This window comes from Pipra filicauda, unplaced genomic scaffold (assembly GCF_003945595.2).
Source record: "Pipra filicauda isolate LSUMZ 115617 unplaced genomic scaffold, ASM394559v2 scaffold43_size3849885_pilon, whole genome shotgun sequence".
In the NCBI taxonomy this organism is placed as follows: Eukaryota; Metazoa; Chordata; class Aves; order Passeriformes; family Pipridae; genus Pipra; species Pipra filicauda.
This window is the reverse complement of record NW_024104576.1, coordinates 2,161,113-2,673,468: the sequence shown is the minus strand read 5'-3', so window position 1 is coordinate 2,673,468 and position 512,356 is coordinate 2,161,113. Positions and strand designations below refer to the sequence as shown.

Sequence of the window (512,356 nt, the reverse complement as noted above, 5' to 3'; positions counted from 1 at the left end):
AACCCAACTAACCCAGCACTCAAATCAGAATGTGCAGTAAACACATCACTTCTTGCACAAATGAAAATTTTTGTTGCACAAAAATGCTGAAATGATTGCTGTGAAGTAGCAATCTTACAGAAGCTGCTTCCTGTAGCTGTCAGTGGGCAGACATATATCCTGTTTATTTCCTTCTATACTCAATTAAAAAATTTTGTAAAAGAAGGCTAAAAGCAGTGTTTCTATGTTCCTGTTCTGCTTCAGAACTTGAAGTTCAAGCTTATTAGAGGTGACAAAAACACAAGTTTTCTCAGTGCTAAACATCCCTTCTGAAGGGGAAGGTGACTCTCAGCTTTTCTAGATTAGGCTATGATTTATAGGAGGATGTTAAGAATTTTTTTTTTTTTTGGCTGGAATAAAAGCTAATTAAATCTTTTGAGTAATAATATGAAAATAAATGAACCATCTCAATGCATATAAACAGTGATGGGATTTGGTTGTTTGTTTTCCAGGCACCTTATGTTCATGCAGCATTTGCTTGTGTGTAGGTGCTAGAGCAGGTACATATCTCTTTACAAGTTGGCAAGTTGCAGCTAATTTTTGCTGCATGGATTAATATTTTTCTAACTCAGTGATATAGTAGCTGGTTTTCCTTCACATTAATCTGCTGTTCAAACAATTGCAGTTGTGAAGCTGAGGTCAGAGCACAGCCTCTTTCAACTTCCTTTATCTGCAACTGGACGTGACCCTTACGTTGAAAGGCTGCAATGGGTTTTGGAAGTATTAAGAAGGTATTCACGATCTGGAAACTTCTTTTGCCTTTTGCGGTGGAAAGAGAGAGGCCAAAAGGCAGATGAAGGGCTCAGTGTAGAATGTAAGAAAGCACTGTGTGCTAGCCCAGTGGTAACACAGAATCACAGTGGTTTGGGTTGGAAGCGACCATATAAAGATCATCTCATTCCAATGGCCCTGCCATGGGCAGGGACACTGGCCACTTGAAGACCCATGCAGCCTGGCCTTGAACACTTCCAAGGGTGGGGCAGCCACAGCATCTCTGGGCAACATTTTTATTACCCTGTATTACAAAAAAATTGCAAAAAAATTTTCAATTTATAATGACTATTTTATGGTACTTAACAGAAGACCAGTTAGTTCCAAGAAATAAACCCATATTTAATTACTACAGGTATACCAATTTCTTTCTCTGGAAAAACAGGGCAAAACTCTTTGCATTTTTGGCTACTGCAAGATGCTGTTAGTCATTACAGAGTGGGTTCCTAAGTTATTCAGAATTTCTATATGTGTTTTGTTCTTTTTCTGTGCTTATGGAAGAATGTACTAGTTTGGAGAACAAGCAGTACTTTTTCATGCTACTCTGAAGATGAAATTCAAATAATGAATACTTATTCTAAATTCTATATATTCTAAATGCTAAAGCTGAGCTTACAGAAGAACAGCTGAACCTAATTTGGATGTGTCCATAACCATGTAATATCCTCCTCTTCCTCTTTAGTTAATGAACACTAATTCAAAAGATTGAATTATTGGCCTAGAGAAAGGGCACCCGTCTTTGGAAGTGTTGATAATTCAGTATATCTTCAAAACTGAGTAAGAAAATAATAAATATAGGATTAATCAAACAATTAACTGCAGCTGCTACATTCTGGTGTCTCCCCAACCTAGAAAACAGACTGGTTTGGAATACAGAGCTGTAGCAGGAGCGGAACGAAGTTATTTTGTGCTCTGTTTGCTTGCAAGATGTGAACTGGATGGAGGTACCCTTTGCAAAAACACCTTGCCTGGAACTGCAAGTTCAATTTTGTGCATCAAGAACTAGCATTAAAGGGCATTATTTAAAGGTCTTTAAGTCAAATTTACCTGTTCTGTCCCTTTTGGCTACACTGAAGAGCTGAAAATGTACAGAAAATTCAAAACTTTCCACTTCAGTTGGAAAGAAGCGCCTGACAAATTCAAGTGTCCCCATCAACCCCTCACTAGGGGCACATGAATTATTTTTCCCTGCATCTAGCTAAATCAGGGTTTGGCTTTGTGTTTGTTTGGGGGTTTTTTTCCATGTAAGTGCATAAAGGAGAATTATATAACTTTCAATCTGACCGATATTGATATGAATATTCCCCCTTCCAAGGAACAGTTATATGCAAATATCATCTACCTATCTCCTCAGAAAAAGCTGAAATACAAGTCTCAGAGTTGTTATTATGGTACAGATGGGAACTGATGTCTTCTCTTAAAAAGCAACTCTTTCCAAAAAAATCAATAAAAAACTCTCCTTCTTCTTGCACAACTTCCCACATTTGACTTCAGTCACTTTGGTCTTTTCAGAATATGTAACAACTCCTTCAAAATGCACCACAGTAAGTCAGTAAATTGACATCCTTGCATGGAATAAAAGCTAAAAGGAGAAATGTTATCATTAGTTCTGAATACCAAGACCGTTGCCTCTTTTTCTCCTGACAAACATATGAAGTTTCACAATTGTGTCTATGAAAGGAAAAAAAAAGTTAAAAAATAATGTTTTGTCTTTTAATTTCAGAGCTAGGAAGAATGGTGGGTATTAAAAAAAAAAGCCCATGGATATTCTAACAAAAGGAGGTTCAAAAGGGCTAAGTTTGGCCTATTTTCAGCCAAAATGGGACTAGGCAAGTGAAAATACATCAAAATTTACATTTACTTGCTGCCTTACTCCTTTTCCCCAGATGGAAACAGAAAAGGTTGACAAGATTTCAAAACTACAATGAAACACCCTGAGGACATGATTCTACTTCACAGTAATTTCTGATGGGCTGAAGCATGACTACAGGGCTTTGGATGGTGAAGGTTTCTGCCATGGGAACTGGGCAGCAGGTCTGTTGGTGCCTTTGGCTTCTTCCCAACTGCGGCCCTGGGCGATGTTCAAGAGGGTACTCATAGCTGGAGTGCTGCCAAATGCCTCCCTGTCCCCAAAAGTTTCCCCTTCTCTATTGTGTTTTCACTGATAAACCTTCTCCCCGGTCCCAGTGATGGCTGATATGGAAAGGCAGAAAAGAATCTAAAGCAGGATCAGTGGAGTAGTCACAGATCAGTGGTGTGATGTATCTGTGACCTACAGCTATACAGTGCTCAGTAAAGGTCACAAGTCACAACAAAAGCAGGGGAAAGACTTCACAGCTACAGAAACTTCACCTGCCATACCAGATTTTACTGATGGCTTTAAAAATGTCAGTTACAACTTCAAGTATCTCACACCAGAACATTTTAAACATTATAAATTATAGTTTTCAGTGAAAGCTGCTATCAGCACAACACAAACAACTGCTCACAATGCCAAAGCATAATGAACAAGTGTTGAAGCCATTTAATTCAAGTTGGTATTTTATGTTTATTTGCACAATAAAAATCATTAAACAACCATTCTATTTCAGTTTCCACAGTAGACTTTTAGGTACAGTTTCAGTTGCTTTGGCTTGTCCATTACTGGTACCATCCCAACACCAGCCTTACTCTCTGGTGTTTGCCTTTCACACACCAGCATGGATTATACCTTAGTGTAACTATCATAACCAGTCAGAACAAATAGAAACTTTTGTACACCACATTTAATGCAAAATAGAAGCTTGAGGACTTTTTAAAACCTTGCTGGGGTGTGAAATGTTGTGCCCTTTCGAAAAACAAGTCACTATCTTCTGGACAAATAGTGAAACAGTGATTTCTGTATGCAGATATCACCACCAGGTACTGACTCTAAGATCACTTTTTTCTAGAAAACACCAAATAAATACAAGCAATAAATGCAACATAAGCTGTTGTCAGCAACTTATTCTAAATCATACCTGTGAAAATACAAATGGGCACATTGTGAATACTTAAAGAGTAAAGTGCTTTTAACGTTGAGAAAGTGAATGCATCTAGTGTCGTACCACAGGTAAATATATATCCATTTTGGACAAAACAGTCTCCATGCAATTAGTCAGCAGCAATCCCCTGCATTCATTTACGATATTAAACTAGTATATATTACTTCAGTCATACAGGGTTTAAAGTACAGTGTGTACACTTACAGAACTCAAGCAATGCTCTGCCTTAGCATACATTTTGAGCACTGCTACAGCAGGGTGGGTTTTTGTTGGTTTTTTTTACCTTTTAAGACGCCAAACCTTTGGTAGTGTAAATGCAGTAAATGTACACTAAAGATACCACTGAACTGATATGAGAGCTCATTATACAGCTGACAGGAATGGGAAGAAGAAAAAATCAAAAGCGAATTTAATGGCTTTATGCACTGTGCTCCTCCAGTCATGCTCTATTTTCACATGCCTCCCTGCAGGTAAGAGTTTAGACATGCAATTCAAGCAAGTGATTGCTTTCAGTTCAAAGACAGGCCATTTACTGCCAAGACGACCCTCTAGAATTGTGCTGAATTCAATTATACTCCCTTGCCTCAAGTTCAACAACACTTTTTTAAACTCATTGCTTGCCTTCAGGACAATATCTTTGGTTATATCATCCTCCTCTATAGGCTTGGTTCCGTTTTTGCTACTGAAAGGCATGCCCACAGTTATTTCAAATTTGTACCGATCAAACATTTTCATGTGGCATTTATGCTTTGTCAAATATTTCAGGCGACACAATTCCTCCTCCTCCAGTGTAACATTTTTGGGATCACAAAGAGGGTAAGTTTCACCGTACAAGCATCTCATCCAATCGCCAATAAAAAACGGAAGCATATTTATTGCAGATTCTGCACTGTTGTCGATCTCTGTCACGCGCACGTATTTGAACCGCCCAGTCCACGTCACTCTGTGTCCTTCCAGGTGACTGCATAAAATCTGGGTACGTGCCATGTTAGTCTCCTTCCACGCCCGGGGTCCACAGAGGAAAGCATACTGATTCCACGTCAAGGTGGAGTTGTAAACTTTCATCCCCTCCGATCGATACACATAGAACCAACAGAACAACACCACAGCTGTGATCCACACCAGAATGAGCTTCACAATCGAGCTTCGAGTGAGCGATTTAACCACTTCAACTACAGAGAAGTTAACCTTTGTCCACCACCGAAAGAGCAAAGGAACAGTACACAGAACCAGGGTCACTACAATTTTCATGAGCTCCAGAGACAAAAACCACTTAATGAAGTGGATAAGACACATCAATGCAATGCCAACACCCAGTACTGGAAGCGCAAAGAGAAACAGAAAATAACCAATTGATGCACGAACGAGCCCGATGCCAGAGGACTCCCGCAGAATGACCACGGAGAGCTCACACCACATAAAGCAGACCAGATATGGGACCAGGTAGCAGTAGGTGCCTTTAAAATTCCGTAGTTGTGCCATTCTAAAGAAAAGATAGAACAAGTACAAAAACAGAAGGCATGGGATGCTTACATTTATCACAAAGAAATGGCCTACAGGAACAGTAAAGAAGGTTTTACCTAAGAATTTCAAGTAGCCAAAATTCCCAGGTAACACCTGCAATAGGGATAAGCAACCTGCAGCCATCTCAGTCATTAATGCCCTTCGTGTGTAAGGTTCTGCACTCGTGCTTAAACTCATGTAACTTGTCACTGTGAAAAACACTGAGATAGTAGCTAACTCTGAGCATGGTATACAGTCTTTGCTTGCTATAGGGAAGGAAAAAATGACAAAGAATACTGACAGTAAAAAATAGATGTATGGCTCTAAGTGATTCCATCCAAAGTTCACCTCAGCTTGCTCGACATCTAGGTTTGGTTCAAAGCGAAGCAGTAAGTCAGTCAAAGCACGGAAGTTTTCCCAAGCCTTACTGTCCTGAAAAACTTTCAGTGTGCAAATCACCATAGAAATGAAGGACAAATAGAATATGACTAATGGAATAATGAAGGCAAAAAAATCAATTGTCAGATTACTGATGATGAAGAAGAAGACGAGAGCATTGATATGGTGTGTTGGAACAATGGTAGACAGCCAATGCATTCCTGCCTTTGAGGCAATATCTATAAGGTATTCTTTAATTTCCATAATGGCATGAAGTGGATATTTTACAACCTGGAAAGAGAGAAAGAAGCATTTTATTAATGAGCAGTTTTGTATCTTTACATCCCAGATATTCTTAGCTGAAGCAGTAGCAACCAGTTGTTTAACCTCAGCTGACATGAAAAGATTTATATTTCAGACTAATGTTGCCAATAAAATAAGATTACTCTGTCTGAGATTATTAGCTCTATTTTGATTAATTCAGTCAGATGAAGCTCAGAGGCGATTTTGATTTCAAGAAAGATGTATTTCATTACCTTTGACACATATAATTAAATGGCTTCCTAGTCAAATATTCTGCTCCACTAGCTTCATACTGAAGATAAACTACATGGCTGCAGTCCTGCACAATCTTAAGTCATTATTTGAGCTGTGAGTGCTGTAGCTTTAAAGGATGTAACTCTGCCACATTGTGCAAGGATTATGCTATACATTCTATGCATACAGGAAGTAGTGCCTATGATTCATATGCAACTATAGCAAGTCTTTACAGCTGTGGTTTGTCTTTAAACAATTCTTCCCAAGCATCTAGGGATGCAGCTGTCAAAATCTCATTTGGAAGCAGCAGCAATATGTTTAACTAATTACTGCACATTTAGTGATTCTTATAACTCCAAACTGTAACTTGTAACTGTAGAGGATCTTAAAATTCTACCTATTTTATGTGGCATTTTCCAACACAGTCGCCAGACAACAGAGGAACTGCTGGATTGAATCCATTCCCTATGACCAACAACACGCTTTATACAGGATCAATTAAAAGGTACGTGATTTTTCAAACACACATTCAGATACTTCATATTAGATGATGCTATCAATCCTCCTTCCCCCATAAAATGACAGTTTTTGTGTTTTCCCAGATCCTACACTTTAATACTAATCAGTTCAAGGGAAAGGCCAAGAATGCCCCAGCAAATATCTGTGCACTGTGATGAACTGGGACAACACACACAATGACTTGAGCGGAAGCTTATTTATTTGTGAAGGTATCCCTGTTCTTCATAAATGCATATCTTTCAGAACATGAGCTATTCCAAAGCTTGGAAAGATAAACATCTCACTCCCTCTTTTTCCCCTACCATATGATAACGGACAACAACACTACAATGAAAACTCTCAGGTCATCAGCCAGAAACCCCCTACCTTGCTTAAAATTTATACCAGTATTGAAGGCATGCACCTTTATTTTCCCTTCTCCTTTCACTACCTAGAGAAGTATCGGTGTAGGAACTAACAGCAAGTTCCACCATTCTTGAATTCCTTCATAATAGAACCTTTTCACACCTCAAGGCTATGGGTAATTTTTCTCACTTGCTTGCTCCTGTTTAAATAAGAAAGATATGAAGCATATAATAACATCTATAATAAAAATACGGCAGCAATGACAGGTACATGTAAATCCTCACTGAGGTGTAATGAAGGTAGATTGTCCTCTTACAGGGAAAACCATTATCTCTTTCCTTTAAATATATGACTCATATATATGAAACTCTAAATATGTATATATGAAGTCAAGTCCAAAAATAAATTACAGCAATAATTCTTGTCCTGATTGATATAGACCAAACACCAGTATTGAGAGAGAAGTGCAAGTCACCTCGGTCTTGTCTGGGATGTTTAAGTTAAGAGCTCCTCAACATAATGTGTTCAGTATTGCCTTTTTACCTTCAGTCGCAGGGGTAACTCTTCAGGACTCTTCCCTGCCAGTTCATCATCTTCCTCTTCCTGCATAATCAGGTTAGATGGGATGATTCCCTTTGCATACTTCTTGGTAATTTCAACAAAGTCATCCAAAGCAATAAATTTTTTAGCTAAAAAGATAAAATGAAAATAGTATCACCACAACATTGTATTAATTATGAACTGGAATATTAATTTTCTTTCCTGCCAGACTCTAGTCTTCAAAAACTGAACTACTGATAACACAGGTTTATCTTGCAACTTGTTCTGAGGTCTCTGCTGAAAACAAGCTGCTTGTGCCAGCAATATATGACTACATCTTGTCAGATCAGCAGGTAAGTTTATTATAAAGTTAAGTAGGAGAACAGAGTGAGTGAATGTAGCTTATGTGCAAATATTCCACAGGAAAAAAGACTAATTGGGCTAGGTCACACAGTTTTAAATCATAAACTATTACATCTGTTTGAGAGAAATCTTTAACAGCCACACTGAAAAGAAAGAATTGTACAGGAACAGTAATGAATTATCTGTACATTATCAACTGAAAAACTGACTTCTAATTTGTAATTTAACAGTCATTTTTCTGATTTCAGAAGTTACAGACATATAATTATGGGAACTACACAATTATTCATATCTACAAGACTAAATGCGGATTACTTACAGAGTATTAATTTTATATGCTATGTGACTATACAAAGGGCCTTCCCCAAACTGTACCAACTGTGATCTAAAACAGAGAGCCAGCAACAAAACAGACTTTGCTCAGCTGACACAGAGACAAAATTTATCACTGCCCTGGAAGATCCTTATCCACTCCAGTGAGTAGAAGGGAGGCATGAGGTTACTTCTGAAAACTCTAGGGAAGCTGCAAGACTGAAGATGATTTACACGCTGGCTCAGACTATTTGCACAGCCAGTTCCTCACATTAGCATGGATTAGCTAGTTTCTATGGCAGACAAGCTTGATGCAGTTTGTAAAGGAGGATAATTAACAGTAACTTTTCTTCCATACACTAAAGCAAATGACCTTGCTGTATACGTGAAAGAATTGAATGACAAAAATCCGTAACACGTCTCCTACATAGTAAGTTTAGTTAGTCAGCTGATACTAAGAAATGAAAGCTGGCCTGCTCAATACTAGTTTGAGATTTTAAAGAGACAGAAAATTTAACTGCTTCATTAAATTTAAAATCAGAGGATTAGTGGATTTGAGCCTATCAATTTTTTAATTTAAAAACCACTACATTCATAAAAACTACACAGAAATATCCTAGTATTTAATATTGAAAACACTGTAGATACAGAACAAAATAAAGTATTTGTCTCGAGATACATATTACAGGAAAAGGAGTTTTAAAAGAGTTCAACAGAAAACCAGCAATTTACAAACTATTTTTTGCTTTAATCTCACAACATGGATACTGCCTTTTGCTTGGACTTCTACCTCTCCCTCCTCCTTGCATGAACCCTTATGTCCCACAAAATACCATCTGGCATGCCTCCCAAGAAACCAGAAAGGATTTATTTTTGCTAACTCTTCTTACCATTCACAGACTGTAAGGCAACATTGCTTGCACCAAGAAGGCTGTGAGACTCTTTAGCTGTCTTGGTGGGGTTTCAAGCCTAATACGAAATGTGTCATCTGAATTTATTAGGACATACTATACATTGCTAAAATAGTCCTATTGGTATAGAATCAGCAAGCAGACATGGTTAGAACCTCACAAAAATACCTTAGTGGCACTTTTAAAGGACTACAGGACATCCTGAGAAGGAAGGAGTTATTAACTTACTATGTATAGATGGCCTATCAAATGCAATGACATGTACCCTCTCAGGCATGCAACAACTGCCCATTGACAATGTTAGCTCTAATTTTCTGATTATACCTCCATTAAGGATAACCTAGATCAGATATCTGCAAACACATATCTGGCTTAAAGATTATCTTCCATGTATTGTCAATGTCTTAAAACTGAAAGAAGAATCTCTTGCTGGCAAGATAAATGGAGAAACTCAGTGAATTAGAGAAGTAAATGCTGGAGAATAGCAGCTGTCTTGTTCCTCCATGAAAAGATAAAAGCTCTCTAGAGAAGAGGCAACAGCTTAACTCTTACTTTAAGTGTTTGATGAAAAATTTTCATTTTTAAATGTTATTAGTATTTTGTCACCCAAGTGTCTCTTGAATTGATATAAAAAGCACGTGTTGTAGATTCTACTTTATTATTCATAGATTTTCCTTCAATGTGGTTATGACAAATTCCCCTGCCTCCTCCATCCACCACAGAAAAATATTCACATCAATTTCTGCCTACGCTTACATGTAGGTTCATTAACTGTCCCGTTATTTTATCTACCATTTAAGTCTTTAAAAAATCATATCTGCCAGTCCTTTTCTGATACTCTCTGAATTACTGAAGAATCCAGAACAAAATGATTTGCACACTAGCAGCATAGGCCAGTTCAGCTAAGGACTGGAAAGAACGACCAATGCAACACAGCTCTAATGAACCAAATACATCTGCATTATGACACAGAGACTGGACGATGAAACTCAACAGTCTTATCCTTGAAGGACTATTTCTAGCTTTCCAGAAACAGCAGACAAGTCACAAGAACATCTGACAATACTCTCACAGAAGGTTTGATATAACCAGAGTTTTGCTCTCCAGATTATTATTTCTCCCATCACCTACTCCCTTATTCATATACAACACATGGTCCTCCTCTTTTACTTCTATGAAAGTTGACATAAGACTGAAATATTCCACTCTTCTTAGGAATGTTATTTTCAGAAATCACCTGTGTAACGAACACAATCCTTAAAGGTAAAGGCCAAACTGACCTAAGAAATGTAAATCTAATCTTCCAAGGAGTTAAAACCTGCAAACCCCCAGATTTGGCTCACTAATCCATGTACCACTTCAGTCACATGTATTCTCAGCTACAGATGTATTAGTAAATAACATGCTTTGTGACATTTCAAAGTGCTCTTCAAGAATTGATGTAGATTGCACACGAACTATTTCATATGACCTACTGCATTTCAAGAAACTGAGGTTTTCCCAGCAGTGATTAATTGAGCCTTATGATAGATACTGTTCTTGAAAAACTACATGTGCTGTATTGTTGATAATTCATTTTCTTAATACAACAATTTAACTTTCTTCCTGAAAGCCCAACAACACATTAGTATTCCTCAGTTATGTGAGCTTAAGGAGAACTTTATTTCAATTCTAATCCCCCACCCCACCATACCTTACCAAACTCACAGATTTGGGTCTACAAATCTGACCCTGTCTGTGTTGAGTGGTTTAATTCGTCCTAGTACATGAACTAAGCTGCTCCTAAATTATGAAAGAAATCTCTTGGTGCATCTTTCCTATATCACTTATTGAACAAATATGAAAAGACAAATATTAATTATAAGGAAAGGGCAAACAGAAGCAAGATAAGTAGAATGAGGGATCTGTCTGCATTAAGTGGTTGCATAATTAACTCCATCATTGCAATCATAAAGCTTACTGCAGTTTAGAACTAAAAAAAATATTGAAAGTGCAAAATCTTTTTTGCTGAATGGAACATTTAAGTGCTGAAAGGGCAAGAATATAAAAGTAACAAATGACATGCAAACTCCTCTTAGCAGTTGACTATAATGGTGATGTCTTCTGTGAGTTCACATGCAGATCAGTTATTTACCTTGCACATACAAGAACTGGACACTACCAGTTAATGGCAATCCAAACGTTCTACACATATGTATATAGAATATATATATATATGTAAAGAATATATATTCTTACTCTGGCAGCACAAAATTGTTTAGCAAAACCAAACAGAAACCAAAACCACTGGCAAAGATTGAAAGCAGCAGCATGCACTCACATTCACTGTTCACCAATCGCTCCAACATTCTTCTCTGCTTCTGCACGGACTTTGGGACTGGGCCAGGTTGCTTCTCACCATCTGGTTCAATAACAGAAGTTTAGGGAAAGTCAAAGCAGTCAAAGTGATCAAACAGTACCTGCAATATCTGGGGAATGGTACATCCTCAAGAGTCGGGAAAAGACAGATTCGCATACAAACAGGTAAGAAGTGGCTATATAGTTTTCTATGTTCCTGTTACTGTATTAGAAAAGGAAACAGGACTGACATAGCTAACATGGAGTGCTGTGATGGCAGAGTGAGCCAGGTCTCTTGAAGACTGGGTTGGTAAAACTGAAACATCTAATAATAAGGTATCATCAGGATGATGATAGGAAGAAAAGAAAATCAAATACAGCAAAGCCATAAAATACCTATTTGCCAAGGACAGTGAGTGTTAAATGAAGATATTTTAAATATTTGGTCACTTGAGTGAGTGCTTAACTGAATCACAACCTACAGCAAGAGTTGGCAGGCCCTTATGAAATAACTTCATTGGTCCAGAGAGCATTGTTATTAAAAGATGGTTACATTTTCTTAAGTAGATAATACATTTACTATTATCTCATGCCTAATTGTTTATAAAGCCCTTTAGGTTCTAGCTGTATTCTGCCCGTAAGTCTGTATTTTATGAATACCGTAAATCAGTTCATAAACAAACCTCCATCGTCAACTTGCCCAACATTTTCCAGTAGTTCAGAAACTGCTAATTGTTTCTTCTTTTTTGGGTTTAATTTCCAATACATGACTAAGGCAGCTTTTCGCACAGCTCTCTCCAAGTCAGTCTCAGATGATAACTTTTTTACTTCTTCCTCATTCTCAGTGGTGATGCCTCAAGAAAAGAAAAAAAATACATTACACACTATTATCCCACATCCATGCAGAAATGATAGATTTGCTCACAATTTATTTTTCTCAGTTGCGTCTGAAACTTCTCAAGTTTCAGTCACATTTTGACCATCTAAGTAAATTACTCAAATGCCCTTCTCTGCCCATTGCTTATCAAAATCTAAACACACTGCTTAAGTTTAAACTGTACTGCAAAGACTGTGCAAGACATGCATTATAATTATGTCTTGCTTCACTTCTGAAGTACAGCGGATCAGGCAAAAGGTAGTGTAGATGCACATGGGTGACATGTAAAGGTCAGCAAGAACTGAGTGAAAGTCAGTGGGGATTTTTGCTGGTTTTTTTTTTAACCCTGTAAGTAAGAGTTCAAAGAGCTGGCAGATGAGAGGAGATGATTCCAAGCATAGGAAGTAGCATGAAGAAAGATGAGAATCTTAGTGGGAGAAGTCAGTGAAAAAGACCAATTAGGAGTTGGTTGGAGAGGGGCAAAAGAATGAAATAACAGCAGATATGTAGGTGGTGTGTGGTTATATATGACCTTCACAGTAAAAGAAAAGAAGCTTCAATGAAAGATGAGGAGGGAGAACAAGTGTGGATTTCATAAAGGAATTCAAGCAAAAAAATTAATAAAAATGCTTTAATAAGCAGTATCGGTAATTAATGCTTTTTTTATTCCCTATTGGAACAGGCTGCTAGCAATTACTCACATAATTTTGCCCTGATAATTTCCATCACATTTTAACCCCTCTTTTCAGAGCTAAAATGAATGTAGTATGATTTCAGATAAAGTAGGAAGTGCAAGCAGAAAGCCTCAGAGAACCCATACCTCTTCTGTCTGCCAGGCACCTACGCAACAGTTTGACAGCTTCTCTTCGACCTTGCTTAGCAGCAAGGATGAACCAGTCAACTGCACTACAATTGTTAAGTTCTTCATCCTCCTCTTCTGCTAATCTCAAGTAGTGTTTCCCCACCTAGAATAAACAGAAAACAAAATTCCTTCAATTACTGCAATATACTCTCTCTCTCTGCATCTCTCTCTCCCCTCCCAACCCCCAGCACTCAGCTAAAATAAATTCTCTCTGAACAAAAGGTCACATTTGCTCCTAGCACTAAAGAACATAGCTGTAAGTTGATCTTCTGCATGGAAAGATCTGAAAGAACTGGAAGCAAGAAGGAATTGCAACACATTTGGCCAGGTCAACGAATTAGTTGCAGTTGGTCTTCAGGTATCTAGCAGGATCAGGTAAACCTCCTCATGTTAAAACTTTTCTTGAATTCTTTTCCTCCTACGACGAATGACCAGACAACACTGCTGGCCTCATTTGAGAAACAGAAAAAAGTAAGAGTAATATGGCACATTCTGAAATTCAGAGGAAGTTATTGACAAGGCCTTGACACAAAAGCAGGCTTCAAGTAGTGCTGTCCCTGACTCATAGCAGTTTGCCAAAGCAAATTCATGATTACTTAGTGAATGGAATAAAACTAATACTGCTTAGGCATCAAATAAATTCAGTGAAATATCATATCAAAATCTTCCTATTCAGGATTACAGAAATTATCAAGCAGCTGCCTATACTACTATTTTACAGATAAGAAAAAAACACCACCTTTTTTCTTCCTTCTAAAAATTGAAATAGATGATAATAGACTAGCAAATATATTTATGCAATAGTATGAAACACTTCTGCCTATCACAACACAAGGCAACAAAACATTAAATGGCAGAAAATGACCAAAACTGCTGGACATTTTATTGGCATACCTGGAGAAACTGGGAAATGTTTTTACTTGGCTCACTGCACTTCCTCTCTCCCTAATGTTACTTGAGCTACATTTTAGGAGCAATTAATGTAATACCTTAACAGTCTAGCTCCCTAAGTCCACTGTATTATCTGCTGAAAAAAACCTGTTTGACAGTTTCTCTGAAACTTTGGTACTGCCATTAAAGGAGATTAAAGAAATACTGTTAAAAGATGAATAATTCACATTATTCTTATATAGCCTAAATGCACTGATATAATCATAAGGGTCTTTTTTCTTCCAGTAAAGTTTATGTCTCCAGCCTTTTAAATTGTTTCATACACTTAAGTCAGTGCTCCAACAACTTCTACACAGACAGTTACTGGGTAGACATCAGTGATTAAACCCATAGTACATACAATGAAGCTACCCCAAATAATACAGAAATAATAAGAAAAATGGACTAAGTAATCCAAAAGTCAGAACTAAACACTGATTGCAAAGTCATGCCAGAGTTCAACAGGAGGTGCACCAATACAGTGGCACAACAAGGAAAGAGTAAGATTTAAAAAAAAAAAAAAAAAAAAAAAAAAAATTCAGCAATTGCCTGGTAATTTCTCACCCAGCTGCAGATATACCTTTAGCTATTTATTTCAGAAAGGAATTGCTTAAACAAGTTACATGGTAAATAACATCCATCTGAGAAGAACAGCTGTTTCTTGAGCATGTTTATATTTATAGCCATTAAGATTTTGAGCAAAGCCTCAAGGGTAGCAGCATTTAATGATGCAGCTCTTAAGCTTCTAAGGGCCTCCTGGAGATAGACACTCATATTGCAACATCAGCTGGCAGACCCTGAGACTAGTCATACCCCACAAGGCTACTGCACTGGCAAAATGATTGCATATCACCTGTTTTATGACAGAAGTGGGGTTTTTGCATTGTCTATGATTTTAATAGCAAAGCTCCTACATCAAACCACACGAAAATAGCTGCAAAGCTCTGGCCTGCAGCAGTCAAAGGAGAAAGAACTAATGGAAAAAGGTGTTAACCTCAGATTTGTCATTTAAGCAATCTGGGATTCTCTTTCCCATGAACTAAAACTGTGAAATGAAGTCATAGCTGGTAATGGCTTAGCACACATCCTCATACTGTACTTCTCAAAGGTTGCTCCCATCTCTGGCTTTGCTGAGGTGGTTATCTCAAGCAGTCCCAATGCAGACATCCTCTGATTAAAGGCACAGAGCTGCCTTTTCTCCATAACAGGATTCCAGCTGTGGGTGTTTCATTTACATAACTACTGTATAGTTATTTCTGAATGAAAAAACCTACAAAATGTTACAGTAATACATATTGACAGCCACTCAGAGTGCATGTATTTCCATAGTCATGGAAGAATTATTTTTGAATAAACACACAGTAATAACTACAAGTCAATAAACTGACTGATTTCCCATGTTTGACTTTGTGATTATTAGCAAACAGCACAACAGTGGCATCTCAACCTCTCATTCATACTCCTACAATGGTAAGAAACAAAAATAGATTTTTTTTTGATTCTAAAGGAACATATTCAGCAATAGAGAAGAAATATATCTCTTTTTAGTGTTTTAAAAACTAAAAGTTAATTCCCTCTCCAAAAGTCACATAAAACGTGACTGCATAGAAATGAAATGACTGTATTTTGGATTCCATTTCAGGCAGTCAATTCATTCTGAGTGCATACTGAAGCAAAATTGTATGCTGTATCCCTTTATGATAAGAATCCTATTATTGTGTGGGAACAGAAAATGTACAGTTATGGAGCTAAAGGAAGGGAGTGAAAGTGGAATGAATTGAGAAGAAGAAAAAAATTATTATTTATATACATACATATGCATCATAGGCTTAGAGTACATAAGTATTTCTGAGTGTTCTTACTCAACTGGAAGTTATATCCAGAAAGAATATTTATAGAGTTTGCTTTCTTTTGTGTGGAGAAATAGAGCCAAAACATGGATTTTACAGCAGTGATTCCCTCAATGATAATGTTTCCCCCTCCACAAAGCCACCAGCTGTTTCAGAGTGAGGAATTTGTTACTGTCTCAGGTTACAACTCCAAGGTCAGCCTGCCCCTCAAACAAGTTGAGATGGAATGTGAAGCAAGCTTGGCATTGCCGTATCTTTTATACCACGTTTAAAATATTTTTTCCTCATTTTTTCCCATCCCAGCCTTTGATTTTCATTTGCAAAAAGAGTTGTGATCCTTGGGGAAAAATCCAAACCACCAATGAGCATGTAGGAGACTGTAACCTTTCAGCATCAAAGCTGAAGCTGGAAAAGAATGCTCAAGTAAAACACTAACCAAGTTAAACACAAATTAAAACCCTTCTAAACAATTTTAAGCTATTTATACTAGACTAATACACCAGATGATGGAATGCAGTGGAAAACTGGTACAATTTTCCTAAAACCTAAGGGATACCTGAAGTGCTAACAAACACAGGGACAGAATTGCTACTATTAATTCAATTTTATCTGCCATTAAACAACTATACACAGCTAATTTCAATAAACAAGGAGGGGCTTCTTCTCTAAAATATCTTAATTCAAGAGAGAAATGATATCTGAGCAAAACACCAACCAACCTCTGTCCCTGCTAAAGCAACTCGATGGCAGGTGCTTCCTGCATGTTTCTTCCACAGAGTCCAGCCTAAGAGCCCTGGTATCTTTGTACATAGTGCAGTGCTGAACCACCACCATTTAACAGTCCCTATTCCACAAGTAACTGACACGTTTCTTTCAAAAAAAACCCCAAAAAGCCAAAATAAAAAACAATACAAAAAACCAAACTGAAAAGCAAAAGCAGTTCTGCACCTTCTCTGTGCTCTCTGCCCGCCCTCCCCATTTTTCATGTGTTCTAAAGGCTTGCTCAGGAGATGGACCTGAAGCCACTCACAGTCCTGAGCAAGCAGCATTTCTCAAGGCAGAGAAATCATCTGGCATCACCTTCTTTGAATAGTTTAAGAACAAAACAGACATGGTTCAACTGAAGAAGAGATAATAGTTCTACAGCAGGCAGTGCTATTTTTGGATTTAAGAGCAAACAAGACTGGACAAAGAACATATAAAATTACCTCTGTTTGTGCTTTTGGTTCTCCAGCTTTTGCCCTCTCAAGCAGTTCTTCAAAGAGCACTTCAGGTTCTTCCTTCATGCCCTCTATAAATTAATTTGATAAAGAAAATTGTTTAGTACCAATAGCTTAAAGCATTTTAAAAATCATTGCTATATGTGGTTGAAGAATTAAAGGATCATACCTAAAAAATCCAACACAAGTGTTTTGCAAGAACAGTGGAAATTAACTTATTACAGTATTTACACTCCATCTCAGTATTGTACTTCAGCATATTTACTCGTTATTTGGTACCTGCCACAGGATGACACATACAGTTTACAGTTTCTCATTTACTTCCACAAAATTCCTTTCTCAATAGAATATTCATTAAAATAAATGAGCACACACAGAACATGTAGTACAGATCAGCTTTTGTACTTAACTATTCTTAATAGCACTTCAGTCTTTCACCTGTCAGTCTCTTTATTTAGTACTGGAACCTTTCCTAGAGTCTTGAAAAATTAATAGACCTTTAAAACATGTCCAGTATATTTGAAAGCTCAGCTCCTCAGTCTCTGGAGCATAGAGAGACTAACAGTGATTATATCCTCTAAACCTCACCATTTTTTTGTCTGGCTCCACACTCCACCTGATTTTTTTTTCTCCTTTCCCATCTACTGTACCCATATAGACTTAAATAATTCTTTTCTTCAAAAGCATCATATTGCTTCACCAGTCAATCATAAAGAAAAAGTCTTGAAAGTTTTATCTGACATCCAGTGTTTGTAAAGAACTCCATGCTGCATGCTACTTGATGAATGAAGAACAGATTTAGTGGAAAAGCTGACAAAGGTCACAACTACTACTTTTTTTTTTTTTTTACGAGATGACTTTTTACGAGATGGCCTAATCTGGGCAGCAGCAATGCCAGAAGCTGGTAAGCAGCCCTGCCAGCTGAGGTGCCATTCAGTATCAGCTCTTTTTCAGCAGCTGGGAGGAAGGAAGAAATAAACCCCATTCCAAATAGTCTCCTGAAGAACAGGGCTACTTACATTCTTTAACATCCCTGGTACTGGGACTATTTTCAAACAAGAACAGGCTACAAGCCAACGCTTTCATTAAATGGATGTATTTTAACAGGAGCAAACCATGAAGTAAGACTTCCTTCTTCACCTTGCCACAGTTTTGTCTGACAAGCTCCACTTGGAAAAGTACTAATGCCAGATTATAACATGTTGTCTGACTAAACAAGGCACACAATGAAAAGCAATTTTCATTTAGTACTTGGTCTTTTCAGAAAGCTGCAAAAATATTATTGTAAAATACGCAAACAGCATCCCAAAGCAAAATTAACCACTTAATCTCCTTGTCCTGATATATAACCAATAGGATTGAACTCTAACCAAGTCAGAAGCCTGTTTTCCAGATGGCACCACTCACACCATCATACAGGGGCTCTCTGCTAACAATAAACAAGAAGTTACAGGGAAGAGCACACTGTTTGAAAGAAGCATAATATTCATCCGCTTACCCCACCCAAATGAAACAAGCTGGGCAAGGCAGTACTTTTCTGTTTCTTCCTGTGCTTTCATATTCATTAGCCCCTTCAACACTACTGTTTTAGAAATGCTTTCTTTCCTGTTCAGGGTTTTCTGCATGTTGAGAATACCACAAATATTTCAGTGATACTCTGGATGATATAGGAGGCACCATTCAGAAGTCAGTGTTAGCTAATTAAGTGGAATTTACACACACAAGAAAAAACCCAAATTATAAAAAGCAGTTTGCTAAACTGATAAAAATGCTTATAAGAAAGGCAGTAGTCTGGCAGCTTACAGGAGAGCTTCCTTTCTCTCCTGCTCCACTTGCCACACATAAGAGCATGGCACAATGGATCCCTTCCAGCTCTTCTTGCTCAGATAAATGCATTAGATAGGAACACTTTTACAATAGAAAGTTGAAGAAACAAAACAGGAATGTTTTACGCCATCAGGATATAGTTACTTTATTGCAATTACATTGCACATTAACATGTAAATAATGATCTTTGAGAAGATGGGGGAAAAAAGAAAAATTAAAAACATGCAGCCTTATGAACCACCACCTTCAATGAGGAAAAAAAAGTGGTGTTATTGTAGCAAACTCATTGAAATGTTTTTTTTTTTTACCAGAGCTGACTGCCAGGGGAAAGAAACACTTTCTGCTGTTATTTTCAACCTACTGCCCAATTCCTCCCATCCACTTATCACTTCTATGTACTTTCACATGTGATCTATGAATATAAATAAAAGCTAGTTAATTAAAAATATGTCTGTGGGCTGGTTTTGTAGTTGTAGGGCAAGGGCAGAAGAACAGGTTGTGGAGTGTTGTGCAGATCAAATTCAGAATATCTTAGTACCATTTCTAGTAACTGGCAATGTTTTTGCTTTGCTTGAAAGAAAGATGATAAGTAAACAGGTAAAGCATGAATGACTAGTTTCATGGCTGCCATACCCTTTTACTTTCTCACAGAAGTATATAGGTCAGTCTCTGAAAGTTAAAGGTCCAAAACACAGTCAAAGTGCGTTCTGGAAAAAGGATGGACAATACACACTTTCTTTCAATTCAGCCCAACTCTAGAACAAACACTATGTAAGAGTATATGCACTCACCATAAAAATACCATAAAAAGTGGTGATCTATAACTTATCACCTTTGTTCTTAAGAATGTATTTAGTCAGAAAATGCCTTGATGTGTATTCCTCCCACATAAGAGTACTGTAATGGAAATGCTGTCAGTAGAAGCTTTTATTTTCCAGTTTTGCTAAAAACTCATGTCTTTTTCATGTCAAATTCTACTCTGAATATAAAAATTTCCAGAAGACAGGAACATTCATCTTGCAATACTTCATGTATCTTTTATGACAATTAAAATAGATTTCACTAGCTGTTTTGTGTCAGGTGCATTTATATAAGCCAATGAAGTCTATCAGTTATTCAAGGTTCGCAAGCACAGCAGTAATTCAAATGAAAGCAGGCAAGTGAAAGCACTCAAGTTTTAGGTGGCACGTAGCATTTATGTGAGAAACAAATTAAGACAGAACAGGGGTGTGGAAGGGTGGTAAGTACTAAATATTGGCTGTAGTTCCTACTCTGCCACCAAGACCTTATGTAAACCTTATTTCATCATCAGACTGCTCTATAGTTCAGTTCCCAATATAGTTAATTCTACCTTCCCAGAGACAGGTCATACAACACAAATTAGTCAGTGGATATTGGAACAATAGCATCATTACTAATTTTTTTCTTTTTTATTCTGTGTTATTAAGTCTTAAGCTTAAAATATAAAATGACATGATATACTTTAATTTTCTCAGTCCTACTCAAAAAAAAAAGGAAAAAACTTTATTTGTGATCTGCAAAGAATGAAGCAGATTTATCTGAGTTTGCTGTGTTTATGTCATCATACTACAGAAAGCATTTAAACCTCTAAGTGCCTACAGAAATATCCACTTCTTATATTCGGGCTTTTCATTTAACAAGTTGAAGCTGCCACTTAAACCCCATTTTATTAAAGCATTTATTAAAAAAGACTCAGTACAATGAAACTGTATGCATTTCACAGTCAAACACAGCATTCAGAATAAGAGTAAGCTAAAACCTACTGTTATTAACTGACAGATTTCAAAGGTACTAGAAACCATTACTAGAGTAATTTCTGTTTACTAGTAAAAACTATGTTTAACAACTCCAGGAAAAGTACTCAGAATATGGAAGTCTAAACACAGCTGTTTATGTAAGCAGATTGTAAACAGGCTGATGAAAACTGAAGACAACCATTTACTTTCTGAAACTTTACACATTGCTTGGCACTTTGGCTACATGAAGCAGAATTCCAGCTTTGCTGCTATAGTCTCAAATGAAAATTTAGCATTCATTTTGGCATAGGCAGCCTTTTTACTGTTTGTTAGCTTTTGATCGGAAATAGGAAATGTTGCTGAAGGAAACGTTTCAGTTTTTTAAAGAATGCTATGTCAGAATGCAATTATTGTCCCCTACCTCTGAAACTGAGCCATTAAATTGATAAAAAGGCAGTTAATCCACAGTAGGGGATTAGTCCAAGTGAGATTACAAGATACCAATGCTCAGAATTTTTAAGTCACAAAAGAAAGATGCCATCACAGATTAAATAACACATATAAGCCTCATCTTTGGACTGTACCAAAGACTAAAACCCCACAAACTCTTCGACATACGTACAAGGTTTTGATGAATGGACTTACACAATCTAGGTAAGAAATCTTTTCAATGCCAAAGATTTTACAGACAAACAAGAGTATCCCAGGGTTGTAATTGTCTGTGCTAGTATTCAAGCACAAATCAATAACAGATGCAATAGATTTCCAGCCTTTCTAGTACCCTTAACACATACAACTGAAACATGTCATGCATGCATCACTGTAGTTGGCTGACTTGTTGCGAGGTGTCTGATAACGTATTTAGCAAAAATGTTTTACACACATTTTAGACAAATGTTGCTTCCAAAAAACCAGCATTTTAAGTGACACTGTGTATGTATGACACTTCCATTCTTGAATTCCAAAATCTTTAAAGGTACATAAATAATAATCCTTTCACACAGAAAAATATTTTAGTTGTATATATATACATACAGTGGATTATACATACACACCCATCACATAGAATACCCTACAGTTTCTAAGTGCTCTTCTAACCTCTTCCTTCAAAAAAATCTACTGCAGTTATTTCATGCAGAAAGAATCAACAGAGTGTATGCTAAATAATAAAAGCGTTTGTTGATTTACTTTCCTACACAAGCACATTAAAGCTCTCAGCAGAGTGGATTTACCCAGCACAAGGGAGTTTTTAGCACCTTGCCAGCTATTATCACCCCCTGGCCAGGTGCACACAGCTTTCTTGTTAGGTCACAGCTACAGCTGATCTGAATTCCAGATTAAACAAGATGAGAAAGATCACGAACAAGGAGTAACAAAGAGAAAAAATGATATTTTAAAGGATCATAATTTCTTATGCCTTTTGAGCTTAAAGATCTTATTTGTTTCCACAGTTATTGGAGGACAGCCCTGAGACAGTTATGTTATCATGCACAACAAATCTTTTTTTTAAACAAACACAAGCTGGGGACTTCTAAGTGCTTTGAACAGTGAAAGGCTAATGAGAACAAAATAAAAGGAAAACAGAAAGTACAGGAAGCAATAATGAAGTATTCACATGAAATATGTAAGTTTAAAAGAAATTACAGGTTTTATGAGTGAATATTAAAGCTCATGGAAACTCTACTGAACAAAAGATGAATGCATTAAGCAACACCCACACTAAGAGTATGAAGGAAACCTGTATGGCATACACACTTTATATGATCATGACTATAAGCGTTCATTTGGGCTCAGAAAAAGAAGTGACAGGGGTGTGCAGGAGGAGGAGTCAAAAACCCATGTGTTGGGGAGAATAAAGGATCCAAGATGACAAGATATGAAACAAGCTTTCGGGATTGGCCTTCCCATTTTATTAGTACGGCAAGTGTTGCTGAAGTGACTGAAAATAGTCAAGAACAATTAAGCATACGCACAACACAAGTGATACATTCCTTCCAATCCAGTGGGAATACACCTCCAAGCTCATTGAATACACATCGAGAAAAATACATAAACATTTCCACTATTCCATGAGAAGATCTGATAGTTGCCATAGATGAAAACTGTTACCAAGGTGGCCCAGCACAGTGAGCCAAGCAATGGCTAGCAGTCTCACAAATGATCTTGCAAATTTTAGGTTTTTTAAGTACAGGGTTTTAAAATGCAGTTTCCTTGATCTTTTGTTTGAATAAAGATGACTAAGGCACACTGACAAAAATCAGGGTAACAAAAAGACCAGAAAGCAGCAACAATGGCATCAACTCCATCCCAGAAAGTTATACATTTAGGAATGACACATGATTTTAAAGACTTTTAACAAATAACTTTATGAGTTAAGTAGTCTGATAAACCAAAAGACAGAAACCCCCTTTTTTCCCTAATTGAGAAAAAAAAAAAGATACTGGGTAAAAAGCCTTGACATAAGACATCCCTGAAGGAGTCAAAAGGTTGGACAGGTGGATCTAGTTCATATTTCCATCTCCAAAGGTAGTTTGAGTAAGGCCTCTCATAGAAGTCCTCTAAACAAATTTGAATGTAGCCTGTTACACAGATAAGTGAGATATTAAGAAATAAAATATGAAGAATAGAAATACACAGCTTTCATTCTCCCAGGGGAAAGTTGATCACTTCAGACACACAGGTATATACAATAAAGCCTACATCATTCAATGCATTTATATATGAATGAAAAAAGGAAGGAGGCTAACATAGAGGTGCTAAAGTCTGTTGATGATTCTGATATTCAGGCAAAAAACCCACCAAACCTCCCCCCAAAAACCTGCAGAAGGATTTAACAACTGATAAAAGGCCAGGTCAAATCCAGCAAACCAAGAAGTAACATTACCACTGCACACACAGGGATAAGCTCTGAACTATTACCACTCAGAATAACACCTTGGAGTTGTTACACAGTGTTTTATGAAAAACACAGCTCAGTGCTAGTAAGACACTATTATCAGGGCTTTATAACCTGGGGGAAGAAACTAAGGAGCATGATACATGAAGATTTTGCAAAATGGACCAGGTAAATAGAGAGACTATTCAATGTCTTTCCAAATCCAAAACCTAAAAGGCATATATGGATAAACGCCAAATAATTCCATGAGTTTAAAAAGCAACTGGACAAATCAAGGGTAAAAGAAAAAAAACACAGAAAGCACAATACTAAGACCTCACCACTGAACAAGAAAATTTCTAGGCTGAAGGTGCTAAAGAACATTCTGAGAAGGAAACAGCTGATATTGAACATATTTAACATCTCAGTAAAACATGAATAAAATCAGGTAAGGACAGCATTAGCACTGCCTTTAGAAAAAGCTCCCTGGCTCTAGCAGGCATGCTGTAACTAATAAAGGATTCTCATGAAAAAGGTAACAAGAATATTGAACTTGAAAAAGCCTATCACATTCTCCAGTATTAACACTGAGCAACTTCTGTGAGCCTTCACAAACTGTAACACTCCCATGTTAGTTCAGGTAGGTGAGAAGAAAAAGGTGGATGGCATCCAGAGGAAGAAAAACTGTATTTTGTGTTCTCACGACCTTTATTTTAGAAGCTCAGTACATAACATATGTGGGTTTTCTACTCATAAGAAGTCACAAATGTCAGGCGTCTCTCTCAGCTTCATGTTATTAACTGACAAGAATAATTCAGATGTTTGATAGAGCAGTAGAGAACAAGCTTTCATCCACAGATATTTGAACCAGCTAAATTACTGGGGTGGGAGCAGGGAGGGAAGAACATCTTCTTTGACATTAGATCTTCTCCCACACATGAACAAATTCTCCATATACCTTGAAGAGTACTGATGTCTGAACTGAACTTTGTCACATTGCACAGCACTATACTTACTTGAAGCTTCAGGCATACATCATTTTACTGCCTTAGCAAGGCTTTACTGTAATTGAATCTGAAAGGGAGTTCTGTCTGAACCACAAGGAAAATTACTTGCTTTACTGTGAGAGGATACTAGTTAGCATAACCTATGTTTGCTGCTAAACTCCACTCCTCCCACCATGCTCCACAAGGTAAGATGAAAAAATGAATGTGTAGGTAGAGACAGACATGACACAGAAAAGACAGATATAGAATTATTTGTATTTGAAAAGGCCTCTTTCATGACTTTCATTATGATGAACTTGAAGCTGGATTTTTATTTCATCTTTTTTTGTGTCCAGAGATTTCCATAAAAACATGCCTCTGAAGTGCAACATGCAAAGCTTATCTCATTCTTAATATTAATAAAAGCGCTGAAGATAGGGTCTAACTGTTCTACAATCATTAAATTCAGAACTATAAATGCACTCTGTGCCACTCTGTGCCATGGAAAAAAATTAAAATGTAGCTATCTAACACAGCACTGGATTAGCCTGAAAAAGAAACAGACAGTAACAGATCAAAACCATGTTATAAATCCTGAACCAAAGGAATTTAGGGTGGACCGCAGAAAGGACCCTCATCACCTTAAATATTACCATAAATATCTACAATGAATCAACTTGCTGAAAGCCAGTCACTTTTTAATACTAATTTTTCATCCTCCATCATCCTCAGTTTGCCTTTAAGGGCCCTGAAATGTGTTCTGTTCCCTGGCTTTCAATGCCTACAGTAGAAACAAGCTAAAATTAACCAAAAGAGAAAAAGCATCATTTGGTTTCCTAAAAACTAAGCATTCAGCTGCTAAACTGAACCCACCTGCAAAAACTCTGTATATGCAGACTACTTTGAAGCACTCTCATCTTTCGGCTTTGGACGACTGAATGGGATTCTCAAACCACTGTTGTAAGTGAATCGTGTCTCCTATACCTCAGCTTTCATCGGACTTGTTCTCTACTCCTCCATTATTTACCTTTCTCATTACCTCCATTATTGCTAGAGTACAGTCAAAAACTGTTATAGCTTCTTACAAAGTCAGCAGAGATTTTACTATACTGTCCAAAACTATGATAGGACTGTATTGTAATCACCTGGTCTTTTTGTGGTACAAAAAACCCCAACAAACAAAATATGACTGAAACATAAGAAATAACAGCCTGTTGCAAATGTGGAGTTAATTTATGTTAGAAAAGTTAATTTCCTTTAAGAATTTCACAAATTAAATATAGTAGCTATAGAAAATAATTTTATGGTGAATTTTCAGTAATAGTTCATTTGCTAGTATGGAGAAAATTTTATATTAGGTAGGAAGTGGGTAACAAGAATGCATGCACATACAAAGTAAATAATTGCTTTTCAAGCAGTAAATAATCAAGAAAAGGTATAAAAATGAATCTTACAGGGGTGCCTGCCCATGGATATCAACCAAAACAGACAGAGAATACATTTTGTGCAAAATCTCCCTACTTCTTTCAGAGTCACATCTTACACAATACCTCCAGTCCCTTTTGGAAGTGTATGGTCATAATTTTCATGCAGTGCTACACAGGATTTTATGCAGGAAAAGCTTTTTCTGTAAGTATAAATCTGCTAAGTTAATAAAATTCAACAAATCCAACAATTTCAGAGAACAGCACCAGCTTTTTATTAGAGATTTTGTTTTCACTATGACACAAGCTTTCTAGAATCTCAGACACCCTTAGGACTAAGGGCATATACATGCTAGTGACAAAATAAAAATCATTCCATTTGTTAGGAGATGCTATGTAACCTTATCTCCAAAGATGTCTGATTTCTTTCACTCAGGAAAAACAGATTCATCCATGGGTAGAATGTGGTAGCAGTACACTATCAACGTACTTTTGTAAAAAGCTGATCTGTACATTTTGTAATAATAAATGAAGGTTCTAATAGCTTTTGTGTGTCACTCGATTGTACTGTAGCTTTCAGTGTTCAGCAGAGCCAGTCTGAGGCTCTAGAAAAATCCTCCTACTCCCTTTTCACAAGCTCCAAAAGTTCAGCGGTATTGTGTGCAGTAAGTATGTAGGAGTAAAATTTCTGGAAAGACTGACATTCCACTTAAAAGCAGGCATCAAGTGTCACGTCATAAACATGATTTGTACATATAGAATATAATAACACAGAGGAACTGACTGGAGAAGAAGAAATACAACAAACATCATTGATTTGAAAAATGCTTTTATTAACTTTAGATGCTTAGCTGCTCTTCCTTGAGTGCTGAATTCTTTCATCCATTCAGAAGCCTCCCATGTTCTTATCTCAACTGCAAAGTAAGGGCTTGGTACAATTAAGAGTGCATTGCATGTTTTTCTTGTACCTTCATAACCTTCATAGTTAGATCTTTAACCTTCATAGTTAGATCTTAAGATGGTCCTAGTTGTCCCAAGAACAATTAGAAGTATTTATATGAGCATACTTTGGCAGGCATTCTATTCTTAAAGGTGATAACAGGGATGGGAGAGAAGCGAATAATATTTGTTTACAAAGGTGTTGAAGTCTGGGACTCAACTCTGCTTTCTCTGGGAGGAGCAACACATTTGTAGATACAGTAATACTCTTAGTCACATCACAATTGCAAGTCATCAAATAGCATTAAATTGAAATGGGAACAACTTCTGCACCCCCACAAAATGAAGGTAAATTGTCAGGAGAGCAATAAAAAAAAAAGTGTGTAGGTGGAAGACTAAGAGTGATGATATTATAGACTATAAATTTTAAAAGTGGAGAAAAAAGTTATTTTTTCTACCATATCTATTATTGTACAATGATCTTTTAAAGCCATTAAAATAATTTTACACACGACTAACGAGACAGTCCTGCTGTCTTTTCTACGCATGCATCTCTGACTAAATTCTTTATGGATGAGCTGGGATAAATCTAACATGTCCCAAAAATGAAGAGTTACAAATAAATTAGCTGTTTTGTCATTTCTCAGTTGATAATCATCATTATTAACCCTCTCCAGCCAAAAAAAAAAAATAAAATTCAACCTACAGAAAAGCAATGGAAGAAAGAGTTGAGACCATAAACCTCACCAAGCCCACATATTTTTGTAGGTGCAGACCTAAAGTTATCATGACAACCTGCACAATGCACATGAAATTTCAGCAATTCTGCAGTTTGAGCAGTTCACCACAGAGCCACCCCAGCAGTTCACTAGCTTACCATCAAAACAGAGTGGTCCTTCAAAAAGGCCCATTGCAACTCTTTAGCAAATCCACAGTGTCTTAAGTAAGCACTCGTAATTAACTAACTTTGCAAGGGATTCCTTTTATCTCCCAGTTTCCAGTCTCCTAACTTTTGCAACGAAGTGGGCCTGCTGCTGCTGCAAGGGGCTCTCCAGCAGCACAACAGACTCTAAGTCTCTCCTTGATTCCTGCAGTGTCACAGGGATTTGCTGTGGTTTTATTTGAAGATAAATGTACGGGTATTAGGTACTTCCAATGTTTTCCTCCAAAGCCATTGCAAAACATGTCCAGAAGTTAGCAGTGCTGGCTGCTGCTGAGTGCAGATATGTTGTATTAGAGAATTGGTTCAGATAAGGAATGTCTTTTTAACTTTTCAACAGTTCCCATTTAATGCATTTTGTTTGCACAGCGGAACACGAATATTGGATTCCTTTTGAAGGAAACTTAATTGAAAGGTTGTATTCCAACGACTAGATTAAATTTATAAATGTGTACGATAGAAACCTCGAATCCTTAACACCAAACAATTTATAGAGCCACTCCCATTTCGTTACATACTTTAAAAATTTGAGCATAGCTCTTCCCCTTCTACCCTTCAACTGCTCATTTCTATCCTTCCAACGCCCTAGGACTATGCTAGAAAAAAATCCATTTTATTATCAAACAGATTAGGAAAACTATCCACCTGAAAAATAATGGGTAAAGATTGAGCTAGGGCACTTTTCTTAATCTGGTTCATTGTGTGAATGTGAAAAATTGTTAGCAGTAACAGTATCTTTGTTATCAGCAGAAAAAAAGCCATTTCTGTAAATAGTGAAAGAGGCAAAGATGGAGAATCTTTCTTCAAATAAATGGGTGTCCAATCTTACTCCTACATATGCTACAACCACCAGCATGCTATTGACAACAATAGCAGCAGACTGAAAAAGCCAATTTCCATTGTTCTGCAGCAACTATGATGATGTCTCAAAATTTTATCAAAAACACAGTCATTAACTTTTTTTTGGATAGAATCCTTTCTCCCCACAGCAATGCCTGGCAAATGAGCTTTCCAGGAGCCTTAGTAATTACAGGTAAAGTTTGAAGGGGCATTAATAAACTGACAGTCAAATTGTTAAGTAATTAATACTTCAAGATATAATATGCCCCTTCAAACAATCAAAGGTTTTTCTGAGATTTCTTCAAGCTTTGCACAAACATTTCACTTTGCCTCAAGAGTTAGTCTACAATAGCAAACTGCCAGAAAGTGAAGACAAAGAAGTGCTACAACAGAGCTCTGAAGCAAAGGTTTTCTGTAACCTGAAGTGGAAGAGGCTAACACTCAGAAAATATTTGTAAATTAGAGAGGTTCCCTATTTGTTAGCTATCATTTAGCAATGTGTTGGAGATGCACTGTTGTAAATTGTTATAATGCACCATAAACTGTTTAAAAGACCTTTTTTTTTACTATTCATAAATTCTAAGTCACTCAAATAATAAAGTAATTCTCTTGCAAGAGATATTTAAAACCTCATAACCTAAGTACATGCAGAACTCTGTATAAACAAAACAAAACCGAAATTAGTTCCTTAACCAACATAACGTTTCTTCAAGCACTGCAACTTAGCTTTGCAATTCCTCCTCTCCAACCTTACTGGCTAGCAAATGTGCATGAATGATGTAAAAAACACATAAAATCTGTTTTATCCACATAGAAAAGAAAGCTATCACCCTCACAGTGCCCCCAGTTTCTCTGTTCTAGTATGACCTCTTTTACCTGCTGACTGGCAGACAGTCAATTTTTAAGAAAGACACTTTACATGCTGGAATGTCCTTAAGCATTACAAGAAATGGCAGCTCCTCCAGATAACCTGCAGCACAATAAATGTTCCCCTGGGGTGAGAGTTAGTCCAGCTCAAGCTACCATTGTGACTGACTTGAAGCAGTTACTCAATCCTGACATCCCAGGCAAGTGTTCGATCACCATCATATTGTAAGAAGTTTCTCTCAACTCTGTTTTCCTTTCATCTGAATCAAAAGTAAAACATCTCCTAGGCCACATAAATCTACTTTCTAGCTCAGCAATACAGACCACTTACCTGGAGTGTGGATTCAGGCATCTCTTTCAAAAACCATTACATTAATAGCAGCAGCACTACAGCTACCCACATGCTAACTAAGCCACCATGTTGAAGGTGCTTTTTCCCCTCTCTGTTCTGTGTACAAGTTCCACTAGCATGTTTCTAAGCCTACTTAGAGAATTTGGTGTTGGGACCTCAAGAGCTCTCATCTGAGCTCTGTCTTTTTGCACTGCCTTAGGGCTGTATCTCAAGGAAGAAGATGCAGAGTGGACGAAATACAGATGCCAGAAAGGGGTATTGCGCTTGAGAGACATAAAAATGTCGCTGGAGATTTGAGTCTTAGTCTGTTTTGACAGACTTCACAAGTAAGCAGACACTGATCTTCCTTGCTATACACAAACTCTCCTGTAATTTGCTTACATGGATACTGATGACTCAATGGCTTTAAAATTTCAGGAGCTCTAATTAGTAGTGTATATGCTTTGCTCACTAATAAACTTCCTGTCCATGAATATCCTTGAAAGAGTAACAACTTTTTTTTCTCATTTGTTTGTAAACATGAGAGCTGACGTAACCATATTCATTCCATTCCCTACAAATACCCAAAACTCAATAACATATGTAGGCAGAATGCAACAGTTTTGGGTAGAAATATGAATACGCTCCTTTTCTTTTTTAACTCTGCAAAACCAGTTATCTATAAATTATCCTAACAATTGAATATTTTTTCATTAAATTCAGATTTGATTAGCTCAATAAATTCTCAAACCACTGTTACCTTGTTAAAGGAATTATATGAGGAGTAACATAAACACTATCCAATGGTACATTAGCAGAATATAGACTGAAGGATTGCTAAGAAAAAGCCTGTAGTATAGGAGTTCAACCCCAAGAAATTACCTGAGCAGATGAGGATATGTGAGTGCTTAAGTGCTTTACTGAATCAGAGCCAGGGCACTCATTAATTTGCTGGATTATGCTGCAAGATATGGATAATGCTACAGGAATAGATGATGGGTGTTTCTGGGAAACAAATTACTTAACATTCACTTTGAGTCTATGGCCTTAAAACACAGTGGGTATAAATAAAGGCTGGAAGAAAATGCACAGATCAGAAGTGCAGACACTTTGGCAAGAATATTACAAGAATTAGTAGAATGGTTGAGGTTGTAAGGAACTTCTGGGGGTCACCTGTTCCAACCCCTCTGCTCATGCAGGGCCAACTACAGCTGGTTGCCCAGGACCACATGGCCTTTGAGTATCTCTAAGGATGGACACTCTGACCTTCCCAGCCAACCTTTTGAGGGTGCCAGTGCTTGGTCACCCTCAAAAAACAAAAAAGTTCCCTCTGATGTTCGGAGAGAACCTCCAGTGTTTCAGTTTGTGCCCAGTGCCTCTGATCCTGTCCCTGGGCACCACTGGAAAGATCCTGGCTTCATCTTCTTTGCACCCCTCCTTCAAGTATTTACATACATTGATAGAACCCCCCTGAGCCTTCTCCTTCTCCAAGCTCAACAGCCCCAGTTCTCTCAGCTTTCTCTCACACCAGAGAAGGCTCCAGCCCCTTCATCATCTCTGTGGCCCTTTGTTGGACTCACTCCATGTCTCTCTTGTACTGGGAAGCCCAGAGGTGGACACAGCACTCCAGGTGTGGCCTCACCACTGCTGAGTGGAGGGGAAGGATCTCCCTCCACCTGTGGGGCAATGCTTTGACTACTGCAGCCCAGGATACCAGCAACCCTCTTTAGGGGAAGGGCACATGGGCATGCGGTAGAAAGGCCTGAGATAAAACTGCCTTTCAAGATAATTGAGATGTACACTGTACATCTCTCAATCTCTAACAGAAATCATAGCTGATTTATTAAAAATTAAATTACTTCTATTACAAATTTAAGTTTATAAAATTTTGTGCAAAATACTAAAGTCATCAGTAAAGAGAAGTGTTCTACATATTTGATAATATTTATTGAGATGGCTTTTTGTATATCAATGTGCTGGTCTTTTCAGTCCTCCTTTACATCACTCAGAGTTAGTCATGATCATAGTGACTATTCAAAATAACTGACTTCTTAATCTTCCAAGAAAGAAATCAGCAGAGCCCTTCTCAGAACATCTGGTCTAGTGCATATTTCCTTTGATACAATTAAACCACAACATGCCATGGCTAAGAAACCAAATCCTTTGCTCTCCCTAGACCTATCAGCAATTTGAATGTTATTTATTGGTAAAGGCTCTAGTGATTCCAAGGAATACTTTCTCTGTCAGTCATATTCTGAAAATTGCTGAAGTGCCAGTTTTCTGTTTGAGATATCGCTTTCTGTCATATTGTTTTTTATATGCACATACATCTCTGTGAATTTGTCTTTCTATTTGCACTTCTTTCTGACGTCCTACTAAAATCCCCATTTTTAAGTCCTAATGACCAGTGCTGCTCTAGGTGGAAAAAAAATTCTCTAATTCCTTTCTTTTAAAAAAAGTTTTCAATTCTAGAAACTGTTAGCATTATGCCAAATGGCATAACTCTAAAGTAACCATAGAAGAAAATACTGTATTACATGTTACTGAAGACATATTCATCTAAATCCACTAAAATCTTGGTTGTTAGAGACTACAGCATGACACAATGGCAACGGTAGCTCATTCTGCTGCATTAAATACTTGCATACGTTAATACACGGATGGAAAGCGCAATGACAGTGGCAACAGGCAACAATAATATTTTAATGGGAAGAGATTTAAAGCAATCAGGAATGAGTCACAACTGAAATGGAGAAATACATCAATGGTCAAAAGTCCTCTTTTATAGGGGAACAAATAAGAACATCTCTAAAACAAAACTGCATAGGTAGAGATCGTTAGTAGACACACAGGCCTGTGAAGAGAATTAGGATAAAAATCAGTATTATGTTAGAAGTCCAGTATTTGTGTAGAATAAGGAAATCTCCAAATTAGCCAGAAAAAAACACGTGACAGCAGCTATGTGCAAAACACCGCTAAAATGCTTGTATTAATTTTCAGAACCTTGCATGAATGTGGGCACCAATAACAGAAACCTATGTACTGCTCTTTCAAATCACATTATAACTAAGATAACATTATATCACATTCACATTATAGTTGCTATTCTTTCCCTGTTGAAGTATATTAAGAAACTGGAGAATGAAGAATGAAAGAAAATATACCTGTTGGCACTGATTCTAAATTAATAATAACTTAATTAATGTTAGAAGTGTCAGGTCTCTCTAATTTCTCAATTCTTTTACAGGTTGGCTAGATGAAAAAATTGGTAATGAACACTGAGGAATCTTAGAAATTGAGGTATCTAAAAAAATAATTTCCTCTATCTGGAATGCGCTTTTTAGTAGCAAAGAACCCAGAAGGTTCCAACAGTCAATTCTGAATTAGATGCACACAATAGATGTGCTAACACAGCCACAATATTGGCCTGAACTATGCGCAGAGCTCAGCTGCATCTGATTCATGCCACATAGGTATTCACACATTTAATAATTTTAAACTCTTGGATAGCCTTATTACCTTCAACAGAGTGACTCATATATGTCAGTCTAAGGACAGGCACATAAGCAGTTTCACAATCAAAAGTCAAATTTTAAAGAAAGTTAAAGAGCAGTAATTTTTCTAGACCTTGAACACAAGACTCAAGTGTTAAATTACAAACAGAATTTATAACTGGAACTCAGTAGCTGAATACAGGAGCCAGATATTTTTTGTTTTACATTTTGTACAAGACATTTCTCTCATCCCATCAGTTTCCACAATCTTTTAAACTCAATGGTTTCACAGTGAGGGGAAAAAAAAAATCATCGTTCTGCCTTTCACATTGTATGATGATTGTAAACCCAAGTTCTTATCTGACGGCCAATATTAACTTCAATTCTGGTTTCATATATCAGCTTGTTATTCCCTCAGTCTACATTACAGTAGTATCTATGCATCCACATTAGAATTCATATTAAAGCTATAGTTAGTATGCAATCTAGCCAAATAAAGAATTAAATTGAAATTATGATAGTGTTATGATAAATTTAATTTAATTCTTCCTGCCAATTTTTCAAACAAACTGTTTTCCTATTGCTCTGTACACATATGAAAAATTGGATAGGAAAATTTGAAAATATGCACAAAGTAAACTGCAGAAGAAAAGTCTCTTCCACAAGAACAGGTTAAAAGAAATTGGAGAAATTTATGTTCCTACTTTACAGTGTCTCTTTAAACAGAGTTTAGAATACACATACACCAAATAATCTCCCAGTGTTTAACATAAGCCAATTTAGCATAAAAATTGCTTTCATACTTACCATTTCTTTCAGTTTTCTCTCTGTTACGGGAATAGCCAGGAGCTGAAGAAGTTGCAGAATCTTCTGAAGACATGTTCTCCCTGTGGTCCACAGGAGCAGCGTTTAGCTGGGACCTTCCAAGATGCTGCTGGGGGTGAGAGGGACTTGAAGCAGGATCAGGAGTTGAATTCATTTTAGCTGCCAAAGAAGAGAATAATGACTAATTATCAGACAGTAGGGTCACAATGTAAAACCAAAGTAAAAACTTAAAATCTGAACGTATTTGTATAATTAGTTGAACAAGAAGCCTAAAAAAGGACAAGAAGGGAGATAGCAACTTCAAGATTTATTTATACATTCCTGAGTAATTCCAAGGTTGGGCAGCTATTGTTGAATAAGACTGACCATATATACAGCATTGTGCCAGAATAGGGACTCCCTTTTTTCCTAACTAAATAAGAACTGATTTTCAAATGTAAATAAACACTAAATTTAATTAATCAATCCTGTAAACGCTGTATATAAATAACTTCTTTGAATCTAATGTTCTACTTACACATGCAAGAAATAAAGACTAGCCCCTAACTTTTTACGGACACATCTATAATAATAGAAAAATTCACTTTAGATCAAAGGCCTGGTTAACTGCCATCACCTAATCAGGTGACAGAGAAAGACAACAAATATTAGAAAGCAAAGGAGGAGGAGATGTAGAACTCTGCATGGAAAATGAGAAGGCGGACACCACCAAGGCTGCTCTTTATAGACATTTCCAATTGAAATACACATGGACCAAAATAAGCTTACCAAAATAAGCTTACTTTATTTACTATATCAATTTTTTTAAAAAATTGTGTTTACATGCCACACTAAGGCAGGGAGGGAAAGGCCTTATGACTCCTTACAAGAGAAGGCCTTTTAACTGTAAGCCCTCTCCTAAAGAATGAGGGGATCTCAGTTCATTAGTAAAAAGTTCCTTAAATAAGTAAACTTTAATAAAAGTACTCACTGAAAGTTTAGCTTTTACAAGACAGAAGTGGCAAGATATGCACATACTACTACAGTGTAACATATAGTAACACTTGGTGCTTAAGAGCAACTTCCCTGAAGTCAAGCAACTTTCAAGGAGCATTGTAGAAGGTATGTGTCCACAAACTATAGTTTTTAATTCCGGATAAATACAGAATTAATTCACAGTGCTGACCTGAAGATGTCCCTGTAAAGATGAAAGTAGTATAGCCAAAACCAAAGATACTACATAACTCAGCCAACAACTTTTTCCACTTAAAGAATGCTAAAATCACGACGGGATGCTAAAAGTACCAGCAATATTACAATTCCAAAACATATTCTTTGTAATTTGACAACTTAGTTGCCAAAATTAAGCTTCCCTAAACCAGAATATATTTCACTGATACAAGTAAATGCATTTCTGTATTATGTTTCTACATTAAGTTATAAATAAACCAAGACAGTTCAGTTCAACCTTCAAACAGTCCTCGGAAAACACAGAGATTAAAATACCTTCCCAGTAAACCAGCACGGGTATTTTTAACCATTATACAATCACAAAAGTTACTTTGCCTCCAGTTTTAAACTTGACCTTAGCGCTTTGTCAGAGGGACAGCCAGGGCAGCCAGGCCGCGGCCGCAGCGCGGGGGATGCGCGGCACGGGCGGGTCCGGCTCCAGCCCCTTCCCGAACAGGCACCGGGCGGCACCGGCACTTCTCCGGCACAGGGCGGGGAGCAGGAACTCCCCTCGGCATCAGCCAGCCCGCAAAAACACTCCCGTCCCAACAGCCACGCCGCGCCTGTCCTACGAAGGGCACCACCAACTTTCCCTCCGGCGCCAGCAGAAACCAGCCCTTAAGATCTGATTTGAGGATTTCCTCTAAAAGTCTGGGAATGGGAGACAGGGCACGGCTTCAGGGAGCCCGGGTCTGTTCACAAGCCCGCGGGCGCTGCAGGGGGAGCCGGGGGCCGCCCGGGACCGCCCGCGCTGCGCTGCCGGCAGTGACTCCGCACCCCCCGGGGACCGGACGGAGTTCGCTCGGCCTCGCTCCCCGCCAGCTCCGGGTGTGCCCGGGCGGCGCTGCCGCCCCGGAAGGGGCCCGGCAGCTCGGGCCGTCCTGCGCGGCGTCCCGCCCCAGACGCTCACCGAGCCCGACAGGGCAAAGTCAGCAGCGCGAACTCCCCCGATGCTCCCCTGCGCCTCCGGAGGCGGCCGGGCACCAACTGGGGCGCCGCCAGGGCCCTGCAGCCCTCAGGAGCGGCCCCGGCCCGCCCATCGGCCCCGGCCCCCTCCCCGCCGCGCCGTGTGAGGGGGCGGCGCGGCTGCCACTCACCGCCCGCCGCACTCGGGGAGGGCTCCGCGGAGGGCCCGCCGGGGCCGGGCGGGGCTGGTGGGAGGAGGAAGAGGCGGAGGCCGCGGCTCAGGGGCGGGCAGCGGGCTGGTGAGGGCGGTGTGACCTGCGCGGGCTCTCCCCGCGCAGCGGCACCGGCAAAGGGACCCCGCTCCGCCCGGCCCTGGGGAACGAGGGAGTGTCACGGAGGCGGCCGGGACGGGCTGGGGCAGCTGCAAAATGGCAGCGCTGGAAGCGGGGCCGGTGCTGAGCGCGCGGGGAGGCGGCGGCAGCTGGAGCGGTCCGGGGTGCGGGCACAGCCCTGCTCGGGAAGGGCCGGCGCTGCTGAAGGGGCCGGTGTGGGCGAACAGGGAGCGGCGGGGGCTGCTGCCCTGCAGCGGGGTGGGATGAACCGGAGCTTCCCCCTAAGGCAGTGTTCCTCCGTGGAGAGCAACGGGAGCGAAGGGAAGGAGGGAAAGGGCGGTAACCGAGTAACTAATTCCTCTAAGTTACTACTACATACACCAGCACTTCTGCCACATACATGGAAAGCTCCTTGGCTGGAAGCAAGCTCTGAGCTTACCTGTAAGTGTTGCTGTTGTATTGATAGTAATCTTACCACTTTTTGGAAATAATACATTACTTTTTATTTTCCAGCTACTTAAATAAGTCAAGGTCTCTACATGGGACTTTGAATACCTTTTAATTAAAAAACATAAACACAGTCAACATATAAATTCAAAATAGGAGTTACTCAGCTGGTTTTCACAAGTTCCAAGTTTGCAGCAGATCATGGAGAGCTCTGATGTGTTTCATTTTTTTAAATGTCCTACTTCTTGGTGTCGCTGCATGTTGGAGTTGTTTTTAATCCCCAAATAAAAATGTGGCCCCCAGTGTCCTCATTCTTTCCTTGTCTTGGAAGTCATAAGAAAATTCTTATTTTTACCTAAAGTAAGTTTAAACAAACATGAAGCTTGTGTTTACTTCAAATTAAACTAAAATTTGCAAAAAACCCACCGCATTTACTTTTAAGAAGATCATTTGCAGTCTGAGTGTAATATGGTTTCATTAGGAACATGCCATGCCTGCCTTGTGTTATCTGTTGTTACTTTGGGCTGACAGTATGACAACTCTGATATGACAAACTGCTGCTGCAATCTGCTCCCCCTTCTATTCACATTTCCGTCAAGATATTATTTTATACAATTGATTTGATATTTAGTGGGTATGCTTAACAAATGTAACATGCTTTGGGAACAGGTGGAAATGAGGGTGGTAGCTGGAAAAGTAAGTAACAAGGGAGTGTAAAATAAAGCCTCCTCTGCTGCTTGTACCTGCAACTTTCCAACTGAAGGCACAGTCACAGATGGCATAAGTCATTCCAGAGGAGCTCAGTTCAAGGATGAAACTGCCACACTGACTACTAACCTGCTTAATGGTGAGGCTTGATAAAAAATACATTCTGTGTGATCCTACACTGAAGACGCAAATTAGTGCCATTGCTGAATTTGATCAGGTCCTTACTTAAGGCCAGTTTAAACCTTTGCAGTAAATGAATTGTCACATACACCTTATATACTCATTTACATGTTATATAAATACAGATTATGTTACTGAGAGTAAATAGAACTCAGACATGATGACAGCTTCCATTATCAACTCCACTGGTTTCACTTTGGCTTTACTTTATCACAAGTAATGAGTTCCCATTTGGTATTATCACAGTTGCAAATTGTTGCAATTACAGAGAAGAAACATAGAAGTACTGTAATAACTTGGCACAGCACCTTTTTAAATTTCAGATATGACTCATAGTAGAATGGTTGAGGTTGGAAGGGACTTCCTGAGGTCAGCTGCTGTTCCCCCCTGCTCATGCAGGACCACCTGGTTGCCCAGGACTGTGTCCACATGACTCTTAGAGTACCTCTAAGGATGGAGACTCCATCCCCTCTCCAGTGCTAGTGCTCAGTCACCCTCCCAGAAAAAAAGTGCATTTCCAAATGTTGAGAGGGAACCCTCTGTGTTCCAGTTTGTGCCCATTGCCTCTGGTCCTGTCACTGGGCACCACTAGAAAGATCCTGGTTCCATCCCCTTTGCATTCTCCCTTCGGGTATGTAAGTACATTGAGAGATAGCCCTGAGCCTTCTCCTCTCCAGGCTGAACCGTCCCAGCTCTTTCAGCCTTTCCTCATAGCAGAGATATTCCAGCTGTAGGAGAGATGCTCCAGCTCCTTTGTCATCTTAGAGGTCCTCTGTTGGACTGACTCAGTATCTCCATGTCTCTTATACTGGGGAGTCCAGAACTGGACACTTGCTTAACTGCGTGAGGTTCCTGTCAGCCCAAATTAAAAAAAAGACTAATGCAACAAGAGCAAAATAAAAAAGGTTGGAGTTAGCTAGTTTCTTTTTTTATTACAAAATCAATAAAACTTTCACAAATATTTTTAAAGTTTTCAAAGTGATGTTTGATTTTAGCTGATTTCTGTAAACATTGTTTACTCATGAGATGATGAAATGCAGTAGAAATGACTGTGTGAACATCTGAGATGCAGTACTGAGATACAGGCTGAAAGTAACCGCTTTTCTGTATAATCATCAATTAGTTCTAGAAATATCCTTGGGGTATCTAATGATCTGATCAACTCATATGTTGCCTCTGTTAAACAGCATGTAATATAAACTGACATTTTCACATTCTGTTGTGAAGTTTGTATTTCAGCATCTAGGCATGTGTTTAGTATTGAAATGTTTAAGAAAAGTGTCTTTTGATTTGTAACAGCAAAGGATCATGCTAAGCAATATTATTTAAATACAAGATTTTGTTATCAAATCAATCAATTCAAACTGATTTACCTATCATTACTGAAATTCAATCACGCTTATAGCGTTGCTGGCATACAAGTAGTTTCTTGTCAGTCCAGAGGAAAAACTATTTAATCAAACTGTTCCTAAATGAAGAGAGAAAGCAGTGATCATCCAAGAAAACAGACCTGCATGAAGCATGATTCATTCCAATGAATAGCCTTCAGCTCCTTATGTTTGTTATACCACCTCTGAATAGGAGTCCATTTCTTTAGTACATTCAGAAACAGATTTGGTTACTCTGGACATTTTTGGAATACATTAATCCCAGCAGAAATCTTGTCAGCAGTGCTCTGGTAAGAGAAAGAAGAGCTGAAAAATTCACAGAGAAATGCCATGTGCATCCTCAGTAGTTATGAAAGGAAGTACATTATGAAAATGAAAATATCTGAGTGATGCTAAGTAACCTGTACTAAAAGCTGTCTCAAAGATCATGTCTTTTTTTTGCCACACCTTACTAATTAGGACAAGAGCTGTTATTTTAAAATAATAGGTTTTGTTGTTTACTCTGTTACACCCATTTTTAACAGTATAATTTAATTGATGGAAGCATTACATCACCATAATATTAGTGCAATAAAAGCTTCAACATCCTTCATGAGCAGCTGGGCACTATTGTTTCATTAGACTAAGGGCCAACCTGAAAACAGAATTTTTTTTATTTTATTTTATATTTTTAAGGCAATGTGTAATCAAAAGTGGGAGGTATTTTCTGTAAGAAAGAGCACAATACGTAAGCATGCTGAAACAAGGGACGTAGAATCTGGAGAATCAACAGTATGATGTGAGCAACTAAGATGTTAGTGTCATTTGGGATGGACATGTGGTAGAAAGAATTAATAAAAGATGAGCATGGGAGGAAATGGAAAGAAAAACACAAGAAAGTGGGCACAAAAAGCAGGTAAAAATAGGAATTGAGTTTTGTGAAGATGGTGATGAAGACTCTTCTTCCCAGATCTGCGTATTAAATATGCCTCTGTCACCTTAGGGTTGGAGCAGCCTTTGCATAAGTACCTGTTTTCATGTGCTAAGATGTGTAGGGTAATGTGACCATCATTCCTTGTCCTGCTCTTTTAACCTCTCTTTGTTCCACTGTCCCTGTGCCAAATACTTTTTGGGTGGCAGCACAAAAGTATTGTTCATCATCACTGCTTTATATAAAAAGCATCATTATCATTCTCCCATCAGCTTTCTCAGCTGTGAGAACAGGGTCAACATTTTCCTTTTCGTGAATACCTATGCTTTAGGAAGCTATAGGTGACTTACATAGCATCAGATCTTCAGTTTTGCCCTTATTGCTCAGCCATGTTTTTAATCATGGACATGCACTGTGAAAGAGGAGAAATTTTCTGAAAATGGTCACAGATACAGCCGTATTCACACAGGTGATAAGTAAGGCTGTGAAGGTCTGACACAGCAGCTATTGGGAGGTAAGCCCTGGGCTGGATGCATTCCCTGGAACAAGAAACTCCTCTTCCACTTCCTTAGATGCTCTAGATTTGTTCTATTCACAACTTCACTCTGAGACAGCTAGTGATTTCATTGCTAATCTACAATACAACGGGACTTGGCTCTCTTAACTCTGGAAGCAGCACCTGAATCAAATTGTACTTGTACCGTTCTGCTACAGTCAAGAGAAAATGGGGCAGTTTCCCTAGAGGGAAGGAATAGTACCTTAATGTTTATACATAAAAACCCCAGCAACAAGTATCAACAAATCTGGAACTCTTCTCTTGAATCAGTGTTGCCAGAGATTAAATTTGATGTAAAATTAAACTGGACATATTTAAGCACTTAGGATTTCTTGATAGGAATAACTTCTTACTCTACAGTTTGTAAATAGTTTGTCAGTAAATGAAGGTGCATTAAGAAGTACCGTGGTCTCCCTCAAGCAACATATTTAACACAGATGGATTTGCATCAACCTTTCAAATTAAAAAGTATGCCACAAATTCCATCTGTAAATTGATCTATGTGTGTTCTTGCCTTTGCAAGTGGAGCTTCATCTTTTGCTCACAGTGACCTCTAGTGTGAATGGATGAGACAATTCAGTGCAATTCAAGGCAGTGCATGAAGAACTTGGTGTGTGTTCAGACTAATACCTGGGTAAGGGGACACATATGTGTGCCATCTGTTTGACTGCATGACACACTGCTTAAAGCATGCAAAAAGTGAACAGGAAACCATGAAGCTAAAAACATTCCCTCAGCCATAGCAAATAAAGAATTTGGAGATCTTTCATTTCTGTGTAATTTTGGTCAGATTTTTCTTTACCAAAACCTCCATGCACAGTTCAGGTAATTTTCAGGTTCCCAAGTGCAAGAGATTGCTTTTGCTTTCTGAAGCCTTGCACTCGACTTTGTGTGAGAGATACAAATCAGAAGGCAGTGATGCAAGAATTCCTACAAGAACTGCTGTAAAATGTACAGATTCTCCAAACACTGCCCTCAGTATAGTTATGAATTAACCTCATTATATTACATACATTTTCTTCAACCAAGTATACTGGAGTGACTGTTTCCCTTCTCTCTTCCGCAGAGCAATTTGAATGAACTGGGGGGGGGAAAGGCTCTAAAGCAAAGATTTTTCTTTTGGTTTCTCCAAAATTGCAGAAGAAGTGAAGCAGATCATTATAGAACGAAAGTTAGCAAGAAATATTCCTGATAGTTGGCAGTGTTAAAGTGCAATTTGGTAGTTAAAGAGAATTTAGCTCTGGAATTAGCTAATTCAATCCCTGACTACTAAGAATTAAAGCTATAAGCACCTTCTCACATTTCAGCAGGAAATAATCTCAGGCTCACTTTGGACAAATAAAAATGACCATTCCTTTTTCAGACAAGTTCACATGGCTTGAAATACAAGGTGTCAATAATTTGCTAAAAACACTACAATTTTTTTTCCTATAAACTACCTTCTGTCCTTTCCAAGATTCCATCTGCTACACAGCAGCAAACATAGACATGTTGTTCTCCAATCACAAAACATTACATATAAATTTCTGCCTGAAAAACTGCTTTGCTGTATCTCAGTTTCAGGCATGTTTAATGTAAAAGAATTCTGTAATAGAGATTGTGCAAAATTTAATTAAGGTTTTAAAAATCTACAAAACTGTCACATTGAAAATTTAATTTCTGACAAGAAATATATGCTATTAGTCATGTCAGATCAAATCTGTCATATTGTGGCTTTCAGGGTTTTAATCAGGAAGCAGGACTTGTCATGGTAACCGTTTCATAGCATTCCATGTCCAGGTAAGGTGAATTCTCTTTGCAAACTCATAGAGTCCTAGAATCATAGAATGCCCTGGCTTGGAAGGGACCTTAAAGATCATCTAGTTTCAACATCCCTACCAGGGATGCCGCCCACTACAGAAGGTTGCTCAGGGACCCATCCAGCCTGGCCTTGGAACACTTCCAGAGATGGGACATCCACAACTTCTCTGGGCAACCTGTTCAGTGCCTTGCCAACCTCTGAGTAAAGAACTTCTTCCTAGCATGTAACCTAAATGTCCTCTCTGTAGTTTAAAACCATTCCCCCTTGTCCTATCACTACTGGCTCACATAGAAACTTTCTCTCCACATTTTTCATAATCTTTCTCTTGATACTGGAAGGTTGCTGTAAGGTGTACACAGAACCTTCTTCAGACTGAGCAACCCCAATTCTCAGCCTGTCTGCATGGGGGAGGTGCTCCAGCCCTCTTTGTGGCCTTCACTGGTCTTGCTCTAACAGGTCCACATTTTTCTTGTGCTGGGACCTCAGAGCTGGACACAGTGCTCCAGGAAGAACATCACGAGGGCAGAGTAGAAGAGGGAAGAATTCCTTGGCCTGCTGGCTGTGCCTCTTTTGATGCAGCCCAGGATGCAGTTGGCCTTCTGGGATGCAAGCGCATACTGCTGGGGCATGTCCAGATTTTGGTCCACCAGAATCTCCAAGTCCTTATCTGAAGGGCTTTCCTCAATGAATTTGTCTCCCAGTCTGGACTCATGTCTGGGATTGCCCTGACCCTGGCTTAGCACCTTGCACTTGGATTGTTGAAACTCATGAGATTCCCATGGTCCCACTTTTTGAGGTTGTCCAGGTTCCTCTGGATGGCAACCCCTCCTTCTGTTGTGTCAACAGCCCCGCTCAGGTTGGTGTCATCTGCAAACTTGCTGAGGGTGCATTCGATCCCACTCTCTAGGTCATTGATATTCAAGAGCACTGGTCCGACTCATTTTGACATATGGCAAAACAGGGTGCCTTCTTCTTTTCAGAAAACTGCTTCCCAGACAGCCAGAGCTACAGCAGAGGGAGTAGGGTAAAAGAACAATGCAACAGGAAGATGCAGGAAGTCTGCTGTAAGCAAGGATCTGTAGAAAACATGCGTTTAATGAGCTTAATTAACACCAACATAATTCAGAAAGCTGCATTTGCTCACAAGGGAGCTGTTCAGGTCCACAAGCGAAGAAGGAAGGGAAGGTCCCTGAATGCAGCCAGAGGAAGGCAGCAAAGTCCGTGAGAGGGCTGGAAGGCACGTGCTGTGAGGAGCAGCTGAGGGCACTGGGTCTGCGTCATTTAAAGCAAAGAAGGCTGAGGGGCGACCTCATTGCTCTCTCCACAGCTGTTCAGCTCCATCCCACACTTGTTCTGACATCAATCAAATTGATAAGATTTCAAGTAGACCTCTGATGTAGTGCATTTACATATGCAAATGATTCTAGTGGACATGCTCTATAAATTGCTTATAGACAGGTAAATTCCTGAATAGCAGGTGTCAGAATGTGATCAGTGGGACATAGTCTAGTTGGAGACCTGTCACTAGTGGTGTCCCCCAAGGGTCCATATGGGGTCTAGTATTTTTTAACTTATTCATCAGTGGCTTGGATTAAGGGGCAGATGCCTCAGCAAGTTTGCTGAGGACACAAACCTGGGAGGAGTGGCTGATACCCCAGAATGCTGTGCAGCCCTTCAGCAGGATCTCAACAGTTTAGAGGGATGGGCACACTGCTTCACATCTGAACACCTCTGCACACAACAGGCAATGGGAGCTTTGTCTACAGCTTAACAGCAGGAACATGGCACAACACCCTCCTGTCCTTTCCAGTGCCCCTCTGGCACTGGTTCCTGGGCTCCCCTCACTCATGAGCCCACCTCTGCATCACCCCACTGCTGCAGCCCAGAGCAGGACTGTACCCTCTCCTTCCCACATCACTCCCACTCCAGGCAGTGCCTTTCTCCTTTTCACCATCCAACACACACTGGACACAAGAAGTAAAGGCTCAGGCCTTTTTTCCAAAATTTTTTTTCTCCCCAAATCAATGACTACAGCATGATGAAAAGAACAAGTGCTTCTGATTGATCACACTGATAGTTTTATTTCCACCTGTTAAAAGAAGAGGGAACCAGCAGAGTCTAGCACAGGGGACACAATTAAATATAGAAAAAGGCTGAACTAGACACATTTACACACAAAAATGTCTTTATATCACCTATCAGTTATTGCCAATGTGAAACATCACTGGAACTCAAATACATTATATTTGATGGGATAAAATCAAAACTGTGTGAAATGGCAAATTGCCCATTAAATCTTCGGAACACTGAAAACATGACATTTTCCCCCAAAATCCAGCTGAGTCTGTCCTGAGAAAGGACTTATGTATAAATATGCTTATATATAAATGGGATGATATTGGCTGTGAGTTTCTTCTGACGATTTATTTCAAAGCTTTTCATGCAAGCACATTGACAGAAATGTGAAAAGAAAGGAAAATGTTAAAGGATTATTAAATGGAGAATTTCAGAATTGTTATCTGCAAATTTCACATTATTCATTGTCAATTACATAAAAAAATAAAGAGAAAGGGTTCAGTCAATTTAAAATGCAAATTTAAACCTCTGTTCATTAGACTCTTATCTTCCCAAGACCTTTTACATACAATTTTTCTACTACATATTTCGTATATACATATATATATATATATGCATGCTTGTTCAGATTTTATGTATGCATGTCAGTACTCCAATCCTGTTGATTAACATCAAAAGCACTGGAACTTACTAACTTTAACAGTGCCTCTACCCGACATTAAAACGAGTTCAAGGACAAGTTGCAGCTCTTTAATAATGCTGTTTTGTCTTAGGAAATGCAATCATCTATTTGTTCTAGTGATGCCAGATGTAGTTAGACTGTATTCTCACAGGATGGTGCTGGTCAGCCTGAACTATTTCAACATTGCCACAGTCTGCTCTGTAATTAGTGCATGGTACACACAAGGCTCCCACCAGGTGGCAATAATAGTCTTCATTCTTTAAAGCATTTGCTATTATTTTAGATGGTATAGAGATGTATGTTATGTACTAAGTAAAAGGAAAAAATTGGGGTTTATAATACGGTGACAGAAAATTATTTTCCTGAACTCTCAAGGTACAAACATTTTCCAAAAGTCATTTGTAACTAGGAACAGACAGCAGCATGCAGGGCAATAGCCACATGCTATGCTATATGTCGGGTTCTTAACAGCTCTTTCAATATAAATACAGGTAACACATTCCAATTGGTTCCTGAGAAACTGAAATCGTTTAAATTTGCCTTTTGATGGAATTGCAGAGAGCAGAGAGTGTGAAATGCTAATTTACTAGTGGGAGCTTCACAAAAGTCTCACAATTTAGCTCAAATTTAGACCGATCAATTTCACACCTTCAGCTACAAAATAAATGCTCTTTCTAGATTTAGTCCAAATGTATTTCTGTAAGTGTTGTGCAACTGTTATATTCCTATCCTGTATTTCTATCCCTGTCCTGTATTTCTGAAAGAGAAAAAACCTGTACAAGTGCACTGTATGACTCCTATTTGCCAGAAGCGGCGGAATTGCTGTCCCTCATTTTTCAAATGCTCTGCACATGGTCAGCAATCTTTGTACAACACAGTACAAACGTGCCCCACCTGCAGAGCTGTGCATCTGCTTAGGCCAGCAGTACGAGTTCCACATACTCAGGATTTCCCAATTTTTTCCCAATGTTTTGAAGCCAACATAGAGTTACTGGTCTGACAGCGTCTGTAAAGTCCTTGACCAGTGAGAAAAATCCTCAAATTTCTCCTAGAAAAGTTTCCAGTGAGAAAAATCCTCAAATTTCACTTAGAAAAGTTTCCAGCAAGGAATAGGGCATGTCTGAGGAAACCAAAAGATGTAACAATTGTGGAATCTCAAAACTAGTTGCATGATAATTGACTTTTCAGCGTCTTGTCAGGCACAAACAGGCAATGTGCTCAGTTGTTTACTTGAGTTCCCTAACTGTGAGAAGTTGTAAGTGCCCAAAATGGTCTTCAAAAGAGAAGAGGACATCATCTAATAAGTCAAGCGGACAATCCTAAGGAAAGAGGTGAAGACAAGCACTACAAACTTTCTCACACAGAGGAAATCGTTTAGAAAAAATACCTGTTTCTGTTCATACAGTTCAACACACTGTCATTTTTTAGAACTGAGGTCATCTTGTGCACTTCACAGGCACTCTTTTTGTATGTTTTAGTCAGCAGAACTCTATATGCCAGCAATATAACCATCATTTAATAATTTCTAAAAATCCTATACAAGTAAACTACTTTTTCCTGCTCCCTTGTGTAGAGGTATGTACATGCATCAAATTTCATAAATATTTCCAAACCATTTTGCTGTAACCTAAGAAACCAGAATCCTTTCTTGTACATTCTCAATTGTCAACCTATTGCAACTTGTGCAATCACATGGAGTGCACTTTTTGTCCCAAATGCTTACACTTGGCATGAAGAAAATCATGTAGGAAAAGTTGATATCAACATAGGCATTATTTTTCTACTGTAGCTATATAGAATATCAGATAACATTGGTTGAAATAGGGATATTGCATTTGGTTCAGATTAAGGAAAATGTAAGGTAAATGTACAAGTTATTGCCTTGAGGTAATAGGTTATGAACATGACAGCTGGTTTTATCTTGGTATATAATGAAGCACCCATAAATCTGAAAAATTTTATTTATATGAAGTTTTAGATCTCTTTGAACACAAATAGGTATGGCTGCAAACGTGTCTCTTGAAAGAGAATCTGAGTTACGTTTTCCTTTCTTTCTCAGTTCACTTTAAACAACACAAGTCTAAACCATTATTTGATGACTGCAGTCAGTTTATCGTACATTGTCTCTGCTGCTCCTTCCTCCTCAGGAGTAGGACTCCTCACACTCTTCCCCTGCTCCAGCCTGGACTCCCTCCCACAGGAGACATTCCTCCATGCAGTTCTCTAACATGAGTCCTTGCATGGGCTGTACTTCTTCACAAACTGCTCCAGCATGGGTCCCTCCCATGGGGGCAACTCTTTGGGAATAGGCTGCTCCAGTGTGGATCCCCTGTGGAGCCACAGCTCATAATTCTTTTATATAATTGCTACCTTTTAACCAGCTAAAAATGGCTATTTGTAAAATTACTCTATTTTTTCCAACTCCCACCTGTTAAGCTGTTGTTGTTTGAGCCAGCAGGCTAAAATCTGCCAGACCTATATTTGTTCACAATGTTTATTTACAAGACTCTTTGTCTGAAATTATTGCTGAATCCTTGTTTTCTTTACACAGCCCTAACTTAAGCCAGATAAACACAATACTGGAAAAACTTCAACATCTTGAGAAGGACATGTAGCATTCATCTAGATTCTTAGCTAGTCACGTGTCAGACTGTCTCCCTGTCTGCACACTGCAATGAACACAGCAGGGGTGCACTGCCATCCTGAGTATGCCACCTCTCAGGTTCCAGAACGTTTTGCAGATGTATGGCAGTATTTATCTCTTTCCCAAAGTCTTGCAATATTTTCCCTCTTCAAAGAACTTTCTTGCACAACATTTTGTTGTTCATTTCAAATCAAAACACATAGAAAACTAACATTTGGGGGGAAGGGGAGAATGCTAAGGTGACAACCCTGTAAAAGAGTTATGAATATTTTTAAAAGTTATTTCACCAGAAATAGTACTTCTTGATCAAAATAAGTTCAAGCACTATTTGGTGGGATGAGAAATCCAGCAAGAGAAGCCCACAGGAAAAGCTGACAGGAAGCTGGGTAGACTTTCTGTCTCAGTTTGAAGAGACTGGAATGTTTGTTAAAGAGGATGAGTTATGAGACAGACCAAACTCCTCTCTCTCAGCAGTTGTAAATTCTAAAATTAAGGGGCTTTAATCGAGGAAGTACGGAAGAAAAGAAGAAAATAGCAACCCTTTATTAAAAGATATATGTATATTGACAAGAGCAGTAACAAAACATAAAAACAACTAAACAATAGTCCTGTACCCAGAAGTTCCCTTCAAACAAAAGAAAGTCTGAATACTTCTCTGTCTTTAGCGCAGTTCTAATCACGGCCGGCAGGGGGCGCCGTTGGATCGCTGGAGGTGCAGAGCCTGCAGTGCTCGGTGTTGGCCTGCAGGGGGCGCTGTTGGATCACTGGCGGTCCCCACACGGGAGAGGGGTCTGGGGGTGGTCTCGGGTCGCGGGAGAAGCCGAGAAAGAAAATGGGGGACCCCTCCCCCAATGGAAGAAAGGGGAAAGGAAAGCAGTTCACCCCCAACAGGACTCACTGTGGTTCTCAGTTGATGGCGCCCCAAAAGCTCCTCCTCTTCTCCCAGTGAGCACAGGGATTCTCTGATGAAAACACAGCAGGTCCGGGCTGGAGACAAAAGACAGCTCGCAGGCAAGTTGAGGCCAACAGTCAGGGCTGACCAGGACAGGAAGCCAGAAAGACAGGCTTCCAGGCTTTCTCTCCAAATGCACCGAACACAGACCCTGTCTCTGTCCTGGAAAAAGAACCCAGCACGTCTGCCTCTCTCTCCCCCCCCTCCCAAAAGAGTCAGCCACCCCCTCCCAAAACTCCTCCCCTCTCCCCCCAGCCCCTGATGGGCCATCCTCGAGGAATGCGGCCTGGCTAGCTAGTTCTTTTGTAAGGCTAATTAACTCCCTTCCCCCTTTCCATTCAAACTTTCCTACAGTGGGGGGGGCAGGGGAAAGAAAAATTCTCCTGAATTTATAACCTATAACGAGGCTAAAGTAATGACTTTTTGTACCTCTTTCCCCCCTCCAAAAAAAAAAATCCACCAAAACCCCCCAAACCAAACAACTATATAGAACAGTGATTTCTTCACAAAAAATTAATAAGACAAAAACTCCAAAGACAAAAGAATTTAGGATGCAAGTAAAAGCAAAACTACAGCATATATAACCTAAAAGGTCAGGAGGAGGTTTAAAAGCATGATTGTGGTCTCTCCTAATATCAGTCTTCTTACCTTTATATTCCTAATTTATTCTGTCTTGGGTCCATGCACATTTAAACAAATGCTCACAAAACCTCATCAAGGTACTATCAGCTATCTGGCTTTTAACATGGGCCATTCGTTCCTTTCCACTGATAAATGCAGTTATAATGCACTTGCATCAGTCACAGGTACAGCAAGAGATACACCTCTGACGTACACTTCCTAGAAATACTGCTCCTGAAGAACAAATAAATCATATAATTATGGCTTCCATAGGAAGGAACACACGCACATTTTCAACATGTGACAGACTCTGCTGTTCCCTGTTTGCATTTCCCTGGTTTCCCCAATATATTAATCAGAAGATACCATTATATTCTGTATTGAATTCAGAATTCAGATGTACTTTTTATTGAAGGAGATTACCTAGTTTTCTGAATGGAAATAGAATTTATCAACACATCTTAAAGAAAATATAACATTTCACACAGCTCACTACTGAGGATTGCCTTCAGTCAGTCTCCTGCTGACTTTGTAAACTGCAAAGGAAACTGTTGAAAAGAATCAGTATATGATTACAAGAACACAGGACTGGAAGAGATTCAAACTCATTTTTCTAATGCTTCTCTTCCTTTACTAACGCAGGATCCATTTCTTTGCTGGAATTGATCCAGGAAAGATTAAATAAAATGACTCCTCACATTCAAAGACAATCTGCTACAGTTCTTCACTTATTTTACCCTTACAATGATTCATTCGACTGGATTGCAAAAAAAATCCCAAACAATAAAACCCCAAGCAACCCAAGACAGAATGCAGTACAGTATGTTACATTTTAGGCAGCTAATCTGTGATCTAGGATAGGTCAAAAACAGAATGGATCAAGAAGCCAAAGAAGGATGAAGAATAACTGGCCATGTAGCAGTACACTGAGGATTACTGTAGATTAAAAAATGATAAATCAAGAATGTCATTCTATTTCAGATAAAGGCAAGCGCCATCATGGCATGTAAGCCATACAGGAGGTAATCCCTTTCACTACTCAGGATTGTAAGGCCACAGCTGCCACACTCCAAAACCCAGGTCCATACTTAGGAAAGATGAAAATCACATGGATAAAGTCTAGCAGAGACCAGTGAGTGCTCAAAAACCTAGCTGGAATTTAGGAAAAAGATGGGAAAAGTAGTCTTTCAGCCTTGGCAAAGAAGATGCTTCAAAATACGCAAAATCTTGTGTAAAGAGAATGCTTTTAGTGCTCAAGGTAGTAATAACTTGCAGCATGAGAGATTTAAAGTGGATATTAAAATTTTACAGAACCACTGTAGCAGGCCATCTGTGCAACCCTCATCAGAGGATTATTTTTAAGAGGAGGCAATACAAACTTCTATAAGGAATGTCCAGCTATTAGGAATAGTGGTCCAAAGAACAAGATAGTTCAGAGAATCTATCAACTTTTCATACAGCTTTGAGATTTTTATCAACATTCATTTATTCTTCAGATGTAACTAGTTTCTCAGTTTACCACACTTTGTGAACCACTCTTCTTCTAAAGAAGGTTTTAGAAGCCTCAGAACATTTATATGTGTTCAATTCCATTTGAATGTTACAATACATCACTTTTTAAATATATGATATTTAGAACATTCCCTTATTACTTCCTACCTCTGTTAATCTCACTGAGTTAACGTAAAAACGTTTTTCTGCTGGACAGAGCTGAACCCCCTGATCAGACAATCTTATTTTAGTAAGAGCCAAATTTAGTTATCCAATCAGCATAATGCTTTGCTTGTTTAAAACATTTCTTAACTAACACCGTGGTTGACGATATTCACAGTTAGCAAATTAGAAACCAGTAATACATTTGTCTTTTATTTTTTTGTGCTTTTGTTGACGTGCATATGTGAATCATTGCATTAATTAAGCTTCATGCAATAGAAATCTGCTCTTTACACGTGATCAAGGTGTCATCTGGTTTTAAGATAAAACTTCCAATAGCGGAGTGGGAAGAAGAAACGAATCTTCAAGAAAACCTTGGGGCACAGGTTAAAAAAAAAAGGACCAATTTAATTTTTAAGTTAGACTCCCTTTAGTTATCTCATCCTGAACTTCGTTAGTGGAGTGAGAGGGGGCAGGGAAGGGTGTAGCTTTTTTTTTTCTTTTTTTCATGTTTTGTGTTGTGGTTTAAGCCCAGCTGGCAACCAAGCCCCACTCCTGCTCACTCACTGCCCCACCAGCAGGACTGGGAAGAGAATCAGAATGGTAAAAGCTGGAAAACTCGTGGGTTGCGATAAAGACAGTTTAATAGAAAAATCAAAAGCCACACACGCAAGCAAAGCAAAACAAGGAATTAATTCACTGCTTCCCATGGGCAGGCAGGTGTTCAGCCATCCCCAGGACAGCAGGGCCCCATCACACATAACAGTGACTTGGGAAGACAAACACCATCACTCCCAATGGCCCTCCTTGTTCCCCCCACTTCATCTACTGAGCATGATGTCATACGGTCTGGAATATCCCTTTGGTCTGTTGGGGTCAACTGTCCTGGCTGTGTCTCCTCCCAGCTTCCCATGCACCCCCAACTTCCTTGCCAGAGTGGCAGTATGGAAAACAGAAAAGGTCTTGGTTCTCTGTAAGCTCTGCTCAGCAATAACAGAAACATCTCTGTATTATCAACACTGTGTTCAGCACAAATCCAAAACATAGGCCCATACCAGCCACTGTGAAGGAAATTAACTCTACCCCAGCCAAAACCAGCACATCTGTCAAGCCAAAGAAGATCATTTCATTAAAATGCAATTTGCGATTCACAAAATTTTTTAGGCCATAAATTTTTAACTCACCTAATCTTTCCTTTGGGCCATTCTCAAAGTCTTTGGAATATGATAAGATTTTTTGTGGTTAGGGCCCAAGCCACTTGAAATGATTCATAAAAGAACACAGTCTAATAGGGAAAGTTACCTAAATAATTCAATACTGTTATACCCTTTGATAGGTACACGAGGACCAGAAAATTCCTTTGGAGGTTTCGTTTCATTTTCACTTTAGGCAAGAGAACATTTCTCTTCTGAAGCAGAGAAATACTTTGCATTACACTGCCTCAAGTCTGGCACCACAAAGCATTTTACACACATTGTACCTGACACATTCCATTTGAGCAAGTGGGTCTTCTGTAGGGGGTAGGCAGGCTAAATTGCAAATACAATTGTGCTGATTGTACTGATACCTTAAATAAATAAAAAAATAAGCTAGGAAAATAATACGGAAATTCTGAGCACCTTCAGGGTGCTTTACCAGGTTAAATGAATACTTTGAGCTCTGGGGTATCAACAAACAGTGTTCTATTTGCTTCTTTGTTCTCTGCAACCTCCTTAGATGAGCTTTGGGAAATTGGGAAGACTGCACAGAGAGAGAATAATTTGCACACAGTATCTGCAGCATAAATTTCAGCAGCCCCCTGTTTTTGAAGTAAAGCATGAAATGTGACCAAAGGAAAAGCTACAGAGCAAGAAGTCCATGTTACAAAATACCGTGGTTAGAGCCAGCCCTCGAGAGCCTGCATGGAGACTGATCCTCCTGAAGCAGCATAGCCATTAGCCCACTGGGCTGGGAACTAACCAACTCATACACAGTGAGAGTTTAGGAACCTCCGCAGTTTGGTCACCAACATTGCTGACTACTCTTTCCTCCATGTTCTTTGTATTATCTCATAGCCTAATTTACTGATACCTTCCACTTGATCTGTTTGACTCTACTTCTTCATTACTACGGCTAAACAACAACAGACTGAGCCTTTTTCAAATTTTTTGTATGTATAATAACATCTTATGAGAGTACTCACAACAAAATTTTCATAATGTTGCTCTTTATCTGGACTTGTAATTACACAGTTTAATTAAATTTTGTTTGACATGCATCCATGTTTTTTTTCTTAGTCTATTTGCAATCTATAGTAATGATAGTGGCAATCTTCACCAGCATATATTGCAGTTGGACGAGAAGATTGGTGTAGGTCCCTTCCAACTGAACTGTTCTATTCTCAAAGATAATTTTCTGAAGTCATCTAAAGAAAAGATGGGGGGGAATGACTTACAAAGCTCACTAAAACTTGTCTGAGGCCTTAAGAAAATACAAAAGCACTCCATGTTATTGGGGCAGAAGTCTATGTTTACACAACCTTAATTACTCAAGTTGTTACTGAACTCTGAGCAGTGTACTTTAAGACAATAATGGCTTTTATACCCTTCCTAAGGACAAACATTGTAAAGACAGAGCTAATATCATTAACCCTGACTAAACTTTCTGCTTCTTATAGCCTTTTTATTGAGTGTAGTTGAAATTGCCTTTAAAGTGGTATAAGGAGACCAAAACTATATGGACAATTAATAATTTTTTTTGGTCTTACCATTAGATTAATTACACCTGATACAATTAATTTTTAAACTTGAGAAATGTTTTTATTTTCCTATATTGTACATTTACCTGTCACTTAACAGAGATTAAATATACTTCTTTTAAGTCTGAAAGCATCTAAATTCTGCACCACCAGAAGTCTACAGACAGCTAGGCAAAACTTCAGTTATTTTGCTTCTGAGTATTTAAAAGAATATACAGGAATATACAGGAATATAGGAGGAATTTCAGTATATTTGCTGACTAAGCTAGCACATCACAGGGATGAATAATGAAAGGGCCCATTTCACCTTCCACAAGGTATACTCGCTGGTTCCAATATCTTCTCCTTTAGTTAGCAACTGGTCCTAACCAGTTTCTACCTCTCAAGAAAAGACCACATTCAGGATTCAAAGTCCTACACTCTCTTTGAAGAGAGTTGCTTCCAAGTGAGAAATAGCAGACCTTACTGATCTCCTATGCTCAGACACACTCTAGTTTCCAAAGATAAACAAATACTTGTATCCTCTTCTCTTTTAATAGGGAAAATGGGAAGGAATTTATCAGATTACCTGTTCATTCCCTATCACCCTTTCTTTCTTCACAAAGATGAACTTCACGAGAGAGCAACCTTTTTTCACTCTACAAGAAAGACACCCCCAGGGAATTCCTCAGTATTCCCCCCAAACAAAGACCTTGCAGTTATCTGCATAACAGCAGTAAAATATTTCTTGATTTTGTATACTGGTTGAAGATTTACATCACTGTGCATAACAGAAACTGTGGTATTTCTTAAAGGGCATTTCCAACTAACTGCTATCCTTTGAAATGATGCATAACCTTGTATTATGTCCTGAAGCTGCAGTTTTGAATACACAGATACAAGAAAAGTACATCTATTTCTAAACACATAAATAACTACATATTACGTGCTTATCTATTTTGGGGGGATCTGTGCACTAACTACGTATAACCACTAATAGAATTCTTGGGAAACTACATATTTAGTACCAACATAATTGTTGGGGAATTGCCTAATTACTACTTCTATACTTGTCGGGGCAAGCGTGCTAGCTACATCTTAGCTACATCTAAATGAACTACTGTTAATATAGGGACTGTCTGTCAGACCATAGGTCAAAGCTATGTCAGGGCCTCGGTGAAGGTTGTCAGGGCCTCGGTGAAGGTTGTCAGGGCCTTGGTGAAGGTTGTCAGGCCCTAGGTGAAGGTTGTCAGAGCCTCAGTGAAGGTTTTCAGGGTGTTTCTTCTCCAGGCAGCAGCTCGTGTGCTCCAAGGGTTCCAGCAGCCGCTGCAGGAAGTCCCTCCTGGTCCACCCTGACAGACCCTCCTCTCAAGACCATGCTCTTCTTCCTCTTCCTTGTTTGCATCGCCCTTGTCACCTTCTTCTTCATTTTCTTCACATATGCCAAGATTTCCTTCACCTCTTTGTATCTCTTCCTGATCGTGAGCATGGTCTGGATGGATGCCCTCCCTTCCCAAAGCGGGCAGAAGCCCCTGATCCCTTGTCAAATGGAACAGTGGGGGACATGGCCCTTGGATGCTTTGCTCCTTGAGATCCCCTGCTGTGGGACGGGATCAGTTTCCTTGGGGCTGACCTCTGGGCTTGTGGGGGTGCTGCTGGAGCCTTTGGGACACCCCTGGGTGCTTGGTGGTGAATATCCTGGTGGTGGGATGGGTCCTCTCCGTGGCGGGATTTCTGTTGCTGCTTGGCACTGTGAGGGGAGCTTGGTTGCAAAGAGACATTTCCTGGGAGTGAGGAGGAGCTGTGGGGGTCGATTTCCTCGAAGGAGACTGTAGCAACACCAAGTCGGGGCTCCTTTAGATCAAGAATGAAGCAGAGGGGTGGTTCTGGCCCAGAATTTGAGCTGTTTGCAACATAGTAAAACGTGTGTGTTAAGCAGGGATAGGTCAACTCGTGTTGCCCCTGAAGGCCAGAGCAAAATCTAAGAATCCAATGTAAAACTGCATTTAGGGTGCCCCTGGTTGAATGGGACACCCCGTGTGCAGCAATAAAGAACAACTTTGCCTCAGAAGGGGCCTCCTGTGACAATGACCTGCGTGGTTTTTCCTTTCTGAGCAATTTTGACGCAGAGTGTGGCTGACTTCCCCTGATTGACACCTTCATGCGAGGTGACCCACTGTCCTCATTCTGGTTGGGTTCCCCTTGCAGAACACCCCCCTCCCATTCTGTCAGGGCCCCTGGGGAGGTTGGAGAGTCCCAGAGGAGAGGTGCCATCTGTGTGGCCGTGCCCCCTGTCCCTTCAGTCTCTGTGTTCCGGCAGGCGCACATAAACTGTATGTAACTATTCATTCTGAATTCATTGTTTCCCTTTCCAACAACGGCCTTTGGCAGACACTGAGAGAAGTGTCCAGAAAAGAAGCCACCATGGTTGTTCTTTCAGGAATCCTACCCCAAACTTTAGCCACGCATGAGCTCCAAACCAGTGATCTGTGCCTTTGTATGTAGTAATCCTGCAAGTGTGTAGCAGAGCCCAGGTGGCCAGTGAGGTGGCCCGGGATCCCTGGGGAGCGTAGAGAATGTCTAATGTAATGTAACTGTATGTAATCTTCAGTCTGATTAAATTCTGATATTAATTGAAAGCTCAGTAAAGTATATTTTTATTTCTTTTTTCCTTTGCACATAAAGTTTCTGTAACAGGAATGATACAACTCAGAGTTGACATACTTAGATAATAGTATCAATATATACAATATACAATATTATAAGAGGTTGTCTTTGGAAAGTTAAGGTGATAATTAAACAACTCATCCTTAAATAGAAAGAATCATGAAGACAAGAAAAGTTTCACCAGAATTTCATGGTTTGAACAACCTTGTTTAGCAGCTGTGTTCCAACAAAGCTCTGAATAGCTCAGTGCAGCATATACTAAAGCAAGTGTGAGTGAGCCACAGGCACACATCCTCAGAGAATTCCTTCTAAGAAGTATAATGGCTGTTATTTTTACCCTTTTAATCCATAGCCTCTCCTTAGTACAGCTAATCATCTCAACATGTGCATTAAAGAGGGCTATGCAGGTAGCATGAGAAATCAGTTGCCATCCAAAGCCCTGGTGCTTACTTCTATAGCAGCGTCTTTGACCAAACATGGGTTAATATATTGCGACTCTTCAGTTTTCCCCTTCGTTTCAGCATGAGTCAAATTGTTTATTCCCTTATTCCACAGCATAGTCATTAACTTCATCTATTTATATTGTCATTTTTAATTTGATATGTGACTGCACACCAAGGCAGCTTTTAACCAAGTCAGCTGTACATAAAGCCTATAATAAATCCTAATTTCAGGGTGTATATTCCCAGAAGACTCTTCACCCTCTATTAAGGAATAAGTGACTTCTCTAAAACAGGTGCAAGAAAACATGAAAAGTGCATACATATCTGCTCAGAAACATGCTCACACACAAAAGAAAGGAATATTGTACAGTCTACCCAATGCAATACAGAAATGTAATTTAGGACTTTTAAAACTACATATTTCAACTCTTAATTGCAGTCTGATTCCTTTGCTGCTATTGATATCCCTGCATGGTAATTATTCCCTATTAGAAGCATATGTTTGTAACACATGCTATTTCTGGATATTCTACCAACACGCGCCTAAGGCAGAACTCATCAATAGGGTGAGAGAGAGGGGGAGAACATCTCCGAGGACATACACTACAACTTGTCTTATTGTTATTTCTACCCTTTGGATAAGTTTTGATTGTGACAAAATATGTGTTGTAGAAAGAATCTGTAGGATGCACACAGGGCTGTCAGCAGGTGTAGGCAGGTTTTGCCCTTGCCCAAACTGAACAGTATTCTCCACCAGTTACGGTCCCACCTTATGAGCTGTGGACACCAGCACTAGTTCCCCTTTTGGTTCAGCAGATACACATTGTGAGTTTTGAAATTCAGAAGTGTGGTAGGTAATTTTTTTTGTGTGCATTGATGCCACTGTCAATTTTGTACATGACTGCACAGCAAGACAGATTCTTCTGTGGTATGTAAGAGGCACCTCTGCTCCACGGCCAAGGTAGCCTTGCCAGAGATTCAACCATGGCACAGAGAGGGAGCTCAGGCATTCCATATACAGGCACTTAGCAGCCAGCTCTCTGAATAAAACACATCTCAACTACAGAAATTTGTTTCAGCTCTCTCCAACAGTCTTTAATCTGAATAATCTGAATAAATAGTGTTTCTTTTAAAATTTATATGACTACGAAAACATTACTGTTCTAAATGAAAATCCACTGCAAGTTTCACAATGCTGCAATAACTTAGAAGAATAAGCCTCATTCCATTTCAATGACTGAATCTCCCAGGCTTTCTGAAAGAGATGTCTTGAATCCAACTTTTCCAGAAAAATTATTCCCATAAAAGATCACACCCAAATCCTTTAAAGTGCATAATTACAACCAGTCTACTTAAAGTTGCTCCTAAAAGTAATTTTTCCTTGCCTGTCATGACCAGTGTTAACATTAATAATAACCGGTGCTGAGCAGTAAGAAGTTTTAAATATTGCCATATATTGTGCATAATTGTACTGTTGCTATGCACTGTTATATAGTTGCCTGCAGATGGCTGCATTTCAATGAGAAGAAACCATAGTGTGCAAAAGAAAATAAATCTGTTCTTCCATGTGTATTTCTGATTTCTAAACAAAAATATTAATAATAACGACAACAAAAATAATAAAGAATAATCAATGCACTGCTTTTATATTTACAGTAGCAGATAGTCTGGTCCCCTGTGTGTAAATCAGTTTCAAAAGGGCTCTAGGATTTTTTTTCATAATATAATGTAAAAGCTTAAAGCATTGCAATTATTCAGAGCTGAAGCTTTAAAAACTTCTCACACTTTGAGTTTTAATTGAGCAAGACCACCTCTCTTTGCAAGAGATTTTTATTGTGATTAAAAGGTAAATGTAAAGCAAGGATTTAAATATTCTTCTGCTATTCTGCAGGCTTAAATCTCTGTACAATGAGCATATCAATATTAAAAATGAATTAACTTTTCAATTATGGCCTGTCCTTGAAATTTTATTTTGCTTTCTACTTAATATAGTTACTGCAGTATGAGTACAATAAAGTCAAGGTGCCTCTAATTCTAAATTGCATAGTCATGAAGTTACCAAAAGGTTTTAAATACATTTTTAAAATGTTACTTCAAAGACTCAGTTTTATTCCTCCTGAACTAAATGAAGAATTTGCATTGATTTTAGGGAATTCAGAACAGAGTTGAATGTTTTCTTGTTGATATTTCACATAGCACTTTTCAGATTCAATATTTCAATCTTCTTTGCTGATCTCTAAAAGCAGAGTTAGGAAGCTGGTAACACACTAGCCAAACAACCAGTAATAATAAATCAGCCAACAGCTGGGCAAAATACTTCTCTTCCTTTACCGACATCTGTATTTCACAACTGCGTACTCCATGTGTGTTGTTCAGAAGCTTCCTACATCAGCAGGGACACCACAGTTACCAGGATATATCAGGATTAATTTCTGGCTGACCCACAGAATTCCTGTGTGAACTTGGGCAGGACCCAGTAATTTTCTTCCAGTAATGTAAAACACTGCTGGAAATAAACAAGAAAACCCAAACCAGGCTGGATTATAAATCTTTACTTTCACTTAATACTTGAGTCTCTTGGATATTCCATGTCCCCTAAGGGCATTTAGTTCTATCCACTGCATCTGTGCAGTGCAGACAGTGCAATGGGTCCCTCAGTTTCTACACATTAGTGGATATCAAATCCCACACTCTCAAAAGGATGCTCTAGGGTTCATGAAGTGATGGTTGCTCTCCAGCTAAAGGGAAGAGCAGCTATAGAGCCATGTCTGACAGGAAGCTAATAATTTTTGATTGTGCAGATAAGAGGATCACCTAACCTGACTTTTAAATGATGCCAAATTTATGTTAACTCAAAAAAAAGCTCAAACACTTCCATCAACGAAAAATACTGAGAAACAAAGTACTAGTTAAGTTATGAAATTCACCTTCTTATTTATTTTCCAGTACTTTCAAGTAAAAATTATTTAATAAGAAAATAATTTTCGTGTAGCAACCCTATGAACCAGCTCATTATAAGCGAATTCTATACAGAACATCCTACCTTTCTTCAGAACACAACACTGCATCCTTGCACAAGACATAACACTAATACAAATCCATGCATGTATTATTTAAGAGCTCAAATTTCCTCTCTCCCTGACCAGGCCAGAACTTAGACCCCAAATTCCTATTCCCAGTCCTATTAAGAACTGTTAGATAGCAGCTAAAGCATAACAAGCTGCTCATTATGGTTTCATTAATCCAGACTTGGAACACAGCCACCAATAAATGTGTTGGCATTTTTAAAGAGCATAAATTTCAAACATTTATACCTGAAATTGTGTTGGAAAATGGAACAAATTAACTATATGAAGTAATTAATACCAACTGGAATATTCAATTCTTATTGATTTTAAAATCAAAAGCAGCATTTTCTCTACACAGGAGGAGCTTTTACGGCTTTTCTGGCTACAAGAATTCCTTTAGTTTCTTCAGTTTCTGTTTGAAATGCCTCCCTTTGGAAAGACATTTGTTTAAATGTTGCTCCACACGGTCCAGCAATGCATGTTCCCTTTTAGTCTCAAAAGGTGTTTCTGACTGTTTAATTCTCTTTACTGTTAAAATGTCTGTTCCACTCAGATTTGGATTTAAAGCATTCAGTGTGGCCATCAATAGTGTTAGTTTTATCCGCATGACTCAAGTGTTCAGTTTTAAAATTTCTGTCCCTGTAAGGCTGCCCAGAGCTTATCTCTCTGATGAACCCCATAAACCCCTTTCTTCTAGCATGATTTGAGGCTGATGCTTGTTTCTTGTGTTTGTGGTTCCTCTTTCAAATTTATTTTTCTGTAGCCATCTTGTCTTACTAAACTAAGTACAAACCTAGCTCCCCAGCAACAATAACAACAAAACTAAAAACCAAATAGAATGGTAAACCTGGTTATTTTCTCCTTGATTCTGGGCCTATTTACTCAAATACTGCATGAGCTATCAACATAACAGAGACAATTATCAGGACTGCTCCCACTCCCTGAGGTCTTGCTATTTGGCTAACAGAAATACACTTCTGCTGCATTCACTGAGTCAGTCACTGAATCTGGATCAACTGAAATTTGGTCATGAACAGCGTTTTAGTAAAGGTGCGTTCACTGTCGGTGTATGTTGGCGCAGAGGAGTCAGTCTGGTTTGAAACCCACAGCAAAGTCTGGGCCCGGGAGCCTCAAGCTGCTATTCTGTTCCATCCTGACAAAACAACGAGGTTTTAGATGGCATTAGGGTTTACAGGCGTCTGGCACGGATGGTGAGTGCGAACGAGTTAATCTGGCAATTCCGTGTCTAATTCTTCTGTGCGACAGTCGGGCGCAACACAAAAAATTAAACGGGAACATCCTCCTCATCGCTCCATGCCGGACGTGCCCCGCACCTGCGGAAGTGGGGAGGCGAGTGAGGGGACGCCTGAGGTAACCCCGCGCACACCGCCTGGTGTGCGGGGCAAGGTTCCCGGAGCAGGAGCCCCCGGGGAACCCGCCGGAGCCGCGCTCCCGAGCATGCCGAGCATGCCGAGCATCCCGGGCGGCCGGCGCTTCCCGGCGCGGCGGCGGCGGCAGCGGGGCGGGGCTGCGGGAGGGCCCGGCCGCCACCGCCCCGAGGGCGGGCCGCCGGTGACAGCTGGGGAGGGACCCGGCGCCGGCAGCGAGGTGCGGCTGCCGGGCGGTGCTTCGCCGCCGCTCCGCTGCTCCGTCCGCATCGCCACAGCGGGTCCCTCCCGGGGAAGGAGCGGGCGAGGGCTTGGCCGGGCCCTGTCGCCCTCGTCGGCCGCGGCGTGGGTGAGTGGCTGCGGCGGGAGGCACGAGTGGGGGATGCGGAGGCGGCGCGGGGACGGGCTGGGGGGGATGAAGGACGGACGGACGGACGGATGGACGGATGGATAGATGGATGGATAGATAGATGGATGGAGGATGCTGTCGCGCTCGGAGACTTTGGTCGTGCGAGGTGCCTGAGGGGAAAAAAAGTGCATCCTGGGGCGGGGCGAGGCCGTGTCCCGCTCCGCTCGCCCGTCCGTGCAGGTGACTCGACGGGCGAGGAAGCCCCGGGAAGGATGGCCGGTCCTTGGCGGGGCTGGGCGCTGCCTGTGCCCAGGCGAGGCGAGGCGGCTCCTGCCCCGCCGGCCCCCGCCCTCCCGCAGCTCCCCCGCAGCCATCAGCGGGCCGGGGCGCGGCCGCGGAGGAGCTGCCTGTGCTCCCCCATCCCCGCCGGTCCCCGCGGACGGTCCCGCAGCCGCCGGTACGTGCGGCAGGTCGGGATGGCGGTGCGGAGCATCCCGGCCCCGCCGCGGCTCTGCCGCCCGCCCCCGTCCCGGGCTGTACCGGCGGTGCCGGGGGGTCCCCCGGGGCAGGCTCCGGAGCGTTACACATGCTTCTGCAAGCCGAGCCCTGCGGGCAGGGGTCTTCTAGGAGCAAACCCGAGGCCTGCCCTGGAGAACTGGAAGGATGAGGCCTTTATTTTTTTTTTTTTTTTGCAGGGTGCTGGCTGGCTGATATTTACATAATATCTCTGCTTAAATGTGACCTCGTCCCTAATTGGAGGCTTCCTTTCCGTTTTCTATGGCAACACTAGGGAACAGATCACTCTGGGGAGGCTGGGTGAGAGGAGTATCTGCAGACACTGTAATTTTTCTCACTTGGTTTCCCATCAAGACTGGTTTGTTCTAGTGAATGGGTGAGGTTTTGAGAAAAGTTCTTTCCCTCAGCCCTTAAAGCAGTTGCTAGGCCTGCAAATCACTGAAGATTTGCAGGAGCACTAAATTAGAGAGAGGATGAAGTGGACACGGGTTTAACTAAGAAGCAAGAATTATTTTTGTTAGGTATTTACAGATTATCAGTCCGTATTTACTGGTCTGACTGATGACTTCCATGCACCACACTGCCTAATTAAACAATCCCAAGAAATTACGCTAATTTTAACTGATGGTATTTATTTATTTTAAAATGGGTACGATTATTAGAAGAAAGTCTAGAAAATTTTGTAGAAGAAAAATTTTGTGGAAGAAAAGGAGTCCCACTTCATTCCAAGATTCGTTTTGCTCCATGAGATGCTTGCCCTCTGCTTAGGACCCATCATGTGTACGCAGTAATGTCTCTTCTTACATGGTTGGTCCCACTGACAGTTAGCTTGATGTGCATATGTATTTATGCAGAAATTGGATTCTGTAATGCTTATTAGGGTCTGCTGTGTTTCATCTCTGTGAGATGCCAGCTTCTGTTTCAGGTTTTCTATGGCAAGGGGGGGAATATGCTTTGTGTTGGTTTTCCAAAGCCTGATGAAAATAAATGTTTTGTGATTGTAAGACACACTAATTCATGATGCATTTAGGCAGGAAGATTTTTATAAAGACTTTTAAATTCTACTTATTATCTTTTGAGATGCCGTTTTTGTTCTGCACTGAAAATACACATGCCTTACTGTTAATAATGCTAAAATGAGTTAATGTGATGCAGTAGCTGTGATACTCTGTACAGTTTAGAACATTTGTTTTCAATTTCTGCTCTGTTTGTATTTCTTTGTGCATTGGGATGACTTTGTTTCTTGCTCCTGTGGTAGTGTGGGGTCTTTTGAGATTTGGGTTTTTTGTTTCTGGATGGGTGCAGGTGGTAAGGTTGTTAATACAAAGTGAATAAATACTTTGAAGGTTTAAACGGAAGGGCTGAGAATCCTGGATCTTCTAGAAGAGGTGATTCTTCTTATGGTGGAGAGGCCACTGTTTGGAGAGGTGCTCTGCAAGTTCAAGGAGGCCAGCCCTAGAACTCCTTCAATGAGACACTGGGGCCTGTCTGCTACAGGCTGAGATAAAAGTACTGTAAGAGGTCATTGGCGTAGAGATTTCCCTAACATATTTAAGCTCTCCTGCATTCATATAAAAGCTTTTTATTTCCATTTGCTTTTTGGAAATGCTCTGGGCAATGCTTGCTCTCCACTTAAATGTATGTTCCTTTAGTGTCTTAGATTGTTGTTACGGGAATGCAAGAATTGGAAATATCCTCAAAAGAGGCCATGTGTTGAACCTGAGGTATAAATGAGGCTTGACTTGGGAAGAGATGCACTCTGGTAAAATGTTAATCTCGGTACACAGTGATGGAATAGAGATTTCTCAGGATTTTTCTCTTATACATCCATCTCGTTCAAGCTCACTTTTTGTTTTCCATAGTTAGTACATTTGTGTCCCCAGCACCATCTTTGTTACAGTTTATCCCTGTCAATTGCTGCTTTTAAATATTATTTGTTAGTATGTACATGTTTATAGTTATCTTCATGTATATTTTTTTTTCTTGTGGAACATTTCAGTTAAATTATGATAGAAAATAGATGCGGGAGTAGCAAGTATATGAAGGAAAGAATTGGGCCTGGGCCATATTTCTGGACACTGTCAGGCCAGATGGCACTGGCATAAATACATGTTAGGGAACAGAAAATATTGAAGAATGTGAGGTTGGATTGCGCCTTTGTATAGAAGCAAAGTTTGTTGTATGCTGCCTCCATCTAAGAGGAGATGTGGACAGTTACCACTGATTACTGCATCTCTGTTTATCTAGTAATTTATTAATTTTGAACAAAGTTTCTTTGCCATCAAGCAAAGAAAACGTCAAACCCTTCCTCATGTCCTTGTCTGCAATTCTGATTCTTTTTTCCTCTCAACTTTCATTAACTCTGTTCTACTTCATTTTGAAGGGACAATATTCAACCTTAATTGCAGCTTTGTGTACTGATATGCACAAACGCATTCCATCTCTTTTGTTTTTCATTAAAAAAATTCCCTATTTAGAACAGTTGCTGATTTACGGTACTTATTGCAATGTTACTCAGCATTAGAAAGGAAAATTGATTTCATGGCCATTGTTTCATAGTTTATTCACAGGTCACAATAAAATGTCATGAGTTCATGATCTAAAAAAGTTGGAGTTTTCCATCTTGAGAAGTCTTCCTCCTGTATACAAAGTTTGTAACTTACTTCTGTTTAAGTTTTGCTAAGATTTTTTAAAATATGAAATGTTATCAGCCCTAACTTCAGTAATAGGAAAAATGTCTACAGTAGTTCAAAAAAAATGGTATAGATTTATTGTCAATGGGGCCAAATGGAAACACAGTAGTAGTTTAATTTTTATTCAGTCTTTTTCAGTGATACTTCCATCCTTTGTACACTATTATAAATCATAGACCTTTTTTTTTTTTAGCACAGGGAATGCTTTTGTAGGCGTTTCTTAGAGATTGCTAAAACTTGGTTGGTTACTTCCTTACTTGCAGTATTTCATCTCTTTCTTCATCTAATAAGAACGGGAGCTGAAGAGAAACTTCTGCTATGTGCTGTGTGACGTTTCCTCTTTTTCTTTCGACAAAACACCAGCCTCATAGATGTGTCATTTAGTTCCAGAGCTACCTTTGGATTTGATGCATTCTTTCTTTACCATATAGACTCTGAAACACATGCATAAATGCAAAGGAAGAGCCAAATGTATTTGGGAAGCTCGCACCTGCAGCTGTTAAGTTAGATGGGGTGGATATGGTGCTTGATATAGTGAGAAATACAATGTGAATTTTGTTATTTTATTTTTGGTGTTTTGTTAGGCACAGAAACTTGTAGTCACTATGTATTGTTTTCACAATGGGAAAGTATATGTCAATGAAGACAAAGATATAGTGTGGTAATTTCTAATTTGTCTCTCTGCATTTTCTTGGTTTTAAGAGAGGGGTGCCTAATACATGTTATATAAAAACATACTGTCTTATTAACATGGTGAATAACTTGATAAACGGAAACCAGTTTCTAGAGGTGAAAGTCTGAAAGTGAAGCAAAAATCACTTAAATGGTGAAATGTTTAGAAACAGTGAATGGACTTTTTTATACTGGTTATGTCATCCTCAAAAAAGCACAGTCAACATTGTTTTGCTTTGCTTTGGCTTTACTTTGTTTTTAGTGAAAGATGCCTGAAAGGCCCTTTGTTTTGTTCTGATAAGAGAATTTTGATGTAAACATTAGTTAATTTGTTTCCTGCAGATGTTTTTAAAAACCTATATATTTAGTCTGCGAGCTGGCATTCTGTAATCAGTGTAAAATTGAGAGGCAATATTTACATTATCAGCCCAATACGTATTTGTTCATGTGTTGCTTACTTGTTCCCTACTAAATGCTGAATGTAACCACAACTGTAGAGGATCAAGATGTGTCTCATAACTCTTTGGGGTTTCTGCTCTTTTTTCTTCTCACTTTTAGTACATCTTAATAACATGTTGCCCACTTTTTAGCACCCTACCTTGACAGTAAGGAAAATCAGAAAGCATGTTTTTCATATTTCTTACTGCCATTTCAACTTAACTTTCGTCTTCTTGGATAACTGACAGTTGCCCTCCATTTCAGTTGTCCTTGACAAGACATTAGTATTGAATGCTTTTAGTTGCTCTTATCAGAGCTGGTACCTTTCCATTCACTACGGAAGTGTCGGTAGAGCCACCCGGCCGTATTTTGCAGTTTCACTTTTGATTTGGCACTGCCGCTCAGCATGTGCTGCAGATGAAATGCATGGCTTCCTGGGTGTAACCTCAATAAACGGTGTCCCTTTGGCTAAAGTCATCGTGGTTGCCAGCCTTCATTATGGGCACCGTCTGCATATCTGATTGCTTTGACCTTGCTGTGCAGGTGAGGAAGTGATTTTTTTATTTTCCCCCTGTATAATGGTCCCCCTGAGTATAATGGTCTCAAGTTTAATCCTAACATTATCCATTTATTTTAAGGTGAAGTGGGCCAAGTGGTACGTTGGTGTAATTGAAACTGAGGTGCTATTATTGTGGTTATTACTATTTGTTTGGTGAGAAAAAGAGTGAACCACTGCAGAGCAATCTTCCATGGGTTCTTTCAAAATTACCTTAATTCTCTTCTTCAACAATCAGAACAAGGAGTATCTTATCTATCTAAAATAGACCACTTTAATAAGACTTTTCAAAACGTCATTGATTATAAGCCTGAGATTTTATCTTCTTTTTCTATTTTCTATCTACATCAGTATCCAGCATCTGGTAGCTATTTATTTACTGCACTGTAATGCTTCTGTTTATGTGAAAAAGTGTCCAATATTTTGCATTTCTTCTCGCTAGCTTGCAATTGTTCTGCCACCTAAAAGTAAAAGCCTTATGCTCTTGTGAACTACTGATCCTCTGAACAAGCTTGTTATCCATGTTTATAAATACTTGTGGCAATGGGATGCACGTGTATCCTGAGTCTAATCAGGACACGTTTCTAGGGTGGAGGTTTTACTTTGTGAGACAGTGGTTCTCATTCTGTCTGAGTCCCTAAGCCGTAAATACTTCTATAATTTTGAAGTAACTCCTTCATGTAGTTCTTTATGCACTATCTGGCTGTAAACACTCTCTTGTCCCTACCAGGATGGAGACAGTGTGTTGTGTTCCTCCTCTAAATTGCTTGGAAAGCAAAGATGAAACCCTATGAACCTTTTTTCCCTATCGAGGTGTAAAGCACCACTTTCAGAATGTTTTCACAATGTTTTGACCTTATGTTGATCTACTTGAGTCACATCTTGGCATTTCCTGTAGAACAGATCGTGTCTCAATCATTCATTGCTAAGCTCGTTAGGTATAGACTGTATTATAATTATACTCTGCTAATTTAGTGTAGCAGACCTTCGTTTCTTAAAAAAGAATGTGGTAATTTTTCCTCTTATATAATTTTCTGGACTCCCTGTTTTTTAAGCCAAAAAGAAAGATCTGCAAGTACATTTTATACCACTTTCTTATATTCACGTTCTTTGAGATTCACTTATTTTAAGAAAGAGCAGGGTGATGCTCTATCTGCACTATGGCAAAAGAAAATAATTCAGCAGACCAGTGGGGATGATGGACTTAATTCTCACAAAGGCAGACTTCAGCTTCTCCGTGCAGCATAATCCTTCTCAAGATAATCATCCTATTAGTTTTTCCATGAGGCTTTGGCCGCTACCATGTAGAACGGGGAGGGAGGATGGGATGCTGTGCCCCAACACTTAGTGTCTGTTCTGGTAATTCTGAGTATTTTAGTAAAGTGGCAAACTCTTACTAAAAACTTTAATTACATTTGCTGTAGCCTGGCTTCCTACGGAAATGAGACTTAAATGCTTCTGCTGTCTCTCAGTCTCCTATGACTAATTTTTGCATTTGTTGGCCAATTTCAAACTGTATTTGTAAGAAGGGTTGAAGTCTCAAAGATAAATCTGCTGTTCCAGAACTCAAGATGTATATACTTGACTGGGAAGGTTAGATGAGCTTTTTTGTATTTTTAATCAAGTTTCACTGATAAATGGCATGAATTTGAATTTTTTGCAATGAGTTACCTTGAAAAATGAGTATTTTTGGACCATTTTTTTTGTTCCTGACATCTCATTATGTCCCCTTATTAATGTTTTCTAGTTTGATTTGGTGGTGGGGTTTTTTTGTTTGCTTGATTGATTTGACTTTTGGTGTGTCTTTGTTTGTTTATTTTTAATGGATTGCCATCATATGTTAAAATTTCTTAGGACTTTTTAGATTCTACATTCTGCCAGCTGGGAGGTCAGTGTTATTACTGCCTCTTTCACTAAAACCCCAAAGCTTTCCTGCATTCAGCTAATTGTACCAACCCTGCCTTTGTGTTAGTAACATATACTCTGTGTATATATTACTTTTTGCAGATTTTTTTTGTCCACTGTGTAAGGAAACGCGAAATATTTTGAGTTTTCTTTTTCTGCTTTTTTTCTCCATCTTTTCACTGTAGCCTTTCCTAGATGACTTGTAGTCTAGAAAGTAGATGCCTATTTCTGCATCACAGAGGGGAACCATGACCACAGCCACGCTTAGATATATCTGAGCTAGATTTAGTCTATCTATTTAGCAAGCTATTAGGAATCTAGATATTGAGTAACAAAGCTGTGGCTTTTAAGAATAAAAACAGTAAATGTGGAGAATTTTATGTCCATTCACAACTGTGCACTCAGAAAACACTCCAAGGATTACCATACAACTAAATGTGTGTGCAGAGACAGTGTATCTGACGCACTGGGTGAAACAGAAGATTCCTGCGTGCTGGCACTATAACATAATTGCATAATGATGACAGACTATGCTTTGCAAGGGGGTGTATTGGAGATGTGTCTGATTTAAACGGCGTTTAAGCTCTAATCTGAGTACTTAGTGTACTTAATGTATATATTGTCCAGGAATTGACAGAGGCTAATCCTTGAAACAGCACAAAAGCAACACAGGATTTTAATTATTTGCTGTTTCCTCACACAAAGCAGAGGAATATCTAAAACCTTTAGAGGGATGTGTTCTCATATCACTTGAGGTAATAAACACTGTGCATTTCTTACAGATTTAGATCTGTAAATCTAAAATCCTGTTGGATATCAGTGAAGCAGATATCCATGATCCATATCATGATTGTCAAGAATGATAATTCTCATTTGCAGAAAAAATGCCCAAAGTGTACTGCACATTTGCTCTCTCATATCCAGTTTTTCTAGATTTTGTGCATCTGATGCAAAAATGCATTGTTGTTTCAGCTGCCACAATCAGCTGTAGCTGGCATGTGGAGTAAGGGAGCTGGAAAAAAATCCATGGTCCTGCACTGGAATGCAGTAATTGCCAGCTCCTCACTGGGGGGTGGGACCAAATGTGTGAATCTGTCACAGCATGAAGATCTGTGGAATAACTCTCCAATTCTAGTTATTTCAGATACTCTGAAATGATTTTTGTTGGTTTACAATATATTGGGAGAGGGAAGAATTAAAATGGATGTAGTATTCTGAACTGTCTGTAAGAGAATAACTATTTCCATGGTTGGTTTTCATGTGAAAACAAGTCTGAAGAAGCTGTAGGGAAAGTAGGTAAGTCAAGAATTCTGAGAAAGATGCAGAAGGAGGTGAGTGAGTTAAAAGAGTATGCTGCAGAGAAAATAAGAAAGAGTGGGCGTCTATGTAGGCAGCTTTGTTGATGTCAAAATGCTACATGTTCTTATTTTGTTGTGCTTTTTCGTGATGGAGGAGTGGATGTTCTGCACATGTCATTCTGTTTTCTGATTTAACTTTTTTTTTAATGTGGAAGGAATCATTAAGTATGAGATACATTCTTTAGCAATGAAACTGCACAATGTGAAACTTTAATTTTAGTGGGGTTTGAATTAAACAAACTATTTTTTCTTTGTCCTGTTTTATATTGCCTGAGATACACCCCACCCCACAGGTGATAAAACTGTTTTCATGGCTTCTGTCTTGCAAAGGCTTTAGCTTTTTTAAGCAGAAAAGTAAGAACCCTCTTAATAATGACTGGTTTGATTCTAATCTCAGTTACAGTCAGTATAACACGTATCCATCATCCATACATCCATCAACTTTATTGCATGTGTTCTGAATTTACACTGGATGTAAATAACTGGTCAAGGCAGAGGGGTTCACGGTAGTAGTTGCACTCATTGTGACCATGACCTCTGTGCATGGGAAGGGCTGCTACAGTTTTGGTGCTTTAATTACATATATATCATTCTTTAATCTGCAGTAAAGTTTAAACATTGGATTTTCCCCCCAGCTTTTAGCATGGCCCTTGCTGCAAGTGTTTCTGACTGATAAAACGTGCCCTGAAAAATGGGACTGTAAGTTGGTACTTGTATATATTTTAAGGATTTTAGTAGATAAATGTGACTTTGGGGCCACAGACCAAAATTTTAGTAATTGATGAAGTACTCAGACCTTCTTCTATAGTATTATATATATATGTTAATATAAAACTAACACAGTACTTTTATGAATTAAAATGTGAATAAATTCAATCAAGTTGTCATGTAGTTCTGAGACTCATTAAACCTACCTGTGAATATCTGTGTCACAAAGCTTTATATCATCCATGCCTGTGTTGTTAGGACTTCGTTGGTTGTGCTTAGTTTTGTTGTCAGTTCAAGACCTAAGCCCTTCACATTTGCACTGCCCTAGAACTTCTCCCTTAGCATTTTTCAGTAAGCTTCAGTGTTTCTGGGGAGCATTAGTCTTCATTCACTGATGTGTTTGGCTTTAACTGCGTGTGCTCTCTGACTCTTTTCTATTTGGTGGCAGATGTCAGGCCTGGATGAAGTTTGCCAGAGCGTGGACTGACCATATAGAAGGCACTGGAGATGCGCAAGCAATCCTCTGTTTGTTTCTGAACCTTGGAGTTGTTGACTGGTGTGATTTTGCCAGTATTGATAATTGCTGTAGACTCTTGATAGACTGACCCTTTGGGTGCAGGACAGGTGGTATATACTTATTACATCCCAATCCCAAGCAGATTTTGGATAACAAGAAACGATTGTGCCTTTGAAGCAGGGGAATTCTTACAGTGTGTGCATGCAGTATTTCCCTCTCAGATGTTGTGCATTGGGTGCTGAGGTCTTCTTATCTGTTTTTGGCAAATAGGATTTAACTTTCTCTAAGTAACAGATTGTCTTTCTTAATGTTTTGAGAACCTTCTTGTTAATTTTTGCTCTAGCTTGTGAAACTGTGCTTGGCTTCAAGGTCTTTGGTGGAAGCGCTGCATGCCCCATGCATTTAGTGGGCTGAAGACACTGTATACAAACACCACTGGAACGTGATCATGGACATTGCTGTCCTCATTTTAACTTGCTATGTAAATGGCACGTATGCTGCTCCAGAAGAAAAAAATACCTCACTTTTTATCTTTGTAAAAGCCACTGTTATGGAGATGATAAACATTTCATCTTAAAGTAAATTTTGAGGAGGTGAGACTCAGCCTGATTGTGTCCTGAATCTGTTGAAGCAAACTGCAGGCCTGTTCTGCATATGAGCTTTAGCAAGATCTCAACTTAGAGACCTGTGATACACTGGAGTTACCTTGTCTTGTGACTCTTCCCAGGTAACACATAAAATTGATTGACTGGTCAATCAAAAGATCAAGAGCAGAGAGATGGCTTGTAACACATGCTGAAATTCCTGAACAAGGCTTCTGTGACTATTAATAATTCCAGCTCTATGGAGAACTGTCCAGGCATTCCAGATTTGTTTCCTCTCTTTTTTCAGGGAAATGTTTTCCGTTTGCTCAACTGAGATGTTATGGCTCATTGACAGCAAAACTGGTTCCCTTTGCAGTCTGGTCGTGCTCACCCACTCACAATCCTCTGACTGCAGATCCCCTGGTTTGTTCCTGCTTTCCTCTCCTTGCCCACTTCTGTCCCTTTGAATTACAGCCAGTATACAAGACCAAATGCTCTCTAGCTTGACATCTCTTTACAGAGACTTCATCCAGTCCATTAAGGACTATTTATTTCTTCAGATATTTTTAAAGCCTATCCCAGCACCGTCTTCTCTGCTGTATTGAAGCTTATAGATCACATTGGAGCAGCAGGTTTTGTGATGCATTGGTTAGCCAGTATTCTGCAATGTATTATCTAGAGTTGTTTGACTTAGATGAGGAGGATGTTGGAGAAATGGTGCCAGCTGTGTGGCTGAAGACTTAAAGGCTGTTTAAATACACATAAACTAATAAATAGCTGAGTCCAAGAGGAATGTGGGAAATGAGTTGCCGGAAATCCTGGCTTGTTGAGCTGTAGAGTGGCACTGAACACTGTCAACCCTTGGTTCTGTCATCTGGGCTTCAAACTCTACTGGGCAATACCAATGCAAATGTGAAAATGAAGCTTTATCCTATAATCATGGCAAGCAGAGGTTCAAACCCAGCTCTGGATCCCAGGTATCTTTTCTGCATGCTGTTAGTTCTGCTCAGAAACAGCTTTGAATAAGCTTACAATATTGGTCTCAATGGGACTGTCAGGTTAAAATAATGTTTTGTTTTTAGCAATTTACAGTTTCGAATAAATCAATTAAATATCAAAGCTTCATTACTTAAGCAATTCAATTAAATTTTGCATTTCTTTCTCTGGTTTTGTAATATTGGAGTAGACTGCTGTGGTGTTTGTGTTGAAAATCACGTAAACAATTATTTTTTTTTAATACAAGGAAGAAAAAAGAGCATTTCTAATGACACTGGGGGGCACAGGGGCCTTAACCTGCAGAATATGGCCAGACTTGTATACTTGTGTGGTATGCCTTGGGTATACCTGTAGTGATGCTGCACAATGCAGTTCAGAATTGATGTCCACACAACTGCAACAAGCAAAGAGACAATCTGCCAGCTGGATCAGAATTTGACTCTGCTTCCATTCCTGAGTATATGTGTGGGGAATAATAGTCTCTGTGCAGAGATTTATTTCTTCTTTTAATGCCAGGGGAATTTGATTTGCTGCTTCTGTGTTTGGAGTACTGGCTATGGAAGTATGTCAAGGAGACAAAACTATCATCCTGTTCCTGATAAGGCAGAAAGCAGTGTGCTCAAAACTGGTGGTTGTTTAGCTATTCTTCTGCCTATCCACATGGCAGGAAAGGAATAAATTCTTCTGTCGTCCTTCTACATGAGCTACTGAGCCAGCAGGAAAATGGCATGTTCATAGTGTTGATCTGTAAGTGGGAGCTCAGCTTTGCATTTTCTAACATGGCTAAAACTCATTCTATTTTTGATAAGTAGAATTTATATTCTGATGTTTCATGTCTCCATACAATAATCTGCATACTATTGTATACTTAGTTGATACACCTCCTCTCTTTTCTTCATAGCATGATTTCTCACTTACTGAAGTTTTCTTCTTTATTCATGAAGCACATTAGTCTCCTGTGTAACTTGAATTTAATCTTTTTCTATGTCTGTTTCATTCTACGTTTCCTTTTTACATAATTGCTTCTTTTCTTCCATTGAGATTATCTGCCTTTGTAGGAGAGACTATACATTTCAGTCTGCACAGATCATCTGTATGTACATTTGTGTAATGCACTTTTATGAATATTCATAATGTCTTTATATTACGCATTTTTAATAATGCATGTTAGTAATTAGATTCAAATTTACCCTTATAATGCCAAAGAAACATATTTTATAATAACATTACTGGTGCTAAGCATGGAATTTCTGAACTCAACATCAGCTTTTTGCTTGAAGATCATGTCGTGTTGGATTACTTTAAATTTACAGAGAATTTACAGTGGTTTTGTTTAATAACTTTTTTCCTGAATTACCCTTACACTAAGAAAAGTGACCTTTTTTCTTTCTTTAAATAGTAAGCTACTTTTTTCTAATTTCTGATTTTTGCTTTTAGTCAGCTTACTACTAGCTTTCTTTTTCTCTTTGAGTGAGTGTAACCACCCTTCTAAATTTTAAATATGTTATAAATTTTTTATTCAGAGTTTGAGGCTCAGTCAACATGCTGAGTCATTGTTTAATGCCGGGTTTTCCAATAATTGTATTGTTTGCTTCTTGGACATATAGATTAGCTTTCTTGAGCTTGAGAAGAATACTAAAGTCAGTCTTTATCAAAGCCGCATTTATAGAAAATTGTCTTTTAGACTTTCCTTCTCAATCTTTCATCCATTTGTGCAGTATATGATCTACACAAAGCCCTAAGTGAAACGTGCTTGTGAGATGGTTCAGTGCCTGGCCCCTTTTGTGCAGTTCATCCGAATGACCAGGTCAATGGAGGAGGATTCATGTCTCCCTCTCTCCCAGACTGAGCTGCATTAAAATTAATGTGTTTCATGTGAACAACCAAACCAATACGAAATTTTCTGATAGAACAGAGTACATTATTTGTTGTGGTTTTTTTTCCCTGTAATCAAATTTTTTGATAAAATATTTAAGTAAAATAAATGTCAACTGTTTATCTCTGAGGCACCTCATTGTTTCCTTTGTGAAGAGCCAAATTAGTAAAAGAACTTTCCACTGGACTTTAGCTTTAGCTTTGCAGGGAAATAATTAGCATTTGAAGCCAAAATACTGTGTTTATGGTCTATTGGCCTTGTTTGGTTTGGGGAATGCCATGTCTACGTGCCTGGTATAGTCGCTGTCCTCTGAATCTTGAAATCTGTGGACCAGATATAATAACAGAGAAAGGCATCCTAGTGCCCCAGAGAAAATGTGATGATCAGAAACTACATCTCTTTGAAATGCATTTTTAATACTTTCCCTGTATATACAGTATCAATAGACATCATTAGAGAAAGCAACTAGTGACACTGAAATTCAAAGTATTTTAATACATATATAATTTTTGCATTTTGATCATTTGTTGAGATGAACTTCAAGCTAAGAACCCTCTAAACACAGCCAAATCTAGAAACAACCGGTACTGAAATGTGTGATGCAGTGACAAATTGTAATGATTATTTCTTAATTATTTCTTCTGTTTGTAGTTGGGCCTTCTTGTTTTCTACATTTCTGTTTTGCATTTCATGCTGTGCTTGATTTCAAACAGTAATATGATTGTATTTGGCAAGGTGTTTACAGTAGATGAATTGGGTCAAAAAGCATGTTCTGAACAGCTTCATCCTTTTCCCTGCTCCTTTTGCCATCTAATGTGTTGCTTTTTACACACACCTTTTGTCACTACAGCTGTCTTTCAGCACGAAGGAGTGAACTAAACTGCTCTTAGCATTTCATTAATGCCACTTTGGATCGGTGGGCAGATGTTGCCGAGTGACCGGCACTCTCCCCAGCCCCCGCTGATCCCCGTGTTCCATATGTGCCTGCGAGGCAGGTGGCTGGATGCAGGACTCTCAGCTGGGGAAGCTGGACTCACAGCTGGGGAAGCTGGACTCACAGCTGGAGAAGCCTGACTCTCAGCGGATGCTCTCTAAAAGAGGAAGACATTTCTAAGATGTATGAGCTTTCTTGTCGGAAGATTTTCAAGGCAAAAAGAGACCACTGTGGTAATAACTCAACATATGATTTGAGTCCTGAAGCATCTTTCAGTAATTTCTGCCTATGTTCATTGACTTGTAAATGTAGGCATCTGCTCTCTCTGTGAATGCTCTAGTGTCAAAAAACTTATCAATTTCTTTACTTATCTAATTCCATTGACTAGTTATTCCCCTGCCTCAGGAATCTCTTCTTAGTAACACTGACTATGGCTGTGTAGCAAATACAATGCAAATAAAGATAAAGCTTCTGTGTTATAAATATGAGCTAAATTAGGCAGAAGTTTATTTTTAGGTTACTGATTATATTGGTTATCACCGTGTTTAACAAGAGTGTTCTTTGTGCTGTGCAGCAATTTTTACAATGAAATTGTACTCTCATCATTGAGTCGACATGAAAGAGCAGGGAACTTGCTGGCAGGCATATCTGGGTTAGGCTGCAGTAACTCATTAGAAGCTCCTAAAGTAGGATTACATAAATGGGACCCTATCTTCTCAGGTTAAATATAGTTCTGTAGTTTAATCTAATATGTGACTACCATAAAGACTAGGTTGACTGGCAGTAGTAGCCTGATTTATCCACCTTTTCAGTGCTATGCTTAAAAACAAGAGAATAAAAACATAAATAAAATTCACAGGTGAGTCTTTAATGGACTTCATTGTGAATTTATTGCTGTTATTTAAGTTGTCTTGTTTTAAATGAAAATATTAATTAGCTAGTCAGGTTGGAATAAACTTGAAATACATACATCACACTTCTCAGTAATCTATTTTTTCTTTAATCAAGTTATAAAAAATTTCTTACTTTTACTGGTTTAGGCTATAATCTTGAAGAGTGCTTCAGCAAAAGATTGAGTTAGTTATAAAAATCTACAAAATGAAATGTATGCTTTTGTATTATATCACAATTCTAAAGAAGTAAAGGAAATGTATTCGATATATAGGCCTCTTTTTTGAACTGCTAGATCTACATTAAAATTATGAACTGAGCCATGAAATCCTAGAAGCAGTGTTCCTTAGTAAGATGTTGAGTATATTTATTTTAAATTATTGCTCTATACTTGTATCATTACTAAAAGCACCATTTTCTAGGGACATTATCCATCACTTCCACTTTCCATTCAAAAGGTTGAAAAAAAAACCCAGGCAAAACAAAACAAAATCCAAATGCTCTTTTCCTAACATGTGAATGTAGGGGCACACCAGAGGTAAGGTTGTGTTCTGTTCCAAATATGAAGCCACTGCCATGTCTGCTGGAGGTGCACCTGCACATCTAGAACCGAGCACGGTCTGGCATGAGTGAAAGCCTTAGCTGAAGACGTGAAGAGCATAATTCATATTCATAATGGCTGTTGAATTTTTTTTCTCAGATAAACTTGTACAAGTGTGATAAGGTCATGCCATGTCCACCAAGTACAGTCCAGTTACAAGTTCAAGTTATAGTAGTAAACTTATTTTTTTAAAAAACAAATCTGTGAATAACTGGGAATCTCAGTCTTACTTTTAATTCACTGCTGCAGCAAATTTCCTGGATTTACTATGTTGTTGCATTCTAAACAGAGACTTTACATTAGCAAGTTAGTGAGGACACAAAACAATTATTTTCACACTCTTCATTTTAATAATGAAAAAGAAATTATTTATTGGTCTTAAGTTTTAATTTTAAAGACTAGGAGCTGTAGAAGTTGTACTTGGTATGTGTGGAATAAACCAAATTCTCACAGGAGGATTTCCTTTAGAAATACCTCACTGTCGTTATGACAGTCTTCTAAAGACAGAAATAAATTTACTTCATGCATTATAAATGTAAAAAGCAAGGGCTTTTGTAAGTAATGCAGTTACAAACCAGTGGTAGGACTGCTTCTTGTTAGCTTACACATTGCTTGTAAGTTTGTCAATATTGCAGTTTATCACTCTCTTCACCACATCATATGGGACAAATTTTTGACTGATAAATGTTTTTGGGGTACCTCTGAGTTTTCCTGTTGAAGGGAGCTGAGATATCTTAGAACAATAGTAAGAAAATATACCTCTCTGCTAAATAACAATGAGAATGTAGTACTTGAGATCAAGAGCACCTTGATATAAGGTATTTTCAGTAGAGCTTTCCTAAATATAGTATCCAATATCAGTGCTGGGGAAAATGTGGGGTATTTTAAAATTTGTAGGGGAAAAATATACTTGGTTATTGCAACAAATTCTGTTTCCATTGACTCTAAGCTTCTTTTTTAATCCTCAGCTATAAGGCAAAAAACCCCCCACAAAAGCAACAGCAAAAAAACCCAAACAAAAAAACCTCCCCATAACCCCCCAAAAACACAAACAACCAAAAAAAACCCCTGAAAAATTGAAAGGTTTTATTATAAAATATTTTTTTACAAACACTTCTTAATTAAAATTGATTTCCTTATTTTTCTTCTTTTTTTTTATTGTTTTGCCAGGCACAGAGCAGCATTTGGGAAGGACTTGTAGTTAACCAGTAAATTTTAAACAATCTTGGCTTTTTGTTTGCTTCCCAGAAAAAAACTTCTTAGATTGCATCTGAAAATACAGCTAATACTTCCTTAGCTTTCTCTGAAATTTTAGTTCTTTGGAACAAGGACTACCCTGTACTATTAATTCTATCTTTGTTGTCAAGGCAATAAATGTGATAATGCATCCAGTATGTTCTAGCATGTGTTAAAAGTATTGTGGACAGGCGACATATGCTTTAACAAGATGTGGCTTTGCTGGTTTGAGTCTGTCTCTCCTTGAGCTTTTTATCTGCACCAGCTTAAGTTGCGTTTTTTCATCTGGATGAGACTCTTACAGTATTTTAACAGCTGTGTTTTTGATCCCTAGATGAAGACAGCAACTTTGTGTGACAAGCAGTCCCATTTTCCACTAGGTTCTCCTTTCATTTCTGGAATTTCAAGCAATAGTGATTGTTAATGTTATAAATAAATTACTTTGTCCAGATTGACTTTGAAATTGATTGTTTTTCAACTCGCACAGTAACTGATCTCTCCTTAGAGGGTCTATGTTTAGTACTTTGATAGTTGCTCTAGAAATAAGTACTGTAATAACAAAATTATTGCCAGACAGATTTTAATTTTGGAGTATGCAAATGAACACAAATTGCCCTCTACTGTCTGTAAGAAATTCAGCATCTTTCTTACTATCAAGATGTTTTGCAGGTGTTACTATAAAAATAGCTTCTGTCAGAAGTCAGTTTACCTAATTTACATTTTAAATTACTTGGAGTACAATATTTGCCTGAAATGTGACCCATGCCTTATAATTAGGGTTGTACATTCACAATTTTCATATTTAAGTTAGAAAATGTGGAGAGGAGCTGTAAGAGAGTGGTTTGTAAGGTCAGCAGTGACAGGGCAGCTGTAATTCTGTCTGGAATTTCCCAGGCAGAAGAATGTGCAGATGCGCTGCGTTGAATTGCCATTGCCTGCCCAAGGTGGTTACTAAATGCATCAGATTTACTGTTTTCATGGGCAGTAACTTCTATTTCTTAGAAGTCTTGGCTTGCTCACTATGTTTCACATATGTATAGAGCTTTGGTCCAGATTTTTTTTATGTTATTGGCAAATACGCAAATTCTTTCTAAGCAGGAAAACTAAAAATGTTCAGGTAAAATCCAGGTCACTGCTGCCTTGCATCGTATTTTATGCCTCTAGTTTTGAATGGTCCTTGCTGTGAGAAAGACTTTCTCTAATGCTTTGTGCTGACTGTTTCATATCTGTGTCTTGCTCTTGCTGGTGATGCCACAACTAGAATTTCACTGAATTGGAGCACTTATGAACAGCATTTTATTAGCATGAAACAAATTTTATTTATCTATTTAGTTATGAATCCCTCTCTCAAGATCATTAAATAACACCTGTATACATCTAATTTTTTTGCTAAGAAGACTGCTCACGGTGTTGCTCCATATTATTTTCTGATGTCAGATTATGTGATAGTTGTAAATATAGTGGGTCAATGGGCACGCATGGATTCTGGCCTTGTGGATTTGTTTTCCCCTCACCTAAAACCAAGCAGGATACTCTTTGTTAAAATTTCTAGATCACAGTGATTTTATTGAGCCAGAGAGAAAGAAAAGAAAAGCAATGTTATAGCATGGACACAGTCCTATGGTTTATCTAAAAGCATGAGTGACAAAAAGAGCAGCAACTGAAATGTGTAATGGGCTTAGCATTGTCCGTGTTACCTTTGTAGCATGCCGTCATTGCTCTGTAGCTTCCAACACATTTTTGCAGAACTACCCTATAGAGTTTGCACCAATGCAGTGTGTTTCTCCATTGTCATCCTGAATTCCTTCTTCCCTCTGCTACTGTTCTTTTTTTTATGATACTTTTCAAAAAAACAACCATCCTTTCTCTTCTGTATTACTTTTACGTTTTGAATTTCCACGCCTCTGAGCCAGAAGTTAGGAGACGTGCTGTTATTTATGCATGCTCTGTTCTCAGCTGTCTCTGGGTTGGCACCTGTGCTGCTGTTGGAGGCTGGACACTGTGCTGGATGGGGCTGAACCCATCCAAACCAGTGTGGTGGTTCTTAGCAGCACAAGCTTCTTTGGTCTTCGTGTAGTGCTTAGGAGGGGCTATCTACAAGTCTTGGGTATAGTACACACATTGATGGCTGATTTTAGTGGACTCATACTCACAGGAATAAATGAGATAAATTAAGGTGCAATTATAAGGTGGAAAGGGAGACAGCAGGCCATGCTATAAAAATAACAATAATAATAAACTTTAAAAAAAAATTGAGTGGGGAAGGACCTATGTCTTGGAAAAGCACAAAGGAAAGGTGGTTTTAAAACTCTTCTATAACTCTTCATAAGCAAACAATTTCTCTTCATAACCAAACAATTTCTTCTTCCTCTGGAGTAATAAAGCTTTGCTCATAACCTATGTTCAGTATCTCACAGGCTCAACTGCTGGCTTCCATTCTCTGCCCTATGCTTTCAGGTTGCAGCTTCCCATTTGCTTCCTGTTCCTGGAGAAGGAAACCATCTCGTAGTAATGTCCTGATCAGGATCTTTTTTAGTTTATCTTTTCAGAAGGGTATCAAATAAAACGAGTTTAATTTTTTAAAGGTCTCTTCTGAGACACAACTTATCTTTTTCTGATCTGTTTTACTTAGCGCTAGCATCTGCCCATTTCTGTCCTTATTATATCAGATCAAGTCATATCATTGCTTTTTCAAATATGTTTTCAGTTTTCTTTTATATTATTCTATAAAGGACTTGCAGGTATTGGAAAATCCAACAGTATGTGCGGAATATTTTTCAGTGCCCAAATAAATTAGATTGTTTCTCTCTCCTTAATGCCTCCTCTCTTTAAAAATCTCTGTAGTGTTTCTAATAAAGGGTTCAAAGTCTGATAACAGTGGAAATTCTAGGAACTCTCTACCACTTCAGATTTAAAAATCCTTTTTCCAAATGCATCCATTTGCTGCAAATATAAGGGGATGAGGATACAGATGTTAGCAATGTTTTGGAACAGGGAGTAAATGAAATAGTCATAATTTCTTTCTCCAAACAAAAATGATGAATAGAAAATGCTGCCTTTTAGGCAAGAACTCTATGTAAAATCAAAATAACATCAATGTCAGTCCTTGGGTCTGTTTGCAACAAACTGTAAAGTACAATTCATTGCATTTCTCATAATTTTTTACAGCTATGTCTAATTTTATACTTTCAGCTAGATCACTATGAGTGTTTACAAATATCTGGAAAAAAAAGATCACATCTATTTGGCCATGTGTTTTTAAATTTAAAAAAACTCTTGTGGACTCTAGGATATAAAATCTCTTTAGATGTTTAGTAGGCAGAAGTGAATGAAAAAACTGGAAGTGGTCTACTGATACAGTTTAGGTCTTAATTTCATAAGTTTTGGAAGTCAACACTGCAATTGAATGAGGTTTTCCAACTCCCCTGCCATACCCAGCTTCTTTTTATTCTGCCAATATCTCCTTTGTGCTGGCTCCAGCATTTTTTAGATTATGAGATGAATTGGCTGAGAGAGAGCGATAAATGTTAAAGATATGGAGAATGGAAAATGCCTCACTTTTTCCTTGAATTGGTTCTCTCCTTTGGCTTACCACAGCTGTGCTGGCTCAAGCTAGGGATAAAAATATTTCTCCTTAAGGTTTACGTTGGCTTAAAGTGTCCATGAAACTATGGCCTTAATTTCAGCATGTAGCATGAGGAGTGGCAGTGTGCATCCTTCTGGGGATTGCCTCTGATAGTGCTAATCAGAAACTTCTCCCAGGATGATATTTTCTTCAGGTACATGGCTCAGCACTCATCTTTTGTATCCTTTTTTGTGCTGTTCCTAATGACAGCTATGTCCAAGAGCAACAGGGACACGAGTGACCTAATCACTGGTGCTCCACATCTGCCCTTGCTAAGTTTAATCATTTTCACTGCATCTGTGCTGAATTCTGTGACAAGTGTTTGCCTCTGTAAAGTCAAGATCAGTGGTAGGGTGCTGGGCCTGACTGTCTGTGTGCAGCAACAACACCGGGCCATCCTTACACAATCTGGAAGGAGGTTGTAGCCAGGTGGGGGTTGGTCTCTTCTCCCAAGCAGCTATCAGTAAGACAAGAGGGCATGGTCTTAAGCTATGCCAGGGGAGGTTTAGGTTAGATATTAGGAAGAAATTCTTTACAGAGAGGGTAATCAGGTATTGGAATGGGCTGCCCAGGGAAGTGGTGGATTCTCCGTCCCTGGAGGTTTTTAAGGTGAGACTGGATGTGGCACTTATTGCCATGGTCTAGTAACCACGGTGGTAGTGGATCAAGGGTTGGACTTGATGATCTCAAAGGTCCTTTCCAACCCGGCTGATTCTATGATTCTGTGATTCTATGAACCACCAGTAGGTGCTGGTCTAGTGAGGAGGTAGGGAAAGCATGCACAAAGACGTTGAGTTATGCAGATCTAAAGGTGAAATTCTTGACGTGTCTGCATAGTAACTTCCACTTTGGAAGAGTCTGAGATTGTGTGTCCGTAGCTCAGGTGTTAAATTTTTCCAAGTTATAATAGAGACCTTATTGCTAAACCAGTCACTGTTCACCAGCCTTTAAATTAATCTGTGTTCCCAAATGGGACTAAGTCAGTAGGTGCTTCTTACTGAAGTATGATGGCAAATTGGTTGCCTTAAGAAATGCAATTACTGGATTTTTGCTCATAAATACCATCAGAGGAAGAGGTAGTAGAGTCCTTTTCTGTGTCTGTAGAAGTCTTTTGTTCAAATCAGAACTAACCCTCATAAAAAATATTACTGGATGCCAGTTTTCTATTGAAACTAGGTCACTTTGTATAAAATAATTAAAGATTTATTGGTCCTTAGGGAAGGACCTAGAACTCTAGACTAATGTTTGAGGCCCTCAGTGGAGAAAAATGAATCAGTGATTTGCTGGGCAAGCATTGCAATCATTATAATTGTGTGAAGGGCGGTTACAACCTGGTCTTTCAATTGCATATAAAGATAAAAAAATTGATACCTGCTTTATTTTTTAAGAAAAGGCCATGGGGAATTGAACTACAAAAGAGGATTTAGAGCTGTATTAAGTGGAGATACCTGCCTTAGGAAATCTTAGTCACAGAAATACAGCTTATTGCCTGTTTTCTGCTGAGGATTGTATAGGGAGGAAAAAGTGAACTTTCCTATTTATTCTGCAGGCAGAGGAATGACCAGAGGCTACAAATTCTGGATGTTTTCTGGTGCTGCAATTGCCAAAACCCTCTGCGGATCTACCCTGAAATCATTAATTTCAAATTATGCAAGACAATCACCATTATCACATGGTGCACCTTCCAGCAGTTCAGGGTGCTGCCACCTCAAATATTAACAATAACCTTGAAATTAGAAGCCATGTCTACTTTTCTTCCTTCTCAGTAGCAACTCTGGACAGTGCTGGAAACCTATACTATTTATCTTTGAAATCTGCTTAAATGACAGTAAATTGAACGCTGGGAGTACTTATGACCTAAGATGTTTGTTCACTTTTGGCTGATCTGAATTCTCTGGGCAATTGGTGTTGTCTAGAAAAATTGAATTCGTTACCTGGTGCACAACAAGCCATTAATCACACACTTGAGAGAGACACTGATTATTTATTTCATAGTTGCACAAGCCTGGGTGCTTGGAGGTATTCCACAAATCAAGCACTCCAACTATCAAAACTTTTTACTATTTATACATTTGAGCAAAAAAAGACATTAATGTTCACTGGCTACAAGATACATACTTCTGTTTGTTATTAGTTAGTATTCTATCTTCTGTTGGTTAATAGTTCTCTCGATTCTCATGCTAATTAGTCCACGTGTTCAGTCTTTCTCTTCTTTTGGGTTGGTGGGTTTCTTGAATCAGTGGTCCATGAGTCAGTGGGCCTCCAACTCCCCCTGTCAGAACTACCTTTTACCTAGTTGGAGCTGATTCAGCACTGTTGCTGAGTTGTCTTTATTAGTTTCTTCCTTATCTTGTGAGTTCTGCCAAATGTCCTTGTGGCCTGTAAATTCTGCATTCTTTATGTCCACTATCAGTGGTACATCTTTCTTCCCAGGCTTTGTTAACCTCCCCCTAGGTCTGAGAGCATTGAAACATGTTGAGCCCTAAACCTTAACAATGCAATTCTACCGACAAGTAATTTGTCTTTCTAACACCTGGACATCGCTTGCAGCTTGCTGGTTGGCTGCTCTCTGTTTCATGGATTAAATCTCCTTTCTTGTTGTTCAGGTTTGAAACTATACAAAATGTATGAAGCATACAAAGATCAAACATCAAAGAACATGCTTTCTTAAGAAAATTTTTACATATTCAACATTTTGCAACATTGGAATAGCAGAGCCACAATTAAAAGAAAACATCATGAGTCATATCAAGGAATGGTAAAAAGTTTAATGGCAGATTCTTTATCAAGTGCTCCTCATTCATTCATTAATTTATTTGAAGTGTTTCACGTTAACCATATTTAAAAGACAGTCTGCTAAGTGACAGCAGTTGGTGATGGTTCTCAACTGCAGCAGAACCCCAGCAAGTAAAGCAAAGCAGTGCGACACTGACTGTTAAAAAGAGAGGACTTCATGCTATCACAGATTGTAAAGTTTTCTTATTGCCCTGAACAGTGAACCAATTAATAGAGTTTTTTGTTACCTAATTTTAAATTAATGCAGACACCTGTGTACATCAGTATCAAATATTTTCTCTGTGTGCATGGAATAATTTATTTTTGGATTTTTTTGGAGGGCTTTTTTTTTCCCCTCTAGTTGGGAGCATCTCACTTTTTTACCCACAAAGCTCGTTGCCCCAGTTGAGTAAATAATTTCAATTAGCTTTCTGAAATGCATTAAAACAGTAAATGAAATCCCTTCCAGCTGACAGTAAAATACATTCTCTGAGCATATAAATGTAGCATTTTCTGGTATTCTAACACTCCTTTCCTTTGCAGACCTATACTCTCTTCAGTTTTATCCTGCTGTAATAATTCTTTCATTGCCTTTCTTTTCTGCAAATATTATAAACTCACTGGAGTGATGGGGAAGGTGGATACTTTGTGTTGTCAGGAAGGCAAAACCTGTTCTGTTTATGTCAATGTACCAAGCAACGCAGACTTTCTGCAGAATGATAAATGACAGGTTTTTAATATTTATTGACACAGCTGCATTAATGCTGTTGCTGAAGGAATGAAAATAATTATTTTTAATTTTTTAAAATGAAATCCCATTATCAAGTAGCAGGACTTCATTTAAACAGGAAAGATTATATCATGTTACTTCTTATACTACTTATTCATTTGTTTGGCACATTGTTATTTTGATTTTAAACATTTGCCAAAGGGTAAGTTCTTGGTTGTTAGTCACGAGTATATACACATCTTTGTCACATACTAGTACATTTTATTGTCAATCTACACCTATGCAGGAGAGAGGATCTTCTGAGCTGATGACATTCTGACAGAGTAGTAAGGTCTCAGGCTTTACAAACAGATACATAGATTAGCATTTTTAAAAACTGCTGAAGAGCTCTGTCCTCTGGTACATAGATGAATACTATACGTTGGTGAACATTGATGAATACTATAATTTACAAGGAAGAAACAAATGAGGATGTTTTTTGTTCTGTACTTTACTTGAGTTTGAAGGACAGTTTGTGCAAGTATACAAATTTTGTGGCAATGAAACATTTTAGCTAAGTACTGTAGCCCTTCTATTTCATAACACAAAAATTTCATAGTGATTTTAGAAGTTGGTTTTATAAGGCAAATAAAATATTTTCTTCATTTTTTTCATGATAATAAATAGATATACCTTTGGATTTGTTAAGCCATTTTAAATTGAAAGAGGGTAGATTCAGACTAGATATAATTAATTATTTTTTTTACAATGAGGGTGGTGAAACACTGGAACTGGGTGCCAAGAGAGGCAGTAGATGGCCCATCCCTGGAAACATTCAAGGCTGAATTGGATGGGGCTTCGAGCCACTTGGTCTAGTTGAAGATGGCCCTGCTCATTGCTGGAGGATTGGACTAAATTATGTTTGAAGGTCCCTTCCAACCCAAACTGTTTTCTATGATGCACAGTGTTAGTCCCTCATATATACTCCATTCCGTACCCAACAGCAGCTAGCAAAAACCAAAATGAAAGAAGGAAAACAGTATTTTATTCATCTGACTGCATTATCTCCTCCTAATATTTTTAAGTTTCCTAATTATCTGCCCAATATCTTTACATCTTTTACATCTTTTCACATCTCTTCAGTTTGTGAAGAAATAAAGTGCCTCCCAAGATAAAACTTGAGTCAGATATTCCATTTAATTCTCCAATGGACTGTGTTGTAGATGCCCTTGCATAATGCCCTCGGATCCAGTAGTAGCTGCTTGTTTCTCTGGAGTTGTGTAACAGGAAAGTTTGTCCCAGATAGCAAGTGATTCCAGGCATATTTACTTCTGCCAGGGTTGGACTGGATTTGTTTTCTTCAAAACACTATTTTTTTAAAAATAATTTTGATATTCTTGAAAAGCATAGTGCAGCTTTACAGCGTGCTTCTGGTGTTCCTCAGACTGAGTCAAAGAGTTGTAATCCAGCATGGTTCAGGGTTCATGTCAGTCTCTGAGTGCTCTGAGATGCAGCAGGGTTTCAGTTTCAGTTCATGGTGCTCACCAAGAGTGAAACACGGGCTGTTCCATAAATGAATGAAATGCAATTCGCTCTTCTGCCAGAAAGTGCTCCTTTCTTGTTTTAAAGATAATTCAAAGAAAAGCACCATTTCCAAATATTTTTTCCTCCAAATATATGTGTATCCTAATAGTTCAGATAACTTCACAGTCTGATCATCTGACTGTAATAGCAGTGTTTTGCTGACAGATTTCTAAGCTTCTTAGTCACCTTACAGATGAACAACCAGATCTAAAATTTATATTTTCTAGAAATGCGGAAGGGTTGCTCTTTCTTAAATAGTGCTTCAGATGAAATGAAGTTTGACTATGTTTAAAAACAGCAAAATCCAGCTGCTCTGAATTTCCTCTGAAAATTTTTAGAGTTCTACAATTACACTTATTTTGTTCTTTACAGGGCAACAAACTATGGTAGAAGTCAATAGCAAAGTTCTTAATGTTCTTGATGGAGCCAGGAGGTTAATAAAATTATTCGAGTCATGATCTGTATACTGTCCAAAGGCAGCAGCATAACCAGAATAGAAAATAGTGTCTTCAATAGTCTCTTCCTCCTATCTGGATTATGTGTATCTGTAAGGAAATTTCATATTAAAAAGGGAAGCATTGTGAATAAGTGTTTGGTTTCTAAATATCATTTACTGTAGGAATTCAGTTACTTATTGTAATTACCAATACGATTTTCTGTGGTAAAGGACTGTTTTTTACTTCCCAATAGGAATTATTTTTCTTTGTAAAAGATGCATTTGATAAGAAGAAAATCACTTTACATAAATGCTGTATTGTAATTCTGCTTTTATAACCTATTACCATTTAAGTGTTTCATTTTTTACAGCCAGGGATAACTTACTTTTTTACTTCTCCTGCACTTTCAAAGCATTAGCATGGATTATGTTCTACTGGAATACTAATGAAGGCTTTTTTGGGGAGGAGGGTTGTGGGGTGTGGCAGTAGTCCATTCTGCATCTCAACTGCATACTGCTGTTCAAGAACGAATTGCTATAAAAGTGTGTGGTGTTTTTGTAGTACTAAGGTATCGGCAGGATTTTACACTTGTCATCTCAGTTGATTTTTGAGAGGGTTAGGAAAGGTTGGAGGGACATGACGTTGGTAATGCCGAGGTCAGTAAAGTGCATCTTTTATCCTGACATACTGGCAATATCAGACTAGAGAACTGCTCATGACCCACCTTCTCTGAGAGAATTGCTCTTTCCAGTACATGTAATAGTCTTAATTTTTTGGGACAGAGGGTGTCTGATGATAGCCCAGGGTGCTTCTCAGGATTTCATCAGATTAATTCACAGTTATGGGAAGCTCAAAGAGCCTTCCTGGTTGTCCTGTCATACGTGAACTGTTCGACTACGCGGGCAAATTGAAAGAAAACTTGGCAAGAGCAAAGATGGAACAACACTGCTGACAATAATTAACTCTGCCATAAATAATCATCATCAATGTAAAAGTTCTGACCAACTGTATGATTTAATTGCTGTTGTAAGGAAAGCCCACTGATCTACAAACCTTTGGAAACTTTCATTTTTTCTTTAGGTGCTCTTGTTTTATTTTAACCTCCGTTAGCTTATAATTTAAGTGTGCAGTACCAGGACAGGTTTGTAGCCCTTCAGGGTTTTTTTCAGAGCTGAGAATTCTCTCCAGATCTTCACAGATTTTAAAGAAGATTTAGAAAAGCCTTTGTACTCATTAACATTTAGATATAATTTCTGGAGTTTTCCCAGCAAGACCTAAGATAATGAGAAATAGTATGGAAATAATGAGAAATAAGTTTGGAAAAGAACAAATAAGAAGATGGTATACTGAGTCAAGCAGAATAAAGTTGCCAGAAGTAACTAGAAACCCAGTAACTTATTTAGGGAGACAGGATTTTGTTATTTATCTATCATTACCAACATAGGTGATTTACATGTAGAAAATAATAATAAAATAAATTCTCATTAACAGTAGCCTTAACTCTATGTATAACCTTAACTCTACGTATAGATGGTTACAGGAAAATAGGAATAAAGCTAACAGGTAATGAAAAGGCAGTTAATTAAATTAAAATTAGACAAAGTATTCTAATATATTTGATAGAATCCCCTTTCGTATCTTGCATTAAGCCAAAATGGGTAATGTTGCAAACACAAGTGTATTAAATGCCACCAGGATCAGTAATGCAAAAACTCAATTGAAAATTCGCTTTGTGTGCAAAGTAGAGCTTCTGAAGAATTGTGATACAAATGCATGTAAGACACTACAGGAGATGGTCTGAAAATTGTTGCTTGATTTTTATGGTGCTACTATAAAATAAAAAGAACCCAGCATGTCAGGGGGCAGCCTGCCAGTGGAAAAGCAGTCTGAAAATTGTCTCGTTAACCAAATTCATCAGCACCTGTTCTGGCACTTTTTGAGCAATTTTGAAAGCAAAGAATTAGCCTGATTGGTTGGTTATTGTGGTTTCTTTGCCTCCAGGCTACCCATCTTTCCAGTTAGGAAAATCCTTATGTTCACCACAGCTGTCTGTCTTCCCGCCCCCCCAGCAAATCAACAAAAATGCCCCCCCCTACACCCCTTTGTTTGTTTCTAACAGGAGTCCTGTTAGAAATCCAAGACCACCAGGTACATCCTGAATTGCAGAAATGCTGGTTGCTCAGTTGGTAAGATCTTTGGCAATAAATAATCAGTAAATAATTTCTCAAGGTGTGGGGTGAATCTCCTTAAGAGTTTTGCCAGTTTAAAACACTGATGCATTGGTTTTTGTTATTTCTGTAAAAGAAGTCCATTCTATATAATGTTTTCTACATCAAGGGAATTTTTTTATTTTTATGTGTGCACACAGAAATGTTCATTTTTTTTACAGAGAGAATAGTTGGTGTTTTGGTGAGGTTTTTTGCTTCTGTTCTCTCTTTTCAGGGCTGGCAGCTGGTTAGGGAGAGCAGGAGGTAAAAATGTGTCATGTGTATAATGGGATATAGATCAAATAGATTATTTGAGGAAAAAAGCTTCAGGTTTTGTTACCGGCCTCTAATGAAAAGAAATGTTATAATGTATTCTTAAATGCTACAACTTTAAAATTCCTATAAGTACTTAATATTTGGGGTTGGAATACACATATGTGTTTCAGTGTAATTCAGATTTATGGGCTTTTGATGTGAAAGCATAAGATTATGATTTATATCTGCACTGTATGAAGGGCAAGTGATCAAAGTATCAGCTATGTTGTTCTCTAGAGTACTTGTGACCTGATTATCCTTCAGTCATGCAATTCCAGTGCTCTAAATTGAACATCCTACACGAGGAAAACACCTGCACAGGAACTGCAGATAGCAATTTGAACTCTTGAAAATGGGGCAGTGTGTGTATTCCTCTTGTTTAGGGGATGATTTATCTGACTAAAACTCCTTTGAAGGTGGAAGATTTTGATGCCTTGCCTTGCTACTTAGCAATGTTACGACTATTTTATATCCTATCTATAGCCTTGCAGGGAATATTGCAGGCTCCTCACTCTTTCTGCAGCCAGCTGAATTGTTTGCAACTAAAGCACAGAGATCAGCCATACTTTTAAATTTTGCTGGATGAAAGCTTAATATACTGCTGTGGATCTGTATGAAGCCAATAACTTAAATATACTGTGGGGTATGTATGCTGGTGCATTAAGTTTCCTGGATACCACCAGTAGCTGCAAATGCTATCTGTGAGTTTGTTGGCTCTCACAGGATTACCTAGGGGGACCTTCTCCTTTCTCTCCTTTCTAAAAGGTATATACCTTCACTCCCTTACCTTCTCTCTCTTTTGTGCTTTCCTCCTTGTTTTTAGCTGTTTCACCAGCCCCATATTTTCTTCTAAGCACCACTGCACATTCGGGTTTACGTAGTGAAAGGTACAAGTCCTGTAAATCAATGTATCCAAAACTTAAATGGCAACTTAGTGGAGATGCTGCATTTCTATTGTGCTTTCTGGTCTATTTAATGTTAATGCAAGTTGTGCATGAATAACAACAGATTGGGATTTTATTTTAAAAAAGTGCAATACTGCAAGCAAAAGTATTACCAAGGACGCTATTGAAGATGCAGCTAGACTGTTTTATGAAGGAATAATATGATCTAATGATTTGCCAGCAGGTGTTGAGTTGAAAATACATGTAATTTGTTTTTTCATTGGTAGCCTATAATCCTGCTCTGTAAAGAAAATGAAATCTTTATAATTAATTGTTAAAAATTAGAGAGGATGGAATGAGATGTGCTCTGAGTTTAGGATTCTTTTTCTATGAAAATGGTTTGAGAGCTAAAAGTATTGTGTATTTTTGAGAGGGAGTTATACTACTTCATCCCAATGTATGCCTTAGAATTTTCCTTTGGTCCCAAAGATAGAATGTATAGTCATTGGGTGAGTTTATTCATAGTGTTAAAAACAGTTAGAAATAAAGTATGTTGATACCTTTAGACAAAGAAACCTCAACATACCAATGTCTGAGAAAGATTCTAAGTAGGTTTACACTCTTACATAGTGTTTGCTGTAAAATCTAATGGGATATTAAGAGAAGAAAGTTGAGGCAACTAAGAAATTCATGCCTTACCTCAAGCAAAAGTAAGGCTTTTATAACAAGATTAGTAACAGTTGTCAATGATGAGATTTAAGGGGATTGTCCCAGTTTGTTCTTTCACAGACTGTTTGTGTAATCTCAGGCAGGTTTTAAATTCTTTTTTTCCTCAGTTCCCAACTCAGAGGATTCCTTATAGAAAATATAACCAATTTCTTCTTCTTCTTTTGTTTGTTTGGTTGGTTTTTGTTGTTTAGTTTTGTTTGTTTTTGTTTATTCAACCTTTCATGTTATATACACATACATACCTATATATTTAAAAAAACCAAACACTAAACTTCTCTTCAGAGCTTTCCTTTCTTAATTTCTCTTCTAGGGAAGCTTCAAGCTGTTAGGACTCGGGATTTCAATAGAAATAGAGAGACAGAAGCTATGAGACAGTAATTTTCTTCAGGATTCTTTTTATTTCATTTTAAGGGAAAAAATCCCAACCAAGTTACTGTTAGCCAAGCTTCCTAAATGCTTAAGTTTATTCCTTCCTGTTGTAAAGTCTATGTACACACACAATTGCATGTTGAGGTGTCAGATATATGAAGCCATTTTCAGTAGAAAGTGCTGCTAGACTTCCTTCTGGCCTTGCTTTGCTGGACCTTTTCCCTTTTTATAGTGTGGTTACATGGACTGAGGGAGCTACAGCCTGGTTGATATGGGCTGATCTGTGCTGCTGTTCTGGTACTTCCCTTGTTGGATAAAAGACATAAGTATTCTTGTGTAGATGATAATAATTACAAGAGCCTGAACTACCCCTCTTAAATCTAGACTTCTGTGTTTCCTTTCTGATAATGGAGAATTGGCTATTATACAAAGTAAATATGTATAAAGTAGGACATGTAGACCTATAGAATTATAGAATAGAATTGTCAAGGTTGGAAAAAACCTTTGAGATCAAGTGCAACGATTTCTGCTAATAGTTATTGCTTTAAAGGAGTTGTATGGTATAATTTTACACTTGGAATTTAGCTATTCAGTAGACAATGGAGGTCTGTAGAACTTTGAATATCTTTCATGGAGCATTGCTGATATGCATAGAGCTTTGCTGAAATAATGGAATGTATGTGTCATTCATATATAATTTCCACATCTAGTTTGTTGTTTCCTCTTTAAAACAAACATTTATAGATTTTTTTTTCAACCTGTGTCACTGTAATAGTAGTATCAAGAATATAAATAGTGATATCATATCTAATATGAATATCAGCTATGTGGTGCTGTAATAGTGTTGTGTGTGCTGTGTCTTGTGACTTTGAGTGTGTGTGTGGGTATCTGATGAATATTCATTTCATGTACTTGCTACTGCAACCAAATGAAAGAATAAAAATCTTCACCAATCAGTAGTTCTTCCAGACTGAAGTGTGTTGGTTGCCAGTGGAAATGGGGAAGAAAGTGTAAATTTCAGTGATTTGTAAAGCAGAATTACTAGTGATAGATTAACAACTATAAGTAAACACATTTTTTATCAGTGTCCTTTTGAGGATTCATGCTTGCTGTAAGGTAGCATAAAAATGATCTATTTGGATTTTTGGATGAAAGGTGATGCGATTGATGGTAATTTTGCTGATTATAATTATTGAGGTATTTGGATTCTTACTCATCCAACTGTTTTCATTTTTTTCCCCATCTGCTCTGAGTTTTAAACTTTTCTGAATTTTTCAAAAAATTGAACAGCCATGATAAATGTCATGGAGTAAGGAAGATCATGCCATGCCTTAGCTAAGAATTTTCTTAAGCCTTCACTAAAAAGTAGTTCCAGCGATGCTGAGGAAAAGCCCTCAAGGTATGAGTCAAAAAACCAAAGTGTATCAAACAGGACTTGTTATTCTTACAGCGTTAAGAAACCTGCTGCATAAATTGCTGTCAGATTGCTTTTTCTTTTCTCTTTCGTGTTTTTTTCTGTGCATTTCAACATGACAACTTGACATGATAATTTAAAGATCGTAACCAGTCTTTAGGTAGTCATTTCATCCCTCCTTTCCCAGAGGGTTCTTTAATGTCCATTATTAGTTTAAGCTAGAGATAGGCTTGTTCTCTATTCTTATCCAATGAAAAAACTGTATAAAGAGTTTGCAAAGAAACAGAAAGAAACTAACAGTATAGCCTCTTTAAGTGGTACTCACTTCTAAAAGGAAATCATTAAAACTTGATAGAACTCGTATTTGGATGAGGTGTTCCAAAATAAGACTCATAATATGGTCCTGTGCTAATCTCTCTGTCATTCCAATAACTTTTTAAATCTAATTAATCACATTTATGGAAAATAAGACAGAAATTAAGGTTATGTTGGGTTTTTGGTTTGTTTTGTTTTTCCTTTAGTAAGACACTGAATGTTTGCAGCTGAAACACTGGATTACTGGAAGCCTGCTCTTATAGGACTGGCTGCAATGCACAGACCCTTAGTCTAATATTTGATCTCAAATAATGACCAGAACCATGTTTCAGAGAAAGAAGAAGAAACCAGAAGTACAGTTCTCATTGTAATCTTGAGCTGACCCATTTTTATATGTTTTTGTAACAGTTAAAGAGAAGTTATACTTCATTTTATCTAACACAACATCTAGGGTCCTGAGTATGAGTAAGCTGAGTCTGGAGTAAGAGTAAAGGCAGGACAAGAACCTGATATATTCCCACTTACTCTTCCATCCTCCAGCTGTTGCAGCTTAGTGATTTTCTGTGCTGCATGTGATTTCTTTGTATTTAGCAACTGACTGGATTGTTTTTCCTCAGAAATTCATCCATCTTCTCTCTTGACCTATATACATTTCTAGAGCAGGAGATCCTTTCAATTTTCATTGCTTTGCTGCCTGTTCCTTGAAAAGCCACCTTCCTTGTTGGTTTTTTTTTTTCCCCTAAGTCTGCACCCTACTATATTTTTATTTTAGAAGAGAATGGCCAGTTGATTCTTAACCATCTTATATGAATATCCTCCTCCAAACTGCTTCTCTTCTAAACTGAAGAGCTCTACACAAATTTTCCTTCCATGGGAGCTCTTCCATACTTTTTGTCTTGTTTTCCCTCATTTCCTTTGTTCTTATGTTTATCCCAAGACATCTGCTGTTGGATTTGTACCCGGTTAGTGCCAGAAAAAGCATGCTAAACTAGATGATCTCGATCTGAGCCAGTATAGTTACGCTTAAGTTCTTCATCAACAAGTGCTGTTGTTTACTATTGCATATTGCATAAACAATACAGATGATGAATCTGTGAGTAATTTAGAAAAATACATTCAGAAGAAAAAGAAGTCTGGTCCTCCCACCTACGGTAAAGTGTACCAAGATTTAAATCTAACAAGAGTACTAAATGCTCATGTTTGGGCCAGCAGTTTGATCAGACTGGTACGCAGATATAAGAACAGATTTTGCTCCATTTTTTTTTTCAGATATAATATCCTGACTTGAATTCATTTGACTCATCTGTTATGATGGAGAAGTTCTAGGAGGGTCTTACTGTGATGACCCTCTGTGAATGTTGGTAATTTCTTTCTAACCTTTCTGTTTATCCGTAAATGAAAGTAATGCAGTAAGATTTCTGGCAGGTTATGTACAGACAACAAAGATTTACATGCTGGTTATATCTGAAAAAACTATGGAAGACTACCTTTGTATTCTAGTTTTTGTTCCTGTTGCATACCTTTCCAGCTTATGACTTTGTAGTGAAGATGTAATGTTTTGTGTCATCAGGGCTGGTAGATGGAAGGGAATCGCTTAAACTCTGTGTACTTTGTGTCCTGAAGCACTTCAAAACCTTCTTTTTTTGTTACTTGGTATGTTGTTTTTTTTGGGGGGGGGGTTGTTTTTTGATAGGTGTTGAAGGTCTATAATGCCTTGTTTTTCATTTATTAATATTACTGTGGAAGTTGTGAGATAATTTCTTTAAGTTCACAGCCCTTAGGCTTTAATGTGTGACCTCTGATTTTTAAGATATCTTAATGGACATTTCTCTCTTCCAATTAATTTTCATCTTATAGTTTGAAAACTGTAATTTAACTTGCAGCTTCAGGTGAGAAAGCTGCCTGAAGTGAGATTATAGTTATGAAAAACAGTGCTGTGCACCATTCATTAAAATCCATTGCATATTTAAAAAAACAATTCTATATAATCTAAATATTTAGTATGAAAATTCAGCTGCGTGATTTGACTGTCATACTTACTGTTTTGACAGCATTATTCTCTATATGCTTGTGATTTGTTGACAACTGAATAACAGCATGCATATGGTAGATCTTACTTCTTTGAGGCATTTCTAATCATTACCTATGTTTCAAATGATATGTCTGGAATTTCATTCAACATTCCAGATTATTTAGGAATCTGAAACTCTATTCTTCCTTGTTTTAGAAGTGTAGTGGCAAGAGAGAGAAAATAAAGGAATTGACAGGTTGTTGGATGCCTTGTACCACAGTTGCTACCAATGTGTGACTGTCTTGCAGATTGAGGAATATGATGCAGATGCCAACTGTGAGCATTTTATTTTTTTATGTATATATTCTATTAACCTTTTCTGTCAGGGCAAAATGGTTTTGATTGCTGCAGTCTTTGGTAGGTTTCTACCATTCCCTCCACATAAGAAAGAAGTAAAGCTTGATTGCTTTTCTATTTATTTTTGTCTCTGCAGTTAAGAGAATAACAAAGATCAAAATGCTGCCAGCATAGGATTTTTCCAACTACTCCATATCTAAGTTTTTTTAATATCCAAATGCAGATGCTTTATTGACCAAAATCTTAGCTCTGAGCAGTGAGGAAGGATTAATGTCAGTAGTGAGTACTCAAATTTCTTTTGCATGTGATTGATTCTTGTTGAACAGAAGATCAGGAGCTTGACTTGTATAATGTTTCTTGTAAATGGGGAGATAGCTTTAAGGACTGAATTAATTACCTGGTTCTTTTCAGTTGGGTGTCTAATTCCCAAGTGGTCTCAAAATCCCCCTCTCTCCCTCATGTATATTAATAGAGAAACATGTTCTTTGATTAACAGTTGTACAATATGGGCTTCCTTAACCAAGATCAATTTATCCATGCAGAATTGGAGTGTGGTCATAACACAGAGCAGTACAAAATAAAAGATGATAAAGAAATCAATGCGGTGACCTGACTGATACATCATAATCAAACTGTGTCACTAAAATGTGCAAAAAACTGTTTGGAGTTCAGTATTCTGTGTTTTCTTCTAATATCAGTGAAAAATACTGATATGTAGGAAGCAAAGAAAGTGCAAAACTGATGTTATTCATGTACAAAGCAGATAAGGTACAAAATCAGATCTTAAAATAGCATATGTATTTAGTTTGCGTTTTTTATCATGATAAAATACATGATCTATGAAAATACCAACAATTTTCAAGTCCTTAATACACTTTTCAAATGCATTTTATAAGGGCAGATCTGTCAAACAAATGTGCTGTATCTCAACGTGTCATGTCAGTCCTGGGTGCTGAAGGATGTGGTTTTGGAAAGTCTTTTAGTATTGTCAACTCTTTCGTAGTGAAAAGAAGTTTGTATTCTGTGTTTTTCTGTATCAAAGCCGCTGTAATCACACTGTAGAAGTTTGCAGTTAGTTGAACAAACAACATTTATGTATTCTGTTCAACCAATGGATGTTTGCCATTTCCAGAGCAATGCCAGTTAAATTAAAACTCTCAGTGTCTGTATCTTTTTTTGTTTTTTCTTCTCAGAAGTTATGGTGCTGAGAAGCTTGAATAATTATAGAGGAGTCAGTAGAATACTGATCAATTATTTATTTTATAGTGAACTGGTCCTTAAAGAGGAGATTGTCTGTATTGTCCTTGAGCACATAGAGAAAAATCACTGCTGGTGCCTGTGCAAATAGGCCCCCCATTGTTTAAGATTTGAGGTGGTAAGGCAGATGCTTTTTGAGTTAAAATGCATATTGAGTTGGAATAAATTTGTAACAGTTGATTCAGTTGGGTGTTTATCTTGTCCTCATTGCACTGTGTCCATGTGTTAGTTAGTCAAATATTAAATGTTTGTGAGCTGTATTGTATATGCTAATCTGCAAGGGTTTAGAAGAACATCTATCAGGTGCTACACTGGAACAGAGAACATGTTTTTCTTTTTCTTATTCATTTGTATTTGACTTTTCCTGCTCAGATGGAGGGCGTGGCAACTAATCCTGCCCCATCTGGCCAAAGACCTATGACAAAGTGGTGTTCTTTTCAGCAGTAAAGCTGTAGAAAATTTATAACATTTGATTTTGTTAAAATGTTTATGGTGTGTTTTAGAAGCGTGTAAAAACAGTGATAGTTGTTCACCACTTGTGTGTTTATACAAACACTACTATGTTTTCTCATCTCCCCTATCCTTCTTTGACTAAATTAGTGAATTAAAATGGAAATATATATAATGATGAAAAAAAGTATATGAAAAGTATAATGATGAAAAAAAGTCAGTGAAATGATTTTTGTTTGGTCTGTGGATGTTAGTTTGGGCTAAGTTGTAGTAACTGCAGATCCAGCGTCTAGCAGTTAATAAGGAAAACAGGAAGGGAAAATATAGTTTGTGTTAATTGTCTTGGAGGATACATTGTAGAAGGTCAGGGATAGCAGATTCTTAAAGGAAAGAGTGGGTTCTGCAAGTTTCAAGAAAAAATAATGCTTAGTGGAAGAAACTTTTCTCAGAACAGCCTCAGTTGTCAGCATGGGTCAATTTTCAGTGCACCATGAGCAACACAGAATATGTTGTGCAGAATGTTCTATACTAGTGAGAAATGAGTTGGAATAGGCTGTCGGGGGGGGGCGGTTGCAGGATGCATCCTTGAAGGTTTTCAAGACAGACTGAATAAAGCCCTGAGCAATCTTGTCAGACCTCAGAGCTGCCCACTGAGCAGGAAGTTGAAATAGAGAACCCATGAGGTCCTGACAAATCATGCTATCCTGTCACCTGGAAAACCAGGAATTCTCTCCAACAACACTGCACACTGTTAACTATCACTGCTATTCAAGCGTGGGAACATTGGTAATACAAAAAACAAAACAAACCAAACTTTTGATTTTTAACCATTAAGCTGGTTCTGTAATAGCAAACTTGAGACTCTTTCTTCCTACCCAGACTCTCATACTGAAGTAATCAGTTGACTAAGACCTGGATCTTCAGATGGAGACTATAAGGGAATATATGAATCCGTTATTTATTCCAGGAGCATTCTTCTTGATCTGCTCACTGCAGCTGTTTTGGCCTGGCAGGACTGGTAGCATCCAAAACAAAATACTAAAATGAATTTAACAGCTCTGATATAATGTTGCCTGCATTGTTAAATTCAGTGGAAAATCAGTATTTTTTGTGCACATTTCTGTGAAGAGCAATGGCTTGAAAAGAAAAAATGTGTTTGTTACAAAGTCAGTGTTGTCAACATGTTGGTTTCATTTAGTAGCTTCCTGCTACAGATATTCAACACCAATCTGCTTGACACCAGCTATGAGCTTGGAGTCGATTATCTGTCACGTGGGAAGGCTCGGTCTTGCCAGAGCCTTCCTGGAAAACAAAAATGCCTGCAATAGTCCTTGCACCTGTTGGTGTCTTGCATAAGAGCAAGGTGTACTGCCAGAAAAACTAGAATTAAACATTTAAAGGGGAAAAAAATGGTGAACATCCCCACCTACCCAACTGGTTCCTTAAAAATGTGCCAGAACGTGTGAGCACATCTATTTGTGTGTGTTTTCTATGTCATGTACAGCTGTTTTCAGAAGGTATTGAGTTAACAAATCTTTGGCATTCTTAGAATCATAGAATCGACCGGGTTGGAAAAGATGTTTGAGATCATCAAGTCCAACCCTTGATCCAACACTGCTGTGGTTACTAGACTGTGGCAGGAAGTGCCACATCCAGTCTCATTGTAAAAACCTCCAGGGATGGTGAATCCACCACTTCCCTGGGCAGCCCATTCCAATGTCTGATTACTCTCTCTGTAAAAAATTTTTTCCTATTTCATGTGTAGACTTTCAAGCCCAGGTGATTAAAGACATTCAGTTATAAACTAAAATGAATGAAGACAATGTGTGGTTTCGATTGAAATTTGGTACCCTGGCTAATTTCTGCCCCTAAAAAGAGAGAAGCCCCGCTCTACAGTGCTGTGTTTAAAGCATGCACAAAAAATACTGCAACTATGGTGATAAAGCAAGTGCAGTGAACATTAGATGATGGCCCTTTCAAGATGCCTTGAGAGTCCTCTAAACAATCAAATTATCTTAGCCTGCATTTAAGTGACCCTTAAATTAGTGGCAAGACAGTTGAGAAGTACTCTTACAGAACTGACATGGAATGCAGAGATAAATTTATATATCCATACTCCTTGCCCCCCCCCCCAAAAAAAAAAAAATCTGTAAAGGAATTAAAAAAGATTTGGAAATTACTTGGTTCATTGTTCTTAACAGCAGGATGGATAGATAAAGCACCACGATATATTTGTTCAACCTGTTCTTAACTGCCTGCCTGAAGGAGATGTCTCCTCAGAAAGATTTGATATGTCTTTCTAGTTTCTCTCTCTCTCTCATTAACCAGTTTTATTGATTCCCTTCTCTCCCTTGCAGTATCTATCGTAAGTCTTAACTCCTTTATCATCTGCTTCCCAGTTAACTCAGTGAGGATTTTATTCTTTTTTTCTGTTAGTAACAACCTTTCACAGATACAAAGATTGTTACTTCTCTGTCTTCTTTTATTCAAGGTTAACAATCCCAATTATTTTCAGCCATTTCTTTTAGGATGTTTCTCATGGCTTTTATCTAGATGTCTTAAATAGCCTCTTTCTGCACAAAATTGGATGCAGTACTTTAGACTGAAGGTGATGATGGGAATCACCTCACATGGGAGGCTTATTCTTGAACATACCAGCTGTGATTTGCCTGTTTGCAGATGTGATATGCTTTAGGCACTAGTTTGTCTGCCTTTTGAGACCCATGTATGTTATTAAGTTCCTGAAAGCATTTATGGGTATGTGCTTGTATTGGGTTTCTGTGGCCAGGTCTTGGTAGCAGTGGGGATACAAGTGTGGCTTTTGTGAGAAGCTGCCAAAAGCTTCCCCCATGTCCGACAGAGCCAATGCCAACTGGCTCCTGGATAGACCCACCGCTGGCCAAGGCTGAGCCAGTCAGAAATTATAGTAATGCCTCTGTGATAACATATTTAAGAAGGAAAAAAAGTTATTGCACAGATGTAATTGCAGCCAGGGAAGAGTGGAGTGAGAACATGTGAGAGGAACAACCCTGCAGACACCAAGGTCAGTGCAGAAGGAGGGGCAGGAGGTGCTCCAGGCGCTGGGGCTGAGGTTCCCCTGCAGGCTGTGGTGCAGAACGTGGTGGAGCAGCTGTCCCCCTGCAGCCCAGGGATGCAGAGATCTACTTGCAGCCCGTGGAGGAGCCCATGCTGGAGCAGGTTTTTCCTGGGTAGGACTTGTGACCCTGTGGGGGACCCACGCTGGAGCAGCTTGTGCCTGAAGGACTGCACCCCATGGAATAGTGACTCATGTTGGAGCAATTTGTGGAAAACCATTGCCGGTGGGAGAGACTTCATGCTGGAGCAGGGGAAGGATGACTCTCCCCGAGCAGCAGCAGGAACGTGTGATGAACTGACTAATCCCCATTCACTGTCTCCCTGCGCTGCTGAGTGGGAGGAGGTAGAGCCCAGGAAGGAGGGAGGGGTGGAGGGAAGGTGTTTTTAAGATTTATTTTACTTTGATTATCCTGCTCTGATTTTGCTAGTAATACATTCAGTTAATATTTCCGAGCTGAGTTTGTTTTGTTCGTGACAGTATTCAGTGAGTGATCTCTCACAGTCCTTAACTCATGAACATTTCATTATATTTTTTCTCCCCTGTACACTTGTAGAGAGGAGTGATAGAGTGGCTTTGGTGGGCATCTGGCATCCAGCCAGGGTCAACCCATTACAGCGCTACTTGGGACCCTCTAGATCGTCTGGGAAAGATGTGATAACATAAAAATGCCTTCTTGGATTTCCTGTCCTAAACTTTACTAGGCATAATTCTAGACTAATTTTTCAAGCTCATTCTTTTTTATATTGAAATTTTTTTAGATAAAAAATGTTTTATTACCCATGGAACATAATATATAGATATGATCATAGAATCATTTCAGTTGAAAAAGACCTTGAAGGTCGTTGAGTCCAACTGTTAACCCAGCACTGCTGTAAAACCCTGTCCCTAAGCAGTACATGTGCACATCTTTTAGATACCTCCAGGGATAATGACTCCACCACTTCTCTGGGCAGCATTTTCCAATGCTTTACAACCCTTTCCATGAAGAAATTTTTCCTCATGTCTGGGGAAACTTGAGACCATTTCCTTTTGCCCTGTCACTTGTTACCTGGGAGGAGACCGACCCCCACCTGGCTACAACCTCCTTTTGAGGAGTTGTAGAGAGTGATAAGGTCTCCTCTGAGCCTCTTTTTCTCCAAGCTGAACAGCTCCAGCTCCTGCAGCTGCTTCACAGACTTGTCCTCCAGACCCTTCTCCAGCTCCATTGTCTTTCTCTGAACATGCTCCAACACCTCAGTGTTCTTCCTGAACTGAGGGCCCCAGAACTGGCCAGAGCACTTGAGGCGTGACCTCACCAGTGCTGAATACAGGGGGACAATCACTGCCCTGGTCCAGCTGGCCACACTGTTTCTGATAGAAGCCTGGATACCACTGGCCTTTCTGGCCACCTGGGCACATACTGACTCATGTTCAGCTGCTGTTGACCAGCACTCCCAGGTCCTTTTTTGCCACACTTCCTCCAGCCTGTAGCACTGTAGGCAGGACTGAGCACTTGGCCTTGTTGAACTTCAAAAAATTGGCCTGAGCCAATAATCCAGCCTGTCCATATCTCTCTGCAGAGCCTTCCTGCCCTCCTGCAGATCAACACTCCCACCCAACTTGGTGTCATCTGCAAACTGACTGAGGGTGCACCTTGTCCAGGTCATCACTAAATATATTTAACAGGACTGGCCCCAGTACTGAGCCCTGGGGAACACCGCTGGTGACTGGCTGCTAGATGGAGGACTGGGCCCAAATATCCATTCCAGTGCACCCATCCACGCCATGAGCAGCCAGTGCCTCAGGAGAGTGCTGTGGGAGGCAGTGCCAAAGGCTTTACTTAAGTCTAGAGTAACTGATGCATGGTTGTATTTCAACTTTCTTTAAAGGGAATTCCAATTTGGTATCTTATGCCCTACTGGCTGTTAGCTAAGAAGCGTGAAAGCTGGTGTTAAGACTAATGAAAAACCCGTCTAAGTGCCTTTACTGGATGCATTTGTTGGTTTACAGCTATCTGAATGCTCTGAGAAATGCTACTGTTCTCTCTGGTGCTGTGAGTAATGGTGGTGATTTCTGAGTTGGTGGAAGGGCACTGGGGGGTGCTCACGTAGCTGGGTGGCTGCCTTGGGCACAGGGCTGAGGCTCAGAGGGATATTTGCCCAGGAGAGTGGTGCCCCGCAGTTGATGTTCACCGAGAGGCGCTAATGATCCAACAAAGCCAGCAAGCTGCTGTGCTTAATACAGTTATCATCTGTGCTGTAGATTGGATTTTAATTAAATTTCTTAATTAGGCCAAAATCCAATAAATCTACAAATAGTAATTAGCAGGACCCAGCTGTTTTATAACTTGTTATCCTGCTTTTGTGGTTTAGACAAGATCTGACTTGAATAAAAGTTATTCTATCTTCTCATGTTTGTTGTAAAAAAAAATTACTTGCCCATATTGTTTTAATTCTGACCTCATTTTGGAGACCACCAATTATTAAAAAAATATTTTAAAAAGGACTATAAATACAGTATGTTATGTAAATATATTTTTGTGCTATATTAGAATATTATGTATCAACTTTTAACCTGGATTTCTGTTTATCAATGCATCATATTATGGATTCATTAAGTGTTGTTTTCTATCTTAGAAATCTATGGTGCTGCTTGTGAATGATAACCTCAGTTCTAAATGGTCAATCATCAATTTTCTCAACGTTAATAGTTTTTACTGGGATTATGTAAATAGTACTTCGAATTTTTTTAAGTAAATCTGTTCCTTAATAAGAATAACTGGAGATATTCTTCAGTTAATAACACATTCCCAAAGAGTGGTTTAAGGGGTTTTCCTTTTATTCCATACCTCCAGCCTATGGAATTAGAGCAGATTGCACTAAAATTTCCACAATTACTAAGTTTCTTGGAGCTTTGAATAACAAGTAGTGTATGCATAGGAGAATAGTAAATCATTTGCCTCCCTCTGCAAACATGCTGATGAATTGCTTGTATCTGTACTAAGACATATTTTAAAAACATTGAAACCAAAAGGGAAGGGATAATTTATCCTATTGCAGTACAGCAGCCAGAGGATAAAGTGATGATTTCCTTTCTGTAACCCTCTGTGTGAAATAGTACCCAAAAATATCAACTATCTTATAGGTAAATTTTATTTTTTCCCCAAATGTTACTGCTTGGCTTGGTATTTAAAGATTGATAATAATTAGATGACTAAGTCCCACATATTGTATCCAATTAACCTTATGTAAATTATTTTAAAAATTTTTAAAAACAATTTCTCCTTTTTGTTAAGTATTCAGTGGTCTGAAATTAATTAGCTTTGAACACATCAAATTTGAAATACAATGACATTTCACCCTTAGCCATATTTCGGTATAAAGTTTAATTGAATTTTGTTTGTTTTACAGCAGCTGCTATGCTTTCAGCAAACCAATTGTCTTTGTTGAAGAGCACTGTGAGGAATCCCATAAGGATTTAAAAGAGCTTCTAGGGTGAATGTTGGCTGTATGATAGAATAAATTTACTGCAGTTTTGCTTAAAGTGATACATGTGGAAATGAAGAATTGTGATATCTGTTAGATTTTAAATTATGATGGATACATGCAACCTAGTGAACAGCTTCCTTAAAAGCCTTTGTGCTGTACTGAACAAAAACCAGCAAACCCAAGACCCTGGTTGGCGCAGAGAGTGGTAATTAGGACACTACCACATAAATGGTAATGTCCAGAGCATTAGTCCTGTATAGGCCTACCTTTTAACAGAGGAAATCCATCCCAGAGATGCAAGTTCAAAGTATACATCTACCTATTTTGACTCCTTAAAGACTTCTAAATGACATGTTATTAAAATGATACGTTTTCCTGTTTAAGAGAGAAAAAGCATAAGAACTGTCATGTTGGTAAAAACCCCCATTTTGGATGTGTATATGTATATTTAATATATATATAAAAATATATAAATTATTACTGTGTAGATAAGGACTAAGTATAAGCCAGCTTTTATATGCCTTCAATATATTTTATCAGCAACATGTGCGCTTCTGCTGATGGTTGCACTTTCCTTGACTTTACTGTTCCATTATGCCTAATAAATATGGATACTTTGATATAGTAGCATGCATATGTTAGTTCTCTTTTTCTAGCATATCTTTGCTGACTCAAGCAGCAGTCTGTTTCATCTGAAACTTTATTTACTGGGAGGTGTTTATATAAATACACAGTAAAAAAGGGGTGGTATAAAGCCAAGTGATTTATCAGATCTGGGAAAAACAAAGGGAAAAATCCCCAACAAACAAATCTGAAACCAGGCAAAGAATTTTCCAGAACGTTTCTGTTCAGCATTCAAGTTATAGATAATAATGCTGCATAAAGTTTTTTGGGCAACTTGGTCTAGCTGAAGGTCTCTGCCCGTACAGAGGGGGTTAGACCTACATCATCTTTCAGGTCCCTTCCAACCAAAGTGTTCTATGGCAGTTTTATGTTTTTCATGAAAGGTGGTGTAATAAAGAAAGTGAAAAATAAATTAATTCTTTTAACTCTGTCAAGAAAACAGATCTGGTTGTAGATAGTATTGCAGATAATTTTATTTGAGATAAACCATCTTAACTGATTTCCAAATAAAAATATTTGGTACAATGTTTTTGGTACTGCAAAGAATTTGACTTGATATTTCCGAACATAAAGTTAGAATATTAATTTCAAAATTAGCTTATTATAGAGCAAACAAGTTTAAAGCAGATTTACATTTCTCTTGGAACTGGGCTTGCTCCTTTCCCCCCCCCCCCCCAAATTTTGTAGGGCAACAGAACATTTAAAAAAAAAAATCGAAAAAAGGTGTGCATATGAGAGAATGAACCAGCAAAAGAAAGGGGATGGTTCACTCTGCACAGGCATGGAAATGACAGAACAACACTGAGCTGCAGTTAAGTATGCTGAGCTTGAACTTTGTGAGCTGGGAAAGTAAAATAAGCTGAGCTGTTAGTACAGGCAGGCCAGCAAGGATTTTAAGCTCAACACGTCATGATAATGAGAACTGCAAGGAACTCCTTTGTGGAGGTGATAGAAGCAGGTTTGTGTCTCTGTCTGGTCCCCATACTTGTGTTCTTGAGAGGTGGATGTTTTGCACATTTGTATGAACAGATCTCTGAAATGCTGAAGGGAGTGTAACAGGCACAGGAAAACCCACCCTACCAGGGTATGTCTCATATGCACAGTGCCCTTCAGGCTGGCTCCTCCCCATGTCACTGCTATGGAATGTGGCTGTTTTACTGGGATTTTGCACATTCCAGCTCAAGTTCCTCCTGACTTTAGTGAACACCAGTGTAACGCTTTGGTGGGGTCATTGCTTCTGAGGCTGAGACCAGAGTATTAGGTCCAAGAAATGAACTGTCCCTCCAAAATCTGCAAGCATTTCTGGCTACATCATTTAATGACAGCATTCTGCTTTGGTGTATAGCATATGTGTTATTGTGTGTATGTAAATTTATATATATATAAGATAAAAATGTTTTAGGAGAGGAAAAAAAAAGGATTTCAGACTCAGGCTTTCGTAAGTGTGTTTCTACTTTTAATTTACTTAGTGGAACAAGATTAGTGTCTCTAATGGTATCTTGAGAAGGCTATGGCAGCCATATTTTTAGGACACACAGATTTTCACAGCTAGTATTTTCATCTCCTGCTAGGGAGGCTAGAAGCAAAACTTAATGATATAATAGTGAAGGCAAAGCTCTGTTAAATATAACTCAGTGGATTCCTACCTTTCTGTTCGTTACTGACTAAAATCCTTCCAACACACTTTCTTCAGTATTGATTGTAGATGTTTGCTCCTCAGGAAAGGTCAGTGACTCTTGGTACTGGCAAGGCAATGTGTGCAGGCAGTGACACTTGCCTAGCTTCTGTTAAATCCAGCTGATGTCAGTGGAAGAGTTAGACAGGGTCTTGGGCGTGCAGCCTTTAATCGGGTCTAAAACACAAGAAACCACCTTCAAAGGCCAGCTTATACTGAGCTAAGAAGACCTATTCTGACTTTATTAGGTGTAAATCAGCCAGAACATCTCTAGAAGAAAAGATATGTAGTACTCATGGCATGTAGAGGATATTAATGTGATAAGGATGATAGAAAGAAGTGATGAGGTGTTTGTCTCCAATGGGAAAAAGAGAGACAGTTCCTTCTCTTTAGAATGTGAAGATGGGAGAAGAGGAGATGGGGCAGAGTGAGAATATAATATTGTAAATTAAAAGAAACATATACTGAGTTGGCAGTTTTTGTGACAATAGTTTTAGGCTTTCCTTTATACATGTGGGGTGTGGCTTTGGTGCTGCTATTGAATTGAAGAACTAAATCTACTGAAGAACCAAAAATGTCAAAGGCCTTTGCTCTTCTGTATGTAGGAGTAACTGAAAGATGGCTTGCAGTGTTCAGTCTTAGGGACTGAAAAATCTGTAGTAGATAAGTTACACTTATCAACATATATTGATTGCCTATTTTAAGAAATACCACTGTTTCTTTGCTTCTCTGGTTACCCAAATACCTTTTAACTGGTAGATACATTTTCCTTAATAGTTTTAAAATTATATATGTTGTAAAGTGTGCCATTATCAGACTCATGGTAAAGATATCTGAAGAATTCAGTTTGGTAAATAACTGGGCTGGAATTAACAGAGAACTGGAATTCAGCAGCCATCATTCTTACACATTACTGCATCTCTACAGCACTCCCTTATAATGCTCTTGGTGAAGTGGCTGGAGAGGGATGTAATTTTAGCACTGGGTAATTGTTCCATAACGGCAAGTACCTGAAGAGCATTTGTGTTGGATTTTTTTCTCCCGTAACCCATTACTATGATTTTAATTGGAAGCAGCTCTTTGTTCATGTAAAACTAGCGTGAAGTCCTTTACTGAAAGATAGTGGTGTCTTTGTATCAAACAGTGCCTGTTTCAAGCTGTTACACTGGTCATTGTTTAATTGAACTTCCTTACATTTCTAGGAGAAGGAAACTTTTACTGTCTCCTCCTGCGAATCCCTTTAACATTCTGTCTCTGAACCGAAAAATATCCCTTTTATGAGTAAGTGGAATAATAGGCTAGCTGGATTCTGATACTTATTAAACGTTAAGTCTGTGTCAAAATCTGCAACAGAGCACTGAGAAGCACAGAATTTACAGACTTACAAGCTTGTGTCATTTTTATTATCATAATGAAGTCTTCATTGTGCACACGGCAACTCCGTGCTTCATAGCTGCCACGTAACTCTGGGAAAATGCGGATATTTGTAACTTTGCTGTTAGAACTGAAGCATTTACTAAGAACAGGCTACAAACCTAACTTCAGAGTGGGTGCTCAGTTTGTACCTTCACAGAGCTAACTGATGCCTTTGGGTATGGGAGCGCGGTTTTCTGCCGAGGCAGGGTTAACAACTGAGCTGCAGTTACACCAAGCACACACGACTGGGCTGCCCCAAGTCCCTTTCACAATTTGCTGCTGAGTCATTGGGTGACCTTGTGTAAACCTCTTCCCTTGGCGTGCTCTGACTGCAAAGGAGGAGCACTAGCAATGACCTGCGTAGTTATTCTTGGATGAGGAGTTCTGTGAAACTGCAGGTTGGAAGTAAATTATTTGTTTTGTGTCATGCTTTATTTACCTTATGGTAGGCATCGTGTGTCAGTAATAAAAAGGAAGATGGGGGTATATGTAAGGGACAGAGAGGAGAGATCTGTGAGAGAAGATTGTTAACTGGTCTGTAGACAGGGTGTGGAATGACATTATCTTTGGCTTTCTTGACTTTAGGGTATATGCTGGTTAACCCTCCAATACTGATTCAAAATTAAGAGGACTGTATTTTAGAAAGCCAAAAGAGTATTAAGGAAAGCCAGTGATGAAATTTAAAAATCAAATAGAATAACTTAATGTTACTTTTAATTTGACTAGATATGACTTTTTGTCTGCATACATGTCTGTGCTTGGGAATGCACATCTTATAGAAACAGAGATAGTAGCATGATGGTGGACTGTCTCTGTAACTGGTCTTTGACATCTTCTCTACCCCCTCTTTACGGATCCTGTTCAGAGAGAATATATTTTAGCTTCACAGATATTTTATCTATTTCAGGATCTGTCTTATAAAGGGAAGGACTGCCATAGAGCTTCAAGAAAAGTTTTGTGACAAGTTTGTCAAAACCTCTGAAAAATAAGACACATACCAGGAACTATTAGTGTTGTGATGTAGTGCAAATTTCTTACAAGTACATTAGGGAATTAAAAGCAAACACTATTACTTGTAACAATGGTCACATTTGGCAATTTTCAAACTCATACCAAATGCTGATGTGAAACTTTGTTACTTTTTAATTAATCATGTAAAAGTTAAGTTAAATAAATACATTCTAGCCTTTGCATAAAGGATTTTCAGAGTTAAGATATAAGAAACAGATGAGGTTGTTTAGACTTTAGGAATCCAGTTGTTTCTTTAGAGGGCCATTGTATGTATTTGCTTTTGCTCATATAAATGTAAAATTAATGTCATACATATTTATATACTACATGAATTACTGAAGCCAAACAGCAAATAAGCAAGCCGTATGTGAGAGAAGCTAAAAGGCCTGAATAGACCAATAAATCTTGCACTAGAGTCAAGTTTTATAAATACTAGGCTCTGTGGAGGACCATTGAAAGAGTAGGAGTTCTTTTGGGAAACTGAAACCTTTGCTTTTCCATTGTGTAAAGGACTTTAGGCATACAAATGCCTGTAATTGCCTTATCAGTGACAGATATATGAAGAATCCTTGTTCAGACTTCTAAAGTGAAATATCTCTAGTATCTGAAATAGTGAGGAAGAGAGTGAGTCCGTGAGTAAGTTTGTATTCCTTTTGAGGGCCAGTCCAATTGGTGATCTTACATCAGCAATCTCAGTCACTTTGATAAGGCAGCCCTGAACACTGTGTGTGGGAGTAGGGAAGAAAAATGTTCTTGTAAACCTTCATTGCTCCAGCCTATATCTATGAGTAAGCTGTATAAGAGAGGGATAAAATAACTCTGACTGCTGGGTAAGTCCAGGGCACAAAAAGTAGCACCTTGAAACTCATCTGGAAGCCAAACCCTGCCAATATAGAGCAGTGGCCCAACATCTCCGTTCTTGTCCCATTCAAATGGGGACCCTATAGAGTCTGTGTGAGCTGAACCCTCTACTGGTGTAGCACCAGGAAGACAGAGCAAGGGGTATCAAACCAAGGAATGAGGGTTGTGTAGAACTGTTTTTGAAGCCTGTGCATGGCTGGAAATTCTCCTGGGATCTGTTCGTCAGACAGAAGACTATAGAGAGGGTGTTGAAGAGCATTAATTTGTTCTTACAGGTTCTTAAAACTCTCTTGTGTTTAAGACTGTATAAAGAAAAGAATATTTCAGGAAGTTTCTTAATGCATTCAACACTGGTCCTACTAAAGTACTAGACCCCCCAGTTTTATACTTTGCTGAGATGATGTAGTATGGATGATTCTAGAAACCTTGATGCTCCCATTTCTCTTAGATTTATATAAGTCCTGTGGTAACATCAACATTGCTGTTATACACATAAAAGGATAGTCTATTTTTGTAAGGTCTGAGCAGCCTAAAACCTCTTACCTGTATGGAATCTATTTAGGAGTTTATTTGGTGTGAGAGAAGGGGTCTCAGACAGAAAAGCCTCCAGGAAGTAAGTTGGCTCCTTTGACAGACTTGGGAACAAAAAGAGGCCATAAACTTTGTCACCAGTGGTGTCACCAGTCTCAACCTTCAGCAAGGAAATCTGTGTTGGGGAAAATATATTTATGTTGAGTGATCTTTTTTTTTTTTTTTTTAAATGTATAAGAAGACTGGTTCTTAGTGTGAGTGAGGCTGTGTGGTCTCTAGCCATGCTCACTGAAAACTCATTGCATCTGTTTTTTTAAAACTTTAATGTGCTTGATATTTAATGAATACAGAATGTAACTAATAACTTTATTAGTTAATTATAGTAGTCTTAAAGGACATAATTTCACATGGATAGCTCTCCCTCACCCAATTACTACTTCATCCCAGTCATCTTAATTATTGAGAAAGTTTTTGTATAACTTTATTACACATAAGCACTATGTAACACAGAGAATTTAGATTTGCCTAGTTTTGCACACAAAAGCAACTATGTCCTCCACTTTGCACACCACAGTTGTCATGTAAAATATATTAAATACTGTGATTAACTTATTTTCCAAATGTGTTTTATGGTGTTAAGTCCACTGTACAAGTAAGTAACACTCAAAGTCTTCTGAAACACACACTCAAGAATTCCTATTGCTTCCTACTTCAGAAAAAAAGAGAAAGAGTAGGAAGATTTGTCTTTGCATTGACAATCCAATTAAAACAGCAAGGTGGCAGGAATGATATCAATTCCTATGAAAGCACTGTTTCATGATGCACTGCCTACCAGTCATTTGTAGCCCTCCATCTGGGAATTGTGGCATAATAATCTACAGTAAGGCAAAAAGAACAGCTCAGAAACAAATTTGAATTTTTGACCTATTTTTGGTAATCCACCATTGCTGACAGAAGTTTAAATGATCCTAAAGGGTGACTTATTATGGGGATGCCAAAACAGAAAGCTGCAATACAGAGGAGGAAAGGGAATGATTACTTTTATATCTGTCATTGTTTCCAGTATCCAAATACAAATTTTGTGTTTTGTCCACCAAAGAGTTATTTTACAATAAAAAGAAGAGATCAGAAAAGTTTCTATCTGGATTCCTGGTAGTCATCAAAGGAGTATTTGTAGGCAAGAACTTGCTGCTTATCCTGTCTTTGATTTCTGCTATATCAACTTCAAAGTTGATACTGAAAATAAGAAGTAACAAAAAGTTTCTGAAGTCATTCTGCCCTCTCTGAGTTTGTTCACTATGTAAAGGATGGAGATGGTGGTTATGCATTTTGCACAGTGTATGTTGCTGAGAATATGTAGAGTGGTCTATAAAGGTCATGCCACAGTATTTGCCTTTTTGACACAAGTCTTTGTGTTGAAAGGGGTTGACTCTGTGGCATGATCTGTGCGATTTCTACCTCGGGCCATGATGTATTCTCATTGAAGCCTCCATTTAGATTTTCTTTGCTTTCAGGGGATCCCTTTAAGTATCTCAGTTTTTTTCCCCCAAGTCTGCTTTTGGTGCAACCACTGCACAAGACAGCACATTTTTGGTTGTAATACTGTATATTAGGCAGAGATCAAATGGGTAAAGGAAAGAGCAATATTGGGCACAAGTGTTTGTTGCTGACATGTTAAATCTCATTCATGAAGGGCTGTATCTGTGCTACAGTTATTGATGTGTAAATAAATTCTTTGCTCTACTGGGAATCCCAGGGAATCTGGTACTGAAGCAAATATCACAGTCTTCAAAATCAAAGACTGGAGGGAACAATGGGAAGTCGGAGCCTTCTTGCATGTAATTTGTATGCTTGACAAATAGATCTCTTACTGCAAAGTTATAAATCAAATTAATATTATGGATATAAAGCTTTAGAGTGGAAAACAAAGCACCGTAGTAAAATGTAATTTTTTTTTGAAAGAAGTATGCTTTTTTAATCCTTGAACATTTGGTAGTAAGAAGGAACCCCTTCCCTCCCTTCTCTGTTGATTAGAATAACTTCTGATAAAAAGACAGTGGTAATGCACACAGTCCTGTTACAAAACATTTGCCAAGTGAAATTCCTCGCAACTACTGCAGAGAATTCAGAGATATGTTCAGCACTGTTTTTCCAAAGAAATTGCCTTTTATTTGGGTCAGTCTTATCACTGTCTACCTTGTTTTATGCTTAGTAATTTTAAAACCAAAAAGCCTTGTTTCCAAAAGGTCTCCAAAATGTGGATCAGCTGTGCAAGGATATAGGGAGGACTTCCAAAATATTCAGGGAAACTGCTTTGCTATTACCACATGCTAAGGATGGGTTTGCAGTTTATCTTATTTTTCCTGCTCTGAAGATTATGGTTAAACCCAGCCTCTTCCTATTTGTGGTGTGGAGGACAGGAGGAAGGGTTAGTACCTCTCTTCTGCAGAAAAAGGTGTTGTTTTGAGATCTCCACCCCTTAGTGGATAGAAGATAGAAGATTCTGCATATATGGACTGTATGCAACATTACCCCAATTGCCAGAGGAATTGTCCTCAGCTGTTCTATTATCCAAGAAGAAATATAAAATATCTGTCCACCTTAGTAGTTATTTTTTAAACTTTCTGCAAGTAATACACTCAATGTTTAAGAGTTAAAATGGTCTAAGATTTCCCATGTGAACAGATATGACTAAAATCTCTGAGCATCTGAGTGCTTTGCCTATTCTGGGAATCCCAAGGAAGAGCTGGAGGCTGGCATCAGTGTTTACTCTCTTACCTTTAAACTTACGTTGCTCTCAAGATACGATGCTACCTGACACGATGGAGTAACGTGTGAGAAACAGAATTTTCACCAAAGAATCTGTGTATTACAGTTTGTGATTAAAGAACCTGAACAAACAACCTTAAATCCTTTCGAGCCTTTCCTAACTATTTGGGAAGTGTTGACAAATGTTGCAAGCCATGGCCATGTAAACAGAAAAAACCCTTTCACTTTTATAACCTTGAACTTTTTCTAGAGAGCTATTATATAATAAAGAACACAAGTGGATCAACTTTCTTTATTTAGCATGCACTGCCGTAACTACAGGATATGAACATGTTGGTGACTTTATTGCGTTGAGTAAAATTAGTAATTTATCAAACATAGCTCATCTCTCAAATTATTTCTATAATAGTATGGGTTTTTTGAGGAGCTTTTGGTGTGCATGGTATATTTTGAGTTCGAATGAATTTCAGCAGCTATAGTTTATGCTCTGTTTGTTTGTAGATTAACAGATCCATGTCCACAGTAACAGCTTCCCCTCTTTATCCTTCTCCACTGTTAGAAATAGGTTTAGCTTAGCACTTGCTAGAAGTGAGAAATTAAGTATCCAATTATTTTAAGTTATTTTTGTATTAAGATATTTTTTAAGAAGCTATAGGAAGATTACTGAAGGATTATTGGGTTGTAAATTTCCAGTGGTTGCTGGTAATTCGTTGTGAATAGCACTCTAACAACTTGTAGTGACTGGCATAATTAAATGTTTCAAATTTGCTGTAGTTTTTGCAAGACTTATTGCCAATTAGTCTTCTTTTTTAATCTCACTGGTATGCTATGCTATTGAAACATCCACTTTCAAAACTAAGTACTGTCACATCAATATATTTTTTTAATATGCTATTATTACTGTAACTTATGCAGATTCTAGATCTGTGTTTCATACTTCCCTCAAAACTTTTGTAAACGCTGTTCTTTTTATATAGTGAGGCCAATAATATTATTAAGATGTTTTTTATTTCCAAATTTACTAAAGAATTTAAATACAACTATTAATCTTAACAATGAGCTTTCTAGAATCTAATAAATTCCCCTTTAGAAGAATTGATACTGCAGAATGAATACATCTGCTAAAAGATAGGTGCATTTTTCAAGGTCGACAAATTGTCTGGATAACTTTGGAATTTGGAGTTGTGGTTTTCTATCTTTTTTTTTCTTTTGAGACTTGTGGGTATGGGTCTGTTTTGTTGTCATCTTACTGGCCTGATTGCTGTCTTTACTTGTCTTTGACAACAAAATTCTTGCTTTCTCTTAGGAGTTTCTACATTACATGTTAATGTGGGAAAACCTTCTCTTTCCTTTTTGTTCAGATGTATTCAGATTGCTAACTGAAAGCCAGAAGAAAGAAAAAAAATGTTGTTTTATGTGGAAAAACAATATTGGAATATTAAAGAACAGGGCAACTCAAAAAGAATGATGAAGATAGGATGAAGGGAGACATATCTGACGTAATTAAAAAATAGAGGTTCTTGGCCTCTGTCTCTGCCTGAGGAGGTTTGTTGCTATATAAATAAATTGAATTCCTCTTTCCAATGTCCTGTGCTACTTAAATATGCTGACTAAGCTCTTTCAGCACTTTGATCTTCTGCCATGATCTGGCCCCAGCTGTACTTTCATCCTCTTCAAAAGTATTCTCTCACAGCTATGAATTTGGCCCTAAGGAAATGAGTGTGTAGATTTCCTTTCTTTCTCCATTAAATACTACCTAGACGGCTGTTTTTATTGAACAAATAAGATGGTAAATAATTCCCCGAGGATTTATTTTTCAATCCACTAACAACAGAATCTACTTGGTAACCTTAAACAAAGCCCTAGAGATAAGTGCAATATTTCCCAGCAAAGGAAATTGTTTAGGAGTTATGTTTTTGGGACTGGTGTCATTGGATGGAATCCTGAAGTATTTTATGTGAAGTGCAGCTATTTGTGAAGACTTGAAAAGTGGACATGGTAGTGGACACATCCATCATGTTTCATTGAAGTTCAGACAGGGTATTCTGTCTGGCTTCCAGCTCTCTTGCCCAAAAGGCAAGAGTTTGACCTGTTCTGTGTCCTATCTGCCAGCCCTCTGCTTTGCAGATCCTGTATGGCCATGCCTGCTTAAGAAATTGCTGAAATCTGTTTGCCTTGTTCAGTTCATTTGGCCTCAATCTTTAACATAAAGGGTATACCATGAGAAGATTTATTACTGAGGAGACCTTACTTTCTTTTCTGTACTCCACAGCGTAAATAAAAATGCTGTTAAAGGTGTTTAGAGACTCTAGGAAAACTGAGGTAGATGATACTTGTTAAGGAACTTGACTTTCTTTAATCTTTCAGTCTGCTATTTTCCATAAAGATATCTCCATAATGATAATTTTACTTCTGTAAATAGATTTTTCTGTGCATGGTAAATATGAATCCAAACTAACATGTAGTGAACATCAGCAAAAGTTTGAATGCTTCTGTTGTTTCCTCTTAAGATAAAAGTATGTTGAAATGTTATAAAGAAATGTGAAGTAAGACAATATTAAGGCTTTGTACCTCTCTTTCAGTTTTTTGTTTTCAGAGAGGAAATTGTGATCACTGTCTTTGCTGTACAGGAGAACAGAATTCAGATTTTTGAAAATTCAATCTTTACCTATTTTCAAAGGACACATGATAACTTCCTTATGTTGATATGTTTTGGTACAAGATTTATGGCAATGGCCAGTCTGTATGTGACATGGTAATTTAGGCCTGTAGTCCAAAACCCAGTAGCTTGTGTTGAAATGGAATACAAACTTAGTATTAGCTAGGCTGAGTTAACAGTCTGGATTGACCTGGTCTAATTGCCAAGTAGTTTAGCAGCTTCCATTATGCTTTCATTGAAGACCATCTAGCAAAGGCCACCACTGCACATGTGTTTTAAAGGAAATAAGATGCCACACTTGTAATTTCTGCAATATCTTATTCTGCTTCATTTTGTTACCCTGTGTAAATATTTTTCCATTGTATTGCTACCATCAAAGCTGTCAATCAAATCTGATTTGTATTAAATCTCTTTTTTTTTGGTTTAACAGATGATGTCACCAATATTGCTCAGGAATCCCCCCTTGATGATGAAGAAGAGAATGTGCCAACAGTAGTAGGAGTTGCAGTTTGGAAAGAACAAACATATCTAGTGACTCAGCTACTGGTGCTGCTCAGTCTTCACCTCTTTATGTTAAAATTGAACACAATTGCCTCAGAAACCTGTGGAAAAGAGAAAGGTACTGTGCATTGCCAGCATATTGGGTGGATAGGAAGAGAACAAATCTGCAATACAGATAAAATGTTATCGATTTATTAGAGACAACATAATTTGAAGCTTCAAGTTTGAAGTTCTTTTTTGTACTGAGAAAGACTTTATACCCAACCAGATTTTGTAGGCAGTAAAATAAATTGAATCTATATGAAGCTTTTGTCTTTGCTTGAGGTGCTTTGGTTCTCTTCACATAGAGGCTTCCTGGATTCACTGAATAGATTTCTTGATATTATGACCATTTTCTTACTTGTGATTTTTTTTAAAATAAATTTTGTAAGTAATTTCCTCACCAGCACCACTACCCGTGGCATCTAAAGGGTGCAGTACAGAAGGGTGCTTAGTGTCTTATATTTGTCATATGCTTGCTAACTTGACCACTCTTTTACTTCAGCTATATCTGTCACCATTATAAAGAAGAAAGGCTTGGATTGCTTTGGTCTCAGTCAGATGCTAAGCTCCTTTGACAGACTTTCCCAACTTCCTGTTGACTTATATGTGTTTATAATGTGCATATGTCTGGGTATTCAGCAGGCAGCTATATATGCCATGCATAAAACCCATCACAATATTTTGTCTGCTTCAAGGATCATCTACTATATGGGGAAAATTATCCAATTCCTCCTATTAGGGAAGTATGGTAAGGATGACAGCTTAATGCAGTGACTAATTTGGGGGGTTTGCATCTTGTGGAAGTCCTGCAGTGGAACTGCAGTGATCATAGAGTTATTAGAATTAGAAATATTAGGAAATAAGCAACCCACACTCTCTATAACTGTTGTTTCTGCAGCAAAATGCTGCACTGAGTCCCTAGAAATGATATTTTTATCTAGAAAGATATCGAGAATATAGTTGAAGTTTGCCAGAAAACCGTAATGCAAAAAGAATGAGAAACTTCAGTCATAGGTGTATCTAAAAAATGATCTTTACATCTAAGTAATAATATCAGAAAGTAGATGATGCTGATTTTGAAAAGAATTAAAATGCTGAGCTCTAAACCCAGCTGATAAATATTATAAGTTGGCTTTCTTCGGAGGTGAACGCATTTTGATTTTTAAATTTCAAAGGAACACCATTTAAAAGTTATTTTCCTCCTGTTGGACTTTAGACTGTTTATTCCTGTACATCCAAACAGTTGAACATAAATGAAAAAAATTATTTAGACATATTTTATTTAGCTGACTCTGCTTGATGAAAATGAAAAATTCCAAACATAGAGAGTCTTCAGCAGCTAATGTATTTTGTAAAATTATTTTGTCTTATGCAAATTACCTATAAGGAGGCTTCCTAGTACTTGGAACTAGCTTATGTGGGTTTTCATTCTCTGGATTGCTTATGCATATTTGCCTAATGCTGCAGAACCCCCCCCCTACATATCTGGCTCCTGTTTGTCTTATTTGATTAGTCATATCTCTGGCATGTCAATGTCTTTTTATTTGTTTAGACTATTTCTGATCTCTCCAACCTGTCTCCTCAGAATGGTGGTGTTCTCCCAAGCATTCATGCAGGAGTGGTGCTGCTACATCATGCAGCTGTGTGCTAGCACTTTGCTTTAGAGAATGACTGGCTGCTTCTGTGAAAATTTAGCACTGCTGTAGCGTACCTGGTCCTTAAATAGGGCCAGACACTTTTTTTTAAATGGCTCTTTCTTTCTTTTGCTGACTGATCACGAAATCTACCAAAAATTGCTATTTTTCCCCTTTCTTTGAATTGATAGACATTAAAATGAGATAAACTTTAGTATTATTCTCATGTTTCCATTTTTTTCTTAATATCCTTTGAACAATCCATCTGTGCTGACTAATCCTCTGTACAAATATTACTTATGTTCACTGCCACACTATTACAGATCCGTTATTCTCCAAACACAGAAAACAAGTACTATAATATGTTTGTGTCTGAAAAGTTTTTCTCACTTGCAAATATAAGAAGGTAATACATTTGGGTAGCTGATAGCTGTACAGCTGCTGGCAGAATTCCCACACAGGTTTTACCATTAGATAAGCCTGTGGCTGGTAATGGTCGTGTTGAGATAAGATAGGTATCATTTCACTTAGTCATCTAAAAGTAATCCTCTATGTGTTGAGTGTTTCCAAGAGGTCTTAAAAAGAAAATTAAGCAAACTTTTCTGACAACTTGGTAAGGTCTCTCGAATATGTAAAACTTGCATCCAGTATTAAGCATAATGGATCTTCAGTCTTTTATGAAGCTCCTTGTATATTCATAAATGAGTATGAATGGAAAAAGAAGGTATGAACCATGAGAAAACTACAGCCTCTGTGGTGTGCATTCAGTAAATAGTAGTGAGAGGCCATAAACTTGACAGTTCTGACAATTCCTTAGGATATACCATTTTTGGTATGTTTTTCTCAATAAATAGGCTCTCTCATGGTTATGGTGGTCTTTCTAGCTTTTTTGTTTGCTCTTCAATTAATTTTTAACATCAATAGTTTTGAATGTGTTATGAATATTAAGTACCTTTGATAGTGTGATTTGATAGCAATATATGTGTGTGTGGGGGGAAAGACCTGTTTTATGCATAGCATTGTGTAAATGTTGATTTCCAGGAGAATAATTTTGTAGGATACTAAATTACCTGCAACTTACCCTTTCTGAAGGAAACCCATCATGTGCACATATGCTCATACTGTATTTATACTTACATATGTTCAGTATGAGGATCTTTGTATTACAAGTAGTCTTATGCAAAACTGTATTTTAAAATGTGCTATTATGTGTTGCCATATTGTAATGAGCTTGGACAATAACAATCAATGTCATGTTCTTGCTCAGTAACTCAGTGCTGCAGTTCTGCAGTCAAGTACTCTAGGGTGGCATAATGTGTTATGTTGAGGAAACTTCTTTCTATCAGACCTTTGTTTAATCTTTCTCTACCTTGTGTGATGTTTTTGCATACCTTATATTTTACTTAAAATTTGGAGTCAGTGTGCCTGAAAAATATTACATGCTAAAAAAGTTCCATTTCCCAGCTGAGTTCACTTTTTATTTAGTGTGGACTGTGATCTTTGTTTGTGTCAGAAAATAAACTTTAACACAAACCAGAAAGTCTACCTAAAGTTTGTTTGAAAAGTAGTAGAATCACATTTATTAACATTTCCTTTTGAAAAATGTATTAGTAGCTTTCATGTGTGTTGGTTATAGCAGGAAACCGAAATGAGGTCATCAAAATATGGAGAGGAATGAGTATCTCATAGGACCATACATGTGAGTTTAGAAACTGAGTTGAATAAAGCAGAGCATCAGCTTAGCAATGTTAGTCAGCAAATACAACCCACCGCAAGGAAGGTAAAAAACCCGTTCCAGTGAATACACTCTTTTGGGTCTGAATGGGGTGGAGTAGCATAAATATACTTCATGACTGCAGAATTGACCAACTGAGTTCTGATTTGTGCTGAAAAATTGCTTGCTCATCAGAGATATTAATGTGAAGATACAGTATTAGTGTAGGATACTAGATGGTAGCATTTTTCAGATATTCTCCTAGGTTCTGTCTTACTTTCTGAGAGTATTTTGGTATTGAAAAATAAGTTTTGTCAGCTGCGAAGTCTGAAACCTATTTCACTGATTGAATCTTTTTAATCCTCTTTACCTGAATTATTTTTAGATGTTGAGACTCTGGTTAGAGACTGTATCCAAATGAAAGAAAGATACATTAAGAATTTAATAGAAAAAACACCACATTATTAAAACTAGAAGTTTTACTGGATATTGAAATTTATCACATGTTTATCATTAGGACAACCCAGGGACCAAGCCCAGCCAGCATGGGTTCATGAAAGGCAGGTCCTGCTTGACCAACCTGATCTCCCTCTAAGACAGGGTGACCACTTAGTGGATGAGGGTAAGGCTGTGGATGTCTCTACCTGGACTTCAGTAAAGTATTGGACACCATTTCCCACAGCATTCTCCTGGAGAAACTGTCTGCTCATAGTTTGGACAGCTGCACTATTCGTTGGGCAAAAAACTGTCAGATGTCCAGGCCCAGAGAGTGGTGGAGAATGGAGTTAAATCCAGCTGGTGGCTGGTCACCAGTGGTGTCCCCCAGGGCTCAGTACTGGGGGTTAGTATCCTGTTTAGTATCTCTATCAATGACCTGGATGCGGGGACCCTCTGTCAGTTCACAGATAACACTAAGCTGTGTGGGTGTGTTGATCTGCTGGAGGGCAGGAAGGCTCTGCACAATGATCTGGACAGGCTGGATTGATGGGCCAAGACCAAGTTTTTGAGGTTCAACAAGAGGGAACTTGGACTTTGGTCACAACATCTCTGCGCAGCACTACAAACTTGAGGGTGAGAGGCTGGAAAGCGACCCAGTGGAGAAGGACCTGGGAGTGCTGGTCGACAGTGGCTGAACATGAACCAGCAGAGTTCCCAGGTGGCCAAGAAGGCCAATGCCATCCTGACTTGTATCAGAAGTAGTGTGGTCAGGAGGACCAGGACAGTGATTGTCCCCCGTACTCGGCACGGAGGAGGCTGCACCTTGAATACTGCATTCAGCTTTAAACCCCTCACTGCAAGAAAGGCATTGAGATGCTGGAGCGAGTCCAGGGAAGACCAACAAAGCTTCAGAAGGGTCTGGAGCACAAGTTTTTTGTGGAGTGGCTGGGGGAGCTGGGGGTGTTTAGATTGGAGATCAGAGTGAGGAACTCTCCACAACTACCTGAAAGCAGATTGTAGTGAGCTGAGAGTTTGTCTCTTCTTCCAGATAACAAGTTGACAGGACCAGAGAAAATGGCCTCAAGTTGCACTAGGGGAGTTATAAATTGGATATTAGGAAATATTTCTTCATTGAAAGGGTTCAGGTATTGAAACAGGCTGCTCAGGGAAGTGGTGGAATGTTCCAAAAAAATGTGGATGTGGCACGTGGGGACATGGCTTAGTGGTGATCATGGCAATGTTGGGCTAATGGTTGGACTTAAAAGTCTTGTTTAACTTTAGCAATTACATGATTATATGATTACAGTGCCCTGCCTTGGGGCCAGTAGTGGTTTATGATCCAGGATGAATTCTCTCTATTTACATCCTAGAAAGGGGGATAAGAGGAATTGACAACTAAAGTTTGTTAAAGAGTGTGACAGACTAGTGAGTCTGAGAGGGATTCCTATGTAGACACAATGATGGGTTTTGGTCCTTCCTCTGAAGTCAGGACCATCAGGGATGTAAATCTGTGTATAGTCCTGAAGATGACCAGGATGGAAAATGTTGAGGAGTGGAGGGGATAAGAGACAATTAAATTATTTGCATAGTAAAAAAGTTTAGATTTGTTTAGTTGGCAACCCCTGAACAGAGTACTGTGTGGGCTTGATAAGCACCTTTGCACAACAACCCTGTTAGCCTGTGCACTACTTGCTATGAAAAATCAGAGTAAAAGTTTGGGGAGGGGGGGAGAAATTCCGGTTGCCTTATGTGAAATTTAACTTTATATTAAGTAATGCAAAGGGGAACCAGGTGAGGGAACATACGATGATGCAAATGACAAGTCTCTGATCTGTGGCAGAGGCATTTCTATTGCTTCATTGAGGAGCTTGCATTTCTGTATTGAGGAAATACTGTATTGCCTTCAGGTTGTTTCAGACGAGAGGTGGAAAGGGATGCAAAAGGATTAAAGTACTTTAGTATGCTTCTGAGAGTTAACCTGGTATTGTTTTGCCTTTGGAGTCAGTTGCACTTTATTCCATCTGTTCAACTGTGGCGGTTTAATATTTCTGTGCTTTTCAGGAAACTGTGGAAAGCTGACTTCCCATCTTTCTCAGGTAAAACAACTTGTGTTAAACTGCTTGCAATAGTGCAGTTGTAACAATTTCCTGCACAAGCATAATTTTATATTTCCCCTGCTTTGCATTTAGTGATGTAAGAAGATTATGAATGTTTGGGGTTTTTTTCAAGTTAGTAAAAGTCAATGGGAGGGTGGAACAGGGAAAAGGATTGTGGAAAGCATTTTCCAGGTATGGTGGATGTTATTACAACCCAAGAAAAAAAAAAAAGAGATTTTGTAGTAGAAGGGAGGGGGAGAGTACTTGGGCATTTCAATTAACTTGCAGCAACCAATGCAGGATTTAGAAGTGCACAGTGAAAGGAAACACATAACCTAGCTATTTGCTGGTAAAGACCTGCATATCTCAAAGGAAACATATAGTGATTTCCTATCCTTAATTCCTTGCAAAATTTGGAAGTGTTAGTGAAGATTTTTGTAACTTGATGTTTCTAGATTTCTACTGCTAAAAAAATAGTAAGTAGTATATGTTTGTAGAATAGCCATTTGAATTGATATTCTTGGGGAGGGAAATGAACATGTTTACACTTAAGAGCTCCCAGTTTTCACATTGTTCTTTGAAACAGCCATCATTTCAATATTTCCCCTTTCTGGTACAAGGGCAGTGTATGCAGGTAACAACTAAGTCTAGATTTACATGTAACTTTAAGCTTACATCTCACCCTTACATTTTTCTTCTTCCTTTTCTGTTATATACTCCTCTTTCCTTTCTTCTATATTTGAGAACTGGTGGTTGTGGGGAAAGAGCAGACAAAGAGAGGATAGGACTCTCACTTAAGTTAGTGATAACAAGTGGGCTGCGTCACTGAGATTAGTTCTCTTTCTTCCTGTATTAGAGCCTTCTTAAGCAGACTCCATTCTGGTAGTCCATTCCCCAACGTATATGCCATCCACCACCCACACCACCTCTCCTTTTTTTTTCCCCTGCTTTGGAAACAAATAGTTAAAATTTTGGTAGTATAGCTTTGTTATGTAAGAGGTGAAAAACTGTGGTGTTAGTGCCATACCTTAAAGCAGAATCTTCTTCACACTTTCATCTAAAGTTTAGGGAGATGGTGTGTGATGTAGAAAGAATAGTTATTTCGGCAATACCTATTTCCATATTTTTCCACTGAGTCGTCATTCAGACTAAGTGTGCCTGTAAAGTCACTGCCAGCACCCTAGCTTTTGAGGCTTCCCTCTGCCACCTCTTTTAGGGGATGAAGTGGGAAGAGGAACAGAACTAAACACTAAGATCAATTCATAGCAGAAATTATATGAATATGAACATATTTTTACACAATTGGGTGCAAAGTTAGGATTGCTACTGTGTCCAATTTACATGATAATGCAACTTGAATAAAGATTTTTGTCCACGGTCAGAGATGATTTACAGAACCATTTAGACCTTGCAGAGAACAGCCTTCTTTGCAGGCACCATGGGAAGAAGGAGGTTGTGTTCATAAGCAACGAAGCATAAACATCTTTCATTCGAGCACTGGGGCTTCTGTAAGCTTTAGGTGACATGTCTTGGCTTCACCTTGTGTAAAACACTGTACCATCTTCATGGTCTGCTCTCTGAAGCAGTATAGTGAAATGAAATCTTGATTTCTTAATGAAGGAAAAGATATTATATAGGTGAAGAGAGGTAAGTATGTTTTCTTGAGGCTGAACAATAAGTTAGTTTTTAATTCCCCTAGATGTCCAAGCCTGACTATGACAGCATTCAGCAATTTAGGATACACTGCTAGCAGTATTGTACCCTCATAAATTGCATAATCTCCTTAAATTGCATGCGCAACTTGCCTACTAGAGAGCTCCAAGTTGCATGTGCAAGTAACTTCTGTTCTGTCCAACACTCTTTCAAATTCAGGAAGCTTTATTTCTGTATATATATGCATGTATATATATATATATTTTTGTGTGTGGATTAATTTAATTTCTTTACTTCAAAATACTTTTGGACAGTCTAATCTGGACAGCAGGCAGTCTTACAGTCTATAGTAGTGTGTCACAGAGTAATTCTGGGGGTTTATATTTATATCTAGTTGCCTGTTTCTCTCTTTTTAAGCTGAACTATGACTGAATGTGTCATTGTTTTTTAACATTCTGAGGGATGCTGTCCTTAAAATTATGATGTTGATACCTGTATCTGGATAAATATATTTTTTGCAAGTCTTCATGGCCACCACATTCAACTCTAAGCATCTTCAGAAAGCACATTCCTACTTCTGGTGGCCAATTTGCCAACACTATTGCCTACAAGTCTGGAATGGTTTGAATCAAATTTGCTGGCAGTTATCAGAAGGGTATTTTATTCGTAGTCTTCTCACGGTGGTGAAGCATTTTCTGTTTGTGAACATGGGAAGATTGTTACACAAAGGAAGCCTTTAGATCACAGTTTCTCTTCTGTGCTTTTCTTATGCTTTGTCATGCTTGTCTCTGTCCTGTTTAACCAGGGAGAGAAACGAAAGTTTGTCTCCAGGCTCTTGCTGTGTTAGTTTCTAGCTGTGCTTTTTACTGCCTGTCGTTTTAAGCTGCTGCACTGTTCCCTTTCAAAATTTAGAGTTGAGAGAGCAAAGAGGCTACTGTCTGTCTGAAATACCCAGTTTAAATATTTTATTCCAGGTGATGCAGTTCTATCAACCAGAGTGAATTAAACTCTTCACTGCAATGAACATTCACTCAAATTACAGCCCTTGAAATACCAATGTTATCTGGCTGATTATCAGAGCACTGTTGTGAGAAAGTTAACAGATCTTCTGAGGGATTTGCAGCTTTGTAGAACACTAAATTTGGTGATTCTTGACAAAAGCAGTTGCAAAGTCTTTCTAGTTCTCATAAGCTTAATTTCTCATAACCAAAATCCATCAAGCCTTAGCCCATGTGTTGCCCATAAACTAGTGATAATTATTGTTATCATCCAGCTAGATTTGAAACTAGATTTAAATGTGGGGTGTCTTACTTTAGGAACATTGAAGTTAAGCAGAAGTCCTTGATACAGTAATCAAACATAAGGTTGAGGTCCTAAATTCCTGAACACAGGTAGATACTTTTTGGGGATTCTGTGACTCTTCCTGAACTGCCAGTTCAGGAATTAAGGAACTTGGCTTTAAAAGTGGAGCACAATGGGAACTTTGGAAAAAATAAAGCATATTCTTTTACCAGTCTTACTGTATTACTGGAATAGGCTGATATCTTCATTTTGGCTAAGAGTTCTGATTTTAATGAGATGTGTTGAAGTTGAGCCGGCCCTTGGTAGGTAAAGAAGTTTTGTCATTAACCTACTCAGCATTGTAACTTCCTTTATGGTGCTGACTGATGTGTTCATGCTGCTCTGCACACAGCTGTGTGATTCTTCTGTGCTGCAGCAGTGAGGTGGGAATGTGAGCTGTCTGGCACAGTGTGAGGTAGCTTGCAAGTTTAATGAAGGTAGAGAATAGCACATAATAATTATTGAAATCATAGATAGTGCAATGAAATCATGCCACCTCTATTTGCCTCATTGCTCAGTTGGTAACTAATACCACATCCAGATACACCTTTTCTCATCCTTTTGCCTACCTGACCTCATAAGTCCATCCTATTGATTTACAAAATAATAAATATTCAAGATGGAATAAAGTGTTAGATAACTCTAGGTTTTCTCTCATTGAATTCCACCTCTCTCTTGAGTCATCAAATTGGGAATCTGAACCTCTCCCCACAAGCCTGTCAGTTGTCTTGCACATTTTCTACACAGCTGTCCTCCCTGAATTTTTCATTTTTCTAGTTTCAGGTTTCAACTATTCTCTCCCTTTACAATAAAAATAATAATGATAATGATGGGTTTAAAAAACATCTAAAGGAAGCTTCCTGCAAAAATCAGGTGAATAGCTAAACAAAAGTGGTCCAGTATAATTCAAAATCCTAAATTTGGCATAATGATTAATCTGTGGGTTGTCAGTGACAGTCAATAAAGATATTAGAATCTGCCTCTCTAGTTGCCATTTATCTAGGTCTAATTTAGAAATGCTAAAACTCCACATTTTTGTTCTTAAATATTATGCTTTAAATGGAGTGCTGCTCCTCAGTGAAAGCCCAGGGATCTCCCTGCATCGCATCCAGGGCACAATGAGAAGAGCTGGAGGCTGGGCACACATTGTGCTGGACAGCAGGCATCTTGTCAGGTGTCCTGCCTGTGCTCGAAAGAAAGGAATTGGCACAGAGATGAGAGGAACAGCTCTGCCCACAGCTGCCTCTCTGGAGTTGCAGTGAACCCAGCACTCTAAAGCTCTCTTGCTGTGTAACAGAGCTGAGTTTTGAAGGTTGTGGAGGGAGGACATTGTTTTATTATTTTTAGTTACATTTGAACTTTACCTTTTTGTGCTAGTGTCTTTTTAATTTTGTATGTGTCACAGGACTGCTGTTTGTAGCATTTTGACTTTTAATATCGTTAGTGGAGTGATTTTAATGATTTAATGAATCCTCAAAACAGTTCTGTAAGTGAAATTGGGTAAATATTAATAAAGAATGTATATTCATTGAAGACAATGAATATTTTTATTTACTTTAAAGTCAGGGCATCAAGCTCATAAATTTTGGAGAAGTGATCCAGGTTAAGTTTTCAGTAACTACTAGTGTATTGAAGTGTTGTGTAGTGCAGAATGGAGGTGCAGGATTCCTTGCCTTTCTCCTGGCTTGTCCTCTTCACCTTAGACATTCCCTTTTACTTGTGAAAATTCCTTGTAAATGAAGAACTAGATTTGTTTTTTGTTTTCTGGTTTTGTTTGTTTGTTTGTTTGTTTTTGGTTTTGGTTTTTTTTGTGGTTTTTTTGTTTGTTTTTTGTTTTTTTGGTTTTTGTAGGATGCTTATGTCTTCCACTAGAATGAAGCCATTAATGTACTGGATGCTATCCAGTGTTACGCAGTAGTACCAATCAAAAACAAAAATTTAGTGTTATGTGGTTGTTAGTAGTAGGTACAAATACAGTTGAGTGTGTGCATAGGGTCTAAATGAGTTTGATATCAGCAGGATTGCATTACTGTGAGCTTTTTTGGGAAAAAAACAATGCAAAAATGCTTAGAGTTTCTTAGTGATTGCTTTCCATATAGTATGGCCCTGAAGGTGTATTGTTATTGATGCAAAAATGACTCAGGACTGTGGGCTGTGAATGTGCAAAAAGGAATGGGGAGCTGTCAGATAGCAATAAAGATGTTTTTGGTTTTATCTGCCAGAAAATCACAAGTGATACTTACAGAAGTGTTTCACAGTAAGGAAACTCTGTATTTCCCTAAGTGGGATAGGATTTAAAATAACCTTCAGAGGTTCTACTGTTACAGAAATAGATCTATCTCTGTAGGTAGCTAACAAATGGGTATTTAAAATGTGACTAGTCTACAATATACTTAGAAAATTATTCTTATAATTTGTATTCACATTTTTTTGCCTGAGAAGAGTATTATTTTACAATCCTGTAGAGGTGCTTTTGCTTTTATCAATTCAGTCATGTTTTATTACATAGAACTGAGAATTGAAGCAGTAAATGTAGGTCATCTGAACCTGTGAGAAATGTGCCTTGGGCATCGGCATCTCTGAACATTGTCTTTCCCATACAGTCACTGCTTGATTATCACTGTTTTTTTTAAACTGTAACATTGGTGAAACTGGCAGTTACTTCTGAAGTTAACATTGTACCTGTGTCCACTGCATTTACTATTGTTGGGTTCTAGGATTATAAAATCTGTTTTAAATTTCTTGAATATTCAGAGTTGTGCTATACTAAGAATGTACTTAAATCTCATATTCACAAGCAAAGTAAGAGTTTTGGGTAGCTGGTAGTAAACTCTGCAGTATTATAAGAGAAAGGTTGAAGTAAAATGGAAAAACCACTATTTATGTGGAAGTGAAGTGTCTAGATGAAGAAGCTTTTTATTTCTCTCCACTACCTGAGTTATGGCTTGATGTTTCAGCTGAGATGACTCATTCACAACTTCACCTTCCAAAAATTATGTTGCAGCTGACTAATGTTGTTCAGATCTGAATTAAGATTGGAATGCTGAATTTTGGTTGATATAATATAATAAATCTTTCTTCTTATCATGTTATCTTATCCCTATTTATTACTTAATTTTATAGGTGTACTTTTCCTGTTGATTACTGTTTGTTACTGAAAGACTCACTCTCTAAAGATATAACCCTTCCTTTATTTTTGTGTATTCAGTACAGAATCATGTTTAGAGACTTGCATTTCTTTAAATGGAATTATGTTTCACTAGAAAATGTTAGGCTCTCTCTTTTCTTCTCTGATTTTTCATGCTACACTTCCACATTTTTGCAGTAATTAATTTTTCTTTTTTTTTTTGCTATTAGGTTTTATTGATATTTAACATCTAGAAGGATCACATAGCACTTCATTACTTAGTTTGAGGGTTTTTTTGATAAAACCAGGGAAGAGATTGAAGTAATGATAAAAAAATCCTTTAAATCTCTTTAGCAAATAGAAGAGAAATTGGAAGTTAGGAATGGAACATTGTTCAGATCATTAGTTTTCTAGGTACATTAAGAATTTGGATTTCCCCAAGCATCCTGCAAAAATCATGTTAAATATTTTGATCTTTTAGACACCAATCTCCCAAACTATTGAACAGTTGATTCAAATCCAATCAAGTTTATTTCTTTTGTTGTTAATGCTTTTCTTGAATTACAAATGCTCCTATATCTATCAAGTAAAATGAGAAACTTGATACATTCCAGAGACTGCTGTCAATATGACTTGTGATTGAGAATCCATTACTCTTCCTATCCTTTTTTTTTGTCAGATATCAAATACATTCAAATGATCCTAAGGTTTGCAAGAAGTGTGTAGAACTCACAGTGCAGGAAGTGGCTATTTTTGTTCACAAGTGATTGTGGGACTGTATCATGGTGGCGTCATGAGTTTGCCTCTCAATTGACATATGGTGAGTTAATAAATAGGTTGTTGGTTGCAACTTCTACGTCAGTAAAATAATATTTTGTTAGAGTAGAATATTTTTCCTTCTGTTTTTCTCCCTGTGTTTACAAGCTGCCTGGTAGGGGTTTTTTTATCCTAACCTTTATCTGAACATTGAGTGTGGGTACTCAACTAGCAGGGAACGTATGCACTCACTGGTTCTAACCCTTTCATTTGGGAATGGAGATCCACCCTCTTCTGCTGTAGCCCTGGTGTGCCCGGGGTATGTGCCCCTCTGTGTATGTAGAGAGGCTTTGCATTGCCGTAGTTCCTGCTTTTGAAATAGGTAGGGCTGGAAGATGTATCTAGGGAAGATTAAAAAGGGAGAAACTTTTCTATGCCCACCAATGCAGCTTGATGGTGATGGTGTGGGAGTTTCTTGTTTGTTTGGTTTTTTTATTATTTGGGGGGTTTTGTTTGTTTATTTTGTTGGTGTTTTGTTTTTCGTGGGTGTTTTTGGTTCCTTCTTTTTGTTTTGTTTTGTAGTTTTGGGGGCTTGTTATGCTTAGTTGTTAGGTTTGGAGGTGAAGGGTTTGATCTCCTCCCACCCTTTCGTGTCCATAAGAGAAGCAGGCGATTTTCTTCAGGTTCTGTGTCTATGTTTTTATTTTACTTGAAAGATACAATTTTCAACTATTGTGAGTTATAGGAAAAAGATTGAGAACAATGCTTTGAGAATTTTTTAAATTCTAAAGAATACTTCAAAGTGTAGCGCTGAATTGTTTATTTTTAAGGCTAATTTAAGTGCTAAATGCAATTTGAACTGCTTTAAATAATGCATATTATATTTAGACCTGCACATTTTCAAAAACAGACAACAGTATGATCCTGGTATCTGATTGTAAGACCTTATTTATTAAGAACTCTGAGTGATGATGACTCTGATAGAATATAAACTCTGCAGACATTGAGAGTTATGCCTGACCAGGACTTCAGTGACAGGCCATCTTCTGCTGTACATAATTATAAGTTTAAATGTTCATATTGAATTACTTAGTATATTCATAATATGCCCGGGAACATGATATGGTCAGGAGAGGTTGTTATTACTGAGCAAAATATATGTGGTGATTTCAAAATGTTCCACATTTCAAATCTCTTTTTCTGTTCTCTGGATGTTGTGTATATCCACACAGAGCAGTTACTTCACTTTCCTCATTTTACTGATGGAGAAGCAAACACTTAAATTATTTTCCAAACTGTAATTGGAAAGGGGACTGGGGGGATCTAATGAGGTTAAAAATCATGCAGCCAGGCCAGTGAGGTATGGTTTTGGTTTCCTTAACTAAATTAATAATCTACTGAATTAAGTAATATATAATTTGACTGCGTCAGGAATTTTGTGTAAAGATTTCAGGATTAAATCCTTGATAGAATCTGAATACCCCAGATACCCTTTGAGATAAGGAACAACTCATTTCCCTTTTCACCATTGTAAATACTGTGGAATTATTATAGGTTGGATTTGCATATCTATGTTATTTTAGATTTTCTTTACAAATAGTCCAGGGAAATAACGCAAGCAACTGATTTTTAATCCAATTTTTTCATACAGTTAAGGATTTTGGATGAAATATACTGGTTTAATAGTGCTTAGTTTTAGCCTTTAGCATCATAGAAACTCCATAGATTACTAGCATGAAATTTCTTTATTAAGAACAACAATTCCTCACATTTCTTCTACTCACTGAAGAGTTCCTTGTTTTAAGTTAGTGTAAGAATATTTCTGATTTATTTTTCTTCAATAAACTGTTACGTGTAAAATCACAATAGCACCAGTGTTTATTTGTTTTGTAAGGTAGGCCTGATACATAAATAAAGTTAAAATGCATTTATGTTTCTTATTTTTTCATAAATTATTAAAAATGCTAAATATAAAGAATATATGGAACAGATAAAATTTTATTGAGTGGGATAAACTGATAGATTATTATATTTCAAAGGAAATACATCTGATATCACAGAGCAAAACAACTACTTCACTCAAATTACTTTAACAAATAATTGGTAAAATTGGTCTTTTTTCAACAGCTTTTTATGAAGGAAAGGATTCGGTGGCAATATTGTCGAACAGATTGAGACTTTTTGTCCTGGGTTCTGTTCACTTTTCATGTGATTTGACTTGTCATTTTGGGCAAGATATTTAACTCACCGCCTGTTTACTAGTCCTTGAAAAGGAGAATAAAACTTAACTGTGGTTTTTTTGTCTGTACACAACCCTTTAGAAAGCATGTGCTAAGGAATGCATGGGATTTTCATTCTAATACAATTTCTAAAATAACTTCCAGGCAGAAGTAGGTTGGAAAGAACAACTTATTATTTGAAGGCAATTTGATAGCAATTTTTTTGGACATAAATACTCCAGGAATGTCGTTCAGTATTAAAGTAGGAAGTCTTCTGCTTTGTCAACAATTTAATGATGAAATTATGTGGATATTTAGAATGAGCAGAGGCCATGGGTTTGGAAACTAATTCAGCATTGATAGCATTTGTTCCTCAGTTTGTTCTTGTAGAGCACCAGGTTATTCTTAGATGAGAGCAGAGAGGAAAAAAAGTCACAGATTAAGCTTCTATAACTACTTATGAAGCAAACTAATCATGGGATTTCCTAATTATTGGAATTAGTGTTCTTTGTCTGCTATTGATATTCTCCTTGAATATTACATAAAGCTGATTTAAATAATTGAATACTTTTTAAGCTTAGAGCATACTGGGAAATTAAAATGAAATTAAATACTTTTGCGTCTTGATTATAGCTTTTCAAACAGTATCAGCCCTGAACATAAGCAGTTTACATATTTGATATTTTAAGAAACATTTCTAAAATTATTTTCTCATTTTGTGATACCTTTTTCATAGATACTGATGCTGTGAGACTTGCATAATACAGTTATGCATTATAACTGATACAAAAGGGTGAGAAATGCTCTCTTCTTACTACTGGAAACAAACTATTCCCACTGAAACACTAACCTCAGTTAACTTATGGTTTTTTATGTGCCTCTTGGGAATCCTGAGCATGGTTCTAGTCAGACCTTGAATAAGATATGATTTTTATTTATATACTGTATTTATCATAAATGTAAAGAATTTTATTTCTGTGGACATCAGAATACAGTGAATTGGGTTTAGAGACGGTGAAATATTGTGTAACTTCTTATCTATTTCTTTCAAACTGTAGTGCACTATGCAATATAGTATATAATACAAAGAAGTTCAGTGTGCTTTAAAACCTGAATATTAAGTCTGATGTTTAATTCTGCTCAGTGCTGTAGCCTAATTCTGTTCCCACTACTTTGTTCCTTCCAGGACACGAGAGACTGCTCCCGTGATGGCAGAGGTTTGTGGGAAAGATTTTGTTGAACACTACATGACTCTTAAATGCTAAAAGCAGAAGGCACTAGCTGGTAGCTCAGTGTGGAGCAAAAATTTTATTTTAAACTTCAAAAATAATTATGTCAAAGAAAAGTCGTGCCAAGGGAGAGAAGTCCGAGATGGAGACTGAAGCCCTGCAAGCTGCTAATGAGGAGCTACGAACTAAACTAACCAACATCCAGATAGAATTTCAACAAGAAAAAAGCAAGGTATTTGTCTATCTATATTTTCTGATCATTCTTCTTAACAGTAGCACTGTTAGAAACCAGCAGAGTTTCATACTAAAATGCATTAACCTTAAAAGAAAAACTTGACAAAGTAGTGAAATCAGAAGAATCACTGATAAACTGAAATTGGTGCCAGCTCTTCTAAATGACATGCAAAAGGAAGTAAATATCTGCAAACATCCAGTCGCTGAAATTTGCAGTCACAGCAATATAAATGGCATTAGCTTACTATGACTTAAAGGCAAGGGAGTTTTGTCATTTATCTTAGCACTGAAAACTGTATGTCGTAGAAAGAAAAATCTTTTGTCTTCAAAATCAAGCATCAGCACCTTATTCAAAATGCATCACTATGGAAATTATCTGTGTAGGAGTTCTGATTTGCTTTGCTGAGGTTTTGATGCATCTGATTGCTAATGAAACAGATCCATCAATATTTATCTGTCCAGCACATGTTCAACAGGTATTTTGGTAATCCAGAGAACACCTAGAAGAAATTATTAATTCATGAAGTAAATATATATTTATAAAGATTAGTATTTACTTTTATATATCTCTGTAGACAGTTGAAAATATGGACAAGGCAGTAAGCTTATTTCTATTCTATTAGTTTTTTAGTCTCAATGAGTGCATTTGACTTTGCACAAGACAGTTCTGGAGATTAATCCATGTGCAAATGGATTTATCTGTGTTTGTTTGGTGATATTGTAGTTGCAAGTGTCCAAAGATTTACCAGTGGAAAAAGTATGCACTGAAAATGTGTCCACTTTATATAACATAGCTTTGTTCTAGCCTTGGTTTTTTTATATGTGTAAAATGTGAAACACTTGAATAACAGTATTTCTGTATATTCCAGTTTCTTTAATAGCCTTATGTGTTACTCAACTTTGAATGGTCTTATATTTCATATTTTAATTTACAAAACAAACAAAAAAATGCCTGAAAATGCGATCTTCAGAATTTATTTCTGACAGAAGAAAAAGAAATAATAAAGCTTTAATTTTTGTTGATGCAATAGGTTCAGTATGTGTCAGCCAACTAAATCTGTATTGCCTTGGAAATTTTTCTTCTTTCCAGACTAAAGCAAAAAGTTATATCTCTTATACATCAGGAGTACTGATGACTGAACAGAAATGACAGGGGTTTTGCTATTGGCTTCCTCATCCAACTTCTCCTGCTCTTTTTTGATATAATGAGAATGAATTTTAAAATAAGTGGCACAAACTACTTGTGCTTCTTAAAATCACACACCATGGAATTTACTAGTGGCTGATACCCTCTATAGTTTTCTGGGTGACAAATTGTGTTATTTCACTGTCATTTTTAGCATCTCATTGTTCCTATTTGGAGACTTGTTAGCTGATGGTAGATTACATTTATGTTAGTAAATTCTTTTTAGTTATTTTTTCTTATTTCCTATTTTGTTCTGTATGACTTTTTATATACAAATGTGAATTTTATTATAATTTTTTAAATTGTATTAAAAAGAGCACATGATTACAAAGTTATCTTATACCTTGAACAGAAGAATGAATTAATTTTGAGTCCTTAAAGTACTTGGATTCTAAAAAAATCCACGAAAATATTACATGAACGCTAGGAAGAGTTTAGCCCTGATATACTTCCAGGTTTGATGCTTTACCTGTAACAGCATTACGTTTAACTTTGATTCAACTAAGAATGAGGTGTAAGTACAAAACCATAACAGCTGCAGGAATGTTTTCTATAACGTCTGTTTACTTACCTGTATTCAATGCAGTAAGATTTGCTTCAGTTTGGTTACTTGTTCATCTTTCTGCAGCTTGAGAATGTCATATTTTCTAGTGTATTGAGGTTGTTATCAGAGACACATCTGTGTATTGTGCACATACATCTGCAGAGAAATGAGAGAGCTCACATATGTAATCTGTAGATGGATATGAAAGAGGAAATTACAACTAGTAATTGCATTCCAGTCTGCCGTAGATTCTGCAATATGTTGGAGTGCGTTTCTGGGAGGATGCAAGCGGGGAAGGAGATCTTCAACCTCTTTCCCACACCTTTGCTGTGGTGCTTGCTCTAAATCATTTAAGTAGATTTGAACCATGCAGTTTATTTCCCAGCCTTCTCTCAGTCTGTGCAGCATTTATACAGGATGCCTTGACTGACAAGATGAGTAAATCAAAGCCATAGGGATTTTTCTGGTTTAGACTGTAGTTTAAAAATGAGGAACAAAACCAACAGAAATTATGTCTTGGTATCAGAAAAGTAAAAACACTGTACTTAGAGAATTCTAAATAAATTAGATAGCTTTAGTGGCACAGGAGTAAGAGAGAAGTATTGAAGCTGCTAAACAGACAGCACTGAGGCCCACGGGACATAAACTATGTCAGGAAAGGTAACAAACTCTTTTGGGGCAAATTTATTTAATTTTCCTAAATTATTTTGTCCCTCATGCATATGCCTATATTAATGTTTTATCTGAGAAGGAACATTCTAATTGATGAGAGATGTCAGAAATGGAAATTAGTCTTACCATACTTCTGCCTGCAAAATACTGCTTTCTCTGAAATAAAATTTTACCCCAGAGACATCCAAAACTTCGTGCATATTTTCCAAGTTCATTTTGTTTCACTGTTTGTTGATCCATTTATAAAAATTTCTTCTCTAAAGTTGTTTTCCTGCATGCTTATGCAATACCTGATCCAAAACTGATACGTTTGCTGGTCTTCAAAAGCGCATCATTGTAGGTCTTGCTTGGTGGTGTTTTGAGCATCAGACATATGAGTAGCTGGGTTCATTTATGAATGGGTGAAGAAAAAGCTGTGGCCCTGCTTTAGTTCCTATGTACTGCCTCTTGTTTTGGGAACACTTGTTTGGTAGCTTTGGGCAGCCTATTGATAGATAGCATGTCCTCCTGGACTGTAGGTTTGCTGCCATCTATGGAGATGCTGGAGAAGGAAATGCATGAACTGAACAGGGGTTCACATACAGCCCTTGCTTGGCTACTGAAAATACTTGGTTGGAAGACATCCAAAATTTGGGTATTGAGTAACCAAGAGAGTTGACCGAAGCACAAAAATTATACTTATTTCAACATAAGTGGAGGCAGGACTTGCTCTGACTGAATCTTAAAGTCTGGTACAGTGAGCACAAGGAGCTGCAGTGAGTGAGCATGGTCTTGGCAGTCAGCTCAGTGGTTTTTTTAAATACTTGTACCGAGATACATGAATATTTGGGAAAAAGTATTACAAAGTACCTATTGCTACTGAGATAGTTGGCATAAATTAGAAGGTAGTTTTCTGATACTCCAAGTAATACTCTGTTCTTGACAGCAAGGTGTTGTAGTGTTTGCTGTCACTATTACTCCATCTTCACCCAGTTTAGTTATTGTTTTTAAATATCCATTTTCTGCTTGTGACTGTAACTTTATACTTGAGATCACAACATCTGGAAATTAGGATAAATGAGATGTTTCAACTCAGTTGCCACTATATCACCTCACAATTGCCTAGATTGTTTTCATAAACCTCATGCTTTTCCCAGATTTCTTTGGGGGTTTTGAGCTTTGATGTTGGATGTTGAATCTGTTGTAGGCAGAAAAAAAATCTGTTTTCAATGTGGGAAATTTAAAAAAAAAAAGAGAGCATGTCATACAATCAAGACAGTTTTATTTACTGGGGATTACAAAAGTAATATGGAAAAGAGTTACGGGCAGTAAGGATGGAAAAACTCTAAATACAGCTGTTGATTTGAGTATCCAGACATTCTGAATATATATATATATGTATATATAAATTGTTATTCCCATAAGCTATGTATGGATTAAGAAAGGAGCCAGTTAATTTGCTGAACTATAAGGACTGTACTGAATAGCAAGGAGAAACTATGGTATTATGTTTGGGAGTGAAATATGGTAACCTTGGAGCAGGGAAATGGCTGAAGTGTTGGTGAATCAAGACACTACTGAGTGGGATTCAGAGGAGGTGCATCCCTTTGGGTAGGTTGTTTCCTGACAGCAGTTGAAGGGCATTTGAATTCAGCTATTCTCTACACTTGATATATAAAAGTAAATTCTGAATACTTAAAAAAAAATCACTGAAACAAGAGAATTTTGGACATCTGAAAAACATTGGACAGTAAATAACAAAGTTATTAGGAATAGATGTAGCAGCATTACTTCAACCAGAATTCGAAATAATTAAATGAGTGAATATGCTAGCTATGATAGTGCAATTTCTAACCTAGGTAAAACAGATAGTCAAGAGAAGTGAGACATTACTAAAGAGATGTTAAGCAATGATTATCATTAGTTTAGCTGGAATTTTGTTAGAAGAAGTTGACAGAAAACACAGTGGAAGAGATCCTAAAAAATTTTGATGGTGCAGTTCCACTCACAACTGCAGTAGAACCTTTAAAATTAATGTATCTTATCAGATTATGAGTGTTCTGGTTTTAGTTGAGATAGATTTAATTTTCTTCATGGTAGCTTGTATGGAGCTATGTTTTGGATTTGTGCTGAACAGTGCTGATAACACAGTAATGTTTTAGTTATTGCTGAGCAGAGCTTACACAGAGGGCTTTTCTGCTTCTCACCCCTCTCCACCAGAGAGGAAGCTGGGGATGGTGTTTTTATTTCCATCACTGGTCTTTTTTGGGCTTTATTTTCCTCTCTATTTTTTCTCTTACAATGTTTTTATTATATTTTGTATCTAGTATTAGTTTTTTCTCTCTAATTCTTTAACTGTTCTTACATCAAACCACTTTCATCCTTCCAATTCTCCCTCACCCCACCAGAGCAGGGCAAAGTGAGAGAGCAGCTGTGTGCTGCTCAGTTGCTGGTTGGGGTTAAACCACATAACTGAACAGTGAGTACAAATTCATTTAGACAATGTCTGATATGGTGGAGTCGTGTCTGACTGGACATTGCCTAGACCATCTCGCTCTGGTTGACCCTGCTTTGACCAGGGCTGTTCTAGATGACCTCTGGAGATTCTCTGCAACCTCAGCTATTCTATGACTCTATATTCCTAAATCCAGGCACAAGCTATCTAAGTACAGTTCAATTAATTTTTAAAAAGCTAGTTTAGATGCATGAATATTTTTAAATGGAAGACCAGTAAACATGTACCTTTTTTTCCTTTCCCTTGAAGCTTGCAAGTATTTGAAAGGTAAATCTCTTTAGTGTAATTTAAATAGCAGAGGGTCCTAAGACATCCTGGATGATTTTTCTTCCTAGCATGTCATTTTCATTGTGCTGGATAATCTGTGTATTTCTTCCTGAAATCCATGGGGAACAAACCAGTGGGATTGAAGATAGGTAGGCAAATAGAGAACTTTGTCAGGAAACACAAACAAACCGAAACTCAGCCAAACAGAAAACTTCAAGGTTTTGTTCTTAGTTGTTGAGGAAGCTAAGAATCTAGGCTGAAATCTGCAAATCATGACAAATGTCTTGTATCTTGGGTTGCTATTACAAATACGTTTCTGTCCCCCCTCAATATTTGTCTGTTGTGTTGATAAAAATGGAACTGGTGTTAGACTGCCTTTTTCATAGTGACATCTTTTGTTGCTCATGTCACAGAAGTCTTACCTAAGTGACTAATTTTAATGGCATGATCCAGTGCAGGCTTAAATTGTAGTAGAAAGGCTGTTAGCTGAACACTAGATTACACAAGAAGTGTGCTTGAACAGGAGTAGAGTTTACATATGTTTTAGAAAAAGCAGAGAATGCGGGCTTTTGTTCTTTTTGAAAGAAAGTTGCTCTTGCATATTTTTTTTTTAAATAAACAGGAGCATCTTTGCCTGTCGACCTCACCCCTAATAACTTGCCTTTGTGACAGTTGGCAATAAATTGCCTACCATAATGTGAGTTCACAGAATCACAGAACTGTTAGGGTCGAAAGAAACTTCTGGAGATCATCCAGTCCATCCCCCTGCCAAAGCAGGGTCACCTAGAGCAGGTTACACAGAAACATGTCCAGATGGGTTTTGAATGTCTTCAGAGAGGGAGACTCTACAGCCTCCCTTGGGAGCCTGTTCCAGGGCTCTGCCACCTTCAGTGTAAAGAAGTTCTTCCTCATGTTGAGGCAGCACTTCTCGTGTTTTAGTTTATGGCCACTGTTCCTCGTCCTATCACTGAGTATCACTGAAAAGAGTCTGTCACCATCCTCTTAACAGCCATCTTTGACATATTTGTATATATTGATGAGATCCCCTCTCTTCTCTGGACTAAACAGGCCCAGCTCCCATAGTCTCTCCTTATAAAAGAGATGCTCCAGTCCTTTAGTCATCTTTGTGTCTCCTTGCTGGGCCCTCTCCAGTAGCTCCTTGTCTTTCTTGAACTGTGGAGGCCAGAACTGAGCACAGTACTCCAGATGTGGCCTCATGACAGCCACCTCCCTCGACCTGCTGGCCACACTCTTCCTTATGCACTCTGGGATACCATTGGTCCTCCAGGCCACTAGGGCACACTGCCAGCTCATAGTCACCTTGTCATCCACCCAGACTCCCAAGTCCTTCTTTCAGAGCTGCTCTCCAGCAAGTCAGACCCCAACCTGTAGCAGTACTTGGGGTTATTCCTCCTCAGGTGCATGACCCTACACTCGCCCCTGTTGAACCTCATTAGGTTTCTCTCCGCTGAACTCTCCAGCCTGTCAAGGTCCACCTGAATGGCAGCACAGCCTTCAGGTGTATCAACCGCTCCCCACAGTTTTGTATCATCAGCAAACTTACTGAGGGTACATTCTATCACTTTGTCCAGGTCATTGACAAGCAAGTTCAATAAGATTCAACCCATCCTCCTTATCCCTGGAGAATGAACTGACTACAGGCCTACAATTGGATTCCAATCTGCTGATTATGACCCTCTGAGCTCTGCAATTCAGCGAGTTCTTGGTCCACCTCACTGTCCTTTCATCTAACCCACATTTCCTGAGCCTACCCAGAAGGATGTTATGAAAGACAGTGTCACAAGCCTTGCTGAAGTCAAGGTAGACAACATTCACTACTCTACCCTGGTCGACCCACCCTGCCAGACCATCACAGAGGGCTATCACATTGATCAGGCATGATTTTCCCTTGGTGAATCCATGCTACCACTACTTCCAATGACCTTCTTTTCTTTTACACACAAGTTTGCAGTTCCTGCCAAAAAGCGGTGTGGAGAGTATTCCTCATGTGATTGACTATTGTGCCACAAATAAAAAAAATTGCATTTAAATCCATGAGAAAAAAAATGAGGTAATTTTATCCATTTTTATTGGGGAAATGGTTCGGTAGCACTCAGAAACACATATGATTTAATAGAGTATTGCCTTTTAGAAATGCATAATTTTAAAATTATGCCATTGACTCCAGTCTTATAGCTGAACTGTTATTTTTCTGTCTCAAGTTCACAAAGCACCTTGTCATGGAAAACAATACCACATGCAAATACCCTATGAAAATATAATCATATTGTTTTAAAGAAAATTCTGCTTTCAGGCACTTTTCAGACATAAGAAAGAAGAAGCAATAATGTTTAGCATTATTTTTTGAAGAAGTTAGCTTCTGCTATGGCAACAGCATTGTATCAATGTGCAATAATTATTAAAGATTTAATTTAGAAAGGTAGAAAATAGCTGGTTTATTGGTGCCATGATATCCTACCTAACTTTGTTTCCTTACTGACTTAATTTCTTGGGTAGAATACTTTTCTTCATTAAAAAAAAAAAAAGTGCCGGAAATTAAAAAAAAGAGAAATTGCTTTAAAGTTTAAGTTCATTTTGAAACTGAAACTTAGGCATATGGGAAAATGCCACACTACTATTTTCATTCAGTCAGCTGCTTTGGAAGCCAGACATGTACAGAACTGCATAGTGTGCAGGAGAGAGGGATGGAGGAAAACGGTAAGGACAGCTTATGGCTTTCAGGGAGGATCTAACAGACAGATTTAACTTTCCATCTTCTCTGATAAGAAGCAGTAACAAGAAAAGACTTTTTAAAGACTTTCAGAATAAGGATGCATCTTTTTTTCTGGGTCATGAGGTGTGATAAGCATTTAAGATGCTGGGTAAAAATCTAAGATTTTTAGAAGGATTCCAATTCTTCTTGTTTAAATTGCTCTTGCTGAAGCTTTTAGGTAAAATTAATAGTGATATATGATAATACTCTCTTACTCTGAATGGTTTATTATGTGTTCTCACAGACAGCAATAATGCATATAGACGTTACCTTCATTCAGTGAAAGACAAGAAAAATGGAGCAAATATGTCATTTTGTGTAACTCAGCGCTCCTCCAAATTTTCAAAATACATTTCTCATATATTTAAAATGCTTTTAAGAAGTTACACCCATGAATGTGTTGTATTGAAAACTGCCTTTCAGTTGCATGCTTTATGTAGAGTATGACTAATTTAAAATTACTGTAGTTCTGGAGGTATATTAAACATGTTTATATATGCCATTTCCCCATGTTGTCATTAGTAGGTTTCATAGCTCAGTTTCATTTCAATTTTCTTTGCTCATCAGTAAGGCAATATGTGAATAATGAGTGTTGTTTCATTTGCAAATTTATTTATAAACTCATCCACTTCTGATGGTAAATAGGTGAGTAAATGACTTAGCTTTGTTATAGCATCATGGAATAGTTTGGCTTGGAAGGGACCTTTAAAGATCATCTATTCTAACCTCCTTGCCAGGGATTCTCCTATGGAATGCAAGCACTGAAAATCAGGGCTATCCACTGTAGGCTTGGAACCAGAAGAAATAACACATGGTTACATTGTGCAGATAATTTCCAATAGCCAGACACCAGACTTACCATTTTGGGAAAACCCCTCCACCTCTCTCTCTCTTAATAAATATATGTTATCAGAATCATCTTGGAATAGAGTAACAATATCTGTGCAATAAAATCTGCTTCTGCCAATATCTGTTTCAGAGCTGTTACCTTTTCCACAGATGTAATTACAGCGTTCTTCCAGCTCGTGTTTAGTCCACGCTGCATCCAGGCAACTTTCATAAAAACATAGATACCTTTCCTTCTGCTCCTGCTCCAGTCTATTTCCTTTTTTTGGTTTATATATACATATATATATGTGTATGTGTGTGTTTGTGTATATATTTTTTTTTAATCAAGGGTAAGTTTGAGTTGGTTAATTCTCAAAGTTACTGTTCAAAATAACACCTTCTGCACAGGGAAGGGTCTGCTGTCTCTGCTGTCTGAAGACTTCAGGTCAAGTTGTGGTGGGTTGATCCTGACTGGGCACCAGACGCCCACCAAAGCTGCTCTATGCCTGTCCTCCTCATCTGGGCAGGGGAGAGAAAGTAGAATGAAAGGCTCGTGGGTTGAGATAAGGACAATGAGAGATTACTAACTAGGCATAAGAAACTTGACTTGGAGAAGATTAATTTAATTTATTTCCAAGAAATAACAGAGTAAGGTAGTGAGAGATGAAACTAAATATAAATCTAAATCACCTTCCCCCCACCCCTTCCTTCTTTCAACTTTAGTCACAAATTCTTTACCTTCTCCCAGCCAGTAGTGCAGGGGGACAAGGAATGGAGGCTGTGGTCAGTTTGTTGCACAATGTCTGCCACTCCTTCCTCCTCAGGTGAGGACTGCTCACACTCTTTCCCTGCTCCAGCATGGAGTCCCTCTCATGGGAGACAGTCCTCCATGAACTTCTCCTAGGTGAGTTCTTCCCAGGGGCTGTAGTTCTTCACGAACTGTTCCAGCATGGTCCCTCCCATAGGGAGGGGAGTGATCTCATGGGACACAAGTCCTGCCAATAAACCTGCTCTGGTGTGGGCTCCTCTCTCCATGGCTCCCCAGGTCCTACCAGGAGCCTGCTCCAGCATGGGCTTCCCGCAAGGTCTCAGCCTCCTTTGGGCACATCCACCTGCTCCCATGAGGTATCCTCCAGGGGATTGCAGGTTGATATCTGTGGACATCCACAGGCTTCAGGGACACAGCTGACTCACCATGATCTGCACTGTGGGTTACAGGGGAATCTTGGCTCCGATGCCTGGAGCACCTCTTCCCCCTCCTTCTGACCTGACCTCGGTGCAGAGCTGTGCCTCTCACATATTGTCTCTTCTCTCTCCAGCTGCAGTTACTCAAGCTTTTTTCCTCTTAACTGTGTTATTCTAGAGGTCCTACCACTGTTGCTGATTGGTTTGGCCTTGTCCAACAGGTCCATCTTGGAGCCAGACAGCGTTGGCTCTCTCAAAATGGGGGAAAGGTCTGGCAACTCCTCACAGAGGCCACCTCTGCAGCCCTGTAGCCTACCAAAACCTAACCACATAAATCCAATACATTAGTTCAGACTCTGGAAATTCTGTGGTCGATGTGGTGCATTTGAAGAGTGACATGTTGGACTTATTTTATGGTCACTCTTAGACTAAGTAGTAATCTTGGATTCACTTAATATGTTTTATCTGAGACTTTTGAGGTAAAATGTCCCATTTTTCCTAAAGCAAGCCCACAAAAGTACCTGTTTAGCTCTCTATAAACAACACAGGTTTCTGGCCCTTTGGTGTTTAATAAACCCTTTGCTTTTGTTTTAGCTGTATAATCCAGAACCATGCAAAATATTATTTGTTTTAATTAAACTTTCACAGTAAATGATCATCTGAATATTAATAGAAATCTCCCATACTTTCTGCAATATCTGAGGCAAGTTGCAATTTTGGCTTAGTTTAGTGTAAGTTAAATGCATGACATGACTACAGATCCCGCCTTTGTGTAGCATAGGTACAAGCAGATGTGACATTGACTGACATCCTGCTGCTCAGTAGCTTCTTTTTCCCTGAATCACTGTTTAGTATGTATGTTTGTATTGCTACTCAAGGTTAAAACACAAGTCTTTGGAACCTCTGCCTCTGACTTTGCTTTAGATGAGAAATACACGGATGGAGCCCACGTTTCGGCAGTCCCTGTGATAGGGATGGTACTATGCCTGATGAAATACATTATAGCCTTTCTGGTATACTGCCACAGACCAGCAAGATTCTTTTATTTAGTTTTTTTTCTTCTAATTTAATATCCCACTTGGAAGGAGCATTACTTTCCATGCAGCCTTCTGAGCATCATTTTATAATGAGGTTTCATCACAGTGGGTATTATTATATGAGGCTTTAAGATTTTTCTCCTACTCCCTCCCCAGCCCTTAGAGTCACTGACCTATATTTTTTGAAATATCTGGGGACATGAGTAGTCTCAGTTTTGGAGTGAGGTTTGAGGTCCATTGAATAGACTTGATTTTTCAGAAGACCAATTCTTTTTGCTTATCTAATAATTGACTTTGCCATTAAAAAAGCTAAGAAATTAAGAAATACAAAATAAAAGTATTTCCAGCATAAACACAAACTCTTTTCTCTGTGTTTCATTCATTTTCCATTTACTTACAGAGTGCAATAGAGGGGTTATGGGTGAGAGTAGTCTGGGGTGGTTGGTGTAGGAAATAAGGAGATAACTAGATTGTATGTTGCTCAGTTTTGTTTTATTCCTAAAACTGTGAGAACTCATTGCCAATTGCACATACCCCTAGCATATTCCTGAACATGCACATGGTTTTTTCCCAGTCCTGGTTCTCTAGCTATTTATGGGATAGAGAGGTGTAAGATGTGCAGTCCTTGTTTTTGAATATTGAGGACAGGTTTTTAATAACCTTTCAGAAAAAGCTTCCTTGGTGACTTTTAAAAGAGTGGTAGTGCTAGTTAATAAGTATTTTTTTGTTGTTCCAGGTGGGAAAACTGAGAGAAAAAATCCAAGAGGTTAAACAAGAAAGGGAGCAGGAGCAGCACAAGCACACCGCCTATGTTTCTGAGCTGAAAGCCAAGCTCCACGAGGAGAAAATGAAAGAGCTTCAGAGTGTCAGAGAGCTACTGATCCGGCAGCACGAGCAGGAGGTGGCAAGAATGGTGAAAATCAAAGATGGTGAAATTCAGCGTTTGCAGTCAACAGTCAATGTCCTGCGGGACGGGGCGGCTGACAAAGTGAAGACGGCGCTGCTGAGCGAAGCAAAGGAGGAGGCTCGCAAGGCGTTCGACAGTGAACGAATGAAGTTGCAACAAGAGATCTTGGAGCTGAAATCTGGCAAAAAGCAGCTCGAAGAAGCTTTGAACAACATCATGCAGGCGGATAAAATGAAGGCTGCGGACCTGCGCACGGCCTATCAGTCCCACCAGGATGAGATCCATAGAATAAAGCGGGAATGTGAGAGAGAGATCCGCAGGCTGGTAAGTTCATTAAGGAATGCTGTTTATTTCAGTTTATAGCAGGTATTAGTATATGGCTATATGTGCCCATAAATACCAAAGCAGTCTTTGGCAGTAACATCTTTCATTAGTGCTGATTGCTACAATGGGCCACCATTTCCACTACTTTTTCCTCCTTAGAGCAAAGATGAACCTTGGCTCTATGTCTTACCCAACCTAGTGCAAAGCTTTATGTCCCACCAAATGGATATGAGCCAACCAATTCTTTCCGAGATGAATTTTCTCAACAGATTAAAGAGATAGATTTTCCCTTTCCTACTTGCTCAGCTGTGCTCCCAGTGACCCTAACAAGTCAGGTAGTGCTCATTTGACAATGCAAGAACACCTCTGTGAGATGGCAAAACTAACTCCTCATAGAGCTTTAATATTTAAATTGGAGGAACTAATTGTGCCAAAACAAGGCAGTGTCTTTGCTTCTTCTGCATCTTTATCCAGGTCATTCAATTTTAATAATTGTTGCCCTTTTTTAAGTTTCAAATTTTCTGTGTTTTTTCTATAGCAACAGAAAAGTTAGGGCCTGGGACAGCAGGCTTTTTTTTCACACTTCATAAACCCTAGGACTTCAGCACAGATGGCAGACTATGCTGTTTGTATTACATGGAAAACCAGGCGACATTTCCTGACAGTGGGTGCCCCAAATATTTCAAATTATTCAGCTTTGTAAAATGTAAAGAATCTAAGACGTGCTGTACACAGTAGTGCATTTAGGGCTGTCCTAATCAAATGATACTTCTGTTTGGTACCATGATATTTTCCATATGTATGTATATATCTAATCATTAATCTGCAGAAACTAGCAGTACAATAGCTATACAAATAAAATCTAAAATTATAATAAGCATAATATTTATCTTATGTCAAGAAATACAGACTTTAAAAAGAATGAAACATCAGTTTCCTTAAGAAAATATCTTGTCAGTTTGTATTTGCACAGATATGACCTCTTATTTCTTGTATTCCTTAGGAAAAATTATGGTGAGGGCAAACTACAAACATGTAATATCAGTTTAATGGTGGTGATTTTCTGTCTGAGACAATGAAAGCTTTTAATGCAATTAATATTTATGCTTTAAATGAATTAGATTTTGATCAAGTCTTGCGGGTATTATTTCCTTCATTAATTAAAGACCACTGCAAAGACTGATAATGTGGAGTTTCTACAAACATAGTTTCGTTCATATTTTGTTCTGTATTATAATGTAGAATTCTAAAATCATGATTGTGAAGTACAGGCAATTTTAAAAAGTGTTAATGAGGAGAGAAAGTTGGTACATTCTGGTATGTGTTTTTCTGAAGAAAATTTTCTAAATGAATTTAACCTTCTCAAAGAGGGTTTTCTCAGTAAGAAATGGTGAGGTAAGGCACATAGCAGTGCACCCCAAATTCTATCATGCCAAGTTGCCCCAGTAAACACACCTTTGCCATGCCTTTGAGTGCTATTTTAAAGGAAACACCTAATTCTTCTTCTTCAAGAGTAGAAGCTTTCAGACTTTGCAGTGTAAGGGTGATGAAGAAGAGCACTCTGTTTTCTGTGTAGCACAAAAAAATCCTGTCAAGTCATTCAGAATTTTAATTGGAACCTTGCAGGGCCTCTGTTTTTCAGTACATCTAAAAATGTGAATGTGTTGGAGTAGTGTGTAGAATACTGTGGTTTCCTATTCCCAGCACCAGAGGAAGCCTGATGTTGGTCCCAGGGGCTTTCATGGGAAATATTCATATCTTCCTTCAGGAGTCTGGTGCTGCCTTGTAGTGCCTCAACTCCTTTCATATAATGAATTTCAATTTTTGCATTAAATTGTATGATTTGTTGTTTTTTGTTTTTTTTTTTGAGAAGTGTTTCTTCTAGGAATTCATAGCAATTTAGGCAGTTGTTATTGCATAGGGCAGTCTTTAAATCTGGGGCGAGGTAAAAAAAATTGCAGGGTTCCTGGATGCTGCTCTGTTCCTTTGAGAGAGCAAGTGGGATTATAGAATCTGATCATCAGGATATTTCCCTCTCTCCTTTCCCTTCCATTTTAATTAGTTCAAGGGATGCTTGCCTTCAATTTCAATTTAACCCTGTCAGGTCTGGATTTGGGGTTCTCAGTTGGTTCCTACTCTAGTGGGATGAAATGGCAAGGATGTGACAGTCAGTGTTATTAATATTAGCACAGTTCTGTAACTGAGCTTCAATTAATGTGCTCTTTGGTATGTCTGTAGTGTGTTATGGCACTATTAAGAAATCAGCATCTTTGGGATTAACAGCCTAAATGGGCTGGTCATACTGTAATTCAAATTCAAATAGAGTAATTCAGGATTCAGTCTGATTGTCTTGTCAGACTTGGCTGCTTTATTTTGCTTTTCAGATCACAAGTTACTTTTGCAAACATATTTCTTATAGATAATGCAGCTGGAAAAAAAATCAGTATTTTTGCCATTAATTGAAATACCCATGACTAATTTGAATAAAATCTTGTAATTCTTGGCTGTTATCAAAAAATAAGTATTGAGAAAGGAAAATAACAAAATCCATTGTCTATGCATGTATGGATACAATTGTATTGAGTACATGAACTGGTATGCTATTATTGTACAAATGTCAGTATTTTAGAAATATGATTAATCAATTATGAGATTGTCTTCATAGTTCTGAACTGAGCAATGAAAAATACCCAGTAAACCTCAATAGACACAAGACTGAATGGGGAATATTAGGGGAAAGGAAAATAGCTATTTGTCAAAAAATAATAACCACTTTTTCTCTGTGCAGTATGAAACTATATTGGAATTTGTCAGTTCCTGCAACTGGCAATATAGCAGTGATATAAATGTTTTCATTAATTTAAGAAATTCTAATTGATGTGGATTTTATTCCCCCACCCCCAAGAAAATATATTCTCATTGTATATATGCATAAACACGTGTTGTCAGCTAAGAAGCCAGAAATATAAATAGCTAGCAACAAACTGGAGAAACAAATGAAATAGATGTCTTAAAAATAAAGAGAGATCTTGGGAAATCAGATAAGAAAGCAAGAACAGATATTACTTTATTTTTTCAGCCCATATTTTGAGTTTGAACAGTTGTATTGTTCTATAGAATGAAAACTATGTTGATACAGATTCAGATACTTATAAATAGAATTAACATTAAAAAACAGCAAATGAAAGTAAAGGAAAAAATCAGAAATAGCAAACTGAAAAATAATCTGCATGAAGGAAAAATGTTAAAGCCTGTTTTTATGGATCAGGTTTTTTTTTTTTAAAAAGGTATACAAAATCATAGTTGAATTTTTTGTTCATGTAGTTTCAATATCAACAGACTCAAAGCATACATCCCGCTGAGGGCTGCATATGCAAGCATGTACATACCTAAATAACACTGTGTCAACAGCCTTCTGTTTTAATGACATCCTTGTAAGAGGTATGTCTGCTTCCCTTCTGAGGTCTGGTCTAAGGTAAGTTTAATATAGACCTGATTAATGGTCACAAGACATTGAGTTTATTAAGTTGTGTTTATAAAGTAGGTTGAAGAGCAGAACTGTACAAGGCATTTAATGTTTTAATTTAAATTTAGAAAAGTATGCAAAATAACAGTTTATTTCAGCCAGTTTTTCCTAGGCCTTGATTAAGCGTGTCATTTAACTGACTTACTTGGTTTTGGAGTCAGGAGTAAAGTTAGTTTTCAGGGGTAAGTAAAGTCTCTCTCTTTTGCCTGACATTGTTGAAATAGCATGTTCACATTGTTGGAAACGGACCAACCTTACTCTGTTATCAGCACAGCTGGGAAGGAAGGCGTGGCTATTAACTGTATCATATTAGTTACAGGTTACATTTATTCTGGGACTACTGGCACACTATTTTTAAGAAGGCCCTTACTTTGCAAGGCATATTTTCCTAGGTACTGTTTTTGCAGAGATAAGAATAATGGACATTTTACAGTGCTTGCCTTGGAAAATACATGCAAAAGCCCAGTCATTGAATTATGGCATCACTGATCTACTCGTTTATAGTATCTCCTGAATAAGAAAGAAACTGAATGTTTATTTTGTGAACACTGTTAATATAAACATAATATTTAAACTTTGGAATAATTAGATGACACTTGCATCCTGCATTTTGTGGTGTATGGTTTTAGTAAATATTATTTCTTCTATTAGAAATGTCTTTAACATCAAAACTATGCAACAGCTAAATACCATTTTCAACAGCTAAATACCATTGTGCACTGTTAAAATCTTTACATATGCAGTCTTCCTAAATATTCTTAAACATCTTATCTTGAAATTAATTGAAAGACTTATCTCGCTTCAATGTAAAATAGTCCCAGTTTTCTTAACCACAGAATCATTATAAAAGATTCCACTGATCTTATTACATGCACAATAAGGTCCTTGTTTAAGAGAGCACACAGTATACCAGATGAATTAAATTTACATATTTCAATTGTATTTTCAAATAGCCTCATAAAAATTGTCTGAAGGGTAATGTGACAGTACTGCAGATTCATAGTTGCAAGGCAAAAAATCCTTTTGCTGTTAATAGAATCAAAGTAAAAGAAATTGTTTTCACTAGTGATTTTCAGAAGTTCCTGCTCAGCCATGATTTATGGAGACAGATGCACTATTTAAGCATCCTTAGTCTCCTTAGTCCAAATTATCTTGCTGCATAAATTAAAAACTCCTTCCAATGTGAAATCCTTCTTCTGTTTGGTGTTTGCCAAATATATATATAATGCAGTACATGGAAAAATATAATTCAAACTAATAGATTAAGCAGTTTTTAAAGATAGAAATCAATGCAGTTTGACTGAAAATTCAAGGGAAAAAAACCCTTATGGAATAAGCTTATATACCATTTATATTGATATTTTTAAATATTATAATTTCAGTTTTGTGTATGTATAACCCTTCATCTCATGATTTAAATGAAAGCTTCTGAAAGACTGAGGGTAACATCTTTTCAGAATTAAGGATTAGCTATTCCCATTCAGGACAAAACAAAATTTCAAGTCATGTCTTTCACAAATCCTATTTTCTAACCTTGCACAGCTCTTACTGTGTTTGTTTGTAAGTCCCTAGTGTATTATGTAGCATTGACATTCCATATGTGAACTGTAGTATCATACAATCATGGAAAAATTTAGCTGGTGAGCATCCTCTCAAGGTCAGCTGGTCCAATGTTCTACTGAAAACAGTGCTGCCTTGAAAGTTGGATCAGGTTGATCTGGGCCTCCTCCAATTCAATTTGAAAATCTCCCAAGATGGAATTAGATAGTCTCTGTGACAGCCTGCCCCCATGCCCAGTCACTGTGAAATTTCTTTCTTCCTCTTTCTGTAACTTTGATTGTCGCTCCAATCCTTTTGCTGTGCATCTTGGAGAAATGTCTGCTTTGTTCATCCCTGTGTCCCCCTTGAGATAGCTGAAGGGGTATCTGCAATTGTAATGCATCCTGCCTTCTTCCCTTGACTGGCTGAACGAGCCTGGCACCTTCACTCATTCTTGAATGCTGTGTGCTGCAGCCCCATAATGGTCTTACTGGCCTTCCTCCAGTTATATGGCACTTATGCCAGTTTGTCAATACATTTTTTTGTGCTGGTGAGCCCCAAAGTAGTGTGGTTTCACAAGTGCTTAATAAAAGGCTAAATTGCTTCTCTGTTCTTCTGGCTACGCTCCTCCTGGTTTGGCACAGTGTAAAGTTAACTTCAATCAGTGCAAGCTCTCACCACTGACCCATATCCAACTTGCCCTACAGGACACCAAAGTCTCTCCTTTTTTCTTTCTTCGTCTTTATTCCCATTGCAGAACTGGCAACTTCAATTGGCATCCAACCTTTTCTGTTGCAGGCAATTGAACTCTCCCAGGGACAGGACATTGTATCTGTCTTAGGTTTTTTGGCTCATTTCTCCAACATGTCTAAGTCCCTCTAATGGTGTTCCTGTCCTCTAGTGTAGTAACAGCTCTCCCAAATTTGGTATCATCCACAAATTTGAGGAAGATGCATTCCACTTCTTCATCTGGGCAATTGGTGAAGCTGTTGAAATGTGTTATTCCCTTTGGTTTTCAAAGGATAAAATTTAGAAGACCAAAAAAAAGAAAACTTCTACGTTGTAAGAGATTCAGCAACTCTTTTTCAGTAAAACCTGAAAAATAGTAGAAGCAGAAGTTTAACACTCCACCAAAAACCAAAATTATATACTTTGCAGTGGTAGCAACAATTTTCTAACAACATTCACATTCTCCCGCATTCCCATTACTAGGATTTTGCCATTTTAAGGCAGTGAAATTCGTATCTTTATGTTACATACAGCTCTGGGGGCAGTGCAGAGACCTTTTGTCTCCAAAAATTCTGGAGCAGAAGGACAGTTGGCTGTTGTCAGGGCACTACCTGACCCTTTGCTGGCCTGAGGAGAAGGGTAGAGCCTGGCTTTACTCACTTCACTTGTGCAGTGGCACGTACATAGGAGTTCTGATTCCTAACCAAAGTCTCAAATTTGGAAGGCTGAGCTTTGAATCATCCAGTGCAGTTGTGCCTGGTTGGGTAGAGCCTGCTGTAGCCTCCTGCTTCTTCTCAGCCACTTAAACTCGCGTGTATTTCACACACAGCTGCTGATACCAAATAGTAGCTGCTTCCCTGGATTTTGCCATCTGTTTGAGATGCATGTTTCAGCTGCATTCCAAGGCTGAGCTAATCTCCTTCAAGGACCCTTCCATCACCTCCAGCACTGTGGGACTGCAAATAATACTTGGCTTTCTGTCCTCTGAAGATTTATGCTTGTCCTCTCAGGAGCTAACAGGACAGCATTCCAGCCAGACCTTGTTTTAGCCTGAACCAAGGAGATATAATAAAACCTTTCTTTACAGTGCCAGCTCAGCATTTTATGTTTGTTCTTAGTATTTTCTAAAAAGTCTATTAGGGTAAGTAGGTCACAAATTTGACTTTTGTATCTCTGTGAAAAACATGGAACAGTATTAAAAATCCACAAAAGTTGCCTATGGTGTGGCACCTAAACAAAAATATTCTAAAGTTTGTATTACTTAGTTCTGCTACATTTTTCATGTTTACAACTACTGGTTCATTATAGCTCTGTTAATGAACAGTTGGGATAGGTAACAGGAGAAATCCAGTTATAGAGGTTGTAACTGGCTACAATAATGACTTTTGAGAAAGATGTGAGAAACCTACTATCAGTAAGTTTTGGAATTTTCTGCCCATGTGGCATTTCTTGTATAATTTATCAAAACTTTTAATATATGCCTTGCCTATAAAATTTAAACACTTTAAAAAAATTATGGAAAAAGCTAGGGGAAGAAAATATTGACTGTTGGTTTAGAAAAATTACACATTAAATTAAGATTAAGTCATATCTACCTGTGTCTGTGAGCCTCAATACTCCACTGAATGGCTGTCATGTTTTGTCCCTTTTCCCCCTAAGATTCCTAAATAAGCAGCAAACATTTATTTAACTAGCTGACCTTGTCTGGTGTAGAGAATGCTATGCATAACACTGGAATATTACAATTCCTCCCTCCAGGTGGGCTTTCAGCTTGGGATATTTTTGTTAGATCTTAGTGTCCCTTTATAAATGTAAAAGGTGTTAATTCCATTTGGTTTAATCTTTACCTGCTTTTTTGAGTAGCATCTCCTTTTTGTTCTTCCTAGTAACCAGCAATTTCTCTAGTAACCAGCAATACCTCTTCTGTCAAGATAGCCCTATTTTCAGTGTCAGGCATTTAGTATGAAGATTAATTAAACTTCTGGAGAAGAGCACTGTAGAATTTTTTTTCTGCAGTTGGCCAGGAGATAAATTTGACAAGGATGGTTAAAGAGGAAAGTCTTACACTTGGCAATACAGCAGCTGGCTTTTTCCACTTTGGAAACTGAGTATGTCACTGCCTTGATAGATGTGGCTTTTAATTCCCTGGGAATTTCTCTTTCAACTTTGTGCGAGGCTAAAGTTCCCCCAAAGGTCTCTGACTTTCATTCACTGTAGCTATTGAAGTGTGGAATAATTGGCAGAGATACTTTTTCCAACGATTGGCTTGGTTTTCTTTCATGTTTGATAAATATTCTTAAAAGACTCATTTCTGCTCATTTCTCTCAGCTGTTAGGAGGCAGTTAGATACCTGTTCTTAGGAACCTGGGTAATTTTGACACAGGCTATAAACGCTAGCTCTTCTTGGCATAATGCGTGTAGTGTCTGTGTTCAGTACCTAACATATGATAGCACAAAACCCTTTAAGAATTGATACTTTAGAAAGCTCTAATTTTAACCAAGAGCTCCAGAGTTTCTTATGCTACTCAAGGTGATTTCTCAGTAATTTCCCTCTGCGTGTGCTTGTGAATGATCTTATTTTCTTTAAAATAGTCTTTCGGGGGATATTTCTGCTACTTTTCTTCTCAAGGCATGTAATTGAAAACGTGTTCTAACCTCACGTTGCTCAGACTTTTTGTATTGAATTGTACCGTGCATAAAAAAAAAATCACAATTCTAAAGTTGTTTAAAATCTATACAAAACAGAATGTAAAAGAGTTCATGTAACCTTGTTGTACTTTGTAGCTGCAAACAGTGGGCAAATTTGTTTTAAACTCAGAACAAATTTGAAAACAAAGCAGCCAGTTGGAAGGAATTTCTGGAATAATATATTTGATTTAACACAATACCTGTGAGTCCAGTGCATGGATTGGGATCTCATTGTGCTAAATATGTTGGAAGAAAAGATGGTATCTTAGTGAGAGGTCTCAAACAAGTTGTAGTACGAGCAGGATCACACAAAAGCAGTGGTAGGAGATTAGTGCAGTCAGAGTCCAGTTGCCACATGTTGTTCCTTCAAGTAGGAACAGTGCCATGGAGTGAAACATGAAAATGCTTCTTAATTTGATCAGCTGAAGTGTTTCTGTGCCTGAAAGCTTTCTTTCCAACTCTGTCACTTAGTCTAATAAAAAATATTACTTCTCTTTTAGACCATGTAGATTCTTAGACAGTCTTGGCTATGATAGTGTTGCTTCCATAATATGTGCTTGATCAAAATAGCAAGCAGTAGGAAACCTTTACTAATCCATTTGGATTTTCATTTGCCTAATGGAAGATACTCTTCTCCCCACTAAAACAGAGGCATGTAATACATGGTATAATATACATACCTAATGCATACCTAATTATATTAGGCTGTTTTCCTTTATGTTGCCACCTTTTTTTTTCTTTCATGTAACAAAATATGGCTCCAGTGGTTCTCTAGTGGGACAGAACTGACACGGAGACTTTGAGCTTTTACAACTATTAGAATATATAAGACTAGGTTAAACTAAAGTCTTTTTAAGTGGTTGACCTTTCTTCTATGGCAGCTTTTGTTCAGTTTAAACCTAAACCATCTTTTTCCTAGACATATACCTCCTCTTTCATTACCTTCTGGGCCCTTGACCTGCTATCTCTCCCACGTGGAACTGAGGGATGTTGCATTGCTGTAAAATATTTCTCTTCCTTTTTTCTGCACTCTGGAGCAATTTGTATTCTCTATTGAGAAAGCAGGCAGGGAGGATGAACAAATTTGCTCTGTACTGTGCAAGTCTGTAAAAGTAGTAAGTTCTTTTGGTCAGGAATTGGGGTAACTTTAAGAAAATTGAGACATTAACTAGGTTGATGTAGTTACACTGGATAAATAAAGGGTGTACCTGTTCCCTTGAAGATAGGAGAATGGTATTGATCCCAAGGCTTCTGAAACAGAACTTAGAGGTGTTCTTGATGCAGTTCTATTCGTCTTTATCGGTTCGTGGTAAGTTGAGTTGCTTAGAAATTCTTTGTTCTGGTAGTTTGTGCTTATAAAATAGTGCTGTTGCAATGTTCTGTATATTTGTGTGTGTGCACATATACAAATGTTTACAGGAGTAAGAGGTTCTCTAGTGTTTACCTGCAACTTAGAATAGATTTGTAGTCATTACAATTATATTGCAATTTTTAATTATTTTCAGTGTCTCAAAGATTTTTCTATTTGATTGGAACATGGGGTGTTTGGTTTTTTTTTTCTGAAAGTTTCCCCACATGTAGATTTTATGGTGGGAGAAAGACTAGTAAGAAGAGCAGAGGAGAATTCTCTCTTCCCTAACCTCCACCCAGAGCCATGCTCTTTCCTGGCATTTCTCTCTTAATCTGTGTGAACTTGTGTGATCAATGGAAGTGTGCGAGGAGGGTGACACGGGTGTGACTGCACTGGTCACACCTGTTTCAAACAATCAGTTCAGCAGACACATTGAGATTGTGCTTTCTTTTTTCTTCCAACTTAAAACATATGTCATTGCATTTACCATTTCAGTTGCGGAATTTTAGAGAGTATGAAATATGCTACTAATTGGGTAACTGAAATTACAGCTGCCTGTGTAAACTTGGGTCTTCTTATGAAATGTGTGCCTTGCATGGAAAAATTCCTGTGTCAGTTATATGGATGTTCAGTGCAAACACCTGTGTAACTGAAAGTGAAACTCTCCACAGTATTTAGTTACATGACATTTTTCCTCCCAATGGCTCCCTGATAGATCGGTGTGCATGACAGATAGCATTCAGTAAATGAAGCAGCTGCTTAATTTTTGTCATTGTTCACTGCACAGTCCCTCTGAAACCCTGCATGTTGCAAATTCTTCCATTAATAAAAACTGCATTCTTTTCCTGCAAGTCCTTTTTGACAGTCTTGTGAGACTTGAAAGTCTCACAAATGTGAATTCACATACTAGGAAGTATTGTTTTTATTTACTGTGTGAGGAGTTGGGACCCAGCAACTTTTCCACATCGGGAAAGAAATCTCCATAAGAACCAATCTTCATCAGTTCCAGTTAGAACTTAAAAGTAGTCTAGACCAGATTACTCACTTCAAATCTGACCTTTTTATCTTTGATCATGGTTCAACCAGGCCATCTCCTGCCACTCAGATTCCTTACACAAATGCATTTCACGTGCTTTGTAGACTGTGAAAGGATTAAGGAAAGAATCCTGAAGAAGCAAATTGCATCCAATCATGTAATCTCATTGTGTTAATCCTGTACATCACTTAGACTGAACTATAAATTACTTCCAACACTTCCTTTTTTTTTTTTTTAATCTTCTTTTTGTTTTGATGTAACTTGAAATAAAGTACTACTATGGATGTAGGACTATAATAAACAAGTGTATGATTTAACAAGTTCATGATTTCATTTTATTTTTTCAAATAAGGTTATAATAGTCTTATTTTCAAAATTCTATGGGTTTCTGTTGGCCAAGAAAATAGTTTTGTAAACTGAAGGTGATACAGCACAGTTCCAACAAATATATTGTAAATGGTTAACATTCTTTTTAAGAAATCTGTTTCTATAGTAACTGCTGCAGATTGTCACTTCCTCTAGGATTTGGAATAGTACCAAAGTGAATTTAACACTGATGCTGTGAGGGACAAATCCTATGAGAGCTTCAGTAGATCACTGCGAACAGTGTGCTTTATTTGGTATGGAGATGTATGAACACACAGTTCAGTAACCATAGAGGGTGTTTAAGAACTATTTCTTCCTACCCTTTATTCCAATGCTCTGTGTGCTTTTACTTTTTTCCTTCTGCACAAAGACTAGTCCTCGTTTGATCTTATAACAAGGGCACATAAAATACATAGGTATGCCTAAGATTTTCAGTTTTATTATTGTGTATGTATACACTACTAATTTTTAAATACCTGTGAAGAGATTTACCACATGTGATTTTCACTAATAAAGAGAGAGTCAATATGGGGCAAATGTTTATGGCTCAAGCTTTGAAACAAAGCCCGGGTAAGTTTTAAAAGGTGTGTTTGTGTGTTATCATGTACTAGCCCTTTTCCTTCTGAAACATAGTGAAGGGAGATTTTTCTTCTTACAGAAGTATGTATCCTCAGATGAAGTGGATGTTTTCAGTGCTTATGTATTCTGTTTCACTGTATCTTTGCATCTGATTTCGTTTGTCTCTTGAGCTGAAACCTTACCAAGCAAACTCATGATCAAGTGAAAGCTGAAACTTGTTTAAGGAGAGAGGGAAAGGCTTCAGACGAGATATATTTTCTTTTTTTGGCACTCACAGTTTGGGTGCTGATAAAATTCTCACAGAAACAGAACTTTGTTTTTGCAAGTTTGTAGGTATGCAATCAGTGAGCAGTTGGGGATGTTACAGAAACTTCCTTCTTGCATTATTTCTTTCCAGATGGACGAGATAAAAGGCAAAGACAGGGTGATTCTAGCTCTGGAGAAAGACCTTGGTGTCCAGGCAGGCCATACACAGAAACTGCTCCTTCAGAAAGAAGCTTTGGATGAACAACTTGTCCAAGTGAAGGAGGCAGAACGATACCATAGTAGTCCTAAGAGAGAGCTTCCTGCAGGAGTAGGGGATATCACTGAACTCATGGGAAGTCCGGTAAGAAAATTGTTTTTTCTTCAGATGTTTGACACAGGGTAATTGCTGCCTGGGTGTTCACGTTGGGTTTGTGGTTACTTTTAAAATACTGCAAGGACCAATTAATGGTAAATGGCCCTGCACTGCACTGTGCTGTTTCACTGATAATTTAGAAACTCCTTGGACCTCTTAAATTGCAAAGAATGTTGAAAAATATGTGGATATAGAACTTTTAGAATTTACATTGTGATCTCCAGCTGTGAACCCCAGTATTTCCTTACTATTTCATTACTCTAGGAATATTTTAACCATTGGCAAATAGTTACTCTGCTTCTCAAAACTTGACTCATGTGATTTTAATCTGTGTCCTATACACTAGAATTGTTTTAGCTGAGAGTAAGGAATCTGGTGAGAAGTAACCTGTTATACATGAAATATTATTTATCTACTGTTTGGTTTTGGTGTTTTGTTTTTTTTTTTTCTTTTTTTTTTAAATTGTTAGACCTTTACATACATTTCACAAGCAGACACTGTTCATGTAGCATATTCACAGGATGTTATTGTTTAGTGTTTCAGTTAATTAAAGTAGGTTTTCCAGACACAGATGTATGAGTGTATTTTAAATTTACACAATCTACTTGCTAAACCATGATATTAAATTAAGGATAGTAAAATATTTTTTTAAAGATAATTTTATATGTCTCTATGTTTTTGATGTAAAGGAGCAGCATTTGGATGAACGAGATGTACGGAGATTTCAGTTAAAAATCGCTGAACTGAATGCTGTAATAAGGAAGCTGGAAGACAGAAATACTCTCTTAGCAGATGAAAGAAATGAACTGGTAAATTAATTAGTAATAACACAGATGGTGACTGGGAGGGCATCTGTATAGCAAAAGATTTAATGTTGGAAAGTCAGTATTATAAATAATTTACAAATTAGTCCTGTTGGTTTCAATCAATTATAGCTAAATATAACAGAGATTTCTACAGAAATTCATCTTGTGATCATAGAAGACATGGATGGAATCTTTGTTGTTCCTCAAAAATAAAAATGTACGAATTTATTTTAAGGTCATTGTAATCAAATTGACTGGTATCTTGCCTGTGGCACTGTGTAAGGATGTTGTGTAAAACATGCATAATCTATGCACTTAAATTACTGTATTAATATTTTTGAAATTTGACATTGTTTTTATGACAAGCTTATATTAGCTAGGAGTTAAAAAAGCTTTCTTGTGTTAGTGATGAAATATCTGCCATTACTCAAGGGAAATCTCTTAAGTAGGTGAAATTATCCTAGGAGAGGGATAGTCACTTACAAAAGAAAGGATATGACATGAATTTTAAGAATGAATTTTATTAGCTTGCTACTTAATTGCTCGTACTGAGGTTAATGGTAAAACTCCCATTGACTGCAATGGGAGGTGAGTTTCACAACAGGAATTTTTACACATGTCCTATAATGCCCTAATTCTAGTGGTGGTAGAAAAGATTTTTCATTCTAAACAGATGGAGCCTATGTATCTGATTGTGAAATAATTCTATTATGTATGGTGAGGGCTGAAGTGGTGCCATATGTCAGTCCTATAGATGAGTGAAACATTGACATCTTTGTGAAACATTGACATCTTCCTTCTTGCTTTGTCAGGCTTAACTCTTCATGTTGAGATGAGAAGGCTTTGCTTTACAATAAAGGGACTTGATTTAGTTATGACATCTCAATGATTATCAGAAAATCTAATTCTTGAAATTTTCTTGTCCAACATCTTGCCTGAATCTATATTAATAAAGGTTGAACAATTGAACAATGCTAGGCTAAATTTGAATGAATTTAGAACATAATTGTGTCTTTTTCATTAAACTTGTCATCTTTAAATAGTTTTATAGTCTAAACAGCCCATTCACAGGCTAAAAGTTGATTCCTAGTTAACAATTTAAGTTTCTTGGCATAAGAAGAACGTGTGTTTTAGCCTGGGTATACTTTGCCGTTTTTCCTACTTAGCCTTGGTGTTTGTTGTTATGGGTTTTTTCACCTCAGTTTTCCTGGTACAGTTGCTTTTCTCTGCTCTGTACTCTCAAGAACATCTTGCCTTTTTTTCAAGATAGTTCAGCCTCCTAGTCCTTTCTGTGAGCATAAGTAATTCAAAACATCCCTGAAGAAATCTGTATCCTTCAGATAGTGTCCCTCTAGATAGAGGGCATGTATGACTCAGTCAAGTGCTCTTCTTGATTCTTGATTTAGAGATGTAAGAAATATATTTTGGAAGAGATATGGAGTAGTTTTTATCATATTGTGAGACAATATTACTTAAAATAATATCAGTAAGGCCATATGATTAGGCACTGTGAAAAATAATTGTCTTTTGAGAATGAAGTAGACAAGCAAGTACTCAGTGGAATGATCTCAGCAAAAAGACTGTCTTTTTCTCATGTCCAGTTAAAACTCAGTAAATTCAAAAATCTTTTGATTGGGAAAAAATAGATTTTTTTTTTCCAAACAAAGCAGCTCATTAAATAGAGTGAAATATTGAATACACACAAATACAAGAAAGAGCAGCAATTTGCTTTGTGTAATTGTCTAACATCGTAAAACCACAGGAACAAAATTGAGCAGCTTGAAAATGTCAGCAGAATGCTGAGATTGAATCTGTGCCCTCTGGCTGACTTTCTCATTGCTCTAATTACACATTAGGTGAAGGTTTTTTTAAAGTAGAGAAGGAAGAGTATCCCTTCTACTGAGGGATAATTGGTGAGAACAACTTGCTTAGAGACCTAGTTGGTCACAAGAAGCTTATATACATTGAGATTAGTTTGTAAAGAAATCACTGTTATGGATCATCATAAGTGTCTGCCAAGAGAAACATTCAGGGACCAGATCTAGTGTTTTGGTAGACTGTAAAAAAAGGCCATGCCTTATTAGTTTGGATTCCTGTAGTTCCTAATTCAGCAGTAGTCTATATCAGATGCCACTTAACAAAAGTGCTAAACTTTCTGAATGAAGAAAGTGAAATGAAGCTTCTGAATGAAGCTGTGAAAACACAGCTTCTTTCCTGCAATGGTAAACTAAAGCTCAGCTAACTTTGTTCCTTTGCCATGTACAGCTGAAACGTTCTCGGGAGACAGAAAGTCAACTGAAGCCTTTGGTAGAAAAAAATAAGAGGATGAGCAAAAAAAATGATGATATGTTGCAAAGTATCCAGAGAATGGAAGAAAAAATTAAAAATCTATCAAGGGAAAATGTAGAACTGGTAAGTGATTGTCTCTGATGTCATGTTATAAGAACACATTGCACACATCTACTTTGAGGTGGAAGTGCCTGTGAGGCTTTTATTCCAACTCAAACAGATCAGTCTCCACAGTGGGATGGTGCAACTGTCAAATACAGACAATGGAGCTGAATATTCATATTCTAAATTCAGAGTGGCATGTGCTTTGTGTTGTATAAATTCATAGTGATTAAGGAAAAGGATCACAGATAGATAAAATATTTTGCAGGCTATAAAAAGTTATGACTAAAAATCAGCTTTAATAAATACTGCTTTTATGATTAGAAGTCAGAACTGAATTTGAGTGCATGTACTATGCTAGATCATTGAGTTCACTTCTCTGCTAATTTTTCTGTGTACTTTGATTCTGTTTTAAAATATTTTGTGTGAGAGATTAACACTAAGGCATACAGAATGTGTATTTTTTTTGGTTGAAAGAGGCCTTGTGTTGTAATGGAGTATGTACTGATTAATCCAAAGAATTCTTGATTGCTACATCACACCTGAGAATTTTTCTCTAGTTACAGCAAGACACTTTAAAATATTCTTTTTTTTTTTTTTTTTTTTTTTTTGTAGAAAGAGAAGTTATCTGCACAACCAGCTCTGAAGAGGCACACATCTTTGAATGATCTCAGCAGCACACGAGAGGAACAAGAAATTGAATTCCTTAGACTGCAAGTCAAAGAACAACAGCATGTTATTGATGATCTCACAGTGGTAATGTTCATGACTGGTATACACATGTGCATGCACACACATCTATAGGCAAGCTAAAGATGTGAGACGAATGTCTTAAGTCCAGTTGTAGTAGTAATACAGAAATAGTTTTTTGGTGTCAAAGGGTTCTTGTTATTTCTCAGGTAGTGAATGAATTTCTTTGGAATGTGTATGAATTTTTGTATTATAAAGTATTTACTTATTATGAGCTTCTCATGAAGAAAGTGCATCATCATTCCATTATTTACTTGCCAAATTGGGTGCCAACAACTGAGAAACTTGAGGAAAGGACACTTTCCAAAACTTAATGACTAAAATGTCTTGCATGTAAATCCTGGTGCAAACCCAAGCACTAGAACTTCTCCTAAAAGAAAGGAGCATGCACAATGGCAATAATTTCCCCTGGCTAAGCATCTCTAACTGAGCTGGCCACACTGGCTGTCCTTATAACAAATGGGGAGAAATATGCACTGTTCATCAAACCAAAGGTAGCAGCACAATTTAGCATTAGAGTTGCACAGCTGCTACCTTCTGACTCTGAAGGTTTCTTAAGGTGATGCTCATAGATGTTTGCACTATTTGATCAGGAATGTTTCAAGTTGTGTTAGAGGTGTCTAGTGCTATTAAGTGCAATTTATGATATCCCTTTCTGGTGCTGGCAGAAATTCTATATCATCTCTGAGAGACCTTTGCCCTTCTGGAGCAGCATCTGGAACTCAGGCAGACTCAGACATCTCAAATGGCACTTCTGACAGTTACAAAATGATGAAAAGAATTTAAGAGCATTCTATCTAAATAGAAAATGAAACAATTGGATGCAACTTTGAAGATAAAAATAGAGGATCCAAAAAGATAAAACAAGATGTGTTATTACTGTATCTGGAACATTGTCTCTATTCTTGGCAGTTCCCTGAGATTTTGACTCAGGATTTTTCTCTGAAATCAGTGCCGAAAGTTGATGTCTGAGTTCATTCTCCAGTGGCACAGTGTTCCAAGCAGTAGGATGTTACTCAGAAGCTCTAATTTAGGGTCTAGTTCACAAAGCAGTGCTGCTTTACCTTCCAAATACAACTGTACAGGCAGGGACCGTGATATGATATTAAATGTGCAGTATATGGCAGATATAACCTCTCTTATATTTCAGTGTAAAGTGGGTATGAAAGGACTCTCTTTTTACTGTCTCAGATAGTGATGTGAGGAAATATAATGTATCCTGACTGGTCAAATAGTATTAACTTGTGTTTAGTGTGAAAGTAAAATAAATAAATATTTTAAACTATGGTTTCATTTTTGCTGTTTTTCCTATTTACAGATACTATTCCACTTGCAGAAATAAGTAAAATTATTAAGTAGGGTACTGCTTTGGTTGGCAGTACGAACTAATTGAGGTTTTGCCTTCTATGTGAATGCAGTGGAATTCTGCACTTCATTATGCTTTTGAGCTATCATTTCTGGCCCAAACTACGCCTCTACAGAATACGAATGTATCATAGTTATCAAGAATGACTCAAATGTCCCATACCTGATTAGTATAAAAATCATCAGCTTAACTCCAGCTGAGACCAATATGATACAGAGAAATAAGAACATTAGTCTTAGGCAATAGGGTTGTCTGAACTGATTAACGGTGTCCTCTGTCGGATACTTTTGATGCTGTTGAAACCATGCCAACTTGAGTTCTCCCACAATAGTGGTGTTCTGGTTAATTCTTAAAAGGAAAACTATCAAGGGAAACTTAGATGACTGCAAAATATGCTGGTGGCTTTTAATTGGCATTAGTATTGTTCTGGTAGCTTGATGTATTATTGAGATAGTAAATTAATCAGTCTTCTTACAAACAAGATTAGAAACAGGAAGGACTGGAGTTTTGGAAGTGTTTGTTCATTCTGCACTGAAGTCAGATGAGAGGAAAATCCATCTGTTTGGACACCCGCTTGGGAGGCAGGAGACCCTCGTTAACGTGCCTTAACTAGGTACCTGAGAAGACAGGATTTTTGTTCAACAGTATAAAATTCAACTGTCTGATTTTGACTTTAGCTTAAATTATTATATTATTCTACAGCATGAAATACCTGTACCATTCTACCTTAGTAATCATTACTTTTCCTATTTTTCAAACCACATGTATTCAAGATGCTATATAAGTTGCTGTGCTTTTCTAAATTATTTTTTTTTTCCAAAACTTAATTCCTGGAACAATGTGCTGATAATTAATTATATTGTATTTTCTACTGGGAGCTTCCTATTTGTCCAGTTTCTGAACTGAATGTGAAGCAAATAACTCTGAATAGAAAAATACCATGTAGTGAGCAATAACTGCTAGCGAAGCACTTGGAACTGCAATCAGTCTTTCGAAAACAGAGGTGCTGCAAACAAAGATGCAGAGCTAAGGAAAGAATCAGGAAAAAACCAAGAAGACAGAGCACCTGCCTCCTGCGTTGTTGGGGGTTTTTTGCTTGCTCCTTTGCATTTTTTTTACCTTCTCTTCTTCCTCTTCTCCTTTGGAATTCAAGGCAGTATTCTTGGATTTAGATATACATTAGTCTTGCATTTCCAGTCACAACCTCCTCGTGTTATGGTATAGTTAATTGTGAACTTGCACCAAAGTCTCACCAGAAAAAAGACACTGACTAAGTTGACAGACTGAGAATGTCTTTGGATTTGAGACTTTTGCCCTACAAGGATAAGTCACATATAACACTGCTTATGTATGCTCGTATATCAGAGTATGCCTGATACAATGACTTGTAATTACTAAGACTGGACTAATTTTTGGCTACAGACCTGCTTCTTCAGGATGATTGAACACTGGAGTGAGACTGTGAATTCTGTTTCCATAGTGAGCTTCTTGGTAAAAGAGTCAAAGGAACTTTCAGAAATCTGTGCCCAGTATTTAACAAAGCCTTTTCTTGCCAACTTCCCATCAAATGCTTGAAGGATATGGCTGAAGGTTTGTCTGCTACAGGGATAAAGCTGCAGTACAGGGTGGTGTTCTATCAACACGGAGTTATTCAAAAGGATAAAGACATTGTGTTAGCTTTACCATAGGCTTTAAGAAAATGTTAATGACATTTCTTTGTGTTAGACATATCTAAGTATAGTTTTAAAACAAACCCATACCAAAATGTTCTCTTTCCTTTTAGGAAAGAGAACGGTTATTGCGGTCTAAAAAACAGAGGAGGAAAAGTCTGAAGCCTCCAAAGGTGAGCAAACCTTCGGTTATTAATGCATTTCTGTTGTTGTGAACAACGCCTGTTTCAAATAACGCCTGAATTTAAAGCTCTACTTAATGGGAAAAAAACATATAATTCTTCTGTTTTCTCTGGTGAGTGCTTAATTTTTTTAGGATAATTCAGGAGCTGCAAGCTTTGTACTGCACACAAGTGATGTTGTTTTGGGGTTTGTTTTAAACAAACAGTAAAATTACCCTTTTAGCCACTGTGGCCTGAATACTCAAGTGGCTTAAGGCCTAAATGACTTAATGACTTGAAACAACAAACATTTCAAAGGACAAATGCTCGGTCCTTTTACAAGAACATACACCCTTTAAACTACCAACATAGTGCTTAATCACAGTGGAAAACTTTGACTCATGCTAGGGATGTTAATGAACTCATATTTTTGTATGTGATATATAAATAGTAAGAAGATTCCAACGACTCTACTCTAGAATACAAAGTACAAGAGAAAAATTTAGATTGTAGAAACAGGAAAGTTTTGCTTTGGAATGTACCTTCAATGTTTATTGTAACACGTGCTTAAAGTAATTAATTTGCTGAATAATTTTTTTTGTGAAGTTGAACATTAGCAACCTGGAGCATGTGAGGGGAGGGAAATGGGGTTAAGAGGGAAAAAATGGAAGTGAAGAGTGGAGATATCATTATCGTTTATATGGTAGCTTAAGATACATGTCATAAATGGGCGCCTGTTGTCAGTGTGTTCTGCATAGTCTATTCCTGGTAACCTGCAGGTGGTGCTTTTTTATTACTCTGCATTCTCTTAATGCCTGTACTCTGAAAAATACATTCTTTGGGATTCTCTGTTCCACTGGTAATGTCTTGAAATTTTTCTTCTAATAATGGTGTGTCTTTTAGATGATAAAAAAGAAAAATTCAAAAGTAACCACAGATCTTGCCAAATATATTTGCAGCAACCATAAACCATTCTTTCTTGATGTAGTATAACTGGAAATTTGTGTGTTGAGATCAATTTTTAAAAAAGTATGTTAAATCTTATATATATATGTATGTAACTTATGCTGTACTTTTTATAGTCCTCTCCAATAATTAGCTTTTATCTGACTTTAACTTAAATGTGTAGGATCTTTTGGTGAATTGTGAAGTTCCTAATTAAATGAACTAGTTAATTTAATTTTTAGGCATTGATAACTGGTGGTGCTAATTTCTATAGGCTGAAAACTTCAATAACTATGCATTTATATCTTAAAAATCTGTGTTAATAGAACTTCAGCTGACATAGACTCTGTACCCTTTCCTTTTACCTTTTTGTCTTGAGCAACCTGATGCTTTTTTTGTGTCTTCTTTTCCTTATGGAACAAAACAAGAGTTGAACAACACGAGGATTGGAGAGACTGTGCATGATACCATTAAAAAAATTGTGGCAGTGCTGTTCTTTTTGTGCTAAGAGTACTATAATTGGGGGAATTCTGCAGAGTTTACTGCAGAATGAGCAACAGAGTTAGTGGGGGTGTGCTTCTTATTTAGGATATGATAGATACTTCAGAAAGAATGAATTAATCAGTACCACAGTCTTCCTACAGTTTTTTCTTTAAACAATCTCTGTAGAATGAGCTCATCTCTTACTCAGATGAGCTGTTGAGATTGTACCATCATCTTCTCCATTGTTGTAGCCTCTTCCAAGAATCCAGATGAAAATGGTAGAATTCATTTAACCAAGCATTGCAAATGTTTGTTATATGTCATTAACGGTCGTGAGATAGAGACATCTCACTCTGGGCAGAATGTTAGCATTAAATGGTTGGAAGTAGATATGTAAACAGGCCGTGTGAATTTTGTCCTAAAATTGCCTATTTCTTTCCATGGATTATAAAAGCAGTCTAAGATGAGTTACTCTATATATAGTCATGCTCAGCATAAGTGTATTTCTTTCTATGGTCTGTGTAATATCTCTATAACATAAGATGATATAACCTGTATAGAATAGTAGCGAAATTATGGATGTATCTGTCCCAGCCAAACACTCGGAATAAGAAATTACTGATCTAAATCTTTGGCTTTGCTTTTCTAAGGATGGTGAAATGCAAAATTAGCATTAACACAGTGAATTATCAAGTTGGGCTGTGGAGTTGTATCTATTTCCAGATGTGTCCCACTTCCCTTGGCAAATTGGGAGATGAAATAACTCATGAGAATAAGATTTCATGAAAGTGGTCAGATAAGCTCAAACTGGAAGGTACAGAAAGATTCATTTTTTGTTCTAGTAACCAGGAACTTGGCACACAGGGTGAAGATTTGCACTCATCTACTGTTGCAGCTTCTCCTAAACAGATACTTCTACACTCCAGCTTCTTTCATTTTTGAGGTGCTCTGACTGCACAGTGCCTGTGGTTGTTCCTAATATGAGTATTTTCCTGACAGTGATTCCTGTTATCTGGAACAGGATCCATGGCATGTCTTTCTCCATCCTTGAGACAGCTTGCGTGAATGATCTACCAGGCCAGTCCAGTAGCCTTTACAGCCCTGAACATCAGTTCAGCTGAAAAGTTTTTGAAAATTTTAATTTTATGCTTTTGTTTCGTTTTTTGCTCTTGTAATTAGGTGTCTGTGTTATTTCTGGAGCTCTGTAGGTGCACTAGGTTACTGTTGCTAGCGTAGCTTTGACTGAGCACTCTTTTAATTCCCAATGGGGTATAGGAGTCCATGCAACAATGCTGGCAACTGGCTCTGGTTCCCTGAGGAAAGTAGCAGCCAGGTGGGATGGGCTTTATAACCTCTGTGCTTGCAAGGTGTTTAGAGGAGTAATGTAGCAACTCTGTATAGTCAGGTACTGAAGGGCAGTTTTTTTCTGAGGTGAAGCAGCCTAAACTGGTGGAGGTTTATTTGGATTTTTTTATACTAATGAGCCATTGGACTTCCTAGGAAAAAAATTGTGATTCACCAGGTGAATCTTTTGCTGTTTAAAGCACAATTTTTTTCAAGGAGCTTCTTTTTTTCCCATTTTTTTGTGGTGAAATAACTAAGAAACTTCAGAAACAGTATTTTTTTATGTTTTGTTTATTTTTGACATGTAGAATGGAGTTACAGATTTCATGACTGATGGAGTCATGCATTTAAAATAAGACATATTTGCCCAGCTTGTTTGGAAAGTGCAGGACTCTATGGATATTTATGTCTTTGTTTAAACTTTAATAAATAAACTGTATTCATGGTAGTGGAAAACCTGCACACTGGTGTGATGGGGTTCATATTTCTTGTTTTATATTTTTCTTTTTTTCTCTGCCTCTGTGCTTTGGTGTGCCTGTATTTTTCTGGCTGCCAAGAAATGACATATAAGCATGAAGGTAAGAAGTTACTGAGTAGAAAATCTGATTGCATTACAAGGAAATATATCTCAGATCATTTCTATCATGTTCAATTAAGTACTCGAAAATGAGATATTTAAATGTAAAATGAAACTACTTTAGCAACAGAGAAATCAGATTATATTGAAATTTACATATAATGCAGTGTATGTGTCACTATTGATTTATAGCATTGTAAACTTTGATGTTTACTGAGCACCATACTTCAGTAGAAGCATTAGTACTTGAGTTAAAAAAACCTAATGCATAATTTTACTTTAAAATTATGTGAAAACATTGATATAAATCTACATGAAAAATACTTGCTATTAAATGCATGGCAGTAGTCGGTGGAAACTAGAATTCGAATCATAATTTTTCAGTAATTTACATGACTATTTTCTCAGTTAAGAACTTATGATTTAGAAATAACAAATGTATATAACAAATCAATAAAAAAGAATCTCTAAGTCGTGGAGAAACTTTTAAGAAAAGTTTGAATGAAACCTGAATTTACATAGTTTATAGTTACAAAAATCCAAGTATAGTGCGTTTCTATATACTTTTCAAAGGTTATTGTGATTAAGCTTTTGAGCCATGTGTGAAATATGCCTTGGAGTTGGTGTATTTATTGATACCTTAGTATTTATTACAGTGTTTATCAACAACTGTATGACTCAGATGTCTTTTTTTCCCGTTTTTTCTCTCTCTGCAGCTGTTCCCTTGCCAGTTAATTTGGCAAGGTTTGCTTAATTTCTGGTTTTGCTGTAAATCAGTTCTTGTAACTAGTTACTTCAGATACTAGATGATCAACAATAAACACTGCTTTTTTGTAATTATGTTAAGAAGCAATTCATACATGTGCAAGAAATATACAATGGCTAAATGCCTTATCTCTAATGCCATGGAAAGTGTCTGCTCCAAAAAGTGATAAATGTATAGAATCTCTAAAAAGGAAGGAATCATTAAAAATAAAGTGGTTCACTCGTAACTCCAAATATTATAGGCAGTCTGTATAGCATTTAACAGGTTTTGACTTTTAACTCTCCTTTGAATGTTGGGGTTTTTTAGTGTGATGGGAAATACTAATTTTCTTTCATAATTCCCTCACATCTAATGATCAAGTGATTTATTTATTTATATATGCAAATTATTTCCCCCTCCTTTTGCTACTAGTGAAATGTTTAAAGACAGGTAAGTATCTGTTGTCACAGCAATGTCATTGCTTTCAGCATCTGCTCAAACCTGTATACCTTTATATAAAATCAAAGCCACTTTTGTTTTGCTGTTTTATTTTCACTCCTTGGAACAGCATGTGTGTGCCTGCAGGATGAAAGGAAGACATATAGTTAACCTGAGTTACCTAAGTGACTGTATAGCAGAGGTATAGCAAAAAAACCCCACAGGTATGGTAGGTCTAATTGTCAGTTTTAACTGAGCTGCTCCTGACCATCATGGTACTGGGTTCTCTGTGCCATATATATGACAATAAATTGGAGTTTTGTCATTTTTGAGGCCAAACACCCTTGAAGCAGGAGGCATGAGCAGGGTCAGCTGTTCTTCTGTTGTCTGAGTTGTTTGTCCTTGGCTGGGCTCCTCCAAAGCACATGGTGGTTCTGAGCTCCATCCACAGGCAAGCAGATGTGGGCAGAAGAGCAGGATATAGAAGAATCAGCGTAACAATCTGTATGAAGCTTTGTTCTGGGTTTGCTTTCAGTATCTGAGTAAAGCGTATCTGCACTGCAAAGTGAGGATGTGGTTTTCATTGAAATCTCTGGGGTTTTGTTTACCTTCCACCATCTTCTTTACCTTCATAAAATCTAACTTCATCTCTATGAAACTGTATGTGCGGATCAGTTTGGAGTCAAAAAAGTGAGTTGAGCTTGCAACTTGTATTGTAAATTTGTCTTCCTTACAACTTGAAGATAGCACCATTTCTTTACCCCATTTTCAACTTTCAGTATTTATTTGTGGTGTTACTCTTAGATGGTTGTGGGCTGCAACCAGTATTCAGTGCAGGAGAAATTCTGGATGGGCCATCTCTCAGGGACTAATTGCACCTCTGTTTTTGTGGTAAACCTTTGTACTTACTAAAGAGGAGTCTGAAATGTTTGTAATTCAAGTGTGAGAGAACACATTAGCTTTCTGGATAAGTCTTTATATTTTTAGAATACAGCTTAAACCTATTCCCTGTGTCCTTTGTTTTGTTAAGTAGGACAGAAAGGTAAACTGATGAATGCTGGAGGAAAGGAATGAATTATCCCAGGGAACTGTTTGTCTTAAGCATCTTAGACATAGCCTGTTGAAAGGATCACAGTGCTTCCTAAACAACTGAGAAAAGGATAATGTGTCTTTGCAGCACTGTAGCGCTATCACTACAATCCTTTTCTTCTGAGTACACAAAGTAGTGGTCTAGCAGCTCGCAAAAGGAAAGCTGTTTCTAAAGGTTGTTCGGAAGCTCTTTACCTTTTGTGCCGCATCATTTTTATATGCATGCATATGGATAAGCATAGTCTGTTTAGAAAAGATGTGGCTTTTGGACTTTTTGTGCGTTTTTTTGAGTGCATAACGTCTTTTCAAGAGGAGATTTTATTAGAACTGGTTCATTTAAGTACATGGTCTGGACGAAATTTTTAAAACACTGATAGAAGGGCTCATGTTAAGTGAAGCAATTAAGTGATTCAGGACAGGGTGTTGGAGCTGTCCGTGGCAGTTGGAGTGGAATAAGCTGTACTGTGAAACTATTATGGGGTTGTTCAGCTTATGAGTAATGAGGCTGTGACCTGGTGGACCGTGGTGACCAGGGCTGCAGACTGTAAATGGAGCACATGGTGTCGTGCGTGCAGGCACAAAGTCACACCTATAAGCTTGATTTTATGGTACTACTTAAATCAATATAGAGTATTTTGGCTGTTGATGAGACCTGTGCAGAGCTAAAAGAATACAGTAAGCATTACAGGGCTTTGTGAAGTGAAGACAGTATTTATGTAGGCATACTGGAAAAGTCTCTAAAGTTAGATAAGTCTCGAAGATGGCAGACAAGAGTAAATATTTGGAATTTATCATGAGATGCAGCATTATAGATAAAAACTTTCAGAACCTTGAATTAAATTTATAACTCAGAATTCCACTCAGTGAATTTGGCTTTGCTGAAGTGTAGGATTCATGATGTTTGGAAAAACAACTGATAACATTTTTCACCCTTTAGGCATTTTTAATGAACAAAGTATATCTTCTTGCATACAACCTGTATGTTTTAAAAAAAAACCAAATAACAAACTGGAACATCAAGATACTTGACTCAGCATCAAGCAGTGGCAAAAAATATAGAGATGGATAGACAGATCTTTCTTCATCTTCTTACAACCACCTCTCTCCACTAGCGTCCTGTCTAGGATGCTTCATAACCTGACTCCATTTTTCCAGCAACACTCTTTTAAAAAATTTTCTTAATTTTCTTACTTCTCTGAAATTGTGTTGGATCATTAGAATTCTTATGTGGTGTAAAAAGTTGTACTTTCTAATAACATTTAATGTTTCCTATTTTGGAAGGAAAAATACTTGAAAAACTGTTTTTTTCTAATTAAATGTATAAGTAAATTTTTTTTTTGACCAGTGGTGTTTCCATGGAACTTTTCTGCTTTCTGAACATATGTCAGGAAATTGACAGAAAGGGAAACTCCTAAAATAGTGACGTTTTATATAAAATATCACATTTTCACAATTAATATTGTACTATTCACTTCCACTGACTACTCATTTTCTTTAATTTTCTGTAAGCATGCATGTAATTGATAACAATGTGTAAAATTCTTAAAATCTGCAGTGAAATGCTGTTTTTCCCCAGGCATGTCTTTTTGATTAGTCTTAATACTGGAGCAAACTCTTTGAAAGAATTGAGAATGATGGTATTGAAAAAATAAATGGTAAGCAGTAGTTTATGCTTTTAAGTAGGAGTTTACGAAACAGATATTATAAATTAATCTGTCTTCTCTTTTTACCGTTAGTATGAACAATTAAATTTGTTCCACATTGATCCCCAGAATATTTTTTTCCTTTTGGTTACATGTCTTATATGTTACATTGTACTGGCTTGCTTTCTTCTGAATAGATATTGCATTCCTCTACTGTGAATCTTGTAAGACCTGTTTTGATAACTAGCTTTTATGGCTTTCCTAAAGCATTATTCTATTGGCAATTACCCAGTACTACATGCAGTTCAGTTCTTGGAGGTTCTTACACTAATGATGTTGAAAAAGTGGCTCGTTCAATCAGAGAATGAGAGTTTACAATGGAGTTTTTTTTCCTCCTAAATACTAAAAAAGAAGACCTTGAGTCATTGGGATTTTACAGCTGTTTTGCTAGTAACTGAAAAAACCTAATTTTTCAGAGGCATGTTGTGGAGACATTTTTTGGATTTGATGAAGAATCTGTTGATTCGGAAACATCGTCTGTAACTTCATACAACACAGATAAAACAGACAGGACACCAGCAACGCCAGAAGAAGATTTGGAAGATGTAAGTAGTACTGATTTGTTCTTAAGTTCTATAAAATATTGACACTGAACTATAAATGTAAACTTTTTTACAGTTGTTGTTCCACAGGAACTGTGAAAGATTTGGCAGAGAAATCCTTTGGTTTTTTTCAAGTCCAGTAACATATACACTTCACAATAGAATTAATAAGATAATATTCTGCCTGACAGATTTGGCAGATATTGTGCTGAGAAATAAAATTGTTTTTCTCAAACTCTTTGTTATTAGTCAAAAGAAAATGAATAGGCAAACTGCTTTGCCAAAAGTCAGTAGTTCTCAGACAATAGTTTGCCTTTCAACCTTATAATTTATTTGACTGTTTTGATACAACCAGGAGTTTCTTTCTTTGCTCATAATACTCAGAGAGGCTTTTGCAATTCATGAAGACTTAAATGATCATAGGTAGTAAATACCCACTGACATGTTTTATCTCAGCTCTGTGATATACAGTGCTGCTGGCCTACTTTAGAAGATTGCGGGCGTGAGGACAAAGCATGAATTAGATGCTCTTTTTCATCCTTCTTTCTTGTTCACTAACTTACAAACCTAACTTGTGTGCCTAATGCTCCTCAGTCAAAAGGAGCTTCCTTTTCTTCTAGATTTAATATTTAATAATATTGTAATCTCTTTTCCTTGGAACTCAAGTTTCTGGAGCAAAAAATAATTAAAGGGAAGGACATTTCTTGTCCTCAGCATTATAGGAAAGACCTTGTAAGTGTTCAAGTCAGTTGCTCAAAATTCAAAGGAGATCAAGATTTTAAAAATAATTCACATTAAAAAAATAAATTTAAGGAAATGTGGCTTTTGAAATGTAACTTCTGTGTTAGTGTGCTTTACCCTGGCACTGTAGAGAAAAAGTGTAAGGAGGGAGGGATGGACTGCATGAGTCCCTTCTGAAGCTCCTGTGGTTCTGGAGTTGCTGAAGAGAGTGGTGAATAAAACTGTTTTCTCTCATCTTTCCCCAGACAGTTTTTTCCCATTTTTATACATTGCTGCCTTATAGAGTAATGTACAGTGTCCTGAAATTGTGTGTAAAGACAGTTACTCATCATCCTTCCTTCTTTTCTTTTCCACATTTTTCAGGATTTCAAACCTTTATTAAACTGAGACTCAGTATGAGTTATGTTACTTGTTATGTTTGTGAGTCTATCTGTCTATATAGACAAACCCATTATATATATTTATACAAAACCACTTTTTTTCCCCTTGTTCATTAAGAGCACACCTAAAGAAGAAGCTGAACTAAGATTCTGCCAGCTAACAAGAGAGTATCAAGCTTTGCAACGAGCATATGCATTGCTTCAAGAGCAAGTTGGCGGAACCCTGGATGCAGAGAGAGAAGCAAGGGTAATTTTTTAACTGAATTTCCTTTAACTCTGAAATAATCAAAAAAGCTGAAACAACTTGTAACAGCAGGAGGTATTTTTGCTGGTCACTGAAATGCAAAGCACAATGTTTTTGAGGATTAGAGGATATCATCACTAAGGCAAAAATTTAGATTAATCTGGTGTAATCAGAATAAAGATGTCATATTTTATTCTTTCATGGATAATCTATTACAGATTTCAGTAGTAAGACAGTGTTATTGAGAGTGATATCCTGGTTGAACCTGCAATTTGGATAGTGACATGATGATTTTAAATGAATTGCAGGATAGGTTGTTATGAGTACTTAGGTACTTTCATCATATATTAAAAATATGACCCAAATCTGAAAAAGATAGTTTTTACTGAAGTGTTTTTTTGAATATATGAAATCATAATTTGTTTTTTAAAGTCTTAGATTGAGAGTATTCTTTCACCAGAAGGTACCTAGCTAACTATGTCTGCTATTGGATCAGCATGTGTGTTTACTCTCTCTGAAATAAATGTTTTTACTTTCTCACTAATCTCTGTACTGTAGGCATTATAGGTTTGAGAGAGTATTTGCCCTTCTGCCACCACTGTGTTTTACCATTTAGTGGTGCAGAGGTGAGGTCAGCAGAAGTCATGCTAGCATTTTCCATTCTTTTTTGTCCAAACCGGAGATGAGCAAAATAACTTCATAATGAGCTGGTGAGATTTAACTCAGTCCCCTGATCTATTCAGTGAACAGAAGTGGCATCAAAAAAAGAACTGAGTTAACTAGCAGCAAAACTTCTACTTTATTTCAACTCCTTGCAGATAGCAGCATGTCTAGAATTGTGGCATGTTTGCAAGTCACCCTCTGCTTGAATAACTATTGTGATCAATGACTAAAGAACATATAAAATCCAAATGGGCAATAAATAGCTATAGAGCTGGAAACTTCATCATCTTCACCTGATGTCCTTCATTCTGCATGAAGTACAGCATGAAATTGTAGATTAGTGACTACTGAGAGAGTTGACTGATGTCATTGCAGGGCCACTCTTACAGAGTGACGCTCAGTTATCTTTGAAGGGTCATGGCAATTGTGTGAGGTTCTTGAGGACTGTAAGAAAGCAAATGTCACTCTTGTCTTCAAGAAAGGCAACAGGAGACAAGTGGACAGTGAGGTGGACTGAATATTGGCTGAAATAGCTTAGAGGGTTGTGGTCAGTGGCAGAAAGTTCAGCTGGAGGTGTTTCACCTCCAAGTTTGCAGATGATACAAAATTGAAAGGAGTGGTCGGTACATGAGATGGTTGTGCTGCCATTCAGAGGAACCATTTAACTGCCTGAAGAAATGTGTGAAGAGGAATCTCATTAAATTCAACCAAGAGAAGGAAAACTGTGGGGAAGAATAATTCCATGTGCCAGCACAGACTTGGGGCTGGCTTGCTGGGAAACAGTTTTGCACAAAATAAAGTGGGAGCTTCTGGTGGACACCAAGTTGAACGTGAGCTGGCAGTGTGCCCTTGCAGCAGTGAGGGCCAGCAGCCTCCTGGGCTGCGTGAGGAAGAAAGTCCCCAGCAGACCAATGGAGGTGACCCTTCCTCTCTACTCATGATTGAGTGATGTCTGGAATGCTGAATCACAAAGATGATTAAGGTCTTGGAGAACCTGATACACAAGGCTGAAAGGGCTGGGACTATTCAGTCTGGGTAAAAGAAAGCTCAGGGAGGGAGGGAGTAAAGAAGATGGAACCAACTTTGAGCACAGAGTTTGGCCAGGTGATCAAACCTCAATGAGAGTGTAATTCTAAAAAATGTTTAAGCATTAAAAAAACACTAACCTCCTTCCCCCTACAACTTCCTCGAGCCCCCAAAATGAGAAATGTATTAAATGCTATGAATTATTACATGTTACTGACTTGCCACATGTGGCCTACACTGTACTGTGCCACTGCAACATGTTGCTAATAATGCAGAAAGGCATTTTAATGTGGTTTAAAAGTTACTGGTGGGAAAGAACTCAATTTAATGGTAGGAGCTGCCACTAGCTTAATTGTTCCACTGCTAAAAACAATTAATAAAATATTCACAAAATTCTATATTAATAGTTATTAGGCATACATGTGCACTGTATGATCCACATCCTTTTCTCTTGCAAACATTTTAAAATCCACTTACTGAATATTTTCATGTGTAGAAACAATATGCTTGTGGGAACAGAATTTCTACATGTTAATAAGCAAAGCTTTCAAGGTAAAATTAGAGAAGAATGTAGACTACTTGACATTATCTGGAGTTGTTTACAGCTAAAAATGTTAACCTATTACCCTCAGAGCCTGAATTTAGAAGATTCAGGGTTTACCTAAAAATGTGTCAGCTTTTCTGTGTTTTATTTTTTTCAAGGTTCTTTGTAGTGGCTCTAAAGTTCTTTCCTTTTTTTTATTTCCCCTGTGAAATATAGTTCTTATAATAGTAGAATTATTTCTTTATTTGTTAGAGTTCTCAGCATCTTACTGCCTAGTCACTTATGACACTCTCTTTTTAAGTAGGACACTTAGCCAAGGAAAGCAATAAGGACTTCGGAGATCACTTCTCAAGATAAAATAGGGATGGAGGGCGTAATTCCATTTACTATTAAAGTACAATTTCAGGGGCAGTCATGTATTTGACACTTAGGAGAGGCCATTATGTATTTCCTTTGCCTTCATGGGTTTTTTTAAAATTTTATTTTGTAGGCATTTGCAAATTGTCCCTTTTGTAGACTTGGAAGTTATTGTTATTTCTTTTTAGTGGCGTTTTGGTCTTTTTTGTCATATCCTTCCAAATCCATCTTTTGAGTGAGTCAGAAAGTAGCTTTTTGTGTGATTTATTTTGTAGGGCCCAGTGTTCTTGTGGGATGAACATTTCCTATTATTTTTAGATGAGGCTTAAGGTGAACAAAGATGCAAAGATGCAAAGATGTAGAAGGAAATCCCCATGGGAATTTTTTAACTGTTTGGGTGAAAAACTACCTGAAATAGGGTGGGAAAAGTACTTGCAGTAGCTCAAAGAACCTCAGTGAGTGAGGGTCTCTGGAAACAGGTTGTTTTATATCTGTTTTGTTTAGTACCTTTTATGATCCAGTTCCTTATAAGGCAAGGACTTAGCGAGTAATACCTACTCTAGTGTAATAGTTAATGTAATAATTAAGTAGAACAAGGAGAACTGACCAGTGTATGCTTATGTATGGGATATATAAATTATTTGGCATCAATATATTTTATTTACCTAAAGGCGTTTTTCAGTTCTTAATACAGATCTCTTACTCCCTTGTCCCTTTTTTCCCCAATGCCTTGAATTACTGCAGCTTATGAATAGCTTCTTAGAGCTTTTTCATTTCCTAAGTTTTTGTTTCCCCCCTGGGAAGAGCTTTGTCACTGAATGTGTGATGATAACATCTTTCTAAGCTAGGAAGGAAAAATCCTGTTAATCTGACAGCTTTAAATATTTTGTAACATAAACACAAAAGCAATTATTTTAATGAGAAGCATTAAAAGCTGACTGGACAGCCCATAAAGCAGTATAAAGTATCTTTATTCTGTGTGTAATTAAATCTGCCTGTCTACCTGCATGTGCCTGCACACACACGCATTTTTTGATTTTTTTTCCCCCCCAGACTCGTGAACAACTGCAAGCTGATCTTCTCAGGTGTCAGGCAAAAATTGAGGACCTCGAGAAAGCTCTAATCGAGAAAGGACAGGTAAAAGGCTCTCTTAATGTCCTCTACCACATCATTTTCTCTGCTGCCTGCAGTGGTGCCCTTGCCATCTTCATTGCTTACTGGTGTGTTAGTGTGAATGATGCGGCTTAATTGCGACTGCAGCAATAGATTGCTTAAGTAAAGGGAAGTATTTTACAGCCTAAGAAAATGTCATTATAGATTAATTTTCTAACACATAATGCACTAAAGCATAGTATCAAAAAAACGTCTACATGCATTGTAAATTCTGTTCCCATTGTCATTTGGCGAAGGCCTTTCTCCTGTTTTCCATTTTGTAAATATTTGTTATAAAATCCAATAAAATAAATACTCTATATTTGTACTGGAGAATATTTTTGATGAGTAGCATGGAAAAATTAAAAAACCCCAAACTTGTAGACATGCTAGAGAAATGTACCACTGAGTGTGTCAGGTTACTGGAAGCCACTCATGGTGTTACTCTCCTGGGTTTAAATTACTGGAGAACCCAACTGCTTTCAAATTCCCAAACTATCACACAAAGTAAAAGCAAACCTTATGCTTCAGTAAATATAATGTATGTAAATACTTGACAAAGATGTGACTACTGATGCATATTTAATAATGTCTAGGATCTTCAGAAAGTCTGATTAAGAGTTATGAACATGCATTTGGGAATCATTCAGTTGCATAACTGCTAGAATTCACTGAAGAAGTTGGGGAGATTTATTTTATGCTTTATTGTTTGAAATAAGAATTTAAAAATTGCAGGTTGTTTATGATAATAACATATAGCTATCTATAGATACATTTGTTCAATCCTGTAGCATTGAACAAAAACAATCTACAAATAATGCTAAGTGAATAATGTCACTATTTTTATGGTTTATTCTTTGTAAGAAAAATTTTCTGTAAGATTCTGTATAAATGCAAAGGTTTGGGGACCATATTCAAATTAAGGGCAAAAGTAATTTATGCTAGCTTCCACACCAATTGCAATTTTCTTAGTGTATTCCATGTAAATACAATATTACTGCAAGTAGGGAATATGTTGTCAATCTAAAACCAATGGCTCACTGAGCTTCTGGAAGAATAAATGAGATGGAAAACTTCTTGAGGATCTGCTGCTGACATTTTGGTGTGTTGACAAGAAAGGTGTTGTGGGCCAATTGCTGTGTAGTCAAAAATGTTAACAAAATAGTTGGCTATTCCAGTGTATAATGTAAGTACTGTGTATGTAAGTAAGATAAATGAACTCGGATACATGTGTGGGAAATTACTTCTGTGATTTTTTTCTTCAAGAGTGTTATGTCAGAAAGGTATACCTGGAAATTAGAATTTAATTACTTATCACTTTAAGATTCAGAACCACATTTTCAACACTGTATCTCTCAGTAATCCTGAGAAGGTGAACAGGGATGTGACAGGGAGCAGCATGATGGTGTCTTTAGTGGGCTGGTTTGTACTCTGAGCATTAGCTTTACACAGAGGGGTTTACAGTGTGTTCCTGGGAGCTCTAGCACCTGCTTGGTTCTCCTGACCTCTTAGTATTTACATTCAACAAAATAAATGGTTGTGATGATAAACTGAATTCCTTGTGCACTATGTGATTTTTTTTTTAATTTATTTTATTATTATTTTGTCATTTAGATGGTCATGGTAGGGATGATGATTTAATAATAATTGTGAAGTGTTCATTTGGGAAACCAGTCCCTAAAGTGCTTTTGTAAAGGAAACAATGAATCAGAAGTTCCAAGTGTATTATCCCAGAAAATTTTAGTCTTACTTTACCCCTTTAGGAAACAGAAGCAGAAAAGTCCTTCACAATTTTCCTGAAGTCAAATTTGGAGCAGGAGATTAGAATCTTATTGTTAAAAAATTATATGAAGCTTTGTTTATAAAACAATTTGTGTGTAATTTCAAAGTAGCTGTCAAAAGCCCTTGTTAATCCCTCTTTTGCTGGATCTGTCAGTATTTCCTCAGAAGTAAAACAAAACTAATAATCCATTTCTGCAAGGTACATTGATGTGCATGCATAACAAAATTCATATTAAGTGAAAAACATTCTTATGAAATATTAATAGTGGTGAATAATAAATCTAAAACTATTGGAATATGTAATGTGCCAGATGGATGAATGCTCAACTCTCTGTGATCTGGTGTGTAAGTAGAATTCCTCCAGAGTTTAGGTTTTTTCAGAAAGTCGAGTTGGACTTCATCAAGAAAGAAACAAAAGTTAATTTTCAATAGGGCAAATTAATCTGTTTTTTTACTTGTGCGAACTTGTGTTGAACCTGCAGGTCTGGTGCAACTGTTGAACCTGCCTTTTACCATATCCATGCATTGAGATATTCACCCTAAGCCTGTGTGTGCAACTCTTTGTTCAACTCTTGATCTTAGTAAAATGCCAGTTAAATGTTAAAGCATTGGATTTTATTCTCAACAGTTTTTTTAATTGGCTTCAAAAATTCTTGAGAAATGTAATACCTTTTTAGTTCCCATTTTAGTATGTTATTCTTATAGCACCACAACCCTGAAGAGCTTGTTTATCCCATGAAAATTAAAAAGCACTTGTGCATTCTTGCTTATGAGCGGAAAAAGGAGAAAAATGGTAGAATATGAAACTATATTAGACAATAAGTAGAAAAATCAACTTTAAACTTTTTTTAAAAAAGCTAATTGGAGGAAATATATCATAATGTTTCAGATTTTTTAGTTGACATTTCAAGGCTATTTCATGGGCTGAGATATCCAGATTTCATAGATTTCTTGTGCAACATTGATGTACAAATACCTTGCTGACAAAGAAGGTATCATCCTTAATATTTAAGTAAATGCATTTAGATTTTAAATAAGTTGTCCCTTGAACCTAGAAGATAATTCAATCTAGAGTTACTATGGTATTTTATGTGTTGAATATTGTTTTATTAAACATCTTAAAGCAGCGTGAAAAAGGTTATGTGAATAGTTTTCTCTACAGGCAAAAAAAAAGCTAGTTTGGCTGTTATAATCCATTAAATCTGAATGTCCAGATGTGGATGGCAGTGAGGTTTTGTAGCTTGAGTTTTTAAAGGGATATTTGATGAGGCCTTTTAAAACCACGGGAAAACCTAAAAGGAAAGATCAGCTTTGGAACAAGGGATCAATTAGAAATACGGGTTTTTAAATGGAGTACAGAATATCTTATGTCACTTCCCTTCCTCCACAGCTTTGAATTCCTTGTCACAAACACTATGTATTAGCCAGATTCTCACATTTTTGGCAGAGGGTAATTATCTGTATATTGCTGAAACTTATTTTCAGTCATTTGGGGTAATTAATGTTTTTCTTCCCTTTCTCCCTTAGTATTTGCATTTCACCACTCAAAATGGGATGATTCCGCAAGAAAGTTCCCAAACCTTTGCAATGGAAATAGTTTAGAGTTCAGTTGAGTAAATAAATGTTTTTAAAATGACATAAAATATTGTATAACTCTGATCTCCCACAATTGCTACATGTAAAGATTATAATTATATGCTTATTAGGAAAAAACAGACTCTGCAACAGCAAACAGAAGAAACTTTTATTTTCACTGTAGTATAAAATGCCATATATCCTTGAAATATTTATGATAACTTTATTTTTCAATGTGTGACCATTTTATACTTGAATCTACAATGATGTCTGAAATCCTGTAGTTATTGTCGTCATTAATTTGTCTTGTTTAACAAAATATACATATATATATTTAATCCTCTTCTTCCTCATAGGATTCAAAATGGGTAGAAGAAAAGCAGCTGTTAATTAGAACAAATCAGGAGTTGCTAGAAAAGGTATGTGGGAATATTTTCACCATTGCTGCCCTTTATTATAAAAGACATTGAATGCACTGAGTACTGGAACATCAACATGAAATTGCTTACTTTATTTCTAGGCAGAAACAGATATTTAAATGAAAGTCTTTGATTAAAGTACGAATATGCCTTTGTACTCTTCAGGAATTGAAGTTGCTCTTTATTTTGGCCAACAGTAGATCCCAAACTGGCTGATGTTTCTCATGTCCAGCAAAACACACAGTTACACAAAGATTATTATTGTCCTGATCATTAACAAAATTGCCTGTTCCCTTCAACCTTCCACTTTTTACAGGTTTTCTACACATTAAGTAATACTGATTGATTTAAGACTTATTGTATTTACAGTCTGGGATACTCAGAGCTGAGCATCTGCATTGTTCTTCATTGATAATAGTGGGAAAGTTAGCTAGTACTCGGGAAATCAAAGATTAATTTTATTAGTTAGTAACTTAATATTAATACAAAAATAAAGGAAAAATTGTGTCTATAAGTAGCTAGAGCCAAACCAGATTTAATTTATTCAGACACTTACATGGGCATTATAAATGTTGCAGTGCATTATTGCAGATGTTACACTTCTGTTTAGTTTCATACAAAGAAAGGATCACCCAGTTAAACTAGACAGTAGACCAAAGCTATTAGTCAGCATAATTAATATTCAGTTTTGAAGTTCTGTTTTGTCATTGTTAGTGCCCCAAAGCACAATTCTGGAAAATTAAAGAGTGGGCATTAAAACCCCTCCATTATTGTCTTTCATATACTATAAATAATAGATGTCTAGTTAGGCAAATACAATGAGAACAGTCTACCCAAATGTTAATGTAATTCAGATTCATTTGCTTGATTTTAAAAGAAAACTTGTATTGCTTAATTTATTCAGATATAGTATTCATATAAATTTTCATGCAACTTCCAGATTACTATTCTAAGAGAACATTAACCATTTGCTGCTGGCAGTTCTCAAAAGTACTTTCTGATGTGGTGTTCCTTCTTTAGCTCCAAGACATGGCCCAATGTGTAACGAGAAACTGAAATAATTAGGTTTTGTCTAAACTTGGTGCAGTATCTTTTCTACAGGGTGTTACCGTGTTGTGTTTGTCTCACAGATTTACAGAATGGAACAAGAAGAACATCAGCTGAAGAATGAGATGCAAGATGCAAAAGACCAGAATGAGCTGTTAGAATTCAGAGTGCTAGAGCTTGAAGTAAGAGATTCTCTCTGTTGCAAACTCTCAAATGGAGCAGAAATTATGTTTGAACCCAAGCTGAAATTCCTGTAAAGATTACTGGTGTCTGGTGCATGTTTAAGGGAAGTCACTTAGGTATCTATTTTTTAAATATTGTATCTTGGGATAATGAGATTTGATGCCACTGCCTTAATGTGTTTTGGAGAGAATGCTCACTAATGTTTATAAAGATGTAATATAGCTAATATAAATTGCATATAGTTTGGTTTTCATCTAATAAAATATTTTGTTTTGCAATATTTTGCCTTTTTTATTTGTTTCATTTCCATAACTGCTCCTTTCCTGCATGTCAAATCACTTGGTATGTATACTATAGCCTTGTTTGGCATTGATTACATTAACACACCTTCTCACATCTTGCATGCAGTGATCTGACTAAAGATCTGACACATTCATCACATCAATGTATAACTGCTTTAAATTACACTGATTTGATTGACCACATTCATACAAAATAAATTTATCTTAAAAATAATACATTTTGATAGATGCTTTGAAAGAATTTCTCTTACCTGGAATCCATTTTCTGATGGTTTAAACTGGTCATGGACTGGAAATAATTGGCCAATGAAAAATTAAAACAAAAAACCCTCCGACAAAGTCAAAGTAAAGTAGTGAAGCACAAGTACAACTTCTGTGTATGTCAAACTAATATGTTGCCCATAGCAAACAAATTCTATACTTTGCATAAATGAAATAAAAATTACAAAATTATTTGTTAATAACAATTTGAACATGTAGGCTGTGATTACAATAGAAAACAATGGTTCTCATCACCTGATAAATTGGGCTCATGTTGAATTTAGTAACACTAAACTAGTGTGTGTGATGCACAGTTGTCACGCAGTTGTGTTGCCTGATGACACATCATTCAAAGATCATCAGCATTCTTAACACCACTTAGAATAAACTCTCCAAGAAACCTGTCATTGTCACTCCTCCATAATTTTTATCACCCAGCACGTTTCACCAAAAATCTCGGCATGTGTAGCTTCTCTGATAAAGATGGAAATGTCATGTCTTCCTGTTATGCGATGTTCTTTTTGTCTTTGACATTTCTTAATCTTTTTCTCATCCTTTTTCAACCATATGTTTTGATGTCGTAGCCCATTATATTCAAAGTTATGAATTTAGGTTATTAGAATTTCAGTAGATGTTCAGAAGAATAAATGTGCTTTCTAATACATATCTTTATATTTTATTAAAAGAACTGTAAAGTAAGATACAGAACAATTTAGTATTTGAATTGGCAGTTACACTAGAAACTGCTTCCTAAAATGTCAGTGTTCTTAGAAGTAAAACCGTTGAAAAAAAATTCTTAGGAAAAAAACAAATGTTCTTCAGTACATCCTTCATTAGTGTATTTTTCACATGGAAGAATCACATCAGAAAAAGCTCAATGTGTCATGTTGAATTTTGTCATGTGCCAAAGCTTTAAAAACTTGTTTCGCAGAATAACAATGGAGGTATTTTTGTATGATTACAAGAAAAGATTTTTTTCCCTAGTAGTCAAGCATGTAGACACAAATGTGACTGACAATGCAATGCTTTAGGAAAACCATCAATGCTTCTGATAATCAGGACAATATCTTTTAGAGCAATTAAATTATTTCAGATGAAAATTAGGCTAAAGTAGAAAACACAATCATTTGTTTAAAATTTAATGCAAGCAAATTTAAGTGAGTTTAATGCAATTGCAACTGATTAATTTTTAACAATGTAGAAAATGATAACAATCTGGACAAGAATTAAGCTTCTGGTTTTGGGTTATGACAGCTAAGTCATTTAAGCGCATTTCAGAATTAGGCTGTTAACGTAAATATTATTTAAAATAAAGCCTGTGAGGGGGGAAAATGTATAGACTGTGGAGATTTTCCTCTCTACATTGTAGTTTCAAATTAGGTTTAATCTAGTTCATGAACAAGATTTGCCATGCTTTGTAACTTGCTTAAGTGAATGGATGCAGCCCGCCTGCCATATCAATTAAAGTGCCTCGTTTTGTAGTTTAGAAAATGGAGCTACACATGGTCATAAAAACTAAAATATTTGCAGTAGTGCTCTCTCTCAGAAAATGAAACTGTTGATGCCAAAGCCTCCTCTTGTAACATGGAGATGAAATCTGGTGTTCCTCACTTGTGTTCCCATGGCCAGAGAGAAGTCAGAGCAAGACCCAGTGCCTTGGTTGCCCAGAGCCTTCAATCCAGTCATTTTCACAAGCACATTAAAATTTAATTTAAGTAAAATTACTTGTTTATTGCTTTACTCTAATTCTACCTTTGAAGAAATAATAGACTGGTATTTTGAAGAAATGCATAAAACTCAAGTAGATGGACTGGATAAGTTTTAGAAATACTATAGTTTTAGGTAAATGGGAATTTATATTTTTTGGTTTGGGCACAAAGAACATCATAACTGTAGAATAGCACTGCCTTTCAACATTTTCTAACATCCTGGGTTGTACAGTAAATATGAATTGAGATTTTAAATGCTCTAAGAGGAAGGCTGACTGTAGAATAAACAGGGAGCTGCTGATACACAGCTTTAGTTTTAGTGAGAAAATCTTTGGTGATAATGCTATTCCATGATGGAATTTACATTTTTTTTCTGCAGTTTCTTCTTTTAAATTGTTTTTTTGTTCCACGAAAGAAAGCGATAGTTAAATAAGGTTATAATCAACATAAAAACCTGCAGAGTATTTTAGAGCTTTTGTCAATTAGGGCCACTGTTGCAAGGGTTCCTGCAGCTGAGGAGTGTCTGGTAACTTTGCAGAAACTAAGTGTGCATGGAGTCAGTTGGCAGCTAACGCCATTTTTGTGTTTAGCTAAAGCCAAAATTCTTCAAATATGGTAAAAATATGAGGAAATATCATATATTTGGAATGTGAACAGGAATCTGCCTTTTTAATGTGCAAGTATGTTTTGTAAAGGTGGGGAATAAATGTTTACAGATAATCACACATGTTGTTTTTAAATAAATCTTTCCTCAGGAGAGAGAGCGAAGGTCGCCAGCATTTAACCTTCATATAACCACCTTCCCTGAAAATAATGGAAGTGCACTTCAACTGTTCTGTCATCAGGAAGGAATAAAGGTATATGCAGAGCATTAGAAACAATTGGATGGCTAGGAACTTTTTTGGAATGACCAACCTAATATCCAAACAAATTGTTTGGCATTTGCCAGGGAAGAAAACATGAAAAAATAAATTTAGTAAGAAAAGATATTTTTAACCGGGGAAAGGATTTCATAAGAATCTGTTTGGGTAGTCAATCAGGAGTTCCTCAATGAAAATGAAGGCTGATCCATCAAAGTAATTTACATTCGGTCTGGGGAAGAATGTGGAAGTTGATGTGATTCATTGTCAGACTTGCTACACTACATTGTTCTTGATATTAAATGTTTTCATCTAAGTTCAGAAATATGACATTCAGCTATTATTTTATACCCAATTTAGTGAAGCATTTTGTTTTTTGAATGAATATGCTTAAGTTATTTGCCTAGGCCAGGGCCTTGAAGCATGAACTGCCTGATCCAAACGTAGATAGCTGGAACTCTATCATTTTAGATCAAGCACAAGACAAACATCAGGATCTCCCTTGGTTAGCTTTTGCTAAGAGGAAGCAAGAATTACTCTTTTCACTTCTGTTCCCCCATGAATAGGCTAGCTGTGACACTTGATTTGCATGCTGCTTCAGCTAAGATTGAATTCAGACTTGTGCTGTCAGTAATATTGCACAACAGACCAGGGTAACTTTTCTACAAGTAACTAAGGCATAATCTTAGTGCCATAGTGATTTATGCTAATATTTTTAATTGTGTTTACAAGTCCTCTTATAAGAGGCTTGCTCCTATTCAGTGCCTTAATGAGCACAGTACGATCTCTAGAGGAAATGAACTGAAATTGTAGGCTGCGTAATTTTAGGAAGCTCAGTAGTCTAAAAAAAAATAGTTAAAACTTCATTCTTACCTACAGGTTTGGTTGGATACTCATCTCCCTAACCACATCAAGAGTCATCAGTTAGTGTATTACCTTTCAAATAGAACCTCCATGGGATGCCAGACCTGCTTTTAGCTTATCCATTATTCTAACTCGCATGTTGGCTGTAAGCGGGAACAGTGTACCAGAATCTAGAATTCCTATTTTTCCCCATTGTCTACTGTGACAGTCATTAACAGCAATGTTCTTTTCAGGCTGACCTTCAGTTTACTTACCTGTAAGGAGAGGCAGTCACCTAATATGAGCATACTGACACTGCTGACCTTTTATCTGCTTTTAGTGGTTTTCAAAGTTGTTAGCCATCGGTAGCACGGTAGATTCCAAAATGATGCAAAATCTGGTTTGGTTTCTAATTCATCCTTTATGCTTCATATGAAAATAAATGAATTAGAATGATTATTTCTGGCTCAATAGATGCAAGACTTCGTATGTCTTAGTGAATTCAATTTCTCACTAGCATTACTGTTTGGCTAAAGAAGTTTCCATTCAACATTGTCATTGCTGATCATAATCAATATTTTGTTTTTAACATTGTTCCAAACACAAGTGCATTAAGATGTGCACCACTCTAGAGTTAGTGATGTGCAGTGTTAAATAACTAAGATAACATTTGGGAACACCAGTGAAGTGTTTGGGAAGAGATGAAAGAGAGGGAGGGAACTTCTCAGGATCGAACAACTTGAACACAACACTTTACTGGACTTATTTGTATGTTCTCTCCCACATCTGTGTCTAGTCTTCAGGAAATCTTTCATTTCATTTTGAGCCTTCCTCACTGGAGTCTGTTGATTATAGAATCATGAGCTAATATATTCTGATGTAGCTATGTAATTTGCAAGCATAGCTGGTTTAGCTTTAAAAAGTGTTAAAGATTGATTATCCTGACTACCGACATAATGCAGTTGCCCAAAGCATAAATGCAAAGCAGCACGTTATGTACTGGAAGCAATGAATAAGTGAGCCAAGATCCTCGTGAAATACTGGCCTCTTCTAAGCAGTGCTAAATATGAGTAGAAGTTGAGGGTGGCAGCGTTTAACAAGGCTGATTTGCTTTATGTATGTGTATTAAGCATTTTGGGCTCACACGAACTGATGTTTTCCCATGTTGTCAAACCTTCCTACTTTTTAATAACATAGCTGCATACAGCCTGTCAACGGAAATGATCCCTGGTCCACGTGAACTTGTGGCCCATACTTGGAATAATTCAGGAGAATGTGATTAGGGCAGGTTAGACAGTTCCATGACCCCTTCCAACAATTTTTTAAAGTAGAAAATAGAGTTCTGGGACCTCGGAATGGACCCTGGCACAGTGCAAAATAAAAACATTCCTTTCTCTCTCTCTTTTTTTTTTTTTTTTTTTTTTTTTGGTCAGAGCAGTGTTTCTCTTTATTTCAGTGGCTGGGCCTTAATAAGGAGGGGTTGTTCAGTTCTTTTTGTGGATCTGAGAGCTGACTGGCAGAGAAACATAGCTTTCTACTCACAAAGGTTATGAGCTGATGGTGTTTGGAGGAGCATGTTCAGCCCTCTGCACACGTTCCCTTCTGGCACTGTAAGGCTGATTCAAAACTCCATACTTTTGTTTAACAACGAAAATAAAAAGCAAACAGCAAATCACCCAGTGAACCTTCTTAGCAATTGTTTTGTTCATGCTCTCTGTCCTTTTAACTTCTGTAGGTTGATGTGGTTGATGCTCCACTCCAAACAAACAAAAAAAAATGGTTTTTAAACCTTTTGTCTTTAAACACTCTTTTAAGCCTGTTTATCAGTTTTGATCGTTCCTCTACATGCATTAGCAGGATGATAAATGTGAGTGGTGCAGGAACATTCTGCCCTCATGCACAGACATTCAGGTTGCTTGCTGTAATCAAAAGTGACATTTTGTTTTGTCTTTGAAAGTATTAATAACACTTTTGTAATGTGATACAAAACTAATGTTTCACTTATTTGTACTCTTTTTGCATGCAGAAGTGAATAAACAGTACATAAAATGTAGCATATATAATCTATTTCTCACCTACTTTAAAAAAAATAAGTGTTGAACATCTTTTTCAGGATGTGAACATATCTGAACTCATGAAGAAATTAGATATTCTTGGAGATAATGGGGTAACAAATTTTTAATTTTAAATATACCTTCAGTTTTATGGTTAATTTAATGCATTTTTTTCTCCACAGCAGATAATAACATCCAAGAAAATACAGAGGGTGATTTTTATATGCCTATTTGTATTTGTATGAAGCATATGAATGGTTAGGTACTGCTTTTACAAACTTGAAATCTTTCAGTTAAACTGATACCAGTGAAAAGTGTATTTTTTGAAGCTAGGATTTGATCTTGACTGAATGATGTAGAAAAAGGCACTGAAGTAGGCAGAGGGAAAAGATAATACCCAGACTAGATATAAAAGGAAATAAAAACAGATTTAAAACGGAAATGAAAGCCAGACCAAATTGTTGGCAAAGTTTTTTCTTTTGAGTAGTAATAGTAGCACCTACTACTGTGAAGACTGTTTTCTGCCAGGAGTGGATTTTCTGGGAGAAAGGCAAGGCAAGGATAACTGTGTCCCTTTCTTCTTCTACAGTGCCAAATATAGAATAAAATCTTGGTCATGCAGTTGTGGCACAAACATCCAGGGACCTGGGTCCAGTTTATAGGTAGCTTTAAGATATTGAGGTCTTTACAATGCTAGTTTTAAGTTCTAGATTTACATATTATGTTGAAAATTCTATGGAGGTTTCTATGGTACTTGATCTTTGCATTGTTTTCATTAATGGGAAGTCTAGCTCTGAAAGTGCACGAAGGGGAGATTCACATGCTGTAGGGCCATAGTCCAATTAACAGGCCTAAGGGAAAAAAAAATTCAAAATTGCTGACAGAAACCACTTAATTTTCATCAAATAATAAATTGTTGCAAAAGTGTTGGGGAGGTATTGTACTGAAATTGAGTGGACACTAAGCACTCCTGGTTTAACTTTTAATACTTTTAATAATGGGATACTTTTTTGGTCATTTCTATAATTCTAATTGTTATAATTATTTATTTTTTGAAGTACCGTTATTTTTTGTGTTAAAGGATGAATTTTTGACCCAATTTAAAATGCATATTTTTGTATTTTAGAATTTGAGAAATGAAGAGCAGGTTGCAATAATCCAAGCTGGGACTGTGCTTTCCCTCTGTGAAAAGGTAGAATTCTGTAAATGTTTTTCTGTGCTGAAAATTGAACATGCCTTCTATGATATCACATGCCAGGGAAGCATGATTTTTCTGTTGGGGTCATCTGGAGTTGTGCATGTATTCATCCTTACATGAATGTTGGGATTGTGATGTCTTGAGGTAAAATCAATCTTACAAAACCCCCCCAGTTTAAAAATAAAGACCTGTTTTAGAGATATTCCCCATGAAGTACTAAAAAGCCACTTAACACAAGAGGTTTCATTCTCAGAAGTGCCGATGTCCTCAGTGCTCTGGGAACACGTTGCTGTGACATCCTTGGTGAGGTGCCCATGGTCCATCTCAGGCTCATTTCTGTGGATGACTGAAAAAGCTCAGAGTAGTCAGTGGTCCTTTCCTCTGTAAAGTAGTGGACATAGAGAAAAAGCAGTTTGGGCAAGGTAAGTGTTCGGTCAGGTCACTCATTTCTGCATGACTAGTTCTTTTCTTCTCAGTTACAGAGGGAATATAATCTGTATATGAATAGGGGTGATATTTAGAACTAAGCAAGACTTGCATATTTCTCTAAAGAAACCTCTGTCCATCCTTTTCATATGTTCTTGTTAAGTCTTTCCTAGATGCATTCTTGAAATTCAGAATCAGAGCTTTGAAATTAAAATTCGAGCATTTTGCAATAATTACTTTATTTGGTATAATTTTGATAATCTACTTATCTAAATATCTTGAAGTAGATAATCTACATTAGGTAATTTAAAAATCATTAATTTGAGTGAGTGATTGCTATAAGCAAAGTAAAAATGAGGAAAAGTTCTAAAATCCATATATTTTTCATTGTGGCATTAAAAGGAAAGGGGATGATTTTAGCCCTTTAAATCCAAAAATGAAATGGGAAGAACCTCAGTATAAAAGGTTAAGATAGAGACTCCTAAATGTCTCCCTTGGTTCCAGAAAGGCTTACAGGCATAGGAAGGTCAGAACCAACATTTAGTTTTGCATATCATTCATACCTTCAAAAAAATGAGACCTCTAATTTTTGCAAATAGCCCTTCACTTGATTGAGGGTAGCTGTGAGAGATGCCCATTTCAAGGGTTCAGAATGCTCACGGTCTTGCTGAATATCAGAGGTGAGGCTTCCCTTAGGAATATCTTCAGCTTGTCACCTTCAAAATGAAGAAAACAAAGATGGTGAAAATAGAATCTCTGGGGAATATAACGTTCCTGTTCATTTTTTTTTTCCTGTAGAAAGTTAAGTAGGTAAAACAATTTTCCCTTTCTTATTCACCGGTCTCTTAAAAAGTGGAAGATCCAAAATGATGAAATACTGAATTTACATTTTGTGTATTTGTAAACTTATGTTTGAAATTTCGTATCTAAATCTTTGGGGAAAAAACCTGGTGTGTCATTAATTCCTTTGAGTCTGAGCCTTTGGATTCACCAAAACTCTAAATTAAAAAAGGTGATGTGCAATGCTTACTAAAAGAATTGAAGCAAATATGAGTAGTCCAATGTTAGTAAGCAAGGCATTTGAGGAAAGTGATAATTATCAATGGCAAAGTTACATCTGGTTTTAATGGGAGCTGGTGCTATAAAAGGAAGCGTTAGTCTAAACTGTGCTCTCTGTAAGCTAGTCATTGATCCTTATTGTAGACCAGTAGGGAAATGAAATAAAACAATTAATTCAGAACTGAGCTTACCCATGCATTCCAATAAACTTAAATGTGAAATATTAATATAATCCTAATGATGGTGAGTGATTAAGCAAGAAACTTGTATCCATGCATTTAGCTACTATAATATGTGATTTTTTTCTTTAGAAAGCAAAGAATGCCATTCTTCTTAATCGTTATTGGTTTTTTGGTCACCAGAATGGTGAGGGATTCATTGTAGCAATTACAAGAACCTCCATCTGTCTGTCTGTCTGTCTGTTTGTTTTGCTTTTCCCTCTACATTACTGATTTACTAGAAGTGAGCCTCTTCCCATGAAAAGTGCAGCAAACTGTGCAAAATCAAGGATTGAATTTTCCACCTTGTCTTTTGTTTAAATTGCCCTCTGAAAAAAATGAAGGAGTGGATGCCTGAAGTCATATGATGGTTTTGCAAATCGGGCCAACAAGCATTGTGCTTGTTGGTATATCACGTAAGAAGCAGATTGATTTTGCATTTTGACCCAAGTCTATTTTGTATCTTGAACTTTACTGGGGGAAAAAAAAAATTGATTTACTGTAGGAAAGAACCTCCATTTGCTAGTCCTTAGTATGTTCTTGCAGTCTTCCATTCTGCCTGTGTTCTCACAACCTGTTTATTCATGTGGAACTTTGAAGTGAATACATAGCATGTGCCTGGAAGTGTTGGCAACAAGCTTGAAAACTGTTTGGTACCAACTTTTGCAAAAGCTCTATTTTCTTTCATTTTCTGTTTTTTCCCCTTCACACTGCTATGTTCTTGTAGTGGTTGAAACAGATAGAGGGGACAGAAGCTGCACTGACACAGAAGATGTTAGACCTGGAGAATGAAAAGGTAAGGAACAGTAGCTAAAAGTATAATTCATTTAGCTAAAACTCGTTTCGAGGGAATGTGTATAAACTTCATCCCAGGTTGATTTACTGCCTTTCTCTGCTTAACAGAGATTGCTTCATGGTAAAATAGGCAAGAGGTTTCTAGAACAATCTATTGCTTTTATTCTTTGGGGTGAGAGGGAAATGTCAAATCTATATAGAACAAAAATAGCATATTATATACAAATTAGGGCACAAATGCATAATAACAGAGCATATTGACCAAACAGTGTGAAATTGTCTGTGCTTTCTCTGTGTATTAATTTGTCTGGCAACAGCATTGTCTTTTGAATCTTGAGGTCATGTTGCTAGAATTGTCAAGGGTATTTCTTTGCTCTCTGGTACTCAGCTTCTGGACAAGTTGTCAAGACCTCTTACCCCAGATGACCTTTCTTGTCCCATGGTCTTCATGCCTAAAGACAGAATGTTTTCTCAAAAGCAATTCTGTCTTGCAGGACAAACTGACCTTATTTTTCCATATGTTGAACAAAGAATTTTAGAAGGTGTTAATTTTTATTGGTTTACCATGCATACTGTGCTTGGCATCTTCAAATGGTTTTCCAAACACTGATTAATCCTCACCACACCTTTTACTGGTAGATAAACAATTAGCATTACATTCATCCTAAAGAATGGGACAATGAGACAGGGAGATTAAGTGATTTGCCCAGGCCACTGAAGAAGTGTGTCTTTGAGCCACAAACAAAAAGGAAGTGCTCTGTTGAGTGTAGCCTTTCATGCTGATTGTAATGTAATGTAGACATGATCCTTCCCAAATTTAGTATTTCTTTATTTTTTAACTCTTGTTATGGAAAAATGCAAAAGTTTTGGGAAGGGAAAGTGCCCTCAAATATTAAGTTCTTTTGTAAAAAGAATTGGAAAAACATAATTTCTATATAACTTGGTTTATTATCTTCCCACTTACTATCTGTGATGTTTTTAACTCTTACTTTGGGTATCCCTTGCATCTATTTGTTTAGCACAGCAATCTGAGAATCTGCATCACTAATGATTGACTCAATCATGAAATGAGTTGAGAAATAACATTCTAACATGATGCTTTCAGAAGGACTGAGCACTTGTTTAGTCATCTTTGGAATCCATGTTAAGGATTTGAGGTCCTATTCTTGTTTCCTTCCCTCTTACTTTTTGTGGGCAGCTTTTACCATACCTTTTTGATCAGGACAGCTGCGTTGCTTTTCTGGGATCTGGTGGTGAACTCAACTGAGCTGAGCTGACCCTCTCTATAGTCTCAGGCAAGTCAGTCTAGTTCTCTGGTGTCAGACACCTGTAAGCATGTCAGGACCAGGCCTGTCCTTTACTATGCAGTTCATGATGGTATTGCATCTTGTACAGCTGTTGCTGTAATCCATCCCCATCAGAAAATGATGCCACTTGGGTAGTCAAGGTGGGATTCAGTTGCATAAGGATGGCGTCTAATGCCACATTATATTCTTCAGAGTTCTGGAGATGTCCACAAGGGGCTGACAAATATGTCCTATGGGACTTGGTGGAGATCCCTGCCCTTCTGGACCAGTAGCTGAAGCAACATATTCTAAAATGGGTATCATAACTATAGATGCCCATCTGTGTGTAATCAAATTCCAGCCCTAAGATCAAGACCTTTCTTAGACTTTGGCTTTTCCTTCAGTATTTATTAATAGGTAATTAAAAGAACTGCAAGTTTACAAAACAAATTAATAATAAATATTATGCTTCTTATACAGAGAACAAATAGCACCTTATTCCTCTGAGTCCTTTAATATTGGTCTTATATGTTTCTACTGTCACCAGTTCTGGGTTGCTCTTAACATGTGGGAGGTCATCTGTAGTCACTTTATGCTCTGAGCCCCTCCAAAGCATTAATTTGGTGATTAGAATGGATTTGTTTTAAAGTAGATGTTTGGACTGAGGATTCATCATCATGGTTCATGCTTAGGCAAACTCAGTGTCAGTGCTATGCTGACAGCTGACAGCAAAGTTGTCAGAAGTCCACATATATGTGTAAAGGCAAAATTTGGCCAAATAAGTGACTTTGGGGCAATCCCATATCCAATAAAACTAACTGGACCAGCAATGTTTGATTTTTTTGATACTTTTAGTAAAGGCTGCAGTTAATCATCTGAAGAACCCTATGTATTTAATTTGGCATTTATTCTATATGTTGAGGAAATTAAAAAAATTGTTGAATAGAAAAAAGAATGATGGAAAATGTTGAATTCAGTCAAAGGGCTTCTCTGCTTTCTGGTCTACTACTAATTTTTTTGAGTGTGAAAACATGTCTCGAAAGAAAAGCTAATAAAATTGAATAACTGTTTTATGTCCTAATTACTATCACCCAACCTGGTCTAGGGGAAGGTGTCCCTGCCCATGGCGTGAGGGTTGGAATGAGAGGGTCTTTGAGGTCCCTTCCAACCCAAACTATCCTATGAGTCCATGATCCAAAACACTCTAAAGGCTTGACTATTCAGACAACCATTTAAATGTCCACAACTTGCTTGCAACATCATGCTTTTGGATACCGAGTTCCACTGAAATCCCAGTCTTTGGAATTTATATTTTTATATATATGAAATAACTGTGGAAGTTGAGTAGCTTGATTTTTAAAAACAAAAGTAAAAAATTCCTGTAAATCCTAGGCATCTTGAAAACTTCTCAGCTCTTCAGCTAGTCACTCAACCTCTCTGGGCATCACTTTACCCATTTCAAATTGGCTTGAAGACCGAGTTGTTACTTCTGCTTCAGTAGCACAGCACAGAATGGTGCTGCAGAACCCAGCTGCAGACCTGCATGTTCATGTTTCCTCCCAAGAAGAACAGGCTAGACAACAGAAATTAGGGTTTGCCCCATGATTTCCTTAAGGATATGCATGGGACATTTTCAGAAAAGCCATAAAGTGCCCTCACTTGTGTTTCTCTTTTCTCTGCCTTGTCCTGCCCTGTGCAAGTTATGGCTATTGATCACATGCATGCACATCCCCATTCACCTCTTGCTGGTCTGTGCACTTCTGTCAGGTCCAGGCAGGTTTGTACACTGGTGTAGAGGTCAATAATTTCTAGGTACAACTTGTTAATATAATACACGTATTTGAAGTGCTAATATTGTTAATTTGATATTCCAGTTATCCTTAGGATGAATGTGGTCATTTGCTGTAGGTTTTCATTTGCTTTCAAATGGAAAACTTGTGTAAAAATGATAGCATTTATGATTCTTCATGAATTAGGATAAAGAACAAACACTCCCTTGTTTTTATTATTGCTCAGGACCTGTTCAGTAAACAGAAGGGTTATTTAGAGGAAGAACTCGACTACAGGAAGCAAGCTCTGGACCAGGCTTACATGGTAGGAAAAGAACAGTCATTAAATTTTTCTGTTTGAACAGATTTGTTAAAATGGAGGGCTTTTGTTTTTGTTTCTTTTAATTATAAATAGGGTTCTTTTTTTCTTTATATCTCTTTTTCTACCAGACTAGAAATCAACTATTACTTAAATGAAAACTTAGGAAACGGGTTATAGTACTTACAAGTGTAATGGTTTTGCATTGCATTTTTTATTCTATGATATATAAACATCTTGTTAGTACATCTCGAATGAGAAGAGCTTGTTTATGTATGCAAAAAACTGTGACTAGTAGAATACACCAGAAATTACTTTTCTAATATTTCTTTTCCTGAAGCATTTGTAAGTATTACTGCTGCTAACCGATCCTAAATCAGGAATGCCTGTTCTTCCTATGGGATTCCTTTCTGCGTGGTCCCATCCAACCTTACCCTTCCTAGTTTTCAAAAGGGAAGCTGCAAGTTTGCCTTTTCTCAGGCTGAGCAACAATTAGGAATTATCTAAGAATTGATAAAACTGCATACCCAACTTTGTTAGTTGTGAGACTTCAGCAAATCAATATACAATGTTCTGAAGCATTATTTATACATGGTAAATGTTTTTTACGGGGAAAATGTTTTCAGAAAAGAAGCAAGGTCTAGTGCTCAGAGCAGATAACAGAGATAAAAGCAAGCAGGCTCTATTTCTAGCACTGTGACCTTGGGCAAGCCATTTAACCTCTCTGTGCAGCTGTTTATGCATCACTAATATGGATGGAATTACCTACCTCACAAAGGTGTCGTGAGGGCTAAAGGGATGTGGTCAGATGCTCTTGATCCAAATATTGTCAGTCTGAATGCTGGTTTTTAATAGGATCATACTAACCCCAGTAATCAGGGAAACACTGCCATGATTCCCTTCTTTCCTCTTGGGAATAAGGTTCTCCATGTGAATGTGAAGTTCTCCTGTATTTTCTGCTTTGCAAAGTACTGCAGTTTTGGCCAGTGCATGAGAATCATGTTAGGAATCTGGCAAACAGCAAGAGATGGATGAGGGATTAGTATATACAAGTATACTAGTGTTCCTCTCTCCATTGCTTATGGCAACTTGAAACTAAGCCACTGACATAGACCTGGGGCCATAAATGTCAGGATAGTAGGGCCAGAGAGAGAGAGAGAGTGAGATTTCTATTCACAGTTTTTCATGTGGTCTTTTTATTTCGTAGGTTGGCTTAACAATTCAGTTGCAGTAGAAGGAAATCTGTTAGTTTGCATTGAATTTGTTATGTTCAGCATGAGGATTTGGAGTTTTATCAGGTGTTGAGTGCAGACCTATCATCTCAATCTTTCTTAAACAGACGAATCAATCATTTACTAGAATGAAAACCATTGCTTGGGTGTAAATCAGTGCCAGGAGGCTGCGTGCACTCTGTGTGGAATGCTCCTCACTGCTCACGACTGCCGCTTTCTGTCCACCTGTCTGTGTCTGTCCTTCCCTATTGCCTAAAGCTTTGCTTGCTGGCCTTCTTCTCTAGCTGTTGGTGGGTCGTTTGCTTGCTGGATTCAAACGTCAGCCTGTCTGTGTGTGATTTGGGTTACATTAGAAAATCCAGGAGCTGGAAGCCACGCTGTATAATGCCCTGCAGCAGGATCCAGGAAGGCGGGCGAGCGAGTCTCTGACAGAAGCCCAGAGGGAGGATTTGCGAGCTGCAGTGGAGAAGGTGCGGCGGCAGATCCTGAGGCAGAGCCGTGAGTTTGACAGCCAGATCTTGCACGAGCGAATGGAGCTGCTGCAGCAGGCACAGCAGGTAATCCCGGTTCTCTCTCCTCCCTGTCGTCGGTGTTATCTCTGTGGTTGCCGCCACTGCCCATAAACAGCATCGCTTCACCCTCACCTCGTGGAGTTCTGTTTAGTCTATCCTCTGTACAGCTCCCGTGCCAAGGAGCGATGTGGTGTTAGGACCTGGTTGCGCTGGGCATGGTGCACACACAAAACAAGTCACTGTCTCACCACGAGGTCCTGTTGCACAGCCTGTTTCATGTGTGTACAACCACACAGTCTTCCACAGGACTCTGAGGGGAGCGTGTTGCAAGTTTAAGGCCCAAATTAGAAAAAGCCATAATGGAGGGTTGCAAGAGTATAACGCTATGAAAAGAGGAAAGGCAGAAGCAGCAGTTACAGCAATCCAAGTTTTTAATTTTTTTCCCCTTTTCAGTTATTTTATCTATTTGTGAAATTTTTTAAATAAATAAAAAAGAGAAAGTCATAGGAAGCCTTTTAAGAGGCCATTTACAAGCTTTTGCACCCTTATGTTAGTTTAGAAAAGCCTTGTCTGTCCAAACTACTTCATTAAGGACAAGTATTGACAACTTGAATTTGGCAAGCTCCTGGCCTATAGAAGTGTGGTAATTACTTACTGTTGGTAGAATTGGTAGTTTTTCTGTGCAAATATTCAGGGGCAGAAGAGAGCTGCATGTCTCAAGGTGTTAATTACTACAGCAGAAATAATTGTTCCTGAGGATTTTTGTTCCTCACTGTAGTAACCTCTGAAAGTTGCATGCAGATATCTTAAATTTTGAGGACTGCTCTCCAGTTGTGCTGCTACTTTTTGTGCAAATCTGGAATCGTATATTGTAAATGCTAAAATGTGCTATGCAGATGTGTCCAGAACACTGTTGCTATTTCAGGCGCTGGGGTAAGAACTGCTTTTAGTTTAGTTCAAGCCCCTCTCTTTTCAGGTTGGCTTTGTAGATGAATATAGATGAAAGTGATGTAATGTGACCCAGCACTGCTGTGATCATCTCCTGTCATCCTGCAATGATGAGAAGTGCTTATAGTGTCAGTGTTAGATCTGAGCTCTAACTTCCTAGAAGTTTCCTTTCTCTTACTCCTTGATGAATGTGTAACACTGAGACCAAGAGATGAACTTATTTAATGGGTATCATGTATTTTCAGTCATCAGTGATGGTGTACAGAAAGTTGGAGAAGGTAGGTACCAGGTGGCACTAGAAGCGTCAGAAAAAGAGAGCAAACTTGTTAAATTTGGTAAATGAGAATGGAGCCAGAAGTTATTAGTTTAATGTTATTAGTGTAGCTGAAAATTAGTGAGACTAGAGGTTTTTGGCAGTCTCTTAGCCAGTACAATTTCCTAGCCAGACTGCTGGTATTTTATTCAGAACAATAACACAGTGCTTTTCAGTTGGGTAAACATTATTTGCAAATGACATTTAATGGGTGTGAATGACATTGTGTCTTGAGGATGCCTCCACACCTAAATAATATACAGTTTCAGATTTTAACATCAGACTAGATACAGTTTGGTCTTTGCTTTCACTAGGCATGTAGTTTGACACTGAAGGATTGCTATTGGCTAGGGCCTTTCTGTCGTCTGCTGCTGGAGTGTATTTTTGGGGAACCTAGGCAGAGCTTCCAAGTTAAGCTTGTATAATATTGGCAAATAGAAAGGAAAAAGTAGGACTAAATTTGTAGAGTGAAACAGTTGTTCCTGAGAACTCAAAATCCATACTATGTGCATATCTAGAGTGTAACTTGGACTCAGTTCCAATTTGTTCCGTGGCCTGCTCACTATCAATTGGAGCATTTAGTGTGCACATCTGGAGCACATCTTCTGTTTGAGTCCAGTTCATGTATTCATAGATGGCTTCACAACATAAAGGTAAATATCATGAGCATAGAAGAAAACAAAAACGCTAGCATAACCATGGATGTTTATGTACCTGCCTTCAGATCTATTTTATAGTGTGCCATTGGAGTTTCATGTTGTGCCCATCTCATTAGACATGCTAATGTTACAGCCCTGCCAGGCACATTGAACTGAATTCTACTACTTACTAAGGAGCTAAGTATTTCAGTAATCTATTTTTAACACACACATCCCCTATTAAACAGGAAAAAGAAAGGCAAAGATGCTAGTTAATTTGCCTGGATTATGGGAGGGCTAATTCTCACAGCATTACTTTCATCTACACTAGCAAATGACAGAAGCTGCATGTATTTCACAAATGAAACTATACTTGTGCTGGCAGAATCCTCATGAATGGATGAAGCTACATGAAGGATAGTACATCCCTGATGCTTTGTTGAATGAATCCACTCCTTTCCTCATGTATTTATGGCCATGAGAAGTTTTCCTGACATTGTGACATCAGCAAACACCCATCACACTTTATACTTCAAAACTATAGCCTAGATCTGGTCGTATTTTACACTCTGCAGTGGCTTTACAGTACACACCATACCTCTTGCTCTGCAGAAGATGAGGCTACAGAGAATTATAGGACAGCATGATGGACCTGCAAAGCTTAATAAAGAACCTTCTTGTTGTAAATACTCTCAAACTTTCCCTGAAATAGAAATCATGTATTAAAGACTCCAAATTCTCTGAAACTTTGGAAGTTCGACCACTTCCAGAAGGTCTTTTTCTTTGCTTCCATTACCTTCTGGTCTGTCTGATAGAAGGGCTCCAAAGGAACAACTGTTTATCCTGGTAGGCTGGCAAAAACCTTCTCTGAGTCAGAGTTTCTGTGTCAGACATGGAGTGGGGGTTCAAGAAATTCTGATGATGGAGAAGGAGGAATTTCCACCTTCTGCCTGTAAATGATCCTTGACTGTACTTGCAGAGTGCAGAAATGGTAAGGCACGTGATGAATGCTGCAGGTTGGTCTGCAGGGTTTATTAATAATTAATTGCTTCATGCAGGGACTTTGAGGATTTAGCGTGTGAGATGCTGGTTTTACAGAGCTGGCAAATGTACTTCCTGGGGAATGTGTCATCTGAAAGGGGCAGGGAAGCGCATAAGAAAATGGGTAAACAGTTGCCCAAGTGTGAGCCTGTGCTGCTTTATGGGAGCTTGGAAAGCCTGAGTTCTTACCCACTTGGTATTGACTTTGTTCCAGTGAAATAAATATATTTTAGGATATAAGGCTCTGTATTGCATTGGTAGGTCTGTTTATCTTGGGTGTGTGTATGGCCCCCCATTATTATTGTTCATTAGTATATAAATGGAACCATTTATGTATACCCATGGTGGATTAAGGAAACCAGGCCTCTGTGGAGCCAAATTAGGCAGACTGTGTGACTAGATCTGCTTGCTAAGGCACAAAATGCTTTTATGAAACCCAGAGTGCAGCTTGCAGGTCTGAGGGACAGATCCTCAGCTGAAGCATATTGGCAGTACTCCCTAAGTCAGAGAAGGTGTTTTGTTTTACAGCATCTATTTGGAGGAGGTAATATATGTTAATTAAAAATCTGTCATGAGCAGCTTGTGATATTTGCTTCTAGCAATAGGGTATGTGCAGTTCAACCACCATTCCTGTGTATATTGCCATCTAAAATGTCTCACTGTTCTACATTGTTATAAGCTTTTATAAATCAATGTCTGGTTTATTTTTAGCAGGACTTCATTTAAAAGTAACACTTATGCTCTATTCAGTGCAGTGGCCTGACTTTTGTGCTTTTGGAAAATATGAAGGTCATTATTAGCAGGTTCTGCTAAGAAGGGTAATTTTTTATGTATATATAGGATGCTAAGTAATTTCTAGAGGGAGAGAAAAAATCCATTTCTGAGAGAAGATATTTTAAAGGGAGCAATACAACATGTTTCTGAAGCAGTGATATCAACTTCCTAATGAAGTAAACTCAAATATAAAAAACAAACAAACAAACAAACAAACAGCCCCAAAAAACCTAGCACAAAAAATCCACACAGCATAATGGTTAGTACACCTTAAAATTATATTGCAATTATCTGCTGAAACTAGTAAATATTTAAAGGTCAAATTATGCTTTACGTAAAACAAATAAAGTAAAAACCTAAATATATTCCTGTTAGTTTTACTGTAGCTGCTTCTGGAGTATGAAACTGTCAAAAGTCATCAGAAGCAGGCTTTAAATTACGATAGATTAATTCAAATTGCGCTGTTGGCAGTATTCAAACATGAAGAAAATTTATAAGAGAAATATAATTTATTCTGATTTCGTCTGAAGTTATCTTAAATGCAAAGAGAAGCTAGAAAATCCTTGAAGAACAGCAGACTGACACACACTCAGTTCCAAAAATGGTTGCTGCCAGTCAGAAAGGATATGAGAGATAGATTTTATTAATATAATCCAGTAATTCCCCACAGTAGTCTTATCTTTGTATAAAATTGTAAAAAAAAAAAAAGATATATTAGTTCATTGTGTCTTCAGAAAGTGTGAAACTTTTTTCTCTGAGTTGCACCGTAGTGCTGTACTAAGATGAGGGTGTTTTATTCTAGCTTGAGTTAGAATATTCTTGGATGAAACTCACTTTTACAAACTAAAAAACCCAATTGCTTCAGTTCCAGACCTGAATATAAGATTTTGGACTGATGAAGTCAACAAAATTCCAACTTTAAATGGGTGGAATATAGCTGTAAATATTTTAGCTATGGTTTCTTTAAACTAGATCATTTACTCCCATGACCAGATTATTCATCAGTAGTAAAAGCAGAAACTACCACTTTATTTGCATGTTTTACTAGAAGAAGGCATACCTTTAGGAGACAACAGGTTTAAATCAGAACTGACCTCTCTGTGTCACTGCCATGGAGAAGGATTCACTGCAGATATGATTCCTCAGGCACTGCTTTCATGGACACCAAGGAAAAGTCAGAAGTAGCAGTGTCTTTTTTCATCCTGAAATGTCAAAATATAGCTTGAAATTGAGAAACAACAAACTAATTTACTACATCAAGTTTCTTAGTTAATTTTTTTCTGACCTGAAAAGTGAAGTTCTGACTTCTTAAAAATCAAACAAAACTGTAGCCCATGGCATTTCTCCATGAATTCTTCTGTTGTCTCATAGGTAGGACAACTTTTTCACACTGAGAGAGTAGCTTGTTTATATATCCATAGGGTTGGATGTCACCATATCTATAAAATCATATTGGCTCAGCCATTTAGAATACATATTTGGTGGGTTTGGTTGGTTTTTTTTTTAAATCTTCATTTAAAAAAGAATTGTTAATAGGGTAATTGCCAGAGTGAAGTAGGAACCTGAGATTTGCCACTTGATATACTACAGATATTCAGGCAAAGCTTGGATAAATCCAGCAGTTGTTCTGCTCCCCTTTGCTGTGTAATTTGTTATGGTTGATAGACCATCTATTTTTTACCCAAGGAGAGTTATTAAGGTTTAATGTTTGACTGGGAAGGCACTTGAGGGAGGGAGAGAGCAAGGGAGGATGCTCTGCTCAGTGTACCTCATTAATAGGCATGAGGAGGAGTTGTCTTAAATTTGTCCTGTTTGGCACAATGCTTTGTGACAGAGAGAACAAATTAAAGACGACCACTTCTCTGGCAAGTTGCCTTGATCAAAACCCCACAGCTGTGTCACACAGTTTAGAAAGCAGGTAGAAGTATTACTAGTAAGCTTACTTACATAATAATAATTGGGGAGTCTCAGATCATTTTATCTCCAAATCTACATAGATTCAATGGTGTAATGTTTTTATTTTAAATCTGAAGTGTTAAAGTTCTAGAAGTTAATTCCCAGCTATTTGTGTGCAACTATATGTGAAGAGGACCACGTAGGGCAACCACTGATTTTTATTTCTTTTTTTTTTGCAGTTACTAGTGCTTGCTTAGTATTAATGGTCTGTGCTTTGTTGTTCAAAATTTAATAGATTACTGTTGAGAATGCATTTTTTATATTCATGAATTGCTCTTAAAGGCATCTGATATCACAGCTGTATAACTGTCATCAATATTCATCAAGCACATCATGACTGGGCTAATCATAGTCGACCTGTGGTATTGATTTGTCATGCAGGAGTGAACACTGAGTCTTTCAGGGCATCATTGCTGCTATAATGACAATGTCACAATAAACTGTAATTTCTCACAGATCTGCATGGCAGATGAGAGTTAACTTTAATAGTTGCTCTACGTGTATCTTACAGTGTTTCCTTTCTGTATATCTTCAACCGTATCTGCTTTTCTAACTGCCTTAGTGCTGCTACTTGTCTAAATAAGTGATGATAGCAGGACTGGTGTGATACCTACAAAGTATATCTGAAAGGTCTGCTCCCTTTGTCCTAAAAAAGTGTGATTGAGGGTTTTTTGTTTTTTTTTTTTGTTTTTTTTTTTCTGTCTGATAATCTGCCTAGGCGGTCATGAAGTCAGTTTTAAGATGTTGAATGTATTTTGTCTTCTGAGTTTACACAGACTTAGCATAGCTATTCTGTGTAGATATAAGTCTAGTATGTCTTAAATTATTGTTTTTCCCCAATGAAAACAATAGGACTGCTGATATTCCTCTTTTAGATATCAATGTATGTTGTAACATAAATTAAAAGACTCTTTGTGTTAAAAAAAAGAATTGAGTTTACTAGTAAATATTACATTTTGGTACCAGATTATAACAGATAGTTATTTTGGTCTAAATGTATTTATAAAATTCAGTAACTTACTATCAAGATCAATGTGATTGAATATATATGCTGAGAAATGCAGTGCATGGGTGCAGCTGCTAAAAGGTTCATTCTCCTCAGGAAGGCAAATAAAGAAGCTACAAATGCATAATAAAGATTAACAAGAACAATTCTTCTACGTCAGTAACTATTAATTGGATTATTATGGCTGAGATTACAGAACATAGAAAAGAATAAAATTTTTACCTGCTGTGTAAAGGAAATCTTGGTGAGGATCAGAGAGATACAGTACATCCAAAATAATCTCTTATTATCGTATTCAACTGGCTAAAATTTACATTAGGTTTTCATTCATAAAGTAAAACAAGATGGCAACAAACATAACTTAAGATAATTCTGTTACAGTGGGCTTTTTTGTTTCCTTATGACCACTATGCAAAATCACATTTTAGGAACAGAGAACTAAAGGGAGCATTTGGATTCCCGAATCCAAACCCCTTACAGTAGCAGATTCAACAGCTTAAGTAAATTCATGTGACAATTTCCTATGCAAATTGAATTGTTAAAACAGTACAGGCTTTTAAACATCTGTTAAAATACATTAGATTTAAAAACGCCCAAGAAATATTTTCATTAAGGAATTCTATCCATCACTTTAGTGATTTGAATAATAGCTAAAGGCAAGTCAGTTTATATTCATCTTTGTTTAAATTCATACATGTAACATAGTTATACTGTTCACATTATTAAAGATCTTACATACCTGTGTCTTAATAGTGATGAGAATCTGCTTAAAATAATGATATAATGAAAAATTACTGATTCTTCCCCTTGTCAAATTGATAAAATATTTCCCATGCTAAATTTTGCCGCAGAATGAGATATGTTCTTGATCATAAGATGGCTTCAGAGAGTCAAAACCTGGTTCATGTCAGATACAGTCCACCAATGGTGCCTATGCTGTGAACGTACATTAACCTGAACCTTTGCAACATTTCAGAGCCGAGGCTTTAAGCAGCTTAGCAAATCCTTCTTGGTCTGCTTTGTGCTAAAATTATCAAATTGTTTTCTTGGATTTGCTGGTGAATGTAAATCCAATAAGAGTGTGTCACAGGAACTGTTAAGGTAATTTCTAAACCCCCTGTTTAGTACATTCCCGTGTTTTCACAAGTACAGTAGCATGGCAAAGAGCATATTTTGCAGGTAGGTAAATTGATCTTGATATTGCTGTGTGTAAAACATTTGTACAGATGGGCTCTTTACTTACACACTTATCTGGGAAACAAGAACATCAGTTCCGCAGTTTGACACCTACGTGAAGGATCATGTGGTCATGTCACACAAATTTCTTTCCTGATAGATTTTGCCCCATTTGACAAAGCTCCTTGAGGATTTGAAGCCATCCAAGATGTTGGTTCAGGACTGTGAATGGCTGACTAGTACTGTGGGTGAATTGGAGAGAACAAAAGGCTTGGATGAAGAAGTCTACTTCATCTAGCTTGCATCACTGTCCAGTAAATGGAAAACAGAAATTCCTAGAGTCTGTATTTGCTACTAAAAAAAATTATCTGAGCTGGCAGATCAGGTCAAAGAAAACCCAGAATGTGCATGAGGCACCATATAATTGTAGAGTGACACAGTCCCTTTCTCATCCGAATTTGTGGTAGCATGGAAGATAAGCTTAACCAAATGAGGAAATGTGCACATTTGGTTGCCTGATGGAGGAAATCTGCACCTAGCATTTTAAAGTAATGAGGCACTTCAGTACATCTCAGATCAATTTTTTTCCTTCGTAATGCTGAAGTTCCTCCCATGTCTGACTCTCAAAATGATGACAAATCATTGCTGGGCTGATATATTGCCTCCAGCATAAAAATGATAGCCCTGAGACTGCAACCCAGGGCTCACTGAGCTCAGCAGAAGGAATTCCATTAATTCCAGTGCACTATATTAATGGCAATGGTATTTAATGTAGATAGATTGCTATTATAACACAAGCTGGGCACACATACTTCATGTATTTTATGTTGGAATGCCGTTAACCTTTTCTTTTTTTTCAATAGAGCAATATTTTCATTTTGGCTAAACAGCAAGCTGAGTGTTCTAAGCCTGCGTTATTGGAATATTTCTGTTAGTGAAAGTAGATTAATATTTCCAAGCACACATCCACCATCATGCTGCTTACATTTCACCTAAACTTTGATTCCTCAGATCTCCCAGACATGTGGCTTGCAACCTTGAGGTTGCAGTATAGCCACAGGAGGCAAACCATGCAAAAATTATTGAAATTTCCCTTTTGAAATCAGTACCTGTCTGATTCTCCTCTGGCAATGTATTAATATGATTTCATTGAACTCTTTGCCTTCAATTCAGTTTTAAATACTGAATTTTTCCTTTTTATTTGCACCTTGTACAAGGGAGTAATGAAAATAATGAATCTGCATCTAAGGTTATCTAGCCTTTTGCTGAGTTTGGATGCATTTGGAAAACAAAAATCTATACGGAAATTTTCCAGCTATGGGGAAAATGGACCTGTAGGTGAAGAGACACCTGAATTGGTCCTACCGAAGCCAGTTCAGGTACCATACTTCATGCAAACCTAAAGACTCACACTCTTTAGGAAGGTCAGAACAGCTGGGAGTAGGAATTTTTAGTCCCATCTTGGTGTGTCAGCCCTCTGCTACTTGAGAAAAGAAGAGCTGACTTGTCTTAATTTCCCTCACAGTACTGGAAGGCACTTGCCATCCACGTTTACCAAAGAGAGTTGCTTAAGTGAATAATTGCACTTCAAAAAGTGTATCCTGTTTCCCAGAAAGATGAACTTTCCATCATGAGCTGAAAGGATATGGAGGGTTATGAGCATTTAGGAGGAATCTTCTTCACATTAGGAATCTTTTGCTGAGAAAAATGTCTAATTTCTCATTTTTGGGGCAGTTTGGCTGCCCTTTGTGTTTGGGATCTCTCCAAGAGTTAGAGATTGGAGAGAACTGCAGTCAGAGAATGTATAATTTATACAACTGTGGCTGACTGATGGTAAACTTCCCTTTTATGACTATTCAGTAATGTCATTTGTAGTGCCACGTTAGGGGCAGTCTTTGCCTGCCTTTGTGTTACAGACTTCCAAAGGAAAAGTGTACTTTAGTTGCCTGAATTTTCTGGATGTGCTCTCTCTTACCTAACTGTTACCATTTTTAGGCTGTCCTTCAGGGTTATACCTCTGCCACCTGCCTTTGTATAGGTTCATATGTAACTACTATTGAGAAAAATTTTATAACGGAACTTAAAAGTCTGTTCAAATTACAATTAAGTAATAAGTAAGGCATCTTTAGCATCTTTGTTCTGTGGCTGTCTGGCAGTGCAAGTGGATCTCTGAGCTGAGCCCCCCTCCTGGCAGAGCTGGAGCTGCTGCTGTTCAGCATAGCCTGGCCAGCAGAGCCATCTGCTGATAGCTCTGCACAGGGAACGGCCCTCAGCCCCTGCTGTGCTCTGGCTGCTTGTGAGCACTTACTCGGAAGTGCCAGCAAACTTCATTGCCAGTAGAAGAATGATTTTTTTATCTAGTAGGTGCTTGCCATACTGAAATGGATGCTTGTCCTACCCTCTTTTGAAACTCGGGGAAGCTCCATGCGAGTGAGGGCAGTTACAGGGAGTATTTGCAAATGTAACATCCATCATCCAGAAGTTTTGTGATGAGATTTCATTTGCCGTTGTAATAAAATCAATGACAAATTAGTGTTCATTATTTTGGCAGGTTGGTTCTGAATGTGGGTGAGGTGGGCAGTGTTAAGAAACTGTCCCTTATGTTTGCACTGCTCTCTTCCATGGTTGCATTCCCATTACCTGCTTTTGCCTGACTGTGGCTCTTTGTCTGCCTACAGTAATTCCATTGTATGGCCCCATGATTTGACAAAACAGCATTATTCTCATAAATCCTGTCAGTCCCAAAAAGGTGCACTTGCGTGACCGAGGGGCAGCTATTAACTGTAGGAACATGGGAATTGCTAGAACCCAGCAGAGTCCATCATCCCTAATCCTTGCTTTGACTGTGGCCACTATCCATATCTTCTATCCCTTTCTTTTTAAAAAAGAAAATAAACATAAGAACAACCTGTGGTTTTTTTTTCAACTGAAACTTATCAAAGTTTTGAGAGCAAGATAGAGTCAATTTTGTTGCCTCCTAATATTTTTTTTTGTGCTGTTGAAAAGGTACTGGATTTACACTGCAAGGTTCCTGCGAGCCTAGAGCTGAATGCATTTTTAATATCACAATTGTTATAACTCTATATGACACAGAAGGAAAAGCTCGACTTACTGATCATCAATTTATACCCTGAAGCATGAAAGCAGGTAGAATTTCTTGATAACAATGAAGTACTTATACGTGATTTGTTGCCACAGTCACGCTTTTGCAAACATAAACAAATCAGAATTCTCTGAAAGCATCTAATCAAGTGTTGAAAATCTGAGACTCCACAGCTTCTTGATTTGTAATTCTTGCAAATAAAAGGAACAGTTGATAAAGATGTAAAGACTGTTTATTGGACAGAGCCTCAAGCAGTTTTACCTTTGGTCTTAATTAGTATCTGTAACTTTTGTGTGATTCCCTTCTTGGTAGTTTAATATAACCTTTGACTGATAAACATCTCTGGCTACCTCTAGAAGATACTTCTTTTTTTACAACTCCAATTGCTGCATATATTTTACATGTACTTTTTAAAGTCATGTTTTGGAAATCATTATCTTCGTGGTCAAGATAATGCTGTAAATGTAGAAAGGTACAATAAGGGGAAATTGTTATTTTTATGTGTTAAATACTCTATGCAGGTTTTTTTCCAGTCAATAAATTGCATAAACTTTTATATATTTTTAAGACCATCTCTGCAGTTAAATGAAAATAAATGAGTTAAATCAGACTTTTCAGGATATATAAATAGCTGAACCAGGCTGGTTATCTTCCAGTGCTGTCCCTGAGCAATCAGAGGATATTGATGGGAATAGCTACGCCCACTTCATCCTCCTGGATAATCCTCCAGGGGGAAGCAAGTAAACAACTAGGAGCAAACAACTCCAAGCTTTGATACTCAATGAAAAATTCCAGCCCAAGGTTGTGTTTTAGAACCTGTCTAGGTTTGAATTTTTAATTTCTGTAGTAAAGAAGTTAGTTACGGAATCTTACTCATTTGCAGTGTAAATATTCTGTCATTGTGATTTCCACTCATAGAAGAGGAATACAAGCTGTTTAAGCAGCAGCCACCTGCCTTCAGCATATTATCCTTGTGCTGCAAGTCCAGAACAGTTCTACAGATACACATGTATACCTGTAAATAGTCTGCTCTACTGACTATATCCACTGTGTCCACTACAGCAGCACAGAAACAGCAGCGATGCCCTGGCCTCCTGCCAGGCCATGCCCACAGCCATGGCTGTTATCAGAACATTCCCAGGCCCAATTCAGTAAGGTGATAAGCAGTACAGCACTACAGCAGGCAGAGAAAGCAAAAAGTGGCCACCAACGAGCAGTAGGCTCTAATACAGAGTCAGGAAAGCAAACCTCATAGCAAACACAGGAGCCTGCTGATTACTAGGTAAACATCATTAACAGCAATAAATTCAATCTAGTGCATTCCAATCAAACCCACTGTTACCTCGAACCCCTCCAGCCCAGTGTTGAGCACCAAAAAGGACTGTGGTGGTTTAACTCCAGCCAGCAACCAAGCCCCGCTCCCGCTCACTCACTCCCCCACCAGTGGATCGGGGAGAGAATTGGAAGGGTAAAAGCTGGAAAACTCGTGGTTGAGATAAAGACAGCTTAATAGGAAGAGCAAAAGCCACTCACACAAGCAAAACAAAACAAGGAATTAATTCACCACTTCCCACGGACAGGCAGGTGTTCAGCCATCTCCAGGAGAGCAAGGCCCCGTCACACATAACAGTGACTTGAGAAGACAAACATCATCACTCCAAACATCCCTCCTTTCCTCCTTCTTCCCCTCAGTTTATATACTGAGCATGATGTCAAACGGTCTGGAATATCCCTTTGGTCAGTTTGGGTCACCTGTCCCAGCTGTGTCTCCTCCCAGCTTCCCAGGCACCCTCAGCTTCCTTGCCAGCGTGGCAATACGGAAAGCAGAAAAGGCCTTGGCTCTGTGTAAGCCCTGCTCAGCAATAACAAAAACATCTCTATTAATGTAATCAACGCTGTGTTCAGCACAGATCCAAAACATAGGCCCATACTAGTAACTATGAAGAACTATTAACTCTACTGCAGCCAAAACCAGCACAATCTGCCTTACTGATATCAATCTAGTTGGTTTGAGGGTATTTTGTAGATTTTTCACTGCTAAGAAATTCAATCCTTTGAGTTTTACCTTTCAATTGGTAGGTTGTCTTTGTATTTAAACTGATTTTTAGGAAAGCGTATATTTCTTCAACTTAAAACTATTCTCTATCTTTCATCTCCCAAAATTTAACTATTTTTATGGGTTATGGGTGGGAATTGGAGAATAGAAGCCTCAGACCTTTTTTAGAACCATTCTGAGCTGTTTTAGAGAACAGCTGAATAGCTGTAATCTTTTGAAAAGATTAAAAATTCATAAGGGAATAATAACATCTCAATTTTTACTTAATTAACAGAATTCCTAAATCTTAAAAATGTCATCTTATCCTAATTAACTTGTTCTTTTATAAAGGAACCCTTGCTGTAAACCCTGAGGTGAGAAAGCCACCAGATGTTTGATGGCTTCTTTTTTTTCCTTTTTTTCTGAAGGCAAACTCTCAGCAGTTATTGAAAAAATATCTCACATGATAAATCTTGAAGATGAAAATGATATTTAAAAATGTTACTTCTAGCCACTTATCTCACTACAGTTAAATTTTACCACAGAGCATAGCACAACCCCCAGAGAATTGAAGTCTGTCACTCAGCTCTGGGATGTGGTTGTAAGAAGGAATCAGCATAACTGAAATGACGATGAGAGAAACAGGAGTCAAACCTCATGAACTAGAGATCTCAGAGGTGATTAAATCTGCCTGCTTCTCATCCCATGGTTTTTTACAGTGATTGTAACATTCCTGGTACACACCATCTATAAAAATGATCACTTGAGAGATAGGCTTGCCTTGAGCAGGGAGTAGATGAAGTATAAATCAATTCAAATGTAATAGAGGAAAAGTGAAATTAATACAGCTGTGCTCGGGGCATTTGTTACTGTCAGGAAAGCTGCATGCATTATGTCACACAAGGGTAATCTGGTTTGTGTTGGTTTGTATATTTACTGAGGAGATCTTTGACCATTGCAGTACGATATAGAGGAGATTTTTATTCACGTACTCTGACTGTGTTATATTCAAATCAGTCATTTAAGTAAAATCTTTCATTTTGAAATAGCAGCAACAATAACAAAACTTTTTTGCTCGTGGCCTCTCTTTCAATATTTGTGTGGAGGAGTATATCCTAGGAAAAGTGAACTCCAGGGTTGTGTGTACCTCATTTTTGGAGTAGTTCCAGGTTAGATTTGAAATTTTCAAGCCAAGCTCTGAGGTTCTCCAAGCCAGTTTGGTCATTGGATCAGCTGCTACCTTGCTGCAGCTATCCTGGGCTACCACGAGTGTGGGGCACTTACCACTATTTGAGGTCTTTGAACTGAATGCAGGTAAGCAACTACCAACATCAGCTGATATGCACAGGTTTATAAGTAATGACTGGATATTGTTTTGAGAGATATTAATTGTTCAAATCAATTTGGGAGTTATAAAATAACTTGTGTGTGGTGCAGCAGCAGCTACATTAATTTTATTGGCCTATGCCATTCACATTAGAGGAGGAGATAATTTGTCTTCCCAAGTTCGGGAGCTGTTAACAACCTTAGCTGTTGTAGGCCGGGCTGAGATTGGACAGTTAATCCTGAAAAAAAACTTATTGTATAAAGTTGCTCTTTGATATCCAGTGACTGTTAGTAGGAGAGTCCTACTTTAATAAATAATAAACCTACCGCAACAAGTAAATGGTACTAAAAGTGTAATAAAATGCATCTGAATTGTAGAAGCCACCCAAAATTAAAGGAAAAATAAAAAATACTCATAACTTATATAAAGCAAACAAGGGGATATGTGATATAGAAAGGAACTAAGATATGTGCACCCAACAGGAGTCATACTTTAGAAGAATCTTTGTGAAACTGAACAAGAAAAATCCTTAAAAATATGGGGAGCTATACTGAAGAAAACATTCCCTCTGGTTCTGTGGGAGGTAACAGGTGATAGGACACAGCTGAATCTTTGGATGGTGCCTTAGTGATGAACTGAAAATCTGAGTGTTCTGTTTTTTTGTGGTATAGCATGACTACGCCAGAAGCATGTTATGTTTTATAGGAAAAGAAAATAGGGAGTTAAAAGGATATATAATAGTGTAATCTGCTGACTGTCTAGGTAAGTTGCAGAGAAAGTAATGTTGTACTTCTAAGAATTTTGGTGCTAATTGGAATCGTGTATATATGTTAAAATTATGATTAATGAGTGGTAATGAGTAAACATGATGTTCTGAACACGCAGCTTGCTTGAAATGCCATGGTTTCATGGAGACACGGAGCATTCCTGCCAGGGACACGCCTAATATAACTGTATAGATAGTGTTACATTAATAATGGGCACTTGTTCTCTTTATTTTTAACCTATTTCTTATCTTTTTGATTCATATACTTTTCAAATTAGATATAATAATGTCTATTTTGCCTTTTCTGTTCCAGCGAATTCGAGATCTAGAAGATAAAATAGAGCTTCAAAAGAGGCAACTCAAAGAAATTGAGGAAAAGGTAAATAAAATTCTGGGCAGCACCAATGGATTTCTTCTCTACAAATTTATTTTTCTCCGTTGCATTGATGTTAGTACTCCTTAACCTAGTATCATTAAATCTATTTTTAAAGCAAGATAAATTGGAGTTCAAGCCATTGCTGTGTGAAATGATGGTCTTTCTCTAATCTGCTCAAAACCATTTCCTATCCAGATTTTCTGTCAATTACAGGAAGGCATCGAGGGCTCTGGAGAGACACTAGACTAGTAGGGGGAGGATTTGATGATGTTTAGATCAAGAAAGAACATACAGATTTGTCTGACACATTTGGTTAGCTCAGCCCTGTTTGGGTATCATTGCTCTGCCAAACTTTCAAGTACTAAAAATTAAAACAAAATTAATAAGATGCCTATGACATCATTTACAGTCGAGAATATTTCTTACTTTAAGATAGAAACAAATTAATATCCTGGGTCCAAATTTTCTTGTCTTTTGAAAAAGCTCTGATCAAAACTCGAGACAGCAAATGTGTTTGTGTCACTGTTGTTCCCAAGCAAGGGATGGCCCAAGGTTCATGGGCTATCAGCTCAGGAGTTTCCCAGGTCTGTGAAGTTTAGACTGCTCTGCAGGGCATGGGCTGACAATGGGTCTTTCTCTTGGCCCCAGGAAAGTGTTTTAGCTTGTTACTTTTGCTGAATCAGTGCCTAGATCCCAACACGAGTTACATCGTCTCAGGTTAATTTTCTCCAGCATTTATGGATACCTAATCCTACATAAACACACTGGTAGGCTGAATGAAGAAGTTTTTTCTTTTGGGATGAGAATGCGGTGAAAGATGAGAGTTGAAAGAGGTCAGTGGGTCTTGCAGAACTGAGAGAGTCTTTGGGAACCAGCTCACTGGATGTTGAAAGGTTTCTCCCTCACCCTTCAGTGTCCCATCATCTGTCCTCCCAGTGTCACCCTCTGGGGTTATTGCACTTCTAGCAACTAATCCAATTCCCTCAGCATCTTCCTTGGTCCCTTATGCTCCCACATTAGTTGACTCCCCTTTGCTGTACCTTGTCCTGCACTTTTCAAACCGTGATATCCAGCTGGGTTTGTGGAAGATCCAGGAGAAGAGCCATGAGAAACTGTGCTGGGTGCTCTGTTTTCACCAGCAGAGAAACACACGAATCATCTGCTCCTAGAAGGGCTCTTTTGCTGCCTTTGCCCTTTTCTGCCCCAAACCACTTCTATAGCTGAAGCTGTTCCTGCCTAGCAGCCAGTGATGTCTCATATCAAAGCAGAGAAATGCTGAGGGATAGATGATACTTCCACATGTTAATTACTTCAAATATTAGCGTTTATCCACCTACTTTAAAACATCAACATCTCTGGATGTTGCTATTGCCCAAATATAAGCCTGTAAGTCGTTGCCATTAGAGTTTACAAATTAGGTATTGGATTAGACAGACTGATAATTTTGAAAATGGAAGATAGCATTATCTCTACTGGTTCACCAGCTGGATGGATGGAAAAAGCATTAGAAAAGAAACAGCTTAATCACAAGCTTAGCAGAAAGCTGGTAATGAGTTAAAATGATTAACATCCTCTTTGCCTTAATGTTGCATTAGCAAGAGACCTGAGAAAAGCTTCATCTTTTTCTATTAACCTTCAACTTCTGAATGGGTGGAGCACTTCTTTTTATCTGTATTACATTTGAATTATTTTTTTTCCTTGGGATTAAATCCCATTATGAATTTGATTGACCAAAGGAAAATTATGTTGCCAGGGAATCAGTGAATGATATACTTTATTGTTCTTCTTAAGGTTTAATGTGTCAAAGAGCACAGACTGACACCTACATGCTACTGATACTGAGCACAATATCTGAGCCTCATCACTGGGGGTAGCTAAGGGCAATGCACCATTTATGGTGTCATGAGTATGACTTTTTATTTTCCTTTAGGAATGACTTCAATTTTTAAGTTTTATGTCAAATCAGAACACAAGGATGGCAGTATTTCTGCCCTATAGATTCTTCAGCAAACTGTCCTGTTTCTAAAGGATATACAGAAGAAAAATGTAAAATCTCGATTTTAGTCTATGAGTTGAAATATGAGGAACAAGTGGTGTTTAAACACATCATGCTTTTCTCGTAAGCTATTCTTTACCATTTTAGCTGCACTTAGTTTGTGTCCTGGGCTTGGTAAGTCTTGGTTTAGGACAGTTTTCACGTGTGTAATTATAGGTACTTCCCTAAGTGATGCACAAAGCCAAGCCTAGTATTTCTCAAGTTGAATAGTCCACAGATGTTACCTTTGTAGAACTGCTCAAATGCTGAATTTTGTGCCCCTTTTAGAGTAAGTTTGGTATACTTTATCTTTCTTTCGGATCAACTTAATTAATGATATAAGACTAACTGCTGTAATGTCATTGGATTTCATATTACATATCTTACATCTTCTTTCTTTTCTTTTTTCCTCATTTTCTTTTGATCTTATGTTATAGTTTTTGTTCCTTTTTTTGTTTTTTTCACTAGCATTCATTCTGTGGCCTTGATGACACAACCGAGCCAAGATGTGTGGTTGGTACTCTTTATATTTCTTCATAGTCAATTTTTAGCTCTTAGATTTTGCCATATTTTGTAAGACTCTGAAACCATAGGGAAGGGCATACTGGTTTTGGTTGCACAGAGAGGAAGAGTCCCCTATAAAATCCAACTTGGATGCTTTCCATCCTAGATTTCTGCATAAAGTCATTGGGTTTTCAATGAAAAATGATTTTGCATTCTAAGATGCTGACTGCTATAACTGCAGTGGGTGCTTTTCATTTCTGCAACACAGGTACATTTTGTCTCAAAATTCAGGTATTGCTGTAGGATCCTGCCTTCTGTCACGCTGGATGGAGAAGCGGCAAAACATTGGGTTTCAATTTTTTTTCCTAAAAAGTCCTGTGAGCATCACCACCCATGCAAAAAAAAAAGGAGTTCATTTTGCTTCCTCAAGATCTTTGAGGCCATGAAATCACTTAGGAAATAATGACCTATTTTCCCTTCTATGAGTCGATGTGAAGGTTACAATGTGACTGCCCCCTGTGTGCCAGCGCAACATGGAAGGGGTGAGGGTAAAAAACCTCTGTGCCTCTCCTTTGCGACACTACCATCATTCTTGCTGTCCTTTCCACAGCATCCTGATCCTTTCAGCTCAGTGCAAAGGACAGAGTGAATTTCTTCAGCTATAGCAGGAGCCATAGTGGCAGTGCTCACCTTTCACAGAGAACAAGAGGGAAATACAATTTAGAAAATAAGTCCCAGTCCTCTTCCCTGGAGCAATGCAAGTTGCACACTGCCTTTCAGTAAGGATGGTAACTCAACAATCTGTCAGAGAATTAAGCTGTGGTTTAAAACTATTGAATATTATACAGTGTTTGTGTTGTTACTATTGTTGGGTTTTTTTTGTTTTGTTTTTAACTGATAATACACGATGCTTTTACCTTTACAATTTTTCAAGTTTTTTCTTCTTTTAAATCTGTTGTGAATTATGCTCATGGAATCTCCTTAGACTAGGACATGCATTCAATCAACACCTTTGAAACTGCTATCAACTACTGTATGATGAAGAAGCATGATGACAATAGTTACTCCAAAAAACTATTATATTTACCTTACATTAAACTTGAAACAGTATTTTCTTCTGCCCAAATCACAAGTACTTTTACGAAATCAGACCCGTATTATGGGCTCTTTTGAGGGTTTATTCAGGTCCCAGTACCTTCAGTTATCATCTTTCTGTTGATGCTCTTTGGAACTGGCTCTGGACTTTCATTATGAGCATTGCTGCATATGTTTTTTATTTTTCAATAAAATGGTGATAGAAACAGATGGGTAGAATGTAATTCAAGGGTGTTATTGCTTTGTAACAAAAAAAGCAGTAGCTTTCTTTTGATTGTTAGATGGGTATTGAAAAGTGGTGGAAATTGAACAACATTTCTCAGCATTTTCAGCATTCCTTCTGAAATTTCCTCTGATTTGTCAAAAATTGAGCATGTGCATATAGAGAGGTGTTTGAAGAAAGGTGAAGCCTTTTGGTACACTATTCACCTTTCCACAGTTTGAGATGAATTTTTTGTTCTGAGGAAATCAGATAGGACAGATGCTGGTTTGGTTCATATAAGCTTGAAAGAGTAATGTTAAAGGAATCACCAAACTATTATCTTTGAAGTTTCATCCAGCTTTTTTATACCAGTCCTGGTTAGAGGTGCTAACATCTGGATGAATATATTTGCTTTTAAATATTGTGAAAAGTATACTTGCCAAGTCTAGAGAAACTTTATAAACATTCCATAAACTTAGTGAAATTACCAGCATTTTTAAAATTCCATTTGATAGATTTTGAAATACTATGCATTCGAGGGATCCATGCTGATATAACTGATAGTATTATGGGTCCCCCCTTGGATAAAAGAGAAAAAAAAACCTGAAAAAAAATTTACAAGTATTATTAATCTCCAGAAAATGCCTTGTGCTGCTATAACCTGCTATTCTTCCTGTCAAAAGTATTTCAGTAGTTAAATTCAAGCTTGGTGACAAGCATTTTGAGGGAATAACACAGGAATAATGACCTCGTAGCCACATAGCTACTCTGCTCTTGACATCTGTAGGAGTGCACATCACGTTGTGGTGCTAATGTGAAGGGCGACGTCCTTTAATTCATTTTGCCAGAGGTGAATCTGCCTCTGATTAATGTAACACAGAAAAGCCAATTTTAAGATACTTAGCTATAGTCAGATTCTTGAACACTGTTAATTATTTCAAGGCAAACCATGTGATTTACTGATCGTGATTTTGGTTCTAGTTATTTTGAAGGTAATATAAAATGAATTTAAGCTTGGATGTCAACACATTTATAAAGTAATGTTATTTATCTAAAGCTCAGCAGACTTTTTCTTTTCTTTGTTGTTTTTGTTTTCTGTTTTGGTTTTTGTTGTATTTACAGGCTATTAAAAGAGCGTATGGAGTGAACAGCTGAGTCCACTTGCAAAAATACAGAAAATATTTAAGCAGCTTTAAATTGGTGCATTTTTTCATAAAGCAGTTTGCATAGTACTTCAAGCTGCAAAAAATTTGAATTTAAAATTAGAGATTTTTTTAAAGATGTAGCTTCAAGCTGGAATGATTTCATAATCAAATAAGGACCAGCACATCATAAACACAGAAAAAAAAATCTAAATAGAATTTACACTCTCACACCAACCAAACAGCAGAAAATAATACAAGTGCAATTACTGGCTGCTATGTGAACTGTTATCTACCAAATGGTTTTCTTACAGTACTGAGATTTTTGTCTCCATACTGCATGCTTTCAACAAATGTGGTTTGCATTTCACCCAGGAAACACAGGATCTCCTTTTAATATCTATATAAAAAAAGCTAAGTGTTTGACATTAAGTTGTCTATAGTAAATAGCTGACAGGAAGCAAACTGTTCAAAGTTGGAAACAAATAAAGATTTACGACCCTGCAGTGGTAAAATTCATATTAAATTCTTAAGTTGGAAATCCACGAGGGAGAAAGGAAGTGTTTTGGTGAAAGGCAAGGTGATGGATTGAACTAAGAGAACTTTAAAGTGGGCAAGAACTGTGTGGGAGATATGATTTCTTGAATGTTTCTTGTAAAGTAAGGCAAACTTGTAAAAACAGCACTGGGAAAATGGAAGATTCCAAGGTGGCCTGAGGGGTCAGGAAAAGAGAATGAGTGATATGCTGTGCTCAGTTATCTCTTCAAGAAAGAAGAGGGGCTTGAACAAATGGGCACGTTGATGAATACAATAAGCAGAGATATAGTTGGATATAAATATTTAGAAATCATGGCATCCTCTCAGATGAAATAAAAAAATGTTGACATTAGCTACCAGGAAGCAAAAATGGCACAGCCTCAACCAGCAGAGGCAGATAAACACTCATGGACATTGATCACCTGAACTGCAAGAAAACTTTGGGGTGAAGCACAGGCTGATATAATGAAAGTTGAAAAGAGCTTTTTAAGAGAGAGAATGGTTACAAAATTAATAAAGATTACTCTTTCAAAGAGGGAAAAGCAAATTGAAGTTTCTGAACTGGAAAGGCAATATGAAGAAATAGATAATTTTAATTATTTCTGAAATATTGAGGCAAGTTGAAAATATTAAGAGCACAATATTAGAAGATAACTTTCTCCTTCCTCACATCTTTTTGGAAATCGTATTTGTGTAGAAAGCCACAGAGAAACAAGTCTACTCCCATGGACACACTGAACTCCAACATGAACACAGAGTGGAATTAGATGGTTACAATAACACAACACATGAAGTAGAAATTATGATTGACAAAAATAACATAAGGCAATGAACAATTAAGGAAGGACGAAGAAGGCTGAGGGAAAACTTTGTCACAACAACTGATTTTCTCACTGCTAAAGGTGCGGGAATCAGCCTCAGGAGCAGCCAGTTTTCTCAGATAATTATCAGTCTTTGAAGATCAGAGGTGTACCCTCCACAAAGAATCACCAGACAACAGCATTTACCTGCAGAAGGTGCTGAGACACTGAAGATTAATTTAGTCAAATGCAGCAAACTGTGGCTGATGTGAGGGTCTGAATAACCCTGTTTCCTGGTAAAAAGCACAGTTTACCTTGGAAACAAGGACCATGCAGAAGTCTGGAATCTTGTTCTCCAAAAGAATGTGTTGCTCCCAATGTGTTGTTCAAAAGGAACAAGCTTTTAGAGAATGTGTTTTCATATAGAGATTTTTCATGTTTTAGTTAAGGCTGTTAGCAATGTGATGACAGAGTGGAAAAATGAGGTTTTCACTGCAAAAGGCAGAATTCTGGCATCACTCTGAAGAAAAGGACCACAACAGGAGATAATCAGAGCTTGAGATAATCAAACCCAGTGATGATGAAGGAGCAGAAATTGTAAAGTGTGATTCACTTGGCAAAGAAACCCTCTTCTCATAGGCACAGTTTTGCTCATCACTACTTTGGATATGAAACTATAAGCACAAACATGGGATGGTCAGAGCACGTGGCTGCCACGGTAAGCACACTGCACAGACAGGAGAGGATCTTCTCACAAAGCAGAAAAGGTATGAGCAATTTCATTTTCTTATTTTGTGATGTGTTTAGTTACATTGTAATTGATATGTGACAGTTTTGTTGATGTCAGTTAAAGAATCTGGCTGATCGGGGTGATATTTTCCATTGCATTCATGATGGGTTTTTTCTGTGCTGAGCTAGCAGGATTCATAGTTTTGGAAAACAGAGTATATCATTACAGTCTTTTTATTCACTGTATGCTGGTATTTATTATAGAACTGGGAACAGGTACAGTGTGTTAACAGGGTGGCCAGGCATTGGAATAGGCTGTCCATGAAAGTGGTGGGATCACCATCCCTGGAAGTGTTCAAAAACATGTGGATGTGGCACTTGGGGACATGGTTTAGTATTGGATTTGAAATGCTGGGTTAGTGGTTGGTCTTGATGCTTTTAGAGGTCTTTTCCAACCTTAATGTTTCTATAATTCTATGATTCAATCCATACAATATGATGGGCCTGATTTTCACTTTCCGTGACACAGCTTTTAAATCATCAGTCCCAGCTGTGTAAGTGAAGAAAGAAACTGTAAGTTTCTCATTGTTGTTGTCAGTTCTAACAGCTTTCCTGGTTTTATGCTGCAGTACTCAATAATTTTCAGGATGAAGCAGCAGAAGCATAGAGCCTGATGGACCATGAGGTGTGAGGTCAGCTTTAGAAATTGTTGTATTAACTTTCATTTTATGAATGAATAAAAGAGCGCCTTTAAACAAGAACACGTACTAGAAATAGGAGAGTAGAAATCAGTGTTGTAATGATTTTGCCAGTTTTTTTCCTGCCTGCATCCTCACTGCTTTTATATGCTGGTTACTTTCTGCAAAATATACTGCTAAGAATTTTTCTTTGTACAGCTTATGAGTTAAATATTAGGCTGGGGCACAGTTGAAAATGACATTAATTTGCCTTCCACTGTAAATTGTTAATGAGCAGAGTAACAATGTCCACTATTATTATACCTACCTTTTGCAGTGTTGTTCAGGGATGAGCACTGTCAAATAATAAATACAGACAAAATACTAATGTCTCACGGAACTCTATATTGAAGATACTGTTCTACTTGGGAAATTATACAGGCCAGGGGAGAGCCATGATTATGTTAGCACATCTCCGAGAAGGGATTGGGCTTCGTAGGTCTACAAATCACAAAGTGGTTTGAACTTTGTTGTCCACATGGATTTATTCTTTGATGTCTTTCCACACTTGAAGCTTTTAAGTATTATAACTTCTCACAGGACTGAGGAGCAGCTGAATCATTTCAGCTCTAGGTCCTTGTGTGGATAAGGCCAGTGAGTTGATAAAATTCACCAAAATAGTAAAACGTAGTGTCACTGACCGTACATGTGAATAGCACATAACAAAACATGGGGTGATAAGAGAAGAACTGTTTGTCAGTCTTTTGCACTGATTTTTTGCCATTTTCTGCTCCTCAGCGTCAAAAATGTTACTTTTATCTTCTTCCTGTATATTCTGCATTTGTCCACCCAAAAAAAAAAAAAGTAATTGCATAATTTCCTGGAGAATAGATCCAAACTCTGTGGTTGAATTCCAATTACAGGTCCAATTCCAAATCAACACAAATGTAGCAAAATCAAAGGCAATTCACAGATGCTGCTGGTTGTGGTTTAACCCAACTGACAACTAAGCATCATGCAGCCTCTCACTCACTCCCACCAGTGGGGAGGAGAAACAGAAAGAAAAGTAAACCTCCTGGTTTGAGATATAAACAGTTTTATAATTGTAACAAAATATTACTATATTAGTATACTAATGTTAATATAATATGCTAAAATATGAGTAGCAGTAGTAATAATAATACAAATAATAATAGTAATTATAAGGAGATGGAGAGAAAGTAACAGGACCCAAGAGAAACAAGTGCACTGCACTGTACAGTTTCTAAGGTGTGGAATATCCCTTTAGACAGTTTGGATCAACTGTCACAGCCATGATCTCTCACAGCTTCTTGTGCAACTCCTCACTGGCAGAGCATGAGACACTGAAAAGTCCTTGATGCAGGGTAAACACTACTCAGCAACAGCCAAAACATCGCTTTGTTATCAACATTATTCTCATACTTCCTAAATCTTCGTTCGCTAAGCCTAGCCATGATGATGATATTCTCATACTAAATCCAAAATACAGCACTGTACCAGCTACTAAGAAGAAAATTAGCCCTGTCCCAGCTGAAACCAGGAAATAATTATAAGACTATATTTACTGAAGCGAGTTTCTGCAAATAAAGGTGAACTCAGGCTGAAGAATTTTTAGATCTATAGCTAAAAGAGGTGAAAGAAAAGAACCAAACTTAGCTTGCCTTCTCAGGCCCAAATTTGAACATTCCTTTTAGGCATGGTTTCATAACCTATCAGAGGTGAAGTAGATATAACTAAAATACTGCGTGGAGAATTCCAAAATACAAGTTAAATATACTGAATGTTTTCTCTGAAGTAGTCATAGAATGCCTTTTGAATAGGAAATATCCTTTTTTAATCTTCTGTCTTGAAACAATAATAATAGAATACGTTTATCCAAAATAAACATACGCAGTTTTATGAACTTCCAAATGGTAAAAAATTATTCTCTTTTCAAAACTTAAGATGCCTAATTCCTTTATTAATTAGTCTAACTGAATCTTTTATGAGGATCTCATGAACAGCAACTCCTTTCATACATGCTAATGGGGCTAATGAAATGAGACTTTCTCATAAATAATAAATGTGTTCAGAATCAAGAAGGACTGTTCATTTGATCATCAGAGGCTTAGACTCTGTTATTGCATGCTTAGAGTGCAGTATGTTCTGAACCTAATAATTTGGGTTTTTTTTTCATCATGGATCCTTCATCTGGAAAAGAGCAAGAATTTTGTTACTCTGTTAAAATGCCCAGCAATGAAGGATTTGATATCCTGAATTTCAATGTTAAAATTGCTACTTCCTGGATTTTCCAGGAATTAGAAGATGCAAGCACACCTGATGGAAAAGTAAACAGTGCTGGAGAAGAGAACTTAAATCTCAGAATAAAAGAGCTGGAAAAGTCAGAGCAAAACCTGAAAGGTGTTCTAGAGGACTACGTGGAGTCAGATTCTGTCCTAAGACATAGGTAAATAAAAGGGGATTTTGCATTAAAATTCATTGTGATGTAACAAATGTACTCTTCCCTTTGCCCCATGTACATGATAATTACATTATATGATTATCATTACAGGATAATGCAAAAGCAACAAAAACATCAACTTTATGTGTTTTTAGAGCGCCTGAGAAGATGCATGTGTAAGTGCTTTGTGTACCTGTCAGAACAGAAATGCAATATTCATTTTTTTTAAGAATTATTATTTAAATAAGGGTTTCAGCATGGTCTAAAATGTTGTTACAAATAACCAGACACCTTTCTCAGGATACTGCATTCTTAAATATTCATAAGGTGTAAATTCTGTTTGTAAAGTTTATCCCTTTCCTTTTAAAGTAAGAGTTAATTAGGAATTTTGTGTTGTAAAAACAGTTTATTGCTTCAGAAAGCTTCATTCAGTTTAGTATGTTAATGCTAATCACTAAAGTAGATAAAGGTTCCATTACTCATTAATTATACATTTAACTAGAATAATTAGTTTTTGATAATCAGCAAAGACACTGTTTTAAAGAAAGTCAAAGATTTCAAAAGTAAGAAAATGGAAAAGGCATTAAAATAATTATTTGTATAATTTTTAAATTACTTTGATTTATCAAAGATTTGTCCAGAAATGTTTTAATAATGGGCTTTTTTTTTTTTTCAAAATAATAATGAATCTTTTTTTAAAAACTTTCATAGGAATAAACCTATTGTAACAAGCATATTGGGGAGGAGAAGATTTGGAGAACTTTATTTCAAACCAAAACAAAGACAGTGTGAGGGAGCAATTCGAGAAGAGCAAATGAACAACTGAAACTTGACTGAAAGCCCATTTTCAGGGACCTTGGGTAGCCAGTAAAAAGAAAAGGAATCCTATGCCTGGAGTCCTTGTGGCTGAAGCACAGACAGATGATACAAGGAATGATGTAGAAGGCAGAACTACCAGGAAAAAGAGAGAAGCAGGACTCAGCCAAGGCAGAGTTCTGGGCTGACGTGGCCCTGTTTCCTTTGATACCAGTGTCAGATGATGCAGTGCCTGCAGAGGGGAGGACCTCGTCAGGTTTACTTTGATACATGAGCAGTTATTTAACTATGTGTTTTCTACCTTGATCCTGTTTCTTCAGAAATATTTTCTTTATGTGAGATTTTTGAGTAAAGGTAATGTTGTGGGGATGTAGGTAGCAGGAAATTTTGGCAGGGGGAAGTAAGTCAAAGCTTTAAGTTAGAAATGAGCAGGGGAGCTCACTGAAGGTTTGTTGAAGGACTCATTGAAGGACTGTTAAAAGTTGAATGAAGAAATTAAAAGAAGAACTAGCAGGGTCCTGAGAGACATTGGGGGTAAAGCGTGCCTCTCTGAGATGAGAAAAGAGGTGGCTCTAGGACCTGCCTCATGAGATGAAAGACTTCTAAACTTTCTCCTTAATAAGTAAGGGTTATTTTGGAATTCACAGCTGCTTAAAGCACTGAGAAAATTTTGATGTGTGGGCTGAAAAGGGAAGGAAAGTCTTAAGGAAAACATGAAGCTTGCTCTCGTAAGATTATTTTAGATTATTTCTCCTGTGTAGAGGAACCCCAATATATCATATCTCGAGCACAAGTCCTATGAGGAGAGGCTGAGGGAGCTGGGGTTGTTCAGCCTGGAGAAGAGGAGGCTCAGGGGAGACCTCATCACTCTCTACAACTCCCTGAAAGGAGGTCGGAGCCAGATGGGGGTTGGTCTCTTCTCCCAGGCAGCTATCAGTAAGACAAGAGGGCATGGTCTTCAACTGTGCCAGGAGAGGTTTAGGTTAGATATTAGGAAGAAATTCTTTACAGAGAGGATAATCAGGCATTAGAATGGGCTGCCCAGGGAAGTGGTGGATTCTCCGTCCCTGGAGGTTTTTAAGATGAGACTGGATGTGGCATTTAATGCTGTGGTCTAATAACCATGGCAGTGTTGGATCAAGGGTTGGACTTGATGATCTCAGAGGTCCCATCCAACCCGGCTGATTCTATGATTCTATGATCACATTATGTCACCTTACACTACCATTTTAATAGAAACAGGCAAAGCAAAACCTGTATTTTGTCAAAATCCAGCCTTGTGGACATAGTCAATACAGTCATACATTATAGGTTTCAGTACCCACTGAAGGTATGTTACAAGTAAGATGTTATCATTTCAGTCCTTAAAACACAGGTACTTCTAGGTTACCTGTAACATTAATTTTGATGGGAAGCATTTACTACCATCGTAAAATTTGAGCTTGTTAACTGTGAGCCTAGCAAAATTCTGTGATCAGATACATGCAGAGACTGAAGTGTTGTGGTTGCCTTTGTGCTAAGTTGTTACTTCACTGAACAAAAATCTTGTAAATGTGTTTGCTTATGATTTTCATATTAAGCCAGCAGAGAGGGACTGAATATGGGTGTTGTCTTTAACAGCTTTGAGACTTTCCAGTGAAATGTCCAGACCTCAGACTTGTTAATGAAGTGTTACTAGTGATCCACAAACTGTTACTATTTTATTTTTGGGAGACAAATGGAATAAATAAAGATAAATTTATGAATTGCTGATGACTGCTTATCTATCTGGAAGTGTACTGTGGAATTTACTTAGCAAAAATCTTCGTTCTCACCATCACAGGATGAAAGAGCTGGAGCTGTCACACAAAAAACTTCTTGTGATGATTGATCAGCTCAATGTGAAGTTGCAAAAGGTTGAAAATGCCAATGTACGTGTTAAAGGGAAATTGCGAGACATTCAGGAGGATCTGATCAACTTGGTGAGGAGGATATTGTTTCAAATTACCTAGTTTATTTTGTCTTTGTGGTAGTAATTTATAAGTCAATCTCATTTCCAGTGATCTCTCTGTTTTTAAGCAATAAATCATCTCAGCCTTTATCTTTTTCTACAAACATAGGAATCAGAAGTACTTTAGGATTTTTTTTTCTTTCCCTTTCTATTTCTCTGTTGTTTTTGACAGCACTGCCATTATTTCTTTCATTCAGGCCCTTGAACTTTGAAATATATGCTCACATTTCCTACTTTCTCTCCAGAAGCCACTCAGTGTACTTCTCCTCAGGTCAGACTTTATCTTTCTAGGTCCATACAAAAGGCATTTTTACCTAGTTTACACAGCTCATTGGATGGATCCATGAAAATGGAGGAAGAATGAAAGTTTTTCAGGGACAGTCTTCAGTGAAACAATGTGTTTTGATTCTGTTTATCATAAGATATACTTTCATTTTCTCAGCATTTTAGAGTTGAATACTCTCACGGGACAATAGTACTGTGTGGCGAGACTCTCAAGTCTTGCTTCAAAGTTGCTGCAATGTCCCTGTGATACTGGTGGCTTTTAGTCTGCTGAAAGCACGGGCAGCACAGGACTCATGAAATCCTCTCTGCCTTTCAGCTTTCACCTCTGTATGTCGCTGTGTTCAAACATACTGTAGTGCAAATGAAAATACCAAAGCCTATTTTCAAGCTGTTTCAAAAGTCACTTGTTCCTTTCTCCTTTTTCAGGAGGTTCATAAGAGGAGCTGACAGATGACACCTATAGTGAAGGGCAAAGGACAAAAACTTGGTCTCTGGAAAGTGTGTGTCCTGTTTTCTAAAACAGAACCACAGCTTCCCTGCCTGTAGCACCTCAGTGCTTCAATACTGTCAGCATTAAGGGTTTGTTGTAGATCAGAGCTGAATGTATGAATTCCAGTTCTAAGGTTTATTTTGATTTAATAGGTACTGTAGAACATGCAAAAAGATGCGTTTTAAAACTTTTTTTACTTTTTGTAGTAGTAGATGGGGGTGAGCTTGTGTTTTGTTTCCTACTGAGGTTTTCTGTGATGGCTGAAATGACAAAACAGTTTAGTTTTGCTCTAAAGGCAGGATTTTACTAGCTTTAGAAAAAATTCTATTTATGTCATTCCTGAGTTTTCAGAAAATAAGGGCAGAATTATCGCTAAATTAAAATAAATAAGGGAAGAAGAGATTTAGTATTAATATGCTAACCATACAACTCAATGAAATTGTAGGTTGAAAACCAAAAAAAGTCAGAGAAGAAGCAAAAGGAAAAATTGTATTGGCTTCAGGAGCAGCTGAAGACAAAAGAAGAAGAAATAAAAAGCCAATCGGAATATTTTGAGCACTACAAACAAAGACAGAGACAACAAACAGCAGTATTGAGAAAGAGGGAATGTTACCTTCGGGGTGAGGTATCTAGGCTGGAAAAGCAAGTCCTAGATCTTAGCTCCCATGTTGCTCTTTTGACATCCGAGATAGAAGAGGGAATGGTGCAGCATCTCCAGCAGGTGCTGGAATCAACGTTCAGTGGGACTCGGGGTTATAAACACCCTGACATGGAAGTAGTGGAATTGAAAACTTGTATTGAAAATGTGGAGCATGATGTGAAAAGCCACCTTCAGGCATTTCAGCAAAATCTGAAGTTCTTAAGGGAAAAAGAGGAGGACAACAGAAGAGAACAGGGAGACCTGCTGACTGAACTGCAGTGCTCTCAGGACAATGAAGACTTCCTCAGAACAAAATTGGAAGAATCTTCCTGTCATGTCTATAGTTTGAAATTATCTGAAATCAAACTACAGGAAAAAATGGAAGAGCTTTTGGATGAAAACAGAGCTTTAAAAGATCAAAGTACAGTGATGTTGAAAAAGAAGAAAGAAAAAGACTCACAACTTGCAAGATTGGAGAATGGAGACAACAGTGTTGACCTGGTATGTCAACTGGTAAGTAAAAATAAGACAAAATATAATTGGTTTTTGTCTTTATATCACCTTGAATTACACTTGTCATTAGATGTGCAATCAAGATGAAAGTATGAGACTTTATCTTTCCTGAATTTTTTTTGTTTATATCTGTTTATGCATTCGTACTTCAAACTGTCTCATTCACATCCACTGGAATCAGTAGTCGGAGCTTCATTGCATCAGTCCTTTTATTAGGTGCACATTGAGGGCACTTAACAAACCCTTTTTCCTTAAGTTTTTAAGTGATGTGCCCCTGGCAAAAGGTCTCAGTTGGCAACAGAAGTAGAACCCAGAAGAACTTCTGAGACCTCTGTCTTGTGGATACCAGTCAATGGAGGAGTACAGATATGGTTGGATGAGTTTTTGCATTTTATTCATGCCCAAATGCTGAAGCAAAAAGCATAGTTGACAATAAATCTTCTCTATGAGATTTTCTGGATAATGGTAAACAAGGGAAGATGGATACAGTGTTCATGACCGGGAGCGAGCTGAGATACTCAATGGTTTGCAGCTCTGTAACATTGTGATATGCCCTGAATACACTGAATAGACTTGTTTGCTTCAAGCACTTCACCCCAGCACTGCATGGGAAAGCTCTGGAAATGCTGTAGTATGGCATTGAGCTTCTGCCAATTCATTTTGCTGACAAGGAACAATTCTTTTCACAGAGTGGACTCAAACAAAGTTTTATTCTTTATCCACTGAGGTGGAGGGTATTTTTATTCTGAGAATTTGTTAAATTGAATCAGCTAAGCCTCACACTCAGCTTACTTCATTCAGATTGTGACCTGATATCGCAAGAACTCTCCTGATTTTAACTACATTTAACCGAGCGGTAATGGGCATGAACAAATTCCTTTCGTATAGAAGGACCATAGAACTGTACTTGAGTGCTTCCAGAACTGGGAGAAGCTAGAGGGGATCTTTAGTCTGTAAAAGCTAGAGGAAATAAAGACAATTTTTTTAACCTGGTAGTTGAATGCACTTTTGCAGGCACGGTGATTTAGTGGTTCTACAGCCCCAAAGCAGTGAGCTCCAGGAGGTTCCCTTTGGGTGAGAGAGAAAGGGTGGTAAGATCATCCTGCAGTGACCAGCAGCACATGGGTGACCTTTGTGGAGAGCTCGGAAGCTGCACCTCACTGCACCTGTCTCTGTAGCTGCCTCAAGGTGGCAAAAAGACCAACCACTTACCCTGAACCATTGCTGTAGTTCCTTTAACTAGTGTATTCACTTTTTCTTGGGAAGGAAGAATACCCTTTAAAAATATTTTAAGATACTTCTAGAGGGACTTGCACTGAGTTGTAAACAGGTGCAACAAGCAAATGCACTATGAGGGGACTGCACAGCTAAAATCAAGAGGAGTGAGGCCTTTCAGAGCCCGAAAAGTAGTGAAGAATTACTATTTGTTTGATAGAATTGAGAAAAGGAGAAAATAAGTGTGGGGATATTTGAAGATGTGAAAGCACGATGTATCAACTGACTAATTGTCTGAGACTAATCTAAAAAGTCTTCAAGACAAAGGATCAAATGTCTTTCTTTCTGTGCTGTACTCTAATAAAAGGTTATCTTTTTCCTGTACACAAAGTTTTCTAACCATTTCTTTTCTAAGTACTTCTCAATTTACATCTGTTTTGCCATAGGAGGTTACAATGTCTCAGTTACCCAGTCTTTGGTATAAATGAATATGCCATAATTTGTGTTTACTCTGGTCCGCTGTAGAATAGGTAGTGTTCCTTGAATGCTGTGTGTAGCAGCAGCAGCAAATCTTGTGCCTTCTGCATTTCTATTTGTCTTTTCCTCCTCTTCTAGTGCTACTAATATACTTGGATTTTTCTAGCAGAAAATGACTTGAGATAGCAGGGAAAAAAATTCAATATCTATGATAAAAGGAAGAGGGAGACATCTGGTGTTTTTCTGTAAAACTGAAGAGGGCTTTTCCCCATTATCTGTAATTTTACTAGCACCTAATAAAATAGAATTTCTTAATCTCATCACTTTGATCTTTTAGCATTTAAGTCAAAATAGTTAGAAGAAAACTCCTATTTGAGCTCATCGTACTCCATCAACAGCTATAAAAATGAGAAATCTTGTGCAACACAAGAAAGATTTTCGTGGTGTTACTTTCCTAGAAAACTGCTTGTATGACATTGTTCAATGAATGAGTGAATGGGATCATTTGCCTATTTCACATCCAGGAAAAAAGTAGTTTGTGAAGACAGGCTTATCAGACTCCTGTGAAATACACATGGTGTGAGATTTCTCAATAAATACCATGTCATTCAATGCTGGTCACATCAGTTATTCTTGAAGACTAGCCTTAGTCATTACTGGATCTTCATTCAATAATACAATATCCAATGAGATTGAGCACCAAGAGGTGAACTAAATCTCATGGAGGGGTGTAGGCACATAAATCTTGTCAAAAATTTGAATTTCCAAGCCTAGTATCAGAATCCTGTCTGCAGTATTCCAACTGCAGCCTATGCCTGCACAAAAAATGCACCAAACAAACAAAAAAGACAGCTGGTTCCACGTGGCTGTGCCTTGACTTATCAGACAGTTTCTAGATGTGAGCATTAGGGGTCTGTTGAAATGAAGGATAAATATGAAACACCAAGCAGTGCATCTTCCTACTGCTTTCACATAACTGCTGAGGTCTTGATTTCACAGTGTGATATTTGGCCATCCAAGTGTTGTATCTTTTACATCATTATGTGTAATTTTCTTTTGACAGTACCCACATAGTAATAATGAATTGATATCTGTGAAGAAATAAAAGGAAACTTCCAGAAAGGAATCAGTGTTTCAGTTAATTGGCATTAGTTTCAAATGGGTTTCCCAGAGAATCTGTGGATGCCCTATCCCTGGGAGTGTTCAAGGCCAGGTTGGATGGGGACTGTGCAACCTGGTCTAGATGAAGGTGTCCCTACCCATGACAGAGGGGCTGGAACTAGATGATCTTTAAGGTACCTTTCAACCTAAACCATTTTATGACTCAATATTACTGAGAAAATAAAGGAATAAATCTTGGAAGTGTTGTGGTTTTAAGTCATGCCTCCCAGTCAAGATCTCATAACAGAGTGCAATAATGAAGTAGCTGACTTGGGTTGAAGTAAATATTATTCTCACTGGTGATCCTCTGGAAAATCAGTGGCCTTTTCTGACTCACTGCAAATACTTGGAAGTCATTGCCTTTCCCATCCACATGTAATTTTAAAGCTGCAGCTCAGTCAAAAGGGACCAGACTTGTTTTCTGCTGGCATTTGATGCAGAGCAGTGCAGGAGGACAAAAGTGCCTTTGTTGGCTTGATTTCTGTGCTGTTGCTGTTTTGGTTACCATCTTGATTAAGTGTTTTGTTGAGACAATCAAAACTGAGTCTTCCGTTCACTGAAAATGAGCACAGTGCCTGTGAAATGTGGTTTGTGTATCAAGAAGTAGGAGTATCTGCTTTTCATCAGGAAGATGAAAATCAGATTCAATTTCCAGATTCAATCAGGGAGTCAAGATAAATGTCGAGAACAGAATATGAAAGTTACAATTAAATTATCAATGGGAAAAAAATCTGTTAAGAATGATTATTCAACTTTGAATTCTTCCAGCCTAGAAACATTTGTCTTTGTAGCTGGGCACTGAACTATTAGTCTCATTCCCTACTTGATTGGACCTTCTTTTCTCTTTGTTCATGAGGATATAAATTAGTCACAGTGTTTCACCTGTTATCTGACGTATTACATGCTTATGACTCAGGTTTTCTTCCTTAACTCTTTTTAAAGTATGGAGGAAACACTAGGGGAAAGTTTACATCCATGACATTTACTAGAAAATGTCGGAATGAGAAAATTGTCTGAAACAATAGCAATTATAATGAAACAATGGGCCTTTTGAATGTAAAATAGCAAAGGAAGCTTATGTGCCTGTTTTTCATATCCCAAACACCATATGTGTATAATCCGTGTGGTTTTTTTCTTGTCCTCCTCATTTTCCCATTAAGAATGGAGATCTAATTCAGGATGAAGTTCTAAATCTTAAATGGAGACCAGTCTTGGATTCACTCAGAAGCAGAGCTACTCAAACTCCAGCTGTGCTGCTACATTCTGAAGAGTCTGGTATGCAAACAAAATGGAGGTTTTGCTTTTATTTATGTGCAATTAAAGTGAAGATGATTTCATTCATGAGGTGTGCATGACTTAGAAGGTGTAAAACCTTCAAAAACCCTCCTAATTTGTAACCTATGTCTTGGGAAGGTGAAACAATAACTGGGGTACTTTGCATGTCCTGGATGAAGTATAGTGTTCAGGAATGATGTGCAGCAGATTTGCTTTTCAGATCAAACAATGTGAAACCTCTAATCTTGATAAATTGTATCAGGTAAATTCTTCCAACATAAATTAATGGGAATTTTATAGCAAATTTCAGTATATGCAAATGTAGACCTGCACTGAATAATTTCAGCCTCTAAGTTTAACCCAATAAGTTTTCACCTGCCCACCATAATGAGATGTATTTTCCATTTTTAAATACTTTGAGAACTGGAAAGGGCAACCCCCAAATAGACTTTATTTTAGAGCTCAATATTTGTGTTTTCTTGTGAAGTTTGTTTTTTTATTAAATGTTGAGCTTTTGTCTGTATCATTGGTGGTGTATGCTGCTGGTAAAGAAGGTAATTTTGAGCATGCTATCACTAAAATATTTCTCTGTTCAAAACATTTCCTCAGATGTTTTCAAGTTTGTTTTTTATGCAACTATCTGGGAGTGACATTACATTTTTCCAGTGCTTTACCATAACAGAAACACCAGGATGTAGTCATGATGGACTAAAGCAGATGGAGGAGCTACCAGAAGAATCTGTACCAGTCTGGGAAGGCAATTCCAGTGTCTTTGTGAAAGTTACTGGTCTAACTGAGGCTGAGCAGGTGAGAAAAAAGGAAATTTGAGATAGAGTGAAGAGCTGGTGCATTTAAAGGTGAAGTAGCTTTACCCCATAGCTGCTACAGATGCTATACAGGATGAATACAGGTGTGCAGTAAGAAAATTAATGACTTACTTAAACTTTATTTGTATCATTACTCTCATTACAAATCTTTAAATAATTTGAAACTGCTTGTATGGAAATATTTTTTTCTCATCTGTGTGTAATCAAGTATTTTATGGATGAAATAAAGAATATATTATGATTAGCAACATACTTTAGCCTGTATATTTCAGCTTCAAATATTTCTCATTTGCTATCACCAGGTCACCCTTGGAACAGAGAGGGCAGGAACTCTAGAAGATAGTTTCACTTTGTTTGGGTGTCCCCCAATTTATCATGCAGCAGGACTGCTTTCCCCTTATTCTGAGAAGTTATCTGATGATGAGACAAGTAAGAAAACCAAAGGTGAAGAAACCATTTTTCTCTTGAAGGAACAAGCTATAACTCTACCAGCAAAGACATTCCCTGCTTCTGTGGTTGAACACTTGATGAGGAAGAAGCTCCAGCTTACTTGGTTCAAACCTGAAAGCTGCCACTCATCAGCTGTCACCACTGTGGAGAAAGTGAGGAGTGCAAGTTTCTGTGAGGCAAATACTAATCTTTGGTCTGCTGGCCTCTGCATTGTTGCAGAAGGGGGATTTTATGACAAAGTTCCTGTACTTTGTGGAAAGTTGCCTTCCACTGTGACTGAAATTTTCACAGCATGTCTAGAAAAATACAACATGGAAAAACATTGGGAAAACAAGCAAATTCTACCAAAAAGCCTAAGTGAAAATAGATGTCTGGATAAAATTGTTGGTGATGAAAAGTATCGCCAAAAAATCTCTAGAGAGAGAGCTAAAGGAGAAGAAATACAGACTGAGAAATCCCAGCCACAACTGGTGACCTGCGTTCTTGAGGAAAGTTCTAAATTTTTACATAAAATTGAATTTATCAGGCCTGAGAAGCAAGGAATGGAAGCCAAAGAGAGACTAGGTAGCATACAGGATGTCCAAAGTTGGTCTCTTAATTTTAAAGACTTAAAGAAGTGTTTTGAAGGGAGTCTTGAACTAATGGAGAAAGAAGAAAACATCTCAGAGAACTGCATCTCTGATGTGAATAGCAGATATAATGGAGAAGATATAATTGAAATGGAAGAGAAAGGAGTGCAGGCTCAGAAACCAACTCACCAAACGAACCCCTCCAGCAATATTGGCGTGAAAGAAAAGAAAGGCCAGACCTTGGGACTATGTGAACCAAATGAGAAGAATTTCTCATATGAAAAAATAGCTGCTGAAAACGTGCAATATGCATACTCTCAGAATTTCTTTTGGTCAGATGAAGAGGGGTATCCACTAAAATTACTGTTTCCTGTGCAGGAGAGTGTTGTGTGCCTAGGCGAACTATTCCTGCCAGGAAGCAGTTTTTATGAGTGTTTCTGTCATCTGTCACCACTTGAAGCCTGTAATGAATGTAATGTGAAAATATCTGTACTGGAAAAAGCAGTGGCTGTGTGTTCTCACAGGATATTTCTACTCATGCAAGAGAATGAAAATTATTCCAAAAAAGTCTGTATATTAAAACAGGAGAATGAGAGATATGCTCAGATGATGTGTGCCCTGGAAGAGGAGATGGATGCATCTTTTCAGTACATTTTAGCAGCAGATGAAGCTAACGTTGTTTCATTCCAAAACTTACTTAATGAGAAAGAGGTTTCTGGTGGATGTTACAGTAACTTATCAGAAGAAAACACCATGGCCCCAGGAACATTTTTAGTTAAAACTTTCTCTAAGAACCTCCCATGTATTGAAGAGAAAAACAGGAATTCTGAAAAAGACTCATCGACAATTGCATCAAATAAACTTTCCAGGAGTGTTCTATCCCTGAAGGGAAGGAAAATGAGGTATTTCCAGCTGCTTTCTGACCTAAAAGAAGAAAGAAGCAGATGCTTCAAAGAAATAGCTAAATTATTACAAGACAAGGAGAACTGTGTAGCAAAATACAATGAATTAATACAGGAGAGAGAGGAAAATTTACAAAGAATAGCTCTTTCAGAGCGTGAAAAAGAAACTTTGTTGGGACATTTAGCAGAGATAAAGTGTGAGCAAGACAAATACAAGACCTTGGTTTCAGAACTCCAAGACTGCAAAACCAGCTGTTATCAAAAAATTTCTGATTTACAGGAGGAAAAATATGTACTGAAAAGAGAGATAGACAGAATCAAGAAAGAAACTTCAGAGCGGCTAGATGAATTTCAGAAAGCAAATACAAACTTTATTTTAGAAAATAAAAAATTGAAAGAATTAGTGTCTTCTTTGGGTTTCACCTATGAAGAGCTGAGAAAAGAGAAAAGTTTGGGAACAAAGAAAAAGATAGTAAAAGTAAAAGAAGAAAGTCAGCAACATGGTCTTAAGCCAAAGAAATTTGAAACAGTGTGTAGTGTAACGCAAACTGAAGAAGAAGGAGTTCTGGTTATAAATCCTTCAAACTATTTCCCTGGGAAGGAGGTAAATAATAACAGGAAGGAGTGTTATGAAGCAGTATCTTCTAAAGAAAGGGGGAGATATAAAAGTCATTTGGAGGACAAAGCTGAATTAATTTTTAATGCAGAAAATGTCCTAACCTCCCACATGCTGGAGAGGTGCTAAAGGTAACTCTGAAATAGAAGGCAAAATGCCAGAGAATATTTTTCTGAATATTGTGTTAGAGAATTTTAAAGTGATACAGCAAACTAGAAATTTAAAAATAATGCTGATAAGAATACATTGCTATGGCATTTTTAAAATTATTTATCTTATTGTAAAAGTAAAAGCTTTTATGAGAAGCTTTTACTTCTAACCAGAAGTTCTCCTACCAGAAGAAGAAAACTTCTGTTATAACGGTGAAAACATCATGTCTTAATGAAAAGTGCACATATGTTCATTTACTAACTGGTATTCTAATAGGGTCTGATTTTTTTATTGTTTTGATACATATGAAACACATACCTAAAGACAGCATTTTTACTCATGGTGGATTTCTCATCCACATTTTTCCTATGTAGTCATGTATCTTACACCACAGTGAATTTCTGTGGATATTACTATATTCTTGCAAATGCAGAATTATTACTTCAGTTGAGAATAAACAACAGGGAAATATTTATGTCTAATAACTTGATTTTATGCAAATATTTTTTAGTAATTTAGGAGGAAACCATCTATTGCTCTATAAACATCTATGTGCCATTTTGTACAGGGGAGAGAAGTCACGTCTTTCTGTTGTCTTTCCAGGGCAGCATGTTTGAAAGCTACAGTACAATGAAAGAGCAAGTTGAAAAGGCAAAAGAAGAATTAAAAATACAGCAGAAGGAATTAGAAAAATCAAAAAAAGAGGTAACATTCTACTCTATTGTACTTCTGAGGACCAGATTTGTTTTCCCTCATGTTTTCTTTCATGGATGTTCTTCTTTCTTTTACGAAACACAAAAGTCTCTGATCTGCAGAACCAAAATGTACTTCTTTGATCTTTAAGTGATGAACTGCACAGCTGCTCTTGATTGGCCAGAACATTCAAGTGAAGCATTACTGCAGCACACTTTGACAGAAGCTGAGTGCTTAATAAAGGCACACAGAACAAACTACCTGCTGTTCCCGTGTCTGGGCAACCCCCCCCATCACTGGGAATATGGAGAAGCAGAAACCAGTAGAAGCACTGAGAATTACTGCAAACCTAAATTCAAAGTAGTTTTTTTGAATGAGAAGCGAAATCATATAAAATCTGACACTGTCAAGGGGTTTTGCTACTTCCAGTGGCATTTCAGGGCATTTATGCTGCTCCTTCTCTCGACAGCTGTGTAGTAAACACCGAGTCCAACATCACCTGCATGGAGACTTGTTTGGATGGTGAGTCCTGTGCTTGAGTGAAGTAAATCTGCAGTTTGAACACCAGCTGAGGAAGCTTTCAGTGTTGTGCCTTTTCGAATGCACTGGCTTTCACATTCCTATTTTTTATTAATCAATCTCCTCTCTATGCATATCTAAGAAGAATGTATTGCTTTTATGGCAAGTGTATATTTGTGGGACTGTTTCATGCAATAACAGTCATTGCTCAGACTGCCTGTGGACAAACCACTGGCAGCCAGAGGTGTGTTGAGTATGCTAAAGAGCAGTAGGGTTACCATGGTGGGTGTACAAAATGATTGTCCTTTGATAGCTGCTTTATAAGACTTCCCAGCATTCAGGTAAGGCAACTAAAATGAAGGGAAGATTTGGATGAGCAATGGATGGTTAGGGAAAGGACTTCTGACCTTGCAATTTGAACATGAATGGATAATTTTATTTTTATTTATTTTGTAATTATCTTGGGTCCTTCTAATCCTTTCGTGCATTCCTTACTATAAGGAAATTGTGTATTGCAGTACTTTCCTCAGTTTAGTTAAAATAATGTGAAGTCTTCACTTTCGGGAGGAGAAATGATTTATCATATGAGGAAAAGAGCTTGCTGTCAGGAATCCACCTGAGCTACTGAGGTGTTTGTTTGTGGGTTTTGGTTGTTTGTTGTATTTTTTTTTGGTTTTTCAAAACTACAGTTAATGTGTATTGATTGAATGAAAGCACCCTAGATAAGGGCTTTTTTTTCCCTTCTTTGCATTTTTCATTTTTGACATTTTTGTCTTCATTCTCATGCTGAAACAAAAACTCAACACTGTGCCATCTCCTAAGGAGAAAATTAACTCTTTCCCAGCTGAAACCAGGACATATTTCTCAGGAAGATGTTTTCCCCCTCAGCTGATAAAATCTTTATTTTCATTTTTCTCTGAGGGCTTTGAAAGATGTAATCTCTGAAATCATGTGTGCATACAGCACTGATTCTTTAACTTTTTTCAGAATACACACAGTACCTTCAAGTTCAGAAATAAATTTAATTAGTATTTTCTGCATAGCTCTAGTGAGATATGATTCCATAGGACTTATTTCTAGAATCATATTAATTTCTTATAAGATTGTACTGTATTGTGTAATTCCATTTATTTTAATCAATTTATAACAATTCAAACACTGTGATGGGGAGATCAGCCTCAAATCCATGGCTGTAAGCTGGTATTGAAAAATGATACTGCTGCTGGACTAATTATACTCAGTAATTTTTTACTTTTTTGTTCTTCCTGTTAGGCTCAGAAGTGGTACAGAGAACTTGGTTTTGCTGAAACAAGGTACGAAGAAATCAAGACTCGTTTAATGCAGGTTCTCACAGAATTAGACCGCCTTAAACAAGAAACTGGGGACAAAATGCTGGGAAAGCAGCACTGCAAATTAATGGTATGTATGCAAATGGAATGGAGGAAAGCATATTCCTTGGGAGAACCACTCATTATTGTTATTGGGAATAGACTGGAAGCAAATGTAGAGCCCCTAGAGCCGTTGGAGCTATAAATTTGAAAGATATTATACAGGGTAGACCATCTGTCTACAGGGTAGTCCAGGGTCTGGGCTCTGCATGAGCATTGTAAACACCTCACATTTTTTTTATAGCACTCTTGATATGCTATCTTTAGCCAAAGTCATTTTCAGGTGACCTTAATGAGAGGTGGTGGAGGAGTCTCCAGTGTTTCCAGTGTTTGGACTTTCTGCCCTGATTTCAGGCCTTCTAGCCCTGATTGTTAGATTTGGACAGGCAAAATGAATCCGTGATGCCAGGCACTTTGTCGAGTAACTTCCACTGCCAGTGAACAGATGGTGTGGATTAATGGGGAGCCAAAGTCTTTAGCAGATGCATGTGGTCCAAGTATGTATCCCCAAAATCCAGGAAATCTTTCTGTCACGTGGAGGAAAGTCTCCATGTGCTTATATCACAGAATGTGATATATCACATTGGAATGTGCTTATATCACAGAAATTCTGGTTTTCTGTAAATGAAAGCTGTTTTAATTTTCAGGTGGTTCTCTGTCCTGATATGGGTTTATGGTTTCCACTAGAATACAGTGTTTTATGGAAAGATTTTTAATTACTGAGTAATCTTCTGGAAGCAGCTTTTATAAAGACTTTTCAGCTAACCCTGAAGTTAAATCTGCCCTCCTTAACTGGAAAACTGTGAAAAAGAAATATGCAACTTCTACCAACTGGAAAAGTACATTCCTAGCAACCTACAATATTTGCAAATTCTGTTTGAATAGGTTAGATAGATATGGCTTTGGAAGCAAATAAAAACAAATTCTGGAAAATGTAACGATTCTAGGATTGGATCAGTTGCCTAAAGGTTGCTGTTTATCCCAGTTAAAGACCTCAAGGCATCCTGGCTGAGGGTGTAGTTGTCCTCCTGGAAGTCCTGTGCAGTTATTTCATGTTAACTTGTACACCCTACGTGGCACTAGAGGCTGATGTTTAAACAGCTGAATTTTGGCTGTTAATTGAAAAGGAAGCACAGATTTTTCATATCATTGTGATGTATTGGCATGTAGAATATTGAAACAATAGAATCTATTTCGAGCAAGAAAAAACTCCCAAATTGTTTGAAAATAAAAAGAAATGTATCATGATGTTCTATTTAAACTAGCAATTAAGATTTTGGGGGCGTTTTTGGCCAATGGAGCTTTAATAATTTTGTTTGGTGAGAGTTTGGGGAAATTATCGTTTATTCTCTTGGTCAATGAAGTAAGCTGTTAATTATTTCTATTACTCACATGGGAATCAAATTCATTAACCTTGATAGATTGTTTTTACACTGGAAAAAGTGCAGGACAGCCTTACTCTGAAAAAACCTGGTACTTCTAAATGCCTTGAATAAAGTTTTCAAGTTAGTGTTTGTTGATCAGTAGTATATATTTATGCAATATTGTGATGTTGTTTGATTTGGATTTGACTTCTTCATAGGACTAATGTCAAGTTGTTGAATACATGTGTCTCATTCCAGGGTCAAAGATGCAGTATATGTACATCACAGAACTGGGTTTATCCCTCAGTTGCACTATTTGATGGCAGAACTAATTATCTGCATGACTCAGATCCATTATGTCTTAACCAAAGGATATTGATTTTATTGGCTCAATTTAGCAAATAGTACGATAGAAAATAGAGTAGATATATTTTAGCAAAGATTGTGACTTTATTTCAATAATTCTCTTGTAAAATAAATTTTTTAATGTACACCAAGGTGTTGATTGGGAGTTTGTGTGAAGTTGTTAAAATATGAACTGAGTTTTTTAGATTAAAAAAATGACCAAGACTTTTTGGCACAAAAAAAGATAATGATCTACTTTTCTAGCATAATTTTATTTCCTGGGGGCAGTTTTATAGACTGGTAATCCTGTTTTTGTTTTCTATTACTTACCACCCTTTTTTTTCCATAAGTCATCTTCAATTAGGGAATGTTTCCATTTTGTATTTAACATACTTTTGGTGTGGGAAAGAAGATGAGGTAAATACCATGTCACGGACTCATCTTCGGGCTTTTGTCACTGCAGCCCTGGTCTAATCCATCTTGATGTGTCCAGCAGTTCCTATTGTTCTGACACAAGAGGGAGCCAAAAAGTTTGGTACAAAGCATGCTCGACCTGCTCGAATGCCGTGCATAGAGAACTTGCTTCATTAGGAAAGGCAGTGTGAAAATGCCATGTTTCTGTTTCTATCTGTGTTTACAGTGACATGTTGCAGGCAGAGTGATGTGATCTATCACTTCAGTTTGCTGTTCCCTATGAAACTGTGCCTTCAGCGTGTTTTAGTCACCAAGGGTGTCAAAACTGGAAAGACTGTCAGGAAGTCAGGGAAAATTTAACTGTGGTGCTGTGCATCAGGCCTGAGTATTAGCTCCTCTCTCAGTTGTATCAGTGTTTGTAACCATTAAAATCAAACCATCTTCCTGCAGGTTTGGTCAGAAAGTTATATGGTTTTATCACAGCGTATCATGGGCCTGACTGGAATTTTTAGCTTAATCTTTTAGACTTGCTTATATACTGTGTTATCAGAAATCTTGACCAGTTATGTGTATCAACTCAGTATTTTCTTTAATATAAGGTCTTAGTAGCATAAATGTTTGTCAGGAGACTTTCTTCACCCTCTAATTTTCCTCATTCTAAATATATATTTTTAATCTGGCAGTGTCACTTCTAGAAGCTGACCTTATGATGCTGACCATCAATCTAAAGCTCTCAGTAATCCTTTCAATCTAAGTGCATGAAATTGGGCAGAAAAATAATTGGAGGGTGGGGGAGGAGGAGTTAATTTCAGAAGCTTATCTTTCCACATGATGTGTACCTCCATTATTACATTTTAATATAAAAATATTTTATTTTAAAATATTTTGGAAATTTGTACTTAAAATCTGATTAGTTTTACTAATAATCTTCCAGAACAAAAATGTAGCTGTAAGAGTGGAATTTGCTGAGATAAATATATGTAGAAAAACAAGGGATGTATTATGTAGCTTCTTGTTGGAGCAGGAAACTGGTAACTTCTGAGTTCTCTTTTTACTCATTGTGTGACAATAGATTGGTCACTTAATCTGTCTGGGCCCCGGTTTCCCCATATATTATATTATTATAGTACAATACTTACCTTGAAGGAATGTTGTGGAATCCCAGTCCAACATGTACCCTCACAGGGGCCAAGTACTCATTGCTTATAAAGAGTTTTAAGATTAGTGCAAGATATTAGGGCTTATATGTCTATGAAGGTTTGAAATCAGACATTTTTTATCAGCTTTCTTGTTTTTGAGGTGCAAGGTATGTACATATATTAATTGAGAAGGTGTGTACTCTAAAACATGATTGAGAATATTTTATTTATTTTATACATTTGAAAATCTATGTATTTTCTCTCTAGCCTGAATACAGCATGAAAGATGTCCAGGAAAAAGAGGTGAATAAAATAGCCAGTATGAGATTACAGCAGCAAGTGCTGACCTTGAAAGCTCAGCTCAGGGACCAGGCTGCATTAGAAAATCAGTTTTACAACCTGCAGAATGAAGTGGAACTCCTTCAGGCTCAGCTATGTGAAAAGGTATCAGAGTGTTGTTTTCTGTGTGCTTAAACGTGAGTTTAGACTTCAGATTCTACCTCTTTCTTTTCAAAAGCGAAACCCAAAATAGTCTTCTGTCCTGGGAATGAGTCTGATGATAATTAAATGGTTTCCAGGCATATGAAAGTACCCCTGACTTCAGAGAAATAAGGAAAAGATATAAACTGCCTGGGTGGTCGATATTATGGAAAGATGATATACTATCATAAAAATTCAGTCTCTGCTCTAATCCCTGTAGTGTAATGAAAGCAGTGATGCTAAAATTATTTTACAGAGCCACTTCCTTGGCTTAAATTGTCATGACTTTTAACATTCTCAAGTCCCTTCTTGCACTATGTCACATTATGAAATGGTGAGCTAGTAATAGAATTTTGATAGAGTTTTCTCTAACTTTTCATGTTCCAGCTGCTAGGGTTATATATTAAGAGTTTCATTAACATTTCAATTAGGTGTATGAGTAGGATTTTTGGTAATTGATATAGTTATTCTGATGAGCAACCCCATGTATACACAATTACACTTACCCAAGCAGTTTTTACACTTTTACATTATATTTCACCTGGCAAACCAGAGAAGGTATATTAACATTTGTAAAGCAGCTGCCTTACTATGTGAAACTAAAGCTACTGCTGTAAGTCTGATTACAGCTACTGAACTCTTGAGTGGAAACAAATTCCTGCTAGGACTTTTTTTTCCTTAGATTTTTTTCCTATTTTCTTGGAAACTATATTTTGAAAAGGGATGAGAGTTGCTTTGTGAGCCAAAGCGGAATTGCCCATCATACTCTGAAACAGCTCATAAATGGCATTTTCTCAATAGTGTTCTTTGTTCTTCATATCCTGATGCTTCTCCTCCATATGTACTCTGAAACATAAGAGATTACTGTCTTCTCCCTACTGGGAACAAGTTTCATCCTAGTTTCTCCACATTAATCCAACTGTTCTACAGTTTTGTTTTGTTCTTTTTTGTTTGTTTGCTGGTGCTTTGTTTGTTTTGTTTTGTTTTGTTTTTCCTAGCCTGGTCATGTGCTGTGATTTACTTTAAACCAGCCCTGTACAGAGGGTTAGTGACTTCCCTCAGGCATTGATTAGGATGCCTCTTAGAAGAACAAGGGTGGTAAAATGAAATTGTTTTGTTGTGTCTGATGTCTGTAGTGATGGATGGTGCATGTCAGATAGTAGGTAAGTAAAAGGTGACATGTACTATCCGTATAAATGGACAAGTCTTAATTGTTTTATTGCATCAGCAAAATGTGTGGTTCCCTGTCTCATCAAGAATCGAGTGTCTCCAGTGCAGGGACCTACTGCCAGTTCTTTTATTCTCTCAGTGCTAGTGCAATGTAGACATGTCTCTCCTGTTCTGCCTACTCTGATTCTCCCAGCCACAATTTATTAGCTGAGAACCATATGATCTCTTTCAGCATAAATGAGTTCTCATAAAGGAGTTTTTTATGATGCACATAATATATTTAATGTAGACTTTATAGAAATACAAATTGTCAGGCAAAATGAATGCAGAGGAATCTGTATTTTATTGTCAAATAGTACTGTATAGATTCATAATGGAAGTGGATTTTACTTGGCAAGATATTGTGTTTTTACTGCAGAATCAGAAAGCAGGTTTACCATGAATAATAAACATTTTAAATACAAGGTAAGACAAGGTCATCTGGCTCAGCCTGGTTCACTTCCTAAGAAAGGACCTGCATCAGCTGCGTTAGAGTAGAAAGTTGTTGCTGTTCACTTTTCAGTGAACAATACACATGTGAATAATCCCTCCTCACTTCTCTAATTTTATGTCATAGTATTGATAAGTGAAAATTTTCCCCAAAGAGTGTTTTGAAAGATTCACAAAGTAAATAGGAACACGAGTGCATAATGAAGGATATCAAGTCTTTAATGTGATGCTGCTTTGATGAAATAACCTCACTGAAATAAGGCTCCAACCAAGAACATCCAAAAGCTTTTTTAATTCATAAGACCTATGTTAATATGAGTAGGGCAGTGTTTGTGTGCCAGAGTCTATCTATGTACCACCAACTCCTTACACTGCTTCATCTTGTTTGTGATACAGGGTCACACAAATGCACAAAGTGTAGACCTCAGAGTCAGGTCTAAAACAAATATCAAAAAATGGCCAGAATGTCTTAAAGTGATGCTTGAATAAATTAATGCAGGATATATTTCAACCTTTCAGGAAAAAGAACTTGAGAAGAGAAAGTCTGAAGTGAAGTTGACATTAGCTCCTCTGAAGGTACTGTGTTTTACTGAACGCCAGTGCAGGACCTACACAAAGGTTTGCTCACAAGTTTCTGTGCCTGTGCCTCCTTCTGCAGTTGTCCCTAACTTAGCTGTGTGCTACTGGGCTTCAGGTTTAGGGAAGGGCTTGCTGACGTTATTGTGATGGGTATTCTTCAGCCTGTTGAAAGGGGGACCTTGCACATGGAAAGGGAACATCTCTTTTCGGTTTATCTGTGCACACATTTTGCTCTGGCATGGTTCAGAGGCACCTGATGGCGTAGAAACATAGGAATGCAGTCTATAGCTTTTGGTCAAAACGTGTGAAATTACAGATCAGACACAAAATATAATCTTGCAGTCTCAACAGGGAGTGAAATCATAGAATCATAAAATGTATATGTGTTCATGCCACACAGGCTAAGCTGGCTTGCCTCACCCGAAAGTGCCAGGAAAGGAACAGTTTCATTATGAGGATGCATGGTGAATTTCACAGGCATGGAATTATTAACTTTGCATTTGATGAAGAGGTGAAAAACTTGGTGAATGACATAACCCTGACAGAGTACACGGCTGCTTTTACACCAATGTGTGATCAAGAGGTAAGTGCTTTTATTTCCTTGTAGGATCCTCATATTGAATTAAGATAGTGATTTTCAAAGTGTTTAGTGAGATTCAGAGTGTAGTTATAAAATATGTTTCATCACTTAATGTAGATATTTCTTCAAGCAAATCGGTGGAGTTGGACACTTTATTGTTGTTTTGGTCAGGGTTTAAATTTCTGGAGTTTATAGCAAAATGCATCAGTGCTCCATGCAAAAAACACTTCCCTGATATTTTGACAAAGTATCTGAGTGGGTAATGCAGCACATATTATTCAATTTCACTTTAAATATGAATTTTACTTTTTTCCTGTACAATACATTGTCTCAGATTTCTGAAGAAATCAGGAAAAAAAGTTCTACAGGGAATCATTTTAAGATTTAAGTCAGTGAACATTTGTATTTGAAAGGGAGTTAGTCACTTGTGTTGTGTTGGTGGGAGAAAAGTGGGATGTATCGTTTCACACCTGGTTCTGTTCAACATTGTCATTAATAGCTTGGATGTTAGGAATATACTTCCTAATCTTGGAGTAGCACCTACTTGAAGACATTCTTAAGGACAGGAATCTGAATCTGGAAATCTGAAGAAACAGGAATTCCCTGGCAATATTTCAATAATGATCATCAAATTCTATTTTTCCTTATGATTTTCTGTCTCTTATTATTTTAAACAAAGCCTGCAAAAGTAGCCAAACAGTATTTCGCAATGTTTGTGTCAAATGTATTTAAGTAGAATCTTGCTGGTTAAAAGTGGGGGAATACTGTATGTTACACATTTGTATAATATTGGGTGCCTACCACAGCAGAACAGAATACAGGTTCATACTATATTTTGTACTTCAGCTAACACAGGGCACTACAAAATAAGCACATAAAAATAATTTATCTTAATGACACTGACATTTTTCACCAGCAGAAGTAAGGATGCTTAAGATGGGCATATAGTGTAGTAAATTTTTCTGATTATTTTTCTGATTATTTTATATTTTTACACACTGAGTGGTATTCTGTATCATGCTACCAGTGCTTATTCTTACAGTGTTATGAAGTGTTGCAAGCTATCACTCAGTCATATGTGTTCCTGTGGCAAGAAGTAATTTAACTGTATGTTAAGGGAAAAGGTAGATTGGTTCCTGGTTGCAGGATGGGACAGCACTCTGTGTCTGTGTCTCCTTTGAGTACCTCCAGTTTGGATCTACCACTGTCTCACCTGAGCTCACACTGCACAGGAGTGTTTTAGGTGACAGTAGTTAGTAACTCATCTGTCAGAAGGGAATCAGTACTGCACTGCCTTCAGACATGTTCTCAGACCATGTTCTCAGATATTGCTGTGATAGATGGGCATTAGTAAAGCTTCCCAATACAGTAAATATCAAAATATTTTGCACACACACTATCTCCCTGAATGTCTAATTATCACAAAACTTAGCAGGCCCAACAGGAGAGAATTAGATTAAATCTATATTCTAACAGCCAGTGAGCTCATTTGCAATATAGGGCCCCACATTAAATTCATTGCTTCAGTAGATATTTAGCTATTCATAGAAAGTGGTGCACAGAACCCCTTCCCATAGTATCCAACACCATAGTGGTCAGAGGGATTCAAGCCTGGGTTTTTGATCAGGCAGGGAACAGACTGGCTCTTGCTGGACACCTCGACACTGAGCTTCAGACCATTCTGGTCTGTGGTAAGTAAATCCACATGTAACAGGGGAAATCTTTCCTGCCAAGGAAGAGCTGTATGGTCCCATGAAAACTGTATGTTTCTATGGATCAGGTTTGCAATGGAAAATACTTCAATGAGAAAATGTCCAAGTTTCACTACTACTAATTTAATAATGGTTACAATGAAAAAAAAAGAAAAGAGAGACTGTTTCTATTCATGTGATACATTCCTTTGGTTTAAAAAATCTGGTACTGAATTCTGTAGACATATGTTAAAATGAACTGACTTTTCATCTTTGAGGCTTCATTTCTTGCTTTCAAGTCTTATTCTCACTGGAATTTACATCTAAGATTCCAGAGCTATGCCTAACTTCCACTTACATAAAATGCCTTTGAAAGCTTATTTCCTTCCTTCCCCTCAGTTTTTCTCTTCTATATAATTCCTAACATTTGAATACTGCTATATAAAACCTGGTGGGTTGTTACTTGGGATTTTTTTTTTTGCTTTTTTTTTTTCTTCTTCTTACATTTAAGATTTGCAATTGGCTTTACTCATTTCTGGACCCACTGACAAATGGAAGTCTGTCACACATTGGCAGCAGACCTCTGTGCTTTGACTTACTGATGAATTTCAACTGAAAATTTGCAGTGATGCATGAAGGGCTGATCCAGAGCCCTTTGAAGGGAAAGGGACTCTACTCAATTCAATGCCTGGCCTGTACTGTAGTTCAGTAAAAAACTTTGAGTCTTGTTCTCAGAAAAAAAATATATTAAAGTTTTATTAATACTCATTTTTTTTTGTTTTTTGTTTGTACATGTTGAGTGGATAGGTCTCCCCTAGCTGTGTGCTTGGACACTCCATCTTCAGTGGAGGACTTATGGGCATCACAAACTTACTTGTACTCAAACACAATAGTGAACTTCAGTTCTTTGCTTATTCAGGACACAACGGATGGTTGGTCATTTCCTTCTGTTTGCCAGAAGTATTTTCTTCCTAATGTTCATCCCAATTAAAATACTAAACCATGAAGACATTGTTATGCAAAACTGATCATTTTTGGAGCTTCTTTTCAGACTTCACTTTGAGCGTTTGAGGCTCTGTCCTCAGAAACGATAAATCCCTCTTGTCCCTATGGCCTTATTTTGCTGACTAAATCAAGACTTCTAATCAGTTCAGTTTAGCAGAGCATCATACATTTTAAGGTTTGTCGTTCTTGATTATTTTCACAGCCCAGCATTACATTCAAATGTTTGTGACTGAGAAATAAAATTTGCTTGAATTCATGTAGTATCTCATGATTTTGTTCAAGTGGTGTGCTCTTCACTGTGAAAGCCCGTTTTCCTTATCTTGATATTCTTTTCAAGTCCCTGTAAAGAGGACTAGATTTTGAATTACTTTTCCTAACCATAAAACTGTACAGCATGAAGCTCTTTATTTGTAGTTTAGTTTAATTGAGCAATTTAGTATAATTTAATTTGATTTTAGTGGGTTTGTATTGTAATATACATGTATGATTGCACAGAAGGGGCTTTATTTAACTTCTTTTTCATCCACCACCTATGTTACTGTAATGAAAGCAAAAATTCTGTGCAGGATGGTGAACAAATGCTGCCTCTCAGGTTTGAAAAAAATAACCTTTTGGGGGGCCATAGGAATGACAATGTATGTCTAATATGGACTTGAAATTTTTGGAGGCATGAAGAATTTAATTTCTAAACCTCTGTGATGTGTTTTTCTTTTAAAAGGCTTAAATTGAGAAACCATTAGAGCCCCATGGAGTAGAGCAGTAACAAATTTGGGCAAAGGAAATACTTTAGAACCTTCTCTTATTTTGTGTTTGGAAAATGGAAAGCATGTGGCTGAAGAGGACACATTCCCAGGAAAAGGGCTGCCTCCAGCGGGTACACGTGGAACTGGGCACAGTGCCATAGCTGGCATTCACATACCCAGTGTCAGATACAGAATGTGTCCATTTTTGGCCTTTTGTCATGTCCCGTTTTAATAATCTCCTTTTAAATGCTGATTTATTTTTTTTTTTAATTGGAAAGACCTTGACCTCATCTTTCTTTTCTTGCTTTTGTAGAATTAATTCATGGACATTATTAACAGTTATTGTTTTTCTGCCTTTCCCAGTGAAAAGAACACAGGACAGCATTCATCAACTGGTCTTAGACATTGATGTTCACAGAACACCTAACAAAAAGGACTGGGATTTGGTTTACAACAGCTACTTAGGTTGGTAACAGTAGGATGCAAGAGAAGATGTTCCAGATAACTAACCGGAACTGTGAAAAAGGAGGCTTTATTTCTTCCTGAGTTTATGTGTCTACCTGCAGTTTAAGGAACAGGCTTTACCCATTCTGACTGGCTTGAACATGAGGCAGTGTCCATGCTGCTTTTGAGGTACTAGAGAACTATACAGAGGAGCAAGTGAGCTTGGATACAGCCCAGCCAGTACTTTGGGCCATGCCCAGCCAGTACTGTAGTATTTGGGGGCCCTTTCTCTCTCTTTTAGGGTATGTGTGGAGAAATAGGAGTATTCTTAATTCTTTCCCTCAAATGATTGAGCCAACAACCTCTATCCAGATGGCTGTAATGGAAAATGCTGCTGTACTCATCCACTTCAATTTCTCCAGCCAAAACTGGAAGGCTTTGGCTTGATGATATATTTTATATATTCTTTCCATAGTGGATCTGAAACCATTGTGGCTCTTTGCCCTCATTTCTTGAGGCTGAGAGGCAATTTGTGCAAGGAATATAGGGATAAATGATAGTGCTTTTTAATGCTTTCCATACAGTCATCTTAAACCTTATGGATGGAAAGCTCCAGGCAAAGAATGTGTCCAGTGCAGTGAATTATTTGTTTTACAGAATAGGGAATAAATGTGCTGAACAGCATAGCTCAATTCTTCTTTCTGTCAAGGGATTTCTTCTGAAATACATTTTGGTAGAACAATGCTTTTTGTTTGTTTATTCGTTTTTATTTCCACTCATTACATTCCAAGAAATCACTTACTGCTTTCCTGAGAATCATATTTGAAGGAAACAGGCCTGACATAAATTTTTCTGATGCTCTCCTTAAAATGGTTTGTGTGTGGCTGGTGAGGTCAGAGGCTTTTCCGGCGCTAAGGATGAGATACATTTCATGTTGGATGTCTGTACTTTGGACAATCACATCCGTGGTAGTTTATCTATTTATTTTCATAGTTAATGTGGAGAAAGAGGTACTTCCAAGGAAGTATCCAGGCCATTTTACCTACCTACTTTCCATAAGTGTGAATGACCGTGCACTGGAAGAGGTTGCCCAGAGAGGTCATGGGGTCTCCCGTGCTGGAGATGTTCAAGAACTGTCCAGACACGGTCCTGTGTAATGAGCTCTAGGGAGGCTGGACCAGATGACCCACCTGCAGTCCATTTCAACCTCACCCATACTGTGGTTTTGTAATAAGGTGGGAAGAGTAGTAGATGTTGGATTCCATTGAGAAGAAGATATGCTTTGGTCAGGTGAGTCCCACCCTCAAAGAATTTAACTTAGGGCTTTCAATCTCTTGGGGACAATGATGACCAAGAACAAGGAATCTTTCAAGATGAAGTTTTTTTTGCAGGAAGAGGCTTTTTTTTTTTTTTCTGACATTACAGAAAATGTGACTTCAATCTTTAGAATTCCAAGAGGGTTAAAGAGCAGGTGTTATTTAGTAATTTTTTTAAAGAAGGGTAAAATCCACTGCTGAGACATGTTTTTTGACCTTTGGTAAAATTATTAAAAATACTAAAGGGCATGAAATACAAGCCAGTTAATGGCAGTCTGGCCTTTCCAGTGAAATAACTGATAAAGCTGTTCAATAATCATGTAAATGGCTGTTTGCACAGAGGATATCTCAAGAATTTGAGGTGGCTGAGGAGATGGTCCATACTCAAGATTAGTGCCATTTTAAAGTAAAATTGGGTTTAGTTGACAAAGATTTAGATCTGTTTCCTGACTGCATACATAATACAGCAGATATTTTTTATTGCAGATATTCTAGCAGTGGTTTTTACATGGTAATTCATGGGCAACAGCATGCATTTGTCTGGAACAGTAAATGCCAGTAGAGTAATAGCCATGATTAAAAAAGAAAAGCTTTAAAAAACTAACTTCCCTTTATTTTTTGATAAATGCTAAAATTTAGATTAAGATAAAATTTAAAATGAAAAATATCCATTAAAACATTTTATTCTTGTCTCTGACATCACTGTCTTTTTTTTTAATGTTAGGGGACAGTGATGTTTTTTGGTTTTAATGGCAATACTTTCTAGAACTTCACATTATGCAAGTTTACACTCTTTGAATTTGGTGGAATATCACAATATTTTCATTTTTTTCTAGGAAGGCTAGTTTGTGGAAAAGTGAGAGGAAATCAAAAAACATCAATATTGTAATCAATACTGTAAAAATAATTAAACATAGCAAAAGAAAACAAACCTAAAAAAAGATGAAGAAATTAATGTCTGGGCATTGAGACAAAATACAGAATTTTTGCTTAGCTGCATCCATAGTGCTATAGAAAATATGATCTTTAGTGTTTCCCAGAGTCTTATGGAACACCAAAGGTGAGCCTTTTTGAGAGAATCATACCAAATTGCAAATATAGCACAGACCGTATTGTAGTAGCATCTTCACTCACCAGGGTTTGCATTAACCCACCTTTCTGCTGAGTTTCACTACTTTAGCTGCAGAAGAATTTGCTAATTCCAAGAGGCAAAAGAGTTTGTGGGTAAAACAGTTGAAGGAAAGGAATGACCCTGCAAGGAGATTATTTTTCTGGAAATGACATGTTCCAGTGTCACAGCTTTGATTTGGTGCTGTGTTTTTTTCTGGTAGCTTTACCAGCTCTCCTGTCTATGGGGAGGACAGTGATTTGCCTTTGCATGGGTCACTGAGCTAGAACTTGTTCTGCTCCTGCTGGCTCTCATCTATCACCACGGATGCCTCTAACTGTGCTTCCTGTAGTGAGGAAATTCTCATCAAATAATTTTAGATCCAATCTCTTCATGCCTCAAAACATTTCAGGGCTACCCTTTATGACCCCTGCATCGCTTTCAGCCAGCCAGCACTTTTTGTTAGTGCTGGGGAGAGATGCTGCACTCGTAACCTTGGTTAGAAACCAAGGACTTCTGGAGCTGCCTTGGGCTTCTGTGTTTATAGGGGAACATGTAAATGTATAGCTTTCACTTTCCACCTGATCTATGCCTGTGATGCTAGGATATGTTTGGGTATTCATGCCACATTACCTAAATAAATGCAGTATCCATATAGTGTCACAGACTCCCTCTGTAATCAGCATAGAAAAAGTAAGTCTTTTATGGAAGAGCAGCAATCGAAACTGCGTGCCCAAGAACAGGAGGTGAAATGGGATCAAAGGCAGTGTTGGTGTTCATTACTTGTGTTTACCACTCACCTTTCCTTATGTGGTGTATCCTGGGGGTGCTCCACAGTGATCACCCCTGAAAGACAGTGAGACTTCTTCTCTGGGCAGTGGCAACAACTTACACACTGTGCATTCTTCTTCATGTTGTAACGGAACTATATTTAGATGCAGAAGCTTGTCAATAAATGACCCCTCTCTTTGAGGGGTCATTTAAGAGCAATCTTACACCTCTATGGCATTTCAGAGTTCCTTGATTTATGTTTTTTTAATGGACAAAGTGATGTAGCTATAGCTCATTAAAGATGCACAGAGCGAAACTAATATTATTTTAAGTAAAATGTATTTTATATTAAGTAACTCTTCCTGACCTGCAATATTTATAGTATTTGCATTTCTGGAACTTTTTCAAGAGGCAATGAGGTAATAATGCATAACCAGGTATACTAATTTTAGAAATAAATAAATAAGTCTTGAAAAACCCAAAGGCCGAACCTGTTGTTAACAATTTGAAATTTGTTTTTATATGTAATTGCAAGAAAAAAAATGTAACTGTGATCCTGTAGCTATCATAGATTTGTGTTTGGATGATAAAATGCTACTGCCCTATGGTAGTCATTTCTACTCAGGGACATTTTCTATTCCTGCTTGCAGCTGTTATGAAAAGGTGCATAATTAAACTGCCATTTCTCTCTAAATTTGACTTCACATCAGTGAAGATATTTGAAAAGGATAGTTTGTTGTGGTGTTAAAATTGACGTGGAGGGGAAATAAGATCAAGTACATTAATACTATGTTTATGCAGACTAGGAGGGTCTGCATAAGAGTTCATGCAGTTGAACTAACACACTTTTGAAGTCCAGGTTAACTTTCTTGGGCGTTCATAGGTAGACAAACCTGAATTACTTGTGTAGTGTGGACTGAGAGAATATGTGTGTAGAAGAATCATGTTAAAAATTTTGAGATTCTTCAAGAGGAGACCTAACATGAGACAATTTTTAAAATTACTAATTTTTGTCTAATTTTATCTAGTTTGTTTTTTTTTTGATATCCCAAGGCAAATTTTTGGCTGCAGTTAAAACTTCAAGATGTTTTTGTTTGTTTTGTTAGTTTTGAGGATGAGTGGACAAATGCAGGATTCTTTTTTAAACAATGCAGGAATGCTTCACATTTAAACTAATTGGTATATTATCTTTTTTTTCTTATTTTGCTAAATGTAGTGTATTTGCAGCTTATTTCTGTGAATATTTCTTTTAATGAATTCATCCAAACGGCTTGCACTAAATCCAAGGTAAACAGCATCGTAAAACTTCATCTAGCTTGAATTTCTTAAAATTGTAGTTTCTCTTGCAGATACTGCCTTCTTCCACAGACGTTTCACAGGCTAATGGACAGCCAGAGGATCGCGAGACAGCTGCCAAAGTGAATGGAATGACTGGGTCAATACCTGCAAACTCTCAGCAAGAGGCAGAGAGCACCCACAGTTCTCACATCACTTCAAACGTGTATGCTGGTTCTCCTGTCAAATTGACAAGCCCGGAGAGGATCATAGCCCTGCATCGAGAACTGAGACAAAACCATTGCAAAACTTACCGGGTCAGTAAAAATTTTCTCACTGTTTTTAGTTTAGTGAAATCTGTTATTCTTGGCAGAAGATATAGATATGTGAATGATTCCTTTGATTGATGCACATTTGATTGTTAGTTTAAACGACCTGACAATAATAAATGTTTAAAGTTTTTTGTTATGTATTTTCTTCCCCATTGTTTACATGTGGCTTGGGGCTTGTAAAAATAATTAAAAGGTTTTGCTTTCATCATGGTATACTCTCTGGTAAAATGATCTTCAAAAATTGTTGGATGTTTTTAAAAAAAAGTTGTTATGTTGATCTTGTCCTACCTTTTTTCCCTGCAAAGTTTTTCTTTTTTTTTTTTTTTTTTTTTTTTTTTTTTAGTGATCCAATTATTCCTCTGCCCTGAAGCTCTTTATAGTAATTTCCATTAACCGCAGGAATCCTGTTAAGAACAGAGCTGATCAATTGCAATTGCATTTGTGACAGTCTGCTGCTAAACTAAACACGCAAGAGATTTCACCCTCTCTGAGACAACATAACCTCTCCATATTTGTATGGAAAAAAACCCCAAATATGCAATTACTGGAGCCAGTTAGGTAGAGTAGTTACAAATATTACTCTACTGAATTTTATTTATAATCTTGGATTAAAATAAGTGTGATAAAACAAACTCATTGTTTCTGCTTTTGGCATTAATGAAAAAAACATGGAAGATACTGAAATGTCCTTTTAGTTAAGAAATTTATTATGCGATGAGATGGTGACTCAGAATTCTGATAATATGTTACTTAGTCCAGTAACAATTCAAATCGAATTTCCTGCTCCTTTTCTCTCTCACAGTCACACATAAAAAGGACCAATTAAAATATTGCCATAAAAGAAAACCATTATGGAGGGGAGAATGCAAGTAGCTCTTTGATTGACCTGACCTTTGTGAGCTCAAAGATTACTTTTTTATATAAATCACATGAGCTGTAATTAAATCCCAATGAAAGCAGGACATGGGCTTTACATAGAATCACATGGGAAGTTATGGCTGAAATCAGCCGCAGTGCACAGAGTGGCCTGTTTCCCCATGACATACAGAAACACACTGTGACATCCAAGGTTATGGTTTCTCTTCTTCTTTCCTCCTCAGATACCCTCAGTTGTCTCCTCCAACTCAAATCCACAGGCTGATCGCAACTTGCCCACGATCCATAAGGAAGCCCCTTGGCCTCTGCTGTCAAGGATGAAGGATGCACTGGTGCCTCTGGAGCGTAGTGTCTTCTGGGCCACGAAGGGGAGGGATCAGTTGTAGAAACGTGATGATGTGTTTTGGGGTCAAATAGGAAATCAGCATGCAGGTGCTACTCCCCAGGGAACAAAACAGAAAAATGCCATTATGAATAAGGCATGGCTCTCTAGAGAAAAAACAGATGGCTCAACCTCAGCTACCAGCAAAAAGCTATTTGTCAGACGTGTTGTCAGCAAGTAATAAAGGTCGAAATCCTGTGGGTAGGAATCAGCTGCACGGGAAAGAATAAAACCTGCAGAAATAAAACAAGGTAAACCATCTAAGCAATATGATTTTTCCCATTGCTACAAAAGTCCTAATAATTTTTTAAAACAAAGATACTTTACTACTTAGCATGGCCTAGCAACTAGTTAGAGATGACTGAAAAATTTACATGAAAAAGAGCTGTAATACTTTTATGATCAAAATGTTTTTAGAACATTTGAGATCATTGAAACCTATGGATTTTTTAATTAGCTGGCCTGCCTCCCCATTTTCTTTTGCTTTTCTTTTAACTGAGGCTGTGAAGCAACCTGTTAAATCACTTTCACTTATATGTATGACTCATTTCTTCAGTGTGCTGTGGCAGGTTCTGAGAGAACATCTGCCTTGTGTGACTGTTTCCTCTAGAACTTCAGGGAATGTAGCATCATGGACTTCCTAGAAACTAATTTTACAGAAATTGGAGGGTCATTTTGCTGTGTTTCTTTAGTCTTGGGATACTTTTTAAAATTGAATCTTTTTTTTTTTTAAATCGACTGAACTACAGCAGGATACCCAGTGTATTACTCTAGGTGGTAGTATCTGTAAAATAGTACCCTTCAACTGTTACTTTTAAGTAACAAATTGAAGCTTAACTTACTGGACAAGTCCACAACGACTTTCTTTATGCGACTGAGTGGGCATCATGGGTACAGTAACATCTGAGTTCAAGGGCTGGATGATTCAGACTGCACCCTGTGCTGCCAGACCCCTACACCCACCACAGGGAGAAGTGGATGGGGTGCCAGGCCACCTACACTGGCACAGCCAGGACAGCGCTTCCTCATAGCCTGGCTCAGAAACACTTGTGGCATGGGATGCATGAACCTTTGATGGATCCTGGCTAGGGAAAGGAGGAGGGAATAGTGTGTCTGTGCAGGTGGATGTGTGCAGTAATGCTGGTTGACTCCAGGAAGTTTAACTCAGCATGGTTGTAAATTCCTCAAAATACTTATTTATATTGTGATCCCACCAGATTTAATTCTTTTGGAAAACCTTCATTATTCATATCTCCCAGTTTTCTTTGTTTTTCACCACTTATATTAAAGGGCATTAACGCACAGTAATACATGGCACAGTTCCTGTGCTTTTCCTCTGCATCCATTGATTACCCCAACTGGTTCACATTATGTTACTACATTTGTTTGATGCTGCTTTTTGGAAGCCAGAAATAAAATGACTGGTTTTGATGAAATATTAATGTACACACTCACACTTTATTGTGGAAACCCGCCTTCAATTGCTCAGTTAGGTAGTGGTGCAGTTGCTTACAGCACTAACTGAATTGCTCTTCATCCAACATATCTTTAGAAAACATACACCAGATGCCAAGGGAAATAGTCTCTGGAAGCAATGTTTTTGAGTGCTGTCTAAGCAGAGGAGACACCAGTGAGATTCCAAAATACGGGCTTTTGCTTTCATGTACCTTTCTTTTCTTCCTAATGCCAGGCCAGAACTTCTAAAGACAGATATAGCTGCTATCCAGCCATCAGCTGCTTGGTCAAATGTAAAGACATTCTGATGTGCAAAAGCACCTGTAAACACTGAATGTGTGACTTTTATGTTGATAAAATGGTGCTTTAAGAATTAGCCCTTCTGAGAGCTTTTTGGAGCTTTATCTTACTGTCAGTAAATACAGGGCCTGGTAGTTCGGTCTGAGGTCATAATGCATGAAGTGTGCTAATAATAAGGACATTAATAATAATATCCTATGATTATATGATAATAAGCCTTTGTTATCCTAGTGTAGCTATCTACTTTGTGTTTGGGACTATAGTAACTATCCATGAAATTAAGCCTTTTTCAATCTAGTCCCTTTCTATCAAAGCTAAGTGTGATTTATTTTAAATTGTAAGGCTTCATTTTAAGCTAATTAGGTTATTTGGCCCCATTCTTCCTCCTACTGGAATTAATAATTTCCTGAACAAGGGCCACAGACACACAGAGGCGTAGATGGAGGAACAGACATTTGCAAGGATATTACCTGCACTGAAGCACTATAATGCAAAACAGACTCAGGCAATTCATCCAGCAAATGGATTCTGTGCTGGCACTTCATAGCTTTGCTTCACAAGTCACAGATTTCCTGTAGCCCCTTGTGTTTTTAATTTTTTAAGACATCCTACTTCATTTCTTCCTAGTACAAAGCATTGTTTAAAGATGTGCAGATGCCATGATTATCATTTGGCCAGCTGTTTCAGCTGCTCTTCATTTCTCTTAAGTAAAAATGTGATTGTTTAGACACTACAGTGGAGGAATGCTAATAAATTAGCAGCAATCAGTTTGGAGCTCTGCATGCAACACCATTGGAAAAGGTGGGTCAGCTAAAGGTTTTCTCTTTTGAACTTCTGTCCTACTCCATTTTTCCTGCTACTGAATGGACAAATGAGAAGTGATAGTCAGATTATGCCAAATAATTATGCACTAATTGATCTACAAGAAGATTAGATGATGCATTGCACCATCAAACAAGGCACTTCAAATTCTTTAAACACGGTCATTTATAGAAATCTGACCCAAAATGTACAGTGGTGGACCAGATGGTTCCTATATTGGTGTCCTGCCAGGCTGAGGTCCTTTGGGAGTCTGAGTTTGCTGACTGACTCATTAGAATAATTAATTTTACCCCTTATTCTGTAAATTATTTGGTTTGGGTTTTTTTTGAAATGAAGGGTTATCAGTAGCAATGTGCTTACAGAGCACATCTGAACAGTGGTTGTTTTTTATTTTAGGAATGTCTAGAACAGACATGCTTTGATCAGAATCAGTGGAAAGAACAAGGTCAGCATCCCCCTTAAGAACTGATATTCTGAAGAAGGCCTGGAAGGCACTGGAAAGATGACAAAACTCATTCTCTTTTCAAATAAATGATGCCAGTGTCAACTCTAGGTTCTACTAGATATTAAACATTTGTAGAAGATGCAGAAGGGTTGCTCCTGAAGTCTTCCACTCTCTATCTGTTGCTTGTCTTGTGCTATGAAAAGCTTTTATGCACGTAGGAAATTTGGGGATTATGCTCAGTCTGTGGTCATTCAGCTCAGGGCTGCTATTGGTATGAGTCAGAACAAAACCAAGTTGCCTATGATTAAATTTTCTCTACTCCCTAATAATCCCTGTTTATATTTTTTTGAGTAGTAATTCTAATTTGTAAAAGTATTATCTAATACCTTCTTAGTAACAGCCTTTTCATTGAGCACTTAAGCTGATGGATATTAAAGCCCCTAATTAAAACCAGATAATGTATGAAAGATTCCTGTAGTGCAGGCCTTTCTCTTAGAGCTCGATTAAACCAAAAAACTCATACATCTGTTTGCACAACTGTATTCTCATCAGGGCAGACCTTGCAGTGGTCAATCACCTAAGTGATTGACTTAGGTCCATCCTTCTCACAGTAGCTTTTTCTTGGAAATAAAGAGAACAAGAAAGGCTAGGAGAGAAAATGGAGTATTTCAGAAACATTTGCTTATTACATTTAGCTAGGAATGCAATCTTTCCCTTTTCTATGGCTCTGATGCTATCAGTCAGGATAATGGTGAACCACAGAATAATATGTTCATTTACATATAAATCTGTATAAAGTACTTCTGTGCATATATAATCTCTCTATATATGTTTAGTTGCATGCAGTTTTGCATGAATAAATATAGTATAAAATAACAGGGATAAGTGATTTTCTGCAGATCTTTATTTTTTTTTCCTTTCTTTTTTCCTGTCTCTCTTGGAATTTGCAAATAGAAGTAGGAATATGAGAAGAGATTGATTTTTTTTAAATTTAAACCTTAAATTAAGAGGAAACTAAGACTATATAGTGAAAATTGTGGTTTTACCTTGACTCCACTGCAGGTTAAAATCCAGGTTTGTATGAATCTGTCTTCCCTTTTCCAAATACCCCGGATTCCACTGGTGTATTTGCATGCCCCACTTGTCAGTCCAAGTGTAGATGGCAGTGAGACCAGGCCACTGGGAGATCCTTGCTCTATAGCAGTGTAGCTCCCTGTTGTTTCTTGCTGCTGAAAGATGGGAAGAAAAACCATCAGTGGTTGTATAAAACATTGTAAGTACAACTTTGCCTTGCTTTTATATGCATAAAACATTGAACCTTTACTGGGTGGGAGTTAGACACCACTAGAGAAAGTGTCAAGCTCCCACAGTGGAAGCCAGACTGACTTGCACCCTTGTTAAAGATCTCTTGAACTGTAGCCACTGTCGTATTTCATGTAATGTAAACTGTCTGCTTTTGGAAATCTTAATGTAGTGTGGCAAGTTCTTGAGAGAAAAAGCTATGACTTGTGAAGTAAGCAGCTCTTAAAAAGAAGAGAGAAAAAAGAAATAGAAAAAAAAGAGCTAGAGGATCCTGTTACAGATGGTGGGTTAGGTTCAGCAGGGTGCAACAGCAGCTCGGTTTCAGCCTGGTGATCCAGAGCAGCTGTGAGCCTGGCTTCCCAGGCACTGAGACTGTCTTTATGTTCAAGCCATTAGTGAACCAGGTCAAATATCTAAGTATGGGGGAGAGAGTTCTGTTTTTTTTTTTTTTTGGTAGGTTACTGGGAATATTTATTCAATGATTATTTAGAAAATTAAGATATTACCCGTTCTGCCTAGTCACTGCATTTTTGATTATGGTGTGAGAACATGGAACAAAGGAGAATTTCAGTAAAGAATTCCTGGAAGTTCATTGGGGTTGTACTTGTGTTGTTTGGACACTTTGGAAGCTTTGAATTGCCATGGCTTCTCATCATATGGCTGGCTGGCAAAGCCTCCTTTGAGTGGGAAGCACCTGGAGCACATTGCTGATTTTTGTAGTGCAGCTCCGAGGCTGAAAATCATGAGCAATTCTTTCTCATCCTTAGTAAAAGCTGCAGCTAGAAGGGAGGATGTGGCTGTCCCTTGCCCCCACCATCTGCTTAGTGCTGCCTCTCTGCTTTCCCATCTGTGAGCTGGGGACTCTGTCTCTCAGCAGCCACATCTCCATTCCCAGCTGGCTGCAGACAGCCTCTTCTGGTAAATGGGCTTTAAAATCTGGGGGTAGGGCTGCCTAGCTGGAGGGTACTGATAGGTTGTCACTGTTTGCACAGAGAGCTTTGCTTGGGGACAAAAGGCTGTTCTTGTCACTCAAAGGAGCTGATTTGTAGGAGAAACCGCACTCCAAAACGTAGCTTCTCTATTGATAGCGAGGGACAGGACTCTGCTCATCCCTGCCACCCTTACAATTTTATGTGCCTTTTCTGTGCTGGATATGATCACCAATATGAGGTGGCTTCTGAATTAACAGTTAATTAGAGACCTGTTGTGGGTAGTGGACTTTTTGCAAATGACTGTGGATGAGCAGACAGGCAGTCTGAGGTACAAAAGCTTGCCAGAAAGAAATAACAAATGTACATACGTTTTTTATATGATCTGGATACCACATCATTTTGTAAGGCAGAGGTATACTGTCTGTATCTTACAGCTGGTGAGTATAAGTCTAGAGAAACTAAGGTCCAAGCAAAGAGCTTTCATTAAGAGCATGCAGCATTATCAACACTAAATTAATCCATGGTTTCATGGAGGACAATTCCTAAGTCTGAGCTGGGAGGTAGAGATCTTGATCATTTATTTTTTTATGATAGCTGCAGAGGCTTTCATCCCCTAATTTACCTCTCATGGCTCATATGCCTCCATTGCCTCCTATTCATGAACAGAAATTGCTGTCTCCTCAAACCTGTCAGTGTGGCTGCTTGAGTGATAAATTCCAGAAACCATTTCTGTCAAAATGAACCTACTAAAGAGTAAATGACCACAGAAGGAGCTCTGCACTAATTCTGGGGAATTAGTGGTGGGTGGCAGGTGGCTGGCCCTGAGTGAGTGTTGGAGAGGGTGTTGGAGGCAATGATCTCTTCAGCCTTTTGAAACCTAAGAAATGAAGCTGTAACTGATATGGGCAAGAATCCTGGTGTGTTACATGGACTGAATTCAGTTCAGAACAGAAAGTACCTTGTGTGATGATACTCAGGAGAACCAGAAAAAAACCACTGCTTGTTAACAAATAATGTGGATGTCATCATGGGAGTCCACTATAGACTGCATAGCCAGGACAATGATGCCAAAGAATTATTCTTTGAATAAACGCTGAATCAACTGCCCCTGTCCTTATGGGGAACTTCAACTTGCCAGAAATTAACTGGGAGCATCACACAGCTGGCACTAACAGGTCCAGGAAATTCCTGAAACACCTGGATGACAACTTCATGGTACAGGTACTAAGAGTGATGACTAGGAAAAATGCCCTCCTTGATTTTCTTCTTGTTAACAAAGAGGGTCTCATGAATGAAGTAGAGATTGGTGGCTCTCTTGCCCTCGGCAACCATGAAGTAATTGAGTTTAAAATCTCTGTTGACAGGAGGAAAAGTGCCACTAAAACTTCAACCCTGGACATGAGGAGACCAGACTTTGGGCTGCTCAGGGCTCTAGTGAGTAAGGTCCCCTGGGAAAATGCTTTTGAAAGTGCTTGGGTCAATCAGTTCTGGTCATTTTTTAAGCACCACCTCCTAAGGGTGGGGGCAGGCAATTCCAAAATGTTGGAAGTCAAGCAGATGAGGAAGAAGGCCAGCTTGGCTGAAGAGGAATCTTCCTTTGGAGATATGGCAAAAAAGGAAGGTGTATGCCCAGTGAAAGCAAGATCAGGTGATGTCCCATGTGCCGTTTTGGGCACGACAACATAAGAAAGATACAAAGCTACTAGCATTGAAAGGAGGGCTACAAAGATGTTGAGGGGCCTTGAAGGGAAGCCATATGAGGAGAGGCTGAGGTCACTTGGTCTGTTCAGCCTGGAGAAGAGGAGACTGAGGGGAGACCTCATCGTAGTCCATAACTTTCTCATGAGGGGAAGAGGAGGGGCAGGCACTGATCTCTTGATGATCTATTGGCGACCAATGACAGGACACAAGGGAATGGCCCGAGGCTTTGTCAGAGGAGGTTGGATATTAGAAAGAGGTTCTTCACCCATAGAGTGGTTGGGCACTGGAACAGGATCCCCAGGGAAATGGTCACAGCACCAAGCCTGACAGAATTCAAGAAGCATTTGGACAATGCTCTCAGGCACATGGTGTGATTCTTGTAGCTGTCCTGTGCAGGGCCAGGAGTTGGACTTTTATGATGCTAGTGGGTCCTTTTCAACTCATAGTATTGTGATTCTGTGATTCTGTTCTATCTGACACCTGCATCTTTCCCAGAACAGCACATTCCTGTTGTCCCCCTTGTAGATGACTCTCTGAGACTGTGATTTGCATTGACTTTCGCATGTGGACATACAGTTGACTCAACATTTCCTGGTTCTTCTCTGGTGACATCACATGACAGGATTCACCTCATCATAATGTAGGTCTAAAATAGGCAAAGTGCCTTTTCAATTCGCTGACTATAAGTGGAGTGGAACTACCTCAGATGTCAAGTCTGCACTGCAGGAAAAAGATGATTCCCACCCAAGGAACTTTAGTAGTAAAGTGACTAAGGTCATGTGGGACTTGGTTGTGGTGACCTGGTAGTGCCTAGCAGGAAAAAGACTTGAAATCTTCCTCCTGTGTCCTAGGTGACTGTTCTGAACACCAGACTACTCTTTCTAGAAGAGAAATGGACATTAACACTTGGAAACCTCTCTTTTGTGTTGTTCTAACTCTTTTTTGAATCTTCTCCCTGAGGACTTTTCCCTTGTACTTATACCCTGGATTAACTATATAGTTTTGCCTTAATTTATAGTCACAAACTCTGGATTCACTGTAAGATGTTTAGGTACCAGTTTATAAATATATTAAACAGGAAATTAAACATGCATGTAGATCTGAAGCCTTATTGACCTGACAGGTTCTCCCAAGGCCCCAGGAGATGAGAGGCAGCATTCATGGAGTGAGGCATTGAGCATATGCCAGGTGTAGTGCTAATACTTTTATGCTTTTGAATAAAAATAAGCCAGATTCACTGTTCTTTATTTGTGAACTATGCACTCCTCTTTACTTGTGCATCCTTCCTCTTGAGTAACGTAAAAAAGAGGACAATGCAGAAGAGAGGGAAACAGCTTAAAATTAGTGTATTCAAACACATGAATTCAGCCTGAGCTGTGGAGAGTTCTCTTCAGTGGATTAGTAGCTGCAGCACTGCCATTCTCCTGGGAAATCATCTAAGCACATGTGTTTCTTTTAGAAGGCTTCTGACCTCTTTTGTGTTCTTCTTCATTTCTGTGTCCTAAGTAAGATGATATTAAAACAATTCCTTATTGATATGCTTCTCTGGGAGCTTTACAGAGTGTAAAGGAGGGAAGTGGTTTCTGCTGCTCCTAAATTAAAAGCAATTGCTCAGACTCTGAATCTCTAGAAGATGAAATGTCTGCTAAGAATGAGTGCTGCTCTTTGCACTGGCAAACTGGATGCTGAGGAAAGAATAATGTGATTGTCAAGACACATCTTTCAGTTTAATAAAGTATTTTGAGAAGAAGGCTCTGCCTCAGTTTAATAGGAGTCCTTGGAAAAAAAATTTCTAAATTCTAGAATGAAAACAAACACTTCTTTTCTATTTTGAAATAAACATACTCTCTTCTGTAGTACAAGGGTACATTGTAAATTAGGCTTTTTGTAGATATATAGGATATGAATAAGACAATTGCCTTGGCAGTATTGTTAGAACTAATAACTTCTGTGTGGATAAATCTGACCCTTTTGGAATGTAAAATCATTCATATTTTATTTTCTAGCCTAGCTTTTCCCTCAGAAGAGGTTGTCTTTTCTGTAAGGCTTATTTGAAATGTCATGATATACAGCCTATTATGAATTACTACTTTAGAGCTCTCAGTTGAACAGAGGTTGTAGCAATATATTATTTTGCATCTCTCAACTGCATACTCTGGAAGCTTAATATCAGGGGCCTCCTTCCTGCCCCACAATGATTGTTTTGGGACTAATTACCAAGTCACAGTGTTGTACAAAATGTCTGAATCAGCTTATCAAAGTCCTCCTTGATTGTCAGCGGAAGGAACTGCATTTCCATCTGTGTGCTTTATATAGGGACCCCTTTGCATGGGGGTTTCCCCTCCCTTCTGTCCCTCGGCAGAAAGTTTGCACTGCTCCCACAGTCAGTGCACCCGGTGTGTTTTCCCTTGGCAGCAAAATCATGACATCCTCAACCATCACAGGGCTGACACCCATCCATTGACACTCAAAGAAAATAAAACATCAGTCACACGGACTTCAGGCCCTGGAAGCTGCACTGCTGCCTTCAGTTCATGGAGCCATGGGATCCTTGGTATTTTTGAGTTGCTGCAGCTGATCCGAGTGTTATCTGTAAGTGACCACACTATTAAAAAATCAACTTCTAATTTATTACCTCATTTATAGGCCCACTTGATAGACCTCTGACATAGTTGAACTTGCATTCAATGATTAATGTGAAATAAAAGGTAGTGTTACATGGCCCAGTTAGATTAGATGCTCATGATCTAATCCTGTCAGTCAGCCACAGCTGTTAACCACTTTATGTCCTCATAAAAGACTGTACCTGTGCTGCTGTAGGTTTTAAGGCTCAAAGAAGATCATATTATAATAAGAGTAATAGCCAGAGCTTATATAAGAGAATAGGATAATTATACATATTCAGAAGTTTATAGGAGGATATGCTTAAACAAATATAATTTTTACCACATAAAATGTTATGGTGATTTTTCAAAGTCACAAGAAGGTTTTAGGAATCCAGATTTCACTGCCTTTCTTTTAGGTGGTAATTAACTTCTCTTGTGTCTTTGAAAATGTCCCCTATGTTATTGAATTTGATTATACATACCATATATAATCACTTGGGGCCAAAGTTGAGGAATTCTTTGCGATTTTTAAAATCTTGGTTTTATTCAGTGCAAATTTTCAATTGAAGTATTTACCCATTGGACAGTATAAATAAAAGTAGTTGAAGAACCTCAGGGTCCTGGTAACACTGAAGAACCCTGGGACCTGGAAACATTCACCTTTGTAAAAGCTGGCAAGCGACAGGACTGTTGAAGAAGCATTTCATCTCCCCGGGCATCAGGAAGCGGCTGCAGATCTGACTGCGCTTCAAGGACAGTCACGTGTGGGCTTAATGGGAATTAACAGATTCCAGAGATCGTAAATGAATGTTCCCCTTAGGATGGATGCTTTTCTTCTCACCCTTTTTGTGTGTCAAGATCGATATCTCATCAGGGGAAACCTTCAACACAGAATATTTTGAACGAGTGATAAGTAGTGTTCTCTTTACTGCATGTGGGCTATAGGAAAAAAAGTTTTCCTGGTATAATGAGTAATAAGTAGAACAAAGATCATTTGGGAATAAAATGTGTCTGTTTGATTCATTTGATAATTTCCATCTGGATAGCATTTGCTTCCCTCAGTAAAGGGAACGGGAGCTGCCTATTTCTAGGCAATCTGTTGAGTTTCTTTCATAGAAAAGGGCAGTTTAGCCTTTCCTTCCATATGGGCATACATTATTACATTTACAAACATGTTGTTCATCTTTTTTTTTTTTTTCAGATCCTATAAGAAATCTTAATTCCTGGGTGGGTTGAGATGTGGGTTGGATATTCTCTTTTTTTGTTTTTTCCATAAATCCTTAAGAGAGAAGAAAGACCCTCACTTTTCTGTATACATAAGTACTAGTTAATTTACTAAACCAAAAGAAACCTTGCTTTTCAGAGCAGAAAGAAAGTTAGCTGTAATAAGACCAGAGTAATCATTGTTCCTCTGGGCCTGACCATGCTGGAGGAATACAGGTCTGCACATGTGGCTCCCTGCTATCATGGAATCCAAGTCATGAAACCTCTGTCATAAATTAAGCGAGTTCTACCTCAAGATTCCCCCTCTAGAACAGTGGAGCATTCTAAACAGTAAAAAAATCATTATACCACAGAGAAACTCTTTTCTTAGTACAATGAGGTGACACTGGTTAATGCTGTGGGTTTGCCCAGAGACTACTGGATCTTGTGCATTTGTAGCATTTTTAATGAGCTTTTGAGAAAACTTGTGTATCAGCAGGAAAACATCAGAGCTGCTTTGCTCTGGCCCCCTGGGTGGGCAGGGGGGTCTACACTTTGCTCCCCTCGCTGAGCAGAGTTGTTCCAGCAGGAGTTCCTCTTGCTCAAAATATCAGAAGCTACCCAAGTGCAACAAGCACACAGGCATCGGTGCTTTGTCCTTCAATATTTCTATTTGGAAACTGATTCTGTTCTCTTCATAACTTTTTTTTTGGAAATGCTTAGGTCTCAAACCTTTGGAAAAGTACAAAACCCTCTTTCTAATATGCCTGCACATAAAAGTAGGAAGCAGCAGATGTACTTTAGGAGGATAACCCTATTTTCTTTATGAAAAGGCAGGCTTGGAATTTCTTTTCCTTTGGCAAACCCATGTGCTGTAGTCCTGTAAAACTGGAACATTGTGTGAATGCCTGGAGCCAAGGAAAGGGGCAAAAATTAGGAAACGAATATGACTCTGTGTCTGGTGGTTTAGGGCCACACCTCCTTCATCTTCTTACTAGTAGGCCATAGACACTGCTTATTCTCTCTTTCTTGGTTTGCTTTGGTAGGTGTGCCCAGAGAGCTCAATTGGAAATTCATCCACAGAACAGTTCAGAGTTAAATCAGCCTTTTGTTGCTGCCACTACCAGCAGAAGTTGTCACCCCTAATCAGATCCATAAAAGCATGGATGGCTTCCAAATGCACTGATTCATCACCAGAGCTATGATTTTAGCAGCAATTGCTCCTTAGCATTTTGCACCTGGAATTGTTATTAATTTTCATATTTTTCAAACAGCTGTAAATTGAGACCTCTAGGTTGCAAGTACTTGTAAGCTAAAGAAGTCACTGAAGGATATTACACTCCAATTTCAACAGAGGCTTACCCTGATTCTGTAAAAGTTCAGTTAGGGTCTGGTCCTCAGAGGTTTTTCAGTGCCTTGGCAATCACATATTTCATCAGTGAGTTATGACTTTTGGATTTCAATGCTTTTTTGTTTTTTCCATTGCCCTGTCTACTTTTTGGTAGTGCTCAGACTGGACACAAGTAATCTGAGAGAGAGCAAGCTCTGACTTTGTTACATGGTGGGTTTGAATTGGGTCCAGGCCATAACTCTCGTGTTTGGGATGTGCAATCCAAAAGACAAGCACAGTTCCTAACTTCCAGAAAATAGTGGGCTTTTTTCCTTATTCTGACCTTTAACAATCTGCACCAGTGAACAGAGCCATGTCACAGACAGCTGGTAGGAAGGCACTTGCCTCTTTTGCAGCCTGCATCTGTTGTTCCTCCTACATGGGAAGAGAGGTCCCACCAGACCTCACATGCCAGTGTCTTAAACACAAGATTTTCCCGGTATGATGAAACGGATCTCTTTTCTGAGAAGCTCTGAGATTTCTTGTTGTTGGAAACAAAAGATTTAGCTGGAAAAAGAGGATTCCACATTGGGTTGGCTATCTGTCTTCTTCAGGAGTGCTCCTAACTGTCATGGTGACAGGAGGTGATGAAAAAGAGAGTTGATCCGGTTTCTGGTGGCAGGGGATCTCATTATTCACAAAGTCCACAAGCCACAGGGAAATTATGAAGGATTTAAGGCTTGCAGGCTGAGTTGGCTAAAGGTGTTTCTTTCCTACTTGCTTTAAAGGAGGAGAGGAGGGAGAGGAAAAAGATTTAAGAGAAGAAATGACGGAAACAACAATCTGTCCAGAAGCAGAAACAGAGGCTGGTGGAAAAAGTGATGAAGTTGTGTTGAGACAGAAGGACTAAAAGGAAAACAAGCAAACGTGTGTCAGGCAGGCCAACAATTTGAACTTGAATCTTTGTTTCTCAGTTCTGATGATTATGTTTTATAGAACATATATATACTTAATTTTTAGCACATATTTAATTCTTCAGTAGAGCATGGTTAAAATCAGAAACATTACAATTAGTGGTGAAGATATAAACAGCTTCCTTCAGTGATGGAAGGCTTTTTATACTGCTAAATGGCCTATATCTAAAACAAATAATATAACTACTGTAATTGCTTGTCTTTCTCCAAACTGGTGTTTGCATGGAACATTTTCAGCAAGGTACCTGAAATAATATTCAGGATGAACTCTAGTTCTGTATTGCCTTATGTGTATGTTGCTCATGTAGTAATTATAAAGGGAGAAAACACAGTTTTTATTAGATTTCTTATAGATGCATTTTAAGAAGCAAATGTCATATGATGCATTAGGCTATTCTTCAGAATGGGAAAAAAAAGGAGGAAGTGTCCTTCTGTTCCCCAGAGTTTTAAGAATTCATGGCTGAGACAGTTAATGCAAACATTTTTCACTTGAAATTCAGTCTCACTGTGGAGGTCTTTGTCCCTCCACAGCACACAGCCAGAATTAGAAATCTTCTGTTGGGTTGACTCAGATGGGAAAATTCCTGTGCCCAGCTGCATGGAGCCCAGGTGCTGAAGGCTTCATTATCAGGGAGCGGAGAGGGAATGGGTCAAAATGAAGAAACAGATGCTGTCCAGGCAGGAATTCCCAGTCATTTTGTTTAGTCACCTGGCTGTTAAGGAAAGCCCATGACAACATGTTTTCAGCTCACAGTCTTTTCGTAAGATTAGCTTTGACAAGTACAACACTTTGTTTCCCATGGAGAGAGGTGATGTTTGTTACTACTGAGTCACTTAAGTTGCAGTAGTGGATTTTCTTTTTTTTTCTTCTTCTGAAAGTATCTTTAGATGAGATAGAAGTAGCATCTGGTTAGCAAACACAAATTAAACAGCCAGTTGAAGCTTTCTTCCTTTGCCAGAGCCCTTACAGCTTTCTTTGTGCTCTCTAAGATTTTACCCAGACAGATCATGGCTTTTTCAATCCTGATGATGTGTGACAGTTGGATCTGGCTAATATCTATGCCCTTAATGAGTTATTAAAGTAGGCAGCAGCATTAAGAATTTATTTTGTACCTTTTTCGGATCTTTTAATTATGAAACAGCAGTGGTACTGCTGCTAAAAAGGGCTTTGCTGCTGCTGAGTCATGGCAGGACAGGGCTTGTGCAGGTTGTGGTACCCGCACACATGCTGACACTGTGGCCTTGAGCAATTAAGTTACAGCCTTCAAATTGCTGAATGTCATTTAAGGCATAATTTCCTAAAAATTGACTTTATTCTTACTTGCAAGGTTACCTTCTCGTGTATTTTGCAGGCATATACTAGAACACAACTAGTGAAGTCAAATAGTCCAATTGTTCTGTTGTTTCTAACGCTTAGAGAACGGAAACTTGTTTGTGGATAGGATAGAAATATGGCTGTTGACAGAAAGGGAGATTAATAAAAAAATGAGCCAGCAGCTGGAGGTAGACACCTGGGGGAAGAGAAGAGGGCAAACTGATCCTCCTCAGGGCTTTCGTCACTTACTGCTCAAAGACTTTTCATGTAGCAGAGTTGGTTTCTATTCATTCAGTGAACCTTGATGGACTTTCCTTCTATTAAGTTGTCAAGTCTCTCTCGAACCCATATAAACTTTTTCTCTTTGCAGTATATCATGGAAAGGAGTCCCACCACTTAATTACACATTAAGAACCAGTTTTTAACAAACCTGTTACGAATCAATGCACCCTGGCTCTTGTCACTCCTGGTTTCCCTCTCTATTAGGTGTACTCTTACCCAAGAATCAGTCTTCACTGTAGAAAGTAAAGTTTGCACAACAATCTGCCTGACAAACAGCATCTTTGTTCATTCTTCACTTTTGAACTCAAATTTCCAAAGCCATTTCATGTCATATATAAACATTTTTGAAAAGTTCTAAAACCTCTCTCCTCCAAAATTGCAGACTTTGTTGTAAATGGTCACTTACTACTTTTTTCTCACTTTTTAATTAAGAGAAAGTGCTCACTGGGTCAATTCCAGAGCACAGACAACACTTTTGGAGATATAAGTAAGTTAGGAAATAAACACCTTTTTTTTTTTTTTAACTATTCCAGGTAAGTACTTCCATTTGATATACTTGACATTTATCATATTTTGTCTCCTCTGTACAGCACCCTGGAAATCCTCAGTTTCACAAATTATTGTCTCAGGTTACTACAGGCCAGGGCAAAGTAAGGAAGAAAAGCAGAATGAGAGTCTCCTCTTGTCAACCCTTTAACACTGCGTATGTATCTCCAGGTTTCCTCTTCCTTTTTCAGTTGCTACCTGTTCTGATAAGACTTGTAAAGCCAAAGCCTTTATGTCTTTAGGTCACATTTCTACCCCAAATGCCCACTCATTCCACTGTTGAATATTAAAAAAGACAGTCACCCTTTTCTGGTTGAAGTGTTGTGTTTCTCAAACTCCTACCTTGTGAATTTAGCAGCTATTTGTTTCAGCTATTTTCTTTTTCATTCCATCCTATTCTATTACACCTGCTTATTTTCATTCACTATTTTGTCTCTTAAATGACAGATTATTTTATTAATGTAATTTTACTACCACATGTGATGCAATATTTTAATGAAAGTTTATTAGAGTGCCTAGCTAATGCTGAAGATTACTCATTACATGAGTAATGTTTTAATAATCTCCAAAACATAGAATTAATAGGGAAAATCACAGTGTTGATAAGGAAGGGCTGATACTGGAAAGCTGTGTCCCTGTTGAACCAAAGCATTTGAAGCATGTGCTGAAATTGCATTGTAACTTGAATGCTATATTGGCCAGGGGGTAACAATTGACTTAACAGTACAAAGTCAGATAAAATGTTGTGCTGAACTGAGGACACTAAAATTGACTTTCGTCACTAAAAAGATGAAACCTCCAGTGCCTAATTTTATGCTATGTCAGTGATTAAAAACGCAAATGAAAATAGTATTCTTGTCGTATGATTTTTGTTTTCTCTCCAGGGGTGACTTTGCCAGTTGGATCAGTCTCCATTATTTAACAGTGAGAAGAGGCAGCCTGATGTTTGATTCAGAGAGATGATGATGAATTAAGATGTTGCAATATGACTTTAAATGCAGAATACAAGGTAAGTTCAATAAAAAGGAACATTTAATGTTTTATGTCAAAAGACATTAAGTTCAATTTAATTTTTATGCTTTTATTTTTGTATAGTTCAATTTAGATAGACAAAACCATCTATGCTAATTTTTAGGAGTGTTAAATTTCAAATACAGCCCACTGATCTTGAAAGACTCAATAAAATCAATAGAATCATTTCTGGTGACAAACCCACATCTGCCATTTTTTCCACAATGGTCACTTCACTGACATATAATCTCTTTTGTTGCCTTACCAAAAAACAAAACAATAATAAAAAAAAAATTAAGCAGCAAACTAAATAGAAATTTATGTCATCAGAATAGTTTTAAAATCAGCTTTTAAAAATTGGGCTTAATGTAATTATTATGTTTTTAGCTGAAATACCATGTTTATTTATATTTCCTATTCCCCCTTGGAGGCTAGATTTCTCGCTCTCATTGATTCTGGTCAATTACTTGGATTTGGCCAGGACTCAGGTTGTGCACTGTTGCTGAGTCATCCAATATGTATCAACTATTTATCTGCCTCTGTGAGCTGTGTAGTGTTTGCTTTGATCGTATTTGAGATCCACACAGTCTTAAGTCTAGTTCCCTTCACCATGCCTTTAAAATACAGCAGCTTTATCTTTTACTGAGGTACAGAGAGATTTAAGTCCAAGGTCATGCACAGTCTGTAGCAAATAAAAGTATCGAAGTCTGGTCTGAATCCAAAGGCAGTGCACTAAGCACCAGATCCTCTTATGTCAAGAAGGAAGAATTGACAAATTTTTACCCAATACAAAATAAATGTATTAAAAGCTGACATGTAATTTTAATGGGAGATCGATTTATTTGCGTTAACTAGTCCGGAGAAAAGAAGATCAGGGGAGAGAAACCTTATCACACTCCGCAACTACCTGAAAGGAGGTTGTAGAGAGTTGGTGTCTCCTCCCAGGAGAGTGACAGGGCAAGAGGAAATGGCCTCAAAGATGTGCCAGGGGAGGCTTAGGTTGGATTTTAGGAAAACCTGTTTCACTGAAGGGATTGTCAGATGCTAGGACAGCCTGTGCAGAGAAGTGGTGGAGTATGAAGGTATTTAAAAGATGCGTAGATGTGGCACTCAGAAATATGGTTCACTGGTGGACTTGGCAGTGCTGTGTTAATGGTTGAACTTGATGATCTTAAAGGTTTTCAACCTAAACAATTCTATGTTTCTAAATAGTTTTAATGCTTGCTTAAGGTGCCAGACTGATTATCTGGGAGATGCAGCAATCCTATATTCGTTAACAGACACAATAATTTACATTGATATAGCTATTGAAAGCTTTTGTAGGCTTGAAAGTTATATTTCTCTACAAAAATGAGAGTTCATAGTCTGTACGTTGATCCTTTGGTTGCCTGAATGCTTGCATTGCTATGAATAGAGGAAACATGCTATTGGATTCTTTATGAGAGTCTGGTCCATCTTCCCCTATCACAAATCTGAGGGTTTTCTCACTTTCACAGTAAGTCCAATGTTTCCTCTGTCTGTGCCATTAGGCCCCTTCACATCCTCCAAAGGCCTGCAATGCTGTTAACTATTTCTCATAGCTCCTAACAACTGGCTGGGCTGGAGACAGTTCTTGCATTCTCTTATCAATATATAGATTTAGGACACTATCTTCTTTATACTATTTACTCTTTGCAATTCTTATGCATAATTAATTTTAAATATATGTCTTTGCTACCCTTTCCAGTTCTCTAAACATAGTCCCCGTGAGTATAACATCACTTCTAGTCATCCTGTCATTTGGATTTATGTATATGTTATCTGAAATGACTTATGAATTTTCAGAGGAATGTTGTTTCCATCTTATCAAGGCCTTGGTCCTGCCTTGTTAAAGACAATAGTAGTACCATTTTCTTTACTAAGAACAATTTCTAAAATACAATAACTTCTGTAACTTGTGGTTTAAGATGTCTGTATAGACATGCACATTTGGGAACAGCTCTTTAGGCTGTTTAAATTGTGTTTCATCATACTAAGATAATAGTTGAGGAATTATTGTTGCTTATAATTGCCGTATGTTTGTGTCTGGTTCTTTTGGTCAGCATTTATACTGTAGGTGGTACTCAGGAGAATTTTTTGCAAGCAGAAACTGCCGTTTCATGACTGTTGCCCTTGCTCAGCATCAACTAAGCAGTCCTCTTGAAATCCATTGCTTCCTGAGGATTAAGTTGCACTTTGCCGTAAAAAGCTGAAATTGAGTCCAAATAATCCAAATTAACTGAATAGACTGAAGATGTAGACACTGACTTAAAAGATAATTTGGGTATCTGCACAGCCCTAGTCAGAGAGAAGCTGGCATGAATATGTGCCACTTCATTTATACAATGAACACTGGGTCAAGTCAGAGGAATTCCTATGGCTTTCTGTAGCACAGGCCCAGCCAGACCAAGCTATTAGCTTCCTGTGAAAGCCTGGAAATGTATCTTTTGTTTGAAAATAGCCTGAGAGTTGCTGGAATGCTAAGGATGTTTAATTATTTAAAGATGCTTAAGCAAGTCAGTTATCTAAATATGCATGTGGGGAGGAGGGGAAGAAGAGTAATGACTGCAGGTTTTGACCTAATATACTTATCCTGGGCTTTCAATTTTTACATATATATTGCTGTCTTTTGTTGCCTTTCTGCAGTAATTGGTGATTGTGAACCAGAGGATAAACTTGAAACCATGTATTAGAAAGCTTTAATAGGACAATTTCTAGTCACCCATTTGAATATCATTTGAATACTGACTGTGCCAGGGCCTGAGAGGCTTTTATGTTGCTTGTCTCCAAGTCTGACAGAAGATTTACTTGCCCTTGAGTCCATCTAATCAAATCATACTTTATCACTGATAAAGTAGATGCTATGAAACATACTTTACTCTTTAATAACCACATTAGACTTCATGACCACCAAAGGCAATTATCTGTCCTGTATTAAATAATATAAACATGTACTTTTCATATCAACTTATTACCTAGTTTCATTTTCTGCCGTGGTTATACCCAGATGAGGAATTGTGTAAGTCTGCCATGAGTTCAGCAAGTGCTAACGTAACCCAAGTCTTTGTTGAAAGACATTATTTATTCTATCAATATTTAATGTGGACCAACCACCGACCTGCATAATTTGATAGAGATGGGTGAGCTGCTCCCTGAACACCTCGAATGCTCTCATGCTTTCTTCACTTTTTAGAAGTGATATAAGAAAATAAACATCAAGCTCCGTGTTCTGGAAAAAAATGTGAAACAAGCTATTAGTACTTGGTATCGCACATATATTTTCCTGTCCTTTTTCCTGAAATTCTTTTTCGGCTCATCAGTTTCTCTTAGCTGATTGGATGTCCAAGGCCTCTACTGGCACACCAAGGCTGGTTACCAGCACACAACACGTGACGTACTTTCTCAGACACACATTAGCTTCTGCTGGGATTTGTGGTTCTTCCCCCAGTGAGCCTCTAGCAGACATCAAGTTATTCGTGATAAGCGTTGGGATGAGACTAGGTCAGTTTGCTCTTGGTAGCATTACTCCTGCTTAGCCTTATCCATGCTTTGTTGGCTCTAAATGCTGAGGCAGCTTCTGAATCTGTTATGGCAGCTCTTTAAGAGCATAATTTGCAGTTATTACTCTAAGTACACTGAGATTATGTTTATTTCTCTGAACTAGAGTTAACCCTAATATTATTCAAAACAAATTCCATGAAGTCATCATTCATGCTGCTTTGCCTATATGTCCTTTTTCGCAGGTATGTTAATCATCTTGCATTATATGATTCAGTTTGTGATCTAAAAATGCTATTTGACCCTTTCTTTCTCATGTCAATGCCCTACATCTGTCCTTGGAAATTCAGTAGCATAATTTCCACTGCAGATACTTGTTCCTTTCTCTGTTGACTGTATGTGTGGGTGATAGGAGTATGAGAAAAAAATATTTAAATGCCATAAACCATGTAGCCATGTGACAGATTATTTTATCTTGTCCCTTTGCTGTCCTCTCCATTTGGTCTCTGCTTTGGGGGTGTCTCCACAACACTGAAATAGGAGCTGCCATTAAAAATTACAACAGGCAAGATCATTTCTTTTCTATACCATGTGAAATTCTCGCAGATACTAATTGGTGCTTTGCAGGTCCTGTGAAGGGGGTAGGATTCTCTCAAGGGCTGTTAAATACAAGCATTTTTATGTCAAGGGTAATTGTTAAAGTCCAGGATATTATAGTATTCTCTCCCACAGGAAAGAGAGAACTTTTTTTTTCAATGTGATTAACACTTTCAGTTCCCTGAAAGATTGAGATCACAGACCTGAAGACATAATAATTTTTAGCATGGAAGAACTGATTTAATTTGTAAACAACTTAATGACTTTTAGTGAGCTCTTTATAGCAGGAGTCCAGATGCCAAAATCTAGTGCAGTAAAACCATGAAGTAATTTGCCAAAAATATGTTTTAGGAATTTCTGAAGGAGATACTAAAGTCTTTAAATGGTAAGGATTTAAGAAGAACTGTATTACGCACAAGTGGTCTGACACTCCTGTGTAACCTAAGTGTTATAGATAAAAAGAAAACTCAATTATATTTCTCCTCTTTATCTCATTTCATATAACCTATATTACAGAATCGCAGAATCACACAGAATCACAGAATATGCTGAGTTGGAAGGGACTCTCAAGGATCATCAAGTCCAGCACTGGATCACCCCCAAGAGTCACACTATGTGCCCAAGAGTATCATCCAAATATTTCTTGAACTCTGCCAGACTTGGTGCTGTGACCACTTCCCTGGGGAGCCTGTTCCAGTGCCCAGCATCCCTTTTTCTGATATCCAACCTAAACCTCCCCTGACACAACTTCAGGCCATTCCCTTGGGTCCTGTCACTGGTCACCAGAGAGGAGAACAGATCAGTGCCTGCCCCACCTCTTCCCCTCACAGGGAAGTTGTAACTGCAGTGAGGTCTCCCCTCAGTCTCCTCTTCTCCAGGCTGAACAGACCAAGTGCCCTCAGCTGCTCCTCATATGGCTTCTCTTCAAGGCCCCTCACCATCATTATAGCTCTCCTTTGCACACTCTATAATGGCTTAATATCTTTCTTATATTGTGGCACCCAAAGCTGCCATAATATTCAAGGTGAGGCCCCACCAGTGCAGAGCAGAGTGGGACAATCCCCTCCCCTGACCGGCTGGAGATGCTTTGCCTAATGCCCCCCAGCCCTCCTGGCTGCCAGGGCACTGCTGACTTATGTTCAACTTGCCATTGACCAGTTCCTTTCCTGGAACTGCTTTCCAGCATCTCATTCCCAAGTCTGTATGTACATCCAGGGTCGTCCCATCCCAGGTGCAGAATCCAACACTTTCCCTTGTTGAACATCCTATGGTTGGTGATTGCCCAGTTCTCTACTCTGTTGAGGTCTCTCTGCAGGGGGCCCCTACCTTCGAGGGAGTCAACAGCTCCTCCCAATTTTGTGTTGTCTGCAAACTTGCTTAGTATCCCTTCCAGTCCTGCATCCAAGTCGTTTATGAAGACGTTGAAGAGCACGGGGCCTAAGATGGTAAGAAATTACATATACATACTACATAGCATACAAAGTACTGCAATCTTTGCTGCTGCAATCAAATAAAACTCCTTTCAGGGCAAAGAATCCAGTACTCATTTATTAGCTTGGTGTAGTATTGTATCAGAAAATGTTGTGTAGTGAGTAGTATTGCTGAAAAGACTGTAGGAAACTCACTTATTTTGCCTTTAATATTTCATCTCTATCCAGACTCTCTTAGAAAATTCAATCTCTCTGTGTCAGTTTCAAATCAGTGTTCAGCCTGCTGGTGTTCCTGGCTTGCTTTCTGAGAAGACAAGTGTCCAGTGCAGTTCCAGGAGGGAAGCCACGCGATTTGAAGCTCAATCTTGCTCTAAAAAGCACTGGCCTGTTGCCACCTCTTGTAAGGTAGCACTTGTGTTCTTCATGGGAAAGTTAATGCCAGTGTTTATCCCCAGAACATCTCTGTCCAAGTCCATGTTATTGTCTTTTTTGCAAAAGCATGTTTAATTTAAATACAGATATATTCTAATAAGGAGACACTTTTACGCCAAAGGACCTCTCAAGGGTCAGTAGTATATTAAGGTTATTCAGCAGAAATGCACAAAGTACTTTAGTGCTACTTTTTTTTTTTTAACTCAAGCATCTGTCAGTGATTCCTGACCAGATATCATGTGTCTGAGTGAACACAGTTTCAGTGCCTCATTAAAGGCAAGTTCCAAGCAACAGCAGATGGGGTTGGAGTTGGTTTTCTTAAGGAAAGTGAGAGCCAACGGAGTTTGGTTTCACTTTTAAGAATTGAACCTCCTGCCCTGGTTAACACTGAGATATTTGGATTTCATACGGATTGATAAGGAGATTACCGTAATGGGGAGATAAAGAGCGACCTCAGATCACCTGATTAGGACCTGATTTTATTCACTGTAACATGAAAAAATTGTTAGTAAGGGCAAAATGTAAGAGTACTCAGATATGGCAAATTTTGCTTTGAGGATTCAATAAAACTGATATGTAAAGACTTATGGGTTAGAAATACATGGAGTTCAAAGTTTGGAAGCTTGGTTAAGAAAGTTATGATTTCTCTTTCTGAAGAAAGTAAGAGGTGAGAAAAATGCTGGCCTGTGAATAAGGGTCTCTGGTAAAGAGATTTTAGTCGGGTCTTTCTATGCTAATTCAAATGTCTTTAAAAGTCAGGTTCCTGTAGTGAATGAAGAAAAAGAGTGAGAAGACCATATTTCCTTACCAAGAATGCTTGGTGTGACATCTGAGTTTGACTTTGGGTTTGTCTGGAAGAACCATTACACAGCACTGGCTATGCAGAGATTTCCCCCTAACCTGGGCAGTTCTGTGTTAGACACATCCTAGGACACAAATGGAAATAATAAATGCCTGCCATTACGTGTGCCTGTATGCACAGGCTGACATCAGTAAGTAATGATAGTTGTTTAAATGTTTTTACTGGTTCAGTTTTTGAAGTGCTTTGTAGTGCTTTTGACATGCCAACAAGCCAAGCCTTCATCAGGGAGCTGTGGCAGGTCCCTGCATCTTAAAATAATATATATGATATTGTAACATAGGTACTTAGATCTGAAGGTGGATTTGTTACCTAGATCAGAATGACAAATGTTCAGGCATGAACGTACTTGGTAATGTTCCCTTTTTGCTACTGCTCTGTCTCCAGAAAGGAGATCCTCTGATTTATTACTCCAGGACATGCCTCCCACATGAAGTGTCCCTGCCCAGTATGTGTCATGGGAAGGGCACAGGCTGTGCTGTATGTTACCACAAAAATACAATCAAAAATACGTCAGCCTGCTGGATTACAAACACAGCACAAATTTACTCATTTGAAACAGAATCTTGTTTAATTTTTGATTTTTTTTGTTTTTACCTTTGAAATCAGAAGGGGAAAACATTGATTTCATGCAATTTCAGGAGCCATTAGTCTTTGTGAAAAAATAAAAGAAAATAATCTTGATTCAGACTAATAAGAAAGGGATGTCTTCCTTGTTTATGCTGTGTGCTAGTCAAGGCAAAATAATTTTACTCATCTAAATGACAAAGCAGGGATTCTTGTGTGTTTATTGCCATACAGCAGATTCTGCATGTTTGCTGGTTTATTTTTAAATAACACTTGTAAAGCTTAAGTTGAAAATTTTCACACAAAATCTTTAGTCTCTGATTATATTCGATTATATTCAACGGATGAAGATTTAATATTTTAAAAAAATCTTTAATATAGTTTAAGGCCCTTTTTTAACATAGATATCATTTGAACTATGTCAGATAAAATGGAAAACTGTCTTGGCAATTATCATACAAGACTTTAGTGAATAGAATAGACAGCTAATGATGAAGGAAACTAATCGTCTTGGGTAAAGTAAAAAATTCTGTGAGTGCTGGTAGACAATACTTTTTTATTTCATGGTTTTTATAAGAAGTGTTTGACTCACATTGTAACAGGGATAAATTGATCCAGTATTAAGAAGTGTTGTGGAGGGATTTTCCAGAGGTGAAGAACTAGGGTTCTGTGTGCTGTGTTCCCAGATGGACAGTCAAAGTCACGCTTTTGATCCTCTTTCCCCCTTTTGTTTAGAGCTCATCTGGGGTAAGTTGCAGAGTGAGCAATAAGAGAAGGACATAAGTAATGAAGTAACACTTCTCTTGGGCTGCATGGGATGGTCTGTCAGCTTTCTTGAGCTTTACACTCAGCAAGAGATGGAAAAAATTTTATTCAAGCTTTAGCTAATAAATATATAATGGCCAGTCTTCGCGAGCGAAGATTTTGGGAAAGGTCATTAACCCTTCCAGCCTGCGCGGTGGATTTTTAGGTGAGACACAGCGTGCGCTGAACTGAGCCCACCCTTTAGTCCTGAGGTTCATCTGCTGGGGCCGAGCAAAGCTTGGACAGTGGCAGTGAGGTCCCCAGGATGTAGGTTTGTTTAGAGTGACCTTCTCTTAGGTGGATTGCCTACCAAGGCTGACGAGCTCCACCTGCCCAGGGGGCTGGGAATCGAACCCGGGTCGCAGAGGTGAGAGTCAGGCACTCTAACCACTAGACCACCAGAGGCCCCAGCTAATAAATATATGTTTACATTAACTGTACAATGTAGCTTTTGCTTTAAACCATAGTAGATGTGATATTTTTAGATGGAAATGTAACTTTCTTTGGTGAATTTTTCTCCTGAAGTTGTATATTAATTTGTGTAGCACCATTTATAGAGGGCACAATATGCTAGTGATTCCCTTCTTCCCAGATTAGGCCTCACTGATTTCCTGAAGGAGTAACATGAGAAGTAATGTCTGCAGTGCTAAATGTACAAATTTACAGAGACAGTTGTCTAATTGGTGCAAATCCCTAAATTGCACTCAGATTGAATTTGTTGGCCTGAGTGTTTAGTTTGCACTTTTGAAATTCATCTCCTGTTCATTCTCTCTTTGTTGTACTATAGATAAAATAGTGCAGTAGGCAAAATTAATTTGTTCCAAGTGAGTCTAAACTGAAAAATGCTCTCCAGCTGGTGATGGCTTTCAGTCCATCAGATCAGAATTTTACATTTTAACTGTGTTTTAGCTGTTTTTGTAAATCACTAAAGATAACTTCTAACATCTCAGGAGGTCAGGCTCTATGACAACAAAGGTGTACTCAGTGCTCTCTACCAAAAGATTTCAAAATTGTCTAAAAAATGTATATTTCCTTTCTCCTAGATATGTTTCACAAAAATAGGATATGACTTTAAAAGCAGGTATTTGCTAAAAAAACAAAACCAAAAAAATGTTGTAATTAGGTACTTTTCAGGCAGTTGCAAACATATGGTCTTTGTTCTCATGATCATACAATCTTGAAAAAGCTGTTGTAACTTGGAACCAAAAAGTTAACTTGCTGTTAATGGTATATTAAATACTTACTTGTCTGCTTTTAGTAGCAATAAAATAGCTCCTGTTAAAGTCAATAGTAAAATACAGTTCAGTAAGGCAGGATCAAAGCTTGAATGAATACACAATTTCCTTCTTCCTTGTGATGCTCTTCATAAAACATTCAAGTTTTGTCCTTTGTACATAAGTAGCGGCTCCTGAGAGAGAGCTTTATTTCAGCATCAGGAGCACACTACACTGTCTCTGGTAGCAAAACCACTTTAATCTGGAGGTGACAAACAGGAGAGATTAATGGCTTTAATTTGGACACAAACAGACAAGTACCACATGGATTCTTTAACAAAGGCAGAACGGGATTGTCTGGGATTTAAGAAACAAAATACTGACTTAGTTCATGAGCTTAAAATATGCATTATTATATAGCTTCAAGTATTTTTAGTATCACCATAGAGATGGGAATACACTACACTGCAATGCCTTATCAGAAAAACTGCTAAAGTGTATGTTTAAGTATAAAATGAAATTTCATGAACTTCAATATCAAAAGACACTTCACTAACGTTACAGATAAACTGAGGGGTCAAGTAGGCATTTAAACATTGGAGTATTTGTTACATTATTGTTTTTACAAGGAGACAGAGAGGCCGAGTGACTTCCCCAATATTTCCCAAGAAGTCCGGGGAGGAGAAAGGAGCTGAACCCAATTTTCTTGTGCTTTAGACCCCAGGTTAGACTCAAGAGTGACCTACAAAGTCACCCTTAAAATGCAGATGGTGTCAGCATTGCTAATTTTTGATGCAAATCCTGGTAGAATGGAAAAAAAATCCAGTCTTTGCACCATTAGGGGCTTTTGCTAGACATCGTTTTAGACAGGTATTTTAGATAAGATATTTTAGTCTAGGTTTATCAACAAAAGTGAGTGAAACTTTCAACACAAAAATAAATTACAGAAGTTTTAGACATCCCTTTGATACATCTATGTATATTTTTCCTTGTCTTTGCCTTGTTTTTAGAGGTTATTTGACCCTTTTCTGAAAGATGGGAGAGAGGGGCTAGGATTTGAAGGAAGGTTGCAGAAATGATGTTGATAGATTTTAATTGCTAGCCAGTGTGCTGTCTTTTTCTTAAGTCAATTAAAATAAAAGGCTTAGAACACAGGAGGGTGCAAAGAGGTGAGAAGAACTGATGTATGATCATATTAGCTGGAGAGGTGTAATGTTCATTTTCAAAGGCACAAGGGAGTGCAATGATGATGGGCCAAAAAAACCTCTTCTCATCTTTCTGTTATGCTGGGAGCATAGGAAGATTTTTCCTTGGTGGTTGATATGAGTGTTGCAAGAAATGCAGTCTGAGACTTTCTGAGGATTAACTTGTGACGTGTGAGACTGCAACCAAGAAACACTAAGTACCATTCAGGCCTCTGTGACGGTGTGACATACTCAGCACTTTTAAAAAAGCAGGCCATTTAATTATAGCTGGGAGGCTAGGGAAGGCGAGTTTTAAAAATCTTAACCAAAAGCCTTAAAATATCAAAGGGAAATAAGTCTAAAAGTTAAAAATGTGAAGTTAGACATATCGTGCAATAATATTTGGGTTGCTGTCAATTATGCAAGTTGATTGGAATTAAGTAGAACTCTATCACTACTAGCAAAGCAGGTGGATGGACCCAATTTAATCAGCTTCTTCCCTCCACACTCTCAACTGGGTATCTTTGACATAAGTGGTTTTGTTGGAAAATGGCTGTGGACTAATAAAATAAAATTTTTCACTGGACTTGTTGGGCCTATCCTTCCTATACTGTCCACAGATTGCAGTAGGAACAATGAGAAAGAAAAGGTCAAATGCAGAAGATACGAAAGCTCTTTTTTAGCTAAATCACAAACACTAAGAAATCAAAGATAAAAAACCAACAGAGCAACAACAAAACAAAACAAAAAGTAACAACCCCAACTGACCATCTGATAGTGCTGTTCAGTCCAAGAATCCCTTAAGCTGTCTGCTTTATGAGACTCCAAGGGCAAAACAGCCTCTGCATTTTGTGTCAAGTGATGGAATACTCTTACAGTGGATTTAGTTCATCCCCAACAGTTCTTCCACTGATACTACTGGGGTTTTTATACAGTGTTTGGCTTTTAGGCACTCTATTTTGAAGCTCAATTCCCCTCCTTCCTGAAAATAGAAAAGTAATCCTGCTGCCTTTGGGAGAAGAAGTTGGCTCCAAGAAGAATTATATTAGCATGACATGTATAAAAATAAAGAAGGAACTTGCCTGAGAGAGAACAATGAACATTTATTTACTGTCTCATGGCAGCAATATTTTGTGTCGGTGTGGAAGGTCACCATATGACTTATATGCCACCTAAATCTCACTTGAAGGCCCACTGTTTTGTCTCTTTTCCTTGATTACTTAGAATGAGAATTTCTTCCCTGTCCTGGACCTGAAGCAGTTAAAAGCTGGATAGAACTACCCATGCCTTTCTGATATATGATGATGTGTGCACACAGGCACTTTGTGCAGTAGTAGTGGAGGAAGCACAGACTAAAACTATGCTTGCTGCCTGACATTGTTGCAGTGGATGAACCTGTATTTCAATAACCATCCAGCAAAAGAAAAAAAATTACCTCAGTTCCCCAGTACCTCCCTCCACATCCAACTCCTTCGTGTCACCATCCTGGTTGTGCGAGCAACTTTCATCCAGCCTTGGATTCAGGAGCAATATATTCTCTTGTCAGCTGAAGAGCAGTCAAGGAAACATTTAAACTTATGTTGATCTGTTATGAGCTTGTGGTAGACTGTTGGCAAGCAAGTCTCTAGTTGAAGGTAGTTAATGACTCTTAAAAAGAACCTGTTAAGTACAGGAAAATAAAAAGCAAATTGAAGAGGTCTCTGCGCTTAGTATTGCGTAAGCTGGCTAACTTGTTCTGAATTTGTTTATTTTAAATATTGTGGAAATCTAAATAATCTGCAAATCTGGTTAAGAACTTTAGCTTCTACAGGATGCTAATAAATTGGTCAACCATAGTGTAAAATGAACATTAGTTTTTGGACTTTATGTAGTAGTTTAATTGTGTGCTAAACTGAAAACAGAAAATAAACAGCAAGTTCAAATAGTGTTGTCTTAATATATTGTACCACATACTCTAGTTTAGCATTAAGAAATAAATGTATTTGAAAACGGAGAGGAAGTGGGATAAATATAACGACATGAGTAAAGTACATATGAATTTCATAGAGTATTAATCTTTAATCTTTAAAGTTTCCTGTTCAAGGCTCTAAATACATTAATCCAGCCATCATCTCTTCTCTGCTATCTTGATCATGCAGGTCACAGATGTTGCTATAGTAACCTTGCATTACCAATGCAAAGACAATGAAGGATCTGGCTATCTAGATAAATAAAATAATTGAAGGGTGCATGCAACCAGCACCCTGATTAATGTAATGCCTAGATTCATTGAATGAACGCTTGGTCCTGTGTGGATTAGGCCCTTGAATTGGGATGGATGAGAAAGGCTGGCACTCGAAGCCGATTTCCTGTGGAACAGGTTAGTAATTGGAGACATGCAATTCACTGGGAAAACCCATGCATTGTGGCACATATGATGTTCATTTGTTGCAGTCTTCCGTCACACTCTGGTATGGGTCCTGTGTGTAAACCTGCTCTCTGGGATGCATACATTATTTGGATATTTTGAAAACCAAGAAAAGGTGGTTTCTCTGAAGCTGGGATGAGTCCATGTTGTTGAATGCACTTGTTGAAGCACACAGCCCAGTGCTAGTGGGGATAGGCACTTTGTCTTACGGTAGAAATTATCAGATTATAGAGTGGTACCAGGCATAATTGAATGCTAATGCTGGTCTGTCATGGGGATCTGTCTTGATGATAAAGGAATGAGAAGCTGGAAGTGAGAAGAAGCAAAAAAGTTCTGAATCAGATTTGCCTGTGAGTTGAATATTTCTGATAATTATTCCAGGGGCTTGAGGCCCAGCTGAAGCTTTGCAGTATTTTGGTCTGTAGAGGACCCACATGAACTCTACAAGGGGAAAAATCCTAAGTTTTATAGTGAGGAAGCTTGCTGTGGGAGTTGTTTCCTTTTATCAGGCCTCTGAGTTTTTAGAAAGCACTTCCTTCTTGTAGGAAATTCTTTTAGGAAGTTTGAGGCTTTTCCTCTAAGTTGGTTTTAGTTAAATATGGCCACTGTGTTCAAAAGTAATGAAGGAATGCAGGTAAAAGACAGGCAGTAGTGAATGTATTATCATGGAGTAACAATGAAAACTCCATTTCCATTGGAAGCCAAACCTCAAAATACTTCTGTAGCCACAGCTCATCTGTGCTACCAATTGAAGTTGCTGGCCAAGCCTGTGAAATACCACTTGAGTCTAAATCAGTGAAATAAATAAAGAGTTAAAGTTGTAGTCTCCTGTGAGCCTTCATTCAGCCTTCGGTCCTACAAAGGAAACCTCTTATTGCTTTAGAAGGGTCCCGAATCTTTTCCTTTTTGTCTGGCCCTGAAAAGCCAGATCAGTTTTGCGACTTGCTTTGTTGAGACTGTCAGCCTGCTCCCGCCAAGGGGCTGCTGCTGTCCTGGCAGCTTTCTGCAGGGGGAACAAGGGAAAGAAAGATTCTGCATCAGCAATTCCACTCATATTGCTTTCCTTGCCTCCTTCCCAGCACAAAGGTGGTTTTGTTTGTGCTCAAGAACCAACTAAAAAGTTTGGCTGTGAAATGAGCTCTCCTCTGGAGAAAGGGGAAGGGGGTAGAAGATGTAACGTACAACTTTAGACACAAACTTGTACCCACTCCCTCCTCCAGGTCACAGACTAGAGATGGCTATTGCTTTAGCTGATTGTTGTGTTGTTTCACACAGCTGCAGGACAGCTCATGAGATGGGAGTTGGTGATTTGAATCCTTGACGGAAGTAATTTAGTAAACTGGAATATTCTGTTCTAATTTTGTGATGTAATTAGATAGGAGAGAACTCGAAAGAAAAAGTGTTCCTCCCTTGTTGGTGGGACACAGGGAATGGTTGGGTATTTGTAATTTGCTCACATTATTGTTTGTTTCAATTCAGAATCTTCAGTGTTGTCAAATGTGGGAGAGAGGAAGAGCACTTCTCAAGATGTTCATTACTTCAGCAGACTAAATAACATTGGACTCATTGAAATAAAAATTCTCCCAGTGGTTCCCACTGGTGTACACACCAGTGTACACTCATACAGTGTATGAGTGCGTCAATCTCTGCTGATAAAATAGATTCTGCTCCTGAAAAGCTCTTATCCATGTTGTTTGTTGCTTGTGTAACCAAGGATTTGCAGGATCAGACAAGTATCCTCATTGTTCTTCCTCCTGTCAGAGATGAGGGAGGTTTTTGTGTTTATTAGTCTTATGAAAATGTAGCCAGGAACAAAGCATTGCTGAGCACATTTCAAGGTCTGGGCTTCAAGGATAAGCGGATAGGAATGGCCCATATTCCCAAGACAACTGGGTGCAAAAATCAGATGGGTAACTGAATGTCCAACTCTGTGCTTATATCCTTTGGGCAATGATGGAGGAAGCTTCCACAAAAGACGGTGGTTTACATATTTTGAAGTGAAGACAGAATGTGTAATGCCTCCATGAGGAATGTTAGTGAAGTGAGTTGCCTGGTGTCATTCCTTATGGACTTGGTGCCCTTTCTCAGGCTCAAGCCTATGGAATTTGCAGGATAATCCACCACATAGTCCCAACACCTTGGTATGTTCAAGCAAAGGTATGGGATACAAAATGTCTGCATACGGGGCTGTGACAATCTCCTTCTAGCTTTTTGGCTAAAAGTGGCTTAGACAACTGACCTTTGAACCTGATGTCTGATCCTGCAAGTTAAATGCTGGCTTGGGGGTTGAGTGGAGAGAAAGCCCAGTCATTCTCTTCCTTTTCACTGCCTGTGCACAGATGTGAGACATGGAAGAAGCTGTGGTCTGTGGAGCTGCTTTCCATCAGAGGAGCACACCAGTTGGACTGGTTCATCCCAGGGCTGCTGCTGAATCTTCAAAAGGCATCACATGAAGCTCTATTTGTAATGGAGTGAGGAAGGGTGGAAAGGAATAAAGGGTGAACGAACCATTTTATTTAAAAATTCGGTCATACCATTAGTGAAGGTCTAGTTTGGCCTGTGAGCTTGCCAGCATCCCCTAATGCACATCACTTAGAATAAAATGACTTCTGGGTGTAAGGAAGATTTGAATTGTCTTTTCTGTATCGCTAAATAATGATTACCTGGGGAGATACGAAATGCAAATTGAAAATGAATGAGGTATAGCTGGTAATATGTTAGATGCATTATCTCCAACATGAGGCCTTCAGTCAAAAGATAAGGTCATCTGTAACAGTTAAAGAGCACTGCAGCAGCTATTTATATTTTAATTTTTCCTCTTTTTTAGTTTGAATTTTCTCCTCATAAGCAGTGAAACACTTTTCTGAGGAAACGTGTCATGACTTCTTCCTAGATGGCCTAAATGATATTGTTTTGTACAGTTTATTAGATAGAGGTTGCAGGGGATCTGTACTTTGCTGAATGACTGATCTTCACTAGTTTTCTGGAAATGTGTGATTTTTCCCTTTGCATTCTTTTCTGAAAAATCTCACTTTGTACAATTGCCATGTGAACAATTCAGAGCATGAAAATATTAAGCCTCACTTCTATGTTCCTGAATTGGAATTGAATTTTTTTTCTAGATATGTCATTACAACTTATCTTACATTACACTGAGTCAGACAGCAGTGTAGAAGAGGTACTAATTAGTCCCACGAAATATCCCTTGTACTTTGCTGAATGGCAGAGGGCATGTTTCTTAAACTTAAGCCCTCATTTTTCACATTTAGAAAACGGGGCTGGAATTACTGATGCTAAAAGTGTATAACGTAGTGAATCCTAGTCAGTTGGGGCAAGATTTTACTGGACAAATGTGCTGGAGGGAGAGGAGTATGGCCTGCCTCAAATTACTCTCCAAATATTCCCAGTGAGAACAAGGAAATTTAAAGCAGGTGGAGACTTTGTTCTGTTTGCTGAAGTGGGAATGGTTGTAGTGGGTCATCTTGCAAACCTCCTGTTTTTTTTTCCCATGCAGCAAGAGGGAACCTTTGAAGCTTTGTGTCTTCTGGGGCTAGAGCAGTTCTGCACTGCTGAAGTTAGTGGCATGAACCATCCACCAATGAAGTGCATAAGCAACAGTGGAATTGCTATTTAGTTGAACTCTGCTTTTCCAGTAGTTAATTATACTTCTTGTATGTTTTTTCATGTTTAAGTTGTTTCGTTACATCTAACAGAATGTTTGTTGTTACCTGCTGTGATTTTGAATAATTCATGATATTAGTATGCAATTTGGGACCATCATAACCCTGGAGCAAACCAAAGGTTGATTCACTGTTTTTGTGTCTTTGAAGGCGAATGGAAGGCAGATTCTGGCTTCTGTGGTCCTCTGTTAGAAAATCAATTTAAAATCATCCAATCAAGTTAAAGTAGACATAATAAGGATATGGTATCACAGTATATTTGAAATATTTTTATGAAATCACTTGCTAAGATAGAAATAACCTGAGTAAATTGGCCCTGGACCTCTGTAAACAGCAGTGTCTTGTTCTTTCAGTTAATTGTTTCCACAGATGTAGTCAATGACAACATTGTGTTTATCCTATGGCAGTGTTACTACAGCTCTCAATTTCATTTGATTTCATTTCCTTTTCTTAATGGATGGATTTACCAAATCTAAAAATAAAATCTTTTTTTTTTTTCAAATCATGACAGGGATTTTCTTACATTGATTTTGTGAGTTGCCCGGGAAACAAGAAAACACTGAAGTTAGGTCAGAAAAATGGTGTCATGCCAACCACTGTTTCTTTGGTTCCAGCTTAATACTAGATAAATTATATGGCTTAGGAGGCCAGCTGATAGCTGATGCTGGCAAGTAGCTTCTGAACAAAGATAGGTGTGGCATGTTTGTTTTGATTAGAAGAAAGTCAATGGAAATATTCCACAATGAAGAGTCTCCCTCAGCCTGCCACGTGCGCTGGAGTTGCTTCTCTCTGCCACTGTCAGTGCTTCGTTGCATTGACTCCATCTTTATACGGGCTATATCAGCCAAGATCTTTCAGAGTGCAAGAATGAAATCTTCTTTCTGGCAATCTTCACAGGTTTGAGATATTTTCTGATTTTTCCAAATGATGAAAATGCTGGTACTCTGAACGTGAAGCAGACCTGTTTAATGTTAAAACAAAGGTCATTCCTAAAGGTTAACTGCCTTATAAATAGCCAGATTGTTCCCTCCACTCACTACAAGTTTGCAATCTGCTTAATATATGCACAGTCAGGGAGAAGCTGTAAATATAATGCTAAAAGCAGACGCTTGGAACTATTGCTCTTGCTTCTCTTCAGCTTATGCAACTGTTTGCAGTAGCTTGCTGCCAACACAACTGTTGTGTCCTCGTACTTTGGGCTTCATCTTATAAGTCTTCTGAATATGCTGTTCGCATTCCAACACTCTTGAACAGATCTGTGTGAGGAGGTTTTGCAAGCCCAAGTCGTTAACTGAAAGCCACAAATATATCACCACTTGCTTAAGTCATTAGTCTAGAACTGAGCTAGCTCATGAAGTTATGCCAGCTGGAGTCCTCACTAAAAACCAAAACCCTAGTAACCAAACATTTTGACCATCAGAAGCCTGGACTTCAAATCTTATCCAGACAGATCATTTCACCTGCTTCTCCCCTTGCAAATGATTTGAAGTTCCTTCTTCCAGAGGTTTTCCAATGAGGCTTGTTGATCTTTCAACTGCAGCTTTATGTCACAGAATCACAGAATATGCTGAGTTGGAAGGGACCCACAAGGATCACAGAGTCCAGTTTCTGGCCCTGCACAGGACAATCCCCAAGAGTCACAGCATGTGCCCAAGAGTGTCATCCAAATGCTTCTTGAACTCTGTCAGGTTTGGTGCTGTGACCACTTCCCTGGGGATCCTGTTCCAGTGCCCAACCACCCTCTGGCTGAAGAACCTCTTTCTAATATCCAACCTAAACCTCCTCTGAAAAGATCAGTGTCTGCCCCTCCTCTTCCCCTCACAAGGAAGTTGTAACTGCAATGAGGTCTCCCTTCCATCTCCTCTTCTCCAGGCTGAACAGACCAAGTGCCCTCAGCTGCTCCTCACACAGCTTTCCCTCAAGGCTCCTCACCATCTTCGTTGCCTCCTTTGGACACTCTCTAACAGCTTAATATCTTTCTTATATTGCAGTGCCCAGAACTGCACACAATATTCAAGGTGAGGCCCCACCAGTGCAGAGTACATGCCCACTGATAGCTGTTCTCTTCTTGTCTGCCTGTTCTATCTGTATCCATAGCCATCTCTCTGCAGACAGACACAGAAGATCTCTGACAGTAAATAGCATTCTTGCTCCATATGCATGTAAGTCGATTGAAGGTGATGAGGTGATCCAGGAAATTGCTGCCCTCAAAAATTCCTGGGACTGCGCTGGAGGCATAGGGTAATCTCTCATACCTCTCTATCACTGTTGATCTCCAAGAAATCCTGATAAAATTATTGTCTAATGCTTTAGCAAAGTGTATGAGGGAAGGATGCATTTTATGTAAATTTAGTCAGGAAGTCTTTGAAACTAATTGCTTAAAGTGAGTGGGGAAAGCTGATGGAGTGTGATAGACATACAGAGGGTTTTTTTCCTGCTTTCAGAATAGATAGTCTTGATTAACTGGGCTTAGTATAGCACTGCATATATTAACTGAGCATCAAATTGCTCAGGGGATGAGCCTGCTCTGTGCATGAACTTTACAGGCCATGCTCTGAATGTTATTACAGATGTGAATTTAGGAAGTTTTGGAGTTACTCTTCTATGGATAAAACCACTGTTTTTCGTGAACTTGGTATTGAGTTATTGTCCTGGCCTAGTGTCAATATTTTTTTAGTAGTAAAAATGGAATTAAATGCACAAAAAAAATATGTAAAGCCATACCTACAATCTACCTACAGTACAGCCTACCTGCTTTTCTTCTGAAAAGTCTCAGACTTGGGAGTAACGCTAGGGAAATCCTCCTTCACATATGCTACTCGGCGTTGGTACCCTGAGAGGTGTCAAAGGCTTGTCTGTCAATCAGTCTGCTACTCCACCTGCCAGGTCCTGTTTAGTCTTTCTGATTTGTGCTTGTTGGACACACTGGCTTGTCTGCTAGAAGAGCCTCTGAACTTTCTTTGCTGCTGTTCTAGACATGGTCTACCATTCTGCAGGTGTGAGCTGCACACCTTGTTCCTGGTACATCACCTTGCATTTAACCATATTTGCATATTTATAGAAAGTCAGTGATTTCATTTCCACACTAGCTGGAGGCTAGAGTTACAAGTTAGAGCTATGTGCTTGATCTAGAACTGGGATTTGCATGGATGTCTACATGTATTTGACACCTGAATAAAACACATCATTGTGCCTGCTGTAGTAGGTCAAATCTGGTGTTCTTAAGTATGTATAAGTGCATGCCATGGACCTATGGATACTTCATTTCAGTGTGAGAGCTGGGCACCTGCTGTCGATTTGTGTACCATTCCCTTCAAGATACCTTGACCTAGTTTTAATAAAGAAAAGATTTTTACAACATCCAAGACTGGATAGTCTTCTCCATGCTGTGCCCTGTGGACACATATGATCCCTGCCTACAGCCATGAGCATTTTACTGTGGTGACTGGTGAATGTGTGACAAAATGGACAAGGTCTAAGGAAAAGGCAGAGCAAGAGGCAGCTGCAAGAAAATGTGCTGGAGGGAACAACTCAGTTAACAACTGAGCTTAAAACATTTTCGTAAAATACAACTAACATGAATTAACTCAAAATATTTTCTTTCCAAAAAAAAAAAAAAGAAAAAGAACCCCTAACTTGAATGAATGGGCACTAGTGAATTAATAAAAAGCCTAATGAAAAGGATCTATTGTGTCTGACTGTAAGGACCAGGCGGAGAACAATTACAGGTCTTTGGAAAAGTGAAGACTGAGATTTCAGTGGGTCTCCTTTAACAGGAAAAAAAAGGTGGATATGAGCCTTTGATGAGCAGCACACAAGGTTATATAGGAGTCACAGCATATTCTGTCTTATTTGGGACAGAACGTCAGATGCATCACTGTTACATAAGCCTGCTGACCTGCATATAGAGCTTTGTGGTAACAGCAGTTTCAGAAAATAAATCCTGTTCAATTTAGCTTACATGAAGATACAAAATACCACAAAACACATTCTTCCCTAAAGGGCTTGGTTTTGAAATTTAAATTGGGAGAGCATGAATACCTGGGAAGAAGAGGATGGGTAAAAAGACAATTAATGTGATGCAAGCTCAGTCTGCTGACTCATGGTACAATCTGTATATTAGGGAATGGGATCACACCAGCCATAACAGCTCATTATTCAAGTCATGCAGCATGAAAAAAGATCATACCAATTTGCAGAGGATTTTGATAGGTTTGTTTAACTTTATATTATTCTGATTTGAAATGAAGATGAATAAAATAGAATATTTTCAGTTGGAAGGGGCCTACAGTGATCATCTAGTCCAAAGTTAATGACATCTAGAACTAGAGATATCAGAAGCTCTGGGGTTCCCAGCTTGAGGAATCCTGTCAGGATCCTCTGGCTGCTTAGGGTGCCAAGGAGTTGCACATTTCCAGAGCTTCCAGACTCTTGCTTCTTTTCTTTCTGCCTGGTGGGCTAACAGAGAGTTGGCAGCCTTGGAGTTTATGAGCAGGGATACTCTGCTCTGAGTTTCTTGGCATCCTGCCTAATGAGATCTGTAGAGGAGCCAGCAGCTTAGGAGCTCTGCAATCTCTGAGACAATCCTGGAGCAGTAACTTCTTTTTAACTCCCACTCTCTGTCAGCCTGTCAGGAGTACAGCTGAAGAACAGGGAAGAGGACCTGGCAGGAAATCAGGCGTGATTTCTGCAGTGTCATCAAAGTCAAATGTGCCATTAAAAATGTTTCTGCCCACTTTCAGTAACCCCACAGAGAAACCGTAACAGGTCAGCACCTGATCGTGGAGGTCCTGCATCTCTTTGCTTTAGATATCATGGGTGCAAAGCTCAATGAGGCAGAAGAGAGGACACAGAAATATTTACACCATCCCAGTATCTTTGTAGTTGAGATGTGGGTCACCTGCAGCTCTTCACACAGCGCTAGTCTGCCTGGAGTCAGGTGGCCTACAAATCCCAGTTGTCCTAAAGGTATTGGAGGACACGGTTATTCCAGGACGGCTCTTGACTGACATAGTGGCTAATATGATAGTACTGGAAAAGCAGATGAAATACATGTTGGTTCCCTGTGCTTTTTCCCATGCTTGCTTTATGATTGACCCTGAGGTCTGCATCTGAGTAGAGATATTGGTCCGAACGGGGTGGACAGGAGAGTTTGTCCAGGCACATGTGTGTCCCAAGCATCTACTAAAATTCAATACAGATATTACCAATCTAAGTTATAGCAGCCTAAAGGTTGCTGTAATTTGTATTTATAATCTGCAGCTACAGAGTGACGTTTTAGCAGCTGTGGATCCCTAGAAGGTGAACATCCTCTTGCTTTCCCTATCCAGAGAGTTGGAGGATGATAATACAATGGGCCTTGCGGCTCACTGTCATGACTGTGGCCCCTGCAGGGTGAACTAGGACTAATGATGCAATGCAAAATTGCCCAAATGACAGAGAGAATCTGGGCCACTGCGTTCATCTTGTCTGATTTCCAAATTTTTCAGTGCTCAGGGGGACAGGATTATAACAAAGTTTGACTTCCTGCTATGTAGGTCATATGCTTTATGCTGAATCCTCCATCACAGGGGTAAAGCTATAGCAGGGAAACTTGCTTTGCTTCTGTAAATGTCAATGGGAATAACAAATTTTTTCTTTTATTAAATAATTTTCAAGTAGTTTGATTTGTGGTAAAACCATTTAGGTTTTAACTGTTGGTGGTTCATTAAAATATGTTGCAGTAACAATGTGTCACAGTTATTAAGCTCTACAGGCTTTAGGTTGCTGTGGTTGAGCAAGATTCACTGTTGGTCTGGAGGTTTTACAGGTGACAAGCTGTCTGCCTGGCTCCACCGTGGGGTGTTCAGAGGTACCATCACCCTGGTGCTCCTGCGACCACAGCTGTCCATTCACTGTCTCTGCATACAGGGCTGTGCAGGCTGATACACAAATCTGCAGTGGGTTGATCTGGGAACAGAAAGCCTATGATTTGCTCATAGACTTGTAAAGATACTGCTTTGATTACTACTTTAAAAAAAATAAAACCTGACCTACTCTAGCAGTTATTCTGGCATTTAACAGAACTTTGTAAAGATCAGGCAGGGAAAACAAAGCAAAACAAAGCTCAAATATTTGTGTCCTCCTACCTTCCTAAGCTTTTGCTATGGGATGCAGAGCATCTAGAAATCCTCTTTGTCCGATGCTGCTTTATCTGCATTGGATGTGCATGCATCATTTTTTCCTGCAAGGTTGGAGAGGTAGTGGGATAAAAAATGCTTTGCTGAAATGTGAATTCACTTACCCAGTTTTCTAAGGCTGACAGCAACAAGGCAAACCTGCTGATCAGTTACTTGTATGACTGTGCATTTTAGGGGAAGATTTTTCTTTGTTACTGCTGCAGCTCTGTTGTAGCAATTAAAAAAAAATGTGTCTAAGGAGGAGGCAATAACTCTGAAAGTGTCTTTGATGACTAAACATTAAACTCTAAATATGCAGCGTTGCTGCTGATTTTTCCAGTCTCCTGTGAGTCATAAAATTTTGTCTCGTATCAAGTGAGCCATCCTTAAGGACCTTGATTTAAAAAAAAAAAAGCCTGTGACTCTCCCCCAGTCAAATAATTTAAATGAATGGTTTTCTGTAGGACATTTGTAATGCTTTTCAGATCATTAAAATCCCTGAAGGACAGTGGGCAGGTCTTCATTTGCAGGCATCACTGCTGTCCCCAGGACAAAGCCCCTCTGGCCCAAAGGTTACCGTGCCCTAGATGAGTACAACCCTCAGTCTTCTGGGCTTCTGTTATCCATGCAGATGTGAATAGGACTGCCTGGGAAGGCCATCTAGTAAAGAGACAGCATGCTCCAGAAAATGAAGGGCTCAAACGGCCTCTACTTCCAGGGACCTTGTTTTGTCCTGCTCACAAGTTGTGCTCTTCAATCCCAGCAGGTCTTTTGGATTTTCGTGGTTGTACTTACTGCCTTGGCGTGAAGCATGTTTTTACAAGATTGATGGCTGTTACTGATTGCAAATGTATCTGTTCCAGTGGTGCTCTACAACTGCTCTGTGAAAAAGATATTACACAGTACCAGTAGAATCTAATCATGAAGATTTCTATGTTAAGGGTGCTTCTCTGAGAAACTATAAGGGAAAGGATTTGGAAATAACGAAGTTGAGTGTGCTTCTATTGCTTGGGGTTTTTTTGGGGGGGCGGAGGGGAGCTGTGGGACTCTTGTGGTTCAACCTGTCTGTTGCATATTCAGCACTGGAAGAAACACTGTATGTCTCAGTTGTAACTGGATGCACTATGGTGCTAAAGCACTAAGTGAATGACACTAGATGTGAAGTATTTGTTGTGGGTTGTTTTTACCATCTCTTACTGTTGGTAATTTTTTGATAATGGCAATTTCTTTAACTCACCTCAGCGAAACATGCACATGATGGGGATTGTCTCCATTTTTGACTTGACCAGATAATCCTTCTGGAATTTTCTTTTTCATTGAGCTGCATTGCATTATTGTTTTGAGATGTTTCTCAAAATCAATGTGCCTGCTATATAGAAGGTATCACTCTGCCGTTGTATTTGGACATGTCATGCTGTTACTGTCTCTACAGTATGACATTAACTCATTTGCATTAGCCTTTAAATCCATTATGATTGTCTTAATGGGAGAAATGTAAATAACACTAAGTTCATGTGCATAATTTACTACAAAAAAACCCCCACCCTGTATTTAATAAGTACTGTTAGATTTTCAAGGCTAATGAAAGCTCTGGGGTATATAAAAGAGGAAGTGCCATTACACGAAAATCGAATCAGCAAAGTAGATGGAGTCTTGTGGAAGATCCTTTGAATACAAGGGTGTTTTAATTGTTTCTTATTTTAAATTGGAATAGGGCCACTCTTTAATTAGGACTAGCACTGGGTGAACTCTATCGTAAAAAAAAAAAAAAGTCCAGCTGGTTTTTCCTTTTTGTGTGTGTGTGTTCCAACAATCTGTGATCAGTCTTCAAGGTTTCCTAGTTTGTCGTTTTAAATTCTTGAACTGCCTCGTATTAGCATCTAAGCCTCTTGGCAAGCTGGCTAGCTTTGGCTGCTTGTTCAAGATTTTGGGTTAGCAATTGATCTCATAAGTGTGTATGTTACTGCTGCCTGTCTGCAAAGTTGTGGGATATTTGATGAGCAGGAGGTTAGACATCGGGATTCTTCTGTAAGCATTTGCATCTCAGAGCTGCAAAGGATTACAAGGATATTGTTCTAGAAGACATTTTTGAAAGCAAATATATTGTATATACATTGATAGGCCATTATCAGAAGAAATTAACTTCCAGAATGATATTCAGCATGGCAGTGAGTTCAACCGTCCATGCACATTTATAAGAGTCACATTTTGACTCCTCTTCACTGTAGTTACCTAATCCTAATTAAGACTCCTAAGTTGTTCTTTTCTAAGCAGTGTGAAAATGAGTGTCTCTGTGTGTGTCTGCCATTTTTCTGAAGAGCTTTGTAACATTAAATAGCAGCACTGCTTGTATGTTGTACATTGACCGTATTCTACTGTTACTGAAAATAATGTATTTTGTATAAAGTTTGAGTAAGACAACCTCATTTCTCATTCATGAATTAATTTTTCCGGAGTTACACCATTATTTACACCATCAGTTTCATAAGAAAGAAACTGGCAAAAAGCCAGAGCAATGATGTTGAAACAGATCTATAAATGTAACACAGTTTAGTATTGAATACCTGTATGAAGGACAAAAATGTAAAAATACATACTTTCATTTTCTAACACTCTAAGAGAATATAATTTATTTGTGAATTTCAGCGCTTGTGGTTGGTTAGTTGGTTGTTGTTTTTTTTTCCCTTGGATGCAATTCTTTTCCTCTGAGTTATAGGCAAGCTCTGTTGGCCTTTGGTTATAAATGGGGTCGATAGGTCTTTATTCAGAGTTTAATGAGATTCACACCTCTTGAGCTGTAATGTAAATCCATCAAATAGAAATGAATTTTAGAAGCGGCAATTTGTGAATGAGAAGATTACATTGAATACTATTTGATTTTCTTTTTTTTCCCTAAACACGGGAATCAAATGTTTTTGCAAAGATCGGTATGGTCTCAGTTATATACCATCTCTTTACCAAACAGCAGAGGGATCCCATGTGTATTGTGGCACAATTCAGCTTTGCAGCATTTCCTTTCTTGTAATCACTTGCTTTGTTGCCAGTTTTTCTATTCCCAGGTAATAAAAAGTTTTCTAAATTAAGATGTTTATATTTTAAAATAAGGCACTTTAAAGCACACATTAAACAATTTATGGTAGATAATTTTCTATTAAAATGTGTGTGTGTCACAGGCACATTGATTTTTTGTAATTAATAGAAATGATAAAATGACTGGATGCTCATGATTATATAGGTTAGACCAAGTAAAATACCTGTAATTTCATTGTAAAATATGAAAGAACAGCACAAGCCCTCATGCCTGGCATTTTCACTCATTCGTGCTACTGTAGCTCTAGAATAGTGATAGAAACCAGTGGTGCTTCAGTGGTACTAAAAAAATTATAATCTGTTACCCTTGATAAGGGCAGAGACACAGCAGAGTACTTCCTTTGTATTTTACAGCAACAACTGGTGTTGTATAGTATCTTCTTCAAATATTTGTTCACAATAGCAAAAATATGTATTTCTTTGCTGGATATAAAGAAATTTTATTAATCTCTGAAATTTTTCAATTTCTTTATTTTAAATACCTCTAGTGACAGAAACCAATGGAAATATGGTGTTTCTAGCCCTGCACATTAGAGCTGAGACGCTGAGCAGCCACTGTGTACTGGTGACTTCAGATCTTTAATGCTGTGTTACGTACTGAGGAAATGTTTCCAGTAGGCATTGACTGATATTATTCTGCTGTCAGACTGGATCAGTTGGTAGTGCATGATGGTCCACCACCTAAACTCATCCCAGATTTCAGACATTATTTAAATATGTTTTTACAGTGGTATCACCATATTTCATATCTTTCAAATGATCCTGTGTGTTCATTCATTCCAGTTGGACTCAATGACTTGAAAAGTCTTCTCCAATCTAAATGATTCTAAAAATGAGCATAGGCACTCTCTGAAGATGCCATAGAAGTTCTGGGAATGTGTGTACCATCCTGCAGCTCTTAGTTTTTGTCCTTCCAGTCCCAGTATTGTTTGTCTTAAAAGTCTCTTTATTGGCTCATTCCTTTCCAACTTTGGTGTACGCTCTGAAAATTTTTGAAAAGCTTTTACTTCTGTTCTTAAAGGAAGGGAAGATGGCTTCCATCCACCCTATGCTTTGCAAGGGATGAAGACCATGGACCCTAGCAGTAGGCACAGACTCCTGCTCTCCAGGGAATTAACTGGAGTCAAGGATTCAAACAGGACAGCCGTCTTTAGGAGGTGCGTGGTCAGCACTAGTTCTGTTCCACCAGAATGAACTGAGGTGGATGAGCTTATGCAGAGCAGTCAGTACTATTTTTAACTTTGTATTCCTTGTATCATCTATCTCTGAACAAGCCGAGCTTCGTTAAAAGTGGTAGTTTAGATACTTGAGGGAGTAGAGCTCTTGCCCTGTGAGGAGAGGCCAAGGCATCTATGCTGGTTCACCCTGGAGAAGAGTCAGCTTTGGGGGGACCTCGCAGCAGCCTTTCTGAATCTGTGAGGAAGCAATTGAGAATCATAGAATCACAGAGAAGATGGAGCCAGGCTCCTCATAGTGGGGCACGGTGAGAGGGTGAGACACAGTGGGCATAAGATGAAACAAGAGAAGTTCAGACTGGATATAGGAAAAGTATTTACCTCATGAGAACAGCCGAGCAGTGGGAGGCTGCCCAGTGAGGCTGTGCATTCTCCAAGAAGGTTTTCAAGATTTGGCTAAGTAAATACTGAGCAAACTGGTCTAACATTGAAACTGACTCTGCTCTGAATAGGTTGATCTGAGATTCTTTCCTCTGATCTTACAGTTTCCTGATACTTAGCACAGGATGAACAAATACAGAGGTGAAGGACTGGGAGCAGCTAGAAAAGATAAATGCTGGTGGCTCAGAGGGGTGGTAAAAGATTGGAGAACATCGAGTGCATCAGTATGGATCACTGATCTTTGTTATGCTGGAAATGATTCGGTCCTGGCTTAGAGAGCAGTGCATAGTCATCACTTTTATGTACAAGGTTTCCTTTAAGGTTCCAATGTCACAGACAAGTCAGTTTTATTTAATGACCTTCTACATTAGCAGTTCTTTGTACTAGTGACTGAAATTGATTTTGCTGGTGATGTGAAAGAGCACAAGCCCAGCCTCTGCATCATTGCTCAACCATGTGCTTTAGCTCTACCAAAGAATAGGACAACAAATTTCTGAGCATCAGAAATACCCATGTTGAAATTTTTAGGTCCATTATTGATAAAGACTCAGCTGGTTTTTAATCACTGAGTTGCATGGTTGGAAACTGCAGCTTTGTGTTTAAGCCCTGGAAATGTTTTGTTGATATTTTTCTTTGGTAAAGTGGCATCACTAAGACCTTTCTTATTTTCTTCAAGCATTTCACAACACAGTCTTCCTCTCTGACCAGAGTAATTACAAAACAATTCATTAGTGGTTTATGTTTATGTTACCATACTGCTTAGATAGATAAGTGTTATGAAGAAAAAGAATAAGAAAAGGGTGGAGGATAAATATGTCAGGGAAATAAGACTGCAAGGAGCACAAGGTTTCATAAAGACTTCAGGTGGAGAATAAAAGGAGGGATGAATAATATCTCACAGGAAGGAGCAAGGACAGACAAAGAGGATGAAAAGAATGTGAAAGCAAAGAGTCTGATGAAACAAGAAGGGAAATATAATTGGCAGCTAACATTTCAAGAAAAAAATAATGAAAATTGAAGGAAATATTATGCAAATTTTGACTTTTACATTTGTAAATGTTTCTTAGTCTAGCAGTGCATGTTTGGCACATATTCTTTATCCTAAATTTTGGAAAATTAGAGAATTTAGTTTAAATTTAAATTGGTGATTAATAAAAGACGTGATCACTAAAGTGCACAAAAAAACATAAGATCATCGAATTAATGCAATTTGAATCAGATTTCCATTATTCTGGCCACACTAGTTTTTGCACCTGATACTTTAGGGACATTCTGGCATTTGAACAAGTCAGTAAACAGACAACTGACAACAATGAGTATCTTCTGTGCAAGCAATTGAAGAACTAAAATTGCAACCTCTCTGTCTTCTAAAATAAGGCTACATTTTAGGAGGACATAGAGACTCACCCTTCTGATCTTCTCCAGTGCCTATGTACAGTGATGGGATCACAGACAACAGACTTCATGTATGACTGGAAGGAAAGACAGGAATGTATTTCAGACTATCCCAAAATACAAAACCAGCTCTGCTGTTACATATTTCTTTTTGTAATATTAATTACGAATGGAGAAGTATCTGATGTCCTGAAAAATCCTTGGAAGGTGTGGATAGCAAAGGTTGAAAGTGTGTTCTGTTGGTTGTTGTTTTGATTGCACTTGGACTACGAAGACATTAATTAAAAAGAAGATGATCTATGGAGGCTCTAGTAGTGTTCCCTTTCTCTACCTGGAGATAAGAGTGAACTGCCATGGACTTTCTTTGTTCACAGTACATCCTGGAGCTTTATTAGAAAATGCAAAGAGAAGAAATTGCAAAACCAGTTCTGTTTGGATCCACCTACAGCAGAGGCAGAAATAATGTATAATGTCTTATGAAGGTTGCAGAAAGCTTCTGGTGTTGTTCAGAAGCAAGTCTGAACATTTTCCACCTTCTGATCCAAGACAGAGATTTGAACTAGGAGATATGTAAGGGCTCTAAATGCCTCTCATCACTAGGACTCCTTGATGTGCTCCTGCCCGGCTGGCACTCTCCTTGCTCAGTGACTGACTTTTGCATATCTCACTGGTTTTGTGTCCTACAATAACCCATCTAGCTGCTTCTCCAAAAATAAGGACCTCCCCTTTATTACCTTGCCTCACTCTGCAGGACTTCTTTTCATTTCTTTTCTTCATGCTTGGAAAAACCTTTCCATCCTAAAGTACAAGCCATAAAGTTTCTCTTCTTTTGCAGTTTTTAATTTTTCTGTTTTGAGGGGCATGTTGGTGAATGGGACATGTTTTAGTAATGACACCACCAGTTGGTTATTATAATAATAATTGCAATACAAGTTTTCTAAATTCTGTATGTTATTACCATTTCCCACACTCCTCATGTACTAAGAGGTATGTTTCTCCAGTAGACATCAAGTTCCAGCCAGAGTTAAGTATGCATGCAGTGCATCACTGGTGATATTTAACAGTAACAATGACAGCCTGACATAATATTTTGCAGGCCTTGAAACCTAATATCTGAGGAAGGATTCAAATGATATATATTTCTCTGAGAAAAGTCATAGAAATAGGACTTACTTGGAAGGTTGGATTTATGATGGCTTTCATTCCTGGATTGATTTTTATCCAAGAGACTACTTTTGTAGATTCCTGCCGAGGGAGTTATGGAATAGTGTTGGGAAGATGGCAGGGAGTGTTTATTTCCATATTGATAAATGGATGTTTGTCTTATGTACAAGAAGGAGTAGCAAAAGAGAAAAGTATGGAATGTACTTTTCATCTTAGTAAATCATGGGAGAATGTCTCAGTAGGTTTTGAACAGTTCAGTTTCTAAAATGTGCTGACAACATGCTATGTTTGTATGGAAGCACCTAGGCACAGAGCTTCCCAAATGCTTCATTTTGACCTTGAATGAATAACAAACAAATCCTTAAATTGTGAAAATCCAGATACTTATCTTATGCTTTTGTCTTTTTTTCCCTTCATTTTTTTTCTTTTTCCCTCTTTCCTCTTGTCCAGGAAAGAACGTATCAGTCACACAGAAGAAGCAGTAGAGCTCCCAAGGACTGATGAAATGTGCTTTGCCCTGGTGGTGACTGCAGCTGCTACGTTATGTGAAAAAATGAGAAGTTGCCCTAAATTACCATCTGTGATGTTTTAGCCACCTCCTGTAGTGGAAGCTGGTCATGTGGGCCAACCCTATGTGTGGTTTGAGACTGAGTGTCGTTTTGCTTTCTTGGGATCTCAGCATTTGCATTTTAAAGCAATTACCAAGTTAAGCACAATCTCTGTGTTCATGGGTCTGCCTGCATGGGCATGTAGTATCTTCAGCCTCGTATGGCTTTGAGAATTTCTGAAAGAGCCTTTGATCTGAGTTGGGATGTTTAGTATTTCTGAGGGCACATACTTGAGGGTACAAACTATTTAGCAAATGAGACAGAATGGCATTTTTACAAGGGTAAGTAGGAATTGAGAATGTACTTCACGTGCGCTGAGAGGCACTTGGAACATCAAAGTGCTGTGTTCTAATACTCTGAGTATTTCAACCGCGTGAATAGGCCACACTGAATTTAACTTTCAGAAAAGTCATTTGCAGGCATACATGCTTTTCCTGAAACAGGTGTGTTTGTGCACACTGGCTGGTAATAGCACACATGGTGCAAACACATTTTGCAATCACACTGCACGCTACAGATTACGCACCCATAACCCCTTACTATTCATCTCCCAGTATCGTTTTTGAAGGCAGGGAGATGCGGATACAGGCGCAAGACTTGTGGATCAGGGGTTGTATGTGTACATCCATCCATTCTATAACTAAAGGCACACAGCACTGTTAAGTCAGCGGCAATACTCGTCCTGACCTGAACGGCAGCAGCCATGGGTACTGCTCTCAAACTGCCTCTTATGCTGTGATGCTCTTTCAGTTTTGATAACTGTTTTATGACTTGTATTTTCATTTTTATTTTTTTTAATGTTGAGCTAACTGCTAGGATGTGCTGTCTTCGCAATGCTTAGTTGCCCAGCAATTACAGATACACTTCAAAAGGAAGCAGAAGAATAATAAACCGTGGAATCCCAAATCAGATTAATGTAATGTGCATTTCTAGATTACGATTAGTAACAAGATAACACAGTGTCATGGTAACACTTGAAACTTAACTACAAGTTCCTAAAATAAACCAATGACATATGTATAAGTTTCTATCCATTTGCATAATATCCACCTGAAAACATACATCATTTTTACAACACCCAAGCAATTAAACCCTACTTTTCCCTTCTGAATTAAGTGTTGAACTAAAATATCATGCCTCTTTCCTAGTATTTATGCATAATCTCCCACCATAAATTATAAATGTTGATGAAGAAGCTGTCCATTTTGTAACATCTCAGGCTTTCTGCCTTTTGGTTTCATTTTAGAACAATTAGCATAAGGAATGTAGAACACACTTTATTCTTTGCGGTTCGTACCACATTCATGTCTTTGAAATTCTACCACCTTCTAATACAAAAATTGTCTCACTGATATTGGAAAAGTCTGTTTATTAATTAAGTTGATAGACTAGTGGGTGCAATTCATGTGGCTGAGGGTTGGGAATTAAAATCCCAACTTTACTTCAAATCACTGTAAGAGAGGAGTAAACTTTCAATGTGAGATTGCTAGCTAAGATGGAGAGCCTAGCTATTATTTTCTAGTTGCCTTACAGTGAAAAGTGTTGTCTACTTGTTATAGAGTCTGACTTTCTTTCACTAAGCAGAAGTTAACTTGTTTAATATGCTATCTATGGTAAAGGTGCCAGGATATGCTTTACATGTATTGTCATTTTGTGTTAAACTTTCACAGAATGCAAAATTGGGCACTTTGTTCTGATTGCTTTATATGCACAATACTGCTTTGACCAAATTCGTTAGTCAAAATTAAGATGCTGCAAAGTTCTTTGTAAGTAAATATGATCTTCTTCTGTCACCTTAAATAGACAAAATGGGCAGTGTTACACGGAAAATATTATTTCTTTGGCAGTTCACTTCTTTATGTATACTGTATTGTATAGACCATTGGAGGATATTGAAAATATAGCTTACAGGTTGCTCCTTACACAACCTTTAAATCCCAAATTCTGTTCTTCACACCTCTGTGGATGGCAAATGCTGAAAGTAAAATGATTGCCTCCAGCATGATAATCATGTTACATTCAGAATAATACAGTTGCTGGGAAATATTTCATATACACAGCAGAGTTCCTAGGATAAACCTCCTGCTAAGGCATGGCTGATGTTTGTCCTTTTGGCCTTTTGAATAGTGGAAAGTCTGATTTGTGTTTAATAAATCTGCCTGTATTTCTCACATGCAGATGAAGGTTTTTAGTATTTGAATTTACTGTTGTTGTGGGGTGGAGGGAGGAACATGTGCATGCTGGGTTTGCCACTAATCCTTTGGAAATCCTTTAGTGCCTTAAGGAGGCAGAGGGGAAACAGACCTTAGGATTACAGAAACTTGTTCAAACCTCTTTCCTGCTTTAGCAGAATTGCTTCAAAATATATTGTGCCTTTGGCTCCAAATATATTTGCATTAGAAATCAGTAGCCATGGGATTATGGACAGGACTTTTTGCCCCTGTACAAATGTTAGGAAAGAGAGCATACTGTTTCTTGTACAGGATGTGAATTAAAAATGTAGCTAACTTAAATTCTACTGTTGAGATCCATGAATACTAGGAAAGTTGCAAGTTGCAGTTAAAGCCAGAAAAAAAAAAGAAAAAAAAAGGAGAAAGTTTATATATATACTAGATGAAATGCTTGTACCACTGAAGTGACTGGCAAATTTCCACTTGCTTCCCTGGGACCAATATTTCATGCTTGCTTCTACTTGTCTTAATAAATTCTCACAAGTGATAGACACATGGGCATTATGCTCTCTTTAACATTGTTTATGCACATAAGGGAAGAAAAGAGAGATTAGTAGTTGTGGAGACCTGCCTTGATTTGGAGTTGTTTGGATCTGTGGTATAAATCTCTGTTCACTGTTGTTTCTCTGTGTAACATAGACTATTTGCTATGGGCATATGAATATTCAAATGTAAATTCCAGTGTGAGAGGTTACTGTGCAGTGTGCACTAACCAATGCCAAACAACTACATTTTTCTACTCTCTGAACCTTGGTCTTTTTGAAAAAGAGGGAAAATGTAGCTAACAGATGAAAACCACTCCTGTGCCAAAAAAGCTTGCATGAGGCAATTCATGTACTCCCTGATGGTCCTAAGCAGCTCTTAGGAAAAATTGAATAAGCTTTTAGCTCATGAGTGAATTTTATCTTCTAGGAAATAAGAGCAATTTGCTAAAAAAAAAAAAAAAAAGAAGAACAAAAAAAAATGAAGGCCCGAAAATCAGACTGGTGGTGGTCTTCTGTTTTGCTCCCTGGGATGACGAGCAAGTATTAAAGAATATGTAAATAGTTTAAAGAAAATCATCACATGGCTCGCAGTATGTGAGACAAGGCCCAGCATGGAACAGATTTTTATAGCTTATTTATAAATTACACTTCTGCCTTTTGTTTGGAACTTGGAAAAGAAAACAGTGTAAATCAAGAAGTGAAGACTTACTGCACATATTTGTTGACTGAAACAAAAATATTTCCCCACCTCCTGAAGTATTAAGGAGTAATTTGGGATGAATAATGTATGGAGTTATTGGGTTTTGAGCTCTAGTGCTGTACAACTATTTAACTCTGCAAAGCCAACAGAGGGATGGTAACCAGAAGTCATGAAGATCAGTTTTTAGGGCCACAAATTCATATAACGAGATACCAAAGAATGCACAAAAAGGCTGATGTTTATGGTGTGATACTTATTAAGCAGGTGTACCAGCTAGACTGGGGAGGGAGGGATATTTGTAAATAAATGCAAAAAGGTTTAAACTCTGACCCATAACCACTCTGTAACTGGGTGTCAAATTAATTTCAGCTAAGTGAGAAGCTTCGATAGTATGAGAGAGGCCACTCATATTTTAACTGTTCCATTAAAACCTTCTGGGTAACTTTTCAGCAAAGTTTTCCACTCTAAGACATTTGTCATAAATATCAACTGTACATATGTATTCATTTTAATTGTAAGTAGGGACAATACAGAATTGTAATGAAGTCACAAAGTCTACTTGATGATTATCACAGATTTGTAACTCTCACTTAAATTATGTAAGATATGTTGACATTTTATCTTGTTAACAAGATGTATTTTTCTATGTTAGTCAAATGTACAATTTGTACAATTTTGTATATTAAATGTATGCATATTTTAAATTAAAAACGTCATAATTTTATTATTTTAAAATGGTGACAAGAACTTCTGAGAGACAGCTGTAAATATAACTGTATCCATGGACAGCAACCCATGAATTCTCGGTTTTGAGAAAGGGGTCAGCTGGTCTTCTAACAGAGTAAGAAAACTGCAACACCTGGGTCTTGCTCCACTTGGTGGATGAGCTGCCATTCAACTTCAGCTGATTTAATGGAATGAACATGAATTAGCAGAATACTATAAACTGGATCACTGCTCAGAAAGTGGGTAACCAGAGCCTTCCCCAGCTTGTAGTGTTTTGTATCCACAGTTCCTACATGCCAGGAGACAGTCCAAATCACCAATCCATGGGACAGGGTTTTGTGGGGAAGGGCAACACTGCTGGCAGAGATACACCAGTCACGCAGAGGAGAGAGGGAGACTGACTCAGTGACTTGGCTGCTCAAGTCACTCTTCTGGGAGAAAGAAAACTTTTGTCTCTGTCACACTCACTCCCTTTGAGCTGTTCATGGCTTTTTTTGTCTGCTGATTGTTGCAAAATGCACAATAGCAAAAACAGATGCAAAATGTACATTGCATATTCTCTGAGCCCCCGCACCGGGCAAGTCCTGTTCTAGCTCGTGATGTTCACACTGTTGCAAGAAGAGCTCCAGATACAACTAAAGCCAAGTCAGTATGTGAGATCTTTTGTTGTGTGAAGCAAGCATATCTCTAGCTTTTTTGCTCTCTCTCATCTAGGCTATTTGGAATAAAGGTCCTTTAGGAAGAGGGTGCACTTTCAATCAGATTCAGTTCTCTTTTCATCAAGCAAGGTCAAGACAGGATGGGATGCACTATCTGCAAGAGAATATACCAAAGCAATGTATTCCTCCAAAGTTGCATACTTTTTTTTAGGCAAACTCACAGGGTGACAGGGTATCAGGTTGTAACTGGGTCTGCTTCCATAGTACCTAAAACTGCAATTTTACTCAACTTAAGGACAGTATGTATCCGCTGTCTTAGAACACTTAGTTTTTAATAAACTAAGGGCTAAAGTATGAAAAAAAACCCCAGACAAAAACGCCAAACAAAACAAAACAACTGTTTAAAAGTAAAGAAAGACACTGGTGCGATTTTATGCTTCCTTGTAACTAGAAAGTTTAATGCTGTTTTCTTAAGCATTGATTTGACATGCTTTCTGAGTCTTGTGGTCTCTTTATGTATCAGCATTAAGATGAATGTCCTAACTTAATACTGCAAAAATAGCTTTATTCTTTTTTATTCAGAGAAACTTGAGCAGCTTTAGAAACCTGAACAATGTTATCTAAATAGATCCCAAGTGTAAACAGAGTCCATCTTTCTTAGTTTTATGGATGTTAAATAACAGATACTCTTTATTTAGCAGACACATGTACTATGTGCAACATATGGGACCTACTATAGGACCATCAGAAGTTTTTATTCTGGAGGTTGAAAGTAATCTCTTGATTGCAAAGAAGTAACTCATAAAATAAATAATTTTTCCAATATTTGTGAAGACAGGCAGGTCACACATCACACTCCATGTGCCACCTGCATATTTCACTAACTGTCAGGGTTTGGTGTACTGTGGAGGAACAAATTGACTTTCTTTTTTTTTCCAAAATGATCAATAAATCTCAATGTTACCATCAGGAACAAAAAAAAAATCAATATTTGCCCACATACAAGAGAAGACTTTAAGGAAGTAACAATGCAATATCCTACAAGCTATACTTATTTTTTCACATACCAGTGAAACCTCCATATGATATTAACGTGTTAATGTGGAAGTATGGTTTATTAAGTGAGCTGTGGAATCTTGGGCAATATATTCTCAGAAATGTCAGTCATGATTAAAATCAGTGTGTTAATAACCAATAATAAGTGAAATTTTTACTGATTTCCTAACTTCCCTCATGTGAACAACACCCACAGTGTTAAATGCACACACAGAGCATTCAAGACAGCATGTACCTCTGCATTATAACAAATGCAGAAAAGAAAGATGTTTTCCTTTGATGCATTTTTTCAATGCTCAGCTATCTCACATTACTGCTTTTTCACATGGTCTGGGTCCATGGGTACTTGTTAATGAGAAAGACGGTTATGTGGACTCACTTCTGATGAAATCCCAGGGACCTCTGTCTTTACCTCCCACTTTTCCTGATTTGTAGCTTGCAATTTTTATTGTGCAAGGACCACCAGGTACACAGACAACAGTCCTGTGTGGCTGGGCTTGTATTCAAACAGCATAAGCATGTTGTACACGAGCAGTAAATAGGCCTTGTGATTGATCCACTATGCTTCAAATTTGCTTTGTCACGTAATTAATCTCAGAACAGTTTCTTCCAATATATAATTTCAGAGCAACAGAAAATGTCCCTTATGTAACTCCTGGGGTAGTCTAAGGCTGTGACAATTGCCTGAGATTGGCTGCATGTGCAGGAGAGGAGTGTCCAAGGATTTGTGATTTCGGTCGATGATCTCCTTGGGCACTGTTAGACAGGTAGGTGTGTAAATACGGACTTTCTGAAGTGGGTTGTGCAGAGACCCGAGGGTTACACACTCTCCACCCCTCCTGCTTTAAAAAAAAAAAAAACCCTCCTAGTTTTTGGGAACCTGCATCCCTCACAGCGAAACGAAAGCCCGGCCCCGGCCTGCCTCTCTTTGCCGAGGCCAAAGCCAGGCAGGAGCCGACGAGGGCTGCCGGCTAGGGGAGCCGCCCGGGGTGCTGAAGGGACAGCTCCGGGGACGCGCCAGGCTCCCGCCGCGCCGAGGGGGGGTCGCGGAGCCACGGCCGCCTCCCCGCCCTCCGCGGGGCTCGGCGGACACCTCCTGCCTCACATGACGCCCCCTGCCCCACAGGACACCCGCTGCCCCTCGGGGCTCGGCGGGGCGGCGCGCCGGCTGCTCTGGGTCCGCGGGCCGCACACTCAGGCCCGCGGAGCCGCCGCCCCCGGGCGCCCCCTGCCCGATGGCGGGGCCGGCGGCTCAGGCAGCGCTCGGCGCGATCACTTCCGTGTCAGGGCAGGCACCCGTCGCCCTGCCCGCTGCCTGCACCCTGCACCCTCCACCCTGCTGCCCGCACCCTGCACCCTGCTGCCCGCACCCAGCTGCCTCCGCCCTGCTGCCCGCTGCCTGCGCGCCCAACCCACGCCGCCGCAGCGGGGGAGCGGCAGCCGGGGGCGGCGGGGCGGAGCAGAGCCGCCACCACCCCTGCGGGCAGCAGCTGCTGCGGCAGGGACAGCGCCAGCCCTACTGCCCGGGGGCTTGGGGCTGGTGGTGCTTCCTCCGCGACCCCGGCCACCCCTCTCTCCTCTCCCCGCCGCTCCCCCTTCGGCCGCCGACCGAAGCAGGCCCGCCCCCCGGCCGCACCGGGGGCTGCCGCGGCCGCGCCCCCCGCCCCGCCCGGGCAGCGCCGCAGCCTCTCCCGCGGAGGGGGGCGGGGGCAGTGTCAGTGTGCAAAGTGGGAGAAACTCCCTCCGGCTCGCTCGGGGGGACTGGGGAAGATTTGTAGCTTTTGTAGCTTTTCTCTTTTTTTTTTTGTCTCTTTTTTTTTTTGTCTCTCTTTTTTTTTTTTTTTTTTTCCTTCTCTCGCCCGAAGCCACGCCATCAGCAGGTGACCGGCGCCCGCCCGCCCGCAGGACGGGACCCCATTGGCACCGGCTGTGTGTGCATACGGCGGGCGCCCTCCCTGCCTCCTCCCCCTGCCTCCCGCCCCCCGGATCATTCTATACCAGGGGAGCTGTGCACTGCGGTCCCTGCTCGGGGAATCGCTGCTGCTCTTCCCATTCGTCAGGGGCTTTCCAATCACCTGCCTCTGCCACCCTCTCCGCTCCGCTCTTTGTACTTTATTTTCACGTGCTCTTTACTAACACGGCTATTTTTAAATTCCGCTCGGATTTATTTCTCTCTCTTTCTTTCTCTCTAATTTTTCTTTTTTTTTTCCCTTTTTTTTTTTTTCCAGGGGGTGGGAGGGGGGAGGGAGGTTAACGTTTGCATCTCCCTAAGGGAAAGATCCCACCAGCCAACCCAGCTTCGCCACTGCTGCATCCATCCATTCATTTTTATGGTCACTAACAGCCTATCCCGGTAGTGGAAGGTGCAGAGAAGTGGGAGGCAGGCAGAGAGAGAGAGAGAGAGAGAGAGAGAGATCCGGACAGCGAGAATGGCCGAGAGAAAGAGGAACTGGAATAAAGAAGATGACCTGCCTGTGTATCTAGCTAGGCCGGGCACGACAGCCCAGACACCGCGGCAGAAATACGGGGGGATGTTCGCCTCCGTGGAGGGGGCCTACGAGAACAAAACCATCGACTTCGACGCCTACAGCGTGGGGAAGAAGGGGTCCCGGACCCCGCGGAGCGGCAGCCGGCACGACATGCTGGACGGAGGGGACAACTACAGCGAGACCGCCAGCGACATCAGCGAGATCTCCGGCTCCGTCATCAGCTCCCCGGGAGACCGGGACGACAAGACCCCGGGCGTGGAGATCAAATACCCCATGGGGAAGGAGCTGCTGCAGGGGCAGGACAATGGACAGGTGAGCGGGGCCCGGGCAGGGGGGGAGGGAGCCGCCGCCCCCGCTCGCCGGGTGAGCCGAGCCGAACCGAGCTTGCTGTGCTCTACCGAGCCAAGGCGAGCTGAGCCGAGCCGAGCTTGCTGTGGCAGCTAAGCCGGGACGAGCCGAGCTGATCCGAGCTTGCTGTGCTAAGCCGGGACGAGCCGAGCTGAGCCGAGCTTGCTGTGCTACGCCGGGACGAGCCGAGCCGAGCCGTGCCGCAGAGCCCCGCTCGCCGGCGCAGGGGGACGGGGGCCACCCTCGCGGGGGAGTTTCGGCACGGCAGGTCGGGGAGGCGCGGCCCTCTCTCCCCCGGCACGCTGATGCTCCGGGAAGAGCCCGGCTGGCCCCTACCTCACTTGGCTGAGCTTAGCGGTAGCGGGAGGGAGCCGAGAAATCGTTTTCCTTTGTAAGTGATGGCGATGAGTTTTCTTCGTTTCCCTTCCTGCCCGTGCCGAGGGGCTGGAGGGCAGCTCGGGTCCCTCGGCACCTCCCCTCCGCCCCCCGGAACAAAGCCGATCCCGCTGCACTCCCAGGCTCGCCGGGGAAACTCCGCGGAGCCCTGTCCCAGGCACAGCCCCAGGATCTGCCGCGGTCCCTCCCCCCCGACTCTGCCCCTGCTCCCCCCGGCTCCCCGTGCGCCTGCATTGTCTCCCCGGTAGGGAGCGCGGAAGGCCGGAGGATCGGCCGAAACCTCTGCCCTGGCTTCCGCACCTCTGGAGCTGCAACCTGGACTCATATTGTAGACTCAAGGGAAAAGTGAGCCGGTGGGGCTGGCCAGCCCCTAACAGCTGTGCTTCTCCATCTTAGCCTTGTCAGTGGCACGCCGGCTGGAGGCAGACCCCGGAGGCTGGCTCTCCTGGGAACCGGGATTGTCATTGATTTCCCCTTAGAAAGAAATGAGGCCTTGTAGTGATGTGTCTGCATGGATGCACCCTTTCCTTTAGTACCCAGCCTGGAGCCTCGATGGCTTGTCCACGCTCTGCTCTTTCCACAGGCTAAACTGAGAGTTTTCCACTCTTTTCTCCCCTCTTCAATTTGAGCATGAATGGTGTGCTGGTTTGCTCTGGTCTGGGGCTTGGGTGCAGGTGCCACATGGCCTGCCGTGCAGCCCAGTGAGTGCCTGCTGCAGTGGGACACTGGAGCGAGCCTGGGATGCTGCTGCTTTCTCTGCAGTGACCTCAGGGTTGCCTTCGGAGGCTGCCAGCTGCAGTGCAGTCTTCTCTTTTCCTGCTCACCTGAACTCCCATTTTTTCCATCAGGACCCTGGGGCAGTGGGAGGGCACAGCACACCCCATCTTAGCACATCCCTGGTGCTGCCTCCCCATCTTTCCTGCTCCTAGTTCATTCTGCGAGTCAGGGTAGTGAGCACAAATGCATACTAACTCTCTGGATCCCACTATGCTGGCAAAGTTGACCAAAGTGGAGTGAGAAGGAGGTTAGGGGTAAAGCAGGCAAGATTTGGCCACTGGCTTCAGAAGGTGCACTGTAAGAAGCAGACATGTGCGACCCCTGTGCCATGGTGTCCAGAGCTTTTTACAAGCTTCAAGTGGTGATAGTGGGGAAGATGTGTCAGGGATGTAGCCTGGGTGGTAAATGCCTGTATGTGTATGTCACAGGGGTAGCTGTGCTAAGAGTCCCAGAGTGTGTCGTTGGAGGGATTAACTTGGGTGCAGCTTTGCAGTGCCTTTTACCCTTCTTGCAGTTGTTCACGGAGCCTTAATCAAGCATCACGGGTGGAGGGAGGCACTCTGTGAGACAAAAAGACAGAAGGGATTCAACTAGACACTTAACCTTTCCCGCAGCTGCTGACGTAGCATCCACCTGGCCTGGCCTGGTTGTGCCATCACCCATGGCCTCCCTGGGCACAGAACAGAGCAGGGTGTGTGACACTGGGCCAGTGACAAGGAGGGCAGAGCAGGACAGCGCTCTTGGGGTCAGAGCCATTGGTGAGGACAGAACAGGCAGTGCCATCAGGGACAGAGCAGTCAGGGCTATCAGAGGCAATGCTAGGGGACAGAACAAGGCTGTGCCATCAGCGTCAGTGCCATGGGAACAGCGCAGGGCAGCGCCATCAGGCTCAGTGCTGTGGGGACAGCGCGGGCAGTGCCATTGCCATGTGCTGCGCAGCAGGACCCACCGCCGGGGGTTCCCCCCCGCTGTCCCCACCCTGCGGCAGCCCACGCGTGGGACCCGCCGGTGACCTCCGCGTGCGAGTGGGGCGGTGGCGGGGCGGCGTTTCCCAGCGCCGGTGCGGGAGGGAGGGAAGCTGGATTGATGGGCTGTGAAGGGGGGCCAGGCGGAGGGGTGGGGGGACAGGAGGGAAGGAAACGCTTCCTGGGTTGCGCTGAGCGAATCCTGCTCCGACCTGCAGGCGGGAGGGCGCTGCTGCCGCCGGCAGAGGCAGCGCTCGCCGACCCCCCCGGGAGCCTCGTCCCTGTTTGATTGCAGCCGGAAAAAAAAAAGGTGCCGGGTTTGCCGGGCTCCCCTTCCTCTGGGCGACGGAACTTCGTCCCCATTCCACCGCTCTGCCGGGTCGCCCCTGCCCCGCCCCATCACCCGACTGGGCTCCGCATTATTATTCCTGTCAGCACCGCCGGTGTTGTTCGGTTGGGCTCGGCTCGCTCCTCGGGTTCGTTGCGTGCGCCCGGTGCTAGCGAGAGCCGACACCGACATGTCGTACCAGGGCAAGAAGAGCATCCCGCACATCACGGTAAGCGGCCCCGGCGCTCCTTTGTTAGCGGGGAGGGGAAGGGCGTGCGGCGGGAGCGCCGCGGCCGCGCAGTGCCCGGGGCGGCGGGCAGACCCCGAGCTGCGGGGCCGGGGCTGCCCCGGGCGGGGGGTGCGGGCGCCGGCGCCCTTCCTCCTACTGGAGCTCTGGGTGCGGAGTGATTTTATTTTATTTTAAATTTTTTATTACATTTTTATTTTATTTTTTAATTGTATTTTCCTTCCCCTCCCTTGCCAGCCGCCCAGCCGGGGCTCAGCGCTGTGTGCTCTCTGCAGCCCGGGGCGGGGAGGGCAGGGCCGGCGGGGGGCCCGTCCCGGCGCTGCTGGGGCCGAGGGTGCCGCCCTCCCGAGGAGCCGGGCCCGGGGAGGCTCGGCCGCCGGGCGAGGCAGAACAAAAGAGGGAGGGGACCACCGCAGCACAACGTGCCCCTGCCGCCGCCCCCCGCAGCGGGCAGGGGAGCGCAGCCCCCCGGCGGGGCAGGGGGCGGCGGGCCGGGAGGAGGCTGGGGGTGCGCAGAAATGGGAGGTGGGGGGGCGTGGGGGTGGGGGGAAGCGTGGAAAATCAAAGAGCGCCATGATGCCAGCACCGACACCTCTGCGCGCTATTAATACATCAGGCACGGTGGGGATCAGGAGTCAGAGTTAATCATAACCATCCTTTTCCTATCGGTGCCTGTCTCCCGCTAGATGCTTTTAGACCCAAGCAGAGCTACGATAGAGTGTGCTTTCCATGCCAGAAAGAAAGGACCTGGGTTCTTTGATACAGTATTTGATTTCCCTGTATACGCAGGATCTGGGGATATACGAACTGGGATAAAGAGCAGGCAGAGCTGGCGAGGAGAGGTGTTTTGAGGGAAGTCACACCCGTAGCTTGCTAATACGGCAGAGGTTTTCCCCAGCACCTGTGTTGGTCTCCGGGTTGCTGCCTGTATTCCTGTTGGGTGGCTGGATCAGTGGGTGATGGGGTCACAGCTGCTGTGGCACCTGGGGCAGAGATGAGTGAGGAAGTGGGGTGAGCTCAAACATTGCTTGGGTTCGTGGAGCTTTCCCTAGAAAGCTGGCACGGTGCGGCACAGGGCAAGTTTCCGTGGATGAAGAGCGGCTGCCTGGTGGGTGTGGCACCTTCCTGAGCAAACCTGGTGGTTAACGGCGTTACTGGAGGCAGCGTTACAAGGCTCGTAAGCACCTCAAGGTTTTCTCCATATTCAAAAAACATCCTTCAGCCAAAATATTTGGTCTGGAGGGGAACAGCCTCCTTCTAAAAGCAGAGCTTTATGATACCGAAGTGCTGCATTTATACATGTCTCCACTATCAACAGGCAGTAGTGCCTGGTGGCCAAGGCTGAGCCTGGGTGTTGCAGTGGCTTTCTGGGTGATGGCTCCTCTTGTCTTGGTCCTCAACGTGTTGTGTGACTTGCAGTTACTCAGGGCATGTCTGGGCTGGGGGAGACCCTGTTTATCTTCTGGGTGAGTGTCAAGTGCTTTGTACATGACTCGACCTTCGCTGACAGCTGGAGTGTAATAGGTTCCCACCTATAGCTAGTTCTTTGCTCTCTAATTTGGAATAAAATATGAAACTGTAAGAATTACGAGTCTTTGCCTTGGAATCAACAGTTCGTTTTAATTTCATCACTTCTCACAAATTTCCTTCTCCGGGGAGAGGACTACTGGAAAAAAAAAACCAAACCTCATCCTGTTCTCTTTGAAATGGGATGTGTTGAAGCTTCTATAAATGAATATTCATTAACGTTAGTATTGAGTTTTGTGGCCAAATCAAAGGCATAAATTAATATTAGTGAAGTTGGCAGGCATCAGGGCTGGACTGCCTTTTTTTTTTTTTCTTTTCCCTTTTTATGTTTTACGCTTTTGGCCCTTCTCCTTCAGCAAAAGCAAATCAGGCACTCTGTGTTATACCTTGTGCACACTGCTCATCCCCCAAGTGCCCACAGGATCTGTCTGTGTGTATCTTCTGAATCCCCATTCCAGTGTGGTAAATAAGGAAATACACTGTAGGTTCGAGCCTTCTGGGCTCTAAGGAAATGCTTTGTAAAAGTATGCAACAACAGTGATGATGAAATCATATAAAAATGTCATTTGTTACTGTTCTTAACATTTCCCCCCACTCACACTCCTCCTTTTTGGAGCTACACCAGGGCCTGGTAGTAGTGAGAAACTAATTTTTGATAGTGTCCTCTGTTCTGATGCTTTGCTGTGGATTTTCTCACACTAGGCTGTGTTCCTTGCATGGGACCAGGAGCTGTCCTGGGCACACAAGAACAGCACCTAGCACTGTGCCACAGCATCCAACCACAGGCACTGCCAGTAATCAGTAGCTGGCGAAAACTTCTCTCTGGGATCAGGTCTGCAGTATCAGGAACTTCATGTAGGAAGAGGCAGAGGCTGGTTTGACCTCTGATCAGTGTGGGAGCAGATAACCACTCTTGGGAAGGCAACCCTGTGGTATCCTTTCTGGGTTACTCCCCTTGGTGCATGTGGGCATAACTGACTCATTGTGCTTTGTCTGACCATGCCTTGCCTCCTGACTCCTTTCAGACAGAAGGGCCTGACTGATACCCCTTTGACCCCTTTTCCCTGAAGCAGCTTTATTCCTGCCTTCCCTTCTCCCTTGTGGTAGAAACACCATGTTGCAGATAGCCCCCTTTGGCACTGAGCATCTCCCTACTCTCATTTACCAATCTGCACCTGTTTTATTTAATTTAATTTCATTTCATGTCATCTGCCCCATTTTTTCTTTTCCATTTCAATTTCTGAAAGTTCATGCTTCTTGCAGTTTGTCCCGTTTGTGACTCTCATGCTGCCCTTTATGCATCCCACACAGCATCCAGGCTTGCTGTTGTTAGTGGAGCACCAGCACTGCTCCAGTGTAAGGTGCAATTCAGATGTGAATCAGAGTGGAGAAACTGTTTCCCTTTCACTGTAAATATGGTGGGAGGGGAAGGACCTCTGTATTTGAAGCACCAGGATGGTCTAGTGATGCACTGAACCAGTAAGTGTAAGCACTTCAGTCATGTCCTCTGCACTGTGTTGAAGTCCTTGGAAGGGGGGTCTCAAACCACTAATTCATGAGTTTTAGCTGGGGATGGAGCAGGGTGTGCATAATGGAAGGGTGACCAAGAGTGCATCTACAGGAGTACATTTCTCAGCCTGTGTAGTATGGACAGCCACCATTGCTGAGGTGTTTTTCTGCATGAGGTGGCAATCTTTTGCGCTTCAGTTGTGCAGGACGTTCTCATGCTGACCAGATCTTCCAGGATATACCCCCCTGCTCATTGCTTTTAACATTGCTTTTAACATTGCTATTATACTTCTCTTGTGCAGCACATTACAGGGAATCAACAGAGGTGATGACACTGAAATATGTTACAACTTATTTTGGCTTCTGTGTTTTGGTAGTGCTTGGCACTTTTCAAGCAAGGCCTGAGCCTAGATGAACTCAAAATTGCAGCATATAGAAAGCACAGTTAAAAAAGGGCATGTGGCACGTAAAATGCATGTTGCAGGACGTTTGTTGCAGCAGCAACTGCACCCACTAAAACATAATCTGTTTGAGCTCAGTGAAGAGGAGGTGTGAATACGATTCTACTGAGCAAAGACAGAGTAGCTAGTCACCAAAGCAAATGCAAGGAGGCATTTGGGAGAGGAAAATGGTGCCCAAATCTCTTAGAAAATGGGAATAATCTTCCTGGGAATGGTCCAAGAATTGGCATATGAATGGGGAATGGCACTGCTGGTCCTGAGCTGACAGACTGTAAGGCATGGGGAGACAGCTCAAAAATGTGGTGTTACAGAGGAAGGCTCTCACTATTGAGCATAGCAAGAAAGGAAAAGAGCTAGCACAATGTGAAAAAAGAAGCAGATGCAGAGAAATGGAGAGGCTGAAGAAATTCAGAGGGGTGGGCACAGAGAATAATTTTAGTTGTTACTTTTTGAATTGATATGAAGAGACATGAGAAATAAGTTGACTTCAGCTGAAGACAGCAGAACACTTTGAGAGAGAAAAAATGCATTTGTCTAGATTTCTACTGTGTTAGACACTAGTTCAAGACAGAAACTATCTGGCCTGAACAAAATGCTGGGGTAACGTGAGGTGTTCTAGTGTGAAACATTGAGAGAGCTGCCAGCTAATTCACTTTGGACACGAGGGGAGACATGTCCTACAGATGCAAGACATGGTGAGTACCTGGAATGGTGAACCAAAGTCCTTGTGTAGATTTGGATCTATTTGAGGTTTCAATCTATTCTGCATCTCCCCTGGCCATGCTTTTTTACCACCCACGTTTGTTTAACAGTATGAAGCTACACTCAGATTGGTGTGTGACTTGCCAAAAGTGTTTGAAAAGCCTACTGAGTGCTGGGCATGGGAACACTGCCTCATGTTATTATTCTGCTATTGACGCAAGATTTGGGTTGATTTAGACAGCACATTTTGTCCTGCTTTAAAACACCAAGGCCTGGGACTTCTGGATCTCTTCTTAGTCTTTGTAAGAGTAATCTGTTATTTTGTTATTTTTCATAATTTTGTTATTTGCCTAATCTTCAAGATTACATTTTCCCATCTGTATCTGTTTAATAGACTTGTCCTCTCTCAGTTTACTTGTCCGTCGATGTACATTTGTGAATTCACATTGCGTAGTGGACCGGACTTCAGCCTGGCAGCTGTTCAGATGCTTTAGTTGCTTCAGTATAAGTTTTTGGACTTCCAGCCACTATTTCCATCATTCTGTGACATGTCTATTCCTTTCCTTTTTATATAGTAGAAGAAGTGACCACAGTGTTCAAGCCAATTCCATATGGTGACTTAAATTACATTCAGAGTAGGTCCTTCTGGGGACATATCCGTGGAGACTGAAACCTTTGGCAGAGGGACAGAAAGAAGGGTTTGGGGCAGTGATTCCTTTAGCTGCCACTGCAAGTTCATCAGTCAGTGCCCTCAGAAGGGCATTAGTGTTTTCAGCATCGTAGCTGGTGCCACCACAGAGACCTGAGCTGTTCTTTGCTGGAAGTTGGGTAGGTTTGGGAAGGGGACAGTGGCTGTCGGGGAAGACAGTGGGTGCAATGAGGTGGTTGTCTGAATCTTCTTACAAATACTGAGAGTGACCGTTGCCAATGAACTGCTTTCCTGACAAGGGGTAGAGTCTGTTGTCTGCTTCACTCCCATTTCTTTCATAATCAAGAATTATATAAGTGGTAAAAGGGGGAAACTTCCATTTTCCTTTATGGGAACCCAGAGAGCCCACTGGCTTATGAAGCGCTTGAGCATTAGTTGAGATAAACTTGCTTTTTGTACATATGGGAGAGAGAAATGGTTTTGTATGCTTGTGTTACTACTGAATAATAAACGTCCCTGCTGACTTCAGTGAAGTCTACACTCCATGTATAATCTCCTGTGTGTAAGTGAGGACCCAAGTAAAGCTGATCACCCTTGCCCACCTTGCACATGGCTGGCTAAAGGAGTAGGCAGTGCTCGAGTGAAGAGGCTGTGGAAGGGTTTTTTGTGAACCAGTGCTGATACCATGTGAGAGGAGGCAGCAAGCATCACAACTTGCATCACAACAAGCATCACAACTTACTCTCACTGGCAGAAACAGTAGGTGAGGCAATATAGGCAGAAAGTGTCTGAGTGCAAACAATACGCGTGTGCGTATCCAGTGCATTTAGTCAATCATGAATTATCATTGCTAAAATCATACTAAAGGCATTTTCTACTATTCTGTTTGCCTTGCATCCACGACCTCTGTCAGAGAAGGGATTCTTTATGGTCTTAGCTGGATTTTGACTGTGACTGGTGCCAAGGCAGATATGTCCCAGTAACCTGATGAAGGTCTCTGACGAGAACTTAGATAAAATGCATCTTCAGTTCAGTGGCAGCCAGCAGCCAGCCATGCTGTAAATGTCTGTTATTTTTTCCCAAGCTTAAGCTTTCCTGTGAATGGCTTCCTGGGATTTTGAAATTGCCTCTAATTGACGTAACCTGTGTGTAACCCAAGAGATGTGTATAGCAACATACAATGCAATGGATTCAGCCCTCCAGCCCATACTTAGGTGAAACCCCTGCTGATGCCAATGAATATTGTCATGAATAAGATGTTTGTTGTGCTTCCTTTCTAAAAGCAAAGCAAAGATGACATTTACAGTGAAGAAATCCCTGTGGAGTTGGTAGCTGTAGGAGTTGCCCTTTTAGACTGTGTGATTAAGCAATGAAACTGCCAGTTGAATAAAAAGACAGGTCTCGAAAGGGGAAACAAAAGAACATCAGACCTTTTAAATGAATAAAGATGAATGAATACATGGGCTACAGACCAAGATACAGTATTACTACAATCAACATAATCCTTCCTAAATTAATTACCATATACTAGAGTGCATTTATTAAGAAAAGAACCTTAAAAGCAGGATTCTCCATTAGTGGCCTATCAGAAATGATGCCTCAAGGATAGAGTGTTTTACAAGGAATTCCTGGAGTTGATTCAGGGTTCATTCTAGCTAAAAATTACTTCCTATGGAGAGTAGCCTAGACGTGAAATTCAAAAGGAGGGATAGCACTGATTAAAAGCAGGTCTTCTATAAGCAGACAGTACTTCATGAAATCCCATTTACAGCTCTTTGATCCTTATGAAAGGATTTTAAGCAAACATTCCTCTTGGGAAGGGTGTCTTTCTTCTTTTGCCATTAAGTTTAAAAATGTTCCTTATTTGTAAGTACTTTGCTAAAAGCAAAGTAAAAGGTAATTTAACTGTATTGTGTTACAGCTGGGTCTGAATCTGACCAGCTCTGACAAAAGGCAGCCAAATACATCCACCAAAAAAAAAAAGTAAGTGTCTTGTATATGATGGGAAATAAGTCTGCAAGAAGGAATGCATGGAACCACGGAGGAGTTTCGAGTGTCTCCCTCCACTGATTGCCAGTGGGACTTTAGCCTTTGAGAAGGGACTCCCTTGCAAATAATCTTCTTGTGGAGATTTGGGTAATCAAGGGCAATAAAAATATCAACCTGTATTTTTTGTACCTGCACTCTAATCTGGGGATGCTGTGTCTTCTGTAACTGTCAGTGGCCTTTTTAGAGCCTTAGTAATAAAGAATTCTGTTTCTCAAATGCTAAAAGATTGAAGATGAGTGTCTTTGCTGCAAGCGTGATAACATAGCTTAATGCCGTTTTATGTCTATTGCATTTGATCTGATGTCTTTTAAACCACATGCATTTATAGACAGAGAACTGGAAATACAGGTGGATTTGGAATTTAAACTATTTTCAAATGGCTATTTAGCATAAAATCCTTAGTCATCTTCAGGGCTCTTGACTAATCTGGATTGTAGAGAATGCAGCTATTGTTGCTCTGGAGATGTAAGGACAATGTTATATTCTAGTAAGTCCTTAGAATTATGCAGAGGATGAAATCACTGCTAAGTGTTTTCTCCTCCTCTAGGCCTGGAAGATCTGCATTTGAGTGTTGCAGAGACTTTTTTGGTTGTTAAAAGCTGCAATGCAGCAATTGTAAAGGTCCAAACCAAGAATGAAGCAGCGCTTAGACCCGTATGCTGAGTATGTTATATTAAGTTAATTGTAGATAAATTGTAAAGCAAACTATAAATAGTCAATGATTTACTTGATTTAGAGGTGAAGGTATAATAGGTAGACATTCCATTTGTGGAAGAAAAGCAAGGATGTAATAGCCTGTATAGGAATTGCAGTCTGGACAGATACTGCTATTTGATAAGATCACTTTTGAAATCTCTTGGAATCTTTTCATATGGCTAGAATACATAATGGCAAATGGCAAATTAATTCTTCCTTTGTTTTTTTAAACTCCATCTTGTATCATAGAGGTGTGGTTTTCTCTGACAGGTGCCTGCAGGTGCAGTACATGGGTATCGATACTGTAGAGAAGTGTGTGGCTTGCTGTAACTTGTGCTGCATTGTATTTTGACATGCTGCACCAATTTGAAATAGTGTTTAGTAAATCTTGTGGCAGTTTTATTTCTTCTATGGTTTTTAGTAGTCCCAAGAAGCAGATTGAGAACTGCATGTGTAAAAACTATTTGAATTTTTGTTGTGTGTAATATTTTTAGATGCCTCTAGTTCTGAGGGGAGTGGGTGAATGAAAAAAGGCTAATTTTAAATTTCTTTGCAACTGCTCCTGGTCTAACATTTGGATCATGTTTTCAAATAACCCAGAGCAGAGCGATTTGCTGCCCAAGGGAATTTGACCTCACTTGGACTTGCCCAGGCCCCAGTGCAGGATTGAGGACCGTGACAGGCCTTGGGCTTGGGGTCTCATGGGTTGGTCAGGTGCTGCTTCTCTCTGCTGGCCTTTGCCATTGGGGTGCATGAAAGCGTGGACGTGCTTCACAAGAGCTGAGCTGAGCTGAGTGAAAAATACCATCAAAACAGGCCATTTGTACAAACTGTGCCAGTCGCCAGCTTACAGATGTTTCGGGTTGCTCTCTCTGTAGTGGAAACAATAGTTGTGAGGGAGCGACAGCCACCGCCTCGAGTCTGAGCAGGCAGCCCCTCCTCCTGCAGTAAGCGAGCTGAGTTTGTGGCATCTCCTTCTGCTGCCATGACAATTGCTGTCATGTCACAGACTAAGCTCTGCAGCTTTGCTGCCAGGTTAAGCAGGAGAAGCTAGACTGTGATTAGGAAAAGATGATCAGGAAAGCAGTGTGGAGGGTTTGAAGGTGAAGGACTGTGAGTAATAGGAGTGGCTGTTTCATGCTCAGCAGTGAGGTGAGCTGGGAGGTGCCAGAGTGCTTGTAAAATGGAGCTGCAGGGGAGACAGCAGATAAGCATCGTGGCTGTGCTGATGCTGTGTCATACATAGCCAGGCATAGAACTCAGAAGCAAACAGCAGCAATGTCGTCACATCATTATGGTAGTGACTAGTGGAGGAGAAACACCTAGACTCTAACACACTCCACAGTGGCTGTGGAGCATGGATTTACAGTGGTGCTTTCTGCATCTCCCATGCCAATGAGAGCAGGGTTTTTTCCCCTTGAATCTTGGCACCTCATGAATTGCTCAGTATAATACTCCCTCTCTGTTTTGCCATGTTCCCGCTGTCTGTCCTTGGCAGGCTGGAGGGAGGAGAGGGTCTTGTCAACTTCCCTTGGCTTGTGCTGGAAAGAGGTGGGCTGACAGCTTCTTGTACCAGGCTATGCGCTGAAGGCTTGGTATGGAGCCCTTAGGGCTCGGCAGGCTGGGCACCAGTGCCTGCTGCATCTGTCATACATCTGAATAGAAAGGTGGCAGCCACCCTAGAAAGGCAGACACTACTGTCACCTCCTGAGCTGAGTGATGAGCCCATTGCTGTTTGCATTGTGAGAACATCCAAAGATCAGTGAGTGGCTGAGGGTACCTCTGAGAGCTGGGCAAAGACGGTGTGCTGCCTAGAGGAGGTTACAGCTGGGAAGGAGAAATATGGGCCAGGGCTGCCTTGATTAGTTCAGGAGCTTCAGCTCACTCCTCCCTCCCCCTGCTGCTTTCCCCAGGGGACTGCAGAGTGTGTCTCTCCTCCAGCCTGGAAAAGGGAGAAGAGGACCCTGGTCTCTGGTTTTTCTGGGCATTTGTCATTTGGTAAGAAAACTGCAAGCAGCCTGCCTGACATCTTGCCCGTGGTAAATAATAAATGGCCCCTGACCATGCACAGCCGGCTGCGTGCCTGAGGAGGCCGACCTACTTCACAGAGCCTGTGTGTGCCCAGATTTCTGTCCAGAATTTTACTGAGGCAAGTACCAGGGACCTAAAGCAGTGCAGGATCGCCCAGGCACCAGTGGCAGGGTGGCAGTGATGAGGGGTAGCAGCATCCCTTTGCCTCCAGGCCAGGGCTGTGTCGGTCCCTGAAGCCTGTGCTTAGGCTGTGGCAGGGAATGAATACTCCATGTGGACCAAGGATATGTATGAAAGTTTATTACATGAAAAATGCAGCATATTCCTTGTCAGTGTTAACCAATGCCTCCTTTCTAGTAATTTATTTTTGTGTCATTTTTTCCAGCCTATTCATGAAAATACGTTTATGTCGTAGGTGCACATAGACATTTCTTCCCTTTTACTGGTGCTCTGGCTTAAGGACAAGCCACCCCTGGTCCTGAGCAGGGTGTTTGAGGCAACTTGGGCACAGTGTGCTGCTGAGGTGTCCACATGGCACCAAAACCTCACCTGGGTTGCTTGTACCCATCAGCATCATCTGTGTCAAGGTACTCTGCTTTGCAACAATCTGTAATGTGTCCTACAGGCACACTTGGCAGCTCGAGCTGCTTGGGAGAGGTTCCAGCAAAATTATTTTTCTTCTGAATTGGCTGATTTGCTGTAATGGAAACATGTTAGAGCTATTTCCACACCTCTCAGGTCCTGATGAAAGCTGGGCGAGGCTCCACGACACCATCCCCAGTGGCTTGGCAGTCTACCTGGGGAGTATCAAGATGTGTGTTTTTTTGGCAGCCTAGTCTCCCATGGCTTCCTATATCCAATTGGGGGAATCTTAGCCACAGGCTAGCTCAGGTGCAGGACCTGCTTCCTTTTGCAACAATTCTGAATTGTTTGTATTTTCTTCTGAGGTATCAAGAATTAAAATTTTGAAAGTCTCCATAAAGTGCAGGTTTGTTTCTTCATTAGAATTTCTTACGCCCTCCAAGAGGGCGAGACTTTGTAGCTAAACGTTCAGTAATTCTTTATAGACTGTAAGTAAGGCTTAATTTAATGGCTGACTCCATAATTGAGCACTGTCTTGAAACTGCATTTGTATCCTTTTTAGATTAGATTATTCTAATGCCTAGTTTTGTTACTTGTGTATGTAAAAACGTATAAAATCCTTATGTCTACAATTATTTTTTCTGGAGTTGTGCTTCAGCTTTATTTTAGTCTGTCTTATTTTCCTTGCGTGTTACATTTGTTTCTATTCATTATGCCTCTTCTCCTAGTTTAAAAGCAGTAAACTGTAGAACTTCTTGATGAGCTTGCAGATCTTTTGACTCATTAGCAGTGACAGATGAGGTGCGCTGGTAGCATTGCCTGCCCGTATCAGTAAGCTCTTGACTCTTGTAACTGGACAGTATTAATATTTAGAAAGGCAATTGAATGAGCTTAGAAAGAGCTCACAAGATGGTGGTCTCTCCAGGTCAGCAGGCAGCATAGTAAATCATCGTGGTGAGGAGATACAACTGCCAGCACGTGGCAAAATAACTTATTACCATTCCAGCTGTTGATTCACGAGTCCTGCAATTACAAGTGACAGTAGGGAGGCTGGGGAGAAAACAGGGAGCCTGCTCTGGCAAATTCCAGATGGAGGACTTGCATTCATCTCCATCCTCTAATGAGAGGGTGACAGCATCTGAGGCGGGTCCTGGGGACATATGTCATCACACTTCTGTGCCTTGGTTCCCCCCCAAGGTTGTCTCGCTGCTGCAGCACATGGAGAAAAGCCTCAGACCTTCTGTGTACCTACTCTTTTGTTGTGGATTGTATTTCAAATGTCTTTCCCCTCCCTTCTTTCTCCCCTTAAGAATGTCTGTTTCTTCCCTTTTGCTTTTCTAGAATGATGCAGGCTGTAAAGGATTTAAACCTGCAAAATTGTTCAAGTACAAGCTGAAAAGTCAATATGCAGCATGTAACTGAGAAGTTACATTGTCACACCCCTAGCTCTGCCTTAGCACTTTTTAATGAATAAATTTTAAGAAATTTATTGTTTATTGTTGTTCTGGTTTTATAGGTTAAGAAATATATCAACTTGTTTGTTTTCTAAACTGGGAACTCAGGGCATTCATAGTTTATATGCCTGAGTCATCTTGTAATTAAACCAGGAATTGAATCTGGAGTGAAGAGTATAAAGCATGGAAAAAATGGAGATTCTGAGTTATTGTCTGGTGAGCCAAGGAAATAATTTATAATAAATGGCACCTTTTTATGTATGAATGGGAAAAGAAGATTCTGACTGCTTTAGAGTTTTACAGCATTAACAGTCACTTGGCAAAGGTCTTTTCAAAAGCATTGTGTACTTGTCATGGTTTAACCCCAGCTGGCAACTCAGCCCCACACAACCACTCTCTCAGTTCTCCCCCACTCCACAGTGGGATGGGAGAGAGACTTGGAAGGGTAAAAGTGAAAAAACTCTTGGGTTGAGATGAAAACAATTTGATAATGGAAATAGAATAATCATACTAGTAGTAATAACAATAATGGAAAGGAAAGTAAAGAAGAGAGATCTAAAATCCAAGAAGTATAAGTGATGCACAGCATAATTGCTCACCACCAACCAATCGATTCCCAGTCAGTCCCCAAGCAGTGCTCCTGCCCCTCAACCTCACCCTCAGTTTTATTGCTGAGCATGATGCCATATGGTATGGAATATCCCTCGGGCCAGTTGGGGTCAGCTGTCCCAGATATCCCCCCTCCCAATTCCATGTGCACCCCCAGCATCCTCACTGGTGATAAGCAGAAAAGGCGTTCACTCTCTGTGAGCCCTACTCAGCAATAACTGAAACCATCCCTTTGTTTTCAGCACTGTTTTCAGCACAAATCCAATACACAACCCCATACTGGTGAGGAAAATTAACTGCCCCAGCCAAAACCAGTTGGCACTGAAGTTACAGACTTTCCCTGTGCTTGGGTAGGTAGCGAGGTGCTGCCATTTCCAGTATGACTTCTTCAATGAGAAAGTTTAAATATTGGTTCTCAGGAATATGCACGGGTAAAATTTGCTTTCTATAAAATGTATTTTTTTAAGAACAGAATGTAACCATTTGAACAGTACCCCTGCAGACTCGATATTTTGAACAATTCTTCATGGGAAAAGATGTTTGCTTTCTGGCACTTTAGAAAATACAAAGAACTGGTAGCTCTCTCTGCTGTTGGTATGATATTTCAGGTGAACCAAACTTTGAAGGCTGCCTCCTTGTCCTCGTTCATGGAGTGAGTGAGATACAGCACATAGTGCCTCCAGTTCATCAACATCCTTTGATCTGCAGGAGTCACAAATTGACAACAATTCCTTCTTCACACCCATGAGAAACTACACTTTGAGCTGTTGGTCTGTAACTCAGAACAGGAGGCACAAGCTGTGGGCCACATCCCTTGGCTGCTGCAGTGGAGTGGGGTAGCTGACCCTGCTAATGTTGTTAAAGGAGCTTCCCTGGGTAGGAATTTCTACGTGGCAGGGCTAAGCAGCTTCTCCTGACCTTGTCCCTTCCTGTTCCAAGCTCTGTTACTCTTCCAGAGGTGCCGAGAGTCCCAGGTGAGCTCAGCTTGGCCATTGCAGAGTTGAGCGGTTTCTTCTGGAGGCTTCTCTTCCCTTTTTGGCTTCTGTGCAATAGGGTGGTGGTGAAAGGGGGATGTAGTGGCATTTGATGTTTCCATGTGCAGTGATTTCTGCCTTGAGGAAAAAGAACTGTGATGACCATGGAGCGTCATGTTCCAAAAGTGACAAATAAACAGTGGTATTATGGTTTTCTTCTCCAGTACTCATATGTACCGATATGAATCTATAGTGTAAGCCTTTATGTAGGGTAAGTGTTTGATATTAATGGCTTTCAATATAATATGAGCATATTTAGTGTAACCAGTATGTTATCATGTTTATTTATTTCAACAAACCCACATTTGTTCCTTTTTTTTCCCTCCAGAGTGACCGACTACTCATTAAAGGTGGAAGAATTATCAATGATGACCACTCCTTCTATGCAGACATATACCTAGAAGATGGACTTATAAAGTTGGTTTTACAAAATATTGAACTTTTTTTGCATGTCTGTTAGCATAGACTGCTGTCATTTCTTGATGGTGCTGACTGGAAATCTTGTGTACAGAATCTCAGTTACCTCTAGATGTGAAGCCGTGTAGAGGAGTGTGAAATTATTAAATTGTGCCATTTTATCTCTACTAAGATTAGATAAATAGGAAATTTCTTTAGTGCAAATTGAAGGTATTTGCTTTTTGAAGGGAATCCTAATTTCTTCCATAATGGTCAAGGCAAGTAGGCTCTCTCAACACAGCTTTTTTCCCCACACCTGATCTGTGCAAATGCAGCCATGCCATAAAGGATTGTACAGCACAGAAATCTGAAATATGCCCCATATTGCATGGTGTAAATGGGGACCTGCTACTTTTCAGTTGCCCTTTTGGTTAATGCTGAAGCATAGCACGTTCTGTTCCTACAACATTGAGCCTGAGATTGGGTCAGTTGATTATAACATGGTGCTAAGAAGACCAAGCTTGTGGGTTTGATCCCTGTAAGGGCTATTCACTTTTGACTTGATGATCTTTATGGGTCCCTTCCAACTCAGTATATTCTGTGATTGTTATTCATTGTTCCTGTGTCCCTTTTCATGCCTATAGATGGTATATGATCTTAGAGCATCACACAATTAGAAAGAAAATCCTGGGAAAGTATTTGCTAGGTGAAAAACTTGAAATACCTGTTACTGAGAGCCTGAGAAGCTGTAACAGAGGAGTCCATGCACTCTGCTGGTCCTGCCTTGGCTTAGTGGAGATGAGGGTCTCTAGCTTTGCAAAGTTATGCTGTATGTATGAGTACTCTGATGGACACAAGGATCAAAGCCTTTTTCTTGATTGCTAAACATTTTCACTAGTGACCTAAGAAGCTTGGTCTCCAGGGGCCATAACTTAATGCACAAAAACATAATTATGGTTATCTGGTAAATAATTAATGACCTACTTGTTTTCAGAGCTCCTTTTCTTAATAATATATCATCAGATTAAAAGTCCTTTTCTTTATATGTCTGTGGCTATTTACATTATGATGATTCAGGTTATTATAACATAAAAAAATCTGAATACTTTTATCCATGCTTGTTTTTTAATCTTCACTCTGCCTTTCCAGTTGTAGTGTTACTTGCATTTCAGAAGTGACAAAGGAGCATATTGTTTTAAGTGGAGAAGACACAAAATTCTGAACATGTGGGGTTTTTTTTGTTTAATAGCATCAATTAACCAAGCTGTACTCTCTTTGATAAGTATTTTAGTTGAGTTTTTCTGTGCTTTTGTTAGTTCTTATGCAAATCTCCTAGTAACACTTGCAAGCATCATAACTATTTTAACAACTAAGAGCATGAGAGGCTGAGGGTCTGAAATTGCTGTGAATTTTTTACTTTGATTCCAGAAATACAATGTTGCTTGGTAGGCAGGTTAGCAGTGCCAAGCTTTGACCTGCCCTTGTTGAGTGCATGGACTTCCTCTAAAATCCATGTGTGGATCCCTACCTCCAGAAGGCATCTTGGCTGCCCAAGATAGCTAGGATTAATAATGAATAGACAGGCAAAATCTTAGTTTTTAAAAGGGCTTTATCTTTGCCCAAGGAGGCTGTTCAGCACCCTGAGTCATGCCTGGTTTCCTGGATTGAGGTGGCCCAAGACTTTTCTTTGTAAACTGTGCAAGAAGTCCTGCTCTGAAAAAAACAGCTAATTTGTGAGGGCTGCCTGCTGCGAGATGGTCTTGGGTCCTTACTATGTTCAGATGATAAATTTTGCAGCCTAAGGAAGCACTGGGTTTGGTCTCTTCTCCAGCTGGAACTGCTCGTTGTGTCTGAATATTTAACATCATTGTTAAATGTGGCTCAAGATCTTTTGGAGCAGGACCTTGAACCTCAGTCATCCACATTTTAGTTGATGCTCTAACTCTCCAGCTGCAGATCCTGCTGATAATACAGAATTCTGGCCACAGAATGGAGCAGACACCAAACCATTCAGCCCAGAAAAGGCAATAGTGTCCTTGTTTTTCTGGGATATAAATGATCTAGGTTAATTTTCTTACTCTGCAGTGGAAACTGGTTGGAAAATAGAGGGTTGGGTTTCTCTTGCAGACTAATGAAATGAATAGGGTCTTTTAACACTTATGTCCCTGCAGATTGCTTTGCAGAGAGGAAAGCAGATGTAACTTTGAGTGTGTTTGAAGGTTAGGTACAGTTTGGAGAATGGTAGATTCTTTGTCCTACCTGTCAACGCTCAAACTGCCTCCCTAGGTACAAGGGAGCAATGGTGGATTTTTCCTACATGAAACTTAAGCCCTTCACACTCAGATAGCAGCAGTAGTTTAAATATTTGGTCATTTAAATTGCCGTTGGCATATAAATAATATATTTTGTGCACCTCTCTCCTGCCTGTGCTATCACATGGGGAAATGAGCCCTGGTCTCAGTGCCAAGTGGCAGGTCATGGTCTGGGGCTCGCTGTCCACTGCTCCATCCCTGCCTAGGGGAAGGGTTGGGTCCCTCTGGGCTTGGAGGAACTAACAAGTATGTAGGGTGGGTGTCTGGCGATGTGGTCTCCAGAGCTCCACATGACTGACCAAGTTAGGGAGAGCCTCAGATGCCTAAAGGAGTCCTGGGCTTGATGACCATAGAAGTAACTCCATGGAGTTCTGGGGGAGCTTTTCAGCTTTCTTGAGTAAAGCTTGTGAAGAGCTGAAGCCTGCTGTTTCTGTTGTGCTTTAATCAGCTCATGTACAACAGAATTTACCAGCTTGTTCAACTGAAAATGGTAGACAGCATCAACTTTCTGTGGGTCTGAGTTTTCTAGTAGCTGATATAGCAGAAAACCAGCTCAGGCTTTTGTACAGAGTCTAAAATACAGTTATCTGCTCTATTATATTTTTTCACCCACGAGTAACTGAGTGCCATTCTTATTCACATACACTTTGAATTAATGAATGAGCAATTCAGGAATCCTGAATCCAGTCACATTATCTCCTACTTTCTGTTCTAGTCAGTCAGAACAAAAATAACCTTGAGTGTCAGTGAAGATGAGCCTTCTCTCAGCCTTAATCTTGATGCCAGGGTGAGAGATGAGACAGAGTTCTGACAGGTAGTAATGCAGCAGCATCCACAAAGACCATTTGGTCCCATGTCACTTGAACATGGATGATTTGAGCTGAATAAGCTGTTACTCAGCCATACACTGAAAATAAGGAGCACTGAGTAATCAGAAAACTTCAGTACATAGTTAACACCCTTTAACTTTGTTAGGGTATGTGTCTTCTTGAATAGATAACTAGTAGATACTGATTGCAGAAGCAAATAAAAATTAATTGCTTTCATATTTTTATGTAGATTTTTCTTTAATATTATTTTCTAAAGGCATGCTAGTTCTTGGATTGCAATGAACACTTTGGACATATTAAAAGAAGATTGGTCATAGTGAATTTTTTTTTTCCAGTTCAGTTTTTTAGCCACACAAATGCTGCACAGAAGTGGAGGGTTGCTCTGGTTAAAATCTTGGGAATGGATTCAACTAACAAAAGTTAGTGTAACACCATTATTATAAGCGGGTCTACCTAACTTCCTGCAAGCCCTGAATCTGCTCATCGGTGGAGTGCCTTATGGTATGCCTTTGTGAGTCAGATTTTAAGAGCAGTGGAGCTTCTTGCAGCTTTTGTTTGCACAATTGGATGTGCTGGGCAGCTTTTGCATACACATCAGTTCCCTGTTTGTCAGGATATTGTTAACACTCTGCAGCTGTAAACAGGTTGTGACAAGCTCCCAGTGCTCTACATGTTGGTGACTATTAGATGCCAGACGTGGACTTGTATGGCTTCACGCCATGATATTATCAGCTCTCCTGAGAAAGCCCTTTTGGATGTGTTCAGCGCTGGATGGCTGAGACCCCAGCTCCAGATGCTGGCAGGGAGTTTGCTCCGATGGCGGTGCTTCCCTGCAACCAAAGCCTGGAGCACTGGGGGAGCCAAGCTAATGGAGGTGACATTTTTGCATAGCATATGAAACAAATTCTTGACCTCTTGGGGCTACTTATTAACTCTGGTGGTTTGGCCAAATTCCAGTGTGAATAATTATCTCTGTTGTTTTTTGTTTTTTTTTTCGCTGGTTTTAATTAGCAGTTATATTCACTTTTGGTTCTAGCTTGTCTCAATTGGCTGTTAATCAGTTGCTGTGTTTTGATCTGTAGGTGGGAGTTGCATTTTAATATGGGAGAAACAGATTCAGCAGCTCAGATGTCTGGGGTATTTGTTTAGATGCAGAAAATTTTATTTTATCCCAGAAAAAAGGAAATTAAGACAAGGACTGTGTCTGTAATATGAGATAAACTAAGTGAACTTAAACTACCTTACAGTTATCGCTAAGCCCAAATATATTACGGTGTAATAGTGCAGAGACATGGCTTCCACACAGACCCATCCCTTTCCCTGTTTGGCACCCTGGAAAGCAGACAATAAAAATGCAGTGTGGGTTTAAAAGTTAAAGGTTAATTTATTAGTAGTTGTGTCCCTGAACACTAAAAGTATTTTGTGAGTATCTGGAGTTTCCTTGATATCAGCATGGAGAAGAGATTAATATTTTTAATAGTGAAAAAAAAAATATCCCACTTTGAAGACCTGAAGGGAAAAAGATGGCAACAGTTAATTTTCATTTTTCCACACAATTGTGTAGATTGTTTCACTAAGTTTTAACTTGAAGAGGAGGATGGAGAATATGTCACATGGTAGATTAAAGGTGTATGTATTTCTGTATCTTAGGTTATTTAGATTTATTTTGCGTAAATTTGCATTGCTTGATGACAGTCATTATAACACTTTCTAATGTGCCTTGTGCCTCTGCCACAATTCCAGTTTGCTGTCATATTTGTTCTGTGTTTTTTTGTTTTCATTTAAGAACTTAATATACAAAACTGGAGCCCCCGAGAGAGCATTAAGCGTACATAATTCCGATTGTTTAAAGATAGGAATCATATAAAAAAAAATCAATTTTTAATGCTGGTGCATTAAAGCTCCTTTATGGGCCACTAGAGTAATGCAAAGTGAGCCAAGCACATGGCTCAGCAAGGCAGCTCTCCTGGACTTTGTTCTGCCAGTGCTGAGCAGGATGGCTGGAGTGGGTCCTTGAGCTTCACCTTTCCTTTGGGGACCTTTCCTCCTTGTGTGTGGCCCCTGGGTTCCTCTCCCCTACATGCCTTGGGTAGCTTTGTGCTCTGTGCTTATTTGTTCAAGTAATACTGGCTTTCCTTGCTGTCCAGGCAAATAGGAGAGAATCTGATTGTTCCTGGAGGAGTCAAGACCATAGAGGCAAATGGGCGCATGGTTATTCCTGGGGGAATAGACGTCAACACTTACCTACAAAAGCCCTGCCATGGGATGACTGCAGTTGATGACTTCTATCAAGGCACAAAGGCAGCACTAGCAGGGGGCACCACCATGATCAGTGAGTACTAGCAATGCTCTCTTCCCACAACAGGCTGAAGCCTGTGTAGCATGTGTGGGGATAGCTACCGGAGGCTCCATACTGATTTTATGAGATCTTGAGATCTTCTGCAATGAATCTTCAAATTTCTGGGCACTGTGTTTGAGATCCATTCATCATTTTCGATCAGGGTTGGCCTGAAAATGAACCAACCCTCAGAAAGAAATAGCAGCATGGTGAATTGTCTCTTGGATTTTCCTCTGAAATACAGAACAAGCACTGAGGAGTAAAATACCTACTCTTGGGATTTTTGAAAAACAGTGTAGGTAGTGCTGTGAGTGTATGGCACAGAAAATCTGACGAAGATCTGCTGTTCCCACCTTAGTGCCATTTCAAGGGCTTTGGAAATAACAAGATGCTTATTTAGAAACTTGGAATTGACAGCAAGAATTAAGGAACTCCTTACCAGAGATGTCTTGGAGGAACATCTTTCTTGGTGGAAGATAAAATTAATTGTTTATAATTGTTAAAGACCTTTCTTCTGTCTACCAGATGGTGGGACAAGATTTAACTCTTTCCTACTAGCAGTGACTTGGCCTTGGTTAGACTTTGTGAGGCAGTTGTTCCAGGTGACGTAAATTGTCGTAGCTTCCTTGTGCGGAGAAGCTTCACAGTGGAGTTTTACTCCCACTGAATTGGGATGCGGCTTTTTTTGCTGAGTGGTGTAATCTGTTACCTGTGTTCAGCAGTAGGTATTAGCTGAAAGAATCTCTGGCAATAAGCACAAATTGCATTGCTATTCATTCCTTTTGTTAATAGTTTTTTCAGTCTATGTTCTTCAATTGAGGCTTCCTGTGCAGGAATTAGGCTTGCAAATGCCACTGGTAAGCCCATCTTGCTTTGTTTCCCTACTAATTTTTGACCTAGCGATGCGAAGTACATACACATAAGTAGTTGTGTCTTTATGTCAGCAGGCGTTGTGGCATCCTTAGATGCAGAAAGTCTTGAGGCAGTGAAGATGTGTGGTTGCCTGGCATTCAGTCTCCTGTATAGTGTGGCTGAGTGTTTGTGCTCAACGTCATCCCTGTTCAGACCTTTGGCTGTATTCCCAGTTTTAGCTGCTGAGAAAACATTGAACATCTGCACTGATGTATTGGTAGGGCAGAGTGAGCCAATTCAGTGACTACAAGGCACTGGTTAATAATTGTGCTTACTGTGAAATACATAGAAATGGACACATCAGACAAGAAGTACAGCAAAGTCCAGAGCCTGTGTTCTCTTACAAAACAGTAAAGGGAAAGGCAAATGTTTCCTAAACTGTGAGGTGTTTGGTTTGCCCCTTGTGTATGTGTTGATGCTGCACCAAGCATGTTGCCAGACTTACCTTTAATACAAACTGTTCACAAAGTCTGCTGCACCTGAGACAAGACCTGACCAACACCCCAAATGTAGAGTCTGCACACAAACTGCCTTCGAGGCTGCTGTTTCCAAGGCTGAGGTGCTGGAAGACTGCTTACTCACAGGCACTGAGGAAATCTGAACAGTCTGCATGCTGTCCAGCTAACAGACACTTAATCTCTTTTTCAGTTGACCACGTGCTTCCAGAGCCTGGTTCGAGTTTACTGACCTCCTTTGAGAAGTGGCATGAGGCAGCTGATACCAAATCCTGTTGTGATTACTCTCTGCATGTGGACATCACCAGTTGGTATGATGGGATTCGAGAAGAGCTGGAAGTATTGGTGCAAGACAAAGGTTAGTTAGTGAAATCTAGTAATATTTTTTGGTTTTATTGAAATATCATATGGAGGTGAAGTTTCGAATTATTTTAGTGAATGCACAGGCACTGGTTACGCTGCTTTGCACTACTTTGAACTTGTATTTTCACTCGCTGCTGTGCAAAATGGACATAAAGCTTTGTGCTTGAATGTAACTTTGTCCAATATAGGCATAGAATATTAAAATGTGTTGGTCGTCATATACAAATGCATCATTTTGTGCTTGCTTGTTCATGTGAAAATAGGCTCACACATTGCATAGGTATGTTTTATTTGAAGGTAAAACTCAGAGATCAGCATTTAGGATAATCAGCCCAGTTGCCTTAGATGCTCTGTTTAAAGAATGGAGAAAATGAAACATTTCAGGTAGTGGTTCAGATTTTAACTGGACTGGAATCTGTGATTCAGCTACCTCAAAATTAAGTCCAAATATGAAGAGCACGTGTGTCTGTGAAACTGTCACTACAGGGTAGATCTCATTTCTTAGCAATGACTTAGGATAATTTACTTTAATGCCTGTATTTTTAAAACAGGTTCAAGTTGCTAGAAAAAAGGGATGCTAAAGTTAGGTACCTAACACTGAAAAAATGTCCTGATTTTCTCAAGTGCTTTGTCTCCAGTGGCTTTCCCTGAAGTAACTACAAGATGCTTTGTTTCAAAACTTGCCAAAAAAAGAAATCTAAGACACTTATGGGTTTGACTCAGTTCAATTAAGACGTGTGATGAGTGATGCTATAGGTTACCCTACCTGGGCTCCAGCTACTGCTCCAGAATAGCACAAGTGAAACCTCTCATAAGTGCATGTCCATGCATGTCAGCTCAGCGTGGCAGTCTCATATATTGAGGGCATCTTGATGGCATCGGATACCCGTGTGTGGGCAATTGGATCTAGCCTTCAGAAAATACCTAGCTTAGCTCTTGTTCCTTAAAATTTTGCCTGACAGCATGGATTTTTCTTTCCAGAAATAAGTATTTTCAAATATTTTTTGCTTGATACTTTCCTTGAAAATGTATGCATATTAATTAGGAAATATTTTCTGAAGTGGTATTCAGTTCCATGGGCAAATCAGAATGACCCTTTTATTGGGAAACTTAAGTGATACATATATTCAGCATCCTTTGTAATGTGTAGTGCTAGTAATGACTTTGATAGTACATTTCTCCATAAAGAGAATCTTTCACATCCAAGTAGAAAAACAAAGCAAAATGCTGTTTTTGAGTGAGCAATTTTTTGCTGAGTTGCCATGGAGGTGCAGTCACCTAGGGGAGTTTATCCCATATCACTGGATGCTGGCAGTTCCTGTGCTGTATAACCAGATTTTAGGCACTTCAGTCAGCAAGACTGCACATAATTTAGAGAAACTGCAGCTGGTCTTACAAAGCTCTATAATATAGGTGATTTTTACAAGGTGATGACATCTGTCAACACTGGTTGTGCCAAACCTGTGCTATTTCCCTGCTATCAGCATTAACGTGAATCTGCTGCTGTGCATTAGCTGAATGTACTCTCAGACAAATATACTGTGCCTCATTTCAAAGGTTGGATACTATTTTCCAGAGCTCCTGGATCACAGGTGGCTCAGCACTCCCAAATTTGCCCGAGGGCTTACATTAAAAGCCCGATGCAGATAGTTAGTTTAATAGTCTTCTCCAAGTATTGAAATGTGAGTTTTCACTATAAATCTGACCTGCCTTTTAGTTGTCAGGGGAAGCAGGAATCTGTTCATTGGTTCTGAACCGGGATGCATAATGGGGCCTTGGTGGCTTCTTTAGTGGCAAGAGCATTAGGAGGTCACCTTTGTTCTCACAGCTGCAGCAGTATATCTCAGGCAGTCAGTGTGAATTACTCTCATGTTTTAGGAGACACAAGGTGAGGATGAGTATAAAAGCGCAAGCACAATGTGAAATATTTCAGTGTGGCAAGGGCTTTCAAATTAACGGGTAATATTTCCTGATAATTGGAAACATTTGAGCCAGCTGGTGCAAATAGACTTGATGTCAGTGGAGTGACCCTGGTTTTCATCAGCTGGAAATCTGGACTGAATTTGTTCTCGGCTGATTGTGGGTGAGGTAGCTGAGTGACAGGGATCAGCTCACTGCGTTTCAGTGCTGCACGTGCCTAATGCAATCAGCGTGACTAACAGGGGAGCTCACAGAGTGGCTGTTGAGGTGCCTTGTCATGAGGTATAATTGAACAATTAATCAGTTTTAACTCAATACAAAGCTAATTTAAGGAGACACAGGCTTTGGAAGGGCCTGGAGATTTTGTAGCCCCAAATGCTGATTATAAAGACTCAGGCTTGTAGCATTTCAGCAGCTATTTTGGGATTGGGCTTCTCCAATATATGCAAAGGAACAACTGCCTGAAATAGCTGACAGTTCAGGGCCTCACTGGTTGCTTTGACTTTGTCACTGTTCAAAAAAGCTTGTAGTTCTGCCTAAAAGTTGAAGAGGATTCTATTGAGTACTCCTGGTGTCAGGGAAGTAGGACATAAACAAGAATGTAGCATGTAACAGATGTTAAGCATTAAGGTCAATAGTCCATGGACAAGGGCTTTTGAAAAGCTGCATAATTCCAATGAGTAGGTCAAGACACCAGACCAAGGCAAAGAGTCTAATCTTGGATACCTGTATATGTAACTTTGTGCTGTCTATCTAGGTACTCTCTTTGCAAGGCACGATGGTTTGCACCATCTCTCCTGTTAGCTGTAAGGGCAGCCCACGAGATGTTTTTCCACTGTGTGTGTGTCTGAGGTGGCAGCTGAGGGCCTGGTTGTCTGTTTGCTCGGGAGAACTCTGCTTCTGCAGTGTGGTAAGGAGCAGGCTCAAGATCCTATGGTGGGATCCCAACTGGGGTCCTTTCTATTCTTACTGATTTCAAGGAGAACGTTAAACAGAGTGGGAGCAAAACTCTTGTCATTTTACCAAGGTCAGAAGAGGGCCTAAGAAGATACAAAGGCAATAAAAATGATGAAAATATGTATTACTTGGGTCAGTGTATGTGTTCCAACCACAGTACTCAGAGAAAGCTGTCTTATCTCCTGCAGGACTGTGATTAAATGAATTACCTTTGTCTAGATCCTACTGGATAAGGGAGAGCAAATAGATAACCCAGCTCTTTGCTTACAGTGAGATGTGTATGAGAGGATTCAGTCCTGTGCCATCACTGAGGCTAGTCAGCATGGCTCGGGCCAGCCCTAACACACCTCTCATTGCTTTGTGTGTGCAAGGTGGCTCCAGGGTGCAGCTGACATCTGAGATGTGGGGTGGGCTTGGGGAGAGAAAATGGAGCTTTCCTCCAAGGCAGGTAGGACTGATGTTCTGGGAGCTGCTATGTTCAGTCAGAGGGAGACAGGACTGAAGGCATGAGTCTGCAAGCACTGACTCCAGGGAAGGTATAGTCAAGCTTAGGCTTTAAAATAGGAACATACTGAGTGCTTTGCAACTGTAGGGATGAATAGATGGAAGGATTACAGTTAGTAAAGGACATGTGTGTTTTCTGAGAACTTGATAAATGGGAAAACAGGAAGAAAGGATGGGTTTATAGGCTGACAAGGCTCCATGTTTCAGGCTGAATTTGCTCAGAGTGGAAGTCAGCAAGGAGTGGCCAGCTCCTGCTTTGTATTTCTCTCTGAGCTACCTGGACTTAGCAGGAAGACATAATACCAGGGATCATTTCAGCGTTTTATCCTACATGTATCCTGGGGTATTTTAGTCCTCTAATTGCAAATAAATTCTGTGTGTGTGTGTGAGCAGCCGTACCCTCTGCCTGAGGATGTATTTGTTCATTCTGGACTCATGGAGTTATATCTTCATCAGAGAGCCTTATTCATTTTGTGTAGATAACATAAATAACATGAACAGATCTCTTTCTTTCTGTTCTTGCCCCAGGAAGCAAAGTTTTCATCACGACCATTTTGAAATGCAGCACACACAGCTTAGACAGTTGAGAATTTAGTTTTCTTTTAAGTCAGAAAACTTCTGAGATTGGTCTCTGTACCAAACTGGGGTTCTTGTCAGTAGACTAAAGAGGAAGGCAAATTTATACAGTAATATGAATTCATAGGTATGGAAATTATGTTTTTGTAGAAGATGTTTGTAATTCTTGTTCCATTAGAATACAAAACTGTATAAATGACTGAATTTTTGAAATAAATAACAAAACTTTTAGGGATTTGAATACAGTTGGTTCTTGGCAGCCGACACTCAACACTAGCGTTTCTTATGATTTCTAAAATTTGAAGCTGTCATTTTCCATGGTTTGGTGTGACTGCCAACATAAATCCTTCTGTCTTTGGAAGGTGGAAGGAGAGGTGTGGTGAGCTGCTTGTAAAGCTGGTTTCAGGCTTTGTTTCCACTCCTTCCCAGTGTCTACCATCAGCTAAACTGGGTGCTTTGGGCAGTAAGGTAAAGAAAAAGGAAGTCTGTAAGCACATTCAGATACACAGTTCCTGCATATTCTCAGCACTTTGGAGGAACTTAACTAGAAGTTTTATCCATCAAAAAGAACAGTTTAGGTGTGCAGGTTTCGAGCTGGCTTCCCGCCAAGTCTCCGAAACTTGACAACAGAGTCTGCTTCCCAGAGAGGGAAGGAAAAAAACCAAGCAGCCAAAGCTATTGCAAAAATATATACTTAACATATGAAACAGATAGATACAGTGAGAATATTATATACCTATAACCCCAGAAACCCTAAATAGCTTCCTAAAGGGAAGAGGGGAAGGGAGAAGGGAAAAAGGACAAAATAGGACGAAAAGGGACAAAAACAAAACAGGTCTACACAATCTAAAAACCCGGTAACCAGCAAACCGAAGAACTGGCAAAATCTCACCACTTCCCTTGGTAGAAGCGGGACAGCTGGACACGGCCCAGCACTGTCCCCTCACGCGTGGCAGATAACAGCAGTCACTGTAGGCCTCAGCTCCAGATAAGCCAGACCGAGACAGGGACCCACCGTTCTCGAACGTCGCCGGAAGGGAAGAGAGCGAGGTCCCTCCTGTTGGCTTTATTTATACCTCAAGTTACGTAAATGGAATACTTCCATGGTCACCTTCCTAGTGCCTTGTAACCTTCCTGGTTACAAACTGGTCTCCAGGAAGGCCTAGAGTGAAAACTATCACATTAGGTCAAGCTGAAATGTTTTCCTGATAAGCTGAGGAAACCTAAAAAGAAAACCAGTGATTTTGTGGTTTTCAGAAACAGAACCTTATGCAAGGTCTTTCAAACTTCACAAACTTTGCCTGCTTGCTTTAGCCACCATCACTTGTCTGTGATTTGGCTGCAAGCAGTCCTGTTTGCAGTGGTGGCTGGGTTGCTCCAGGGCTGAAGACAGGCAATCCACAGCATCCAACAAATTCCCCCAGGAAAGATGGCATCTAGTCCTAGCAGCTGTAATGCCATTGCTTTGTTTTTGGCAATCACTGGTGAAAAGCCTAGTCCAGACGTACTCTATGACTTATTTTTCCTGAAAGTTTTGTTTGCATACAGTTTAAGAATCCACTTACATGGCAACACCTTTAAATTTTGTCTTGGAACAGGTGTGAACTCTTTTCAAGTCTACATGGCGTACAAAGATCTCTATCAAATGTCCGACAGCCAGGTACTGCTCTCAATGCTTTTCATTGCTATGATCTGCCCTCTCTTTCTCATCTCCCAACATGTGAAGAGTTGCTGAGGTGGAATCCCAGAGAAACATTCCCACTGACCTGAGTGGGACTGGGGGAAATGTGCAGTGAGGGACTTCTCTCTGGAGCGTCGGTGCTGAGCTGTGGAGAACACCTGCATGTGTTTCTTCAAGTGTATGATATTCACCTTCTCAAGCAATTTTCTAGTGTCTCCCAACATTGCAGCTGCTCAGACCTGCTCAGGATTTCACTCATTTTATTTTGCAGTAATCTTTCAAGAACTCTAGGTCAGAGTGGGAGAAAAAGATGAAGCACTTGAGGCTTTTTGAGGCAGTTTTGAGGTTTCAAGAGCTTCTTGGTTGCTGCGAGCAGTTAAATGGAGTTGCTCTTTCGGGGAGGTGGCCTTTTCTCATTAGGGCTGGAGATAACAATGAGCTTGTTTGTCCAGAGCTCATTACAGATTCCAGACTCTTCAGCTTTCCCATTCATATGTATCAGGCCACTGTAAATGAACAATGGCATCTGTTAGTAATAATAATGTTTGCTTATTCAGTTGAGAAAATGTTTCTTTCTTACTTATTCCCAGAGCTACAGCTCTTGGTCTCTTAAAATAACTGTTACACCTCCAATACATGTGCTTTTAATTGGAATTTTAGACATAATAATATATAAATATTTTCTGAGAGGCAGTGCCTGTTAAATTCAACTCCCTGTTGGAATTATCAGGAGAAATATATCAAAATGTTTAATGTGTGGTTGGACTAATGGCTGTTACCTTGCTTAAATGCTCATGTTGCAAGCTGTGTATTGCAACCCATTCAATGCTGCCTGAAATACCCTAGTGCAAAAGTGGACACTGAAGAGACTTGTGTCTTCAGTATTTGATCTGTGCTTGAAAACTGGTCTCTCCCGTGTTACTGAAGTCTGGTGTAAACAAGGAACACATTAGCTGAATACCTTTTGGAAAGGAAACTGTATTTCAGTAGATCTGTGCTCAGATATTACTAGTAAAAACAACAGGATCAACTATTGCCCTTCTTTATGGATGGGTTTTGACTCTTAGAAAGCAATTTTTAAAAAAAGAATGCTCTAGAGAAAATACTGAATTTCTAATTGCAGAATGAAAGATGTTGGTGAAAGTTCAACAATGTCTGCTCTAGTACGATGGTGCAAAATGCCTGCCCTTCAGAAAAGAGGTATTCTAGGTGTACTAAAAGTGTCTGGAGTGCATGAGGGTAATTCTATTTTACGTTTGCTAAAACTGCAGAAAGTAGACTCACTAAACTTTGGCCTGTGTGGGAGGGCATGACGAGGCAGCTCTGGCAGGGGTTGGGGCAGACTCTGTGTCCCAGGGAAACCCAGTCTTGCCTGGGGCTGTTCACCCTGTCTCGGTGCAGAAGGGCAGAAGTTTGTCCTCTGGGTAGGCTGGTGTGTACAGGGGTAAGTCAGCACCAAACAGTGAAGCTCAGGCTCTGAAAAGAGATAATGTGCTATTCACTGAGGTAATTACCGGCATAGAAGGTATGAAACTAGGTAAACAGAGAGGTCTGAGTATTAAGTAATGTGTTTTCCTTATTCAGCCGTGTTTCCTTCTTTATACTACCTGCAGCTTTATGAAGCCTTTACCTTTCTAAAGAGCCTTGGGGCTGTTATCCTGGTCCATGCTGAAAATGGGGACTTGATAGCTCAGGTGAGTGAACTGTCATTTTTATTTCACTTCGTGCGATGATTTCCTTCTGAATCTGGCAGATACAAGTGAAGCAGAACAATGTAAAGCCTTTTTCAGAGGTTTTGGGGGCAAAAAGTGGAGCTGAAAAGCTTTATGCTAAAGTCTCTTACTGCAGCTATCAGCGTAAGCAGCACAGTGAATTTGCAGTGGGTATTAAAGCTCACAGACCTATTTATTTTTGAGAATATTCTTATAAATCTTTGAAGTTTGCGAATAAGAAGTACTGTGTTCTTCTAAACATTTCCGAAATGTGTGTTTATGTGTAATCCATACTCTTTGAAGATGCATCTCAGAACAAGGAAACAGGGCTCTAATGCAGTATGTTCCATAAAACGTCCTGGATCCCCAGTGCAGACTTTGCAGGTCAGGTCCCTCGGGGTCGCTGCTGTCCTCGCACTAAAGTGTGCTCTGATCTGTGCCACGGCACATCAAGAGGTAACCCAGGGACAACTGTCGATAGCAAACTTCCCACTGGTCTTTCAGAGGCAGGATTCCCCTCTAAAACAGGGTGGGTGGGTTTGGGTGGGTGTTGTTGTGACTTTATACATTTATGATGAAAGAATCTTTTGAGGCTGCTGCAGAGATGTCTCATTCCTCTGATCCCTTGTACGTGCATCGAGCCCCTCTTAGGTCTGTGAGGCTCTGAGTGAGCCATGGGATTTATCTGCTGAGCTGCTTATCTGCTGGCTTATCCGCTAAGGATGAGGCTGCAGGACTGACAAGGAAATTACAATAGGTAAAGCTGTCTTTGAGATCTGGACGAGGGAACTCACCTTGTCTCATGGCTAAGGGAGAACCTCAAGGGATTATTTGAGGAGTTGGGCAGTGTGTAAAGACTCTTCCCTTGAGTGTATTTTGTTTTTCCGTCCGTGGGGTTCTGTCCCCTATCTGCCTGGTTAGAATTTACCCCCTTTGAGAACTGCCTTTCAGTTTTGAGTTTGGCCAAAATAACCACTGGGATCAAAAGTTACTAGTAAGGAGTCAACAGGCACATACAGTGCAGTCATGTCTTTCCCCCACTGAAACCAGGTGAAAACCCTCATTCACGAGAGAGAAAAAAGCTGATTTCTCATGAAGTTTAGAGTGATTTAAAACTACTAAATGCATAATATATAGTTTTAATACAACATAAAATGCCAAATAGAATGAAAATTAATAATAAGAAACACGATTAAGTCAATATTACTGTAGGAATGGCAAAATAATACAAATCAAATGGCACCTGTTATGTTTTGATACATTCCCCATTAAAATCAAGGCGCACTCGTGGAATTGCATTTCTGATAGAAATCTATTTCAGTTACATTTTTCTCTGATCAGCCCTAATATACTGCCATGGGATATGAACATGCAGAACAGAAAAATTATTAGGAAAAGAAGAAGTAGTAAATAAATGTAAATTATGTTATATATCGACATATTTCTTCACCATTGCCATGTCTCACACAATCAGTCTTTCCTTATGCTTTTATTTAGAAGGATTATTTGAATACTAAAAGGAAAGCTGCCTGCAGGTAGTTTTTTCAGGACTGCCCTGCATGAAAATACAAATTTGATCTTATCAAACAAATATTCTATTTCATTAGCACTGTCCAATCCTCTTACAGTGGGTGATCTTATCATATAATCTGATTTTATGACTTTCTTCAAGATGCAAATCTATCCTGTTTTGTGTAGCTATTCTGTACCAACTTGCTATTTTTTTAATATGGCTCTAACTTCATCATTTGCTATATTTTAATTATCTGAAGTCTTTAACTGGCACTGTTTAGAACCATTGCATTAGTGATGCAGAACAACTGTTTTAAAATTGCCTATGAAACCTTATGTTTTTCTAACCACAATATTCTTACACATTCAGATTAATACATTCCTGTTAATGCCTCTTCAGCCTTGATTGATTGCAGCGAAGGCTAAAGTATATGTAAATGTTAACTTCCTCAGGTTTTACTGGAGCCTGTTGGTAATGTGTGAGTTTTTCCCCCTCAGGGACCTAGGATCAAATATTTATTAGATGACACATTCAAGTATGTTTGGTAACTTCATCCTGGTCTCTAGGGGACATTTATCTGTGTCACAGAGTCATTACATGGTAGAACTGGGCTCATTAGAGCCCTGCGGGCAGGGCAGGGCAGGGCAGGAGGTACATCAGCAACTCTGGTCCCACTTCTGCTCTGCTGTCAAGCCTGGACCAACCTCAGATCGGAAGAAGTTGATCACTGTTTTCTGCAATAAGGGAGATTTGTTCCAATACCACTGCTTGGCCTTAAATTAAGTGAAGCTTTTGTCTATTTAAAAAAAAATTATCTCACTGCTGTGAAACTGGATAGCCCAGAATTTTTTTTTGACAAATCCCCATTGGTCCTAAGATGGGCTTTTTGGTGTGGACACAGCGCCCTCGCAACTGGAGCACAATTTTAGTGATTCACTGTGTAGGAAAAAAGTGTTACAGAGAGCTGAAAGTGTCAGCAATGCTGAAAGTTTAAGAAAGGTAACAGTGCTTTGTGGATTACAGCCAGAGAGGAACTTGGGCAAGTAAAGAAGGAATCACAGGGTGGAAGTACCTGTAGTTATTGTTTAGTGTATTGGTTAAAGCCCGTTCCCTGAGCTGGTGTCTTGGTGTCAAGCAAGATTTTCTGGAGGGCAGAGGAGATTTACGGTGGTGGAGCCCAATGGCTCGAGGCACAAATATTCTCTATCACACAGCGGAGACCTGTGTTGGCTGTGCTGGGTGGCATGGGACCAGTTTAGAGCCAGTGTTTTCAGTGTTTAGAGGGCTTATGCAGCTGCGTTTACACAGACTTTAAAAGGGGCAGTCAGACAATATGGCTGTTATTAATCTCCCTGAGGATGCTGGGTGCAAGGGTCTCATCCTGGAGCTGTGTCAGCATTTATCTCTTGCATTCCAGGAACAAAAACGTATTCTGGAGATGGGAATCACTGGGCCTGAGGGACATGCCCTGAGCAGGCCCGAAGAGGTAAGAAACTTCACTTATTTTGTCGTTTGTGGAAATATTTTGTCGAACACGTAATATCAGAGCTTGGTTTCTGTACGTGCAGATGATAGATGGGTGAATTGGGGAAGGCAGCAGTCTGCTTCTCCCATCTCCTCTTCCAGTATTATTCAAAGCCTGAAAAGTCCAGGTCCTTTCAGCTTGTTTGTTTGCCTGAAAAACCCTTTTGATGCTGCAGCAGGTGGGTTCCCTCAGTCCAGGGATGAGTGTGTCCTTGTACACTCAGGAGTTGCAGCTCCTGCTGCCCTGGGAATGGATGTGCATGTATTTTTTAAGTGTGACCTTTGTGTTTTGATTTGTGATGACAAAAAAATTGGGCTTATCGGGGTAAAAATCAGCAGTGCAGCTTGAGGATTAGGCTTTGGAGTAACTGCATTTATTGAAATGCTTTGACTGAAAACCTCCTATGGGTTGCATGTGTACATATATACCATGCATATGCATATACCCACATATAAATCTACTTCCCTGCTGGCAGATACTTTGGTGGCAGAAATGCAGGTGTAGAAATGCAAATACGTGAGAATGGAAAGATGCTGTGAGGCAGCTCATTTTATGCAACTCCTTTATAATAAAATCCTGGCTCTGGTTTGGATCATCTCAGGCATCTGGAAAGGGTTTATTTAATGAGAAGGAAAATGTGAAGACATGAGAGTGTCCCTTAATGTATATGCAGTTCAGGCCGTTAATGGGGTAGTGGAGAGTGGTAGTGGGAAGTGACTGCTTTCCTTGAAGACTAAAGAGCTGAGGTCCTGGGGATTTGAGGCTAAACTTGAAGAGATTGTTGTGGTTTGCAGATCTTTATATAACCTCTCCCTAAGGCAAAAGGAATCAGCTTAATTGGTCACATTCTTCTATTGAACTGTTTATGTACTTTTCCATTTTGCTGTTTAACTTCCACCTAAATTATTTTGATAGCATTGAGTTGTTTCCTTTTGATGAGAACAAGAACCTAAGGGAAATCTTCATTTGCAGTTTCCTAGAAAGGAATTTTGCATCTTTCTGACCATACATCTAGTCTGCCTCAGCCCCAGTGCTGAGGGACAAAGGCCCTGCCTCCTTCCCTGCTCTTCTGAAGGTGCATTTGGGGCTTCCAGAGCAAATGTTGTGATAAAAGTCCTCGGACAACCTAAAGTGACAGTCTGATTTAGGGAAAAAAACTGTGAAGGATTAAACTGTGTGGTTTTGGAAGGCCTAAGTTGCTCAGCTTTTCTAGCACAACTCTTGGAGAGAAATTTCTGTACCATTGAGTCAGTATTTTCAGTCACAACAGGGTCTTAGGTATTAAAATGCCAATACTGTGAGTTCATCTGGGAAGGATCTGGTATAAAACTGATGGCTGGGGAAAGGAGTCTCCAGAGCTGCTGGGGAATGCTGCTTCTCCATCTGAAGATGCTTGCTTTGTGTGCCTACGTCCCAGATGGCTCCCTGGGAGGAGATTGCCTTTACGCTTGCTGACAGAGGGGACTTACTGGGCAATGCTTCAAAGGTTTTTTTGGATTATGGGCTAAATTCAGTCCATAGTGCTGAAGTTGCCGTTTGAGAATACTTTACGTTTGCTATCATCATTATGTAAAGATTAGGGTAAGCTGCCAGGGAGAGCTCAGAGGTTGTCTTTGAGCTGGGGCGAAGTTTCTTGCTTCATTCTCGTTCTAGCTGCAGAGTAGGAGTCTGAAGCAGAAAGGTGGGAGGGAGGTAAGGAAGAGCTGCATCAGCTGCTTGGACACGACCTTTCCTGGGGTGCAGAGAGCCAGGAAGCTGTGTTTGTGCTGGGGCAGCTGTATGCTGCTAGTGACTGCAGCCTGGCTGTGGTTACTGCTAGCATGAAGTGTTTGAGGCTGGGTTAGCTCCCTGTTTCTCAGCACTGTGTCTCTCTCCATGGAAGAAGCAGAACGAACCCCTGAAGAGTTGTTGCTGAACAGAGATATGGCTCAGTCTTCCAGTTCATTTTTTCTTCAGACTGCTTTTTCAGTTAACTTTTTCCTCCTTGTTTTCCTCAGCTTGAAGCAGAAGCAGTTTTCCGTGCCATCACTATTGCCAGTCGAATAAACTGCCCAGTGTACATCACCAAGGTGATGAGCAAGAGTGCAGCTGATATCATTGCACTGGCCAGAAAGAAAGGTAAGTGTCTTCCTTTTCTTCCCCAAACTTGTATTTTTTTGTTGAATAGAAGCTTAGTGAAAAAACCTGTACGTCTTGACCCCAATGACAGGCAATAGGGAGACGTTATCAAAGAATGGTAGCACCATCACACTCTAAATATTTATGGCTGGGAAAGATAAGGGGAAATCCTTTTAGATTTTTCAGTTGAGAAACTCTCCCCTTGAGGATCGCATTGTAACTCTTCTGGAACCTTTTTTCCCTTTTACTTTTTCCCTAGACTGCTGTATCTCCATTTGTGAGAGGGGGATACTTTATTTCTAACAAGGTCTAGCACATCCTCCATGCCAGTATTTCAGGTTGTTACCCTCTGAGGGGTGGCTTGGGCAGTGACCCTGCTCTTAGAGAAGCCTGGGGCTCGCTCCTAGCCTTGCTGCTGGAGGTTGACTCCCCCAGATGTGCACTGTGGGCCAACCCTGCTTGCTGGGCCCGTGGTGGAATCTAGGTTACAAAGCAGCCAAGAAGGACTTGTGACCCTGAAGGCAGCTGCTTTTGAAGCTGCATTTGCAAGTAAGGACTGTTCTGCTGGTTGGTACTACAGAGCTCATGAGCAATACGGAGAAGCCAAAGAGCAAATTATCGTCTTGATGTTTGTATTCTTGGAGACTTGGAGTGTGGTGCTGGGGACCATCTGCTGCTATCTGCTGGTGCTGTGCCCAACCTGGGAGTAGTAAAAAGGCATCTGTCTGCTGAAGGATCCACCACCCAATGCACTCCAAATTGTAGCAACAGAGAGAACGTGGCTGTGATTAAAACAGTACAAATTAAAACCAGGTCTGAACTGTCTCCTTCTGGATTAGAAAGAGAGATTTGTAAATACGCTGATCAAAAGCATGTGTAGCTCAGAGAGACTCCTTATTAATATTTTATCACATAGACAACACCAGGGCTGCCTAATTTTCTGGGAGCTACGCGGGCTGTGTAGCAGTGTGTGAATTATACATGGTGCATGCAGCAAGCAATGTAACTTGCTGAAGAAGAGAGTGGGTTGTAATTAGTTCCTAAATATCCTTGCTTTCTCCAAGGTCCTCTTGTTTTTGGAGAGCCGATCACTGCCAGCTTGGGCACAGATGGGACACATTACTGGAGCAAAAACTGGGCCAAGGCTGCAGCTTTTGTGACCTCACCACCTCTGAGCCCTGATCCTACCACTCCAGATCACTTAAATTCGCTCTTAGCATGGTAAGACTCTCATTTTTTTTTACAGGCTGACGGTGAGGCAAGTCCAAAAGCCATATGGGATGAAGCATCTAGGGATCAGTTTTCTTTAGACCAGTCTTGTACACGAAGCAGCGGAGAAGGAGCATAGAAAACCAGGGATAGTTATATCCTTATGCTTAGGCTGTCAGTCAGGCGAGCAGTCATGGACACTCCATGGTTAGCTTGATAGAGAGGCAACTGCTGGCTATTCAGGAATTAATTCTTCTCTTTCTGTTTTTCATGTGATTCCTAGTTGTACAATTAGATAGTCAGGACTTTGAACTGACTTTCTTTCTAGATCTCTGTTTTCTTTAGCTGAATTGTTAATCTATGATGAGATGGCATCCTCACTGTCCAGCATAAGCACCAGTATGGTGGATAGACCCCCATCTGTGAGACAAGACTCAGTGCTAAGCCCCAGTCATATGTGGCAAGCAGAGCCCCTGAAATGAGGGTTGTCCCTGAATGCAGAGATACCTAGAACTGAGAAAACTTTCCTGGGCCAATTTTTGTCAAAGCTGGTGTGGGGCTCTTCTGAAAACTGGCTTGTCCTAAACTAACTTGTATTTGTAGTAGAGTTCTGTGGTTTTTCCTCCTGCATATTGAAAACTTCTGACTTGGTAGTTTGTCTTCATCTGGGATAGACCAAAATCATAGAAGTTTACTTGTGTTAAGTTCTTGCAGCCTGGTTTTTACCTTTAGCTTCCCTTCTGTCTTTTTAGGCTCAGGGGTCCTCAAGCTGGAAGACAGCAAAGATGAGGGGTACATGTAGAGCAGGTTTGTCAGGAGAAAGAGGCCAGAGTGGATTACAAGAAGACTGTCAGGGACTTGGTTGGAGACACACGGGAGACTGAAGGCCATCACTTGACAGGGTGGGGATGTGGGCTGACTGCCTTGAGGTTGGCAGGGAAAGTTTAATCACTAGAGAGGTGAAAGGAATGAGGACAGCAGAGGGAGAAGTGTCTTTCTCTTATAGAAGACATCACCAGTGCCTTGCCAAAAACCCAGACTGTAAACCCATCTCTGAAAGTATTTTCTGGTTGTAGCCAACTGTGGGTCTCCTTTAGCTTAAGCAAAAGACCATGTGCTCTGAAATGATATAGAAATTCACAACTGAAGTCCCACCAGGATAGATTGCTAGTGATGAACTCAACTTACCATTCAAAACCTTATTTAACTCCTTACCTCTTGTCTCCCCTTTCTGGGGTTTCCAATGCTCTAGACAGTGCAGTAGAATTCGAACCTTAAAAGTTACCCGTTGGTCTTCAGAAAACTTTTCCTCCATGTGACTAACAGGCACGTAATGTGGCTGGCAGTGCCAGTGTGGCTGGTAAAGCCCTGGCATGTGAAATTCTGATGCCCTGGAGCTGGATGGGCACATACGTGTGATGGGAAGCTGCTGTCAGTCAGTGCCAGTGCTGTGGGGTGCACACATCTCTGCTTGCACTTGGTGGGTCAGGCTGTGCAGTCCCCCAGAGTCCACCCAGGCTTTAACTCAGCTGCTCTAATGATGCTGCATTAATGAATGCACAACTGAGCCCTGAGTTATGTGTGGCTCTGTTGAGACAGTCTGACGGCAGAAATGGTTTTCCATAATTGAACTTTTTGTTCCCTAAAATAACGATAATTTAAAAAATCACTTTCCTGGTGTGATCCATCAGTATCATCACTTGCAAAGAGTGAAGCTCATTGTGTGAGAGTAAGGCTCTTAGCCAGCACATGTGAATGTGTATCAAAATGTTTGGCTCTTTACTCTGTCAGACATGGCTATATGTTTTCTGGAAGAGAGTCCCAAAATAATAGTATGTGGGTCAAAGCAGATTAGCTAAAATAGCAAGAGAATTTTTAGAATTGGAATCCAAATAATGACTTTTTTAAACGAACATCAGAAAGACAAAACAAGGAGTTACAAAGTTTACATTATCCTTCAAGCATGCAAAAATGGCTTTTTTTTTCTAGTGGATTAAAGTCCTAGATCTTAAATGACAGCAGCTTAGCCTGCTTTCAGTTTTAATACTTCGAATCTATACTGTGCAACTAAAGAAAGAACTGTATATTTTATCCGTCTACCCTGCATTCGTGGGGAATTTTATGCAAGGGTGATGGTAAAGACATCATTTCACATTTCTATTGCACTGTACATTCGGATACCAGTATTTTACATTCATTAAAAAATCCTTACAACATCCTTCCTCTGCAAGCATGCAGCATACTGCTTGTGCTCCTTTCCACAGAAAGCATTGATTTTTCACTGAAAAGTCAAACGTCTAAAAAACCCAGCGTGTCTCATGGGGTTTGCAGATTGGATTTACCTCATGGGATTTGGTCCTTGTTTCATCTGTGGGCCATGAACCTGAGTTACCTTTCATCTTCCATGGTGGGCTGCTGCATTATTGCTGCTGTGATATGTCATCATATGTGAACCAGAGATGTGAAATCTTGGTGCCTCATGGAAGATGTAACTTGCCATGATAGTTTTGTTTATGGGGAAGAATAAGATGACAAGGTACTGGTCTGGTATTTATTTCGTGGTGATCCCTTCTTGTCTCTCAGTGTTTTAGTTGATGTGATGCTTCTCCCCTGTTGGACAGTAGAGTGCATCCAGACAGCAGGAGTGCCCGTGTGGTTAACTAGGAGGTGTTGGGCAGCTCTCAAGCAACATGCTTCAGCTTCAAAAATCTTCTGTTGATTTGACTGGACAGTGCAGTTCATGTCATTAATTGTCATTAAATGTCAGAGGAGAGGGAAAACGGAGTTCAGAGGAAGCAAGTCCTTTTCATCTTTCAGGGGCAGGAATTAGTAGCATAGTGTAAGAGTCACAGCACAACCTCAGGGAAATGGGCAGTGATACAGGGCCTGGCTGTGATATTCAGGTTTTCATGGTTGTATCCATCAGAGTGCAGAAAAGAGAGAGGGTAAGCCACAGGAAGCTTTGCTGACAGAGGATCATCAAAAAGGAAGAAATGGCATTTCAATCTTCTGACTTTATTGTTGCGTTAGAATAAATGAACGTGTAACTGATGGATTTGGTTTAATCCTATGGAGTAACACCAGACAGTCTTTAATAATCAAGAAAAGCTAAAACATTAAATTCTTGGGTTTGGCTTCTTCTAAAATGTGGATGAATGGGTGTGAGCATGGCGAAGAACCAGAAAATAGGCTAAAGGTTCTTCTCTGCCAGCAGTCATTAAGGCTGGCAGCCCAGAAAATTGCAGTAGAATTACTGAAGTGTGACCCTTTTTTCTTCAACACTTTGCTATTTGTTAGCTTTTTGGGTCTAAATTTGTGGACTGGAATCATTCAGATGTTTCAGAGCTGGAACTTACATAATCAGTTAGAGAAAAGGATGACAGGCTCTTGGGGACATCACCCTTGTGGAGTGATGGAAGAGAAATCATAGTTTTAATGTACTTGCCTCCTGTAAGTTTAATCAAGAGCTAAAAATATCACCTATTTCCTGTGGATATTGGAGAACCTGTCTTCTTTTTTGTCATTCTATTTTTGCAAGATTCTGCATATTGATTATGTTCTTCCTCCTTATTCCCGAGAGCAGCTGTGATCCAGTTCTGCTCTCTGAAAACAAAATTTTCTCTAGGCTGAAAAAACCTGACTTCATAAATAAAAGCATTATTAGATGGTAGATCTTTTTGTGTTTTATTCCATGCCTTTTTCTGTGTAAGACCTTTAAATTAGATAAATCCAGAGCATGTGTTTGACTTGCACTATGCCTTTTGATGTTTAATGAGAAGACTACCTCAAAAAAAATTTCCTTTTCTATTTTCATGGTTCTGTTTTGGAAGGTCAGATATAAGTATTCATGTAAGGTTTGCAAGAAAAATATATGTGCAAGAGAGAAATACAGAGAAATAAGCTTGATGCTCATGACTTTGCACTGTAAAATTTGCCATTACTTTTTAATGTGGTTGTGAATTAATGTATCTCGAGAGTGGCAGACATTTCATACAAGCTTCCGATCATTTCCTTAATCCTGGATTAATCCTTTGTCCTGGTTAGTGGGGTTTTGCCTGATCTCTGTTGATAAGCAGCCTAAAACCAGAGGGGGCTGTAATCCAGGAGTTCAGTGTGCTCCTGGGGGAAAGTGGAGATGTCCAGTGCCATTGTTGCTCTTCAGTGATCTGTAGCCAACATGTAAAGGCTGCTGGCATGATTTACAGCCTATGCCTCTGGTGTGTAGGCTTGAAAGGTCCATCCTCAGCGTCTGAGACCAAGGTCACCTTGGTCATGCCTGATCTAAACCTTCTGTGTGTTAACTCCACAGTGGGGACCTGCAGGTGACGGGAAGTGGACATTGCCCATATAGCACTGCCCAGAAAGCTGTTGGAAAGGACAACTTCACTATGATTCCTGAAGGGGTCAATGGAATTGAGGAAAGGATGACTGTTGTCTGGGACAAGGCTGTAGTAAGTAATTGCTTACTTTTATTGACTAAAAAAAAATGGAGTGTTGGCTGAATAATGAAGGCCAGGAGACTCTTGGCCAGTACTTTAATGACTTTCTAATATATTTCTGAAAATTCCCTGAGAGAATGCTACTGCGAGGTGAATTGCTTGTTTCAAAAACCTCTTCCAGTTGTTTAAACTCAGGGCTGTGTTTCAGTTCTGACACTGCACCACAATTGCATTTTATTAGACCTGAGGCTTCCCAGACTCCACTGCTCTATTTTCCGGTCGTGTCAGAGCGGATGCTTCTGAGAGTTGTAGTACCTGGAGCAATCTAATGGTTCTGAAGTGGACCTCATATAAACGTGATGAATGGATTGTTTGAATTTGGGAAGTGTCTCGTCGTTTTTGAGAAATTACAAATGGATGGCAGCTGAACCTGAGGCTAAATGATGAAATGCTTTGAAGGAGAACATTGCACATAATTCATACTGGCATGTTTTGCAGGGGACTGCCAGTATAAGTCAGCAATTTTTTGATGATTCCATGGATCATAATGTATAGTGATATTCTCCCTCTATTGTCTGTCTCCACATACACACTCACGCACACTCACACACACACACTCATGACCTTACATTGCATTGTGCTCAAATGCATATTGCAAACTGGGAAGTGGTAGCATTTACAGTGCTCCAATGAGCACTTCTCCCAGACTGTATTTCATAACCACTTTCTTCAGGGACTGCTATTGAGATTCCAAGCACAGAAGCAGCGTCGTGCTTGGTACCTGCCATGTAGAAACAAAGCAGGGAAGCAAGCAAAGCGCAGCCAACCAGTGATGCTTCTCTTTTGTTACTCCCTCAGGGGGAAGGACCTGCAGCAAGGGCTGCAACATGGGATTTACAGGTGGTAACATTCAGTCCTGTGCCACCGAGTAGCTTATATTTTGCAAATCTCATGTTTTACCAGGCAGGACATAAGTTTTTATTTAATACTAAAAAGTTTGGTGGTGGTGTTTTTCCTTAGAACATTGTCCTTGCTCATTGCCAGGGAAGACCCCAAAGTACTCTACTGAGAAATCAAAATGCTGTTGTGTTCAGTTGCGACTACCATGCAAAGTTCTATTCATGGTGACATTTCTCCAGGCAAGGATTTTATAATTGGGGTTGTATTACTCAGATGTATAGATTTGGTAATACTAATAATAGAATGGACCTAATTTGCAAGAAATGTTCCCAGAAGTGTTGGACTCTTGATCTTTTGTTTCATTTCCTAATACTCATATACGTTTCTCTGTTTTAAAATTGGTTAAACATTTAAATGGAAATTACTGGGACTAGCAACAGAACACACTTAGGCATCAATGTGTAGAGAAAGAGACCTTAGGTGACTGAGGACCTTGGTGGTATCACCTGCATTAAGGTTTCATTGGCTGTTCTTTGCAGTGCCTGGAGTAACACATTCATTTATTTGAAACTCCCAAGTAATGTGCTTTATATAAAGTCCTGTGGGATAAAATTTGTTTCATGCAACATCACTGTATCTATAAAGTACATACTTTCCCGTACTGTTCAGTACTCTGAATAGTAAATCTCCATTTCATAAGCATGTTTTGCTCACATCACATTGTTTTTAGGCCACGGGCAAGATGGATGAGAGCCAGTTCGTAGCTGTCACCAGCACCAATGCTGCCAAAATCTTTAATCTGTATCCAAGAAAAGGCCGGATTGCTGTAGGATCGGATGCTGATGTTGTTATTTGGGACCCTGATAAGGTGAAGACTATAACAGCCAAAAGCCATAAATCGGTAAGGACAAAAGGAAAACCAGAAAGAAAAAAGAAATGTCACTGTTACTTTTCAGCTGTTGATCCTAAATCATGTGAACACCAAATGCAGGGGATACAGAGGAGTGGAGTAACTGCCTGCTCCTATTCTGAAATGGGTAAAAGTTTCAGGACATGAAAGTATTGAAATCCTGCATTGGAAGCATTGGGATCAGGATCTTTTCTCTCTGCCTATACCCTTGCACTATGTATTTCTTTCATGCTTTAGGCAGATCTGTAAATAGGTGTGAAACAGCAGCTCTGCAGCTGAGATTAATAAGTCTGTGAGGATAAATTTAAAACCAGCTCATTTTTTTTGTTCACCTGAAAAGTACCTAATATTATAAATTGCATGATTAAATCAACAGTATTCTAAACTATGAGAGATGATGAAATATTTTGATAATACAGCTCTAATCAGCTTCATGAATCAGATTTTCTGTTTAATTCCAGAGTTTTGCCACATACATCTCTGCCCTTAGTGCAGAGTACTAGAGACTGCTAGTCTCTTTGATTTTGACTGACTGGTTTTACCTTATATGTTGTCTATCTTAGTTGTTACCTTATTGCTCAGTGCTTTGATCTTTTGCATTGGGGAATTCTTCCGAAAGTTTTACTGGAAATCCAGTAAAATGTTTTATATTAAAAAGGCAAAAACCACTTAGAAACCTTTAAAAAGTAAGTTTAGGTGATTCAGTTTCTATTTCTCTCTTGGGATCTTTCTGTATTTTCAAGAAAGTAGTAATCACACCTGCCCTGTCATTCCCATTAAGACTCAGGCTTTCCTGGTCCTTTCTGGACATTTTCAGGCAGAAGTATGTGTGCTGGCCCCTTTGAAATTCACTTACTTGAAAGTCACAACAGATGCATGGCTGGACCAGGTCCTCTGGATATCCAGCAGCTGAGTCACAATTTTCCTTCACATTAAGGGTACCATAATTCTAGAGGCTCTGGAAAAATACAGCAAGTCTTCAAAAACAAGTGAGAAAAAGCCTTGATGGAAAATGAGAAATAGAAGGAAAAGTCTGATCCAGGAAAGTCTGACCAGAAAAATCCTTTAAAGTGATTTCATAATGCATTACTTTTCCTTCATACAAACCAATTTTATACATTTATTGATGGCTGTTATCTAAAACTATGACTACAAATACAGATTATAAATTACTATTTGAAAGAGATCTGGCAGTGAATATGTTGGTTCATTCTCAGGCCATTGAGTACAACATCTTTGAAGGAATGGAGTGCCATGGTGCCCCACTTGTGGTCATAAGCCAAGGGAAGATTGTGTATGAAGATGGAAACCTGCACGTAAATAAGGGAATGGGCCGCTTCATCCCTCGCAAACCTTTCCCTGAATATCTTTACCAGCGCATCAAAATCAGGAATAAGGTAACGTCAAATACTACTTAATCTTCTTTGTAGCCAAACCCTCTTGAAACCACAGCAGCGTAGGTTTTTAATGTTACTGTGCTTAATGAGTCCATTTCAGATGGATTGTATATGACTTGTTCAAAAAATGACCACAAAACTAGTTCCTCTGCAATTGTGAACTGATGTAACACCATGAGCTTCAGTGTGTAGAGCACATAATTGTCAGTTGGGCATAATTGCCTTCTGTCCAGCTGTGCAGGCTTTTGAAGGGAGGTAGAATAGTGATAGAATTTACTTTCAGTTAAAATTCAGGAAAAGATAAAGCTGCTTGTGGAGGAGGGTTAAGCAGAACAAAACCAGAATTTTAAATTGCATACTGAACTGCCACACTGCAGAGAAGAAAAGCATCTAAGCCAGAGATACTCATTATATTGGGCATCTCTGAACTACTGTTAGTGCATTTGCTGAGCTGGATATTAGCAGCATTCATAACTCAGAAAACTTTTCTCTTTTGATAAATAAAAAGCTTGGGAAGTGACCAAAATTAAGACTGGATCACTTCCGGTTTTCAGTTGTTATATCTGTCCTGCTCTTTTGAAAACCAATTGGTTGGGCACTAGTTTGGGGTTATTTGGAAATTGCTTCTTGCCACTGAGCAAGAAAGTCACTGTGAGAGCAGAGATAATGAAAAAAATTGACTAAAACTCATATTTTCTTTAACCAACCATGTATAATAGGCTGTGAGACTGGCAGCTGAAATTTAGTCTATGAACAGGTTGATAGTTTCTGTCTTTCGTCATTTATGATACAAAGTCTGTCAAACTGCAGAAAAAAGGTTTGCACTTCTTAGGAGTAAAGGCCCAGTAAAATGGAAATGCACCTGCCAAAGTTTTGCAGAATACCAATCAGTGTTGCTTTTTTTTTTTTTTTTTACATAATCCATGTAGATGACATGGGCCTTCTCTTCACACTTGCCTCTCAAGGGTTTAACTCTTGGGAGTGCTATATGAATTAGTGATGATGTCATTAGAATACTGAAACCAGCATGTTAAAAACAAGTATCAGAGAATAGTGTCTTGTAGCAGGAATTTGCACAAAGGTAACTGGGCTAAGTAACTTGTGTCTTGCAAGTGGGCCTGGATTTTGGGAGACTTTTGATACTTGGGCCAGGTGTGCAAAGAGACAAAGAAAGGGACTGCTGTTTTTGCTCCTACAGCTCCCTCTGCTGCCTGCCCAGAGGAAGGGAGAGCAGATCCGTGACTGCATTTTTTTTTCCCACTGTCAAATTTTATCCATTGGAAATATTTAGAAAAACCCAGTCATGGTAGTATCAGCTGCCGTATGATCATGTCAGTGCACGACAGAGGAATACAGAAAACACATATCAAGCAAGGGACTGCAAAACAAGGAACTGGCACAGGTTAGCAGTATAAATTTATCCCTGGAGCAGGGATAGGAGTATAAATTCGTGCTTTTGTGGGTCCCTGGAAGATGCATTCATTGCTGTGATTGGCATCTGCTTTCTTCTGAGCATTAGTTTGGCTCAGCTTGCAAGACAGTGGCTCTTCTGAGCCTGATGTCCCCGTCACCAAAAGCAAGGATTTCTGTGAGAGCTGGATTAAACCCCTGTAATAGTGTCTTTCTGTACAGTGTTTTAATTTCATTTTTAACCTGTTGGGGAAATGGCTCTGAAAACCATAATCTTGTAGTCTCAGACTTCTGATCTTTTTGTAGTCTCAGACTTCTGATCTTTTTGATGAGCTTTGGATTCTGCAATTCAATGGCTTCAGGCTCTTTCTGAAAGTTGGAACTGTTCTTATTAAAATATTATTTCCTAGATTGCTATGATTTTAAGGCCAGTGAAGTTGTTTTGATTCTTTTCTCATATTCCTCATAAGAACTGTACAGGGAAAAAATGTGGAGACAGAGAAGTGAAATCAGAACTCAAGTGACAGATACTTTATTGACAAATATTATAAGATGGGTCCCATGCCACAGTGTGGCGTACAGTTGCTTTTCTAGTTGATGACAAGAAGTTGAAACTTTTGAAACTTTTGAAATTTAATTTAAAAATTGCCACCACTTTTCAATGAAGAGAATTGAGATCTTTGAAGGGGAGGAGCAGAGGGAATACAGGTAGGAGAGAAATTGCTGCAGTTGGTATAGTGGGTATCAGTCTGTTACAACCCAAGTGTAATTTGGCAGTGGAATGGAGAGAGAAAATATGATTGTGATTGATCTTACGTAAAATAAACATCTTAGGTCAACCTTTGTTGTTTTGAATCCCATTTCACCCCATTGATTGTGAAGAAAGCCTGATAAGGATCTCTCTCATAATTTATATATATAGAAATGGAAGGAGGAATTTGTAATTTCCTGTATATATAAAGCAAACTGCAGCTTTGCTCTATATATAGCAGAATATAGCTCTGTGCTCAGTGCTCTCTACATGCAGGCAGGAGTATCTTTTGGCAGCATTATCAGAGCATTCAGTGTCTGGATTTTTACTTTCCTCTTGATCTAGGTGGGAGGACTGCAAGGAGTCTCCAGAGGAATGTATGATGGGCCTGTGTATGAGATCTCAGCTACGCCAAAATATGCAACTCCTGCACCCTCAACTAAATCCTCCCCTGCCAAAAACCAGCCCCCACCAATCAGAAACCTCCATCAATCCAATTTCAGCTTATCAGGTAAGTCAACCTGACTAATGAGAAACATTTTAAAGCCATGTTTGGATTATTGGTGATAAATTTCAACCATAATTACTTCTTTAATAAAATGTCAAAGGATTGTATATACTCATATACATGCATATACTTACATACACACACACACACACACACACACACACACATATACACATGTACGTATACACGTTTTTATGCATTCTTCCCTAGGAATATTTTACACATTGCCAAATATTCAAGATGCTTGCAATTTGAAATTTTTCTGTGTCAGTCTTCCATTACTATTTACCTGGCCCACTGCAATTAACTGAGGCCACTGGTTGATGTGACTGAAGCCCCTTGGTGGTGTGTACAGCTGGTGGGACTTGGGTCTGGTGCAACCCTTCTGTCTCAGACAGCTCAGATGCTCCATCACCAGAAGCTGCTAGACATGGAAACCTCCACTGTCCTTGTCCTTGGTTGTAAACCATGTGCAGAAATCATTCGTATGCAGATTGGAGTATTTCTTACCCTCTTTGCTCTTGGTGTCCAAAACATTTTCCATGGTACGTAAGAAATAGACTGGAAAATCATCCTTTGGGGTTGCTGGAAATAATTCTTGTCCTCTGAAGACAATTACAAGTGTTTCAAATCCTTGTCTTTCAAAAGTCTACAGCCCCAGTGGTGAATAATGCCTCCATATGGTGTTACAAAAGTCATTGGATTTTCTCCCTTGTGGGAGCTAATGGTGGAGTTTTCCTCCCTGACAGATCCTGTCTTAGAAACTAAACGAAACTTCTGGAAGAAAATCCAAGGAAAGCAAATATATTAAAAACCTTTCTAGTGAGTTGAAGTATATTTTTGCCAATACACCTGGGGCCAGGATGACATATACAGATCTATATGAAGCTATATAAAGCAGAAAAAGTGCTTAGAAATTTGACATCTTAGTAATAATTAGTAAGTGGGATTTTCATAAGCATCTGAAGCTGTGGTTTCACAGTCCACTGCTGGATCTGTGTACTACCAAGGCATCTGGTGGTACAAATTTGATCCAAATGGTGCAATCACACATTACTATGTTCTTTTGAAATTAAGCAGAACCAGAGACTATGATAACATTTTAAATTACTCCACACATTTATGGTAGTCTTACATTGCCTTTAGGAAACTGAGTGTGATCAGGCAATATTTAGCCTGTCAGAAAGCTTGCTGTCCCCTTAAGCTTAACCTTTCAACATTTTAAAATGCAGTTTGAAGTGGGTGTGAGTTTACATCAGCTCAGTGCTCCTTTCCTCGTGGATTTATCATTGCTAACATCAAATTTACTGTACTGTTGACCCAAGGGCTCAGTAGGGACAGATACTCTAAATCGGTGACACAGTTTTGAAAAATCCAGTCTGCAAGTACATGTTTTGGGCTTTTTTTTGTAGTTAGTAATACTTTCTGTCAGGGTCTGATCTCGAAAGGGAATCCAGTCCATAGCCTGTCATGGGCTCTTCTTCAGGTTGGTGGAATACAATTCCCCATGTAGCGTGAACATCAGTCTGATCCTAAACATTTCATCCTACACTTCCCATTCAAGACAACTGGAATTAAGGCACAGAAATGTACCTTGAAGATCAGTTTAGCATTTCAGTCAGAGGTCAGCTCAAGAGAAACCAGCACATGGTCATGTGAGAGAAGCATAGCCAGGTAAAATCTCACTGCTGATGGTTTATTCCTTTTCATAGCTTTGTTTCCTCATTCTCTGCTGTTGCAGGAGCTCAGATTGATGACAACAACCCGCGTCGTACTGGCCACCGCATCGTGGCACCTCCTGGTGGTCGCTCTAATATTACCAGCCTTGGCTGAAAACTGATGATGGACAGAAACAGGAGGATGAAGGATTATGGGAATAATGTCCATTCCCTTCAATATCTGTGTTATTGAGCCCACAGTTTTATTTGGTACTAATGGAAATAAAAACAAAAATGTCTTTCTTTTTTTTTTTTTTTTTTTGTATAGAAGAGGTGATAATAGTGTGGTGTGTTTGCTTGGAACTACTTGCCTCACAATTGTGCTTTCATGCCATAGTCACCTTAAAGCATGGTGCTTCTATTGCCCCTTTAGTGACTACAGGTTTTAGCTTTGTCTTGTAACTGAATGATGGTTCCTTTGCACCCTTTCGCTGTATTAGAGTAGTTAGTGCATGTTACTGAGTTATTTATGCAAGTTGCATTCTGTGAGTGAGTCCCTTTAGAACACGTTGCCAACAATTGACTAGACACAATGCCAAGATTAATGTCTGTATTTGAGAAACACCACCAAAAACACTTATGAAGGAAGAAAATGGCCATCTTGAAAGTAAGCAGTAGAGTAGTATAGGCAGCTTCTGTTTAATCTTTAATTTATTATAAACCCAAGAAGCACTTCTCTCAGACACAGAAGATCATCGGGACACGTAATGACAAATGGTCTCCGTAGCACCTGTCTGTTCCCACTCGGTACATTCCAAGTCTGTGTCCTTCTTGTTTCCATTTTAGACAGAGCCATAATTTTTACATACCAATGCCATTGCCACCCCTGCAGGGATTTCTCCACCTGGGCAGTAGTGCTCTCCTTCTGCATGAGATTTTTGGTACTTACAGATAATCCAAGTTGCCGTCGGATTTTTAAAGTTTTTTGTACAAACTTTTTCCTTTGTAATCACATGCATTTTTACTTACTCTACCGTATCAAGATCTACTAGTTGTGGTTCAATTTCTGAATTCAAAGCTTGTGAAATAAAAGAAATTAATTGATGGGTAAGCGTCCTCCTCTGCTTTCCGGTGCTGTGACTCAATGATTGAAAATTTAGAGTGGAGAAACTCAAGAGAAGTTGTCTCTTAGGTTGACATCGTGCCATTGAAGGAAACTCCTTAGATCACAAGCGTTGTTAAAGACATCATTACAGATGTCTGCATACTATATGTCTTAAGTAAACAGAGCTCACAGTAAATGTTCGTACTAAAAATTGTACTTACTAATGGTTGGTCTCAGTCTTAGAGGTCTTTTCCAACCTTAATGATTCTGCAATTCTGTGACATTGCAGCTGCCTCAGTTAACTTTCTCCCAGGACCTTCAGGTCTACATTTTATTTGCCTGAAGTGGTAACTCATTGCCATTAACCTCGTCTGTAGTACAGAAGCAGTATGCAGTGCTCCAGTTTGACCTAAACTGTATTTGAGTTCATACTGGTTTTCTCTGCTGACAGTCCCTGCAAGTGTCCTGGCATGGCATGAACAAGACATGCTCCAGGTCAGGTGAGGAAAGTGGACTTTAATTCTGACTCTGAGAATGAATGAAGTTTTTTCTCCTTGTCTTTCTGACTCTCACAAACTATGTAAAGAAACCTTATTTCCTGTCACTTTTTACTTGTCTAATTGTGTTGCAGATGCTGTGGGAGGTGTGGGCTACAGCGGAGGTGGGGTGCTAAGAGATTAAGGAGGTCAGCAGAACACCTTCCCCTGTGCCACTTTGCCTTTGTCTACACTGCAAAGCTGCACCAGGAAAAGTCTTGCAGCAGCGTGGTGCCACTGTAGTGGTTTTATCTAACTGCACCCATCCATCCCATCCACACAGCAGTAACTTGGGTTGGCACAGACTTGGTGATAGCCAGGTGCATGTGGGACATAAATGTTTTGGGAAGTAGCCTACCTGAAGCCTGTCATTCTGAAGCCAGTATGGCATCACCTCTGGCTTCCCCGAGAAAGGAACTGCTACCCTGGAAAACTCCATTTGGATCAGCTTGGTCAGAAACCTGGCAGCAGAGCTAGTCTGAACAGCCAGCTTTTCTTTTTTCCTTGGCTCTGGGCTGAACCAGTGGAGAAACACTGCAGTTCAGTCTGCAGTGACCTGAATTGATTGCTCCCAAAAAGAGGAAAATAATGCTTTTCATGAACAATCCCTTCCGCTAAGAATTCATGTTTCCTATTGCCTGGAGAGTACTCTCATCCCCAGCTCTGCTTGGTGGTTCAGATATTTTATGACATGAATTAAAATAAATTGCTCACTTGGTGGTTCAGGTTGTTTATAGGAAGTAAAATAACACTAGCAGAGAAGCCTGAGGACAACCTGCCCTGGAATAACCTACAGCCTAGCAGGTAAGGCAGTCCTGAAATGTCAAGTCTCCATTTTATCTGTCCTATTCCAACCCATTTGCTGTGAATGTTGACAGCCAGCAATGGTTTTGGTGATGTAACCCTGACAGCAGAAATACAGCTGATTTGTGAAGTGATGCAGCAAATTTGACAGTGCGAAAATTTCGAAACTGCTGGTTACAATTTCCATAGTGCTTTCCTTGCATGCTTTGGTGCAAGTAGCAATTGTTGCTCATCTCCAAATACAACTCCTACTCAATGTATGAGGCTCGTCATGCTTGAGGTGGTAGAAATGATCATTGTGTAACCAGTGTTGAGATTCCACTTTTCCTACGTGCTTAACAGCATCTTAAACCAAAGAACCCTTTGCCTACAAGCTACTTAAAGATCCACTGTTAACATGCATTTATTTTTTCACAGTGAAGAGTCTGTGATTAAATACATGTGTGGGTGTTTGAGAGGCATTTCATGGTTCAGTGCTTCTGGTGTGAACAAGACTGTGCTTGTCAGGTCAATGTGACTATCCTACGATTTCTCCAAGGAGAAATACCCCAGTGTACCCATGAGGTTCATAAGCCCCTGCAGCCTGGCCACTGCTGCCACGGGGCTGCTGAGGGGCAGCCTGTAGAAAACCTGTGGATCCTGTGCTGTGCCAGAGTCTCTGCTCTGAACATGCAATGCTGCCTGGATGTGATTCAAGCAGCAATTGTTTGGAGCACAGGCACCCTACGTGGATGTTACTGTGATACCATCAGAGAAATGGCATGTGCCATTGCTCATGGAGGGTTAAATAAAGCAAGGTAAGTGGTGCTTCCCTTACCAGCTGGAGGCCTATTTCATAGCGATGCCACTGCCCCTACATCACTAACCTGTCCTGAAGACAATAAAACTAACAGCAAAGAAAATGTGGATTAGCTGGTGATCCGAGCGCATCCTGCAGAATAGGAAACTCTACTTGAGTTTGCTTCCTTGTAGGAGCACCAAGCTAGGAGATGTTCAGTTTGTGAACTTGGGGGTGGGGAGCTGCTGTTACCTCACTAAAGTTGGTAGCAGTGCAGAGCTTTCATGCTTTCTGAATCATCAAGCTTCTAAAAATTTGCAGCAGATGTATATATACCAGATGTAGCCCTAATGGTGTAGAACTTGCTCTTCCGTGTTGCTATTTGCAGACCACTTAAAATAAGTCTCTGCAACCAGCCTGAGGATTATCTGTCAATCAAGTGATGTGGAAGAGAAGGCTGGATCCATAGATCACCAAGGAGGTGGCAAGAAGAATTTGTTGTATTGTTTTCCAGGATTTCATCTTCTTGACATAAACACTTGTCCAAGGAAAAGTCTTCAGTGTACAAAATATCTACTCAGATATCTATCAGTTCATGTAAATATAGCCTGACATTAATAACAGGTGTTGCATTAAAAAAAATAATTAAAAATTAGAAACATTGCAAATCTGCATGATAAAAGACAACTTCATAATTAGAATATCAGTCTGGAATAGCAATGATTTAATTCAAGTTGTATCTTAATCCTGTGTAATTGCTAAGGAGCTCTTGGTATAAAAAAAATGTATTTTCATTCCAGGTTCAACAGAACACCGGATTTTGTATTTTTTTTCTGTTTTGCTTCAGGAAGTGTCCATGGATTCAGTGCTTGCATCTGAATTTTCACCTCCCTTAAAAATTCGGGGATGTCTGAATGCACCATGTTCCTTATTTCCTTCCCTCTGCACTTAATACTAATCTATTAGTCATTGTTCATCTACTCTTGGTAAAAAAATTAAATCTCAGTCATCTAAACAAACTGATTTTAGGATAGCTTTTCATCATGGTTGTGATGAACTTTGCTCAAACTTTCCAGATAAATTTCAGTAATGGCAGTGAGGGGTACTGGGAGAAGGGTGTATGGGATATGTTACCCTCGATGTTTAAAAACAGGAGAAAAGAGGCATGACATTTTCCACTAAATTTCTGCAGAAGTGTTTTTGATATATGCCTGTAAAGTATGATCAAAGCTCCATGTTACCCTTTCCAGAACAAAATAAAGAAAGGGTGCTTTATAGATTTACACTGTAAAGCAACTGTTTTGAGCTGTGACTGGACTTAATCTTCAGGGTCTTTTCCAACCGAAATGATTCTATGATTCTATAACATAACACAGAAGTTCAACAGTGCTTAACTGCAGAGCAACTGTTGTGAGTTTTGTTTGGCATTTGCTACACTTGTTTTTTGGCCCAATTAAACTCTGTCTTGTTCAGTATCTGTATCACTGACAGGGAGTGATGGCAAGTGCACGAAATCTGCTCATGACATTAAACAGGAACTCGGTGTATCCATGCAGAAACTCAAACGAGACTGAGAACTCAGTAACAGGGGCAAGAAAAGCAGGTGTTTTGTTGGGAAATTGCTAATGTGACTGCGGGAGAAGAGAATGAAGGTCTGTAAAAACTCCATCATAGGAAAGTCGGGCAGATGGAAGGCTGGGAGGTGCCCGCACCCACCCCTGGGGGCACTCGCGGGGGTCCTGCCGAGCACTGGGACCCTCCCTGGCTCCTTCCCAGGATTCCCTTCCCGCCACCTCCACCAGCGAGGGGATGGAAACCTCGCAAGCTGCCCAGCAGAGGGCACTGCTGCCCTGCTTTTGGCATAATCCGAACCTTTCCTCTTTTCTAATGGAGAGAAAAAAACATTTCAGCCCTGCCTAGCGAAAGGAGAGCAGCCGGGAGACCCCACTCGGGTGATGTGAGTCCCGGCTTGGGTAATTGGAGACCCGCTGGGGTGACTGTGCTGCCCCCAAACTGTGATGGGAGCCGCTGCTCTGCCGGGTGGTTTAAAGGATCATCAGCTCTAGTGGTAAAAGCTTCCTTATTGCCATCTCTACGGGGGGGGCGGAGGGGGGGGAAGCAGAATGAGCAGCAACTGAAATGTCCAGATCAGGCAGAGAGATCACAGAGCTCAGACACCGAAATACCAGAATCAAATGCTTGACGTGGTACAATTTAGAATAATTTTTTTTTTTACTATGTTTGGGGTGAAAATTAACTCGCTTTGGTAAACTCGTTTGTGTGGCAGCGCTTCTGTCTGAGGCAAACTGCATAACTGATGTAGCATTGTCCCTCCTGCACCAAAGGACATCGTTTTCGTTAGCAAAATATCATGTTTATTTTTAAAAAGGCAGAAAACTTCCATTTCATGAAAACTGTAAGTTTGCTTAAGTGGGGGAATTTATTACACAATACAGGTGCTCTGTGCAGCCAGTAAGAACTCCCTGCTTTGCACAACAAGAATTCCCATAGGAGAAGTAATGAGCATAACAAAGTATATTGGAAACAAAAGGGTGCACTTCAGGAAGAAGACTAGAAACTGAAGTATAAAAAAATGAAAGACTAAACTGGTTTTGTCTCATTTTTTCTGAAAGTAATAATATGAAATCTGAGATAAAGGAAGAGAAGTACATATATAAAAATCTTTGTACAAATATTAAAAAGCATACATAGCCCTAGAAGCACTAGAATGTAACAAAAGAGTGACCAAATGTCATATTTTGATGTACCAATACTATCTGAAGTCTGTTTACATATTCTTTACATTTTTATCTGGTTTTGTTAGGCCAAAGCAGAAATTACAAAATATTAAGACCCGATCTACCACATTTAGGGCTCAAAAGCAAATGATATATTGCTATTGAGATGAAACCTTACTGAGATACACAAACCTGGGCAATCAGCCTAGTGTGGATCAGTTCTACAAGTGCACTTTCCTCAGGTATATTCCAAATCTAAAACTATCTCTCCTCCACACTCCCAAAGCAATCTCAAAAAGCTTATAATAAAGACTTCCTTGTTCCCCTTACCAAAATGAAGAGGGAATGTTGTATTAACAGCTAAAGGAGGTCAGGATTGACTGTAGCTAAAAAAGATTTATCAGTTATTGATTTTCTTCATTGTTCCTCAGCAAAGCAGCTCAGTAAGTATCTATAGCTGCTGAGATTCCCCAGAAGAATGCTTTGGTACACTGTGTTCAGACAGCTCATATAAAGGCTTTTACTACTTGCTGCCTTTTTTTTTTAACATATTTGAGTTTTTCCTTGGTTCAGTCTCCCCTTCATGTGGACTCTGTAACATCTCTCTGAAAGACATAAACAAGAAAAATAAAACAAAATCGTAGACAGTTTTAAAATGCTGTAATTTTCTTAAACTAAATTAATTTTGATAAAAGAAAGGCACTTGCCATGTAACTTCTGCACTCACTGGCTTCAGCTGCCTCTGTTGAGGTGCCAAAGCAAAACTGCAGAAAGATAAACGTTCCTTTGTTGGGTCCCTGTTCCCTACACACGTATCCCTTGTTGGCTGTGGGAAAGGAGTGTGTGAAAAGGGTTGATGCCATCGGGGAAAGGAGCCATCTCCTGAAGTCAGTCCCAGGCTGAGGTCACTCAGGGGATAAATACTTTTCCCCAAAGGCCTGTGGCTCCTGAGAACCAACTGTTTGCTTTGCCTGTCAGCAGGATTTTCCCTGCTCAATATATCAAGCCCCAGCGACCAGCTGGCTGGTTTGATCTGCCCGTAGTAATCAGCTGGCATCTTTCAGGTTTGCAGCCATTTCTTCTCCTCTAGTTAGCACCCCAGCATAAGCCAACTGAAACATCTATCAAGAAAATCATTGTTAGAGCTGTTACCCTCATCAGCCAAAGACTGACGCTTGCCTTTGTTCCTGAAATAAAGGTGGAAGTTGAAAGCCTAAATACCACAGACCATATTTTGGTTGCTACATGTCAGCCTAGTTCCATTGAATTCACTTGTCTCTGCTGATTTATGCTGTCTGAGACAGGTTTAAAAAGAACTAATTAAAGGAAGCAGTATTTCTCATTTCTCTACCTATAATCAAAGTTATTTATAAAATACATAGCAGCACCTACAAGCAAACACAGACGAATTTCCTAACTTTAAAAAAAACATGGGGAAAAACAGGTCAAGTACATGTGAGAAAGAACTGTTATGGAAGCTTAGCTAATGCAGGCATTATATTTTGGGTTTGACTGACATACCTGCTTATGAAGTAGATTTTGTAGCTTTTTATTTAAAAAAGTATTTTTTTATGAATTGGTTTTCACATATTTTTAGCCTCTACTGTACCTGCATGAGTCAGAAGTCAGTCCATGGGGCTCTTGAATATTTTCATGAGAATCATCCTTTTCTGCTGATTGAGGTGAGTGGAAGGTCTGTCTTCTGGATTTTATTTTTTCCCCTGAATTGCCAAATGCATGTGGATTAAAGAAAAAAACAATCACATATAGTAGAGCTTGTTTGGTTTTGATTAACCTAAAGCAAAAAAATACCCTCTAACAGTTCAGACATAATGTTAGTATTCCAAGGAAATCACTCCACTTTACATCAGACTAGCACACTGCTTTTTTACCATTGGTTAGTTCTCAGACAGCAGAGTTTGAACTTTCACACTTGCTGAACACTGAAGTAAGTTTTCATGTAGTGCAAGAGTTGAAAGCTCTACCATTTATTATCTCAGCAAGTAACTGAAAATGGCTTTTTATTACCAGTAACCAGAAGAAAAGCCAGTTCATAATTTTGAGTGATTTGAATCAGAAAAATCTGATGTTAAAAATCCACTGCTTTTAGGGCCCTGAATTAAGCTTCCACTTGTGTCCCCAGAGTCACGTGCCTACCATGGTTCTGCACACTTGAGAAACAACCAGCTGGGGGGAGACACTTCAAAACTGCAGGTGAGTGAGCTGCTTTTCCCTTTCAGGCACCCATCTCACCATTCTGTGTCTTTCAAATGTAATGCCAAGTGCTTAATTCTGACAATGACAGAAAGATTGCATGGCTCAAAGGATGACACTTTGTATACTCCACCCAAAACCTGGATGAGGAAACACAACTGCTATTCTGACAATTTGTCCCTAAGTATCTCTTGAAGAATGAATTAGTCTAATTAGTTAAAACTACAGTAAATTCATATAAATATTTCAAGTTTCCAGATTCAGTAAGGTTTTACTTTTGAGCATGTGTGTGGAAAGGCAATTCTTCTATTCCACCAGGAGAATGAAAGCTGGGTGACTCAGCTCTGCTGTTCTCCCTAAGACTTACTAATTGAGGTGAACAGAGAAGTTTCTAAAGGACATGATAATGACATTAAAAATAATTTTGGTTTGAGCAGGGCAAAGCCTCACCTCAGTGGACACAATGTGATTTACTGGCTAAAGGCTGCTCTGGAGTGACGAAAGGTGACACTTTTTTGTGGTTGTGCTGCTGGTGAACTGGGTGACCCTGACAGACTGGCTTTTCTACATCCCAGTTAGGGAAATGGCACTGAGGAACAATAACTCTGATGTGTTATATTGCAAGAATCTGCACTGATATGTGGAACTATGCGGGGTTTTTTAAACAATTCAGGATTGTATCAACCTGCTGGCTTGCTCCTTTTGGAAGGCTTCTTCTTCACAGTCACTGGAACTCTGGTCAGCACAGCCAACTCACTCACAAAGTCCTGCTCTGCTTCCTGCACTCAAGGATAAACCAGGAGTCAGTTAACACAACACAGTTCAATTCTGGGTTACGTTATGCTACATGTGGCATGACAAAACAGGTGCATGTCACTGGACAAACACAGTAAACAATATGTCCAAGCGTTAGTTCCTACAAGACAGTGGTGAATCTTAGCCCTGACTTTAACTAGGATATCAAAGAGACCTCATAAGCTGTCCCATGTTTTGCCATTGACTGCTTCAGATCCGTGAACCATTTTACTCTGATTTACCCTTAGCTGATTCTCCAACTCGGTTTCCAGGTGATGCAATGCCAGCAGCTTCTGTTTCAGAGACTCCAGACGAATTTGCTGCTGCAGTTCAAACTGAGACAAAACCTTCTTCTGCTGCAGCATTATCCTGGTCAATAGAAATGCAAAAGTAAAGATGTTGTTCAGTTCAAGGGAGGAATACAATCCTGGCAAAGTCTATTCAGAAGATTTTGTACAAAAAAAGGCCCCTTAACAATATTGGTCCAGTCAGCTTCTGCTGGGACAGAAATTTTTGTGGTAGGTTTTTAGATAGATTTACTTATTTTAATCACCTGCCTTGGCTGTCCATAGGATACAAGCTCCTTTAGGAGGTAGGAATAAGAGCAGGAGTTTGGGTTGTCCATGCCTGGGCTTTGGGAGCTGGAGTCCAACTCTAAAGCTGAAGTCTGCTTTCAAAACCATTGCATGTTTTTGAAGTCAGCTTTACTGTCTGCTTGCCAAAGGGACAAGCTGTTAGAAGATCAGGTGTGAGGATAAGGGATTAAGAATTAGACACTTCATCCAGGGCTCTTCAGTACCAGAATGAGACTCATCTGGAAACACGGTAATTCAAAATCTGGCAATTGAGAGCATTGACAACTGTATTCTTCACTTGTTTTACTTTTCTGGTTAAGGATTATTATTAATACAGTACAACCTGAATGGCTGAAACTTTGCTGCATCTATATTTCTTCTGTTTTCTTGCCTGATCTACCTTAAAGCAATGCTGTCAATCATCCATCACCATCCTCAGGGAAGGAGGTAACACAAATTGTTTCTGACATCTACATATAATGAAGCTGCTGTTGTAATGGTCACTGCCTACAGGTTAGCTTTCAAAATCTGCTTTTTTTGATAACGTTGCACTATGGGCAAAAAGAAATAAAATATAAAACAATGTAGGGTTTAATGAGAGTTAGACAAATTAATGGAAATTTTGTCAATTATTTACAAAGGACTGGGATTCGACCATAAAAGAAATCATAATGAAAACAGGAAAATGGGTTTGATTACTGATGGTTATGAGAGCAGCTTAGATGCTGAACATTCTTCAACAACATATTTCTGCTTGTATGAAGGTCAATTTCATTGTATTCTGTTTTAAGACACTAGAAGACATTATGGGAGAAAAAATCTGAGACAACTAGAAGCAAATTTATGTGTCAGAAAAAATGATAAATTTCATAATGAATAACTAACAGATCTTTTATGAAGCCCTTTATATAAATCCATTTCTACACTAATTCAAACAAGGATGAAAAAAGGCGGGCAATGATTTCTTTCAATTTAGAAGTAACAATATCTAAAAAAAGAATTAACCCCTTTACAAAATTGCAGATGCTATGTGGTTCTGGATATAAACTGAGAGTAAAGACATAAAATGATTACAAAAATGTATCATGTGCATGCCAAGCCATACAGCTTTTTTATGACAACTTATTCCTTTGTAGTTGAAGTGCTTTTTTCTGGACTTTAAGTTTTATAAAATCAGTACTTAATTAAATATGATTTTTATTTAATTAACGTTTGAAGGATTATACTCTAAATTTAGTGCAAGTAATCTTGATTGTCCAAGACATTCACTGTAATCTTGCCATTTTGATTTTTTTTGTGCTTCAAACATTTTCTCTTCATTATGTATATGTTTCTTCTACAGCAAACTAACAAACACTTTTGATGTCCAAAGTAAAAAGGATGGAATGTAATGAATTAGACAGCACTGGTTCCCATCCTACATTTATGTTAAATTTCTTTTAAAATTTCACATATGTTTTGGCATTGTTTTTCATTCTCTCTTTTTAAACTAAGTACAGTTCTTCAATCTGTAACTAATGACTATCAGAAAGTTTATTTTATAAGAAAGTAAATCAGATATTTCTTTTCCATCGAAGACAAATATAAAATTCAAATTCAAGACATTTATTCAGCTAGACATTTATGTAAATCTGCAATGACTCACAACACTAAAATACAGTCAGTATTGCTGCTGCCTGCTCTTACCTTTGACGGACTGCAGATGACACGTTCAGGAAGCCTTTGGTGTGTTTCTCTTTCAATGCCAGTTCATCCTCTTGTTTCTTCTTAAGTCTGATCTTTTCATTTCTTTCTGCTGAAATAATATTTTTGAAAATCTCCTGCTCAAAATTACAAACTGAATTGTGGCAACCTTCAGCACAAATTAATCCCAGTTCTAAGTAGTCTTTCCAAAGTTACTGTTCCTTAGGGGATATCAAGTACTTCTTACACAATCTTGCTCTGCCACTGTGATCTGTTGCACAGACAATAGTTTGTGCATCATTTAGCAGAGATGGTAATGTCACTAATCTCCTATTCTACCTACTTCTTCTACTAGGCTAACTGATTACCATGGAATCCAAAGCAGAAATTTTATAAAACCCCCTTGATTTCTTAAGCAGAACTATAATACCTAAACAAAACATGCAATATAAAGAAAGCTCCCACTTAGATGCCATTGAATCCTGGGAATGCTTAACTTCACAAGATGTCCCTTCAACTGACAGCAAACTATTCTGCATACTTGTGCATATGCTCATACTCTGTGACTAAGTTAGTGCTTATCTGCTGACCAGGCTCCTGACTCTTGCCTCTGAAGTCCTGACTGGAAGCAAGGCTTGGAGCATGTCTGACAGACAGGATCTTGCACCACTGCTTTTAAATAAAACAGAGGGAGGGAGATGGATGGGTATGTAACAGATCAGGGTACATAACCTTCATCTGGGGAGCATCCCACCTTTTCTGAGTGCTCAGAAAAGCTGACAGGCACCTTTCCTACCAATGGCACCATCACAGAGCAGTTACTTTAGGCTGGGCTGGGCTGGTTGTGCAAGGGGAGGTACTCTCCACCTTTTTTCCTGTGGCTGTGCCAGACAGACTAAATTCAGATTTACTAGGCCAAGGGATGTCAGAAGAAGCAAACTCCTCTAGCCTGACATTATGCATAGTCACTGGGAGAGAGATGCCTGGCATTATGGTCCTTACTCCCATTTAACTGCCACTGAATGAAGTACATAAGAAATTTCCTATGTGGCAATCCTGACCCCACAGATAATACACAGTAGGTGGTTCTATGGCCAACGCTGTTTTTTTCATCTTGTATTTTAGAACGAGAAGTTATGAGAGGACTTGGTGAGGAGGATCACACTCTTAGTATGGTGATCATGCTCGGAGATCACCTCAGAGATCAGCCCCTTCTGCAAAGGAAACATGGATGTTCTGACTCCTGGATGAGCTTGGATGGAAGGCAGTTGGCTGGCTGGAAGGTCTTAGAGTGTCCTGGCTGTGCCCCCAAGCAGAGCTCCAGGATGTTAAGAATCACAGCTACAGCACGCACACATAGGTTTGCAGTATTTTTTCACTGTAGCAGTTCATTTGATTGGTGGATTTCAGCTGGGTTTCTTTCTGGCCACCCAAATCTAGAACATTCCTGCTTTGTTACCGGCATAAATACTCTCATCCTCCCTCCTGTCTGAAGGCTTACATTGCAGCAGAACTATTTCCTTTTCCTTCAGTAGAAAACAAAATGTGCTCCATCGCATGTAATTTTCTTCCTTGTAGTAGTTCATGGCATACCAACACACTCAAACAATAACATATCCACACAACCTCTAGGAGAAAAAATAATCTAAATGAACAATCATCAGAAGGTTGACTGTGCTTCTTGTGACTGGTATTCTAGGTCTCACAACCTGACTGGGAGTTGAGACCAGTTGAGAGCAATATCAAAACATTGATGAAGCAGAACATTCAAGTGTGTAATGACATCCATCTCAGCTCAGTTCAGAGAAGCATTCTGGAACAAGGTTCAGTTTTAATTCTGTCTTGAAGAAACTCAAAGAGATTTTGGACACTATAGCTGGTTCAATCAGGGCCAAAGAGGTCTTTAGAGCTTTCTGAGAACTTCAGTAACAGACTGCTTTGCTGGCTGCCAGTGTCTGAAATACAGATTGTCCAAAATCCCTGCATAGGTTTTGCCTTACTCGTAGCACTTCAGCTTCCAGTATTAAAGTCTTCAAGGTTCACAACAGAACAGTGCAGAACAGATTGGCTCTCTCTTATAACCAGTGAGTATGCCTAACTAATACTGGGCCTCACAAGTCCCTCCTACCAGCTCACCTCTGGATCTCAAACTTGAGTGGATATGCCTATTCCTCTTCAAAAAATCTCTTCTGTGGTTAAAGAATATTTTCTATTTTAAAAATTGCTAACTCCCCTTTAGAAAAAAAATTATCCATTCCATGTCTCTCAAATACCTCTGATGCTACTTGCATTTTGCTAACTGGTTAACTTCATTTAATGCCTACAGCCTTCATCAGGGGAGGAGAAGGCGTTTACAAAAGAAATCATTAATCACAGCTTGCTTTTGTTCTCTTCTCGTGAAGGAAATCAACAATTAAAAATAATTCCAGGAGAACCTGCCTGTATTTATGTGAGATCCAGCAGTTCATAAACCTCTTCAGCAGCTTCAGAACTTGTGAGATGATCGTGGCTGACAGCTAAGAAACAGTGCAGTAGCTCACAGAGTGTTCTAGGATGGGCATGCTTGGCTTTTTGTTGTCTCCTCTAATGCATTTCCTCAATTTCAGAGACAATAACATTTCTCTGAGCCAAAAAAGGAATCAATTTATGTCTACTCCCCAAAGCTGAGGGCAGTAACCCAGAGAAAGCAGACTTATCTGCCAGTAATGTTTGTTTTCTAACATTGGAGCAGGAATTGCAAACTCAGATCTCCTCCCTTCTAGGGAAAAGATTCAGCTTGCAGGGGCCTGTCATATACTCCCTCTCTCTCCCTACGAATATCTGATTAATTGATTCACTTTATTTGCATTAATTAATATGCAAAGTTGAACAGTGGTAGATATTAACTCTACAACCTAATACTTGTACAGCTCCTTACTTTTGAAATTTTGCTTGCCCTGTGCTGAGGTTTAAAGCACTAGAAAATCAACTGCAGGCAGTTGTAACTATGGTGGTATCTCTGATCCTAGTTTGGTGAAGCAGTTTGTGGTTAAACTATAATTTCCATCACTGGGTCATCGTTTTGTCTGTGTTTGAAGGAGAAATGGTAGAACTGGTTTTATTAACTACTTGCATTACAGTCATAGATGCAGGACTCTGTTACTCAACATTTGATACAAAGATGTCAACAGACCTACTCATTCATTTTGCTTTGATGCTTAAATAACAGATTTCTGTTACCTATAAAAACAATATTTACAGTGATAATTAATTTAGACAGAATTGTCTTATAGTTGTCAATATCATACATACCTTGTAAGGATTTCAACTGTTGAAGCTTTTTCCCTTCATAGCTCTCTGTGATTTTTCCTAATTGCTGGTAGTAGTTTTGCACCAGTCTATTGATATTATTGCTGGTCCCATATACACTTTCAACAGCAGCTTCCACCAGTCTTTCCTGTATCAGACAGTACAAGCCACAATTAAAAATCTGATGTGTTTTGATCTGTCTAAAACTGAACCCCCAATCTGATTATGTATGTGCACAGAAAATTGTGAATTTAAATGTGGCTTTAAAAATATGGCAAATATTTTTAAATGCTGAAAACCAGGTATCTCCATTCATCCATGGAACATTTCAGCATGGTAAACTGTAGTAAAATTTTTCTAATTTGTCTCACCTTCATCTAGGAAGAGGTCATTTCCCCACCTATTCAATCTCTGTAGTCCATTTTACCCATCAACCCAACTGCCAGCAAAGTAAATCAAAATATGTGTAGCTTTACTATGACTTTCCATTACACAGAAAATCCAAATATTTACTTTGGAAAAATGTTATTCATCTTGGAAGCAAGTTTTAGTTTTATTTAATTATTTATCTATGAAGTAATATTAAGGTGCTAATATACAAACACTATTGATTAATCAGAAAACCTTCTCAATAGGTAACCATCTCCCTTTCTTCCTCCTTTTTGTTATTCTCTTCTGTGAAGAACTCTCACAGTTTTTTTTATGTTCCAGGGTTTGGCTTAATAAAACCTGTTTTGGCTAATATAGCAAATACTCTACTGCTACATAAGTGTTAGTTTGTAAATACTTTACAAGGTATGTTCAGTTTTAACACAGGTTGTAATGATCTCCTGCTAATACTTCTAGGCATAGGGTAATGCATTTTTGAAATTGCCTTCCATTTTAGTAAAGTAGCCCTCATTTTTTTCAGAAAACCACTACTGAACATTTCCATACCTTGAAGTCCTGCCCATCATCTGAACTCTTTTTTCCAGCTTCCTGCTGGGCATGCTGCAGCAGTGTCTGCCCAATCACCTGCTCCATGTGCTGCTGAAGAAACTGAAGAGCTTCTTGGATTTCTGTGACTAGCTGCTGGTGAAATTCTAAATTGGTTTCCCGTGTTTCTTCCTCGAGTTTCTCCTCCTCTTCCCGAATGTGGGACTCCTGGTAAATAGACAACAAGATAGCACTGCCATTTAAATATGTTAACAAACTTAGTCAGCTTAACTTTGAAAGGAAGTCCTACACCCATTCAGAATGTTACCATTTTAACAATGAGAATAATTTAATTTTCAGTGGAAACGTGTACAGTCATTTAACACATTTGTCTGCAACAAAACTATAGCCTCTGTCATGACACACACAGTACCAGCTGCATCCTGTCCCATTAGTCATTTCCAAGTGATGTGTTCACATCTATGTCAAATACCCTGAGCCTTGTTCCTGTGCAAGCAAGTATACAGTATACAGTTATGGGAATACTTGTACAGTTTGTGTGGCCTACCTGAGGAAACTTGGTATATTGGTACTTAAGGCCCTTGGGAGAGGTCATGAATGTGTATAACAGCACTTGAAAACCATTTGCACAGCATCCTGTGGTGAGGAGTTCTAAAGCTTACCAGCACATCTCTTAATTTTGAACCTGCCATCTAGTATCTTTTCTCAGTGCTCTCTTCTTTCATTAAAAACACATGAAAAATTGTTTCCTATTCACATATTTTATGTCAGTTTTAAAACCTATGATATTCCATGTGACATGGACAACTCTTTAGGCTAAAGAGTTCTTTGAGGTCTTTGGACCATCCTTGCCACCATTTTCTATGCTTCTTTTTAAATCCACTTTCCACCTAAATCCTCTTTAGCACACAATAGCATACGCTCACCAGCACGACCTGTTCTGTCTTCCTTACATGTATTAGTCTTCCATAGATGGCCTTCTATTGTGTTGCTGATGTCCTTGTTATTATTCTCATTTAAGGCTAAATAGCATTAAATTATTCTGAGGGACTCGACAGTACCTATTTGATGCCTTCAGGGAAATAAGAAATGCAAGTAGGAAAAGAACCTGCTCTGCCCACATTCATCTGTGGAAAATAATGATGTCCGTATTAATGCTGGGTTGTTCTGACATCTTTATTTATAGCTCAGACATTTGCTTTTGAATGTTTTTTTAGACAGTTGGAATGTGATTAAATTGGTTTTCCTTTTTTTTCCTTTTTTTTAGAGACCTAATGCCATGATCATGCCCCGGTTAGGATCCTTTAGTGTTGTTTAACATTCTACATGAATTCAACAGATAGATACAATGTCCACCAGTCTAAAACTGACCCAAGCAAAAGTTAAGTTTAGTTAAAACAACACAGTATGTTTAAAAATCTGGTTGAGTGTCTGTAAATTAACCTTTTCCTTAACTCCTTATACACTGTTTTAGGGCTTGTTTGTAACATGTTTTTTCTCTTGACTTTTCACAACTCCATACCTATAGCCTAATTCTTTGGCAGCAAAGATCTTATATGTGTATTTTTAGGCACTTCCTTGCGAGATGGGTTTTAACTGGACTTGGAAAAAGGCTTTAATTGAGAGAAGCCAAAGGAACGCTAATACCTGGGGACATTTCGTTTTTGTTAGGGAACATAGTGATTGCATCAATTAATGTCTCTGTGGGAGCTAAGTGAGAGGGAGTAGTGGAAAGCAAGAGGAATGCAGAGATGTGCATTTGTATTTTATTATTTTATATTTTATTTCTTCAGAAGGTTAATGAGTTTAAGATTTTCAAACTTAAGAGAAAATACTTCAATTGATGTTTCAAATGTGAAAATGGCAGCACATAGATTTTCCTTATTCCTCTTCCAAGTTCAGATTGAGGGTTTGCATTATACAAATCAAAATTAGAGGGATACAAAATATTATCTCCCAGCTAATTACACAGTGATGGCATGGAGCACAGAGTTGCAAAGTGTTGGATGGGTTCGACCCAACGTGCAGCAGCAGTGGGTTGGACAGGGGCTATCATTGACACCTGCTAGGAGGGTTGTCTGAGGTTGAAATATGAAATTTGGTGTTGTTCTAGGTAAATCTCCAGTGCAGGTAAGTAAATAACCAACAACACTTAAGGGACCAACCCTAAAAACCACAGTCACAAACAGATTTGAAAGTGACCTGTGGGAATATTAAAGTCTAAAAATCCTTTCCTTTCCCTTATCTCCCTGACCTACAGGAAACTGATAATTTGGAAGGATGTCAAGGGAGTGGATGCTGAGCTTCTTATGGACAGAGGAAAGAGAAAAAAGAATGAAAAATTAGGACAGTATAGAAGAACTTGCTAGGTCTAGTAGGAGGAAGAATTTCTTCTGATGCTTCTGAAGTGCATATTACGATCCCTAGCAGAATTAGGAGTTTATCTCACCCTGAAGCAGCAACTTTGCAGAAGTCCTTTATACATGTTGACATGCCTTCTCTCTTTAGTGTTTTCATATAAAATAAACTGCTAAATAAGCTTGCTATGATCACACGTATCACAGATAGCTAGACAGCAGATAACGCATCAGGGTATTTAAAATGTCTGCCCAAACTACAACAGGCACACTCAGGGACCTCCTATGCCAGTGGTGGGCATATTTTTGCCAGAGAACATTTTTCTTTCTACTTGGGACTTTTTTTTTTTATTAGATCTTCTACGACTATTTCTAATGCCAAATATCATACCATGAGACCTCTGGAGACAATCCACCCGGACACTGTACTTACCACTGCCTTCTGTAACTGCCACTGGTCCTCATCTTGGCACGGGGAGGATCCCTTCTGCAGGGTATGTTGCTCACTCAGTTCCTGAAGCAAGCTCTTCTTTCTGGACAGCCTCATGCGGGCCAGGGCTGCCATTCCAGCTCTTCGGAGAGTTAACCTTCTGAGTACTGAACACAGCAGAAGTCGGTGTTTTTGCAATACATAGTTAACAGACCTGTAAAAAGGACCATTAAAAGTCCATCAGCAAAGCTGCTTGCTCATTTGGCACAGGTACATTCAGCAAAGTCATTGCTTAAAGGTGACAAGATTTATTCTTCACTCTGTGTAATGTCTTTTTGTATGAAGCATGCCTGGGAAAGCTGATCAGGAGTAAAGAATGGGTATTGCTGCGATAGACTTTTAGTTCTGTCACCCAGGAGTTAAATTAAAATAAAAACAGGAATACAGTAGTTAGATAACCATCTATATGCTGCTGGACTGAACATTTTATCTTGAGGAATATGCAACTCCAATGTGACATATGGAGTGCAGAGAAGCTGGTTCAAGATTAGAAGTCATGGCTAGGCTTCGTGAACGAAGATTAAGGAAGGCTCTATCCACATTTATTACAGGCACGCTGGTGGCTAATGAGGCCAATACGAGATCAGAAATCACTCACATAGTGTATAGACAGAAAGCACACCACTGAGAAATCACACAAGACTTTTTTTTCTACCTACCAGGAGTCATGATATGTCTATTTTTTTTTATTTTGCTTTTCATACTCAGACAAAAAACTCAGGCAATTGCCTCTCTCTCTCTGAGGATGCTCATAATCCCTCAACACTGCTTTCCACTATGTAATGTTCACAAGTTTTTATCTGTGCGTGCAAGAGTGAAGATTCACCCCACTGCTTACTGAGGAAAAAACCATGCTTACTCATCACTGAGGCATCCTAGTCTGCTTACGACACCTTGAATTATCTTCTCTTGTTTCTCAGACAGGTGCTTTTGCATCACAGCAGACAGAGCATATTCCATTGTCCATAGCTAAAAGCAGGGGAAAAAAAATTACAAATGTAAAATACTTTGATTTCAGTCATTCTAGTCACCACATTAAGAAATGGGGGCCTATTTGGTGCCATTTTGCTAAAAGCAATCATCCTTCAATTTCAAGAAACTAGCTCATGATGAATTAAAACTATTCTACTTAGGAATATTTATCAATGATCAAAATCCTAAAGAAAGCTCACTGAAAAAAAAGGAAGGTTTTGCACTGGTTTGGACGAGCCCTGAGCTGCATCTCCTACAGATTTTTTGGTTTCAGCAGCAGCAGTAGAAGAGAAAAATAACAATATGGCATAAAATATTGCATTGACTCTTATCAGCAGGTTGCAGTGGGGTTTTTGTTTGGTTTTTATTCCACTAGCAGAGAATGTAGTTTTTATTCTCACTGAACAAAATAAAGATATCATCTTCCATCACACTTTTGTGTATACAGTACATAGTGCTAATAGCTGGAAATGGAGATTGCACGATTAGGTAAGTATATGGACTGCAAGTTTACAGCTCCTTCAGGGTGATATTTAGATCAAAGAATTTAATCTTTAAGAGAGTTTTGATGGATTTGCCACTAGACTGTAAATTTTTGGAGATATGGACTTAAGATTTCATTTAGCGCATTGCCAGAATTTAAGGAATAATTCATAAGCTGAAATGGCTGTAAGGTCCAAACTCTGTTACTATGAGATGAAGAGTGTATTTCAGGCTACACTGGCAGCTGAATAAATGCAGGTTACCTGCTGATGTATCCAGAGCCCTAAATTAAATATAATACTCAGGGTCTCTGACAGCTTCACTTTATGTTCCAGCCTCGTTCACAACATGAGGGACTAAATTTTCTATTATTGCAGCCAGCAAGGTTCAATGGATCAATATGTCTAGCAAAGAATTAGATGTGTAATTGCACAATTGTTAGTGTTAGGAGTGGTATTGGGCCCTCCTGCTGGATTCGATAGTCTTTTCCTTGGGAGGCAGTGATCTGTGCAGGAGAGAGGCTAAATCTGTGAGCACAGAATGAACTCTTCTGAGAAGTGCAGAACATCAGAAACCTCATCATCTTGGGCTTTAAAATAAAAGTGTCTTTTTTTCGTGACTAGTATCTTCTCTGTAGTATACACAGCGACACATCTAATTGATCTCTCTCCATGCAGAAAACCTTACCAAAACACATGTTCCTGAGCAGGATGCCTGAGAGGGATGGGTGAGCAGTCAACAAGTGACAGATGGAAAGACTGCAGCTGAGCATGAGAAGCACAGCCCCAAAGTCTGTAAGGCACCAGAGACACACCAGGCTGCTCTCAGCAAGTACCACAGACGTCCCTGTGTTAGCCAGACCTCAACTGATTTGAGTCTGGGTGAGCCTTATAATCACAGAGCATGGCCAGGCACAGTGCCTTCTCTGATTGCATGCTGCAAGCGTCAAATTAAGGTCTATCAGGTCTCCAGGTATCATCATGACAGATGGCAAAGTCTTGCTGGAAGTAGTAACTATCAGTATTTCCCTTTAGCAGCTCTGTGGATATGGCTTCCTGGTGTTTCACACCTCTCTGCATATGCCTTGTAGATCCATCACATTGTGTATTTTAATGTCTCTTTCAGCAGTTAGAAGAAGGGCTGAAAATGACCTTTTACTTCCTAGAAGTACTTTCATTTCCAGTGAGAGATTGGCTGTGGCTCAGATGAGGTTTCCCATCATTTTTGGAGATCTCTTTATTCACTGAGGAGTTGCTCTTGAAGGGCCTGTCTGCACACTTGCTGTTAAACAGCATGAGGGTGTATATCACCAAGGCACAGAAGACAGGAAATGATTTCTGAATTACAATGGTAAATGATGTAATATTGAAGAAAAGAACCCAAAATTTAGCACCTCACCTGCTACCAGTGTATCCTATCCAAAAAGGCACTCAGAGTGATAACAAAGATAGGGATATAGTCATTCTTTACTTCTGTTTATGAAGAAACAGCCTAGTTCTGTAGTGGAGAAAGTGTTTTTTAGAGGAAAAGAATGTCACCTTTTCCATTAAGAGTGCATTTGAGGTAATCCGTATGCAGAACTTATAAAACATCTCTTCACCTCCCTGAGACCAATGGAAAGCTGACAGTGCAGCAGAAATTCCCCCAGTGCACAGTTATTAAACTGAACAGTAGAAGTATATTAGTCATGTAAGTAGTAAGAAAATGAAAGGAAAGGAGTGGGATTATTACACATTTAAGATGGGATGAGAAATAAGGAAGATTGAGACCAAATGCTAAACCAGTGTTTTGTCTCAAAAAGGCTATTAGGAAGATGATCAAGATGGGAAAGGTCAGCTGGGAATAAACAGAATATTATATGTTTTATTGGAGGCAACACTTCAGCAGCTCACTGGGATGGGCTGGCAAGGCTGGGTAATTTCTATCTCCAAAATACATGAAGAACTCACACACACACAGGTGGAAATGCAACAGCAATTCTCTGGGAATGTTAATTTGAGGCTGCTGGCATATGACTGAAAACCAGCAAACCAGAGACAACTACTTCATTGAGCCAGGTGGCAAGGTCAGGCTTTGGGCTTGCACTGATCTTCCAATGCTGGGTCAAGTCACCAAGCACCTCTCCAAGCTTTCCTCTTCTTTGGAATGACCTTACTTTGCTCAGAGACGGGTCTTGTATAGAGGGGAGAAACTCAGGCTGCTGTACAGACTTAGTGACTGGAACAGAGCTCAGGCCCTCTGATTCTGCATTTAACCAGTAAAAGCAGTGACAAAAGTATGGTAAATAGGGGAGTAAAGCTCCAAGGAATGTCTGGCTCCTTGAAGTGTTGTTCCAATTGCTATGAAAAAATGAGCATAAACCAAAAACAAAGTGATAAAATGCACACCATGTTAAAACTGGTAAGCAGATGCTGTTTCAGTTTTCTGAGTGACAATGATGTGGGAATGGACAGAAATCACATCCTGTTTTTATTCTGTAAGCTTCCAAGCCTTTTGCTTCCTGGTCACAAGTCCATTACAAGAATTTCTGAAGCACTGCTAACGTTAAATATTACTCTCTGGCAATAAAGGCAAGGAATATGTCTCTCATTTCTGCTTTGACATCTTTAGCATCGATTATTCAGAAAATAGAAGGGAAGGGATTTCTCCCTACCAGCCTCTAGGTGGGGTGCGATGCACACCGACTGCCAAGCCAGTCCCTCAGCCTGGCGCAGCAGCTGCACCCCGAAACTGCTGCCCAGGCAGGAGAGCTTGTCTACAGAAACCATGAGTTAGGGACTATGTGGGAAAATGCTCAAAATTTATTTGCATTAGTCATTTGTTCCCAATAGCCTTGCTCACATCCTCGAGCACATAAGGCAAAGTTATATATGAAACTGATTTTCTCTTTTCAATTGTAAAAGAGATTCTGCTCCCTGTAAGGACATCATATGTATAAATGTTAGGAAAGCTAATCTAAAAACAAGCAAACAAAAAAAGGTGGTTCAGGTAAAAGGCAAAAATCTCTTTTTGAGTCACCTTGAAAAGTATGTATAAATACCCTGGTGAAAAGTCTTCTAGTATTGACTTCCCAAGCCTGTAAAGCAGGTGGCTGTGTAACTCTCAGCATAGTGCATTTATCACAAGGCGAATGAAAGACACATCTCCGGATGGAAAATGACTAATAAATTGAAAGGCCTGTCAATATGACTCTTGATTTATGGTCTTCTGTCATGGTAAGCACTGTAGCATCTATGAGATCTCTTAAATTACATGATCACTTGTCACAAGGTCTCTCTTCTCCTTAATGTGGAAACCAAGTGTTCCTTTTTGTAGGACACAAGTGTCAGCTTATTGCTTAAATGTTCATGCTGCATTGTTTATACTAGGAAAGGGCCAAGAAATGCACTTTGCATTTGAACATAACAGAATGGGATTGTGTGATGTTTTTCAGACTCATTTATACAGGAAAATTTGCCAGCCTAGGTTTGGTGGAATAGGTATCTCCCTGTATGCTCTCTTGAAGATACAGCAGATCTTTTTCCAGTTTAGTTCAAATCCTTTCCAAAAAGCCACATGCATTAAGTTAAAAAAGCAACTTAAGCTCCAGCACAGAATATTGTCTTGAGGAATCACACCGTTTCCCACTAGGAGAAACTCTTATCTCTTCTTGGAATTTATCCCACAGGATCGCTTGTCCTTAGGACAGCTCTGTCTGCTGCTCAGGAAATTTTTATACTGAATAAAGCCCGACTGCAGCACTGGTGAGTCAGAGACCAGTATGAGAGCTCTGTCATTGCTAAGTTAATTCCTCCATAGCTCTATAGTAATTACTGTTAATGATGTCAGCAAACCCTTTCTTCTTCTTTTTTTTTCCAGCTAGGAAGTCATCTGCTTTATATTATGAATGCTATGGTACATTGAAAGTGATGGGAAGTCAACTTTCTAATTTAAATAACCTATGCTTGGGCATGACCAGAACATCTGAATTCACATACAATGAATCCATCCTACACTGCTGCCCAAAGAGCTATTATCTAGCAGCTGAGTGCTGGAGAAGAACTAATCCTGTTAATCCTTTGAGAAAAATTCCCAGTAGGTGGTTTCTCCACTCAACAGTGTGCCCAATGATAGCAACAGAGGAATGTGCAAACAGCATTTTTGGCACAAAATGTCAGACTTGAGATCCTCCCCTCTGTGGTGAGTGTCCTATTTGTTGAATGCATCCTCTCTGGCCCTGAACAATGGCTGAGGTTCAATGGAAGGACCACAGGAGAGGTGCCCTAACACGTACCCTGACTTAGGAAACTATTCGCAAGTTGCACACCAGAACCTCCTACTTCTCTTGTGTTTTTTAATGACAGCAAATACCACTGCAGTGCTTTGGGTTCTGTGCATTATGAGATGTGCTTGTATTTCACCTACTAGTCCAGGCTGCTCAGGTCATGCACATACAAGGACAGGCAATTTGTGAACCCTTGATGAATGTGAAAATCAACAGCAACCTAGAAGTTTAAACTTGAGAAGTCAGGTATTAAATCTAATCCTTGATAAAAAGGGGCAAGATAAAAAAAAAAGTTCAAGTCAGACGTTGTTTCATTATTCACTGAAGGTACAGGTATGCCAAATTCAAACAATAAATACCAGCCAGCAGTCCCAGAAAACACAAATTCCCACTCTTAATTAAGCATGTGAGCAGACTCACTGGCATCAGTGGTTCGTCCCAAGCATCTTTTAGTTTAGTTTGCTAGATATCCCTGTGACACTGAAACAAGAAAACAAAATTGTTTTTCAAAACAGGTGAGTTACAATAAGGTAAATATAAAAAGATGAGGGAGGTGCATGTTGCATAACTCCAGATTAAGGAAAACACAGAAGAAAAAAAGGAGATGTTGAAGAATTTCCAATGAATAATTTTACTTTTGTATTTCCAAGAGTGTTCTAAAACCACTGGTCAGAAAACAACTCTACCAGATTTAGTAGGAAGCCCACAGTTTCCCAAATCACAGTGTTTTATGGCAGAACTCTAAATACAAGTGGGTGAAGAAGTTAAACACCTTATAGCATTCTGTAATAATTAGGGGCTCTCTGAGTACCTCATTAATCATGTACTGGATTGTCCAGGCACTTTGGAGAATGAGGGTAAGGGAAAATACAATTTTGCCAGTATTAAAGAAACCTGCCAACCTTTTAGTTAAGAAGCTCCTATTACTGTAAACATTGCAGTGCACACTTAACATTTAGGAAGAGACAGACCTTTGAATAGAGAAGGTCTTTCTTCGACCAAGTTGTGTTAGAAGCAGTGTTGACAGAGACATAATATTGAATGAATAAACTGAAAGTATAACTGAATTCTAGACTAAAGCTGAAGATACCTCCCTCTGCATTTACTCTTGTTGCTTTTCTCCTCTGGCGTCAATGCCCCCTATGCTAGGCAGAAACAGAACAGGAAAGCTGGATGTCTGTTTCTTCACCTTCTTAGAATAAATAATAAGTTTTATATAAAGTGTGTATCAGATGTTTCCATTTATCATAGTACTAATACATACACATTAGTAAGAAACATTTATCATTGCACGGCCTCCTTCCCTGTAAACTATATTCATATGTATCTTCTCTAAACAGACCTGATGAAGGTTGTTTTGAGCTGTTTCTGTAGATGCTCAAGAGTTGAGGGCATCAGACAGCAGCCTTGCCAAAAAATGTTTATGTGCTGACAAAGCTGTCAAACACTGTGGACAGATGTTCAGTAATTACTCTCTGACTCCTCTGTGCAAGTTTACATGCACAGCATACATATTCAGTCCATGTTGCAGGTCAAACTGCATTTTGATAAACATCTTGATAATTTTTTTCCATATCCCATTTTTTAGACTCTGAGGTCCCAAAACATAACACGGATCTTACTTCTTTTTCTTGTGATAGCTGTTCCTGGAAAAGCTTCCAGCGTTTCTGGCGGTGGGTCTCCCATTTCTCCAGCTGAGGGACCAAATTCTCCTGCCACTCCTCTTTCAGAAGCTCACATTCTCTTACAGAGAGGCCGGTCACCACTGGCAGGGTCTGAAGAAACAGCTCTGTCACCAACTCTTCTAAAGCATGGGAAGCTTTAGAGTACAGCTCCTAAGAGAGAGACAAAGATGGACAGAGAGACAGAGGTGACAAAGTGAAACCTGAGACCTTTGGAGCTGTTTCAGTATGTCTCCATGATGCCAGTGAGGGAACCATGTGAATACACTGAGCCAGTGACTGACCCCCGGAGCTAAAATCCAATGCCACTAACCCTTGAGTCAAAAAAACAGGCTTTGTACATGAAACAACTTCAAATGTTTTGGTTCAAGGCACACAAGGCACTTAAAATGCAACCACAGCATGAGCACATGAGACCCTGAATCCTAACTGTTGCTCACATGCAACTGCAGTATAAAGAACATCTTGTTTTACTGGCTACGATGATGTGTTATAAAAATGATTATTTTGAAAGCTGCTGTGGAAACAACCCAGTGTAGCACAGCACCTCAGACACATTTTCACAGGTGCTGATAGGAAATGAAGAAAGAAGGAAGAGCAAAAAGGGACAGTATGGCTTTTAGTTAGACAAAAATGACATATGCCATGGCAATAGTTGGTACTTCAAAATATGACATTCTTCAGTGCCTGAAGAATAGAATTATTCAAATTCATCCTGATGCAGAACAGTTTCAAGCCTAGGAAAACAAACATCTTCTGTGGTTTTAATAAAACTAGTCCCATATGAGCAATTTTCAATGGCTGAGGCTGTTTCACTTACAAGAAGTGTTTGGGAGATTTAGTCAGATCCAAGCTAAAAACTCTGTTCTAATTTCACTGTCAAATACACAGTGGTGATAGGAGCTGTGTTGGCAAACTTGTTAGAATTTAATTCCTGGGGAGAAGGAGTAGGGGCAGATAGCTTTCCCCAGCTGAAAAGAGAAAATAAAACCACATTGGAAAGGTCATGTGGATACTGCAGTACTTCAGCAGTATGAAGAACTATTTTTGTGTGAGATCCACATGATCTTACCAGTCCAAAAATCTTTATTGCCTAACTGGGCTTTTTTCATTATAATCAGCGTTAACTCTCCTGAAAACACTTAGATTTCTTTCTTTTCTTTAAAACACAGATAATATTTTGAAAACTCCTTTAGGCATCTCTGTTACAAGTCATCTTCTAGCTGTTGCCTTCCTTTAAATACAGGTTTAATTACAATTTATTAGGTGATCAAAATCTAGAACTTCTCAGTAGAAACACAGAGATATTTATCTAGATGTCAAATACGTTTGTCTGCAGCTCATAGACATGAAAAGTCTAGTGGACTTGTTTTTTTTGGGGGGTATAAACTGCTATAATGTACTATTATGTAAGAGTCCATTCCAACTGCTAGATGTTGAATCATAAAACAGAAAATAATATTAAAAAGAGATAAAAACCCCCCACGAAACCCCCAAAACAGGATGTTAAATTGTGAAGTCAAGAATGCAGAAATAAAGAAAGATCAGAACTTAGGTTGCATGTGAATTATAATTCTGTGCCCCTATGATGATAAATTTGGGGTTTGTGTACTGTTTCTACTGGACCTTTATCTGTTCCATGTTTAGGTTTAAGAGTATCCTTTGAACAGATTGATTTCATAAAAATACTTAGTATTTCTCATTTATTATAAAATATACAAGCTGTGCACTGAATACTAAATTATTATTTTTCTCCTATGATCCCTCTAGGATGCTAATCACCATATTAATTAGCTGTTTCACAAACAATAAATAGCTTAACAGCTCCCTGCTGTAACCTCTTCTTATGGATAAAATTGAGGCACGATACTATAAAACATGTTCACTACACCTTTGAGATGAGTTGTCTTGATTCCTTCCACTCTCTCACCTGTTTAAAGCAGGCAGGAATTTCAGAATCCAGCTTCCACTGGCTTTCTTTAACCTTAAAGTGTTCTGAATTCTTGCAAAATGGGCTATGGTTTTCTGAAACTGGGCATTGGGCGTAAGTATGAGAATTAGCAGTCGAAGACTCAACAATTGGATATCTCATTTCTGATAACTCTTCTCCCACTTCTAGCGATTACTCACAATCTGGACATGACAGTATCACTGGTGTAGCATTTGCTACGCAGGTGCATTCTATGCTGAAGGATTGATTTCCCCTGCTCCTCAATTTTTATAGTCCCTGTTACAACTAAAGGCAGGGTTTATAGCATCCTAATCATCTATGTAGTTGTGGGCCTGGCCTACCTTGGCAAAAGCAATGCAAAATGAATTTCCTCTTCCACTGCTATTTATTTTAGAATTCAAGTTTCCAAGTTCTCAGATTTAACATAAACTCAAAGATCCTATGTTTCTATCGTATTCCATACAACATTTAAAGAAAAATTGCTCTATCTCAGTAAACCATCTCTTCTCTGAGCTTTACCAGCCTTTCAGGACAAGTTAATTCTCCTGCCTTTACTGGGTGTTCAGTGATATAAGGATTTATATTGAGTCTGAAATAGTTCATAAGCAGTCTAGAGGAGTCTGTGGCATTTCTATTGCAATCTCAAAAGATCTCAGGCAGGGTGTTAAGGAAGTCTATTCTTAAACAATGACAGCTAAATCCCTTTGGAACACATTTAGCTGTAGAACTGATAGCATTTCCCTGACATGCTCACAGCTCTGTATTATTATTTACTAGGAAATATTTTGCACAGAACATAAAGATGGTATTTTGTAACTTGTTGTTGTGCTATTTTGTTCAAAGATCCAGTGAACAGAGTTCTGTCTGTATTCTCTGCAGCTTCAAATTATACTGTATACTTGCCTTTGGCACTACCACAGTGGGTACACAGTTACTCAGGAAAAATGTGACTAGGTCCTGTTCCCACAAAATTACTTACCTATATCACCTCATTAACATGATGGGCCAAATTCTATGGACATCAGAGCCCAGGCAGTCCTTGCATGCCAGACCCTAACAGGACAGAATGCTGTACCCACAGGCCATACCACAGGGAGGATACAATGGCCACGCTGTTTAATGCAGCACTTGAAAAAGCACAGTGAAATGGCCTTTCAAAATTTGGTAGGGGAAATACAAGTCTACATTTAGGAAGGATTACAGATGCGATTGAATTCTACCCAAGCAACTCAAGCTAACGAAATAGTTCAAAACTATTTGTACTCTAAGGAATGTACTTGATCTCAAAAAGCAATAAAGTCTGTCCGTGAGCAGGGACGGCAAACTACATATTATAAAAGTTATTTTGCACAGGAAAAAAAGGAAAACCATTACAAAATCCTATACTGCTTCCAGGATCTTATTTTTGGACAAGAACCCCTACAAAATATTTCTTACAAGCTTCCTGATATGCCATCTCTTGTTTTTAGAGCTTTGACTTAATGAAATTTATTCAAATTGATTCCATTAATAGAATAGCTGATTGCAGTGAATGAATGAACCTGTTTGTAGTACCTGGCAGTCAACCTCAAAGCTTTTAAAAAAATCCCCAGAGAAATTCATCAAGCATAAAGAAATACCACAGGGTATGAGCAGAAATAAAATGGGCTCAGATTAAAATGCTGAGTGCATCTGAATTACAAACAAGGCAATAAATATATAATTTTGTCAAAAACCAGGGGAAATACACAGCTTATCAGATTCCACTCAAACACAAAAAACAATATTAATGCTCCCCGTTCAAACCTAAATGATAAAAAGGTTCCTACATGTAGATGAGAATAAAGCGAATAGTGAAATTGTGAAGCAGGAAAATGCATTTAGAAAGGCTGCAGTTTATTTTACATGCCAGCCAATAAGTAGTATGTGTTATCTCAAAGAGGCAACTGCACAGTTATTTGTTAACTTGTGACACAAAATCATTTCATTGAAGAACTTAAAATATCTGATCAAAGCTGTAGAACACTCTTGCATGTGCCTCTAGAAGCTCAGTGGCTAGCACACTTGTTTAGGAGGTAAGAGACTCATCTCTCAACCCATATTGTATCCTCCTAAGGACAGAGATTCAATACTCAGATCATGCATCCCTAAATACACCAAAAATTTTTGGACATCAGACACCCATACCACTGGCCACTAGAAGATACATCACATACATTCAGAAGATACACTCACACTAAATGGGGAAAAGCTGATTGAGTGTATTTCTTTATTCCACATGAAGAATTCTGGAATGCCAACTGGAGAATGAAAACACTACCCTGCTTTTAAGCCCCCTAACATTAATAAAACACAATGACACTGAAGCTGTCCTTAGCACAAGGTAATAAAAAAGCCCCACTGCTTGATTTCCATGCATTTAAAATGGAGGTTTATTGAAATTTCAGTCATTGTAATTTTGCCCCCGTACTGGTCCTTGATTTCTTCAGGAGGCAATTTCACTCTCCTCTTTCTGTTCTCCCTTTTTACAAATATGCCTTTGTAGACAAGGTTATGTCCTTTACTAGATCTAACTATTAACAAATTTTGAATCCATACAGAGGTAAAATAAATTTTCTTATGTAGTAAGGCAAGAAGAAAACTTCAGAACGAAGGCTCTCGCTATCAGACATCTTGTATCAGCTTTGATTGAAATGACCAGATAAAATTCAATAGTGGCCAAATCCAGCACTAGAATGAGCTCGCATGGTAAGTGTTCACAGATTTAATCTATCAGATGATGTTGTCTTTCAGCCTTTTTGGGTTAGTCGTGGGGCTTAAAAACTTTAAAAGTGAGGCAGAGGTGTCTTGACAAGGATTTCCACCTGTAACAAACTCTAGGTGATTCACCTTGAAAAGACGCTAGCTCTTGGTACCCAAAAATGCAGTCCACTGTATGAAAAGCATCCCTGACCACATCTCATGGTAATGAAATTAAATAAGGAAAGTAATGAAAGAGTAACTCTCTGAGAACCTGCACTTTTTGTCAAAAACATTTTTTCACCCTTTTATTAACAAAGGAAAAAATCAAATACTTTCTTCAACCTCACATTCATGTGTACCCATTCATAGAATATTTATTGCCTTCCCCATTGATAACTTAATAGCTTTTAATCTAAATTCCTGTGCCTTTCATTCCTGTGTCAAGTCAAATGAAACAACATTCTGGTGAACTGCTATCAGCAAAGGGGAATTACAAATGACAATAAATTGTGGTTTTATGGGTTTGAAGCTAAGACTGAGGAAAAAGAACTATCTTACCATGCACTATGTAATTCCTAGCTGTTAATTGATTTCCTTGGTGCAATCTGCATGTCTGTTTTCTTAATAATGAGCTGTTAACCACCAACTTCTTTTCATTTCTCCTTTCCTTACTGAAATATGTGGATAGTTCACAAAAAAAAAAAAAAAAAGAAGAGGGAAAAGATTAAAGCTTGGTGAATATCTGGTGTGCTAAACTTGAGATAGACTTGCAAGGAGATAGCCATTATTCTTTTCAAGAGATCATGAGAAACAGAACAGGACATAATGGGGCAGGGGTGGGTGCTGTGTTTTGGCTGCCATGTAAAAGAAAGTTCTGGTAAAAACTTTGCAATCGAAAAGTTATCCAAGCCGGTATAAAACTGTTACTGCAGCACAACATCCCTTGTATGTGGGATAACTCTGCAGACTGTGTTCATGAAAATATTAGGCTGAGCCATTCAACTAGCTCTTCACAATTCTTCCTTCAGTTATTACATACTATGACAATCAAAATCATTCCTCAACATGCACTTCAAAAATTGGCTATGGAGCCTGTGTCGAGACAGACTATTCACCTACTGCGCGCTATTCCAATCCACTAGTGTGGCTGAAAAGTCCTACACTATCCTCCAAATATAACTCATTCATTCACTTCAGGCATCAGCAGCTTCCATTGACCTTGGTTAAATCATTTTAATTGATTTATTCATGTGTACACAAAACAAACCTACTCAATTATTCTGTGCAAATACAGTCAGCTTCCAGATCATTGAATTTTTACATATTTATTCATCAATTTGGATAATTCTTTGATGCACTGTAGCACTACAGTCTTTCATAGTGCTAGAGGGTTATATTAATCTATCTTGATGAACTCACAATCTGTTCAAAAGGGAAGAAAATATAAAAATTAAAAAGGCATAGAAATTTGAGAAGGGCTTATATGAACATCATGAGAGTAAGGTTAGGATCTTCTTTCACAAAGGAGTGCCACTTAAAGGTGACATCTTCTCTTCTGTCCTCAGGATACTCATTGGTTTCCTATTTGGTCACATCGTGACCTTTTCCATATTTTTGAACATCACCTCTTGCATCGAGATCATCTTTCAATTTACTCATGAAACTAAGTGCATTAGGCTAGCTGCCCTGCTTGCTTATACCAGGACAAACCAAGGTAGCTGTGGAAATGTCAAGTTGTTCTAGTGCACAACTGACAGAGGAACTCTTTATCAGATAGAAACCTTTATTACATAGAGGACCTTGCCAGGTCCTTTTTCTTGAAGAAAACCCCAGTGCAATAGCCTTCAAATATAGCAGCCAAGGACCATGAACTAAGGGTGATGGCAAGGCACTTGGGCTTCTGTGCTTGGTTGAGCGAGTTTTTAAGGAGTGCAACCCTTGGGAATTTTGTACTGGCTGTCTTCCTAGAGGATTTATTCAGCTCTGTCTACAGTGCAAGCTTTGATACAGTACTTAAATGTGGGTGGATGGTCTTGAAAGCTGATATAGAATGGAGGCAGCTGTATGCTCCAAGACAGTTGCTTTGAAAGCTGCTCTTGGCAGAAGGCGTGCCTGAGAATGGGACCTTGTTCTGTAAGACCTAACTTCAGCTCACTGGATATCACACATCTCTCTAACACTGTGCTGTTACAGTACATGAACTTACTGGATATTACTCAAAATGGTCATCTGTCTGATTCAACATGGCTGTTTTTTACTTGGATATTGGTGTTTATCTTATAAATTGCAATACTGACGGACGAAATTCTTGACCATGGAAAAAACACCACCACGCTGAATTCCCCTTCTGGTTTGGGTTCTGCTGCCATTAATCTGAAAAGTGTGTTGTGATCTACTCCAGTTCTGGGGGTTTCCAACCAGAGTCAAGATGGCAATGGGTACAGAAGCAGGAACTTGTCGGGAACCAAAAATCCTGTGAGTACTGGACAATACTAGATTGTTCAGCCCAGAAGAAATATGTTATTTCTTTAATCCTTGGCCAATAGAGAGTATGAGCTACTTGGAAGAGGGGGCATATAAGATGCTATTGCTAAATCTTGGTTATGGAGAAATTGGGATTGAGATAACACTTTGCTTCCTCTTGAATTTAGGTAATTAGCTCCTACTAAGACATCTCAGTTTTATTTCCCTTAAATGCAACAGCTATTTGACCTCTGTGTGTATGAAAGAATAAGTACGTTGTGCAGTTTTCCAAGGCTAATTTTCATTTGCAACAAAATAAAAAATGGACTGAACTCTTAAATCTTTAATTACTTCTAGTTCTTTCCACTCTTACTGTGTTTACAAATGTATGAATGCATCTTTTTAAAATTTCTTAAGTCTATCTTTGGATGTCTTATGGACCACAAGCTGAGGAATATTCATCCAAGTATCTGTGGAGTATGCCAGGGTGACTTCAGAGAGTTTCACTCAGTGTTTTCAGTAATATTGCTAAGCTTCCATTTCTACTGGAATAATAAAAAAGCAATAGAATAGACCACTACTACTACTGGTGAATTTGTTTTCTTGCTTTCTAACTTATTTAGTAACACACACTTGCACTCAGGAAATACGGAGATTAAGCGAACAATAGAATGTTTAACCAAATCTTTAATTTAACCTTTTCCTTGCTTGTGGTAGAACAGAAACAGCAGAGCCCAAGCCTTCCAAATGTGAGCAAGCCAAATGACTATCAGTTAAGCTTCACGGAGCGCAGACCTTCTGGAATGACACCACTGAGCTTTGCAGTGTTTGCAGAAGCGCCCAAAACAGCAGGTTCTACAAAGACCCTGGTTCAAACCCAATGGGGACATAGGTCTTGTAGCACAGAGCTGACTTTTGCCATGTGAGGCTCGCTGGTACCTGGATGTTAGTCTAATGTCTGCTTGTTTAGGTCTCCCTGATCTGCAGTCACACCACTGCAATGCGGAGTATCTCAAATCCCTGTTGCCTTCCCACACGTATCTTGCCATCTCCACTGGTAGCAGAACCTTCTCTTTAGCAGAAACCTGGAGCAACTAAGTGAAGGGATAAAGTCCTGCTGCCCAGGGAAAGGGATCTGTTTGTCCAAGCTGCACTTCTGCTCTGAAAGTGTGGTGGAGCAGAGAGAAGTAAAGGCTTTGTGTTTGTGAGATGCACCTCCTTCCCTTAACAGCAAAACTACTTCCGCTTTTATGCCCCAGGTAACAGAAAACAAGTGTAACTACTGCACTTTCCTCAGCTGTAGAAGTCAGAACAGTCCCATTTACCTAAAGTGTGGATATGCTCATCTGTATTTTCTCTTCTTTCTAGCTTCCAAGGTATATTCAAAACCAGCCTCCTCTCTTAAAATAGTCTGTAGTATTCTGTATTTAGTGCTAAGGGGAGAAATTGCAGTTGTTTGTTATGTTCAATACCACAGTAAAAATATTTTATTACAGGAAGAAAGGTGGAAATTAAGATTTGTGGACCCTCATTCAACAGATGCCAGTTGGATCACAGTAGTTGCAGTTTTTCATGTCTGGCAATATTTGTTTGTGTCTAGTCATAAGAGAGCAGTTTTAATATGGAATGTAATGGTTCAGACCTGGGTGAATTGGCAGAGTTCAAGTTTATGCAGTTCTCCTGGCAACCTGGCAATTCTAGAAAAACATAATTTACCCCAACCATTTTTTCTTTAACGGGAAAAGCGGGAAAGTAAACTTAGCTAACAGTGATGAAAGGAATAGGATTTTCAATCTGATCTTTCTGCCACTAAGACAGAATACACAATAAAGGAAACCAATATAATTTCACAAATGAGGTGGAACTGCACAGAGTAAAAAAAAGTTTGGTCTCCAGAGATTTCAAGTGAATAGAGGAAGGGAGTGGAGAAGTTAGTAACTGGACAATGAACTGTGTGCAGTAATATCAGCATATGTGTTGACTTTTCTTATATTAAATAATTTTGCACAATTAATCTACTCTGATTCACTGGCATATCATTCCAAGAATACTTTTCTCTAAAGCAGTAGTTTTTTTCAAATATTCTGTTTTTTGCACTATTACATAAAACAGTGTCCAAACTATTTGTTCTAAATACAGTGCCTTTTTTTTTTAATCAATTGAATTTGAAAAAGTGCATGTGGATGAGTGCTAATTAACACTGCATGCGTATATTATCATTAGGTGATAAGGACCACAAATTTCCACAACATCCTGATCTGGTCATAATTAATCGTGACAAGGATCCTGTTGAGCTGAAAGTGATTAGTTCCAGCCTAATTAAAGGTCACTGCTGACTGCAGTTTTGGGCTTCATCAGATACATCATGCTATCTTATTTCTTCATTACAGACAGAAAATAATTAAAGATGACGCAAAAGCATAAAGCATCATATTTTCCACATCCGTAGCAAAAAGAAGTGTTACGCTATTACTTACACTAAAGATCTGAATCTATTTCAGGGAACTAACTAGAGTAAAAAATAATTCTCTGAGAGGAAAAGAGATGAAAAGACTATTTTTGGAGATGTAGTGAAGTTTACTAAGAATAGTATCATCCTACCATGATGTAGGAGAGATAATTATGCTACACAAATGAAGTCTCCCTCCTGGTAGTAATACCAGATGTTGTGTGCCCTCAATATTATTGTAGCCTTGTCAGCCACCCAGGCAGCACGTTTTGGCAGACCATGCAGGCATTTTCTGACTAATACGAGGTTAAGAAACATGCTACTGTGGAAGATTGTCCATCTTCTGGTTTGCCAACCTAGACTCCTGGAGCTACCATTATCTTTCCTGCAATTCCCCAATCATCTCCAAGGCCTGACACTGTGTAGGGGGGTTAGAGGGTCTTCAAAATTAATTTAACAAATGACATTTATCACCAGAAGTGGCACCTTGTAGAGACTGGCAACAGCCTCTGTGCTCTCGCAGTCATCCTCCTCCTCCAGTTCCCACTGTGCTCGCTGATGTTTTTCTATCAGCTCATGGTAAGCCTAAAAGAAACATAATAGGTATATTTAAGTCTCTGAAAAGGTTTGGATAGCTTCTTGTGATCCTTCCCTTTCCTTCCTTGACACCCTTCCCATATATCCTGCAACAGTAATTGTTTATCTGGAACGTGACTCAGAGGGAAACGAAACTTGCCTTACCACCTTAATTTGAGCATATCCAGTCTTGAGTATAAAACTCCTCAGCCTCAGCAATTTGGGGTTAAATAATATGGACCTATTACTGCAAAACATGTAAAATTATCTGACTGGAAACCTGCTTTACGGCGTATGAGAATCACATCACAGCTGGTACTACGAGGTGCAGAACAGCCATCAGATGTCACCATCAGCCACCTGAGTTACAGCTGTACCACTGTACAGGACTTTTGCACTGGGGTTGGTCACCACGCCCATGGTGGTTACTGAAAGGATGATCTATGACTTGGTCCTGACTTGGTCCTTGAGGGGAGTAATTTTTTTCTTCAAGTGAGGAGTGTGACTGTGGATGTGTTGGCAGGCCCATGGAAGACTGAATTTCACAGACACAGACTATCTCAATTTGTAGACTAATGAGTAGTCATGTACATAAATATTTCATATTTTGATTTAAACTGCCAAGTGTTCTCTTACGCTCCCATGGTAAATATGGCTTTCTTCATTAGGCATATCAGTAGAGCTCATCTAAAGAGCACCACAGTGCTCACAAACTCTTCATGCACAGATCATTCTTGCAGAGGTAGGCTCGAAAATTCACACTTCTCATGGAATCGCAGTTTACGACAGAATTTGACAAGTTAACTGCAATAACGTATCTCCACTGTGGGTAGGCTGAGCCAGACTGGGTTACTGTAACTGGCACTTTATAGTTTGTGTGCTTCACCTCATCATTTCTGTATTCTCTGCCAGTAAAAGACAAAATTAAAATGCTCCTTTTCCAGTGGAAACATAGATGAAGCAGACAGGGACTCTAACCTTTACTGTATTATAAAAAAATCACAGCTGCAGCAATTAAATCAATACCATCCAACTTGTGTTCAGAAGAAACGGATGTGAAGAAAGTTCATTGCAAAATCCACCTTCATAATTGCCAACCACTTAAAATTCAGCAGAAAGGTCAGTTACTGCCAAGACTGCTACCACAGTGGTGTGAGCCCCTTGATGAGGTGTGGGGGGAAAGGCAGAGAAGAAAAGTATTTTTGGTGGTTAAAACTCTGGGTTTATGGTCATGCTTTGGGATCAACTCCTTCACTGCTGAGCTGGCTGTGAAACCATGAAACACGTTTAAAATAGCTCTTCAATGCTGAGGGGATAGTTCTCACAAAATAATTAATGGACTATTTAAGTCAAACCATGGGATCTGTACGTATATACAAATTTTTCTTGTTCTTTAAAGAGGTCTCTGCACTCAAGATCCCATCTGTTCTAGGACAAAAGACTCTCCCACCATGGCAGCAGAAAGGCTTACATTTTTGACTTATAATTTGCACACAGACATTTCATAATACTAAGAGTCAACTGTGTTCTGTCCTGCACCATGAAGTGCAAATTGCCCCAACTTGCTCAGCTTGTCATAAGCAGACTGTTAGTCTACAGTTTAACTAAGTGTACTCGTTAGCTTTCTAAGGTGTACAGAACACAGCATGTCACTGTAGGGAAGAGGTCTTAATACAAAATTTCTCAGCTTTGTTGAATGAACCTGGATGTGTCTGAGACCTGTGACATGTACAAGGAAAATACACTCACAAGTGCTCAGTGGCTACAAAAAGGTGTGCTAGAATTATTTCTCTCAAGTTATAAAAAGCCAAAGATATAAAAAGTGCTCTACTGTTTTAAAGTGCCTGAAACATTTTGTTTTGAAGTGAGGTGTTGCCAGGCAGATGTGCATACAGAACCAGTAACTGCATTATCCAAATCATACAATATAATTAAAGAACGTGGCCCTGCAGTACAAAATTGCGGTGTTAAGATCAATAAATTTTGAGTTTGCTACAGCTGGAATCTGGGTCTTCTCCTAAAGTAATTTTATCTAAGTTATTAAATTTCACCAATATTTTAGTACTTCTGGATGTAACCACTTTCACCTTAAATTATTTCTTTCCATGAAAATTGAGGATTAATTTTTTTCTTTAATTCTTAATAGCTTGGGTCTGCAGTTCTCAGTAGTTATAGAAGTTTTGCACTCTCAGCATTTATAGCTAAGAACTCTGATTTTGTACATTCATTCTGAACAATAACAATAGATCTCTATAGAAAATACAACCAAGAAAAGATTACACTAGCCATTGCACACCATATTAAATTATCAATTGCAAAACTTCTCTAAGGCATCTTGCCAGAGATCATAATGAGTTTTTCCTCTGCTTCTGTGAAATTTGATAGTCTTTTGAGGCTTGGTAACCTCACTCATAGAAAAGCAATTAGATCAACACAAACTATTTTCTTCTGTAATGCAGGCTAGATACTTTCCTGCAGAGATTTTCTGTATTGAAGCAAACATATAGTACCTAAGTAAAAGATGTCTTCTACAAAACATGCAATCTTGCATTAACCCCCTTGGCATTCTCTTCCAGTGCAACAAGACCAACACTGGAGGAAAAGTCTCTAGGCAAGCAAGCCTAGGCAACAGGGGTTCTGACCCTGTCCACCTGTGCTACCGCACATAACTCTCATGAAGACTCAAAATTCCCAGTTTTATGGAACTGGGAGAAATTGGCAGTATATTTGGCCTTAAAGAACAGTGAAAACAAGCTTTTACTTGCTCACCTTGAGAAAATTATGAACATCTTCATTAAGAAAAGTTTTACTAAGGAGACTCTCTTGTTCAGCTTCCTGTCTGTGTTTAAACTCTTCCTTCTTCTTTGCACGGCACTCCAGTCGTTTCAAGATCAGGTCTTTACTTTGCTGCATACATTCTGGAACATAAACCATGAACAATTATGTACCACAACTCCACAGGGAGAAAGCAGCATCTGCTGCTGTCACACAACATAAGCTCATGGAAATCTGTTAGTGAGTGAAATAGACAAGTAATTACCATGCAGGGTTTGAAATTTGCTTCTTACCCTGATGGTCTTTTCAGATGTGAACTCTTAAGTCATTACATGGCACTTAAATCTATCAGGTTTTTGGATTGCTACCATCCTGCACCCTCCCTTTCACTGGTCCTGCTGCTTCTGCTAAGGCAGCGTGTTAGTTCAAAGAAACAGATTCCCCCCTGCAGCCTCCCAAACCTCCCTCCACTGCTTCAGGAAGGTCCAGAAGTGGCTCATTACTTATTTGCAGATATGCAAATGCTGCTGCAAGGACAGGGGCAGTAACCCACCATATGGTGGGGAGAAAAGGTCTAAAGCAGTGCTAGTTTAAACTAGCCTGCACTGGCATGCAGCCATACTAGGCTTCCAAAATGATTTATTCAAGAATCTGCAGCAAAAGTTGTCAAGGTCCCTGTATGAAATACTGAAATATTGAAGTACTGTGAAATATTTGGGACTAAATTCCTTCAACTTTCATCCCCCCTATAGCTCTAAGTGATTTATATATTCATGAGACTATCTGGACCCTGGGCTGCTGAATGGAATTTGTGCTTTTGATGTTCTACCACTACTTCATGTCTCATTGCCTGTCCACCTAAGAAGAATTTTATTCATTTTCCCCACTTGCCCTGCCCCAGAGCAGTACTTCATTCCTGATACATGCAGCTAAAGGGGAATGCAAAAGAATAGTTACCTCTGTCTGCTGTTCTGCCACCACATCAAGCTACTCTGAAAAATTATTTTGTGAGGAAATAAAGGAGCACAGTACTGCAGCACCAAGCATGTTACTTATTCTGCATGCTAGGTTATTGTGCTTATCCACAGACTGAGGATGCACTGACAAAACACTTGAAAGTGCACTGAAAGTACAGGAAAGCCTGTGATAAAAATATCACCTGAATAAGAGTAGCAATGTTTTATTTTTAAACACTACTTGATTCTTTACTACTTCCTGGTTCGTTTCATAGGAGTACAGTCTTGCTGTCTTTGTGCTCTGCTTGAAAATTATAGGTACGATATTTATGAGCTCATAAGAAAAGTCAACAGAAGACTCTATTGGGAAAAATGCTGCACTTCAGATCATTTTTTTTCAAGCACATTTCATTTCTATCTAAAACAAGGAGGTTGATAATGCCCTTCTGCACAGGATGTACTAACTACAATATATAGCTATATGTAACTATAAACACCTACTTTGCATAAAACCAAGGCCCTGACAGAAGTATTTTTGCTTTGGAACAAGAGAAAATTGATAAAAAGGTGCAGAAAGCACCCACAGATTTCTCTTTATGCTTACAGAACGTTAGTGGTTGAACCTACGCAAAGACTATGAAGTAGGCATAACCAGTTTTAGAAGCAAACATCCATGAAATAAAATATATCACTATATACGTGAATTTGTGAGTATCAGCAAACTGTTCACATGGGTAACTGATGTTTTCATAGTGGAGCAGGTTTGTAGCATGGGAATTCCAATCACTTTGTATGACAAAATGACTGGCTCAGTACATGAAGGGAGAGCAGTGGATATCGGCCACCCTGACTTCAGCAAGGTTTTTGACGCAGTCTTTCATCAGATCCTCATACAGAAGAGGATGGGCAAGCAGACAGTGAGATGGACTGAAAAGTCCACCTGGAAGCCAGCGGTGTACCCCAGGTGCCAGTACTGGGTCCAATCATGCTCAATATCTTCATTTGTGACCTGGAGTGCACCTTCAGCAAGCCTGCAGAGGTCAGAAAAGACAGGAGTAGTGGCTGTTACACCACACATGGTTGTGCTTCCATCCACAGGGCCCTTGACAAACTGAAGAAATGGGCTGATGCAAATCTCACGGAGTTCAACATGAAGTGCAAATCCTGCACCTGGGGAGGAACAACCTCAGGCACCAGCACATGCTGAGGACCACCCATCTGGAAAGCAGCTTGGCAGGAAAGGACCTGGGGGTTCTGGTGGACACCCGGTTGAACATAAGCCAGCAATGTGACCTTCCTGCAAAGAAGGGTCACGGTATCCTGGGCTGTATTATGCAAAACATTACCAGAAGGTGGAGGGAAGTGATCCTTCCTCTCCACTCAGCTCTGGCTAGGCCACATCTGGAGTGCTCTGTCCAGTTCTGGTCTTCCCAGTAGAGACATGGAGATACTGGAGAGAGTTCAACAAATGGATACTAACATGATGAAGGGGTTGGAGCATTTCTCCTGTGAGAGAAAGTTGAGAGAGCTAGGGCTATCCAGCCTGGATAAGAGAAGGCTCGGGGGGGATCTTAGCATGTATATAAATATTCGGAGAGAGGGTGCGAAGAAGCAGAGCCAGGCTCTTTTCTGTTATTCTCAAAGAAAGGACCAGAGGCCGTTGCCAGAAACTGAAACACAGGAGGTTCCCTCTGAACATCAGGAAACACTCTTTAATGATGAGGGTGACTGAGCACTGGAACAGGTTGCCCAGGTAGGTTGTGAACTCTCCATCCTTGGAAATGGAAGCTGTCTGGACGTGGTCCTGGGCAACCAACTTTAGCTCACCCTGCCTGAGCAGATGGGGTGCAACACATGACCTCCAGATGTTCCTTCTAACCTGACTCACTCTGTGATGCTGTCAATTGCTGACTGTGAGATATGGCACAATTTATTGACAAGAAGTCCAAAGTGAGCACTGCACCAAGAACATACTGCAACAAGACTGTGCTCATTCTGACAATTCAGTTCACTGAACTATAACTCTAATGCCATTTAGCCACAACAATTTTTTTTAAACATGCCACAGGTAGAAGAAACGGTTCTGGAAATTGTGTGAGAGTAAATTACTTCTCACTATTTTCCTTTTTGCTGAACATTTACTATAATTTTTCATGAATGCTGATGGGAGGCAATGAGCCCTGATACAGCACCTATCAGAAAAGCTGGGGGTATGTTTCTCAACATGTTGGGCATTAGGTAACATGCAAAGTGATACAGGGAGAACCTTAAATCAGTGGATCAGTCAGCTTAGATTATATCAGTCAGCTTAAATTATATTTTCAGATAGGCAATGTGAAGGGGTGTAAAAGGAAGAGGAAAAGACTTAATTTTTAAAGTATTTTACTCTAGCATAGTAAAAGAGAGATTTATGTGAAGAACATAAGCCTTAAAATTATCTTTTTACAAGAGTGATAGCATACGTGCTTTGTGTATCTTTTGGCTTCACATGTTAGCAGGAGATCATAGGGCAGTGTCTTGTGTTACCCACTATCACCACCAATGTCAAGTGCACAGACAGTAAATAGAGAAATATCACAAATACTTGTTACAAATGTGACTCTTCTTCAATATTCAAATTAATGAAATAAGGTATAGATTATGTGAACCGTAGATAAATTCATACTAGTACCTAGAACAAGACATAAAAGGCTTAAAGCCAAAGTTCCCATTCCAAGCATACACCCCTCAGAATAAAACTGTTCTCAGTCAATTCATCAATACCTTTTTAAAACAGGGGCATAGGGATAAAGTCATAATTTTTTAAAATTTTTAATACAATAATGAGAACTCATATCCATATTTATTAAGTCATGAGCTCCAGTTTAAGTACTCACCATTACTGAAATGTGCCAGCTGTTCCCAGAAGGCCTTGTGCAGATCTGTTAGAAGTTCTTCCTTTTGTCGGACTGAAAGATTATTCTTTACAGTTAAATGGTCCAGAATATTTGATACAATAATTAATCTACCCTTGCACTCTTCTGGTATATAGGACTTAAGGGAATCGATCATTTTCACCATAAGCTCCCAGTTGAATAACCTTTCCTGAATGTCCTAAAACAAACATAAAGTCCTGTTTAGAAACCAAGAATCTGTCTTTGGTTGTGCTTTCCTTTCACTGAATTATTCATTCCCAAATCACGCAGTAAACGGCAGAGGCTTCTCAAGACCATGTGAATAACAATCTTCATGTACTTAAATATTTCTGAATATCTTGATCAGTACAGGATAGCAGTGGGTCTATTGCATGTTCACTTGCAAGAGCTAATCTAAAACTGTTGGTGTTTTTCATTATTTGTAGCTGTTGAGAAGACATTTAGTCAGCAAAAGACAAGTTTGCAAAACAAACTTAAATACTCAATGAGAAAAGGACAGAAGAGCAACATGGAAGTCCTGGACCTCTTTTAAAGGTACTATATGGCACAACAGTACAGGCCTTCATTTTGAAATGAGAGTGAGTCTTCATAAGCTGCAATAGGAATTGAGCTTTTTGCAATAAAGCTCAGAGACAACTGTAGTAAGCACTCTATATCCTGAAGCAGGAATGACAGGCTCTGTACACTTACATCATTCTTTCTGTTCAGATTGACTAAATCTCTCTCAACTTTTATTTCTTTTTCTACTTTACCATTGCCCGAAAATCTTGAGATTCACTTAACAAACTTTCTACTGCAATCATCTTCTCGGTCAGATCCATCATTATCTTTGTTGTTTTGGCACTTGAGCATTTTGATTGGTCCAAGAAAGCCTGCTGGGCTTTGTCAGTCTGCTTCCAGAAAGCTTCCATCTGTGGAATATGAATCAAAAAACAACCCATGTTTCCTCATTAATCATCAGGTATTTCATTACAGCAAGAGACATATGAGTCTATGGAGATACAAGTCACTGAGACAACAGACAGCTTTCAGTATTAGTTATAGTGAACAATTTGCAAATAAAAGAGCTTGTTTACTATATGATAATACACTTGGTGGTGAAATAAAGCCAGTAGGTCAATCCTGACATTTTAAAATAACCTTTTAACTTGCTAAGAATTTGTTGTTAGTTCTCCACATATTGCATCTACAAAAACCTGTTATGTTTTTAGTATTAAAGAGAAAAACATAAAAGATAAACTGCAGCTTTTTTTTCTGGGAAGTTTATTTAGCTGTAGGAGCAGGCGTTCCAGTCAAACAACATTTTTTACAAAAAAGGAAAACTGAAAATTGTTACTGTTTTTCACCGTCAAAGCCTTTCATAGCCAGATGCTACATAAGTACTTTATTGACTGCACTGGAATTAAGTACTTTATGCAGTATCAGCAAAGTGTATCTACCCATTTTGATAGATTATCGTATGGGTAGTCTCTAGTTTTAGGCTCTGGTCCCACAAACACTTATGACTGTGGACAATTGAGAATACTCTGTGGTGTTCAACGCAGTTACTAGTACACATAAAGATAAGAAAATTCATCCATAGTCAAAATTTTTATTAAGTATCCATGAGTTTTGGAAAAAAAAAAATCACCTATGGCATTTGTGAGTATGGCAAAAAAACCCCCTTTATATTTTCAAGAGAAGACTGGATTAGTTCAAGGTCCCGATCTATACAAATCTGTGCAGAAAGAAATAACTTTCAATATGGATGAAAAGCATGTGCAGGTACAAGAGTGACAGAGCCACTGAGGGATGATTGCTGCTGGTGAATAAATGCCATGTTTCTCAGCAAGGTTGCCAGTGATTTTTTTATGTGATTAACTCTGGAGAACTCCGAACAATCAATTTTTCACAGAGCGAAGTTAAATTGCAAAAGAAACTTGATACAGATGTACCAACATTACCAGCACTTCCACTATAAAGTGAAAGGCTTAAAGAATCAAAAGAAAGCTGAGAAAATTCACAGTGAAGCACTTAAACATCAGACATCAAAAAATGTTAAACCCTGTCTGAAAAAGGCTCAAGGCTGAGATGATGGGCTGTTTTGTCCAGGGCTGAAGTGCCAGAGTCAATCAGAGCAGGCAGCTCACAGAGCCATCACTCTGACTAGTCAGCCTCTCATTTTCATCAGCACTCAATTTGCTCAAACCCCAAAAACAGGAGAGAATATCTTACAGATTACTCAGTTTACTGGAAAATAACACATAGAATATTCTTAACCTCCAGTTTTGTAGGCTGAAACCTATTCCTACACAGCGAATCTACTTTAGAGAAAAAAAAAAACTTTACTTTGAAGATCAAATGCCTGCTATCAAATTATATTTGTACATAAAAAACATGTAAATGTATTCTAATGTGCTAAGAAAAATGTTTTGCTAAAGTAGATGCATAAAACCTACTAAAACACTGCCCTGTAATTATTTTCTTAGTACTTCTTTTAACTAAAAAAAATTTTATTATCTCTTATTACACTCTTAGTTTTGGGGATTGATGAAAACGAGGTGCTAGGATAAGATTCATAACAGTCAAGCTACACATACGCTTGAAATAAATCTTACCATCAGACAAGCAATAGACATTTCTCAGCTACAAACCCAGTGTGATAAAACAGTAGTGTTTTACAAAAAACATGAAAATGTTTTTTGTATAAAAACCACTTTCGTATGAAAAACATATTGGGACCCAGAGGGCAGAGGAGATACTTTGCTGTTTTTAGTCCTCGTACACATATAAAATACTAACTGTGGACTAGTCAAGAAAACCATTGCACTAAAGCAGTCCCCACAAAAAGAATAACATTAAAATAAAATTTTAGAAAAAAATAGAAAGTTACATTATCTATTACGTGCTCAGAATATTCTCTTTCCTTCCTTTCTAAGTCTTCTAGAGTTTGGTACTCTGAATTATGGGCTCCTGACATCTCAGTATTCTGGAGTCTAGAGTCAAGTTGTTTCTGTAATTCTTCAAAATCCTGGAGAAAATAAGCAAGTGATTTGTTAAACAGAAAAACAGACACAATTTCTAAATTTGGGAGGGAATTTGCTGAACAAGAGCATTCAGGAAGTTCTGCCTTTGGGTAATGTGCCTTCTGTAGCAAGCAGGAAAATCTCCAGATGTATGGCAGCTCTGAACTACACTTACTACACATACATGTATTTCCACCAGTACAATCAAGACTGCTGTTCATTTCCACTGAATTCAAGTTACACTAATCGCACTGGATTTAAGGCAGTACAGTGCTTTAAGGCAAAATGCATTCTGATATAAATTATGAGGTACAACTACAGAGATTCCTCATAGTACTTCACAGATTGTGAGACTGTACAAACAAAGTCAGTCAACAACTAGAGCTGATGAGCTGACAGACTCACACCTAAAAGTAAAATTACATCTGTATGTAAGAAAAAAAAAAATCAGTACTGTAATTAGGCTGCTCTCAGCACAAACATTCAAGACTTGGATTGGCAGGGCACTGGATAACCTTACTTAAGGCCAAGCTTCCTACAGAAGGATGGACCAGACAATCTCCAGATGTGCTTCTCAATTCAGATTTTTCTATGACTCTAAACTGTAAAATGGAAAGTGGAACCAGTAGCTCTCCTATTTTGTGTAGTTTTGCAACACATTTTTTCCTTCTAATAACCTTAGAAATAGTACCATGACTCCCTGAAATGCAAATTGACTGGAAGTGTATGTCTCCTAGTTCACAAGTGGCATATGGACTTTGATACAAGTATATGAAAGAAAAAAGGATATCTTTTCCCTTGATGAAAGCTTTGAGCTTCATTCTGGTACTTTATTTACTGCTATTTTGTTATCAGTAATGATACATGGGAACAAACAAAGTCCTGATAATTAGAAATTATTAAATCTGAGTGAATAAGGTTCTCAATGTTCTGTTTGCCTAAATGGATTAAACTACAAAATACTTTTATCCTTAACAGATTACACACATCACTGTCCTGAACACTTCATACAACAACAAAGAGGAAATGCATATAAGGTAATGGAGAAAACCAACTAAAAAGGGAGTTGCTCTGCATTTCTTCAGAAATAGATTACAAATGATATTGCTGTTTAAAAGGAGCGGGTGAGATGGCCTGCTGTGGTAATAAGATTAACTCTTATTTTCTGTGGTCTTAAATATTATCAAACAAACCCACTTACATTTTCCTGAGTTAAAAGGATCTTCTTGAACAAATCATCAGTAATCTTCTTCTCACGATAAAAGTCTGTGAGGTATATTTTGAGAACCTGAATAAACATCTATTTAAAAGGAAGGAAACAAAACCCAAGTTAAGTGCCTGTTCAACATTGTAAGGACAACTTTAGGATAAAATTTGTTGATTTAAATCGATCAGGGAGATTATAGTGAATCATAAGTGAAATAACAGATACATCACCAGCAACTCTCCAGTATTTCCATTGTGAAAAATTCTTTGGTTTTGGCTTCAGTAAGATACTGGAAGATGGTGTTACATTCTAACAAAGACAAGGACATAATCTCCTACATCCTTGTAACCAAACTGACACATTTGAAATTGTTCTTGACTGAAGAAAATGCAGATCTCTTAAAAATGCAAAGTCCGTTTTTCTAAAATTTAATGAAAAACTAAACTGAAAGATACTAACTATTCTAAAGATAATAAAGATTTGTTACAATGATTTTAACTCTAGTCAGCCACATGAAACATCCATCATTTTTCTATACAACCCAAAAGTAAACATCTCAAGTTCTAGTTGGCTTCTTTTACAAGAAACATATTTATTTTCCAGATGTGCGCCCTTTTTTTTAAGACTGTAATACTAGTGTATTCAAAAAGATGGTTTTGAATTTTTTTAACACTAGGAACATTTTTGCTTAACCTTTTCCCCTCTTGTCTTAATCAGAGTTTCAGTGTAAAGACAATTCACTTCATTACTAACTCCTGCAGCATTTTCCAATGTGAAAACCAAAATATGTAAAATTTAACAGCCACCTGCCTGCTACTCATATATTTGAAAACAGGTGATGCAGAACTTGCCCATTTTAAACAGATAAAAACATAAATAAAAACATATTTACATATAAAAACATTTATTGAAGCCAACGTTTTGGCTGAGCAAAATCTGGAAAATATGTTATTATTTGAGCTCAGCAGAAGAGAAAACCATAAAGCAGTCATGTTTTGGATCTCACTTGTAAAATGTTTTGGATAGGAGTTTGGCAAGGTGTGAACACATCACCAAGATACTACATATTGTAAAAAGAAAAAAAAAAAGAATTCAGGAAAAGACTGAAAGGATATGTTTCCTTAGACCTGAGGCTAAGAAAGACTGACTGAAATCAGAGAAAATAGAGTGGAAAAAGAAAAAACTATTCTCTAGACTGATTTATTTTTTCCCCTTTTTCCCTTCTACCAAAAATACAAAGCTATTTAAATATTCAGCTAAATGTCAAAGTCATTTGTGGTGGTGATTTCTAGTGGGCCAAAAAGTGTATTAAATGCTCATTTTATCAGTGTTTCTGTGATTACATTACTGTGTTGCTACCTTACCTTCACTTACAAATTGATGATTAACTTTGAAATCAAGTTCAACCTTCACTAGTCAAGCTAAACTTCCTTCTGGAATCTGATTGCAAGTTCTCTTTCTCATCTACTGAGATGGGAATAATGCATCAGAGGAGAAACTGCTTTCCGGGTTTACTTTTATGCTTACTCCTTTGGATTGTGTAGAAATTTGTTCAGAAAATCCCACCCTTTCAAATATTCTCAGTGCCTTTAGTAAAATATATCAGAAATGACCAGTATATTCAAACAGAAGTCAATAAAAAAAGGGAGGAGAAAGCTACAGACTTTACGTCCAGACCTATATTAACTGAGCTAAAACTCAGTATGAGTAATGATTCTATAATTGATCATATCTAGTCACCAAAAACAATTGTCCTGAGTATCCTATGGCTTCAATTGTATATCTTTCTTTTTTTTCTCTCCTTTTTTCTTGTCAGCTTTGGATAATGTGACTTGTGTAGGTAGTTATCTATGGTTTAAATAGTACCTTAATGCCTCAGTCCTACAAAATCACAACTATTGTACTTATCACAATGGCACTGATTCAGTTGAACTGAATTTTAAATTTTATTCAAAAAGCTTGAAGTCTCTGGAGTTGCAACACACAAGCATTGTCCTTATGATAAACTGATCTTTAAATAATTTACTGCCTCTCTTTATGAACCTCAAGTGCTGTATGTTATTCTCTGGAGTAAAGTTTAAAACCAATTTTTTATATTTGCTCTATTGGTATTTCACAGACCAATATATTTCATTATATTTTACTCCTTTATGAAGCTCATATATATGCAGAACAGGAGAAAAAAACAAAGACAATAATGTAGAAATGCAACTCTGCTACACTACATCCCAGCTAGCCAGTTGTTTATGCTATTTCCTAAACTGATATTCAACTAAGATATTCAAAACAAAGAGCTATAAATGAGTTATAAGTACCTACCACATGTTTTTCTTTTCTGAGTTCAGTATCAAGATGCATGAGATCTTTTAAAATTAGACTGCAAAGGCAGAGCTTAACGTCAAAACTAAAACAAAGATTAAAAAAGTGTTAATCCAAATGATGGTTACACAGAAGGGCAACACCATACAATAGTTTCATTTAACCACTAAATTCTCCTGAAACCACCGTCCCAAAAAAGCAGTTAAGTCACTTTATTTCTACATTGTCTTCTCTTTCAGATAAAATTTCTGTATGCAAAAGTAAGCAAAACAAAGTAGCACTTTTAACAAAGCTGGAGTTGCAGTTTCCTTTAGAAAAAGGCAAGGTAAACATAGGCACGAGTGGCTACAACAAAGGGAGTATGTGGCTTTACATTAAAACAGCTATAATAAGAGTGAACATTTTGAAAATGTTCTTCCTCACCAGTACCTTCCCCAGTCCCTGTGACATAAATATCCTTATCCTTGCTAACGAGGATACAGACACACATGTGTTCATCCAGGGGTGCAGCTGAAAGAAAATCAGAGCTGACAGTCCATTTCAATTAGCTCTACCTGCTCAACAGTGGCACATCTGAGAAAGGAGCTGATCTCCCACAGTAAGACATGAGTGATTCCCATTAAAAGGGAGAGAACAGATCACTTGGTGTTCTCAAGGCATCTGCTGTGTGACTGGACACCGTACAGCACAGAGGACTCCATGCCCAGCTCAGCACACCACCACATGTGTGAATCCAGCATAGGAACCGTAACAAAGTATCTCCTTATCCTAACAGGGATATACCTTTTACAAGACAGCTTTTGCTAAAGTTCTGATTCCCAAAATTTCATAAAGAACAAGCTGAATTTCAACATACAGCAGAATGTATTACCTTAATCTCCCCAACCACTTTTATAGGGTTATAAGCAGACAACCCTGTCTTGATGTGGTGACTGTATGCATTCAAGCCAAGCCTCAGGTTTACACCAAACTTTCAGTGACTGTCCTGAAAACCACTAGGGTATGCTAGGAAATGACCAAACACAAGGGTAAATTTACTGTTTACCTCTCACATGTCAGCACTTCAGGGAAGCTGGTCACCTTAAGGAAGGCTCGAGCCTGAAATCTGTCATCACTTGTTGTGGAATGTATTGTTGTGGAGGAACTACAGTCCTCTTTGTCTCCCTGGCTCAGGGATCCCAGGCTGCCTGATGTAGATGTCTCCACAACCTGATTAGGCAGAACTGCCTGCTTTGGATTCTCATGCAAAGATGGATTGGATGAGCCATCTGCCAAAGGCTAAAAGTCAAAGAAAATTCACAAGGTCAATTAATACAACACAATAAGGAGATAAACATCTCATCAATTTGCAGTGTTTGCTTTAAAGAGAAAAATTAAACAGTATACACAGCAAAAGTGTTCCCATATAAATTAAGATTCATCATACTGACAGGTTTTTGCATTGCCCAGAAAAGCAATCTTCTGTTGTATGCTTTCTTCCTTTCAGATCCTTATGGGGGTTTTTTAAAGGCTCCTTGGACAGATCCAACTTCCATTAATGTTAATGGGCAGAAATGTCTCTTAGCTACAGTGAAAACTGACTGGACACCATGTAAAGCACTGCAGGTTTCAGGGGGAGCTGAAAGCAGTTGATGCCTTACAGAATAAATCCTGAGCCAATGGACTATAAACAAAGAAAGATCCCTATTAAGGAAATTGGCAATAAATGTTCTTCTTTACTTGACTCTGCAATTTACTGTGATACAGAATTATTGTCATTAACTTTTACAAGTAGAATCTAAAACCTTACCCTAAATTTCTGATTGATGGGATAGATCACTTTTGCCTTTAATGCAAATGCCGTGATGTTACTGTCCAGAGGAGACTCACTTTCCTGTATGGAAAAGAACAGAAAACCATTTGGGAACAGCAGTAGATCTGGTATCTGTAAGTATTGCATGCCCCTTTTTGTTACAAAACGTAGAAGTTCTTATTGATAACTACTTATTGATTGTTTTTTCTTTGGCAGGAGAAGTCTTCTCTTAAGACTCATTCAGAGTATGAAAACTCGATAAGGGAACACTTGTCATTACCACTGCTACAAAAATGCTTTTAATCCTGAAAGCAAGAATAAGCAATAGCTGGTATTCATATGATATTTTCATTTTGTGTCATGTCTGTGTACCCCCCCCCCCTTAGCAAAAACTAAAGATTTTACATGAGACTGAAATTAGCTTAATAGGATAAGCTGCACAGATATCGTGGCTGTAAATTCTGTCTTTCAATTTAAATGAAGAAACAATAGATTAAGCAAACCTAGTCATCATCTTTTTCCAGGAAGAACATTTATAGTATAACCCTTAGCTAAAATCTAGAGAAAATACCAATGTTTTTTCAAAAATTTTTTTGTAGATAATAGTCTTTTTATACAATCTGCTATACCACATAGTCTGACTTTCTGCGACTCCCTTTTTCTAGCTACTGGAACAATGGGATCATCAGCTTTGTATTGAGAGGTTATGTATGGCTTAATAAAAGTCTGTCTATAAGAAACAGATAAGTGAATCCAAGCACTAGGAGATTTCCTATTCTATTTTTTTTTTTTATTTTTTTCAAATGAAATGAAAGAATCTGATTTGTCAAAACATAATTTTCTCTATATGGCTTTTTCTAGGAAACATCAAAGCACTAATAGAGTATAAAAATAGAAATGGGAAGAGAGAAAACAAACTATATAATTCATTAAATTTTTATCATTGCACCTTTTCATCTCCATTTCACTTATTTCCAGAAATTTTTGGATTTACTGATACATTCAAAAGCATGAGGGCAGCATGTAAAAGACTTGTTCACACTGAGCAGTCTCAGTGTTGCAGAACACACTCAGGGACAGGAGCTGACAGAGCTATTGCTCTGTGGTGGTTGAAGGCAGAGCAGCCAGACCAAAGCTGGAAAAGCCATATTGTAGAGTGCTAGAACTAATACATCCTGCTTCTCAGCAGGCATAAATAACACACAGTTATTATAATACAGTAATTATAATATTATTGCAATGTGGAAAGTCTCTGAATGAAAATATCTGTTTTTCTGAAGTACTCTAACTTAATTAAAAGCATTTTCCATCTATGCTTCTTAATGAAGTGTCAATTTGATGCTAGTAACAGCAAAAGCCTCTGAAAATTAGAACAAATGAATAGACAAAAAAAATATGTAACTTCAGTAGTTAAGACAAATAGGTGGGAGAAAGTCCCGCAAATAACAAGGTTATTTCTTAATGTGTTATAAATGAGTTAACATGTTTGGGAAATGGATACAGTTGTGAATGATCATCTTTAAAAGACTGTGATCCCATTTCAAAAGCACTGATAATATGCATAAAGATGTATAATTGTGTAAGTTCTCCCACAGGATTTACACTCCAAAAGAGAATTTGCTCACTTTTTATGCTGTACTTTAACTCAAGCAAAATGACCAACCATGGTTCGTTATCATTCCTGATCACAAAACTGCAATGAAGATTAATTACCTGTCAGGATTTAAACCAACAGTAAAATGTTAACAATAACATCTATCTCCTCTTTGTTCTGAAATCAGTTTTTGTTACAAGCTAAGCAGCAGACTCGCTGGCTTTAACTGACATTTTCTGCATGTATTTAATGTATGTATAATAGACTGAGTTAGCTGAACTGCACATTTTTAAAAAAACCCCACAACTTCTAACTTTGCCAAGAGCAGTCGAATCACCTCTGGGTCAAAGGTAGTGATCTAACAACTACATGGTAGGACTGGTTCTCCAGTTATTTTGAGATTATTGAAAAAAAAAAAAGTTATTTGATTTTTTCATCGAGAGTGGGTAAAGTTTATACCTTCTACTACTTTTCTTCACAAATTGTTTCTCCAATTGTCCATGAATCCCAGCTCACCACAGTGGTCTTTCAGTACTTGGATTACTTTGTTACTGCAAAAGTTTCTCTAATAGAGCTCTTCATCCAGGAAAGAATCCACTATTAACTATTGGCACTGATTCCAGTACTTAAGAACTTTTTCTTATGTCAATAGTGGTAATTTATTCCATCAGCTTTTTGAAACTAAGGATGACATACAGACAAAACCAAAGAAGCCTCTGTGCAAAAAGAACTCAGGATCTTGATTAAAATATCCAAAGAGTCCCCCAGGTGAAATGGAATCCATACAGGTGAATGAGTGCTTTAAATGGTTGCATTCATAAGCAGCGATCAACTCCCGGTCTCCATCTTATGCTTTTTTCTGAACACTTTTTAAAGTCTCAACTCCAAACCCACTAAAATTAAAGGAGTTTGGATCAGGCCCTGAATGTGCTCATTGCCACATTGCTCATTGCTGCTCATGCAGCAAAATGGACATCCACCACCAAGAGCAAAGCTTTACCTCCAGGACCATTTCCTCTTTTGATGTATAGGGTTCTGCTCTATGTTTTGCAAATGTGTGTTCTTTTTCATCAGAGTTGAAGCTTTCCAGAAGTCTCTGGGAATCATCTTTCTGAAATTCCAAGAGAAAATACATAAAATGTAATACTTTAATATCTCCACTGTGAAAATTATTTCAGTATTAGTTGAAAATTTTTGAAAAATATGATATAAAAATGAAAATTTTACATATTCAGGAAGGAATAATTAAAATTAATGAACTTTGTAATTTTTCATTCCAGAAGTAGAACTTTAATATGAAAAGTTTTCAGAGGCTGTAAACATGTCAACTCAATCCATCTGCTCTCAAAATGTCTTACTACAGACTGTGGAGTCAACCTCACGGTCTGGGCTCAAACATCTAAATTAAAGCAAGTTAACTAAGATTGTCTATAATTGTCAGCAAAGAAGACAACACCAAGTATTTTTGCTCCCCTGCTATGAGAAAAACTTCCTAAATGAAGTTTTAGGTGTGAGAAAGTTCCTGTCAGGAAGAAATAATCATCAGAAAACATTCATCATCTTCCTTCCCAAAAACGCAGCCTCTATCACTGCCCTCACTTCCCAAACAAACACAGAAAGCCACTGGTAGGGATACAGACTGTCTGGGAGTTAAACCTCCTGCTACACATGATCTTCCCTATGCACTATATAAATCAAAAAATAATACTAATGTTGGTCAATGCCTCCAAACACAGCATTGGAAGGACTATTTTTAGTGAAGGAAAAGATGGCAGCCATGCTACCTTGATTACTTTTTTTTTTATTTTCCAGGTTTTCAATCCACTGACTGCTTTTTGATGTAGTCTAATGATACAGCTGCAGCTACTATGCATGTCACTGTCTTACAGAAAGATTCTCCTTGAATTATTTGGCCACTTGGTATGTAAAGTAGGTCATTTTGTCAGAATACAGAGAAAAGCCCAGCCTTTGAATACATTTAATTCCTTATGACTTGCCTCTATCACCTCTCTGGAACTTAGACTGTGCAATAATTCAGAATTATATTCTTGGGTTAGCCTCTAAGATGTGGTGAACTGCAGATGCTGGTTCCTAAAAATCTCCTTATGACAAAAGAACAGCTACAGTCTCCCTCAGCAACCTTTTAAGTTATCTGTTACCATGGTAAGGTTTCTTCTTAAAAGTATCCCAGTGCATCCTGTGTGCAGATCAACAAACCAATAAGGTACTTAACTGCATGCATCCAAGTCCCACAGATTAAGGCTGAGATCTATAAAATAGTGATTAACTGGGGCTGAGTGACAAATGCTGGTGGCTTATTGTGGTGCTTAAAGCTGCTCTGGACTCCAGGTACTTGCCCTGCTCCCACTCTAAGGATAATTCAGCTGCTTGGGATGGAACATGGCATAGTCAGGCAAGCTATCCCTGCTTCCACTTTGGATAATTCAGCTGCAATATGGGCATTTCAGTACCTGCTATACAGCATCGGTGGGGCAGACAGTGTGAAGAAGGAACGTCCTAAGGTAACCCTGTTCAATTTGGGCAATCACACCCACTGGATACAACCTGCCCACCCTGAAATGTGCTCTGTATGCACCAGCAGGCAGTTTATTTTTCTTTCAAAATAAATAACACTCTTACAGCAGAAGCATCGATTTTAATGGCATTTAAACATCTAAATGCATCTGAAGATCCAGGCCAGAGAAGACTGACAGCTTCTATTCCCTATTGACATATATGACATAAAGGATAAAATCGTACAGGGCTGCATTTGAGTTGGTAGTGGCAGTACAATAAAGATACATCTATTAAGGCAGGGAAAATGAGCAATTGAATCAGAGAGGCTTGCACTCACACAGGATGCATTGATCCAGCATTTGAAGTGCCTCCATTAGTAGGCTAAAGTATGGCTTCAAATAGAGTTTCAAACCTCCAACTTAAAAGCAGTTGGGAGCAAGAGAATTTGTCTCCTATGTCATGTTTAATGATGATCAACACTAGCAAATACACACACAGCAGAGTGGCTATAGCTCAAAAAAGGTGTGGTGAAAAACCAAGCCAGTCCAGACCATCCACTGCTGAACCCTCTGCAGGGCTCAGAATTTCCCAGCTATGTCAGCGCCAACCATTCCTGGGACTAAATCTGATGGGAGAAAGAAGCATAAATCAGTAACAACTCTCAGAAAATATATCTGCCCAGTAGTAGTTCTGTGGGTGTAGGCTGCCACTGCAATCTTCGGGTCCAAACAAACATTTTATGTAATAAAGCAACATGAACCATCCATCACATTACTTAAAACTTTAGAAAAGCAAGTATGTTATTAACAAAATCACATGCTTCAGAAAACTCTGCTGATCTGGCTTTAAACAAACCATCAGCTATGTTAGCTTATTTCTTAGGTATCCAAGGTGTACCCTCAGTGCAAAGTTATTGCTGTGGGTTAGTACTAATACTCCGTGCTGTGTGTAAAAGGAACCTTGGAAAAGGCAGTAAAACACTTTCGAAATAAGATTACTGGTTTAGGGTGGGAATTAGTGTTTGTTTTCAATTATCTCACAAAGCTTCTGCAAGCCGGGTACATCTTCCATTACCCCCAAAAGCAACACAGCCTGGTGCACGAAGCGATGGCTGCGAGAGGCAACTTGTGGGTCACCTGTGACGGAGAAACAGGCCAGCGGGGCAACACTCAGAACGCGTCAACACTTACACTGGCCTCCTTTTTGAGTCAGCCCGTTTGTTTTACAACGAATAGTAAAACTCTTTCCAGTGCAGGTGTGTCAAGAATTACGGAGCTCCCCATCTACCCAGGCGCTCCCCGGAGCACCGGGCGCAGCTCGGGCAGCCCCGCCCGTCCCATGCAGCGGGCAGAGCCGGCCGGCGGCGCCTCCCGCCCTTCAAACCTTCACAAACCACTCCTGATCCTCCCAAGGCGTTCGCTCCGACTCCGGCCCGCGCCCCCTCCCACGGGCCCCGCGTACCTGTGCCCGCCGGCGCGGCCCGAGCGCGCAGCGGCAGAGCAGGGCGGCGGCGGCGGCGCCCAGCAGCAGCCCCAGCAGCACGGCGGGGGCCAGCAGGGCGGGCAGCGCCGGCAGCGAGCCCGCCCAGAACTGCAGCCCCACGGCCCGCAGGCAGCCCCCGGCCGCCGCCATAGCACCGCGCCCGGCCCGGCCCGCAGCGGGGCGAGGGGAGGTCCCGCCGCTCGGGGCCCTCCACCGCCCGCCCCCCGCCTTCGCCGCGGTGGGAGGAGACCGATGGCGGGTGGATGCGGCGGCTGAGGCCCGGCCTGGCTCGGGGGCAGCGCCTGGGAAGTGTCCGCGGCGACGGTCCGCCCGCTGCCATGCGGTGGCCGCTGGCCGGGCTACTGCTGGCGCTGCTCCCCGGCGGCCCCTCAGTGCCCGCTCAGCCCCTGGCAGCGGCTGCCGGGCGGGGCCCGCGCCGGGAGCCCCGCGGTCGGACGGCGGTAAGCGCTGTGCCCGCGCTGTGCCCGCGCTGTGCCCGCGCTGTGCCCGCGCTGTGCCCGCGCTGTGCCCGCGGGCGGCGGAGCGGCCCCTTGGCGGGGAGGGAACGCGGGCCCCGGGAAGGGGAGGCCCCGTGTGAGGGCACGCCGAGGGTGTGCTCGGGGAACGTGTCCGGCGGAGCAGAGGCCGCTTCCCAAACACTTGAGCTGAGGACAGCGGCCCGAAAAGCTGCCTGGAGTCGGCCTGGTGGGGCAGCCGACGGGGTCTGGACTCCTCACTACGAGAAAGACAAGGAGCTGCTGGAGAAGGTCCAGCGGAGGGCCACAAACATGAGTAGGGGGCTGGAGCATCTCTCTTACTAAGAGAGACCGCGGGAGCTGGGCCTGCAGAGAAGAGAAGACTGAAAGGGAGTCTCATTATTGCATATCAATACCTCAAAGGCGGGTGCCAAGAGGATGGTGCCAGACTCTTTTTGGAGGTGCCCAGCGATAGGACAAGGAGCAGTGGCCACAAACTAAAACACAAGAAGTTTCACCTCAATATGAGGAAGAACTTCTTTACATTGAGGGTGGCAGAGCACTGGAACAGACTGCCCAGGGAGGTCTTGGAGTCTCCCTCTCTGGAGACATTCCAAACCCACCTGGTGTAACCTGCTCTAGGTGACTGTGCTTTGCCAGGGAGGTTGGACTGGATGATCTCCAGAGGTCCATTCCTACCCTAAGAGTTCTGTCATTCTGTGCCTGTGCTTTGCTGTAATTCTGAGCAGAGGCCCTTGGTGTTTATCTAGTCACAGCAGCCCTACCCACTAGTATCATCTCCCTATGAGGAGCACCACTGGCTTTTAGGTTGCGGCTTCTATGTGTCATTCTTTCTCCTTACCTGGTTTGTGTTTGTCAAGCCATCTCAAAACATGTCAATATAGTTTTCTTTTGCCCATGTGGAGAATACCTGAGCCTGTGCACAGTGGGGGGGTAGATAGAGTCACAAATGATAGTCTGTGGTGAGATTACAGAAAGACTAATCAACAGGAAGTAGTATTGCAGGAAAATGAAAACAAACAATATGCAAACTTATTCTACAAGAAGAATAAATTAATGTAGAACTTGAGAATATGTCTGCTCACAGTATTACTGCATTAAATTAATTACTTTTGAAGCATGATCTGGCCCATGGAATTGGCGCTGCTTGCCGATGCAGAGCCCCTCGTGGTGCCCTCTGGTTTTATGGACACACTCTGCAACAGAGTGGAAGACTTCTGCTGAATATCCAGACTATATTTTCCAGTGCAGACTACTGAGAACTGAATGTCAGATATGACAGAAGGGAAAACAAGGAGTGCTCTTATGTGATTTGTAGTTGATCCACATGGACATACAAACACCGTAGATTTTTGTGCTTCAGCTGTTGTAAAACCAAACAGGAATGAATGCCTGGAGCCTGTGGAACTTGGGAGCCATTTGTGCACTGATTTCCTAGGAAGTAGGAAATAAAGCTTGTCAGCTAGAAAGCCACATTTTCTGCGTGTCTTTATGCATGCTTAGACAACTGTCTGCTTTTGTTACAGGCTCATTTACAATGTAACTGTTGATACTTAACACTCATATACTGGCATAATGCATAAGAATAATATTTGGTGTTTATATTTAGAAACAAGATTTCATTTAATGTAAAAGACCATTGTGTTGGTGTTTTATATTTTCATCAGTGTTTTAAACTGATGTCATTACATCACTTCAGTGTACTGATACACGTTTTCTTAATGCAGATAGAGCTCTAGACTGCTCTAGAAATATCTGGCAAAGGTTGATCCCCTTTTAATGTGATTTCTGTTCTGCATATCCGTACGCATGTATGGCAATGCATATGTATAGATATGTATCTATCCACCACACAATTTTTTGTTTAAGCTTGCCACTGGAGTTTCCTGCTCTTTCTATGCTCTTGAGATGCTTGGCTGCTAAACTTCATGGGCATACAGACTGTTTAACCAATGAAAAGAAATCAATAATGGCATTAGAGAACTTTGCCATAACTCCACTTGTGTACAGGAATTCTGGAGTGCACAGAGAACAGTATAAGGTATTTGGAAATAGCCTCTAGTGAAAAGTGCCTGGAATTTCCCAGAGCTGAGTCCCGGGACTGCTCAGAGCGTCCTGCACGTACCTCCCTGGGTTTGTTTCCGTGTCTCTTTTTCCTCTGCAAGAGTTGCCTCTGATCTGGGACATGTTTTCCAGAGCAGCGTCCACTTAAAACCCAGGGCTCCTGGTAAATCCAAATTTGTGAGATATTTTGCATTTTCTGTTATGTTGAGAGCAAGTGCCCTTTGTGAAGTGAGAAATGTGTTTGTACCAGATTAACTAAAGTTACAGCTCTAGCAATAAGCAAAGTGATGGTTTCCCTGAGCAGCCAAAAAAGACAATTGCCCCTAACTTGCTGTACTGTAACAGTGGTGTTGACACAAGTCAGTACGTAACATTACTCTCACGCAGTGCTTGGTAGCAAACAGAACCAGCAAGTGCGGGTCACGTCACTCGGCAGAGTTGGGTCTTTGCTAATCAGCCGACATTCCAAACTCTGTATTTATCTCCTGCAAGGAAGCATTTTTGTTAAATGAAAACTTGCTTGTATGACTACTACATCTTGATCAAAACACTGGGCAGTAAGAATCCTTATAAGCCCCAGTTTCTTTTACTGACGTTTTAGAGCTGTGATTTCAGTGGCCATCTCTGCGGTCCAGGCACAGGCAGGAGGCTGGCACAGATTGCCTCGCGAGCTGCGGTTTTTAGCGTGTGGTCCTTTTGAAAGGCTCCGTCTAGTGCTCCAGAGGAAAAATGAGTGTAATGTCAGTCGACTTGATCATCTAATGTGGACACGTTCCTGCTGACTCCTAGAGATCACATTTCCTCAAATATGCCTTTGAAAATGGCAAAGAAAGATTATTTAATAAGAGCACGCTAATAGCAAACCCTTGGGCTCCGCTGTAGTGCAGAGGCTCAGCCTGATAATATGACGTGTAAGTAAAATTTGAGCCCCAAGTGGCCGTAACTACACTGGGCAGCAGAGCCTTGTACTGCTTTACAAGCTGTGGGAGACCTCTCCAGCCGAGTTGTGTCTCTTTTGGTAGTTAATTTCATGAAACACGAGGCTTTGTGAGGTGGGGTTCTGTGTAACTGTGAAGCATAAATTCAGCATAAAAGTTTAATAATAGGCATTTATGAAAAGTTATTTTTTATAATTGCTCTCTTCTAGGTTGTTAAAGATAATCTGTGGCTTCAGAAAGAAATGGGATGCCTAGGAATGGCAGGTATGTAACTTTCATCTCTCTTTTCAGCATTGTGGGAGTCCCAGGACTCACAGGGCATGGTTGTGAAAGTGAGCAGGGGACTGGAACTGTACCCTGGTGGCCTGCTGTCATCAGTGGGACTCTTGATCTTGAGCCACAGAGTGTTTGCTCAGAAGTAGGAAGAAAGGTGCTCTAGGTTCCCTGTACAGCTGATCTAGGATAAAGCCCCTGTGAGAAGACCTTAGTTTGTACCCTGCTCTGAATAATTTTTAATTTTTGGGAGGAGCCATTTTTCCTCTTGGAACGTAATGGTGTAGGGGAGCACCTGATGTCCAGCATTCCCTGGGTTGTGAAAAACCCATATTACTTAAAGCTGATTGAGACCTTGTTCCTTTTCGAAGCAAACTTAACCTTTGTGCGTTTACTAACACTGTTGCAATACCTGTTTTCAAAGACCTCTGCAATTACAATAACTAATACACTTTGTCCTGGACCAAGTTGTTAAAGTCTCATTGACATAGTGGGGCTAGAAGTATTGCTGGGATGCTAATACTCTTTACAATGGATATCAACTATTTTTGTCAGTGATCTCAGGTACATTGAGCATCTCCAGTGGTGGTTGCCTAATCTGATTGAAATAGGGCGCTCTAATACTTAGAGAAGTCCCTTACAGCTTGAAGTAGCTTCATCTGAGGGCTGACTGCCACAGGCTCTTTGTGTAAATTTGAACAAATCAGTTGGTTTCTCTGAGTCTCCGGTCTTTCTTTTCTTCATATGTGTATTATAAATAGAGTTCTACCTCACTCAGGTGTGGTAGAGATGAGCACCCTGAAAGGTTACAACATTCTCATATAGCACATTAACAGAGCAACACAGTGTCTGCAATAAACCTCATCACCACAGTTCCCCAAGAGATGATTTCATGACATGTACTTACCAAGAAATTACACAAGAATTTGAAGCAGTCATCTAGTGAGATACCTCTAATTTCTTTGCCCTGTGCCGTGGCTAATTCACAAATGAGTTTATTAATTTAAATACGAAAGCAGATAATTCAGATTTGTTGAGGTTTCTTGTTTTGTTTTTTTTTCTCCAGTATTTATTCAATGTCATCTTTGCTGTGCGCATCTTGCTTTCTGAGGGGTTGCAAACCATTCATGTACCATCCACTGAGAGAGGCAATGTGTGTGCAGTTTTAAATGTCAGAAGAACCTTTTGACAGTAAAGAAAAAGTTGAGGATTTTGACATGCAGTACCTTTTTGTTAGTGGTTAAAATAGTGTGGCCAGCAGGACTAGGGAAGTGGTGTCCCTTTGAACTGGACACCGGTGGGGCTACACCTTGAATCCTGTCTTCAGTTTTGGGCCCCTCTCAACAAGAAAGACATTGAGGTGCTGGAGCATGTCCAGAGAAAGGCAATGAAGCTGGTGAAGGGTCTAGAGAGTGAGTCTTATGAGGAGTGACTGAGGGATCTGAGGGTGTTTAGCCTGGAGAAAAGGAGCCTGAGGGGGGACCTTATCGCTCCCTACAAATGCCTGAAAGGAATTTATCAAGCATTGGAAAAGGCTGCCCAGGGAAGTGGTTGAGTTGCCCATGCCATCCCCTGAGGTATTTAAAAGATGTGCAGATGTGGCACTTAGGGAAGTGGTTTAGTGATGGACTTGACAGTCCTAGGTTTATGATTTTCCATGTAAGTCTTTTCCAACCTAAACGATTCTATGATTTTGTGGAACTAGCATTTTGTTAGTAGGTAATTATATATGTTAAATGAGGGGTTGCTATAAACACTGAATTATATATGCTTGATTTTATAATGGAGAATTTTCCCATTCATAAACATGATTTTTTAATATATTTAAAGCTAAGCTTGTAGTGATTTACCTAGTCAGAGTTCTAGACTCTTTACTTTTTACTGAAGAAGTTCTCGATGAAAGCAGAGAGATGGGAACTTCTGCATAAAACCTTTGTCACTGAAATTGGCAGTGTGCTGAAGTGTAAAATGGTTTGTGACAGCACACTGATCTCAGTGTTACTGTTGGAAGCTTTTTCAAGTTGTTTCTGGATAAGATGAGAAAAACAATCCCAGAATATTCCCATGATGGGGGAACACAATGGATTTTTGAGAGTTATGTTTGAGTCTGCTCTGACTTATTCAAAACAGGCCTGGAAAGTAGATTTGTTTTATCTTGTTGATGCCCATAGTTCCTTTGACATTGTAACAAGAAAAGCTAATGGCAACATTCAAAACCGAAATCCAGTAAATTGCTGCCTTTGCTTGTTCATTGTTGTGTGTAATTGAAAGGACTTCAAATTGGATCTTATATCCTGGATGGTTTTCAAGACAGGAGTAATTTAGAACAACAACAAAAAAAATACGGTAAGCAAGTATATTTAACTCCTTTCTTCTCCACTGAAATAAAGCAAGGTTGTTCAGAGTTTTGCTGATAATTTGTGGTGTTGGAAAGCAAATGAGACTGTGGAATCTGAATTGAAATATTCAGCCCTTGAGAACTATGAATTAGAATTAGTATCTTAGTTATATTGCTTTTTTCCCTCTCAGTGTCAGGTAATTTTTAATTCTGAATCTGACATTTCATAAACTGTCAGAATCTTCACTGTTTTACTATAATTTGGCAGATTAGGATGGGCTGTAAAGGTACCAGGAGTCTTAAGGACATACTGGAGTCTTTGCTGCAAACCTATTGTAAGACTATTTTAATCTTCCATCGTATCATCCTATTTAATTGCCATAGCCAAGAATAACCTTCACCTGAACTTCTATCGTGATGTTATACCTACCCTTCTAATGACAGGCTGTCTGTGCCGCAAACATGTTAAGGACTCAGCCTGTTTAGTTCAGTGTTAAAGGCTTGTGTTGTGACAGGTCCATGTCCTTACACAGAACTAATTTCATAGTGAAGGACAGTATAGTGACCACAAACAATTTCTTAGACACCCATCCTTCTACCCTCAGTCTGTGTGAACAGAGACACACTGTTGCTGCATTGTCCATGCAGTAGGTGTGTTCTGTACCAGGTCTGATCCTCGGTATTTGCACTCTTTGAGCACCAAGCAAGTGCAGTGAGAGCTGGCATTGGGGAGCTCTCCTTCCCAGGCCTATTGCCTATGCCTTGAGTGTGGCGGCCAAAAATAGCAAGAGGTCACCACCCAAACCAACAGTGCACAAAGCTGGAGTAGCAAATAACTACTTTGGGAGAACAGCAAAGAAAATTGAACACTAAATAGCAGAGACTGTTGTGATCAACTGTGCATTTGTTATTTCACATAGTGGTGGCACTGCACATATGTAGGACTGAATGAATGCTACAGTAACATGAGTAGTAAAATGTTACACCAATCTTCCAGCTGTTTCATCTATATTAATATTTATTTTCATGTTTTCATTTTGTAATTCAATACAAAGTTGACCCAGCAGTACTAGTAATTAGCTAGGAATATGCAGTTTAAGACAGGGTTCTGGCATATCTGTTTATATTGGGTTTATGTAGGATTAAATCATGGGAAAACATTTTACTAATGTGCTAATTAGAAGAAAGATAAAATATTTAACAACTTGATAGTACATTGTAAAAATGTGGAATTTTTAATTAAGAAAAACAAAACAAAATTTCTTCTTAAAGGTGGTAATATTGTCTCACATCTCAAAAGAAAGTGAAACTAATGCCTTTCTTTGATAAACTTTTTCACTTGGCATCTTTAGAGATGTTTGCAGGAAAGTCTCAGGTTGAGCCTCATGCTCTGCTAGTTTGCTTGCTGGGAAATGTTTTGGCCTGAGGCGTTGTAGTCTGGGAATGCCTGGTGGGAGCTTGGCAAGCCCAGCTGAAAGGGGGCTGTTTGGGCTGTGTGTAAAGCTGAAACTGTTCCCCTGCTTTGCAGTTTTTCTTTCTAAAAGGAATAGGAATAGTTTCCATTTAGAAACTAATGAAAGTGAAGACCATGCAGCCCTGGTAATGGCTTTTCTGAAAACAGCCAGGGAAATGGCAAAGATTGAAGCTGTAAGAAGAAAAGAGTGGAAGGAACAAGGAGACCTCAGAGTCACTGTCAGAATTGGGATGCACTTCTGAAGGGGCACTGACAATGGCACCATGGAAACTATTTGCACTTCTGAGCAGCTTGGTATCCAAAAAACAGCTCATTGCTTCTTAGTCAAGTGTTAGTATTTTCCAAGCTCAGATGAATTATTTGTTAAAAAAAACCAAAAAATCCAGAACAGAAATCTAGAGTATATGTGAAAACTACAGAATGTGTTTTGCCTGTACTGTCCTTTCTCAAATATTCAGTGCCAGTTTTTCAAGAGTCATCAGCCATTTACAATCCATCTAGGAACTTACCTGAAAAGATGCAGCAGGTGAATTGATAAATGCAATTATATTTTCTTGATATTAAGAGTATGCAGCAAGTTATGTGAAAAAACAGTTATGTTCTTATAGGTCAGCTGTTGTAGTGACACTTAAAATATGGGGGGATCAGGAAAAAGTTATTTTATTTAACTGACAGGGAAACCAGGGTATTACAGACCATATTGTTAAAAATTAATAGGAAGGATGAGAAAAATTCTGGAGAAAGGCAGGGGCACATGTTACTGTATGGACACGTGTCATACTGGTTAAATCTATTTAAGCAAAACCTTCCACTGAGTGCTGGGAAGATACAAGTGGATTTGCAGAAACATCCTTGTCATCGTCATCAGTTGAGGCTGCTTAAGATAATGTTAAAACCCCACAAAATCCCCAATCTCCAATTACTGATGATGGAGCAGCCAAATAACATGCCTGGAGACTTCTGCTGGGAGTTGAGTACATTATCTTGGAATTGTAAATGATGACAAAGCACAACTTGAAAACAAACTCATCTGTGTAATTAGTAATCCAGAGATTTATTCAGAATCAAGGAACATGATCAGTTAATTAAATTGATTACTGTGGACTTGATACCCTCCAGAGGGGGAGTATCAGGATTTGCTGTCACATGAGAAGTGCAGTTGAGTGTGCTGATGGAGATGGGCACAAGAACAAAAGATATTTTATGAAGCAATTACCCACTTCCTGTTGGCTGACTGCCCTCATCCAAAATTCAGAAGGAAATGATCTGCTGAACAAGAAGCACTTTAAAGGTAGTAGTTGCTCAACCCAGTTCATACATCTTGCCATTTTGACTTCTAATTCTTTCAAAGCCCTACAAAGAATCTCCATGTCATTCAGGTTTTCTGTTTACTGTAAAGGAAAGTGCATTTCCTGTAGTCTGGCAAGAACAAAAAAATTGTTGCTCCACCTTCATAGGAATGGAGTGGCAATTGCAATAATATATGACACAGTATATAAGAAATTATTCTTTTTCAGTGTTTGGAAATATCTATACCAACCTGCAAAGGGGCTTGATTCAGTAGTCAGAAACAGGTCTAGAGCCATTGGAGGTAGGATATAGTATGATAGTTGGATCTACTGGAGAGTGCCATGGCCAGGTGGGCTCAGATTGGTAGCTAGCAGGTCTGTACTGCACTTATAATTCATCCCTGGTGGCATCCTGAGTGATTTGGGCTTTTGCTTAGTCTTGAAATAGAAGTATGCCATGTGTGACTATGCTGAAAAAATTCCAATCCCAAATATACACAGGCATTTGGTATTGTAATTAGACATAGTCCTGTTCTCACTGAGTTTGCCATGTTATTTTTACAGCCCCTAAATTATACCAAGTCTGTTGCACTGTTTAACAGTGGTTTAAATAAAACTTAGAGAAGTGAATTAAAACTGATCATAAAATATAAATACTAGCTTTCCCTAGCCCACATATCCACAATTTTGTCCGATATAAACTACTCTCTCCCAAATAAAAAACAAACTATTCCAGCGTGGGAAGACAGGGAGGCTCCCCAAGGTGCACTGTCCACCAGGGCTTTGTGAGCAACAGGATTGCATCTCATTCGTTATGTTAACAGAACTATTTTCAGTGATTCATGGGCATCAATGACTTAAAGGCTCCTTTTAAGGGTCCAATTCTGAATGCTCTGTGCATGCCTTTTCTATTTGTAGCTAATAGTATTTCTCTATATTGTTCTTCCAACAAAGCAGGGGCTTTTCAAAAAAATGCTGCTTCTCATATTAATGAAATTTTAGTGTCTTCAGCTTTTCATATTTCATTACTATATCGTAGTTTTTTAATAGAAAAAAGTAATTTGACAAAAATATTTGCTTTTCAATTAGAGGTTTTGTTCATGCTAATGTATATTGCTGATGATTAAAATATGAGATTTAAAAATAAGTAATAAATGAAAATGATTATGTAAACATAAAAAAGTGTCTTCTGTAAACACAGATAGCTATAATTTTGAAATCTTCATGACATTTTTATCTTAATTCAGCAGCTTTACCTTTTGACAATTTATCATATTAAATTATCAATTTTTAGTATAAGCTCCTTTTATTGATGTCATGGGTGCTTTTACTTTAGTAGATCAAAGTGGTATGATTTCAAAACTATGCCAGTTATTTTGTATGATATCATTGACTAATTTTTCATAAAAATTTAAGAGTATAAGGTAGCATTTATATTGCTGATTACTAAATTGAGGAGCATTTGATTTGATGGCACTTCAACTGAAATGTACTTCTCAATAGAGAAGTATTTCAATTCTGAATATGTATTGCATAGTCAATGCTTAATTGGCAGACTGTATCTTTGAAGCAGAACACCTTTAGCACTGAGGCCTCTCACGTTGCAGAGTGTTTCAATTATTTATGCTTTGCTGAAAATTTCTTTGTATTGAAAATATTAAGAGTTGATTTAAGTCTGAAACCTTTTGATTCATGCATTAGACACTTTACATTTAAATGGCAAGGAGTTTTCTGTGGGGTATATGGGTGTTCCCATGGCAGGAAAGAGTTTTGTTTTAACTTCTGCTGGATTTTGAGGGGCAAATCCCATCTGTTTCCTGTCTGGCCTCAATCTCTGTTGTCTCTAATGATTTTGAGTGCTTTAAGCGCTGATCACTGCATGCACAGAGTCAGGTACCATGAGCCCCATCCCTGGCTGGAATCTGCACCAAATGGCTGCTGCACAGGAGCCAGCTTTAGCTCTAATGCTGAGTGTTGCCTTGGTTTTCATCAGGGCCCTTCCCTCTGGCCATGTGGGCAAACAAAGCCCCTCACCAGCCCTTGACTTCTGCAGCCTCGGACAACCAGTGGAGCCATTCGCTGTTTGCTTTGGTACCCTCGTGGACAAGGAAGATTTTGTTCAAACGGGAGTCAGATCTTAACCACCAGCTGGTCAGTAAAAGATGGTTTGCCACTTTTAATGTTTGTAAAGACTGTAGCAATCCTATAAAAAGTGAATATTGTTGCGAATTTACTATCCAATTAGTGTATTTCTGATTCTGTCTCAGGTGATTATGTTCATTTGAGATGACACCAGCAACACCAACTAGTTGTGAGACTTCCAAAGAATTACTGTGACAGGCACAGCTATGTGATTGCTGCATAAATTCTGATAGACACTTGGTAAATTAAAAGGGTCTGTATAGTCTGATGACAAGTTTGTGCATAGTGTATTTTGTTAGGGAATTTTTTGAATTTGATAGCCAAAAGATGAATATATCAATTAATATTCTAGTAGTTACTTGTGGGAATAAGTAGTTCCTAAAAATGTGCACTAGAAAAAAAGATAACTGTTGTGATAAAAAAACCTCTTAAATTTGAAGGCGATTGGTACCTTTAAATTTTTTAAAAATAATTTCATTATTTGCATAATTTAACTTGTGTTGCAGAATTATAGTATTTTCATACACTGTTTAGACTTTTCCCCTCTCTCCATAGCTTGAAGATGTTTCCAATATGTCAGTGTCTTCTGAATTTGGAATAACCCTTCAGAAATGTGGTGTGGTAAGTTTTCTTACATTTATCTTGTTAATTTTGTAAGAAGTTTGTACCCAAATGTCCTTTAAAAAGTGTAAACTGAATTGTGCCCATGCTGAGTATTTGGGAGTGTGTGCATTTTGATGGTTAAGAAGGTCACGCCCTCTGTAAGAGGCACAGTTTTGCAATGCTGATTAAAAATAGAAGTCAGTAAAATCTCTCAGGCTTTAAGGGATTTTAGGCTGTGGTCAAAGTAAAAACCTCACAGTCAATTTATAAAAGTGTAAATGGACAAACCCCAATGAACTCTAGAATAATCAGCCACAAGGCTGGGTAGAGACAGCGACAAATTTTACAGGATGAGATAAACCTTCTGAGATACTCTCCTGGCCCAACCCTGGGTGCCCTACCTGTGTCAAGTGTGGACTTCTTTTGAAGGATGAGGCACTGAGCCCTGTGATGCCCATTGTGTCTTTGAGCATCCACCACACGGCCATAGAAAAGCCGTTGTGTCATAGTCTGCATGTTCAGTGGGACTCACCTATAGCACAGTATTTAATGAAAAAAAAGTTTCATTTGACTCGTGTAAATGCTTAAGAAGAGCAAAGACCTCCTTGCTATAAGAAAATTTTTAACCTTCCATTTTACTTTTACTTTATGTGGCATAAGTTGAAAGATGTACCTAGACTGTTACTTTTCCTTTCTTTTTTTTTTCCCTTTTTTTTTTTACACTGAATGAAGCAAGTCTGAATTTTTGTAATTACAGACAGTTCATCTTATCTATCCCTTGGAGAGAGAGAAAGTGCCTCCAACTTTAAGATCAATCTGAATTCAGCCACTGAGGTGCTGCATATGAGGGTAGAGGATTCAGTAACCAGTAGAGAAGAGGTGACATTATAACCTGCACCAGATCATTTGCATAGAGAAGAATGAATATGCATCACATCTCGTGGCACTAATTACCTATAATGTTGTTATTGAAATGGCAGCATAACATAATTAATGAGGCTGAACAGTGAGCAATAACACAGAATATTCTGCTTTTCTGGCTGTAGATTCCCAATTTTTATACCAGAGCCTCTCAGAAAAACAGTTTGAGATAGTTGCATGTTGTTTCTTTCTGCTGTTCACAGCACAGCCTTACACAGGCTCATGAAAAATTACAAAATCCTGCTGTAAAAAATCAAAGGTCATCTGTTGTAGATGCTGAGATTAGCAGAAAATATTTTTGCAGTGCTATTAGTTGTAAATTACTGAAAATTATATAATTATATGTGATTGTCTTCCACCTTCAACTGCAGTTCATTTTATTTTCCTTGGCTTACCTTGTCATATACTTCAATCCTAATTCATCTGAACAGATGCTTTCATGCTAAGAGACAGACTGGCTTATGCTGGTGTTTAGCTGTTTTAGATGGAAAAAAGTGAATTTTGCACATTTTCCTCCTACCATTTGTGCATTGGAGATTATCAATGACTCTATAATCCTTTTTTCCCCTCCTTTTCTGTTTCTAGTTCGTTCATCTGACTTATTCCTAACAAAGATCCGTCATTCCTTTCAACTTCCATGGAAATTCCTTCCTCCTTTCTTTCTCCTGTCATGTCCGTGCTCTTTCACTCCACTCTCCCAAGTACTTAAGTGACATCTCTTGCAGCGGGTGATGACACAGATGATGCACATCAGCAGCAGAGAGAAAAGCAGAGAGTAGGTGCTTATGCATTGTGAGTGACTGCCATTGGGTTTGGTCCTCTATATGGTTGATAGCCTAACCATCTGCTCCAAAAGCAGGAAAAATACATCTTCAGGCAAATTAGAAGAGCGACTTAAAGAAGATAGCCAGTGGTCGCTGATGCCAATAGAAGTGGTGTATGGAGGAGTTCTTCCTAGGAGCAGTCAAACCTGAGAGCTTACCTGTTGCTTGAATCTCATCTGCTGCTTTTCAGGGGAAAAAAATATGTAAATTCTTTCAATCCCTTTGCAATTTAGCTTAAGTCTGGCAGCCAGTCAAAAATAAAGAGTGACAACCATGTGTTTAATGTTAATCAGAAATGCAACAAATGTGGTCTTTTGGCCACCTGAGGAAGATTGTGGTAGAAGATAGGCAGTACGATTGAGACTCCTCTGAAGAGTGGCTTTGTTTAACCCCTAAATTAAGAATTTTATTAAATGAGAAAATGAAGAAAAAATGCAAGATTGGTTGGAGAAAGAGAATGAAGTGTGTGTGGTTGTGTGCATTAAACCTCCCGCTGGGGACAAGAGGACTCATGCTGCCACCTACCCCCACCTGCCTGTGAATATACACATGCTTTTGTTTCTCTGTCTGTTTTACCACAGGGGTTTATCTAAATTACTATTCACATCTCCTCTCCCCAAATGTAAAGGAATACATTTGTGCTTGATTAGAAGCACAGGAAGAGACCTGGAAATCCTTATTTTTTGTCTTCAGCTCACAGGATAGCAAGGGAAAGGTATCAGAAAACAAAGGGAGGAAAAGGTTTTCCTACTTCTGCATTTCTCCAGCTTCCACTTTTGCTGGTGCATATGTTTGTCTGCAGAAGCCCATCCATGCTTACTGTGGAGCATAATACAGTATTAAGAACTTGTGCAGTTTGAACCTTGAATCTCTTGAGGTATATTTTTCTGGTTTTGTGGTTGGGTTAGGGTGTCTCCTTTATGTATTTGGATCTTCTTTATGTGTCTTATGAGACTTTTTTTTCTTGTTTCATTTTGTTTGTGCTTTTTAAAGCAAATTTCTAGCCTTTGTAATTGCAGATGAAAGGCTGAAATGTTGACTGCATCATGCCAGTTCAGAAACTAGGAGAGAGAGAAAATCTGCCCAAAATATATCACATTTTTAATATTTGATGATTTTAAGTCTCATAAATTTTGGGGTATAATTCATGATATATATACATATGACATTGGTAATGGTTTCCTCACAAATATAAATAAGCTTATTTTTATACGTGCATGAATATATACATTTTTGTACATTGTTTGCAGCATCTAGTCCAATAAATAGTTCGGAGTTTTGCCACTTAAAAGCAAAATGCAACCTAAGCAATAATAATTTCATTAAACTGTTTCTTCTCATTGATTCGTAAGTCATTCTAAAACTGTGCTGAATTAGTATGAAATGCAGAGATAAGGGATGCACAGTGAAACTACGTGTGTCAAACCCTATGGCTGCCGTGAACTCTGGTGTGATTTCTGAACTCTATCACAATTCATATTTTGAGAACTCATTTCTGTGGGGAGTGCTTTATTATTTTATATTTGCTGGTGTCGTTATGCAGTGTAGACTTTTCCTTAAAAGGAATGTCTAAAATGAGAAAAGTTTGGCCTGAATCATAATTTCATCAGTTCAAGAAGTGTTAATTCAGTGTTATTATTAGAAGCCTCATAAATCATCATGGCTATACTATAGGTCACCATATTATGATAGGCCTCATAAAGATTCAGACAATTCTGGTTTAATACGAGTTATGGGGTATCGTGGTTTAACCTCAGGTGGAGATGAAAATACCACACAGTTGCTCGCTCACTGCCCCACCAGCAGAATTGAGGAGAGAATCGGAAGGGTAAGAGCTGGAAAACTCATGGATTGAGATAAAGACAGTTTAGTACGGAAAGCAAAAGCCACGCACACAAGTAAAGCAAAACAAAGAATTAATTCACTGCTTCCCATGGGCAGGCAGGTGTTCAGCCATCCCCAGGACAGCAGGGCCCCATCACACATAACAGTGACTTGGGAAGACAAACACCATCACTCCAAACATCCCTCATTGTTCCTTCTTCCCCCCAATTCATATACTGAGCATGATGTTGTGTGGTCTGGAATATCCCTTTGGTCAGCTGGGGTCAGCTGTCCTGGCTGTGTCCCTTCCCAACTTCCCATGCACCCACAACTTCCTTGCCAGTGTGGCAGTGTGGAATGCAGAAAATGTCTTAGCTCTTTGTAAGCCCTGCTCAGCAATAATGAAAACATCCCTATATTATCAACCCTGCGTTCAGCACAAGTCCAAAATGTAGCCCCGTACCAGCCACTGTGAAGAAAATTAACTGTACCTCAGCTAAAACCAGCACATAGAAGAAGGCAATTTAGAAGGTGAGAGGTCAGTAAGCAACTCTGCGCTCAAAGTAATTTCATTTAGAGGATATAATTGCTCAGTAAGACTTAAGGGCGTAATGGAATAAATAAATAAAATGACATGACTGCATGTTGCTAGAGATTGGTGATCAGCCTATGACCTTCACCACTGGCTGAAAGCAGAGCCATAAACTCTCAAGTCCACTGGTGGCTCCATCTGCCCTCACATGGGAAGGGCGAGTCAAGACAGGGCATCTTTCAGAGAGTGTGGTTGCTGTGAAAAAAAGGGAAAGAGAGACCAACACTGCATGGAGAGAACGAATTTGCAGTGAGGGCAGCTTGGAAAAGAAATATCCTCATGGTACAAAAATTCAAAGTTAAGAATTTTTCAGACTGTAGTTATAAAGATATGATCCAGTTTTGTTGTATGAGGTATCATGGGGATACTTAGATTCTTGATTACCCTTCTGGTTCTGCATGAGCTGGGTTTCCAACTTCTGGATTTCTGCCACTTTGTCTCCAAGCAACAGCTTGACATACCAAAGATTAAAATCTCTGTGGGAGTTTGAGATCAAACTGAGTGTAGTTTCATTTGCAGGTCACTCAGAATGCCTTTAGAAAATAAGTTTCCACGTATAATGAAGTTTTATTTGTAATCAAGACTACAAATTTTGCTGTTAGGATGCACATAAGAGCTGTTTTGCACCATTAATACTAATATTTCCTGTTTTCAGGTGGATGTTGAGCATGACCCTCAAACTGCACACATTACACTTGTGATTAATAACACCAACACATTGCTCTCAACAAACATTACAGATCTTATCCTCCTGGACAACATCACTGGTCTACACATTCAAAAAACCAGTGGGAATACGACCACAGATGGTGTACGGATTTATAGGAAAAGATTCTTGCAAGGTAAGGAAATCTGCAGGGAAGTATCCCTGACTAAATATGTGGAAGAGCATCTGTTCAAATCACAATATTTATTTATTTGTGGTGGTTTAAATTCTTTGATTATTAATAGAGGTGAAAAACTGGGAAAGGTTTTGAGCTGCAGTTTCCAATTCTGTTAACTCACAATTTGACTCCCACCTTTGAACTGCTTCCAATCTAACAGGCACAGAAGTGGGCCCCTGTACCTGTAAAAGTTGCTGCCATCAAAATGAAAGAGTTTTTTATGATAGTATTTGTTCATTTTGGATATTTTTAAAAGCTTCTGCACAAGCCATTTTAATCATATATTGAGTCTTCTTTAGCCAAGTGTGGCAGGTCGGCTTGCTGAGATATTGAGGTGCATTGGAATTGCAAAGGGCCATGCAAGCAGGGAAGATGATTCCTTAGAAATAAGGCAGCTCTTCTCAGTATCTGTTCTTTCCAAACCGAGCAAGTAATACAGAGATAAACTTGTTCCAGTCTTGATGTCAGTCTGCTTCTGTGGTAGCAGTCGAATCAGTGCACATGCATAAAATTTTACCTTTCTTGATTTCTTCATCTCCTTCTTCTTAAGCACAAGAACATCAAAAATAAGCAGCTTGCTTTTGATGGTAATGATATTTCTCTTGGAGCTTCAGAAGAGTTCGCTGGCACCTGTTTATGATTGAAGAATCTATGGTTATGATAGTTTTATGGCAAAAGATTTCCAAATAGATAAGGGAAATGAGAAGACTTGGGGCTGCTGTCTGATTGCAAATGGGTAGCCAGGCTCCATTTTTAATAACAACAGTGTGAGTAGTGGTACTGATTACAGGGCTCGTCGTTTTGAAAATGTCACAAAATCGCTGGCTCTCAACAGAGATTCCCAAGAAACAATGGCCCCTGAGAAAGAATTAAAAAATGGCTTGCAGAGCTGATCTAGTAAGCTAAGTTGGAGCCATTATTTAATTTATTTATAATTACTGAATCTGGAACTGAAGCTAGCTTTTGCAGCCCATGTACATTGTACAGATCAGCATCAAAAATAGTGCAGTGGAAGAAAATCCAGCAGAACAGATTTCTGCATAGTTTGAGGTTTGGTCATTACTGTGTTAATTCTGAATTCAGCCCATACCTTGCCCCTAGGGCTGGATAGAAGGGCTATGCCTACACTGGCCTATGTATTGTTGTGCTGAATGTTAACCATAATAATTTTTCAGTACTCCAGTGTACCATGCATCAAAATTCAGCTGAAATCTGTCTGATTTCTCTGTGGTTTCAACAGGAGGAGAACCAGCCAGTTAGTGGTTTTAATGTAGGCTCTCTGCTTTATTATAAAAAATATTTGTAAATACATCACGTTGAGTTTTAGTATCAAAAAATGATGCTTTTCAGCGGATTGTGGCATCATTTAATGCAATTTACAGATCCTGGGCCAAATTTGCTTGGGTTCTTCAAGGCAGCAGTTATTAAGGATGTTGCTGGGCTCAGCTGGCCAGGAACTGTCTACTCTGGGTGTGGGACATCTGCTGTGTCAGAAGGGAAAAGCTCCAGTGCTGTCCCAAGCCTTCCCCAGGGATCTTAGAGAAATTTTCCTCAGACAGCAAATCTATCCATATGCCTCCTCTCTGGACTATACTGGTGGGCTCTGGCTGCCTCCTCTGCTGAATTCCCTTGCAGTCAGTGTTCCAAGTTTATTGCAGCTTGGTTCCTAGGAGAGCACTTTTGCTGGCAAGGAAGCACAGTCTAAAAAGCTCCTCAAATGTTTTATTTATATTGAACTTTCTTTTCAAATTTGGCAAGCATCTCTAACTGCAGCTGAGCTCAGCTGGGTACTCAGCTCTTCTGAGATTGACCCCATCTTCTTGCTTGAAAGAAGACATGCAACTGTACTGGGTTGTTTTCAAATCAGTTAGCTCCTGTTCTGTATAAGAAAATGCAGACACAATTAGTTAGAGGCCACCACTGCACTGGCAGATGTACCTCACCTGCTTAATCTATATAATTGGCTTTTTTTTTCTGGTTTAAAAGGTGGAGAACACTTTGTAATCAACTACTCTGCACTTCTTGATGCAAAAGAAATGTGGGATGGCAGGATCTTGACACTGCCTGCAAAGCTAACTTTCAGCAGTTCATCACAGGTATTCCCTTCACAATTTTATTTTGCTCTTCACAGTTTTTGTGTAAAAAAGGTGGTTCTTGTCTGCCTAATGAAATGAAGTTCTTAGGAGAAGTTCTGATTGTTTACCATGAATTTATAAATATTTTGTGATGTTTATAAATATAAAAATTTATAAACATGAGTTATTCTTCACAACTTAGGAGGTCATAGACCTTCTTAAGTAAATTTGGGTTGTCTGTTGTCCTGTAGCTTTTTTTCTACTTTTTATATTTCTTTCCAGTTTATCTATGTATCCTGGAAATAGGTGTCCTCCACATACTTATGTATCTATTCCTGTAGTCTATGAGAGACTGAAAGTTTTGGAGGAAAAAGTCTCCAATGTGCATGAGTGTGGTACTAGAGTAGCAGAAAGGAAGACTTCAAACAGGGAACATAAGAGTAAAAACATATGCACTGGCTATGGCTCCTGTTCTGGGCATTTTCAATCAACCCAGATTTTACAGGCACAGAAAAATGTAATACTGTGTACATTGGGATATGCATCTGTGTGATGAGAAGGGGAGTGTATCCCACAGAGCAGCTGCTTCCATGTGTGTTAATGTTACCCCTAAGTACACTGCATTTTCCTATCAGATTTATCTTAGCTTTATGCTTAATGAGAAGTATAGCTTATCTTCTAAGGAGAGGCTTTTCTAGAGACTCCAGGCTATTTGCCAGTGGATTCTGCTCTTCTTTTTCTTAATACAGGTAATTTTTTTATATCTCTCAGAATAAAACACATCTCGTATCGTTGACAGCATCGTTCACCATAACTGAAGAAAAAAAGACCAAGGTAAATCCTGTGATTTTAGTATTATGTTGACTCTCTTGCTTATACTTCTGGACAATCTAAACTAAATCCTAGGAGCTAAGGAGGTACTGATGTACTTATGTCTCATCACTCAGCTACTGGCTATTAATCATACACAAGTTCGGTCTTCTCAGATTTTTAAGAGGAAGAAAACAGGACTCAATATAAGGGGTCTTTTTTTTGTCTTGAAACAGCAATATTTAATACAGAAAATCTAAAAATGTCATTATACTCCTTACCATGTTTTTTCATTTGAAGAATTGTACAGGCACAGAAAACTGCAGTGAGGAATATGCTCACCTGCTCCTGTGCATAGCCACTATGAGAAAGCTTTTTATCTTTACAAGAGGGTGAGGTTATCCTCCACCTCTTGAGAAGAGGTTTCTGTATGATGCTGATGCACAAGCCTGAGAAATAAAACTGCAGTAAGAGTGGCAAACTTAATGTTTGCCTTTCATTTTTTTGGAATAAGTAGTGTATCTGGAGGTTGTGCACAGGGGCTTCTTCTTCCAGTATTCTCTTCTGCTGGGGATCTTTGCCTTCTCAGCTTCTATTATTGTAATAGATATATTTCCAGACTTGGCTTTCTCATAATTGAAGATCAAGTGCCCATTCTGTTAAAATGAAAGCCATAATTAAATATGATATAAAGTAAAATTATACATAAGCTAGAGAATTCATTCTTGGATAAAGATCTAGCAATATTTAAAAGGATTGGACATTTTTATAGCTAAGAATTACCCACTGAATTGCCATAAATGTATCTTTTGGAAACTCTTATTCTTAAAGGTGTAAGCCATGCAGTAGCTGACTGGCTTATAAAAATAGCTTCATGAATGGTTTTCTGTAAAGTTCGGTGTGAATTGATCTGCAGCAGTTGGTGATGTCTAAGCTAGGACTGTAAGGTACATTGCTCTCAGCCCACCATGGAAATTTCTGCAGTCTGTTACGATACGTAAAACCTTTTTAGTGTGTTTGGGTTTTTTCCCAACTTGAACTTGATAGTTAGACCTCTAAAAGTTCTTAGGGACTATTCTATCAGTGGGTAAAGTTAGCTCAGCTGCATTTGAACTTAGTAAATGAACAGATTTTGTAATTAAGATGTGTGGTAAAGATGTATGGAAAATACTGTAAATTTTTGAAAAATAAAGCTCAGAAATTATGGAATGTACCGTGTTTCACATGCATGGTATTTGGCTTTGGGCTGTGGCCAAGCATAAGGTGTTTCAGAATGAAATCAGTTTGTGCAAGGAAATTAGGATTAAGTGAAAAAGGTGTGACATATTGTATTTCATTCATCTCTTCAGCTGTCAAAAATGCTCTCCATCTCAGATTTATTTATTAAAAATCACTATTTAGGCCTGTTCATGGCTATGTTGAAGCCAACACACATATGTGACTAAGTGGATACAAATTGTTGACTTTGGGGATGGAAAATAGAATTAATTACGTGGTCAAGGGAGTGCTATGTTAGGTTGGTCCCATCAGCTTTCACATGGTTTGCTTGCACATTTGGCTACTCAGTTGTTCTTTAAAGTTTTACAAACCCTGTAGATTTCTCTTCCGTGCTGCTGGAAGAAAGTAACTGGTTGCCTGTGACAAGGTAATTTTGTGGGTTATGAAAAAAATATGAGTGTTGCTCATCTGAGAGTCTGTGCCATATGTCTTCCTCTAGTGCTTCAGGGGCTGTGAGTACTGTGTGCCTCTGCCCTGGGCTGGGTGGGTTTGATGCTGAATGGGAAGCTGTAGAGAAAAGGGCAAAGGGAAGTTCTCCCATCTGAGCATGTTGCATAGGATAGATGACAATTACTTTGATCTGATTTTTGTGAGGCTTGCTTCCCTCAGAATCATGCAGAGCAGTCGGAGCACAGCAGTTTTTGAAAGAAACTTGGGCCTGTAATGCCTCTTCCCACTATTAGGATGGCTTTAGAAGTTAGCTTAGGGAATAGCTTTTGAGGCTTACTGGTGTGTCAGTGGTCTGAAGGTTGACCTGCAGGGCCAACACTGGTCCTGCCTTGAGCGGAGACTCTGGCACCTGCCCTGCAGCTTCCTCTATGGTGCTTTCAGATGGCATTAAGCACCAGCTGTGTTCTCCTCCTGGGCTTTACAGCCCCCACAATGACATGGACTGTCCTTCCAGAGCCCATGTTCTTTAAGTATAAAAACCCAAACCATATAAAGAAACTTAAGCATACTTCTGTCAGTTAGAGCAATTTTTGATTCTGAGTGTACAATACTGTGAAGTAAACCGTGAATCTTCTTGGAGCTGTGAAATAGTAGGCTGTATTAATGTTTGATGATCTTGATACTGACATCATTGCCTAATTCAACTAAAAACCTGTTGAAATCAATGAGTGCTGAGCAGCTGTACCAGCTTTAAGAAGCTGAACCTGTGAAACAAAGTCTGACATGAAGCAGTTCCTGTCAGTTAGAGATAAGACAGATTATCAGTGTACAAAAACATCAGAGAAAGAATATATAGGCAGTAAAGGATAAAATTTGCTATTAAATTGGAATAAACCTTTCTTAAATTGTAGACCATATTTGATTATTGCTTCCTATGCAGAATTACCATTGTCTCCATGGAATACTGTCAGATTTCTGCTCCAAGAGATGACCCACCCATCTTTCAAGCAACATGTAAATTATTTACAGTTCCTAGCCCCAGCAGAGTAATTAGGCTTTGGTGAAACATTATACTAATAGCTGTGCTATGTTTTTCATCCAGAGATCTCATAGAACTAAACAAACACTAAATTAACTTTTGCCACATGGAGCATGAAGTAAAAATTAATTTTTAATGCAATTCAATTTAAAGATTAAGTTAAGAGCTAAAGTAAAGGCCTACAAAGCTGTTATCTGACTCACTGTTCCAGTGCTCCTGCTACTCTTTTCTGACTCAGGCTAATGCAGAAACTGCAAGGGTGCATATAGATTGGGTGGGTTTGTGAACTGCCAGTTACATGTTTATCTTGAACTCATATTGGTACTTTTTCCCTGTGGTCAGTTTTATTGAATCAAGAAATGGCCATTAGTTAAAGGTAACCAGCATCTGACTGACTTTCAGAGCCTCTGAGCAACATCAAATGACATTAATTTCAAAAAGACTTAGAAGAGTTTGGTGACTTTGGAAACAGGCTATTAAGTATTGGACACCCGAAAGTCACAGCACATAAAATTTGATCTGTGGGAGTTTTGTTGCTTAGAGTTACACGGGAATTTGGAATGTAACAAACCATACTGACTTTGAAACCTGTGGAAAATACATTTTTGTTTGAAAATATTCATTCAAATGTAGTGATTAGATAACATAATGCTGAGAAACCCTGAAGTTGTGTGAAGCCATTTAAAAATAATTTACTATGTTTCTTACAGTTATAATCTTGGAATTAGTTATGATCTGATTTTATATGTATTTAAAAGGTACTTTTAATGTAGTTTTTATGATATGGTCTTTTAATTTCAGATTATGTACAGCCATGCCATCACTGCTTCAGGGTTCTTCATTGCTTTTTTCATTTCCCTTGCATTGACATGTGCTGCTTTTCTCATCATTTACCGAACCCAAATATTAAAATGGAGTTTCTGTAGTAAAAACCAGGTGAGTCATACTGTCTATAAGGGTTTATTTAATTTTTTTCATCGATCATATCTGATGATATAACTCGCTAGCTAAAACAGATTGTCTGAAGAGTTTTTTAAGATAAATAAAAAGCCACCAAGTGGTGGATTTGCTTCACAGGTAATGTAGTCTCTACAACCTGTATTCTTTAGCACAATCAGATTTAGAGGTTGAGTGTAAGAATGATAACCTGATCAAAACAACTGCTGTCAGTACTTGAATGTTAGTTCTAGATTGCAGGGAGATTACCCTTTGGCTATTAACTTCCTTTCATTTCCTTTCCTTCTCTCCATCCCTCAAAATTAGAGGCACAATGTCTCTGGGTTATAAACAGTTGCCAAGGGGGTAGACAACTTGCCTTGAGCATAGCAGAATTGGGTACAATTTTTTTTCTATTTTTATTATCAGGAATAGAGATTTGAATTTTGGTTTCTTAGTTCGTTGGATGTGCTTTAATCTCTTGAGTGATTAAGCAAAACAGACGGGTTTGGAGATGGAGCATTTTCAGTGTTCTTTATCCAAGCTCTGCCTGTCTGGAGAAAGTATTTCAGTACATCCTGGAACAGAGAGCAAAAATACAGAATCTGATAAATATTAATCAAGTTGGCCCAAATCCAGCCCTTGCTTCTATTAATTATTTTTGTATTAATGTAAAGTAGAGCAACTTCAATGGGAGGGAGCTAGAGACCTCAGTCAGAATATTACCATGATGGGAGCAGTCCTCTAAGACGGGTGTGCTGAGAGGTTTGAACCCCTCATCTGCCCAGACAGTGGTGGATCTCTCATCCCTCTGGACTGACCAGAGTAGCTCACAAATCACTTGAAGCCTTATTTTCTGTGGTTGAAAGTTACACCGTCAATGTTTTATTTATGATATGTCTGAAAAGTTAATCTCTTAAAATGAAAAGGATGTGACTTCCTTCATTTTACAGAAGAAACTGTGATAATGAAGTAGTAAAACAGGTCCGGCTTGGTCCTAGCAGCAGATATTTTTAGTGGGGTTTTTGTATAGTAATTTTATTAACCCTCTGAAGGGCATCTCTGTGAACTGCGAACGTTATGCACAGAATTAGTTTTCATGCTGTTCACTCATAACACTGTAATCTTACCATATATAATTTGCGTATCGCAGCAATTTTTAAAAAAATTACCCAAGGAAGTTCATAGTGGAAGGTAACTTCCTAGACAACTTTCACAAGTGTTCTGTTTTCTCCATTCGTTTCTTCACTTGTATTCCAGATCAGTTATATACAAAAAAAGATCAGCCTGAAACAAAAGTCGTATATTTGATTTCAGATACATATCTGAGTTGCACAACCTCTTTACACCTTCTCCAGCTCTACAGTTTGATGATAAGTAGTAACCTTCTCACCTGTAGATAAACTGCAACAAAATTAGATCAATTACTCATTATAATTTTTTTCCTACTTTCTCTTTTTTTGTTGTTTTTTTAGGAGATACAGCATGAACTCAGCCAAAATCACAAACTGGAGCATTCTCAGTTTAATTCAGGTGATCTCTTCAGTGAAGATATAATTATGAATGACCAAATCATCGATATTCTGTCCTTTGAAGAACCTGGCAATATGCTTCAGGCTTTAGAAGAGTAAGAATTCACTGCTATTACATCATATTTATTACATTTATCAGTCAAATCTCTGATTTGATTAACTGCTCTTTATTGTTTTTTTATAGTGTCTGTTTACACATATTGCTGCAGTACCTTAGGCTTTTGAACTGTTTTAAACAACCATCTGTGGGAACTGAAAATTATTATATTCATATTGCTTAACCTGTAGAAGTCACAACTCCATCTACGCCTTAGACACTCAAGACTTCCAATCCAAATGAACATCTAGTTTTGTCTCTGTGGTTCACTAAGTAAAGGGAAACCTTTCTGTGTACAAAGAAACGTTGAAAGGTTGTGTTCTACTCTTGCTGAGCACATTCTGCTTTCAAACAGATGGCTTTTGTCCTAGAAAGGAGAGCCCCTGCTGGGTGTCTGCATTACTGTTCAGCAGCGTATTTTGGAAGTACCTGGAGTCTAAGGTGTGACAGTTCGTAGTGCTGCCAGAAAGACACCACGTACCTGTAATCAGTGGGACCACTTGGTAGAGCAGAGAAACTCTCTTGATATTGCTGAAAGGCCAGTTAGGGCTGTTTGACTTTAGCTGCTGTTAAAGATCATCTGTTCTTCAGCTGAATTTGATAAAAAGGTCTAATGTGAGGACAAGTGGATGTTGTTTATTCAGTATTACCATTAGCTCCCCGTAAGTGTGTGAAAGGCAGTATTATGCAACTATAAAATCTGTAGAAGCTGAAAAGTTACAGGACTATGGATGTAATTTTGTTTCTTAAAGGGTAACTAACAGCATTATCATTTCCTGTCTTTTCTTGATAATTGGGTACTTACCTCTGTAAATTGCACATTGGTCCTTGCTTTTATAGCAACTCAGGCTTTGAGAAGACTCATCCTGAAAATCATTATGTGAATATTAAGTAGAATAGGATCAAATACTTTTTAAAATCACTTTAGTATTAATTTATTTCAGGGATAGTTAGGATCTATCTAGGTTGAAAAAAAAAAGCTGGACTATATTCAGATACATTATGGATTAGAAAGGTAAATATTCTCACAAACCTTTGGATAGGTTTATTTTTATAACAGAATTATTTTTATACCTATAAAACAGGATTCATATCTTAGGTATGTCCAGGGGCTAAAGTTTTTTAATATTCTTATGAAGCTTGTGCATATGTATCTTTCTTCCTTTTCTTTCCTCACAGTTTCTGTTTTCTTTACCTCTGAGTGTGTAGAACATTGCAGTGAATAAAGTAGTTACCCATTAGCAAACACTCACTAACCTTCTTCACCTTCTGAGCTATCTTCTTCTTCCAGGATGAAGATAGTAGATAGACCACAAAGGTATTCAGAGTTACAATGATTCCTGCTGTGAAAGATGATTGAAATGGTGATAGACATTGTTGTGAATGGCTCAGATCAGCCTCTACCGGTCAGTAGTGGGTGCTTTCTAATTCTGTTTAGATTATCTCATTTCATGTAGTTTTAAACTGGACCTTCTGTTTCACTCACTGTTACACAGATGCACTTACTGCATTTTTATCTATTCTTTCCCCCTTTTTATTGGCACTCATTGAATATGTGTGTTTAATTACTCCAAACCCATTCCGCTCCTCTCTCTTACTGGTGGTGCAGTTTATCTGACTGAGAGAGGATCTCTGTAATGTGAATGCCTACACCAGGTTGCCCCGAGTTCCCTTTTTTACTCAGGAGTGTAAAAGAGCACTTGTAGGGTTTGATTATTCTCACCCCTAAGCAGCTTCCAGAAATTAGTTGTATGGCTGTTGCATCCACTGACCCAAATGCCTGGAGCCTGGGCTGATTAGCTCAGCTATAGGGGTCTGGAGGTGGGCGAGATGAATCCCAGTCCTGCAGGCTGGTTGGCCAAAAAGGCTGGAGCAGTACTTTAGTGCCCATATTAGAGACATGCAATATTTTTTTGCTTTCTTCAGTAGCTTATAATACACTCCTTGTTTTATCTCTCATTAACACTTTGATATTTAGCTTTGGATGTTTCCTCATCTAATAGTGCTGGTTCCTTATTCATTTTGCAAGTTGGGGCAAATTTAATTAATTTCTGATCTGTATTACTTAAAAATTTCATTTTAGTGTTGTACTTCTAAACTGTCGTACATTATCTAAGTTTTTAGCTGATTCCAAAGAAAACTGTAAAATATTGTACGGTTGCCTTAGGAGCTCCTATGACAGCGATGTAGGCTAAAACCAGAATGAAGTAATTCTTCTTATCACTGAATTGCCTGCTTTAAGGATAGTAATTTTTAAAACATAATGGGAAAAAGAAAAATGGTGCATTTTTAAGTTATCAATGGATAATTGCAGTGAATTTGAATGAATTCTGTGCTTTAATGAAATACCGTCATTTTACTAGTTGTGGTCACAATCAGTTTACATTAGTGACAATAGTGACAATTGTGACAATAGTGACAATTGTGACAAAATGTCACAATTTTGTTTACATTAGTGACATCCAATAAAATATTTGGGTTTTCAGTAAGGAACAAGGAATGACGTTTGTTTTGTCTCATAGGAATGGGAGTATACTGAGAATAAAAATTGAGCCTGTATTTTGAGCATATTTTTTTAAAGTCATATATATGCCAATATTTTAGCATCTTAATACTTTTTTTTAATTATTATTTTGGGAAGCAAGAGTATAGGGGCTTTTGTTAGGGAGATTTTGATTAGGCATTTTCAGCCAACCAACATCATCTTGCTTGTATGCTAGCTTGGTAATTCCTTCTGCATGTTTTGGTGCAGGTATGTTTCATTTTTGTCTACATAACACACATATAAGCTTGCCGACATAATTGATACATTCTTTTGAAATTGCACTGTCATTGTAAACATGGTTGGAATCATACTGGTACAAACGAGATAAATACTCAGAAAAGTAAGAGCCACAGGATGTTTTTGTGTTCTTTGCAACATAAAGCTGTGTTATCTTTTAAGAAGTGACAGTGCCAAATCATTTAGCAGATACTCGGGAGCATGTGTTCAATATTTATGGACAGGGACAGCTTTGGAGTGTAGACAGTTTGTGGTGTCAGGAGGATTGGCTAGAGAACAAAACATACTTTTCGTGTTTCATAAGGAAGCTTCTTGGTTACTGATTTTGTGAGTTTTGTCTTAATAAGGCATGTTCTGGGTGAACATTATGCAGCAAAATAACTTGGCTTTTATTCTCAGTAGGTTCCTTGCTGTGTATATTACTGAATATCGGCCCATGGGCAATGAATGCTAATGAGGGGAAGCTATATGATTTGAATATTTGACGTGCACACTAGAAGATCATGTTCCAAAATGTTGTGTCTCTTTTTCTGTATGTCTAGAACAGAATATGAAGAGAGTTGAGCAATTGGGGTTTGTGTCTGATGTGATGAGGTTTGACCATGTTCATAGTCTCACAAGATATAGATATTTTAAAGGCAACTTAATTTCTTTAAATGGCTTTCCACTGCTACGACTTTTCTTTTTAATCTTCATTTTCTACAGCTATGCTTCCTTTAGTTTGTCAGAGCTCTAGCTGAACTTGAACCCCTCTTTGCTGATATACAATATGTACTGCCAGTTATATTGGGAAATGAGTAAGTAATATGTGTACATTGCAGCTGATTTTTTCTTGTGGTAGAGGACATTGAGGCCAGCGTACGAGAGAACAGGACCGTATTGTCTCCAGGGAGCCTTGACAGAAAAATAAAAACAATTTACTACTATATTAGAAGTTCACTTTTACTTTCAAAATGTAAATTTCTTACTGTACATGTCAATTTGATTTTCTATGGAGCGAATGTGATTTTTTTTAACCCTGGATTCAAATGGAAAGTAAGAATCATAGAATGTTAAGAAGTTCGAAGAGACCTTAAAGATCATCTAGTCCCAATCCCCTGCCATAGGCAGGGTCACCTCCCACTAGACCAGGTTGCTCAAGGCCATATCCAACCTGAAGTTGAACCGTGTCAGAGTTGGGGTATAAATGATCATATTCTCATAACAGCTAGACTTGAATATTCCTACACAGAAAATGGTGAGAAAGCGTTACACTCACTATTAGTAAAAAAAAATTGAGGTGCTAAATTTCTGTTTTTGTAACTTTGAAAAAGTGTAATTAAAATTTTAGAATTTTAGAAGGGAGAGCATATTTAGTAATCTGTTTTTGTGAAATGTGTACAATGCGGGAATACACCTATACATAATAATCACATTGATATAACAATAAGATGCAGTGAATGCACATGGTATAAACTCCAAATCCTGCATTTGTACTTCTGTGTTATGAAGGCTGTTATAAACTTGACAAGTGTGTAAACTATACTTTTTTTTCCATCGGAGAAGCTCAAATGCTTAATATGTGATAAGAGCCTATAGGACAGGGGAACTGAAGAAAGCAAGTAATTTGAAATTAATGAATATTTATCTTTTTTCATCCTAAAAAGTAATTTTTTGTGGATGTTGGCTAACTCTGAAGTGTTCAGAATTACATGGGTCGTTTCTGCTGTCCACCCAAAACAATTAGTTTTATCCAGAAAAGAGTCTCCTTTTGAGAATTGTGCTGTGAGTGATGCTTTATTCCATATAATTTTGAAAGAATACTCACCCTGTCTGAGTACATCAGAAGAATCTGAGTAGATCACAGCAAAGTTGGAAGCTCCTCAGGCATTAATGCATAATGCATATAGCCATATTTATTTATGCTTTTGTTAGTATCCAGGCTGAAGTCGGTGCTTTTGACATCAGTGGTAAAATGTATGATGACTTCACTGGAAGCAGGACTGGAGTGTTTCTTACACTCTCTTGGCATAGTCGTTTTTCAGTGGATGCCACTGAGCTGGAGGCACTTTGTCTGTCTGTCCATCCTTCCCTGTTTGCATTCCTCTCTCCATCAGGAATTGGTGCAGCTGCTGCACCTTGGGGCTCTGAGTCACTGCTGCAGTGGGAACAGTGGAGACAAACCATCCACAAATGGCCCTAAATTACATGCTTTTTGATAGCACGTGTGTTACGAAGCAATGCTTTTGCAGAAACTGCTACCTCGGAGCTCGAGTCTCCTCTGGATACTGTTGTAATACATATGCTACTAATTGGCAGATGAGAGATGAGCTTTCCTAAAATGACAAGTTTTTGTTTTGGTGACAAAATGTTTCTCTCCCTTTTAGACTTCAGAAAGTTGTGTCACAGTAGTTTCTTATCTTTGTGAAGTCAGAATTAGTTTTAAAAATGTGTTTGAAAGCCATTAGTTATTTTTAGGACTGTTAAATTCAGCAGCTGTTAATTCTCCTGTTTAAAAATTCCCTCTGTGGGCCTGTAATTTGAATAATAAGACTTAAAGACACAATTACTTGGTCCGTTAATGAGAGGTTTCCTTTTTTTGTAGCATGTTGTGTTTTGGGGTTTTTATAAATTAACTCTATTTGCTTTCCTGACCCTAGCTGCTTTCCTGTATTCTTTTATTAGGTCTGTGAAGGACATCTGTTGCATGGGCACTCTCTCTGCTTCTCTGGGTTTGGTAACTGGGATTCTGCCCTTCCGGGTCTTCTCTGACAGATCTGTATATCCTCTTCCTCTTCACGTGAGTGAAAAATCTTTACACTTGCTGTTTGCAGTTCCATTTTCTATGTGTCTGTTCACCTTCCTTCGCCCCACCTTTCCTCCCTTTTGTGCCATCTACCTTCTATACTGTCCTCATCCTTTTTCTGCATGCTTTGTCCAACAGGAGCTTTGATCTTTTTCGTCAATAGGTTGCCATCAGTTACGAGTGCTTCATTAGCTTTCATGTTTCTATGATGCTGAATATGCTCAGGAAGTGAGGTGAGACCTTTTAAACATCAGTTGCTTTAACAAGCACAGTGCAGAGCATTTAAAGCAACTTATTAAATGTACCTCGGCTTGAGGAGACACAAAGTGTCAGGCTGGAATTTTTTTTCTACATGTCACGAAACATTGCACATTTAATCTGGATGATTGTAAACGTTGTTCTTCTGGTGGACTTGAATTAAACCAAATTAAAGCATTTGGTTTAATATATGTACTTGATTCCTGTGTTGTAGTGACTGCTGGTGTCTAAGACACCAAGACTTCCTGATGCAGCGTGTTAGACCTGCCCTCAGCCTCTCTATTCTGAGTAAGAGCTTGAGGCAAGGTTTCTGGTGCATGTGATGAGCTTGTCTCACTCCTGCTGTGTGGAGATCACAAACCAGAAGCAAAGCACATCACATGGAAGGTAGATTTCAAGTGTTTTTTTAAAGAGACACAACTTTTCTTCAACTACCACTGAAAAAGGTCTGGCTGCCGTCTTCCAGGATGTGACCTGGGAGAGCTGGGATTTCTAATTACTTTTCTCCATGCTGTTATCCCTGGATTGGTGGAACAGTTCACGTGCTTCTTCTCTTTCATTGCCTTCTTCGCAGATGTGCTGTCAGGAAAATGAAGAGTGAGAGTTGCAGGTTATACTGACATGAGCTTTATTACTCTCTTGCTGACACACCAGCATCAGGTGAACTACTCCTATTGCTCCTCCTGCATTTTGCATCATATGGAGTAACTTGGGTACTGTAGTTTTTGTGGGTGAGAGAGAGCACAGGAATCTTGCTCAAAATGAATCAGGTTGAGTCTATAATGACTTGCAGTAAATAAGAAGAAATTCTGTGGGAAGACTGGGGGAAAAATAATAGGAAATGTTGTGATGATTTTGGCTTTTATTGTTGGGATTACTGCTGAAGAAGACTGAAAAAGTAACAATTAAGGAGATGGCTGAAGAATGGCTCAATCTTTTTTAAAGCATGCTTTAAAAAAACCCTGTATTTGTGATAAGGAATAAACGATATGTCATGAACTATATATCAGTGTGGTAGAGCTGTGAAGTGTTGCTTTATAGGGAGAAAGAGAATTCAGTCTTTCACATCTCAGTAAGAAAGGGTTAGTAGCTACTGGGACCACCAGCTGTCAGTGCGTGCATGAAGAACAGAAAAACAATTACTAAGGAACTTGTTATTCCACCAAACAAAAAGAGTTGGAGGTTAAAACTAATCAAATTCAAGCAAAGGATGAGGTTACCATTTTCAGGTCTTAGAGAATTTATCTAGTGGAACAATTAATTAAAGTGTTGTTTAGTTCTCTGTTAGGGGATGGTTGAAAACCAGGATGAGATATTTCTCACAGAAAACAGATACGCTTCAATTAAATCAGAGCTGCTGAACTTAAAGCAGGAAAATAAATCTATGGCTTAGATTTTACAGGCTAGTCATGAATTGGTGAATCTGTGAAGCAAAGCCTTCTATCACTGCCTGACAGTCGTTAGGGAAATGTTATAGCATAAAGCTCCCATTTTCTGAATCCTTGTTTTTATTTAAATGCATTTGCACAACACTGAAACACTTATTTTTTTCAAGTTGTCGTAAACAAATAGCTTGGTATTAGCTGGCTGTGTCAGCAAAAATCCTAGGACTATAAACAAAATGACTTAAAATACACATCTACACTGCCCATTTAAAGTACTTGCTGTGATGATTCATCATCCTGTCACCTGTCCTCTGTGGCTGCCCTACTGTCCTGGAGTGAGAAGGACTCTCCCTTAGCAGAGGGAGCGGATCAGCACCCTGGGACACTTGACCATGAACGTAGGTGAATGCCACCCAAGAAGGCTGTGTACCTTCAGGTGGTGTCCTGCAATATCCATCTGTACTCAGCACAAAGAAGCTGGATGGTTGTGTTGTCTTGGGGACATTAGAGCAAATATTAGCTCTTACAGGATCTTCAGATAACTATGAAGAAAGTTTCAGGTGCATGAAATTTCAATTGCAGGGATTCCTGCTCCTGTATGGAAGGAAGAGGGGGTAAAATGGAGGAGGTTTTGTAGCTGTAACCAACCAGCCCTGCAGCAGATCACCAAGACGAGTATGGCTATCACTAGTGTGTTTCTGTGCTTTTGAAAGACTGCAGCAGGAAAATCTGTTTGTGATAGATTATCACAACTTAAGCTAATGTCTCCTAAATACTTCAAGTGTTCGAGTCATTGTAAGAAAACAATTCCATCCCATTGATTTCTAGATGGGGAAAATACATCTGTTGTGTTAAGAGAGGGGAAATGATAGTAATATTTCACTGATTTGATTAAACTTTATTTGCTTAGATAAGGAAAGGAAAGTTCAAAAAAAAAGATGAAGTCTTTCTAGCTTTTCATGCTTTGACATATATCATTCTGAATGTGGTAGCATTCTACCCTCTTGCAAATCTTGCCAAGATATTTACTATGGATTTGAAATTTATTCCAAGATTTGTTTGTGGAAAAATTGTACCAATAATTTAGCCTAGGTGAAAAAATGAATGGATTTAAGATCTTAAAAGTGTGTTTTGTAGGTCACAAACAAATTCATGTGTATGTAATCCACACACAGAAGCATACAGTGCTGTGTGGTCATATAATTTGACATATTCGGGCAAAACCCACCTAATTTTCCAATGTTAAATTGATTTCAGAATAGGCAAATATATAGAATTTAGAGTAGTTACATAGTATATGAAATTAGAATAATTATAATTCCAATTTAATTCTAAAATAAATGAGAATGTATTCATGTGCAACATGACATTTATTGCATTTTGTAAATGCCCTTGTATTTCCATCTGGTTTTAATCTCTTTTCTAGAACTCTGTTAATGTTCATGAGAGACAGATATCAGCTATTTTAATTTATTTGTATCAGCACAGAATCAAAACTTTCCCCTCTTCCCTGCAGAGAAGGGAATACACCAGCACAGAATATGAAACAGTGATGTATCAATGTAGATGGGTCAGTGAGTTTAGAGCTATTTTACAGTCAGTGAAATTTGTAGTCTATTCAGACACCTACTTCTGCTTCCCAACAAAGATGGTGGGGTTTGTTTTGGTTTGTTTTTTTTGGAGAGGGGACATTTCTATTGGCTTTTATCTGAGTGAATATTTTGAGTTCTATTAAAGACAAGCTTTTTCTGTCCGAAATGGAAATGCAAGGATGGACATATTTCATTAAAGTTGCTGTGGTAGAAGTTGACTCACCCTGCTTTTTGATGAATGATTACTATCAAGATTAGTAAACTCATATACTGTGATATTCCTGTACTTTTCTGACTACCATTTCATTACCCAGTATCAAATGACTCTGGATATCCTTGTTTTCTGATAGAAATTTCCTGTAATCTGTGATTCCTTATGGTCCCGATTACCTTTCTACAGCTTGGAGGTTACCAGCCTGACACGGGCAGATGCTGATCTGGAGGCACAACGAACACAGATATGTAAAGAAGTGATTAGTATGATGTTGAAGAACATGGTCTTAAGTCACAACCTCTTTCCTCATGTGGAGAAGAAGATAAGTTCCATTTTCAAAAAGCGGTTTCTTGCAATGGAGAAAGAGATTCAAGAGGAGTATGAAAGGAAGATGGTGGCTTTAACAGCTGAATGTAATCTGGAAACCAAGAAGAAAATGGAAGCTCAATGTCAGAAAGCAAGAGCTGCAAACGAAGAGGCTGAGGAATTAATGAAGAAAATTAATGAAAAGGTAAATCTGGTATAAGATCAAGATAGTTTGCATGATATGTAGTTTTCTGTAGATGGTTTATCTTTTAGACTAGAATGGCTGAGTAAAGACAAAGATCTACAATTTAAATATGTTCAAAAATTCAGATGTCATAATTAGGGTAGTTGTTATTAAGAAATTGTATTTTACTTCACCAGAAAATTAATTTATCTCAAGAGAATCTGTGACACCTGAAAACAAAGGGTTGACATTGGTTTTTTTATAATCACTTAAACAGTTGCAAAGTGGTGTATTTTTATTTACTGCATTTTACTGCAGCAGCTCCTGAGATCCTCAGTCAGACACTGTGTGAAGTATTTTGCACATTCAGAGCAAAACAAACTCCCTGCATCATAAACCTTACAATCTAGGTAAAAAGCTTCCAATATTTATGTTCTTATTTTGAAGAAAATGAGAATATAAGCACAACCAAAGGCTGATTTCCCTCCAAACTGAGTGAAGACAAGCAGAACAATCTGTGTTTTAGGCAGAGCAGGGAGTGGACTTCTCTTGGAAATAACCTCTGGATAAGAGATAAGTAATTTAAGTGGGATATCACATACCCATAATTGGTAAGAACTTTTATGATAATTCATTATGGCAGTTTTGACAAAAGAAGGTTTTTGGTGAGTGTGACCCATCAAAGGTATTCCAGTATGTTGAGGCTCTCAGGAGGAACTGTGTTTTATCAGGATGTTGTATGGAGAAAATTGATGACACAAAGCTAATGAGCCAGTTGAATTTCTTTGACATTTCAAGCTGAATTTTAAATTGTGACTGTAGGGAGCTTTCAATACCTGTAAGATATGCATAGCCTGAACTAGAGCTTCTAGAAACTCAAAAGAAATGGCAAGGAAGAAATACTTGTGGACACCTTAAGGATGAGGTGAATTGTATTGTGCAGAAGACTTTTTCCTTCTGTTGGTTATAGAAGGTGTCTAGGCTAGATGTCTAGTGCTTAGATTGACCTCACTGAGCTAAATCCTCCTTTACAGAGAGAGGGGCCTGACTGAAACTCAATATGTGAACTCATACTAAATATGCTTTCAGCAATGTGGCTTTTCTTTGTATGAAATGAATTGATGTTGGGTCATTCTGGTTTGTACTGGAAATCCTGAATGGTGGGAATCAAGCAAACAATTAAGGCCAATCCAGTCCTGGTGCTGATCCATTTACCATATACTAACATCTTGCTGTTCACTTTTCTGTCTGTGAAAGGACTTGGTTTTTTACTTGCCATGGCACATGGTCCAACATGACATTCTGGAGCACCAGGGTTGGCTCACACCTGTGCTCCTGGGCAGCAGGTGTGTCCTGACATCCAAGACATGGCAGTGAAAAACAGCTGGAGCAATAACCTCCTCCCCTTCTCAGCCAAAACACAGAATTTATATTCTTTGCCTTTTTGATTAATTATTTGCTGCCTGCAGTGTGTCTCTCAGTGAGAGTGAGGTGCAAAAGAAAGTTCTCCTCGAGATAATTGGTATGAAATTTAGAACAAGAATAACATAGCAAATGTTATGTAGCTCTGCTGGCGTAAGAAGCATTCTATGCTCTGGGGTACATATATGTTTTGATTCTGTAATGACTTTATGCCATCTGAGATTAAAACTATGAATAAGTCTTACTGGAGAACTATGAGAAAGTATTTCTGCCAAGGAAGCTTTTAAATTAATTGCCATTCTGTTCCATTGTTGTAACTCTAAAATGATGCTCTTGGATTAATTTGTAGAAAGCTATAGTTAAAGTAGGTCACCAATAATAAGAACTTTTATATATTTGTAGTAGAATAGTTTTTTCCTAATTTATATTATTTTTAAAATTACACATTTTTATTTCATTGTTTTGCCTTATATGAGTCTATTCGATTTTAATAGGATTTCCAAATTGATGAAACCTAAGAAATTTATTTCATATATATAGTCTTTGTCCTGAATTTCGTGCCATTTTATATAATTTATCTTAAATAAGGCTTCTGAATTCTAAAAAGACTTCATTATGCTTTGGATAGTCTCTGGATTATTGACTGGCAGCTGTACAACCCTGTCATTCCAAACAGGTGAAAACTGTGGAAAGTGTACACTGATTTAATATCAGCCTTCATTTAAACCTGAATTCATAAAAGATATATGAGGTAGTAGCACTGATATATTTTAAAATATGTTGAATTCTGAAAATCACTTCAGGTATATTTATTTTTCTCTTCTCTGCAGCCTGCTGTAGAATACAGAAATCTTCTGGATAGAGTTCACAGACTGGACCAGGACCACCTGAAGAGGTTCCTTCTGGTAAAACAGGAGGAATATTTTGCGAAGGCTTATAGACAGCTGGCTGTTACCCAGAGAAAGGAGCTCCATACCATCTTCTTTGCACAGATAACAAATGCAACTTTAAAGGGAGAACTGAAGTTGGAAGCAGCTAAAACATTAGTGGAAGGTTACTCTAAAATACAGGTAATAGGATGGTAACTCCATTCCCAACCTAATGACAGAATACAAACGTACAGTAAGTTTTGAGAAATTTTTCACGATAGATGTTATCACTTTTATAACTAGCTTTCTTAGAAAGTATTTTAAAAATTATAATGCCTTCATTATGCACATCTAGACATCTATACAACTGTATGTTGAGGCATATGCACATTTTCAAAGCTCCCTAGGCATCAAGTGCTGTTATATTCTTCAGAAGATGTACTGAGCCCCCCAGTTCAAATATGTAGATTATTGAAACTGTGGTATGTCTGAAGTACTATACTTTTGTTCTTAGAAGGATTGAGTATCTCTAGTTTACATGTTCTAGTGATGCCAATGAAGAGTATGTTCAGGACTTTAGTTTTGCTGTCAGTTACATTTTAAGCCTCTTGCAACAAAATAGCTGGAATTCTTTCCTCTAGGGTTTTGTTTGTTGGTTTTTTTACTCCATTTGTGTTTAAAGTTAGTGCTCTAGATGACAAAAATTCTGGAAATTTTTCTTCTGGCTGCTTCTCAAGGAAGAGTGTGATTGTTGTGATCCTAGAGGTTGAGGATGGAGGTTAAAAAGAAATGTTTGAAAAGTAGATGTCAAAACGTGTAAGACCCACTCCTAAAACCTGATGCACAATCTCAGTAGACAGAAGCTACATATGGGCCATTGTCAGGGGTAGTTGCAGAAAGCAAAAGATAGTTGAGCAGCCAGCTCAGAGAGGTAGAGCAAGTGAAAAAGTTTTGACCATGTTACTGAACAATTGCTGTGTTCAGGTCCCAATTCAAGACCTTTCAGCCTGTGATAGCTGTAAGCAGGAACATTGCTACTAACAGTTGTAGGGCTACATGTGTATTTAATTGTGGATAGCTGATCAAATGACCTGTTAACAAAGGGCACTCGAGGTGCACTAACTATTCAGGAGAGTACACACAGTATTGAGATAATCAGGCCAAAAGCTCAGCACATTATTTATTTTGCTTTGTTAAGATAACTGTAATCATTTGACATGATCATTAGAGTTAAGTTGATATAAGCTTACTGGTTTTCACTCATAAGAATTTTTTAACTTTGCCCTTGTTAATGAACAAATCTGGTTTGATACTCACAGGTGTTAGCTGAAATTAGCATTACATCTATTTAAATATATTTTTTCACATTTTTTCCTGTAGGGAGACATTGAAGAGCTAATGGATTTTTTGCAAGCTAGCAGGAAATACCATCTAAATAGAAGATTTTCTTACAGAGAGTATCTTATAAGTAAGATACAATTAAGGCATTCTCATGTCTCTGCTCTTATAAATGCAGCAGCAACCCAGATATCAAGTCTCCTTAATAAGATGGAAAGGTAAATAATTGTTTTCTTGTCAGCCATCTGACTACATTATCTCAAGACAATAGAATACTCTTCAAAAGTCTTTCTTCTGTGTTACCTAGCAGGGAAGTTACATAAAAATGTTACCTTTGTAACTGATGACTTTGTTAATATTCCATCAGTCACTAAGGTGAGATTTTGTTGTTTGTATCCATTTTGTACAGCACAGAGATGAATTGTTGGATACATGTGTAGTGCTTGTTTGTGATACTGAGTTCAGTTGGAACCAGACTCATGTAAGGTTCTCAATGTCTTTATACATCCATTATTTGTGTAAATAGTCAACAGCATGTGAAAAATCGTACCAGGGTCCATTGCAACATGTACCAGACCTTTTGTCTGGGTTCTTTATGCATGAATATATGGATTAATAGAAAAGAACAGTTTTGATTCACTTGTCATTGAATACGTTTGAGGAGCTGGATGTACAGTGGCAAGCTGGAAAGTGTGAATATTTCCTGAAGACAGTTGACTAAGTTTATAAATAATGTGACGGGAGGATTTTGACTAGCAGAGTACACCTGTTGCAGGGAATTAAGAAGTAAAGGTCAGGTAAGTAAAAAGTAGACCTGGAAATGGGCTCAATTTATCTGAGATATCATACCAGCGTCAGGCTGATTGAGTACTCTGTGAGAGGATACTCATAGCCAAGGTGGAGAGACAGAAGTGGTGACTTACCAGACACACAGACACATAGATTTTTAAAATTATGTGGGAATGTGGAGCACTGAGACAGACGTCATGCTGCTACCCAGAGAACTGTGGCATATGTTAGTTTGGCATACAGAGAGATTACTGAGGAGCATGCCAGGGAAGTAAAATATGTTAGTGTACAGGAAAACAATGTAACACTGCTGCTGTTGATCCTGTGCGTGCAGCTTTATTTATATATTTTAGATGTCTATATTGATGTCAGTCACTGACAATATGTGAAATGTGCAATAAGAGAACAAGGTAAACATCGGTCTTTTTACAATGTGGGGTTTTTTTTCATAATATTAATTAAATTTAAAAGTAATTTAATATTAGGAGGCAGGAAGTCTCTTAAAGATTACAAAGATTACATCTGTTGATGTGATGAAGTAATTTATCTGGTTTTTTTTATAACTTTTCCTTGCTTTTTTTTTTGACTGTCCTGTGTGCTGCCTCTTTGGAATCATACACTAAGTTTAGCCTGAATCACCCTGACTTTAGCCTCAAGATTCATTGATTGGAGAGAGGTTTTTCAATATGTTTGCACTGCTTTGCCTTTTTTGCCAAGATCTGCAACTGTGTGGCTCAAAGACAAAAATAATTCAGATACATCTTTCACAGAGAGTTTCCTTCCATCAGTTCATGCCTGTCTTTGGAATTGTATTACGAGAAATGGTCTGAGATGTTGTCACAGATGTTTTGGTTATGTGGACAGCTTTTGTGAGAAAGTCACCTGTGTGGCCAGTGCAATGAACAACTGGGACTTCTCAAGTTGGAAAAAGAGGTTTCACCCATTTTTATTGCACCTAACAGTCACAGACCAGATCAACTATAAAACAGAGAGGAAAGACATAGAATTAGTAATCCAAGACCTTGTGGATCTCATGCCCAAAAATGTACCAAAAAACTCTGCAAAACCCCCCAAACTACCAAGAAACTTCCAAAAGCAGCAAGAATCATTACCAAGATGAAAAATTTAATTTTTCTAGCACTCTCCTGTTAAACCCTCAAAGTATGCAATGGTTGTCATACTCTGTGGACAAAGGAAACATGTCCATAGCCGGAGATAGCATTTGTAGAGAAGCAGTCCCATTTGACTTTCTGAGGCTAGAAATAGTTATTTTTCTGTAACTTCCTGCACCTCCTGCAGCAGTAATTCCTTTCAGACAGATGTTGGCCAAACTCTTATAATTCATTCTTTAGATGTTGAGATTATAAAACTCTGAATTTAGTATTTCAATTTATGTGCTAGACTTTTATTTTCTACAGGCAAACTGAAATATCCTAGTATGAACCTTATTTATAAATATGTTACGTGGGCTTCTGTTTCTGTTCATAATTATAATGTGATTTGGGGAATGTTTGCAAATTGGAGCATTAAAATTTGAGCAGCAAGAGAAGTCTGGACTGAACGACTGATACTTTAAATTTATATCCATAATATTCTCTTATGTTTCAGTTTATCATTGAACCTGCTTGTCTGTAGATACAGGTCTATCTTAATCTATTTTGTCCAGCTTTAATAGAGTGGCTTAAATGATTATAAATGGAATTTTAAAATGCAGAACTTTGTATGGAGAAGAGGAACTAAGAAAATATTTAGATATAGATATAATTAGATATACCACAGATAGATCCAGTAATAAACCAGCAGATAAATATTGAGGGGAGATTTTTTTTTTTAAATGGAGCTTAACCGTCTGATAAAATTTATCAGATAGCAAGGCAATTTCAAATTACCATAGAAAGGATTCTGTGTGGCCAGAATTGAATGTTATAAAAAGCTAAATAAACCCAAACCAATTCTAGGGAGGGCTGTGAACATTTTAAATGAAATAGAGCAGCCAGAGTTTTCAAGTTGGGCTTTCTAAATACAGTATTTGAATAAAATATCCCATTTTTCAGGATTAGCTGTTGAGTACTCAGTGTCTTTTGAAAATCAAGTCTGGACTGCAGTGACAAAAGGCAGAAAAGGATGTTTTAAAATATAATCCATGATTGTAGATTTGAGTATGTCTAACTAGACTCTATGTTTTTTTCTTAAAGAATAATGGGCAAAAGGGCAATACTTGAGGCAGTGTTTATCCTGGCTTGTTTCTGCTGTCAACAGAGATGCAAGATTCTTGATGTTTTTAAACTACAGCATCTGTAAACGTGTTGTATCACTCCTGTGCCAGTATCTGCTCGTTCACAAGAAAATTTATTTCTTCTTCAGTCTCTTAAAAGTTCAATCCGGTTCTTGTGACTTGCTAGGCAGAAACAATTGCAAGCTCCTTTTAAGTTTCTCCCAAAAATTAAATTTTTATAAGACCTCAAGAATTTCTTGTGTATTGTGTTTCTAAAGTGGTCAATAGACTCTTAAAAGATTGAAGCAAAGCATCTTGCGCTGGTCTTGTTCTTCTGAATAATCTCCATTTATATGGACCTTGTCCATATAAAGTAGTTACCCAACAGTGTCCTACTGGAGCTTTCTGAAAGTCACTGTTGGAAAGTGAATGCCTCGAGGAATAATGCATCAATATGAAGTTTTATAATAATCTCTTAAAACCTTTTCTGCTTGTAGCACTTCGTAATGTAGGGCATTTATTGCCCTGAATTATTTACATAAGTGCTGATCCAGGCACTGGCAAGATGCCTGTTCAGCAGGTGAAATTCTGAAGTAGCTGCAGTAGCATGGGCACAGTCTTGCAAGTTCTCTCTGTGTAGTTTCTGTATAGTGTTGTGATTCTGCATCCAGGTACATTCAGGCTGATACAATTTTTCTGCTTCATAACTATCTCCTTTTTGCTTTAGTGATGCTCTCGTGACTTCTCTAGCTTTCATAAAACAGTCTTCCTTTGCTGGGGTCCAGTGTCCCTTAGATAGTTCTCTGTAGCATCAAGTACAAAGTCCTGCTTTAGTGCCTTCACTCCGTATTGTCTCCGTAATTCACTTGGTTTTGTTCACTATGGAGAAGTCAAAGTCTGCCTCTGATCGACCTATGATACTGCTGCTGTTGGCTACACACTTCATCTCTGTCCCTTCCTTGGTGCTCACTGAATTTGGGAGGATCTCCCTGTAAACATCCTTGTCATTACAGTAGTATTCTCCTTCATTAAAATTCCTCTTGTTCAAAGACATTAGACATGTGCCTGCACATTTCTTCAGTGATTAAATGTCTGGTATGCTGAGACCAAGCTTTTTATCATACCATCTATACTGTCTCATTATCTTTCTCCTCTCTTTTTCTTTTGCATTTCTCTTCAGGGTCCTTTGAGAACAGGACATCTTTTATTCCTAATACTGTAATTGTTTTTATATTGTATTTATATGAAATCAGTAATGAAGATCGCTTGCCAGGATCGAGCCTTCTAGGAATTATTGTAATACTGATTAATATAAGTTGGCACATAAACTGACATAGATTTTGATGGTGGGATCCTGCATTACCTACAGTTTGAGCTGTGGACATACCGGATCTCTACATAAATCAGCAACCTGAAACCGAAGACTGGCTTTTTTAACTCATCCTAAAAATAGGTAGCTATATATCATCTTCCTATCATTCTGTGTTGCATGACTTGTCCTAAACTTTCATTTGCTGGGTGGTTCCAGCACATCCATCTTTTTCTATTGTAGACTCTTTTCACTGCTCTGGACAAGGACTTTAATTGGATGCAGCAAACATAGGTTTATTTCCTCAGTACAAGAAAGGACGAAGGTGTTAAAAATAATATCTTGGTTATTATCTTTCCTCACCATAATTAATCTACTATTTATTCACATATCTTTTGCCTTGGGCTTGATCAAAAAGAACAGGGAAGACTTAGAGTTTCCAAATATACACTAGAAACTTGGGGCAGTTGGTTTGGAGTTTTTTGTCATAATGCTGAATTGGACCCTCAGATTAGCTCAGTTGGGTGGAGCATGGTGCTAAAATGCCAAGGTCACAAGTTTGATCCCTGTACAGGCTGTCCACTTAGGAGCTGGACTCGATAATCCTTGTGGGTCCCTTCCAACTCAGAATATTCTGATTCTGTAATTTTAACATTGATTAGTTTCAAGACAAAAATTACTTGGCCAAGAACAATGCATGATGGATTGCTCTCGAGGTACTGAGAGGTATTTTAATCCTCTTTGGTGAAGATTAAAGAAATGCAGTAGATAGACTTTGGAAAAGCTTTGCAAAAGGAGGCTCTCTCTGGTTGACATAACTGTGTGATAAAGTTTATCTGAGTTTCTATCCAGTGCATACATTATATAGGGGATGATATTTTGTGGCTTTCTCAAATAGTTGTAGATGCTTGAGCAGTAGTCGGAGAGGTGTGAATTGTGGAATTTGGCCACCATGGTTACAGTGCAGTGGCTGCAAAAAAGCCAATACATTAATCTTCTGCTTTATTTTAGCTTTTATTTTGAGGATTTTAGTTGGAATTAAGCTGTCACAGTATTAATAAATCCTAATAAACCAAAATGAGACTGTCCTTTCTGGAGAGGGGCTCGCTTACCACATTTAGGTGCTACTATAATTTATGCATTGGTTCAGGTATCACACTGGAATGGAACCTTGAAAGCTCTGAATCCTAGCTCTGTGTATAATGTTCATGTCTTTGGAAAAATGGGGATTGGATAAGTAAACTAGAAGGTATTTGGGTAACATCCAGCTTCAGGTCAGGAATTGGTGCTTTCAACTCAAACTTCCATGTTGACCTTTCAAATACCACATTTTGGAAGTCCACTATAGAAATTATAACTTACAAATGTCCAACAGCCTGGTCTGAATTAAGATGTTCTTTTATTTTTTTCTGTTGAATAAGAAAGATCTGAGGAATTCCTAGTGTAAAAATAATAGCAGATAAGTTCTGAAATTCAGTTTGAGTTTGTGGAGAGGGAGATTTTTCTAACTGTTGGAGGCACCATTGGGATCGTGTTTTCTCTTTAAGTACTGTAGGAACTGGAGGTAGACCATAGCCTTGAACTTCCATTTGAAAGCACTGCAAGCCTAAGACTGACAGTTTGCTCTTTCAGATTATTGTATTTTACTATTATTTTGAAATTTTTATAATTTTTCTGATATAAATATATTAGGAAATATGAAAGTAATATTTTTGTGGGTACTTTTACAATTTTTTTTTACGTGATTACTTACTTTAAAGAGAAAATTGTTTTTAATGAGCAGAAGGAGTTATAAAAGGCATCTAAAATTGCATTAAATGAATGCATTAAATGCATTCAGGCATTAAATGAACAATTTATATATGAATAATATATAAAGTTTAAAATATCTCATTTGAATGTCATGTTACTAACTGATATGTAATTGATTTTGCACTTGCCTTCCCTTCCTTCCTTCTTCCTGTTTCTTCTTCATACACCTTTCATTCTGTCTTCACAAACTGCCTCAGTTCTACACTCACCTCTGAGATTGTCCTTCTGTTATCCACTTGCTTGTTTGAACGTCACAGGTGTCACTGCTAAAGAAACAAAGATCGTTCTGTGTGTCTCCTTTGTTGAGCCTTATTATGGTACTAATTGCCTCAGATATCCTTTTGCTCTTAAGAATTTGGGATAACAGGCTTCAAACACTGTTATTACAGAGCAGGTCATCTACCTGAAAGTCATTTGGGAATGCTGCTGGACCGAGCTGAGACTGAAATTAATTTTGTTAAACAGAAATTTGATCACGATTTAAAACAAGAAAAGCAAAAGCTTCGGCAGAAACTCATTACCAAGCGAAGGCGGGAAATGCTGCAAAAGGTAATTGTTTTCAGTGTATTTTTTTTCATAGGGCTTATAATGAATTAAAAATTGAATTAATTTAAAAATAAAATGTAGTTCTTAAGGGTCAGCACTGCCAGGAACATGATTAAAAATAAATGTCCATTTGTTGTAGCTGTGTACCACCATGTACTGTATTAATTATGCAGTAATGACTAGCTGTTCTTATAGAAAAACCTGCAAGAAAGTAACTTATCTTCAGCTTATCTGGAGAAACTTCTGAAGCCCCTCTGCTTAGTCTAACCTGTCTGTAATGTGCAGAGAGCCAAAAGCCAACTGAGGTTCTGGAGCTGGTTAGGGAGAGGACTCACATGACAGTCACTATTTTCTGTGTGTTTCCTGGCTATGTGTGACCTGAATGACTTCTACAGGACAGTTAAAATTCAGATACAAACCAAAACTATTTAAAAGATGCTCTGCCTGTGGTTGCTTGTGGTAGGACTCATGTCACGTCGCCTCAGCCATCTAAAAATCTTAATGTAAATTCATAATGTAAGATGACTTGAAGCTGTTGAAAAAGGGAATTGTTGTCCAAAAGTATATTGCAAAGTTATCCAGTTATCTTTCTCTGCTTAAAAGATATAGAAAAAAACTATCTTGGATTAAGTGATATATTTTATAGATGATCAAAATAAGGTGAGATTGATTTTACCTTTTGTAGGATATGTGTTTTAGTGTTTTATACTCTTTAACAGAAATCAGTGTGAGCAGAGACAGGAGGTATGATGATAGAGACGTCATTTTTTGTATTTATTCTCAGAGTAGATAGCTTTGGCTTAGCTTTCCAGTGAAATTGTTGCATGTTGCAAATGGAGAAAATAAAAAACAACAAAACTTTTTTCCTCTTTTTTTTTGAAGTTCTTTTCCTTCCTTGCTATTTGATCCAGACTGACTTCTGGAATGCTGCCATATCACTGAAGTTCATCTAACTGAGATTCTATCAAGCCACACGATCATGCATTTGTATAGTTGTTAGCCCTTCTATCTAGCAACAGTCCATATTATCACAGGCCTGTGTTGGCCTTGGTATCTAACAATGATCTGAATTATCACACGCCTGCTAGATGCACACAAAGCTATCATATTGAGGGCTATCATGTTTTCACTCTGGACAGTGAAAAGGAGTTTCGAGAACAAGGAAAAGCAAAAGTGTGAAATTTTGTGTTGCTATGAAATTCATAATTAAATTAGAATTTGAGATGTACCTTCTGTTCTCTTGTTTCCCCCTTTGGCAAATCAATCAGCAGAAAGAGCATCAGAAGGAGCAGCTGTCATTTGGAGACCCCTTCAAAACTACTAATGACATCACTCACTACCTGAGACACTGGAAAGATCTTCTGAGTGGTCACACCATTGAATTTGAAGAACTTATTGAAAAGCTTGACAATGAGGCCAGTGAAGAGCTGAAAGAGCTTCTATTTAGCCTAACAGAAAAAGCCATTGAAGAGTTTAAACGTGTTCAGTGTGGAGTGTTTGTGCAAGAATTGGTCAAACTCAATGTGCCAAAGTTGTTCCTGCTAGAAACTGTGGAGGAGCATAAAAAAGAGATGGCTGTTAAACATGAACAACTTGAAAGGGAAGAACATGACAAGAGCATGGCTGCTGAAGAGCTGCTTCAGTTCACCAGGCAAAAGCTAAGCCAAGAACTGGAAACAGGCATTTCGGAACAAAAAAAATTAAGGAGCTGGGAACAATCAGTATTCATGCAAGTATCTCTCTACACTCTTTTCTTAGTTACTATTGCAAATAGAAAAGAACTGGGAGTTTTCACACCTGTCGAGTTATAATTCCTAATCATCAGTTCTCTGTCGGGCACTTGGGAATTGATTATTTTTTTTTCCAGGCACTCAGCCCTTGCAGCCCCAATGGGTGAGCACTGTAGTGGAAATCCCAGGAAACAGCTGTTTTGAAACTAAAAATATAGAGTGAAAGTTTTATACTTCACTCCTTGTGAAGTTTCAGTTGCACATCTTTCGTTATTATTCTCAGTCTGTTCTAGAGGTCCCATACTTTGGAAATCCCAATTAGTACGTCAGACCTAATTAGCCCCATGTTCAATTTCAATATATTCCTTCTAGCCACAAGTCAGACCTTACTCATTGGCCTCATTTTAAGCTTCGCCGTACTATTTCCACATATTCCCTAAGTGCACAGTCCAGCAGCCTACCTCCCCAGCCCATGGGCTCCATGCATCGCTCCGGGCTGCTCTGGCCTGCTGACTGGGTGTCCCTGGCACCAAGCCCTGAGCCAGAGAGGCATCATGGCACGGGCAGTGTTGCAGAGTGGTTTTCTGGCCCCAGGAAATGTTATGAGCTATTGCTGCCTGGTACAATGTGACCCTGGGAAGGTGGGAAGGCCTTGCCACCGTTGGAAGACCTTGCACAGGGAGAGACAGTGGCTGTGGCTGAGAGGGGTCATGTCTCTCAGACTGGGCAGTGAGGTGCCTGAGAGACTGGTGCTGCTTGTCAACATTTATTCTTAGCTTCCAAGTACATTTATGACTGGTTGTTATATTGCCTGCGTATTTACAGTACTACATTTCCTGTACAGTGTCTATTTAATAACAGACATTGATAGAGACACAGGAACATGAAAAAATAAAATTGCAGCTTTAGGGGAAGCAAATGGAACAGGAAAACATATAATAGGCTGTGTGCCCCTGAAGAAAACATACCAGACATAAAATTGAACAGGGAGGAGAAAAAAAAAAGGAAAAAAAAGGAACTAGTAAAGGTTTCTCCTTCATAACTCTTGTTTAAAACAAAATAGATTTTTCTGGCCAATTTTGTCCAGACACCATCTTTGTAAGTTTTCCTGCCACACAATGAAAATCATATCACAAGTGTGTAAGAAGAAACTTTACCAATTACATTTGCTTTGTTAAAGAAAAAAAATCCCTTTTTGTCTTGTTTTGGTTTCTAATTTCAAGAGCTTTGTATTTCTTTCTGCACTTTAAATACTTTCCTATAAGTTAGTTATATGTATTTTCTATCTTGTCTTAATATCTCTTGTCCATATTGCTGAGAGCAGACCTGCAGGAGTAGGGAAGTAGATTGTATAACCCAGAAAGACTTTCCTATTTCTAACATAGAATTCCATGGTAATTGTGTTCCAACCTGCAGTGGGCCTGTTGTATTTTTTAGTTTCTATCTTAATTTGAAGCAACAGTAAGCTGTTTGGGTTTTTTCAGTAAAATACTAGAAAATATATACAAAAATTGCATCAACAACTGTCCTATCAAAAGCTCCTTATATCTGTCACTGTCTTTGTTCAGTCCGTTGCCTGTCAGTTATGTGTTTTTGATGACAGATGCCAGCACTCATGTTTATGTTCTCATCTGCTATCTAGTTTTCACAAAGAATTGTTTTGATGATAGCTTTTCATTTTTGTTGCTTATGAAAGAGACAATGAGTTAGTTCAAAATATTTATGAAGATCGTTAATGCTTCAAGTCCTTTTTAAATATAGACATGAAAAAATGTATTTGCTGTATTTTATTTTATATCTCTGTCTATGTATCTGTGTGTTATAGCATAGATTTTCTTCCATAAGTCTAAGACAGCGTGAGAAATTATTAAGTACACTGTAGATGGTTGTTTGGAGTAATCTTGTCTTAAAGTAAGTAATTTTTTGAAGGGAAAAGCTTCATGCAGTAAGGATTTAACTGTACTCTGCTAAATCAATAGACAGAAAGGATTTCTAAACTCAAATATTTTAGTGAAATGATGAGGTAGTACAAGCCTGTGATATATTGAATAAAAGCATCAGTACTAATGAAACATACAGTATATTTTTCATTGAAAACTACTTCTTAAAAAACATGCTGTTCATGCTTTAAATGCAAACAATTTTTTTTTTGGAAATAGAGAAAGTTTCCAAACAAAAAAAATGCTATTTTTTATGAAATATTCTTAAGGAAATATTTTCTCACAAGGTAAGAAGATGAATGTAGTCTAAGGTTAGTCACAACTAAGCATGCCTTATTTTTAAGTCAACTTCAGCTTGACCTGATGATGAGTTCCCCAGAGTTCCATGTTGAGAAACCTTCCTTCTACAAAATGGCAACTTTGAGTCAATCAAGTTGCTGCTAAAATATCTTCTGTGTTGTTCAGACTGCAAAGAGCCTTTTTACAAATAACAACTGGAACCCTTGTGACTTGGTGATGGGAGGGATGACATATGTGTTTATGATAAAGAGAGACTTTTTTATTTTATTTTTTTTCCCTGCTCTGTAGCTGTGACTGCTAAGTGCTGGGAAACAGCACAGGGAGACTTTATGGGAAGTTTTTGTCTTTATTTCAGCCAAAGTTCAGGGATTATATTGTCTGAAGAGGTGGAAGGACTCTGTGCATAAGAAACGTGCTAAAAATACTAATTTATTGTTTAAATATTCAAAAACTGTTTTCCCTTGAAAATGAAGTTTTACAGTCAAGGAAGTTCTGTATGCAGAATTTAAAGTATCCCCAAGGACAGTTTGAACATGCTGAGCAGCTCAGTGCTATGCGTGGAATCACTAACCGATATGTGAAATAGACAAAAAAAGGGTGGTCTCTGCCATGGAAAGTATTTGTGTGCGTGTCTCTTACATTTTTTGCAATATTGCCTGTATCACTGAACAGCAGATGGCTCTTTTTTTTTTAACAGGCAGCTTCTAAGTTTACCCCTCTCGCTGTCGGAGGAGGAATTGCTTAGAATGAGGCAAGAGTTGCACTGCTGCTTCTCTCAGGTGGACAGCAGCTTGGCTTGGCCCAAGATAAGAGCAAGAACCTTGCTTCAGACTTTTGAGATGGAGCAGAGGGACACAGAAATGCTGAAAGTCGATCAGAATTTAGCAATGACCAGTAAACAGGTGGGAATGATGTGGGATCATTGTGGGGATGTGCAAGGGGTTCATGGGTGTACCTGTGGGTTGTCGGCATTGGCTGTAGATGTGGGTCCATAACTTCATACGTGTGACAGCAGTGCACAATTTCCCTGTCTGCGTGGATCAGTGGAACTCAAAGAGAACTGTTCGGGCAGGAGTTTTTGTCACATACATCTGTGTATTTCTGTTGCTTTTGTGTCCTTCAGCTTTCTCAAGAAGAAGGCATAGTTATAAAGAGGCAGTTGGGTGGCCAGAAGGGACAGCGTCTCTGAGGAGAGTGCACTGAAATGCCAAAGATTTGAGTGCTGCTAAGCCTGACTCTGCATATTAGAGACAAGCTGGGTTCTTGACAGCCCAGACTGATATTTCAGTGGCATCCTCTACACGTTACTAAATTTGGCACTAAATCAAGGAAAGATTTTAGGAGTTTCTGAAAGGAAATATTCTACATTGTCTTGCCTGTTTAGGAAGGTAATGTTCCTGAATTAGCTGGTCTTTCTTGGCAAGAATTTAGGCATGATTTCTGTTTCTTCTTTCCAAAAGAGTTGAGTGTATACAAAGGGTTTGGTTTTTTCCACATCTAGATGAGTAAAAAGATGAGGCATACTCACTCAAAGTTAGAGAAACATTTCCAACAAGGAGTCTGTCTACCTATCAAATCTAACACTTTTTAAAAGAATTCTATGAGGGATGTTTAGTTCCTTTAGTAAAATGTAAAAGCTGTGGAATCATAAATGATTTTCAGTTCTTATAAAGTAGGGGTAAAGAAAATGTTTCCTGTATGAATTGTATCAGATACTGTCTTAAAAAGGAGGACTTGCCCTTGTTTTTTTTTTATTCAGTTATGTTTTCTAAACATGTAAACTACTTTGTGTTAATTATACTAGGAATTAGCCTAGTTCAAAACCTTAATGATTTCTGAAGTGCTAAAGAAGGGAAATGACTTTGCAAAGCCTTATAGTTGAACAGATGTTATCATTTCCCCAAGAGTACCTATACTTAGTTGGTATTCTTGTAAAGAAACATAAAGGTCAAGAATAATTTGATTACATGGAACAGTGCCTCTTAATATTATCACGGTTCATTTGTGATTCATAGACTGTGTGTTGAAAACAATGTAGTTCTTAAATTAATATTCTTTGTTCATTTTTAACTGTGCTGGGAAGACAACATATCTGTCAAAATCTTCTCTTATTATCACTGCTAAAGCTTTTTTAAAATCAAATTCATATGCTACCAGTTTTCATGGAAAGGATGAATATATAATTCTACTTGAAAGAAATTTTTAAAAAATTCCCAACGTTGTCTGAATGTCTAAAAGGAGTCTTCTGAATGAATAGGCAGCACCTTCATTTCAGAAATACTTTGAAAGTCATCTTTGTCAAGTATTTCCTTAATTGGTGGATGTGCCAATAATAGCAAGTCATAATCTTAATGTTAGCATCCTCATATATCTCTTACAAATAAAGCATTTTGTGCTTATCTTCTTACAGCAGCATTCTAAAATGGGAAAAACAGGATCCAGGAATAGAAATAAGTTAGATATTCTGAAGAAATCTTTACAGGCCAAAATTTTAATTTATGAAGACTTGGTGAAAGATGAAAATTTGAATAAGGTAAGTACAAACCTTTTCTGGACTGAAGTCAAAACATAGATCTTTAGTAATTAAAGAATGAAAGTTTTCTATCAGTGTGAATAAGAACTAGATAAAAAAAAGGCATAAGGTCTAGTGGCATGATGCATCTCCCTACTTTTGCCTGCATTTATCAAGATGTTGTATTTCAAGTTTAATAGTTTTTGCTTTGTTTTAATTTTTGCATCTTAGTTACAGAACTGATGTCATGTTTCACCCTGTTTTCTCACAATGGTTCCGGGGCTTGGTGTATGCAGGATTGCAAGACTCCCCTGGATCCCATGGTTTTCTTAGTCAGGCTTTCAAAACATGGGCGGTACTTCACTGCATACTTTAGCTGCACAACACCGAGTTCTTGGGCATCTGCTAATGCTGCTGAAAAACCAGAACTGGATTCTTAGATCCAAAAACCTTTTGGGTAGGGGCTGAATTTATTTGTACAGAGCTAATTGGAAGGAAGTCTTGAATCTAGTGGGTACCTTATAAAGACTCACAGCCCCAGTCTGAAATTAATCCTTAAAAAATGAGTGGGGCTGATGCTAAAATGGGATTTTTGGAGGCTTTTTCCTTCTCTGACAGCAGATGTTCCATGGGGGTTTATTTGTGTTATTTAACCTTTCTCTCCTTCTCTTTCCCACATCTAAAATGTGGGTAATACTAGTTTTGTATATTGCAATGATAACTGTGTTAGACATAGGTGGTGCACAGCTGTGAGAACTGTGCAGAACAAGAGATGTCATTAGTAGTTAAAATTCGTATATAAAAAATAGCTTCACAAGTGATTGCAATATCGATTTGACTAACAATTTGAACAAAAATCTGTTTATATATATCTTTCCTATGCTTTTCATACTTATATCCTGAGAAATGAAAAATACCAGGTCAACATGTTAATTCAGAAATAATTTCAGTTTTATTTGAGAGCAACACATTGTTAGTACTGGTTGCAAAGGATAAAAGCAAATATTTAGCTAGTCCAGCACCCAGTCTTTCAAAGTGAAAGCAGGTGTTTTGGCAAGATTGCAACAAGGGGGCAAGTGTGTTCTAGCATTCTTTGGTAGTTTAATAACTGTGGTCCAAGAATGTCCTAATTCTTTAGTGGAGGCATTTAAACTTTTTTTTTACTTCAATACCTAATACCCTGATCTCCAAAATTTAGGGGTTTTTAGGTACTGTTACTTGAAAGTGCAACAGATAATGGGCTACACTCTTATGTTAAAAAAAGTACTAAATACTTCTTTGGTGTGAATATTACGTTGCATTTTTATTAGAATCTTGTTTTAAAATTGGAAAGTTAGCTTCTCTAAGCCTCGTTGTTTCAGTTTTATATGCACCATCTGGCACATGTGTTATTGTTCTAATTGTGTGGCTGCACGTTAGTTATGAAAAGCCAAATCCTCTGTGCTTTTACCAGTAAGGAAGCTAAACTATCATTAAAGAAAACCATTAGTTCACCCATTATCATTAGAACACAGAAGTATTGCAGTAAACCTTAGGTTGATCACAGAAGTAGAGTTTCTTTCTTTTGTCTGTTGCAATCTGTTACCTTATTCCTCATTTATCTTACACTTCTACATTTTACTTTAATATGAAGACTTTTATTATCTCACTCAAAACTGCCCACCTGAAGTTGCACGGCCAGTTCAAGGCAGGGAAGAAGGATGATGGACCAACACAGCTCTGCTGTGTTTCTTCACTGTCACTGCTGCAGACTTCACACAGTGTAATGGATTCTGTCTCTCTGCAGGATGGCTGTGAAATGGTTCCCAGCTAATGCTTATGAAAACAGCAGCAGAATGTGTCTTGTAATATGGTAAAATAGGCATGACAGAGAAGAACAATCTAGACAGGAGACAGTGAGCTGGGAGGCCATGGCAAGAAGTTTGAATCCCAATCTTGGATTATCATTGACCTCACTGTGAAAATCTTCAAAAGCAGACTGCCTACTTCTTCTATTTCATAGATGTTTTGAACTGTCTTGTGGTTGAGGAAGTAGCTGTTCCTTTCTGAAACAGCAGTTACCTATCTCAGAAGAAACACAGGGACCAAAATGCTGACATTCTTTAGCCTATTTTCACTGCTGGGCTGAAAAAAAAAACAACCAGTTGATAATACTTGTATGAGAAATGTCTTTGGGGTTGCAGGTAATCAAGTAGATATTCAGATTTTTTTTTTATTTGTAATATTTGGGACTGAGGCAACACTAGTTAGTAATTAGGCTGAGCTAAATAAGGAATTTAGAGGTCAGTGCTTTCAAGCAGTGGACTAATCATAGTGCATTTACAGCATTGCCAATTTGGAATCAGGAGCAAATATTCAGACCTACAGGAGAGGATTTGTCAGTTAACCAAGGTAGTTTGACACTCTACTAATAAATAGTAAAGAGTCAAACAGTATTTTACAGTCTTGTGTTCGGTATAATACAAAGCTTCAAATCTGGCCAGTGACTATTAGTTTCTAATTTAGTTTGTAATCAATATTTGATCCAGTTTCTACTGAAATAGCCTTCTATGTCACACTGAATTCAGGTCTACTTGCAAGCTTTGGATTTCACAAATATGTTTCTGTTTTCAGAGCTGTGATTTCAGAGCTGACAAGAGGCAGAAAGAAACTTCTGTGGCTGAGGAGTAGATAGTACTACCAGTTGAGTAATGCAGCATTTTGTTTGTTTAAGAGCAGTTAATTTATTATATAATGTTGAATAGATGCTGAATGATAATGCTGAACATCATTCCTATAGAATCATAGAATAATTTGAGTTGGGAGGGACTTTTAAAGGCTATCTAGTCCAACCCCCCTGCAGTTACTTAAGACATCTTCCACTAGACCAGCTTACTCAGAGCCCTGTCCAGCCTGACCTTGAACGTTTCCAGGGATGGGGCATCTCCTACCTCCCTGGACAACATGTGCCAGTGTTTCGTCACCTTCATTGTAAAATATTGTAAAATATTTCTTTCTTTTGTTGTAAAATATTGAATATTAATTTAATTAATATTAATTTACTATACATATTAATACATACGTAAACTCTTGTAGAATGTTTCTAACTATTGTAAAATTTTTCTTCCTTATCTTTAGTCTAAGTCTACCCTCTTTCGATGTAAAACAATTACTATTGCAACAGATCCCACTAAAAATTTTATCCCCATCTTTCCCCCTGAAGTATTGAAAGGTTGCAGTAAGGTGTCCTCAGAGCCTTCTCTTTTCTAGGCTGAACAACCTCAGCTCTCTCAACCTGTCTTCATAGCTGAGGTGTTCCATCCCTTGTATTTTGGACATACTTGATGTAAGGCTTCATACTTATTAATATGCAAATACTGTCTGTTTTTGCAGTTTGGACCATAAATCTTAGGATTCATGGAATATACTGAACATACCATATACACTGTCTGTTATTTGATAAAAGTGTAAGTGTTTCTGTCATCAGTGGCATTGCTTCTGCATTTGAATTCGGCTGCAATTAAGATATACATTCTTGTGTCTCCTTCTAAGTGAACTTGAGTTGTCAAACTGCATTTCCATCATTAGTCATTTTAATGAGTTCAAACTTACACTAAAGGTGATAACTCATTTACTCATTCATGTATTCGTTTTTCATTTGTCTATCTCCAGATTTCATATATGTATAAATCATTTAAAATCCTTGTGTCTGAAACTGAACCTCCTGTGAAAAAAGAAGCAAACTGTAAATTCAGTTGTGTGCACACACCTGTCAAAACATTACTGTTTCATTTTTTTACTCTATATTTTTGAAGGTTTATAGCACATCCAGTTTCTAAACCACAAAGGCAGCCTTCAGATATTACTTAATAATTTTGTGGCGTATAAAACAAGTCATACCTCAAGCATTTGTTTTCTCTTTTCTTGAGATACTGTAAAATTATGTGTATGCTGGCAGGCAGTACCTTAGACATGTAAATAAAAGCTGTAAGAAAAGGTTGATTCCTCAGTGTATGCATGTTGTCATGACTCAGTCATGCTAGTAGTGTTGTAATAATTTCTGTTAGTTAAGAAGTTGTTCTAATGTATTGAATAGGGAACATAACATATACTCTAAAACATTAGTCCTTTTGAAAATGGACCTACTTATGTCTAATCAGGTAAGCCTGTTTGATTATTTTCTTCCCATTTCTTGTAGAGATGCTATTGTAATGCAAATCATAATATAAATTATTAGTCTCTTGCAGCAAAAATTTTAGTTGTTTTCATCCATCATTTTCCAGCTTTTAAATAATCATCCGTAGGATGATTGCTTACTCTTGATTTGTAATTCACCTAATTCAAATTAGTAGGAAATATTTCCTGAAGGTACCTTCTATCTCTTCCATTCAAGGATGTTCCAGATGATGCAGTCTAGACGTTGGAGAATATCACATGAGCAGGAGAATATCACAAGCATATTTGGTTCCAAATCACATCCTAAATTTACCTCTGTTTACTGGATAATAGAATTTGTATGATACACAGTCACTCTTAGCAGGTCTCTTATCAATAAAATTTCCAGAGAAAATTCATGAGCATCATGTTACATATTTATCAACTTTGGTATCTAAAAACTTGGTGGAATTATCCTTAAAGTCTCCTTTAAAGCTAATCATCTAGTAACTACAGTGGTAGGGGATCAAGGGTCGGACTTGATGATCTCGGAGGTCCTTTCCAACCTGGCTAATTCTGTGATCCTGTAAATAGAGTCAATAATATATAATTGTGATTAACATGAATAGGAAGCTAATAAGGTTTTTAATGTCTCTAGTACCTATCATTTCTATTTGTGCAAGGATATTCTGAAGGGCAAAATCAGGTCTTGTGCCAATGGGAAGTCATACAGTGTCTAAAGACTACTACTGTTGACCTTTCTGTGTTATAGTTCACACCTGCGGGGCATTTACTATTGGTCTTTATTATTTTATAGACTGGTAAAAAGGGAAGGATTAAGACTGCATGTACAAAGGTGTGCCATGGGATGCCTACCATGCTAAGGTGCTAACCATGTAGGTATCTCAGTTAAACAGCAATGTTCATCTCTGCCTGTTCTTTAAAGAGAGAGGCCAAACTTGATGGGATAAATGCTTTTCCATAGAGTGCTAATGTGAGTATCAGCTCTCAGGGTCCACGGCGATAGTAAACTTGACCAAAACTTCAAAAGATTTTGACATGCCTGCTTTCATGGCTTGGTTCTTCATTCTATCATAGGCAGTAGGCACTTGAGTTTTGCTGTTAAAATATATAATACTGGAAACTTCTGAAAATGCTGATTTCTTAGAATGATTGTGGTTGGTTTTGGTTTTTTTGGTATGCTGTGAAACCTATCAGATTAGATTTGTCAGGACCAAGAGAGAATTTAGAAGTGGAGTGAGGAAAAAAGTGGGCTCTGATACCCAGCAGTGTGCAGATGGGCTCTTTCTGTGCTTTGCTTTCTTGTAGATCCAGCGTGTAGGGCAGCAGTTAGTATCAATCCAAGCAGTAGAGTTGGAACTCTAATGGCTGCATGTGTTTTCTCTTTTTGTGTTTTCTCTCTCTTACAATCCAACTTTTGGGCCCGTGTGAGTAATACAGGAAGAGGGAATAAAACCAGACTGGTAATTGTTTACTGTCTGATACCTAAGTGTTAGATATGCAGTGTAGCCATCAGTGTCTAACCTAAACATCCACCTGACACATCAGTGGAAACCCGTGTTTTATTTTTAGAATACAAAACCTACTGAGAAGTACCTTTTCCTTTTCTTTGACTATGAAGAGAGCTTAGAGTGGCAAGCTCAGATGGAAGCTGGCTCCTATCCACATTGTCCCACCGAAAAATGTCAGTGCAGTATCCTTGGCTGTCAGTGTCAGTGGTATAGTGTGGAGAGAGAGTTCATTGATCACACTGCATTTGATTGTGTGCTTGCAAGTGCTGGGCTTGAATAGTTTCTGTGGATGTCCCATTAGATGTGTGGCAACAACATAGGTACTGACTTAAATCACTTTAATTTAATCCTGTTTGTTGTTGAATCAATCCGGTTTTAATCTGTTTTGAAATACATTACCAGTACTCTTTTGATTTACGGTTTAACTTTGTTTTATATAAGGGCATTTTTGGTTATTTGCTCAAAGAGTAGTAAGTTGGATATCATTGGTCAGTGTTAACTGACACTTGCCAATTTGGAGCTAAATAGAGTCTTTCTAGAAGTTCATATTTTTTTCTAAACAGAAGGATTTTATCCTCCTATTTAATCAATGGCATAGGTAAACATAGGTTTATTTGTATTTTTAGTTTTGCCTTTTATTATAATAAAAATTATATAGACCCACTGTTTTGGGTTAGTATTTAATATTAAAATTTTGACTATCCAGAACCAAAGCCTGATCTCTTTACAGTATTTGACCTTACTGTATTTTTTTTTTATTGATCACAATAATAGCTTGGAATTGAATGTTAAAAGCACTTCTTCAAACATTATAACATTGATTTCTTTGCTACTTTAATCCTGTTTGTTAATTACAGAATAGTAAAATCATAAGTGTGCATGTAAGGTTTTCTGTTAATCTTTCTATCTTTTGTGTTTTGATATTTTTTTAGATTAAGAATGAGTTGCAGCTTGAAAAAGAGCGTCACCTGCGCGATCTGGAAAATAAACTTGGAGAGTATATTGCTTCTTTAGCCTTTCAAAAGACTGTTAAAAAATCCAAAATGCTGGAGCTTTATACTGCTATCATAAATGTGCAGGCTATGCTCTTTGAACAACTGAGCACATCAAAAACCCTGTCAAAATTGGAATGTATTCAGATTTTGGAAGCACATAATCCTGTAAGTAATGTAGTTGTTAAAAGAAAAAGGATCCCATTTGGAAAAAAACAACTATTACAGTATCTTATTTTGATTTTGATTTAACTGCTGGTTTGCAGCTTTTAGTGGCCCAGCCTTTAATTTCTGTGATGATGTGCACTTTCATGTGTTTAGTAAAAGACATAAAGAGGAGGAAAGTCTTAGAACCAGGGAAGATTGTGGATTATTATTTTTTATTTTTACTGTAATTGCGTGCAGTCAGGAGGAGTAGTATTTTGATGGCTAATTAATGTTTTATTTATTGCAAGGAAGACAGTTGAGAAGTGATGGAGAGTCGTGACTGGTATAGTAGGTTGTTGTGACTGCATTACAAAATTGTTCATGTTAAAGTGCTATCCATACATAAACCCCATAACCACATTGTATGCTTCAATCATCAAGTTTTTAGAGATTATATATACAACCTTCTACCTGTCTATCTCCATCCAAGCACACTCATGCAGTTTAAATAGTGGAAACTTTGGAAGGACTTCTTCCCTTCACCATATTTATTACATGCTCGATATGTGCCAATTTTCTAATCCTTTTTTAATACTTCAGTGCTCCGTATTCATAAGGACTTATTTTTCTACATCTGCTATTTGAAACCATCCAAGTGAGGCTTGGGAGAGCACTGGAGTAGAACAAACAAAATGGGTTTTGAGAAGAAAAACCTCTTTGCTAGAGGGCATCATTAGACAGCTATTGCTGTGAAAATTCCTGGTTAAATTTTAATGTGGTCATCTCCACGGAGTATCCCATAGAGTGGCAGTCAGAATGCTTATATGCCTCCAGTTTTGCTTAAATTTGTATTAAATCTGTAGGAAACACTGAAAGTTGTACATAGATATGGAGTATTTTTGCCTTTTATGCAGTAAGTGTGAGGGGACTGTTCAGAGATGTTGCTTTTAGCTTCTCTGTCCTTGAACAGGGGAAGAAAAAGGATTGAAGGAGGGGCAGAAGAGAGACCTAGAGTAGCTAATGCTGGATTCTTTATCCAATGGGCAAGAACTGAACTAAGCCCTAATTTTATTTTTTTTTCAGGGGTGTGGAGGGAATGATGGTATTTTAGACAATTGTTTACAGTCCTTGTTAGGCTTGGTTTAGAGGGACTGTTTCCTGGTGATGAAACTTCTCTCTCTTGCTGTTTTATTGCCCAACTCCTTGATCACACTAACTGGCAAATTTAATCACCTGTTGCTTTAAAACAAATATATCAGATTACGCAGGATTCCTGAATGGTGATGACATCAGTGGTAGTTTTTGCCAATCAGTGCAACAAACATACCTGGCTATATGTGAATTGGCTTCATCCCCTTACAGAAAACTCAGGGTTGGTGTTAGGAGAGTGGGTTTAAGCACCAGTGTCAAATCCTGGGAGCAGACACTTAGAGTTGGGGTGCTCCAATGAATCTGTAGTGTGAATACAGCTGATGAGGCAGAGGAATAGATTCAGCAATTTTCTCCAAGGTACAGGTTAGGAAGTGGGGCACTGAGATAGTAAGTGACGTAAAGCTTGAGGTGAGACAACAGTGACATTGGAAAACAGGGATATGAATCCTTCCTTTGTATGTCTAGTTTGACTCTTTGACCAGAGAGAGATCCTTAGCAGGAGGGATCCAGTCCAGTCTATTTTAACCCTTTCATTTTCAGAACACTGTATTTTAATCCTCACCTTAGCACACTAAATGTGAATTACTGTCTTTTAACTTCAAATCTCTTTGATATTAGCTGTTAATTCGGTATAACTAAAACTAGTCAGTCTGAATTTTTCAAGCTGTTTCAGTGGTTTTGTGCAGTTTATAAATTCTAATGGTGCCATTCCCTAGTTTGGATCTCAGCCATGATGGTACTATACTTTCTAGATGTCCTCTACAGCAGAAGGTTTCAGAGAGCATTGGCTGTTAACACCATGAAAAATGAGTCGTATTTTTCATCATTGTTCTGATATTCATAATGTGCCAGTCATGTTTACTGAAGCTCTTCAGTGAATTGGAAAGTGTAATGACTGCAACTGGCTGGGTGGAATGAGAAATGAATAAAGTAATATCAGAAAGTCTGATACCATCATCTTTTTTTCTTCACTTCAAATGAAATTTGTTCTTTCAAGTTAAATTATAACTTTTTATCATCATGCCTTTTCAACCTCTAGGAGATTGAAGAACTCGACAGGAAGCTGGAGTATGAGATGTTACATAAGGACTCAGCACAACAGCATCTAATCAGTAGGCAGAGGTGGATTCTGGATGGTTTGGGACTTTCAAGTGAAGCTGTGGAAACAAATGCAGAAAGACACGTGACAGTTTTGCTAAGACAGGCCATGAATAAGTGTAGGCAATTTATAAATCTGTACCAGCAAAGGTAAGTTCTTTGGTCTCAGGTTTTACTGTGTTGCTGCAGTCCTTATAGACCATAAGATATTATAAAGAAACAGCAGGCTAAATGTTCTGCTATGCTGGGGAGAGCCTCTATATCTATGTTTGAACACTGCTGCCTTGTGCTGTGGCTCAGAGCATAACTGAGGAGTCTTGGGAATATTGAAATAACAAACATGAATTAATAATAACTTAGTAACATATAGATTGTGCTGTGTTGCATGGCAATCACCATTTTTTACAGGCATAGTGGAAAAATAATGATGCTCCTTAGCAGCAAGGAGGTAAAGAATTTTAATCCAGTTGCTTTGTCTCCCAAGGAGATAGATAGAGACTTCTGAGAAACCTGATCTGCTGGGGTCAGAGGGGGTAGCTGAGACAATTTAAATTGAATTTCCGTCTCCATTGTCACACTGTAGACTGAATTCCTTGTCACACAATTATTTTTGATGGGATATATAAACTCCTCTTCAGCAACATGCTCAATTTCACTTTTCCCTGACCAGTTTTTAAGTAAAGATATCCGTGACAAATAAAATGCTTCTTGGGAGATATATAGAAATATCTGTCTTGTCAGGAAGGTTGCCTAACAAGAATGGATGATAATGTGCAAAACTGCAGCCTATTGTATTACATTCATTAGGGTTACAGGAGGTAGAAATGACATTTCCATGTGTACTGTACAGTATTAAAAGCCTACCACGTTTCAAGCTTCACGTAAGATCCTCAAAGGACTCCTTACATTAGAAAAGAGTGTTTTCCATGAAACAATTGATATAGTAAAAATGGCTATGATAGCACTAAGTCTGTTTTAACTCTGAAAAGGCTGAAGCTCTGCTCAGTGTACATTAAGAACTTTCCTGTTGCAGAAGTAAAGAGTCACTAGAAGAGCAGATAGATCTCTGCAGTAGTACCCACAAACCAGTAACCTATCAGTGAAACCTTCAGAGAAACTGCAATTAGTTTTTACCTGAAAACTTACGGGAAGAAACAAGTTACTTTTGTACATGTACAGGATTGTGTATGGTGGCATCATGATTTGGTCTAGAAACAAAAAAATCAGTAGTGAGGAAGTTAACTGTTTAATATTATATTTCAGCAACAAAAAGTTCCACAACTTGCCATAAAGTATGGTGATGAAACTTAAAGAGGAGGATAGGGGCAGGTTGAATAACATCACTTTGGAGCAATTCCAGATTTGAATTGTGTGCCAGAGCATAGCTTTAGATTCTGCTCTGATGTTTGCTTGGTGGTTCAGGGAAGAAGAGGGTAGAAGTTGGCATATTTTATGAGTTATGCTGCTCACACAGCTTGGCTGACAGAGAGATACGCTTCCCGAATGGATGGCTTTCAGATATTGTTTCCTATAATACAGTCATTGCGCTTGGGAAGATTTCAATGTTAATTCTGTCTTTCACTTCAGCTTGAGAGATGAGCAATGGAATTGTGTGGTGCTTGAAAATCTCCTGGAAAATATAGAAATGGATGCATTTTTGGCAATTTATAGTCAGGTAAGCGTGAAATTGAACAAAGCTTCGAAGTTTAAATTACAGCTGTATCTGGAAATCAGCTTTTCTTCTTTGTTGGGAACTATTACAGGTGTATTTGGAGTTACTGTCTGCTAGTAGTTGTTGCCAGTTTGCAACCTGTATTGTCAGTCACTTCAGTTAATTCTGACCTACTTTCAACCTTTTGAATTTTACTGATTTATACTTCCATTTGTTCATTTAGAAATCCTTTCAGGGAGTTGTCCTGTTGCATTTCATTCTGCAGAGAACTGAAGTGCCTGATTTTCTGGTTGACAGACAGATTTACTGTCTGATTTTCATGTAATTATACCAGGGTTTTGTTTAGGCTTTAATGAGTGTTAGAAGTGATTTGCATTGATTATGTTTCAAAATTAAATGATAAAAGGACTGCTAGTTAAATTTTTTAGTATCATTACTTGTACTTGTTTTCAAAAAGAGCATCTCATCTCATCTTCAGGTAATTTACTGTCTATTGGCTGCTTGTCAGTCCTACAAAAGGCCTTAACAATGAATCACTTGATTGACCCCAATCAGGCCTTGGTTGAGATATGTTTTCATCAGAAAAGAGACTCAGTGGTACAGCTTTTTGTATCCAAGTATCTTGCCTCCCAGGGACGAATGTGGTCACAGTCCCCTGTATCAAAAATTGGGAACTTCAGAGAGCAGCATGTCAAGGAAGGACCACCTTACTCTGAGGATCTCTCAGCTTTTCCTGTATCTTTGTTTCTGCTCAGTTTTCTGAATTCTTTAATCTCTCTTGAGTTCAATGTCTATTTGAGGTCGGGTAGTCTCATGAAGAATTGGAATGAGACTACTGTGTATTATATCTGTGTTAGGAGATTTACCTGGAAGGTAGCACGTTTTCAGATCCTTACTCTGATTTGGGTAGAGAATTTGCATCAAGATGATCTAACACTCCCAGGAGCATGATAATAATTTCACTCTCTACCTCTCGTGGGGACTCTTGGACTCCACTCAGAGCAGAGTCCTTCTGTGAGCCTTGCTGGAAGAGGCTTAACTCTGCATACCTGTCACTCTGATGGCTAAGGTGCTGTGCTGGAAAGGAAGATCTTACTTTCTGCTAATTAATTAAATCAGGCAGAGTGGAAATTCATACCTCATCTTAACACTTTTCCATCCAAAACCTCTTTTAGTGGATCTAGTAGAGTGTAACATTTAAAGGTGTTTGCTGAGGAGGTCATGACCAGTATTACCCCCCTCCCAGTTTTAAATCCAAGCCATGTGTACCCTAAGAGTGTATTGGTGGTTTTTTACTATTATTTTCCTCTTTGATTTCCTGCTGAGCCTTCTGTTGCAACTGTTTTTTTCAAATCAGTTTGCTACCCTGTTGGCCTTGACACTTGGTATATTGTAAGCAGATGTGGCTGTCCGGAGCTGCTGAATTCTGTCCCAGCCTTCAGTTCCTTCTCACTGTTTTCTGCCATGGCCTGCTGCACATAGAGATGTTTTATTGGGACTTCACAGAAATAGCATCCTGCTGACACTGCTAAAAATTTCTGCTGCAGGCTTTTGTGGGGTTCTTATGATGTAAATATTCACATTATGGTGAGTTTTAATCTGATTATTTCATTATAAGATTTAACTTTGTATGTATTCATTCAGTTGTGGAATCATGGTGTGGGCAGTGACAGTTTTTCAGAGATGGTATTAAATGAGGCTTTATTTGCCCATTTGTACTTGCTCAAGATTTCAGGTTTTGTTCTTTGGTTGGTTGGTTTTGGTTGGTTGGTTTTGTTTTTGGGTTTTTTTTTAATAAAACAGGTAAGGAGTTAACAGGTTTTGAAAGGTCATTTGGACTTCGCTGATTTTTCACTGCACTACTATGATTTAAGTTGTCAGTCTTGGTGGGCCAAGTCTTGTATATTCTTTTTATACTCATGGAGGCTTTCAGGTTTCCTTTCAGGTAGTTGTAGAGAACAATAAGGTCCCCCCAGAGCCTTCTTTTATTCCATCTAAACAACCCCAGCTCCCTCAACTGCTCCTCGTAAGGCTTGTGTTCCATTCCCTTCACCAGCTCCATTGACCTTCTTTGGACTCTCTCCAGCACTTCAGTGTCTTTCTTCTCATGAGGGGGACAAAAAACATTCAAGGTCCTTTTCTGCTGGGCATCTTTCCAGACCCTTCCTCCAGCCTGGAGCACTGCCTGGGGTTGTTGTCACCCAAGGGCAGGACATGGCTCTTGGCCTTGTTGAACCTCATATAATTGGCCTTGGCCCATTGATCAAGCCTGTCCAGATCCCTCTGCAGAGCCTTCCTGCCCTCCAGCAGATCGACACTCCCACCCAGCTTGGTGTCATCTGCAAACTGACAGAGGGTGCACTCAGTCCCCTTGTTCACATCATTGATAAAGACATTAAACAGGACTGGCCCCAGTACTGAGCCCTGGGGGACACCACTGGTGACCGGCCACCAGCTGGATTTCACTCCATTCACCGCCACTCTCTGGGCCTGGACATCTGACCGTTTTTACCCAGTGAAGAATCCACCTGTCCAAGCCATGAGCAGCCAGTTTCTCCAGGAGAATGCTGTGGGAAGTGGTGTCAAAGGCTTTAGTAAGGTCCAGGTAGACACATCCACAGCCTTTCCCTCATCCACTAAGTGGGTCCCCTGGTCATAGAAGGAGATCAAGTTGGTCAAGCAGGATCCACCTTTCATGAATCCATATTGGCTGGGCCTGATCCCCTGGTTGTCCTGCAAGTGCTGTGTGATGTCACGCAAGATGATCTTTTCCATGACCTTCCCCAGCACTGAGGTCAGGCTGACAGGGCTGTAGTTCTCCAGATCCTCCCTCCAGCCCTTCTGGGCTGATGGGTGTCACGTTTGGTGACCTCCAGTCAACTGGGACCCCTCCAGTTATCCAGGACTGCTGGTAGATGATGGAATATGCCTCAGTGAGCACTTGCATCAGTTTGCTCGGTCCCCTTGGGTGGATCTCATCTGGCCCCATAGGTTTTGGGGGTGTCTTAAGTGGCACAGCGCATCATTGACCATTTCCCCTTGGATTATAATTTGTCTTCCCATCATGCTTGTTAAGTTTCTTTGATGCAGGTATATTGTGAAAGAACTTCTCGACAACGTGGCATGTATTCTGCAAATTGAGAGTTTAAAATCATTGTTTTGCAGATTACATATGCATGCAAACAGAATATGTCAGAATTTTCACAGTACCCAGTCATCTTCACACGTAGCAGGTGAACAATGACCCTTAATAATTATAGATCTTGACAGGTTGAAGACAGAGATTTAAAAGCATTGCTGTCACCTCACTGCACTTGAAAAACTGGATACGCTGCTCAGTGTATGCTTGGGGTACTGTGCTTTATGTTTTGTTCATAAGATGCCCTGAAGAAATAATTTATTTGTGAAAATATGCATTAAATATACCATTGGGGGGTTGTATTTATATTTATTAACATTAAGTGTAGCCCAGAGATATCCTGTGTCATACTTTATTGAAATTCCATAAAACCTATACATGTTTATTCTGCAGATATATAAAACAAAATTTCTGTTCTCAGCAAGTATAATAGTATAATAACTCCAACTGTAATTCCAAACCTGACTACTCTTAATTCAACTGTAAAAAAATACATCTTTAGTAGAATATTAATTTATTAATGCTCACGGTGTAACACATTCCTACTTTTGGATGTGCTTATCCTGTGAGCTGATATTGGAAATTGATTTTTAAATCTTTTTTCCCCCTGTTTTCTTGCAATTTAAAGAACACATTACATTGGCAATTATTAGGAAACTATCTTTCTTTAAAGAGGATTTTCTACTTTAGGCTACTGCAAAAGAGAAAGAGCTGTGTACAGAGCCCTCTCTGAAAAAAACAGGGAAGTTTTACTTTCGTACACTTCATGTTTCAGCTTACATCCATATCAAGGCAGATCTAGGTCAATAATGTATTTGCTTGAATGCAAGTGAGTTCAGGATCATAAGCCTCTGGCTGAGATGTTACTTTTGAATAAACTCGTAGCTATAGCCCCAGGTACACTGGTTGCATTTTAGATACAACAGATGATGCAGGCAGACTGTCATGTGGAGACAGCACAGGAAGCTTGAAACACAGCATGGTTCAAGTTCATTGATTCTTGCATTAGTTGTTTAATTACACATTGCTCAATCCAAATACTTAAAAGCAATTCTGCTGTTTGTAAACTACAATTCATTCCTGGGTTTATTTTGTCTGAATTCAGAGAATACAGATGAGTCTGTTGGTGGCACAAGTAGCACTTGAATCCATTTGATATTACAAAAAAGTGAGTTCCTGGTCTGTGGTATTTTACGTGAAGAACCAAACTCATCCCATGCTGGAGGGCTTTTGGTCTGACTAGTGTGACCATTCCTGTGTTTGGATGCACATTCACTTCTTGCCATTTCTGCAAGCTGGTCTGGGTCACTGTGAGCATCTGAAAGTGCTGCTCAGTGCTGGTGCACGTTCAGACACCAGCTCTCCCTTTGCTGTATGGTGGACACGTGTGCCACTTTTGGGATTGTTGACAGCATTGTGGCACCTTGCAGAATTGCTTAATTTTTAATTCTGCTGTGTTAGAAAAGTATTAAGGGTTGCTCATCAGTCCAAATCATACTTGGTGCAGAAAGGTAAGGGTCAGAGAAAAGAGGAAACTGGTAAGAGGAAAGCAGTATTAAAGTCATGATGTTTCGATCATCCATGTATAAATTACTGAGTTAAAGATCCTGAGACCATTTAGCCAAAAAGGGCAGAATAGGTCACAGAGGTCTGTCATGTTTATTTGCACTTAATGTTGTTTTTTTGTAAGTTTCTAGAAGAACAGTTTTTAAAGACCAAAAGTACAGCACACTCTGTATACAACTACAGAAATTAGGTGTCAGTAGGTGATCTTATTTACATTCCTCTCCAGAGAAGAATTAAATAATTTCTTTCCCTGATTAGCCTGAGCAGACGTCTTCAGTGTCCAACTTTGGTTCATGTTTAGGCTGAAAATACTGGACGTTTTAACAACTGCACCAATTTACTTATCTCTCATCAGTCTTAGGATTTTGTCTTGTTAATTCTGTGTGATCTCATTGGTTTCCATGGAAAACCTGTAACAGCCCTGAAGAGCCCAAGAAATTTTGCGAAGTGGCTAGTTTTCCTACCTTTTGGAGAGGAGTTCTCTGCTTGGAGAATGATTATGGGCAAAGGAAGTTTATTGATTTCTTTATTTTGTGTGACCATCTAAATGTTGGTTAAGACTGCCTAGCTGGTGATGCTTTATTCCTTTCAAAGAATAAGATTCACTTAATATAGGGATCTCCTAGGTACATTCACTCCTCTGAAAACTTGTCATGCAAAAAAGATGCAGGGTTTAAACATTTGCTGTGACATTTTGAATCCACTGTGGACAAAGAAACGGGCTGTCTTCCTGTATGTGGGACCTTGTGGGTTTTCTGTGTGACATTTGTAGTCATCTCCTCCATCAATGCTTATAGGAGGGTCTGCAGAGCGGTGATGACTCGGCTGTTGTGACTCATCTTGAGTGTTTGGCACGTCTTACCCAACTTCAGCTACCTGAGATATGTATATGGTTTGAATAGACCACAGCAGCTTTTTTTTTTTCTGTCATTCTTTGAGACATTTAACTTGCTTTAATTTGCTCTACTCTTTTCTTTCCATGTAGTTCTCAATATATTGTAGACTTTTCATGTTTGATACACTTGAGAGATCTGCAGAAACAGCCCGGGGGACACATTATTTTTGACAACAAAGCGGAAAATAGCAATGGGATTTTGGTGTTTGGAGAGGGGCAGGAAATGGGGCTGGCTGAGCGTCTAGGGAACAACTAAATTTGAACTCGGTCTATTTGAACATTATATGAATGAATATGCATTACTACTGACCTTTGGGCCAAAAAAGAGAGGACATTTGGAAATAAAAAAACACCACCAAAACAAAAACAGATATTTCCTTTACCTCTTAACAAATGTTACAAACTGTTCTCTGAGCTTATCACAGAATCTGGTGTTGAGAGAAGCTGAACAATGAAGTGATCAACCATGTAAATGTTATCATTAGGTTTTATAGACTATTTTTCCCCTCTTAATTTTACAGACCAAGGAATGCCATATTGCTTCCTCGCTATCTTGAAAGGATTTCTTTATGACAGTAGAATCCATAAATTAACTAAGCCTTAGATGTTAAAATATGGTTGCATTGTGACTTTTCAGACTGAAGAGCATTGAGTACATGCCCTAAGCAGATATGGCAAAATCAACTGGTTATTTAATATTTACATTGCCTATATCCCAAATGAAATGGAAAACTATGATATACATGGATCAGATACATGTGGGTAGAAACAGTGAACATGGCACTGTGATCAGTTAACACCAAAACTGTCACTACTAAAATGATTTTCAATGATATTTTTTGTTTCTATAATCAATTTATTCATTATTATAATCAATAGTTATTTAATGATAGTAGTTAAAATTGGATAACATTTATTTTCAATGCTAAATTTATCTGTCTTCTTATTAATCCTCCAGGAGCTCCGTCTGGCAGGTTATTTAGCTAAAGTGACGAGGGTGCCAATGGGGATGTTGCACAGGGTCCTGAATTGGTTGCTGCCCTCCAGCTCACAAAGTGAGGTTCTTTCTGTCCTCGATTCCATCAATAAATATTCAGATGGTGTTGTTGATAGTGACAGTAATGCAGATGAATCTGGCAGCTGTAAGAAAAGGTAAGTGTGATGCTTTCTGGTAGACTATTGCAAGACAAAATTACTGCTTTACATGTACTTGTATTTGCTGGACGAGGAGATTGACAGCAACAGAGAAAATCACAGGTGCCTAAGTTTCCTTTTGAAGTATTTTGTGGGGTAAAAGTACTTTGAAACTACTACCTTATTTTGTGTAATATTTTAACTATAAGAAATTGATTGATTGATAAAAAGTTAATAAATTTTACAAGTTCATTAATTAAACAGTTTTAGATAGATTTATAGATCTTGTTCTGATAATTTTCTTTCTGTTGACTGAATTGGAGTTTGTTAAAATATTTTCCACCTCCTTTTTGTATTTGTAATATTCATAGCACACCAATTTTTATGTGTTTGTAGCTCCTAAAGATATAAAGGAGGTCCTGCTTTCTAGCAGTGGAAGTTTCAACCTTGTGGATGCCTGTCCCTTTGTAGTTCATTCCTGAAGTCCCAAGTGGTCACTTTTCTCCCTTTACTCAGAGAGACTGAGTCCTCTAGTTGGCAGATGTGGGTTGTCAAGGAGCAGATAAGGGTCCTTGGAACAATGCCCTGAGGTGTGATCTTAGCTGATTTAAATGATGTGTCAGGGCAGCAAAAATACTTAAGCGCTCTTACTGGCTGTATCTGTGGTATTACTGTCATGGGTTTGGAAGCTGAAGTCAGAAAGGGGAGAAAAATGTGTATATTTTGGGATTTGCTGCTGGGAATTTTTTTCTTTCCTTCTGCTTCAGGAAGAACCAAGAGTTGTGGCAAGCACGAGAGAAAAAAGTAAGGCAAGATCTGATAAACAGAAGTTTAGAAAAGATCCCTTCTCTAAAAAACAGGAAAGACAGGTAAGGAGAAAACTGGAAGAAACATATATGGGCTTTTTGGTTTACAGTTTATTTAATTTCCAAAAATTCTTCTTACAACTATTAGAAATCAGAAAGTGAGTTCATAAATATGCATTTTCTAACACTGTTCTGCTGGTTGGTGCTTGTGTTTCCTACAACATGTTTACACATAATATGCAAGTGTAGTAAATACCTCAAAAGATTTTTCTGTACATATCCACAAAATTCTCACATTTTTCGTATACACTTCTCATCTTCCCTATGTTTATTTATTATTAGGTTAGCTTTCCTTTTGCAATTTTTTATCTCATAAAATGATATGTAAATTACTGGGGATTGGAATGAAAATTACAATTCTTTGTGTTGAAATATGATTTTCTTTAGCTTCCAGAGTCACCACTTCTATGTTAGGATATGATATGGGCATTTATGCTTTTTTTTGTCCCAGTTCTCATTTTTCAATTCAATTTTCTTTCATTAATGTAGCTGGATAAAGAAGAAGCAATGTGGTCTCTTGGAAAAAGCAGCATTCATTCATCTTGGATGTTCACCTACACATCCTCCTATGGAACAGTCTGATCCACCTGTTTCTGTGAACACTGCAACTAATGAAGCCATCGAGTTGTTAGATACAGGGGAGAAGATATTTTTGTTCCGTGAGCCAAGTGATCCAATACTTGCTTTGCATAATTCTCCAAGGAAAAAGAAAAAGAACTTTCTTAATTCTAAAAAGGCTGCTCGTGCAAACATGGACTTATGAGGGCAACTTTCATTTTGAGTATCAATTAGGAAAGAGGCAGTTATTTAAAATTCAGTAAAATAATGAGAAAGAATGAAGTGTGTGGTTCAAATAATGTGTTGTTTTAATCTGATTGGTCTGGCATTGGAAATAGCTGTAATTTTAGAGTGGCACAGTTAGTGATGTGCATTGTGCATTTTTTAATTCTTGTCAGCATTTGATGCACTAGATGAAATATGGGTGTTTTATGAGGCACATTCTGGCAGGCAGGACTCAGTGATCCTTCAGTACATTTTGGTCATTTTTGCACTGATTTTACTGTAGCTATATTTTCATAATTTATATAGAAATGTTATTTATTATATAACAGGTACTGATTTACTATTCTTGTATTTATATACTTTTGTAATGAGCTGCAGTGTAGCAGATGACATGAACAGATTAAGTGGATGAACTACAAGGCCTCTGTTCTCTGATTTTATGTTATTCTAGCTAATTTGCTGTTTAATATTGTGTTCTTAATAGGCTTTGAATGTTACTTTTGCAGTCTCTGTTCTACAGTGATAGCTCGTAGTCCAGATTTTCAGCATTTACTTATGTACTTAGCCTTATATCCTGGAGTAACTTCAGCTTTTCACTGTTGTTTCTAAACTTAACTTCAGTTGAACTGTGAATGTGGCTACAGCTCAAAACTGTGTTAAAAATTTACAGCCTGTTGCAGTCTTTTTCTTGGTGCACCAGTATCACCACATTTCCTTAGCAGAAAAGGGGAAAATGTAAATGGGCAGGTAGTGTCTTCAAAAGTTTTTATGATTGCAATGCTGCCAATTGTCACAATTTGGGTGGGTATTTTTGAAGTTCTTATTCCTGAATTTCCCTAAATTGATGAGAATATCTTTTTATATTTCAAAAAGAGTTAATTTTTAAACCTTTCTGGTTGAATGAAAGAAACCTGTAAGTATAAACCCTAAAAAGAAGAACAGGAAAATGCTAATTAAAAGAACCACATATATTTGTTGATATTTCATGATATTCAAGCTTGTTTTGATTTTTTTTAAAACTGTATTTGAGTGCTATTCTCTGAGGGTACCATGATCATATATTCTATAATTTTTCATATACAGATCTTCTGTGTCTTTGTATTAATAGGATACCATGTCATTTTAAAAATTAAGATGTTATAAAGTTTGTGTGTCTGCAGTTGACATCTATTCCAAGTGGAATAAACCAGTTTTTTCCCCCACTTCTGTGTCAAGTTTAAGTATTCATCCCACAGTAAATAACAATTAGTGTTTCCTATCAGTATTAGCATTAGAAAATGAATGCAGTAATTAAACTGATAATTCTAATTATTTTTTAAATGCATTCTTCAGTTTTTCCCTAGAAGTCTTTGCTGTCACAGAAGGATGAGTCTGTCAAGGTTGTGGGATTTCAGTTGCTGTGTTTTAATGTGTCCAGTATATCATCCCCAAGGCATGGATAGGTAAAGAGTAGGGTCTGTACTGCCTTGGAGGCAGATCAGAGCTGTATAGGAGGAGCCTCAGGTGTTTCAGAAAGAGGTTTGGTCCTATGCAAGAAAAGAACATTAGGATAACCTGGGCTGTGCTCATGGCTGCAAGGAGCACTTGAAAGCTTAAGTATCTTCTCTTGAATGTGAGTCTCTTCCAAGAGTTCTTTGCAAGCCCAAACTCTACAGTGTTATAATATAAAAGGGAAATGACAGTACTCGTCACAGATGAGACATTGTGGCCAATAGCTTTAATCAGTTACAATAACACAATGCAACATCTGAATATTGATTGCAGTATCAATTTATTATCCTTAATGTATAATCTGTATGTGTAATGCTAGAAAGCTGATTTGTAACTCTCTCACACCTCATCACAAATTTGAAGCAGCTCAGTGATTGTAACTGTTGTAGCAGGCAGTCATGCCGTGCTATGAGTCACTTTGATATCGTGCAGTACATATTCAAAGAAATGTCCAGCTGTTGACATCTCTTGTGCCTTGTGAAAGAAGTACTAGCTAGGAAATAACCACTTCAGTGAATAGTTTACTTAGTTCAGCTTTAAGTTATTGAGAGGCATAGGAGGGCCAGCTGTTTTGTGTGCAGTTTTTTTGTGTGTGCCATAGGTAGTAGCATCCTTACTTCACAGTTGAAGTCTTCCAAGGAATATGTGTGCTGGAAAAGCCATTCAAATTAAGCCCATTTGGCTTCACTGTCATCAATAAGTAACGAAAGGCCAGATTCTTCAGAATTTGAAACATTATCCACATGGTCCAAGTCATTCTTCGTTCTCACTGAATTAACATAAGAAAGGGAGACTTTATAGTCTCACTGAACTTCCTATTTTAAACAGATATAGCTAAATTGAAAGAAATATCTGGTAAGGGGGCTAGTATCATGCTTATTGCATTTCAAGGAAATGCATCACTTGTTTAGCAACACTTCCTGTTGGTTTCTACCTGGCTAGATGATGCATTTGACTGAAGTTTAAAGTACTAGAAGTGAAGAACTCTCAAATAATTGTGTTCCCCTGGAAGTTCATTGCTCCTCCTTGTCCCTGGCAATTGACGATATACTCCCATCTCCACTGCACTGTTGTGTCCCCTCAACCTGAAGCCATTGGCCGAGGAACCAAACCATGCAAAGAGCAAGCAAAAATAACTGTCTTTGGGCAATGATGCTTTAATCCACACAGTAATAACTGACTTACTGGCTATAGTGTATTTTATTGAAGCAATTATTCTCCACGCTGGACTAATAAACTGTAGCTTTGTGTTATCATTGTTTCAACGTGCGATTTAATAATGTTAGCCTACAGCCTGTACCCACTGGACAGCACATCCCTTGTGCCCAGGGTTTAGGATTTTCAGGAGGCTTAGTTGTGCACAAGCTCCTTGGCATTATTATTAACCCACCTTTCTGCCCATGGTGAGATCCCTCGTGAAGGACCACGCAGTGCTTGTCAAAGTAGGGGTGTGCATTTGTAGGGGGCAAAATGCTAGTGCCATATAAAGACTCAGACACTTATTTTAAGATACTTTGGTCCTTTTAAGATTAAATGGGAATTTAATGGAATGTTTAAAACTGTCAAGGTCCCTGGTGCCCAGAGATTAAAACAGAGTCAGTATCCATATGCATCTGGACTTCTGCAACTGTGTGCAGTGGGGTAAGAAATTATTCACCAGATTTTCTGCGGTGTCATATTATGATCCTGTTGTTCATGTTGTGTGCTGTAGTTTCCTCATGAATGCATTCACTGAAGTCTAATTAATTTGAGTAATGAAGTTCTTTGCTACATTCCTTAATAGAGGTTGAAACAAAAATCAGTGTCATAGATAATATCATGAAGCCTGCATGGTTCCTTTTAGAAAGAATAAGATTTTAAAAGACATTTTATTCTCCTTGCTGTATTTCAGGCTTGGGATATCAAAAATACAGATACTGGATTAGCATGCAAGACATGTTCCTCATTCTGTCAAGCTTTTATTTAAAAGATTTCATTTTAAAGTTTTGGAGGCTTTTTTAATAAAAAAGGTCCCATGTGGTGAAAAACATCTTGGAGAAGATGTACACAGAACATTGTTCTTCTGTGATTGAGCTGGAAGGGCTTCTATGAAGTGAGTTGAGATTTCCTACCCTAAGTTTATGTTTCATTTCTCTGACCTCAGTATTATTATTAATTTGTTATAAAGTAGAATATACATGCTAAGCCTAATGAAGAATAATTAATACCAAGAGTGAATGACTTGATGTTCTGGTACAGACTAGTAATAGTGTGTCAAAGTCAGTCTATTGTAAACAGAAGTGAAAATACATATATGGACCTGGCAGTCTACTACAGAAAAACATAAAGATGGAAGTAAAAGAGTTGACACTTTTTTGGAATTAATTGTTATGTTTAATAGGTAATTTTTATCTTCACTGATTGCTATAATTGTTTTGGGTTTAGATTAATTTTTAAAGTGACAATATCTCTTTAATAAGGTTAATTCTGCAAAATGCTTGTCTGCCTGATTTGAACTTAGGGAACTCATACTGCTTTCTTTCATTATCTTATATTTACCCAGCTGTTATTTTAACACCTTCATTTCTTATGGGGAATGTTAAGTTTCTATGGTGTAACCTTTGTACAACCCAGTGCCAATAATTGCACTGCTTTTTGTCAACAGCTCTGGCTTCCCAAGAGATTGACAGTGGGATTTTCAAAGCACCAAGTGCCAAGTCTGCTCACTCAGTGGACTTGTTGGCCCCGTTCCCTCTCTGCCAACATGTTTCACTGCTGCGCTGATGTACCTGGTGCAGCCATAGGTGTATCAGCATATAAAGCTTATTTTCCATACTGAATTATAAAAGCTATATTGTCACAGGCTGTTCAGAGCTGTGTGAGAGTTAATATGAACACTGGTACCAGCTGAGCAGTATTGTGCAAGTGAGGAATATTATCCTCCTGTCTGAGTGCTACAAAGAGGAACCAGCCTTTTCCACCTTCTGTTTCTCCACTCTAGTTCTCTCCCGCAAAATGGCAGGCAAAGGCCGACAGCTCAGGGCTTCAGTGCTGTCTTTCCACTTTTTTCCTTGTTAGTCACAGGGAGCAAGGCAGGGAAAGTCAGACTCCACACTTGTGAAAGAGCGTGCTCACCATTTGCCTTTCTGTTGCAGACAAGCTGTGATAGAAATTTAATTTTAGTCTCTTTAATATATTTAATGAAAACTGGTAATGCCCACTTCTGTATTTGAGCAGTCTGTGCTTGTTGGTATATAAAGACACTCGTTATTTTTCCCACCTCAGCTGTGTCAAGAAGCTTGAGTCACATTGACTGAAAGCAATTTATTCTCTCCAAGATTCAGAGATTCCTCTGGAAAGCAGGAGACAGACATTTGGTTATATATGGAGGGAAGTAAATTATAATTTGAAAAAGTCAACTTCTTTGGAGCATCTTCTTCAACTGTGCCAGAGAAGCTACCTCAGAAAACAGGCTGTGTATTTTCAACCACTTTTGTTCAAAAGAAGATCTCTGAATAAGAAAATAAATTAAAACCTATAAGTGGCAGGTATCATTCCAAACCAAAATAGCACTCAGAATCTGAGGGCAGAAATTGGTAAATTTGAGCATTGGTGTTAGAATTTAGTCCTTGATATCGTGTAGTTGAGAATGACATCTGTTTGCAATATGTGGATGGTTTCATAGTTATTCAACTGAGCAAAAATATCCCTTTGCAGTGTTTCAGAAGGAGTAAAATGTTACTTTCAGGAGTATGAATTGAAAGACCATTATGAAATATATTGAGTGGATAGATGTGCAATGTCTGTATTAATTGGGATAAATGTATAATTGTTTGTCATATTTTTCCAGTATATTTTTGTTCTACTTTTGGCTTGACCATCACTAGTAATTAAATCTGATCATGTCTGCCAACAGATTTTTATTCATTTGCTGTTGATTGCTGGTAATTCATCACTCTAAAATTACCATCTTAGTCCTTGCTTTGTCCTATCCTAAACCTCCCTTTCTTCCACGAGAATTAATGGGTTAGAGATTGTGATGTTCCCTGACTGGTTCAAACCCTGCACACAACTTTCAAGAAAATATGTAGCATGCCAAACAAACCAGGATTACTAGAGAATTTATCAGTATAACTTATGTGGCTTTATAAAGAGAGGCAAGCCTTCAAACAAGTCCTAGAATAATGCAACTCTTTCTTTTCATAGGAGAGAAGAGGAAAAGCCACATCTCACAAATTCAATTGATATAAATGTTTGATTCAGAATTCTGTTTAGTAACTTTTTACCTTATTTATATATAAGAAGCCAGCATGCTCTTACCATGATTGTCTTTTTGAAAGGATATAGTACTTTTTGTAGAACATGTTCTTGGTTGCATAGATACTGGAACAAATGAAGTCCTGGATTCCATGGAGGACCAGCTCAGAGCTGAAACTGTGGGGTTCTCCTAGTGTGAGGAGAATGGCTCTGTGCAGTACCTACAGGACACAACAGCGAAGGCTGTAGTGTCCTAGAAACTCTGTGTTCCCAGTTGAAGAAGATAATCTTGGGGGGGGGGAGGGAAGTTACTTTTTTATTTTTAATGATGTCTTTTAGATATATTAAATATATAAATACAGGCTTACTTTTCAATCTCATTCTAACTTCTGAACACAGTCTCGGTTACATCAGTGCTAAGAAGCTGCTTATAACCTTGGGTCTTTATCTTCAGTGCCTGCAAACCCAAACAGTCATTCTGGATCCATTGAGGACATGAATTGTCTGATACAACACCCTCAGGAAGAACCTGGGATGAATTGATTCCCTGCAGGTCAGCTCCTACCATACCCTCCAGAGTCTCTGCCTTGCTGAGAGCCAAAAACCTAAAGAAAACTCTAGGCTTTTTTTGTCAGCTCCTTTCAGCCAGGTTTAGTTTTCTGTCATGAGTGAGTTAAACCCAGAATCCCAGTGGTGGATGAGTGAAGATCTGGGAACTGAGGCCCCAGTGCACTTTATTTCACTTGTGAATAGAACAGCAAGTGAAAAATCATACTAGCAGTGGAATAAGGCAGTTCACAGTCAGCTGTTGAATATGCAACATGCTCCTTCATGGGGATTGACTCCTGAATAGCACTACAGTGGGTGGGGGAAAGGGGATTTGTGATCCGTCTCCTCCAAAGCAGGCACAGAAAAGCTGCAGGGTCAGCAGATTTCCTGTGGGCTTTTGATGCAAAGTAGGAAGCTGTAACACTAATGGTGCATGTGCTGAAAAAGATCTTTAAATGCATTTTGTATGTTGCTGTCAAGAGTGAAGTTAATTTCTTATACCAAGCCCAGACTGTGAAAGGAATACAATGGGGTTATGAAAATACTTCATTCTGAGTGTAGCTGCATTGCTGCCTTTGTGTCTATGTTTGAGAGGTTTTCTTCCTAATTGCAGTGTATGAAGAGAGCACTTCTAGTGGCATTTTGAAATAATATTTGCCAAGGACATGTGATAAGAAAGTTATGATATGAAAAACTCTATAAACTTTGGGGAGAAAAAAAGCCCTGCAGAAGTGACTGGGCATCTTCCTGGCTCCTCCAATTTTCATGCATATGAATAGTTCCTTAAATGCAATGATACTATTTACATGAATAAAGATGTCAGGGTTTGGTTAATACAACCCCTGTACACGGTGATTCAGTGTCATATCACTCTAGAGAGTAATTCAGTGTGGCACAAAATCCTGGCAGCATGTTCTGGCTGTCAAAGCGCGCTCTGTGCACAGGGTACGTGCTGCAATTTGTTTTGCTTTATTTTGGCCATCTAAATGTCACGGTGTCTAACTGAAGCTAAATGTCATGGCTTTCCCCATAACTGAGAGACAGGTCCAGGCACTACCCTAGGATTGTTTCTCCTCTTGGACTTTTTTGCTGTGTGTGACTTCTGCAAAGCAGAGGTACATTTTCATTGCGCATCTCAGAACCTCTTTGCAGAAAAGATACTGAGTTCTAGACATCATGGTTAGGAGGGTGAACAACTGCATTTTATTAGACTAACAGTGTATTTGGGCAAAGCAGAGGAGCTTTACAGCTATTAAGTCTTTTTTCAAACAAAACCAGAACTTTTCAGCTCTTGGCTGCATTTGCTGTGGGAACAACTTCAAACAAATATGTGATTTGAGCTGGTCAATGTTTCTAATGAAGGAATGTCTTTCATTTCAAAACCAAACTCATTTAACACATATTAAACAAAAATGAAAATAAAAGTATTTAGGCTGGTTTTTTTTACCCTTTCCATTTTCCTCTTTTGCTCAATTCTTTCAAATAACTGAAAATCTTTTCCCCTTTCCCTTGAATTTATTTAAATAGGCCTTTTTTTACTAGAGGCAAAATATATTACAAAATATTTGGATAAAAGAGTTTTTCATTTTAAACCAGTTCTTAAAGGCTAAATCCACTCTCTTATGACCTTATATTAGTGCTAATAATAGGGTATGTATTTAAGGATCCATCATCCAAAATGTGATTTTCAATGAATTCTTCTCTGCTACATTCTAACTCTTAAAGACCACCTACATTTCAGAAGCCTTGAACTTTTATTTTCCACGGTTACCTAAATTTTAATTAGCAATTATGTACCAGTAGTCCTAAAGTAGTCCAGTCTAAATGGGACCGCATAACTTGATGTCTGATTGATCCTAAAACATGTTTATGATCAAGAAATTAGATAGGAGTGGCTCAGTGGAGGCTCTGCAACTGTGTGCTGCTCCCAGACTAGAATATCATATGTAATCACTTTTGGGACTGGGCTCACAGGGGGTTAGCTGACTGACACAGATCATGCTTGCTAGAGGAATCAAGATGTACAGGTACTCTTTTAATTAAGAGTTGGAGTTTTTTCTTTCTAATGCCTTCCTAATGAGTGATCAGGGCTTACAAGATAAGATTGTTTTTTTAAACAAGATATTTTAATGTCATCCTCCATAAACAGTCCTAGAAATCATATGAAGATTCAAATTGATAGTCTTTTCCTGTGTGTATGAATGGAGGTGCTGTAAGCTTGGAAGCAGAGGTATTCCCTCGCAGCAGGCTGAGTTATGATACTGTTATTGCCAGAGATGTAGCCTTTACACTGTCTAAATTCTCCAAAATCTTAAATATAGTTGTCTGAAGTCTGAAGATCCAATAATTCAAATATCTTCAGTTCAGTGGCTGGAGAAATGTGAGGCAATGCAGTCATCTGGGCTCAGCATTTGACTTGTTTGGGGCCTTTGGAGCAGACAGTCTGAAGGGAAGATGAGTAACTCCTTTGCTCTTTACCTGCTTATATTAAGCAATGCTTAAGACTATCATTTTATAACCATCATTACAAGATTTTTGAAGACATGAAAGATTTCTGGCAAACAGTTAAATTTTGGCACTGTCACACTGAGAAATATGTCTTTGCCGAAAGTAATTAACTTATTGTTACCAGTTTTCATGCGCAAAAGCTCTTACTCCTTCTCCAGTTTCTGTGCGTGAGGACTGGGGCTGAGCCCAGGGGGAAGTTAGGTACAGACACATTAGGAGACTGAAGGATATTATGATGCCAATATACTCAGGATGTTGCCATGCTCAGCTGTAGCTCCCTGTGCTGTGGAGAGTCTCGGTTTTATTGCTTATAGATTACGTTAATCAAAATGAACACCAGCAAATCTTTAGACTCCTTTCATGACAGTTAATATCTGCAGAGCCCACAAGGCTATCTTGGAGATAGATTTGCCTGGGAGTGCACAGCTCTGTTGCTGACTTAAGAAATCTGCTCCTTCTGGTTGAGGATGATGCCACTGTGCACAGAAACTGCTGCTGCAGTGGGCTGAAATGCAAGTAGTTTACTCATGTGCCATGCAATTGCATTACAAAAAATTAAAAGTGTTAATTATATCAGTACCAAGAGGAAATGTTATGGTTTGGGGTTTTTTTCTTAGTTCTTCCTGATGCTTGATTAAATAACCAGTAAGCTGAAAATTTCACTTGGAGCCAGATCTTGAGCACAGACCCATTGATGTTAACATATGTATCCTAATTGATACCCCTTGAAGCTCTGTTGATGATTCATATGTTTCTGCTACATTGTTGGGGTTTTTTTAAACTTCTCTTTTGCTTTAGCATAAACATATAAACACTAGAAATAAATGCATACTTACTGTATTTTAACTGGAAGCAAATCCTTAGACCTGAAATCCATCTCTGCTCTATTCATCCTTGTATACCCTCCCACTGACTAGGGAATTTTCATTCCATTTGATTCTCACCGCTGCTAAAATGAATAACTCTAACTACACCTTTGCATTCAGACTGTCTGGTAACACTGAGTAGCCTTGCATGGTGTAGAGAATTGCAGGTGGAATGACAACTACTAGTCTGATGCCACACACTGTGGGCATGCTCATCAAAGCCTAATTTACATCTCTTCCTTTTACTTACTTTGAGTGATTTTTATTATTTTAAAAAACAGTTCTCTGTGTTTCAGCATGTTTTGCTTAAACGTTGTAAAGAAGTGTCGCTACTGCCATTTAAAAGAGGGGGAAATGAAGCACAGAATGAATAGATTTAAGGAAAAGGGAGCGTGGTTCATTCCAGCAGGTGCTACCACGTGGCATTCATCCCATGAACATCGATTGTGGGTAGATAATGCCATCCCTTCCCAATGAGGGGTGAAGAATAGCTGATGCTATTTCACAAGTGCCCTAAACATGAAGGCCTATGAGAGCAATTGAGGAAAAAGGCAGCAATAAGTACTTCTTGAGCATGCAACTATTTGAATGAGGGACTGACAGTCTTTCACTTCAGATAACAGAGAGTTGTCATTAAAAAGAACATCTTTATTACTGACAGAAATAATTTCAGTTATTTCTTGAGAATACTGTGCATTTTAAAAGTGCTTTAGTTTCAATGCCATTGTGAAGGTAATCTCTTTAAAAAAAATATGATTACAAAGTAGTTAGTGTGGAATTAAGGGCTATCCAGCCAATTCTACCACTACTGTTTCAGTGAAATGTGTATGGAGAGAGGGGGATGGGATGCCAATTTCTTTTCAGTGAATAGAAATCTGTTCATGTTGGCATGAGCTTAAATGAATATAGTGTCGGATCTAAAATTCAGGAGCATAGATAGACTTATCAGGAAGGGTTGCAATCCACGTGCAGAGAGTATAAAAGCTTTAAAAATATGTGTGTGGATACAGCCCACCTGAATCTCTGTTTCAGGTGGCAGTTCCTGAATACCAATGAATGTCCTGGCCTAGCAGAGTAAGCACTGAGGCAGGAGTAAGCACTGGGTTTGGAGTTACTGCTTATATTGTCTTGGATTAGTCAGTTCATGTTTTATCTGAAGTGCTAATGTTATTAATAGCATGAAATAATGATATTTAAATTACTACAGTCATAACTGTTGATTGTAGTTGATAGGAAAATAGCTATTCTGGTTGGTATTTGTCTTGAATAAAATTTTGATTTGTTTCCACAAAGATTCAAAAAACTAGCATTTTGCTCAAACTTCAAGTGTTTTGATTAGAAAGAGGTCTGCTTGCACCCCTGGGACTGCCACTGAGGGCTGTATTCCTTGTCCTGTGTCATGTGCAGGGCTCACTAACTTGGCAATGGGGGAAGGCACCAAAGGGAGGTACAAGGGGTTACTGAGAAGACTTATAAAGGCTTAAAACCCAAGCTGGCCAAAGTACGAGTCCTTATGCTATAAATGATTTTGCAAGCAGTATACAGTTCTGAACTTCTCAGAAAAAAAAAAAAAAGCCTACTTCTACTACTAAGATCAAAAGTTACCTGGAGGACAACATGGAAAAGAAATCAAACTTTGATTTAGGCTTAACTGATAGACAAATTGAGAAAACCAATTGTTCCCTGTCTCAGTTTCTTCCCTTGGTCTGTAATCTGTCAGGTCATGTGAAGAAGATGGGTGGACTGACAGGAGTGAGCCAATCTCTGGAAGCTATTTGGTGATCTCCACTGTATTACATTCCCACATCAACGTTTTGTAGTGATGACTGAAACAGGGAGAGTGTGTCTGAGGCTGTGCCTGCCATGACCTGTACGCTGGCCCAACCTCTAGGATTCTGCTTACCTGTATTGTCCCTCTTCCATGTCCTGTCCCCTCCCTGCTCTGGTCCCTGCGTGCAGGGAGGGAGGGAGGGAGGGAGGAAGAGAGGCAGGCAGGCAGGAAGGAAGGAAGGAAAAGAAAGAGAAGAACTAAAAGGTATCTTTAGCAACAGCAAAAACAGAGAGGCAGAAAATGGAGTTCTCTATGTAGTGCTCCCCTAGTCTGAGATTTACCAGGTCTAGACAAGAACTGAGCATATCTGTTAATTTTTTTCTGCTCCCATTTTGTCTTTTTGGAAGTAAAAGCAGCCTCAAACAGCAGCGACAATTCCAGTTCCTCTCTTTTCCCCAAAGAGACAGCTAAATACTTTAATGTCCTTAAAAAGACTGACAAATGAGTGCATTTTTCATTTAACAAAATTCCTCTCTACAGGCAAAGGAAAAGAGGTAAACAGCATTGTTAAATTTAATTTCACTTTGGCCTTTGCTTTTCAAATGCTTTAACAGTTTTCTTCTCCTCCTTTATATCTTTAAGAGAGGGTTAAAAAGATTTACTGGAGGCTGTTGCTATGGTGCTCCTATCAAGGTGTCTGAATTCGTTTCTCTGAACCTTGCTTAGTACTTGTACATGTTTACAGCTTTGTATGTCTGGATCTGTTTGCTCTATCAAAATTAACACAGTGCACCCCAGCTGGTGGAGAATGTGTGCTTGTTTTCACCTTGAGAATATGCAGAATAAATGCAGTGAAAGAAAGGTCTGCAGGCCTTTTTATAATAATTATCAAGTATTTTTGTAAACTCAGAACATGCATGTGTGGAGAGACACGAGAGATGCTTTACTTAGCAATGTTTGCAAATCAGGGGACACATTATTTAGGTTATTTTAATAGCTTTTCAAAATATTACAACTGAACAGGCAGTCGTTGCCAGCTGACATTAAGAAGAGATATTCCTGGATGATGTCATCATTGGAACTTTTTAGTAGGGGAATAAAAAAAGAAAAAAAACCCTCCACAGTGAGAATTATCTGTGCCATAGTTCCCTGCTGCTAACATCTTTTTTTTAATGCTGATTTAAGTTTTTGTGATGCAGACATGACACAGGCTTTTTGCTCTAAGGGATCAGATGGTCTCCAGTCCTTCCTCTGGACAGAGGGCAGAGGAGAACTCTTAGAAATTCACAGCCCTTTGCACAGCTTGCACCTAAGCCCTGAGCAGAGGCAAGAGGCTGAGCTCCAAGCCCAGCCTTTGTCCTGAGGAGCTGACCATGCTGCTGAGCTCCACCGAGGACAGGACTGGCCCTTCCCTTTGCAAACCTTGCACTCTCCAAAATCTCTCCTGTCCTTGTGCACACTAGTGCCTGCACACACACCATGGCACTTGTGTCCTCCTGAAGACATAGCATAAGATGGGTAGCTTTTCCAAACACACCATTGGGTCAGGGCTCCAATTAGCATTATTGAACTCCAGAGGAATTTAAACAGAGAAGTCCATTATGAAATATTGTGCAATTAAACTGCAGTCTATATCATTTAACTGTAGCAGATACCTTCTATTAAACTGTTCATGTTGGAGTTGAAGCATGTTTCAATCCAAAGGTGCTAATTATTCTGATTGAAAGGTACTACTTTTTCTATAGGATGTGCTGAACTGCACTAATACATGAGTGAGCACAAAATGAACTACAAGAGCTTGTGCTTCTGGTGGCTATACTGCTTTTTCTTTGTAGTTCTCTATTATTCCTCCATCTGTGAGCTGATGGCTGTGTCATTTGTTTAGTTAGTACCATCAGTGGGTTTAGGTTGTATATTTGTTATCCTCCCTCCTGAGGTAAACCTGATACCTGGAGAAGTACAACTCAACGGGGATTGTGTGAGATGTTGTTCTGATGTAACATGACAGCACTTTTGTCTGTGACATGGAAATTTTCATCACTGGATAATCATGCTTGTTCTAAAATACAGGCTGTCTCCTTTGATTAATTAAAAAAAAAATCCTTATTTCAAAGAAGAGGATGCCTTCATAAATGTGGGCTTCTGTATTAGAGGAGGAAGAGTAGAACACCAGTCAGTGGGAATGAAGGTCTCTGCTGAAACTCCTGGCCTTGGTAGTCCAGCCTAAGCATATCACCATGAATGGTCTTTGGTACCAGGTGTGGTTTAGGTCTTGGCAACAAGAAAGTGTGTGTGTGTGTCCTGGAAAATTTGTTCTGAAAAGCTTTAACTGGTCCATCTGAAAGTCTTTTGAAGTCAGTGTCATGTCCCCAGTATTCCACATGATAATGCCAAGGCAAAGCCAAGAACTGGAAAAGCAGATATCAGCCTTTCCCAGTTTCCAACTATTTTAGCTGTCTGACATTTAGATGTGTTTTCTGTGTTTTCAGTGGGTTTATCTTTCATTTATTTCTCTACCCTAGTACCCTTGTAATGTTAGCACTTGCAGCATTTTTGACAGTGAGATAGATCCACAGGTCTATTTCCTAAGTAGCACATAATTTTGTTTGTTTTATATAAATAGGAGTTGACATAGGACATAAATAAGTGTGCCAAGTTGCTTCAAAGTGACTCTTTTCTGCAGTCTGTCCATCTTTAACTCCTGTTCTGGCCAGAGCTGCCCTCTTGGAGCCACATTTCTCCTCAGCACACATGGTCATCAAAGGAAGAGGTCTGAATATGAATCTTAGCACTGCATGACATCACTTGGAGTTCACACATCTACCCTTACCTGTCTTATTTCTAAGCTGTCTGTGTTTACGTGCTTACTGTACAATAGTTGTACAGTTGAAAAGAGAAGTAAAAATTTCCCATTTTTATAGTAAATAATACGAAAATGTCATTTTGAAAAACACCTCCTCACATATTGGTGACTGACGGTACAAGCTTTATCTTGCTGTAGTTTGTTTTCGTACGCTGCTTATCACTACACTGTCTAAACCTCTCACAATGCATCATCACAACTGCTTTCTAGGGAAGGATCATTTTTTTGTATGGAGGAAGAGCTGAGGCATTAGAGGTCTGGTTTAGCACCTGGGAAAGCTGATGACAAACCTGTTTGCTAAAGGTCAAACCAGGAGTCTGTGGCAGAGCTGAGAACAGAGTAACAGCTCAGTACTTTAACTCCCAGACCATTTTTCTCCCTCTTTTTCAATATCTCTCCAGGTTTTTTTGAGTGTTTTCACTTGTCAAAATTTACTCATTCATCTACATCTCTAGGATGTTATATTATTAAAATATTTTGGCACCTGATATGTAAGTTCGGCTTAGTATTTGCAATCAGTTAGAAAGTGCACTTTCCAAAATGATAGATCAGTGGGTGAAGGAGCAGTGATTCATTTTCTGTGGGGATATAATGCATTGGTAATATCAGTTTTCTTTTCTTGAAGTAGAGCTAGTAGAGTAAGCTGCTGTATTTTGCAACTGCTTATATCTCCTAAGTTCGTTACAGGTTTTCTCCATTGATTAGTAATCCCCTAATAATCTGTTTTTCTGTGACAACATGAAATTACATTGAAACTCAATGTAAAATTGAGTTTTATATGTGACCAAGAAATGTCATATAGTAGTTGTCCTTTCATTCTTATTTTAACTCTTACTTTGGGTGGAGCTTTGAGCAACCTCCTGATCTAGTTGAAGATGTTACAGGAGGCTTGGGCTAGATGAACTTTAAAGGTCCCTTCTAACACAAGTTATTCCATGATTCCACGATTTTGGTTTTGAAAACAACAGAGAAAGGTATATTCTCAAGATGCTTATTTTGGCTTATTTTCTCTGCAGAGCAATCAACTTATTTTGTCTAGGATACTGAATGAGATGTCATTTTTAAAATGTCATGATATTCCCCCCAAATAGCCTGCAAGACTACTGTGAATTTATTTATTTATTTATTGTCTCCCTCGATTCAATTGAATAATCAATTATTGTATTTATATTTAGTGATAAAAATTTTAGTAGCATAGACGTATTTCTGAATTCCTTTTAAAAACTGGATACAGTTTCAGAGGAGTGCAAATGATGCGGGATGTGAGCAAGGATGATGGATTCCTGGAAGGACATTGCTAAAACAGTCATGAGAAATACTCAGAACTAGGAACAATAGCAATCCTGGACAGTAGAGCAGTTCTTGCTGTTAAATGGGACTGTGGATTTAGATGATATTACCTATGTATTTTCAAATGAGTGTAAGAGTAGGACAGAACAATTTAACCCAAACTACATTTATGGCAATTTTTTGTGCTAAAATCCAGGCAGAGTGAATCCTGAACAAAAATTGTTCTAATGAAGAAAATCAGTGTTTACCAAGAATTACTGCCTTCTGAAATGTGATAGATCACAGACATTGCCTGAAATGTAATAGTGAAACAAAGATCCTGATTCCAGATTTCCTAAGGACATTGAGAGGCTTTTCATTCAATTCAGGGAATTTGGGGTCTGGTCTTTTATTATCTTTTCTAAACACATTTTGTCAACCAGCCTGGCACAGATGGGTCTCTTAACTGCTACCACTGTTCTTGGAGAGATGCTGGCCCCTGTGTTTATATAACTCAGCCATAGCAACTGCCAACAACTGAACCACAATGGTTTTGTATTTTCCAATCTCATAGTAAATTAGCACTGAATTCTTTTGCCATTAAATCATGCAACCCACTACAGATATTTACTATTAAACTGCAAAACTGTTCACTAATCAATCAATTGCATAAAAGCCTCAAACAGAGCAAATAAATTGTTCAGCTGAAGCTATTAGAAAATCTATTACAGCGGGAAATTAATTTCAGTACTTCAATTAATTTAATTAGGTGAGTAATTCATGGAGTTTAGGCTTACTTTAAAACACTGATCTGAGGATTGAATCTCTAGGTCCATATATTTTATTTCCATCATTCTTTACTTTTTCCAGGTCCTCAAATTCCAAATTTATTTTCATGGTAAGTCTCATTTAGCTTTGAGACAGACTACAAAGTGTAAGTCTTGCATAAATTATTTTTCTGTTTATCCCATATAGACTTAAGTTCTTGGGCTGAACAATCAAGATTTTTCTGATTTGCCCTATAACTAAAAGTTAATTTTTCACTTCTTTTGTTCTAAGGTCCCCATAAAATAGGTCATGGCTGAAACAGAGTGTCATTGAACAGCAAGCCATTCTTGGAGGATCAAATACGAACAGTGACAAACTTCCAGATGAACACACCCCCAGATAGAATGGTTGGCATCCTAAATTTTCCCCTCTTAGCATTTAACATGTTGATAACAGGAACTACGTTCTCTGTCAGTTCAGCTTGGGCTGAGGCTGCATTCATCTAAGTAATGCGGCAGATTTGAGTGGCCTCTCTAGCAGATACTTTACAGAAAAAAAATACAATAAAATACCAGCTTTTGGTGCATAAATAACCAATAAGGCTTTGGGAAATGAGATGTTTCTAACCTTCTTTTTATTACATTCTAGGGATGTTTTCTGCAGTCGAAAAAAAATGTGCATCTTAAATACTTGAAGTACTGCTGAGCTACTCCCATGCCCACTCTGAATAAAGGATTTCGCTGATTACTCGGTCTAATACTAGACCTTTTCCCCATGTTTGTTGTAGTGTTTTGTGTAACACACCTGAAATTGTATTACAACACAAGCTATTACAGTCACCACTTAGCTGAGAAGGAGCTTGAAGGAGTGAAAGGCAGAAAATGAGCCTATTTTTTCAGAAGTGTAGGTGCTTGTGGACCTGTGGAATGTTTCTAACATGGCTAAGCAATAAACCAAGCAGTTGAATCTCAGCACACTAAATGCATAAAAAAATTTTAAACAAGTTGGAGTTTTGTAACTATTGAGAAACAAGTTAGAAATATCTCTAACCATAGTTTACATTCTATGGGATATTCTTTTATTTCAATTACATTTTGTTTTAATTGTGAAACAATCTGCAGAAAAGTATTTAACATTGTCTCAGTTTGATTTTTCTCATTCCCAAAAGAAAAAAGACAAAGTTTCTCTTTGTCAAAAAGAATTAAGAATTATGAAAATTATTTTTTAAAAAAGTATAAATTAACTTATTTTCTGAGAAATCTTGATTTCTATGCCTGCCATTATTCTTCTATATTTTCTGAGCAATAGTATACTTAGAATTTCCACTGAAATAGCGAGATTTAATTCAAAGCCATAGGCTACTGCACATTTCTGTAACTGGTTTTCACTCCCACCTTTTCATCTCTATATACAGTAAAAAAAAGATTGTGAATTTTATTTCTAGGAAATAAAATATTAATACAGAATTAATATCAGCACAGTCTCTGTAAGGATGAATATTATTAGAATATGACACATTTACCTAAATTTCAAGAAAAATTGGAATAGCTAGACACCTCCCATTCCAAGAAATTTTTATAGAAGATGCAATAAAAAATATAATTACCTTCTCTGAGGGACTCCACCCCCAGAACAAACTAGTCCAGTGCCGACACTGACTCTTGGTTCTTCTCGAGGGTGAAATCCTGGTTCAGTGGGAATCAGTGGTAAAACTTTCATGGATTTCAAAAATATTGCAATTTCCTCTACAACTTAATATTACTTCTTTTGATGTAAACACCAAAAGATCTTCAATGACAGCTGAATTTTAATTCTACATAAAGATAGCATTACCAGTAGAATGTATTAAATTCCTGTTGACCCTAATAAGCTAGGAGAAAAAGTCAACAGCATCACAGCAATTGTTTGGAAGGAGTCAGGGAGGAAAAATGTGGAGACATATAACAAAACTGACAACATTAAAATGGTAAGATTTTAAAAGGGAGAATCAAAAATAGTAAACACAATGACTTGACATTAACAGTACAGGAGAATAAAATATTATTTGTCATCACTTTCAGCTTCCATTCAAGCACCTTAGATGAAAACCAAAGACTACAAATACTGCCTAATCTAGGCAAGTCCAAAAAACTTAAGAGTATGTGGAAGAACTTGAGAGTTGTGTCCATGTGCATTGTAAACCTACATATCTGAGTGTTTAATATGCCATCGGTTTCCTTTGTTGAGCTTAGCAGGAATGTGTGATTGCGACAAAACATGCTATGCTATCTTAAATTATGACTCCTATCAAATATTAAAAATAGAAAACTACTTCTCAATAATTAACCTTTTCCAAAGAGCTTAAAAGTTCCTTTGTAGCTCAATTTCCAAGTGACACTGACTGTAACCGAACACAGGACAAGAATGAATGCATGGAAACTGAGGAAATTAGAACAATTCATTATCAGGCACACAGGTAAGAAAGTGTTATTATCTTGGCTTACAGTGACAGTGTAATGTCAGAATAAAACATTAGTGAACAGATCCAAGATGCCTGGTTTTGCAGAGACATTCCGCCTGATTCCTGGGCAGAAGTGGGGCAGCATAAACTGGGGAAGGATACTCCCCATCCCAGGCAGCATGCATGCTTATTGGGGCCAGCATCAGCCCACAGACCAGAGGAGGAACTCCTGGGTCTCATCTAGGCTTTGATTCTTTTAACCTCCTGGACTGAAGTCCCTACACTGTTTTTTTTTTTGGTTGTGTTGTTTTTGTTTTTGTTTTTGTTTTTTTTTTATGAAGGGTCAGCTCATTTTTTCATTTCAAGCCAGAGCCTGAAGAGTCACAGAATATGCTGAGCTCGAAGGGACTCACATCGAGTCCAGCTCTTAGCCCTGCACAAGATCATTCCCAAGAATCATACCATGTGCCTGAGAGCATTGTCCAAATGCTCCTTGAACTCTGCCAGGCTTGGTGCTGTGACCACTTCCCTGGGGAGACTGTTCCAGTGCTCAACCACCCTCTGGGTGAAGAACCTTTTCCTGATATCCAGCCTAAACCTCCCCTGACACAACTTCACACCATTCCCTTGGGTCCTGTCACTGGTCACCACAGAGAAGAGATCAGTGCCTGCTCCTCTTCTTCCCCTCATGAGGAAGTTGCAATGACGTCTCCCCTTCTCCAGGCTGAACAGACCAAGCGGCCTCAGCTGCTCCTCACACGGCTTCCCCTCACCCGACACACACCTGCTCACCAGGCACACACCAGACATCTCAAACAGGTAAAATGGGAGTACACTCCACATCTCATTCCATAATCCTGTTGAGTGTAAAAGGAATAGATGATTTCTGAAGCTATAGGTGAAGGGTTTGGTTTTATTCCTACCCTCAGCTTTTCCTTATCATTTGCCTCAAAGCATTTATGTGCAATATCTACTGCATACTGCTAGACGTGTTTGGGTGCTTGCTGGTGGGGCTCCTGTTACAAACAACCACGTTGTGTTCAGAAACAAGGATCTTTAGTTCTTGCTCCTGAAGTGCAAGTCAGAATCCCAAATGAGTTATTAAAATTATCTGGTCATGCACTTGAACCTTCAATCTCCACTGGCGCCTTGGCAGTGCCCAGGAGTCTTTCCTCTGTTGTGGATTACTTTCCATGTGAATGTCTCACCTTTCATAAAGATGTACAATAAAACAATGTGAAAAGGTGCAATAGCTCTTCCGAAAAGGAATCAAAATTAGAGGGAGAGAGGTGCTGAATACTTGCATAAAATAGAAGTCTATAAGAAGGTAATCTTAACATAGATGTACTTAAAAGACTACCAATACTTATCCATTAAACCCCATGAAATCACCATAATGGAAGATTAGAAAAGTGGGGTTTCTCTCACTTCCCATCCTGCTGTATCCAGACATTGATTGAGACCAAAAATCCTGCACTCCTGCTTTACTTAGGGCTTGATGGCATCAGCCAGCATAGTGCTCATTTCCTGGTAGATCAAAGCTGGGTGCCTGATTCCTTCTCTGAGCTGCCTGCGCAGCCACTTCTCCCTGAGCAGGAGGCACGGCAACAGCCTATCCCTGTGGTTAAGTGGGTGCTGATTACTCAGAGGAAAATTGCTCCAAATCACTGTCTATCAACTGCTCATTTTCACAAGACACAGGACTGTCTGTGGGATTTTGCAAGTGTAGTTTTGTTGTTACATCTTCCACCTTGTGAGGGATGCAGGGCTCCGCTCGTGCCTGCAGTTTCCCTTTGCCATCACTATATTTTAAAGAGGTGGAATGTTGTTCTGTTGCAGAGTACCAAAGTCCCATGGCATTTGCAGCCTGGGAATTGCTAGCTTTTAAAAATGGTTTCTGTTGGGGTTTTTGAGACTGAACACTGACTCTTGAAATAATACATGATCCTAAACAAATAAAAGAAAAACTAGGAACATTCAATCTTGACAGCAAATGGAATCAAAGATGAGCAAGCCCAATTTCTTTTCTACTTTTTTATATTAAAAACTAATGTGCATTCATGAAATTTTTCAAGTAGTCCATCCACACTGTGTAACGTGAGCAATGAATACCTTCAACAGGATTCTTGCAGGCTCTGATTGCCTCAGGATCCTGTGCATAGGTGTTTCTCATTCAGGGTCTGTAGCACTGGGCTGCAAGTAGGCAAGAGCTTGTGTTTCTACCACGCAGGTGAGACCTTTCCTTTTAAAACCTTTCTTCCAAGGTGAAGATGGTTCTTCCCTTTCAACAACTCAGTGACCAGGAATCTCACATAAAGTGGGGAGAAAGAAATCCTTGTTCAGTGCTCTTCTCTGCCTGAACACCGTCCAATCCAATATTAAAGGAAAGGCCATTAAGCATAGCCAGAGGAAAGTTTTCTCTGTGGATGCATTTGACAGGACTCTTGTTGAAGCCCCACCACTGCTAAACAAATGAGAAGAGAGGATGTTGACATTGGAAAGGGACTTTACCACATCCTGCTTCCATCTAAATCCTACTGAGGCTCCAAAAATCTTTGTTGCTATAAATCTGGGATGCTGCTTTTCTCATTACTTGGGTAATAGCAACACTGGCCATTATTGCTGGCCATTATTGCTGGCCATTAAACAATCCCCTGTAGAAGAGATAAAACCTTTCTAAAAAATACTGTTGGTCTTTAAAGAAAAGAAAATCAGAAGTTTTCCACTGAGTCTGCTAAATTGCCTTTGGACTTTGAACCTGTTTTTGTGGGCTCTCGTGCTGATCCTCCTTTTCCTGGCACTCTAACTTTCCCCTGGTTTTCCATAACCATATCTTAATAATGTTTTTGTGTGAAAATAACTAGATCTGTCAAGAACCCAAAAAACCAGTACTCTCCTTTTTCTTTGAGCTGGTAGAAGTTTTACAAGAGAGCTTTTTCTGTCAGATAATGAAGATTTGCAGAAATCCAGTTTCCAAGGGAGGAGCCTTTCCTGCCAGCCTGTGCCCCAACTTCCTGAGTCCTGGCAGTTCATACGTGTCAGCTTTACTGCCCTCCAGTTTTGGAGCCACCGAAAGCCTCTACTGTGAGAGTGCTTCAGTTGTTGCAAAGTGAACAAATGCACCTTCTGCTCCTGAAATAATGCTTTTGGAAAAATATGTTCATGGGAGCTGGTGAGCTCTAATCATCCAGTACCTCATTTGCACTCATGTTTCCTCTGCAAGCCTGAAAGAACTGGCTCTGTTGCACAGACTGCTGTTCCCAGTAGTTGTATTTTCCCTATTTCTCTTTATTTCTCCATGGGCAACTACAGAGGGGTGAGATGTGCTTTGCTGGAAGATTCACAGCATTTTCTAACACCAGGGGACAGTGGAAAATCGAGGCTCTTAAAGGAAATATGACACATTGGGCACTAACTCTTCCATCCATTCCTCAAGAATCTACTTTGTCCTGGTCTTTCAGATCCATTTGCACCCCAGGTCCCCCCATGCCCTTATATGTTGTGTTTTTCCTCTCCTTACTTATTCACCCTGCTGCCTCCTCCTGGCCAAGCTCTGACAGTCCTAGGCTCCATATCTCCTGGCTATCTGAACTTTAATCTCCAGACCAATCTCCTTGCTCAGACTGTAGCCTCTTTCCTTCTTTTTCTCTTACTCTTTTCTCAGACTCAGCTTTTCAGCCCAGGCATTTTCATTTCTGCTTTACCACCAGCACCACCACCTTTGCTCCTTCTCCTCCACAGGTACTGCTCCAGCTCCCTCAGTTCACAAACACACCACAATAGCACTGAGTGAACGGTCTACCAAGGAAGGTTTTGATATCTTTTATTATTTTGGGTTTAGGTTTCTTAGCGTTTTAATAAATTTGATGCAAAATGCTAGTGGGTCTTGTTATCACAGAGAGGATCCAAGCACTCTGTGACCCGTGTCCTTCTCCCCAGTCTACTTGGTTTTAATTGGGTACAAAACATATCACAGGGATGGGATAATCTGGGGTCCTGAGAGCAGCTTGTGGATGAGACTGGAAAGCACTTGGCCTTGATTTCACTCGAATCTTTAGACAGTGTGAACTGGGGGTTGTGCTCAGGTGCCATGTGTGTTAGATTGTGCCTTTGCAAAGAAGCCCAAACCGTGTGCTGTGATGATTTCTTTGCATCAGATTGCAGAGTTGGGGACACCAGGTGAGAAAGCTGTTAGAGATGTAGGCAGATTATTTAAAGGTAAGTATAGCAAAATACAGTTCTCTATCTTCCTTCTCAGTAAGAAGTGAATGGACAAAGCTATATCTCTTGAAAATAAATCAACTCGAGCCATATACCAGACTTGGATAGAATATCAATCATTGATTGGTTAAAATATGAAGTGGTAGGCAAGGGACCAAAACTACTTCCAGTGTAAATGATGGTTTTCTATATATCTGTTCATATTTAGTTTGTCTATGCATTTGTTCATGTTTAGTGGAAAGTAAAAGGCTTGAATTTTTCATTGCTGGCCATCTTTCCTTTGGATGTACTTTGGGGAGGGACTCTTCCTTTTCGAGCAGACACTGATGGCTATTTAACAGGGTTAATATCAGTCAGGAAAATTACCATCAGCATATCAGAAGAAAACATTTTCATAGATTTCCGTTCAGCGGCTTTTACCTTTTACCTTGAAAGTGGAAGAAAGTACTTCAGCTGACACTTGCTTTTATGTTGCTGCTTTGATCTTCCAATGGAAATGGATCTATAATAGCACTAGTAGCCTCCATTGCATCCTTTACATTGAAGAGACCTTTTCAGCTAACGTGATTTCTTGATAAAAGGGATGTAGTGCTCCTTATTTTGTGCTCACTGCACATTGCTCTCTTTCCTCTACATTTTGTTGATGGACTGCCTTACAGGCTGGCTGAATGGTGTTCACTTTTTTAGCCTTATGAGCCCCATGTTGCCCTGTGATACACACCTCTGTTCTTTTGGCAAAAAAAATAATTCTGCATTAGTGTTAATGGAGGCTCTTGCCAAATGCATTTTGTATTACAAATTTTTTTTCTAAGTCGCCCCATCCACTATGCCATATTTTTCATGCAACAGAAGGGATCATTAAATGTAGTTGTGTTTTGAATAATATAAATTCAAAACCAAGCCTCATTTCTAGTATGTCTTATAATCAGGATATAGTTGTTTTTAAATGTACTTTCATAAAATGGTTGGACTTACCTAAAAAAAATATTTGCCATCTAAGAAAATGTTTGTCATCTAGTGAAAGACAAAACCAAAAACATACAGGCATTAAGGTTTGCTGAAGCAAATAATTTTCTTCTAACTGATGTGGAAAAAAATGCCTGAAATACATCAAAGCTAACACTGAAATAGAATTCATTCTCATTTTAAAAAGATGGAACCGAGAAGCGTTCCAGTCTCTCAGGATTCTGAGTTACAATTTGAACACTTACATATGAATACTGATTAGAGAACAGTAACTTTTTGTCCTGTAGCTGATCTTGAGAGCAAGTAATATAGATGTGGTACTTGAACAGCATGTATTTAGAGCTTTTTTCCTTAATTTTATGTCAAGTGTACTGTGTGCATTGTGCTCTTCTTAACAGTCCTCTGTATAAGGAAATCTTGTTTTCTTTCATAGCATTGCACTACCGCCCCCCCCCCCCCCCCCCCAGGATTGAAGCTTTGTAAAATGGTCATGTTAATCTGGAATTCTTCAGAGAATTGGGGAGGGGAAAACATGTTTCTTTCTACTGTGTGGCCACTCTCCTGGAAGGATGTATTTTAAACTCCTTGGACTTTGGAAAGTTTAACACACAAGTTTTCCATTTTCTGGAATAATTTTCTCAGTGTTACGCTGTCATAGTAAGTGCTGATCTAGGAGTATACTATCTCTAGGACAGCTGTAGGTCTAGCTAGATGGAGGTCTTATTGCCTCAAGAAAAGTAGGACTTTTAGACACCCCCTAGTGCTTAGGACCTCTTACTGGTGACCTCTGCATGTCTGACACAACTGCTCAGGTCTCTGAGATGCCTGTGAGGTCTTCCTATAGAGTGCTCTGAGGTCTCCCTGTGAAGTAAAAGGAAAGAGGAGACTAAGTACATGGTTCTGGGTTTCCTTGGGCTCTGTGGCTCAGGCACCTAAATTTCCAGCACTTGAATATTTTAGCCACTCAAGTCCCTTATTAGAGCTACCTTAAAATTCTAAATCCAGAAGATCCAGCTAAGGCTGGTCTAGGAAAGACTGCCAAAGATGTGATTTCGTATCTCCACGGCAGAAATGGAATCCAATGTGGTTAAAGAAGACCTTTCTTTGAAGTACAAAGAATTACTGTCACTAAATCTAATAAAAAGTTGATTTTATTTGAAGAAAAGACTTGGTGGGAAGCAGAGGTGCTCAGTTCAGTGTTAAGCGAAAATTCTTGAGAGAGGAAGAGGGTCTTTAACACTTGGGCATTGAAAGCGGGCAAAACCAAAGAGGTGCAGAAGAGAAGTTTAAAAAACTTCAGAAAATTTTGATGGAAACAGAGAAATTTATCTGATAGCATGAGAGAAAGCTTGTTGCAAAACTTTCCCTATTAATATGATACATACAGGTAACAATAAGCTATGGCTGGAGCAACACAGGTATGTTTAAATGCTTGTTTTATGCTTAATCTTACCTTCTTATGTTAAGGAAAACACCCTCATTCGGGAAAACATGATTTAACAACATGAAATTATCAGATTCCAAATCTTGGGACAGAGTGGGTTTATTTTGTCTCCTAGAAACACTCCCTTCTCTCCAACCTACTTAACATCCATTTCTATCTTTTCTGTCAGGAAGCCTGCAGATCTCAAATCCCTAGAGGCAAAGGAAGAAAGATTTTAGTTTTTAACATACTTGCAGATGTGACTACATTATATCTCATTATATTTAAGCACATTATTTAGCTTGGAAGATTGAGCCTTCTGCCATCCATTGATGGGAAAAATCTGTTTTCTGTGTTACAAATGTTTTCCTGTGTATGTTTTCCTATCTGTATTTTGACTTGTCATTTGTAAAGGGATATACATACCAAAGCTACTGGTGAACATGAGGCTGATGAACTAAGAAATATCTCTCACAGCCAACACTTTTAATTATAGATTAATATGTATATGCCATATAATGAGCATATC

At 38.7% G+C, this 512,356-nt stretch overlaps 6 protein-coding genes and 1 long non-coding RNA gene across 23 annotated transcripts; 4 read left to right on the top strand and 3 right to left on the bottom strand.

Moving 5' to 3' along the window:
- Positions 1–3,311: 3,311 nt before the first annotated feature.
- Positions 3,312–36,959, bottom strand: WFS1 (wolframin ER transmembrane glycoprotein). Of its 2 annotated transcripts, none has more exons than XM_027736252.2 (8): positions 36,729–36,959; positions 34,405–34,581; positions 17,306–17,388; positions 13,276–13,420; positions 12,262–12,432; positions 11,562–11,642; positions 7,659–7,804; positions 3,312–6,005 (listed from the first exon to the last, which is right to left on the bottom strand). In XM_027736252.2, the coding sequence occupies exons 2-8, from the start codon at positions 34,574–34,576 to the stop codon at positions 4,197–4,199; spliced, it is 2,607 nt and encodes an 868-aa protein (XP_027592053.2). In that variant the 5' UTR covers positions 34,577–34,581; positions 36,729–36,959; the 3' UTR covers positions 3,312–4,196. The 2 variants fall into 2 exon arrangements, with proteins under 2 accessions (XP_027592053.2, XP_027592052.2); XM_027736251.2 differs by lacking the exon at positions 36,729–36,959 and adding an exon at positions 36,542–36,699.
- A 25,041-nt stretch (positions 36,960–62,000) lies between these two features.
- JAKMIP1 (janus kinase and microtubule interacting protein 1) lies at positions 62,001–223,565 on the top strand. Of its 8 annotated transcripts, none has more exons than XM_039385841.1 (26): positions 62,001–62,118; positions 62,814–62,934; positions 116,578–116,766; positions 132,855–133,129; positions 144,854–145,348; positions 157,560–157,769; positions 158,471–158,590; positions 160,853–160,999; positions 161,594–161,734; positions 164,878–164,937; positions 172,666–172,794; positions 174,031–174,159; positions 177,800–177,883; positions 181,612–181,674; positions 182,805–182,903; positions 185,932–186,033; positions 188,993–189,046; positions 190,060–190,125; positions 192,562–192,630; positions 195,932–196,009; positions 197,589–197,792; positions 213,144–213,209; positions 215,710–215,754; positions 218,165–220,288; positions 223,243–223,394; positions 223,500–223,565. In XM_039385841.1, the coding sequence occupies exons 4-24, from the start codon at positions 133,001–133,003 to the stop codon at positions 218,195–218,197; spliced, it is 2,523 nt and encodes an 840-aa protein (XP_039241775.1). In that variant the 5' UTR covers positions 62,001–62,118; positions 62,814–62,934; positions 116,578–116,766; positions 132,855–133,000; the 3' UTR covers positions 218,198–220,288; positions 223,243–223,394; positions 223,500–223,565. The 8 variants fall into 8 exon arrangements, with proteins under 8 accessions (XP_039241775.1, XP_027592004.1, XP_027592003.1 ...); XM_027736203.2 differs by having other exon boundaries at positions 62,814–62,958; XM_027736202.2 differs by lacking the exon at positions 62,814–62,934.
- LOC113995779 lies at positions 188,940–202,657 on the bottom strand. 2 transcript variants are annotated; one of them, XR_003543537.2, is made up of 3 exons: positions 202,522–202,657; positions 191,121–191,273; positions 188,940–190,512 (listed from the first exon to the last, which is right to left on the bottom strand). It is a non-coding gene; the product is annotated as an uncharacterized LOC113995779 (long non-coding RNA). The 2 variants fall into 2 exon arrangements; XR_005565214.1 differs by having other exon boundaries at positions 202,556–202,657.
- An 8,611-nt stretch (positions 223,566–232,176) lies between the features above and the next one.
- CUNH4orf50 (chromosome unknown C4orf50 homolog) lies at positions 232,177–305,963 on the top strand. The gene is made up of 13 exons (XM_027736201.2): positions 232,177–232,250; positions 232,917–233,057; positions 233,380–235,602; positions 236,368–236,469; positions 238,249–238,395; positions 241,894–242,070; positions 244,285–244,341; positions 244,745–244,927; positions 253,340–253,594; positions 254,710–255,118; positions 270,125–270,237; positions 270,965–271,089; positions 301,655–305,963. The coding sequence occupies exons 2-10, from the start codon at positions 232,968–232,970 to the stop codon at positions 254,869–254,871; spliced, it is 3,396 nt and encodes a 1,131-aa protein (XP_027592002.2). The 5' UTR covers positions 232,177–232,250; positions 232,917–232,967; the 3' UTR covers positions 254,872–255,118; positions 270,125–270,237; positions 270,965–271,089; positions 301,655–305,963.
- A 3,725-nt stretch (positions 305,964–309,688) lies between these two features.
- CRMP1 (collapsin response mediator protein 1) lies at positions 309,689–360,921 on the top strand. Of its 2 annotated transcripts, none has more exons than XM_027736211.2 (14): positions 309,689–310,470; positions 326,851–326,939; positions 332,208–332,392; positions 333,959–334,123; positions 339,684–339,745; positions 341,380–341,460; positions 344,409–344,477; positions 346,514–346,634; positions 347,699–347,855; positions 352,153–352,294; positions 353,913–354,083; positions 355,310–355,489; positions 357,996–358,161; positions 359,900–360,921. In XM_027736211.2, exons 1-14 carry the CDS (start codon positions 310,099–310,101, stop codon positions 359,989–359,991), a joined length of 2,052 nt encoding a protein of 683 aa, XP_027592012.2. In that variant the 5' UTR covers positions 309,689–310,098; the 3' UTR covers positions 359,992–360,921. The 2 variants fall into 2 exon arrangements, with proteins under 2 accessions (XP_027592012.2, XP_027592015.2); XM_027736214.2 differs by lacking the exon at positions 309,689–310,470 and adding an exon at positions 312,821–313,201.
- A 4,470-nt stretch (positions 360,922–365,391) lies between these two features.
- On the bottom strand, positions 365,392–416,733 carry EVC (EvC ciliary complex subunit 1). Of its 3 annotated transcripts, none has more exons than XM_027736231.2 (21): positions 416,218–416,699; positions 413,240–413,350; positions 410,643–410,726; positions 409,899–410,131; positions 408,854–408,938; positions 406,529–406,627; positions 405,195–405,332; positions 403,075–403,233; positions 402,284–402,500; positions 398,446–398,594; positions 395,587–395,685; positions 385,457–385,669; positions 378,975–379,084; positions 378,059–378,269; positions 375,269–375,475; positions 374,336–374,480; positions 371,048–371,153; positions 369,029–369,155; positions 368,677–368,770; positions 367,387–367,498; positions 365,392–366,382 (listed from the first exon to the last, which is right to left on the bottom strand). In XM_027736231.2, exons 1-21 carry the CDS (start codon positions 416,386–416,388, stop codon positions 366,301–366,303), a joined length of 2,952 nt encoding a protein of 983 aa, XP_027592032.1. In that variant the 5' UTR covers positions 416,389–416,699; the 3' UTR covers positions 365,392–366,300. The 3 variants fall into 3 exon arrangements, with proteins under 3 accessions (XP_027592032.1, XP_027592031.1, XP_027592033.1); XM_027736230.2 differs by having other exon boundaries at positions 371,048–371,156; positions 416,218–416,698; XM_027736232.2 differs by lacking the exon at positions 395,587–395,685 and having other exon boundaries at positions 371,048–371,156; positions 416,218–416,733.
- EVC2 (EvC ciliary complex subunit 2) lies at positions 416,377–487,684 on the top strand. Of its 5 annotated transcripts, none has more exons than XM_027736225.2 (22): positions 416,377–416,699; positions 419,947–420,001; positions 427,105–427,262; positions 427,809–427,874; positions 432,673–432,859; positions 434,888–434,997; positions 435,748–435,810; positions 439,295–439,429; positions 440,905–441,056; positions 450,261–450,585; positions 452,817–453,056; positions 454,236–454,411; positions 460,708–460,867; positions 462,133–462,593; positions 465,532–465,736; positions 467,248–467,367; positions 473,945–474,172; positions 476,343–476,551; positions 477,989–478,076; positions 484,632–484,825; positions 485,575–485,676; positions 486,163–487,684. In XM_027736225.2, exons 1-22 carry the CDS (start codon positions 416,502–416,504, stop codon positions 486,434–486,436), a joined length of 3,906 nt encoding a protein of 1,301 aa, XP_027592026.2. In that variant the 5' UTR covers positions 416,377–416,501; the 3' UTR covers positions 486,437–487,684. The 5 variants fall into 5 exon arrangements, with proteins under 5 accessions (XP_027592026.2, XP_027592025.2, XP_027592024.2 ...); XM_027736224.2 differs by having other exon boundaries at positions 416,378–416,699; positions 462,136–462,593; positions 467,245–467,367; XM_027736223.2 differs by having other exon boundaries at positions 416,378–416,699; positions 467,245–467,367.
- The last annotated feature ends 24,672 nt before the right edge of the window (positions 487,685–512,356 follow it).

Bases quoted from the DNA above. Each gene is read 5' to 3' on its own strand.
- EVC2 (XM_027736223.2), top strand. From the start codon at position 416,502: ATGCGGCGGCTGAGGCCCGGCCTGGCTCGGGGGCAGCGCCTGGGAAGT. The intron at 474,173-476,342 runs GTAAGTAATGTA...TTCAACCTCTAG, and splicing joins TTTTGGAAGCACATAATCCT to GAGATTGAAGAACTCGACAG. The intron at 484,826-485,574 runs GTAAGTGTGATG...CTTCTGCTTCAG, and splicing joins TCTGGCAGCTGTAAGAAAAG to GAAGAACCAAGAGTTGTGGC.
- EVC (XM_027736230.2), bottom strand. From the start codon at position 416,388: ATGGCGGCGGCCGGGGGCTGCCTGCGGGCCGTGGGGCTGCAGTTCTGG. The intron at 410,132-410,642 runs GTAAGGTTTTAG...TTTGACTTTTAG, and splicing joins CCATCAATCAGAAATTTAGG to CCTTTGGCAGATGGCTCATC. The intron at 375,476-378,058 runs GTAAGTACAGTG...TCTATTTACCAG, and splicing joins GGCAGTTACAGAAGGCAGTG to GAGTCCCACATTCGGGAAGA.
- CRMP1 (XM_027736211.2), top strand. From the start codon at position 310,099: ATGGCCGAGAGAAAGAGGAACTGGAATAAAGAAGATGACCTGCCTGTG. The intron at 341,461-344,408 runs GTGAGTGAACTG...CTTGCATTCCAG, and splicing joins ATGGGGACTTGATAGCTCAG to GAACAAAAACGTATTCTGGA. The intron at 346,635-347,698 runs GTAAGTGTCTTC...GCTTTCTCCAAG, and splicing joins TGCACTGGCCAGAAAGAAAG to GTCCTCTTGTTTTTGGAGAG.
- CUNH4orf50 (XM_027736201.2), top strand. From the start codon at position 232,968: ATGGAGGAGCTACCAGAAGAATCTGTACCAGTCTGGGAAGGCAATTCC. The intron at 233,058-233,379 runs GTGAGAAAAAAG...TGCTATCACCAG, and splicing joins GTCTAACTGAGGCTGAGCAG to GTCACCCTTGGAACAGAGAG. The intron at 242,071-244,284 runs GTATCAGAGTGT...TCAACCTTTCAG, and splicing joins AGGCTCAGCTATGTGAAAAG to GAAAAAGAACTTGAGAAGAG.
- JAKMIP1 (XM_027736202.2), top strand. From the start codon at position 133,001: ATGTCAAAGAAAAGTCGTGCCAAGGGAGAGAAGTCCGAGATGGAGACT. The intron at 161,735-164,877 runs GTAATGTTCATG...CTTTCCTTTTAG, and splicing joins TTATTGATGATCTCACAGTG to GAAAGAGAACGGTTATTGCG. The intron at 215,755-218,164 runs GTTGGTACTCTT...TTGTATTTACAG, and splicing joins CAACCGAGCCAAGATGTGTG to GCTATTAAAAGAGCGTATGG.
- WFS1 (XM_027736252.2), bottom strand. From the start codon at position 34,576: ATGAATTCAACTCCTGATCCTGCTTCAAGTCCCTCTCACCCCCAGCAG. The intron at 11,643-12,261 runs GTTTGTTTATGA...TTATTGAACCAG, and splicing joins TGGGCAAGTTGACGATGGAG to ATGGTGAGAAGCAACCTGGC. The intron at 7,805-11,561 runs GTGAGTGCATGC...TTATCTTTTTAG, and splicing joins GCGATTGGTGAACAGTGAAT to CTAAAAAATTTATTGCTTTG.